The sequence below is a fragment of the Acipenser ruthenus genome, chromosome 9, assembly GCF_902713425.1.
Source record: "Acipenser ruthenus chromosome 9, fAciRut3.2 maternal haplotype, whole genome shotgun sequence".
NCBI classification, from domain to species: Eukaryota; Metazoa; Chordata; class Actinopteri; order Acipenseriformes; family Acipenseridae; genus Acipenser; species Acipenser ruthenus.
The window spans coordinates 57,600,474-58,054,942 of record NC_081197.1 but is presented as its reverse complement, the minus strand read 5'-3'; the positions used below and the strand labels follow the sequence as shown (position 1 = coordinate 58,054,942).

The 454,469-nt window shown below is 38.1% G+C and overlaps 4 protein-coding genes across 10 annotated transcripts; 1 reads left to right on the top strand and 3 right to left on the bottom strand.

Annotated features, from left to right (window-relative positions):
- The first annotated feature begins 5,957 nt into the window (after positions 1 to 5,957).
- On the top strand, positions 5,958 to 33,474 carry LOC117406123 (F-box only protein 47-like). Of its 4 annotated transcripts, none has more exons than XM_034009954.2 (11): positions 5,958 to 6,002; positions 24,690 to 24,879; positions 25,344 to 25,508; positions 25,701 to 25,777; positions 27,414 to 27,491; positions 27,803 to 27,911; positions 28,410 to 28,583; positions 29,359 to 29,508; positions 30,287 to 30,429; positions 32,038 to 32,197; positions 32,843 to 33,474. In XM_034009954.2, exons 2-11 carry the CDS (start codon positions 24,699 to 24,701, stop codon positions 32,947 to 32,949), a joined length of 1,344 nt encoding a protein of 447 aa, XP_033865845.1. In that variant the 5' UTR covers positions 5,958 to 6,002; positions 24,690 to 24,698; the 3' UTR covers positions 32,950 to 33,474. The 4 variants fall into 4 exon arrangements, with proteins under 4 accessions (XP_033865845.1, XP_033865847.1, XP_033865844.1 ...); XM_034009956.2 differs by lacking the exon at positions 5,958 to 6,002 and adding an exon at positions 22,671 to 23,305; XM_034009953.2 differs by lacking the exon at positions 5,958 to 6,002 and having other exon boundaries at positions 23,313 to 24,879.
- LOC117406125 (claudin-14-like) lies at positions 12,375 to 20,061 on the bottom strand. The gene is made up of 2 exons (XM_034009957.3): positions 19,643 to 20,061; positions 12,375 to 15,340 (listed from the first exon to the last, which is right to left on the bottom strand). The coding sequence occupies exon 2, from the start codon at positions 14,993 to 14,995 to the stop codon at positions 14,282 to 14,284; it is 714 nt and encodes a 237-aa protein (XP_033865848.1). The 5' UTR covers positions 14,996 to 15,340; positions 19,643 to 20,061; the 3' UTR covers positions 12,375 to 14,281.
- Positions 33,475 to 35,607: 2,133 nt separating the features above from the next.
- LOC117405807 (ADP-ribosylation factor-like protein 6) lies at positions 35,608 to 46,435 on the bottom strand. 4 transcript variants are annotated; one of them, XM_059030323.1, is made up of 8 exons: positions 46,413 to 46,435; positions 44,448 to 44,592; positions 43,901 to 43,962; positions 42,493 to 42,561; positions 39,844 to 39,938; positions 39,348 to 39,477; positions 38,818 to 38,873; positions 35,608 to 36,602 (listed from the first exon to the last, which is right to left on the bottom strand). In XM_059030323.1, exons 2-8 carry the CDS (start codon positions 44,568 to 44,570, stop codon positions 36,577 to 36,579), a joined length of 561 nt encoding a protein of 186 aa, XP_058886306.1. In that variant the 5' UTR covers positions 44,571 to 44,592; positions 46,413 to 46,435; the 3' UTR covers positions 35,608 to 36,576. The 4 variants fall into 4 exon arrangements, with proteins under 4 accessions (XP_058886306.1, XP_033865069.1, XP_058886305.1 ...); XM_034009178.3 differs by lacking the exon at positions 46,413 to 46,435 and adding an exon at positions 45,736 to 46,066; XM_059030322.1 differs by lacking the exon at positions 46,413 to 46,435 and adding an exon at positions 44,705 to 44,727.
- A 1,100-nt stretch (positions 46,436 to 47,535) lies between these two features.
- On the bottom strand, positions 47,536 to 258,184 carry LOC117405806 (ephrin type-A receptor 6-like). Its single transcript, XM_059030320.1, has 17 exons — positions 257,504 to 258,184; positions 233,958 to 234,022; positions 188,722 to 189,385; positions 128,376 to 128,531; positions 123,839 to 124,174; positions 76,413 to 76,537; positions 75,674 to 75,836; positions 73,038 to 73,146; positions 68,639 to 68,709; positions 65,833 to 65,958; positions 64,289 to 64,474; positions 59,996 to 60,057; positions 57,695 to 57,904; positions 55,301 to 55,450; positions 50,989 to 51,182; positions 50,456 to 50,605; positions 47,536 to 49,601 (listed from the first exon to the last, which is right to left on the bottom strand). Exons 1-17 carry the CDS (start codon positions 257,622 to 257,624, stop codon positions 49,487 to 49,489), a joined length of 3,003 nt encoding a protein of 1,000 aa, XP_058886303.1. The 5' UTR covers positions 257,625 to 258,184; the 3' UTR covers positions 47,536 to 49,486.
- Positions 258,185 to 454,469: the final 196,285 nt, after the last annotated feature.

The window sequence follows — 454,469 nt, the reverse complement described above, 5'->3', positions numbered from 1 at the left end:
ACCCTGCTGGATATGAATACACTCTGCTGGATATGAATACACTCTGCTGGATATGAATACACCCTGCTGGATATGAATACACCCTGCTGGATATGAATACACCCTGCTGGATATGAATACACCCTGATGGGTATGAATACACCCTGCTGGATATGAATACACCCTGCTGGATATGAATACACCCTGCTGGATATGAATACACCCTGCTGGATATGAATACACCCTGCTGGATATGAATACACTCTGCTGGATATGAATACACCCTGATGGGTATGAATACACCCTGCTGGATATGAATACACCCTGCTGGATATGAATACACTCTGCTGGATATGAATACACCCTGATGGGTATGAATACACCCTGCTGGATATGAATACACCCTGCTGGATATGAATACACCCTGCTGGATATGAATACACCCTGCTGGATATGAATACACTCTGCTGGATATGAATACACCCTGATGGGTATGAATACACCCTGCTGGATATGAATACACCCTGCTGGATATGAATACACTCTGCTGGATATGAATACACTCTGCTGGATATGAATACACCCTGCTGGATATGAATACACCCTGCTGGATATGAATACACCCTGCTGGATATGAATACACTCTGCTGGATATGAATACATGCTGCTGGATATGAATACACCTTGCTGGATATGAATACACCCTGCTGGATATGAATACACCCTGCTGGATATGAATACACTCTGCTGGATATGAATACATGCTGCTGGATATGAATACACTCTGCTGGATATGAATACACTCTGCTGGATATGAATACACCCTGCTGGATATGAATACACGCTGCTGGATATGAATACACCCTGCTGGATATGAATACACTGCTGGATATGAATACACCCTGCTGGATATGAATACACTCTGCTGGATATGAATACACCCTGCTGGATATGAATACACCCTGCTGGATATGAATACACTCTGCTGGAAATGAATACACCCTGCTGGATATGAATACACGCTGCTGGATATGAATACACTCTGCTGGATATGAATACACCCTGATGGATATGAATACACCCTGCTGGATATGAATACACTCTGCTGGATATGAATACACTCTGCTGGATATGAATACACTCTGCTGGATATGAATACACCCTGCTGGATATGAATACACCCTGCTGGATATGAATACACGCTGCTGGATATGAATACACCCTGCTGAATATGAATACACCCTGATGGGTATGAATACACGCTGCTGGATATGAATACACCCTGCTGGATATGAATACACCCTGATGGGTATGAATACACGCTGCTGGATATGAATACATCCTGCTGGATATGAATACACCCTGATGGATATGAATACACGCTGCTGGACATGAATACACCTTGCTGGATATGAATACACCCTGATGGGTATGAATACACGCTGCTGGATATGAATACATCCTGCTGGATATGAATACACCCTGATGGGTATGAATACACGCTGCTGGATATGAATACACCCTGCTGGATATGAATACACCCTGATGGGTATGAATACACGCTGCTGGATATGAATACATCCTGCTGGATATGAATACACCCTGATGGATATGAATACACGCTGCTGGACATGAATACACCTTGCTGGATATGAATACACGCTGCTGGATATGAATACACCCTGCTGGATATGAATACACTCTGCAGGATATGAATACACCCTGCTGGAAATGAATACAGCCTGATGGATATGAATACACTCTGCTGGAAATGAATACAGCCTGATGGATATGAATACACACTGCTGGATATGAATACACCCTGCTGGATATGAATACACCCTGCTGGATATGAATACACCCTGCTGGATATGAATACACGCTGCTGGATATGAATACATTCTGCTGGATATGAATACACCCTGATGGATATGAATACACGCTGCTGGATATGAATACACCCTGCTGGATATGAATACACCCTGCTGGATATGAATACACTCTGCTGGATATGAATACACCCTGCTGGATATGAATACACCCTGATGGATATGAATACACCCTGCTGGATATGAATACACCCTGCTGGATATGAATACAGCCTGATGGATATGAATACACACTGCTGGATATGAATACACCCTGCTGGATATGAATACACCCTGCTGGATATGAATACACCCTGATGGATATGAATACACCCTGCTGGATATGAATACACCCTGCTGGATATGAATACAGCCTGATGGATATGAATACACACTGCTGGATATGAATACACCCTGCTGGATATGAATACACCTTGCTGGATATGAATATACCCTGCTGGATATGAATACACACTGCTGGATATGAATACACGCTGCTGGATATGAATACATCCTGCTGGATATGAATACACCCTGATGGATATGAATACACGCTGCTGGATATGAATACACCCTGCTGGATATGAATACACCCTGCTGGATATGAATACACGCTGCTGGATATGAATACACCCTGCTGGATATGAATACACCCTGCTGGATATGAATACACGCTGCTGGATATGAATACACCCTGCTGGATATGAATACACTCTGCAGGATATGAATACACCCTGCTGGATATGAATACAGCCTGATGGATATGAATACACACTGCTGGATATGAATACACCCTGCTGGATATGAATACACCTTGCTGGATATGAATACACCCTGCTGGATATGAATACACACTGCTGGATATGAATACACGCTGCTGGATATGAATACACCCTGCTGGATATGAATACACCCTGCTGGATATGAATACACTCTGATGGATATGAATACACTCTGCTGGAAATGAATACACCCTGATGGATATGAATACACGCTGCTGGATATGAATACACCCTGCTGGATATGAATACACCCTGCTGGATATGAATACACTCTGCAGGATATGAATACACCCTGCTGGATATGAATACAGCCTGATGGATATGAATACACACTGCTGGATATGAATACACCCTGCTGGATATGAATACACCTTGCTGGATATGAATACACCCTGCTGGATATGAATACACACTGCTGGATATGAATACACGCTGCTGGATATGGATACACCCTGCTGGATATGAATACACCCTGCTGGATATGAATACACCCTGATGGATATGAATACACACTGCTGGATATGAATACACCCTGCTGGATATGAATACACCCTGCTGGATATGAATACACCCTGCTGGATATGAATACACCCTGCTGGATATGAATACACCCTGATGGATATGAATACACCCTGATGGGTATGAATACACCCTGCTGGATATGAATACACCCTGCTGAATATGAATACACTCTGCTGGATATGAATACACCCTGATGGATATGAATACACCCTGCTGGATATGAATACACCCTGCTGGATATGAATACACTCTGCTGGATATGAATACACTCTGCTGGATATGAATACACCCTGCTGGATATGAATACACCCTGCTGGATATGAATACACTCTGCTGGATATGAATACACCCTGATGGATATGAATACATGCTGCTGGATATGAATACACCCTGATGGATATGAATACACCCTGCTGGATATGAATACACCCTGCTGGATATGAATACACCCTGCTGGATATGAATACACTCTGATGGATATGAATACACCCTGCTGAATATGAATACACTCTGCTGGATATGAATACACGCTGCTGGATATGAATACACTCTGCTGGATATGAATACACCCTGCTGGATATGAATACACCCTGCTGGATATGAATACACCCTGCTGGATATGAATACACTCTGCTGGATATGAATACACCCTGCTGGATATGAATACAACCTGATGGGTATGAATACACTCTGCTGGATATGAATACACCCTGCTGGATATGAATACAACCTGATGGGTATTAATTCACTCTGCTGGATATGAATACACCCTGCTGGATATGAATACAACCTGATGGGTATGAATACACCCTGCTGGATATGAATACACCCTGCTAGATATGAGTACACGCTGCTGGATATGAATACACTCTGCTGGATATGAATACATTCTGCTGGATATGAATACACTCTGCTGGATATGAATACACTCTGCTGGATATGAATACATGCTGCTGGATATGAATACACCTTGCTGGATATGAATACACCCTGCTGGATATGAATACACCCTGCTGGATATGAATACACCCTGCTGGATATGAATACACTGCTGGATATGAATACACTCTGCTGGATATGAATACACTCTGCTGGATATGAATACATGCTGCTGGATATGAATACACCTTGCTGGATATGAATACACCCTGCTGGATATGAATACACCCTGCTGGATATGAATACACTCTGCTGGATATGAATACACCCTGCTGGATATGAATACACTCTGCTGGATATGAATACACTCTGCTGGATATGAATACACCCTGCTGGGTATGAATACACCCTGCTGGATATGAATACACGCTGCTGGATATGAATACACCCTGCTGGATATGAATACACCCTGATGGATATGAATACACCCTGATGGATATGAATACACCCTGCTGGATATGAATACACTCTGCTGGATATGAATACACCCTGCTGGATATGAATACACTCTGCTGGATATGAATACACCCTGATGGGTATGAATACACCCTGCTGGATATGAATACACCCTGCTGGATATGAATACATGCTGCTGGAAATGAATACACCCTGCTGGATATGAATACACCCTGCTGGATATGAATACACCCTGCTGGATATGAATACACTCTGCTGGATATGAATACACTCTGCTGGATATGAATACACTCTGCTGGATATGAATACACCCTGCTGGATATGAATACACCCTGCTGGATATGAATACACCCTGCTGGATATGAATACACTCTGATGGATATGAATACACCCTGCTGGATATGAATACACTCTGCTGGATATGAATACACCCTGCTGGATATGAATACACCCTGCTGGATATGAATACACCCTGCTGGATATGAATACACTCTGCTGGATATGAATACACCCTGCTGGATATGAATACACTGCTGGATATGAATACACTCTGCTGGATATGAATACACTCTGCTGGATATGAATACACTCTGCTGGATATGAATACATGCTGCTGGATATGAATACACCCTGCTGGATATGAATACACCCTGCTGGATATGAATACACCCTGCTGGATATGAATACACTCTGCTGGATATGAATACACTCTGCTGGATATGAATACACTCTGCTGGATATGAATACACTCTGCTGGATATGAATACACTCTGCTGGATATGAATACACCCTGCTGGATATGAATACACTCTGCTGGATATGAATACACCCTGCTGGATATGAATACACCCTGATGGATATGAATACACTCTGCTGGATATGAATACACCCTGCTGGATATGAATACACCCTGATGGATATGAATACACGCTGCTGGATATGAATACACCCTGCTGGATATTAATACACCCTCCCGGATATGAATACAACCTGATGGGTATGAATACACTCTGCTGGATATGAATACACCCTGCTGGGTATGAATACACCCTGCTGGATATGAATACACCCTGCTACATTCAGACACTAGAATGTATTTAATGTATCTGAATACAGACAGCCTCTAAATCACCAAAGAGCACTCTCCCTGGTGTTGTTACATAGTTGTACTGACAAAAATGCACTACTGATGAGTTTCATAATTTCCACACATTTTAATCAACTCAGGAGCAGCATTCAGATCTTCCTCTGTTTGGATCAATTAAGAAGACCCCAGTGGGATGAGACCTGGATGCTAAATTAGTTACATTTGATACAGTTTTGTAAAAGCCCTCAAGGCATTTCAAGCACATAGAAAACACAGTGTTAACAAAGATTATTATTGAAATGGACATCTTTCAATTCAGCACTTCCTCATTGCACTTCTTTCTGCTGTCTTCTGGCCAAGCATGGCAGCCGGAACAAAGGGTTGCAAATCTGTATCCTGTGATATACTGTAAGTATTGTACTTCATTACTGTGTGTGTGTGTGTCACACCTCTTCCTTAGCACAAGTTATATACTGTGTCGTGATCTTGGGTACATGGAGGTGGCTTCTCTTTTGGACACGTCTCTACATAACCACTTGTTCCTGATACTTCATGCTGCAGGTCTTTCTTCCTCTATGTGCTAAAAAATGTGTGATTGCAAAAAATAATAAAAAAAAGCTTAATGGAACACTTGTTCCATTACAGTGTACAGAAAAGGAGAAGTATCAGAACAACACATTGCAGACGTAGTTATGGTTTCTAGTTTCACTGAAGCATGGAAAAATAAACTAGCTGTTCCTGTTTCTGCTTTTGTATGTGTCAGACTGATTAAGATATAATATAGGCAAAGAAAACCTTCTAATAAGGGCGTGACAGTTTAAATCTTGTTTTTAGATTGATTAAATATTCATTTGATAAGTGAAAATATTTATTTCATAAGTGAAATGTTGTTTTTGGGAAGCACTTTACATTAAGTCTGTTGCATAAATGATGATATTAATATTTTCCTCTGTATCAGAATTCACCTAGTATTGCATGAACACATGGAATCCTTGAGTACTTTGGGATCAGCAGATTGAGCAAAATATGTATATAGAAAACTAATACCAGATTATATCAAGTCAGGGAAAATACACCTATTTGCTTGTTTTATTGCCACCATCTTTGTCTGTTTTCTTTTTCTGAGAGAGCTTAAATTAGCCCAGGTTCCATATCTGGAATCACTCCAGTCCCTGAAACGGCAGGGTTGGGACGGGTGTGTTGTGACATGATCTGGATATGATTTGCATAAGCAACAGCAAATTCCAGAAGAGCAACTGCTCCCACTGATCCCACATGCTAGTATTGTCTAACTACAGAGTGAAACTCTAACATTATTTGAAAGAGAAAAAGCTTCCCTCTTTGCAGGCTTGCAGTATGTTCACAGGATTCCCATTGCTCTGGGGGCACATGGAATAGTTTCTCAGATGCTTTGGGAAAATCCCTGGGGCATTCCTTTATTTCATTGGCAGATAGTATTGCTGATAGAGGTGTTGTTGGGTTAATAAGTTGTATGGTTTGCTACTGTATCTTTGCTTTAACAAGTTATATAGTGAGAGAGGTATATTTAGTTAAGAAATGTTAATCTTTAACCTGATTCTTAAAGTGGTAATAACAGTATTAGTGGCTAAATAAAAGATGCTGAGATGGTTTAATGTACTCCAAGTCATAAAAGCATGCAACTATGATTTATTGAACTGATTGTGCATAGCTTAGAATTACAATAGTGTGATGTGATTTGTCTAAACTTGTATAGGTGATACTTGATATAGGTGGTTCTGAAGTATTGCTCACATCTAGTATTTTTATTGGAAAGTATGCATGAATAACCCTTTTTTGTATTCCTCAATGGTCTATTCTATTGTTAAGCATTTAGTGGAACCCGAGGCATCAAAGATACTGTTCAATTGAGCCATTCTAATATTACCATATCTCGGGTGTTTTAAGAAAAAAATAAGTTCACAACTGCTTAAGAACCTTTGACCCTGCGAATATAAGAACTGTATTTGTACTTACAATACGTGTATCTGTGGTTAACCAATTAAACCCTAAGCATTAAACATCATTCATCAATGTGCCTCACACTTAACATATGTACATGTATGCTCATCAAGTACTTCATCATCATTATTTTATCAAATTAAATTACTGTTCACGTAATTGAAATCATTCCAGAAGATAGTAATTGTAATTGTAATTACTTCTGAGCATGGCTAATTGTGATTGCTAATTACTTTGTAACGTAATTGACCACAGCCCTAGTGTAATCATGTTAGTAATTTGTAAAATTATTGTTCCATTTGTTTCATTCAGAGAAGTTGTTCTATGACATCCCAAATGTGCTGTCAGGTGAATGTGGATACTTAAACTGGATATATTTTAAATGTGCTGTCACATGAATGTGGATACTTAAACTGGATATATTTTAAATGTGCTATCACATGAATGTGGATACTTAACCTGGATATATTTTGTGGATACTTAAATTGGATTTATTTTAAATTTTGGGCTGCTTAGAAAAATGTGAAATATCTGTAATATTTTCCCTCAAACGTTTTGTAAATACAGTTGGCTATCAAGCTATTTTATTTCACGTTAATGCTGAATCCCTTATCACCCGTGTGTGCCTCACACATTGCTTCCCTCTATTATGATCTTTATTACTTTTTTTGGCTGCTATTGTGCTTAATTTGGATTTTTGCCGCCATTTACTGGACATTTTGAGAACAGAATGTTTTTCAATAGCATTTTAAATGGAGAATAGATTGAAACTGTTATCCTATTTAAACCACACCTATTGTATATATGTTAATGAATTTAGTTTAACGAGTGTTACATCTATATAAGTTAAAACAATACCTGTGGGATATACAGCTACCCAGGAGATCCAAAAAGATTTAGACCACAGAAAGAACTGGGCAGAAACTCAGTGTCAACAAATGCACTCCGGTCATACTAATGTATCATCCAAACACCAAATGCAGTGTTACACTCCGGTCACACTAATGTAACATCCAAACACCAAATGCAGTGTTACACTCCGGTCACACTAATGTATCATCCAAACACCAAATGCAGTGTTACACTCCGGTCACACTAATGTAACATCCAAATACCAAATGCAGTGTTACACTCCGGTCACACTAATGTAACATCCAAATACCAAATGCAGTGTTACACTCCGGTCACACTAATGTAACATCCAAATACCAAATGCAGTGTTACACTCCGGTCACACTAATGTAACATCCAAATACCAAATGCAGTGTTACACTCCGGTCACACTAATGTATCATCCAAATACCAAATGCAGTGTTACACTCCGGTCACACTAATGTAACATCCAAATACCAAATGCAGTGTTACACTCCGGTCACACTAATGTATCATCCAAATACCAAATGCAGTGTTACACTCCGGTCACACTAATGTAACATCCAAATACCAAATGCAGTGTTACACTCCGGTCACACTAATGTAACATCCAAATACCAAATGCAGTGTTACACTCCGGTCACACTAATGTAACATCCAAATACCAAATGCAGTGTTACACTCCGGTCACACTAATGTAACATCCAAATACCAAATGCAGTGTTACACTCCGGTCACACTAATGTATCATCCAAATACCAAATGCAGTGTTACACTCCGGTCACACTAATGTAACATCCAAACACCAAATGCAGTGTTACACTCCAGTCACACTAATGTAACATCCAAATACCAAATGCAGTGTTACACTCCGGTCACACTAATGTAACATCCAAATACCAAATGCAGTGTTACACTCCGGTCACACTAATGTAACATCCAAATACCAAATGCAGTGTTACACTCCGGTCACACTAATGTAACATCCAAATACCAAATGCAGTGTTACACTCCGGTCACACTAATGTATCATCCAAATACCAAATGCAGTGTTACACTCCGGTCACACTAATGTAACATCCAAATACCAAATGCAGTGTTACACTCCGGTCACACTAATGTATCATCCAAATACCAAATGCAGTGTTACACTCCGGTCACACTAATGTAACATCCAAACACCAAATGCAGTGTTACACTCCAGTCACACTAATGTAACATCCAAATACCAAATGCAGTGTTACACTCCGGTCACACTAATGTAACATCCAAATACCAAATGCAGTGTTACACTCCGGTCACACTAATGTAACATCCAAATACCAAATGCAGTGTTACACTCCGGTCACACTAATGTAACATCCAAATACCAAATGCAGTGTTACACTCCGGTCACACTAATGTATCATCCAAACACCAAATGCAGTGTTACACTCCGGTCACACTAATGTATCATCCAAACACCAAATGCAGTGTTACACTCCGGTCACACTAATGTAACATCCAAATACCAAATGCAGTGTTACACTCCGGTCACACTAATGTATCATCCAAATACCAAATGCAGTGTTACACTCCGGTCACACTAATGTAACATCCAAATACCAAATGCAGTGTTACACTCCGGTCACACTAATGTATCATCCAAATACCAAATGCAGTGTTACACTCCGGTCACACTAATGTATCATCCAAATACCAAATGCAGTGTTACACTCCGGTCACACTAATGTATCATCCAAATACCAAATGCAGTGTTACACTCCAGTCACACTAATGTATCACCCAAACACCAAATGGGCAGTATAGAACTAGAGCAGCTTCAGCAAGAGAAAGACCTTGAGGCTGTAATAGACTCATCGCTGTCAGCAACCACACAGTGCAGGGAAGCAATCAAAGAGCCTAACCCTAACCCTTACCCTAGCCATAACTTTTTAGCTTAAAGAACTAACACTATTTGCTTCTGTGGTTGGCTTTGGCAGTTACTGTGTTGACAGGAACATTGAGTTGAAGAAACTTTTTTTGCCACAAGGTGTCACTGTTGCTTCATATAAAATAATATTGTCTGACAAAAGAAAATGATGATGTGGGAAGCTTATGACTTCTGAACATCCTTTTAACCGAAACCCAAACACTGCCTCCCTACCCCTAGCAGCAACCCTAACCCCCAACTAACCCTAACCCCATGACAAGGCTGGTGTTCTACACATCCATTTGATATTCTGGTTTAAAAACAGTAATTAAAATAAGAGTGCTCTTCGTTTGAAAGTGAAACAATTTATTTGTGACATTGTTATGTTTTTGTATGCTGTTTTTTTTTCAACCAAAAGAAAACGAGAATATCTAATATATATATATATATATATATATATATATATATATATATATATATATATATATATATATATATATATATATATATATGCATATATATGCATATGCATAATGGCAGGAACAACAGAAAACAGGTGGAATTCAATGCTCAGCAAATGCTGCATCAACCGAGGACTTTTGCTGTCTATTTGTAGCTAGTCCAAATATCTTATTCACTTCACCCTGACCTTTGTGCCTGGCTAAACAAAGTGTGCAGCTGTAACAGTCTTAAATACACAAACAATGACAAGCTGGACTACATGATGATTGTGAGTAGTGTTTTTTAGTTCTAGTGAGTACAACTTGCATGCTTTGCTGGGAAACACCAAGCCAAGCAATGGGTTTATTTATCTGCGTCTATTCCTCCAAGGTCAAACTGATGTTTGTTTTCAAATAAACCAGTAGTGAATGTTTGTATTGGTCAGGAAGGGCCAGAAGCACTTCTTTTAAATCAATCACTGTAAATGCTTTTGAGCAAACTATTACTCGGCTCACATTTTCTGCTCAATTAGTTAGGGGGCAGTTTTTAAGTCAATGCTGTCTATCTCAATAGTTTATCTAACGGGAGTGAAAAGGCTTAGGAATAGCATTACAGAATATAACATTTTACTGGACTCTGTGCAGGGATAAACTATATTGAAGTTTTTCTCTAATATCCTTCTTTATACAAGTATGCTATAAGACTTGATTTGAATTAAACTTGCTGTTTAATTCCCAGATCCCAGTCGAACTGAGGGCCTATGTGCTGAGCTTTAACATGTCTGGACAAGGTGACCACTATCTACAATGAGGCATGTCCAGACCTCTGGAAGACACGTGGGCTCTTTGAGTTAGGACAGTGCTAACCACAAATTGAAAAGAAAAACAACTTGCTTATTATATTTCCAAACTTCATTTTATTTATGTATTCATCCTTTAACCAGGAATAAACCCATTGAAACCGAGACTTCATTTACAAGAGTGTTCAGACAAGATCACCAGAAACAGACAGCACATCATTGAAAACAACAACATCATACATTCAATCTGGGATCGGAAACGCTTATACTTCCATCATTCTTGGAACCTCCTCATTATAATAAATGTAATCTTAGTCATTTTTCTACATTTAGCTGATACATTTGGGTTATTTATCTGATGCTTGATCATATCCTGGATACTCTGGTCCAGACTATTTCATGCCATAGGGGCGCTGTGACTAAATGCTAACATCGGATCTTCTTCAAGGCACTTGATAAATAGTGTAAGACTAGATCATAAACTGAACGCAGGTATATTTACATGTAACATCGAGCCTAGCCTCATTTTAAAATACTTGTAACTTAATTTTCTAAATACATTGCCATTTAAGTTCAACCCTGACCAACAGTGGAGTTGGTCTGTTTCCATTAACGGAAACACTTTGCCTACACTTCCATCATCTTTTAGAGGACTGGCTCTCATGTGTGGCTCTTTCAATCCATGCCAGTGCAGGAACACATTTCAACCAGGTCCTTAATTATTGGATTGAGCCATACAGAGCCTCGTTCCAAGCAGGTCTTTATTTGTCGGATTGGTCAGAAGTGTTCAATTCAGTAATAGGAACTAGGTTAGAGCAAGTTCCTGCTTTGGAATGGACTGACTGTGCCACAAGAGAGTCCCACTGTTTTAGAGTATCAGTTCCCATGGTTTTGTTTCAATATACAAGATGTTCAGTGAGTCACTTAATAAGGCAAGTTTTTGAATAATGGTTTCAGGGGTAATAACCAAGACGAACCCATGTTCTTACCTGTCATTAGCATGACATCACTGCTGAAGTTTTACATGCTTCATTCTCAAGTCACTGTATGCACCCACCTACTTTATTTCACATCTTCCTATGTCTCACAATCCCAGCTGGGTCCGGTGTTGCACAGGAAGCAAGTATTGTATATACTCTAGTGTGGCCAATGGAGAGGAAGAGTATGGAAAATTAAAGGATTTACGTCAAATTCTACAGATAGGTCATTGTTTCATTTTGAAATGTTTAGTTATTAACATGAAGTGCAGTACAATGGTTAAAGAGCAGGTAGTTTCATATAAATTTTTTTTTTAATATCCCTTATTACATTATGTTATGGTATATTGCAATCGCTCAGAGTAGTTCAGTGTTATGTAGCTTATCATTTTGACTGTATTCTCATGTTTCCTCTCATGATTACAATGGAACGAGCAAAGTGGTTTCGTTCTCCAGGCAAGCTTGAAGCTGATCTGTTAGTTGTAGAGCTGAATCCCACCAGCAGCAGGTTAGAATGTACACAGATCACAGTGAACCCAATCAAAAAGCTTTCTCGTGGCTTATTGAACAATTGTTTGAAAAGGTTTTTTTTTTTTTTTCAAAGTCTGTTTTAATGGAGACAATAAAAATGGAAGTGTTCTAGACTAGCTGTTGAAAAAACGCCAGCAGTAACGTAAATGTGTTTATTCACAATGACACAAAGACTTTAAATTCTTGAGTTTGTAAGCTTGGTAAGCTTTGTTAATCTTGAAATGTGTCTGTCTCAAGCCAATCACTAGCCCTTCAATCATTAGAGCTTTAGAGTGGAGATGTACAAAGAGGCAACACTGTACAATACAAGCTGTTTGCATTATTAATTTTAATATATACATATACCACATGACAAAATATGAAATCACTCCTCATCTCTGACTCTTTTCTCTGACTCTTCTTATGAAAGCAATGTGTTGCTTTTATGTTAAACACTTGGAGCAGCTGTAACACAAACACATGTACCCAGCTGCTGATAAGGCTGGCAGTCAATCCGTACCGGAAATGAAATGTATCAGTTTAGTGGTCATTCCCATCCCTGTGTATACTGAGTGAGAAAGCTTCTGATCCCACTGTGGATGAATCCTATAAGAAGATCTTATATCTTACAAGAAGGCTTCCTCTTGTGTTACCAATAATATGCAAACATTATACTGTAGTAAGAAGCTATACACTGCCCTCAGAACCCATGACTAGCAGCAATCATAGTGATTTAGCTCTGTTAAAGCTTCTGTTGTCATTCCTGTTAAAATAAGAAAGTCCACCCGCTTAAGGATTTGTGTGTATGTTATCAAATATGTTTCCAAATTAGGCAATACAGAATAACAGCAAGCAATGCCAATTCACATAAAAGAGAACCTGTGCAGCAGTAGTAAAATGTAACAGTGTTTATGAAAAACAAACTCAACATTTACACATGGTGCATTTACAAAAAAACAGAGCATGAAAACAATAAATATAAACATAACATGCAAAATCAAAATCAACAACAACCAAACAGTTGGTTTAATGTCCAGCAAAAATCTACAAGCCGTCAAAATCAGCTGTGGGTCTCAGCTTTGAGTCTGTTCCTTAAGAAATAATGTTAAATAATTTGTGTGAACAACACTGCAAATAAGAGGCTATCCAAACCCACTCCTGATTTGTGACTGCAGTCTCTGAGTCTCTGCGCCACTCACACATAGTCGTTGAGTCTATACCCGCTGCTGGAGGCAGAGGAGCTGGAGGGGTTGTGGTTCCCTTTGTAGGCGGCAGGGGGGTGGTAAGCTGGCGCAGCCCTGTGTGTGGCGCGGCGGATTTGGGCCCGGTAAGGGAAGTGGTTCTGGACCTCCCCACAGGACAGGCAAAGAAGGACTCCCCCAAGGATGGTGAGGCCAGCAGAGACAAAGCCCACATAAATGGCCTGCCCGATCTCGTACTTCATGCCGTTGGGCATCATGGGGTTGTAGAAGTCCTGGATGACATCATTGGTGGACCAGGAGATGGGGACCAAGCCAAGGATGCCAGCGATCACGAAGCTGGCACCTCCACTTACTGCCAGGGGGTTCTTGGCAGAGGATCCACGGACGCAGCGGGTGCATTTCATCCCCACTGCTGAAAGAATGGCAGCGAGAGTGGAAAGCACACAGGAGAGGACCATCAGAGCCCGGGCAGCCTGCAGGTCCCTGGGCAGGGCCAGCTGGGAGCGGTGGATCTCACACTGATAGATGCCTGTGCTGTGCCAAGCACACTCCATCCACAGCCCCTTCATATACGCCGTTGCCGTGATAATGTTAGAGCCTACATATGCCGTCCTTCGCCAGTGTGGCAGAACGGTAGCCACCAAAGTCCCAAAAAGACCAAAAAGACCCAAGAAAAAGCCTAACAACTGGACTGCCATGCTGGCCATCTTTGGTGTGGTTCTTTGTAATAAAGAAGCTTCTCTTTCTCTCCTGCTTTTTTCTTGTTTGGCAGATGGGCTAGATAAATCAAACTGCTCACTTCTCAATAAACAGAGCCTGTGTCAGCTCACTGTTCTATTCTGTGAGGTTCACTGTTTCCTTGTGACTTCCATCGGTTCAATGGGTCTCTTGCAAGCTGTTTTAATGTGGCTCCAGTAAGTTGAGCTTTCTGATGATGAATGTAGCCACTGTTACTGTTCTCTGATGGAGGTGAAGGAAGCTTGTTTTCTGTTGCTCGCAGTTTCTCTCTCGTCTTACTGAATGTACCAACTTTACTTATTGACCAATGCAACCTGGCAATGGTGTAAAAAAGAAAAATGGTTAAACATTGACTTAGAAGGTTAAGTAGCAACACTTTAATTGCATCCAGTGACACAAATTAACATATAAAACGCTGCGGCACGTCACTCAAGTTTTTTTGCATAGACCTCCTTAAGACATTCTTTAAAGGATGTATAAAAAAAACAACGTATTGATGTTTACTATATTCAGAGAGTAAGGGTAACTGTGTTTGTTGAATTTTTTAGGGTATCACACCTGTTTGGGAATCTTTGGCAAAATCTTTGATAGCATTCTGTAATGGAAGTTAAAACCAGTTAATTATTAATTGTATTAAACAGCCATTAACAGTCACATTAAAAAGAAAATTGTTGACATAAAGAAAATATTTTCCCACGGTTAGTGAGTGAAAGTTAGATTTTGGTCCTGTCACCTAATCTGCAATCTGGGGAGTTGCAGTACTTGGGGTTCTCTTACAAACACTCCCCACAGTAAAAGCACAGTAAAAGCATAGTAAAGCACAGAGAGGGATGGTAATGCTTATTAAAAAAAACACAGAAAACAGGGTAAACTATGGTAAATGCATACAACCATGGGAAAAGCATGGACAGGCAGAACATTTTCTTCATAAGCAACACATCTTGAATTTCTATGAGTGCATCTAGAGTTTAAGTCACATGGTTCATCCCCATGGTTCCTTCATGATGTGCATATGGCATCATTGTTACTAATAAAGCACACAAGTCCATGTATCTACATCAAACATTGCATTTCACAAATATGTTCATTTCTTAACTACAGTATGTATGCAAGACGTTTGCAGAATTGGCATATCATTTCAACTGTACCCTCTTGGAAAACGCAGAACCGCTGATTTTATATGGGCAAAGCTGGAGTGTGTGAATGCTGCTATGAAAACGTGTTCTGTGCTTGCAGTAACAGTTCTCTTCCTGTTCCATGACTACAGTATAGTACTCTTCTACTGCTGGATAACCCCCATCAGGGTCTATTGTAATGACCTAAACAGGAGAGAATCTTAATACTGCTGCCGTAAAATGTATAAATAGAGGATACTGAATGATCGTTGGTGCTCCATGGTTTGTTATTCGCCGCAGGAGGATGTCCCAGTAAATCACAAGCCCCAGTACACCACTGGATTGGAATGAAACAAAGACACATTCAAAACTAGTCCCGGTAAGCATGTTATCCCACTCATGTCAACCACTCAACAAAAATGTATCCCCCTAGATATACCCACGCGTGTGGTATAAACCTGATTTTCTGCAGTCCTCATTTCACTGTATATTTTTAATTGTATGTAGTGATGTTAATAAAAATAATCATCCTAGGGGGGAACAGCAGAAAGATAAATGCAGTGAAGAGCAGAGGTGCTGTGTATAGAGGTGAAGCAGCATACACACTTCATTGTCTATTTAATGTACTGTTTTCCACTGTATTTGATGTAATATTTAATGTATTATGCTACTATCACATATCTTGTATTATGCACTTTCCACAGTATTTAATGTGTTATGCATTCTTTTCTTTTTTTTTTTTTTTACTGTATGGTATATATTATGCATTTCTCTGTATTTAAAGTATTATGGATTTTCTTGTTGTTGCTGCATCTTGTAAAGCCCTTTGTGATGATGGTGGTCCGCTATGAAAGGTGCTATATAAAATAAAGATTGACTGATTGATTGATTGATTGATTGCAACAGTCTCAGAATTCATGTTTTGTTGCAGTCCCCCTATGAACCCTGGTGCTATTAGAGGTGAAGCACAGACTAAATATGCATCTCGCTGTGTCTTTTTATTTTTAGAAACTCTTTAGTTGCTATTTTTGGATAATCGTTCCTAGTTTAACCCAGCCTCCTGGTCAGCACGGTTTCCGTATCCAAATATAGGTTGCTTCCAGTTCTGGTGTTAAACATTAACTCATAGTTTCCACATTAGTATAGTACACATCATGGTGCATTTAACACATATAGTACTTGCATTGACTCCAAAAACATGAATGGATTAGGGCATAAACAAATGCATATTTGTTTTTTGACATAGCCCAATATGACCAATAAACTATATGTCAGTGTACTCTATTTAATTGAATAAATGACAGCGATGAACTGGCAGCAACTTTTATTATGTATTGATCTCTCCCTAAATCTGTCAGCATTTCACACACAGGAAGGGTGCCGAGGCAACCCTACCAATACCCAGTGGCTACCACTTGCCATGAAGGGGGAGTCTGTCAGTTTGCTGCTTTCCCTTAATATGATCGGTACCAGCAGCATCTAAAGAACTGAACTGGCAGTCTGGCTCCTCTGAAACAAATTGCAGAGGCATCTAGGTAAAGAAAAAATTCTGCATAAGGCTTTGCATATTTGTCAAGATATGCCAGAAGATATATTGAATGTGTGAGGTGATACCCCTTATAATGGTTAGGGTTAAGCAGAAATGGGTGTGTAGGAATGCTTGGAATCTCGTCTTCCTGACCTTATCTTAACACTTCCAAATTCTCAAAAAAAAAAAAAAAAATAGGGTCTCAAGTGTGTGGCATGTACCACTCCCTCTCTAATATTGCAGCAGCACTGTCACATACATACCTGTGGCATAGCTTCAGTAAAGGCTATCTATGCATGAGGGGGTTTTGTTTGAGATGCTGTCAATGTTTAAACCATTTCAGTCTGTCCTCTGGGTGATGGAGCTGCAGGTTTTTGTTTTTAACCTTGGTTTCAATCATGCGTCATATGCTGTGGGGAGAGGTGGGGGGGGGGGGGGGCTCTAAAATGAACTACCACTTAGGAATAAAAAAGCTAAATGGATCTCAGAGTAAATTGAGAATATTGAAAGTTTTTTTTTTATGATTGTACACAATTTTCAAAAAGCCTTGACACGTCAGTAATCCCCTGAAACCGATCTCATTCTGCACAGTCGATAATGCAGCAGGCGGTTAGTTGTGTGCAAATATATGAGTCTCGAATATAAAGACTGTAGTTATCAGTAGTTATTTCAAGCTGTCAGCATTAATCAAATGTTCTAATTGATTCAGTTCCGTCTGTGTTGCACACAACTGGCAGATTTACAATAGGCTTCTGTTTTTAAATACACAAATCCACTTATTTTTTGTTTTGGTGTACCTTTCTGAATGAATAATGCACTGTTTAAAACTAGCACCGATTTCTAACTACCTCTATAAAAAAGGAACATTTCAAATAGATACCTATTGTGTCAAATTTAAGATATAGGAAGAGTCCCTATACCCTGGTAACGTGACTCCTCAACAGAAACTGTTTAGCATAGTGGTGTATAACACAGGGCAGAAACAGTAGACAACAATGTATTGCATGGGCAATATTACAGCATGTAACTGCCTTACATGTATGATCAAGAGCCAGGAGCATAACAATGCATTCCATTGCAAACTATCCATGTGGTGCTAAATGACAAACTTGACAAAACAACAGAACCAAGTGACAGCAGGATGATTAAAACGGGCTTGAACGGGCCCTATCATTAGCTGACAATGTTGATATATTAACCTTGCTGGTAAACTGTAGAGCTTTGCTTTTAAATTTCATGCTGCATCGACAAACGTGAAATATAGGGTCCTATTGACAAAATGTTTAGGACTGTTTAAAAGAACAGTTTTTACACATTGTGCAATAGTACATCATTTTGAAGTAGTAGATCTACCACCTATTTATGTCTCTGTTTTATTTTATTTTATTTTTTTGAGAATTTGGAGGTTTTAAAAAACAGTAAAAACTACAGAAACACATTTGCAAGAGCAGGTTTGGACTTTGTGGTTGAATTCATCAATGATGGACATTGCAGCTTTACCTTAGAGCAGTGGTTCCCAAACCCGGTCCTGGGGACCCCCCTGTGTCTGCTGGTTTTCATTCCAACTGACCTCTCAATTACTTAACTAGACCCTTAATTAAACTGATCCTTTGCTTAATTAAACCTTTTTAGTTGTTTTCAGCAGAGTTCAAGTTACTTATAAAATGTTATAGGTCTAATTAAGCAAATGATCAGTTCAATTAAGGGTCTAGTTTAGTAACTGAGAGCTCAGATGAAATGAAAACCAGCAGATACAGGGGGGCCCCAGGACCGGTTTGGGAACCACTGCCTTAGAGAGTGTCTAAAAAGAAAGTCGAATCGGAATTCTCTGTTCCCTCCCTGTATTAACTTAACAATAAAAATCACAGATCCAGTAATACAATATATGACAAAAGAAACCATGAAATATATATATATATATATATATATATATATATGGGTTTAAAATAAAGTTACCAGTTGATGTTCCTTACCTGTCATTGAAGTTGAATTCAGTGTCTCATTCTAGACGGGTCCATGCTGATGGAACTGTTAATCAAACAAGTGGTGTGATTAGCTCAAACCACACTCCACTTCGAGGCACTTGTATTCATAAAGGCTGAGCCGGGTCCTCTGGCCACAAGTCAATTGTTTTCAATCATGGGCTGCTATAAAAACGCTTCTGATCCAGTTGCTGATCAAATGAAAGTTATTTTATTGTCAGCTGGGAGATATCATGATGAGGTCAGCTGGCATATTACTTAGAGACTCTGTCTCAGCTGTCAGGAGCATCTGACGCATTTAGCCGATTGGGTTGTGTGTAAAGAGAGCACTGACTATTGTTCATTGACCCCCAAGGAGATTCGTTAACTCCACACTTTCCTGAAATAGAGAACACTGCACTTATAAGAGTTTCCCATGGTAAGAATGTGACTACAGGGTCCCCACAGGGTCAATCTGGAGCTTGTGATGTGCTACAGCTAGGGACTGTTATGGAGTGTTGCACTGGACTGTGTAAATTCACCTGGGGTTGGTTCTGTAAGTCACAGCAACCCCTACTGGTCAGGTGCCAGATGAGGCCAGCATGTGACTTTGGCGCGACAGTCTTCGAGTCAGTCTGCGGGTTGTCACAGTTACATAGTGGTTACACATTTCTTCAGAAGGGCCCTGGTTATTTAAGATCTAATCCTGGGCTAAGGTTTTTTTTTATTTTTTTTTTATGCAAGTAGCAGTGAACCATTACAGTAAGCACTTAACAGAGTACCATACATAGTGCTGGTAAGTTCATTTCAACTCATGCTCATACACAGACGCTCACAGTCCAAACCCCTTTCATAGGTTGATACAGTATGACCAGTGGAATCTTACTGTTATCCACTTTCATTGGGATTCCAAGTCCTGTAATCCTGGACAGGGTAGAGTTTCAATAAATAAACGTCTCCCATTCACAGCCCAGGTCATGACTCTGCTTTTACCTGCACTGAAGTCTGCGTACTGTAGCTGTTGCTATTGACACTTTGGTATGAACGAGTAGTTTAGGGTGTGGTTCCACTGGAAGCAGATGTCAACACAGGAGCACACAAAAAAAACCCATTATAAATCATGAAATAATATGCATACACCTCATTACTTCTCAGCGTGTTCTTATGCGACAGCTTGAATCAAACGTATTTTCCTACACTGATTGTGGACTGAACCTATGAACATCCATTCATATGGCTTCCCATACAGATCAATGTTAACTCTTCACATATCGCAAAGAATAGTCTTTTCCATTCCGTATAATACTGTAATAATCTGCCTTTATCATGTATGGCATGTGTACTTGTTGTGGTTTATTAATTCAAGGCTTGCCTGCCAACAAGAATACCCATGCATATTGGATGTATATATACATCAGGAAAGCAATGCACAGGAAACATAGTCAAGCCAAGTGAGAGTGGTAGGGAAGAGGCAGCACGGCCCTTATGCAGTGGAGCTGATAGCCTTAGTAAAACAGCTCAATCCATTTGCACAGGTCTTGTAATGTGCACAGCCGAGCTGTATAGGTGCTGATGCTGACAGAGGGCTGATTGCAATAGGAACACACTTTTGAAATTGGAATTGGATTAGAAGTACAGATTTATTTATATTCTTCAATAAACTTTTTATTTTTTTACTATTTAATGTCATCCCTGTTCCAACAATTGCTTTTTCCTTGTGTTAATAATAATTGGAAAGTATAACAACAATGGCACAGGCAATCGTACAGCAACAGTGCCAGTTATGCAGCTATAGAATCAGATAGCAGCAGATGTTTTCTTTTTCGTTTTTTATTTTTTTTAATATAATTTGAAAATGACAGGATCCAGTTAGAATAAAAAAGCTTACTTGCCTACAACCTTGACATGATTGGATCTAATTGAGTTTGACATAATCTGCCTCAATCTGTCACAAGGAGTTACTTTCCCAAGGCCAGAGACAACACATTTTATTTTTACATTTATAAAAAGAAATACAAATAAAGTTGAAAACAAAAACGCCTCCAGTTGTTGTTAGCATTTTTGGCTCAGATACTGGATTAACTAAACAACAATGTCTAATGCAAACTCTTGTGACAAACATTGGGCAATATAAAAGAAATGCAAGGTTAGCTATCCCCTTTTGAAAGGTTAGCCCAGTCAAATAATAATAATAAAATAACACAACATTAAAAACGCCTGTACTTAGTGTGCTGGCTGGTGCTGTGGGGTAATACTATTTTCAGCACTGAAGACGGATTCAAAATGCAGTTTTGGTCACTGGAGAAAGGGCTTGACCAGTCTTCAGTGGGAGCAGGCCCGTCTCCCAAAACCACCCCACAATTCAACACAATTTGTCAACAACTCAGCCTGCTTAGTGGAGACCTTTCAGGACAGGATTAGATGCTTTGCTGGAGCTTTGTATGGGCAGGTTTAATAGCACCTGACCAGCACCATGCCTAACATTATCCAGTTCAAACAAACAGTTAAAAACAATTGCACAAGTAGATTGAATTAGAATACATACTGTTTTGTGATGAAATCTGGTGTGTTACCTAGCAGGAGTTATTGAGAGAATTAGATTCCAAGGATACTGTATATGGGGTGTCTGTCTGTCACTAAATGCTATTGGCTTACCAGTCACAAAAAGCCTCACTTTCCCGGTTATGTTCTAGGGGGGTGGAGGGGGGAGCTATGTCCCTTGGCTGATGTCACACTTACTGGAAAAAAATACTGCTTAATAAATTGTGGTATTCATATTATTTAGCAAAAGCTATTGAGAGTTTCTGATTGTGGGGTATATAGGGTGTCTGTAAGTTATTCCACATACTGTAAAATGCAGTCAGTTTAATATAGCTGCAAACTACAGTAGTTACTGTACCTACTCTAAGCACACTTTATTATTTATTTCTTAGCAGACGCCCTTATCCAGGGCAACTTACAATTGTTACAAGATATCACATTATTTCACATTATACAGATATCACATTATTTTTTACATACAATTACCCATTTATACAGTTGGGTTTTTACTGGAGCAATCTAGGTAAAGTACCTTGCTCAAGGGTACAACAGCAGTGTCCCCCACTGGGGATTGAACCCACAACCCTCCGGTCAAGAGTCCAGAGCCCTAACCACTACTCCACACTGCTGCCCCACACTGGGCCTTTACCAGTTTCTTTGACTGAAATGCTATGTTCAGGTGTTACATAAATACCACAGGAGTGGTATTATTATATATTACTATATATTACATGGTTCACTGATTGTACAGTACGTGAATGCACCATTATTTAGATTTTTGAAAAACTGTGCGAGTGTAAGACAAGTTTGTTCGTTTTCACTCTTGCAAAGCTTACGGTCTTTTCATGTGCTGCTAAGATAGGTACTGAACAGTGTTGCCATCTAATACGACTGCCTCCAAGCTCCAGCGCTGCAGCTAGTACACCATCGCTTGAAACAAACAGTGGGCGGGTGCATGAGAGCTTTTTAGAACACCGATTTCTCGTGATACAATCCAGTGAGCTCGCAGCCTCGCACATGATTTTGGCGGGTTGCTGCGCGTTCCCTCACAACAGCATCCAAAAAGGCAGTCTGTCAGTATTATTGTTATTGACCAAACTGAGGTCAGACGTATTTAACAAATTAGACGATTAGGTAAGTAACTTTAAATACATTTAATTAACATGAAAACTAAAAGCTGACTAAACCCAGAGTTGTGTCAACTCTGGGTTTAGTCTACAATGCCAGTTTTAAACCGGTGCATATGTTTTTATTTTAACGTTTGGACTTGCACTAGTTCATATGTTTTTCTCCGGTAACTAAACTATATTACATTGTATGACTGAGGCCACCAGCACATTTGAATACAAAAAAGTGTTTCATCTTAATATTTATGTATGTATGGATGTATGTATGTATGTATGTATATATTTATTTATTTCTGACACGTTATTATGGGACTGGTCTTTATAACATAATGCAATTAATGCTAGTTTGTAGTAAGCATGTGTTCGCAGTTGGTAGTTTTCCTGTGAAACACATTGTGGAAAACATGCATAATTTAATGTACTTTTTTTTATAAATGTTACTTTAACTTCTGATATGTCAACGCGTGTTTATATTACACGTTAAATCATACATAGTAGATCAATTTAATAAGTAATACATTTGAATCTTTATACGGGTTAGAATAATTTGCATTCATTATAATCAGGGCTTCTGATTTTCGGTTTCAACCGATAAAACACCCGATACAAAAAAAAAAAAAAAATTAAATCGGTGAACAGCCAAAAAACACCGGGAAAACTGTGGAAATGGTACATCAATTCCCGTTGACTACCCCTTTCTCATTAAAAAATAAAACCTACAAAAATAACAATAAATACGTTTCCCAGTGCTGCTGGGCAATGTCCTGCCTTCCTGACTTGATTCGTTCTGAATAATCCGCCCCAACTACTCAGTGACAGCACATTCCTGCATTTCTATTCGAGAGACTGCTGCGAGATTTAAAACGAGATTACAATCAGGAATTATTAGCGGGATTTAAACTAAACTGTATTACAGTTAACACACGGAGGATTTAAAACAGAATTGTGGCAAAATGTAAACAAAAAATGCCTACACACAAAAACCCCAGAAGAATGTGTCCGTGACCATAGGGATTTCATTGTGGAAGACAGCAAAGGAAAGAAGGGACAACTTAAGTGTGCAAGTACTGTCGAGTTACTGCTGTTATATATTCTGACAGAAAAAAAAGAAACGTTCAAGCATTTTGGAAAATAACCGAAAACACTAATTTCACACAGTACATAAAAAATGAAAGCCCCGAAAAAAAACAAAACAACGATTTACATAAAACTCGAAAATAGCTAAAAATAAACACCGAATAATAAAATTAATAAAAAAACCGAAAAACAGAAGCCCAGATTATAATTGACCCCTTATCTCTACATAACTGTAATGCTCAAACGGCTATGCATTAGGAGTAAACTGTAAGCTGATATTTTTTCATGTGTTAAAACTGTAAATGGATTTAAAGGCGTTGGTCATGGAATCAGACACCAGCAAATTCACTGTGATCCCTGCCCATAAATACCGTCGCAGCAGCCGATCCCAGCATCAGCCCAGCTCCAGCATGGCTGCCACGGTGGAGCAGTCACATTCTGCACGGGGGCATTTCGAAAGAATACCCATTGAAGTGTTTCACATGATACTGGAGTACTTACCAGGTACGTGAAAAGGTACAGTAATCCCCCAAAACCAGTTTAACACTAGGCCAACCTCTGTTACAACTTGCTGCTGAATAGGGTTTAAAGTGACATGCATTCAACGTCTGTTAAAGGCAACCAAGCATTATAAAAATGAAAAAAAAAAAGCATTGCCTCTTCTATACAGAATATTATGGTTTGGTTTCAGATAGAGAGAAGTGTAAAAAAAGAAGTAGTACAAACTGCATGTTTGAGGGAAAAAAAAAGTTTGACTAGCATGTCTTTTAACTACAACACATGTTTGGTATGTTGCCTGTTTATTTACATTACGTGTAGCCATCGGCCTGCATGTTACAATTACACCTGTAGCAAACCCAAAAGACACTATCATGCTATTTTACTGTTCGCAAAAAAGCTGCTCTGCTCTGTAATAGGTTTTTACTTTCTCTTACCACCTTTCTTGTTTTCATTGTGTCCCTGTTTAGTGAAAGAAATCAGTGCTTTAAGCATGGTGTCGAAAGCCATAAGCAGCTGCATTGCTGGGAACATTTCGACACTGGCATGGAGAAACAGAATGCTGTTACAGGAATTCCACAAGTGTGGGCAGCACAATAAGGAAGACAGCATTCTGGAGCACTACAGGGCACTGGGTACGGGGCAAATGCTTTTGTTTTAGGTGCCCATGTACAGTATGCGTTCATCAATTTATCTCCAATGCATGAATGTCTGTACAGTGTACATTTATTTATATATATATATATATATATATATATATATATATATATATATATATATATATATATATATATCATATTTTGTGTGTGTTTTGTTTCTTGTCCCAGGTTTGTTGTTCAAGAGATGTACCTTCTTACTACCAACAAAGGAAAGATTAAAGTTTATTTATAGCAAGCTTTCTCAGGTAAAGAAATACAAACTATAGGTAAGAGTAAGGAGGGATGGTTTGAAGATTTGAAACACACAGTTGGCTTAGGGGGGTACACAGGGTTAATGTACCAACCTTTCTCCTCAGGAAGCCTGAGTTTGACTCTGTCTTCAATCATGTGTGAAATGATGTCAGTTATCGGTAGTCCCTATCACAAAACCTGCCACCCAATTCACCACAGTTATCCTCTGACAGGTAGAGGCCCAGAACTGAGTGCCAGGGGGGGTTGTTTATCTCTGTATTATTGAGTTGCCTTGGATGAGCTTTGCTTTGGATCCTACGTAGCACTGTCTGCAACCAATATTCAGTAATGTTGTCTCAACGCTTCATGAAACACGAATTGTACATCCTACACTTAATTTTAAGTTAACCACATTTCTTGTTCTTGATAACAGCATCTGTCAGTACTGTAGTCATTAGGGGCTCCTAACGTATAAAACAAACAGAACATGATTCTTGATGCAGTACACTCAAGAAGTGTCTTCACACAATTGCTTAAGCGTGTTTAACTGCTGAATTACCATGCAAATTTCCCTTAGAAACTTTAATTGGAGGTTGACTTAATTTCAATTGGTTTACCATTCACAAAAAGAACAAACCTTACTTTGTTTCCAAGTTATGTTCTAAATGTATTTCTCCTTGTGGCAGTGTGCCCCGCCCATGTGTGTGTTATGTGTTGTGCTGCATGTGGTGTGTTAATGTTGGTGTATAGGTATTGGTGCACGGAATATAAATGGGTCTGTGTAGTACGAGTGATTTAAAATGTATAGCTGTATTTAGGCACGGAGATTGCATAATCACTTCACGTGCAGATAAAGTATGCGAGCACGGGATTGCACAAATTAGTTCACGTGCTGGGATTCAAGTGAATAATTAATTAGTAATTGAATCCCGGCACAACCGTATATATAGATGCACTTTTTACTCAGTCTGGGTTGTGTGTTCGGTGAGTGGAGAACGGGTGTGGAGAGGAGAGAATTAAAAATAAGAATTAAACTATTACAATTGCTATTTTGTGCTGGAAGGACCAGCACTATACTTGTGTGTTTGTTTGGACTCACCGTGTTTGTTTGTCTGTTCGTCCACTATTCGTTTAGTGTTATTCTGTTTTGTTTGTCTATTTATTTTGGCCTCAAGTGCCGTGTGCTGTTTTTGTTTAAATCTTTCATTTGTTTCATGCAATAAAACACTGAGCGCAGCCATTGCGTCTCAGTTTCAATGTCAATACTGCCTGCCTGTGTGTTCCTCCCTGAACCTGACGTCAGCACCCACACGCATCACTCGAGTCATCTGTCACACTCCTCCATCTCTTGAGTAACTTTATTTCCCATCTGGGGGGTCATGGTCCTCTATCAATCATTCATCTCTTGGCCGATATCAAAAAGCAAAGGGCGGTGTTTTGCGCCAAACTGGCTAACGTTTCCTATACTGCTTTAATCTATTACATGTAACAAAGCTAAGACTCATTCTTTGAAAATCAGTTTTTCACTTCCTCCCCATTCTTGTTATCTGCAACTTCCACAGAAGTAGGGCTGTATTTCATCACCCCTCTGTATTGCATTTCAAACCCATGTGAACTTTGTTAACCCCAGTGTAGTACTTTTTACTGTAGGTTCCCTGTTTCACAATGGGACGGTGCTCTGCAATGCCAGGATGTTTGGGGTTTGCAAGTTATGGGGTGTTTTTACAGGTAAGACCTTTTGAATAGTATCATATCTATCCACTTAAGTCTTGGGATGTAAATCTATGTTTAACATATATATATATATATATATATTGTACACATGCTTACTGATTGGATTTTACTTTTGAATGTATTACAAATGTTGATTCTCACATACTACAGTAATAAAGTACAGTTGTGTGCAATGTATGAATGATGAAAATTATTTTTTTTATCTATTCAAGTTTTTAATGACATTTCAGTTAAAACACAAACATTAATTGAAAAATGCATTAATATTTGGAACTCTTTTTTTTTAAATACATTTTTGTTTAAAGACATTGATAGCTGGCTGGGATGAACTTGAGTGCCATCGCGTCTTCAACTTTCTTTGTGATTTCACAAGTCTGCCTCGCAAGATTCACACTGTTGTCACGAGCAAGTCAGGTAGGTGCCTGGTCCTTGCCTTGGGGCTTGCCAGCAGTACATCTACCAACAACTGCAGTAAAATGGGCCATTGCATAGTGCAGCAAATCTTGCACTTTTCATATGGTACACATCTGCAGAAACAAGTTACAGTAAATGGTTGCTAGTGTACACTACTGTGAATTGCACCCGAAATAGAACACTATTTATAACAAATTATTGGTCGGTAGATTTTTTGGTTTGCTTTGTTTGCTGATGACTGAAGCGTAGAACCGGGTATGCATTTATGGGTCGATGCTTAATTACTCTGTAAATTGCATTTTATTCTTTTTTCTTTTTTTTACTTACAGATTACATTTGTGTTGATACTGCATGCCCCATAAAACTGAAATCTAACTTCCTTATATGGCTTTTTTTAATTTGATTTTTTTTTTTTAACACAAATGAATAAGGTAAAGTGCAAAACCCTGGCAGTAGTTCCTGAAGGATGCTGTGCTATGGCTCTCTGTATTTTCACAGGTGTATCCCCGAGGCTGGAAATACAAATCCGTCTATTCTGTCGAAATGTCTTGCTTGATCACTGGCAGAGCAGCAGGGACACACTCTTCTGGTTGACCAGGATACTGAAACCCTGGCCGATGGTGAACCAGGCTCGGCTGATCTACATTATCTATGGGCCACTCACTTTAGATGGTAGACTGCTTATCACTGCAATGATTGTTGTTATGTATGGCAAGTCTTTGTCGCTTCCTATGAGTGTACTCATCATAGCCTTAGCTATAGTCTTCATATGACTCAAAAATTAAAAATAGGAGACAATTAGAAACAAGCAACTTGAGGATCCTTCAGAGACATTGCATTATATTAGTGAGTTGTTACTTTCTAGTTTTGTAGAATTACACAGAATTTTCTTCTTTCAAATAATAGGAGTTGTTTAAAGACGAGTCAACACTGTTTTATAGTGGGTAGCGGAAACCTGTTGTTGAACAAATGCTCCTCCCAATCATTCTGTGTTGGTCATAAATGGATAATATTTGGTGTACCAATACAGTTGTGTAACTGCTTGCTCAATTAAACCTTTTGCATGTATCTGAAGGTAGGAGAATTCTCTATTCAAAGATACTGAAATAGTTAGTGGGGATCTGACTGGGTTAAAATTTACCAATTGTATCCAGGTAAGTTTGATTTGTCTTTCACAAACAAAACATTACAAACGTGGCAGTTTGGTTTATCTACTGCTAATTGTACTCTGTCAGGGATGGGAATAAAGACACCCATAGAATTATCTGATAAAATGATCTAATTTTGTGTGCTGATAAAATAAAAAATAATGTCTAAATGTATTAGTGAGTTACATCTCTATAATAGAAAACTCTGACACACTTATCACTGTTTCTGGCTGAAAGCTATTACAATAGTTTAGCATTGTAACAGTATTGTGTTCCTTAATGTAATGTAATGTTTTTAGGCAGGATTGGGTGGCAGAAGCTTACTGAAGGAGCGGCTGAGGAGAGCAATGTGAAGGACATGGCAGATGCAATCAGACTGCTGCATGGTGACCAGGAGACGAAGGAGTGGACAGCCGACAGTGTCATCAGTCTCATAGATGAATTATCAGGTGTTTTGTTGTGAGGAAGAAAAGTGTAATAGGGCCAGCACAGAACTAGCACTCGTAAATTATACTTAAAAAGTTTTTTTTTTCGTCCCCCATTTATTGTACAGTACATCTGCTGTATACCTGCTTGTACCTGCGTAACATTAGTGTAACATTTGTATATTAATTACAGTATTGGTGCCCTTATAGTACATTTAAACTGCCTGTATCAAAAGAAAAACTCATGAAGAATGTAACAGATTATCTGTTGTCTACTAAGGATTGCACTGGACCATTGGGAAACCATGGAGTAATGTAATTGCTGATTAGGAAAATTATACCAAGGTCCACAGACACACAATTGGACTGTAGCATGTTGGTTGTAAAAATCTTACATCCGGTTATATAACCAGATTTTGTTCCAGTGCAATTATAACACGATTTAACAAATAAAAAAAGAAATGCAGATTTGTTCAAACTAAAAATAAATTAAGCATTTTAATTAATATTACTGCATGTTTATGTACAGTAGACCTATTACCGAGCATCCAAATTACGTAGCGTTGCTAATTAGGTGCCATAATATTGGGTAGAAAATGCTGTGGTCAATGAGCTGTCCATGAAGTCATACTATAATAAGGAATATAAATAATTTATTCTGCAAAAAGTTTACTTAGGGACTTGATTAAAAATTGTGCATCAAGACGTTTTTGTAAAATAAAAAGGTTTGCAATAAAAGAAATACAAAATCAAATAACATTTCTATGTGTTTGTCATTAGTATGTTTTTTACATTTTTCCAGCTGTTCCTAGTGAGTGGCTCCTGGAGAACAGCGCGCGGCTGCTGATTCTTTGTGGAAACAGAATCTGCTACACCTCCATGGCCAGTAAAGCAGTGAACGGGCGGGTTAACGAGCTCGCCAGGATGGTCGTTTTCCTGGCCCTGGTGAGTAAAAGGATATTGTGCGATTGTCTTTTCTTCCAACAGTCAACAAATGAAGTACTGTAATACAATTACACTATGTAACACAATTTTTGTTTCTGGGTAGTAAGTGTTATTTCCTAATTGCTTATGCCTCCAAAGTATAGAAAATGGCTATTATTCCCCACAAACTTTGCTTTTGTGACCAGGACAGTGATATTTTGAAATTTACCTATTTCCAATGAGAAAACGGGCGAATTTGTGTCTTTTCGTTCACAAAGTCAGAAAAAAACAACATATGAATCCAAATTAACATGTATTTATACTAAAGTAATACAAAAAAGATTTAGAAGTGAGTAGTTTTTCGAGATTTACGATTATACTGTAAATCACTTTCACGAATCAGCCCCCAAATGTAGTCTCCCATCATGTTCTCGTTATACTGTCCTTGGTAGCGCCGTTCAAAGTCCAGTATATCCTGGTGGAAGCGCTCGCCTTGCTCCTCCAAGTACGCTCCCATGTTCTCCTTGAATTTATCAAGATGAGCATCAAGGATATGGACTTTGAGGGACATCCTACAGCCCATTGTGCCGTAGTTCTTCACCAGAGTCTCAACCAGCTCCACATAGTTTTCGGCCTTGTGATTGCCCAGGAAGCCCCGAACCATTGCGACAAAGCTGTTCCAAGCCGCTTTCTCCTTACTAGTGAGCTTCTTGGGGAATTCATTGCACTCCAGGATCTTCTTTATCTGTGGTCCGACGAAGACACCGGCTTTGACCTTTGCCTCAGACAGCTTAGGGAAGAAGTCTTGAAGGTACTTGAAGGCTGCCGACTCCTTATCTAGAGCTCTGACAAATTGTTTCATAAGGCCCAATTTGATGTGCAGTGGTGGCATCAGCACCTTCCGGGGGTCCACCAGTGGCTCCCACTTGACGTTGTTCCTCCCCACAGAGAACTCGGTCCGCTGTGGCCAGTCCCGCCTGTGGTAGTGCGCCTTGGTGTCCCTGCTGTCCCAAAGGCAAAGATAGCAGGGAAACTTGGTAAAACCGCCTTGGAGACCCATCAGGAATGCCACCATTTTGAAGTCTCCTATGACCTTGATGCCATCTGAGAAAAATGCAGATATGTATCCACTTAGGCAGCTGGAACTAAACTGAACTGGTGGGCTTAAGGCCCCTGTATTTATACTACTATTTATATTACTGGAAAGTTCTAGAAAGTTCTAGAAGTTAGTCCAAGTTTACTCAGCACTGAATCTATCTGGAATGTTCTGGAAAATAGGTAAATGTCAAAATATCACTGTCCTGGTCACAAAAGCAAAGTTTGTGGGGAATAATAGCCATTTTCTATACTTTGGAGGCATAAGCAATTAGGAAATAACACTTACTACCCAGGAACGAAAAAAAAAAAAAAAATTGTTAAACGGTGTTATTTTAGATTCTACATGAATGATAATATATGACTATTCGAATAATTACTGGAAGAAATGTGTCAGGCTTAAATTCAAAATGTAAAGATAGGCAAGGGGTGTTCATGATGGACTTTCACACAGTCTTGTTTTCGGTGGATAGAAGTATCTTCGCCCCACTCAGTCAAGGTGGTGCTTGTACATTGATGCCTTGTTTTCCTCAGGTGTGTGAAAAGGATAGCTATTGCATGGACTGGGCAGTGAAAATGATGCAGAAAATCTGCAAGGTGTTCAGCAACGCAGAAGAGAAATGGAATTTCCTTCAGACTGTGGAGAATGTTTTTTGTCAGGTTACCATGGAGTTGTATGAATCTGTGATGGCAGGTGAGTTGAGAGGTGATGACGGGAGAAATGCTTTAGAAGCTGTGCAACTACAGATACAATGGTAATGAGTAGCTGCACTTTCCGCTGCTTCTTATTGGTTTACTCACTGACAAATAAGTATTAAGAAGTGCTCATACACCAGAACAGGGGATATACAATATCTCTGACATAATGTTCGTAACTAAAGGCCACCATATACGGGGTGATTTTGTTGTCAGCAATTTATCACCAGTGATCTGTTGCGTACAACTTCTTGACCATGTTCGGAATGATTTTATCGTCCAGTGATAAACAATGGCAGATGAAGAACTGGCGATTTTATTTGCTTGTGCAGCTGTTGCTGTGATATTAGAGATAGCATGGATACTTCTCATAGAGGTCAATCAGTTTCTCAATTGACTCCCGTTGCCACGTAACTACAGACGCCATTTCTCCCTGCCGTTATGAATGACTTTTACCATGTGATATCAACAGCTGAGCTTATTGGCTAATTACGAGCGACTTGTCGCCAAGATAAGATAAGAGCAACAACATATCACCAATGACGAAATCGCCCAGTGGAACAGCTGGTGAAATAAGCATGTAATTGCATAGAAATTACCTGTTACCATAAATAAATGTCCTTGACACTATGTTTGTTTTTAGGTGATCGAAATGAAGACACTGACACCTTTCAAAGCCTGTGTAATGTATTGAATGCAAATGCTCATTTTCATACAGAAATCTTGTACACTTTTATCAAAAAGGAATGAAAGAGCCCATGGTCCATGTGGTAACATAATATTTAACTATAGTTATAAATAACAGGAAATAGTATGTGTTTGAAAAGAAGAGTAGCTGTAATGCATTAAGCTGTTGTTTGTTGCAAAAGCCCCATATTTTGTAATGTCCTATGTATTAATTGTACTATGTGAATATTATTAATGTATGTATATTAAAAACGAATAATAACTTTTATCTTCACTAATGAGTGTTGGACGATGTAATAACACATTTTAATGCATAAGAACTTGAAAGTGTACTAGTATTAGAGCATGACTGAATGTACGGTGCTTGAGAAACATTTAATGATTACAAGGTGTAGATTACAGTATTTAATGTAATGTTACTGAGCCTGAAATTGAGAGAAATTTACTTTAATTTTATAATGTTTTTTTTTATTTGTTTATTTTTATTACTTTTTTTTTTTTACTTTCTCTGGTGCAAAAGATCAGTAAACTTGTCCTTGTTTTTATTTGCCTTAACACAAAACCTCAGGATTTTGATCACATTTGCTGGAATACTGTATGCATCTGTATATATGTGTTTATTTATTTATTTATTTATTTATTTATTTATATATATATATATATATATATATATATATATATATATATATATATATATATATATATATATATATATATATATATATATATATATATATATATTTATTCATTCATTGATTGATTGGGTGCAAATCTGTTTTGGGAAATAATTCGAAATACAAAAAACTCAGAGAAGCACTTTGAAAGAATATGCTGTACTATAGGTATATATTTAAAAAAAATATGAGTTCATGTCTTGTTCAACTTGCTGTTTGTTTACACAATGTTAAAAATATGAGCACCATTAATACAATGTATTTTGTGTTATGTTATGTGGTTTCAAATTAAAAAACAAAAAAACAGGAGGTACAGTACAACAAATAAGCGACTATGGAAGTGCCCCTGTGGAAGTATTTTAGGGCAGTCTAATGTGTCTGAAATTTCAACATATATGCAGTATAAGTCAGAATATACAACAAGTTTGGAGCGTTCTATCACCGAGCATCCAAATTACATAGCGTTGCTAATTAGATGCAGAGATGGATCTATGGAAAGTAATTATCTGAATTGGGACTCAGCTGATCATGCTGTGGATCAGCCAGAGGTGTGTCAGCAGCTCCCTTTTATCACGAGACACTCTGCAGAGACCCGCCCACTGGCTGGTCAGGGATCCACAGCCCTCCAATCCGCTTCCATAGTGTTTTTCAAATAGCTGCACAATATATCAAATGGAACTATATAACAACAAAAAATGAAAAAATAAAAGATCTCCAAAAAAAAAAGTAGAATGCAGACTAGTCAATACAATGTTAATAAAAGGTAAGAATTTTTTAGTCAAGTTTCTTCTCATGCTTATGCTTTGTATGCATTGTTATGTAACATGTTTTACTTTACCTATCCTTACTAGTTTGATGTGCTTGTACATGTTAAGTTATAGCACTACATTTTTTAAGTTGTACAAAGATGTATAAAGCATGTAAAACACAGCACTCTAGTGCCATCTAATGGACAAAGTATTCACTGTTTTTTCAGACAAAAGTATTGGCACCCTATACCTAATATAAGATCATTATGTCTTGAAATCAGGACTTAAAGGATGTGTTGCAATAAGAATACTTCTGTTAAGAAAGGGGAACAAGACTAAAAGGCTAAAATATGCACAAGAACACAGAAATTGGACTATGGAACAATGGTCAAAGGTGCTTTGGACTGTTGATGGATGGACAACGACACCTGTGCCTTCTGCCAGTTCTGTTGTCAATTCAACACTTGTCTTCTTTCTATTCCTTAAGGATATTATCTTCAAGTATTGCTCATCCTTGTTAGACATCTTTTTGGGTCTTCCAGTCCTGGGCTTGTCAATTACATATGATGTTTCTCTACTTATTGATTATGCTTTGGATACCACACCTTGAAAATCAAGTGATGCAAGCTATTTCACTCAATGTTTTTCCTTCTTTATGCAAGTCAAGGTTGATGTAATAGAAAACACTAATGGAGGCTTTGAGTAAATTGTTGATGCTTATAATGCATCAGAGTAGAAAAATGCAACAGGTCTTTAGACTTTTGCACAGCAGTGTGTGTGTGTGTGTGTGTATATATATATATATATATATATATATATATATATATATATATATCTCACAACTACATTTCATTGCAAAAGGATATATAAGAACAGTAAAAAAAAAAAAAAAAAAAATCATGATCTAAAATAAATAGAATCAAGACTCCATGAAGTCACTACTATCTTAAACTCCAAATGTTTTCCCATGAAAGAATATCACAAGTCTACTCTCTCAGCTGAGTTGAGCAATTGTTTCTGATCCAACAGGATTCACCTGGTGTCGACGTTCCAGTTAATTAGATAATGAGCCATCTGTCGTTTAGTTTCATCATTTACTTTTAGAATTTTAATACTAACTGTTTTCCCAAGTTGTCGGTCAAGTAACAACGTTTTTTTTTTTACGTTTAAGATTACGTTTAAGAACAGTTCTGTGAAATTTCAGTCTGTTTGGCTTTAATAGGCAGAATTACAGAAAAAAGTTCAACCTAAAAAAGACACCAAAAGAAAAGAAAGTCTAGAACAAAAAAAAAACACAGTTTAAAAAAACAAATAAAACAAATTTGTAATCCTTATGCACAATATACACACATATAATTAGCATAATTGATTTTGCCCTACTGTAAAGAAGAAAGTATTTTGCAAAATACAGTGCCAGTAAATATGACTTTATTGAATTGTGTAAAGTACAGTATTCTAGCAATCCTGTCACCATCCAATTTACTGAGCTGCTTTAAATGCACTAGTGTCATATAAATTACAATACTCCCATTATTAAGAACACAAACATAAGAATGTAAATAATAACAAACACATTTATATATATATATATATATATATATATATATATATATATATATATATATATATATATACACACACACACACACACACATATACACACACATTACATATTTAATATTTAGTTAAAAGACACTCAAACTAAGCCATAAGGACACACATGGAAACAAACAGCACCTTTACATATGTATAGCCTCTACATAGCATGGTCCAATACTTCCAATACCTACTTCCAAACAAAATTAGTTTTCTTAGACATATTAACAGTACAGCAGCGAATCCAGGTGAATAGTTATTTTATGACATTTATACTGGATTTCTGTATGTGTTTTCCAGTTGTTTTAAGTGAAAGATGCTCTTACGGATCAGGAAACTATCAAGCTGTGAATAGCCAAATAATACCTGTTCAGAAAAGTAAGCAATAAATATCTCTGCTTCTCCGTTCTAACTTAAAGAGCTCCTGCTGGCCACATCTCTAAAGTGAATAAAGTGGATGGACTTGTCTCAGATTTAATTAAAAGTTACAGACAGTATTATGAAGAAATGTTGTTAGATGTTATTTGTCTCTGCACATTGCAGGTGGCTTAGATCCTGGTTTCCATTTACTCTCTAAGTATATGCTCCAATTTAAAAGTAAACAGCTTGATATTGATGGAGGGTGGACTCAGCTTCATCAAATTCTTGTGTGGCATGCTCCTACAGGCCTTTCACGTCTTCATCATTCTGATCTGATCTGGTAATATAAAGAGATTGTCTTAGAAAAGGAAGGGGGTAGTCATAAATACAATCTTTTTTGTATAGATTGTCCCTGTAACATACATTTCCACTAGGAGGCAATGATGCACATATCAATAGATTCTTATAACCAGGAAACAATTAATAAGTCTTACTATACAGGCGGCTCAAAAAACATTTTCTTCAGAATATGGACAATGAAAATGATTCAGAAAAGGTTTATTTGCACGTTTGGAATATCCAAAACTGCTGTTGCTACTGATACAACCTGAATTAAAAAGTGAAAAGAGTAAGTTTCTGAACATAATGTACTATTTGATTAAATTGCTTTTTTAAACCAACATGTCCATGTTGCCTGTGTAGAACAATGTAAACCTAAAATTGCATGTTTCATTATTTCTTCATACGGCGTGCTGGAAAAACCCAGAAAAACAACAGAAAAAGAGCACACCTGTTGTTAAATTACTACAGAACTGGAACTATGTTCTGGAGACAAAAAGATTTATTGCGGAACACTTTTAGCTATATGACAGATCAACTCATAAACCTATTTATGGCACAGCTTAGACACAGGGATGGAAAATAATTGTGTAAAATGCTACCCTGACACTTTGATCTTTCTAATTGGCTCATTTGTCCTATTCACTGATGTTATTACCTTATTTCTTCTAATCGAGACTAATGCAATTTTTTTTTTTTTAAGTTTACACATTATTGGCAGTAACTAGTACCGATACTGAGGGGGTGACAAATTGAAATGCAATGCTGTTTTTGTATTTGTATTATTTAGGCAGGTAATCAAACTACTGACCATGTCAATCAATTGAGGCACCCTGCACACAACCATGACTTTAAAGCCAATTAAACCAAATGCATATCCATCACCATGCCCTATACTGTCAAAAAGCTCTCCCAATTATGAATTAACTGTCACTCATCCCTGCTTCCTTTTGTCAGCAGAGCCTGAAGATCTCACAGTTGATTATGTATTTATGAAACCATGCCAAAGCCTGGTTGGTCCTTCAATACAAATATGTTTTCCATCCCTGTTTTGCTTTGGGAGAAAATACTAACAATATGGGTTACTAAGGGATTATGGCTCAGAAGAAGCAGGTATGTTGGCTAGCTTGCTGTGGGAGAGACAGGGATCATAATGTGTAAAAACAGAAGGTAGTTGTTATAGGACCAATACTTACTGTGCAATCTGGTCTAAAAGGAGCAAACAATTCAATACAATGAAAAAAAGAAGAAAATGAATGAAGAAGAATGAGATGTAGGGAGCATAGTTGTGGGGGTACATATCCAAAGCACTTACTCCAGTCTTTAACGCCTAGTTTTTTGAAAGGAGAACAATCCATGTCATTTTTACAAAATAAGAAATGGACGACGTAAGCAGCACTGAATATTATTTAGCTGCCTGGTTCTAGCTTTTTAAACACTGGCTAGAGTAAACATTTTGAAAATATGCCACTTAGGGCCAGTTTACACTTGGCAATTATTGCTAGCAATACTGGCCGGCAATAATTGCCAGCACGCAAACTGCTACTGAATTGCCAAGTGTAATATAGTTAGCAAGATTGCTTGCAATATTGCTGAGAGTCAGAGAGGGTCTGACTCGGGAGCAATATTGCCGACAGTTTGTGGACGTGTGATATAATTTTTGTCGTCATTTCAAGATGTCGGCGGGCAAGGATAAGTGTAGCATCGAAGAAGAGGCAATATTGATTGATTTTTTTGAGACTGTAAAGAAGGATGTGCTGTATTCTGAAGTTCCCATCAAATTGAACACAACAGTTTTGTAAAAAATCTTGGTTGTATATACCGTTTTGTTAACTTTTGCTAGCAATAATTACCAAGTGTAAACCCACCCTTAAGAGTTCTTTGACAACAACTATGCACACACCGAATGAATGTCAACATACTTGGGTGCCTGAAGGAAATGTAGACCTAGTTCATGATATCAAAAGCCACAACAACAAAAAAACAATCTTTGACATGTGCTACATGTACTACAATTGCTGTGGCTTGGGCCTGTATCAAAAATTACAACTAAATTAATACCTGACAGTTTCTAAGGTGAAAAAAAAAAAATACTGTTTTTGGAACGTATCACTATTAAGTTCTAAATATCATATAACCTATACAATTATTACATCATGGAACACAGTTACTTAGTTTGTTTGTTTAAGGACACTGCCTCTGAAATGTCTTACCTTGAAGCCAGTCCACACCTTCTTGCAGACCTTCCCCTTTTAGAGCATCACTGGCACTGGAACAAACAAACAAGAGGAATTATACAACATATATGAAAATAGAGTACATGCTAACTGATGCTATGATTCTATGGGCATATTTTCAAAGGGTTTTACTCCAATACTAGAACCAAACAAAAAGTAAAATTCAACAAGCTTGTGCACTACATATATTAATGTTTTGATGTGCAATTTTCAATGCTCTGAAATGCACTTTATTTAGACATTATTGTAAGTTGCAGATAGCTTTATTGCTCACTGGGCACCATTTTGTAAGAAGTGCAGGAATAAAACCACATCAAAGTAACAATAAACTACACAATTTGAGCTTCTTCCTGCAACTATATTCCATTCCTTTAAGACACATATTCATACACAACAGAAACATATTCCATAGTTTCATTCTGTCCAGACTCAATGGGGGATTTCATGGTCAGGGGAACTGGGGGGAAAAACAAGCAGACCAATTAAATGAACAGGCTTCTGTTTACCAGATGTGCCAGGGTTTATCTTTGATGTTCTCAAGACATAGCAATTGAGAAACCTTCACCGAAGACAAAGCATCTCTGAGGTCCATCTTGTTTGCAAAGAACAAAATAGGCATCCGTCGGTGTTTAATATCTAAAACAAAACACACACAAATAAAGGTTCAGAACAGTTTTTAAACAGAATCATGTATCAATTTAGCACAAGAAAAAGTAAAGTGTTGATACTAAACAGCTACACATTTACAAATATTTTCACAACCTACACAGTGCAATCTAAAAAACAGCCACAAAAAGAACACGTCCGGTTGCTTCAGCTGATTTTTCACAAACAGGACTATGTTCTTGTACCGACTACCCACTGCGAAACAGTTTGAAATAACCATAGCAACATCCACCTACACTAGTAGGCTGCTAAGGTGCTTCTGAATTGTGTAGATAATCATGTTACAGAGTGTGTACAGTACAGGTAATAAAATACCAAACCAAAAAACTATTTTACCCGGATGATTTAGGAGGGTATCAAGTTCTTCTTTGGCAACAACCATTCTTAACGTGTCACTGCTGTCAATAACAAATATGATAGCCTGGCCTTCCCTGTGCAGAGGAAACAGAAGAGAACATAGGATAATTTCCCAGGTTACCTGAGCCTTGTGATAACAATTAAATATGTGATTAATGAATTTTACTAAATTACACATTTGTAGAATAGCAACTATTTTACAATTGTGATAATTATTCGGGTGAGACGTAGTTGTAAGTGACTCTGCAGCTGATGCATAGTTCACACACCTTAGTCTCTGTAAGTCGCCTTGGATAAAGGCGTCTGCTAAATAATAATAATAATAATATTATTATTATTATTATTATTATTATTTGTTTATATAATAATAATAATAATAATAATAATAATAATAATAATAATAATAATAATAATAATAATAATAATAACAATAATAATAATAATTAGTTCATGCAGCACTGCAGATACAAGAAAATAACAGAATGACTTAGAATTCCCCCATATATTCAAAGACAGGTTATACAATAAGAGGTTATACAACACATAAGAACGTGGCTATTTTGCCTTCTGTACTACACTCATTTGTGAGAGAAAATGTAAACATGGTCTCTCTGCCTTCAAAAAAGCCTCTATCACTCCCCTCCTCAAAAAACCTACCCTCGACCCCACCTCCCTCCAGAGCTACCGTCCTGTCTCCCTCCTACCCTTCCTCTCCAAAACCCTCGAGCGGACTGTACACCGCCAGCTCTCTGCTTTCCTGTCCAACCACTCTCTGCTTGACCCTCTCCAATCTGGCTTCCGCTCTGCTCACTCCACTGAAACCGCCCTCCTGTCTGTCACCAATTCACTTAAGTGTGCCCGAGCTGCCTCTCTCTCCTCTGTCCTAATTCTCCTCGACCTCTCTGCTGCCTTTGACACTGTTGATCACTATTCTACTGTCATCTCTCGCTGACCTGGGGATCTCTGGCACTGCTCAGGCCTGGTTCTCCTCTTACCTCTCCAACCACACTTACCAGGTAACCTGGCGTGGAGCAACCTCCACACCTCACCCTCTCTTAACTGGAGTCCCCCAAAGGTCAGTCTTGGGTCCTCTTCTGTTCTCTCTCTACACCCGCTCCCTGGGCCCCCTCATCGCATCCTATGGTTTCTCATACCATTTCTATGCTGATGATGCTCAGATTTTCCTCTCCTTCCCCACCTCTGACCCCACCATCTCCTCCCGTATCTCTACCTGTCTGTCTGCTATTTCCTCCTGGATGCACTCGCATCACCTCAAACTCAACCTCTCTAAATCTGACCTCCTTTTCTTTCCCTCCTCCTCCCCCTCCTCTGATCTCTCTCTATCTCTGTTCCTCTGGAATCTACCACACTCTCTCCCTCTTCCTCCGCTAAGAACCTCGGAGTCACCCTGGACCCCTGCCTCTCTTATTCCCAGCACATCTCCACTGGCACGCACTTGCCGATTCTTCCTGAGCAACATCCGAAGAATCCGACCCTTCCTCACCAACTATGCTACCCAGCTCCCGGTCCAGGCCCTGGTACTCTCCCGCCTAGACTACTGCAACTCCCTCCTGGCTGGCCTCCCTGCGTCCGCCACCCATCCGCTCCAGCTCATCCAGAAATCTGCTGCCCGCCTGGTGTTCTCTCTGCCTCGCTTCACCCACGCTACTCCACTACTCCGCTCGCTCCACTGGCTCTCGATCACCACTCGCATCCAGTTCAAGACTCTTGTACTAGCCTACAGATGCCTTGACCAGACTGCACCCAGCTACCTCCAGACCCTCATCTCTCCCTACACCCCCACTCGACCTCTCCGCTCCGCCTGCACTAGAAGACTGGCTCTACCTCCGCTACGCTCCCCTGCCTCCAGAGCCTGCTCCTTCTCCACCCTTGCTCCGCAGTGGTGGAATGACCTTCCTACAGATGTCAGGACTGCCCAGTCCCTGACCACATTCCGGCGCCTCCTTAAGACTCACCTCTTCAAACAGCACCTGTAGAACTCCTCTGTTTGTATCCTGGGACACTATCACCCTTCATTTAAATGTGCTTTATTTTGCTCTTATCTGACCCCTATTTTACTGCATTTAATCCTGTACTTCAGAATACTGTAATCTGCCAAATGTTTAACCTGTAGTATTTTGTATTTAATCATATCCTGATGTAACTATCACTATTTAATCATATCCTGATGTAACTATCACTATTATCTGCTGTATTATTGAATTGTGTGTTTTGTCACACTTGTACTTTGCTTGAACAAAAGTTATTGTATTTTTTGCTCTTATTGTATTACTTGTATTGTAACACTTGAAATGTATTTGCTTATGATTGTAAATCTCCCTGGATAAGGGCGTCTGCTAAGAAATAAATAATAATGGTCTTGCACGTGAAGAGGTCTAGAACCTCCAGTCCCAGTATTAACTTAAATGGATACAGGGATTGAGAAGGATACTCTATAATTGCACTGGAACTAACCCTTATAATGTACAACAGTGACATCAAGGGGTTCTACAGTGTAATTCAAGTATAATCCCCCCCCCCCTTTTTTTTTACTTTTTTTTAGCATTTTAATGGTGTACACAAATGCTATTCTGTTCTGATGAAAATGTTATGTAATGTAAAACTTACTTATAATAATGTTCCCAGAGGTTTCTGTATCTTCCCTGGCCAGACATATCAAAAACCGTGAACGATAAGCTGGGGAGAAAAATAATAATATGATTAGATTTCTATACAGACAATGAATGCATTGATTAAAATAAGCAAGCAAAAAAAGAATGACATACTCAAGAAGATACAGCCAAGGCCACATTTAAACAGTCCAAGCTGATCTAATCAATTATTGTACCACTACTCTATGGCTACATACACACACAATGCAGTTGGCTCGACAACCATATTTACAAACGACACTCACTGTGGTTGTTTGTTGTACACACACACACACACACACCTTTCATTACTGAAGTGAGTGACTCCGGTTAAACAAACCACTGAACTCGGGCCATCACTACACGCCGATCGTGAGGTTTTGTGTGACAGCATGGAGGCTGAGTTTTTATTTATGCTTTTGGAAGAAAGTACAGTACGTAATCGATCGAGAGCTTGTCAAGCACAGCTGTGCTCTTTTCTGCAAAGCCAGCGGAGACGCCGTTTTGCATTTTCTGCACTGCTAAATACAGCCGTGACGATCTGCAGCACCATGACGGCTGATCGAAACATTTGGACGATCTTCCAACCAGAAGGCTGGTGGGAATGACTTGAATTCCAAATGATTGGATTAAAAATGTACGCATGTCTAAGGAGTAGTACATGCATCTTTGTCATTTACTGAGATTTTTCCTGGAGTGCCAAAACACACAGATGAGACGTTCGGTATGGATGAAAAAATGAGTTGCGGGTCACACTGTGGAGTTTGGGGATACCAATTGTCCCATATTGTTTTATTTTATGTTGCAAAACCAAAAATATATATTTCTTACAACAAAATATTATACAACTGTACTTTGATTAAATAAAAAAAAAAATATTATACTACTATTATTAATAGTACTATTATTACTATTCATCAATATTACAAAATCAACTTGGCTCATCAGGCACCTATGTATTTTTTTAGCCATGTTTATCACACGGTCTGACAAACAATGACATGTGGTTGTAATACACACACAGTTAGTGCGCATTAACTAATCAAACTAAATTAATAGCCGCACTCGATACTTGCTCTGAACAGGATTAACTAGTGCGGTTGTCGCTGCCCTTTGTGACCGAACTGTGTGTGTATACAAACTGTATTAAGAGCCAAAGGAGACCTTACAACCACATTTAGTGTGTGTGTGTATACGTAGCCTAAGAGAACTGTTGAAATCAAGATTCTACAAAGTCTATTCTCGTGTATAAAAACTTTAAATAAATACAATTTATATATAAAATGTTTCTTGCCAGCTGTGCAATTTTCAGTTCTAAACTCCAGCGGACTGTTTTCCGCTGTTTTTTGTGACTGCTCAAAATGTGTTCTTTTTAAAAATGTTACCTGGAAGTCTTAAACTTCTCAATGCTGAAGCCAATGGTTGGAACTATGTCTTGTGTTTGCGCCTGTAAACAAATAAAGCACAATATTACACAGTTGACATAAATTCAGTTTTAAGTGTGCAAGTTGTGTGACCTTGGATAGACACATTTTAAATTAGCCTATAATACAGTACTCCAACTATATAGTTTTGTACTTAAATTACTGGTTCAATTAAGGTTCAATGTTAGGAGTAGAATCACATAATACAGTTGTGTACTGAATGTGACCTTCAGCTTATGGTGTCTCTCAGTGATTTTACTGTCTTGATTAAGCTTTGTAACTTGTTCTAACACAGGCATCTTTCCACAGTATGTTATATTTAGTGATGTTAACAGAGTCAGTAAGTCACCCCTAGGGGAGAAACATCAGTGTGATGAATACAGAGGGTGGCTTTATTTAGGCTACATTTTAAATCATTAAAATAGTTACATAAGAAATAATAAATCAACACAACATATTCAAAACATTACACAACAATGCACTACCAAATGTGAAGATGAATTCTTACATTTGAAGGTTTTAATTTATTAATGATGGTAGTTTTGCCACTGTTGTCCAGACCAAGGCACAGCACATGAACCTCTTTCTTCTTTATGCCCAGCCACCCAGCAAGCTTGTCAAAAAGCCCCATGGCTTTCTGCTCAGTAGCACACCTATTAAAACATTGAGCAGGTTTTTATTTATTTATCATACACATGAAACATGGTACCTGTAAGCGACAAAGGCAGAGCATAACCCTGATAGATAGTACGTGCACAGCAATACCTAAGCGGATTAAACTGCTGCAAATGGTGAGCATCCTGACACAAAAGCAGATTTGCCACTTAAGATCAGCGCTCTCTTTATCCAGGGATTTCAACCCAGGAAAAAAAAAAAAAAAACAGGGTGACATGGGGTACCAAGGGAAGTCCGTTTTATGTTAGGCAGAGGCCAAATAGGTTCTTGTAATTGGATCAGGACATCCCGTTGAGCTAGTAACATTGATGTTGATAGGAGTTCAGTAAACCACCCCTGAAGGAAAACAGGATGTGGTGGTTTTAAGACCTACCACTTATCATTAAAACTGACCCCAATAGGTATGACACACACAAAACAAATTTTGGCTTTATTTTGCAGTGTTTAGTTGTCGCCTGTTAAGTCACTTAAGTGGTTATTTTTAATTCATGTAATGCTCTTTTTAACCTTTTAAATCAAATGTAACTGGTTTCAGTTCTGTCTTTGGCTTGGATAAGTACTCATACAGTACATAAATAATATGTACTGAACTTGCTGGACAAAACAGTACCTACTACATATAAGTGTGTTGGCATTGGCATATATGTACTATGCTTTTGTAATAATGTGAGAGGCCAGATGAAGCTGCAGTACCTGCCTATATATGAAGGTGATGAGACTCGTTCCTTCGTTTGGCAACGCTTAATTGAATTGTCAACTGATACCAACCTTTCATCGGAACATAATGTTCCATGTGTTAATTCTCACCTAAATACAGAAGCTATCGTTTGTTATATTAAGTGCGTCTTGCATATTATCTCGATTACGTTCGTCTTGCGGCAAACATACAGCGTCTGTCTGGAAAATTCACATTTTATTACAACATATTGCTAATGCGACGCTTCGTATTTTTATTATTTTTATTATTATTATTATTATTATTATTATTATTATTATTATTATTATTGCTGACAGCATCTGTAACAATTGTATGAACAGAGGTTTGGTTTCTCTGAGTAATAACATTAATGTTGCCATTTAGTTTTGTTTGTAATAACGATCATTAAATTTACTTAACTTACCCTGGCCTTCAAGATTTCAGCTGCTCTGGAGCCTCGTTATTTCTTGCCTCACACAATCCGAACTTTGCTGTGTGTATATCGCCCGGCTTTGCAGACTAATCTCTCCTCACTAAACCGTGAATAATTACCAGTCAATCCGCTCTATGATGTCACACATGAAAACCTCTATTTGTGTTAACGGTATCTTTCAATGTTCATAAAAACACAAATATAAATAGTGCCTACAACGAAAGCCTGCAAATGTATTTACAGTCTGTTGCTAAGGTGATCAGAACAAAGATCCGCGCTCCAGCGACACCCTCTGGCAAACTAAAAAACGAAGGGTTTTTTGAACAAGATACTGTTATGGTCTTATTAATAAATGATGTGTAACAGTAGAATGCAGCCACATGTTCAAACTACGTTTTTTAAATAGATACATTTTTAGTTGACTTGGCATCTTTGACAGACACACGAAAAAAAATTAGAAACTTGAGATATCCCACATATCTGTCTGAACGGGCTGTCACAAATTATCTTTTGTTATGCAAACTGAATGAGTCAACTGTCACAATGCGCAAGATGGCAAATGTGATTTGAATAAGAGGGCGGTTTTACACTTGATTAAACAACAGTGCATCACGGCCACATCTCTGCAGTGCATCTCATCACTTACATTATTTACAGGGTTGACTTACAGGATAACATTTTAGAGGGCCTGCCAAACAGCTTTGTTCTTGATGTGTATTGATCTTGAGCAGGAATGATAAATGTGATAATTAGCCCTTAATGATTACTGGTTAATCAATGTATGCAGTGTTTATATAGGGTGGGTCCTTGAGATTGTATGCTTGTTTAAAGAGAAACCTAGAGCAAGACTGAGAACACTATGTAGTGCAATGTCATAGTTGAGGTCCCATTGATTTGATAATCAGCACTCTTTCTATATAGTGCAATGTGATAGTTGAGGTCCCATTGATTTGATAATCAGCACTCTTTCTATATAGTGCAATGTGATAGTTGAGGTCCCATTGATTTGATAATCAGCATTATTTCTATATAGTGCAATGTAATAGTTGAGGTCCCATTGATTTGATAATCAGCACTCTTTCTATATAGTGCAATGTCATAGTTGAGCTCCCATTGATTTGATAATCAGCACTCTTTCTATATAGTGCAATGTCATAGTTGAGGTCCCATTGATTTGATAATCAGCACTATTTCTCTGGAGGAGGATCAGCATCAGCTTAACAGCAAGAGAGTGACTGGTCTTCTCAGAATGGTAAGTAACCAGTACAACTGGCTGGCACCCATCCTGGTGGCTTTCCAGTTATCACTATTGCTTCAGAACAGGTATGGTAGCACAAGACAGTCTTAGAGCATGGCTTGCAAACAGAGATGTCTTTCACCTAGTGTGTTACCAGATATCATCATGTTGTAAAATGAAAATACGTTCTTTCAAAACTGCACATCTAAGATCTATCATGAATGGATGTGTGTGGCAGAGAACATTCATGGCATTTTTTTGATAGCTACAATTACTTTAAGGATCATCCTGACATAAAAAAATTGAAACATTCTCTTTTGAAAACGAAAAGACTCTTCTTGAGACTCTACACTCGTATATCTGTCATACTCCACCTGGCAATTGTCTGGCAAATGAGATGAAAGGGCTACAACACTGAATGTTTTCCCAATGAGTTATTTTTTTTGTTGTTGTTGTTACTATGAAAAATACATTTCTGGAAATCTTTTAATGGTAACCATTACAAGAATCTTTACATAACATCAAGGATAAACATAACAGTCGTACAGTTTTAATATGAAGCGTGCAACATATTGCAACAATCAACAGACATGCTGCTCCAAACCCTCGACAATGGACAAGACTCACCTGTTTTCACTCGACTGACTTAGAGCTAAGCATTGTGGGCTTCAATAGCAGCTCATCCATGTTTTGTGCAGTCAGTGTATGATTATTATGTGATTTTAACATACAGTAGTACATGTTGTGGTTTATTTTGCACACCACATCGTGCCACCTCTTGTAATTCGGTTTAATTCCTGCAAGGATCCTAAAGAGAAAGTACAATCCATGCTTGCTTGTACTCTTCCAATTATGGCTGGTTTACTGAAAGACTGTTATGGTAAATAAATACTCACAAGTCAGATACTATAGGTAACCACCAGAACTATAACTTTTATTTGCAAATAAATATCTTCATAAACAGGCGCATATAGTCTGTAAGACCTGACAATGCCTCTTTGGAAATTATAGAAAAATAAAATACAAGAATTATAAGTAACTTGTACTTTGTACAAAAAATCTCATTACATTGCTCAGCAGTAACAAATGCTAAACACCAGTTCCTATGCATTCATTGTCTTTGCATACTGCCATGGCTGTGAGAGCTCAGCCAGTCTCTAGCTTTTACCTGGGAAGGCGTGCTGCACATGTAGCTGAACACATCTTGAGAGAGTTTTGTTGTTAAGAGGTACACGTGTAGGTGCTGCATGGCAAATATATGGCATCCTTTTTTTTTATTGATCCCCAGGCTCTTTCTCTCTTTTCTCTTCTCCCGCTATTTTCTTTACTCCATTTCCCAGAATAGATTTCGCCATGAACCCTATTTATTTTTTATTTTTTGGCATGGGTGCAGTTCACCCATTTCCCCTCCAGAGGGCTTATCCAACCCAAACATGGCAGCAAATGGCCCATTGTTAAGAATGAGTGAGAATGGGGGGCATTGGCCTTGCACCACACTGTGCTTTCTCGTCATTTTCTACAAGCAACTCACATTTTAACCTTATGAACTCACAATACATTGTTTCAAAAGTTACTGCACAACAACCAGTTCACAGATATTGTACAACTCAAATTGCTTTCTAAATTACCCAGTACAATGTGCTGTTCCAACACGACCCCTATAGCACAGGTAGTTAATATGAGAGGGGCTAAACTAAACTAGCATAGTTTGGGATTAAAACCCTTATTTTCCCCTGTGAAACTGCATTCTAGCTTAAAACTCAAAACTGGAGTGTCTGGGGTCAAAATGACTCTACTGTTAAATATGTCTATTTGAATTAAATAAAGACTGTTGAGCTTTTGCTTAAAATGCATGCGTTAAATAAAGCAGTAATTAAAGAACTGAAAAACATAATCAAAATTGACTAGGGTTTTCACATACAGGACTTCATACATATAAATATCAGGTTAAGATAATAATTGGTAAATGGATTATACACTTAAAAGTTGACAACATTCAGTAGTTCTTATTTAAATTGGCTGTTAATAGTTTCAAGTATCACCATACCAGTTATCCTGGGAAGTATTAAAACAAAGAAGAAGAATACCCCATGACTCTTAATAAACTATAAAATAATTCTTATATTAAGGACAATCGTTTGATTGCACATCTGCTATTAGCAGCTACATGGTCACTAAACATGAAAAGTAAAATGTATATTAGAGTATGTCCCCAGATATACTATACCATTCTAAATGTAGTAATACTGCTGTATTATGCGGTCCTACAACCGTGAAATATTATTTAAAGTGAAAAGCAGTCATCAAGTCTCCTTTAGCTGGATTGGATCTCCTTCCAGTCTTTAAAATAGTCTTATTTAATAGATTATTGAGAGCATCTTTATTGGAAGTCAAAGGAAGTCACTTTGTGTACTTCATATCTGAAAAATGTACTAGATGCACAAGCTGTCGCAAGTCTTCCAATTCAAATTGCTGAGGCACAGGACATGGCTTGTTGTCTATTTTTCATACATGAAATCCATTCTCTTGTATGTGCATCATCTGCAACCTCAATGTCTGTATACTGCTCACTATTCTTCTCTGGTGGCCAATTAGTGTGACTCCAATCCTCCTGACGTCACTGGAAAAGGAGAAGAAATCACAAGAGGTTAAACATCACTGCTTACAAATGCACACGAGTTCTGGGAGTGCCCTACCCTCCCGGAAGCAGGACCTCAAGTGAAAGACAACAGGTCAAAATCCACTCTATATGATGTGTGGGTCGAAGTTAATTCCACTTGTTATTAGGGTAGGAGCGTTTGTGATAGCTCATTCTTTGCAAGGATCGGTGGTGCCTGTCCCTGGTCCTGCTTCTTTATAATGAGGACTTGTGTTTGCACTTTTCCTCTAACAAATCATTTCTTGCAGACCTGACTGCTACTACAAAAAAAACTATTCAGCCAACAGTGATGTCCTGGAGCTGCCTTGGATATTGAGTAGGGAACACATGATGACAGAGGCTGCCTCAGCAGATGCTGTTATACAATACACTGAGCAATTTCTTCTGCTTGTTTTTTACATAGATATACTGTACAGTATTTTATACACCATACTCCACCATACTCACCATACTCCACGCAATCCTATTTACCCAGCTGCGATCCTACTAAATATCTTGGTATTCCTGAATCGACAATCATTCAATCTTTAAACACATGCAAACAATCTGAATTAATAAACCATTCGACAAGCGTTGTGGTGCCCTAAATCTGATCCTTTCAATATCATGAGCAATGCAGAATGACTGGATGTGAAATATCTTCTTCAATGGGGTCTGCCAAGACATTATGAGACACAGAGCTACAGAGTGAAGGAGGAAAGTGGATAGCGAGAGGACGAGAGGTTGAGAGAGCAGGGTCGTTTCAATTTTGAAATGTTAAGGGCCACAGTGTGCTTTGAATGCAGTAGTGTGGCCTGGTGTTTAAGTTCACTTACTCAATGCTCATTCTTGAAACAGAGTCCAGTGTAGTGAAGCCTGCCGCCATGAAGTTGTTCTTGTACTGGCTCATCTTTATTGAGTCCAGCCAATCACCAATAGAGATAAACAAGGGGTATTCTGGGACATCTCCAGGGGATTCTGGAAAACTATACAAAAAAAAAAATATATGTATATATATATATATATATATATATATATATATATATATATATATATATATATATATACACAGGAGTTGGAAAGACTTATTTCTCCTGGGCCCTCCCCAGTGGTATCAGACTCAATACATACTGAAGCACATCCCAGGTTTACTAAAGATGGCTTTGTACTGTATTGAAGAATACACTTTCAATTCAAATTCCTCTCACCTACACATGTTTGCCTTCCGAATTCCTCAGTTAACTTATCAAATCTAATGTCACACTTGCTGCTGTTCTTTTTATTTTATGTATGTATTTATTTTGTGTACAATGTTTCTACACAGTACTACTGTATATCCTATGATTTAGTGTTTAAAGTCAGGCCTAACCCTTGCACATCCTCCACCAGCGTCTGCAGGCTGCTGGGGTTGCGGATCAGCTTGTCCAGAAAGCTCACAAGCTCTGTGAATTTGGGCCGGTGGCTCCTCTCCTTCTGCCAGCAGTGCAACATGAGCTGGTGGAGGGTAACTGGGCACCCCATGGGGGCAGGAAGACGGTACCCTTCTTCAATTGACAAAATCACCTGCAGAGACAATGGGAGAATAAAAGGGCCCAGTTATAAGAGACACCCAGACTCCCAGTACAAAATCATGACACCCAGGGCTGATTCATTGTCACGCAAGAAAAATGTGTTTGTGTGATTTTTTTACCCCCAAACCTTATTGCAAATCAATTGAAAAAACAGAAGTGTTATTGACGCTGTATACTAAGCAGAAAGGTGCAGAAAGAGAAACAAGAACACATGATGCGTGACATCATTACTCAGCTTAGTAAACAGGTAACAGCTCACGTGCTGCGACAACATGTCATGTTTTATGAACAGAAATGTAAAGAAATAAAGTACCTGATTTTTTTTTGCTCTGCATGAACATTGTACTGATAGAGTATGATGCAGGATCAGGTGTGTCTCACTAGAGGTCACTAGCAGCACATTGCATGGGTTCTAGCTTTCATACCTGCCCGACAAAAACAAAATACCTTCGACCGCAGCCTTCAGAATGAAAAAATTAAGCATCGATCAACTTTGTTCACAAAGGTCCCTGTTGTGCCAGTATCCACAAACAGCAAGACATCCTGGCAGGACCTCCCATGTAATTAGTGCGTGTGCATCTGAGAGGTCCTCCAGGTTTCTAGGACTGTTTGCCAGGGAGCTGCTTGGGTATTCCAGCATCTGATGTTAATTGAATGTGTTTTTGTCTCTGATCTCTACAGTTGGGCCTTCTCTCTTAGGGACCTCCAGGTAGGGAAAAGGAATTAAGACAATGCATCATGCTGTCAAGGCACCTGAATGCAAACTAGCTGAAAACACTTCTGTTGTGCCCCAGAGCAATATCATTTAATATTTTTTTTATTTTCTGTCCAGCTCTTCTTTGTCCTCTGACCCCTCCAAAGCTGAATCCACCAAGCCTCAAAATACTTGTTAAAAGTTTCTATCTACAGTCCTAGCTAGGGGTAATCACAGCAAACGCTTCCACCAGGCTGCCTAGCTAATGTGTCACAGCCCTGCTCTGAGTTCAATTCACTTGACTTGGACTGGGTAAGTATAAAGGACATGTTATTTTCCCCAATGTGTCACAGCCCTGCTCTGAGTTCAATACACTTGACTTGGACTGGGTAAGTATAAAGGACATGTTATTTTCCTCAAAGGTGCCAATTACTACCAGCAGCACTTCTCATGTATTGATATACATACCAATCGAAATGAAACTCCAGGAATATCATTACAATATCAAGTCAACAACAATTGCTTTTATATTGCGCTTTGTCATTTGCAGAAAACTATTTGATCTGACAGTGACTAAGGCTTGCTTGCAGTTGAGAATTGGAATATATGCTAGGTCCTGTTCACTGGACTGGGTAACTATTTGACATCCATACATGTTACTGTGTTTTTACTTGAATCTTTAATGCCAAAATACTAGGGCAAAGGGTTAGGGTTAGGGTCTTCTGTCTTTTAGAAAAGCCTGCCAATGCAGTGTGTTGAGTAGTCTTAGAGAACTGCACCTGATCAAGCATATGAGTATAATATTTATATCAGATATTACTCAAGTACTACACTGATCTTACTGCAACTGCTAACAAATAATGTAGTACTTGGTTACACTCAAGTAGTAATCTATGTACCACTGATAAGCACCATGTTACTTATTAAGCTTGGTACTACTGCTGGTAAGTCTTACTACTGCCAGGTTACAGTAGTCATACAGCAGCAGGTTGGCAGTACAGAGACACCTCTCAGTGTTGTTATGTTTGTACACCTTCATTTTGGTCACACATGGATTAAACAAAGCTGTAGGTTTCGTCTTGTTAAAACAGCAAACATGGGGTTGATTTAACTAACCAGGGATTCTATCGCGTGGTTTTCATTGTAGTAACTTAGTAAGGGAGTATAAACAGTACATGAGCTGTCTCTCAGGACTCGAGGGCCGTGCCCGATCTATTGGTGAGTAATTAACTTAGCTCTGAATACTATACCAATCACAATGCCGCCAGGATGCTATTAGGATTACAATGTACATTCACCTCTCCTCACCTTTGACTTGAGACTCATCCACACCTGGGCTTTATAGGATGCTCTGATTTAAGAAGCAGGTAGTAGCTGCATTCAAACTTTAGGGGCAGCAGGAGAGGCATCTTGCTACTTAAAATTTGACATCACACATTCCCCAAACATATTGAAGAGGTGATAGGAGCTGGCGTTGTTGTCCAAGTCTGTCTAAAGCAAGCAGCAGGAGGTCAGACCAACTGCTGTGTGGAACAACAAACACCAAAGGCAATGAAATGATTAAATACCAAGGAAACATCCCGAGGCAGTGAAGGTGTTGTAAACATATTGGAGCCAGACTGCAAGAAGTATGCTCAACTTGAGAGAGCAATATGAACTCAAGTTCAGAGGAAACGATAAAGGCGTTTAGTTTTGCTGCTTTTCCATTGTCCAAAACTATTCCTTTGTGGAGATTCTAGTTTTTCAAAGAACTCTTAATTCAAGTAAATTTGACCTTATATGGATTTTGTCACTCGTAGACCTCATACAAGTATCCAATTTTTTTAATGTTTACATAATGTGTGTGTGTCTTTTTTATCCAGGAAAATGTGAAGAGATGCTAATTCATATGAGGTCAGGTGTACTGTTTTCTGTCCTGCAAAGTACTGGTCAGAAACTTTCACCTGCATTCATCTTGTTTAGTAAGCAGATGAAGATACATATTTTGCAAAGGTTCAAAAACATTGTAAGTGCAGAAGTTGTGTTCAAAAGGGAATTTCAAAATCTGCAAATGAGCTGATGCAGTGCAGTTCAGCACTAGGCAGAGATGAACAGAATGTCACTTGACACTGTCCTCCCTTTACACTTCTGTGGAGTCTCCGCTCTGTTTCATCTGGATTAAACACTTGTCAGGGTCAACAACTGTATGTGCTCCCCCTGGTGGAAACCAGATTATTATGAACAACAATAATGTATTCAAATTTCCATGTAATAAAATGTCCCTGTCAAATTGTGACATGTTTATAGCACAGATTATAGGTACTGATGCACACGTATAGCTGCCCTCCAGCAATATTGCTCTACACAAGTTTTTCATATAGTTCAGGAGGTTGGCCGAGGTCCCTGTCTTTAATCTATTTGTGCTACTGTCTGGTTATGATTTATGACTGTCACTGTTTCTCTACTCCACTCTCCTCTTCTGCTTCTTGAAAAGGATGATTACTTTAGGCTTCAGCGGTACCAGCTCAATGCAAGATAGTCTGCTGCTGTGGGTGTGAGGAGGCAGGCTGGGAAAACAGACAATCTCAACCGCCATGCTGCTAAAATAAACTACCCGATTACGGGTTAGGAAATAAGGTTATTACAGACCAATGCTGCAATTTAATACAGAATCATGTCTAGACTAACTGCACGGATTATACTGTAATAGCACAGTAATTATACATATGATTGTGTACTTACAATGCAAACACATGATTATTAACAAAACAAACAAACATTGGCAGTTGTTTAGAGTCTTTTGTAATACTGTATTTACACATGTAATGGTGTGATTGACTGTGTAATTACAATGTAATTACAGTGTACAGTATTCATGTATTGTAATGTTAGCCATATTTTTAAATGTATTTACAATGATTTTTGCTGATAATACTACCAGCAAAGCCACTTTTAACAAACTTTTGACTTGTACTTAAGTGTACCCTCTAACCTTATTGTGTTTGTAGTCCTTTGTTCAGTTGTACAGTGTGCTCCATCAGAGTGATATTATTACAAATAGACATTTTCCTTAAGCTGCTTCGCTGCTGCCAGCTTCATTGTGATGGGAAGTGGCAGCCACTACAATCTCTGACATGTTAGAAGTGACACTTCACACAGTGAGTGATGCAGAGATTTAGTTCATTCACACTAGCGTTCAGAGTTCACATTGCATGTATTTAATATGATGGGTCCTTTCACAAAGATGAAAGCAATATTCTCAAATTGTTTCATGAACACAAAACCTATTTACATTTTTCAAAATAGACGTTGTCTTTTTCTTGTTTACTGCTGCTTTTGTAGAATTACTGGTGAGTTTACCTTTCACAAAAAAAAAAATGGTTCACCTTGGAGTACACAGCTTTGATATGGACCTTAAAAGTCTGAAGGTTACTCACATCCTGATTGGACATCTCCCAGTAAGGCCTCTCTCCATATGACATCACTTCCCACATCACAATTCCGTAACTCCAGATGTCGCTGGCTGAGGAAAACTTCCTGTATGCTATCGCTTCCGGTGCTGTCCATCGGATTGGGATTTTTCCACCCTGTAGAAGAACAAAAACTATAACTTGAGACCTCCTTCAGAGGATTCAGAATGCAGTCCTGGGGTGAGCTTCGGTGCAGGAGGCCAGGAGAGATTTATGATTGTTTTCCAATGTATTGAAGAACTAAAGAGGGGTAAAGATCTGAAGAGCAAAGGCAATGTCAAAGGGTAATATCATTTTAGTACAGCACAACTAACAAGAAACTACTTAGAAGAACAACATATCTGCTCCTTCCTGCAACTAACGAGAAACTACTTAGAACAACAATGTATCTGTACCTTCATGCAACTAAGTTGTTTCTTGTTTGTTTTTGTACGGTTAGATGAACTAAGAAAGGGTTAATATAATGAAAAAAATTTACCAGACATAAGCTGTCTTCATAGGAAAATAGATTTTGTCTACGTAGAAAACATTATATTGCGACTGGTTTGATATTTCTGGTGAAAGGGAAGTGAGAGTATGTCTGTCTAAAGAGGGTGCACATTGGTTGAACTCAAGAACACGCGCCCTGCTTACTAGCGGAAATACTGCTGTTGACTATCAGCAAGTTAGCAATAACCAGTTAGTAACATACCAAGATTGTAGCTCACAGCTTCATAGAGACATATAAATATAAGCACTCCCAGAGGAGACACTTTTTGAGTCCCTCTGCCTACTGCACATTTAAATTGCATTTTTGGTTTCTAAATAGTTCTGTTACAGTGAGAATTCTGCACATGTTATTCAAGCTTTCTGATGGAAGCAGCTTGTTTTACTGTCCCCTTGTAAGAATGGATGAGCCTGCTGCAAATGTTAATATTGCTGTACCCATCTCTCCTCTTGCAATCATCATTCAATCAGGATTATTATGAATTAGGCTGAATTACCCTGTGCAGTACTCTCCACCGTGATAGTACTGCACACATATTGTATTTAATTTACTCAATTCAAGGAGCTACTTCTTGTAGATTTAATCAAGATAAGGAATTGTTTTGTTTTTACTACTCATGGAGCAAATTCTCCTTGTTGTCAAGAGAGAAGAGTGAGAAGCAATGAGTGCTCAAATATTGTCACTGCTTTGCAGTTCTGTTAGCAAGATACAGAGAAAGAGCAGACAGCCGTTTCAGAAAGCAGCGCATGACTCATTATAGCTTTTCTGTTCCCCATTATACCGCAGTGGCCCTCTGAGATACTGTGGCAGGCACTTAATTGAGCTATGCATATGCAGCAAGTTCTGCAATTCCTGCTACATTTGAGCACAGTAGTGGGAATAATGTTGTATTTGCTTGAAGGGAGTGGGGGGGGGGGGATAATAGCACAGTAACTAATGTTTTCATTTTGTGTCATTATCTGTTTTTAGTCATCACATCCTTTCTAAAACTAAAACTTTGCTGTATGTGGCATTTCATCATAGAGGCAGAGTGTTGCAGGGGACAGGTTAATGGTTACACTCTGGTGTATCAGATGCATTTGGAGGTTAGGAACCTATGCTGAGGTCACAGTAGTGATTTCAACTTCAGAGATTGAGCTGTACTGGGGTGGGAAAGTATCTGGATATTGGAGCCTATTGGAAGAACACTATACATATCCAGCGCCCATGAAGTTTGTAATGAGGTCATTAATTCAGAGCTGCATGTTATTAAAATTCCATTTCACCTTATCTGTAATTCTATCAGAAAGTCATTCTTCGATATGCAGTGCAAAGTGTATTCATTAATCATGCTGCAAGTTTTAAGTGTTTATCAATTTTCACTACAGATAAAGACCTTTACACTGATGTCATATATTCAGTATCACCTTGCACAGCTCAAGACCACACGGAATCTCAACAATGTCATAATGACTTCCTCTCCTCCAAGGTTTAGTTCAATACTGCAATCTTTCCAACAGAAACCAGCTTGTAGCATGTGAGGTAAAAAGCTGTTTGTTGAACCACAAATCAAAACTAAACTTCAGTTATGTACAGTTATATATTCCATATTCATCTTTACCTAAGCATTGTGGATACTGTTATACAGCTCTGATTGATTTTGGTTTTATTACATAATGTAGGGGAGCTGAATGCGGGGATGTGTTCCCTCAGGCAAAGGGTAGCATACTCTTAAACTCAGTGTTGGTCAGCAGTATTTCACAGGATACTTAGACTATTTCAATTTCTATGTAAAGTATACAATTTCAATGGGTCTCTTTAGTAGGTACCATCTTGTAAGCACAGATGTGTTTCTACTGTAACATACAATACAGCTCTTATATGACTGCACTTACACTGGTCGTGTACGCAGCCTCAGGGTCGTCCTCCAGCACACGCGACAGCCCGAAGTCAGACACCTTACACACCAGGTTGCTGTTGACCAGGATGTTGCGAGCCGCCAGATCTCTGTGAACGTAGCCCATATCAGAGAGATACTTCATCCCAGAGGCAATCCCGCGCAGCATGCCCACCAGCTGGATCACAGTGAAGTGACCGTCGTGCTTCTGTCACAAGAAAGAGGAGTTTTCAACAAATGCCTGGACTGTCTTGTTACTTTTGCCATGTTTAATCAGCAGAGCATGGATAGAAGTGGATTCAAAAGCAGAACTATTTCACGGTGGATTTCCTTTCAGGGCCAATTCACTAAACTTTACGTCCAGGTTTGCAAGATCTGCAATGCTGTTTTTAATTGGCACCAGTTTATTACAATTAGTATTCACTAATCTGTTCACTTAAAAACTATGCAAGCTTTGTGCCTGATGGAAATAGAGACCTTAAGATTTGTATTTTAAGTTCACTCTAACTCTCTATATTATATTGTACAGATGTGAGAAACTGTTATTTCAAAATGCTTGACAAGTTCTTCAAGTCAAGCCCCAGACAACTTGTTTCAATTGTTGGTTTGAAACTTGATGTGTTCAATTAAAGATAACCGTTCCATTTGTGTCTTACTTAATAGCAGTTTTAACATGCAATATCCCACAGAGGGTTTTAGAAAATGTTGGTATTGGATGTTGTGCTTTTGAAATCACGATAAAAGCTTCTTGCTTATATTGTAGGAGTCTAGACTAGGTGAGCACATTGTTACCTACACAATATTGGCACAGTGTGTAATGCCTGTAATAAAAGGCTCTTTACAAAACGCTTCTTTTAAATATGATGAGATCCTCTTTGGAGCTGTCTCTGTGTTGTCTAGCAGCTGCAGGGAAAGTAATTCATGATGATTCAAACTCAAACACAAAGCACTGTAATCAAATCAAAGTTTACTTGAGAGTTGTTTATGCATGGACAAAAAAAAAAAAAAAAAGAAAGGTTAGGTGACTTTAGACACAATGATTTGTTATCTGATTGTGCTTTGCATTGTGTTGTTACTTGTTTTATTTAGATAAGATTACGAGGGTTGTGCCTTTAAGATGCAGATTTTAAGAAATCTTTTCATTCATGTGTTGATTTCAAAACAAGAAAAATGGCCCTGGCCTAATTATTATTTATTTCTTAGCAGACGCCCTTATCCAGGGCGACTTACAATTGTTACAAGATATCACATTATTTTTACATACAGTTACATTATTTTTTACATACAATTACCCATTTATATAGTTGGGTTTTTACTGGAGCAATCTAGGTAAAGTACCTTGTTCAAGGGTACAGCAGCAGTGTCCCCTACCAGGGATTGAACCCACGCCCCTCCGGTCAAGAGTCCAGAGCCCTAACCACTACTCCACACTGCTGCCCTAATGGTGCTAATGGTGCTATACTTTATGTTACACATTACAACAGTTTTACTGTTTGTCCTTCATCGCTGAATTTAATGGAGTCAGATTTGGAGGTTTTTAACAATAGCTAATAGTTCTGGATTGCAAGGGGTTTACAGTACATGGCAATCAGGGGTATTTAAAGGAATGCCCCATAATAAGTGGTGTTATTTGTGGAGCCCAGGCACTCTACAGTGGAAGCTGTGGAGCCACAGACCCTGGCAAGGTAAATGCTGGCCCTGCAGTTGTACTCTTTGAGCTTGCCAGGCCCTGCTGATTTTTCCTCCCTAACAGTATGACTGACCCGGTACTCCATGTGTTGTGCCTTTAATCAGTCACCCATATGCAGGTTCCGTCTCGTTGGTAACTTTTTTTTTCTGGCATATGGGTGGGTGTATACAGTGCACACTCAGGCACGCACACAGGCAGGCACGCACACAGGCAGGCACGCACACAGGCAGGCACGCACACAGGCAGGCACGCACGCACGCAGGCACGCACACAGGCAGGCACGCACGCAGGCACGCACGCACGCAGGCACGCACACAGGCAGGCACGCACGCAGGCACGCACGCACGCAGGCACGCACACAGGCAGGCACGCACGCAGGCACGCACACACACACACTCACATTAAACCTTGCACATTAGAAAAACTACTAACTAAAAAGAGTACAAAAAAACCCTGTCCTATATTTCCTAATTGGAAAGTTTTGGAGTAAAAAGCAAAGACAGCATTTTCCTACTGTAAGTAATTTAAAAATTATTATTTTATTTTTCCAATCCTGTTATTGAATAGTTTTCTATTTAGATTTCACTAGGAATTAAAATGCCAACTCACCCGCAAAAAGGTATCCAAGGATCCATTCTCCATGTATTCAACCACTATCATTACCGGCCTGCCTGTGAAGACAGTTTAGAAACCCATTAGGAATACAACTCTATCAAAAATGTTGATGTGTTTCCGGATGAGCACCTGTAATGAATTCAAGTAAAGATTAGATGTGGTAGACTCATATGCTCTTCCTTTTAAAGCTCCCCAGGGTGATAAAACAAATGACCTTTTAAATGAGATTAAAGAGGTACGAAAAGCATTAACAACTTCACTCATTTCCATGTTATACTCTCGGGGGGTGTAAACTCATTATGACTGGGCAGGTAGTTTAGACTTGCTCACATTTCACATTTTAAGTTCTACATACTGTATTTACAAACTATTAACAAACAGACTTAACCTGTAACCATTAGCCAGGCATTATTCTCACTGATAGTTGGCGTTTCTTTTTTTTTTTTTACTAGTTGGCTCATAATATATATGAGAAATCACCTCCTCAGTAAATCGATTTGAAATGCACTGGCCTGAACTGAGCCCAACCTCTGCCCAAAACTTTGAGAGGGGCATCAAACAAGAGGAAGCAAGCCAGTGTGATCTTTATTCAAGCAGATAATCATTGATACATGCTACTAAATTATCATGAGTGTGTGTTGTTGTTTACTTTAATTTCTCAATGAAACTTACAACACAGTACAAAACAAATGTGTTTTTATAAAGCGTAGCACCCTTCACGTCATGGCACCACAGAGCGCTACAAATCATATAGAACAGTATATTAAATACTGTGATAAAGAGCTGAGGTGTTATACCTTTAAGTTCCTGATGGTTATAGGGATGGATATTGGAATACTCCCTTCACAAAAACATACATTTAATCTTAATGTTACCTGCATGTATTAAACAGTTAAGACTTGCTTGCCTTCCTAAACTTCCTGTGTTCTCTTAATTAGTCCCTGAAGTAGTTTAAAATGAAAAAAAAGAAAAAAAAGAAAAAAAAACAGATGGCGCTGTGTGGAGCAGTGGAAATATAAAGCCTAAAGACTTCACCCACTCGTGTAGACTGTCACAGTTGGCACATTTGTTTACCAGCCACATCACATACCGTTTTAAGTGCACTGTGCTGAGAGAAATCTGTCTGTGGCATGTGCAGCAGTTATCCATGTGACTGATTATCCTGAAGAGTCATTCTCCATGTCAGTCACAGCTGTTGCTGAAGAACTATGCTGATTTTCTTCTCGTAAAAGCAGGGAATGTGGCTTTATCAAGTGTTCTCTTGGGTGTGTGTTGGAAATCGCATTGTTAATGATGGCGGAATGTGAATAAATCTTAAGTTCAAACTAGCGGCACATGATTAGCTGTGCCTGTGGCACTTTGATGCCACTCCTGTGTGCCATGCTCTTTCAGCAGTGTGGACAGTCATACTTCATACTATTCAAACGCTAGCAGAGATTGCAATACTTTCTTCAGAGAGAAAGTAAGGTCTATTCAATGTATCTGGACAATGTAATGTCTAAATACCGCCATCAATAAAACCATTAAAAAAAGAGGATATTGTGAAAATCAGCAATGTGTATGAGTCTTTGTAGTGCATTCTTTAAAGTATAGAAAATGGCAAGTTTTGGTCTGATATGTAGATCCCTACTGTGTAGATCAATTGAACAAACACAGTGCGTTTTGCAATATTGCAGGCTGATTATATGCACAGAACATGCAGGTGCTCTAAAATACAAATATATCCCAAAATAAACAACCTCTTTGAACCTTGAGTGGGTGGTACTGCTCCATGCTGGGTACCACTGAAACTTATGAATAGGTATATCAGTGACCTTACCATAGAGGGCTTATATTTAAACAAATTAATTTACTAATATACAATAACGTATACATTCATCCATATGTCCTGCTTGTTTGAACAAGTGAAGTTTAAGAACCCATGCTTTCAAGCTGTGCTTACGTATGCAATAAGGCCCGACAGGGTGTCCGTATACGTTGAATAGCACGAGACGAAGTCGAGTATATTCGAGAAGTCTGTATATTCCACGTATACGGACGCCCTGAAGGGCCTTATCGCATTTATAATCCAGGACAAACAGTGTAATTGAAAAAAATAAATTATCATGTGACAAGGCTCCAACTGTCCGTGTCCATCCAATATATGGACAGCTGGAACCTTGCTCAGCCAATCACATTGCTTGTTTCATGTTCCTTTGCCAGCCCTGGATTATATGTACATTATACACCAGGTAATGAGAAGCAGTACAACATCATTGCTGGAACTTCAGGTCAGAGACTGGATTGAACTGACTAAAACACATTAGCAGGGCAGTCTGGCAGTACTCAAAGTGTACGTCCCTGATCCTTTTTCTGCAGGTGGATTTGGGACTTCAGAGTTTTATAATCAGATCTCTTCAGAACAGTGAATAATAATAATAATAATAATAATAATAATAATAATAATAATAATAATAATAATAATAATAATAATAATAATAATAATACCCAATATCTGGTTTACACCCCATTGTGCAAATGGCACAGTTAGCACAAATGCTCTGGCCTTCTTTCTAGCTGTGTGTTATTCTTTTACACACTGCATTCTGTTTTCACTCATTAGGTTCATGTTGTGATCATAAAATTATAACAACAGTATTATTTACAACCCAGAATTGGGGCACATGCTATGTTGAATATTTGCTCTGCTGTGTGTGAGCTGTAATTTTACTGTGCACCGCTGTGAGAGAACAATATTCCTGCAGGCGCGGGTGGGAGGGAGGGAGGATGATGAGAGGCTGTAAAAACTAGAGCTAATATACCAAACCAGAAAGACTCTCCATGAAAGGCAGAGAAGCAGAATGTGTGCACGCAGTAGCACAAAATACAGAATAAATCCACAAGGATCTTTAAAGCTCAAATTCTAATTTCCATTTCCATTGTAGCTGATGTACAAGCACTGAACGATTACTGCAGAGATTCCGAGAGAATCGTAAATAGACTCAACATACCTGCAAATATTAAAGATAATACTTGCTCTTCTTACCATGCTTTTGAATAATGTGCTTTGAGATGTGTCACATGAATTGCGCTATATAAAATACAGATTATTATTATTATTATTATTATTATTATTATTATTATTATTATTATTATTATTATTAATGGCTGCGGATATGCAAATTAGCTTTATGTTTATTCAAGAGGATGAGAGATAGACTTCATAGTCTGTTAACTCTTCATATCCTGGTAAGTGTACACACTGTACATCACTGGGTTAGTTAATGGGCCCTATTTTAAGAGGAATAAAACAAATTAACTGTCTGAAACAGAAATAACTTATTTGCGTGTAGGAGCAGTTCAATTATTGTTGTTCTTGCAAATGTTCTATTCTTAAATTAATTGTATTCATGTCTAAAAATGTTCCTTTGCCTTTTGCACTTGTTTCAAAGAAGGGCTTTTTAGAGCCACAGATGATCACAATGAAATGTCACGGTTTAAGAGTCTGAAATAATTCAACAGTCTAACCATGGAGCCACTGTTCTTCCACCCCACTAATCTTTGTGTACAGCCCTCTTGGGTCAGGACAGCCAAAAAAAACATGCTAAATCACATCTTTTGTGTTGGATTGGTGAGCTTTGAAATGGGATCTGGGAGATGTATTCTTACTGAATATCACCAGTCAACAGATTGCTAATTACAGAGCAACCCCCGACTCCAGCTTGATTTGTTGCATACATACCACAGAAACAATCAAAAAGACACACGGCAGAGCTGACACTCATATTTCAATGTAACGCTCACAAGCAACTGAAATGCTAACAAGCGATTAAGCTCACTTTGTAATGGCTAAAGCCATCTTTGTCTCTGCCAAGAAGTTCAGTCGAGTGCTAATGCTTTGAAAAGACCAATGTTATGTTTTTTTTCGGGGTGGAGAGAGTAATTATTTCCAACCGTGTGTCATGAAAAGCAAGATTTATCGGGCTGTCTCCTACGAGAACAAGCTATTAGCATAGTTTAGAAAGATTTTTTAAATGAAAGAAATGGGTGCCTCACACAAGTTGTAATACACACACACAGTTAGTGCACATTAACTAACCAAACTGAATTAATAACTGCACTTGATACTTGTTCCGAACAGGATTAACTAGTGCGGTTGTCGCTGCCCTTTCTAACTGAACTGTGTGTGTATACAAACCGCATTAAAAGCAAAAGGTGAACTCACAACCGCATTTAGCCTGTGTGTGTACGTAGCCTTAGTGTGTGTCACACACAGAGACGCTGACAACAATTACAGAGCGGTCTTACTCTTAGTAACGACTCCTTCCAGACGGATGATGTTGGGGTGATCAAACTGTCCCATGATGCTGGCCTCTCGAAGGAAGTCCCGCCTTTGTCTATCCACATAGCCACCCTTTAGGGTCTTGATGGCCACGGGGATCTCTCTTTTACCAGGACTCTTCAGACGCCCGCTGCACACTTCACCAAATTCCCCTGAAAGACATCACATCTCTAATACTCCAGTTCAACCCCTACATCACTGTCAGATAATGCATGCATTACCCATACAGTACAAGGGTGCACAACAAATAACAGATTCTAAGAGAGAATAATCAGAGTGCCCTCCGATGGTGATGGATGGCACAGCAGCTGATCATTCATAATACAGTACATACTTTATTTGTGACATACTGAATTTTATGCAATACATAAAGCAACACTGAACATTGTGTTGTGTTGCACAATACACTACATTGTTCTGTGTACTGAATGCATTTCTGAACACGTCCTGGGTCATTGTTGAGTCTAGTGCAGTGCAGATAAGGATCTCTGCTCTTCTAGTGTGCCGTCTGACAGCCTTGACAACCAGTTCTGCTCATAATAGATCTGGGATTGTTTTTTTTCTTTCTTGTGGATGGTTCAATAATTGTTATATACGGCCTCTAGGTGGCAGGCTTGGTGTTTGAAGTGAAGTTGAGATCTATTTTTCAGTTCATTATAAAAAACAAAACACAAAGCATGGCTATTAAAGGTCCTACATGTTTTTTTTTTTTTTTTTTTTTTTAGATCATATTAACCCCTGGGTTGCATCAAGGACTTGCGCAAGAGAGCACTTCCTAGTAAAGTTCATTGAGAAATTAATACATGAAAATCGATAGTTTACCTACAATGTTTTGTTGCAACCTTTATCAATATCCTTTCGTCAAACCACGCTTTGTAACCAACACCACTTCTGGCACCTTCAGTGTGTTCGGCATGTCCAGAGTATATTTAGAGCTCTTCTACACATTCTAGATTGTCAATTTAAAGAGCACCATATACACTGCATATACCTGCTTACATCACAATTACTTTTGTTTATGTGGGAAACTTAGTACATCATCTTGTTTTGTATTTTGTATGGCTTACTGTAAGTTACCAAACCCAAACCTGTTCCACGTTAGTATATATGTTACTGTACAGTACCCATGTTACTATACAGTATTTTACTAGCAATATTGTGGCCTCTTTAGGGAAATGCGTATGATCTCCATCCAGTGTTCCTTACTGGAAACATTCAAATTCTGCTGGTTTCCACTTTATGATCCATTTTAAAACACACACTGTGATTTTAGTATCTATTTTGCAACCCTTGTTATTATTTTGCCCTTATACTGCGAGTTGTCAATGAAGGAACCACTGGTACCATTACAGTATGTATGATAGCAAACCTGCACCAGTTTCCAGCTCATCCACCTTGGTTTTGTAATTCAGTAAACACTGACGGTACAAATATGAAGTGTTGAGGGGCGAGTCCACAGTTATTTACACAACTGTAATTTAAGAATAGCAGATTGATTCTCTTTACAGACCTGCTCCAATGACTCTCTCTATCCGGATTGTGGAAGGATCAATCTCCTTGGCAAACTCGTGGACTGCTTGTGTTGGGTCTTCGTAAGTATCAGGGTCAACATACGTTTTTATGCCCGGGAATCGTACTGGATTTAAAACAAAAATTATTTAAAATCAAACCTTTTTTTAAGTAATTACAGGTCCCAATTCACAAGTTTTAGTTATTTAAAGAACATTTTGATTCAATACAATTTGGAATATATTTAACTTTGTTGACAACAAATACATTTAACGTTTCATTAATTTTAATCCACTAAAACAGACTTTTGAAAGCTATCATGAGCTACTGTTAACTGTTGGTATACTATAAATACTTGAATTAAATTTTTGCTGCACAGTGAAATGTGTTCCATTTTATTTAGAATGAAGATGAAAATGTTATTAAAAAACTAATGAGTAAAAAATATCTGTGCTGTTTTTTGTTTTTTTAAAATGGTGTAAAAACAAAAACTCTGGGATATTTCTGAAATTTCACATCTGTGTAGAGTAGGTGCATCTGCAATCGCCTGTTTCCAAAATTACACTACGGTGTCTTTAAAACCACTGAAACTAGTGCAGACTATCATTAATATGTATAAGTAATACTGTTTTCACTCACAATACCCTTTTACTCCCGCTATCATTCAGTAGTTACTTCTCGACTCTTGCAATGCAGCAATACACACTAAATCCTGCTTTTGACAGTGCATTATATTTCATGTGAACTGCACACGAGGACAACAAACTAGAAACAAAGAGGCATGCCCTGGATAATAAAACAGGAAGTAAGGAACAAGACTGTGCCAAGCAGGTACTGGTTTACAGCACTGTACCTGCCTTCACACACACTACTTCAGGATACGTTTGGTTGTTTTTTTTTTTTTTTTTACTTCTTAAGTAATTTGTTCGGTATCGAAACTACCACTGTGGTTAGGAATAATTCATTCTGGACTTAGGTGGACTAGCTTCTTGTTTTTTACCCAAACGGTAGCGAGCAAGCCTGAGTGTGTTTTCGCTATATTAAATCCTACTGTGAAAGCGTTATTAGTGCAGTAGCTGCAGTAGGATTTACTGATGGTTGGATACTAAGAGGTGAAGCAGACCAGGAAATGCAGTAGCGATTGACAGCCTGTCCTGGACCTGACATCAAAACACATGGCAAGATCAATTTCATAATCCCGATTATGTCCCTCACAGAGACAGTGTTTCCCTGGAAATATTAATCTAACACACATAGGAAGGGATGGATGTTCAGTCCAACTAGAATGTGTTATTATGAGGTGAAAGTACAAGTAAGGATACAGGTGAAACAGCTGTGCAATACTGCATTAATAAATGCTCTTCGGAAATGCTGACTAAGCCTGTTTATCATTCTAGGGCCCTATTCCCCAAAGAGCACAGCCTGAAGATGTAGCACATCTCTCCCCAAGGGGTGCCAGCGACAGATTCGGTAGCTATGCCTAACTTGTATGTGTTGGCGGTAGAAGAAAAACACATTTTTCAAACTGTCAAAAGTTGTTCTCCAAATTTTGTTTGGTATCTGGTTTACACACTTCCTCAACTGAGTGCTTTGGAACTATAGGCACGCAGAGAATAAAATGCACTGATTAATGACATTTGGAAAAATACGGCAACATTCCACAGTCACCTTGTATTTGCCTATCGAGGGATTTGTTCCAAACATCTCCTTAATTCCTGTATTTAATATGAACCAATTAACAATAGGATCATGACCTAACCTATGATACTAAAATAATTTCAATATGCTTGTTATATCTATTAAACCTGTAGTGAAATGGTCTTCCTAGAATGGTGTTGCCACTGTTCCCTTGTACTGCAAAATAAGTTTCCCAATTTTTTTTTATGTGAGTTCAATAGAACTGTTACCAATGCCTTTATATATATATATATATATATATATATATATATATATATAAATGCAATGTGGTTCCGTATTTCACACACAGATTTTCATTTCATCAGTTAAACACTGATTGAGTGAGAAAGGCAGGGTATTGTGAATATAAAGGGGTCTATTCATAAAGGGTGAGCGCGAGGCTCGATCAGTGTTCAAAAGTAACATGAAACTTTCACTGATTCAAAACATAAACTCGCCTCTTATTGATTCCCTGCTTAAGCGGGGTTTATTACTAATGATAGTAGAGCATGTGTAAGATTAACATTTTAGGTTTTCAGAATTATTATTATTATTATTATTATTATTATTATTATTATTATTATTATTATTATTATTATTATTATTCAACCGTCCTCCAACAGTGCGTTTTGTTCAGGTTTTTTTCTTTAATTTTTAATTTTTTAAAAAAAAAATTTTGTCCTGCAGTTAAGAATGTAAATCGTATGTGTGCGTATGGAAATGTGTTTACCAGCGTTGCCAAACAAAACAAAAATACTTTTATTTCTAAATTATGTCATGTCTTGAATTTTTGGCAGACGTGATAGGGGCATCGGAATCAGGTTTTGCAAACTGCCCGTGACTGGCAGCTGCAGACTCGGGTTTCGGCAGTACTGTCAGTGGATTCCGTTTTTCTTTTTGCAAGAGCTATTGACGGCAACCAAGGAAGATTAATAATGCTGATGATGTCATCAAAAAGAGGCGGATTTTCATTCTTGAACAATTGTATACCCATTTATAAAGTGCTTTGCGACAGTCGCCTGTATTCTCAGATCATTTTATAAATAGCAATATGGATGAGTTTTAAACAAAATTTGTTTTATTATGGCAGTCAGCAAGTATTTTTATGAATAGGGCCCAAAGTGTCTTACTGTGTCCGTTTTGGAAGTGTGTCCTTCTCTTATCTTCAGACTTCATCTTAGCTTTGATATACCACTGACACCTTCAGAAACACAACACAAAAACACAAAGAAAAGAGTGACAAAGAATTCAAAGACATGTTATAGACTTTCTAATGCCATCAACCATGATGAAACCTCTTCTTGCTCTCCATTCCTGTACAGTTGTTTGCCTTGGAAAGGGAAGTGGAAGAGTGCACTTCTCCAGTCTTAACATCTAGGGTTTCAACAATTTGAATAATTTAACCTAATGGGCTTTTGATTGAAACAAAGATTGCCCAGCAAGCAATATCCTCGCTATGGAATTCCCCAGTTTCAGTGACACAATTAGTTGATGACGCGCTATATATTTAAAGTATATCTTTCATATAATGGATATTGCACAGCTCACCTATTCACATTTTTTAAGCTCATCCCATAAGACTCCACTAACATCAGGTTACTGTATGACTTCATGTTTACCGGTACAGTTTGGGACAGCTCAGGCATTCTGGTATGTTTTACCTGCCTCGGGTACCTTTCACAGCAGGATTACACTTGTAAGAATGCATTGGGGTGGGTGTTGAAAAGCTGAACTGTCCCGGTGAACGTGGAGTCACATGGTAACCTTACACCAACACCAATGGCTGATGAAAAAAAAAGAACTCTCTGCCATTGTGTGTTTGAAGATTATTATTATTATTATTATTTATTTCTTAGCAGACACCCTTATCCAGGGCGACTTACAATTGTTACAAGATATCACATTATTTTTACATACAATTACCCATTTATACAGTTGGGTTTTTACTGGAGCAATCTAGGTAAAGTACCTTGCGCAAGGGTACAGCAGCAGTGTCCCTCACTGGGGATTGAACCCACGACCCTCCGGTCAAGAGTCCAGAGCCCTAACCTCTACTCCACATTATGCACTTTACATTGGCTAAACTTTGAACAACAACAAATGACCCCCATTTGCTCTGTCAAGCCAGTCCCCTCTTTTTACACCATGGAAATAAGTAACCAAATGTGCCTGGTCTCCACCTGACCAGTAGGGATCACTAAAGAGTGATGTGGTGAACAGTCCTCAGATGGTATTCTCCCCTAACCCTGTGAAAGAGCAAAGGCCAATACAGTGCTCAGTGTGGTTTCCCAGTCAAGATCCTGCAGGTAAGTCGTCCCAAACAGGATGTGAACCGCACTCGTGGGACTTATCCTGTACTTCATGGGGGATTTCTTTTACCAAGTGAGCAACCTGGATCTCCTAGCTGTGAATTTCCTCAATGGGTTTCGCTGGCACAGTAGAAACGTACATGTATAGAACACTGCTCTTCCCCTCTGGGATAAGGATGCCAAATATAAAAGTTCTAGCAGAAGGACACCTTGAACAATGGTCTCCCACCTGTTTCACTGCTTTTAGATGAAATGCTATTTTTACCTTGAATTGTGAGAAATCCTGTGATCCTGTCAGTTTGGGTTTGTAAGCAGATTACCTGCTGATTAGAATTCTATGCCAGAGGCAGAGTTCTTCAGTAAGGAAATACATAGTCAGCTATCCACAATAGATATAATAAGAGAAATACATTAAAATAAGACATCTTTGCTGAGATAAGAACTAAAAAGCCACAGGGCTCAGTTAATTACCTCAGACATGATTTTGCTGCTTAAAAAGCAAACAAAAATCTAGTCTCTGGTTATCCGAGTTATATATATTGGTATTAGTCTTAGTTTCAACTATTATATTCAGTACATACACACAACCCCCTTACTAATATAAACCTTTAACATAGCTTTCTTATATACAGTACTTATATACTTTCCCGTAATGCTTGTGGGCATGTTGGCTTGCAATCATAGTAGATTTGTTTTAAAATAATCTTACAAGGTTATACAAGTTATAGTTGAAGGCACCTGTTCTGTAACCAGTCTGTCTAGGCAAAACTTTCAGCCAGAGCTGTGTGTTTTGTGTGAAAAATCATGACACCTGTGTTTCGCTCTTGTTTTGTTCACACAGTAATTATTCCCACAGTCTTTAGGGAAAGCAGTCTATATTTGAGAACCCAGCAGATTGGGCAAAGGACAGAGAGCTGAATAACAGCTGCAGGTACACACCCAGTTAATGGATTCCTGTGCAAGATATAGCTATTAATCAATTAGTTAGATTAATCAGTGAAGAGCTAGTAACGACCCTATTACAGTTGAAACTGGCAACATTATTAAGCGACAGAAGGCAATGGTTGGTTGAAGCTGGAAAAAAAAATGTATGTACCAAAATAGATTGAGGCGATAAACATTATTTCAGTTTAAAGCAGCCCGATCCAACAATGAAGCATAGTAACAGATGTGTTTATTGTTTTTTTTTACACTAGTTGCTCCAGCTTTAATGTGTGTATGCAGAACTCCAGTATACAGTTCCTTGATGTATTGTGTACTAAAAAAGGCTGTTGAAATAACAGACAAGCTCATTTTCAGTCTATTCAAACTCCAAACTGAACCTCTTACATGTATTTTTATTTCATGCCTTAAGTTTAGTGCCTAATGTTAATTGTTTGTGTTCTTCAGTTCTGCCTGGATATTCAGTGGTTAAAGTGAGCCCCTCCCCCCAGCTAAGAAAATCACTGTACAGTTTCATTGTCATTGTGTGGGATAATCTTAACAACTGGTTTACACACTTTAAATAAAACAGAGTGCAAGTAACAAACCACCACGAAATCATCCCAAACAATTTTCTTCTTCAAACCTTATATAAAAAATATAAAAGGATGGATTCCTAGATTACTGTGCAAATATAAACCCGTTTCAGAAAGACTTTTAAGACAATGTTGTACTGGATAATTGATTTTTTTCAAGTTCTCTAAGAGGAATGGCCTAGTTGGTTAGGCACTGCCCCCACTCCCTGTGTCAGTTTCCCACTTTAACCATTGATTGTATTATAAATGATTTGAAAATGTTTAGATATATCTGTGAACAGGATAGCGTCTCACTTCACAGACAGAGTGCATCCCATTTAATCAAGCTGAATTCCCCTCCTCTGGCTTTTAAAACTGCATTTGAGAACAGAATTACAAGCATGAATAACAGATTAAGGCAGATTGTCAACTGGGACATCTCAGATGATGTTATTTCTAAATCAAAAAAAGAGTTCATGGTCATTTTGACAGACATGTATTATTTCTTTAGTTATCTGGTTATTGTCTCTCGCTGTCTACTTAATATGAATGGACTCATCTTCAGTACATTACCCCAGCCCGGAATCGCAAATTGAAAAAGGTTTGCAGAACAGCCACTACACCTCATTGTATTCATAGTTAACCTTCAAAGTCACAAACTCAAGGATAACAATCTGCTTGCTGGATATATCACAGACTCTGCCTGCTCTTTTAGTTTTCATCCACGGAAGGGAAAATAGATTTTGTACTGACAATGTTGTAAAATTTCATTTATACGGATGATATTCAGACATTTTGCTTATTGTATGGCAATTTTGTGTATGTACGTTACACCGTCACTCAGTTTTTTGTTTGGCAAATGTTGTTTGTAGCATTATAAGTGTATGTTGTTATTGCCTTTCAGTTATCAATAATAATAATAATAATAATAATAATAATAATAATAATAATAATAATAATAATAATAATAAAATGTGTTAAACAACGTATCAATGTGATATATATTAATTATAGGTGTTACACTGTTTTGTAGTTTGTGTAAATCTTTTTGTATCATATAACTCTAATTCTAACACTAACCCTAACCCTATACCTATACCTAACCCTAACCCTAACTCTAAGCCTAACCGTAACCCTCCTGTTACTTTAATGAAGCTATACTGGATAGTGTGACGCTCTTGGCGCACAGTGTTTATGACCTTATCAATCACTCTGTTTCCTGGCATCTGATATATATATATATGTTTTACAGGAGGGCTGGTTTCATTTGATAATCATATCTTAGCCATCATTTGGCCCTTCACTGAGAAATCCATTTTTTGTAGCAACACCATCCATCTGCAGAGATTTAAATGGATGTCTTCTTAATAATACCGTCTGCAGAGTCAAATACACATACACACACAAGAGCCCTTCGGTGAAAAGACTATTAAAGTCTTACAAAAAAACAGCAAACAGAACAGAGGTATCCGACCGCAATGATCCCCTTGTATAGCCTGGCTAATTAACTGGAAAACCCAGGCAGTCATTTAGAAGCTTAAACAATGGGTTTGCTGCCATCGAGTAATGAGGATTTCAGCTGTCAATGGACACATGTCAGAAAGTGAATTAGGGACTGAAGGAGACTCATAGTAAGAGTGGCTGAATAAATGAAGCGTGGAACTCAGAACAGATTTCTTTTTGAGTGACAGATTTAAAGTGTGTGCTGGGGTACTCTCCCTTACCGTCCTGTTATCAGGAAGAAGAGCGTGAGGATCACTAGCAAAGTAAACCCCCCGACCGCTGCCGTGGCGATGACCAGAACCTGCCCCTGGTCTGCGGCCATGTCAGAAGCTGGAGAAAAAGAGGAGAGATGTCAAGGTGAGAAGTCGGGATGATGGCAAATGATATACAGGCACTGTATTTAAAGTGGCACTTGTGATCGCAGTGGTGCAGTGGTACCCCATTATAACATGGGAGGTGGGAAGCGTAATTAAGAGATACTGTATATGTATGCGCTGACTGTACTGCTTGTGAAATGGCATTATTTCACTATGAAGGGCTGCATTATAATTAGGGGTCTACCTAGATCGCGATTTTGCAGATTTTGCAGAAATCGTGGAATTGAGGGGTCACCGCGAAATTCACCTCTTTTAGGGGCCAATGCATACCGAACAAGTACGGAGAGGAAAAAAAACCTTGTTTAATGAACTGCACAACGCAAGCGATGCAAACTACGTATCTTCCTTCTGTAGATAGACCTTTTTTATTCCTTCGCCGTCCCGTGTGCATTGCACTGAAGCAAAAACCAAACAAACAAAAAACATCCACAAATAACATTTACAAAAAAATGTATCCAAAGCAGTTAACGTTCTTGTTTACTATTCAAATGACATCAAAGTTTTAGTCAGCCTATCAGTGTGTCTGTACTGCTTTTCTGTGACCTGTACTGTGCAGTACGGGGTGGGACAAAGTCAGCGCTGCATTGTTTTCATTTAGGTTGCTAAAATCTAGTTTTCAGCATTGGAAGTAAAATAGCAGAAATGGACGACAAAGCAAAAAAAGCAAAGTATATTTCAATGATTGATCGTGTCAAGATGTTTCCCAAAGAAACTGTACATGCAGATGGAGGTAATTGTTTTGCATATCTTAACGTGTCTTTGGAGAAAATACGATCGATCGCTATTTATCTTCATAATCACGCATTAAACAAAAGGCAACTACAGAGGCTACTGAACAGAACGTAAAATAAACAGCTTTCAGAAACCAAACTGGAAAGTCAGCGCAGACAAAAAGTATTCCTGTCAGCAAGTTAAATCAGTACTAAAACGATCCAGCACAGCCACCTCGCTTCAACCTGCTGCTTACTTTTTCGCAGTTGGAATTTTAGACCTGAATAGCCACATTTTCTTTGTTTTGACTCGGTACTAATAAAATTAATTATTGAATGGGACAAATAACATGACAACAAACGTGCTTCATAGATTGACTTTATTCAAGTATGCCAGATGCCCTTGTGTAACCGAGTTTTGGGGCTGTTTCTAATCGATTTCCACATCTGTATAACTTGGCAAAGCTTTGCCTTACACTTCCAACCAATTCAGTGGATGCAGAGCGTGCAGTCTCAATGTATGAGCAAGTCAACTGCAGGGGAATGCTGCATGCTTGCCTTTAACAAATGACAGCACTCTGTTTTAGTAAGGAAGCAAGTACCACTATTTTTGGGCTTTATAGTGTTCTGAAATACTGTCAACTTAGGTTTATTTAATGTTTAAACAGGTCCGGGAAATGTCAGCGAAATCCTAACCCTAACTCTAACCCTAACCCTTTTATGATACAATTGTGTGCTTACATATATCCTGCAAAAAGATGTACACATTAAGTACATTGTAACTACGCATACTAACATTGTAATTGTGTGTAAGTACACATGAATTTACTATATAATTACTATTTACAGTAAATACACAGTAATTAGAGTCACAATGTAAAGTGTAACTACATGTGTAATTGTAGTGTAAGTAATTACATTTAACATAAAGTGTTTACAAAATGGTACTGCACATTTTTCAAAAACAGGCCTTGTTTCCTCGGTTTACTGTTTTAAAGCTGAGAATGAGTCTTGCCAAGGAGGTGAAGATGTGCATATTTTAAAAAACTAGCTTAGGCCAAGACTCAAGGATGTACTGTATAAATGGGTCCCCATAACCCATAAGTGGTTCTCAATTCTTTTTATTTTGTATCAGATTTAAAACGTTTTTAAATAACATTTATTTCATCACAGAGGATGCTAAGATGTTATGGGTATTCAACATACCGCTAGTCTTTTGTAAATATTTAACAAGTGGGTATTTAAAGGTGGACACAAGGACATGCTTAAATTGAATTCCTTGAATTCACTGAATATTGCATTTCATAGTAAGTGTAGTGTACAGATAAACATAATACAGCCTTATTCAGCAACTTTATAAGCAATTAGCCTGATTTGCAAACACACAGCATCCTCTAGAGTTTTCAGCAAAAAACATCTAAATAATCATTAAGTTGTGCTGCAGAGATCAATTAAGATGCATTACTAAAGGTTAGGAGCTAAGCAATAAAACATATCTGAACAATTTGTTTTGATATTTTTGTACTATTATTTATAGCTTACATAAGAATATATAATGTGTAATGTGCTTTTTAAACACGTCTCAACAATACCATATGCAACCTCACCAAAACCTCAATAAATTTGTAACACGCTTCATTTTGTTTTTCCTTGTCATAGCTTGATTTGCAAGGTCAGAGTGCACATTTTTAAGTAAAACTGCAAGGTGTCAAATATGATGATGTTTCAGAAAGTGACAATGTGTTTGTTAGCATGGCTAGTCCCACTTACTCTCGTTGCTTGTTTCATACTCGTATCTGGGGCTGTAGCTGCTGTATCCTGCTGCGCTCCTTGCACGAATGTGAAACACATACTTTGTGGTGGGTTTGAGTCCTGTTATGATGACACTGGCTGCCTTGCATCTGGTTGAAGAGTAGCTGAGTTCTTCATGTTCCTGTGTGGATATTTAGATGGGGTATTACTGATAATACAGTAGCTGTCATAAACAACAGCACACCTACCTTTGGTATGTATGTTTACTTGTAACTTGCATGTTTACTTGTAATAACTGAGGCTTTAAAGTACATTGGGGTTTGTTTTAATGATCTAAATAATGGTGGATCTAAATACAATTAATAATATTAATGATACAGGTGTTCTTACAAGGCTGATTAATTATGCCACTATGCCATACAACACTGAAATAAGAACCACAAAAAATCAGGTTTACACATTTTAGGATGGTCTCATTATCTCTCAGCAGCATTCTTACAAGTCTGTAAAACAAAAGGGGGCTTTTGACAATGGAATTCTGGTTAGAGATAAGAAGACTCTTGTAAAATCTTGGTTATTACATTTTCAAATGTTTTGAAATCTAATAACAGTAAACAGTCATACTTAAAGAATCATTTAAAGAATGAAGTGAATGCATTTATACAAAAAGAGAGACCTTTATTTTAATAAAGAAAGAAAGAACGATTTATTCTAGTGGAAAGATTTCTAAGTAATCCCATTGGAAATATAAAAACACCTTCTCATAGTACTTGATCTCGTAGTCCAGGACGGCTGTGCTGGGCTGCTCCTGCTCCTGCCATGAGAGGGCAATGCTGTTCTGAGAGGCCCAGTCCTTCCTCACCATTCCAATCAGGGAGGGCCCTGAAAAACAGAGCAGACACTGCTGAACCATTCCAATCAGGGAGGCCCTGAAAGACAGAGCAGACACTGCTGAACCATTCCAATCAGGGAGGCCCTGAAAGAGATCAGAGACACTGCTGAACCATTCCAATCAGGGAGCCCCTGAAAGACAGAGCAGACACTGCTGAACCATTCCAATCAGGGAGCCCCTGAAAGACAGAGCAGACACTGCTGAACCATTCCAATCAGGGAGGGCCCTGAAAGACAGAGCAGACACTGCTGAACCATTCCAATCTGGGAGGGCCCTGAAAGACAGAGCAGACACTGCTGAACCATTCCAATCAGGGAGCCCCTGAAAGACAGAGCAGACACTGCTGAACCATTCCAATCAGGGAGGGCCCTGAAAGACAGAGCAGACACTGCTGAACCATTCCAATCAGGGAGCCCCTGAAAGACAGAGCAGACACTGCTGAACCATTCCAATCAGGGAGGGCCCTGAAAGACAGAGCAGACACTGCTGAACCATTCCAATCAGGGAGGGCCCTGAAAGACAGAGCAGACACTGCTGAACCATTCCAATCAGGGAGCCCCTGAAAGACAGAGCAGACACTGCTGAACCATTCCAATCAGGGAGGGACCTGAAAGACAGAGCAGACACTGCTAAACTATTCCAATCAGGGAGGCCCTGAAAGACAGAGCAGACACTGCTGAACCATTCCAATCAGGGAGGCCCTGAAAGACAGAGCAGACACTGCTGAACCATTCCAATCAGGGAGCCCCTGAAAGACAGAGCAGACACTGCTGAACCATTCCAAGCAGGTAGACCCTGAAAGAGATCAGAGCCACTGCTGAACCATTCCAATCGGGGAGGGCCCTGAAAGACAGAGCAGACACTGCTGAACCATTCCAATAAGGGAGGCCCTGAAAGACAGCAGACACTTCTGAACTATTCCAATGCAAACATCCCGAGACCACAATGGGTAAATGCCAGATCATGGCATACTGTATAAAATCAAATAAAACAATGAAAAAATAAAGTCTACAGTGCTTGTTTACCAGCTTATGTACTGTTTATTTATGTATATATTTATGTATTTATATCTATTGCTATTCTAATAGCAGAAAGACAAGCCAGATCCACCCCTTGCAATACATACTTTAAGGCTGTCCTTTGCCTCATGGTTATTATTCATAGAAAGTATTGCCCAATATTTACCTGCACAGATTGCATTTGTATAAAAGGTATTACCAGTGCTGATTGAAATTCTGTCGGGTAAATATGAACAAAGGACACATTTACACAGCCACCGGGTAATAACAACCTTTTCTGGAGTAATTAATCTAGCATTAGTCAAGTAATTACAGATAGGGAAGATTCCATTAACTAGGCATTTACGCTGGGTGTAAATGAAATGGTACAGCTATCTCCTTTCTCAGAAGGAGGGGTTACAGGTGGAGGTAGTGGGTTCCAGATGACATGTTCCTCAATTTCTTTTTGTATTGTCTGCACACATTTTCATTCAACTGACATCCATAAAACTACTGATAACAAAATGCCATGGAATTACAGTAAGGATCAACGAGAGGCTGTCTTTTAAAACTTTACTGCAGTAACTGTGCCATTTACAATGCTTTTACCATTGCGCCGTTTACTATGCGTATATCATGGTTAACCATGTTTTTACCATATATATCTGTGATTTACCATGCTTGACTGTGCTGTAACCTGCTTTTACTGTGTTTTATTATATTATTTTTGGGTGTGCAGTAACTGAAGCGCATGGCAGTTAACAGTTGTGCAGTGATACCAGAAGCTTAGCAAAAGCAAATGCAATCTGAATGTATATAAGCCGAGGCCTCTCTGGAAAAGCATGTCTGTGAGATATTATTCTCCACAATGTTACTCCGGCAGGAACTTTACAAACTCTCAACTTTCTTTGAAATAACCAAATACCAACCTGTACACAAACAAAACATATAAGTATATGTACTGTATATAGAGAATAAAGCACAAGCTACTGTACATAATCAGATTGTAAAAAGCCACCAAGGAGTTCTGTGACATCACAAAGGATGAGGCAGGGGTCATCTTTGATCCTGATCTTACTTACCCCGTATGAGTTACTGAACCTGTATCTTTCAAACCGCACTCTGAGGATGCAGGGCTGCTCAACAAAAGCAGCACGGGGAGGTAGGGCTTTTTTCTTGTAGAGCTCCTAAATTCTGGAATGCTCTGCCTTCCTTTGTCATTTAAATGGTCTGATTGTTGCAGTTCTATTTGTGACATGCTATACAAATGTATTGTGGTTTGTTTTTTTTCTGCTATGTACTGTACTGCGCTACGGTAATGCTTCCAATTGATGTGTCCTAGCAAAGGACAGCCTGCGCATTTTAGTCTAAAGAATAAGGTGCTGCTGCTCCACTGATAACAAGTACCACAGAGAGAGAGAGAGAGAGAGAGAGAGAGAGAGAGAGAGGGGGGAAGAGGGAGGGAGGGAGAGAGCAGGGATCCATTCCCGAAAGTGAACTCTAAGCTCTGCCTCAATTGAACATAATAACCAGGAATTTCCCAAAGTGGTGGAAGACCTAGAGTTTGGTTACTGCCATTTAACACTGTGCTCAGCATTCAGCGTTCGATCACGAAGTGCTAACCAAAGAGTAAGCAATTCCTGTGGTATATACGGCAATTACACCACAGCCTACCTTTATATAATGCTACCCTTTCAAACCTAAACGATGGGCACTTTTATATGTCTAGTTTATTGGTAAGGTACTAGCAAAATAATTCGCCACATTCAAAAGCATTAATGGAAGAAACACATTAAAGAGTTCTAGCTCTGAATGGGAAGCACCTGAGAACTAGTAACTGGATTATTCTCATACTCTTGTCAGTAGGCGTGAACTGTAATTTGATACCTCAGGCTGATAACTTCTGCTTCTGAAATTCTCAAAGTTTGTTATGTAGGCCACTGAAAATTAGAGGTGCCAAATTGTTTATTTATTAGTCCCTCTAGTATAGATCTTTGTCTAGAGTTGTATATCCACTGTATGCAAGTTTGTCATACAGACAGATAAACAGGGTGTGTCCATGTAACCCCAAATTATATTAGCATGTGCTAAATAATCAATGCACCATCAGGGTTCATCCCAAATGTACAACCGCCTCTCTACATACAGGTTCGAATGGAAAAGGACAGGCATTGTGGGTGTATATTACAATTCTGCCTCTTTCCATGAGTCTCTCAAAGTTTACAGTCATCTGACCTTCATGATCCAACATTTCAATTCATTTAAATTGTTAATTCTTTTTTTTTGATAAATTGTCAGAAGTGACCAGGGAACAACTGCACATACCAGATCGTTCACAGTGCAACAGTAAAATGTGCCATAGTAAGTTTTTTCTGTTCACTGAGCACATGTACATGTACAAATTGAGACACACCAAAAGAGAACATTAGCTATTTGTAACAGCAAAATATGTTGCAATTCTGAAGTAAATTAGGAACATGTATCATTATTACCAGTGCAGCCATTGTTCAGAGAAGCAGAATTAGGAATCTATCCAAGTCCATTTGCAACCAACAATTCCAAAGCTTGTGTTTTGGCTCACTGTATCTATGGGCACGAAACAAAAGCTGAACAAAAATCTCTTCTCCTGGCAGCCCTTTGGAATTTTAAAAGCCACCGGGTACATGGCATTTAGGCTGTTGGAATTTAAAATGCAATATATATATATACAGACGTGCTCAAATTTGTTGGTAAACTTACAGCTCATTGAAATAATGCTTCATTCCTCCTGAAAAGTGATGAAATTGAAAGCTATTTTATCATGTATACTTGCATGCCTTTGGTATGTCATAGAATAAAGCAAAGAAGCTATGAAAAGAGATGAATTATTGCTGATTCTACAAAGATATTCTAAAATGGCCTGGACACATTTGTTGGTACCCCTTAGAAAAGATAATAAATTATTGGATTATAGTGATATTTAAAACTAATTAGTTTCTTTAATTAGTATCACACGTCTCCAATCTTGTAATCAGTCATTCAGCCTATTTAAATGGAGAAAAGTAGTCACTGTGCTGTTTGGTATCATTGTGTGCACCACACTGAACATGGACCAGAGAAAGCAAAGGAGAGAGTTGTCTGAGGAGATCAGAAAGAAAATAATAGACAAGCATGGTAAAGGTAAAGGCTACAAGACCATCTCCAAGCAGCTTGATGTTCCTGTGACAACAGTTGCAAATATTATTAAGACGTTTAAGGTCCATGGAACTGTAGCCAACCTCCCTGGGTGCGGCCGCAAGAGGAAAATCGACCCCAGATTAAACAGAAGGATAGTGCGAATGGTAGAAAAAGAACCAAGGATAACTGCCAAAGAGATACAAGCTGAACTCCAAGGTGAAGGTACATCAGTTTCTGATCGCACCATCCGTCGCTTTTTGAGTGAAAGTGGGCTCCATGGAAGAAGACCCAGGAGGACTCCACTTTTGAAAGAAAAACATAAAAAAGCCAGACTGGAATTTGCTAAAATGCATATTGACAAGCCACAATCCTTCTGGGAGAATGTCCTTTGGACAGATGAGTCAAAACTGGAGCTTTTTGACAAGTCACATCAGCTCTACGTTCACAGACGAAAAAATGAAGCTTTCAAAGAAAAGAACACCATACCTACAGTGGAACATGGAGGAGGCTTGGTTATGTTTTGGGGCTGTTTTGCTGCGCCTGGCACAGGGTGCCTTGAATCTGTGCAGAGCACAATGAAATCTCAAGACTATCAAGGCATTCTGGAGCGAAACGTACTGCCCAGTGTCAGAAAGCTCTGTCTCAGTCGCAGGTCATGGGTCCTCCAACAGGATAATGACCCAAAACACACAGCTAAAAGCACCCAACAATGGATAAGAACAAAACATTGGACTATTCTGAAGTGGCCTTCTATGAGTCCTGATCTGAATCCTATCGAACATCTATGGAAAGAGCTGAAACTTGCAGTCTGGAGAAGGCACCCATCAAACCTGAGACAGCTGGAGCAGTTGGCTCAGGAAGAGTGGGCCAAACTACCTGTTAACAGGTGCAGAAGTCTCATTGCGAGCTACAGAAAACGTTTGATTGCAGTGATTGCCTCTAAAGGTTGTGCAACAAAATATTAGGTTAGCGGTCCCATCATTTTTGTCCATGCCATTTTCATTTGTTTTATTATTTACAATATTATGTTGAATAAAAAATCAAAAGCAAAGTCTGATTTCTATTAAATATGGAATAAACAATGGCGGATGCCAATTACTTTTGTCAGTTTCAAGTTATTTCAGAGAAAATTGTGCATTCTTCGTTTTTTGTGGAGGGGTACCAACACATTTGAGCACGTCTGTATATATATATATATATATTGTATTGCCCAGAGATAGGATTCTGCAAAGCTATAAAATCATTAAGAAAATACATCTTTTAAACTGAGTAAAACTGAGGCCTATAAAAAAATTATAGAATATGAAGCTAAGGGACAGTTCTGTTTGGCATATGAATATCCAATTAGACTGACCTTTCCCCTTTAGTGACTCTCATATCAATATAGACATTTCTTATGGCAAATAACAACTGCTTGGCAGACTTGAAAAAACACACAAGCTCAGGTCACTGGAGGCCATGCATATGGAGGTTTGGCAAATACAAGTTGATACGATGGCCTCGGGCCCCAGGCAGCCCCTAACAGCATTATGGATTATACAACAACCGCACACTGCTCTCCTATTGTGTTCTATAGAGTTTAGCTGTCCTGTTATTACTCAATAACAGAAAGTAAAGTAAAGCATGACTGAGATGACAGCAATGAATGAAACCTGTTCTAAAACCACTGCTCACCGATGAGGTGCCTTACACAGACACTCGAGCCCTGCTCTCTGAAACTTAACAAAAGGGCAGCTCCTTCAAAACACTGAGAACCTACTGGATGGGTTCCTACTACTTCCACATTATTGTTTCTTTACAGTTTTGTTTTATATTGCTTTGGTATTTTATATTGATTTTACACTGAGATACAATCCTTTTGCTTGATTGTGTTTGTGTATGTCACATATCTGGGTGTGTAGCTTGTTTATGATTCTTTTGGGCACTGTGTTGATTACTGCTGCCTCTTGGGGTCTCTTTATATCCCAATAATATATATATATATTTATATTTTATATTATATATATATATATTATATTATATATATATATATATTTGGATGTTGGCTGCACAGGGTAGCTGCTTTTTATTTATCCGTTTGTGTGTTTTATGTATCTTATTGTTTAACCCTTTGAGTAGTGAGTTCTAAAATGCACTGCAGTTTTTTTTTCAGCGTACAAACAAGTTGAAAGCTATATGTTTGTATGTATGTAATGAACACTGACGAAATAGACAAATCATTTTTACCGTAAATGAATAAACAAATAAATATAATGTTTTATTTTGTCATAAGGAAAGTTTTGACTAAAAAATAACAGGTAGACAATAAACAATGGGTTGGAACAACCACAAAAAAAAGGGCTGAACTGGAGTGAGAGAGTGAGACAGCGAGTGAGACAGCGAGTGAGAGAGAGATAGAGAGAGAGAGAGAGAGAGAGAGAGAGAGAGAGAGAGAGAGAGAGAGAGAGACACACGAATAAATCATATCCTGGTAAACAGGTGGTGGGGGTGGAGGGAGTGAGAGTGTCTAATGCTTCAGTGTGTGATACTCCTGAAGCATGGAGCAACGCACAGAGCTTGAACATAATAAGCAGGAATTGAGCAGCAAGTGACAGGAGTCCTCTTCGCTGGACGCCTGTCACTTGATGTTGATAGTAGTCAGTGACACACTCGCTGACATCCGATTCAGTGGAAGAATTGTATATATTTGAATTTAAATCGGAATCTGAATTCAGTATTATTTCTAATACTTCTTTCTCACTGATCAATTTAACCAGTTTACAGACATCGCTGACATTTTTGTGATGGTTTATTGTATGTAATTCAGTCAATATCCAACAGAGGGTGCAAGAGACCAATAAAAGTTGTTACAGAAACCTAGTGTTACAATATTATGTGATCAGGGGTTTTGTAGGCTCAGTAATTCAAGTTTAAAGTTGCAGAACGTACCGGTATGTTCGTACTCCCTGGGGACCAGAGAGTAGTGAACATACCAGGATGTTCATACTACTCAAAGGGTTAATAAAGAACTTTGGTTATTACTGTTTTTGTCACCTGGTCCCCCTTATCTCTTCCATACTCCCTGACCACTGTGGTAACATAAATTCTATAATTACAAGACCTCCTGGTTCATCAAAGGTGTTGGTAGCCTCCACACTACCTGCTAAATTCTCAATCTAGTAAGAGGTCAGGATGTAATAAGCGTGCATCAGATTAGACCTGGGTGCACATTCATCTGTATAATTCACTGTGTGTTTGACGATCCAGTTGAAATGAAGCACCCAGCTGCTAATTTCAATATAAGATGCAGTAGAAAATCCCACATTAGTTCTAGAGACAGGTTTTTCAAACTTGTATCAATGAATACATTTACTCAGTAAGACATCTCTCAACGCTATACTGTAAGGCCAAATATCTCTTTACCAAAGATTCATGTCCCTCAGCCAGGGAAGAAACAAGTCCCAGAGCACACGCTTAAGATCCCTGTGTTTACAGAAGCAATTGAAACAACATATGGAAGATCAGTGTTTCAGTGTGGAAGTGTAGGTAATTATTTTGTAGCATTGCTTGTCATTTAAAATGTTGTTTTTTGAAAATATTCCCTTGCTTTAACCCTACAACATATGTAAAATGAAATAGCGTTTTACTAGGATAAAGCATTCTGTTGAAGCAAATTGATACATTAAGAGCAGTTTGTAAATTAGACTTAAGCACCAATTACCCAACATGCTGGGTGTATTTTCCAATCACCCTTTGATAAATGAACATGCGTAGAGACTATAGGAAATGCATTAAATGCACTTTAAATTACCTTCCTTCCTCTTAAGGGTTCCATTAGCTGTAAAAAAAACCCATAAAAAATAATCTATTTGGCCCGTATCTACGCTAATGACGCCTAGATAATTTGCTAATATAACATCAGCAGTAAAATTATATCAATTAGAAGCTTTTGTTTTTATTTATTTATTTATTTTGAAAAGGTCCCTCTGTACGTTTTTATTCCACAATCAGCAAACAGCATGCTTATACTGAGCCGTCGAAATAACACAGGGCCCATAAAGTGTCACAGTGAGTCAAAGGATTTCATTCAGGCCTCCGGGCAGCACAATCAATCCATCGAAACTGCACAGAATTATGGTCAGTCCTGCGAATGCCTGATACAGATTCCCTGTGGACCCAATCAAGTATGGACAATATACATGTATCCCGTGTCCACAGTCATTAAGTGTGTGCTAACAGGATGGTGGAAGGCTTAACGGACTCTACTTTCATAATCAGAATCCCAGAGTGTTTCTTCTGCAATTCACTGATAACATTTTACAATTTGAGTTTCTATTAAACAGCTTTAGAAACATAGACTAAAGGACTCTATTCAACCTTTTCGAACAAAACATTGTTTTCAAGTTTGTAACGGAATAGTTTAATACTAGAACGACCAAGGTGGTCATTTTGACTGTTTTTGGAATGGAAATTTAAATTGCTGTGCATGTGTTTAAGATAAGGAGATGTGCTTTACTGACTTTTCTAAATATATGTACTGATTACCCTGACAAAGAAAGAATCGTGTAGCTGCAAAAATTAGGGAGATAAAATACTGTCATACCTATTCCGACCAGACGCGGTCAAATTGACCGATACATATAAAACATATTATAACAATGAAATGTTGCAGTATTATTTGTGTTTATCAGTTGGGACTTGAGCCATGAATTGAAGTTTGATTATATCAGTTTGCATTCGTCACATGAGCAGTTTGTTGACATTTCTGTTGTTTCAATGAGCCTCCTAATAGCCCATCAATCAGCCTTGGCAGCTCACAGCACCAGGCTGTCTGTCTGCACTGGTTACTATAAGTCACTAATTTTTCTAAGAAATTCATTGTTACCCCAATATACATTGCAAATGGTTCGCTGAAGAGATGCAGGAGAGCAAAGTCATGTTTGGAATTACTTCAGATTTTACCAAACAAGATTCTGATGCAGCAAAGATGGACAATGACGAATCTGACTGAAGCATGGATCTTCCAGCAGCAGTGACACCAAGATGATCCCTGGTCAATGCCCTTGGAGGAATTAGAAGTGTTCATTGTACTAGTATATGCCCATGGAGCATTTGGTGCCAGAAGCCTGGGTTACTATTGATAGCTGTGCCAAATGCTCAAAGACAGTCTGCGGTAAGTGCACTGCATATTTTGTAAAGTGCAGGATCTGTGTGATTTGTGCCTCCACTTAGACTTTGTAAACGACTGTAAATGAAGCCCATTCTGTTCAAATGTTTATTTTGATTACAGTATGTCTGTGTACAAACGCATAGCTTCGGTTGTGTATATGCGTTTTGTTATGTAGGCAATATAAACTCATTTATTTTACACTTTTTGATACTTATTTACATCGTTTCAGTTGTCTAGTTTGTATGACATTATATAACTGTATATACACAAATGTATTTTCAAATCTGTTTATTTCATTTTTTACTGTTTTTTGAGGATGCGTGTTATGTAATATGTCTGTATATAAACACATTTCTGTTAAAATGTCTGTTTATTTACAATGTTTCGGTTGTGTAGATGCTTCATATGACGTTCCTGAATAAAACGTCAGACTTATGTTGAATTGTTTGTCCTTTCATTATAATATTTATGTTGTTTTTAATACGCCGGTCAAACTGACCGGTCATGGTTGTTGTAGGTATGCCTATAAACGCGGTCCTTCTAGTGCTAAAAGAAGTTTAAAAGCCCATTTGATTATTTTCAAAGTCAGAACAGGTTTATGTGTCTGACTCAATTCCACTAGACCTGCATTCTTTATTACACAGCTGTAACATGGTTTAGAAATGACCTTGTCCTAATTAATATCTCTGGGGTCTGTCTATTAGTTTAAGGGGATTACTTTTCTTATCATCAGAGTCCAATTAAGTATGTGGATGAGATTAGTGAGCTGATACCTAAAGCCAAAGCATCATTGACATAGTTCTAAATGACACTGCTTTACCAATAAAGGATTACACTGCTTTACACTTGGCTGGATTTTAAGAAGTAGCTTTCCATTTGTATATGTTGGGACATCAACAAAAAAATAGACACACTGCCTTAAACATCAGTTGTTCATTCATTCCCTCAATAAAAATCTGCCACACTATTGTGATTAAAACCGACGTACTACTGAGTGTTCAGCTTTACATTAACATCATAGTGCATTGTATTTCAGAATGGGTTTCCATAATAAATGATAACACTTTAAATTGTGTCTCTAAATACTGTGTATTTACATAGTAGTTTCTTAGTAAATACATGTGCACTTACACATAATTACAATGTTATTATGCATAGTTACAACACCTGGGTAAATGAAGGACACCAAGTATATTGAAAGCAAGGGCTTCCACACAAGGGTGTGGCTCAAGCGTTAATTAAGCAAACAACATCCCAGCATGTTTAGGGTCATGTATAAAAATGCTGGGCAGGCCTGGTTGCCTATAATTATGGCTAGCATGACTGCAAGAGGAGACCTCAGTGACTTTGAAAGAGGGGTGATTGTTGGATACGTTTGGCAGGAGCTTCAGTGACCAAGACAGCTCAACTTGCTGATGTTTCATGAGCAACGGTGTCTAAGATAATGTCGGCATGGAACTGAGGGAAAGACATCATCAGCAAAGGGCAACAGTGGGCGGAAGCGCATACTCCAGGATCGTGATATCCATGCATTAATTCAAAGTTCAAGGCAAAAGGCGAGCAACTGCAGATCAATTGACTGCAAATTTCAACCTGGAGTGCGAGCAGCCAGTTTCATCAAAAACGGTCCGCCGAGAACTCCACAGAGCAGGATACCATAGTGACCCAACATCCTATTAAGTGACTTTACATTGGCGTTTCCATTTTTTGTTCACTACCTGTACTTAACGTGTATATCTTTTTGCACAATATATGTAAGTACACAACTGTATCAGAAAAAGGGTTAGGTTTAGAGTTAGGGTTGGGGGGTTAGGGTTAGGTTCAGAGTTAGATTTGCACAATGATTTACACATTAAGTACAGTGTAACTACAATGTAAATACACAGTAATTAGAGACACTTAATGTAAAGAGTTACCTAACAAATTAACCAGTCAAGGTTATTACCTTATTCTTTATAATTGTATAATTAGCTGTAAGCACTAAATACAATTGAATTGCTACTAAAAAGTCAGATATATCAATTTCAGTTCAAATGCATTTATTTGTTCTTTTTAATAACATAATTGTTTATCGTTATGCTCTACTAAAAATATATGCAGGCTCAACACCTTTCACAAATGTTAATTATGCCATCTACTTGTATAACAGCCATTATGCAATACCAGATCCCCAAAAGGACTGTTTCTTCTGCTTACCACTTTCAAGCTTTTAAGATGATAGGTGGGAATGTCTTTATTAATCCAGAGAGTTTGACAGTAATATACATTTTTGTTCATATTCTTTTAATGCACTGCTTTGTCGAAAGTCAACAGATCAAGATTTTAAAGTAAGTAACTTCAAAGTACATGTTCTTCGTTTTTTGTGTGTAAAATAGTCTGGAACAGCCAAATTGTTTTTATAGAAGACTTGTGATCAACTTCTTTGGTTAAAGTTTCCTTTTGTGCTTTTAAGAGAGAGACCGACCTAATCTATGGTAATCCAAAAGTGAGTTTAAACGCTGGTAGCACACACACCCTAGGGTACCCTACTGCCCCACTCTGAACAGAATACTCCCCTCTGCACAGCAATGAAGCAGAAATGTTCAAATAAGCAGTACTATAGAATCAAGTGTATAGCACTTATATGGACCTCTTCTCATCTGGCGAAATAGGCTCTCTGATTGGCCCATGCTAAGCAACAGTACAAATTAATATTCGTAACAAGTATGGCCATGTTCCCAAGTACAAGTAATACATAAGTGATTATGTCAGTCCTCTATTAAAGAGCAAAAAGAAGCTTATCATAGTATTTCAGGTGTTTGTTTTATTTTCTGAGGGGGTTTGGGTGGGTTATAGTATTGCTATTTATCTGTCTTATAGAATTTTTCCACAATTCTTTTTTTTTTTGCAACACCGTTTATCATAATCTCTATGATACATTTTTCAAGTCCTGTGTTAATTAATCAATCTTTAAAATAGAATACCCATTAGGTAAAGGTATATTGTCTGTGAAATAGGAAGGTAACATATTAATCATGTCGCAAATGAGATAAGAGTCTCCCTTAACTCATTCTCAAAAGACTTTGAAACTTCTACTGTATGGCGTCTATTTTAATGGTCTTGTAATTACTGATATCCCTTATATTATACACATACTTTAATGTATGGTACAGAGCAGTCATACATTTGTGCCCTATCTAGCTGACTTATAGTGCTTTATTCTGCTACAGGTTCAGAACAAGCCATGAGGAAAACTAATGCAAATTACTATGAGCAATAAACGTTAACATTTAATAACACTTATTAAAATCAATACAAATATCAAATAGGCAATTAGAATTTGAATCATAAATATGCCATTCCTACTCTGTTTGGACAGAGTGAACACCTTCCACATAAGGACATTTGAACACTGCTATAACACAGATTCTAATTATTATAATTATTTAAAATGTAATCCGAGAGGTAATGGAATATATGATCTTCAAAGTTTCAGATGTATGCATAATTAAACAGGTCTCTTTAAACAGGTCTGAATCTCTTTATAAACAGTGAACAAGGAGTTGATATGTTAATGTATTTCTGAAATCTTGACTGACATTTGATCACAATGACTTCTAGCTAGGGTAACTATGAAGGATCTCCTGCCCTAATTACAGATTTAAACAGGAATGTGTCAGCACCCCTTATACTCAGCTGTTTGAATGGACTCTGCTTCTAGCTTTAGAATGTGCATCCTAAGCGATAACAAGCAAGGTGGCTCAGACAGTGCTCAAATCTTCAACTGATTTTGCAGTATTCATTTCTTAATACAAACTCACCAAAATAATGAGTTGAAAATTACAGGTGATCTATATAGTTCTGTGGAAAGTGGATTGGGCTCCTGATTTAGAGGTTCAATTCATTTTCAACAGCAACTGATGTCAATCCCCAGTCTGCATGGATTTCACTGGTACGGAGATATTATGGTACCAGTGCAGCTGCTGTTTTAAATGGGGGTATCAGTTTTGTAACTACAAGAGCTTGTTTTGCATTCTCTTCACCAAGGCCCATTGGCTTCTGGTGGCAATAACTGTGTCACATGAAGTCTTTATCAAATTAATAGCTTGCCTTGGTTTGATCGAAGTTATTTTTTACTTGTTTTGTGTCAGCTTATAAAGTGTAGAACATGGCTCTGAGGTTATAGAATATTGTGTTCAGTTCTGGTCACCTCGTTACAAAAAGGATATTGCTGCTCTAGAAAGAGTGCAAAGAAGAGCAACCAGAATTATCCCGGGTTTAATATATTGTAGTGTGCACAGGGGAAGGCAGCAGCAGGGCTGGCAGGTGAGGTAATCACACACAGGGACATAAGCCCAATATACGCTCCTTGAAAAGGTCGGCTCCTTTGTAAGGCAGTATCGGCGCTATGCTTTAGTGCGAGAGGTCCTGGAGTCGCGCCCGCTCTCTGTCTGTGTGTGGATTGCCTTGCCCTGTGTGATATATATACATATAACGTCTTACTGTAGGTACACAATTAAATGTATAACAAAAAATCAACTTAAAATATCAATAACAATAACATTAGGAGTGCAGGCTATGGCAATGTCTAGCTGTTTCTTTGAAAGAAAAAAAGCCATACCTTACATTGCATGCACTGGTTATGCAGGTCACAAATAAATACGGCATCATGGCCCACTGCACAATTCTTTCAACAAGCTATCCAGGGTGGGTTGGCTGAAATTTGTAAATTAAAGTCCAGATGGCTAGATGCAGAAGTGGCTCAGGGCTATAACCAGGCATCCTCAAACTTGGCACACTCTTTCCAAATGTAAAGCCCAGGCGAACCCTCATCAAGTGTCATCTTTCAATTCGGGAAACAGGTCTTGTCAGTAGCGTGGGGATCCAGAGTCTCCGGAGCCATCCTCCTGTGAATAGAAGCCCTCCCACAGCAAACTGTTCCCTTCCCTGCCCTCACCACTGCAGAAAGGATAACACTGCTGGTAGGGGAGTCGTGATTGGGAGGACAGGAGCAACAGATGTCCAAGGTCATTAAACTCCAGAATCACCGCCCTTGAGGAGGAACCATGATTTGTACAGACTGGTAGCTCCTGTCAAATGGATAAGCATGAACATCATCAATGTTCTCATGGCAGTGATTTCTCTTAATTTACTAGAAAAGGGCCACATCCACCTATCAGTCATGACTATCACCTAATTAGGTGCTCATGAGTGGAATTTAACTGAGCTGTTTATAATGACAAGAGAGAAAGAAAGAGAGAGAGAGAAATGGAATATACAATATATCGTTTGGTTGTGTTTTTTTGCTGCTAGTTTTAGTTCCTGGAAAAATATATATTATTCAACACACACATACACCAAACATAAATTATAACTACTTGTATCTATCTGCAGCATGAATGTCAGTTTTACAGAGGTACAAAAGCTAATAATATCATAGAACACTGACTCAAGTATTCCTTTGTGTGCTTTCAATTAAAATGTTCACATAATTAAGCTTGAAAGTGTGCAAAATCTAAGATAAAGTACTATATTACTGTATTTAAAATAAGTCAAAAATGTAAATATTAACATACCGACACCGATGTTTAAAATAACCACTCTTCACACCCAACACATACACGCTAAAAACTGTTTGACGATGAGTTCAGAGATGGAATTGAACCAGGTGTTTGTTCACCTACCTTATACATATGGGAACCATTCCACAGAACCATTTACACCAGATTGTTGTGACTTTAAAGAGTACCTGCTAATGGTGCCCTTACATGAAATCTCACATCCTTCTGTTTAAAATATTTTGCCTAAACTTTGTTTAAAAGTCATGAAAACATTAAGTAAGCAAAGTAAGTGAGGTATGAAGTTATGACAAACTTCAGTTCATATTTTTGCTATAAACCCTCAATTCAGTGGTATTGGTTTTGGTATACTAACTTGTGTACAGTGTATAAATTACAATTGATACTTCTGAAAAACACGGACATTGTCAATTTTGACAAGACTTCAAACTGTGTTTGTCTGCTTGACCTGACTCAAATCTGAGACAGAAGGCAAGACTTTAAGGACAAACCCAAAGTATCTCTCACTCTTAGATTTCAAGATCTAAGGCCTAACTTGTATTGACTAAAATCAGAAGTGCTACTCTCAAGTGCACTATATATAAGTATATTTTGTTAAGTGACCACATCTGTAATAAAATAGTCTGATTTATTTTAACTTTGCAACATTGTCATAACATTTACAATTGACCACCAGTGTCTATTGAATCTTGTATGCCAGACTCATAAATGGACTGTTTTAAGACACTGAAAACCCATGAGACCTACAAACTGGTGGAATCGATACCAAGCAAACAGCCTCTTCTAGAAGCAATTTAGAAAGAATTGTTGGAGCAGACAGGGCAATGGTTCCTTTAACTCATGCCGGTAAATTACATTTTGATTTTGTGGAACGAACACAACAAACTATGAAAAAAGGTATGGAGTTAAGAAATTGATTTTAAACACTTTCGCACTTGGACACCGTTAACAAGGAAACCTATAATCTGCCAAAACAAATTGTAATAGTGTTGCAGCTGTGATGACCGTCAATATCTCCTTTATCATTTGCACTTTTTCTGCTTAGAAGCCTAAGTGCCAGGCAGCATTTTACTGTCCTTTTTAAGGAAATTGTAGTGCTATCCCTAGACCAATACTTTTATTAAAACCATTTGATGTGTACTGGAAGTGAATAAACACATCAGACAATAACACATTGTACATTTTCCCTTTTTTGAGATAAAATGAAAACAAAAGCATGTCACTGTTGATTTCTAATGCAGCCTACATTGCACTAGGTCTAGTACTATTTGAGACCTGACAAACAACGTATTAACAAAAATGACAACATCAGTTAAGCATTGACAAGATCGCTTTCTCACCCATCCAAGCAAAGTGAGATCTAACAATGCATTGCATTATCGCTATACTTCAACAAAATAGGCACATTATGGATTAAAAGGTAAAAACTTGGGACTTAATTAAGCAAAGTTGTGGTTCTGGCAGGGAACTCACTTCAACCTTAGATCCAATCAAGTAAACACCAAGCATAGTTTAGGCGCTTCCAATACCAGATCAAACCATCAGTCGAATAGCTAGTATCTTATTTGTCCTTCAATAAACAACACGTCCAATAATCGTCAAGGAAGGGATTTATACTATATTTTATCTCAATCCATTACATCCCTGCTGTGCGCCAGTGTTGGACTTTTCCTCCCCAGCCTCCACCTGCTTTTGGGCTTTGTGTAACAAGGAGGGCAGCTATCCTGCCCCGGTGCCCATGGCTTCCCTATGGCCAGCCTCTCCACTTATCTGCAAGCTAATTTATGGGCAGGGGTACCTCAAAAAAGGCCAAAGAATGTAGTGTGCAATATGTATAATGTAGTCGTGCAGTCAAGTCTACGCTTTAATGAATAATCTCGGAGTTTCCTAACCAGATTAATATTCTCTTTATGAAATATCGCAGACAATGGGAACGTTTCAGCCGGAACTTGTTCAAGTGCTCGTTCCATCGGCTTGAAAATGAATGCGTGAAAGACCATCATACAGAGACTCAGGAATGCATCAGCAAATGAATGTGTGAAAGACCATCATACAGAGACTCAGGAGTGCATCAGCAAATGAATGCGTGAAAGACCATCATACAGAGACTCAGGAATGCATCAGCAAATGAATGTGTGAAAGACCATCATACAGAGACTCAGGAGTGCATCAGCAAATGAATGTGTGAAAGACCATCATACAGAGACTCAGGAGTGCATCAGCAAATGAACTGCAGTACACGCTGAAGAGATCGTCATTCACGAGGCCCTGAAGTTTAAAAACATACACATTTCTTATGATTGCTTGACCTTAAAAATGTAAACTTGACATTTCTGCAATGGTCGATCTTGGATGAAATCACAATATCGAAATGAGAAAAATCAATGGCAGTGTTGTAGGAGTAATGCAAAGTCAGGCTTGCCGTGGAAATCCTACCGGTCGCTCCTGTTTAGAAAAGCACTTTAAAAATGACAAGACTGCGCACCAATAGGTTGATTAAAAAGTAAAGTTGTTTTACAGAGCACGGTGAGAGCAGAGGCCATTATAAACAGTTGCAGAGGTACTAGGCTTCGACCTCAGTTTTCGGTTCCTCTATTTGTAACGTGGAGTTGGAGCCATTTTCCAAAGAAACACACAACACACTTCAGTCTCATTACATTTTGTAAGCCTAAAACAATGGAAACTAAAACAATAAATCTAATTGGTTGCCAAGCAGGTCATTCATTTTCAATAAATGTCAGAACAAAAGCTTGTGAAACCCACCAGCAGTAACAATGAAGCGCTGATTGAAATGCCTGACGTGGGAACAGAAAACGAGCAGTGTTGTTGCAGGAAGGTAGTGATGCGGATACAATACTACGCTCATAAGACAGATTTTATGACCCGTAATGCTTCAATAAAATGATTAGGTTGAACAATATGGGATACAGCAAAGGCCATGTATTTCTTGTAAACAGTATAGGGTGTTCTATAATCCTTTAAAGACATTTTCTTGACATGAAAAAGCCGAAATGTCGATGTATTATTGTTTTTGCTAAGACCATTGTTTGCTCTGCCATTCCATTTCACTGAAGAATGAATCAATTCCTTACTTGACTGTGCTGATTATCAATTAAATAATTAAGGACCTGTCTGGATCAGTGTTTCATCGAAATGTACTGGAACAGCTCTGACATTCAGCCAGCTTTAAAAGAAACCTAGTGCTCAGTTCAAATGAATTGTGAGAGAATGTGATGGGCCCTTACACAGTCTTTCTCAGTAAAGTATATGCCCCAGCCATAAAAATATTTAATCATGAAATGATGGCCTTGTACTTTATTTTCATACACTTTCATCAATGCCAGCAAAACAATGACTCAATATTAACTACGTTATACCACGTTACTAGTCGTTAACCATAGTTCTTGGTAGCACCATACACTTGTGTTGATTACTTTCCCAGGGCCTTTTTACTCTAGATCAGGTACTGAGATACACACTCCAGCATGCAATTGCCAGAGCTGCAGGTATCTCTTCATTGTACGAGCTGCCGCAGAAATCATTTTACCTTGATAGGGTTTGTAATCCAGGTTCAGATTTTCTGATGATACATTAGAAGTTAAAGCGCCAGACCTGAAACCGCTATCATACCTTTCTGACTGAGAAATGTCTCTGATTGTTATGCTCTGACCCAACTGAATGCAAAACATGCCTCGCTTCTGTGTTTACCTGAGCAGCATTCAAGAGATAAAAACACAGTCATCAATCAGTCAATCTGGAAGGGGAGCGAGCCTCTTATAAGGTACTGAGGACGACGCAGCAGTAGATGGTACATCTAGGTAAGTGCTTTGAAAACACACTAAGAGAATATAAGCATCAGGCAATATTAGCTATTAAAGTACAAAGAGACAGCACAGCACCCTGGGAATCTGAACTTTCCAGTTACAGTATTATTATTGTTAGCATTTGATTACAATGTCATATGGCATCATGTCCTACAGGGCAGTATAAGAAGCTATTCCACTTATCCAAGCCCTGCCTGTTGTGGACAGACATCATTACACACTGATTTATGGGGCTGTCAATGTTACCACAGAAAAGTCTTAATGACAAGAATCTGTGAAACTCATTTTACAGTGGGTGTGTACCTGACACCTTTGCTACATGTAACACTGTCAGAGGAAAATGCTTAGCACATTTCTAGCTCTATTTTCTAGCTAGTAAATTTGATGACCTAAATGCAATTTTTTTTTTTATAATCTCACTTTGTTAAGATGCTTATACACTCAGAGTAATAAAACTTAAACAAGTATCTAAATACTTGTAATGAAAAAGAATTAAAAAACCAATGCCATTGTCATTTTCCATAAAAACGCGAGCTTCACCTGTCATAAAATGGAGAAGTTTGACTTAATCTTCATGTTCAGATAATAAATCCGGCTTCCTTGCAAAGTGTTTTAGAAATGAATCACTGCGACCACAGAGAAATTGTATAATAAAATAAACCACTTTGAAAAGTAATTTTAAAAATGTGTCAGTGACATTATGGGGTCCCTGCTGTTACCTGTTCATAGCCTCCTCTTGTGAAAGCTAGTGGAGGATGCTGAGATAATGTCCACCTGAAACACTGCTGGCATCACTAACACATTTCAATTCCCTGCTTCCAAAATTTAGAAACATAAACACTGTCACATTAGCTTGATCATTTGCATTAGTAGATATTTATAAAGGGGACCTTACCATCCCCAGAGTGCCATGGTGGGCCAAACCCAGCAGCCATAACATTGTGACACACTTACAGCGCAAGTCATATTTCTCAATCAAATTACAAAGCAAGCTTTTAAAAAATGAATTGATCCTTCATCTGCTTGGAAACAGAGAATGCAGCAATTAAATGACTCCTTCAATAATTGTCTCCTTTAAAAAACAAGACTTAAAGAGTAAGTAGCGGGGTTCCGAAAAATATAGCGTGACACGTCCCCACATGTTGCTACAACTGTTTAAATAATGTACCTGTAATATAGTGTTCTACAACCCCACATGCTGCTACAACTATTTAAATAACATACCTGTATTTTTTTTCTTTTCGTTTGTTAACATCCTGACAAGTTTGTACACTTAAACATTTTTATTCTGTCTCAAAGGTATTTTCAAGATGGCTGCCTAGTGCACACAGGTTTGATTTTTTTTTCCTGTCCGTTTTCATGCACCAATGAAGCTGGAGCAATGACGAGGGTGTGGTTTCTACTGTATTTATATATATATCCAGGCAGTGATCGGAGAGGACACACCTCTGATCTCAAACCCTAGTGCACTAGGCAGCCATCTTGAAAATACCTTGAGCATCATTATTAAACCTAATAGAACGTCAGACACTGCCTCAGACAATGAAATAAGTTTGCTGTCTTTGTACTGAACAAAGACACCCTTGCACATTACATGGAGGTTTTGTTTTTCTTTTTTTAAAACATGATTTAGTGTTTGTCTTGTTTCGTAAAGGCAGACAGAACAAAAATCAAAAGTCCAGATGTATAAAAATGAAAGACCTCAATGTCAGTCACCTTATTTTTGTAGGGAGTTATTTCCAGATGAGAATGAGAAGGGCCTCCAATTCTGGAATGAGATTTTGAACAATGCAGCTGCAGTGTTATCTGTGCTGCAGTGACAACGGATCTGCTCCCATCTGTGTTCATGAAGACTAATGAAAAGGGTCACTGACTTAATACTGGTGGAGAAGGCTTGGCTAGGTCTAGGAGTGAATGATAAGTCATGCCTTTTTAGGAAGCTGCTCTGCATTTTATTAAGCACCAGACAGTCAATAAACGTTGTAATGAGACACACTATTAAAAATCCTTGTTCCTTCATGCAGACATAATAAATCCTATGCGGTTTCGATAACTAAGATTGTAATTATGTGAGTGACCTATTATTGAATTACAATTACAGGGGCATCTTATAACAAGGACAAGATAAAGATTCTGACCAGAGACTTTATTTTTGTTTTATTCCATGTAGTTGTGGTTTTTCCACGATAGAAAGTTGAAATGCTTAAACCTGTGAAATGTGTTCAAATTGGAGTAATAATATACAAAGAATACAAAGGAATACAGGGATACCTGTTATACACATCATGTCCTTGTTCTGTGGCATTATTTAATCCACCCTACAGACATGGTAGGGCATTCAATGAACTCATCTCTGGGATTCATATTTGATTCTGATTTATGTTTTGAGGCTCATATCCGTAATGTCACCAAAGTGTCTTATTATCATGTATGAAATATTATTAAGATTAGGTCTTGTCTTTCATTGCCGGATTCTGAGAAGCTAATTCATGCTTTTGTCTCATCTAGACTAGATTAATGCAATGCTCTTTTTGCTGGGTTACCAGACCATGCCTTTTCACAGTCACCACAAGTGGCCACATAACTCCAGTGCTTGCTTCTCAACTCTGGCTTACAGTATGATTTAGAGTTCATTATCCGATCCTACTTTTGGCACCTGATTATCTTAAAGAGTTTTTGTCCCTTTATGTAATAGACGTACTTTAGGGTCAGTTGATTCTGGCATTCTGTCCCTCTCAAAGATTAAGACAAAAAGGAAAGGAGACAGACCTTTCAATTACAATGCTCCCAGATTGTGGAATAAACTACCGTCTGACATCAGAGATGCAGAGTCACATCATATTTCTAAATCAAGATTCAAAACTCACTTTTTAGACTAGCATTTTATACAAAGTGTTCTCTTTTTATTTCTCAAGTAATATTCCTTTTTATTTTTTTGGTGTTGTGATTTATTTTACTTCAACTTTTTAACGTTCATGTTTTTTAATTGTTTTAAAAAATGTTATTGTAATTTTTGTTTTTATTGACTTATAAAGCACTTTGAGATACTGTTGTATAAGAGGCACTATATAAATAAATAAATAAACGCATACATGCCAACAGTCTCTATATGGTCAGGACAGTCCTGATTTCCTAGCAAATGTCCTGCATCCTGATGCATTGGAAGAAAGTCCCGATATTTACCCATAGAAAAAAATTATTTAATTCTGCACAGTAGAGTTAGTGAAAACCACACGCTGTGCTCTTCGTGCGGCTGACACGTCTGCTGATCACTAACTTATACAAAGGTAAGAACGCTTCATTATGTCTGTTTTCACTGTCATGATGGTCGTGTGGTGTTGAGTGGGGGGGATAAGTCTCTTATATGATAATGAGTGTTTTTTGTGTATAACCCCTCCCATGTGTATGATGCGTACGACACCCCCCACCACCCAGGGATGACCGTCCCGCTGAACAGTTTCCAAATGCTGGCAAGCATGTAAAGGTATTTACTTGATTGTGTAGACAAAGCGCCACATGGAAACTTCATTGCATGTTGCCATGAAACAGACTAGCCAAAGGATTACTTGCATTTAGCTGTGTTGCAAAAATTCTGTCACATGACTTGAATGAATTCCAGTCAAACGTTTTACATTTCCTAGAGAATGGCCTTTGTTTAGTGACCCAACCATCCACTCCAAATGAAGACTGACACATGTAATAGAAAGTCAGCGAGGACCTCCATCATAGGCAATGCTTGTATTGTAGACTAGGTGATCTCTGTGTGGGAATCTGCAATGTTATGGTATATGTAAAATACATTTTTTAGTGCATAGTATTAGTGCTATTTAGGTTTTATAGAAAATACATTTACATTAAAAGCAGAATAAAATGCCAGTAAACAATAAACTAGATTATTATTATTATTATTTATTTCTTAGCAGACGCCCTTATCCAGGGCGACTTACAATTGTTACAAGATATCACATTATTTTTACATACAATTACATTATTTTTTACATACAATTACCCATTTATACAGTTGGGTTTTTACTGGAGCAATCTAGGTAAAGTACCTTGCTCAAGGGTACAGCAGCAGTGTCCCCCACCTGGGATTGAACCCACGACCTTCCGTTCAAGAGTCCAGAGCCCTAACCACTACTCCACACTGCTGCCCTGATTACAAATGGACAGCATATATTTTGAACTGTTTGATTTTTTAAAACTCACTTCTGTATATATTTTATTTAGCCCTTCAATATCAATATTCGAGAATCATTAACTTCATGGTCAGAATATCTGGAATGGAAATGTAATTCTGTATCACCTGCCTTGCTGCTTTATACAGTATTAATTGAACTGGCCTTTTTGTAGCAGTGGTCTCCAAGGGCTAGTTTGTATTCATTATATGAGAATATTCAATGCTATCTAAGTGACAGGAGCCTTGGACATTTAATTCCTATGCCATTAATCCTCTATTGGTTCTGAAAGCTGCAGCCCTGAGATATAACTCTCCATTACTCTCTTGAGAATGACATCTTGGCATTACGTGGTCGTGTCGTACAAGCGCCTTTAGCCCTAACATCGTTTTATATGAAGCATAATTCTACACAGGGTGTATTAGGCCTGTAGGAATATTTTACATTACCGTACTTATAAATCTTTTGAGATTATCCCACATTTTTATTCTTTTGCAGTTCATTACATTTTAATATATCCCCCCTTCCTCCTTACCCATTTTAAATGTATAAAACAACGTGGTTCAATAGCTGAAAACGCAGTTCTTGCATCACAATTATATTTAATAAATATTTAATAGGGTGATCATTGATATGAAAATTCAATTTCATAGAGAAAGATTATATATAATAAGGTCCATTCAGGTAGAAGAAATTGGTTGATGGTTATAGGGCCATATTTTGATGCAATACAAAAGGCACTGGCAAATTTACAAAGAGGTTTAAAATTGGCAGAGACTGCTCAGAACAATGTATCTGCTTCTTCTAGCAACCAACTAAAGTTGTATCTTGTTAAGTTTTATAATATTTTTATTCCTATGAGATAAACTGCACTCTGATTTGCTCATGCTTCAAAAGAGGGCCCATAGAGTAGTGTTGTAGACAGCCCAAGATAGAAAAAGAACAGGAGTATGTCACATGTCATTAATGACCAAGTAACACTGACACAATCCCATAGAAACTACAAACCTGGGCAACTCCCTCGTACTGTAAACTGCTACTGAGGTATCTGAGAACATGTTTATTACTTCCTGCTGTACCTTACTGAAGTTTACAGTGGTATGCTTCGGTAGCATATCAAAGTAAGTGTGTATGGTAAAGTATGGTAAAAACATATGAAAATATGGCAACATGCTTTTCACTCATCCTTCTCTTTGTTCTAATAAAGTCAAATAAACCTGTTTTTGAACCCCCAAAAATGAACCATAAAACCTGAAAATCGGAAAGCCCACGAGTCATTATCAGTTAGAACATGGACAGCTTCTGATTTGTGCTGAGTGTTTCTTTTCCTCCTTTAGGGTGCACACAGGTCCATATAAAAGTGAAATGGAAATGCCAATCAGATGCAGTGCAGCTAATTGATGACTTATCTGTCTCACTTTTATAGTGTCACAGCAGACTCATGCATTATAATTCAAATGTCATGGCACAATATTTAGGATATTAAGCTGATCTTTGTCCTATATCTCTGTATTACCATATTGTGAAGAGTCTTGACAACAGAATCAAAAATAAAAATAAAACCCATGAAGGAACATACCCCTGCCTTTCCTGGATAGACTTTAACCTTACATTACTGGACCCTTCCTGAGACAGTGCACTTAAATAATCACAAGGGTACAAGACGTAGAAAAGGATATGTTTGACAGTGAGTATTCTAGGAATCAATAAGACCTTTTCATATAATAAAACAGATATTGGTGAATGCATTGGCTTGTGCTATTGCTTGTACAGTATGAGACATCATTGCAATTCAACTTTTCCTTTGAACTTATGTGGTAGTAATAAATACTACCATCAAGGCAGACTGGTGCAAAGGTTACTTAGTCAACCATGCACATTTTATCAAGCAAGGTGAATCCTTCTAGAACAGACACCTAGCCAATGGGATGAACAGGCTGTATATCTTGACAGGGTTGACAGAATGACAGACAGTGGTACCCATTCTCTCTAGGATTTCTTTTTCTCATTTGTGCCCTTGCTTGCTAGATGGATGGATGGCCTTAACAAGAATAACGAGCAGCAGCAGGTACAGGAAAAGAAAGTAGCAAATGGCAAGGAATACCAATACCATTGGAGGTCTTAATAATGTATTATTTTTGAGTGGAAGAAAGGCTTGACAGGAAATTGTAGGTATTGTCAACATGCTACTTCTCCACGGTGTTCTAACTTTTTACTGGAATCCTATAGGGACTTTAACAGGCTGCAGTTTTCCAGTGAGCTATCCTTGATTATAAGGAATGTTCTTATATATATATATATATAGGGTGATTAGAAACTAAGCCAGTACTGTAAGGCCAGTGATCATCCACATTCTTGTAAGGAAACCCAATAAGTGGGAAAGGCTGACACCTGATATACTGTTTGTTCAGTCTGTTCTAATACAATCTGGAGTTCACTGGAACCTTGAAATTAATTTGCTGCTGCTGCTGCCAGATGATCCATTTGCCTGCTTTCTGTGTGTCTGCTGTGTGTTTTCTAAGACTGTGGTACATGCAGTCCCAGTGAGAGAAGAGCATTTCTCTGAGGAACGGGTGGCGGAGATCCGCAAAGTCTCCAGCTTCATCAGTCTGCTAGGCAGTCAGAGCTAAAAATGGTGACACTTATATCAAGGAGAATGTGAAACAAACGATCAAACCACACAGTGTATGTTGCCCATGGCTGATTATTTTATTTTATGTTCAGGGGAGCTTACTTCAAAATCACCTTTGAACAGTGACTCGTTGCTATACCTAATTCTAAACTTCCTCCTGTTTCTCTGGATGGTGACTCGTTACTATACCTAATTCTAAACCTCCTCCTGTTTCTCTGGACGGTGACTCATTTACTATACCTAATTCTAAACCTCCTCCTGTTTCTCTGGACGGTGACTCATTTACTATACCTAATTCTAAACCTCCTCCTGTTTCTCTGGACTGTGGCTCGTTACTATACCTAATTCTAAACTTCCTCCTGTTTCTCTGGACGGTGACTCGTTACTATACCTAATTCTAAACCTCCTCCTGTTTCTCTGGACGGTGACTCATTTACTATACCTAATTCTAAACCTCCTCCTGTTTCTCTGGACGGTGACTCATTTACTATACCTAATTCTAAACCTCCTCCTGTTTCTCTGGATGGTGACTCGTTACTATACCTAATTCTAAACCTCCTCCTGTTTCTCTGGACGGTGACTCGTTACTATACCTAATTCTAAACCTCCTCCTGTTTCTCTGGACGGTGACTCATTTACTATACCTAATTCTAAACCTCCTCCTGTTTCTCTGGACGGTGACTCGTTACTATACCTAATTCTAAACCTCCTCCTGTTTCTCTGGACGGTGACTCGTTACTATACCTAATTCTAAACCTCCTCCTGTTTCTCTGGACGGTGACTCATTTACTATACCTAATTCTAAACCTCCTCCTGTTTCTCTGGACTGTGACTCGTTACTATACCTAATTCTAAACCTCCTCCTGTTTCTCTGGACGGTGACTCGTTACTATACCTAATTCTAAACCTCCTCCTGTTTCTCTGGACGGTGACTCATTTACTATACCTAATTCTAAACCTCCTCCTGTTTCTCTGGACGGTGACTCATTTACTATACCTAATTCTAAACTTCCTCCTGTTTCTCTGGACGGTGACTCGTTACTATACCTAATTCTAAACCTCCTCCTGTTTCTCTGGACGGTGACTCGTTACTATACCTAATTCTAAACCTCCTCCTGTTTCTCTGGACTGTGACTCGTTACTATACCTAATTCTAAACCTCCTCCTGTTTCTCTGGACGGTGACTCGTTACTATACCTAATTCTAAACCTCCTCCTGTTTCTCTGGACGGTGACTCGTTACTATACCTAATTCTAAACCTCCTCCTGTTTCTCTGGACGGTGACTCATTTACTATACCTAATTCTAAACCTCCTCCTGTTTCTCTGGACGGTGACTCATTTACTATACCTAATTCTAAACCTCCTCCTGTTTCTCTGGACGGTGACTCATTTACTATACCTAATTCTAAACCTCCTCCTGTTTCTCTGGACGGTGACTCATTTACTATACCTAATTCTAAACCTCCTCCTGTTTCTCTGGACGGTGACTCGTTACTATACCTAATTCTAAACTTCCTCCTGTTTCTCTGGACGGTGACTCGTTACTATACCTAATTCTAAACCTCCTCCTGTTTCTCTGGACGGTGACTCGTTGCTATACCTAATTCTAAACCTCCTCCTGTTTCTCTGGACTGTGACTCGTTGCTATACCTAATTCTAAACCTCCTCCTGTTTCTCTGGACTGTGACTCGTTGCTATACCTAATTCTAAACCTCCTCCTGTTTCTCTGGACTGTGGCTCGTTACTATACCTAATTCTAAACCTCCTCCTGTTTCTCTGGACGGTGACTCATTTACTATACCTAATTCTAAACCTCCTCCTGTTTCTCTGGACTGTGACTCGTTACTATACCTAATTCTAAACCTCCTCCTGTTTCTCTGGACTGTGGCTCGTTACTATACCTAATTCTAAACCTCCTCCTGTTTCTCTGGACGGTGACTCATTTACTATACCTAATTCTAAACCTCCTCCTGTTTCTCTGGACGGTGACTCGTTACTATACCTAATTCTAAACCTCCTCCTGTTTCTCTGGACGGTGACTCATTTACTATACCTAATTCTAAACCTCCTCCTGTTTCTCTGGACGGTGACTCATTTACTATACCTAATTCTAAACCTCCTCCTGTTTCTCTGGACGGTGACTCATTTACTATACCTAATTCTAAACCTCCTCCTGTTTCTCTGGACGGTGACTCGTTACTATACCTAATTCTAAACCTCCTCCTGTTTCTCTGGACTGTGACTCGTTACTATACCTAATTCTAAACTTCCTCCTGTTTCTCTGGACGGTGACTCGTTACTATACCTAATTCTAAACCTCCTCCTGTTTCTCTGGACGGTGACTCGTTACTATACCTAATTCTAAACCTCCTCCTGTTTCTCTGGACGGTGACTCGTTACTATACCTAATTCTAAACCTCCTCCTGTTTCTCTGGACGGTGACTCGTTACTATACCTAATTCTAAACCTCCTCCTGTTTCTCTGGACGGTGACTCGTTACTATACCTAATTCTAAACCTCCTCCTGTTTCTCTGGACGGTGACTCGTTACTATACCTAATTCTAAACCTCCTCCTGTTTCTCTGGACTGTGACTCGTTGCTATACCTAATTCTAAACCTCCTCCTGTTTCTCTGGACTGTGACTCGTTACTATACCTAATTCTAAACTTCCTCCTGTTTCTCTGGACTGTGACTCGTTACTATACCTAATTCTAAACTTCCTCCTGTTTCTCTGGACTGTGACTCGTTGCTATACCTAATTCTAAACCTCCTCCTGTTTCTCTGGATGGTGACTCGTTACTATACCTAATTCTAAACCTCCTCCTGTTTCTCTGGACTGTGGCTCGTTACTATACCTAATTCTAAACCTCCTCCTGTTTCTCTGGACGGTGACTCGTTACTATACCTAATTCTAAACCTCCTCCTGTTTCTCTGGACGGTGACTCGTTACTATACCTAATTCTAAACCTCCTCCTGTTTCTCTGGACGGTGACTCGTTACTATACCTAATTCTAAACCTCCTCCTGTTTCTCTGGACGGTGACTCGTTACTATACCTAATTCTAAACCTCCTCCTGTTTCTCTGGACTGTGACTCGTTACTATACCTAATTCTAAACTTCCTCCTGTTTCTCTGGACTGTGACTCGTTACTATACCTAATTCTAAACTTCCTCCTGTTTCTCTGGACTGTGACTCGTTGCTATACCTAATTCTAAACCTCCTCCTGTTTCTCTGGATGGTGACTCGTTACTATACCTAATTCTAAACCTCCTCCTGTTTCTCTGGACTGTGGCTCGTTACTATACCTAATTCTAAACCTCCTCCTGTTTCTCTGGACTGTGACTCGTTACTATACCTAATTCTAAACTTCCTCCTGTTTCTCTGGACTGTGACTCATTTACTATACCTAATTCTAAACCTCCTCCTGTTTCTCTGGACGGTGACTCGTTACTATACCTAATTCTAAACCTCCTCCTGTTTCTCTGGACGGTGACTCGTTACTATACCTAATTCTAAACCTCCTCCTGTTTCTCTGGACTGTGACTCGTTACTATACCTAATTCTAAACCTCCTCCTGTTTCTCTGGACGGTGACTCGTTACTATACCTAATTCTAAACCTCCTCCTGTTTCTCTGGACTGTGACTCGTTACTATACCTAATTCTAAACTTCCTCCTGTTTCTCTGGACTGTGACTCGTTACTATACCTAATTCTAAACTTCCTCCTGTTTCTCTGGACTGTGACTCGTTGCTATACCTAATTCTAAACCTCCTCCTGTTTCTCTGGATGGTGACTCGTTACTATACCTAATTCTAAACCTCCTCCTGTTTCTCTGGACTGTGGCTCGTTACTATACCTAATTCTAAACCTCCTCCTGTTTCTCTGGACTGTGACTCGTTACTATACCTAATTCTAAACTTCCTCCTGTTTCTCTGGACTGTGACTCATTTACTATACCTAATTCTAAACCTCCTCCTGTTTCTCTGGACGGTGACTCGTTACTATACCTAATTCTAAACCTCCTCCTGTTTCTCTGGACGGTGACTCGTTACTATACCTAATTCTAAACCTCCTCCTGTTTCTCTGGACTGTGACTCGTTACTATACCTAATTCTAAACCTCCTCCTGTTTCTCTGGACGGTGACTCGTTACTATACCTAATTCTAAACCTCCTCCTGTTTCTCTGGACGGTGACTCGTTACTATACCTAATTCTAAACCTCCTCCTGTTTCTCTGGACTGTGACTCGTTACTATACCTAATTCTAAACCTCCTCCTGTTTCTCTGGACGGTGACTCGTTACTATACCTAATTCTAAACCTCCTCCTGTTTCTCTGGACGGTGACTCATTTACTATACCTAATTCTAAACCTCCTCCTGTTTCTCTGGACGGTGACTCGTTGCTATACCTAATTCTAAACCTCCTCCTGTTTCTCTGGACGGTGACTCGTTGCTATACCTAATTCTAAACCTCCTCCTGTTTCTCTGGACTGTGACTCGTTGCTATACCTAATTCTAAACCTCCTCCTGTTTCTCTGGACTGTGACTCGTTACTATACCTAATTCTAAACCTCCTCCTGTTTCTCTGGACGGTGACTCATTTACTATACCTAATTCTAAACCTCCTCCTGTTTCTCTGGACGGTGACTCATTTACTATACCTAATTCTAAACCTCCTCCTGTTTCTCTGGACTGTGACTCGTTACTATACCTAATTCTAAACCTCCTCCTGTTTCTCTGGACTGTGACTCGTTGCTATACCTAATTCTAAACCTCCTCCTGTTTCTCTGGACTGTGACTCGTTGCTATACCTAATTCTAAACCTCCTCCTGTTTCTCTGGACGGTGACTCGTTACTATACCTAATTCTAAACCTCCTCCTGTTTCTCTGGACTGTGACTCGTTACTATACCTAATTCTAAACCTCCTCCTGTTTCTCTGGACTGTGGCTCGTTACTATACCTAATTCTAAACCTCCTCCTGTTTCTCTGGACTGTGACTCATTTACTATACCTAATTCTAAACCTCCTCCTGTTTCTCTGGACGGTGACTCGTTACTATACCTAATTCTAAACCTCCTCCTGTTTCTCTGGACGGTGACTCGTTACTATACCTAATTCTAAACCTCCTCCTGTTTCTCTGGACGGTGACTCATTTACTATACCTAATTCTAAACCTCCTCCTGTTTCTCTGGACGATGACTCATTTACTATACCTAATTCTAAACCTCCTCCTGTTTCTCTGGACTGTGGCTCGTTACTATACCTAATTCTAAACCTCCTCCTGTTTCTCTGGATGGTGGCTACGGTGACTCGTTGCTATACCTAATTCTAAACCTCCTCCTGTTTCTCTGGATGGTGGCTCGTTGCTATACCTAATTCTAAACCTCCTCCTGTTTCTCTGGATGGTGGCTACGGTGACTCGTTGCTATACCTAATTCTAAACCTCCTCCTGTTTCTCTGGACTGTGGCTCGTTGCTATACCTAATTCTAAACCTCCTCCTGTTTCTCTGGATGGTGGCTACGGTGACTCGTTACTATACCTAATTCTAAACCTCCTCCTGTTTCTCTGGACGGTGACTCATTTACTATACCTAATTCTAAACCTCCTCCTGTTTCTCTGGATGGTGACTCGTTTTCTACAGTAATTACAAATAACCTAAAAATTTAGAAAAAACCCTTTCACTTACCTTTAAATTAACTGCTATTTTTTTTTAGCTAGCTGTTAATATTGTGCAAAGTACAGCTGGTGGTTTGGTTACAAAACATATCAGATAATTACAATGGCTGCTGCCTTGAGTCACTGTAAGTAATCTCATTCAAATCTGTTTCCCAGAGATACCAGGCAACCTAATTGTGATCCTTTAGAAGTGTGAAAAAAAAAAATATATATATATACACACTGCTATGCAAAAGTCTTAGACATGTTGCATTTTTCTACTCGGATGCATTATGAGCATCAACAATTTACTCAAAGCCTCCACTAGTGTTTTCTATTATTATAACAACCTTGACTTGCACAAAGAAGGAAAAACATTGAGTGAAATAGCTCGCATCACTCGATTTTCAAGGTGTGGTATCCGTAGCATAATCAACAAGTACAGAGAAACATCATCTGTAATCGACAAACCCAGAATAAAGGTCATTGTTGAAATCAAGACTTAAAGGATGTGTTACAGTAAGAATACCTCTGTTAAGAAAGGGGAACAAGACTAAAAGGCTCAAATATGCACAAGAACACAGAAATTGGACTATGGAACAATGGTCAAAGGTGCTTTGGACTGTTGATGGATGGACAACAACACCTGTGCCTTCTGCCAGTTATGTTGTCAATTCAATGCTTGTCTTCTTTCTATTCCTTAAGGATATTATCTTCAAGTATTGCTCATCCTTGTTAGACAGCTTTTTGGGTCTTCCAGTACTGGGTTTGTCAATTACAGATGATGTTTCTCTGTCACAACATTTTACAGACTGTGTGGTTAGTATACTATGGACTGTGTGTGTAGTATACTATGGACTGTGTGTGTAGTATACTATGGACTGTAGCATTTTTCTTTCCAAATGTAATATGCAATACATATCATATGTTCCAAATGTATTTCTAATTTCAATTTTTAGCAGTCTCACTGATATTGATTAAACAGCTTGTAAGGGTTGCTTCCCCTCCTCCACCTAAGGCACACGAGTCTCTAAGAGTTTAGTGTCCGTGTAACAGGACCAGGAGCCCTGTACATGAGAAGGGGTCAGGGCAAAGCCCTGCTCCTATAAAGTATATTATTATTTTTATTATTATTATTATTCTTATTATTATTAGTAGTAGTAGTAGTAGTAGTAGTATGATTTATTTATTGTATTTATGTATATATTTTGTTATTGTGTTTAAGTTTTGCTGTTGTTTTTATTTAAATCTGTTCTGGCAGAGGTGAGGTCGGCAGCTCGTCTTCTGCCAGTAGTAATTAGAAAACCCATGCAGAATGTGACCAAGGGATTATCAGATAATTGATAGCTAGTTAATCCCCCGGTCACTAATATAAAAGCCTGCAGCTCTCCCTGCTTGGAGTGGGTGTTCAGAGGAGTGAACAGGAGTGAGAGAGAGAACAGAACAAAACTAAAATACAAAACTATCGGATCAGTGAAGGCGATTGCCCAACCTGACCGAGGCATTTGTTTTGGTGGTCGTGATTTTGTTTTTGTTGAAATATTTATTTTTGCTCTGTGAGCGGTTGTTTTGTGTTTAAATGTTTTATTTTCTTTTGTTTAAATAAAAATGGAGGACGTCGCGTCTTTTGCCCTGCAGTACCTGTCAGTGTTTTTCTTCCTGCATCTGGCCTGACGTCACCACACGGCTACTCTTTCACAGTCTGATAAAGGCATCTTGTCAAACCTTTCACCTGGGGCATAAAGAAAAGAGTGTGGGGTGGATGTATCTGGATCAAGATCCGACAGGGATGTATTTCTTATTGCTATGTGTGTGGATATAAAATATTCTACATTTAGGGTCAGTATAACATCAATGCCAGTATGATAGCAATACATTTTGGCCTACAGATCATTTTGTAGGTATCTGCTTAATGACCTTATGAGCAAAGACTAAGATAAACTAGAACATCCATTAACCCTTTGCGGTCCTATGTCAGACCTGGTCCGACATTGCAATTTTCCTTTTCCGGTCCATCAAAAAGACGTAAAAAACAGGTCTCTAGTCATTTTTTCTCCAGAAAAAGCAGAGAAAACCATTCAATGGCCGAGTGAGACCAATAGGAGCTGAGAGAAGCCGGAAAAAGAAGGGCGTATCTCATGACTACAGATAGCCCCGGCACCACTTAGATAACATGGAATAAACAAACAAGATAGCTGCTTCTGCATCCATCACTCAAAGAATATCACAGACATTTGCAGAGATTTTTTTAGATGTTATAGTAATAAAATAATGAATTGGATCGCAGCAGCAAAGGTAATTCAAAATGATCTAGACAGCATTCAGAACTGGGCAGACACATGGCAAATGACATTTAATAGAGAAAAGTGTAAAGTACTGCACGCAGGCAATAAAAATGTGCATTATAAATATCATATGGGAGATACTGAAATTGAATAACGAATCTATGAAAAAGACCTAGGAGTTTATGTTGACTCATAAATGTCTTCATCTAGACAATGTGGGGAAGCTATAAAAAAGGCCAACAAGATGCTCGGATATATTGTGAGAAGTGTTGAATTGAAATCAAGGGAAGTAGTGTTAAAACTTTACAATGCATTAGTAAGACCTCACCTAGAATATTGTGTTCAGTTCTTGTCACCTCGTTACAAAAAGGATATCGCTGCTCTAGAAAGAGTGCAAAGTATGCAGACAGGCTAAAAGAATTGAATCTATTCAGTCTTGAAAAATCCTAAAAGGTATACACAATGTCGACCCAGGGGACTTTTTTGACCTAAAAAAAGAAACAAGGACCAGGGGTCACAAATGGAGATTAGATAAAGGGGCATTCAGAACAGAAAATAGGAGGCAATTTTTTACACAGAGAATTGTGAGGGTCTGGAACCAACTCTCCAGTAATGTTGTTGAAGCTGACACCCTGGGATCATTCAAGAAGCTGCTTGATGAGATTCTGGGATCAAAAAGCTACTAACAACCAAACGAGCAGGATGGGCTGAATGGCCTCCTCTCGTTTGTAAACTTTCTTATGTTCTTTCTAATGTTCATATTATTGAGGAGTTTGGTGATAAAACAACTGATCAGGAGATGATTTATCGGTATGCACTACTATGAAGAGGTATGTGAAAGGGTTAAGAAAAATGAGACAAACACACCTGTTACAAAACGTGACATACTGTAAACACACCAGTGTATTTAAATTAGCATAAAAAAGAAGCAAAAAAGTTTTTGAAAATGTCCTCTTTCTTTTTTGGATATTTGAATATGCAGGCAGGACGGAATTCTTTGTTCCCCGTGTAGCTCAGTTAAAGGTCAGACTGTTTTAAATGTGGCTAACTATAACAGATTAGATCTAAACAACACTTGTCCATATTTAATTATCATCCAGCATTTCCATAAGTGAGTGAAAGAGAAGTTTTCCTGCGGAGGAAAGGAGCTTGCTTATTCAATCCAGATCCTACTCAACCCCCTAACAAACCAATGTTAGATTTGCCTCAAGATTACCCAAATAAGCAATTATACAAAGCTTGAATCGAGAAAAATATGAGTTTTTAAATGCTTTAATTAGAAGCCGGGTACGTGGTGGGGTGATTTAGTTTTGGAGGCCAAAGTATGAATCCTGCTGAACAGAACTGGAGGTCTCAATGTAGCCCACAGAGAACACGTTGTCCACATCTCAGAACAACAGTTCCACACAATGCAGCATGGCTGGCATTGTTCAGGTCAGGATTGCTCGCTTGCAGAGCTCTGAACAGTTCCACACAATGCAGCACGGCTGGCATTGTTCAGGTCAGGATTGCTTGCTTGCAGAGCTCTGAAAAGTTCCACACAATGCAGCACGGCTGGTATTGTTCAGGTCAGGATTGCTTGCTTGCAGAGCTCTGAACAGTTTCACACACTGCAGCACGGCTGGTATTGTTCAGGTCAGGATTGCTTGCTTGCAGAGCTCTGAGGGGAAGATCTCAGTGCATCTCTTAAAACTATGCCTGATTATAACCAGTGTCATTTTGTGTTTAAACAAAAGAGGGGTTTCATTTTAAACTTAGTCATACAGAAAAGTTACGAGTATTACAGTTTTTTTTTGTTAGTTCTCTGAAGGTGTTTGAAGAATACTTACATTTTCATTCAGACTTGATTCAAGTCACATTTCTTAATTTTATTTTATTTTCTTAAGTCAATTAAAAACAATATCTGGCAACAATATTATGTGATACAGTTAGGGGATTTATAATGCTTTCCTAATCACAGACAGCGTTTCTTGTAAAACTTAAGGCATCAAAAATGAATGCAAGCACTTTTAAAGTAATGTCAAATCCGTCAAATACTGTACCTTTGATAGTATTTCTGATGGGTTTTATTATTGCTGTTTTATTCATAGTGCTTTTAAAACTGTCAACACTGTCATCTCAGAGGCTGAAGAAGGGATCTTCCTTATTATGTTTTCATTTCAATGCATGATTTGTTCCGTAGTCTCGTAACTCTGTAATCATGATTTATTACTAGATTTTAAACTGCGTATAGAAATGTTGTTGTAACTTGATAATAATTCACAGGGCTTTTTTTGTGTATAATTACAGAGGGAATATTTGCTCTGTGAAACAGCAAGGCACTATTATTATTGAGGGGGATGACACTGCGTTATGTTTGAAATATGGATGCATGCCCTATTGCAGACATTAAATAAGTGTGCAAGACAACCAGTGGAAACTAATGCTGTCCAATGCATGTCTTGAAAGATTACACTGCCCTGGCTGTGTCTTTCTACACAGCGAACATAAAGTAGAACAAATGAGGTTCAACTAAGAGAAGCAGGTGATTTACAATGCCTCATAGTCTTTAAGGTCACATTCGCTTAAAATGCCATTGCTCACTTGGTGACCACTAGCACTGAAGCAGATGTCTCACAGTGAACGAGTAGAGAATTGTTTTGACAAGGATTTTTCAGGTCAGTAATGCCAAGGACATAATAATAATAATGTTAATAAATCAGGGCGTACAGTAATACTGATACAATTGACCTAGGTTTCAGGTATTGCAGCTTCATTTTTATGTATAAACTTAACTAAAAACTGTGTGTGGTGTGAGGGGTGGGGTGAACAAAAACAAAACATCCCCGGGTGCATAATAGGGATGCATATTGGACTGCAAAAACCGGTGCAATATCCGGTTCAGCCCTGTACCGTGGTACATACTGTACTGCCACTGGACTTCAACATCAGCGGTCCATAGCGTTTTTTCTCTACTGAAGTGGTCAGCATGGCCGTAAATCCCAGATCAGGCTCCCAGAGTGGATTAATGGCTCAGGACTCTGTTTATCAGTCTAAAAAGACATTCCAGGTGTTTGTGACACTGCCGGTGTTGTAACCAATTCAGTACCCCCTCAGAAATCTGTATCCCCTGGCGCATTGCACATGCGTAAAATGAGATCGTCCCACAGGCACATCTAATTTTCTTTTGCTCGTGTCTGAGGTAATATAAGAGTGATGTGCATGCACAGCAGTTGTCGGCTGCATTTTGCAATCATTTACTAACTTTTTCGACAGGACGGCATGATTTCTTTGTGATGTGTATAATCAGTTATAGTTTGTTTTCATTAAAAACGTCTTTGACATGTGCAGCTAAAACAATCTTTAAATAATTCATGCTTAATGTATTAACTATGCGACCTACCTGTTTATAAACGATTGTGCGATTACATATAATGTTATTGTTTACAGATATTTGTTTATATATTTCTTTTATATACAGTACACACACAAGATTGGTATTGACAGTGAGAAACACAGGGGATACCAAATTAGACAGCTGACAATATCTTAGTCTATGGCTTTCTGTTTACTAATGTTTTAATGTTCTGCTATTTTCAATGTTATTCTATCCTGTTCATTTTCTTGATAGAGAACAACTTATTAAAATAGTGTATCATTTAAAAAGATAATTGCTTGAGGGTAAACACTGTCCCATGTCGTATGGGAAAGAGAATTTAAAAGATCACATGACATGTTCACATGACATGCTCGGGTTTATTTCATGACAATATATACAATCCACATGCTGTTTGCTGTGTTGTATTCTGTCATAACTTCTCATTAAAGCCTCTGTGGGATTTGTCTTTGTATGTATTGTGTTTTTATTTTTTACTCTAGAGCTTTTAAAAAGGTTAATGCTTTAAGTCTTAGGCGTATGCAGTGTTTCCTTCATTGCACTAGTTCCAATCTTTTTAAAACTGAGAGAAAGAAAGCTTGCTGGCCCAGTGTTTGTGCGATGGACCAGCCACATACCGGTCCACTCTCTGTATCTGCAACTCCCTCCTGGCTGGCCTCTGCAACTCCCTCCTGGCTGGCCTCCCTGCGTCCGCCACCCGTCCGCTCCAGCTCATCCAGAACTCTGCTGCCCGCCTAGTGTTCTCTCTGCCTCGCTTCGCCCACGCTACTCCACTACTCCGCTCGCTCCACTGGCTCCCGATCACCGCTCGCATCCAGTTCAAGACTCTTGTACTAGCCTACAGATGCCTTGACCAGTCTGCACCCAGCTACCTCCAGACCCTCATCTCTCCCTACACCCCCACTCGACCTCTCCGCTCCGCCTGCACTAGAAGACTAGCTCTACCACCGCTACGCTCCCCTGCCTCCAAAGCCCGCTCCTTCTCCACCCTTGCTCCGCAGTGGTGGAATGACCTTCCTACAGATGTCAGGACTGCCCAGTCCCTGACCACATTCCGGCGCCTCCTTAAGACTCACCTCTTCAAAGAGCACCTGTAGAACTCCTCTGTTTGTATCCTGGGACACTATCACCCTTCATGTAAATGCGCTTTATTTTGCTCTTATCAGCCCCTATTTTACTGCATTTAATCCTGTACTTCAGAATACTGTAATCTGCCAAGTTTTTAACCTGTAGTACTTTGTATTTAATCACATCCTGATGTAACTATCACTATTTAATCATATCCTGATGTAACTATCACTATTACCTGCTGTATTATTGAATTGTGGTTTGTCAAACTTGTACTTTACTTGAACAAAAGTTATTGTATTTCTTGCTCTTATTGTATTACTTGTATTGTAACGCTTGAAATGTTTTTGCTTACGATTGTAAGTCGCCCTGGATAAGGGCGTCTGCTAAGAAATAAATAATAATAATAATAATAATAATAATCGGACTTCCTTAAGGTGTACCGGACCTGTTCCGGACTTCCGTAGATTTAGATCGGACCACTCACGAAACCTGGTCCGGTCTGCATCCCTACTGCATAATGTAAGGGAATGGAAACTCTGCTGGAATAGTTGTAAATTGGAATTGTGAAAAAAAAGATGTGTGTTATTGATATGACCAGAGGTTAAAACAATGTGGCAGTGAGCATATGAGTGTTTCAATAGTCACTCATTTCACATAATACCATTTTCTAGCACCATTAACTGTTATCAGATAAAAACGCTCTCGTCCTAGACTTCTAAAAGGAAAGCTTGGTGCATTAAAGCAATGCAATGCAATTAATCAATGATGCCACTGTTGTAAGTGGTATTACTAACTATAACATCCCTGCTGGAACTCACAATCAGATATAAATGGAAATAATCCAATCTTCAGTTTAAACCTAGCACCAACAACCCCTGTACAGTTTGGGGGATTCTTCTGCAGAGGAGGACATTTGAAACAATGCTCACAGGTTTACTTGCTGCTGAACTGGGTCACATGTTCACAAGGCATGCAGCATGACTACGGTGACTCACACAATGTTTAATTGGTTTTTGTGGAGGTCATGTTCATGTCTTGATTAACACTTTGAAGAATTACTAATTGTAAATGTTAATCAGGCACAAATTAACATTGTGCAAAAATCTTAGGCAAATGAATGTGCTTGGCTTGATTGTGCTTCTGGGAGATCAACTGGTTTGTATTGATTGGCACATACAGTAGCATGGAGCAGGGTTAATGGGGGGCATAGTAAAGTTATTTATGAACTCAACACAGTTTTAGGGGCTGTGTGCCATAGCAGATGGAGATGATGAAGACGGGGTGCTAGCATTACAATAGAAAACAAACAGTCTTTACTATCTGTTGTACCTCAGGAATACTGGAAGGCTCCAATCCAGGCCTCTTTGTAAATTCATTATCAAATGCTTGCCAACACAGAAAAACGTGTATATGCCAATGACACCAACGCTTCTACAAGTTATACAATTATATATACAGTACCCTTCAGTTCAAAAGCAGCAAACGATTTATTAACAAAAAATAAATAAAAAAGAAAGTTTAATCATAAGACTTCTGGGTAACACGTTACAGTAAGTGTCTCTAATTAATGGGCATTTACATAGTAGTTACATAGTAAATACATGTGTACTTACACATAATTACAATGTGTGGCAATGTGCCCCGCCCCTGTGTGTATTTTTGTGTTTTATGTTGTATGTAGTGTGTTAATGTTGATGTATTGTAGTTGGTACACGGGATATAATGTGGATAATGAGCATGAGTGTTTAAAATGTATAATTGTATTTAGGCACGGGGATTGCACTTCACTTCACGTGCATTTAAAGTATGTAATAACATGTGAGCACGGGGTTGCATAGAATTAGTTCCCGGCACAACAGTATATATAGATGCACAAAGCACTCACTCAGGGTTGTGTGTTCGGTGAGTGGAGAACGGGTGTGGAGAAGGAGAAAAAGTAAAGTTGCTTAGACTCACTGTGTTTGTTTGTCTGTTAGTTCACTGTCTGTTTACTGTTTTGTCATTTTGTTTGTCTATTTATTTTGTCCCAAAGTGTCGTGTGCTGTTTTTGTTTAAAACCTTTTTATTTTGTTCATTATTAAACCGTGCAACAGCGCAATTCACATTTCACTTCGCAGTACTGTGTGTCTGTGTGTGTCTGACGTCACCACTACAGCCTGCTTATCACAAATGTTATCATGCTTAGTTACAATGAACTTAACATGTACATATTTTTGCACAGCATATGTAGATATATAATAGCATCAGAAAAGGGTTAGGGTTAGAGATAGGGGTAGGGTTAGGATTAGGGTTATATCATGCAAAACAATTACACATTAAGTTAATTGTAACTATGCATAATAACATTGTCATTATGTGTAAGTACATATGCATTTACTAAGTAACTACTATGTAAATACACAGTAATTAGAGACACTGAATGTAAAGTACAACCCAAAAGTTTGTATGTAAATTGCTTCTGCCACTTTGTTGTCACCCAGAACACCTTTCTAAAGGAGATGGCATCATCTCAAAGGGTTCGACAATGGAAAAAATTCATTACATAAATAAATACATACATGAATAATAATCCTGTGTACCAAAACATACATCTTCTTTAACCAGGACTGGAGAAACACATAATTGACAACAAGCTGAATCTGAAGTGAGCAGCAGTTTATTAGTTTTGGGTTTAATTTAGAGTGGAGCACGTTAATGTCACACTGCATAAGCCCAGCCTGACTGGTGTTGACAGCAATCTGTGTACCTAGTGATGTGCAAAATGCAGAGGCAGCACATCCCTATCACTGGCACACAACACAGTACAGACAACCAGATTAACAGTGCTTGCTTTCTTTCTTTCTTTCTTTCTTTCTTTCTTTCTTTCTTAATACATGAATGCTCAAAGACTAAAGAAGTATTTGCTACTGGTTTGCATAGGTTTTATGTTTAAATGCTGCATCTTTTTTCTCTATAAATAGAATCTAAAGGGAAGGTTAGTGTAATAATTAAAATTATGGAAACTGTATATGTGTGTCTATTCTCTTAAACACATCTTATTCCATGTGATTCATAAAACATGGTCTAACCAAAGAACCCCTACATAGAGGCTGGACTTTTAGCTGTTATACAATACAGTGAAAAACGCTTTATAGGATTTCTGGTTGAGTCAACTGCATACAGTAATAAAAAGATGCTGTCCCTTTGCTATTCACCAATACAATTACCCGAGACTCTTGCCCAATGTATATTACAGTGTAATAGTGAACACACATTATATAAATGAGCACTATTGTAATTACTGTATTAGAATGAAATAAGTATTAATGCTTAAAGTGCTGATTTGGCACGCTCCCTTTATGGTCAGTCTTAAATTGGAGTGATAAAAGTTCATGTTTTTGATTACTTGGGCCTATGGATTAATTCAATGCTTCCTGTTCTGGGGGAAAATGAGAAAGTCACCTTTGCAGAGTGAAGGGCTACTATTTTAATCAATTGTTTTAATTCATTATTTTTATTTTATTAAAGCTTTGTTTCTTCTGAAATGTTAGGCAGTTTGGTCTGAAGGCAAAAAAAGTAGCTTTCTGATGCCTTTTCCAATCAACACCATAGTAATTTCCCCAAGCTGGTAATTAACTTCCTGCCTAATTTGTCACACTTAATTTGAAATTGGACTCGGGCTGCCGGTGAGAGGGGCAGCGGTGGCAGCTGTGGCAGAGTGTGCTAGTGGCCGCTGGCAGGACCAATTCATCACTTTTGATTTAAATTCCCTTGTCAGCCATTCAACCCTTTATGAGCTGTGACTGTCATTTATGGATTTCAAAACAAGCGTGAAAATAAGGCACAGTTTTGAATTTTTCAACCACAATCAATAACAATTTGTTGTGTAATTAAGTAGTCTAGTTCTGACAGCTACCTTGCAAGTCAAAATATACAGGTTACACCTAAAGCAAATCCTGCATTATTAAAATTACAGTAAGAAAACACTGTGTTATAATTTAAAAGGAGTTCCACTAATAAGTACTATTAGTGTAATCATTTTATTACACTGGGGATTGCCTTTAGACTTTTTTAAAGATGTGCATACATTTTTAAAATGTTAACTGTAGTGTCAATGTCTTGATAACACAAAAGACACTTTGTTCTATCAAAACATATTTAATTATATTAATTAGAAATGTATTGTTAAGAACTACTGTACAACTAGTCAGCACTTGGCAAGAACACAGCTTATATATCCATTTGCAGGACGAGTGTGGAAACATTTCAATACACAGATTCAAACAAACCAGCTGTATAGTTCTGAAGTGCCTTCCTGGTTCTGTCCCACATCTAATATGAAGACCCCAAATGAAGAAAAAGATATTCATTTCAGGCTAGGATTCAGGTGTACATTTATAAACCTGATTTTATGAAAACTTTGTTGTTCTATGTTTCTGTTTTGTGTAGTAATGTTATTAAGAGGATCAATAAGCCTTTCCTGCATGACAACACTAGCAGGATCAGTATAGAGTTACAGAGACCCCATGGCCTCTTGTGAGGTCCTTCACAAACAGTTAAAATGCAACAATGCACAGTATGCCGTAGACAGGAGGCACACGGTGCTTTCCAATGCTTTCAAACAAACGCTGCAAACTCTACATTGGAAAGTAGCAGCCTGTGCCCATGATTCTAAACAGAGCTCTAGAATCTATCTCTTCAAAGGAAACATATAAAATAGAAACTGCAATAGAGAATAAGGAACACAGTCAAAGGGAGACTAATCAAAAGAGATATATACAAGATTGAGAATATTTACATAACACAAGGTGAACCTTTCAGGTCATCCAACTGTGTCTCAAATACAGAAATAAGGACAATATTTTTTTTTGATGACTTCAAACTCATAAAATCTTAATAGAACTGCAGAAGATTTGCCCAGTAGACAAAAACAAGGGTTTTCAGAGACTTTTATTTTATTCAAACTGCCATCATTTATCCCATGGAAATGGCAACCTTCCTGGTTCCTATAATTTTTTTAGAGACAAAAATACACTGTAGAGACTCACATTCCCTGTTAGCACTTTAGCCCTGTTTATAAAAACAGACACACTGGAGGATACCATTCAGCCTATCAATACTCATCCACTTCCTGTACCTTCCTCCGGCCCTTACACCAACTCTCCCTATGTAAAACAGGAGTCTGCTATTCATGCCCTTGGGACACAAAGGACCCTATTTCAACTATCTTAGCAGTGACAGTATTTATATCCACCCCTGCTTAGATCAATTGAATAGACTCAAGGATTTGTGCTGTCGAAGATGCGTTACAAATACTTTGCCATCAAATATATTAATACAAGTGTCCAAGGACATTATTTATTTACTCATAAAAACGCTGTTTTCCGGGACAGAAGAACTTTAGCTGTCCTTGAATGCTTCAGTGACCGGAACATATTTCCAGCTGCTCTTTATTATTGAACAAATTCCTCTAATACTATGTGGTGTGTGTGTTTTTGTATCGCTCTCCCTCTGCCTTTAAGGGTTTCATTAGCATGGCTCTCTTCAGGAGTTTTTCTTCATGTATTCAATTAAAAAATGCCTCTGGCACGTCAATCAAACTGATCAGGAGAAACGACATCTAGCACTTCTGCTGTTCATATGCACAAGCCTCCTGAGTGCCGTCAACCACACACATGTCACCTGGAGCATGTTTACAATCCCTAACCTAGTAACAAGTGACATGTTAGACTTCCATTTACTCAGCCCATTGGTGTCTGTAATGATAACAAACAATAATAATAAACCCCTGTTAGTAAAGAGACAGGGTCCCATTCAGTACCCCAAGCAGAATAAGACATATATATATATATATAGACTTTGTAGTACTTTCACCCATATTTACCACAAATGCAAGATATCTTAATCTACCTCTGAAATGAGATGTGATGCTGTCCCACCTTTCTTTAAAGAACTGAAACAGCAGCGGAATGCAATGCTAATAAATAGGCATGTAACTCCATCTGACACATTGTGACAGGTTGACTGGGCGGTGACGTCACGGCAGAAACAGGAACACAAACGACAGAGAGAGGTGGAGTTTGGTGGAGCTTTCGCTCAGCATTTAATGAATAAACAGACAGAAAATAAACGGTTGTAACAAAAACACAGGACACGGCACTTTAGGCCAAAATAAAACAGATAAACAAAACAGACTATACAGACAAACGGACACGGACAGACACACAAACACGGTGAGTGAAACAACTATCAATTTACTTTATTTTACTCTTCTCCACACCCGTTCTCCACTCACCGAACACCCAACAACCAGTGAGTGAAAACATGCAGCTTTTATGCAGTTGTACCGAGACTCGATTGCTAGTCAATCATTCAATTGGAATCTCGGTACAACTGCACGTGAATTAATTAAAGTGCAATTCCCCGTGCTCATATATTATTACTTTTTACTTGCACGTGATGTGATGTGCCATCCCCGTGCCTAAATACAAATATACAATTTACACACACGTGAAACACAGACCTGCTTATATCCCGTGTACCAATGCCTATACACCAACATTTACACACAACACGTAACATATAACATACACAGGGGGGCACTTTGCCACACACATGTATTCCTGTATCTTTCCCACAGCTTCTAAAGCAATTCCTAGAGCCCAAACATTCCTGTCACCTGCCTAAACACGCTTGTATAACCTGCCCTCCCCGGAGCCTCTCTTGAATATGGAGAAAGACATTTCTATTACAGCGAAACATGATCAACTGTCTTGTTTATTTATTTATTTATTTTCCGTTTATATGCCTTGCTAGCCAAATAATTATTATGAAAAGCCCATGTTTCTCAAACAGAAGCTATCACAATGCATCTACATCCTTCCACCTGCTGCCAACTAATACTTTATCTATCTATGTATCCATCTGTCTAACTATGTATTTCTAATATCTTATTAGACATACATAAACACTGAAACTCTCAGATTATTTTTACAGAACATTTTGGGCTATATGTGGTAGTCCAAGGCTTACTTACTTCGGGGGCTGTATCTCATGAACCATTGGTGGTAGAGGTTAAGTCCTAGATTTAGCCATTTTTAGTTTTTAAATGCACATTTGAAAGTCGCTCAGCGTATAATGACTATAAAGGTTCTAAAAACTATTATTAAACAAATACAGAATAGCATTTTAATGATGCAGACATTTATTTATATACTGTACCTTCTCTGAAGGAAATTGGATGAATTAAATTAAGGGCACTACTGGAAATCAATGGAAATCTCTACAGACACATGGGCACCATGGCACTGAGACGCCATGCAGTCCTTACCTAGCAGCTATTTTTGTTGGCACAATTGCAACCTTATAATACCTATGGCGATCAGTTGAAAAAACAACCTAGTTAAATAGGATATCGCTTTTACATAACTTATTTTATAATAAAAATATGTGCTGTAATCTACCATTACCTATTGAGTGCTCTTTTGAAATGGGTGTGCGGTGAGTTTATTTGGGAAAAAGAAAAGACAACTTATTGCCACCCATCAATCTCGGCTCTGATTTATCTTAATGACACACACATATTTAATGTAGCAACCATTGTAACATGCTCCTGTTTCTAGTGAAATGGAAACGTAACAAAATGTACATGGCAAATATAATGACATGGATTTTTCTTACAGCGCATTTTCTGTGTGTTTTCCTGAAAAAGCAACTGTACAGGACTTGCTTTGAGACAGCAATAATAAAAGCCATTTTCTCCCAGGTGTTTCTCACATTCTAACAAGGTGACAGGGTTTACAGGCCAATGTATTCAGCTGTTAATCCCCATATCCCAGCTGATTCTTTTTCTCTTATTCTTTGATAGTTACAGCACTAATCCGCCTTGGTATCATAGCATAGCTTTGCAGTGTTTAAAGACAGTGTATCTGTCGCCATACTGATATTACGTCTCTAATTCCAGTGGATCTCATTCCAACAGATACAGAAAATGTGTTCCAACATTTTTGCGACTGAAACAGATTTTACAGTTAAATATAAAACTTAATTCAACTAGGACAAACATCCTAGTCTTGTAAATCCCCAGATGATAAATCTTAATACATATAATATTACTGGCTCAGTACTGCCAACATTTAGCATCTATACTGTAGATGCATGGATTGACAGTTTTACAGGGGTTCAGATGGGAACTCATGCATACAATATAGATCATGTTGCTGGTGAATGCATGGTAACGTTTTGTAAAGCATGGTGAAAGCATAAAGCACATGCAAACATGGTAAATCACACATAAATCTGGTAACCCATTGTTATATCCCTGGTTAACAATGAAGAGATGAATTTGGTTTTAAATCCTAACTCAGCTCATATTATTTGACAGAATTCTGGATTTAAAAAGGCTCTCCTGGGGGGCTCTAACTATAAAAGAGTTATTGACATCTATCTTTTATCCATCCTAGCCAGCACACCAGAGAGCTTATTTAAAAGAGACAAGCTGTATCTTTCAAAAGGAAAGCAAGATTGCTGGCTGTCAGTGGCCTGGGTACAATCCCATCATGCAGTGCATGGACACGGGCGCTCTTAACAGGAAATGTGTTACCCTCGCTGACATTTTAAGGATCAGTAGCTACAAAACCTGGGACCAGTATGTCCAAGGTTTTGAATGCTAACTATCTGGATCAATTTATTCTCTCAATGAGATTTGCCATTCCTCAAATAAATAAATAAAATAAATGAAACTGGTGTCCCATCACTTCTGTGAATGGACAAGGAACAAAAGCATATTATGAAGGAAAGTGTACAAGCCTAATTACTCTCACCAATTGAAGGTCTGTTGTATCTCTTCCCTACCACAGAATGAGAAGAGGACTTCTTCAGAAACATGCATGGATACCACCATGCGCATACTCACTTACCATGCACATACGCACTTTTCGTCTATTCTAAATAGGGTACTGTATAATTCAATAACTGATGGCTAAATTGTTTTCTTCTAAATATAAATAAACCTAACAACTTGTGTAACAGGAACTGCCTTACAGATTATGTTCCCTGTTGTTGAGATGAGATGGGGTTAAAAGCTCTTTAACCAGAAATGCAGATGAGCCCAGCTCTTTACATAGTGCTTAAGACGCACCCAGCCTGCTCCCTGTTATACTTGAACGATGACAATCCCTCCCACCTTGCCTCTCTTTAACATTTTTTACTCCAATTTGCACCTGCGAACACAACTCAGCAAGTAAATGTGAGACGGTTTCTTGCTCATTCCTAACATGCTGCTGTGTGTTCATTTGACCACAAATGATGCAACTTGCTTTTATAAACGAATACTGGCTGTAGTATCTCATAAGAAGGTGGTTAATGATGATGATTAACGCTGACAGAGATACAACCTGAAAAGGTCATGAACAGACCCACTTACTCACCAGCTTGGTCAGTAGTAATGGTGATGGCCGTCACAGGCCTGGGGAATGAGCTGAACTCAGAGACAGCGTTCAATGACTCAATCTCGAAGGTGTAGTTGGCATGAGCGACGAAGTCCAGTACAGTCACCGAGGAGTTGGTCAAGCCCACATGTCGGGGGATGAAGCGTATGCCTTCTCCACACAGCTCACAGTCCCTGGGCTCAGCCCCACATTTCTTACACATCACGTTGTAGGTAAGATCCTTCCTGCCTCCCATGTCACTGGGAGGGCTCCACTCTAGAAACAGTGAGCTCTCGTTGATGTTGAAAATGACATTCCGGGGAGGAGAAGGCGGCCCTGGCAACAACAACAAAAAAAAGTACAGTGAAATAATTAGGTTTTTAAGACAAGCCAAGGTACACCTTTGTCCTGAGTTAAGGATATGTAGGATTTACATACAGATTTGGAAATGGGCAAATCAGAATGGAAAACGTACAGAAGAATATACATAGTGACAGCCAAAGCCACTCTTTTATGACATCATTTTAGAGTGTCAGTTAAACAAGCATTGTATTAAAGGTTAATGTCTTTGATGTAATAATGAATGTACATACATTACTAACTTACAAGCATAATAAAAGTAGTTTTGGTCTGGATGAAACAAAAATCTGTTCCGGTACCAACTGGTTCCCAAAGAAATTAGCTCCAAAAGGCTTTCTATTTCAGTAGAACTAAATGTGGTGATACACCACACAAGGCAAGAGTGGATTTTATCTTTTGCCCTAAGTGAGCCAAGCCTTGGGGGGGGGGGGGGGGGGGTGGGGGCACAGTGTCTGCAAGCCACAAGGTTGCAGGTTTACACCTAGTTTATTATACATTTGATACGTTTTCTAAGGCTAAGTTTCATATCTACTATTATGCACATTGTCTTCTGATAATCTTATATAACATTTCTGCCAGAGCACTTAGTCTGAAGCAAATAACATGGCATTGTCAGCAAATTTACAGACAATTATGGTACGACAGCTGACTGCCAAGCTCTTGCACTGTTATTTAAAATACATCTTGGTTTCTTTAAAGTAGAGTTTGTCTAAACTACTGTGCCTCAATTTAATTCAGTTACAATAGTGGGCTAGTGGCTAGTATAATATTTGAGTTCCATTCAAGGCTCCAGTCTCTTTATTTGTTGACTGGTACAATAACTCCTGTACAACAATAGCACTAAAATATTTATAAAGATGCTGTGGCTCTAGCAACTTTTTTTTTTTTAAAGAATCTTCCTATTCTAACACCAGTATTGGAAGCTGTAACCATTGTACAGCAAATTAGTAAGTTTGGGGATTTTTTTAGTACCATGATGTCCTTTATGATAACGCCCAGCAAAGAGTTAAGTTCTGGAAGATATGGAGGCCAGACTTGAATGATGGCTAAGGGCAATGCAGGGTAAAAAAGCAATTTATATTCATTAAGAGCACTTTGTGTCGTAAGGATTAAAATTGCTGCAAGCTGCCAGTCACACTTGAGAACCGCGTTAAACCCCCTCCATCACCTTTCTGCATTGAACAACGCAGCTGCCAATCATGGGAGCCATGGTGGTGGAAAGACTTTTTAAACAATGGTCCTTGCATTCATTTTGCCTTGAAGCATCCAAATCACAGCCTCTCTAGATTGGAAGTGGCATTTCATCTATAAATAAACTTTTTTTCTCTAGATCACAGACAAGAAATCAATGAGCTATCCTACACAGGTGCCCAAATCTGTTTGTCTTTCTCTCTTTCACCGTACTAGTGCATTTTAAAGTTTAGCATATGTATTGTACCAGCGGTCTGTCTTTAAAAATGGAAGAGACTCACACGTTGGAATCTGTCCTTTCCTTTGTGTGGGAACGCAGTGGGTTCCCAGTAACAGTAACCGACTGTTAATAATAAAGAACCTGATTTCGACAGGATAGCAACATACAACATCACTTGTGTCTTTCATCGCTTTCCTTATTCTTAAACCATGAAATTACATTTCCATGCACACTAATGGCATTATAGCAGGTCCAAAGCACTCACATTCAAGCCTATCTCCTAATATGGTAATCTACCAGAAATACACAAGTAGGACCTTGTTTGAAAGCTTAGACTCTCCTCTTTCCAAGCAGGGCTGTCTCTCACAGTGCCTGAGTAAAAAGAGTTAAAGATCTTTGTGTTGCACACATGAGGTGTACACGCCCCCTGTGATGCCTTTGGCATTAAGACTCACGCTACGACTCTTTACTTTCTCTTTCAGGACCTGTATAACAGTAAATTCAAAGCCGCATGAATGGAAGCTCAATTGATTACGGTAATGTAATCTGAAGAATGCCACTGTCTGCCTGAAGATATTGAGAAGCAGACCATTTCTTACTCAAGGGCCTTCGCGGTAATTTGCATTACGATTAAATAGCTTTTTAATTGCCGATAAATGATTCTAGCTAAACTGTGATTTCATGCAAATATTAAGCTGTAATGACATGCAGTGAATCATTTATGAAGATTTAGAACTGAGAACAATGAGAGACAATTCATTCTAATCCTAAAACTCCACTACATTATACGTCATCCGGTTTCTGTGAATATGGGCAGATTGCTTTGTTATCGTTTCTAAATTATACAGAGATTGTGTGGAACATTGGGTGGACTTGGCAGCTGCTCCTGCAGACCAATGCATTTTAACCAGTTTTTGTTTCACTTTGGCAACTACACTGCTTCTTTCTCTCAACCCAACCCTTCCACAGGAAAGCATAATACTCTGCTAATACTCTTCAAATAATTCAAATCTAGATATGTACCAGCTGTGGCTTTCTAACATCCCGGATTCATAAAGCATGTATTTGAGATTGCTTTCAGTTATGTATTAAAACACCTCAGCTTACTGAAGCAAATAAAATAATAATGTGCTTTGAATTGGCTTCAAGATAAATAAATAATCTATTTAATTCCACATAAGACTGAGTTAACTGAGTTAATTAATATAATTTGTTTATAATTCAGTTTATACTTAAATTAAATTCAAACACAATATTTACCACTAGAAAAAACTCACCAAACCACTGGTTGTATATTTCATGACTTTAACTTTGTAGTGTTGTACAATAATCGTTTTTAAATTATGAACAGTTTTACTTTACTTGAAAAGGTGTTAGTGTTTCAGGGTTCTCTTGCTTTTGCATTTTTTTAATATATGAGAACTGAAAATAACATTTTAAAACAGTACTACTAAAAACGTAGCCCTGGGAGTGGGCCTGCGCCTGCATGCTCAAGACAGCAGGAATCAATATTGACGTGCTCACCTCATGAGAAGTAATGTGTCTCCACCTCGTCTGTGGAGGAGGATAACACTCGCATGAGCTATTTCCTAAGTCATTAGTGACAACTTAATGTCTTCTTATCTCATTTGAATTACATAGTTAGCAGTATGATTGTTTTTTTATATTATTATCTGAAGCTGTTTTCATTAGGGTTGTGCAAACCTTCTCGAAACTTGAACCAGGAAAAGTTTGCCAAAGTTCTCTGAAATGCAAACTATTTTGACCCTACTACTATTAATTCAATGTAATGTTTTGTACTGTGAATACCCTGTATTTTTCATATAAGTGATTCATATTTGTTGGTAACCCTTTCAATTATGACATAGCTCAAGATGCATCAAGATGTAACCCTTCATTTTCCGGATGGAGCTGCATAAAATCATAAAACACAGTATTGTACGAATAAGTGTTTGACACTGAAAATAATTTATCAGGAAAGAAAGTAAAGTATTGCCACATCCATTTAATTTCTTCAAATAAACCTTTTGAAATAATTTGCATTGTTGTTTGATTAAAAAAAATATATAATAATCAAGAATATAAAAACACACATGTTTGTAAGAATTGCATTAACTTTTAAGTCAATGTCACTCTCAGTATCTGACCAAAAATCAGTAAGCAGTGGCATCATTTAGATCAGGGGAACTTCTGCGTGAGAATTGGTGCATCCACTGACATTTACCAGAGTGTGCCATGCTGCTACCCACCCAGAAAGAATGAAGCCGCTAATTCAGGGATGGAAACAGGAATGTAAACACTGCAGCCAAGCTTCAGGTGCTGTTCATAATACCGAAAAAGTACTGAATGTTATTTCAAATGTTATTTCAAAGGAAACAGCACAGCATATACAGCTGACAGGCACTGTTATAACATAGCTAGACATGATAGTGACTCTTTAATACCTTGCTGAAGTTCAGAAGGCAGAGTAATGCCCCGCTTTAACCCTTTAATCAGTCTCCCTATTTAAACACTGTTACCTCAGTGTCCCATCCTCCCAGCTCTCACAAGGATGGCTCCATTCGGACCGAGCAAGACTAACACGCCTAAAACCTCAACCTCATTCACCTCGGACATTGCCCACCTAGTGAATCTATACTTGTCAATAAAGGTTGCTACTGAAAGCAGAACATGCTTAACTCTTGTCATGCTGGTATGCTGGATTGAGGCTATATTGGTCTGGAGTCTCTATGCACAGATACTAATTACTTTGAGATGATCCCTTACTTGTGCATGACATGGTAGGTGGGTCCTTCTCTGCCCTGAAGTACCCCTTTTCACAACTGCAGATGGGAGAGCCTGCATCGTAGGTGAAGCTGTGAGGAGGGCATTTGGAACACTTGATGTTTCCTGCAAATGCTTTGTAGAATCCTGGTCTGCAAGCTGTTAAAAGAAAAGAAGAGATAGTCAAACATACAGTGCAACCTCCCTGACAGCTCTACTTATTGACTGCTCTACAGTCAATAAGAAGTCAGCCGAGATCCATCTCCTATTAAAACTCTTTAATAGTGAATATGCACTGATGAAGCATAATTCCCTCCAACCCTAAGCATTGGGTGTTGAGTACGTTAACCACAATCACCTGGCTTTTCTTTTAGGTTTAAAGGAAAAATTGGGGGAAGGTGGCATTGGGGGAAGGTGGCACATCAGGCTAATTCACTAGCCGTCCATGTCTTTTACCACTGTAGGCCACTATCACAAGGGGTAATTTTTATTTTGCATTTGTTTTTACTGTTGACAGATTACTAACATTATATTACAACAAATGCAGTTTTTATTAATGGTTAGTTAATATATAGTAACCTGGGTAACATTTTACACTGTGTCTCTAATTACCGTGTATTTACATAGTAGTTACTTAGTAAATGCATGTGTACTTACACGTAATTACAATATTATTATCTTTATTTTTATATAGCGCCTTTCATAGAGGACTACCATCACAAAGTGCTTTACAAGATACGAGACTAAGGTGTGTGAACTATGCATCAGCTGCAGAGTCAATTACAACAACGTTTCACCCGAAAGACGGAGCACAAAGAGGTTAAGTGGCTTGCTCAGGGTCACACAATGAGTCAGTGGCTGAGGTGGGATTTGAACCGGGGACCTCCTGGTTATAAATCTGATTCTTTAACCACTGGACCATTTAAAAACAAACTTGCGGGACTCCATTATTTTGCAGTTAATTTTGGTACAGTACTCTCCATTTATTTATGATTGCTTCTTTGTAATTCTTGTGAACAACAAGATTAATATCATTTAATTTTGGTAATGTATTTTTTTATTAATTTTTTCAAAAATATAAAAAAGGTTAAACACATCTAGTTTCAATGGGAGTAAATGTCTGCCTCTGGTAGAATCCACCCATTTAAGGGATTTTATAATAAATGATGTCGGCTTGTTTCGGCATCCTTTAATGACTACTGCCTTGAGTTCTGTCAGGGAAGTTGGGGGTGAAAATTTACCTTGTCTTTCCCAGTTTGAATAAAACTGACTTCAAACTGGTAGGTTCATGTTTTATATAATTTAAAATACAGTCAGGGATTGCATTCATAAAACAAATAATTTACTCAGGTGAGCAGCATTTACACAACATTGTGTGCTATGTATCTACGGGGCTTGTGTTGCTAGATGTTGATAATCTGGGATTGTGTGCTATGTATCTAAGGGGCTTGTGTTTGTTTTGTTTTGTCCAACCCCTGCATATGCTTGTGTTTTTACATGTAGAGTATCTGGGAATATACAAGTGGGTGGTTCAATATAAAGGAATGTTGCTATTCTGAATGTGTATGCCTGAAACCATGTGTAAATAACAAACAATTATTACGTTACTTTGTTCTGAAGCTCACATATTTCTCGTTGACATAAGTCATCAACCACTAGAACCTTTGGGCCGTGCTCCTGCTGAGCTGGTTTGTAACCAATTCCGAAATACATGCATCATTTACCATTGTGTGAACAAAGACCAGCAACCTGACACATTCACTTAAACAAATCTGGACACTTGTGTTTGCCTTATTTATTGTTTTGGGTCATTACCTGCTCCTATTCGGATGTTAAAATTGAAATACATGATGTATTATCTAAAGTAGAAAGGTTCTCCAGTCTTTGTATTCTCTTTTGTGTCCATCCTGTTCTGTGAAAGTCACTGAAATAAAAGTAATCTCGAAGCCTTGCCTGTCCCTGGCTGATCATTTCAAATGGTTCCTAGACAAAGGCACTTGCCCTTGTGAACATTTAGCAAACTACACTACAGCTGTCAAAATACACATTGATTTAACACAGTAAAACAGGCAGAAAATTTTGAGGGCTTCACCTTGAAACATTGAAGGATTTCATGTCCTGCATTTTTTTTTTCTCCTAATAAACAAACCCTGGATTGCTCACAGAGACTGTGGACACAGCTACAATTAGGAAAGCCTATATCCTGAAATGGTATTTATATTGTGCACAACAGGTTCCCTAAAAATGAAGGTTAGAACAAGTTGCACGTTACTAACTCCCTGCTGTTCCAGGGCTTTTAAATCCATCATACGTTTTAAAGGCTCAACACTAACTAACATCTCAGGGAGGAGCTATGTCTGCAGCATTTCATGTTATACAACAAGTGTTGAGAGTCCTAGCGTTGAAGATTTTCATATTGGGTTTACTTGGAATCTAGCTAGCATTCTTTCAAATCCAGAGCAAAGACTGAGCAGGAGAATCACACTGTTCCAAAAGACACTGCATTGCTAAGCAGATGTAGAGCATACTCTAATGAAAGTAATTCTCTAAATTCATCTGTTTAATTTAGGGATAAATATACATTCTTTTCCATGCATTGTACTTGTGATATAAAAAGAATACTGTGTTTGTTTCAATCGTGAGGATTGCTTATGAGAACAAACTCGTTATTCGGCCATCCTGATTCGTACAATACTCCTCTATGTAAAACACAAGAATACAGCTGTCTCCTATCTGTGTCTTTAGAAACAGTGTTTACATTTTAATGGACCAAATGTAGTACAAAAACTTCAGGAAAGGCCAGACAGCAGAATATGGGATGTCTCCTGTTCCAACAGAGTCAGCTTCTGCTCTTTTTATAAACTGCAGGGAACTTGTTTAGGAGTTTAGTAATTTGTTATATTTTAAAAAAGTGCTTAGCAAGATACCAAAAAAAAAAAAAAAATAGGAAGATTGCACTGACCCACAATGGCTTTTAATGGAAGTATGGGTACTTTTCCCAATCCTTGCTTTCTCTGTTTGGAGTATTTGATGATGACTGATTTTAAGAGAAGCACAATTCTGCAGCATTTACTAACTGAACCACATGAACAAATGCTGCAGAATAGAGCCACTCTTTAAATCAAATAATTCCTGTTGAGAGGATTGGGAATAGCTGTTTTCTGGACAAAACATAAAAACATACATTTATTGAAAAGCAATAAGAACTGGAAGCTATTTTTTTTTTTTCGTTCAATAAAGGCATTAAATGGTCAGATACTGGCTTCTAAATGTTAGCAATAGTGACTATAATGAAGTAAGGCGCACTCCAACTGTTACTTGCTTCCATTTGTCATGGGGGGACGGGGGGCAGTACTAATCCTGCCTATCTGAGTGATCTACTGTACTCACACCCCTTTTGTTCCAGACCAAACTTTGAGTTCATCCAACAATGGTCTCAAGAACATTATTTAAAAGTGATGGTTCCAGGTTTTTAATCTCTTATAAAACAGTATGGTATCTGCTTAAATTGATCCTGAATATATTACAGGAAAGGACAATTCTTCTGAAGCACAGAGTCTGGGGCATTTCCTGTCAAGCCACTTTTAAATTCTGCAATTCTCTCAAGGGTTGCAAGGTAACATTGTTATGACAGGTGGAAGGGGCTAGCCCCGAGGGTAATCATTTCTGCTTTGCTGGCTTACTTGCTTTAGAAACCCAGACAATTTCATGACAGGGTTAATTTCTCTTTCTTTTAAGCATGTATATGCTCAACACTCTCTCTAATACTTTATAATATCTGTTTATATGTTTACTCACTGGTGGTGCTTTAGATTTAATGCAGGTTTACTGTGGTAAAAGTACATTTTGCAGTGTTTTTCCTGTCCTGATTCCATACATTAACATTGCTTTGCTGAGTACAGAGTGTAGAGGTGTATTATATTGATGGTGTAGGTTGCTGCTACAGTTAACAAAGAGTGCGTATGTAGGCTATTTTACAGACGGTTCTATAACTCCCCTGTCTCTAAACAGTGGACAGTGTCAGCAAGCAATCGCACTTGATATATAAAGGGCAACTTTCACCCCAAACAATCTGATGCTGGCAGCCTGCAGTGTAGAATATTTATCTGGCCTATACAAATGTGGCATGTTTACTGTCAGAGAAGGACGAAAACACAAGGGCTTTATCAAGGCCCCAGAGGCCTGCTATCAGAAGACAACTCTGCATTGCTATAAAGCTTGCCAGCACAGGTCTGTAGATCCACTCATTCTAACTCTCCCAGAGATAAGTAAAGCACTGTGCAATCCATTCATTAATCATAGCTGATTGTCAGCATATCCCTTGTTTGCTCAGCTTGGCAATGTGCTGGTGAATATTCATACCCTGATTATGCAGAATTGCTGCATTTAAACAGAAAGACAGCAGCCGGATTTAAAGCTCCACGCGTAGTAACTAAATACCCAACACATTTCAATATGTGGGCAACAGTGAAAGATACAGTATGCCTCCTATTAAAGTGATTGTAGCTCACAAAATCATTTCAAACACCTTACCTGTTATGCACTTACATGCGTCATAAAGGTCGCAAATGTGCTGCTTGAAAGCAACACATGTTATAGTAAACATGCATTTTTATTTTAGAACATTATATAAAGTCCTACACATTGTTAAAGAAATGTCTGTTTGCAAGCCATGCTTTCATTTAGTGATGCAATTTCTTGGTCAATTCACCTAGGGAGTGACATTGTCCCCACCCACATGTATTTCTGTTATAAAGAAACCATCTGCTTCCATTATTGACTGACATGCTTTCAGCCAGTAAAATGCTTTGACCCAGAAGACATTCCTCAAGGTGAACTGTGCAACAAGTGCAAGTGTAACAGATGACCTGAAAAAAGTCATTGAAACTGTAATACCAGATAAATGGAAGTTCAAAGCAGGTACAATTTATAGACATATGTTGTTGGCTACAATTATTTTAAACATGCCATTAGAATTTAACATAACAGGGGACATGTGCTGCCACACAGGGATCTTTCTTTTCAATACACCGTACATGTACCGGCAGCAGTTAACTAGCCAGCTAGTGAGACGTTTATCTAGAGTGGTCCAAAGAGTCCAGGGATTGACATTACTCACAGTTACCAGAAACATATACCGGAGACAGAAGAACTGTCCTCCTTAAACACACTGGATACAAAGCAGCATCCTTGGCAATCCGGGTTGCCTGCTCCTGTTATAGTGTAAGTGCTAGAGGTATCACCCTGTAACCAGGAAAACAGAGCCCTCGATTCCACAACCAAGGGCGTAGCTATGTGTGGTATGTGTCATGTAAGCTTGCACAGTAAAGTTTTTGAATGATTGTAATTATAGTGATGTCAGCCATATACAGTGCCTTGCGAAAGTATTCGGCCCCCTTGAACTTTGCGACCTTTTGCCACATTTCAGGCTTCAAACATAAAGATATGAAACTGTAATTTTTTGTGAAGAATAAACAACAAGTGGGACACAATCATAAAGTGGAACAAAATTTATTGGATATTTCAAACTTTTTTAACAAATAAAAAACTGAAAAATTGGGCGTGCAAAATTATTCAGCCCCTTTACTTTCAGTGCAGCAAACTCTCTCCAGAAGTTCAGTGAGGATCTCTGAATGATCCAATGTTGACCTAAATGACTAATGATGATAAATAGAATCCACCTGTGTGTAATCAAGTCTCCGTATAAATGCACCTGCACTGTGATAGTCTCAGAGGTCCGTTTAAAGCGCAGAGAGCATCATGAAGAACAAGGAACACACCAGGCAGGTCCGAGATACTGTTGTGGAGAAGTTTAAAGCCGGATTTGGATACAAAAAGATTTCCCAAGCTTTAAACATCCCAAGGAGCACTGTGCAAGCGATAATATTGAAATGGAAGGAGTATCAGACCACTGCAAATCTACCAAGACCTGGCCGTCCCTCTAAACTTTCAGCTCATACAAGGAGAAGACTGATCAGAGATGCAGCCAAGAGGCCCATGATCACTCTGGATGAACTGCAGAGATCTACAGCTGAGGTGGGAGACTCTGTCCATAGGACAACAATCAGTCGTATACTGCACAAATCTGGCCTTTATGGAAGAGTGGCAAGAAGAAAGCCATTTCTCAAAGATATCCATAAAAAGTGTTGTTTACAGTTTGCCACAAGCCACCTGGGAGACACACCAAACATGTGGAAGAAGGTGCTCTGGTCAGATGAAACCAAAATCGAACTTTTTGGCAACAATGCAAAACGTTATGTTTGGCGTAAAAGCAACACAGCTCATCACCCTGAACACACCATCCCCACTGTCAAACATGGTGGTGGCAGCATCATGGTTTGGGCCTGCTTTTCTTCAGCAGGGACAGGGAAGATGGTTAAAATTGATGGGAAGATGGATGGAGCCAAATACAGGACCATTCTGGAAGAAAACCTGATGGAGTCTGCAAAAGACCTGAGACTGGGACGGAGATTTGTCTTCCAACAAGGCAATGATCCAAAACATAAAGCAAAATCTACAATGGAATGGTTCACAAATAAACATATCCAGGTGTTAGAATGGCCAAGTCAAAGTCCAGACCTGAATCCAATCGAGAATCTGTGGAAAGAACTGAAAACTGCTGTTCACAAATGCTCTCCATCCAACCTCACTGAGCTCGAGCTGTTTTGCAAGGAGGAATGGGCAAAAATTTCAGTCTCTCGATGTGCAAAACTGATAGAGACATACCCCAAGCGACTTACAGCTGTAATCGCAGCAAAAGGTGGCGCTACAAAGTATTAACTTAAGGGGGCTGAATAATTTTGCACGCCCAATTTTTCAGTTTTTTATTTGTTAAAAAAGTTTGAAATATCCAATAAATTTCGTTCCACTTCATGATTGTGTCCCACTTGTTGTTGATTCTTCACAAAAAATTACAGTTTCATATCTTTATGTTTGAAGCCTGAAATGTGGCAAAAGGTCGCAAAGTTCAAGGGGGCCGAATACTTTCGCAAGGCACTGTAGCACTGGCATAGCCTTCATGCGGTGTTAATTACAACTCTTCTTTTAGTTTGAACTTCCTGACATCCCAAAACCCAAGGTTGCTGTGATCATCACTTTCTATAACATTTGTTTCAGTTTTAATAAAAAAAAAAAACAACTTTACCATTACTACTTGGGTACCACTTTACATTGTGTTTCTAATTACCGTGTATTTACATAGTAATTACTTGGTAAATATATGTGTACTTACACATAATTACAATATTATTATGCATAGTTACACTGTACTTAATGTGTATTATTTCTTTGCATGCTATAACCCTAATCCCAACTCTTTTCTGATACAATTGTGTACTTACATATATTGTGCAAAGATATTTGCACATTAAGTATACTATAACTATGCATAATAACATTGTAAGTATGTGTAAGTACACATACTGTAAACACACAGTAACCGGAGACACTTGTGTAAAGTGTTACCACTACTTGTCTGTATTGAATGAAGACTAGTACTGACAATATCCTTGACCTTACAAAGTGATATCCTGTGCTCTCTAGTCTATTGTTTAAATACCTTATTATATGTGTAAATCGTAAGTGCTCCCCTTTGTAATGTAATTGAAATGTTGAATAGTCTCATGTGTGTGTCATATTTGCAGTATTTGCAGTATTTGTAGTTGACAGTTTGACCATGGCACTAAAACCCAGGAGATCCATGGTTAAAAAAATAAGCTCAGCCACAGAAAGACTGTGTGACCTTAGAAAAGCACTTAAGCTTTATACCATTCCCAGCAGCTGTACAGTCTGGTTAAAAGCAGTACCCAAAATAACAATGCCATGCTGCATATACAGTAAACTGGAGTATCCTGGTTGTAAGTATTTAGTGGAAAATGCATAAAGGGTCTCTTTATCTGGAACCATTCTGCTATTTGGAACCATTTATCTCTCCAGACATTTATGTGGATTTTGTGATACATTTGTCTGACTACTTGGGTGTTTTTTTTTTTTAATACATCCTGACTGTCTTATCTCATGTTTGTAAGTCTGCAACAGATTCTGTAACTGAACTCTGAGAATTAGGTAATGTTCCAGTCACATTTTAAAAGGACCACAAACATATCTGACATAGTAAAAGAGTGCCAAAGCAACCTGCTGTGCACACAATTCTGCACAGGAGTGTACTGTATAAAGCTTGCCATTCACTAACAGCCACAGCTGCCGATGAACAACATTAGTGCACCCCCATATGCTTCTGCCATTACATTTTTATTTCCTTCCAAGCAGATCGTAACAAGAAATAGCTTTTTTTTTTTGTCAGTACCGGAGCCATCCTGTTTTTCTCTTCATGGTTAGAACCAATTCAACATCTGAATGTATTGCACACCTGAGATGCTGTACAGTAAAGAAAACAGCAAGACAAAAACCAAAGGGACACAAACCAAATGAAACTATGCAGCATCACTTAGAAACCTTCTAACAATAACAGTCCAGGCTGAATACATGCAACCCAAGGTCAAAGCTGTGAATAGCACATTGAACGCTTAATACAAATTGACATAGTCCAACTTCTCCACTTCTTCTACATGGCACAAGTGTTCTGTTGCAATACTATGCCGGTGATCAGCCAACAGCAGGGAATCAAGATAGATTCAATTATTACGACGTTTTGAGATTGATAAACATAGAGGCTGGAAAATAACAGAAACAGTTCTGCCTGTATTATAATATAAATTAATGCACTGCTGTTTTTAACAATAGACAGCATTTGCATGTTTTTTTTTTTTTTTTGTGTGTGTGTTGGTGACACATGTTAAGTTTATAGATTAGTGTTCTGTCCTGTTTTACCTAGGATTACAGAATACACAATACACTTTCTAACATGTACAGTATCAACTGTAGAGCTGTTTTGTAATTATCTGTATAAACTGGTGTTTATTATCAATTAGCAAAAACGTAACCAGTACAGCGTACTGTAGTTCAGTATGTTGTTTCTACTTGCTTAGTAAGCATCAAAGACAGTTGGTGCTGAATATGTGTTTATGGGTAGGTAAGGTCTGTGGTTTTTCATACCTTGTCTGATTATGTGTACCTCCTACAGCCACACAATGTCACTTTACACTCAACATAAGCAATGTAATCACCAATAATTAAACAATCAAGCCACTACTTAGTGTCCACCATTTAGAGAATTAATCAGTGCTTCGTTACAAAGTACTGATTAGCAGTTTATTAAACAGAACCCTTTAGATTGTTGAAATTTACATCCCTGTAATTTCAAGAAGTTTATTTTTGTACTTATTTCAGAGAATTCACAATACAAGAAAACTAGGACACTTACGAAAATACTGATATTACACAGGATTTTACTGCAAGATACATGAAAAGATCTCTATAAATACAAAATAATTTAAACAGTTTAATATTCATTGAGTTTATTCAGGTGGAAACTTTATTGTTAGAGTACTAGGCTCCATTCTGGCCTCATCTTTTAGATGCTTTTTACAATGTAGGTTTAAAAATTAAACTTTGAATTAGCCAGTAGATGTTAATTACTCAATTATTCTTTAGATGAGTTCATTGGAATCACTATACAGACATTGTAAGGTATATGACTAGATTGTCAGTGTTTGTAGGCTGTGAATTACTCAAGAAATAATGTACAAGACTGATGGTGGTGTTAAAAAGCTTTACTGTCGGGTGCTCCCGAGTGGCACATCCAGTAAAGGTGCTCTGCATGGAGTGCAGGATGCACCCTGTAGCCTGGAGGTCGCCGGTTCGAGTCCAGGCTATTTCACTGCCGACCGTGGATGGGAGCTCCCAGGGGGCAGCGCACAATGTACTAAAAAAACAAATGCAAGCACTTTCATTTAAATGAATTAATTCAAGTAAAACTTTACTGACCACCAAGCCACTGACCGTGTAAGATAAAAATAAAACATCCCAGGCTAGATTGTCAAAGCCATTTACTCCAAAGCATCATTAGCATGCACTGCCTAATCAGACATCCCCGTTGGTTGCATTCATATGTGACCGGCATACACCTCCTTTGATGGAGGTGTATGCCGGTCACAAGTCTTCGGGTGCACACCCCCCATCTACAGTACTGATTCCTGCAAAGTGTTTCACTGTCATGTTCCAGGTGCTTTCATTTTTTCACACCGTGGTACAGAGGGGCCTGTACTGGTTAGGTTTTAAACATCTTGTTATACAGCTTTAGTCAGAGCTAATTTGTCACCAGAGAAGACCAATGACCCTCAATATCCATATTTAGAGTCATGCATTTCAATTTCCTTCAGCATACTCCGAGCTGTCCTTAGCAAACCTTTGAGGGGCGCCTTAAATCAATCATAAATGGAGAGACGGAAATTATGAGAGCATTAATCTGAAGAGCTGATGTGCCGGAGCTTCATCCTGGGAACAGATTAACCCCGCTCACTCAGAGATGACCTGCTGAGCTTCTCCCATTTCCAGTCTGGGCTTATCTGCTATTCCATACTGCTCACGGAGGCCTGACTGGCACCTTAATTACAGAGAAGAACTTTCCGGTAACATCCTGGGTACTATTCATCTGTTAAATCTGTAGTATTAGAATTAGCTACTTACTTAGATACCAACATAGCACCAAAACAAAGGGCCTGTTGACCATACAGTATTGTTACAGGTCAGGAGTATAAACAGGCCAGGATTTCTGATCTATATTGGATTTTATTCTACATCTTTACTGTCTCCCCAAAAAGCAGACAGTAACATTTAGATAACGTCTTATATGGCACTTCTAAAACAACCATTGCATTGAATATTGTTTCCTGTATGTTTTCATCCAAGCTTAATGTATAAGTACCTCGCAATTAATTCAGGGCTGTATTTAATCTTTCCTCTCCCACTAACAGTGTCTCAATTTAGCAGCCGTTAACAGACATTTTTGATATCCATTAAATTAACCCATAAGACAATAAAATAAACTGCCTGCAGAGACACTTTGCTGTTGTTCTGCTCATATTGTTTTTATTTTAATCTCTCTCTCTCTTTTTTAAAATCGTTCTAAAGTTATATATAGTTAATCGAATGTGACTGACATTCTTGTGGCTAAGCAGCACTGCTATACAGCTAATAAAATTAATAGTGCTATGAAAGACACAGTATGTGGGAATGAATGCATGGATGGTTCGTTCATAACAAGACATGTTTCAGATGATACCTGTTTATTACAGTCATTCAGTTTAAAACAATTGTTTAAAATACGATTCAGTTATGTCCTCTTGTTTTGGATTCACTTCTGTGGTAATGCAGTTGTCCCTAGTGCTTTGTTTCATGTTCACACTCCTTCCACTCTTTTCTTTAACTATTCTATAAGGAAAACATGCGTCATTATAAACCTTTTGACCTGAAACTTTACTGTATATTTGGTTCAATGACCTTAAAAACCACTTAACAAACACCAACCTTTCTTCCTTTTATACAGGTGGTTAATGGACACAGAAATAGCCCATTATTAAATGAGAATTTAGATTTAGACACAGGTAATGGGTATCAACTAACTGCTTGCAAGACTGAAAGTCTCCACTCAGACCTAATAGATGGTAATTTACTGAAGCTGTCTTCAAAGTGGAGCATCTATATATCACAGATGAGGAAGGTCAACTGTTTATCTATGAACACTGCTATAAATTATCCCCTGTTGCTTCTCGTTACTGCAGGTGAATCCTAAACATTTTTTTTTTCCCCCAGAGATTGATGTTTGTGGATGTTTTTAATACTAGGTAGAAATCTAAACAGATATAATGAAGCAGTCTTTTTTTAGAAAGTGCTACGCTCAACATAAAACTGCCAAAAAGAAAAAAAAAGAAATCTCAAGGTTCTTTTTTTCTTGTGCTAAATAAGAATACTTTTGTATTTATTTATTTTTTTTAATTTAGTGTGCCCAATTATTTTACCCCCGATTTTCTCCCAATTTGGAAAGTCCAATTATTTGTTCTCCTCACTGCAGCAATTCCCCACACAGCTGAGGTGATTTGAAAATTCAGTGTGCGTCCTCCGATCACACGATAGAGCCAGCTTCCACTTTTACACCCAGGAACTCGAGAGCTGATGTTAGCGAGCTACCTGCCTCTGGAGGACAAAGGCCAGCCATGCAGCACCAGAGCCAGTGCGACATTCCCTTCGGAATCGTTAGATTTATTATTATTATTATTATTATTATTATTATTATTATTATTATTATTATTATTATTATTATTTTTACTGTACTAGAATTTAATGATACAAAAGATTGTGATAAACGTGTGCCTTTCACTTCTAGAAACTGGGTTGAATCCAATTCAGATTAGATATTCATGAAACTGTTCTAGATTGCTATCAAAGAAGCCATCAGAATTCTATTATTATTATAATTTATTTCTTAGCAGACGTCCTTATCCAGGACGACTTACAATTGTTACAAGATATCACATTATTTTTTACACATTATTTTTACATACAATTAGCCATTTATACAGTTGGGTTTTTACTGGAGCAATCTAGGTAAAGTACCTTTCTCAAGGGTACAGCAGCAGTCTCCCCCATAATCCACAACCCTCTGGTCAAGAGTCCAGAGCCCTAACCACTACTCCACACTGCTGTCCCTAATTCTAGAACAAACTGTGTTCACTCATTAGAAGCAGCCCTTTGTACCAAAGGACCGGATATTAGATGGGAAGATCATGGCGCACATTTGCCTCATAATACGTTTCCATTAATATGTGCATCCACAGTCTTTTATCGATTGCTCCAGACTCTGTCATAGTATTTTCTATTTGTGGTATCTCAGGAAACGTGTTTGAAAAAATCTTTAAATTAATATTTTATATCTGCCAAAGAAAAAAAAGAGAGGGAAATCTGGCCAAAAAACAGCTACAAAATACTAGTAATATTATCGTGGCGTGCCCGAGATTTTTATTGATGACAATAGCCAGAAAATGCAAAGCTCAACAGGAAAATTGTTGTCAACAATGAGGACAGTCTCTCCCTTCAGTGGAGAACTTAGTGGGGGAAAGATGATATGACCTTGCCAGAATCCTTTGGATTTGCAGCAAAGTTAAGGAGCTGAATAACATCTATACCACTAAATCCACTGCCACTGCAGACCAGTTACTGCCACCACAGGCAAGAGGTGTGCCGATTTGGAAGGTAAACACAAAACCGCAATTGCCTTATTCATCGAGGATGAATAAGATACTAGCTATTTGATCTGGTATTGGAAGCACCTAAAATATGCTTGGTGTTTGCGTGATTTGATCTAAGGTTAAAGTGAGTTCCCTGCTAGAGCCACTGCATTGCTTCATTTCTGCAATATCGGTACATCTGCTTACAATGCAGAAGAGGAATGTGAAGACAGGTTTTTAAATTCCATAATATGAAAATGTCATTACAAGCACGCCTGACGTTCAGAATTAACTGAGCCGCACTCCCTTTTAAAATGGTAATTAAAAAGCTTTATGATTATCAAGCAATCACATCCCTTTAGCTGCTCAAAATGAAAGAGCTTTATGTTTTATTTTTTTTATTCATAATTAACACATCACAGATTGACATGATAAGCATATACTCTGCTTCAAAAGTACTGCAGGCTTTACCTGACAAAATTCTTCACGGCCATTCCAGAATCTTAATGATGTCTTTCGTCTCTGGCTAATTTTATATCTCTGTTTATGGGAAATGACTGATTACATGCAAAGCTTACTATATGAAAGTCACCTCCAGTGATATAAGTTTATTGACTACTTTAATCCCCAAAGGTCAATTGTAATTGTTTTAGGCAGTTTTATAAATCGGGCAGTTATACTGCAGTTGGGAGATACTTTGTTCAGTGTTTGCTCATATACTTGGTTCTAGAGACAAACGTTTTATGCAGAATCACTTGGGTTAAGCTCCACGCAAGCCCCAAGCTGCCTCTCAGTTTCGTTTACTTAAACGTTGATTTACAGAGATTGCTTCCCATCCAAATTTCCAAAATACGGATAATGTAATATCTAATATACAAATCCGTTCATATCAGACAGGGTGCTGCATGCAATATGCAGGTTTTAAAAAGGATATTATTATATTCTGATAATTATATAACCCAGCAGTAACCTGCAATACATGTCACAGATGATAAGCAGAGGAAGAAACACGGTTATTGGATATTTTAAACATGTTAGGATGAGGCAACCATTTGACCCGTTGAACTGTATCTAGTTTTATACCATAGTGCGGTAGGCTAGTGTCATTATTATTATTATTATTATTATTATTATTATTATTATTATTATTATTTCTACACAGAAACACAGTTGCAAGTCAGGGAACATACTTCTTAAGCAAAGCCCTCATAATCGTCCCCAAAATAACTTCTCATAAAATGCATCAGAACACATTTTCATTTTTGTTTAACTACCACATCATGCCACGATAGAGAAGACCATACAATGACTGCTGACTGTAAGTATACAGAACCTTACAATGACTGCTGACTGTAAGTATACAGAACCTTACAATGACTGCTGACTGTAAGTATACAGAACCATACAATGACTGCTGACTGTAAGTATACAGAACCATACAATGACTGCTGACTGTAAGTATACAGAACCTTACAATGACTGCTGACTGTAAGTATACAGAACCATACAATGACTGCTGACTGTAAGTATACAGAACCATACAATGACTGCTGACTGTAAGTATACAGAACCATACAATGACTGCTGACTGTAAGTATACAGAACCTTACAATGACTGCTGACTGTAAGTATACAGAACCTTACAATGACTGCTGACTGTAAGTATACAGAACCATACAATGACTGCTGACTGTAATTATACAGAACAGTAAGAATAAAACAACTGAAATACCACAAACAGCCATTATGTTGAATTAGCTCCTTCCTGCGTCTTTCTTTCCTTATTAAGTATACGTTACATGGTCATTTTTGAGTTTACTATGCTTTTACCATACATACACCCTATATTTACCATCCTTTACAATGTTTTACAATGCTCTTGTGGGCTTTATTGTGATTTCACTTTTAATACTAAAAGCATGTGCTTCAATCTGTGCAAGGTGAAAGGTGGAGTGTGTCTGTTATCACACCTCGTGTGACAGCATTACGCACGTGACACCCTGAACTAGCTACTCGTTACACAAGAGTGTGTTTGTGTATGCACAGTGTATCATCCCATAGATAGCTCTATATACTGTAGATGTACAGTCTAGATACGGGATCATGCACTCAACCTTAGATAAGTATACAGTGGGAAAGGTAACTGCTGTCAGACACAGGAGTGCAATGACGAGAGAAGATAACACAGCTTGTTTAACAGCCTACAATGAGAACAGTAACCAGTCTGGGGGCAGGATCAATTCCTGATATTGTCTGACCGCTCATCAATGGGTAGATCTTTTCTGTGTTTCTATGACTTTGTTAGGCTGACTGTATATATTTTTGACTGACTGTAATCCTGTGGCCATTGAACTGGACTGATACACCTGGGGCAACCTTGTGGAGACAGGTAGGCAGTGGGGTGCTGTCGAGTTAGACGTGGTAGTGAGGCTCACCCTCGGAGGAGGCTGGTAGGCTGCTAACCTTTACCCTCATCAGCATTCCCATGCTGGCCTTCAGGGAGTGACAGTGCTGCAGAGAGAAGGTGGCAGCAAGGCTGGGCTGCAGTGAGCTGCTGCATATCATACAGGACGGAGTGAAGCCATTCATTTCACATCCTAGACCTAAACTCGGGTGTCTAATTATGGAGCTTCTAAATTATTCATTTGGAAATGAACAATAGTGCTTACCCAAGAAGTTTCCATGTCAATGACAATATGAAGTCTGTATCTTATAATTTAGTTGAGATATATACTTTATGGATATTATTTGTTCATGCGACATGTATTTTTTTTTTCAGTAACTTATCTATAATATGTAATAGAACCTGATATTGATGTGATGCAGGTCATATGGAATTTCTTTGCATAAGATGAAACAGACTGGAAAAATATAGTGGAGGCTGCCGATAGATACAAGCAGATTTTCACATCACACAATGTCAGAAAGCAAACTCAAGGCAAAGACGCTGTGGCCTGTGTTTGTGTGACACTGGCGTGGGTATCATGGCACTGCACCCTACACGAATACTACACAATATGAGAAGCATCATCCTGTTATAGAACCTTCCCTGTCCATAGGTTACATTAACAGCACCTCCCAGAGCTCCCAACACTACCTTCAGCTCCCAGGAGCACCAGGGAGGAGGGCACTCATTCAAGTACTGACCACACACAACCTGGAAGACTTTTTAAAAATCATTTCCCAGGGACAACAACTTTAACTTCCCTTTGTAACAGCTTACAATACAATCGAAACAAGTTGATCCTCCTACGAAGAGTGATAAACAGGATCTTCAGATAATACAAACTAGAAAACGTAAAAACAAAAAGCAAAAATAAATAAATAATGGCAGCAGAGGATAATCAGTGAATTTGTGGCAGCCAGCATTTTTCTCTAGACCCAGGATGACCTTTTACGTGTGGGCATGGTACGTGGAATAAAACCCGGTATTTATGATTCATACTGCCAGTCCAGCTTTCAGTCTATCTGCACCAGAGCCAAGGCTGAAGAGAAGCATTTTTGAGTAATGATAATGGTCTCTTGAGTAGAGGGGAAATTCACATTGGCAGTGAGTGCCCAGAATCAGTACTCACAGTATGGGGAGGAGGTCTGGTTGGCTTGCAGGGCTCCTGCTGGGAATAGCTGCCAGTAAGTGGTGGTGTCTCATGACTGTGATGTAGCTTTGAATAAACCACATTTTGCTTGATAACTTGAAATAAATTAAATTTATTGTGTAAAATGTGTAAATGAGAAGAAACATGTTTAATGTAAAATATATGAATGCTTATTGTAAATGTGACAAATGTTAAATAACAGATTTTAGTTGTGTATAAAAGCAATCCAGGTGTAAGTGTTAATTGAATAATTAATCCAGTTAGGAGCAGGCGGGGCTGGGGGTTAAGATTTTCAAATGCGGGTCATGAAGATGGTAACAACATATCAAAAACAAAAACCATAAACAGAAGAGAGGGCCGTTGTTGATTGGGACAAGAATAAAACATGACAGAAATTGCAAGCACATGGAAATGTGCCTCCTCAGGACACATTGCCAAGAGGCAGGAAAGATTGCAGCAATGTAACAATGCAGTGACCGAGCAGAAGGTAGGTCATCAATTACCATAGCTCAGCAAGATAGGAAGATTGCATGATTTATCAAGAACCACGGGATGATGCCTTCAGAAGATGTCGCTGCAGCCTTGAAGGATGAAGAAAGGCTCAAAGTGTCACCTGTGACAAGTTAGAAACCAAATGCATTCAACTGATTGAGTGGGTAGAAAACTCCAGTCCCCATACCTGAGGGTGAACCCTCTTTACAAAGCAGGGTTTGGTCTCTTTCTATTTCGGAAAGCACAACTTCTTCCACTGAGACAAAGCTTCAATTCCTGAAGCTTGTACATTCAATTAATTTTTTTTTTTTCCACCTAAAGGTAAGAATGTAAGTCGCCCTACTGATTTTTTTTTTCATTGAAATGTTGGCCAAATTCTAAACTTCCACACATTAGGATAACTCAAATGACCGTGGCTAATATTGCCAGCTGCAGGGGATATGAAGTAAGATAACCCAGGTATGACGTGAAGACTGAATCCTGTGAGATTTGAACTCTGCTTTCATTTTTACTGTACCTTTAAACTCCCCCAGCTGGAGGGTACACTTTGTTGCATAATTCATAGGAAAGGGACAGACATTGAGAGTTGTACACAAATGCTTTAGAAATTCCATAATAATGTAGGTTTCCTTAGAGTTTAGCTTTACCTTGAGAGGCAGAGACCCCCAACTTTTACCACTATCCCCAAAACCTTTGAAATCTTGATGTCCCATGTTTATGCATATGATCGCTGGACTTTCACAGACTTGTATGACAGATGAACTCCTGTTAAAGTTATCGGTTTGTTCCTGTTTGGTGCACATTTCTGTACATCTAAGCAGCTCTTTATATTAGAATCATACCATTCTATTTAAAGAGTATGTTTTGACATTGGGGGGAATTAATTAAATCTAAAATTGATCACAATTTCCCATCACTTCATTCCTAAGCTGTTCTCACAGAGCTACGTTTAGGCAATTGCACCTTTTTAATTAAGATTTCTATATGAGTTGTTAAAAGTGATAACATTCACAATAGTAAACTTTAACTGCAGGAAACTGTGAACTAACCTGAGTGGGTATGATTATGATTTGGTAAATGTCATGATAATTAAACTATGTGAATTATTAGGGGTTACGCTGTAAAGGCTTTTCTCCAAGGACTATGCATGTGTTTTATATTATAAAATAAAATAAACTAATCTCGTTACTATTTGATAAACATTACAAGGTGCAACATAAATAATGTGTTTGCATATTTTATTTCTACAAAATAAGCAGTAGAATTGGTGTTGCTTGAATTATTCTGTTTATCCTTAAAATCAAAGCATGCAACTTTAATGCTGATATGGAAGACTCTTGCTCTAAAATTGTGATATTTGACAGCGAAGCTACATATTTAATAATCTTACATCTGAATCCTGCTTCTTCATTTATTTGCAATCCAATTCCAGTAGAAGTTTCTCCATGAACGGGAATGTCATCTTTTGTTTCCTGTAATTTTTTGTATTACCTTTTCTCCTTTGAGAAGTGGGGCCCTTTTAGAGATCGATTATACAATATAATTTATCCTTTTACTCAATATTATTTCTTAATCAAATACTGTGGGAATGGAGAGTCTGGTATACAAAGACTAAGCAAATGTCTTCCAGTAATGGAAAGGAATAGATATACTGGAGGGATTCCTTAAGTGATGATGGGAAATCCCAATAGCACCATGATCCATGTGCATCTATTTTGTATTGACAGTTTATTCTTTTTTTATTTAATCTGAGGGATCAGAAGCACTTTGAATGTGTGAAATCAACCAATAGGTAAGCATGCATACTTACAAACATGACCATTGTATGCTAACTGTCTTTTGGCCTCTATATCAAGGGCAGCAGTGTGGAGTAGTGGTTAGGGCTCTGGACTCATGACCAGAGGGATGTGGGTTCAATCCCAGGTGGGGGGACACTGCTGCTGTACCCTTGAACAAGATACTTTACCTAGATTGCTCCAGTAAACACACAACTATATAAATGGGTAATTGTATGTAAAAATACTGTGATTTCTTGTAACAATTGGAAGCTGCCCTGGAAAAGGGTGTCTGTTAAGAAATAAATAATAATATCTTTTAACCTGCAGCCTTGGTTTAACTGATTGCTCCCATACTTTGTTTCTTTAAAGGGATAGAAGAAGTGTCATTGAGCAGGTCATCACCTATTGAATTGGCAGCCAGCTGTATGTTTCATGTCCTCAGTATGGCTATGAAGAGAGTCACACACTTCAAAGCCCTGAAGAAATCAACTGAATAATCCTCCAGATGTTTGTATCTCCTTATCAAGTGGCCAAAGTGCAGTTTCCATGCAATATAAGCTTACAGCATATATTCGTGTTTCAAGTAATCATTACACTGAAGCACTGTGCCGTTTTCCCTGTGGAATCTAATATTTCCATAAAGCACATAGGTTTCATGAAATTTCATGAGAAGCAATAAATAATCCAAATCCGTAAAGTAGAATTGAACACAAAACGGTCTTACCGCTATAAAAGATTCCTGTTTTTTTATAGTGTCATTTGCTTCTGAGATTCTGTTTTCAGACCTTTTAGTTATAATGTGGTGTTTGATGCCTCTTGGCAGTGCTGAACTGTGCAGGGTTATGAGAATCGAAGAGGTACACTGATGCTCCTGTTATTGACAGATCAAACCATGCTAAAGCAATCTGATGGCCGTGTTGTTCTAGCACGGCTTCCTCTTTAATAGCTTGCTTCGAGCAAACTGTTTGCCAGGTACTTTAATTGAAGTTAGCAACTACAATCCCTGACAGATTCTATACCTGCAGCTCTCCAGTGAGAATGTCTTTATAAATGAATCTGAAGCATTCATAATTCTTTAATAAATAATGATGGGTAATTTGTGAGTGCATTCCACCTAGTTAAGATCAGGATGCATCGTTAATAACTGTCACTGATAACAAGCTATGTGTGGCAATGTACCGGAGAACCATATTATTTAGCAGGAAATCATTGTCTGTTTAATCATAGCATATATTACAGAAATACATGATGATGTGGTCAAGTCAAGTGATGTAAATGATGTAACTTGGTGTCATTTTTATAATGTATTGATTGAAACTAAACACACCAGCCTAATTATTATTATTATTATTATTATTATTATTATTATTATTATTATTATTATTATTGTCGTTGTTTCCAGGTGCTATGATGTGGAATAATGTCAAGTCTTGGTTGAGACACTATAACTCAATTCATTGTATCAGAGGTGAAGGGCAGCATGCTGTGTAAACACACTCCACCCCTTACAGGCTTCAAAGGCATATGTGTAGAAATGATCCAGTATAGAAGTGAAACAGAAACAAATAAGAGTGCATGTGAAAGTGCTATTTCCTTTTTCTATTCAATCAGAATTAATTGTTTCTCTGCACTGCCCGTTTCCATTAGGAGGCTCCTTTTATCCCTCAGCCTCCACTCCGGAGCTCCATTTCACCTGCACAACTCCACTTACATTCCTTTGGCAGATGGAAGACATATTTGCCTTCTTTAGCCAACTTGAGGGTAATTGCGTTCTCTGACATTTGAACGATTCCCTATTACCACAAGCGCAATACCAATTGAAGGAAATGACACAATGCTGCCACTTGTCAAAGGAATTTTGACATTTCCTATCAACTGAAGGCCAGGCTAAATAGCCTTAAGTTGTGTATGTGCATGCAGTGGCTGGAGCGGGTCCCCTCGGAGTCCAATTCTAATACGACTCTCGCTGATAAGCAACCCTGACACTCATTTGTTTGTAAAGCACTTGTGCAGCTAAGAGACCATGGCACTAATATGACTTCTTTGTGGTGACAGATATGATGGATTACAGAAAATCTTTTCTTAGTTTTTTTTTAATCTCTGGTGCTTCTAATTTAACTAAGATGCATTTACATCTAAGAAGATGTTCAAAATATACAGAGAAAAATGTTCTAGAAAACAAAATGAAAATGATCTGAAACTGGGAGAAGACAAACATGTAGCATGAGTTTGGGGGAATCGATCCAATACTTTTTTTTTCTGTCCATTAAAGCTTTTGGGTAAAACTGGAATTGTGCTATTCCTAAAGATCTTCTTATTAAGGTACTATACAAATCAAAAGCACTTCTGCAATATCATGGAGTTAAATAGCACATGCTAACTAGATTATTTGGGGATTTTATATGGACAGAAGAAGATTTACAAAGGACAGGAGACCATTCTGCCCCTCTAAGCTCATCCGGTTCCAAGTTGCTGATGGTTTTGAGCAGAATTGGATCAGAATAAGTGCAGTCTCACCAGTGCAAAAAACCTCAGGCACCTCTGTTCTGTGGCAAGGAGCAAAGATAGGAGAACAATTTATCCAAAAGAGTGATTAAGATCTGTCAGTGGAGGCATTCAAACTCCATTACAAGAAAACCAGCACTGCTGTGTTGTTCACGTTTGTACTAGTGACACAAATTAAACTGTAATGTTATCGATCAGAAACAATAGCTCGGCTGGCTATTCAACCAAATGCTTTCTATTATTATTATTATTATTATTATTATTATTATTATTATTATTATTATTATTATTATTATTATTTCCTACTGCACAATGTCTTCCTGTTAAAAAAAAAATACCTATACAGAGGCTCTCAAAAGTATTCACCGCCCTTGGACTTTTCCACATTTGATTGTGTTACAACATGGAATCAAAATGGATTTAATTAGGAGTTTTTGCCACTGATCAACACAAAAAATAAAATCTACAAATTGTTCTAAATTAATAACAAATACAAAACAGAAAATAATTGATTGCATAAGTATTCACCCCCTTGAGTCAATATTTGGTAGAGGCACCTTTGGCAGCAATTACAGCCATGAGTCTATCTGAATAAGTCTCTACCAGCTTTGCACATATATATATGATTTATTTATTTTAATTGGGGACCTGAATCAGTACCACTGCATAATGAATTATTCTCGATATTAACCTTCTAAATCTATTTCTAATGTTAACTCTAAATTATAGTAATCAATCATTGAAAAGCAAGGATTTGCCGTGACTTAGACTAATATGTTTAAATTAGGGGGTTTATTCTTGACATTTTCTATTGATTAATTATCCTTTCTAATCACATCTGCTTGCTAGTGATATGAAATTGTATTGAAAGACAATTACAAGTAATTACTTTTAGTGATGTAATCTGAGCTTTTCTTTTTCGAGCTGTACTGCCCGTTTGCATTTCCTTCAGCCAAATGCCATGTCTAAAAGAAAAAAGATTAAACATACATCAAGAGTGTATATATTACTGTAAATTACCAGCTGCACCCCAGCCTACAATACCACATTTAACAGATCCGTTTTTTATATACTGTAAGCTTTCAAGTTTCAGACTAACAAATGTAACTTACTGAGTGCTATTTTACTTAGGTTAGCTGAAGAGAAATGTCATATATTGAGTGCTATTGTATTTTATTTAACTGAAGAAAAAGTATGATATACAGTAGCTGTTAATTCTCTGATACCATTTGAAAGAAATACATTGAATAAAAAGAACAATCTACTTACTTGTGACTAAGATGGTACAATAAACAAATGTTGCAAGTTATTATTTATTTCTTTAGCAGACACTCTTATCCAGGACGACTTACAATTGTTACAAGATTATTTTTACATACAATTACCCATTTATACAGTTGGGTTTTTACTGGAGCAATCTAGGTAAAGTACCTTGCGCAAGGGTACAGCAGCAGTGTCCCCCACCTAGGATTGAACCCACGACACTCCGGTCAAGAGTCCAGATCCCTAACCACTACTTCACACTACTTCACCCAGTCTTTTTTTTACTTAATTCTGAGGTATTTTGAAATATTAGTTAAACCTTTTGGTCATCCACAGTGATCACGCCTTACCTTGCCGTACCAGAGCAACCTTCGTTGTGAAAGCTCTGATAAACTGTCACAGAATGCACACAGGGGACATTCCGACCTTTCATTCCAGAAATACTTTACAGAGGTAGCACTAATTCAGCAGCCTCAGCCATTGTGTGTATAGAATGGGTGTAGCGAATACATTACATTGGCAAAGCAGAGGTCTTTAACAGGTTGGGGCCAATGTAAATTGATAGTATGGTGAGAATTCTCAGTGGTGCCATTTCCATACTTGTAGTTGTCAAAATCCAACCAACGTGTCACAGTAGGGATTCACTGTTAGAATGCGCTGAACACTGTAAAGAAGATGTGATCAGTTCACTACTAAATAGCACGAGCAGCATTATCACAAAGGCTGCCACTTTTCAATGTGTAAACATTTCATGTACTACTGACAAGTCTGTGTCATTTATTTCTGTCTGCAAGCTTGAAACTTCAATAACCACAAAGTATCTTGCTTTGGCAGGTGCTCTACTATCGTATCCAATTGTATCTTTAGAAAAATATCAAAGTAAAATGCCAGCAAACTCACCTGGTTTCTATCTGAAGCCCCTTTCACACTGGCATGCTCTTGATAATGCAGGGTTAACCTGGATGGCAGACGCAAGTACACAACACGTATCAATACCATGGAAGCAGCTTGTTACAGACGCTTCCGTGCAAGCTTCTCTGGATTAAACCCAAATGTTTATTGGAGCAAATGTTTCTTCATCCCTGCTGTAATCTGGCTCATGTTGTGTCTCAATCAACAAAAATATGGCTAAACAGAATAAACAGAAATGTTCCTTGCGGAAGTGAAATCTTCACACAGGCGAGGCTGCTTGTTATTTCATCGGCTTACAAATGGCTGGCATTTTGTCTCGCTCAGCCAGGGTCAAAGCGTGTCGACCCACATCCTGAGGTGGGTCGCTGCGACCCTGGTCAACACGGGTATGTGGTTTCACACTACGCAGGATTGTGAACCGGGTGCCAGTGTGAAAGAGGCTTAAAGTTCCCTGAGACCTAACCTGGTACACTGCACCCCCGTAAAAATACTTGGCCATATTAGAACCAACGCACAGTAGTTACCCCATAGATACACTAATCACTGCAGTAGGTTCACCACAGTGCAAGCACGGAAATGTAGGGTTTGAAAAAACAGATATAATATCTACCGGTCATTAAAACGAAACCTCTTCTGAAATTTAAAAATCCATTATTTTTTTAACATAAATATCACTGGACTGTTTTTTTTTTTTTTTCTGTGAATTGACACATACACAATACAGAACTGTGTGTGATGTGGATGCGGAAGTTCCAAACTCCCTTATTCAATCAAGTACAAATCACATTTAAATATACACAGATACAAACAAAAAATACAAATAAAACTTTTTTTTTTTTTTTGAATTTATAGAGCATCAATAAGCTCTGAAGCTGTCATTCCACCTATATAACTGACCTTGGCCACGGTCAATTACACGACACCTAACCATCACCATTTAAACTAGATTTTAAAACCTTGGTGACTGTTTTGTACTGTACATTTACAATGGTTATACTTACTGTTAAGAAACTTGACTTGATATTTTTCATCTAATTTATGTTACATTTTTGTACACGCTGTTACAGCCTTTATTTTGAAACCATTTATTTATGACAAGGTTAAAACGGGAATATACATAAACGTCATGGATTGGTGACAATAAACAGAATGCCCATGTTAATGCACTGGAGCAAGCCTGTATTAAGACAACATTGCTGCTTCATGAATATTTAGAAGTCAATTCGTACATTGGTTATTCAAAGAGAGATAAAGCGCAGAGACCCATCCATTCCCTTAAATAGCTAGTCTCAAAGGCCTTATGTTTAATTTGATAATAAAAAAGTAACATCACAAAGCGTTGGCTGTGTCAGGCAGATCTATAACATCTCTCATTTCGGCTTCTTTTTCTCAAAGTGCACAGTGAACAAGGAAGCTGGTTTTGGTTGGTGCTGGTCTTTGTTTCATATTGCAGTTCTGATCATATCTATTGAACTGAACATGTCTAACCATTTACTGAAGGTCTGAGCAGTTATCTGTTTTCATTTTTAAAGGTGCCTCTGTGTGGCTGAATGTTGTAATTGCTCTGTGGATATGAACGTCAAACAGCATTTTTGAAAGCTAAAACAAATGTTTTATTTGTGTTGAGTCATAAACAAGAAAATGCTTCATATTCAGATTAGACGCAATTTAAAAAACAGACAATGACACAAATGAAGGGTGATTAGGATACTTTGTTTTAGATGTTTGAAGCTTCCCGGCATAACTGAAAATGAATAAACTTATTAAAAAATATCTTACTGAATTGCTTGCAGCTGTTTATGAAAAAGCTCATACTGAATGGGTGGGTGGGTGTCAAAGTCTGTTTGAGCGGCTATTGGTCTAGTCAGAAACATGTGCTGCTGCATATACATTCTGACCAGCTGCAGATATTGCTCACCCACCAAAAAGCTGTGGCTGTGCTCACATTTCCTAACATGCTGTGCCAGGCTTTAGATGATGGGGATTTATGTTGGCTGGTAAGCTTTGCCACCTGCCCCTGGAACCTGTAAGCAGATGTGTGGCAGCATTTGTAAACCCACCACCACCATCACCACCACCCTGGGTTTAATGATTTGTTTTTTATTGCTTTAGTTTGTAACAGAAATATTGTTTCCAGCTGTCTGAATATGAATCACATTTACATCTAGATACTATTTCACTGCAGTCTGTTATTGTATGGAAGGGTAGTAACCCATCGATCATAAAAGACACATTCCTTGACAAACACCTCAACTAGAAGTCTTCAGTGACTAAAACTGTTACTGTCATAGAATCGCATACCTTTCTTTGAGTATTACTAAATATACCAGCATGAATGAAAGCCTCAGTCCTCTCACATGTATCGTGATACATATTGTGTAGAGGCCTGCACATTGTGATAGCATGTCATAACTTTAGAGAATGCTTCACCAGTACACATTTGATCTTTAGAATACTGTACTGCAATGTGTGTTGCAAGGTGAAGAAAGCACATGCATTTATGCTAAAAATTGCCTATATTTTGCCTAAAATTTATATATATATATATATCTACTGTATATTCTGTATATATATATATGCAATATTGTAATTATATGTTGACAGACAATGTAACATCAGTATATGAGAGTGTGTTTTAGATCTCTTTAATATCACTCTAAAATGCAATTTTGGGAATATAACATTATTATTCTCAAAATATTTCCCTCTGTCTGGTGCTTTACTTAATGCTGACTCATTGGGTAGAGGCTGCATGTTCAGAGTTCAGTCTGCATGTTCAGGGATGTTGCTCATGCAGAGGGACCACAGCCAGGCAGAACGGAATGAAACCAGTGAGGGTAGATGCATGGAGTTCAGTCTGCATGTTCAGGGATGTTGCTCGTGCAGAGGGACCACAGCCAGGCAGAACGGGGTGAAACCAGTGAGGGTAGATGCATGGAGTTCAGTCTGCATGTTCAGGGATGTCGCTCATGCAGAGGGACCACAGCCAGGCAGAACGGAATGAAACCAGTGAGGGTAGATGCATGGAGTTCAGTCTGCATGTTCAGGGATGTTGCTCATGCAGAGGGACCACAGCCAGGCAGAACGGGGCGAAACCAGTGAGGGTAGATGCATGGAGTTCAGTCTGCATGTTCAGGGATGTCGCTCATGCAGAGGGACCACAGCCAGGCAGAACGGGGTGAAACCAGTGAGGGTAGATGCATGGAGTTCAGTCTGCATGTTCAGGGATGTTGCTCATGCAGAGGGACCACAGCCAGGCAGAACGGAATGAAACCAGTGAGGGTAGATGCATGGAGTTCAGTCTGCATGTTCAGGGATGTCGCTCATGCAGAGGGACCACAGCCAGGCAGAACGGGGCGAAACCAGTGAGGGTAGATGCATGGAGTTCAGTCTGCATGTTCAGGGATGTCGCTCATGCAGAGGGACCACAGCCAGGCAGAACGGGGTGAAACCAGTGAGGGTAGATGCATGGAGTTCAGTCTGCATGTTCAGGGATGTCGCTCATGCAGAGGGACCACAGCCAGGCAGAACGGAATGAAACCAGTGAGGGTAGATGCATGGAGTTCAGTCTGCATGTTCAGGGATGTCGCTCATGCAGAGGGACCACAGCCAGGCAGAACGGGGTGAAACCAGTGAGGGTAGATGCATGGAGTTCAGTCTGCATGTTCAGGGATGTCGCTCATGCAGAGGGACCACAGCCAGGCAGAACGGGGTGAAACCAGTGAGGGTAGATGCATGGAGTTCAGTCTGCATGTTCAGGGATGTTGCTCGTGCAGAGGGACCACAGCCAGGCAGAACGGGGTGAAACCAGTGAGGGTAGATGCATGGAGTTCAGTCTGCATGTTCAGGGATGTTGCTCGTGCAGAGGGACCACAGCCAGGCAGAACGGGGCAAAACCAGTGAGGGTAGATGCATGGAGTTCAGTCTGCATGTTCAGGGATGTTGCTCATGCAGAGGGACCACAGCCAGGCAGAACGGGGTGAAACCAGTGAGGGTAGATGCATGGAGTTCAGTCTGCATGTTCAGGGATGTTGCTCATGCAAAGGGACAACAGCCAGGCAGAACGGGGCAAAACCAGTGAGGGTAGATGCATGGAGTTCAGTGCATGTTCAGGGATGTTGCTCGTGCAGAGGGACAACAGCCAGGCAGAACGGGGCAAAACCAGTGAGGGTAGATGCATGGAGTTCAGTCTGCATGTTCAGGGATGTTGCTCGTGCAGAGGGACAACAGCCAGGCAGAACGGGGCAAAACCAGTGAGGGTAGATGCATGGAGTTCAGTCTGCATGTTCAGGGATGTTGCTCATGCAGAGGGACCACAGCCAGGCAGAACGGGGCAAAACCAGTGACGGTAGATGCATGGAGTTCAGTCTGCATGTTCAGGGATGTCGCTCATGCAGAGGGACCACAGCCAGGCAGAACGGGGTGAAACCAGTGAGGGTAGATGCATGGAGTTCAGTCTGCATGTTCAGGGATGTTGCTCATGCAGAGGGACCACAGCCAGGCAGAACGGGGCGAAACCAGTGAGGGTAGCGTTCAGTCTCTGCTGCCCTGGCTCTTATTATGGCTTGACTGGCTTATATCATTTCCTGTTTTATAATTTATGTATGTACTAGTTTTGTGCGAGCCCTGGTTCTTCTGTTTATAGTTTTGTACATCTGCATGACTCTGATTGTATTGTGGGTGCTCAAATATAAACAGTTGATCACAAAACTGTTTGCTGCTGGGTTTCTAAAATGTAATTTAGTTTAATTTGCTTCTACCATACATCCAAAGACAGATATGTTTACCCCAAGGCAAACATGATTATGATTTAGAAGCAAAATCAAGGAATTTTCTTACTTTATATTTGATCCACCCACCTAACACTGAAGGCAGTGTTAAACCTGGGATCAATAAGCTACTAACAATTAAACGAGCAAGATGGGCTGAATGACCTCCTCTTGTTTGTAAGCTTTCTTATGTTCTTATGTTATTATCACATTAAAAAAGAAATATGTGTGATAGACTAAGATAATTTTATATTTAGGAATAGGACTGTGCATAACATACACTTAATGTATTTCTGTATATTGGCACAGTAGGTAGGTAGGTAGTGGAGGTAGGTTGGTATTTGATCTTTATTAGTCCAGGGATAATCTTTTTTTTTTTTTTTCAGTGAGCAACGCAAATGCAATTTTCTTTTCACTGCATCAGCTATTTTTGCCTATATTTGTGTACATGTATATGGAGTACCTCTCTCAGGAGACTTTCTGCAACCGACTATTTTAAAATATTAATTACCAGGTCTGAACGTAGATGCAAATCATTTTAACTTAACACTAAACTTTTTTTAACATGTTTTATTTTTTACTACCAATTAAATTGATACCTATTGAAGCGACAGTGCCTGTTGAAGGCTTTACCGTGTGGTCGTTGACGTGACTGGAGTTACTGTGCATCCCGGGTCAAAGGCGAGGGCGCTAACAGAGGTCAAGGTCAACGATTTGTACCTACATTTATCGTGAACTTGTAATGTTGTGGCGGGTACCTTTCCACTGAGAAGTTTTAAAAAAATAGTCCTTAAAATGTTCATAAAGCATACACACATAATTAAAGGAAAGAAAAAAAAAATTAACTTTATTTAACAAAATAACTTTTTTACCTGTCAGAGCTGCTTATAGTTTATCTGGGCAGTGCCAGATATTTGAATGGCGTAATATTACTGAACTGTCCTTGTCTTGTGTGTTGTTGTTGAAAGATGCTGAGCTCCAGTCAAGCTGACAGGCTGTGATTGGCTGATTTGGCAGTTACGGGTACAGGATTGGTTGCTTTTGTCGGTGAAAAGTATTTATTGGCTGTTTTTGGTGGATAATAAAATATATTCAGACCAGCTGCGTATTTGTTTAGTAGTTACTGACCAATGAAATTTAATTAAGGCAAGTCAAAATGACAAAGCCAGCATTTGCACAGATTGATTTTAACACTCTACACTCAGCCCTATTCTCGCCTGTTTTGTACAGTTTATTTTTTATTTATAACTTCTTCCTTGAGTGTAGTACTAGCAAGTGTTATGTATCAAATGAACGGCCACAAAAAACTTTCATATAATATGTGAATCAACAGGGTCAGACATACTATATTTGGTACAGACCAAAATAAATGTATACAAATAGATAGTTTTCCGAGAAAAATATGTTTGATCACTATTATATTTTGTGTAATCAAAAATTAAACAGATCGGATAAAAAACAACTGTTTTATTAACATTTTTACCAGACGAGTACTATAACAACTCAGCTGCTGTCTCCTTGCAGGTGTTTGCATGAGCTTTGTAGTTTTTTCGATAGGAACATGTAACCCTGGCAAGTGAGACAGCATTGGAAAGCCCCAAGTCTGCCCTTGCAGAAGAATTGTATGCTGGGTATTGTAGTGCTGAGTGCCTGAGTATGCATGTAAACACACCTAAGACTTGACGCCTCTCCCAGGACTGAACCATTGCATTCTGGTCATTGTAGTTTTCTGTAAGAACTTGTTATATGGGCAAGTGTGACATTATTAAAAGCCCCCACGCCTACACTTTTAAAAGAGACCGAACCCGGAAGGCTGTCTTTTGAAGTGATCGAGTTAAAGGCACAAAACAAAACTTACAGAGCTGAGTCCTGTCATGTGACTGAACCTTTGACTTCAGTGAATTGTAGTTTTGTCCAGGAATGTCTAATCCGGACACATATGTCTTTGGAAAGCCCCAAGCCTGCTGTTTCAAACGAGACCACAACCAGAAGGCTGGCTATTACGGTGCCTGACAAACGCAAAGTAAATGAATAGGGTTGAGTGTAAAGAGTTAAGTTTGATTCACAGATGATGCTGTGACGTTCCAGCAGGCATATACTGTCAGATAGAAGCCTGCAAGAGATAGAAGCTGGTAATGTAATTACACAGTAAGTGTGAAACTGTGTCTCTTTAGCTCTGCATTAGTCTGAGCAAGACAGAAACCTGTCACAAACTATCAAGTGCTGCAATGCAGAGTCAAAAACAACATCCACCCATCAGTGCTGCAGAGGACCAGGCCACTGCAGAAGAATGGTGTAGCTGACACTCTTGCTCTTCTAGCCAGATGAGAAATGAATTGACCACTTTGATCACTATTTACAACTTCTCAAAGACATCTTAGCAGCACTTTCAATCATAGAACACAAGTAGTAATTACCTTGTATCAATTGGGCAATTACCAATAGTTCCTGCTTTTACACACTAAATAATGTGCAATTACATGGAAATGGTTTTGTGAACAACAATGTGTATACCTGCTGCATTACATGATAACACCATGACCCATCTCCATGCAATTACACACTGATTGCACCAGTAGCTGCCATGTAAGAGAAGTAAACGTTTGAAGTTAGGAGGCTGTGTGGTCCAGTGGTTACAGAAAAGGGCTTGTAACCAGGAGGTCCCCGGTTCAAATCCCACCTCAACCACTGACTCATTGTGTGTCCCTGAGCAAGTCACTTAACCTCCTTGTGCTCCGTCTTTTGGGTGAGACGTAGTTGTAAGTGACTCTGCAGCTGATGCATAGTTCACACACCCTAGTCTCTGTAAGTGTCCTTGGATAAAGGCGTCTGCTAAATAAACAAATAATTACCATGTTATTACACAGTTATGTATGCCCTTGTACTCCCTGGAATCTGTATCTTGCACAGAACTGACTAGGTTACTGTACATAAGGCAGCAATGCACGCATTTTCAGATACTGTATTATATAATGGCAGCATTTCTATTGTGCCTTTATTTTTGAAAATCTTCACAAAGATGACATCACAATATATCAAGGAGAATTGATATGTGGCTACTTTGTATAATTAAGCACATTTATTAGAGAACATTTTTCTCTACTGGCCAGGGAACGATGAGTACAACATCTCTGTAATTGAGAGTTTCCTATTCAATTTATCACTTGTAAGTAACTCAATCTAGAATGGATGCAGTGGTCATCACACACTGTACCTTTCTCTGATCTTGCGCACTAAAGCAATGTGACTTTGTCCTCCAGGCAAAATGTGACCAGATACCCGCAACACCTTCAGCTGACAACAGTTTAATCATAGGCTGAGTTAAAATATTTATTTTGAATAAGTAATACTGGGTTGACTTCATTGGCAGAAGAAGTTGTACAAGAATACCAGGCTATTTATAAACCATTTCAAACCCCAAATGAGTTTAATTCATTTAGTAATGTAATATCACAATATACATGCATTACAAAAAAAAAAAAAAAGAAAAAAAAATCCTTTAAGACTGTAGGTGGGGATGTGCAAAACATGATCTTCCAAATAAACAGTGTCATTTGCACCATGAGTGCTAAAAACTGTTTATCACTCAGTGCTACTGTGTCCATCTGTATGGAATCAGGCCCTAGTTCACACATTGAGCCCTGTCAAGAACGATGTGCTGTCACCGATGCATTTAGCATGATTTCTTATACACTACACTGATGTAGCCTTGAGGGGTGCTATCATTTACATCCACCACTAATAGAACTGCTGCTATAAACATAAAGTGACACAACACATACAGAATATGTTCAAGCAAAGTGACTCTGATGTGTGTCATACTACACCACGGGTGACCTTTTCTGTAATAGATGTTAAGGGAAACAGTGAATAAAATAGTGAAAATATCCCCTACTGTCATTGAAATGCCACTGCAAATAATGCACCAGTGTATGAAGTGTGTTTGACACAGACAAAAAAGAATTGCTTTAATACATACAAAACTGATTACTGATTACATATGATCCTTGTTGAGGCGGTCTATTTTATTAGATAAAACACACTTTCATGCTGACAATTTTCAGAAAAGAAATCAATCGTCCTGAATTCTTCCATTAAGAACGCAATAGCAACACAAGCACATGAGGCAATAGATAGTGTGGTGAGCACTACGAGCTGGTAGAACACAGCAAGGGAATTTGGATGACTCAATCTAGAGCTCATGTAAGCTTGCTGCAGTTCAGCAATCTCAATATTAACTTCCCATTTCCTTCAAAGTAAATATAGACTTGATAAATATAGTCATGTTCCATCTGTCTGCAGGATATACATAAGCACACAATTGTATCAGAAAAGGGTTAGCGTTAGAGTTAAGGTTAGTGGGGTTTGGGTTAGGGTTAGGGTTAGAGTTAGAGTTAAGGTTAGTGGGGTTTGGGTTAGGTTTACAGTTAGGTATAGAGTTAGGGTTAGGGATAGGGTTAAGGTTAGGGTTGTATCATTAAGTGCATTGTAAGTATGCATAATAGAATTGTAACTATGTACAAGTACACATGCATTTACAAAGTAACTACTATGTAAATACACAGTAATTAGAGACACTATGTAAAGCGTTACCCATTAGACAACCTGTATTTAACAAAGTATTTAAAAATTTAACAAACATACAGTACAGTGTGGCAATGTATTTTTCTTGGTAATGTATTATTCCAATGGATTTAATTGGTAGCTGTCCATCATAGCTGATCTTCTGTTGCTGACTCCCAATATTGTCTGACAAGGTTACCACAGCATTCATATAGACTTCTCCCCATACCATTTACAGTCTACGAGCAATCTCTTGTTCTCTTCTATTTGAATTCCATTTCTCGGGGTAACAACTTTGCTGACAGGAAGGTGGAAGCTAATGACCCATGTAGGAGTTTTCCGTAAACAAAGCAGCTCAGCTTCTGCATCCTAATGAATGTAAAACGGTCAGGCTAAAGCTACAATGCAATGGGTTGCAGAAATGAAGAAAGCTGCGAAATGCTTACTGATAACTGCACTTCAATATGTTACCTGTCATTGGAGGTGTGACGAGCACTGGAATGCAAATTTATTTTTCATTCTGGTGCCCATAAAAAGCAGCGATACAGTGTGCACACCACAGACGTTTCAGATTATCTTCACAATGATGATGTACTTTGGAAACTATTCAAACATGCATCTAGCCATAAACTAACCGTGGTTTATATAAAGGACACCGATTTTACTAACATACTTTAGAGTGATGAGTGTTTTATGCTAAAGCAATACACTGAAGTAATCCAACCTACCCTTCATCAGTTCTGTAAAAAGAGGACACTTGCATTTTTCAGCACTGATGAGACACTTTGATGCAAAGCTTCTTCCTTTTTCTTCTGCAGCAACCGCTTAGGTGCATCATTCAAACAAATCCATTTAGAATGTATGAAATCAGAGGGCACCATCTGTCAAATGACATAATGCACTGCTCTTAGGACAGCAGTGTGCTCTACTCAATAGTTTCTGTCATGAGAAATAAAGGATTGCATCAACTTTTCCACTATTAGGTCTGAAGACAAACTACAACATTGACACTGTTGGATGCGATACACCCAATTAAAATATTTGTTTTCTCCAGCAGGTGGCAGTTCCAGAGAGACCGATCTCACAGCTGGATCAGCTGAGACAGGTAGAATCAATGAGAATCGATCAGAGCAGGACAATTTTACACAAACCAGGACTGCAGGGGTGTCCCTGCAGGTTATACTCTGTCCTATTTTACTGTTCATAAAAAGAAAAGAACAAGAAAAGTTACGGACAAACTGTAAAAAGAAAAAAAAATGGAATTAGCACAAAGTCAGTTTCATTATAACCTGTATTGATTTTTGTGTTGTCTCACTGTACAGTGGTAAAGGGATGATTGAATACGCAACCGCTAATCTGCTAAAACAGAAGCCAATGTTTCTGGAGGCTCGCAGAAGACAACCAGATATAGTCAGGAGAAATAAAAAAGCAGAATAAAAAAGGCTTGATTTAAATAATTTTAGTTTCAGAACTGATCCTACTGATGCTGTGCTGTAGTGTTGAGTATGGGTATATTCATTGTATATATATTAGTAGACCACAGTAGATATTTTTTCTCACTACTTATCAGATTTTAAGGTATAAACAGCCTCTGGCTCCAGGTTAGTGTAATTTACAGTACTTTTGCCAAGTATTGTAAGGTTCAACTTTTTAATAACTATAGTTTTCCCATTGGAATAAGCATGATGCTAGATTACACATCTAGGCAACATGCTGCAGTGCTGATAAATGGAGTAGTATGGAACAGTTTGTCCCTCAGCAGGACTTGGAACTATAACCCTCTGCCACGGACGTGTGTGTGCTGTGCACTGTGACACAGATAGAATTGGAAGTAGCACTTAAGATTACAGGGCATATAGCATCGTGTAATTACAGTGTAATAACTTGGTAACTACCAATGGTTCCTACTTTTACACGTTACATGCTGTGTTATTACATGGTTATGCATGACCCGTAATATAAAAAGCTGCCAAGTTAGAATAGTTAAAATATTATGCAGTGACATGGACAACAGACCCGACAATCGCTTATTAAAGTAACAATTGAGCGTTACCAAGCATTACATGTGTATTGGCTGGGTGGAATATCATTCTCAGACAATATTGCTCTGCATCTACACTGCCAAACACAGTATCGCTATTAGCCAACCGGCTCAACTTCTGCAGCTACAGCAGCCTGCATATGCGGGGCTTTGAAGCCAATAAGATGATGAATGGTCTAATGCCAAAAAGAGTATGCAGTGTTGTAGCAATAGGTGCACTCAGACAGTAATTAGATTGAACAGGACTTCACCTAATCTCATTCATGCATTATGGGATGAAATTACCAGAAGCATCATGGCAATGTGACCTGTATTCAGTTTGTGAGTGAAGTTGTACCGACGTGTTAAATAGGGGTTAAGAAGAGGTTATTTTAAGCTACATGTCAGTTTGTCCAATAAAACATTGCATGGCTGCCATTATGGGCTGCCACCTGGCAATCAACAGGGAGAAGGTTTATCACATGTTGCCATTTAAACTGAGAGCACTGCGGATCCATGCTGGGCTCCCAATCTGTAAAGCTCATGCACCTCCCTTGAAGTGGTTCAAAAGCACAATTTCCACGACCAGGACTAGAGATAGATCACCTGCAGAGAAGCCTTTAAACACAACAAGTGGGACTGACAAAGTGCAGACTCACAGTCAAGCCATATATGAAAGCTCAATAAGAACTGACAAGGAAATGGTCAGGGTGACTAATCCTAGACTTGTCAGATATCGTATTCACTTTGCTCCTGCAGTTTTAGTTTATAAACTATGAAATGATAGCGAGTCAAAGGGGTCAGATTCAAAGGAAGAAAGGGAATCTATTTCTGTGTCTAACAGATAACCCCAACCCTCCATAGTGCAATGAACTCTCCCCAGTAGTTGAGTAACAAACTGCCTCTTTTGGCACATCAGACTACACTAAACTAGTGAATAGTGTCTCTCTCACAGTCTCTCTCTCTCTCTCTCTACGGCAATGTGTCATCTAGCCTCTGGGCAGTCTCACCCAATGTGTATCTTAAAGGGCTGCATGGTATGTGTAGGAGATATACAGTAACAGTTATCTTAACTAATGCATTCTTGATGTTGTTCGGTAAAATCACTATATATGTTACTTTCTGTTTCAGTCATCGTATCCTGGTGACATTATAAAACTCAGAAATGTAAAGCACCCCTGTGGACCTAAATATGCTTGTAACAGGGGCCTTCTGTTACTGTGTGGGTATCCCCTGAGAGACAAGAGACACAGAGGGTTTGTACTTGAAAATGCCTCAGGCGTCCAGGTTTTATTATTTACAAGTATTGCAGGCAGTTGCAGTGCATGGAGACCGCCACTTGGGTACCAGAAATGGTAGCCCTAGTACGAAAAGATATACACAAAACACAGTGTACATTACAAAAATACAAAACAAAACACAGTTCAAAAACAGCCAAGAAATAAAAGGTGTCCAAGCTTGGGCCGTGAGTTACTCCTGCTACACAGGGAGGTCCAACACCATGAACCTTCTTCCTAACATAAACTAAATTCCCTCAAAATGAATCCCTTTTCTATATCCATATGATCCCAGGTAAACACGCGGCCATCAGTGGTCGCTCACCCAGGTTCCACACACAGTTGTGAGGGTTCGGAGTCTTGGTCCACTTGCCCTGCATATCCACACAGCCATGAGTCTCCATGCTGGTACACAAAGAACAGAATCAAACAAAAGAACAACAAACGAAGAACAAAGGCCTAGCTTTCCAGGCCCTTTTTAAAGGCAGGTGACCAGTGTCAATGGTTCATCAATTATGCAATTGCCACCTGGCCACCTGCTGCACATTCAGTTTCAACTAGGCAGCACTGCCACAATGCTCTCCAAGTGGGTGTAAGAAATAGATCAGTAAAAAAATAACACATAGAACACATGAATGATCAGCCTAGTGTTACTGGTGGAATGTTCAGGCAGAGCTGCAGTAATGTGTCCCATACCACACCAAGGTGTTGCTCTCTGGCTTGCTTCCCTAACCTTGATATATGTTTGGCCACAGGCATACTGTAATAGACCTGAGTTATGAGGTCTATACTGAGTTACTTTACTCTTGTATTTGATGTGCAATGTAATAGTTATTTGTTCTTATCCTTAACGCTGCCTGTATGAATGTTTTTTTTTCCTCTTATTGTTTTATTTTGTATGTGTTGTCTTGTTTCTTTTAATAACTCTGGGCAAACAGTCATCCACATTGTCTGTAATTGTATCAGAACAATCCCTCATTCTCTGGTGTGTGTTTATTACTGTTTCCACAGTTCACCCTGCTGTTCACTCTTTATCACAAAGCATGCTTTGTTGATGGTCTGGTATGTTCCCATATTAATCTATAGGTGCACAGAACCCTTCCCATTTGAAAGTCGGATATGTATTATTCTCACATTCCTTGCATCAGCAGGTGCTTATCCATATCTGTTGCAAAAATTGAAATTATTCTTCATATATTCATATATTAGTTTTACTCCTAGGAAGAATTATAAGAATAAATAAAACATTCAGAGTTGTTTTCCTTTTAAAAGAACTTTCAAAGCCATTGCGGCCCCATGCTTTAGTGTTATTTCTCAGTAACCAGTCACTGTTTCCAATGACTCAAATGTTTCTAATGCCTCAGAGTTCCTTCATGTAACCTCCTGAAGAGGAAATAATGTGATTTGACAAATATATATATATATATATATATACACACACACATATATTGTGTAACACAGCCTTACGACTGAGGCTCGCGTCATTATTCCAATGGGAAAACTATAGTTATTAAACACAGACCCAGACACCAGAATTGCAGGTTTAGCACTTGCATGCACTTTTATTATTTACAATAAATAAAACAAAAACAAAACAAACACCTAACTGCCACTCTGAGTACTTAATAAACTTTTGTTTCTTTCAGTCCCTAACTGAACACTGGACGGCTAAGCCATTTACCAGTCCAAAACACTCTTTAAACGCACACACAACACTGTTTTAAACACGCAAAAGGTTTTCCACACTACCTTTTACTTTAACCCACACAGGTCACTCTTCAGTGACAGCCTTTCTCTTCTGTCAGACTGGAGACTGCCCAGAACAAACATTCCTGCTGGTTCAAATAGTCTGTCACTATATATATATATATATATATATATATATATATATATATATATATATATATATATATATATATATATATTTTGTACCATATGGGACACTTCACATTGAAATCCTTTTGTTAAGCTTGGGAACCCTATCTATCCCCTTTCACAACTGTCTACCAGATAGAACTTGTTTTGTCTGGTTTCATTGCCTACTCTAGCAATTTCCAACATATTCATGTTTTAAAGAAAGCAGAGACCAAAAATGCATTCTGTTTTAATTAAATGTATTATCAGCAACTGGAAGAATTAAAAAAAAACACATTTATATTCTCTTTAGGAGCAGCACATTTCTTCATTGGTTAATTGTTTGAAATAAAGTATTCTAACTTTTAACAATGTAGATGCTAAATGTAAAGCAATAGGTGTGCAATTCAAGGGCTAGTATCTTCCAATTCACATTAATCACCTCTCAAAGGCACAGAAAATCTCTTTGGACTACAGGGAGAAAGTGCACAGGATGACAAAAAGAACAGTGTCTGTTTAATTTAGAGGGTTCAATAGCCCCACAACATTTCCTCTGCAAGCTTTGACTACAAATGCAATGGCTTTGACAGGTTCACAAATAAATCCCCCTTCAAAATCCCCCTCTATTCCATTACTTTCCTTTGAGGCCTCAGGAGCAAGGATTTATTTTATTGCCAATCCCCCTTCTTGCACTATGATTACTTCTTCATGCTGCACACACTACGATTTCTGCAGTAACCATCAGTTTCTATTACTTTTCTTGCTCCCCCCAAAAATAAAAGTACACCTACTAAATTAGAAATTCTCAATCCACAGTCCCCTTCAGCTTCAAGCCAGATCAATAATGTAATAGATGTAGTCCCTGCAGTCTGTCTACTCCTTTGACACCACAATCAGGCAAACAAATTTGACTTGCTTGAGTGCCACTCTTGTTAAGCCTGCTTCCATAACACCATTGACCTCTCCTCACCTCGCTTCCCGCAGGTATTCTACAGAGCCCCTGAATAAACCTGGGGTGAACACCTTCAAATGAGATCATCTCAAACGTGATCAGCAGCCTGCATTCCTGTCTTTGTGGATCTTGCTAACAGGGCAAGGCAGCATTCTGAAAGCCTGAAGTTGTGATATATATTTCTGTCGCACTTTAGTTTAAGGATCAATTTCTACTATATCTATACGTGTATTATTAAATAACTTTTTACCTTTATCAACAGCATATTATATTTTAATGACACTTTGCTAGTGCTTTGTGTCATGTTATAAAGTAAACTCACACTTGACATTAGTTCTTCTTTATTTCACAACCCTGCAGAGGCATTTGCAGTTCCTGTTGTACCATCCTGACCATGTGACACGTTGGTGGCACCACTTATGGCCACATGGACTACCCAATGGGATTTCAGGTAACAAGTTGCCCTTATTCTATCCTGTAAGTTGTACAGGCATTTGCTTTTATGCCATGCTAAAGTAGCCTACTTTAAATTACCCTGTAAATAAGTTGCAGAAATATAGTCATTTGACAGTGCATTAGTGTTAATATGAATATAAAATACTGCAATGCAATTGAAATATTATTTTTAGCTGACAGCCCTGTAAGAAATCACAGCCATGAGCTTTGATTGGGGTGAATCAGAGTACCAAACGACAGTGTATAAAGACATCACAGAAAGCCACTTGACAGGCATTCAAACTTTCCTTATTCCCTAAGTACTCTACAGAATAATTTAATAAACTTGAAGGAGGAACGTTCCTGAATGATACTAACATTTTTTTTTGCGAGTCTCAACAGGGACTGGAACAGATGGAACCATAAAGAATGTTTACTCATATCTTGACACTTTGATATGCAAATACATGTTCTGAAAGAATTATAAATGCACTGACCACTAGTTAGTAAAGACAGTTGTCCCAACCAGGGGGAGTAAAAACTGAGATAAAGGCTTGTCTAGTAGACAGCTTGAGCATATTCAATAAGCCTGGCTGAGAAACAGTAGGTTTTCAGTTTGTAGAAGGGTGCGTTAGAAACAGATCAATATACGATGCAGGCGACACTGCAGATTATGCTTACCTCTGGGTAAAAATGTGTTTGGTTTGTTGCCTTTGATTGGGTTCATTTTAGGACCCAAACTGATTTAAATGTTGATGCTTGTGAATGTATTGCTCATGACTACTAAGGGGGGGGGGGGGGGGGGGGGGCGGCAAAGGTGTAATGTACGGCATGTTCCAGGTGACCCAAAAAAGGCCCTCAAATCAAACAGCACCTGTAATGCTGAATTTCTGATCTTGTCTATCACGGGTCTGCTGGCTGTTCCACACCACTCAATGAAGTCTGCCGGTATCAGTGCCTTTGCCTGCTTTGCTGCAGCGTGATATTAATTAATGTCAGATCAGTATATAGCTTTAGGCAGGGCTTGTATGGTTTAATATTTAATAGAAGAGACATTTGGCTGAAATGGTGGGTTTCCTAATGCCAAACGCATATATCTCAATGGGTTTTTTAATGAATCCTAACAAATGTGGGAGAATTGACCTGGCTACTGTACAAAGAATACAGCCTCTGTATAACGATATGATCTACATGCATGTTTGTGTTAGCTGTATGCACTATTAATCAAAGACACTACATTAGCTTTGAGTTTTCAGCTTTTTTGGGCCACAAATAAATTTGCTTAATCCCTATGTCTCTTAAATGTGAATTCAGCACTTGAAAGATAATGACTGTCAGGTAGTCTTTCTGGCTGAGATTCTGTAGCCCAGTCCACTCAAAGTGAACATGTGAAGCTTTGATCCACTCACTAATGCCCCTGTAAGTTTGGAGTACCTGGTTTAACCCTGGGCTAAAGATGTAGACCTAATTAGAGTCCCTAAGCAATGCATCATTTATGTTTGTATTTCAGAAGAACAGTGCAAGCTACATTTCTAAAGCCCTTGCAAAGATTTGGCACAAACCAGCAAGGGGCATTTCTTGTTCTTTAATGGATACCTCTCTCTGGTACCCTAGATAGCAAAAGATAATTTTCAAAATGTTACAACTGCAATTTATGGATTTATGTACTATATCTTATTCACAGTCTATATTGGTAACCTATATTGACACAATCAATATGGGAAATACTTGTATAAAGACTAGTAAATATAATACTAAACAGGTGTGTTCATACAAACTACCACTTAGATAGTGTTTTTCAAAAATATACAGTATATATATATATATATATATATATATATATATATATATATATATATATTGGGGCGCAGAGATCAGATAAGAACGAAGAAGAGCCCCCTCCGGGACACAGAGATCTGATAAGAATGCAGCAGAGCCCCCTCCGGGATGCAGAGATCCGATAAGAATGCAGCAGAGCCCCCTCCGGGGTGCAGGGATCTGATAAGAACGCAGCAGAGCCCCCTCCAGGGCACAGAGATCTGATAAGAACACAGCAGAGCCCCCTCCGGGGCACAGAGATCCGATAAGAACGCAGCAGAGCCCCCTCGGGGGCACAGAGATCCGAAAAGGACTCAGCAGAGCCTCCTCCTGGGCACAGAGATCTGATAAGAATGCAGCAGAGCCTCCTCTGGGGCACAGAGATCCGATAAGGACTCAGCAGAGCCTCCTCCTGGGCACAGAGATACGATAAGGAAGAAGCAGAGCCCCCTCCGGGGCACAGAGATCTGATAAGAACGCAGCAGAGCCTCCTCTGATGCACAGAGATCCGATAAGGACGCAGCAGAGCCCCCTCCGGGATGCAGAGATCCGATAAGGACTCAGCAGAGCCTCCTCCTGGGCACAGAGATACGATAAGGAAGAAGCAGAGCCCCCTCCGGGGCACAGAGATCTGATAAGAACGCAGCAGAGCCTCCTCTGGGGCACAGAGATCCGATAAGGATGTGGCAGAGCCCCCTCCAGGGCACAGAGATCCGATAAGGACGCAGCAGAGCCCCCTCCGGGGCACAGAGATCCGATAAGAAAGCAGCAGATCCCACTCCGGGGCACAGAGATCCGATAAGGAAGCAGCAGAGCCCCCTCCGGGGCGCAGGGATCTGATAAGAACGCAGCAGAGCCCCCTCCGGGGCACCGAGATCCGATAAGAAAGCAGCAGAGCCCCCTCCGGGGTGCAGGGATCTGATAAGAATGCAGCAGAGCCCCCTCCGGGGCGCAGAGATCCGATAAGAAAGCAGCAGAGCCCCCTCCGGGGTGCAGGGATCTGATAAGAATGCAGCAGAGCCCCCTCCGGGGCACAGAGATCTGATAAGAATGCAGCAGAGCCACCCCCGGGGCACAAAGATCCGATAAGGAGGCAGCAGAGCCCCCTCCGGGGTGCAGAGATCCGATAAGGACGCGGCAGAGCCCCCTCCGGGGCACAGAGATCTGATAAGAACGCAGCAGAGCCCCCTCCGGGGCACAGAGATCTGATAAGAACGCAGCAGAGCCCCCTCCGGGGCAGAGATCCGATAAGGACACAGCAGAGCCCCCTCCGGGGCGCAGAGATCCGATAAGAAAACAGCAGAGCCCCCTCCGGGGTGCAGGGATCTGATAAGAATGCAGCAGAGCCCCCTCCGGGGCGCAGGGATCTGATAAGAATGCAGCAGAGCCACCCCCGGGGCACAAAGATCCGATAAGGAGGCAGCAGAGCCCCCTCCGGGGTGCAGAGATCCGATAAGGACGCGGCAGAGCCCCCTCCGGGGCACAGAGATCTGATAAGAACGCAGCAGAGCCCCCTCCGGGGCACAGAGATCTGATAAGAACGCAGCAGAGCCCCCTCCGGGGCAGAGATCCGATAAGGACACAGCAGAGCCCCCTCCGGGGCGCAGAGATCCGATAAGAAAGCAGCAGAGCCCCCTCCGGGGTGCAGGGATCTGATAAGAATGCAGCAGAGCCCCCTCCGGGGCACAGAGATCTGATAAGAATGCAGCAGAGCCACCCCCGGGGCACAAAGATCCGATAAGGAGGCAGCAGAGCCCCCTCCGGGGTGCAGAGATCCGATAAGGACGCGGCAGAGCCCCCTCCGGGGCACAGAGATCTGATAAGAACGCAGCAGAGCCCCCTCCGGGGCACAGAGATCTGATAAGAACGCAGCAGAGCCCCCTCCGGGGCAGAGATCCGATAAGGACACAGCAGAGCCCCCTCCGGGGCGCAGAGATCCGATAAGAAAACAGCAGAGCCCCCTCCGGGGCACAGAGATCTGATAAGAATGCAGCAGAGCCACCCCCGGGGCACAAAGATCCGATAAGGAGGCAGCAGAGCCCCCTCTGGGGCACAGAGATCCGATTAGGACACAGCAGAGCCCCCTCTGGGGCACAGAGATCTGATAAGAACACAGCAGAGCCCCCTCCGGGACGCAGAGATCCGATAAGAAAGCAGCAGAGTCCCCTCTGGGGCACAGAGATCCAGTAATTTGTTCAGTTTACTGACAGCACAGTTACAGGTGAGTTTCTTTTAACCAATGGCATTTTCATTTACAGGCTTCTCATCTAACTATATTTAATGACAATTGATTGCTCCAGCTCATACAAATGTATTTCAATCTGTCCTCACTCAGTATGACGTAATGATGCTGCTCATCCATTTCATGTCATTATCCAGAAAAGTATTAATGTATTAAATTGAATTTCACTGCTTAGATGGTTTCAAATATACTGTACCATGTCCTTCTCTGAAATACAATGGCCCTAATGCATCGGGGGTCTTCCACTGGGTCGTACGTATAAGTAGCATCTTTTTTAACCCCTGTCACAGTATGTTCCAAAGCAGGCAACAGCAACTCTAACAGGGGTCATTCCACATCAAGTGATACTATAGAGGTGTCCTAACTCAAGGTAGGGCACCTCATAGTTTGCGTGTTGCGAGGCAACCACTCTTGATGGTACTCTTCATATCTTTTTAACTGTCAGGCTAGAGAGTTGGTCAAAATGTTTATTTTTCATCCTGAAAGAACATCCAGTTTAGATGTTCACAGTTTTCTTCCCTGTGATAGTTGTAGTAGGTAGGTATTCTAGGATCATTTTAGTGAGCTCTAGAAATGCTCCAGGTTCCAAGCTGATGTCATGATTTCAGATGGGGAACTTCATGGTCAAACTTCTTGTGTAAAAAGCTTCAAATTATATATGAAAGGCTGTTTGACATGGCCGTGGAGAAGATGAATATTCTGTTCAGCTCTGGGAAGTTAGCTTAACAGCTCATAAGCATATTTAGCCTGATATATCATATATCAATGTATTAATGGTATATTTTTTACAAACAAATTCAGAAAACTCTTTTGAAAAACCGTATTGAATGTTGATGGCTAAGACTTTCACCAGTACACGTGTGCACCCAATTCCTTTGGTGCAAGTGCCACAGTGGATATGAATTACAACCATTTTAAATGAAGGTTGCTCTCAAAGTCTTCAATGGGGCCCTTGACAAAGACTTGTCAAAAGTGTTGTTTAGCGGATATGAATTACAAAAACTGAATCTCATATTCTCAGAACTTGTTAATAACCCTTTCTTTGAATATATAGAAAAAAGACAAGAGGGCATGTTGACTGACTAAAAACAACAGAATGGGGCTTCTGTGTCTGTCACATAATGATCTCATCACTTAGGAAAACCTGCTGCTCAAACATGATTGGATAGATACAGAGAGCTTCAATTTGACAATGCTGATCACTCTTTTAACATGCTTATTATCTGAGATGACATTACCATCTAAATGTCCAATTCAGGCAGTGAATTAAACAAAAACAAAAGGGTTTGCCTGAACAACTGCGGAGCAAAAGACAACATAACTGCTAGCTATCCGTGCCAAGATGCCGTTGTAGAACAACTGGGTAGCAAATAATAAACATGCATTGTTGCTTGGAATAAAGATTTGTTGGTACATAAATGCATTTTCTGCAAGATTTGATCAAGATGCCTTTGAAGCAACAATCATATAAAAACACTAATTTCAGCATTTTGAAATGATGAACGGGGATCGCTTTTCAGAGCAAAACAGGTGTGTGTAGTGCAGTGCAGTGAGTACGTGGTTACACTGTGACTAAGTAATTTGCGTAAACCAGATTGAACTCTTACTCTTGAAGGAGCTGGAGTCTCCTGTGGTTTCTCAGGCTGCTGTGGCAAACAAAGTTGGCATGTCAACATCGCAGGTGTCTCGCCTTGTGATAAGATGTGATTTCATTATATTTCATTTTATGTAGAAATAAAAAAAACAGCGATTAATTTTGTTTCGGAATAAAAAAATAAACAGTTGACTTGTATTTTAAATTATGTATTTAATATTTATTCATAATGTGATATGATTTAATTCTTTTTCTTTTCATTTAGAAACAAAAAGTGTGACTAAGTTCATCTCAAAAGCCTCTCTTTTAATTGGGACAGCTGCTTATTCAGGATATTTTGACATCTCCTGAGGCGTCCCGATAAAGCAGCGGCGACTGTATTGATATTTGCACTATAACTTGCCAGTTCCTATTGTGTAACATTTTCTCATTATTGATATCAAAATGATGAACAAAAGCATACATACAGAATGCATTGTAGATAGGAAAATAGGAACATCAAAAGCAAGGACTGACTTATCAAGGTTGAGCTGAATATGAACCTCCAGCAATATCAGCCCTTTGAATCCCAGTGTGCCAATACAGAAAGGTCAGTTAGGTCAGTAGGTACTGTAGTTTGTTCTTCAGTTTAATTTGAACACTTTCTTAAGTACAGCACTCGGTTGAAGGTCGTAGATGTCACAACTCACCCAAGGCATGGTGATATCTCATGATAACACACACCTGTTGTGTATTATTGCTTAAATAATCACAGTCGAATGGATGGCTTGCGTAAAACCCAAATCAGAAAATGTGGGCGATGGGCTTAGAAGTTTGTCCTCATCCTTCATATTCACCAGAACCAACTGACTATTTCTTTAGTAACGCCATGAGTAATCTTCATGGTCCAATGTGGTGTTTGCAGCAAGCACTACATTGAACCATGTGTACTTTACAGAACATTCAAGAGAGATTATGTTAAGAAGGGTATTAAAACAGCCCTTGTAAATAGTGAAGTCAGGGTTAATAGTTTGTCTAAGTTATTCACTTGTCATTTCCCAAGTGAAAAAACAACCTAATCCCATACACACATTGCAGTGTGAATGTAAGATCTCTACATTGGTTTAATAACACTAGTCTACAGAACAGAGATAAAGGGCTGGTTTCAGACTCCAGACTCCAGAATCTTAGGTAAGATAGCCCAAGATTAGACTAGCAGGGTCAGTAAAACCTGCCACTCTTATTTCTACAGTATTATCAAGGGAACTTCATTATAATGGTGTATACTCTGCAAACTTTCAAAGTTCAGCTTCCAGTCTCATAGTCCCTGACCACCTTCTGATGCCTCCTGAAGACACAACTGTTCAAACAGCATCTGTAAACTTCACAACTCTCGACTATTCTGGACTATATGGCATCCAATTGTACCAGTACTTGCATCAGCTTGCACCTGCACTTGCACTGAACTGCTCCATACCTTGCCGTATTCTACTTCTGCTCTTAATTATATCCTCTTCCTGTATCTTGTATTTGACTTTACTCTTATAGGTATCTGTATTCATGTTTTTTGTAATTGTATTGAAATCATTCTCATCCATTCATCGTACTTACTATGTGCTCATACTGAACTTTACTCGTATAAGCAAATATTTGTAATAAGTTAACTGCCCTTAGTCAAACCTGCTCTTACATGTAATTATTGACTGTATTCTCTATTTTTTGCTCTTATTTGAATTTGATCTTTTGCTACTGATTTTATTGTACTTTACAACTGCTCTATTTAATGTGATATTCTGAAATGTGATACTTTACAATGTGATATTTTGTAATGTGATACTTTGTACTGTGATATTTTGTAACAATTGTAAGTCATCCTGGATAAGGGTGCCTGCTAAGAAATAAATAAATAAATAAATAAATAAATAAATAATAATGACAGTAATTCTGTTTCAATACCTTATTGAAATAAATCTATGTTGTGACATTTCTTCCCAGGGTGAATCATGACGCATGCACATGGATATGTCTTACTTCCACTCTTAGATACACTATCCCTGTCTTTGGGGCTCTGTGTCCTTGAGCGCCAGTCAGTTTGCATGTGAGCATGCACCCTGAGAAAGGTGTTTTATTAGGATTTAATTTAATAGAACTCTATGCGTAAGTTTGCTGAAGCATAAAAAATGCAATCAAAAACTAAATTATACATACTTATATACATAAATAAATCAATACATAAATAAACACTGAAATTCCCTTCATATACTGTGTGCTTTAGTAATATTATTATTATTATTTATTTCTTAGCAGACGCCCTTATCCAGGGCGACTTACAATTGTTACAAGATATCACATTATACATTATTTCACATTATACAGATATCACATTATTTTTACATACAATTACCCATTTATACAGTTGGGTTTTTACTGGAGCAATCTAGGTAAAGTACCTTGCTCAAGGGTACAACAGCAGTGTCCCCCACTGGGGATTGAACCCACAACCCTCTGGTCAAGAGTCCAGAGCCCTAACCACTACTCCACACTGCTGCCCCTTTGAAATTAAATTGCCGACATAATATTCTAATTTATGCCTGAAGCAATGAGATCAATGTGAAAAGGAAACACTTCTTGTGCAAAGTACATTTGCTCTATTTTTATGTTCATCTAAGGAGGTAATATATGTGATTTTTTAATCACATATATTACAATATATTACAATTCACAATTGTATGATGTTTTATGTTTGTTTATATATACAATGATAAACACGACACATTGGATTGCTCAGAGCAACGGCTAATAAACAAGAATTTCACAACAGCTGCCACAGGGACACCTTGTGAACTGCAAAGCATGTCAACTGTCGAGACCATCAGCAAGGACTTTGAATATTTCATGGATATTCAGAATCATTTGTGGGGTTAATAGCATTCAATTGAAACCAGAAGCATTCAAATGCAGAAATCAGCAGCAATAATTCATCTTTTACAGTCTTCATCTCTAGTAAAAACCATGGTAAACAAAAAACAAAAAAGGCTTACTATGGCACATAAAGCAAGGTACGTGGAAGAATTATCATAGTCCTAGCTGTGGTGGAAACCCAGTTGGATGATGTGGGTGCATCGTATAAAACAATGTCCCACTGGAGGCATTTCCTGCTGGTCACTGGTATTTCAAGATGTTTACTTTTGTTTGGATGTTCAATAATTTAAATATCTACAATATATTTTAGTTTAGCTCAGCAAAGAGAATGTCGTATTTACTTGGGAGGCCTTTTCTGCTAAAGCCTATTCTTAACAAGAATACATATTTTTCATTATGATTATTCTGTTGCTGTTCTGCAGAAAAGAAACAAAAAAAACATTGTCGTCGTGCACATTCATCACAGAATGAAAGAAACCCAATCTGCATCTGTGGGGTTGAATCCTTTTTGTTTACTTTCTTGGCACCATCGTGGGTGGATGGGTAGGTGCTGAAATTCCTGACAGGATATGAGAAAGTATGTAAGATGATTATGTTCTCTCTCTCTCGTGGTAGATATTTCAACCCTTGTGATGTGTTTACTATACCTTAGAGACCAACATGATCAATTACTCTAGTCTGATTTAGAGTTGATGTATAATTTATGCCTCACAACAGGTAAGCCTGTGGCATGTCATTATTCATTTGTATAGAAGGGGCACCTCACCAAGTTTAATAATGTAATTTTTTTGTATGGAATTTTTTATTACTACTTTTACAGCATGGAGCCTGAGTCTCTTTTATTGGGAAGGCTAATTTCCTGATATGGTTTTATGCGCTTTCTGGGAATCATATAAAGAATGTCATAATAAATCTGCATGTATAAAGATACAGTAAAGGTTAACTGTTATTTTCTGATTCTAAAAATACATTATTTGTGGTGTCTCATTGAAAATCTATCTATCTATCTATCTATATTCAAACCAGTTCATAATGACTGCTTAAACGGAAAGTCTCACTGAGATTGTATTTATCTTACCTACGTTTTGTTCCCTTGGCTTGCTATGTACTTTTTTCTGTCTTGGTATCCCCTAGGTTTCCAGTTTTGAAAATATATGACAGCCCTAAATGAATACTGCTTTGCTGCATTGGATAAGAGATGTTTGCATCTTTTCCCCTGAAACCTACTGGAAAATGACGTTGTAGTGCATTTGTAGTGTTTTTTTTCCATCATAATAAACCCATTTTGGTGTTTCTATGTGTTCTGGAACAAGGTAACTGTTTACACATTACTGTGTTAGGTTGTTTGTCTGCAAGCTTGTCCCGTGTGAGTCTGAAATCGACTTTTTGTGGCCTTTAACATCTTATTATGTGTGTTAATGATCTTAGCTAGTTGCCATCTGGGGGAACATTCTACTAAACGCCTAGACCCACGTGGGTCATTCCTAGGCCTGTTCATACTTTTTATATATCCTAATGATCTAACACTCCCCAGACACAGTGGGGAAACCAGGCTACAAGTGCATGTTTATAGAACCCCTCTACAGTAGCTGACACAGGGACTCATCCCAACAGGGGCATCAACCTTCTCTATGGCTGTTTAACAGCAACGATTGGTTCATCTGAGTCTGAAAATTGCCAAAACCAAATGCCATAGAAAAACAAGATTCTAATTGAAGTTGCTACGTTGTTTCTGACCTCTTGCTTCCGTTCTGAAGCACCATGTGTATGATATTTACTGATCCCAGATGCCACTGTGTCTTTGTCAAGCCCCTGAAGATGTAAGGCTTTTAGTCAGTGTCTCTGAATATTTAACCATGCTGAAGGTTGTTATCTGAATAGTTTTATTATTTAAATTTTAGGGAACTGCTGTTTAATCTTTTTTTTCAGTGCTACTGTAAAGAACCCTCTCTGGTAATTGACTAAGTTGAGTAAAACAAGTCAACAACACTTGAAACAAGTCAAGTGTGTGATTGGAGCCTGGCTCTTGTGGCACAGCAAACTACACATTGATCACTGTACCTGGAGACTTCGATACTTGGTCACTAGTTCACGACACGGACATACCTTCCCAGCAGTCGTTTAAATTACAGCAAACAAAGCAGTGAAATGTGAAATCCCATTGTATGGATCTGTAGAAAAATACATCTTAATGTCTTTAAAATATTACAGAAAAATGTAACTGAAGATCAAACCCTGGTCTCAAGGTGTAGAAACCAGCTCACTGTCTGATAATTCTGAATATGCACCTTATATTACAAGTCACCGCTACCAGTAAGAGCAGTTACACTGATGCCTCTCATAAATTAAGACATCAGTATTGCATGGCCTGTTTAACCAGATATTCAGTAAATCATGGTACCATTGCTGATTGTTTCATGGTCATGCGTGGCATGGTAATGGCTGGTTATCATGTTCTGAAACTCAACAGTTTGTAGTTGAGAAGTAGGAATGAATAAATAAATAAAACTTTCCACATTGTTACTGATAAGCTGAGGCTGAACGCCGTTTGAACAATGGCTCGGTTAAAGTGATTGTGTATTAAGAAGGAACATGCCAGCATAACAAGATAGATGCATGCATTTGGACTACTTTCTGTTTAACAGCCACTTAGACATGTTTAAAGCTAACTACTAACTGTTTAAAGCTAAAGCTAACATGCAAACAGTTTTGCAACACATTTTATTTTTTAACCAGTAAACAGATCAGGCACCATTCGGTGTACCATTACATCCCAAGTTTAATACATAAGGTTTTTTTATGTATTTATGTATTTATTGAACTCTCATTGGACTCTACTTTCACATACTGGTAACCCTGAATAGATAATCATTAGCACTTGAAAAACAGACAATTGATTTTAATCAGAATGGCGTTCGGGTGAATGGTACCAATGATATCCATTTACCTTCAATTCAGAATGACAGGCTCGGGCATTTGTTCCTCACTATATTGTCATTATATTGAATGGTATAAAATGAAACGATTTAACACTAGAACCGCCATTCGGGTCAATTTGGCCCATTTTGGATTTAAAATGTTAATTACTCTTCCTTTGTAAATTGTATGTGTATGTCCGTTTTTGACTTTTCCTAAATATATGAATTAAATATCCAGATGGCGTTTGACAGCCAGAATCGCAAAAATTATAAAGTTATAAACAGTTCTACCTAGAACCACCATGTGGGTCAATGTGACTCATGCATTACAATACAGGTCTTTTTTTTTAATATAACATAAGATATTCTATTTTTTTTGGAAATGCAGCAAACAAGACACGCCCCCTCCTCCTAGCACACATGTTTTTATTTGTTTTATTTCAAGCCTTTCTTTGTTTGTAGACTGACTACGAGACAGAGATTGCTATGATTGTGGATTTGTCAAGATGCAAACTCAGTGAAAGCCTAGTTGCTTATTTTTCAATGTACCTGGAGACAACAACCCTTTGTTTTGTTCCACAAATGCAACTGGAAATATATCAGAAGGAAATATTTAGTCTTGAAAGTAGTCATTTTGATTGGGATACGGCAAGCTGCACTCAGATGCATACAGCAAACTGAAATGACAGGTAGGATAACAACTTATGTGCCTAATATGAAACGTATGTTATATATTCTTTTTTTATATTACTATTAGAAAAAAAAAACATTTTGGTTTTACAGGTTTGTATGTACCAGTTTACACATGTTTACACAATAGTGTTCAATGGACCGGCGTCTGTGTTTACAACACAGCTCCTGGAGGCAGGCACCGTCAGCTGCCAGATGCGTACACTCCTACATAGAGCCATCATAGCGGAAGTAGTGTTATATTTTCTTTTTATGTAGTATTAGAAACAATGATTTTGGTTTTATAGTTTTGTGTGTACATGTACCTGTTTACATCTGTACACAGGTATATGCACATACCCGTTTCTTTTGAAATGTATATTTTATTGTATTTTTTCACTGTTTGTAGTTATGCTGTTGCGCTCATTTTAAAAATAAAGACTTTAGGTTTCATTTTCCATTTAAATATGGTGTTCCTGCGATGTAAATGTTAGATATGATCATGAATAAAACTTTTCAGTTGTATCCGATAGTATGTCTTTAATTTTCATAACAAAGCAGTTTAAAAATGTATGGGTCAAGGTGACCCACGTCGCGGTTCTAGGTAAAGTACAGGCGAAATGTGACATTATTGGTAGGGGGTGAATACTTCTGCAAACCACTGTATATAGTAAAGTTGTGAAATCTATGAAATGATATTTACAAAGAAACGGGTCTCTTTATATGTGGAATTTAACATTCCAGTAGATAAATAAAAATAGATGGGAGTATGGCTTGACAGAATTCTAAATTCCATAACACTTATCATGCTTTTAAAAAAGCTAAAATTGAAACTGTTTTTTTTTTTTTTCCTATGGACAAAAGTCCTGTTTTTTATAACAAAGCAGAAGAAAGCAGATTTTGAGCACCCTGGCTAATTGGTTGATAATGGTAAGATTATTTACAGATTGTCATGTATTGCTGTCTTGAGAAAACTGGATCCCATGTTTTATGCAGTGTGTTTTTATTATCTGAAAGCATCAGACCTTTTTTGCACTCAGAAAAAAAAAAGTTCTAAAATACAAATCCAAAAGTCAACTAGTTTGTTCAATGACAAACAGAACAGGAAGTGAATATAGTACTGAACTAATTTAAAAGCTGCAACCTTAATTCAGATCTGGAAGACAACTTATTTTTCATTGTTAGCTAATAATAACTGACTGTAGTGCCTTCAAGAACTGGCATTGATCTATTAGATACAAAATTAATAAAAAAAAAAAAAAATCTGCAACTTAGAGCTAAAGGGGAAAGCACTTCACTGTACTGTAGACATGCTGAATGTTTTCGTTGAATGAAATAGAGTATTACGATGATCAATTTCGAATCATCAAAGCATGGGATAGCTGTAGTTAGTAGAGATGTTATAATTTCAAAAACAAACATTATGTACCGGTACAGCAATTTAACAGAAATCAAGAAATAATCAAGTCATAGTTTGTGAAATAAACACATTCTGATAAGCAGTGGTGTGCTCCGAGTATGAAGCTGAGCATTGCACTGAATGGACCCGTGTGGCCTTTATGAATTATGAACCATGGTGGGTGGGATACTAAAGATTGCTGCACAATAAGTCACTGAATCAAAAGAAAACTCACCAGATCCTATTATTGGTACGATCAATTTCAGCAGAACCAGCACTCCATTACTTCTAACAGCAGGTTGTTTGTAATTGAATCTGCTATGTACTCAATAAACATCATGGTAGAGCTCCCAACTATGGGTTGCTTTGGTAAGTATTGTGTTTTGAGGAGGGTGAAGACAATGGCGTTGCTAGAAAGTATGTATAGTGCACATAGATATCAACCTTACTAGTTAAATCTCATATTTAATTTCCTTATATTAAAAAAGTCCTGCTTAATAAATAATGTAATACTATGCTGGGTTGATATCTTATATTTATGTTGATATTTTATTGAAATATTACATGTAATATTATCTACACTACCTTGTTTACTTCCAACGCTGTGACAGAAGAAAAATGTAAACATGATCACACAATATTAATGAAGAATCTTAAGAGAACAATAACAAAAGCATTGCTGCCGACATAAGTATGCATGATCCTCAGATAGTTACAAGTGAACACTCTCTAAAGCCTTGGGGTCATGCCAATGCTCTTCAGAACTAATGCAATTACTGTATGCCGGCTCTCAAGTGTGATATTTCTTCTTATTTCAGATTTAACTTTCCAAGATCCCAATAACAAGGTGTTGAGCTTCCTTTGAGATTTGAAACCGTGCACATTTTTTTACGTTTTCATTCCAAAATAACAAATAAACAACATCTTAACCCTATCTCGTACGTCCAAAATGTCAACATCCAGCAGGCTCAATAAAAAGCAGGAAGAGAAAAAGATAGTGTTGAAATGTAGAAATGGAAATAATTCCAATCACAAATGGATATTCACAATATTCCTGTTGTTTTACATATCAGAGGTTTGAAAAAATAAAGAAGTTCACTGGATGACTAAAAAAACAAATGCTCCACTGATGCAGCGCTTTACCTTGCATCATTGATAAGGAGAGTGTTGTGTTTGACAAACAACTCAGACACCATGTTTTGATGTTGTGCTGTTTATTAACACTCTGAGGCAGCTCTCCTACCTACTGTCGTAACCCTTCATGCAAAACTATCTCACGTAAAGTCCAGTTCCTTCACACTTTACGGTACTGTGGCAAAGTGGTAACGACGTGCAGGTGAGTGCAGTGCAGAATAATCACACAGATAACGTTGGTACAGGTGCAAGGGTGTTTATTTAATTTAATAAAATAATAATAATGCAAATAATAATAGTGCTGGAAGTGATACAGCGGCGTGTATCACTTCTATTTGTAATCCACGGGTTTGACCCGTAACCCCAAAAGTCCCGTTCAGACACCCACACAAAACACAAACACAAAGACAGTGCGTGATTCAAGTGATAATGGTGCAAACAAAAGACAGTTCCCTGTAGTGGAAAAGGTGAGTGGTGAAGTCCGGGTTTTTCGCTGGCCTGCGGCTGCAGCTCCGGATCGTGCTCAGTAATCTTCAGTGAGAAACAACACACAAGACACACAGTGTTAAGACACAGACACGAAACACTCACGGTTGATTTCACAATACGAGCTCCTTATCGGTTATGTAATTTAACCATATGCAAAGGAACAGATCACTCAAGCCATGCCCCCTATTTATACCCTCGCCCATGACCCCGAGGTTAACGAGCGCATCCGCTCCTCCAGTCCTCGGATGCCACGCCGCTTACTGTCTGGGTCACTGAGCTCGGGTGCCATAGCTCCACCCCCTTCCGAACTGACCGACTTCCATCTACCCTACGGAATAAATTGTCGTGCCATTTCATTAAGGGTACTCTCTTCCTCGTGCACCGTGCCCTCACAGGTCGAGAGGGAGATCTAACACCAAGACTCATTCGATCTCTGTCACAGGTACCTATCCCAAGTTCGCTTGTTTTTGAACCAGAATGCAACATTAACTGTCATAATGAACTATAACCCATACATAACATTTACCCCCCCTTTTTTTAGGAAAATGATTCACTTAAACTTGGAAGTTTGTAACAAAGTCTCTGAATCTCTGTGGGGCCCGTCGACCACGAACAGGTCTATTCAGGACACCACCCTCTCTGGGATCTTCTGCTGTTGGTACTGGCTTGGGATTGGCATCATCAATCAGTACTGGATCTGTAGACTCCACTGCTCCTCCCACTGGTGCAGCCACCCTGACCAGTCTACTGAAATGCCACCTGGAAGCATCCTGTAGCTCGTACGTGGCTTCTCCCAGCCTTTTGAGTATTTGCAATGGAGCTGAAAATTGAGACTTCAGTTTATGAACTCTTCGTGGCCTCTTGATTCTCACCCACTGGCCTTCCTTCAGATCTGCCCTGTGTGCATGTCGACTGCGATCTGTATATCTCTTTGCTGCTTGTTGTTTCTCAACCACTCTGCTCTTCACTCCAACCAGAACTGCTAAGGGTTGAGGCTGTCGAATCTGATCTAACGGCAACCGAATGGTTCTACCCACCATCAGCATGGCTGGAGAGACTCCCGTGGTCGCGTGTGGAGTGGCCCTATAGTGTTGCAATGTGGTTAACAGAGCTTTTGAGAATGTCGTTCCCTCCAGCATGTTGGTTCTTAGTCCATTTTTTATGGTTCTATTAAACCGCTCAACACCACCATTAGATTCAGGGTGATAACGTGAAGTAGTGACATGCTCAATAGCTTTACTCCTCAAATAGTGCTGAAACAAATGGGAGGTAAACTGGGGTCCGTTATCTGTTATGACGGTTTGCGGCAGTCCCCATCTTGTAAACAAGGCATCTAGGTGATTAATGACCACTGTTGAAGTTACCTCGCTTGTTGCAATCACTTCCGGCCATTTGGAATGTAGGTCGTAAACCACCAGAAGGAAACGTTGGTGAAATGGTGCTGAGTGGATCTCTCCACATATGTCAATCTGTAGCATTTGCCAAGGCCCTGATGGCCAAACTACTGGCTGTAAGGGTGCAGCTTGAGGTTGGACTGATTTGCCACTCAATAAACAGGCTTGACATGTCTTAACTAATGACTCGACCTAAGTCTATCCCTGGCCACCACACCAGTTCACGACACTTCTGCTTCATGCAAACGATTCCAGGATGTCCCTCATGAGCCAGTTTCAGGACTCTTGATCGAAGGGAGTTCAGAATGATTGTACTCTGGCCCGAGCCAAACACGCATCACCCCAACATGTCAGTTCTTCTCGTACACAGTGAAATGGTTTTAAGTGTTCTGGGACTTGACATAGTTCTTGCAGAACTGGATCCAACCTGGATTCTCATTCCAAGTCTTGTGGAGTCACAATGGCAGCTAAAGCTTTCTGGAGCACCATCACTAGTTTTACTTCCTCTGAATTGTCTCCCAATTCTGTTTGATCTGCTACAACACTAGAAAGATTTGAGTTGACCAGGCTTGAACTCTAGTGTGAAATTGTATTGGTAGAGGCGATCAGACCACCTGCAGATCCTAAGAGGTTTGTGGCCTGTCCCAGATGTTGCCAGTAACGTAGTTATCACTTGGTGGTCTGTACGGAGGGTGAACTGACGTCCGTACAGATAAATGTGCCAACGCTCACATGCCCACACACAAGCCAGAGCCTCTCTTTCCCCGACTGAATACTTCTGTTCCGTGGTGGACAAAGCTCGCGATGCAAAGGCTACTGGATGTTCCACCCCATCATGGGTCTGTGATAGGACAGCCCCGAGTGCTGTTGCTGATGCATCACATGTAACTATGGTGAGGCCCTCCAGAGAGAAATGAGCAAGAACAGGTGTTGAGGTCAGCTGATCTTTAAGTGCTTGAATGGCACAGACACACTCTGTAGTCCACTCCCATGGGACATCTTTCCGTAGTAGGGCACGCAAGGGTGTTGTGATTGTGGCATACGAAGGGAGGAAATGCAAATAGTAGTTTGTCATGCCTAGGAAACAAGATAATTGAGTGGTATTCTGCGGTTCAGGAAGGTTTAGAATGGCTGTAATGTTAGACTGAAAAGGCTGAATGCCTGTCTTTGAGAGGCGGTGTCCCACAAATTCAACTTCTTCAACTCCAAATTTGCATTTGTCTTCATTTAGTGTCAGATTGAAATTCCGGAGACGATTAAACACCTGTGTCAGCCTGGCATTGTGTACTTGTAGGGAGGAGCCATGGACAACAATGTCATCCAAGTATATTGCTACTCCAGGAATGCCAGCAAAAACTGTGGACATGACTTTCTGAAAACAGCTTGGTGCAGACGAGAGCCCAAACGGCATACGCTTGTATTGGAACACTCCCAGGTGGGTTACAAAAGCAGTCAGATTTCGGCTAGCTTCAACCATTGGAATTTTCAGATAACCTTGCCTAAGGTCCAATTTACTGTAAACAACTGAGCCATGGAACTCAACTGCTAGCTCCTCTGTGGTTGGAAGGGGATACCGGTCTGGAATGACTACTTTATTCACTGCCCGTAGGTCCAGGCAAAGACGAATGTTCCCATCTTATGCGCTATGACTAGATTTGAGATTGACGGAGAAGAGTCAATTGGTTCAATGATATCTTCCTTCAGTAAGCGCTTAAGCTCACTGATAGTAAGGAGTAGTCTGCGCAGTGGTTGCATAACTGGTGCAATGGAATTATTCACAGTGGGGCCATGAGCAAAACCTTTAATGTCCAAGGCCGTGAAACACCTGAGGAAACAAGGCCTTCCAATGGCTGGCAAGGTGGACATGCTGAATTTCAGTGTCCCCAGTGTCCCGTACACAAAATTTAAGTGCTTGAAACAGGTCCAGACCCATGAGATTTGCTCCTTTCTCAGTCACTGTGAATTCGAAGGTTGGTAGTTGTACACTACCATACGAAACTGGCAAAGTCAGGGAGCCCAAAACAGTAATGGCAGACGAGCCATAACCTGTAAGCTGTATCAAGCTGGAGCTTAAGGATTTGTTTGCAAACAAAGTCTTATATGTAACTTTGTTGATAAGAGACACTTTGGCTCCTGTGTCCACAATCAGGGGAATTAAAACCCCATCTAGACAGCAATTACACACTTTGAAAGGGGTACCCATATCCTGCACTGTATTAATAACTGTTGGGTCTGAAGAGTCAGTAAGTCTCTGTGCAGTATATGAAACGGTAGATCTGCACCAGCGAGCAAAATGATTAAACTTGCCGCAATTTCGGCATCGCTTACCCTTTGCAATGCAATCCTGGCTTCCAGCTTTATGACGGGTTGACCCGCAGTTCCCACATCATCCCGAGGAGGGCGCCGCACGGCCATGAGAAGCTACTGCTTGTACCGTAGTTTTATTTTCCTGCAATGTACTCTGTGGTGGTTCGGCTGAAAGTTGTTTTGCTTCTGCTACGGCTGCTTCAATCTGGCATGCTATTTCTAGTGTTCTATCCACCCTTATTTTATTATTGGTCGTTTTTTCTATGAATTGGTCCCGTATCATTTGATCGTATAGACCTTCAAACTTGCACACCAATTCCCTAAGATTTGCAATGTATTGGCGAACTGACTCCCCCTGAAACTGTGCTCTGCGGCGAAACTTAAAGCGTTCTACTAACGCATTGTGTCTCGGACCGAAATGCTGTGTCAGCTTAGTTGTAGCATTTTGAAATGAAGGCAAGGCACCCAGTGTTTTGAAAATGCACTGGCCCTCTGGACCTAGGTAGTCCTCATGTATTCGAGCCTCCCAATTCTCTTTATCCTTTAGTGTCCCTTTTAGAGAAGATAAGTTGTTCCCTATACATTTAAATGTATCAAAGGATGATCTCAGTACTCCACCAGAAATAAATCAGGTAACATTCTTCAAAAATACTCTGTATGACTTACGGGCACACTGTCCTAACTTCCGTTTAGACAGATGCTAAGGTTTGTGCACTATTGAAAGATTCAGTTCCCAGCTCCATAAGAGCCACAGCTTGGAGAGTGACAGAGATATGTGCTTGTAACCTGTATCTGCTTAGCATGCTGATAGTACCTGGGGCTGGGCAGACTGTTCAGAAGCTGATGGCAGGCAAGCACATTTTCTTTGGTAATTCCTGTGAGAAGAGTGTTGACTATTTATCATCAGAACCAGAGTCATCTTCACACGTCTAATAATCAAAGCTTGTTTTGCAGTTAATTTTGATAATGTCACAGATTGTATTTTTTTCTTATAATATTTACTGAGCTATACTGTGGTGAAAACAAAGCAGAAAAAAGGATAGTAAAGCATAGTAAAAAAGTAAGGTAGAAACCATGGTTAACCTTGGTACAGATAGTAAAATACTACCTGTCAAATTCACCCAGAGAGAAAATATTCCAGCAGCAACCATGCTTACTGGAGCATGTATGTATAAACCTAATACTAACCTTGAATCGCAATTTCACCTCCAAAATTTAAAGCCATTGTCAGATTAATTGTGGCTATTCTTTAGAATTTGCCTGTGCAGTAGTCAGATGGAAATTGACTGCTGTAAATATTCTAAGTGCTCTTTGGTGATGCCCAATGTTCCCTGTATCACTTCCTATTTAGCAGTATAGAATGCTGTATTGGTGGGGTCCTATTACCATAGATTTACTGTAGACGGAATTCACAAAGCGGTTTACTCCACAGTGTCATTAGCTCCATTTAGAAGTCTCTGACGCGCATTTCCCCCATAGTGAAAATAAAGGGTAACAGTTTACATTGTCTCTAATTACTGTGTATTTACATTGCAGTTGCATAGTAAATACATGTGTACTTACACATAATGATAATGTTATAATGCATAGTTACAATGTACTTTGTAATATTTTTGCACGATATATGTAAGTACACAATTGTATCAGAAAAGTGTTAGGGTTAGGGTTAGGATTAGGATTGTATCATCCAAAAAAAATTACACCACAAATACATTGTAACTATGCATAATAACATTGTCATTTTGTGTAAGTACACATGTATTTACTAAGTGACTACTATGTACATACACAGTAATTAGAGACACAATGTAAAGTGTTACCAAATAAAGTCCTCATGTTATCTTACTACCAAAGCAGCACATCCAGCTATACATAAACACCATTCCATCAAGTAAGAAATACCGCTCTAAACTTCACAGTACATGCTCAGTCTTATAGTCTTACCATGACATGAGCCATCCACCTCCTCGAATCCGATACTGCAGACACAGCGGCCAAGCGGAACGAGCCAGTCTCCATCTGCCCCACAGTACAGCTTGGGGATGTCCCTCTCTTCAGCGTTCTTCACGCAAGCACCCCGCACTTCAACCAGCGAGGAGGAATCTACCCTGGGAATTGTATCAGGGAACACCGCCAGGTTTCGGAAGGTGAAAGGGCACTTTTTGTAGTAAACGCGAACCGACACCAGGGCTATGCAGGCACCGATATCCTGGAAGGCCAGGTAGAACCCCTTTTTAGTGATGGGCCCCACCTCACGCACCTCAGTGTTGAGCTTGAGGATGCGGTCGCCCAGGTCCATCTGAGTGAAGCTCTCGTCGGCCGCGATAGTGTCGATCTTTGTATACTGGGCAGGTTTAAACTTGATGCCGTGGGACTCATTGGTCTCCATGTAGTAGAGGTTGAATGTCTCCTTGCAAGTGCCCAGGACCCAGGGGATACTGTTGCAGTCCCGCAAGGTGAACCGCATCTCCACGTAGATCTTCTGGGCCGCCTCACGGGAGATCCAGTTGGACCTTAGCCAGTTGTTCTGGTTGGGCTCCATTACGTGACACACCTGGAAGGTGTGGATGGGTCGGTTGTGTTCGTCCATTTCAGTGATGGCATCCCACTGCAGAGCAAAGAAAGGTATATTTGGTTATTGGGATATCATAAGCCTGGTGGTGAATCCTAACACAACCAAACTGGTCTGTATGTGCCACTGCATATGGCCACTGAATCCCAAAGAATGTTTTCATTCAGCTCTAGTTAACTCTGAAGTGTGTATGCTAGCAGGGCCTCACTGGAAACATCATTTGGGTTAGGTATATACTTTCCCCCAGATTTAGAGTCCTATAAAAAATGATGTTGATCGTCTTGCTGGCAGGCCTTATAACACAGCTTTTTAATAACAATGATTGCTTTTTGGATTGGATTTTGGATTGCTTTTTTTCCCCAAGCCACGATCCCATGAGCCCAAGTTCTAGTCAAGCAACATCAAGTTTAAAGTTTAAAAATATATATGAGGATGAGAAAAATTAAAAAGTATGAAAAGAAAAGTTGGTAATTCTCTGAGCACAAGAAACTCTCAACTCAAGAGAAAAGCAAGTTAATCTCTGCTACAGATCTTGTATTGTATATTTTCACCAATACTATGAATTGTAAACATTAATACCTCATTACAACGACAGCCACAGTCTTTTGTTATGGGTGATTTAACAAGTGAAGTGTGTACAGCATATGGGGATTTCTTTATAGCCACTGTTGACAGGTGGTCGTTCTCGTCGTGTGGTCTTTCATGACTATTTCTATCAATCTATGTCTGTCTTTCTGTGTCTCTGGATTTCTATTATACATGATCAACAGTCTTCTAATCCTCCTTCTGAAAATGATATGTACAATGTTTAAAAACAAAACGTGTAGTCTCAGCACACACATCACTGTATCTTATTGTATTACTTGTATTGTAACGCTTGAAATGTTTTTGCTTACAATTGTAAGTCGCCCTGGATAAGGGCGTCTGCTAAGAAATAAATAATAATAATAATAAATAATAATCACTGCTGGCTGTTGCATGTCTGTTAGTGTCCTTGCCAGTACAGTGAAAAACAATAGCAGTGTTCATCCCAGGCCACAGAAAGCTGTTTCAGAATATTTTAAATCTAAACAGATGGGCAGCGCTGGGGCAGAAAATTAAATATTGAATGACTTACCATTGAAAATAGTTTTCAGGTGCCAAAAAAGAAAAGTTATACCAACATAAAAACAGTAGATCATACAAAATGTGATGTCCTGAATGTTAAAACACTCCCTACTCATATCAATACCCGAATTTTGTATTGTCTGTATTGGCTTCCAGTTCAGACAAAACTTGAATGCTCTAAACACTACCGCTCTTTAAAGGTGCAGTATCCCACAAGCAAATTAAAATCTACATACAATGTGGGTCCAGGGTGAATATTTACTACTTCTCTACAGTTTAGCCTTTGGTTACAAGTTTGTTTATGGGTAGTTTTAGACAGTACAGCACTCGTGGGTATGAATGCCATATGGAAGATCTACTTTACTCTTCGGATTACAAGAATCTCCAAAAAGGTAATATTTTCATCATATAAACATTTTTCAATATTTAAATGAATAAATGAATACTGGGCATTCAATCTTTAACTCTACATGAATCCTAACAGCGTTTCCCCAGGGTGATTCACTGATGTCTACAAAAATAGCGAGAAGAAGACTATTACTGGGATAGTTCATAGAACGAAAGATGTCTCGCCCGAGAGAAAAGGACAGTTTTACTAATTACTGTATAGACTGTGAAGAGACAGAGTCAATCAGCATTCTTAAACAAATAGTTGGGGCAGTTTGGACAGATTAACCCTTTGTAGTCTAACTTATTTTCACACGAGCTGTTTATTTTACACAAGCTGTTTATTTTACACACACTGTTTAAAAGTAATTTTATTCACAGGAAAACAGGTTTAAAAGGCACTGCATATCAACATGACACTCAGTACTGCATCTGCAGCCCTGCTCCACCCCTAGTTCACTGTACTTATCACATATCTCTTCATAGTCGTGCATACTGATAAATCATGTCCTGATCACTCGATTTATCACCAAACTCCTCAATAATGCTATCCAAGTCATTGTTTTATTACTATAACATCTCAAAAAGCTTTGCAAATGTCCGCGATTTTCTTTGAGCACTGGATGCGGAAGCAGCTATCTTGTTTGTTTATGTCCGTGTTATGTCTATGGTAAAGGGACTATGCGTATTGCTCAGATCTGCCTTCTCTCGGCCATTGAAAGCTTTTCTCTGCTTTTTCCAGAGAAAAAATTACTAGGGACCTGTGATTGACGCAGTTTTGATGATGTCGGACAGGGTCTGACATCGTACCAGAAAGGAAAAATATTAATGTCGGACCTGGTCCGAAATAGGACCGCAAAGGGTTAAAGGATGTGGTGTGCTGATTTGTTTTACAATGACCATTAAGGACTCATTTTGATATATACCAACAATTAGAAATTTTAATTTAACGTGCAAGCAGAATTGAGGTCTTGACTGTCTCTACACGTGTGTGAGAAGAACTGTGGTAATTAAGTATTGATTTTATGCAGTTTCGTGTCCTGGCTTAGCAAAGTCGCTGGTCTTCATTGAGGATTCTGAACGGAGCTTCGTTTTGGCTCTGGCGCTCCCGTGGGTTAAGGGTTAAACCAGCAGGGACTGTTTCTCCTCATCGCGCTACAGCGAACCCTGCTGGCCAGGTGCCCAGTGAGCTCATGACAAAATAATTGGCCATTCCAAATTCCATACTTTTACTGTTTATGATGTATATGTATTTGTGTTATGTACTATTAGACCATTGCAAACTCTTGAAGTGGGGATGCGGAACGTTTGAATATTGTGCAGTTCAGGTATCTGCCAAAATGTGGCGATACTGAAAGTCCTCTGATAAAGTTAGTGGTTATAGACTGTGGTTCTGGAGAGGTTTAGCCAATTTGGACCAGATTATGAGCTTGCTCTTCTTTGTTGGTAAATGTCACATGAATGTTAATAATAGTAAAGTGATAAGCATACCCCATGATACCCAACCATGAGCGACTGCAGGGATGCACCGCACTTAATGGATATCTGTGTTTATTTCATTTTCCATTTAATGTCTGACAGCTGACAGAAACAGTTCCATTAAAAGTATTTATAAATCTTTCATTTTTTTTTCACGCAGCCTGTCTGCCCCTTCATACTCCAAACTCCACCCGTAATTACAGGAAGCTGCCACTTGTAAAAAACAAAACCGTCAGAAGAAAAATAGTTGTGTGGTTTACATAATATGAATCCCAGCCTGGTTAGCAGGCCTTGCTTGGGAGTGCGGGCTCTTAACTGCCAGACAGTACCCTCCTCTAATCAGGGCTGTATTGCTAAAAGAAGAGTTTGACGAGTCCAGGCACTTCATACGGATTACCCTGGAGCCACAGTTCTCTAAAGTCAAGTCAAGTAGTATTTCCTACATTAGCACTCAACCTGTGCACCACATATTCATAATGAGACGGATTTATTTTGCCTTTCAAATACACATTTACACATTTTCTGCATTCAGGCTTGTATTATAATACCGAACATCTGCTCCTCACTGTTTAAATCTCAAAATGCCTGTTACGGGGCTGCCATACACTTAAAATTGAATAAACATTGCCTTTATTATCAACCTCTGCCACATGCAGTATACTTCAAATGTACAGGAGCAACTTCAATGCCTTTCACCGTCTCGCCTTGGCTTCTGGCTGCCAGCATGTCACAATGAAACTCTGACCTTCAACCTGTCAGTTCATTTCAGAGGAGGACTATGTGAATGCTATGCAGCTTGCAGATAGGCTGAACTGTGGGAGAACTCCTTGATCTCCGTGACTTTGAAGAGGTCAGGGATTTGGGGGCTGGACAGGAATGTGGGCGGGCAGGCAGGTAGGCAGACAGACTCTTAACAGTTTGAACACTGCCACTGACACTCAAGCCCTGTTGTTGAGTTGCTGAAATCTGTACTGTATGGAATCTTTCCCAGCAACACATCACACCTCTCAACATCCACCATATGCCTCTGTAGAGTTTAAGTTTATGTGAAGTTCTAGTAGAGGAGGAATTCCAAGATTAAGCTATCATAAGAACATATGAACATAAGAAATTCAAGAACAAGAAAAGGCCATTTGGCCCACTTGTGCTGGCTCGCTTTGTTGCCAGAATGGTCCGTTTGCAAAAACCCCCTAACCAGGTTATTGTATGGATGCTGCTTTGGCTGCTGAAGGAGCCCGTTCAGGACTGAAGGTGTGCTGGCAACATACAGTTTGTTGTCTAGGAATTGTAAACGTAGTTGTTTTCATGTAGATTGGTTTATTAAATCTTTCCAGAACCGCCATCATATCATTGCCTTGTTTTGTATTCTGATTTCCACGAGTGCACCTCATCGCCACAAAATGGCATGTAAACAAAGGGCGAAACACCCTGCTATTTCTCTTGCTACAAAAACTTAGAAATTGTTCTACCTGAATCAGACACAAGTTGCAGAGCAATTTGGTGTTTTCCGTTCTGGTGAGTTGCTTCACCATTCTGTTAAATAATTGTGTGCATGTCTTGAATATTGCATCTGTACAGGTATTCATAATTAATCTAGAGCTGCTGTTGCATTTTTTAACGTGTGTAGGGGTGTTAATTTAGTTTGACAGCTAGTTTATTTATGTTAGATTGTCTGTTGCTTTATTATTATAGTTTAATAACAAATACTTGCTTATTGCTTTTCTCTTACATATTCTATTCATTTCATATGTTGATGCACGTGCATCATGACAAGTAATAAATATGTATTTATATATTGATTCATTTTATTGTGTCTGGTGGTCAACTCCATCTTAGAGAACACTTTGGCTAAGAGAACACTTCGCTTGCTTCCTGAGGGATGTTCTCTTAGCTGGAGACTACTGTGTATACCATATTTATTTAATGCCCTTACTGTTCGTCGTTTGTTTGGTCCCCCTCCTCCCCTGCCTCCCCCTTGCAGCATGCCTTGTATTGAGGGAAGGTGGCCTCAAATGCCACTTGTCCTGCCCACTGGTATTAATTTTCATTTAATTAATAATTTGCCAGCCTGGGGAGCGGCTATCGAGCTCCAATGGGCAAGGCCATGGGCCATTCAAATAACAGGCATATTTATCTGTCAATTCATCAAATCATTCATTTCATTCCATTGGTGTATGTCTCCTTTCTAAATATTAAGAAGACTATCTATGAATCATTATTAATCACTACATTGATTAATAAAAAGGGGGGGGGGGGTGTAGGACTTATTACTGCGTTGCTAGTGAAAAGTCAATTTTAAAGATGCTAATTGTTTATCTACATTTAGTAAATCACATCAATGGTTTTTGAGTAAGGAAAATCAAATTACAGACACAAATCTTTCTTCCATGTACTCATACAACATGTAATAAGTCAGGCAGTGTGCAGTTTCTCCAGTGCTTTAATGGGTTAACTGTTCTGCTGTATTGCTGCACCTACTGTAGCTCTGAGAACCGAGACAGGGTCCAGATCTGTGCCAAACCTCCAGCATGATGTCCTAACATGAATATTTTCAAAGCAATGAGGTGGCAGAAACATGGATTTTATTGAAAGATGAATCTAATTCACAGCAGCTGCACTACAATAGAAAGAGAGAGACAACCAGTGATTCAGTGCTGACTGCAGAATGTATTCCATTTCTATTAACTTCCCCCAGACTTTAATTGCACATTGCCCCGTACCTCAGACATAGCAAAATTAAATATTATAAGATTTAAGCCTGACTGCATTTGCATAATAAATACATTTTATTTGCCATTTAAACCTTGAATTTCCAGTCAGACTAAATTAAGTAGTGTTATGACTGCAAGCTTGAATCACTGCAGCAGCTAATAGAACAAGTGCTGATTAAAAAAGAAAGTTGGACTCCAAATTGTATTTTTAATCCAGTAACAAATCAAATTGGAATTCATGGGAATCAGCATTTGTTCCAAGGCTATGTTTCTTGCAAAAACCAAAAGGATTCAGAGATTTACCACTGGGCTACACATTAAATGAGGTGCAGCATCATAATGAGCTAACTTGGCTAAAACATCCAAACTGTGTCTCAGCAAAATACTGCAGCCCAAAGGGGAGCTTATGCCATGTGAAGAAGCATCTCAGAAGCCATGAGAAAAAAAAAAAAGTTACTTCTAAATATGCCTCATTTTGTAGTGTGTGAATTAACATTATATATTTTTTTCCATGTACTGTTAACTGTTATGCCACTTTGCTTAATTTCAATGTGACATCGCCTTTTTTAGTGTGGGAATGCACAGGTCAGTATAGCAAGTGATGACAGTACATTCATTCACCTGCCTGGTAAAAGTAAATCAAGCATGAACCTTATCAAAGCAATGGCTGGGTACAGTCGTACACCCACGATGGTTTTGAAAGAGCTGACGGAATGGAATGGGAGGACTGAAGAGACAGACTGACTGACCTTGCTGTACTGAGCTGGAACTTGAGAAGTGAAGCAGTTCCTTCTGGAACCTTTGCTATGTCACAGTGACCACTGTAAGGCAGAGGGGTAGCGCTATACATAAGAAATAGTCTTGAAGCCCAGGTGTAAATCTGGACGAAGAAAACAACGCAGAATCAATATGGGTCAGAATAATGGACAAAAATTCATAGGGCATAATAATAGGGGCATGCTATAGACTGCCAAATTCAGACGCCGAGCAAAATAATCTGTTATACAACGACATTAGAAATGCGTGTAGCAAAGGAAAAGCCATACTAATGGGGGATTTCAACTTCTCCCATATAAAATGGGAAAACCCGGTGGGGAGCACGACAGACGAAATTGAAATGGTGGAAATAACAAATGACTGCTTCCTAACACAATTTGTCAAGGCACCGACTAGAGGGGAGGCATGCCTTGATTTCAAATAACGAAGACAGAATAACTAAAACAGAGGTCAGAGAACCATTGGCAAACTCAGACCACAACATGGTCTCATTTGAAGTGCTTTTTCAAACCCACAAAGTAATGACTAAAGCTAAGGTTTACAATTTTAGAAAGGGAAATTATTAAGGTATGAAACAGAGACCAATAGAAGTAGATTGGAGTAAAATAGAGAAAACATCCACAGAAAAAGGATGGCTGTTTTTTTTAATAATGTAGTACTAGAGGCACAAAACAATTACATCCCAAAAGTAGACAAATCAAAATCTAAAACAAAATTGCCAAAATGGTTTAATAGATCAATTAAAAAAGATATTCAGCAAAAAAGGCACTTTACACAGCGTTTAAAAGGGACCAAAAACAAAGTACACAGAAAGAGTACTTGGAACTGCAAACACAAGTCAAAAAGGAAGTTAGAAAGGCCAAGAGAGAGATATAAATCAATATTGCTAAGGGGGCTAAAACCAATTCCAAAATGTTTTTCCAATATTACAACAGCAAGAGAACATTCAAAGAGGAGGTTAAATGTCTAAGAGATACAAATGGCAAAATCATAGACGAAGAGAAAAAAATAGCAAATATATTAAATGATTACTTTTCACAAGTTTTTACAAAGGAGGATACAGACAACATACCCCACATGTCAAACTGTTCCTATCCAGTTTTAAATAACATTAGCATAACAGAAGCAGAAGTGTTAAAGGGACCAGGAGCTCTTAAAATAAACAAATCCCCTGGGGCGGATGAGATCCTCCCAATAGTACTCAAAGAAATGAAAGAAGTTATTTACAGACCGCTAACCACGATCATGCAACGGTCTCTTGATGTAGGGGTTGTACCGACAGACAAGAGAATTGCATACGTAATACTGATCCACAGAAAGGGAGACAAAACCGAACTAGGTAACTACAGACCAATAAGCCTGACTTCTATTATATGTAAACTTATGTAAACTATAATAAGATCCAAAATGGAAAATTACCTATATGGTAACAGTATCCTAGGAGACAGTAAGCATGGTTTTAGGAAAGGGAGATCATGTCTAACTAACCTACTTGACTTTTTTGAGGATGCAACATTGACAATGGATAATTGCAAAGCATATGACATGGTTTATTTAGATTTCCAGAAAGCTTTTGACAAACTGAACGCAGTAGGGATTCAAGGAAATGCATGCACATGGATCAGGGAGTGGTTAACATGTAGAAAACAGAATGTACTGATTAGAGGAGAAGCCTCAAAATGGAGCGAGGTAACCAGTGGAGTACCACAGGGATCAGTATTAGGTCCTCGGCTATTCCTAATCTACATTAATGATTTAGATTCTGGTATAGATTCTTGTTAAATTTGCAGATGACACAAAAATAGGAGGAGTGGCAAGCACTGTTGCAGCAGCAAAGGTCATTCAAAATGATCTAGACAGCATTTAGAACTGGGCAGACACATGGCAAATGACATAGAGAAAAGTGTAAGGTACAGCACGCAGGCAATACAAATGTGCATTATAAATATAATATGGGCAATACTGAAATTGAAGAAGGAATCTATGAAAAAGACCTAGGAGTTTATGTTGACTCAGAAATGTCTTCATCTACTGTAGACAATGTGGGGAATCTATAAAAAAGGCCAATAATATGCTCAGATATATAGTGAAAAGTGTTGAATTTAAATCAAGGGAAATAATGTTAAAACTTTACAATGCATTAGTAAGACCTCATCTAGAATACTGTTCAGTTCTGGTCACCTCGCTACAAAAAGGATATTGCTGCTCTAGAAAGAGTGCAAAGAAGAGTGACCTTGAACAGAGAAGACTACACGATGAGCTGATTCAAGCATTCCAAATTCTAAAACGTATTGACAATGTCAACCCAAGGGACTTTTTTGACCTGAAAAAAGAAACAAGGACCAGGGGTCACAAATGGATATTAGATAAAGGGGCATTCAGAACAGAAAAACAGGCAGCACTTTTTTACACAGAAAATCGTGGGAATCTGGAACCAGCTCCCCAGTAATGTTGTTGAAGCTGACACCCTGGGATCCTTCAAGAAGCTGCTTGATGAGATTCTGGGATCAATAAGCTACTAACAACCAAACGAGCAAGATGGGCTGAATAGCCTCCTCTCATTTGTAAACTTTCTTATGTTCTTATGTTCTTATGCAACTTACTCACCATTCACTGCTGGAATACAGCACTCCTTTAAAAGCTGAGGCCATTCTCTTGCATGAAGAATACTAATGATAGGCATGGTTTCCTTAATTTCATTTTTCATTTTTAAGTTATTATGTTGCTCAGTTGCTGAAAAATATTGAACACATTAAGGATTTTAAAGGGGCAGTACCCCACATGTTTGTGTACATTTATTTTTCTATATTGTAATTTAGAGGACTACTTTAAATATCAGTTCAACACGGAAGTTTTCTGTGAAATGACTGCAGTAAAATACAAACATCAAATAGACATCCCCTTGTATTAAATTATTGGCCTCTTTGTTTTATTTCCCTTTTATATCCCAGCACGACAGCACAGCTTGCTGATAATCTCCAAATGCACGCTGGACCAGGAGCCCTACTGTCACTTTCACAAGGTTACAAGAAGGCTTGATGGGGGGAGGAAGTTTGCTTGGGTGGCCTGCAGCTCAAACTGGAGAGCCAACAAGTACTGCTTCTAATGAGGGCACAAAAGCCACCCGTGAATAATAATTCAGTATAAAATGACACATGATTGTGAGACACCGTATCTTTAACTGTATTGATTCCAGTTCTTATCACTCCCTCTCTCCTCTCTTGCTCACCTTGTGCACACACAGACATCACAGAGCTAATTGTTTCTAATCCCTCTCAGAATTAGATTTAATCATGAAAAAAATGCAGAAGGGATCAAAGGCTAGCCTTCCTATTTTTGAGGTTGTTATCTTTCATTTTTTTGTAATGTATTTTGAATAGACCTTGAAGTAACCATGACACTTGTCAAAAGCATGGAGACACTTTCGTAAATACAGTTGACATAATCCAGAAGGCATAAGCAGCTGTTCAGGACTAGAAAAGGACAACACCTGCACTCTACACAGCATGGAAGGGCCTGTGTCAGATGCTGGTTCGGATTTGGTAAGATATTAAGTGAAACACCCTTCGATTCATGCAGATTGCTATGGTGTGGTTTCCTGAGACATGTTTTTTCAATATGATCCATTAAATATTCTTTGTCTGTAGTCATACATAGACCGCTTATGGGACATGAACCAAGCTTGTGCTCCTCAACATCTGGATAATGTAGCCTTTCCTACTTCCTGTGACCTGGGTGTGCTTGGGTTAGGGCAAAACCAGATCAGCCAATAAACATGTCTTCGCAGTCACCATTGCAAACCACATTTTTTTTCAGGTGTAAAATAATAAACAAAAGCCCAATCCAGTCATTCAGCATTTGTAGCAAATCCATACCATTTTGGGGTACCACTGCTCCTTTGAGACGATTTGCAAAATTGAAAGATATGTGCATGTATTTCAAGAGTTTCATATCTATTCAGGGATACCAAGTTATTTAGTAAGGAAGAGGTCCGATTGAGGGTAAAACAGGAGACAAATGTTGCATGCCCAAGCACCACAAACCAACAGGGGCAGTTAAATGCTTTTTTGATCACTGTACGTTTTTATTTTTAGGGTGTAAAGCACTAGGATTTCCCATCTGGGGATGGTTGGTTTTGAACAGTGTTGTTACAATGTTTTAATTGCATGTATGGTTACAATCCCTACTCTTACTTTGAAGGCTGGCTCTTTGACCCTGCCCGTTTCTTTGAGTTTTACCCCAATGTTCAAGCTCTATGAGTGCTTTCAGATCAGTGAACAACAGGCTCTGGAAGATGGAGTAATACTTGCTATGTCAAGTGAACTTTTATTAGTCAGCTGATCCCTACAATTTGCCTTGGGCCTGACAACATTTAAGCTTGTGTTGATAAATCTCTGGGCAAAAAATATTTCCACTTTAGCGAACATGTCAGCACTCATGAGGGCCAACTTCAGTCACTATACTTTGTGAAGGGAGCTGTTGATCATTTGGATCAGACATTATTATTATTATTATTATTATTATTATTATTATTATTATTATTATTATTATTATTATTATTATTTATTTCTTAGCAGACACCCTTATCCAGGGCGACTTACAATTGTTACAACATATCACATTATATTAATGTAACCCACATTGTGTTTTATGTGGGTTACATTGTACTCACAATGCTTAACTGTGTTTTCATGATAAAGGGCTGAAAAATATATACCGCTCATTAAATCTTTCCTGACCTTTGCATAACTGTAAGATAGGGAAAGCATTATGTTATTATTATTTATTTCTTAGCAGACACCCTTATCTAGGGCAACTTACAATTGTTACAAGATATCATATTATTTTTACATACAATTACATTATTATTATTAGTATTTTTTTTTACATACAATTACCCATTTACAGTTGGGTTTTTTACCGGTGCAATCTAGGTAAAGTACCTTACTCAAGGGTACAGCAGCATTGTCCCCCACCTGGGATTGAACCCACGACCCTCCGGTCAAGAGTCCAGGGCCCTAACCACTACTCCACACTGCTGCCCAGTTACTCACATAAGTGTCCTGTAAGTGATTTAGTAAAAAGTAGGAGAAAAAAAAAAACATGGTACTGTTTCACAGTCATTTGAAATTCTGCATGTATCCTTTCTCATTCCGTTTATCAGAAACATTGCCCTCTCAAAATGCATTCAAGCAGTAACGAGCCACACAGCAGGTTTCTGCCACACACAACACACAACCAAAATGTTCCCACTATGAGCACAGAGCATCGCTGCAACCAAAAGCAGCTTGACAAGCAATGTGTACTTCACATCAAAAATGGCACACACTTTGATTTATTAATCGCCTTATAGGTTATCTAAAACATGTGTATTACAATTCTTCACCGTCACTGACAAGGAATAATTCAGATAGTTAGATTTCTAAACATAACATTCTAAAAATATAAAGCTTTATGCTGTAATGTGTTTGTGACATATCAAAATACTGTATTGTTTAACTTCATAGTACTTTCCTCTAGAAGATGCAGGAGGAGATATGGCAGATAATTACAGGGGCTTACTTGATTACTTCTGCTGAGAGCACAATTTTATTAGTTGAAACACCATTTCTGTTTTCTGAAATCTGATCTACAGTAAAGTGTGATCCAGGAATATATGTAGTAATATAATTAGAAACATCCCCAGAATTCTTCTGAAATTCTGAAGTTGGTTTCACTAATGTAATGTAGCATCCTAGAGACCCAATTGTATGTTACAGTAAACATGTATTTTCATTAAATAAATAAATACATAAATAATAATAATAATAATAATAATAATAATAATAATAATAATAATAATAATAATAATAATAATAATAATATGGTACTGTACTAAAAGTGTATTTTGGCTCAAAGTGAGTCAATGGCTGTCTTCTTTTGAGATAAAATGTTGAAATCCATAACCAATTTATATAACACTTTCCTCTCTCATTGACTAATTTTGAACTGCCCACTTAACAACTCCCCAGTTTTAAAGCAAGGCTTGTTATCACCAATCAATACGTACCGGCGTGCAGCAGTTATTTCTGAGTAGTTGTAGTGTAGAGCACATTTTTATTTCTATAGGCCCATATGCAGTACCAAAAACAGTGTTAGGTAATATTAGGATGCATAGGACTTAATCAGTGAAAATATCCTCCACCCAGTCAATCTGCCTGGACATTTTCTCAGTAACTGAAATTATCAGACATAACGAAACCCCATGATGCTGGGCAGAGAAAGTTTATTTGCAGCCCTGTGTAAGAGAAGTAATGTAATCTGCATTGATCTCCTCTCTGATCAAGCAAGAAAAATCTATAGAAATAATGAACGTTCACTTTCTATAGAGCAAATCTATTGACATACTGTTCAGACAGCCACACACAGCAGCTTCCACTGCTTTTTTAGTACCAAGTACAAAGGACAAGTACAAAGCTGCAAATTCGCCTTGGTGACATGCATGCAAAACAAATGCATTTAAAAATGTAAGTGATTAAAAGGTATTCTTATTTTTTAAGTACGCACACCTAATTAACTTGGATGCACTGCAGCATGTAAAACTAAAACAGACAAATTGATATGTAAAGTGTGGTAAGGCACCTGTATTTCTGGACAATAATCACCAGACTGGAAAATATTTGCGTAATGATGCAAAGCATTCCAAATCAAGTAATGTTGCAAAAAAAAAAAAATACATTTACTATTCAGTCAAATGACTTGGTGCAAGGAGATCAAACGGCTTACGTGTCCTTGAGTGCATGAACTCTGCCCATCAGCTAAAATTCTCTCGCTCTTCCATTTATGTCCCAAATCCTCAGGGATCTGCATTTCTTCATGAAAACTTCAAGGAGATTTCAGTCTGCCATCCACATTGATATGTTCTAAACAGTCTTAAAAAAGAAACCTTTGAGTCTAACGTTATTGAAATCTCAAGTCCCAAGAGAAGAGTTGCCCGGGCAGAATGTGTTTCATTGAAAAAGCCGGAGAGACTTCACAAAAAAGCAGTGCTAAGGTTTAGCAAAATCAGTTGAACATGTTCTTCTCCTTTAGATCCTTTGATCTGATTAACCTTCAAACTCTGACTTGGACATATTTATTTGGAAGTTATTGAAACAAAAGATAGTTTTAAAAGGAGGTATGGTGTTGGTAATGTTGTTACTTTACCATTTTTTAAAAAAATAGCTATTTTCATCTGCATGCAATCTGGCTAATGCTTTGTTGGACACTATGTATGATTCACAACACCTTCCTTAAGGCTATTTAACACTATATAGCTGTATAAAAGTGATTGTATAACTAACTAGTGTATCATCACTGAAAACTGATACAACATACACAAGTATTCATAGCATTTGTGACTATAAAGCTGCCAAACCATTTTATGTAACAGGCAGACAGATTTATTTTGGTAATGAAAAAGTTTAAAAGTTAATATATGCTCCATCATCACCTTTATACACACCTGCAGCCTTATGTAAGGTTACCATGGTAAGAGCATAGTAAAGTGTACAGTACAGTACAGAGACATACACTTTTCCAACAATAGCTACTATTGAATCAACATCCTTCTACATACCATACTAATCCAGAAATACAGCCACTGCATATCACATCTGTCAACATGCTATCTGCATATGCTGTCTTGAACTGGAGATACATCATCCTATTTGCTCCTGAGGACAGATACAGCAAAAATCTGGAAAGGGGATTTTTTTTTTTTCTCCCAATGGGAAGATTATCTGTGAACGTTGATTAAGCTGCTGATAAAGGGGTCTGTGATCAGTGGTCGCAGGTGAAGGGGTCAATTAAAGAGCAGCCTGGTCCCCATCCTTAAAAATACCTGGGTGCCTGGGCTGGGTGTGGAACAGGTGTGTTTACATTTTAATCATAGCAATCGACTGAAAACAGAATAAAGGGATGACGTTGAAAATATGAATTTATGTCCTTGCCATATTACCATCAAACTATTATTGATTCATAATGAATAAGTGATGTTATTGTCTGTGATTTTCTGCAGCACTGGGTGCAGTAAGGACAGTCCATATATTGGTTCCAGCTACATTCAAATCATAGGGCTCTCGCTGAAATATACACTGGAATAAAGACATCGGATTCTTTAGTAGAATTGTTTCTATTTATATTACCAACAGCATGTTTGCTTCTCAGTTATAGTATTCACTCCAAATTGTCATTTGTGGTTTTTTTCTCTCAAGAAAAAAAAAAACACCAATTATTCTAAAACAAATTAAGAAATGAGCTAATTACTACCTACAAGAGCTTAAATAAAATGGCTGAGTTTCATTCTTCAATGTACTAATGACAACTTGGAGCGAATAGGTTTGAGAATCGAGCTCACGTTGCCTTAAAAACGCAATTTAAAAACAAGCCACAACCCCAGAGATCAATTATTCAAACTTCAATATAAGCTGCGCTGTTAGTTTATAGATTTTCTAAACGAGCATTAGTAGTAAACTAAAAGGGAGTTGAAAACCTTATTCAAAAGTTCTGCTCACAGAACATTGAATAGAACTGTGTAACCACTCCTATGTGTTCTATATTTTGTTCCACTATCCTTCTTCAGTTTGTTTGTTTGTTTCATCAGTCACGACCACATTATGCTTGGGTTTTCACCCTATGGCCCTTCTCTTTGATGTTGTTTCTTCGTGCATGGTCCAGTGAGCATGCATGCATATAAATCATTTAGAAAGCTTGAGAGATAACCACATAATCTTTGAAGGGGTCCAAAGTAGAACTGGGCAGATCATCATCACCTTGAGTTTTGTACAGTTTTCAACAGTTAACCAAGACAATGCACCATGCACCATGCACCAAAGCCTCTGCATTGATATGCTTGCCCACCAAAATCAGCCGTGAAGAGTCTTTTCAGATGCATTTTTTTGCTAGAATTGTTAGTAAAAATAGCAATAGAAAAGTATACAGAACAAACATAAATACTGTATATGAGTCCCTGATAATAAGAAATGTAATATTATGGAAATGTAGATTATATAAATGATCCCTAAACTGAAAGAACCTTTGCACCCTTTCTCTGCATTGTCAAACCAAGTGATACCTTTCAAGTTCTATAGCCTTTTTCACAGTAACTGAATAAATGAATTCCTTCAAAAGATGCCAGATATTAAAAAAAACACTTTCTGTACAACTTCAACATCCTTGTTTATTTTTTTTAAATAGACTATGTGGGGCCATCAGAGTTATTAAAGGGTTGAACATCTGTATAATGGCAGCAGCACATCTAAATTCTAAGAAAAGGTGATAAATAAGAACAGGCAACCAAGTGATAAACCTGAGGCCCTCTGCTCAACTGCCTGGCTCCCTGAGTTCCCAGGTGTGGCACCCCAATCTTTTCTTGTTTTTCAAGCATTGAGATGCTAACCTGTGTGTGTAAGTTGTAAACACCCTCAAGGTCACAGAAAAGAGTATTATTTTATTTTAGTGAAATTGACTCACTAGATAACAATAACAATAACACACAGACACCAGCTCCAATTAAATCCAGTAAGAACACCTCGATAAGTCAATAATCTTGGAGGAAAAATGTAATATTGTTTAAAGGACTTAAAAATAAGGAACTACATTGAAGAAATAATTGATGGACTAAATTGGCCTACGGGAATGGTCAGTTCTGTGTAAAGGAAAGCTTTAATTGAACAAAGATCTGAACTACGGGACGGCTCCCAAGCCCTCGCCCTACTGAATCAGCTCTGTTAAATAAACTGAATATTCTCCATTAAACCAACGCTTATCAAGAGTTACAGAATCTATATACTAGGGAATATAATACATGTAATTGCAGGAAGGCTGATATGTAAGTGCAATGTAAAAGGGTGTTGTTCTACGTGACTTCATAACAAGAAGGGGGCCAGTTTAATATATTATGATAGTGGTAACAAGCATACATAGCGATCTGAGAAATTGAGTAAAGGTGCTGGAATAAATAAGAATAAATGAAATGGGTGTTAAGTTTATGTACCGTGAATTCAAATTAAAATAAATATTTAACAATAGATTCCAATAGATAAAGAATTAATTGTTTGTAAAAAATATTGTTTTAATTAGAACTCACTGAATTTATATTCTAATATTTCATATTCTAATACGACACAACAGATTTTGGAAATATGTTTGGCAAAAAAAAAAAGCTTTCATTTGAGGATTTTCTCTTCCTCCCTCAGATCATAACCTTCAATCGTATTTTAGATCATGCAATTCAATGTTTAAATATTGTATATAGAGATATTTGTTTCACTTCTAGGACTGCATATACAGTAATATTAATAACCTCCTTTTTAATTAACAATCAGTGAAATGAAAGCACTCAGTGTAAAAATAATATGACAGAGAGTTAAGTGGAGCAGTCATCCAAAGCCTCTTTGCATTCTGTTCCAGTCATTGAGGACTGCTAAATGTTTTCGTTCAGAGAATCAACAGGGAAAAAACAAACATAAAAAACCCCATAGATTCCTGTTTCACTCCAGCCTTGCTGGTTTCCTTTGCCCTCCTGTGAGTTTCTGTAATTTGGGCCCCATGAGTTTAGAGTTGTGTTATTTTGTTCAGATATAAAAGCTGGTTCGATGCGGTAGGGTGCTTTTCAGTCAATGGTTGGCAATGCATTAATAAATCAGGAAATGTGCTTCAGGGATTTAAGCTGAAGAACACACCCATACTGGGGTTTATGTACTTGCACTTGAAATGGGTCGCAGGTGATCTGATTTTACCATTTCAACACAGAGAAGCCCACAGAAATAAAAGAACCACGCAGTGATAGGTTTGATTACATAAAATCCCCAAATCCATTCCAGCAGCAAAGCTATTGGATGCCTCCACTCCTTTCTCAGACACAACACTCATTTGTTAACACAGCATGTACATGTTTACTTGGATGTTACGCTATTAAATTGTGTTTAATATAAAATACTGTGCTGTTTAATAACGGCTGTGTTCCTTGCTAATGTATGCTTTAAAAATTCAGTAAAATAGATAACAGCCGGTACGCCCTCATCCATGGACGTCTTCCTGAACTGTTATTCCCAAATTTATTAACAGCTTTGTGTAAACTTAGTTGCGTCTTGCACTTCTACTAGAATATAACACACACATAAAACAACAACACAAAACATTGCATGGCTCGTTGTATTGCACTCTGTTCATCTTTCTTTGTCAATTTAAGGCATTCTAAAAGAGAGGTTTTTAATATTACAAGCTTGTTGTTACAATATTTTCTTTTATTTAGGAGTAATATACATACAATATACATTATTGTTATTAGAAGTCATATTACTTGTATTATTATTATAACAGGACTGGCACAAACCAATCCAGTACTGTATTTGATACTTTAATAATCACTTTACAAAAGCAAAACATCCTAAAGAGCAGCCTTCATCCTGTAGGACACAACAGGACAAAACAGTAGGGTAGGTATACAGAACAGTATGTGCTGGGTTCACTATTGTATAGACTGAGCTCTGCAGCATTCTCCATGATGAGCATGTGAGAGTCTCCTTCTCCTGATAATGTCAAATCTTCTGAAACAGCACCAGAACTGAGAGGCTGAATCTGCTCCCCATGGTCAGTCAACCAAGCCCGAGGGTCAAATCCAGCACCTCTCTTAGTCTATCTAATAAACCTCTTTCCATATCTCTGAGGCATTCAATAGACCACATATATGGAGTTAAGAGGTGCCTCAGTTGGTTACATATTAGCCTTGGTTCAAACCCAACTATTATTCAGAGACGTTTTCAGTGTGGGGGTCTAAAAATTCAGCAATAAAATGTGAAACCCCACTGTGAGTGTATGACTAAAACTAAAAATGTGTTACTACTGTTTATAACTTGATCGATAAGGCTTTCATAATAATGCAGTGTGCTTGCAGTAACGTGTCATGGCAGCATAGCTGTTGCTGGAGGAATATCCCTACCAGCTCGTAAGCATGCTGGTATGTTATTACATTGAGATGAGTCCTTTGGTAAAATAGTCCTTGTTTTTGAGTGTACAGTGTAGGCAAGGACTTATAAATACCATTGGAGTGGTTGGAGCAATGACAGCAGCGCATCAGAGCTTATAGACTAGGGAAAGCTAGGCCCAGGCCGACCCTTTAAAGTAAGAGCAATAACCCTACAGCAAGTACCTGTGCCAGTGATTGACAATGCAACACTACATATGCGTTGTCTAACATTTCAGGTTACCCCTGGACATTGTACTGTACTTGGCATTTCACAAAAAAAGATGTATTGCCTTTTTTATTTCCAATTGCTTCACTAATGCACAAAGTAATGCAATGCAGTTGGTGCTTATAATGCCGTTTCATGCAGCAGTAATCAATGCCCAGATAAATAAAAAATTGCATTTATCACATTTATACTATTCCGAAGAAAGCCATTTTAGTGCATCTGTGATTTGCGAAAAGATCTGCGAGTTGTATTATTGTTTAATCAACTGTGGCATTTCCTATCACTTTCCTAAAGGGTTAGAGTTTACAGTCATACTATTAAATGCAAAAGGCCAGATTACGTTTGCTTCGGTGAATTCAATTTTACATTTTGTATTATACTTAGTTTTACTTCTAAGAACGTTTTTTTTGCAAGACCTGCAGTTCTATCTGTAATTATAAAAAAATAATTATGTGTTCAGAACTATTTTTATTAAGGTTTATTGTAATACAATTTAATAAAAAGGATCAGGTTTATAAATGACCCAAAGAAATATGCGGAACAATGTTTCATACAAATGTATTATAATGAAAATCACCCTCCGTGTCATAATAAAGAGCCTATGAAATGCCTTCATTTTAATTTGTTAATGTAAATGGAATACGAGAAATGAATTATTGAATGTTCCTGTATATTACAATCCATACTCTAATTCAGGAGCTGCAAGTGGATTACAAACAAGAGAAGTGCCTAGTGGTAACTGTAAGAGAAAAGAAAAATAGTTTAATTTAGATTAGAACCCAGCTGAGTACAAAGTATGAGACTGTGCCCTGAACAATTGACTGTGTGAGAACCAGGATCCTGTTCACAGAACTAACGAGATAGTAAAACAATATTCGTTTTTATGAAGAAAACAACTTTTTATATGAACAATACATTCTTAGAATGCTGTTAATTAAATGTGAAACAGTGTGGAGCAGTTAAATAAAGATCAAACTTTGAAAATGCCCTATTAAAATGATTGCTATTAGGGCATTTATAATACAGGATGATTACTGTATCCTTGTAAATGTGGCATTCCCTAATGTTTGATTTTCAGGATTCTATGTAGGTTATGTTCACTTGATCATCAGTTTACAGAATGTGTATGGAGTTTAAAAATATATTTACCAAATCAAACTTTAATATTACTTTACTTCCAATTTACAGGGGGCACTTTATATAATCAGCATAATACGATGTATTTCAATTCCGTTACATATCCTTTAAAGTGTGTTCTGCATGACTCTCTATTGTTTCTGCTTAGATCATCATGCATACTAAAGGCATAGTTAGTGCCACCCATCAGACAGGACAGACATGAACAATCGGGTTTGTTTGGAATACGACTCTCTTGTTCAGCTGTACAGCCTGGTCTGCTCTGTATGTTGTTCCAGACACTTGCTCCTGCTCACATCCAACAACCGGAGCCTGTCCTGGTCTGTGCATCTCACGAAATTACATCTTAACTATTCCAGGAAAAATAAATGCTTCTGAAAAGAATTTGGTTTTGCCACTTGCCAGCTAGTGCTTTTGATGTCAGTACTTGCATGGTTTGTGCACTTTCATCCAAGAAGCTACTATAAACACAATGTCAAAACTCAAAGACTGACCTGGGTGGGCATATTTCAAATGGAAATGTAGAATACAAGGTGGTACAGTACTTCCAGCACTCAGACAATGAAGAATATAGTATAACTGCTTCACTGTGATGAATCTCTCCCAGGAAAGGAACGATGAGATAAAGTGGTGGGCAAAGCAGAGCTGTGCTGGAGAAAGCACAGGCACCTCAGGATGTAGATATGATCAATACTGAGGCGTTATTGTAAAGCTATAAAAAACGGAAAGATGCTTTTCTTTGTGTTTTGTTTCCTTTCAAATTGAGATGTCTGGGCATGCCATGAAGCAGGCTAATACTTTTTTACACAGCAGCAACTCTCCTCCAGCTAATGCACACAGAAGCAGTTTTTGTGTTGACTTTTGTTTCTGCTACCGATTAATCTCAAGTTACTGATGATAACCACAATGGTGAAAATCTAGAGCTCATTGGTATTATAGAACAGAAAATAGCATGTGTATAGTCAATAACTATAGCTGATACACACATTATTTATGTAATGAAGTGTATGAACTAAGTTTCAGGAGGTAGGACCACCCCCTACACACATTACATCATCCAATATTGACCAATCAGAGCTCAATAAATAGACTGGTAGCTTATTCTTCTATTGCGTTTGCTTCATTCACATCCCTCTGCCTCCCCTAGCTCCACCCTTGTAGCTACACCCCCCTGGTACTCTCAGTTATGGGAGGTCTACTGCCTCATCCAGCAGGCCAGGTGATGGACCCTCAAACCAATTGGGTTCATTATGTACAGTACTGTGCAAAAGTTTTAGGCAGGTGTGAAAAAATGCTGTAAAGTAAGAATGCTTTCAAAAATAGACATGTTAATAGTTTATATTTATCAATTAACAAAATGCAAAATGAGTGAACAGAAGAAAAATCTACACCAAATCAATATTTGGTGTGACCACCCTTTGCCTTCAAAACAGCATCAATTCTTCTAGGTACACTTGCACACAGTTTTTGAAGGAACTCGGCAGGTAGGTTGGCCCAAACATCTTGGAGAACTAACCACAGTTCTCCTGTGGATTTAGGCAGCCTCCGTTTCTTCTCTCTCTTCATGTAATCCCAGACAGACTCGATGATGTTGAGATCAGGGCTCTGTGGGGGCCATACCATCACTTCCAGGACTCCTTGTTCTTCTTTACGCTGAAGATAGTTCTTAAGGACTTTCGCTGTATGTTTGGGGTCGTTGTCATGCTGCAGAATAAATTTGGGGCCAATCAGATGCCTCCCTGATGGTATTACATGATGGATAAGTATCTGCCTGTACTTCTCAGCATTGAGGAGACCATTAATTCTGACCAAATCCCCAACTCCATTTGCAGAAATGCAGCCCCAAACTTGCAAGGAACTTCCACCATGCTTCACTGTTGCCTGCAGACACTCATTTGTATACCGCTCTCCAGCCCTTCGGCGAACAAACTACCTTCTGCTACAGCCAAATATTTCAAATTTTGACTCATCAGTCCAGAGCACCTGCTGCCATTTTTCTGCACCCCAGTTCCTGTGTTTTCGTGCATAGTTGAGTCGCTTGACCTTGTTTCCACGTCGGAGGTATGGCTTTTTGGCCGCAAGTCTTCCATGAAGGCCACTTCTGACCAGACTTCTCCGGACAGTAGATGGGTGTACCAGGGTCCCACTGTTTTCTGCCAATTCTGAGCTGATGGCACTGCTGGACATCTTCCGATTGTGAAGGGAAGTAAGCATGATGTGTCTTTCATCTGCTGCAGTAAGTTTCCTTGGCTGACCACTGCGTCTATGGTCCTCAACGTTGCCCGTTTCTTTGTGCTTCTTCAAAAGAGCTTGGACAGCACATCTGGAAACCCCTGTCTGCCTTGAAATTTCTGCCTTGGAGAGACCTTGCTGATGCAGTATAACTACCTTGTGTCTTGTTGCTGTGCTCAGTCTTGCCATGGTGTATGACTTTTGACAGTAAACTGTCTTCAGCAACCTCACCTTGTTAGCTGAGTTTGGCTGTTCCTCACCCAGTTTTAGTCCTCCCACACAGCTGTTTCTGTTTCAGTTAATGATTGTGTTTCAAACTACATATTGAATTGCTGATCATTAGCACCTGTTTGGTATAATTGTTTAATCATACACCTGACTATATGCCTACAAAATCCCTGACTTTGTGCAAGTGTACCTAGAAGAATTGATGCTGTTTTGAAGGCAAAGGGTGGTCACACCAAATATGGATTTGATTTAGATCTTTCTTCTGTTCACTCACTTTGCATTTAGTTAATTGATAAATATAATCTATTAACATGTCTATTTTTGAAAGCATTCTTACTTTACAGCATTTTTCTCACAGCTGCCTAAAACTTTTGCACAGTGCTGTATATATATATATATATATATATATATATATATATATATATATATATATATATATATATATATATATATATATATATATTGTACACACATACATATCTATATATTATATAAACAGCACCAATGAATGAAGTGTGAGCAGGCCTTACTGCAAGTGGACTGGCTCTGGGGCACTACATGGAAGTGTGCAGAAGACAGATGTGTTTTGTTCAGTGGAGGCCCAGGCTTGTCTCTGTGCTGGAATGAAAGGCCCTGTGACTGTCTTTGTGATTGGTGTTGCACAAGGCTGTCTCAATGATGGGAACATCGCACTCCCTGCGGAAAGCACACAACATTTCAACCTGCCTTACAGGAAGGAATTTCCACTCGATGCTCAGCTGTCCAGTCTCCATTCCATATCCCGGCTTCCAAGGAAAGTTAAAGACATGACGAATACTTCAAAGCCAGATTAATCAATGCTCTCAGAAAACCGGCTGTGCTTTTTCCTATTGTCCTTGGGCGGGGGACGGAGTTTATTCAGCTGTTCACCCTGCTCTTACAGTACAAGGGTTTTTTTCAGTTGTACAATGTTTAAAATAAATATTTATTCAACTAGGATATCAATCTTGAGACCAGCGCTGTATGTTTTCCAGAGTCAGGTCCTGATAGTACCACAGGTTAATCACTGCTTCTCGCTGCCTCCTCAAGTCTTCCCTGTTTAGACTGCACTTGTAGATCTCTTAACCCTGGAACACCTGTAAGGTTGCCTTGGATAAAGACCTCTACCAAATAAATCAACAACAACTTAAATCAAGGGAAGTAATGTTAAAACTTTACAATGCATTAGTAAGACCTCACCTAGAATATTGTGTTCAGTTCTGGTCACCTCGTTACAAAAAGGATATTGCTGCTCTAGAAAGAGTGCAAAGAAGAGCGACCAGAATTATCCCGGGTTTAAAAGGCATGTCGTATGCAGACAGGCTCAAAGAATTGAATCTATTCAGTCTTGAACAAAGAAGACTACATGGTGATCTGATTCAAACATTCAAAATCCTAAAAGGTATTCACAATGTTGACCCAGGGGACTTTTTCGACCTGAAAAAAGAAACAAGGACCAGGCATCACAAATTGATAAAGGGGCATTCAGAACAGAAAATAGGAGGCACTTTTTTACACAGAGAATTGATAGGGTCTGGAACCAGCTCCCCAGTAATGTTGTTGAAGCAGACAAGAAGATCCTTCAAGAAGCTGCTTGATGAGATTCTGGGATCAATAAGCTATTAGCAACTAAACGAGTCGAATGGTCTCCTCTCATTTGCAAACTTTCGTATGTTCTTATCAACAACAACAAATCTCCCAGTTCCCAAGCCCACAGGTTAACCCACTGATCCCTGTTTTAATGTGTTCAGATCTCTAACTCAGAACAGTAAACACTCAAAATTCCCATCTCCCACATCCTCTCTTATTTTCCCCTGACCCTCGTACTGCTCATTCATTGTGGAAAAATCTCTTAATCCTCTGTATCCCGGAGTGAGTGACATGCAGGAAAAAGAGGAACAAGCAGCTCAGCCCAGTCCTCAGATTCCTGGTATCTGGTGGAAAGAAGACGCATGTAAATACATTACTGGATGAAGACATTAGTAATTTCCTTCAGGGCAGTGATATCATGAAACATTTATTCTGCATACTGTCCGGCTTTGCACTTCGTTCCGTAGAGGTCATGCTTTGGGGAGGGACATGACATACAGCATAGCAGGCAGATCAATATCCCCATTGGAACCTGGTGGGGTCTATTCAAGTCATCTGAACAGCAGCTGATCTAAACACTAGAAGCTTGGAGTAGCAAGGTGATGAGAATGAACATGCAGTAGTGCATGCGAGTGTGTATGGTACTGGATTCTCTCTGCTCAACTCCAGGGAGCAGGATTCTACTCCAGTGACCTGCACGTCGCGACACAGATCGGACCGACCTGCACGTCGCGACACAGATCGGACCGACCTGCACGTCGCGACACAGATCGGACCGACCTGCACGTCGCGACACAGATCGGACCGACCTGCACGTCGCGACACAGATCGGACCGACCTGCACGTCACGACACAGATCGGACCAACCTGCACGTCGCGACACAGATCGGACCGACCTGCACGTCGCGACACCGATCGGACCGACCTGCACATCGCGATACAGATCTGGATCGTGACATTAGGGAGTCATTACACCCCTAATTCATACGATAGTCGTTGCTACTCTGAACAACTAAATTGAACCAATTGGAGAACACAACTGAGATACCGTGTTTCTGTTGCCCTGAGCTTCCTGGAGTGTATCCAGCCCCATTGGAACCTGGTGGGGTCTATTCAAGTCATCTGAACAGCAGCTGATCTAAACACTAGAAGCTTGGAGTAGCAAGGTGATGAGAATGAACATGCAGTAGTGCATGCGAGTGTGTATGGTACTGGATTCTCTCTGCTCAACTCCAGGGAGCAGGATTCTACTCCAGTGACCTGCACGTCGCGACACAGATCGGACCGACCTGCACGTCGCGACACAGATCGGACCGACCTGCACATTGCGATACAGATCGGACCGACCTGCACGTCGCGACACACAGATCGGACCGACCTGCACATCGCGATACAGATCGGACCGACCTGCACGTCGCGACACAGATCGGACCGACCTGCACGTCGCGACATAGATTGGACCGACCTGCACATCGCGATACAGATCGGACCGACCTGCACGTCGCGACACAGATCGGACCGACCTGCACGTCGCGACACAGATCGGACCGACCTGCACGTCACGACACAGATCAGACCGACCTGCACGTCGCGACACAGATCAGACCGACCTGCACGTCGCGACACAGATCAGACCGACCTGCACGTCGCGACACAGATCGGACCGACCTGCACGTCGCGACACCGATCGGACCGACCTGCACATCGCGATACAGATCTGGATCGTGACATTAGGGAGTCATTACACCCCTAATTCATACGATAGTCGTTGCTACTCTGAAAAACTAAATTGAACCAATTGGAGAACACAACTGAGATACCGTGTTTCTGTTGCCCTGAGCTTCCTGGAGTGTATCCAGCTCATTGCCAACCCTACTGGACAAACAAGCCTCCCCGCTCCAACACAACACTGCTGTGTAAGCAAAAGGAGTGCAATGGAGTCAAATACTGTATACTCCTCCACTGGCAGGTACAAGCAAGAAGCAATGCATGACTTCATTCTGGTGTAGGTCTCTGCATTTCTGTGTGGTGGGGGTTTGTCCTGATCTACTGAATTCAACATTGTTTTATAGTTATACAGGTCGTCATGTCCAATAAGGTCAAATCTTTTCAAGGTCCTATTGTTGGCAGGTAGCAACAACATCACAGGAAATAATGACACAAATTAGGAAAAAATAAAATACAACATGGATTTCAAAGTAGATTAAACAAATTGTTGTTATTAATGTGCTTAGTGAACCATAAACTGAAACGACTGGTTTAATCAGAATTTGCAAGTAGAAGGAAAGAACATTCTGTATTCTATCATCTAAAAAACAAAAGGTGCTTGGGCTATATTGAGTGGGGCCTGTACATTTGCCTGCATTTTGTAAGATGAGAAGAATAGTGTAATTAGTCTGGGAGACTAGAAGCTCCTGTATTGTGTATGGCTTCCTGAATTTACTCAACCATAGAACTTTCATCAGCCAATCAGGATTTCCCATTAGCAGGCACTAACCCAAAGCAGATTACAACAGAACGTTTACATAGAAGATCTAGCTTTAAAGGATACAGTACATATAATATGTTGTAATTCATATTATTGGATTTCAAGCAATAAGATATGATGAGACAGAACCACTCAAGGAGCCTCGCTAACACCTTGAGTAAATGAATAACAATATTCACCATGCCACACCACACTTAACACTAATGATGTGTTCAGTCAGGACTATCTTGTGTTAAATATCCACCTTTATTATAATACAAAATCTTACAGCTTTCCAAAAGCATTGAACCCAAACAATGGGTGATGAGAAATAAGTAAAGTAAAAATAGCTGGAGCACAGCCTCATCCTTCGGAGCATCCCGGTGCCGCCTGCTAAAAAACAAACAATCAAATAATAAATCCCGGTGAACAAAAAATATTAGGCAGAGGTGAGGCGGTGGTGGCTGGGGAGGAGGTGGTAATTAGAAAACATGGCAGGACTGAGTTTGCGAAGTAGGTTTATATACCTTATGGGTTGATGGGAACTTGCCGGTAATTGGCTTGTTGATTGACCATTGAATGTTCTAGGCACTTGTATTAATGGTACTATAGATTTCCTGCCTGAAAACCTTGCAAGCTTTATATTATTGGATCCTGACCACTATTATCATTCAGGTCCCCTATGAATGATTGACCAATGCATGTTCTAGGCACTTGTATTAATGGTACTATAGATTTCCTGCCTGAAAACCTTGCAAGCTTTATATTATTGGATCCTGACCACTATTATCATTCAGGTCCCCTATGAATGATTGACCAATGCATGTTCTAGGCACTTGTATTAATGGCACTATAGATTTCCTGCCTGAAAAGCTTGCAAGCTTTATATTATTGGATCCTGACCACTATTATCATTCAGGTCCCCTATGAATGATTGACCAATGCATGTTCTAGGCACTTGTATTAATGGTACTATAGATTTCCTGCCTGAAAACCTTGCAAGCTTTATATTATTGGATCCTGTCCACTATTATCATTCAGGTCCCCTATGAATGATTGACCAATGCATGTTCTAGGCACTTGTATTAATGGTACTATAGATTTCCTGCCTGAAAACCTTGCAAGCTTTATATTATTGGATCCTGACCACTATTATCATTCAGGTCCCCTATGAATGATTGGCCAATGCATGTTCTAGGCACTTGTATTAATGGTACTATAGATTTCCTGCCTGAAAACCTTGCAAGCTTTATATTATTGGATCCTGACCACTATTATCATTCAGGTTCCCTATGAATGTTAAAATGTTAAAGTTTACAATAGAACAATACAGTAGAAAATCACATCTGACTAAATGTTGGTATCAAACAAGGAAAAGGCTGCTTTAATCACAATATTTGTAGTTTCTTCACAACCCAAATGTTTTTTGTTTTTTTTTTAATTATGGGGTTTTTACACACAATGTCCTTCTACAGCCAGACTACAGCATGTTTTCTAGTCTTAAACAGGTAGTAAAACGTACTAGACCACTGCATTTTTCTCAGTATATTCTGTATAGGTTGTCTATGCATGTTTTTTTAAACTCCATCCCAACTGAATTTTGCTTCAACATAATATCCAGCATCTTGCATGCGGTCTAAAACATTAAGTTAAAAGCAAGTTAATTATACTGCTTAATGACGGGTACCATAAAACATTTGTTAACTGCCGATATATGAAACTCAAAATGGAAACACAACAGAAGATGTAAGTCAACTTAAGCAAGCACCAGGTACAGAAAATGTGCTGTGCAGTACTTAACTCAACACTACTGGGGCAACTTATGTGTTTTCAGTTTTTTTTTTTCTTCTTTAGTACAGAAAAGAAAAAAAAAACATTGGTTAGTAGAAACAAAGCCTGGGTGTTGGATACGAGGCTGGCTTCAATCAGCCTCTCTGTTTGCATTCAATCCAGTAATTAGACCGTATGTAGAAAACGCTGCAAGTAGTAATGTGGTCACCCGAGACTATAGGGAGCACTCTGCACTGAACCCCTCACAAAACTAAAAAGAAGTACGTGCAATTCAAATAGCACAATTGCAATGCATTTTAAGCAGATGAACGGTGTACGTTTTTGGTAGATCCAGTATAGAGGGTGAGTGTAGCGATCCTTTGGACTGCCATCACCTCTCCTTGTGGAGTGCATCTGTTTAATGAAGCAGCAATATATTGTTTTACAATCCAACGCAGGGAAACAGAAGATGTTGATGCTGAAAAAACTATTTTCAATTAGGTTCACGTCTCATGTGCAAGTATAAGTTCTTCTGTTCTAAGATATGAATCACTCAGTTATTACCTGCCAACAGAAAATCAGAACAATGCAATAACAATCTGTTTGCAAAAGGAACATTGTGAGTAACAGCAGACAACCCCCCCCCCCCCCCCCCCCCATGGGGAAGTGTCTTGTAAGTGATTTGTGGGTGCTAATGCTCCATTGAAATAGTCATGCATTTCTCATTGTGCCAGAACGCAACTAAGGTAAAATCTTCGCATATCGATCATTTATTTTTGTTGGGGTCATAATACAGGGTTTCCATTTTTCATTTTGCCGTTGGACAGGCAGGTAAAATGTGAGTTCAAACCCATAGCTACGGTATGTTTGTGGTATACAGATTGATATGGATTACAGGCCCGATAGACTGAAGGGCTTTTACTTTTGTCTTACCCAGTAGGTATTGATCTAGTAGTGATTAACTTGTCCCCCACTGCTACCCTCACTTGGACTGAATACCCTATACACTGACTGTATTTTCCTCACGGTAAAAACATGGCTAATTTCACAGCATTCCCCATCAGTGAATTATCAAACACAATAAAAACAAAACATGCATGTAAAAATAACAACAGACACATGAAATGTCCCCTTCCTATATTTATCATCTTTGATGCAGATAGTGTCTTTTTTCATTGAAGACATTTTAAATACATTGTGTAGCTCAATGTATTCAATTATTTAACGGAGACAAACTAAACTGGCTGACAGGTTCCTAAATGCAGTGTAACAGTGCGTCATTTTGCACGGAAATTGTGAAATCCATGATAACCATAATAAATACAGCCTTAACTATATATATATATATATATATATATATATATATATATTCACAAAGCATAACAGCATGCTAAAACAGCCAGTTTAACACTGGAACTTATCATTAATACAACAAGGCTAATCAATGTCCAAGGGATGACCAATTTAACAAGTAGTTATGGGTTTTGTGATCACATTGCAAGACAAATCAGTATACAATGTTGTATCCATTTCTCTGAAAACACGTTGGGACGCGGTAAAGTACATAATGTCAACATAGGCAACACACGCTAAAAAAAAAAAAAAACACAAGCAGAGCAGCAATCCTCTGCCTACTTTATGTCATGCATCACTAAACAGATCATTTCCCTGGAAGGATCATGCAAGAACATTGAAATAAACGCACGAAACACAATTCATCATTATATTAGCCATCTCTTTAATTTTGGGAAATGTTGTGGTTACAATGTTCTTGCTCTCAGCCAATGATTTATGATCAAGGGCTGGGATAAATGTATTCTGAAAAGGGCATGAAGATTCATTTGAAGCCATTAGAGCTCAGCAAACACATAATTACACCTCAGTGTTTAACTTTACAGATTAGTTCAGCCAATCATGATCCAAGAGGAGCGGTTATTAGACTATAGTAGTACTTTATAATCTATAAAATCGCTCCCTGACAATCAAACGCAATCCAGTCAAAAACAAAAACACATTTCAAATGGATTCATATGCAAAACATAAAATAATATAATATGGTAATATGTTGAATGCCTCACCACGTTCTAGTCACCCACAGCTGTTTTTACTTGACCAGTGGCTTCAGAGACAATCATTATTATTATTTATTTCTTAGCCGATGCCCTTATCCATGGCGACTTACAATTATTACAAGATATCACATTATTTTTACATATCACATTATTTTTACATACAATTACCCATTTATACAGTTGGGTTTTTACTGGAGCAATCTAGGTAAAGTACCTTGCTCAAGGGTACAACAGCAGTGTCCCCCACCAGGGATTGAACCCACAACCCTCCGGTCAAGAGTCCAGAGCCCTAGCCACTACTCCACACTGCTGCCAGTGCCAAGCACACAAGAAAATGAAACTCGAGTAAACACACTTTACATCCTTTACAAAGGCACTTTACATTCTGTACAGTAGCCATGTTCTGTACAAGCACTACGAAACAGTGTGGCTAAAAGGTGCAGAATCAACACATATGGTATTGATTAATGCTTAACATGTACCTTTTACTGAATGCCAATGGCGTTTAAGAACTCTGTTAAGCCTTTGTAGATGTAATAGGGCAGCTTAGTTATGCTCTCCAATGTCAAGCTGTGTTTAATGGTTTGCTTATTCCCTGTTGCTGCTGTTCGTTTTGAAGTCCTGTGGACCTACAGTATTTAGAGGCTATGCTAATATTGACTTGTGCTATGGCTGATGTTAAGAACAGGATACCAAAACAGTGTAAGATGTTTGTATTACATGGGGTGTCAGTGGCTTGCATTGATTTACATTTATGTTTCTTACTAAATCAATTTCTCTAGGCTTCATAAAAAGAGCCCCACTGATTTAGTTTTCTGCCTTCCATTGTGACCTACAGCCAGACTTCCCACAGGTTTCAGAAGGGTCTTGACAGACCATGGATTTCAAAACGTATGACTGATTTATGTCTCTGTTGTAGATGCATTAAATATAAATATAATATGAGCCACATTTTTTTTAATTTATTTCTTAGCAGACGCCCTTATCCAGGACAACTTACAATTGTTACCCATTTATACAGTTGGGTTTTTACTGGAGCAATCTAGGTAAAGTACCTTGCTCAAGGGTACAGCAGCAGTGTCCCCCACCTGGGATTGAACCCACAACCCTCTGGTCAAGAGTCGAAAGCCCTAACCACCACTATGCACAGCTGTGGCCATATCTAAGAGGACACACCCAGAACACACCACTGTTTATATTCTACACTTTAAAGACACACTGTATATACCAGACCTCTGGGAAGTTTGCCTGATTTGTGTCAATATAGAACAGATAAAACAAACGTTTTGTAGAGTCATTCATTTACACCTTGCACTGTCAGGCTTCCAGTAAATACAATGCATACAATGCATGAATGCTACATCGGATACACCACTGAACATTACTCACATTAGAAACAGATGAAGCTAATAGTGCAAAACCTGCTAAATCAATTGCTGATGAAACACAGTATAACGAAAGTTTATTGAAGACTATGTTAAAACAACGGGGGGAGGGGGTTCAAAAGTTAATAATTGATAACTCGAGTGTTAATGAACAAATCACTATGGTCATTATGCCTATTTTGTTATTAAATAACCGTACTAATGTGATTTCCGAAATTATGTTGATTTAATAGATAATGTTAATATCTTAACGAGCAGGGCTTCTTGCGACTATTTCTTTTGTTTGCGTGAGAATTTAAAAGCAAATCCGTGTTAATTGTCATGAGTTATCAAGAGTTAATTTGCACTTGGAAAAGGAGGGTTTTAATTAATGAAAAAGTACATAACTCACCTTGAAACAGTATTTAAGTTATTTGAAAATCACTTGCTACTAAAGCTGTCGTTACTACCAAGAGTTCCATACAATAACGCTGATGTGTGAAAATCCCCCAAACGTGTCTAAAGACAGTTCTTTTCACACTTGAATGCCTTTTTTGTCTTGCATTACACAGCTTTGCAGATCATAGATCTCCAAAAAGTCATCTTTCATTATTGCTTTTCAGGAGACTGGTTTACTATGTGCTGAGTTAGTAAGGCTGGAGCACACCTTTATGACCAATCTTAACCATCAATTATTCAACCATCAAGTATTTAAGCATCATTATCTCTGTTCCTTTGAAAAAGTAGAAAACAAACAGTGGAGATGTGCAATATTCTTTTCAGCAGAAGCACTCTGTTTTATTATGTGTTATTTTTATATGAATTCACAAGGTGTAACCTTACAAGCAGTCTATCGGGGGGCACTAGAATGATGACGTAAATGACATGTAGTAGAAGAAGTGACCATTACGTATACACTAGTAATTTGTAGTGCACTATATTTTTAAGGGTGAAGATGGAGAGTAGCAGCAATGAATGAACCACTTTTAATCAGTGGGCTGGTGCTGTAACAGGGCAACTTACATTCATATTCTTTGGAGAGCAATCCAAACGCTATTGTGGGTTGCTAGCCGCTTTTTAACTAGATCTATTCTACTGTAAAAATCTTGACCGAGAATGCCTTGTGCATTGAACAAATTCACCAGAAATAGTGTTCAGATTTTATATAAATCCATATCTGACCACAAACAGAATGTAGTAAGCATGTGTGCAATAATTAATAGTAACTCATAGCACTTTGTAATCCTAGCCCAGTGCCGCCCTACTCCAAAGGCCAAGGGCCCACAGCAATGAGAAACACTTCCACACAAAGTACACAAGGTTTGAAGCCTACCTGTCCGTTTAGTGCTTCCTAAGAATAAGTCTTAATCGATATACTAAAGTTTAATCCCAATCACGGATTCATGACAAAATGACCCCCAGGCAGCCTCATGTCTTCATTGCTCTGCCTCCAGGCTATCGCTTGATACAGCACTGTGTATGTGTCTTTATTCCTGTACCATAACAAGTATGTTAGTAACAAGCAGTGTGGAGAAGTGGTTAGGGCTCTGGACTCTTAACCAGAGGGTCGTGGGTTCAATCCCAGGTGGGGGACACTGCTGCTGTACCCTTGAGCAAGGTACTTTACCTAGATTGCTCTAGTAAAAACCCAACTGTATAAATGGGGAATTGAATGCAAAAATAACGTGATATCTTGTAACAATTTTAAGTCACCCTGGATAAGGGCATCTGCTAAGAAATAAATAATAATAATAAGATCCCATGACATAAATACAAAACTGGAGCTGAAACAGTAGATCACTGTGACCTACAGCCAGGCCAAAGGTTTTGCATCACCTTATAGAATTAACCAATTTTGCTTGATAAAGTTGAATGGAATCTGCTGAATAATGTTACGTTAACATATTGAATTACATACCGTGTTGTAGTTTTTCATATACGTAGCAAAAAACTAACTAAAAACTAACATGAAATGATGTACTTCTATTATGGCTTTTGCAACATCACATTGTAGTTACTTTGATTACTTTGAACATCTCAATTATGTTCTTTTTTTAATGATGTGTCAATCCTAAAATTCTACGTAATGTCAGCAGCAATCTGAAATGTTCATGCAGGTCAATCAATAAAGTCCTATCTTGAGGTCCTTAGGATCATAGCATCGAATCCCAGCTTTATTTTATTATTGTTTCATATTACAAATGACTTTTCTTATAATAATTATAGGAGTTATAGCCTTTCTTTGAAAATATATTTGAGTTAAGAATAGTGAAGTTTACATTACAGTGTAGCTATTCTGAAACAAAGCACATATGAATAGTGCCTAGTTAAAAATGGAACAAGTAGTAGTGGTATCCTATTGGCACAACTTTAGCACATTAACAAATCTCTTTTGTGCTATGAGGAACTCTGAATGGAAACATTTAACAAATAATTACATTTGACCATCCTCAGAGAAATAAAAAGCAGAGATGACCAGTAGAACACTCCAGTTACATGTGCTGTAACCCCCCCAGATGACCATGATTATGTAAGGAACGTTGGGAAACTTCTGTAATATAATTCTAAAATCTTACAAAATCTCTTTTTAAGGTTCTCTTGATGCGTGACATCTGAAATACTAGCATAGCCCCTTCCTAATTACCATACAATGACACCCACTAGCTCAGCACTAGACCTTTGTTGTAAAATGGAAAAGGACAGGGTCAAGTGGATTTCAAGTCTCTATTTTTGCTGTATTATAATCACTGTCATATTAGTGGGTGGTGTGTTTGGCACAGGGCAGCAGTGATAAGCGAGTGCTCTGGGAGTACCAGAATTGCAGACCTGATTTAACCATAAATACAGATTTAAAAACACAAATGCAAATGCTCCATTGTATTCTAACCACTTCACCCCAGCAACAAACAGAGGCACAAGAATCTGCTGATCCAGCTACAAGTGGCTAAGACACTCCCAAGGTATCCCTTTGAGAGTGAAGCTTGTTTAATAATTGAAAGTTTTAAATCTGTATTGTTTTTATTTACAACAGCTTTGCAATGCATTTAAATGAGAAATTGTGAAGACTCTATTATCTATTATTCCTTTTTTGCTTGGGCGCTTAACTTGAAGTGTCTGAAATTAACAAGGGGAAACAAAAATCCTCAACACCTTGGAAGCATTAGACATATATTACAAAGACTCGCCTCAAGCAATAACATAATGCATGAAGTTCATTGTCTCCACCAGATTACTTGTTTTTACTACTACGACTACTACTACTAATAATAATAATAATAATAATAATAATAATAATAATAATAATAATAATTTGAGTATAAAACTAGCGAGGAACTGCTCAGAACAAAATGTGTCCTGCTCCTGGCTGCAGCTAAGTTGTTTCCTGTTAGTTATATACCATTAAAGATGTGTTTGCCCTTTGCACTGGAATCAGATGTTTAACAAATAACAGGCACAAAGATGATATTGTGAATAATGTCACAGTAACGTTTCAGCATAACTTGATGACCTTCATCAACATGCAACACGTTTCATTACTACCAGCTGGAGATCCAGTCCTGCTTATAAAATATACAATACAGACCTGCAGCATGTGCAGTACAAATGTTTCCCACTGTGTTAGTGAAATCAATGTCAACTCAGTCTACAGGCAACATCTTGTTGAAAACAGAGTGGGGCTGCAATAAGTGACAATGTAGGCTTTGAGGCCCCTGTGAGATACTATATTTCATTATCTGAAAAAAGAGACTGAAAACACACAGCCTTCAACAGATTGCAAGGACAAATCCCTGTGTGTGCTACACACTACATTCTTTCTTGCCAAGAAACATATTTTAGAATGAAAGATGTCTTAACATGCTGTGGCTGGCTCCTGTTTAAAAAAAATAATAACTCCAGAAATGTGGGATACAAAATAAATGAAACATTCAAAGCACTCCCTGAAGACATTAATAATGGAATATTCTAGTAATATTATTAGGGGGTCCTTAGTGATCAAAAAGAGAACATTCCTGAAGGTATCCTACTTGGATCCCTTCATGGGTGAAGTGGTTAATATATAACTGCTGATGTACAATACAGATCCATTAATCACTATACTGAGGCCAAAAGAGTATGTCTGGCATCAATGACTAATAGCAGCAATTGAAAACAATATAGATCAAAGCTCTCCAACCTCTGTGGCTAAAAGAGCCATTAGGACTACAAAGAAGTCCTTATGGAGCCATAAGAGAAACAATAAGTTTAGTTTACTTAAAAGCTGACAGCAGAAGCAACTACACACACGTTTTAACATCACTTTTGACTGTATGTGCTTCAGCCTTCAAACACAGGTTGTCCTTGCAGTCTTTACAAACCAGTTAAAAACCTTTAATGGGACACTTTAAGGGAGCTGTGTTGTGGCTCAAGAGTCATGTATTGGACAGCCCTGATATAGCCCAGCAAATGCCCCTGTACCATGTGATGCCTTCTAAAATGCAATGATAGAATGGCACACTCATGTAGCCATGGAAACATTCTCCAATCATATTTAGAAAAAAAAGTACAAAGCGTATTGTTATCCACAGCAGCGCGACTGCCACTCAGCTGTCCTCCTGCCACTGCATTTCAATGTTCTTCTCATTTCCACTGCTGCGGTCAGTTTCTGCTTACAGAAATTAAATATTTTGGAGCAATATAATTAAGCAGTTAATAGGTGGTTGGTCTGATAGCTGGGGTCTCTAGCACAAAACAATCTGTGGCATTATAAGAATGCCTTTGAATTGACAGGCTAGGGAGCAATTCTGAGTTTCAACATCAGTCTCTCTTTAAAATCGCTCATTCCCACACATCTATTATAAGTCTGCGGAACATTATCTTTTTGAGAGCCTGGCTCGAGAGTCCATGTCAAGTATTTCATCAGTAAGCAGTGGTTTTAAGACAGGTGTAGTTCATTTGTCATCTTTTCTGTTATTGTCTAATAACAAAACAGCTGACCTCCATAGAAAACAATGGGGGAGCATTGTCCACTTGTTGTATAATTCCTAATAGATCACGAATGGCAGCCTGAGAAACCAAAATGTATATATTATTAAAATGCATGTGAATACAGGAGTCTGTGAGCTAGTAGCTGTGACAGAATGTTTCTCTGTGGAATAAAGTAGAATTATCCACATGTTGTTATTTTTTCTTAATGTCTCACATTGAGCTCATGTAATGTACAATACATCTTCACCCCTTTTGCCATTACTCTCTCACCCTATCCCTCAGGATCAGCTTTACCTGATCACCTGCACTTGACATAAAAAATGAAATCCATTTACCTCAAGCCTGTATTAGTTAATATGTGATTACTGAAAATGAATTGCACAGTAATAGAATGACCTTCCCCAAGACAGGAGCAAGAATCAATTGATCCGATGTCATAGGCGACTAAAGGAGATAGGGGAAGTGCCCAGAATAATGTCACCTTGTAGTGAGAATACAAAGTCTATCCTCTATAGCTCCAAGATGGCTGTATAATCTATTACTGTCCATTCAAACCATAAAAGTCACTTGTGTACTAGCATGTGCATCCATCTAGCTCGACTGTAAAGACAATCTATACTGTTATCACACACAAAATGAGCACGCTGAAAGATACCACTGTTAGAGAAAAAGCATTTGTATGGGAAAATGGGTCACGGGAAAGCACGTGTACCTTAGGTCGTGTTTGGCTATTAAATGTGTGTGGGATTCAATTGAACATCTTATTTTAGACATTAAAAGGGCCAGTCTTCATCTAAATTAATTCAAATCTAATGCAGTGCTTTTCAGCGGTAATAACTGTATCCGTGTCAGTGCCAGTGTGGTTGCCGATTGGCACATTATCCCAGAAAGGAATCACTGGCAGCTGCTATCATTTAAAGCTCTGCTGGTTTGAATTTTTCACTTGAGCTACCCATCACCTCTCTTCAAAGTCTTCATCAAAAATGCCATGTGTCCCTGAAATGCTTGGCTTGTTCTGTGTAAAAAAAAGCACTGTCATCCCCCCTTCCCCACTATGGTCACTCTGTGTACCCAGATTTAGGTCTTCATCAAGTCAGTTTTCAAAGCTCGCAGATCAAACTAAATGCTTGCTTGCTGATAGCTGTCTCTTAAAGTGAGTCCCACTTTCTACTTGTTCATGCATCTCAATTGTGAGGCTCCGTCTGCTCAAGTGACTGAGCTCGCTGGGGGATTTCTCTCAGAGAGTGAGAGAGAACAAAATAAGGAATCTCATTGGAAATTCTACAGAGGAACATATTCATCATTCACATTCCACTGATCAACTTCTTTTGAAGCTGAAAGAGCACAGACAGGGTAACAGCCTGAGTTTGAAACATGAAACGTGTTAGTAGCCTCAATCGAAGTTCAAATCTTCTGGTTTAAAGAATATAGTCAATAACAGTTGAGATTCACTACTCATTAGGGGTATGCAATGGATCTCTGTATTATGGCTCAAATCACTTAATCTTAAACATTGTTTTTTCATTGTTGCAGCTTGTCTTAAAGGGGTTGTAGATAATGACAGAATGAATAGATAATGACATAAGCTTTAAAAGTCTGAAATCCCCAAATAAACCTGATATGAACTAAACAAAAACATTTCACCTCTAGCCCATACATGGTGTTCTGTTATACCTAAAGTGCTGTTGAATCAGATGTACCAGAGATATACTTTACATTGCATGTCCCTCGGTATGTAGTGATGATTTTTGTATATTGCCGTTCTGCGAGAGAAATTCTGTAGAGAATTCGAATTATGTTGAAATCCTAATCAATTTGTTCACCTTAAACATTCCCCAAACGTTTGCCTGGAGAAGTTTTTAATTGTTTGATTTTATCCAACATCTGCTTCTAAAATATAAATCTGCAACACGGCTTTCCTGGTCTGGAAAGAGCAGCCTTGTTCAACAGCTTAATCAGTCAGACTCTGCCAGCTCTTCTGCTAGGCACGTCTCTGAAGCTGCTGAATGACCCACACGACACAATCATGTTCTCTGGGTTTTCATGGTGTAAAGACACACGAAGACATAGTTCAACCACATCACCACTGGGTCTCTCAGCTGCTTAACTCATCCCCTGTGTAAAGGGCTAAGCAAGAGGCTTTGTCTTAGCAAAAAGGACTGCTGTTTCCAGTTTCATATCAGCATCCCCCATGCTCTGTATGTGGGGCAGCCTATTATAATTCATAGCTGATTCCAAGGGACACCTTTTTGCCCTTGTAATGCAGGAAAAAGGTTAATGATGATCTGTGGTGCTGTACCCTGCCCTCCACAAATATGGGATCATGTAATGAGCATTGCATTATGTGCCAGAAAAGAAGTGCCGAGTGTCTGGACAGAAGTCATAAAAAAGGTACATTTCATGGTGGTACTGTTTACTATTTCACATTTTCACAGCTTGCCAGTATGTATTTTTTTTCAGTGCTGTTAAAAACATTATATGTTGAAATATAAGTTAAATATTGAGACTTAGCATTATAACTCTCTGACATCTTTTTTTTTTTGTTTTACTGTTTAGATTTCCATTGAAAGTAAAATATAATACTCTTCTATTTTCTTCATTATATTTAGGGCTTCTGTTTTTCAGTTTTTATTAATTGTATTTTTCGGTGCTTATTTTTAGCTATTTTCGAGTTTTATGTAAATCGTTTTTTTCAGGGCTTTCGTTTTTGATATACTGTGTGAAATTAGTGTTTTCGGTTACTTTCCAAAATGCTTGAGCACTTTTTTTTTCTGTCAGAATATATAACAGTAGTAACTCGACAGTACTTGCACACTTAAATTGAACCTTGTTTCCTTTGCTGTCTTCCACAACAAAATCCCTATGGCCATGGACACATTCTTCTGGGGTTTTGTGTGTAGGCATTTTTTTTTACATTTCACTACAATTCTGTTTTAAATCCTCTGTATCTTCATTGTAATACAGCTTTAAATCCCGCTAACAAGCCTCCATCCTGATTGTAATCTCCTTTTAAATCTCGCAAGCGGAGTCTCGAATAGAAATGTAGGAATGTGCTGTCACTCAGTTGTTAGGGTGGATTTAAAGTACTCAGAACGAATCACTGATAGATGCAAGTCAGGAAGGCGGGACATTGCCCAGCAGCACTGGGAAATGTATTTATTATAATTTTTGTAATAGGTTTTATTTTTTAATGGGAAAAGGGTAAAGTCAACATGAATTGATTAACCATTTCCACAGTTTTTCCGGTGTTTCCCGGTGTTTATTGGCCACCGATTTATCCACCAATTTCATTTTTTTTTTTTGTATCGGGTGTGTTTTATCGGGTTTTATCGGTTGAAACCAAAAATCAGAAGCCCTGATTATATTACATTTGTGATATTGAGTTTTATTGTCAGTGTTCTAGGAAAGCTGCTTCTAGTTATATCTGCCTAATATGTTGATTAATTGGTTGAAACCATGCCTGCAAACTTACTGATGACTAGGAATTGTGCAGTGGGGGTAGTGTGTTTTGTGTAAAGTAGTATATTTGAGTATATTGGCCTATATACCATTTTACATAGAGATTTTTTTTCCAGAGCCCTAACCATCTGCATGAATTACAATAAAAATCACATATTCATTCTGATTACCATAGTGTGAAGCACTACATTTAGTGTGCGCCATAATATGCCAAGTATCCCGCGTGATAATGAATTAAATTGCAACAGTAAATACGGCATCATTAACGTGCACATTAATTGCAATTATCGCACACCATAAAGTTTAACGTCCTTTCGTAAATGAGGCCCATAGTCCCTTTCAGCATCACAGCTATTGGCACCTTTAGTATCATGTATATGAAATTATATTAGAACTCGATATTAATATCTCTTATTGCCATAACCGTTTTGGTGTATTTTTTAGATTTTACTTGGTTTTGGATGCTTCATAATGTTAAAGGTTACAATGCTTGTGTACTATAACTGAATAATAAGTAGGCCTGTAAAGTTAAGTTACCATACGAGAAAGGCATTTTGATCTAGAATAAAAAAATACAAAATAAAAAACTCTGCAAAATACTGTTTTCACTCCAGGGTTTACAGAAGCCTGAAGCTATCTAGGTGGGACTGAAAAACAATCTGCCAGCATTTGTGAGCGGTGTGCATCCCATCTGTGAATGCCTGCAGTGATATTTACTGAGATGTCCTTGGAGACCCCACAAAGACCTCATCAGTGGTTCTTTCCAACTTTTTAGACATGACAATTGGATAAAACGAGGCCAATGGACTCCGGTAGCAACGTTTGCCCTTGTATAGCTTTGAGTGAAAAGACATTCACACATCCCCACCTTCATATTTTATATTGATATTATTACAACTTCGGAAATGTATGTACAGTATTGTATAGGAAAATAATTTCCAACACTTGTAGTTTGTATTACGCTAATAACTATTGTGCTAAACATCTGCTTTTAGTTATACATAAATATGTCAAATGTCAAGAAATAATGAAAAGCTAATATTTATTATAAACTATGTTCTTTCATGTTTAAACAATACTTATTAGCTTTATTGTTGAGAAAAATATTCATATAAGTGGTTATAATGCCAACTCGGATTGGAGCTTTTTGCATGGAAAATATAAGGGTGTCTATACTTTTTGGCACCACCGCATATCAAAGTCAGTCATACTGTTTAATCCTATTGCTGACTTTTAAGGCTCTGCATGGGTTAGCGCCAAGCTATATCTGCCAGCTTCTGGTACCAGAAACCCCAATGCGCAGACTTCGATCCTATGATTCCGGTCTACTGAAGGTACCAATAACTAATGGGTGATCTTTCAGGGACAGAGCCTTTTCATGTCGAGCCCCAAGGCTGTGGAACGACCTCCCGAAGGTCAAAAGGGATAATGACTCTGTAACCTCTTTTAAATCTAAGTTGAAAACACATTTTTATTCAATGGCTTTTATTGTATGAACAAATTGTTACAGTATGTTTTATTGTTTTTTGTTTTATTGTTCAGCGCTTTGAGATGCACATGAAAGGCGCTATATAAAATAAAGATTATTATTATTATTATTATTATTATTATTATTATTATTATTATTATTATTACTACTCATAATACAGCTTAGCAGATCCCTTTTAAAGTGTGTGGTTGGAATGGGCTCTGCTCACACTTCAAAGGGTTATTTACAAAACGTCTATTAAAGATGTAAAGGTAAAGATTACATGTTTTATAACCTTATATTGCTGTAGACTTGTTAAAACAGTACAGGGAGTGAAGGACAGTCCTACAGAAATGGCAATAGAAATCACAGCATTGGAGCTGACACAGTGTGTTTATCTTTGTGCTGAAGAGTCTGCAATCAGTACAACATCCAAGTGATTCTAGTTATAGAATTGATCCTGCTTTAAAATGGCTTAGCTGGCCTTTTTTAAAAGTTTGAAATCATACTGAAAACAGTGATTAAGCCTATATGCTAGACACTATTATGTTGATTGATTTTTCACCAATTACAGGCCTGACAAGGTTAATGTGTTGCACTCTGATCTCTAATGAGAAATTAACTTCTGATGAGGCTCTTCTAAATAAAAATCCTATTTCAATTGCAAGTCATTTTGGTACTGTATTATTAAAGCAAATGTGAAACAAAGTGAAGGGTGATTTAACTTGGGGCCTTGCAATATTAGTCATCTATTCTAATGCATTCTGCATACCTCCGGGACACAATTTATAAAGGATTTGTTAGCCTTTAAAAAGACTGCATAGTTGCTTTTGAACAGATGAAATCACAGGTTTAATTCAATGCATTGAGTCCAGTGATAGATTTAAAGTTATGGTAGCCGTATTAGTCCATTGATGATAGATACAGAGAAGGAGACGTGATACCTTTTATTGGAGTAACTAAACAAAAATGAATCACCAGCTTTCAAGACCTCAAAGGTTTCTTCTTTATTTTTTATTTGACAAACTTTCAACCCCTGTTACTAAGGATGTCTAGACTGTGTCTAAAATCCAGAGTTTAGCAGAGCTGTCTGTCTGGTAACTGCACACTTGAATACAGGGACTGTACTTGATATTGATTGTAGATAGGGGCACCACGTCATTATATAAGCCCTGGCTGCTGAAGTAGCCTGATTTCAAACTTCAAAACAAAATCACATAACATAGTTACATAAGGTAGTCAGACTGCTACAGGATTTTAAAGGAGATTGGTTTGGGGATGTTTAGCTCCTTTCTTTTTATGTTCCATCTATCAGGGCTACAGCCTCTTAAGAACAACGGAGACCTTTTACAGTATGCAAGCAAGTACTGTAGGGCTAGGGCGTTGCTTTGAACTGCTGGCAGCATTCTGTCTATATTAAGAGAGACGAGTTAACTAATTGCACTAAAAGCAGTAGTAATTCATTTGCATTTCTTTATAGTTACAAAGAGAGCTTTGATCTCGTATTGTGTGTTATTCAAATGTAAAGATCTATAGGGTTCAGATTTTCTTCCAATAACGCTGGCTCAAGTCCACAATCCTTAATGGAAATGTCCTAGTAAACACACACAAGTCAAGTCATTAGGTCCAACGTCTTCTACAGTGATAGGCTGAGACAGACTCTCTGTCGTGATAAAATAAGATACATTAAACACACCTGCACAACCTTAATATTTCTTAAAGATCATTCAAACATTTGATGATCCATAGTTAGAAGAATCGCAATGTTTACTGACAAAGCATCTCTTTTCAACCACTTCTAAAAGCTGAACTTAGAAAATGATTATTTGGGGTGTGCAGCTTTGCTTTCTGTCTCCACTGAAAGCTGATTTTGTATTGAGATTTCCAAATGCACAAACTCACAGTTGCTACAGGTGTACAGAGTGAAGAGATTTCTTTATTTTAAACCAGTTTTTTGTTGGCATCGTTAAAAAAGGAATTAAATATTATGAACATGTGTAATGTATAAGGAAGCCCTTTAATAGCTTTAATTTGGTGTTTCACATATAACAGTTATGAACAATCCACGATTACATGTCAGAGATTGTATTTACTGATGTGTGCAGAAAATAATACTGTTTTTCTCTGTTGAGAATCATTTGAACTCTTGCACCTGATTCTGTGATTCAGCGAGTGTGACAAGGCAACACAAAAATAATCAGTTCACCTTAAATAAACTATGCAGCTCATATTTATATGGAATTCTGCCTGGGGCTGGAATTTGATATTTAAGGTTATAGGGTTAAATTCTTGTTCAGGGGGAAGGAGATAGACGAACTAGGTTGAACAGGAACACATCTCTACTGTAGATGCACTAATGTCAGCCCCTTCTTTTATTTCAGTAAAAGGGTCTGATTCGTGAAAACTGTAACTTAAGTTCACTCCCAAAAGGATTTCTCTGATGCCATGTAAGAGAAACCGCAAACTGGAAAGCCGCACAGTTTTCGTAGCTTCTCAGAATGTACATCTGCCTCAGCATTAGGGTTAATCTACCCGCTTGTTCCAACCACGTTCTTAATTACTCAAGTGAACAATTAAAGATGTGGATGGAACAAGCCCTTGAACTGCTCGATTGAATAATGAATGGTATTGTTGGAACAAAGTCTTGGACTGAAAGAACCACAGTCCTGTGTGTATTAATACACATTTCTAGCAGTTACAATACTTATTCTTCCTCAAACACACACCGCTATAGACGTGACTCACATTTTGTGAATTGATGCTAGCGATTGGAAATGTTTGTGTTCTGCTAAATAAAGAGGTGGCTTTTTATGAGAAGAGTCTGGTGCGTGTATGGTATTCTTCATAGAACTAACAAGAATGTATAACAGCTTGGGTCCTTAACAATGTTTAACAAGGGGGGATGCACTTTCCAATGATTTCCCTCTAGCATATTTGATAGATTACTTTTCATCAACTAAATATGTAAATCACATTCATCCACAGCTCTAGTCTGATCACCTTTGCTCAGTTTTCCCCACCCTGCAACAGCAAAATGCAAATCCCCACATTCACATACCAATGGCACTGCTCAATTAATATTAACATAGTTCTGTCCAACTGTGATTTTTGGCAGGTTGCTAGGTGCAGGTGCAAAGAAAATGACATGTATCTTAGTCTTACCCCATTTAATGGGTATGTTTTCCATCCAAGCTCTCCCAGCACAGACGTGGTATCAAGCAGCACAACTGGAAACAAAAGAAATAACATTAGCATGTTTTAAAAGCACAGTAACAAGCCATTTAAATATCTACCCTGGGCTCAATTTGGTTTCTCAGATTACATTTTACAGAAGGCGTTTTTAGCAGCACCCGCAAGGTGTCCTTGGTGTTTGTCCTTGCAAATAAACATGATACCAAAGAAGACTTAGTTCTTAAGAAACCATTTATTCCAGCATAATTGTGTTACCCAAAAAAAATTTTTTTAAATCTGCACTGGGAGAACGATATCCTTTTTTTATTTTAGATTCATTGTCTCCAAAACATTTTAAGAATGCATAATGTGCATGGTAATTTTCTGAAGCAACAACTGTAATATTAGTTTATGTTAAATGTACTTAAAGTGACACTATCCAAGAGCAAAAAAAGTATTGCATGCTTTAATGTTGAAGGAGTTGAGCTAGATAAGCACATGGGCTTTTGTATGTGGGATCTTTTTAGATAAAAGAGTTGAAGAGTATGTTAAAATCTGTTAGAAATATGGGGCAGAAGTCTGCCAAAAGCATTTGTAATATTTCACTTGTATTAATCTACTCCTGATTTGGTATTCTCAGTAGACTGTTATAGGCATTAGTAAATTAACATATGAGTAGACCATCTAAAATGCATCTAACGAAATGTTTATTGGGAAGTATATATTGTTATTTATGAGGTATATCAAAATGATGAATTGAATAATCTCCTGGCTACAGTAGGGCAGTGACAACTGTCAATCTCAAGGTTGAGAACCAATCAGTCTCATAACAAGCAGAGGAAATTTAGCAAATAAAATGGAACAGGGCTCTTCTAGATGTGTAAATGAGCAGGTATTTGATAATAAAAAATGTGCTTATGCAAGCTTAATAATTAGAAAGTACTAATATGGTCTGCAAAATCTGTGTTGCAATCCATGGAAACAATTGGCAGCATAGGGTACTAATGCTTATGTATACGGCTTATCCATATTCTGTGTGGCATCACAGCGAACCCGCTGGGAGAACAGGCAGCGAATGGTTTATTGTCAAATTGTCTGTTGACCACGCATATGAGAAACCCTGTGCAGAATGTGCTTGAGGGATAAACTAAGTTGATAGCCTGTTGATCCCTTTTTTTTCTCTGCAGCACTTGGGGCATAATTTGCTTTGGATCCTCATTAGTAGATCAGTTCCGCTATTAAAATGATTTGCAGAGACCACATTTTGCCAGCTTAAAATCCAAACTGAAACTGACAGACCGAATTAAAATCAGTTTGATCTCGGTCTGCAACAGGTGGAAACAATTGTGGCTGATTTCAACAGGCTTTCAACTTGGTTGTTGTGGAATATGAACAGAGAGCACTTCACCCTGGGTTCAAATAGCATTATATATGTTATGAACCGTTGCCGAAATCGGGCAGTTGCCGTAATGCCCGGGCAGTTGGCAAAGTGCCCAGCTGCAGCGGGCAGATGCCGAATTAGCTTCGAATTGTATGTAATTTCTGATGGCGAAGAAAGACTTTAGTGCATCCTGTTGTAACAAATGAAAGGCTAATGAAAAGTAACATAGCAGTGTTCATCCTCTGGGTATCTACTGCAGTTCTAAATAATAGTTTGTCAGTCAAATAACTTTATTTAATCATTAGACCGACTGAAATGATTAATTAATGTTGCTATGATAAATTAGTTTTGGCACTGCATTCTTCCTGTATTCTAACTATATTTAATTGGGTGGCTTTTACACATTTAAACTTAACTGTGATTATTAGTCTCTTGCTGATATTGCATGATCTCTCATTCAAACAACGCAACTCTGCTCTGAAATTTGTATTGTATTACTGCAATAAGGATAAAATAAAACATTGTTGCATTTTAATCTGGACTTGTCCCCCCCCCCACCCACTACTTAATCTAACCTCTATATCTAACCCATGATGAAAATAAACTGTGCATTAATTTTTTGTTTAGTTCTGTTGCTATAACGTTGTCAGAAAGTATTTGAGTTATTTAAATATAAATTGCAACGGGTGGCTTGGTGGCGCTTAAAGGCAACAAAGGTAATTCACTTTCTATTTGTATTCTACTGTATCTGTTAAAAATCTTTCTTCAGGTGGCTGTGGGCAGTTGACCAGCCAGGGCAAATGTCATAAAATTCAAAGCTAATTCAGCATCTGTCCACTGCAGCTGGGCACTTCGCCAACTGCCAGGCATTACGACAACTGCCCGATATCGGCAACGGGCATAGCACATGTTTATTATAAGTTAAACAGTCAAAATAGGTGAACCAATGCAAAGTGGGTTTTTAACGGTTGATGTAATTACAGAACTATGGAACCCTGTGCCTTGTTCTGATTCGCTGTGACTTATGAGTTCTACATATAGTTCCTCAAGGCATATTCAAAGTAAGTGTGGTCACCATTCCTGTAATCTTTGCTGACTATAAATGAGTCATTTCTGGTCCACTTGGGCTGCTTTATATAAATAAATAAACAAATTGCCCATCAGCACTTTGAAGGCTGACCACCAAATCAATGCTCATTGGACGTGATTATGCTTGAAATATGTCTGGGGAATTTGGGAATGGAACATATGCAGGGTCTGAATAATTGAAGAACCGAAGAATTAGGGGAACTCCTTGGGGTATCAATTATATTTTACAGGTTTTATATAAATCATTTAAATAAAAAGTTTGGGAGCGCATCCAAGACCTTTTGCTGAACTTAATAAGATTGTTATTAAAAAGATGTGTGCATTATGGCACCTAAAAATGTTTTGACATCGATTCTGGAAAGGAATATTCAACTGTAAAAATCTTTACAAATGGTTAATATCTCTGAACTAGAAAGTTTAGTTCAGTGCACACATCTCAACATGTTATTGATGAACGAATAGAGGTCAACAAAAAGGGTCTTCCCTGTCATCTTAGTGCACTTTGATGATTTAAGTGATAACGATAGGGCACATTGGGTGTAAAAGGACATAATACCGGAGACAGAATCAAGATTTCTATCAAAGGAAGGAGACAGTTGTCTCTTAGTACACTACAAGTACCCATTAGTTATGGCTGTTATATAAAAAGTGTTTCGTTCTTTCCTTTTTTATGGTCACAGATTTGACAGTTAAAGATTGTTACTCACTGGCTTCGTAACAGAGATCTGTGCTGGTTTTCTGAACTGACCATGCTAGTCTTCTGGGTATTAACCTAGGACCACTGTACTTCATTTCCAATAGGTCCCTACAAATGAGTTTTTGCTACTGTCATTTAGTACCACTCTCCCACTAGACTGCATACATTTGTAAAAGTAAATGGTGTGTGCGATCATGGGTAAGTGTGGAAATGGCCATTTATGATCTCTCCATCTCTATTTAACCCTGTTATGGATGATGAATGTGTCATTTCCTGGGTCTCATGGGATTCATCTATTTTTGATCTTTATCAATAAAACATGTCAAATTCCTGAGGCCACTCATTTTTCAAGTCCTGCTAAGTTAAAGCAACAGAGCTAATTTTCTTCTTAGGGCCTCAGTTCCACAAGTCATTTCACGTTTCACTACAAGTTTAATGAATGATTCTGCCAAAAGCTTTGGTTTCTACATGTCTAAACTACAGGTACCATTTGTCATCTTTGTTTCCACTCAGGCATAAACATTCAAGTAATATCTATTTCACATTATAGCATACCTGTTATGAACATTATGATGTTAAACATTTTCTATTCTATTCTATTCTATTCTATTCTATTCTATTCTATCGTACATGTCATGTACTTTTAGATTCCTCATACTAATTTATAGGTCACACTGGCGTAAAAGCTGTTCCCCCATTTTTGAGACTTTAATTTTAGGAAAACACCTTTTTTGTGTCTGTGGCGGTGAAACCCCACCCCTCTGTGTATTTTGTGTTTTATGTGGTGTTTTATTGTTTATATGTATGTATGTAGTGGTGCACGGAGTGTGGGTTATGTAGCATGGGTGATTTAAAATGTATATTTGTATGTGGCCACAGGGATTGCAAAAATGAGTTCACATGCAGAGTAAAGTGTGTATTTGTATGTGGCCACAGGGATTGCACAAATGAGTTCACGTGCAGACTGTATAAAAGGAGCATGAACCACTCACTCAGAGTTGGGTGTTCGGTGAGGAATTACAATTGTATTCATGCTGACTTTAAATCAGCACATTACTTGTTTGGGGTTTGTCTCACTGTGTTTGTTTTGGGTTTGCCTCACCGTGTTTGTTTTGGATTTGTCTCACCGTGTTTGTTTTGGGTCTGTCTCACCGTGTTCGTCTCACCGTGTTTGTTTAGGGTTTGCCTCACCGTGTTTGTTTTGGGTTTGTCTCACAGTGTTTGTTTTGGGTTTGTCTCACCGTGTTTGTTTTGGGTTTGTCTCACAGTGTTTGTTTAGGGTTTGTCTCACCGTGTTTGTTTTGGGTTTGTCTCACCGTGTTTGTTTGGGGTTTGTCTCACCGTGTTTGTTTTGGGTTTGTCTCACTGTGTTTGTTTTGGGTTTGTCTCACCGTGTTTGTTTTGAGTTTGTCTCACCGTGTTTGTTTTGAGTTTGTCTCACCGTGTTTGTTTTGTGTTTGTCTCACCGTGTTTGTTTTGAGTTTGTCTCACAGTGTTTGTTTTGGGTTTGTCTCACCGTGTTTGTTTTGAGTTTGTCTCACTGTGTTGTTGGGGTTTGTCTCACAGTGTTTGTTTTGAGTTTGTCTCACCGTGTTTGTTTTGAGTTTGTCTCACTGTGTTGTTGGGGTTTGTCTCACAGTGTTTGTTTTGAGTTTGTCTCACCGTGTTTGTTTTGGGTTTGCCTCACCGTGTTTGTTTTGGGTTTGTCTCATCGTGTTTGTTTTGGGTCTGTCTCACCGTGTTTGTTTTGTGTTTGTCTCACCGTGTTTGTTTTGAGTTTGTCTCACAGTGTTTGTTTTGTGTTTGTCTCACCGTGTTTGTTTTGAGTTTGTCTCACTGTGTTGTTGGGGTTTGTCTCACAGTGTTTGTTTTGAGTTTGTCTCACCGTGTTTGTTTTGGGTTTGTCTCACCGTGTTTGTTTTGAGTTTGTCTCACTGTGTTGTTGGGGTTTGTCTCACAGTGTTTGTTTTGAGTTTGTCTCACCGTGTTTGTTTTGGGTTTGCCTCACCATGTTTGTTTTGGGTTTGTCTCATCGTGTTTGTTTAGGGTTTGTCTCACCGTGTTTGTTTTGAGTTTGTCTCACTGTGTTTGTTTTGGGTTTGCCTCACCGTGTTTGTTTAGTGTCTGTATGTTTTGGCCAATGTGACATTTATTGTAGTGTCTCGGTGTTCAGTTTTGTTTAAATCTTTTATTTATAATAAAACTTGTGCACCAGCGCATTCAACACCAGGACTGTTGTCTGTCTAACCTCCTTGTCTGACATCGCCAACAGCCATTCTGGTCACAGTGTTTAAAATACTTTTTTTTACAATTGATTGTTTTATTCCTACATGTTCAACACCGATAAATAAAGAAATGTGCAAGTTTAGTTTCGAAATAACCCTTGTTTGCAATATTTTATTCCATTAATATTTTACAGTGTTGTTTTTCGTTTTTAGTTAAACTTCTAGAAACTATTCTGTTTTTCAAATTTCTAAACAATTGATTCAAGTAAATGTAGGTGCAATGTCAAAATAAATCAAAATATAGATATAATCCTACAGCAGTACTGTCAATTCGAGTAGTAACAGTGTAAACCACTGATAAATGGTATTTGAATGGATTCATAGTAATAATTAACAGAGTGTAAAATCAAATTACACATCCTACATCACATCTGTACTAACCTATTTTATTTGAGCTTATCAAGTACCCACACACTTCAAGAACATATCTGCTTTGCTTTACTGAACAGTTTCAGCTGCATTGTCTTTTACAAATGTGTTGTATTGATTCAAATTTAAAAGAAAATATCAATTAAAAAGCAACAAAAAAACAATACACTAAACAGTGCACCTTCTAATAACCAGTAAAGAAAACATCTTACAAAACGTTGTACAAAACAAAACGTTTTGTACAACGTTTTTTACAGTATTTCAATTTTCATTAAACTCCAGTAGAAAAATGTATATGCCCATTTATATATGTAGTCCTTAAATATTCTCAATGTGGGATTGATCATGAAATATTCTAAATACAGACAGTGAATTGATTTTTAAATCTATATGGTTACAGGATGGCAAACTTCAGTGTAAGAGGGAATATTAGCAGAGTTACTGACACCTGCCATTCAATAACTCTTGCAATGGTTAATATATAAGTTACATTAATAACTTTGTCCATTCAAACAAACTCTTAGTCCACTGGCATTTCCATTATAAAGAGGGAAAAGGATGATGAAGGGGCTGAGATATGCTGCCAGTTGTCATGTCACTTGAATCTGATGCATGAATATCAATGACTGCAACAACACTCATGTGGGTTAATGCAATAACATTTTACCTCTGAAGACCTCATCTAAAATCCATTTTGTAGTATTTCTTTTGACATTTATTATTTTCATATTAATACAGAGGTACAAAAGTAGCAGTAAGTCTTTTTTTGTCAGGTCTCTTCGTGCAAATCTGTGCAGATACAGCATCCTTACTGCAATTGGCTTTTACAGCTCAGTAGTACTGGCATGTGGTGTAACTCTGTAGCCTACACACCAGTTAAGAGCCCTCTGTTGAACAACATGTGTATGCTCACTCAAGGATCAATGCAACAGATATGTTACAGACAATTGTAAAGGGAGCCACCCTCAATTGAAAAGGTGGCCTTGTCTTAAGTTTGGGAGAAAAAAATCATAGCGTACATACCAGTGAAAACTGTGCTGAATACTGTTCACTTTGATATACACCTGTTACGTATCTAGTCCAGACTTTGTGACATCCCTACGAGATGGACTAATAAAGTACACTTCTGAAATACAGCATACAGCTGCAAAGGAGGTGGGGAGCTGGATGAAGCAAAATACTTTTGCCTGAGATGAGAGGCAACACATTCTATGCTGGGAAGGTTTTTGTGCTGCACTTATAATTCTTACTTTTTTAGCTAGACTGAACTAGATTGGTGACTGACTTTTTCTTGCAGCAGTAGCATTTCCATGATTAACAGAAATGAGGAAAGTTTGTCTGCTTTTATTCTTGAATCTTAAACAAATTGCTGAAATGAACAATTGAACAGTACAAGTAGTGACCCGGAGCTACACAGATTCTTTAAAGATAACATGCAATTGTATCATAAACGAAGCTGCGCTACTGTTCAGGGTTAACGAGAAGAAGTTAAAACTGAAAGCTGGTATTTTGCAATAGCATGCACTTCAAATGTAAATCCAAATTATGAAAATAACTGCAGTGATTGCATTATGTTATTAATGGTGCAGTGTACAGTATGGTCTTAAAAAATAAAACAAATGTAATTTCATGAGGCTGTAATAAGCAATCCATTTTTTTGCCTTAGTTTTGATCTCTCTCTCTCTCTCTCTCTATTCCCAATAAACACCGGAGCAACGTGGATGAGGGATGCAACAGACAGGCTTTTGTGGAAGAATTTTAGGGAGGCCTTCATCCAGCAGTGGATTGAAAAAACAAACCTAAATTAATTCCTTGTATTGTAAAAATGTTGAATAAGTGGAATGCTAAATCAGATCATGAAAAAAGAAAAGTCCTGCCCAGAGTTTTACAGAGACCAAGATACAAACAGCACCACCCATCTTGGACAATGGGCTATAAACTATATTATGCCAGCGACAGTGAGACAGCTGTGTCTTGATTTACACAAATACAGAGAAATCTTCAGGATTGTCTAGCATGTTAAAAACCCTTGTCTGGTTGTGAGATAAGTAACAGATTTTGGAGCAGAGAATTAAAACAAAAGTCTGTCGTTGAGATATGGGGGCATGTAATGCAATCTCTATACACCCTGCTCTCTTCCAGGCATAAAGGGTGTCATTATTAATTGAATCTCCACAACACTGGGTGCTCAGAAATCTATGAACTGAGGAGCACAGGCTAGTCAGACGCTCCTTAAACTGAAATTATGAATATGTTGGATAAAGAATACAAAATGAAATTAAAACTTTTCTGCTCCATTAAGCTGTGCAAAAGGATTAAAACCAAAGTCTATGTTTTAGAATTGCATTTTGTAGTGGGATCACTGTTGTTCATTATTCTTGTACTGAAAGTCTAGCAAGTGGATTTTAAAAGTAAGCACCCAAGCTCCAGATGGGAAATTCCACTAGTGGTATCTGTGTTACTTGCACAATATTTTGCTTTGCATGGCCTCATAGTTGCAGAGTATTGATATTACTGGATTCAAATTAAGAAGTATGTGTAAATCATTGTGGTGGGTATCCTTCCAATGTTATATTACTCAATACAAAATGCTACCCCATCAACATCATTGCAACCCTAACCCCGTCGGCTGGTGGTTCAATATATTTGTGATGCAGCAATTCAACTCAGATCCCAGTCGCCTGGTTTTCCAATGTAGCATGCTCGATGAGCTCTAATAAAGCAGATTGACTGATCAAGAATCAAACATTTCAGTAAGGAAAACATCATTTATATTATATAAATATGTGTATGGCTTTACATCTTCATATATCAGTCTAAAGAACAAATATTATTTTTAAAAAAAGCAACGGATTGGCTGGAAGCCTGATTAACAGCATTACAAAACGGCAAACCTCACCGCTTGCTTTTGAACGTCGTGGATCGAGTTAATGCATTTCATCACACAGCTGCAACTCTAGCCGATACGATAACCAAATGACTGATTAGTGTTTGAAAAAAATCATTTCAAGCCATGTGCACCCATGAAATGAAAAATGCACTTACTACTGCTGAGTATATGTGATACATTCACATGGACTGTGCTGAAAAGGAAAGTGCAGCTTCCCCACTAAGCATCAATAGCCAGTCATGCTGCAGAGTAGACGGGTCTATTCAACAGGCAAAATATACACTACAAGAAAGACTATACCTCCTGGGTAGCTTTTCATATAACCACTTGTTGATTTCGAGCACGTCTAGTGCAATCACTACAAACTCACCCCAGGAACGTCAGGCATCACTGAAAATAATGCAGTACAAGATTAGTGCTTGTCTGAGTTCTGAACTCAGGTGCAGTCGGTAAAGACCAAAAGGAGCCGTATAGCATTAAAAAGACAGGGTAGGTCACTCCTCTGTTCTATCTCTCACTGACATCTTAAATGCTTGGGGAAAGATGAAGAGACAGCCAAGCAGTAATCACACATGCGTCTCTAGCACAGCTCTTTCAAGCAAAATGTACAAGCATTGCACATTGTGCTACTCTTTAAATCCTCTTAGCTTGTGTGTTTACAAGTTAGAAGAATACAAATAAGAAGAACAATGAGTTTAATTTGTGAATATTTGTTTATTTGATACTGTTCTCAAAGAGCACTATTTCCTTTTTGAATTAGATACAATAAATAACACACTGGTTTAACCATTCCTTGGGGAATTCAATGATAATGGAAATGCAGTATCCTCCATCTTCATAAGCACCTAAAAGTGACAATATTTTATTCTAAAGTACCTTTCTAGCACTACTGTATGTGCTGGTCCATTTATACTGGCAAGAAAGCAGCGGTTAATGATAATACATTAAGATACAGTAGAAGAGCTTTCAATAGGCTGTGTTCCATAAAAGCATAGGCTAGCTAGAGCATGCTTTAGTTAATTAAATATATGTACAAAAAGAGATACAAACAGAATGTCATTGGCTTTGTTTCCATGGTAATGAATGAATGTCAGTTGGACACATTTTCAGTACATTATTTATGAGATTAAAGATGTAGTTTCCTATGCTTGTACAGATTAACTTTTAATTTCTAATGCATTTTCCCAACTTTGAAAGTCTCTGATGACAACTCTCTCCTCCATGTTATATTAATAGCAAAAAAACTACTCAAAATAATGTCCTTCTTTCTGCTATTAAAATCCTATCCACACTACCTACAGTATATAATGCGCAATCATGACTTTTTGAAAATGTGATTGTGAATGGCAATCGCATATATTCACTGCAAACTGATTGTGCAGAAGGTAGACTGGGTAGGGAAAAGTGGTTTCTTGCTTGTATCAATCCCAGTTAAAATTGTCCTATTCCTGTAGACCAATATGGAAAATGTGTTCCTGAAAACGTATTAGATCATCAATTAAAAAGGAACATTCTCAAGCTAAAAGTGTGACTTCACTAATCACTGAAGGGAGGGTTCACACTTGAGGTTTTTTTTGTTGTTCTTTTTTTTTTTAGCGTTGTATGTATTTATATTTAAATAACTGCATACAACCATCATCATTTTTGTTACGGTTGGGGTTAATTAGGTAAATATTTTGACCATGTCTTATTGTTCGTATCTTGGAACTACATCTATCAGCTGTCTATCAATCTAGCAGTCTAGCTAATGTTTTCCATTAAATATAGAGGGGGCATCTGCTAATGTTCAATCTAAAGCTGAGGGTACACTAAGCCACTTTTTCAGGAACAGCAGCAGGAAACCAGGAGACCTAGTATAAGGCAACTTCGCTGTAGCAAACCCCAAGAGTCTCCGAAACCAAGTCCCAAGTCCCAAAGTAGCTTCGTGTTCCCTCAGCTTTAGACATCTGCTTTATTTCAGATCACGCCCCCCCCCCCCCCCCTCACACAGGGAACAAGTTAACGTCCTGGAACCTTTAATGGGAGCTGGGATGAAGCAGAAAAATGGACAAGGAGAGCTGAGGGGAGAAAGTTTTTAAACAGCTGCAGATGGCATGCAGCTGAGCTTCTATCTCCATGGACAGTGCAAAACTCAGCGGATGCTTCACAGAGAACAGGTCTTTCTAAAAAGATGGAAGGTAACTGGGCTGCACCAGAGTAAAAGCTACTAATGGATTGTAATTGTGACAATGAATGAATTGATATGATTACAGTTTAAGGGCTCAGCATGTGGATTAATCTGTTCCATTTATATGACCTATACAGTATAAATATTATCTTTTGAATAATTTTAACTGGTAAAAAGCCTGGGATGAATATTCAATTTTCAGGACTGACTTAATAGTCAGCAGTAAGTTATCGGGATGAAAGAAAACATTCTTACAATCACCTATTAACACATCACCGGTATATTAAGTTTTATATATCAGTTTGTTATATATCGGGGAGCTGTTGGAGGAGGTTCCTGTTCGGGAGCAAGAGGAACAACTGCCAGCCCGGAAGAAGGGGAGGAGTGGTCACCCCCAGAAGAAGGGGGAGAGTGGTCACCCCTGGAAGAAGGGGGAGAGTGGTCACCCCCAGAAGAAGGGGGAGAGTGGTCACCCCTGGAAGAAGGGGGAGAGTGGTCACCCCTGGAAGAAGGGGAGGAGTGGTCACCCCTGGAAGAAGGGGGAGAGTGGTCGCCCCCAGAAGAAGGGGGAGAGTGGTCACCCCTGGAAGAAGAGGAAGAAGCAGGTTCCAGCTCCAGCACCCAAAAGGGTGGAGCCCGAGTGTCCAGCACCCACGAGGGAGGAGCCTGAACGTCCAACGCACATGAGGGGAATGTACGACCGTCCAACGGCCTCTGAGGAAATATGGGACTGGCTGATGGGCCCTAAGGGTAACATTGAGGAGGCCCTCTCGATGGAGGTCGACCTGCTGTGGGCCAGAGATGGGGAGCAATGCGAAGCCTGGGAACAGCAACACCACCCAGCGTCCCTCTCAGACATCACAGCCGTAGTAATTAACTACTTGGCTGCAGAGATGGGAATGCCCCCACAGGTTCGATTCCCATCGGGAGGAGCCACTCCTACTCCACCTCCACAGGCAGTAGGCATGTCCATGCCAGGGCTCAGAGGAGAGCCGCACCAGTCTCCAGTGACCGAGGGAGAGCCGCTCCAGTCTCCAGTGACCGAGGGAGAGCCGCACCAATTTCCAGTGACTGAGGGAGAGCAGTGTGATTAATTTAAAGTTACCTACTCAGTTAAAGAAGTACTAAAATTAACCTTCGTACCACTATATGTCACATGATTGAGTGTTGAACGTTATGGAAAAGCCACCTACCTAGTTGATTTGCATTTCTGTCTACTTAAGTACAAAATGAATATCTAGATATATAAGACTGTTCATAAGGATTTCATTGTGCCCTGCTAAGATTCCCTATTCCTTGATTTCCAAAGTGTATAAAGATTGTAATGCTCAACCCCTGAACATGCATTCAACATTCATATTAACCTTTAACAGCCATACACATTTTAATAGCATCTCAAATTGCTTCATTTAATCTAATTCTATGCTCTGTTATTGATGGAAAAAGCACAGAAAAGGTTATTTTCTATGTTATGAAAATGATATGCAGTTGCACATGCAAACAGCAACTGCTTCAAAGTGTTATGCCAACCTGATCTTCACAGCGATTATGTTAACGTTGATTTTCATTTTTGTGGAAATATCATTGGCCATTGCTACGATGGAACTAATCTGCATCCGTTTCCTTCCAAATTCTCCAGGTGTAGCCAATTTCCTAATCACCAAATGTTCACTGGGAAGCAAAGATATGTAAATTGTTTGGCAAACACAGATTGTACAAAACATCTTAAACAAAAAAACTGTGAACATTTCAGGAGAAGGTAAAGACAGAGACACAAGTAAATCAAAGCGCTGACCACAGGGTTCCTTTGTATCTTTTAATATCAACATCCCAACACCTGCAACAGGTGAACACCATGTTTATGGAAGATTGTACAACAGCACGCAGAGCGTGACCAGTCTCCCAGTGGAAAGAGGAACCACAGTAACACATCATGCTGTGACTTGTTGCTAAGTGGGCTTGCTGATTACCATTATTATTTTAATATAATTTAAGCTTTCTTGGCGACTTCTTCACCGACTAGTTTCCTGTAACTGTAATTTGAAATCTATTTTAAGTTGGCTTTACTTGGGAAAATAAAAGATCTGATTGATTGATTTACTGATTGTCTGAATATACAGTAGAACACAACATACTGTACGGAAGGTCATTTGTGGCAATATTACATGAAGCCAACACCAACAGCAACACCAAATGCCTAATGTGATGTGTGCATTGAACTCAAACCTTTGTGTTGAAAACACGCATTAAAAGACAGAATTACTAGGCATGCACAGTAATAGATACTATATCTGTTACGATTTGTAATGACAGTGCTACTGTACTATAGTGAGTATGTCTTCAAGGCAAGCACCAGATGGCAGTCTTCTATCTGCTGTATGACAATATTAATAGCAAAAATGAGACAACATTGCTTTGTGTGGACAGAATCAAAAGTGTATGAGGGATTGGTTCAATAGGCAAGTGCTTTCAACCAGGAGGTCGGGCTTCAATACAGTGTGGTGTATGGAGGCACAGAGCTATTACAGGTACCATCCATCAGATGAGATCTAAGATTGAAGTTTTATCTGTCTTGAGGGCATCAAAGCCTCCCCAAGATATCTGTTGAATAATAGCAGGCATACTGACCCCAGATGCATTTGCCAAATTGGTCAGACGAATGAGTGATCAAATCCTGATTCTACAGTCCTTATAAACACAATACAATACAAAATAAAAAAATCATCAATGGAATAGCTTTCTTAACTTCCCTTAGATACAAATTAACAAACTCTCCAGTGTATGCTCTGCAAAAGAGCTGCACTATTTTGAATGCCCTGCCAGCATTGTCATACCAGTGGGAATTTTACTCTGTGATAAAAATAGACAAGACTGCTTGATTGTTGAGGCTTATAAATATCTGAGAGCCCAGACATAAAGATAACCACATCACGATTGATCAGTCAACCCCAGAAAAGCCCGTGGCTGCACTGCTGCCTTGGAAAGCCAGGCTCATTGACTGAGACATTCAGAATGAAATCTATTGAGATGTGACAGGCACTGTACTTGGGTGACAGACTGAGGAAGCATGTCAAACATTCTACCTGAGGCAATGAGCAAGTCACTTAACCTCCTTGTGCTCCGTCTTTCGGGTGAGACGTAATTGTAAGTGACTGCAGCTGATGCATAGTTCATACACCCTAGTCTCTGTAAGTCGCCTTGGATAAAGGCGTCTGCTAAATAAATAAATAATAATGAAGTGTATTTAAAGTGTCACAGTTTAACTGCAGTGAGATTATGTTACATGGGGTCAAATTAAAACAATTGAAAGAAAGATACAATTTTAGCTGTGCTGGTACTGCAGGTTAACATACTAAAGCTACAGTACAAACCCTAACCCTACCCCTAACCCTAACAATGCAACATTCCAAATGGTTCTGAAAGGCATTTTCTATAGTTACAAACAATAATGCCTGCTTACCGTTACTGATTTAAGAAAATCATTCATCATTTATTGATATCAGACTGTAGTCAACAAAGAGCAGAATAATTCTCACAAACTCACAATCAACCCAACAATAGATCTCTGCTGCATGATTCGATGTTTGAGCCTTCTTAAAAACCATCACGAAATGACTAAGAGACAAATAACCCTGTGTGAGATTTATTTAATAGATTGTCACGACAAACAGAATAGAAAACAAATCATGTGAGTTGTTTACATGGTTACAGGAACCTGAACCACAGTATGAAGCTCTATATTACTGTGTACTGGATTTAAAAAGAGGCACAAGAACTAAACTATTTCAGAGCCACATTTGTTTTTGATTTGATTGATCAGCATATCGTCAGTGATGTCTTTTATTTCTAAAATAAATATGTTTCTGCATTTGCTCAGTTAATTACATGAACTTATTATTTCACAAAATGCTTTTTTTCCCCCTGAAGCTAAAATGTTGATTGAATTAATTCACTGTGGTGAAGGCCAGCATCTTATCCAAGGACATTTCCACTATGTTATTACATGCTTACATTAAATGACACTGGCAGACAGAAAAAAACATGTATTGAAGAAAATCTTATCTGGGAATACAGACTAAAGAAAACTATTTAAAATCGATGTGAAAAAAAATAAAATCTAGTATTTCACTCCTTTTCGCAGTGACATTTACCAGCACAGGAAACACATATCTGTTAAGGAAACACATATCTGTTGTTAATGCTTTGATCAGCTGATAGCAACACCTTTTTAAACGTAATTTGGACACATCAGTTAATTTGGGGTCCTGCTGGATGAAACAAAAAGGAGTCCCAGGTGCATTTTCAATGTCAGGGTTTTAAGGAATTAAGATAGCAGGTCTGAGGAATTGTCCTTCAGACACTGTCAGAGTTTAAAAGACAAGTGAATGCAGTGTCCATGCCTTTAAATCCGAATGTTCAGCTAGTATTAAACATCTGCTATTAATCTGTGAACAGCACAACCTTTTGGACAAAGGTGCCTGTCCATTACAAGCAACAATGACAGCATGCCATCAATCCACAAAGTCTCCAGTCTTATACAGTACTAATGTTATGGATTACTTACAGTAATTGATTACAGTATTCTAAAGCATAGTAAACTCCATGGTGGTTCACTGTGGTACAGCACAGTAAATGCATGCTATTGACATGTGAAAAGCTTTAAACTGTAAAATTGTGCACATTTTAAGAAAAACTATGTTTTTTAAAGGTTGAACACCAATTTCCAAAATAGACAAAGAAGGCTTCTCATTACAACATTATGGCAGACTAGCAGAATAAATTCCCCACCAGTTCACAAAGTTTATGGATGTGTTTACCGTAGACTCTACAGTATACCTGATTAATTCAAATCCAACTACAGCAGAATAAAAAGTGGGATTAAACTGCTTCTGTTCAAGGTTAAAACAACCCCTGGTGTGATGAGCGTTCTTCAGTTAGAAAACGACCTGTTAGACGCGTGGCAGAAATGCCCTCACTCCTCCTTTACTTCCCTTCAGAAACGGCTTTGCTCACTCTGGAAACAGCTGTATAACAGCAGGGGCCTTCACAAGCTATTCTATTTCCAGGGCTGTCCTGACTCATCATCACTGCTGTATGATTATGAAGCTGCATGGCAGTGCTGAAATATGTCAGTGATAGCAAAGGGTTTCAATGATTTGGAAGCTTGTGGTTGCTGTCAAACAAGTTGCAGCTCAGGTTGTAAGGCTTAGATACAGGTTTCTGGATCTCGGTTCAAATCCAGTTTGGCCACTTTCACCTTCATTGAACTCACAGGAGACTTGACGTATACAATATTAACCCAAACTGTCTTTCTTAAAAATATACACGAAATTGGTTTAATGTAATGGAGAAACTTATCAGATCGAATTGTTTGTAAACATTAAATAAAATGAATATGTGAAAACGTTCTGTACCACTCTCTCTGTCACAAACACAAACAATAGAACTGAGAACATCAAAGGATGCAGCTATGCACCAAATATTAGACATTTAAAAACTCAAATGACCTCACTATGCTAGCCATATTAGGCACAACAACACATTGACTATGCAAGGGTTATATAACCCTGCAAATCTGAAGTAACTGCCTCAAATGGTTTCTGAGACATGAGCCTTTGTCACTGTGGTGGCGGCAGCTTTGTGAAATAACTGGTAAAAAGGGCTGCTTTTTTGTACAATACCCATGATTGAATTTGACTCAGACTATAGTTGTACAAGCTCTAAAGCTATTGAGTTTTTAGAATCTTGAAACTCTATTTTTAACATAAATTTAAAGCAGACTTGCCTCAGCTCGGAACACCTAACTGTTGCCCTGGTGAATTATCTAGCAGGTAATGACTGCTGCACTGGGCATTAATGCTCAGACAATAGTAGTTAAGTAGAACACCAATGGCAAATCAATAATAACTATCCTGAAGAAGGATGGAAACCACTAACACGACTGGGCGCTTTGAGTTTGGAGCCACTCCATGTATGTATTTCAGAAATGAGAATACAAGTAAAGGGGATATAGATCCCATATGGGGTTGTTTTCATGTCACTGGGTTGAGGATGTGTGGTAAGCGTGGGGACGACGGGCAGTGATTCGGTTGGAATCCTGTCCATCATTGACAATTAGCAGTAGGCATTTATTAATACCTGTAGAATGGTTGGGGAGGGCCAGTAAGGTTCCATCAGGCACTGACAAAGGACAGACCTGCACTGTGCCCTAGCATCTAAAGCAGGGGTGCCCAATCCTGGTCCTGGAGGGCCGATGCCCTCCTGGTTTTTGTTCAAACTGTACACTAAATTGATCAATTGGACCAATTAAGCTTCTAATAAGGGCTTGATTGGTCCAATTAAGTAATTTAGGGCACAGTTGCAACAAAAGCCAGGAGGGACATCGGCCCTCCAGGACCAGGATTGGGCACCCCTGATCTAAAGTAAGGAAGTTAGGGCCCTTCCTGCCTCACACTGTAGTAGGGCTTCATTGTCAACATTAACTAATAAAAACGTTATTATTCCCGCCCTGGTTATTAGGCTTGACCACTGCCTCTGTTTCAATTGTGTTACAAAGGCCCTGGCGAAGCGATCGACCCCGGCTGAAGTGAGAGTCTCCTTCTTCTTGGTATAAAATCACTTCCTTTACTGAATAGCTACTGTTTTTACAAGAAAAGGGGGCCATTACATCTATTGCTGTGAAGAAATGTATTTTAAAATCTTGGTTAGAACTCCTTTAAAATACTGTCAGTTTGTACTGCATGGTTTAAATATGGATTTTAGACTCATTATAAAGTAAAGTAAAGACTACATAACACAGGTTTGGACAGCACTTCTCACGGAAGCACTACAACAGTACCACAACATGCTGTTGTATACAGTGCAGTACAGCAGCACCTCAAAGTCAAACACAACAGGAATGTAAGCATGGCTTATTTCACAGCATTTCATGGTCTAAAAATAGGCATTTCAGATAGGTCATTAAAAACATACACTATGTATTAAAGGAAAAAAAATCAAAACAATTGCATTTTCACAAAAACAACAGACCCATGAAATGCTTTCCTTCTTGTAATGGACAGAGCGATCTTTAGCAGAAATATTTCCCATCTTTGTTGCAGCTGGTGTCTTTTTCGTTGAAGACATTTTAAAGAAATCGTGCAGCTCAATGTGTTCAATTACTGGCCCTCCCCAACCATTCTACAGGTATTAATAAATGCCTACTGCTAATTGTCAATTTACTGGAAACAAACTAAACCAGCTGTCAGGTTCATAAATGCAGTGTAACAGGCAGTGCGTCATTTTTTTGTGATAGGGTATATATATATATACTATTCTTTCAGAAATTGAATTTTCATGGGTAACTACATATTACATGGCAATGGATACATTTCACAGAAATCGTGGAATCCATTATAACCGTGAAAAAAATACAGCCTTATTCACGAGTGTGAAATGTCTGCAACACTGAAGCTTCTATTATTTACAATCATTTATTGTATGTATTGTATGGGCCATATTTTCAAAGCGTTTTCTCCAGTCTTTAATTAATTCCAATTTTTTTAAAGAGGTCAAATGTCTGTTCATTTTCCAAAACTCAAACCAAACAGCTATGTAATATAACTCAAGCTCTTTCCAGCACTCAACAGGTGTTTTTTATGCTCAAATTCCCAGCCTCTGATTTTCCCAGCAAGGAGCCCTGTTTCCAGATTCAAGCAGTGTGTTTGGTTGGCTGGTCAGTTTGGAAGTGTGGAGTTTGGGGCTTCAAAGTTTTGAATTTATACTAAGTATACACCAGTTTTTGCTTTGTACTACAAGGTGGTTATAGTATCCGGCAGCATTTACAATGGTTACTATGTTTAATTAGTGCTGGGACGAACACAAGATTTTCATGTTCAGATATTCGCTCATAATTTAAATATTCATTAATTTTTCAAAAAGTAATAAAAGTCATATATTGCTCTGAATGCAGGCAGAGACAGCATAGCAGCAGGGGCAGGGGGCGTGGCCATGGGCCCAGTGTGTGTGCCTTTATTTTACAGCAAGACCTTACAATATGTAACCCGTTAAAATAGAAAAATATCCCAGGAGTAAAGAATATGTTGTGTAGGACTTACTTTACCCCAGTGAATTAACTACAAAACAAAGGATGCCAAACAGCAGTTCAAGTTAAACATTGTTCTGTTTATTCCCGAAATAAATAGTACATAAAGTCGACAACACATTTTATTTATTTATTTATTTTTTTTCATTCCTTGCCATTGCCGTTTCTTCACAGTAAACAGTGGCCATCAACATTTTCATAAAGTAGTAACATGAGGTTTACTTGTGCCTTTTTGTAGCTGAACAAGCAAACGAAAACTGAAATTTAACTTTAGCACTTCAAATAAAACAAACGCGGAAATGGCGTTGTAAATCGAAGGGGAAAAAAACTCACTGTTTTGGTTCTCGTTTATTACATTCCACATTTGCAACAAAATATATATAATACATTTTTATATAAAAATCACTACACACCATTTTCAGGAAGTTGGGTATTGTTTAAGCGAGGCATTTCACAATGACGTGCATTTTCAGGAAGTTGGGTATTGTTTAAGCGAGGCATTTCACAATGACGTGCTTGCTTTTTTTCTGGCTCGCTCTTTAAAGCTCTAAAGCAGCACAATGCATTTTCTGGTTTGTTTACTTTTTGCTGTCTAAAACTAGAGGCTCAAGAGCTGCTGTGTTGATTCTGTGTTTTTGTTATATATATTAATCTCACATATCACACAGAGCTCTTTTTCATTTGCCATTTTTTGAAACTGTTGCGCAAATTCCGGTGAGACGGTAAATAAGTTATTTTTGTCATTTGTAGCGAATACGAACATCTGATTTTTATATCCGAATACAAAATATTCGTTCAGATATTTGTCCCAGCACTATGTTTAATAGAATATTTTACATTAATCCAACAATTTATGGTAACAGTTTACATTGTTGACATTTACATTGCAGTTACTTAGTAAATACATGTGTACTTACACGTAATTATAATGTTATTATGCATCGTTACAATGTACTGAATCTGTACATTTTGTTGCATGATATAACCCAAACCCTAAACCTAACTCTAAACCTAACCCTAACCCTTTTCTGATACAATGTGCACTTACATATATCGGGCAACAAGATGTGCACATTAAGTACATTACAACTATGCATAATAAGATAATAAAATATTTAGCAACTCCCTTTAAAACGGTAGCGTCTCAGTGTGTGTGTGGGGTGCTCAACTGTTTGTTCATAGCTGGCGTACAGTATAAGACTATCCCACTAGTGTTACAGCTATGTGTACAGGACATTCCATTACAGCAGGTGGGCCATACAGTGTGTATTTCAGTTTTAGAGTGTATTTATAATACATTGTTCTTGAATCCTGCAGAATTTGTTACTGTGCGTCTTGTGCCCTAAAGTTTAGTTTTGAGGAAATTCTGACCTGTGGTTGATTAAAACCTCATCATAGGAGCAAAAAATAGATTGAACGACTGATCTAACATCCTTACACCAAGAGAAAATGGCTGAATGTGAAAAACTGCTGAAGAGAGATTCTTTGACTTAGCAGAAAATGAATTACAAAACATGCTACAAGAGAAAGATGCTCCAAACACTAAAATGGTGATTAAACAGCCACTGTCACTGTTTTTTTTCTGAAATTCAATCAAATTCAACTCGACGATGTAAACAAATTTGACAGCGAGGTTCTAAACTGTATTATGCAGCAGTCAGCAAGCCAGACGGAGAGCTGTACGCCAAAAAGACTTTGAGAGCTATGCGGTATGAACTTTTCTGTTATTTATTTATGCTATTAATGTATTTATTTATGTATGCTGTATCAGCTATATTTAAACAAAATATATAAAGTCATATTTACTACCCAACCTTGCCTCACTTATTTTCTTGACTGATTAATATATTAAATATATACTGCAGACTCACCTCATAGTGGAAAATGAAATGTCCCTCCAGGGTGTAATGCCTCAGTCTGAGGCTTCGGGCGTTATAGCCCCCTGTCGGTAACAATAGTCTTCCTTCAGGGCAATCATTTTCCACTATTGCCCTCCTCTCCAGTCCATATTTAATATATATATATATATATATATATATATATATATATATATATATATATATATATATATATATATATATAATGTATTGGTACCATACACCTAATATAATTCAAGAAAACATGTAAAATACAAGCATTTAATGAACATTAGCCACTAATTAAATGACAAAGACCAAAATACACAATTGCTGGTAGTTTAACAAACAATCTTTATTTAAAAAAAAACACATAAGCAATTTCAAATATTTTTTCATGACAAAAGTATTGGCACCCCTGATTTAGTATTTCATGTGTCTTCCTTTTGCTTTTATTACGGCTTTCAGATGTTTATGATAATTCTTAACCAGTATGTTACATCTTGTTGGTGAAATCGGGTCTTGCATATTTCCTTCACATCTGTCCAAAACATTTCTATTGGATTGAGATCTGGTGATTGTGAAGGCCATTCCAGAACTTTAATCTTCATTTTCTTCAAGGATTCCATTGTTGTGTTGGAAGAAAAACTGTATGCCAATCAGCCTACGAGCAGATTGTATCTTTGTACTTTGCAGAATGTTTGGATACATGGCTGCATTAATTCGATCTTCAATCAAATTAATATTTCCCAGTCCCTGAACTGCTAACACCCCCAGATCATGATTGAACCACCTCCATGTTTAACTGTATGTACAAGGTTTTCTTCATTGAAGGCTTTCCCTTTTTTCTCCAAACATACTATGGTCCATTTCTGGAGAAAAATTCTATTTTAGACTCACCGGACTTGAAAATCTTGTTTAAGAATGCTTCAATTTCCTGTTTTATGATTTTTCTTTAAAAGGGATTTGCAGTGAGATCTATGTATGCATACAACTCTTATGTGTTCTGTGTCCTTTGTTCAGTTATTGACTTTATAGTGGAGCTTAGTTACTATGTAATGGTTTTCAATTAATCAATTAATATATGTTATAATTAGTTCTATTATATTTTTACAGACTTTTATTGTAAAGGTGCCAATACTTTTGTCATGAACAAATATTTGAATTTGCTTAATGTTTTTTTTTTTTTTTTTTTTTTCTAAAGATGTTTCATTAAATGCTTGTATTTAACATGTGTTCTTAAATTTTCTTAGATTAAGTGTAGGGTGCCAATACTTTTACCTGTCTGTCTGTCTATCTATCTATCTATCTATATATCTATCTATCTATCTATCTGTCTGTCTACTATATCTACTAGTTACCTTGCATTCTGTCTTTCCTAATCTATTCAATTACGCACACAGCATTACAGCACAGCTCTGCAGAGTATCAGTGTCCGTTGAACTTTAATTGTATATATATATATATATATATATATATATATATATATATATATATATATATATATATATATATATATATATATATATAATCATCAATAACGTTAAACGGCCAATCACAGGATATTGAGCAACATTACAAGAAACGGAATTAGGGTATCTAAACGCAATGCATTTAGGGGTTAGACCAGTCAGCATTTATTCTCAGCACCTGATGAAATTGTATCAGCCGAACATTCATTTATTTTGTAAAACTGTTATTATACAAAAGTCTATGTGCCAAAACACATCTGTATGTATTCGGTTATGCCGCAATCGTCGCGTTGTTTACGAGACATATTATTATTATGCTAAATTGTGTTGTTATTAGGCTAAATCTTGTTATATTTTCTGTTATTACTCATTAAGATTATACCCGTTAATTGTAATTGCAATTTAGGAGTAAATTACTAATTTATTGAAGGGATTTACAGCAGGCTATTGACAAAACCATTTTACATTAACATTTATATGAACTATTAACCACAAAACTAACTATGGCTGCATGATGCATTCTGCATCTTTAATTAGACAACACCACGACAACATGGAACAAATTCACCACTGAAGGGATACTTTCTGTTAATGTCTTAGAACGCATTTTTATACAAGATAGTTATACTTTTGTTCAAATATGGATAGATGTTCTTTCAAAGCGCAAAATCTCCCGTCGCACATTGGGACTTGTAATGTAATGACAACAAAAAAGTGAAAAAGAACTGAATGCTGCCAAAACCACAAAGTGTATACGGGAATGTTAAACAAACAAACAGAACAAAACAAACAAATAACAATAATAATAAATTCATTCATTCATTAAAATCTGAAGCTACAATTCAACCATCACTATTTTTTTTTGTTTACCATAGCCTAAAGAACAGTAATAAAAGTATTTCGATCAAGCATAACATTTTCTTTTGAATTATTATTTTTTTAATGTTATTTATTTATTTATTTAATATAACAATTTAGGCCTAATAACGCAAATTGTAAAATGGTAAAAACACATACATAATTGATTATCCTTCTGGTAGAGAGTGAATCGAGAATTCAGAAGTTACCTTGTGTGCAGTTTACCCGTGCCTGCTTTAATACATATCATAACGGAACACATTATTTAAACTACATGGGTGAATGACACAAGTATGCTCAAACTGCTTTTATTAATCTGAGGAATCACATTCCACCGAAATTTACCTGCCATTGTATCCTGCTCAGATGCGGTATTTGTCACTGACTTACCTTGGTTTGTGTGGCTAGAGGTGGCAAAGAGAGCCCCGAGAAGCAGGAAGACCACACAGAATTGAACTCCAAAACCCATTTCTAAAACATCCACAGAGGTTCCCAAAAATCCACCAGCCATCAACAGTAAAAAAAAACAAACACCAGCAGAATCTCCTTTAAAATGTTCTTAATCCCTTTGAAATCAGAACACTGAGCAGATCTTCATATCCCCCGCCTACTCACTCGCTCTCCACAAGAGCACACTGACAGCACAGTAGCGGACCAGTGGGACGCTCTGTAGTTTATGTGCAATAGAAAACGTCTTTAAAAAAAAAAAAAAAAAAAAAAAGGCTGTTTCAGTTCAAACCTGCAAATGACCACCCTAATTTATTTAATCCAAACGCTGTTCCCTTCTACTGTATCATTTGGGGGAGCAGTGATAGACCTTTGCGTGGTGCAACTTCCTTCCATACGAGCTGAAACGAATGGAAGATCACAGTATTAGTTCAGTACAGTGTGTTATTGTGTTGCTCTTTTCTAATCCAGTGTTTCAAATTGTCATGAGAAGTAAAAAAAACATTCACAAAAGCCTACGCTACGCTGTCCGACAGTATATTCGTGGTTTCCCTTTGGAATAGCACATTTACACGATGAACAGTAGGGCAGCCTCTTTGCTTGAAGGAAAACAGATTAGATGTTAAAACCTGCCCGTGCTGTAAATAGCAGTGACATCCCAAGCAGAACCTGCGAGAGCAACGCAAGAGGGAGAGTGTTCTGTACCGGGGACTCGGCACTAGAGGGTGTTAGCTGACAACATAAAAAAGGCAAATAGGCTACAGTATGTGTCATACGTACTTAGCTGAAAAGTTAACGCAGGTCAACAACATGCAGTTTTTTTTGTATTGTCGCTGTCGTTTACAGCTCCTACTTTTGAAACGCAGTGGCCTTTATTATTTTATTATATCTTCTTAGGATTCGGGAGGGGAGGCGTTCAATACAACAAAACTCCACGCAGTTTACTTGAAAGAGACACATACCGTATTTTACTCGTTGTGGCTGAGGTCCTATATAAAATAATATTAATTAAAAAGATGATGCTCTTGACCAAACATTATTTTGTGTTACACGGTGCGGCGGTCTAAGAAAAATAATGTTAGGCAACTGAATTGGTTCTTGTAAAATGATGTCTGCTTATAGAAGAAGAAGAAGAAGAAGAAGAAGAAGAAGAAGAAGAAGAAGAAGAAGAAAGAAGAAGTTGTTTAAATGCATTCTGCAGATATAACAGTGATTTTTGATTGGCTGCCAGAATTCCTATCAAAAGATCAGTGACAGGTTTAGCCTTGCAATGGGTTGACAATCATCTAAAGAATATGAATACAGTGCAGCATCTATACAAATGGCCAGCTTGGAGGTTACTGCTTCCTACTGACCGGAAATCTAGCCTGCTTGTATTATAGTATCATATTTTAGAAACTGTACAAGAGTTATAGTACTGTGTATTGCAATTTTTGTTATCATAGAGTGTTTCGAAGTTATATATATATATATATATATATATATATATATATATATATATATATATATATATATATATATATGTATATGGGTCAGCAGACGGTTCCTCAATATTTATGGTTCCTCAATATTTGCCACAACCTGGTACCAGTTCCTTCAGGGAAGCTGGGGATAGAATGTTTTGATATTATGGATTATTAGTAATGTGTGCAGTCTTGGATATAGGTGTTCCATTGAGACCCTACAGCCAGCCCTCTATCAAATACCCCTTCCCCACTGGCACATCCGACCCGTGAGGGCACGGTACGGTACACTCAAAAACACAAAATTCTACCACATTTCTCAACCTTTACCTTTATTATGTTAATATAAAGAAAAAAAGCAGAAAATAAAACATTTCTAAACTTATTTACAAAAATATAGTAAAACAAAATACAGCTGTACCATAAATAAAACTATGGCTCTCGTTGCGCTCGCGCAGCTTCATTTTTTAAGCACCCAAACAAAAAACAGCTTTGGCAAATCACATTTTAAAAATATTCCTTTTTCCCCTTCAACAGAACTAATTAAACTGTATTAAAACTGTATATAAAGTGGATTATAAAGACATTCCTAAACATATTTACAAAATATAGTGATACAAGATACAGCTGTACTGTTGGTCTATTAATTTTTGAACACCATTTGTTTGCGCATCTTTTGGCAAACTGAGTTAATTTATAACAATAATGAATAACAGCTGTCTTTTGTTGTGTGTGACGCCAGTAGCAAGGCTCGGCTCTGCGGTGGAAAAACAATCCAGACTCTCCTTAACCGCACCGCGAGGGCTCTGTACGGCCCCAGTGTGGCTTGGTTGTACAGTAGAAAAGAGGCAAAATTCTGGCAGGTATGCTAGTTACAAATGTGATGATCTAAAGAGTGGTGGATACTGTTGCTATATAATGTATTACCTGATATTTCACAAACCAAACTTTTCTTAACTAGTGGGTGAAAAACCCAGCCAGATTTTAGTTCCCCACCTTTGGATCATGTCCATTATGTCTATTTTTGTATTCTATAGGCTGATGGGAACACGATTCTTCAGACAATACATATTCTCTATTTTGGAGTGTAATAATTAGTATTTTCACACATTACATTGATATATTCTGTAACCACGACTTTTCACACTTATCTTTGAATGTTCATACATTAGCTGTAAAGCACCTCAATTTATGCAAATAATGCATTTGGAGCACTTGCTAATTGAGTCATATAGTCATACTTTAATTAAACAATGTCTGGAAGTGTTTGATGTTGTTTCAGTGTGGAGTAGTGGTTAGGGCTCTGGACTCTTGACCAGAGGGTTGTGGGTTCAATCCCAGGTGGGGGACATTGCTGCTGTACCCTTGAGCAAGGTACTTTACCTAGATTGCTCCAGTAAAAACCCAACTGTATAAATGGGTAATTGTATGTAAAAATTGTAAGTTGCCCTGGATAAGGGTGTCAGCTAAGAAATGAATAATAATAACAGTAAGCAGACCTGTGCTTACACACATTTAAAAAAAATTTCACATAACATGCTGATATTCTTAATTATCATGCAAATGTGTGAATATACATCTAAATCTTGTTTCAAAATGTGAACTGCCACTGATTGTCAATATACAATACACATATTATTCCTATAAAAATAAAGCATTTTACCCTCAGAGACAGTGATTTTAAAGAGAGATTGTCCATTGATCCAGTGATCATTTCTACTTTTATTTTTGCTAGTACAGTAATCCGGTGCGTATCCGACTGCGGTGGGACCAGACTAAGGGTGGATATGTAAGTAGTCGGATAAATGAATCCTGTTTTAAAAACCTTTATACACAGCTGTAAGAATTACTATATTTACACAATTATTGTTTTGAGATTCAGCTTTTATTAGGGTGCTCCCCTTAGTCCCTTGTTTAGAAAGATACAGGGTGTGTGTGCTTGTGACAGAGTAGCTGTCTGCCATGTGGATGCGTGCATTCACTGCTGAGTGACAGGCAGGAGATCGAGACGGAGGTGAACAGGATTTATTTACATATCAACACAATGAACAGCTCACGTGACACTACCAGCAATAGCAGCACACAGAGTACATACAACACAGTGTATGAAAACTTTGGTGGGATCTACAATCTCTGAACTAATCTTCTCTGTTCAATAATAAACTAACGTTGCTGAAGAGGTTGATCATGGAGGATAAACTGTTAGGGCGGATATGTGACGGACGGATACGCGACGGATTACTGTATTGTGGTAAGCACAAAACATAATGACCCACACAGAATACAATCCCTGGAGTGGAAGAGGGGACTGGGTGTGACCAATCAGAAGACTTTAACAATAATGGAGGTAGCTGATTGGCAGGGTCCTTCTGTCAAATTCATGTGGCTGCAACTTCCTGCTTCCTGAAGCCCATAGGGGCAGGCAATAAAAACTGAACCAATGCAGGAAGTACTGCTGTAGTAATAACTATGGCAGGCAAAGTGCCGGGTGTTACATGATTTACATAGTGTAAGATATCTTCACTACGACTTCACAGTCACACAGTGTTAGCTGTTCAAAAACAAAGTGTAAATTGAAATTTATCATATTCAATTAATTAAAAAGCCTCTGAAACCGGTTGCACAGTTAACGTTCTATGGTCTCGCTCTAGTCTAAAACAGGACTGATTTATTCCAGTATTTTATGCCCTTTTCAAACATTAAGGCATTTCAGTGCACTTCAGTTTGATTCCAGGAACATTTAGAAGCTATGGTGATTTCAAAACATGAACATGAAGTATCCTGAGGACTTACATTTTGGCTGAGCTGAGGAATCAAATCCACAACTTTCTAAAACAGACGTCCTTTTAAAACACTGTGCCAGTTAGCTGGAAATAACAACAGTCAAGCCCTGTTAAGATTACTGGTGGGTACAGTTATCACTGTACCATAATGAAGTCCCTTCATGAGACATTGAAATGTTAGGGCTGTAGGCCATGAATTTGACACCTTTTAACATTGATAAATAGTCAATAAAACAGTTCCATATTTTGATATCAATTCCTCCTATTTTCTTTAATAAATTTGACAATTAAACTCCAGAGAACTGGTACAGCACCAACTTTCCTAGTGCAGTAGAGTCCACCTGAATAAAAAAGAAGAAAAAAGTGCCACAGTTACTGTCAACAGTAACACATAAGAGTAAACGAGGCACAGCTAAATGAAACAGAAGAAAACAAAGATGAAAAGGCTTTAATAAAACAAAACTACAACATGGGTTGTTAATGTAATCTTAATGTAAATGTGCAGTTTATTTTTAACAAGTGAAACTTAAAATGAATTCCTAAATACAAATGAAAAGCTATGTCCTTTGGGACAATATAACATTGTGGCTGTGCCACTCGTGCAATACTGCTGAAAACCAACTCGAGACATATTATTGTGTGATAATATATTCTGGCCCATACATTATACTATTTATATTTGTTTTGCATGTACCTAGCTATATCATTGTGTGATAATACAGTATTGTAATACAGTATATTCTGATCCATACATTATTCATTTTATTTTTTTGCACGTAGCTTGCTATATTATTGTGTGATAATACAGTTTATTCTGACATACATATTATTACTCCCTTAGGAGTTGTCACAGCTTCCAGACTAATTGTCATAACATGTGCAAGACTTTACGCACAAGCCTATGGATATTTTTTTGCCTTTCATCTGATCAGTTTCAACAGCTCAGTACTTCAGGATGTTGTCATCACACTCTTCAACTTGATCCTGCATTGCTTAATTGGAGTCAGAACTAGAACTGCATTTTGGCCTATGGACCAAACACCTTATTTAAATCAAGCTATTTTACACATCTGAGTGTGTTTATGTGGACCGAGGTAACTGAAAAACAGCTGTCTAAAAGAACAGTTAGAGTTCTTAAATAATAATTGACTGTATTATTATTGAAAATGCTTATTACTGCAGATCCTAATTTTACCCCAAAATATACTAGCTTAGTGTCACAATCAGATTGAAAAATGACTGATGTTACCAGATCACCACAGGACACTGACTAGTGCAGATGTGTGGTGGGTGACTTTGAAAAGAACACCTGCAATTTGAACAATGAATTCCAGTGACACATTCACGATGGAAATTGTAAGATATCGTGGTCAAGTGGCTATTGCAGGTGGCAGGAAACAGTCCGAGATTTAAATGCCATGTGAAAATTGGCATTACAAAACACTAATAATTAACAAAAACAAATACACAAGCTTGTATTTAACACAGATATTATACACCGAGTACACAGCTACCCAGTCACTCCAGCCTCACTGGAGTCTCAAATCTCGTCCCCTGAAATGAGCTCTACACAGGTACTTATACACTCCCTTATCACTAGCCTCTCCCCAGGACTAATCCACTCACTACACCTTCTTTAAAGTGTAGTCTTATAAATGTTACATTATCTGCATTAACTGATTAATGAAAATGTTTGGTTAATTTCCCTTTGTTTAAACATTATATACCCATTCTCACCAGTTAAGCATACCATAGTTAAAACCCAAACAAAGGCTGTACTTCCCCCCCCCCCCCACATTAACTATTATTAAGTGAAAGAGAAAGAATTATCTACATCATACACTTTGTAACACGACTGCACCACTCAAGGTTCTTTTGCCCCTTTAAAACACCGACCCAGGACACAGAAATGGAGTATAAAGTGCTGACGCGCTATTTTTAAAAAACAAAAAATTAACAAAAACAAAAACCTAGCTCTATACAAGCACTGACTGGACACACAGGAACCTAACTAACACAGGACAGCTAGGTCATTTACCTGTAACATAAAAGTTTCAACTAAACCACACAGGTTTATACTACACACCCTTTTCTCTTGACTGCTCGGAAGCAGAGCACCTCTTCCACCTCCTTCTACTCAGCAATCCTAAGCAAACTAACTGCTTCTGTTTTATACCCTGCACCTGGCTCTAATTTAATAATAATCACCAGGTGCAAGGGATAATTGAACAATAAAACAATTAACAAATTAAATTAAACAATAAAGCCAAACTAACAAAAATGTGCCTGCGCACATGTCTTATGCGGGGAGGATTTTAACCCCCTCCCTGCTATGTTACAACTTATATTGACCATAGACTTCCATATAGCAGACAAATCAACTAAGGTTGTATTTAGTCTTTTCAATCTATTTAGATGAAGGACACCTCTCCTAATGACAGCCATTGGTCTTTGAGACTAATTGATTCTGGTTAGTGCTTATATTTTGTTTTATAGAACTGGGGCAACAGCTTCGGGTTTTTCCTTAATCATTACGTACGCCCTGTTAGATCAAACTGATTGCGTACAATTGGTGAAGATAAAAAAGATTTTTCGAGCTGATCGTTCTGTCCACAGGGATGTACTGTAGCAACATGTTTTACACTAAAATCAATTCAGAACTTCCACATATGTGTTTCCATAATGCAGTAATATATAGGTAGCAAATCAAATGCATTTCAGTGCTTTACGAATTACACCTGTGTAATGATTCTCAATCATAATTATTTGTTAAGTGTGGTCTGAGAACAAATGGTTTGTTATTTAGACTTGCTTGTACTGTTTCAGAGTACTTGTATATGTCAGTGCTTTTTCTTCAAGAAAAGTGACCATTGCATGTAATAAAAACCTTTAAAATGAAAGGAAATGGATCACATTCACATAACTGCATGGAATTGCTAGTGAAAAGTATGCGTTTATAGAGCTGTCAGCTTTATACACAGATAATGTATAAGCACAGCTGGTGCTTTGGAATCTGTAAGCTTTCACTAGAATAGCGTGCCACTTTTCTTTTACCTTCTGAAAAAGGATCCTCGCTAACTTTCTGTTTTTTTTTCTTTATTAAAACTTGTAAAGGTTGCAGCTGCATTTGCTCCTTGTACAAGATCCCAATTACTTAAGTGGGTTGGTGGGTATCATCTGGAAGTTTTGTTTTGACAAGAATACTTATGATTCTTTAGTGTTTGCATGCATCAATATCATATCATTTAAAAAGTACATTTAGACACCAGGTTGCCTTCCAGAAGCTGTCATTGTGCCTTTCAGATTAGTACATGTTCAAATACAAACCAAGCAAACATTTAATAGTCCACCAATCTGCTCTCTAGTTGGATCTGTTGTTCATTTTGCAAGATTACTCTTAAACATCTCTGTGGTGGTTGCTCTCCTAATGAGCCAGTGTGAAATCATTAAAAAGTAATTGTGTGCAGGTTTTATACATAAGTCTCCACTTTGGGACAAAGCAACCCTGACAAGTCTGTAATATTTCTCTGCAAATCTGCACACCTCCCTCCATGCTTAATGAGCCATGGATTTTAATCTCAGTCTCACTGATACTGGAGAAAATGGAAAAGCAAATATAGTAGATCTCATCTGCTTGAATGGCTCATTGGGCAGTAACCCTGCTCTACAAAGCACAAAACACATTATTCAGTAATGAACAAATGGGTCTCTTCACAGATAAGAGAGGAATACTTACCATTCACTGTATGATTGGGAGCCCACTGTGTAGGCTTATACATAACTCATGATGAATACCTTTAGAAATGATAATGTTTCCTCAACTTGAATACAATCATACACAGCAGGCCTTTTCATCTATGGAAGAGTATTATTATTATTGTTGTTACTGCATTAGGAAAACACCCTTCTTGTTAGTATAGCTATATCAGTGCTGGCAGTGTTTTCAATATAACAACCAAAGTAATTGGAATCTCTAAGCTAAAAAAGGAATAGCATTGACTACTTTAGAAGAACAAAAAGTAGTACAGAACATAGATAGATAGGTACATCTGATGTTTGAATTGGTTATATTTTATCAGTTATTTTTAAGGCTTATTTTATATTCATAAATATATTGTGTACCAGCTGTACATATGAGTACCTGCACTTTTTTGTTGGGGATTTCACCTCTATTTGTGCTTATATAAAATGAGATTCAGCCTGGAGGATTGCTCCTACAGTACATGGAGTAGATGCTACACTGTGTGAAATACAGGGACTTCAATTTTCTTTTTTCAGCAACTTTCTTTGGAAATTAGCAGCTGACTGGTATGCAATTTACTGCACTGTACCCTGAGACATCTTGGTTAGTGCAGCCAGAAAAGCACAACAGCATACAAATATGATAGACTGTCCTTTGGTTCTGGTAGGTCCTGTATATAATTGCTTTGGAGCCAATGTGGTGGCCTTGTTCCTCTGCATTATATAGAGTAATACACATCCCACATTGTACATTTAGTTTGAAGGCTGCCTATTGTAAATGGTTGTTCCCTGGAATGGGTTTGGAGAAACCAGATCCTTGGATCCTGGCCAAGAGTTTAATGGAAGTGTAAATTGTGTGATAAAATGAAAGCATGTTCATACACAGCTCTGTATATGTGTAATAATAGCATGTGTCACCCCAATGGGAAATGATTCTGCTCATCTGGTCCTGACAAACGTGCACAATGTAATTTAATCAGTTTTGTATTTATTTTACAGGGTAGTTGATTGATGTGTCAAATTATATCTGCTTACACCTTTAGCAAAATTATTTAGGGACATTAGTGTTTATTCTTATTACAGTGGACAGCAGGAATAAGAATAAATGTCACATGGATCCAAGGCTCCAAACTTTCTACAAAAAGCCACACCTGAGACCTATACATGCATGACATTGTTTTTCCCATTCCTTGGATTCAATAATAGGTAACACTTAACATTGTGTCTCTTATTACTGTGTATTTACATAGTAGTTATTTAGTAAATACATGTGTACTTACACATAATGACAATCTTATTATGCATAGTTACACTGTAGTTCATGTGTAAATATGTAAGTACACAATTGTATCACTTAGGGTTAGGTTTAGAGTTAGGGTTATATCGTGCAAAAAAAACCATTTACACATGAAGTACATTGTAACTATGCATAATAACATTGTAATTATGTTTAGGTATTTACTCAGTAACTACTGTGTAAACACACAGTAATTAGACACACTTAATGTACAGTGTTACCCAATAATATTACATGCAGAACAGGGTTGGAGTAAATGTGAGTAGCGCCCATATAAAACTGAAAACAACAAACAACCAGTGTTAAGTGAGCAAGCATTTAGGTTCTGAAATATTGATCATCTTGCTGGGGTAGAAGAAAGGTCACATCTGGTGGGATGAGCTGTAGATCCATGTGGGGTATTAATGTGTTTAGGTAGCAGCCCTGCTGTATACCAGGGAAAAAAACAAATGGGATTCTGCCCTAACTGAATGCCTTTTTTTCCCTCAGGCAATCGAAACTAGGGGATATAGGTTTGAACAGCAGTGTTTGAAATTGTGCTTAACATCGTCACATTGGGGGTCTCACATGATTAAAAGGGTAACTTTTCAATTCTGACATTTAATCCATGGATGTAGATTACTCCAGGGACCAATCAGTGCTCCTTTACTTAATCTCAGCTCTTAATGAGATTCTAGTTCACCTGTAAACTCCAGCTATGTCTTCTCAACCATGGATCAAGCTGTGATGTGTGAAAGGTGAACAGCATCATTCAAACTGCAATGTGCTTTTCAGTGGAAAATGCATAAGTAGTTTCCAGTAGGTGCTGATCATGTAAAAGGTTTAGTTGTAAAGCCTTACATTTTTCTGAATAGTCCTGTTAACGAGACTTGACAATTCCATTCATTTTTATTTTATTGTCTTTGCTACTGCAGACACACCACATATTTATCTTCCCACATAAAACGTTAGTGCCATTAAATTACATGTGGATATGTTTGCTTACTGCATATCTATTTTCCAAAGTTGTTTGTATAAGTATATGTTAACATACCTAAATACCTTAAAGTGTTTAAACATATCTGAACTCAACTTGCCCCTGACAGGATAGAGACAGGATTATGGAAAGCATTTACAGTGGGGTACATTTATTACTGTATTCACATTTATTCTGCTTTGTGGAAATTAAATATAAATAATAATATAAAGAAGAAGAAGAAGAAGAAGAAGAAGAAGAAGAAGAAGAAGAAGAAGAAGAAGAAGAAGAAGAAGAAGAAGGATCTGCTGCAATTTTATCAATCAAAATGATGCACCCTACTGCTAATTCCAGTTCTAGTTTGGAGCACATCAGCTCAATTGCATACACTTAGTCTTTACAATAGTTCTCCTAGCAGGGAGGGTGACAAGACCTGACATGTAATTAAACTAACCCAGTGCCTTCTGTTGATCCAGGGCAGTGAAGGCATAGGGAGGAGGTAATTGCTGCAGAACTGACAGATGCTCCACTTGTACTGCAGGCAGTACTTCTAACCACATCTTTCAGTGTATTTTTTATGTATATATTTGGAAGAAAACACCTGTAGAGCTGATATTTCCAAAATATTTAAAAAATATATTTTTTTCAAAAATGCATTGGTGCCAATAATAATAAAACAATAATATTAATATGTAAGTTGATCATAATATTGAAAAGTAAGCTGCATTTATTCTATGTAAAAAAGACACGGGGCATGACAGAGCTGCCTTTGCTTGTTTCACTTACAGTACCTGACACCAGGAACTCAGAGCACACACTGTGTCATCTTTAAGTACACTTTGCTCACCTTGATACACACTGGTGTCAGATATAATTAGAGTAGCACCAGGGCCAGGTTTTAAAGAAGCGCTTTGAATGCATGTATTCTCTCAGGTTACAGTTTTAGACCCAGGCATTTTGTGCTCTGTTCTTGTAATCATAACATCTTGTTCTATAGAGAGTAAATGTGCGCTTAGGGTATAATCTCACCCTGTTTTAGCAGAAGTCAGATTCCTGCCTTCCCATTAATTATATGGGAGCAGCTGGTGGCTTGTTCATATTTATGTATTAAGCACTGTCTTGTTGTATAAGCTGCTGTGTAGCCTCTTCTTTATCTAATGGAAATACTTTCAGAAGGGCATGCTTTATTCTTTTACACCATCGACCCATTATAAGCTAATTCTGTACACAATTAGAAAGTATTCACAATGGGCTCTTAGATGGTTTCCATTTTGACAGCCCCCCTGAGTACTATACAGTACTGCTACCACTAGATTGGAGCAGCGTACTTGATGTCTACAGAGGTTATTCTAAGTTTGCTCTGTTAAAGGGCTACTTTATACCCTATTTACCCTTTTAATGGGTGTAGTTGAGAGTGATTCTCCAAGCTTTTTGGCTGCCTGGTTACTCGTTTTGTGAAACAGTGTGGGCCCCCATTCACAAAGCTGTATTTATGTTTTAATGAATGGTTTTCAGTCTGTTTTATGAAAGTGCAGACTGATATCTTTAAAAGACAATGTTACAGACTGTTGTTGGCTGGGAGTCTGGGAACAGTCTGGGAACATTACATTAATGTCACATTGTATTTTATTCCTAAAAAAACAGGCTATTCTTTAAAGAGTTAAGGGAGTAGAGCTTCCTAAAATAATACTGTAAAAAGCAGCACCAGTAAACCAGAAGGACAGTGAAATGAAGGACCAGCTTTAATAAAATGATCAGTTGTTACAGTAAGTGAGTACTGTCATTTAAAATGGTCACTGAAAAAAATATTAAAATGGGCATTGCACTGTAAATTGACATACAACTCAATTAACGCAATTGACCTAAAAATTAAATATACATTCTCTTTCTATCACCCAGAACATGGTTACATTTCATGGACGAGTGCACCCTATTTATCAAATTAAACAGTCAGAAATGCCAGATATAGATTCAGAGACTTGACAAATAACTGTAAAACTGTTAGAATGAAAGGGAACTGATTATGTAAATGATGTACATATAGTTATAGAAACTAGTCCCATCAATCTTGTACAGACACTTTTAAAGAATGTATTCCAGTTACCTTGACTAATCAACATATACAGTGCAGTGATTTAAACGAAGGTTTCTGTCTAAGCGTTGTTGTTAATGGGTTTATTTGCATGTTGTTTTAAAGTAATTGTCTAAGTGGTTACAATGTATTGATCTGTATCTGCTGCTGTCTCTGCCTGGTGTAAACTCATCCCGTTGCATTTCACTCTTCTTGACTAGGTCATTTGCTATAACCCTGTCTTCAGAAGTTCAAAGTTGACCCAACATGAAAAAAATAAAGATTCTTTACATCAACCTGGCTCTTTCTTTGCTTTTCAGTTTTTCTTCTTAATTGTGTTTTTTCATACACACAGAATTGCTAGTATAAGCTTAGATACAGCTCACAATGTGAGGCTGCTACACTAGGTCAAGGGACTTGACATACAATCTGTGGTATTGGTCTCCTCTCCCTTCATGCTATTTATTATACTGTATACTACACTACAATAGTACAATATTTAAAGGACACTGAGCTAAGGAAAGCATTCCAGCAAATCTACTAATGTACTCTATAACTATCACTAGGGCCTTTGATTACAAAATTAAAAATGCTGTCGATAGTGTCTTCTGTAATTCCACAGTATTTACATGTGGTAAACGTGACAATCTGTTAACTTAACTAACGTGGTGCCCAGTTCAACCCTTTGAATAATTCTTCACCATGTGCAATTCTAAAGACACAGCAAATTATAATTATAAAGCAAAGTTAAACAATAATCTGTTATTATAAATTTAATCATATTTTCTATGTATTTAAATCACTTGTAACGTAACGTGACATCGTCAAAGCTTTAGAAGCCTTGGTTCAGCATTCCACCCAGAGGTGCTCATTTTGCAACAAGTCAGGCAACTGAAGGGGCCATATCATGCATATCACAACACTTGCTCTTTCCTTCTGTTTCCAATAGCCCCTGTAGCATTTGGAGGTATGTTTTAGATCATTGTCCTGCTGAAGAATGAATCATTGACCAATCCAACACTATCCAGGTGGCAAGCATGCCTCTGCAGGATTCTGTAATAATAATCTTCTTTGTGCACACATTATCTACCCTTTGTCTGGTCCAATCAGGTAATATGTAAGGGATGTAGCTTGGTTAAACCTACTCAAGACCATTAACTGTTTATGTCCTGCCTCCGCTCACTTATGATCTTCTATTGGTTGATTTTACTTTATATAAAACATTTTTTAATTCTGCACAATTAAATTCTCTTTAGTTGATTAATTGGTCAGATTAATCTGTTAATTGGAGCAGCCCTATATATCGCCAAATAATGAGTAATATCAAAATGACTCTTACTCGGGGGGTGGTGCAGTGGGAATGGCCATACTCATTACGAATACTTGTTTGTACTCGTACTATAGCACACCCATAGTCTTCAATATTGCATCTTTTGTGTGATAGTTTCATGTATTTTTTTTTTACCAGAGGCATAAATAATCAATAATTCTGTATATGTCTACTACTTCTACTGTATGTCACTGTAAACTTACAGTACTCTTCTCTGTCATAGTGTACCTGCCTTCTGACAGCTGTATCCCATCTGCCTTAAGATTGATTCAGGCTTCGTGAGGCAAATTTGTATTTATTTATTTATGTTATTATCCAAGATTGACCAAGAGATTATATGCTGTATAGCAAAAACAGAACCAAAAAACACCTTTGAGAAAAAAAACGTTGACAAACCATTAACCTACAACAGTACAAAAGATGGGTACAAAGCATAACACTTAATTTGGATGAATAATCATATTTGAAATGAAAACAATATTGGCAGTCACAGGTGAGTTGTCACATTACATAAAAAAACAAAAGATTTCTTAAGTGCATAACACAAAATGCTGAGGGGTGTTTCAACAAGGAATATTTTGAAAGTAAAAACTAAAACGATTTGCAAATCATCTGTATTGTTACATTCTGTCAAGGTCAGCTTTCTATGTATATATTAATTTTGCTTGACTGGAGTAACCTTACTTCTGCACAATTTAAACAAGAGTTCTTCAAATCCCTACTGTATGTGATGTTCTATAAACTTCTTCATGTACAAATTTCTGTCTATTCATTGTTTTTCTGCTGTCAGATATTTACTGCAGCTCCAGGCTGTTATTGTCCTGGACAATTTCTATAATTGTTTGCTCTAGAACACTTGGATTTCTTAAAGAGGACAGTAAAGCTAAGAGTGATGGGTCATTTGTAGCTCTTAAAGAGTATAGTAAAGCTAAGAGCGATGGGTCATTTGTATCTCTTAGAGGACAGTAAAGTTAAGAGAGCGGGTCATTTGTATCTCTTAGAGGACAGTAAAGTTAAGAGAGCGGGTCATTTGTATCTCTTAGAGGGCAGTAAAGTTAAGAGAGTTGGTCATTTCTATCTCTTAAAGAGGACAGTAAAGCTAAGATGGATGGGTTATTTGTATCTCTTAAAGAGGACAGTAAAGCTAAGATGGATGGGTTATTTGTAGGGGCCTGTTTTTGTGGTGGCTGAAGTCACAATCACTGAACCGATTTCAAAACACTTGTATCCTAGTGGTTGGAAACAAGGTCAAAACTAATGATTACCAAAATACTTTTCATATAATAGCTATAACTAATGGCTGCCTCAAGTGTACTGGGAGACAACAGTCTTCTTTGATCAACTCAGATATTGTTCTGTAGGCACACTGGTTATATCCTCCCACACTGGATGAGTCCTGTATTTATTGCATAATTAAAACACAGTCATTTCTTCCTTTGAAATTCATACATGTTGAACACCAGCTGGCAGCTGCATCAGTGTGATCCTCGTTACTACAGTAAATTAATGAATTGCTAATTTATTTAACACTTTATGACATATTGCCTAAGAAAAATAACAATTCTTCCATGTAATTCTGTAATCAAGTAACAACTTTGGACCCCTTAGAAATCTATAACAACAGGGACTGGACACTCAAAGCCATTACATTCCATGTATGTTTTACTTGTGGCCTGGCTTTATGAATGCTTGGTGTCAGGCAGGTTGGGAAGCAGGGTGTCTGTTATGTAACTGTTTTCCATGATGAATACAAAGATGTTTCTGTTTACAGTGCTTTGAACTTTCGTACAGTGCGCATGTGTTTGGCTTCATCCCTTATTTGTGCTTTTCCATATTAGTGCTTTACCATACTTTCACTATCCTTTTCAGCACTTTTCCATACCAAGGGATAGCTCAGTAAACTTTTAGAATGACCAACTAACAAAAGAGCTGCTAGGTTACGTAACTCATGTACACCTGCAGCAGCAGCAGCAGGGAAGAATCCCAGTAAAGGTGACATGAGTGCACACCAGTGGAGTATGTCTCGACAGGTGGGATGATTAAATACTGAAGCTCAGAGTTGCATGCAGTGGTGTGTGACAGGTTTTACAGGGTGATACAGGGGAACAAAGTTAACAGGATTTAAATATCACTGGACTGAGCCACAGTATAAGATGAATACAAGTTGACACATGCACAATACTGAAGGGACACCCTCCCTAATATCTTGAGAGGCCTTTGAAATCGAATCGCAGTTGCTGCAAAAGTATTTTAATATAATAGAAACAATCTATATATACCGTATATTAGGGGTTTTAATCAATTAATGATTAATCGATTGATCACACCTGTGGGCTTTAATCAATTTAAAAAATAATTGATAGATTCATTTGGTCTACCTAAGTGCGGTATCAAAAAATGGTGCGCGAAACACAAATCCTGAAATATGACAGAGGGTACTTACTGGGAGGTAAACCCAATATTTCACATTATCCCAGAATGAAGAAAAAAAGACTGCAACTTGCAACAGTTGCTCATCGGTGCTTTCCTTTCATAGCAATACTACAAGTTTATTGTGTTGTATGATTTTCCCAACTACCTCAATAAAGCTCAACATGGCATTTCAGGACCAAGGTGATCAGCCTCCCAGGCCGATAAACAGATACATTGAAACAATCCCCTCAATAAGAGAAAGCACAAACGTGGGCAAGAGAAACTTGTATTTACATAAGAACCTAGGATCATTTGCAAACGAGAGGAGGCCATTTGTTTGGTTTGACTAAGTGTAGCAACCCACATAATAGCAAGCTTTTCAGATATGCAGTCGCCACCGCTTAGAACGAGCGTGTTTGTGTTAACATGATTCGCCCACAGTAAGCGATGGATGGTATAAACTCCCACACAATAACCTCATATTCAAAATGTCCCCTAATCACCAGTACAGTAAACAAACAAACACACATTTATACAACGCTCATTACACTAATAAAACATTTTACTAAAACCTATGAATGTAATACAAAGTAAATGCAAAAAAAGTAATGCAAGTGCAGAAATGCACAGAACAGGTCGGCTACATTACAGCAAATTGTTTCCAGTCATGTGATACGCATCTGGATGGTCTGTTTTTGCAAGTATGGATGGCAAACTTTGCCACCGTTTTCTAAAATATCCCAATTCGACTCTATAGCCGTATGCTGCTCCATAGCATGCCGCAGTGTTACAAGTGCAGCACGCACCCTTACGTCATTGGTGTCTTTCAGGCAGAGCAACCTGGTCGCCAAGGTGACACAGCTGAGAATTCTTCCTCTGACATCCCCTCTGGTGTTGTCAGAGTTTCATTTTCATTTTTGAAGCAATACTGACTGACAGAGTTCCAAGCATGCTTTAGCAAGCGCACAGCATCGAACAGACACATTTTATTTACACACTGAATTGTCGTGCTGATGCGCATGGCTTTTCTCTTTCCAGTCATGCTTGCTGTTGCAGTCAGTGCTGTTTTTTCAAACTGTAAACCAGACATTGCATACAGGGATTAAATAGTCAAGCTGTAGTACAGGGGTAATCGCTCAGTAATGAGGTGCAAACAGCTGATTGATCGATCTGCTTTTACTACAGGACAGTGCTGACTTTTGTATTGAAATCTATGTGACTGGCAAGGTAACAAGGTGAAAACAGCTGGATTAGTAAGAGTGATTACTACAGTATATGCAGTGCAATAGTGATTTAAATCTATGTGAATGACACATAACAAGATTCAAACAGCTGAGTTTGCCCGTAATGTACGACATGTTTAACATGGTATAAACGGTGCTTTTGTTATTGAAATCAATGGGAATGGCAAATGGCACACACTATTTGTCTGATATAAACGGCTGTCCACAATAACCCTGGATGGTGTAAGTGGTGGATACTGTAAAATGAACTTATTTTCTAAACACTGTTTATCCCTATCTATATTTTAATTACAAATGAAATGTAGTTTATTCGCAAAACATGCATATGCCTACTATTGATTGCTGCCAGCAAAAACCTTTTAGTCTTCAAAAGCCAGAGAAAACAATAATGTTAAATATGTGAATGCATATGCTGTTTTCACTTTTTCTTCACTACTCTTCCTGGCCTTTTAGACATTTTTACAAGCATGAATACAATAAAGCCACTCAGATGATTTGATTTTCATAACCTTGGAACACAAATAAGTGTATTTTAATTTGGTATTTTAATTCTGTAAGAAGTGGTGGTATGTAGATCCACCACTGCTCAGGTCAATTGAATACACATAGCTTTTACTTGAATGGGGAGGGGTGCAGACACAGCTCTGAAGTGCAGACACACCCTCGTACTAAAGACAGAATAGTTCAGAATGCATGGAAATATTTCAACGTGAAGGGTGTTTCTGGATCAGGACCTTGGACAGAACACTGGACAGTGACCAACCTGAACCGGGAAGGTTTGATTGACATTGACAAGAGCCAACAGAACATGTAGGTGGGTCTTCTGTTCTTCTGTGCTGTGGAAGTTTGTACCAATGAATGGCAGTGCAGGCAAAACAAAGAATGATGGCTGCACCCTGCTAGACAAGCATCCAATCCAAGGGTTATAAAGCTTGACCATTGGGCCGATGCTTGAAAAGCATAGTGGACTGGAGAGAGATTGAGGGATGAACAGTAGACTTGAACAGTACACTCTAGCTGCAAGCCTGTAATGAGATGTACAATTTATTTGCAATTGAAGTATAAGATACAGTACTTGTATTAAAGGAATACAAAGAAAAACACTGACCATTTGCCAAAAAAATTGCCTACATTTAAAGTAATGAATGTGAAACAAATGACTCCAGATGGTATTTTTTTTTAAAATAGTACATTTTGTTAAATCTTCAGTATAAAAGCAATTTAAATCACAGACTATTACCAAAGCATCTTAGTGTCATACCCTGTGTAAAGCACATCTGGTAACACAGTGTTCTGCGTTTTAATTACTACTCCTGAGTTAAGCATACAACTAAATAATGGTTTCAGTTTAATTGCATTACACCAACAAAGATTGCCTTAAATTACATGGAAGAAATCTGAAATAGTATTAAAGGTATATTTAAGCTAAAATATAATTTCAGTAATTTTGTTCACTTGTAATCACGTACATTTTCCACCTGGATTTGCGTGGGCATCTCAAAGACATCACCTGTTTAATAGTAGAGAGGTTGTTACATGTCCATTATCTGGATTACTGGGCTACACCTGTATTGTCCCGTATAAGGATTACTCCACCTCCACCTCACCAGTGGATAACCTAGAACTGATCCCATCTAGGTGAAAAAGGGACTGTTCAGTATATACCATCTGGTTGTTAAGGTGGGATATCAGAACCAACACATAACTTTGGTGGTATGTCACTTACCACATTCTTAATGCTGGCCATGATGTTGAGTGATACTCAGATGTCCGTCAAAACCATGAAGTCACACCATCACAACGAGCCGTCCGCCATTCCAGGACTGAGTCACATCATATTAAACACGACACTATAACTATCCAGGACTGGGTCATGTCATATTACACACAACACTATAACCATCCAGAAATGTGTCACGTTATATTACACATGACACTATAGCCATCCAGGACTGGGTCAGGTCATATTACACGTGACGCTATAACCATCCAGGACTGGGTCAGGTCATATTACACGCGACCCTATAACCATCCAGGACTGGGTCAGGTCATATTACACACGACACTATAGCCATCCAGGACTGGGTCAGGTCATATTACACACGACACTATAGCCATCCAGGACTGGGTCAGGTCATATTACACGTGACGCTATAACCATCCAGGACTGGGTCAGGTCATATTACACGTGACGCTATAACCATCCAGGACTGGGTCATGTCATATTACACGCGACGCTATAACCATCCAGGACTGGGTCATGTCATATTACACGTGACGCTATAACCATCCAGGACTGGGTCAGGTCATATTACACGTGACACTATAACCATCCAGGACTGGGTCATGTCATATTGCATGTGACGCTATAACCATCCAGGACTGGGTCAGGTCATATTACACGTGACGCTATAACCATCCAGGACTGGGTCATGTCATATTACACGCAACGCTATAACCATCCAGGACTGGGTCATGTCATATTACACACAACACTATAGCCATTCAGGACTAGGTCACGTTACACACAACACTATATATCAACCAAGATTTGTTCAAACCGGATGAGGGCAATAAATGTCCCTTATTGTAAGAAATGATTGAAATCAGAATCTAGATCTGTTAACTGTTGGAACTGTTCCCCCAAAAGAAAATTATATACCTTGTTATTTCAAGTTTTGGTAATACACATATTTGGTAGATTATGTTTTTGTCCACGTTGACATTCACATTTTATTATCATTCTATAATCTTTTTTTATGTGTAAGTCTTATACAAATAAAGTGTGAGCATTGTATAGAAAGAAAGAAAAAACAATTAACTAGAATGCCAAGAAAAAACTGTCCTATGAGACTCTGACCTTTTAAATCTCTAGGCCCCCCACACTCTATGGTTTACTATAGAAACAGGTGAAGCCGCAGTGTCACATCATTTTATTTTGTTTCTTGAATCAGGATGTACAGCCTAACAACAGTGATCACCAAGCAAACTCAAAGCCAATAAGAGGCAGCTATAGAGAACAATGACCACAACTTGATATTGGTGCAACAGAACCATTCTGTATGATTGAAAGCCAATGGAAAGCCAATGGAACACAAAGACCCATTACAATGGAATTTGAAGCTGTGTTCACATTTTATTTTGTATTTTTAATAGCAGAGGGTGCATGTCATCAGTGACTCACTACATTATGTTTGGCATATATGCTGAAACCTTTCAACAGACAACCTTTTGCAATACTACTGCAACTTCCTCCTGGCCGGCCTCCCTGCGTCCACCACCCATCCATTCCAGCTCATCCAGAACTCCGCTGCTTGCCTGGCGTTCTCTCTGCCTCACTTCTCCCACGCTACTCCACTGCTCCGCTCACTCCACTGGCTCCCGATCACCGCTCGCATCCATTTCAAGACTCTTGTACCCGCCTACTGATGCCTTGACCAGACTGCATCCAGCTACCTCCAGACCCTCATCTCTCCCTACACCCCCACCCGACCTCTTCGCTCTGCCTGCACTAGAAGACTGGCTGTACCTCCTCTACGCTCCCCTGCCTCCAGAGCCCTCACCCTGCAGTGATGGAACGACCTTCCCATGGATGTCAGGACTGCCCAACCCTTCCCATCTCTACAATATAGCACTCTGCCTTTAATACACTTTAATTTGTACTTATCTGTTCCGTATTTTACTGTATTTAATCCTGTATTTAACCCAATCTGTAGTATTTTGTATTTCACTTTCACTCACATCTAACCCTGACGTAACTATCAACACTGTTATCTGCTCTTGAACTGCCCGATATCATATCGTACTGTGTTTTGTATTTGCTCTTATTAGGACTGAAGTCATTGTATTTTGAAGTCATTTACTAATTTGATGAATCCACAGTCAGTCCATGCTGACAGCAAATTGTACATGTGGTGTACTTTAGTGTACTAGGACCTTCCCTAATCCATTGTTCAACATTTGACTTTTTTATGTGTAAGTCAGAGAGCAATTAAAGAGGAAGCACTGTACTTGATAAATATTTTAAAGTTAAAAGCGAAAAGTTAAGATGAAAAAAGCAGCGATCGAAAGTATAAAATTTAGTTTGACTTGCACGACCTATCCTCCCTGTGATTTAAGAAGCTTATTCTAGAACAAATTGAAATTTAAAAATAATAAAGTGAAAATATATTCCAATAATAAAACCTTACTGGAGATGCAGACATCTTAATTGCTACCTCTGAGTGGCCCTGACAGAAAAAGTATAGAGAGCTGATAGCTCCTTGCTGCTCATATTTGAGAAGTACCTTTTAAAAATTATCTAAAAAATGCAGGCATTCGGGTTACTTTTTCAAATGTATACTTCCTCTACAGTGTTCTACACCAGGAGTAGGCAAGGAGTAGATTACATTTTAAACCGTTCCAATGATGTGTTGGGCTGGCACAAGTGTATACACTTTATAACAATATTTAAATACAAAATATAAAATTCAATTATCATCACATCATTCTTTATTTTTGCTAATTGTGCATCTTTGTGCACAGTGGTGAAATTCTGCCGGTACTCACCAGTACTCTGTACCAGGTCTTATTTTAATGCCAGTACTGGGTACCGGGACGTATTTAATCTGCTTTTCATCCAACGCGCTTGCATTCCTTTCATTCACACTAGCACAACGTTTCTCAAATGCTCTTTCATTCTGCACAGTTGATGCTGCTTGCATTCTGTTTCCTAATACTGCTTCTCTGTCTCCTAGCTGCTATTGGCCACCATTAAAGGCCCAACTTGCAAGGTAAGTGTTAAGTACAGTGATCAAAGTTTTCTTTTGTTGTGGTCCTAGTATTTTCTGTTATGAGGGCTGTAAACGAAAACCAAAACGATGAGGTGTTTTTTTCTTTGTACAATAAATGTCCCCTTTTCTACAGGTTATTTAAGTTAAACTTGAGTTTGCACTTGTGTGTAAAGGCATACGTAAACCACAGTAATGATATTACTTTATGAAAATGTGTCACTTTGTTATTGTGTAGGAACCACAATGCCAGGGATTAAAAGAAAAAAAAGCCAGATGATGTCTACTTTTATACTGTTCCTGTCTGAAATACACTAAGCTTTTTCTGGAATAGATCAATGTATAATTCATCTACACAGAAACACGACAGAGAAGCACACAGAATATACTGTAGAATAAGTAATCTGTAAAAAAAATAAATAAACAAATAACAGGGATATATGTTCTAATCCAAGGCTATCACTGTAGCATGGCCAGGTCCTGTTGTAGGTGAGTACCCAGGGTCTGGAAAGTATGGGGAGGATTTCAGGGAATACAATGGAGACTGAAATGGCCAAGTCATTTTTTTAAGAGTAGTGTATGGTACAAAAAAATAAAGGGGTATTTCAGCCTGTATTGCACATTGTTTGACTTAGACCTTTTTGTATCATTTGTTCATAGCACAGTTGTTTTATTTATACACATTTTGTATAACATCCCCCATTTTTTAGCATATCTTGAAACAAAACTCCCTCTCTACAGCAGTTACTGCATAGTGTAATATTTCTTAATACTTATCATTTAAGGTTTAACTTAAGTGTTATATTACAGTACATGACTGAGTGATACAAGCAGAAGGGAACAACGCTTTCAGTATTTTCAGCTTTGTTTATGATGAATTGGTTATATTTTATCAGTTATTTTTTAAGCCTTATTTTGTATTCATAAATGTATTGTGTACCGGCTGCGCATATGAGTATTTTTGTTGAGAATTTCACCCCTGTTTGTGCACATATATTATAGTTAAGCACCCCATGAGATCAGGTGCAGACTTTCCACCTGTATCTAGTATTCAGTGCCTTGATAACATTATTAGTGGGTGAAAAGAGATGTTTGGCTTGGCAGCAGAAACAGAGATAGCCATTGAACTTCAGTCCTCGTGGTGACGTCTGCTTTTGTATGTGCTCACTTGAGTGATTTAAATCAGAAGTAGACCTGCACCTGTGCCCCGCTGATGGACCTTGACTGCAATAGGGAACCATCACACTATGTTTGTCAGTTTTGTATGTTTTTTTTTGTTTGTTTGTTTTGTTTTATTTTGTTTTGCATTGACCCCTTTTCTTGATAACTGTAAGCCTGATGGTGTGTTTTCTCTAGCAATACATAGCAACCCTCCTGTATAACTCATTATTTCCAGTCTTTCAGCTTCTGAGCAACGGACCTGTGAATATCTAATCAGTGCTGCAGCTCTAGCCTAAAGAGCTGCTTTAATATCCTTGCTTAAGGCTGCATTGTTTACTTCTTTATATAACGACACATCTCCAGAGAATTACATAAAGATAAAGAAAAGCACAACATACACGAGCATCAACACATACCCAGCTCAGTGGAAAATGAAACTCTCTCAGTGGCAGTTGAATATATATGAACATTATGGCTGCTACATCTGTTTTGACTATCGCTACAATAGGTACAGTACAGGGTGTGTGAAAAGATCATTCTTATTGCTCTCCTCAGGGGCATTGTGAACTGTCATCCAACTGAGAAGTTCAGTATGAATTGTTTTACTGCACACGCTGAAGTGGGTTGTTTTTGTAAGCTTTATCTAATTTTCGCTTCATGTAATGTATTGTAATGAAACAGGACAGGGTGCTGCTCTGTGTAAAAGAAACAATAAGATGAAGCGGTATTCACAGAACACTGCTTGTGGAAGCCATCTTTCTTGGTTGTTAATAATATGATCACACTGCAGAACTCTGCATTGAGTTGTAGATTGGCATATCACCTTAAGCCTAAAACACAGTAGGGAACAGTATTGGGTAACTTTACATTAAGTGCCTCTAGTTACTGTGTATTTACATTTGAAGGTAAAACTTGTAAGAAACAAGTATTGGAGAGAGGAAGGTTGCTGGTGCTACTGTTGATCCAGTCAAAGAGAGCAGTATATTTATTCATATATTTTGTACTGTACATTTTGTTTTTTAAGGTGGCATTGAGAAAGAGCAGCAAAATGATGCAAACCTCTTTCTCTTTGTCGGTACCAATTCATTTATTAAAATAGTGCACTATTTTTCTTTAGAAACAAAAACAACACAGCTATAAAAGAAGATATCTTTTTTTAAATTTGCAAAACATTTTATGTGCCAGTAGTTTAATGGTTTATCATTAAAGAACTTGAAGGGCTCTGCCTCAAGTGCATATGAAGTATGCTACATGTACTGTATCTTATGACCAAAGCATTTTATCAGTACAGGTGCTTTAAATAATTGAGCAGCAAGGGCAGGCATAGTTTCCATGGTAACTTTGGGCTGACAGAGTAATGAGAGACCGGAGGAGCAGAGAGGAAATGCTGTACAGTGGAGTTCAGGGGATGCAATGTAGTGTTCCTTCATAAGGGCAGCTAAAGAAGTGATGACAAAACAAATCCATGTTTAGGACCCTCAACATCCTTTTTTCCTAATTAATCTAATTGCTGTGTATTTACATATTACTTACTTAGTAAATACATGTGCACTTACACATAATTACAACGTGCTTAATGTGAAAATAAATGTGTATAATATAACCCTAACTCTAAACCTAACCCTGTTCTGATTCAATTGTGTACTTACATATATTGTGCAAAATGATTGGAACATTCAGTATCTTGTAGCTCTGCATAACAATGTGATTGTGTAAGTACACATGTGTTTACTAAGTAACTACTATGTAAATACACAGTACTTTGAGTTCAGATAATATATTCTACAGTATTTGTGTTACTTCTATAAGCGCATACATGCTCTGTCAAATTAAAACATACCATATTATGGGAAAATACCTGAAGTGATTATCTTGAAAGTTTTTTTTTTTTTTTAATCAACTTAATGCTTGCGAATGCTCTCTCCTTCAGGACTTCATAATCACTTAATTATATTGTAGTTTCCTGCTCCAATAAAGCAGCAGCTATCAAAATGGTTATCAAAGCAATATTATTTACAGCTTCAGCTGTTTTTGAAGAAATAATTAAAGTTTGCTATGCAGGAAGGCAAATGTAATATCAAACTTTGTATAAAGTTTATCAAAAAAAGTTTATCAAAAAAAGTTATATGTTATTTTTGGTGGGCAGAGTATCCAATGTTTTTTCTAAGTTTGAGTGTTCTACTGTATGTTCTTTCTAATAAACTCTCCATATGCCTTTATGTATAATGCCTGACAGTTGTTAATTAGCGTGCATTAAATATATTTCTAATTAGTAATGTTGATTTAAGATTTCTTAGATGTGTCTGAGTTTCACAGGAAAGTCTGGTATGTTATCCAAAATTATAGCATTTTGTTATTCTACTTTTGTCAAAGTGTTTAATTTCCTGTTTCAATGCTGCTACTCAATATCTTGGCAATATTGTTTTTCATGAATCCACTTAGATATTTACAAGTTTTGACAGACAACACATTTTCTGTGAAGGCTGTTGCTATTTTACTTTCTGTGTGCGTTATAAAACCAGTGACCATGTGTGGCAGTGTGGCAGGGTGAAATGTGTGTATGTGCTGGTGTGGGGAATATTGGGTTGGCAGGGAGGGGGGTAAATTTCTCCCTCTCAAAACACGTGGGAATGTGGCTGGAGCTGTGAACTGAATAAGTGATTAAATTATTAATTAAGGCTCCAGGCACAGGTGTATAAATAGGGTGATCACGGGTGTTAGTGAGAAAGGATTAGGATTGATGTTGGTGTTAGAGGTGTGCTCCATGTTTCATGTTTGTGTTGCTGTGTTGCTGTCCTGTTTGTAATTGAGTTTTTGTATAGGCCTTTTGTTTTAGCCCATGTGCCTTTTTATTTGTTAATGTGTTTGTTTGTTGAGTGTTTGTGTTTATTATAAAACGCTGTCACACCATGACAAATGAAAGTCAGTAATGTTCAGTTAGGGCAGACTAAAATAACATATGCACTTGTGAACTACATCTCTCAGCAGTTCTGATGAAGTCCCACAAAGCACAGCTCCAACTTAACCTGTAGGCTGCTGTGACAGAGCCTAGTGCCAGTGTAGCCCTGACTGTAGATTTAAAACTTCTCCGCTGCTTAAGATCTAAGCTTTTCTATTTCACTTGAGGTTAGTCAACAAAAAAAATAAAGACATTTCCATTGATATCTTAATTGCAGCAAACCACCACACCCTTTTTAATTATAAGCTCTACTCAGAGTTGAGAATCCTAAAGTAAAATAGAAGTTAGAGCTATGAGGGAGTAACAGAGTTGCTTTGGTATTTTAAGATTTTTTTTTTTTTAGTTACAAACAATACGTGCATGTCTTCTGGAGGTAGTGACCGGGTAGTGACCAAGTAGTGTTAATGGCAGATAGCATAGGGCAGCAGTGTGGAGTAGTGGTTAGGGCCCTGGACTCTTGACTGGAGTGTCATGGGTTCAATGCCAGGTGGGGGACACTGCTGCTGTACCCTTGAGCAAGGTACTTTACATAGATTGCTCCAGTAAAAACCCAACTGTATAAATGGGTAACTGTATGTAAAAATAATGTGATATCTTGTAACAATTGTAAGTCGCCCTGGATATGGGTGTCTGCTAAGAAATAAATAATAATAATAATAATAATAATAATAATAATAATAATAATAATAATAATAATAATAATTACCAGGTAGTGTTAATGACAAGGAAGGGATCTTCATGTGTCTTCTGGAGGTAATGCCCAGGTACAGTGTTAATGACAAGGAAGGGATCTTCATGTGTCTTCTGGAGGTAATGCCCAGGTACAGTGTTAATGACAAGGAAGGGATCTTCATGTGTCTTCTGGAGGTAATGCCCAGGTACAGTGTTAATGGCAAGGAAGGGATCTTCATGTGTCTTCTGGAGGTAATGCCCAGGTACAGTGTTAATGGCAAGGAAGGGATCTTCATGTGTCTTCTGGAGGTAATGCCCAGGTACAGTGTTAATGGCAAGGAAGGGATCTTCATGTGTCTTCTGGAGGTAATGCCCAGGTACAGTGTTAATGGCAAGGAAGGGATCTTCATGTGTCTTCTGGAGGTAATGCCCAGGTACAGTGTTAATGGCAAGGAAGGGATCTTCATGTGTCTTCTGGAGGTAATGCCCAGGTACAGTGTTAATGACAAGGAAGGGATCTTCATGTGTCTTCTGGAGGTAATGCCCAGGTACAGTGTTAATGGCAAGGAAGGGATCTTCATGTGTCTTCTGGAGGTAATGCCCAGGTACAGTGTTAATGGCAAGGAAGGGATCTTCATGTGTCTTCTGGAGGTAATGCCCAGGTACAGTGTTAATGGCAAGGAAGGGATCTTCATGTGTCTTCTGGAGGTAATGCCCAGGTACAGTGTTAATGACAAGGAAGGGATCTTCATGTGTCTTCTGGAGGTAATGCCCAGGTACAGTGTTAATGGCAAGGAAGGGATCTTCATGTGTCTTCTGTAGGTAATGCCCAGGTACAGTGTTAATGGCAAGGAAGGGATCTTCATGTGTCTTCTGGAGGTAATGCCCAGGTACAGTGTTAATGACAAGGAAGGGATCTTCATGTGTCTTCCGGAGGTAATGCCCAGGTACAGTGTTAATGGCAAGGAAGGGATCTTCATGTGTCTTCTGGAGGTAATGCCCAGGTACAGTGTTAATGGCAAGGAAGGGATCTTCATGTGTCTTCTGGAGGTAATGCCCAGGTACAGTGTTAATGGTAAGGAAGGGATCTTCATGTGTCTTCTGGAGGTAATGCCCAGGTACAGTGTTAATGGCAAGGAAGGGATCTTCATGTGTCTTCTGGAGGTAATGCCCAGGTACAGTGTTAATGGCAAGGAAGGGATCTTCATGTGACTTCTGGAGGTAATGCCCAGGTACAGTGTTAATGACAAGGAAGGGATCTTCATGTGTCTTCTGGAGGTAATGACCAGGTACAGTGTCAATGGCAAGGAAGGGATCTTCATGTGTCTTCTGTAGGTAATGCCCAGGTACAGTGTTAATGGCAGGGGGAAGATTGCACATGAAATACAGTGACAGCTTCATAAAACGTACTGCATCTTTTATTAAGACATTAGCGACTATAAATGTTTAAGTGTCTGACTGGCCTTTGGGTAAAGCTGGGTTACTGTTATACTACATAACCATCCTGCACACAACATCTTAGTTTACCATTGTCATAACCTCTAATAATAAAACAGGCCAGGATTCGGTACATTACAGGTTACTGCCTAATAACAGTTTTTTTTAAGGAAATATATGCATGTGATTCATACAGTTACTGACATTTAAATAACTGTGTATAAAATGTACATTTATATTTGTAATGTATGTAATATTTCCACAGTGATCAATGTCTAATATCCATGTGGTTTGTTTGTAACTAATGTAGACATTACTGGTGCCAGCAGAAATTTCTCCAGAGTAAAAACCAACCAAACAAAATAAAACATACAGAATATAGCAAGAAATAACTGTTGTTCAGTGACAAGTTGGAAATAATTAAACCAGTACACACAGTTTTATAACTGTCACGTTATTGAATTTCTTGCTGGAATATTGATTATACTAATTTAAATTAATCTTGGAACATACATATTGTGTGCATAAGTTATGTGTGTTGAATGCTCCTTGTATATGCTAACCTTTTTCATTTGTAAAGCAGAATCATGCTGGCTGAATAGTGTTTCTGCCAGAAAATGTTATTCTGCTAACAGGACTGCATGCCTAATGTATATCGTGTAACATGTACACATCTATTTTAATACTGTTTGACAGAAATTCTAGTTTTGAAACCTGGCCATTGCAAATTTTAATATGGAACCCTTTTGTTTAAACTTTTTCTTTTTTAATGGGCCTTGGACAGCTGCATAAGTGTGTATCTTTAAGCTAAACAGAATATGAAGGTAACCTGAATAAATAACATTGATTTGCATATAAATAGGACTGGCTCACATGAACATTATTCAGGTAAACAAAATATACAGCTAAGGGACTTGCTGTAAACTGTATTTTAGTTTTAAAATGTAGTTATTTATTTTGATGACATATTACAGTTAGGAACAATTACAAGTACTCTTTGTGTAAGTGTGCAGAAATTACCACGCATAGAGAATTTGGTAAAACGGCAAAAAGGCATCCATGTTACTAAAGTGCATACTAAATCCCTATAAGGGGATGCTTTACAGCAAGACAATACAGACAGAGATGATCAGATTCCTTCATTGCACAAAATTGGTTATCCACAAGCCACTACCTTCACTGTACTATACTTTACATCACTTTGTATTAGCATATATACTGCCATAAACACACTTATAAATATGTTCTAGAAATGTATAAGTTGCTTCTCTTTTGGGGTCTCTAGACACAAGCTATTAATATTATTAGAAGGTGACATTTTTCTTACAACCTCCTGGCTGTTGTACACAATCACATATTTTATTCATATCTTACACTTCTAATACAATGCACCAAACCTGCCCATTGATCGTTACAGTCAGATACAAAAACAAAAAGCAAGCAAGAAAGAAAGAAAGAAAGAAAGAAAGAAAGAAAGAAAGAAAGAAAGAAAGAAAGAACACTTAAACTCAGAATCTGTTTCATCTGCTATGTTGTATTAAATTGAAACTAAAATGTTGCGGTGCCTCACTCTCCACGTAGGAAGTGATTGGAAGAGCAGCAGAGCTGCACTGGTATTTTAAGAAGTTATAAATGTGCAGGAGAGCTGATTCCTTCCTGCCTGCCTGCCTGTCTGCCTGCCTGCCTCTCTGCCTGCCTGCCTGCCAGCCAGTTCGTGACTGTAGTGAGGTATCTGGGCTGACAATAATTTAAGAGGACAGTCACAGCTCATGAAAAAATCATCACTGATAATCTAATCAGAATAAAAATCCACCACACCACCTCCCTAGAGACACTCCACCTGCTGAATATTTCATGTAATGGAAGCACCTGCCACTTCTCAACAGTTCAAGCTTGCGTGCAGATATTTACTTAAACATTGCAGCGTGGTAAGAAAAATGGTGTGGTAGACCAGCGAGCCTTGAGTGAGTCTTATAAATAATGGCAATTACATGTGACGTGGCTCTCAGCAGGCAGCTGTGGGTTAGAGCCAGCAGAGTGCTTTATTGATGCTCCCAGCCTTGCATGAGTAAGTGGAATCAAAAAATAAAATGAAGAAATGCACTGGAATTGAATGCTTATGAAATGACAAATGTCTGTTTTGGCTTCCGAGAACTGAGCTCAATCGCAGCTCTGCAGAAACATCAAAACACAATCAAGGGCTGACATGAAGCTTGTGAGCTCGGAGAATTCCTCAGACAGTAAGGCTGAAAGCGGAGTCTGTTACAGCTGCAGCATTCATTCGAGACACTGTGCAGAAACACCTCCCCATTCCTTTCAGTGCTTGCCGTTTTCCCCACTGTATGTTGTTTGCCTGTCGCTATTGTTGATAACACCTATAAAGGGCCATAAATAAAAATGTGCCAGCCACACATCCATTAAAATGGTTTTGATACAACCCTTTATTCATAATATTTCAAGTCCCTAGTTAAAATACAAAAATATTTCTTATCCTTTTTGTAATAGCAAGCCAAGGATCTCATACCTACACCTGTAAGGTGGACTGTCAGACAATGATATGAAGAATGCATATTGCAAAGAAAGCCTAACCCTTGAGGTATAAAATGGAAAGGAACTTAACCTTGCAAATGCATCTGAAATCATGTATTGAGTGCGGGCACAGATTAGCCCTTTAGAGTTCACATGAAAAGAAAATGCTGTTTTGTGAAAGGGATTCAGTTCATACAATACAGAACTATCATTTGAAAGTGACCCGCAACTCCATGTTAATGAGGGAGGCTTTGGGATTTGATATGCTCCTTGAAGACCCCTGTGAAACACGCTTCACTGCTTTACAGCGAATCAGCTGATGTAGCACTAGACACTTTAAAAGCTTTGAATGACAATAGCAGCCTCCTTCAGTTGATAGCATTATATAATAAAGTCTTAGCCAAATGTCAAAAGGAACTACTGCACAGTGGAACTATACATATTGTACCTGTTATGCCAAGCGTGTGAATGTGTGGGTTGGGAGGTTAGTTGATTGACTTTAAATTAGGTCAGTACTGGTTAATTGTACAGTATTTGCATTACTAAAATTTACAAACACCACCTGCTTAATACTGCACAGTTTTATACTGTATTTTTATTAAAGGGTAAGTCTCATTATTTTAGATTAATCTTACCTAATTATTCTCACTTTGTAGATTATTTCTGTTTAAAAGCCACTGTCTTCATGCTAGAATCCTTCCGACACCGTAATTAAATACGTTCATAACATAGACAGTACCACAAACTGGTGTAACCGCTACATCTGTGTCAGATGGTACCAACTGGATAACATTGGAACGGGGTCCCTGGTGTACCTTTGAGCTGTCGTATCAGGTTTTAGGGTTAAAACAGAAGCTTCACACTGGCTTCCATATTGCTGCTTCCTGGTTTGGTCTGACTCCAAAGTCATATGCACCCAAAGCAAGATCTTAAGGATTGTCTGGCTGTGAGGCTAAAACAAGCACAGGCAAGTGCAAATCATTTTATTGTGGACTGAGACAGGGTTTGTTGTACATCTACCTATTGTAAAAAAAAATGTCCCTATTAAAATGTAATATTAACCACTATGTATTTCCTTCTGTAATAGCTTGGGCTACTCCAAAGTGGTGTTTATTAAAAGCAAACTAAACCCCAGCCTAGTGATGACAGAACTGCAATTGTTTGAAGGACTTGGTTTCCAAAGATCCCTGGTTAATCAGGTGCACAGCATTATCTGAGTGCGTGCTTCAATCTTTAAATGTGGACAACACATCCTACACAAGTTACTCACAAGACTTCATCCACACAACCACACATCCACATATAACTATAGATATTCATCAAAGTGTTGTCCTTCATTAGTATATGCTGCATTAGAAATGGTTAATGTGTTGTTGAAGTAAATGGCTTCCTTTGGAATCAGGTTACTGCCATGGAGCAGATACATCCTAAACCTGTCTTTTTTAACATGTAGATGTTGAATAAGTAAACCATAGGCTGTGTAATTCGGTTTGCTGGAGCCCTTTGCATTTATTATATTGACTGTCTGAAATGCAGTAATTCAAGCTCAGTGCTATCAGTACACTCTGTAAAGGAAATACATGGGCTTCCAACATCCTAACTCTGAAATGAGATATGAGGCCATGACTTAATATGGAATGTTGGCTGTCTCTGTCGGTAAGTAAGAGCAGTATATTCCACAGGGTTATTAATTGGCTGTTTATTTCCAAATGCAATAGCAAATTCTGTAGATGTCTGCTATTTGATTGAGAATTACAGAGATTTATAAAGACAGAACAAGCACTGCATTACCGTAGATGTATTTATGTCAGGAGTCTGGTGATTGTTAGTAATTTCACTTTTGTCCTGTTTGGATATGGCTTATACATGTAGCAAAACAAAAAGTTGTTGTGAGTAATGCATGTCATAACTTAATTGTATACGACTATTGATGTGTCATTCACCAGATACTCTCTATACAAAGCTGTGAACGTAATAGGATGTATGGCAACTGGTAGCTATGCACTCCCTGAACAAGCAAAGCAATGGAATTATGGAGTATGGGTGTTAAAGTATAGGGAATGATAAAGCAACAGAATAAATCATTCTTAATGGCTATATCCATTAAGATAGAGCATATTATTTCAGGGACGAAAATAATATGCTCTGCCCCTATATGGATTTTTTATGTGTGACCAGAATATATATTAGAATTTAGCCAGCCCTTATTGCTTTTTTATGTTGATAGAGTAGAGCTTTGGTTAATGTCTCATTCACAGTTGTGCATCTATCTATTTATGAGCAAGAAAGCAGTTTACTTATGAGTGTGGCAAAAAGATTTTAGCCGGTATAGGATTCAAAAAGTAAAGAAGGACTTTATGTATTAATACTGTTTGGAATTAAAGTGATAGATTCAACTGTTTGCTGTAATCCAGGAGCGGTCGTATTGGGAATGTTAGACATTTAAAAAAGAATCAACAGGTGATTCTGATGCATAAAACATGCTGAAGAATTAGAATGGATCGTTTGCCTCCTGCTGTCTGCCTCCTGTGCCTGAGCTGTTGGGTGAAAAAATAGTAATAGCTGTGGGCTGGTGGAGCTGACGATGACACTCCAGCAACTTCTTCAATGTGTTAGTATTCTATAAATGCATATTCATTTAAAAATGATGCTGATCACCCCCTGTCCCCCAACACCTTCCATCTACTACCAATGCAAGACCACTGGCTGGATATTGCTTCTCTATTTTACCCTAAAAACTGTTTCTGCAATGATGACTGCCAAGGCTTGTACCACAATGGATATCATCATTGCAGACACCCTGGGCCCACTGTGTGACTAATGTCCCAATTCTTGTTGGCAAACGATAAGTTGCATGGATCATTTCTAATCAGCTTACTAAAGGTATGATCTTCCTCATGGTTCGAACATTGACAGCAAACACTGATTGAAATGCTCTACTATAAAATAGTAAAAAAGTTAAAAAGTTAAGAAAAACATCACAAATAGAGAACCAGTTCCTGTATACTTTCAATAATATATATATAAAAAGTCTAAAAGTAATTACACTGTTGCTGTGTATGTCCCAATTGTGTATGTAATTTGAAAGGCAGCTCCCTCCCTCCATTTTTTGAACAATTCAAAAAACATTTAATAATTCTGCTGAAACCTTTGACAGTTTTGGAAACACACATTTTGTCAAGAAAAAAGAAAAAAAAATTGGCATATGGCATATTCTATTCTTCTGTAACTGGGTAAATTAGCAGTTTACATGGGTACCAGCCCCACTCTTGCCTTATAGGTGATGTTCCCCATGGGGGTTATGTAGATGTACACCTGGAAGCAGGTCAGTATTCTGTGCTGTTTGTTTCGGCTGGAGGAAGCGTGGGCTATGGTCTGCCCAGGTAAGCGCGGATTGGGTTTTTTTCATTATGTATTACTGTTGCAATTTTGCTGTTTTACTGGTTATGAACTGGAAATAATAAGAAAAATCTAAATGCTATTTCCATGAAAATAGCTGCTGGAAAATCTGATCTAATTCTTTGCACTTTTTTTTTTAGTTTTATTTAAGTTTGGTGTGATTCGTTTTGCATGATAAGTTTATGAATTAATACTATTTATTTGTATTGCAAGACTTACGTGTGATTTGAAATGTGTATTTATGTTTGAAAATAATTGAAAAGATGATGCATTTTTAACAGTTCTGCACTGCATTGGAACTGCATTTTCTTTAAGCAAGATTTGTGGACTGTGACTTATTTCCAGCTCTATTAACTTTTCATGGATGCCGATGCAATACACTTTGAACTATCTTGTGTCTTTGTTCTCAGCTTGGTTTATAGTACATGCAGTGCATGTCTTTATTCTACACATGATACAACTAACAAGCATTGCTGGAGCGCTAATTTACACTTCTAATATTCTTCTATAACTGTTTGTATTGCTGCAGTATTGCATTCTGGTATATAACACACATTTTGTTCTTTAAGCTTTGTCTTAAAAGCCTAAAGTTCAAACTGCACATGTTGCACGGCTTTCTTATCTGCCATTAAAAGCAATTATGCAGAGCAAACAAGAATTATTTTAATAGAGTTAAGCAAAGCTCTTTAAGCTCGAATTAATTCACTGTGTGGTCTGAATTGTAAACCTCAGAGCTTCCGATAAATAGATTAAACCTCTCAATGTCATATAAAAGTACATATTTTGCCTTTTATTTGGGGTTTTTAAAACGATGAAATAGTGAAAAGAAATATATTGGGTAAACTCTTAATCTCTGTCTGTGTCTATTAGAATAGGCTGTGTGGTCCAGTGGTTAAAGAAAAGGGTTTGTAACCAGGAGGTCCCCACTTCAAATCCCGGCTCACTCACTGACTGACATTGTATGACCCTGAGTAAGTCACTTAACTTCCTTGTGCTCCATCTTTCGGGTGAGATGTTGTTGTAAGTGACTCTGCAGCTGATGCATAGTTCACACACCCTAGTCTCTGTAAGTCACCTTAGATAAAGGTGTCTGCTAAATAAACACATAGTAATAATAATAATATGAAGGACTATATGCTAATTTCTCACATTAGACAACACATTATGTGCACACACATAATTAAATAAATAATACCCTTCAGTAACAAACCACTTTAAATAAAATAGCAACAGAAAAATACATTATGTTTTAGTATTACCTACTAGCTGAAGTCTGATAGATACGCATTTTAAAAACGGTGTTGAAAGTCAATCACTGTCACTGTCAAACATCTGATAATCTCACTGACACTAATCCTTAAACCTCCTCACTCATCATTTCAGAGATATTTGTGACTTATTTTACAAGCTGGGTGACCAGGACTTCATCCTTTCAACTGGCTTCAACAAGCATCCAGGATGACAGATATGTAGCTCTTTATATTGATCTGAGGCAATGGTAAGTTTAAATAAAGATTATGATAAAGCTCTCTCGGTAACACTTTGCATTAAGTGTCTATATTTAATGTGTATTTACACAGTAGTTACATAGTAAATACATGTGCCATGTCTTGTCCATATGACATACACAATAATAATAGGGTATGAAATAGCAGTCTTTATAAAATGTTTTTTTATTTTTTTAAACCTTGTGACAGGGATGGCTGTGTGGTGACATCAGGCCAGAATGCAGGAACAACACAAAGGCAAAAATAAATAAAAATGATTTAACAAGAATAAACACACTGCTCACAGCGCAAAAATAAAACAGGTAAACAAAAATAATCACAAACACATAATATAAATATCAGTCCGGCTGGGCAAATCGCTGTCACTGATCCTTTACTTAAAGTTCTGTTTCATTTTCTCCTCGCTCTCCTTCCTATAACTCACCAGGAACATGGAGAGCTGCAAGTTTTTATACCGTGGCCGAGGGGTTTAACTATCTAGTAATTATTCTATTAACCCTCTGCCACAATCTGCACAAGTGTATTAATTACGAGTGACTGCCGGCCAGTCTAACGTTCCCACGAGGTATTTAAAACTACAAACAAACAATAACACATACACACACAGCTTCACTGTCATATTTATAAATACATAAATTATAATAAAACAAAACAGATACAAAACAAAACACACTAAACACAGGGGCAGAGGGGTACCCCATTCTAAAATAAATAAACAATATAAAAACAAAATACTACATTTTACACAGGGCTTTGCCCAGCCCCCTTTTCATGTGCAGGGCTCCTCGCCCTGTCACAAACCTTTATAGTTTGGAAAGCAATTTAATGTATAATGTAGGTTACAAAACATGACTGAAAGTCTCCCATCAGTTGTGTAAGTGCAGTCAATCATTGTAATTTAGATGTTTAAAAACAAGGAAATTATTTTCCTGGGGGGCTTCAATCCCCAGACTCCCAAGTATAAGGGGACTCAGTCCCCATGTGCACAAATACAGACCATGGACGCTAAATGTACCTAATTTTGGTGATGTTTTGTTATTGGACAAACATTGGCTAATGAAAATGGCTAATGAAGGCAACATCTCATACGATGTCACTTTGTATGCTTGATATATTGTGAAAGACACAGACAAGATGAAAAGAACAGGTGGTAGTTGAAGGGTTCGAAATCAGCACCCGCCCACCTACCAAATGCTGGTTAATTTTGTCTGTGGCGGGTATATTTCGCATACTTACATACCACAGTGGCGGATCGTTTTTTTATTTTTTTATTTATTTTTTTGTTGGCTTGAGTTTAAATGATTTCGCGCCCTCTAGCTTTAATCTTATATATACACATACTGTACACGTTGCAATCAAGTGATCTTTGGTAAATACTGTCTGTACACATCATGTGGAGATTCTGAAGGTACTAAAGCCCCCCTAAAAGGAAACAAATGGATGAAGACAATTTATCTAAAACTGGGAAAAATCTTATCTTATTAAAATATGCAAGTACGGTTGGGTGGTTTTATGTTTACAGAGCTCTAAAGTCATTACAAATCGCAAAAGACAATGAAACCTGTCATATTAACAATAATTTCTCAAAATATAATATCAATCTCATAAAATATAATTATTTTATTTTTCTTAGTAGATTTCATTTCATTTTGTAAGGACAAGCGGCATGCTGGATTTTGAGACGTGTGTGACTCAGCCGTTTTCGGTTGCTGTCTTCCTATTTCGACCCAGCCTTGTCGTCCAAATTATTTTATACCTACAATTTTTTTTAAATATGTTTAATACCCTTTAAACTTTCTGCATGCCTATCAACATTTCAATCTGACAATCTGAACATTTTAAAAAAGTCAAATAAATATTTGGCGGCAGTATTGCAAAACTTTACCCAAAAAATAGATAATTGGTTCATGTGTCCAGAAGACATACCTCTTTGAATTATTATCCTATCAGGTGGGGTTTGGAAGATATGTGGGTTGGATTGAGTGACACGCATTCAGGTTTAACGCATTCTCAGATCTCTGAGACTTTTGCTGTGATAGATCAGCTTTGTAGGTGCCACACTTCTGCCCGTAGTGAGAGGTGCAGTCTTCAAGAGGCTGGCTTGCACACATAAAGCATCGATGCTCCAATTTAAAGCGACCACTTAGCTTAGAGTAACATTCTTTCTTAAAATGTGTTTTTCATTTAGTACAAATATACTGCCAATTTAAATGACGAAATCTCATGTCGGCAGAGGCGTAAAAATCCAAGGTGGCTGCCGGATAAATAAAGAAGCAGCATTTGACGTGTAAAATGCGTTTGTTACACGTCTAAAATGTTTGTTCTATGTTTTCGTTTCAGATATGTGACAACTGATTACAAAAATTGATTTGTTCTTTTTTTTTTGGATAAAATCAAAAATGACGTTTGTCCACCCTACCTATTTTCATTTTATGCTAACCGTTGAAGTTTTAATTTTAATACAGCGACTGCTATTTTATTACAAAGTGCCCCAGTCCAGCGCGTTCTGTTATTGTTATTATTGTTATTATTATTTGATGTGCTACAAACTCTGAAACGGGATTCAAATCATTGATAGTAAACCATAATGCAACTACATTAAATAAAGTAAACTCTTATTTGGTATTTATGGTGAATTTTGGTGAACGTTGGAATTTACTATGACTAGAAATACATTTATCTTGAACTGACACTTGTTTTCAAGCTTTAAAAAAAACAGTTAATGGTTAACAGATCCTCCGTCAGAAAGTGTGAAAATATAAAATCGCAGATCCTCTGTCAGAGAGTGTGTCAATATAAAATAGCATATCTTGTTGAAAATGATTAATTATTTTGGAATGAATCTGATTCTCTTTATAGGGTTAATGAACAGAAAGGGCCAAATCAAGGAAGTATTTACAGAAATGACAAACAAGCAAGAGTATTTGTGCTCCATATTGCTGAGGTAGAAAGAAGGCACCTGCAAGATCAAATAAAAGGTGCAGTTTCTGTCAGTGATGTCAGATGGTTCTACTGACAGTGCTGTCATGGAAGAGGAGCTTGGCTATGTTGATGGTTTTTGCACTTTCTTTTGTTCCCTTATCGAATATGTTAAAAGCACATTGCAACACATGTTAAACTGCATTTTTAGTGAACTGTCAACAATAATTATACTAGGCCGGTAAAATGTCTGTGAAGCGGGTGGATTTTTCCATCCACTAGTCCTGGTGCCTAGTGCATGGAAAAGTTCATTTCAAACCCTTTAGTTGCCTGGAAAAGTTTTAAAGGAAATTCTTATCAACCAAAATATACCTTAAAAAGTTTCAGCAGGCTTTGTGTGTTGTATTGTTAGAAGTGCTTTACGAATGTCTGAATTGTGAGATTTGTTGTAAAAGTGATTTTTTTTCCAAGTTGAAAAAAGCCTTAAACATAATCAGATGGATGAATACATTACCTGATTGGAAATTGAGTGATGAACAACTTCGCTGGCCAGGAATTGGGCTGAAGAAAGAGCATCCTATCTTAGTCACTCTCTCCCTTGAGCCAGCATTAAGAAGGAGACAGCAGCGGTTAGGGGGGACTGTTATTGTGAATTAAAAAAAAAAAACAATGTCATATACAGAGCTCCTTTATTATTTCACTATCGGAATTAAAATTGTGTGCCATTATACAGCAAAAGATACAGCATAGTACATTGAAGTGTCAACACTAATTCATCTAATTGTGCTCTAATGTTACCATTATAATTCCACTGAGCATCATGGAATGTATGCAAAAGAGTACGCATATGATTGCTTATTGTTGCATTGGTTTGTTGAAAACAGTTACATTATTTACATTCACTACAAAACAACACTGGCAACTGTTATGCTATGCAAAACTCTATGCAATTACACTATCAGGGGGTGTTTGATCAACCACTGTTGGGACTCGGAGATAGCCACATTTATAGGCACAACTTTGCAGGCCACCAGACGTTATCTCATGAGTTCAGATTCTGAATTTCAGCACAGTTAGATTGTGAGCACATTGTGCTCTGCCAGTGCTGCAGATGCAGTTTAAGACCTTGTTTTCATTTTTGGTTTGTTTGTACAGAATTGCTCATTTAAAAGTCTGCTGTTGCCTCTGGTATTGTTCCCTGTTGTCTGTGTGAACAAAATAAGATTATTTCCCAAACGGAGTTCTGTATTTAGAAAGCAGAATTTCTTTTTTCTTGTTTTACCTTCTCTTCCATTATTTTCAATTCTCACAGTGGCTTTTTTGATTGACACATTGTGCAGTTCTGGAGCTTTATGTGAATCGAGGCATTCCTTCCTGGAGGGCATTGCTCGTTTAAGGAGAGTTTTAGGTGATGCTTGTTAATTATTGGTTTTCAAATAGATTCCCCAACTGCTTGATTAAGTTAGTTTGTTGTTTCATAATGACATTGCTTGGATGTTATTCAGCACAGTGAGAGTTTTTGTTTAATGAAGTGAAATGAGAAAGCACAAAGAAATATATATATATTTATACAGTATATATATATATATATATATATATATATATATATATATATATATATATATATATATATATATATATATATACTGTAGATAGATAGATAGATAGATAGATTATTTTTGCATTGAAAGTGTAAATTAACTGCTAGAATCAGACATTTTAAATTTCAGATTTACCTGAGCTTGAGTCCTAACTCCCAAAGCAAATCTCAAGACTTAAATCAGGGTTCATCAGGAGAGCCCTCCTGTCCAGATGAGGCATGTTGTCACAAGTAACCCTCGACCCCCTTTAATCTTGCATAAGGCATTATATCCTTTTGAATTGAGGTCCTTTACAGCCTCTGAGTGTGACCCTTTGGCAGAACCAACTTCATCTCCCATGGAGTTCCCTACCAATGATAAAGAGCAGACTGAGGCTTGGGAAGCCTCTGATATGAAAAATAGTGAATACTGTCCGAACCCGATATTCTGGATGAAAGGGATACCCAACAAAATAGCCCTTTGTGATACAATAGACAAAACAGTAATAATGGTTTGAGCAAAATTCCTTGTTTATTCAGAACACATCATAACTGCCTTAAAGCAGCTGCAGCAGTATTGTTGTGACAGCAGAGCTTTCCGTTTCTGTCATATTTAGTCCCATTCCACGTGCTGAGAAGTATGCTTGTCTAATAAAATATACAATGTTATTTCACTAAGATATATCAAGGTGTTACAATCTTACATTCACTTTCCCAGGATAGTTAGTTTGGTGGACTCAGACTCATGTGACAAATTTAGCCCAATTGTTACATGTCCTGGTTAGTTCGCTAGCCAGGAATTCAAAGGTAGTTTTAAACCTTCGAAGGTTCATCAGGTGACATTCACGCATTATATGTTTTTTTTCCCGGTATGACAATGTGTGAATACTATAAATCACACATTAAATATCACTCAAATGCAAAATGCGATCTTTTGATTTGTATAATGCATAAGACATAGTGAAAGATAAGCATTTCTATTAAATTTCAGCATCAACATTGCTTTAGAAATTCAGATGGGTTGCTCATATGTGTTTATATGCAGAAATAGTGTGTTCATTTAACATAGAAGATAGTTGACAATTAAATGTTCCTGACAGTGGTATTGATCTACCACATATGTGCAGTGTATTGAATAACGTTGCAATACCACGTTGTTGTGTATTGAATAACGTTGCAATACCACGTTGTTGTACAGTGTAATAACATTGCAATACCACGTTGTTGATTTTGGCTTTTTTTAATATATATATTTTTATGATGGAACTGAATTAACAGTTTATTTCTTGTTATAAAGTTGGTGCTATAGCTCATTCTTTGATGACGAGGTCAATGTGCAGTACCAAACTCATCTTCTAGGTGTGCTGTGTGATGAAAGTAACAATGCCAGCTGGACCTGTTTACTGTATTGACTGTTGCCAAATCAGCCACCTACACCTACAGTACAATAAGAACCGCAGGGGCCAACAGAGAGTGTGATTGTGAAGCATGGCACGGGTGATTTTCTGTTTGATATGTTTCCTTTTTAAAAGCAATTAGAAGGAAGTAATGAAGTGAAATAGCTGCATGCATTTGTCTTATGTAGGTATTCACTTCAGTTTAGGCCACTAAGATTTCACTTTACAAAAGCTCCCTTATTTTGAAAACTCAATGTTAACAGGTATGATACTTCAGTGTGACAAATTACTCTTATTTCTGGAGGTCATTTTATATGGTGACAGCTCCCAACAAACTCTTAAACTCAGTTTTTGATGGCCACAGCAACTTCCAAAAACTGCAGTGAACAGCTTTGGTACCAGCTGCTATTTTTAATGTGAGATACTTTTCATGCTGCAACTGTTATTTATTAGTACTCCTGAAGAAGACAGAGAAGTAGAATGCATGAATACAGCCACTGTAAAACATGCGGCTCAGTATCTATCAATAAAGCGGCAGTCATCTGTCTTTTAGGCATGATGTAAAGCTATGATTATTATCTTGTGAGAGAGGAATTCAAACAACAGTTTTCCTTTTTTCAAAATCAACAGCAGCATATTGATTGCTCCCTTCATAAGAGATAATTACACCCACTTAGCAATTATATGTTATTTCTCTTATCTGTTTTAAAATCAAGTATTGAATGCTGTATAATTTAGAAGAAATGTATATTCTACTGAAGAATGCAATGATAGTATGAGCCATTAGCAGCAGAATAAGTCGGCTCTTTGGACTATAATAAATATGCAGCCAAGCTTGGTGAATGAGATGTTTCATGGGCTGTTAGATTCTAAAGCTCCAGCTGGTGTCAGATGTCTAGTGCAAAGTAAATCCATGACAGGTATAAATTAAAGTCTTAATTTAAACTCACAGATATGAAGTTCATTTTAAAAGGCACTACATTTTAAGGGGGGATGCTATACAATGATCCTGCTATATCTACTTAACATACATGCATACAGCAGTTAATATGAGTAGATATGAATTTACTGAAGGAAAACAAAGTTTCTTATAAATGCATTCTCTACATTTCAAATGATGTATTGTATTCGATGTGCAAACCTTGTAGAGATTAAATAAATCATGTACAGTAACTCCCACTTTGCTTCGTTCTCGTGTTGCTTTGATCAATCAGGAGACTTCACAGAGACCATGCATATCAGCATCATAACTGCTGCTAATACTATATGCCACACAACAGTGGTGTGCAAGGTGGTCGTTTTATTAGAAGCATTACATTACAAATAGTATACACCTTCTTACAAAAAAGTAATCATAACTAGCAATGTCTTGTCGGAAGATTTTGGCCAAGTTCACCTCACAGGGTATTACTTGGATTGGATGTGCTACCATGGCATGTGAAGTATTGTTTTCAATTGTGCTAGCAGCTTAATTCTGTTTCGAAATGTCTGGAACTTCCTGCCCTGCCTTAGCAGCACATATAATTTACCATAGCTCTCCCGTCCAATATGTTAAATGTATCCAGCCTGTTGGCTGTTACAGGGGAGTGCAATTGCTGTAAAAATCATCTACAGCCCACACCCTGCAACACATACAGTACATACGGTTATCACAATGGAACTTTTTGAGCACATGTCTGTTTCCTGTAGAGAGCTACCTGCCACATTAAGGATTGTGTTTTAATCCAGCTATTGTTCTTTGCTTTCAATGACTAAAAAATCTAAGCGGAGAAGAAATTCATATAGTTTATCGGCGACCAGCTGTGGACAAGGCAAATCAGATCTGCAAAGAAATGCAAATATGGTGTGTTTATATCATTGTAAAAACTACATTTCAGTCAGCCCATGTATTCAATATGATCCCAAATGTGCACAAAATAACTTTTAGGCATTTGGTTTAGAAACGGTTCAACACTATATATATATATATATATATATATATATATATATATATATATATATATATATATATATATATATATATATAGCCTTTGTCCTTTTCTTTGTTACATGACTGTCTAATAAACAAAAATGGCATTTAAAAGAGACTTGTTCAATCTTCCACAGATTCTGCCAGACATTTTTATAAATAGGCTCCATTGTTCCCTTTCAGAGCAGTATTTGCATATGGCTATTTTCATGTATTTTCCCCGGAACAGCATTACAGTAATCACCCTCCCTTGGAAAAACTACCGTATACAACTAAATACTTTTTCTAATGTTGCAATTCAATGGCTGATACACATCTCTGAGAAAATAGTTTACTGTATATCAGTATGCACAGCATGGGGAAACTTAAAAATAACAATTGTACTGATGTTTGAAGGGGCTTGTGAATATATTGCCTGCTTTCATTCATGGTTGGTCAGAGTGATTTTCATGATTATTGAGTAACTCTTGAATGCTAGTTCTATATATCATACCAGTAACATGTTTGTGAGTGAAACACAATTACTTGACATCATTTACCAAATCATTTTTGATTTTAGCGGTTGTTTTCCACCAATGAAAAATAAACTATTTTTCTGATTGCCAGGTTCATATTTGCTCTCTAGTTCTGATAGGTACGGTACCGTATAATGTACACAGCAACTAATTTAAACTGTGTAATACTTAAATACTTGTAATAATGGCTACAGGTCGGTGACTTCCTAGGTATGCGCAGTCTAGCAAAAGATGAATAGCAATCCTTCTAAAATGAACTTCAGAAAAAGATCAGCTACAATGGTGCAAGTCATTGGTAGAATGGTACTGTACCCCACGCTGACAACAGGGCCATTGCAGAACCTTCAACAGTGTCAGGACCACTGTAGTATGCTTGTTCCAAATGCACTGAGCTGAACCTTCAGCAGTGTCAGGACCACCGTAGCATGCTTGTTCCAAATGCACTGAGCTGAACCTTCAGCAGTGTCAGGACCACTGTAGCATGCTTGTTTCAAATGCACTGAGCTGAACCTTCAACAGTGTCAGGACCACCGTAGCATGCTTGTTCCAAATGCACTGAGCTGAACCTTCAACAGTGTCAGGACCACCATAGCAAGCTTGTTCCAAATGCAGCTGCCATTGCTCATAATAATGTGGATTTTGCCGTTAAGGTTTCTATAGAAAATCCTAATGTAAGGGAAGACATGTACCGTACAGTGTGGTTTTGAAATGGCTAATCACTAGTGTCATTCAATCAATATGACATCATTATTTATTTCACTTTGTGTTTAAAATATAGTATTATAATCACTTGTATGAAATATCATATTTACAAATCAGGATGCAGAAATCTATCAATGCTATAAACGTACACAATGATATTTTTATGTTTACCCCTCAGGGATATTTCTTGAACCAACGTAACTTTTTAAAGAACCAAACAAATGCTGTCAAGACTAGTAAAACTCATGGGAACAAGTGCAATACGATCTGTATTCTGACATATAGATGATGATGATATATAGATTTAATGCTAGCAGAGGAAATGGACTTATAGATTTTTCTATTGAAGTGCTCTTGATTTCATGACCTTCAGAAATTGAAAACGGCAACATTTCAACTACAGCTTAATCTAGTGGAACATTTCAGTAGCTGTGAGCAGCACTAATTATTTCAGTTTGACTTCTTTGTTTTATTTAAGGCTAACAATATGTATTTTTTCTGATGCAACATTTCCTTAGCGACTGAACAAAAAAAAAATCAGACTTGCAAAACAACAACAACAACAAAAAAGATATATATAGGAGGGTCTAATTTGGTAATACTGCTTTGATATAAGGGCTTTTAATTCAACACCTGAGTGACGTCAATCTTCAGATTCCACCGAATGCTTTAATTGCCCCACAGTAGGTCATGCTTCCCACCGAAACACAATTCATGTGTTAATATTGAAAATACCTTGGTGTATGGTGTTTGCAATTATTCAAATATAGTTGTTTTAAAAATGTCTGGGTACGTCTTAAGTTCATGAGCTGCTTTTCAGGTGTCAAAGACATCTGTAGTGTAGGCTAAATGTCTTTATATTAGCGAAGAGCCAGCACCATCTAGTGGACAGCAATATGTTGCCAGCAAAACATAAGGGAGCTTGATACAAAGTAGAATATCACAAGATGCCGATATTTCTCAGCGGGGAAAAAAAAGAGGTAATTCAGAATGCCAATATAATTCAATCAAATAATACTGCTGCAGTTTTATTTCCCTGTTGTACAGACAGGTTCAATTAAACTTTCCTGTTGTGTTTGTTTAAGCATTGCTGTGCTCTGTACATTACCTTGGCATGTTCGCTGTGTTAGAATGATAGAGTAATGCCACAGGACAAAGTCACATGGGCCATAAAGAGGTTCTGCTGAATTTATTTTGAATGAATCCACTTGTAAATGAAGTGCTACATTTCCTATAGTGCTATTTATTTATGTTAGTTACTGATTGTCCAATAGTTAAATAATTTATCTTTCAATTTTAAGACAGATGTTATGTTAAGGTGTCTCAACCACAGAAAACTGTACCTACAGGAAGGGAGCTAAGTCTTTGAATCGGCCGATGAAGAGGCAGCACAGGGATTTCATGTAAATAATGAAATGTAATTTGCAGCAGTTTAATTAAAGTATGTGTCATTAAGTGGAAATGAACTGCTTGTTTGCATTTACAAATGGCTTTAATTGTAAGGTAATTATTAAAATCTGTGTTTATTTAATCCACATGCTCATTTACAGACCCCAGACTGTGTGGAACAAGAGAAATACCTGCTTGTGTAAATAACTCAGAATGAGGTAATCAGTTAAGCTTCCTTGGTCAATGTCTGGCAATGACAACAACCTAACAGCACACTATTCAGAGTGTGGGAAGCCAATTAACAAAGTCCTAGATTTATATGTTCTGCTGTGTATCTCAAGAACTGAAAATATTCCATTTGTTCCTTCTCGTTATGATGCCCCCATTTACAGTTTGAGGCATAGGTATTTGTTACTTCAACTATTACTTTTTGTAAAAGAATTATTTGCTGCTTTGTTGACCCAGCTCCAGCTCCGCTCTGGCTCCAGCATCCCCAGCTCCAGCTCTGCTCCGGCTCCAGCATCCCCAGCTTCAGCTCTGCTCTGACTCCAGCATCCCCAGCTCCAGCTCCGCTTCGGCTCCAGCATCCCAGGCTCCAGCATCCCCAGCTCCAGCTCTGCTCCGGCTCCAGCATCCCCAGCTCCAGCTCCGCTCTGGCTCCAGCATCCCCAGCTCCAGCTCTGCTCCGGCTCCAGCATCCCCAGCTCCAGCTCCGCTCTGGCTCCAGCATCCCCAGCTCCAGCTCTGCTCCGGCTCCAGCATCCCCAGCTCCAGCTCTGCTCTGGCTCCAGCATCCCCAGTTCCAGCTCTGCTCTGGCTCCAGCATCCCCAGCTCCAGCTCCGCTCTGACTCTATCATCCCCAGCTCCAGCTCCGCTCTGGCTCCAGCATCCCCAGCTCTGCTCTGGCTCCAGCATCCCCAGCTCCAGCTCCGCTTCGGCTCCAGCATCTCCAGCTCCAGCTCTGCTCTGGCTCCAGCATCCCCAGCTCCAGCTCCGCTCTGACTCCAGCATCCCCAGCTCCAGCTCCGCTCTGGCTCCAGTATCCCCAGTTCCAGCTCCTCTCAACTCCAGCATCCCCAGCTCCAGCTCCGCTCCGGCTCCAGCATCCCAAGCTCCAGCTCCGCTCTGGCTCCAGCATCCCCAGCTCTAGCTCCGCTCCGGCTCCAGCATCCCCAGCTCCAGCTCCGCTCTGGCTTCAGCAGCCCCAGCTCCAGCTCCTCTCCGGCTCCAGCATCCCCAGCTCCCCTCCGGCTCCGGAGCTCAGCTCAGAAAACTGGCAAGCTCCTCTCCGGTTCCAGGGCTCCGGAGCTGGAGCATGGTCAACCCTAATATAAAGGGTAATCACGGGTGTTTCAGTTGGCCTTAGGTGAGTGGAGCCACGGGAGATAGACAGTGTTGGTAAATTTATTATAGAACGAATGGTTTGTTTCACTCGTGTATTTTAGCCACTGCGCCTTTTTCTTTGTTTTGTGTGTTTGTTAGTTTTGTATTAAATGTGCACACTAGCGCTTAAACTGCAGCTTCTGTCTCTGGGTCTACTTCCTGGTAGTAACAGCCTTGCCAGCAATGCTATCCTTACCACAATGCCCCATTCAGTACAAGGATTAATCACAAATCAGAGAATCATAATTCACAATGCCCCATTCAGTACAAGGATTAATCACAAAGAGAATCACAATGTCAAGAATCCATTCAGTACAAGGATTAATCACAAATCAGAGAATCATAATTCACAATGCCCCATTCAGTACAAGGATTAATCACAAAGAGAATCACAATGTCAAGAATCCATTCAGTACAAGGATTAATCACAAATCAGAGAATCAGAATTCACAATGCCCCATTCAGTACAAGGATTAATCACAAAGAGAATCACAATGTCAAGAATCCATTCAGTACAAGGATTAATCACAAATCAGAGAATCATAATTCACAATGCCCCATTCAGTACAAGGATTAATCACAAAGAGAATCACAATGTCAAGAATCCATTCAGTACAAGGATTAATCACAAATCAGAGAATCATAATTCACAATGCCCCATTCAGTACAAGGATTAATCACAAAGAGAATCACAATGTCAAGAATCCATTCAGTACAAGGATTAATCACAAATCAGAGAATCAGAATTCACAATGCCCCATTCAGTACAAGGATTAATCACAAAGAGAATCACAATGTCAAGAATCCATTCAGTACAAGGATTAATCACAAATCAGAGAATCATAATTCACAATGCCCCGTTCAGTACAAGGATTAATCACAAAGAGAATCACAATGTCAAGAATCCATTCAGTACAAGGATTAATCACAAATCAGAGAATCAGAATTCACAATGCCCCATTCAGTACAAGGATTAATCACAAATCAGAGAATCAGAATTCACAATGCCCCATTCAGTACAAGGATTAATCACAAATCAGAGAATCAGAATTTCAAGAATATATATATATATATATATATATATATATATATATATATATATATATATATATATATATTTCTTTTGTGAGAAACTTAAAAATATTTGGAGGTAGAAGTAATTAAAGTGGGTGTTTTGTCAGCTTTCTAGTTACACCAACATTAATTTAAATTTGTAATGTTAAAAACCCCTTTACACTACAGTTATCATACTGGATTTTAGTTTTTGGTGGTTTAGTTTATCCTTATGCATTTTGAATTGTTGGGCCATATTACCAAAGATTGAACAGGTGTCTAAAGGTTACACTGTTACAAACATTGCGGAAAATGTCCTGGCTCTCAAAATAATGTGTTTCAAACATTTCTTTAACACAGTAGAGTTTTAGCTTTTTTAACTCTACACAGCTCATGCACCTGTCAGGTAAACGTTTGTGATAGTACCATCTTTCTTGGGCTGAATGACCACACCCACACTGAGTACAAGCTGTCACCAGAACTCAAAAGAGTGAAAAGTATTCCTGCTTGGCACATTATCCCCAGCATGTCTTATTCCCAGGTTCTCTGCTAGAATACTTCACTTCCTGTTAAAAGGGTGCTCGTTAACAGTAAATAGCCTGGGCCAACTAGAGGAGAGATGTTATAAAGTGCTTTCCCTGTAGTCATGGTGGAATGTATGCCTTTCACTAATCTGCTCATTTTAGACCTATCAGTTTCTTATACAAATGACAGACACTAATCCTAACATTGAAGTTCTTGGCTTCTGTTATTATAACATAAAGAATGGTGATTAAACTATCTATGGATATATATTTTAATCTTAATTATCATGATAGCTGGGTACATGCACTGTATCAAGATAATGGCCTGGAATATGTAAGAAGTGAAAATATGTTCAAATCTACCTGCCCTTTTATTTCACAATGAAATTGAGAGAGGGAAATGTATTTCTTATACTGTAAATTCCCATTACAGGCTAGCGTGTTTCTAATAAGGTACTGTATGCAATAAACTACACATTAGGCTGCAGACAGCAGTCATTCATTGTGTTAATGTTGTCAGCTGTATTCCTATAATTACCTTGTGAGAATGATCTCCTCACACTGCAGTTATGGGAAAGGTTGCCAGATACTGATCCAGTAAGAATCCCGAAGGTTGGAACAGTACTGCCGGTTTTGTTTTTTTGTTTTTTTGCGATCTGATTTGTACATCAAAGAATCGTGAAATATTGAGGGCAGTGAAAGAGTCCTACTGTATATATCCAACATATACATTTATGAAAAGAATACAACAAACAATGGACCACCGCAGTACGTGCCAAGAGTTTTGCTGATTTAAAAACAAAACAAAATTGTAAATGATTGCAGGTGTTGCCCTTAAAATATAGGAAGGTAAAGTGGAATTCAAACAACAAATGCTGCTGAGTAGAGAAAACTAGCCTCCACGTGTGTCTGTGTATTCTTTCCTGGTGTTTTTTGGTAACACTTTACAATAAGTGTCTCTAATTACTGTGTATTTACATAGCAGTTATTTAGTAAATACATGTGTACTTACACATAATTATAATGTTATTAAGCAGAGTTAAATACTTAATGTGTAAATATTTTGCACAATATATATATATATATATATATATATATATATATATATATATATATATATATATATATATATATATATATATATGTAAGTACACAATTGTATCTGAAAAAGGTTAAGATTAAGGATATAGTTAGGGTTAGGGTTAGGGTTAGGGTTAGGGTTAGTGTTAGGGTAAGGGATAGAGTTAGGGTTAGGGTTAGGGTTTGGGTTAAATTCCTCAATTCCATTTGAAAGTTGTGTCTTTCATTGTGAGCACTGAAATTCCCCCACTTTCTGAGTTGCATGTTTCAGCCACCAACCAATAGCACTCACCCACATGCAATACAGATCAGACTCTAAAGTGTGAAAAACACTGCTTTCTGTCGTATTCTTTTTCTGTAACAAAATACATGTCCTTATAATTTGAAACTGATTTGCTCCGTTGCCCTGTTCCCTTGTAGTAGCCTGAGTTAAACAATGACCTTGGAGAGATAAGGACAGACTCACTAGAGCATCATTTTTATATACGGTACAGTAGATCAGTCAGGGGTAGTAATCATATAGCAGTTGGCCATTACATAAAAAATAATGTAGTTATGAATGCTGTATTCACCACTGTCATTCCTGGGAAATAGTTAATCTATTTAAGAAAAGTATGACTTTGGCTTGAGATTTGTAATTGCACCATCAGTTATATCTGCTAAATGCTTTTCAACTCACAGCTGATACTGTGACCATTACCCTCCATTGACCTTATGAAGGTTAATGGTAAATCTGCTGATAACGTGTGCCTGAAGTGAAACATGTCTAAGAGCCATAATAAAAGTCACACTCCCTTGGGAAACGAGTAACGTTTGAAATGGACTGTTCTCCGTGGATTCTGTTTATTCAGTGAATTCTATATCAGAACAGTGAAATTCAATAGGAATGCTGGAGTCCAAGTTAAACCGTATCTTTGCTTGTGCGAGGGTCACAGTGTTCTCATTTCACTCCTCTGCTTCTCTCTGTACTAACATTCTTCTCATATACATTTTAGTAGAGAGAATCAATAATATTTAACTTGCATTATATACTGCCTATAAATCTCAGTTCACTGTTCCATTGTAAAATAATAGGAACAGCTACAGTTTTGATAAAGATATTGATATAATAATGACGGATAAAAAAACATGAATTGAGTACAATTCGCTAAAGACATTTGTTCTCAGTTGACACAGTATTTTAAAAGATTCTGTACTGCAGTTTATATATCTCTGTGTCTATAGTGTATATATATGAATCACAAAACTCTAATAACATTAGCTTTTTCAGGATTAAGTGATCAAGAAATAATACACACTCGCACATTATAATCCAAAGCGACGCATTTCTTAGATTTGCCACTGAAATACTTTGTTTTGTTTCACATTTCAACAGAGCCTGTCCTTTATAGCACTGATTGCCACATCATAAAGCTACAGCAGCTGATGGAACAAGGTAAAGAAATAAATAATAATAATAATGTTATGCCAGCAGGAGGGACAGGTGGACAAACCATTGGGTAACACTTTACATTAAGTGTCTCAAATTATTGTGTATTCACATCGTAGTTACATAGTAAATACATGTGTACTTACACATAATTACAATGTTATTATGCATAGTTACAATGTACTTAACGTGTAAATCTTTGTGCATGAATATGTAAGTATACAATTGTATCAGGAAAGGGTAAGGATTAGGTATAGGTTTAGAGTTAGGGTTATATCATGCAAATAAATAAATGTACACATTAAGTACATTGTAACTGTGCATAATAACCAGGGTGTCCAAGATTTTCGCAAAAAAATAATCAATTCTCTGATAATTTTTTTTTTTTAATCTGCGCTATTCTGCAGTTAAAATAAAAGGCTAAAATGATTTCCCCCTCTGTCAGATAAGATAGACAAACAGTGCTATTGAATAACAGGAAGTATTTATTGGTCCACTTTCAAATTCTAAGGAGGTTACAAGCTCTCCAGTGCCGTCCATCAACAATATAAACAAACTTAACATTTTACTTTAAACATTACAAATACTTCTGTGTAGGAATAATACAAGCCAAAACATAGTATTCATATTAGTTTATCTCTGAGCTAGTCTTCTGGATGGCTATTGCCAAACTCATTGAACTGATCATCAGGGGTGATTTTTATCATTTTCGGCATCTTTAAACAGCTTGTTCAGGAACCACAATGCAGGTCTGGATACTGAAGTAGCTACGTTTCAGCATGAATGTGACAGTGTGCCTCGTTCAGCCTTGGCCTCTGTACACCGGAAGCAGTTTTATTCAACAAGTATGTTAACATACATTTAAAGCAGAATTGCCTGTGCTGATGATTATAAATGAGAAGTGCATTGATTTGGTTATCCAACAAACAAAAAAGCCTTACATGGTTATTTTTGTAAAACTAAACATTTTAAAATAGTGTAAAACAGTTGCCATGTGACTTAAATATATCTGAAATGAAAATATACAAAACAACTTTTTACTCACCAAATGTGGCTTCTTATTTATGCGGCTGCCATCTTGGATTTTTTTTGTATGCCTCTGCAACGTTTAGCTTTTGAAATTGAAATTGGCAATATATTTGTACTAAATGATTAACGCTTTTTAAGAAAGAATGATACTCTAAGCTAAACGACTGCTTTAAAAATTGGAGGATTGATGTTTTATGTGTACAAGGCAGCCTCTTGGAAACCGGCTCATCTCACTGTGGGCAGAAGGTGGTGAGAGCATGGCACAGACACAGCTGATCGGTCACAGCAATACTGCACTTTTGCCATTGTCTCAGAGAGCAGAGAATGAGTTCAACTTCGACAAACCTGAGTTAACTGGGCAATCTAATGCAGTGCAACTGCTCCACAAATACAGTGCATTGTTAGGTACAATATTGGCTAACACAACCAAACAGAAGGCAATGTCATTGGACCATGATAATTTATAATCTGTCGCCATCCATCAGTCTAAAAACTTGATTTTAAAAAATTGACAAAGTAAGCAAATGCAATAAAAAAGCAAATGTGTGAAACAAATGTGTGAAACAAATGTGTGAAACAAATGTGTGAAACATATTTGTATCCAACACCATGTCTTAATACACTGCAATTTACTATATGATACACATTTGCTCTCAAATTACTTTATGATTATGAGTTCCCTGCAGTCAGATTAAAGCATGTTAACATGATAACAGTTCTCAATTTCCAAATTCAGGGAATTGTCATTAAAGTCTTGAATGACTTCACATTTTATTGTTATTAAAATGTTTTAACAAAAATTTAACAGCTACACAGGGAAAGAAAGGGAGGATGACAAGCAGGACATATGAATATCATAGGCACCTCACTGAAGAAAGTAATGAATTAAAATCAACACAATGGTCCAAAATGGAGCTAAAATAATGCAGATTTGCTTTTGCAGTATATTTATATTATAACCCTGTATCAGTATCGAGTTGCTCATCTGTATTGCATACCCCAAAGTATTTCACAAAATAACTAAACAAGGTTTTCAAATACAGTACGCAACAGGGCAGCTTTTTTATGCTCTCTGAAAAGTTAGTCAGTGGGAGTTCTACAGGAAGAGAAATCAATCCAGCAGCATACAATGTTCTGTATCAACAGAATGTCGCAAACTGTGACAAAATAGAAAGTGCAATTTAGTTTGTTCTGAAGGTCAGCAGACAATTTGTCTTTGAATGATAAAAACAAATCAATGGATTGATTCAATTTTACATTACAGCAAACTCGTGCTTGATGAGAAACTATATTTCATTCTACTCCAGTTACCTTACATGCATGCTATGCAGTATTTCTTGAAACAACAGTAATATACAATATCTTTACATTCCAGTCAATTGGATTAGTGTTTCAGGCCAGATATACTGGACATGGGCTGGACAAAATAAATGGAACCACTTGCAATATGTGGTACACACTTTTGTCTGTCACATTACTTCACAATTTGAGAAGACAGATAGATTTCAATATAGAGCTGAAAGGAGGCTGGATGTGAACTGTGACCACGCACACCACAAGCAAACGTCTTAACGTGATCTACACTAGTGGTTATAGAGCTTTTCTCATCTCAGTGGGAGGGTTCACAATTCGGACTGGTAAAGCATCACACAACACTGCCTGTCACACGCTCCCCCCTAACACTTGGTAATTGGTTTCAGACAATCATTTTGTTCTCAGTCACGTCAGCAATATAATAGAGCAGATCACACACACCACAAATGAGCACTTTAACCACTGTGCAAAGGGGCCAGGCACCTCTCATCTCACGGACAGGGCTCAGAATCCACAATGACAGTGATCACACAACACTGCCCATTCCATGTGGTTCATTCTAGAGAACAGACTTTGAAGAAAATGGCCAACTTCTTTAAAGTAAAAATAAGTCAGAGGGCTTTATTTGATTTATGGTGGAAGGCAGTATGACCTTTTAAACCATCAATACATATTTTTTTCAGTTGTCATTTTGATCTTGTGACTATTTTAAAGTAAAGGTATAGGAACTTTTAGAGAGGGACACAATTGTTTTAACCTTTTCAAACTAGGAAAAAGTGATGCTTCCTTATAGTTTTATAGTGTTACAATTATTTGATGCTTCTCAGATCATTTGCCTTTGAACCGCATATCATGGTGTTTAATATTGTCTTGGTTATGACATTTTTAACATGTTAACCCTTTAAGGACCAAGTGTTTTTCAGTGGGATGCTCCCCCAGGACCATTTTTCTTTTTTGGCTGCTGCAGTAGACTCTTCCTATAAAAAATCACTAGAAATCTATTTTTTACAGTAGCATCTTGTAATTGGTTTCAGAACACTCTAAGGTACACAACACAATATTATTATTATTATTATTATTATTATTATTATTATTATTATTATTATTATTATTATTATTATTATTATTATGTTGTATTCTGCTTAGAGATACATGTGTAACAACAAGGTATTCTATGACCTGAGGAACCTTACAATACTTCCTGTAAGTTTTGTTGAAAAATATTGATGTTTGGGCAAATTACAAGATTTTGTTTCACCTGATTGCAATTATATAATACAGGACTCCCCCTTTATAAGGCAGCCCTTTACACTGCGGTAACAGTATTCTGGGAGACAGTCAGCATGGGTTTAGGAAAGGGAGATCGTGTCTTACTAACCTGATTGATTATTCTGAGGATGCAACATCGACAATGGATAATTGCAAAGCATATGACATGGTTTATTTAGATTTCCAGAATGTTTTTGACAAAGTCCCACATAAAAGATTAATTCTCAAACTGAACGCAGTAGGGATTCAAGGAAATGCATGCACATGGATTAGGGAGTGGTTAATATGTAGAAAACAGAAAGTACTGATTAGAGGAGAAACCTCAAAATGGAGCGAGGTAACCAGTGGAATACCACAGGGATCGGTATTAGGTCCTCTGTGCTTTCTAATGTACATTAATGGCTTAGATTCAGGTATTGTAAGAACATTTGTTAAATTTGCAGACGACACAAAATAGGATGAGTGGCAAACACCGTTGCAGCAGCAAAGTTCATTCAAAATGATCTAGGCTGGGACCAAATCAAAACTTTGACAACCCGCTAATCACACTTTACAAAACTGTATTTAATAGAGTTTTCTTTTTTTGAGTAGAAGAAATAAGATACTTACAAAAAAAAAGAAAACACTTCTAAATACGGTTTTGTTAAGTGAGATTAGCGGGTTGTCAGTTTTGATTTGGTCCCAGCCCTACACAGCATTCAGCATTCAGCATTGTTTTTACATTGATTTTCGGACAGTATACATTCTTACAGTTCTCATGGTTGTGAATTAATAACATTGCAACCGCTGATCTCCTGATTCTGTTGTTAAAGGGTGAAAGTGTGTATTTAGTTGCACTGAAAATGGCAACACGCCTCTTCTTAAAAGGTTAAGTAATTCTGATCATGCTTTAAAATGTACAGTGCTCACCTCATCCAGATTAATCTTTCTAAAATGTCTCAGACACTTGGCATGCAAACGTATACATAGCACACACACACACACACACACACACACATATATATATATATATATATATATATATATATATATATATATATATATATATATATATATACCGATTGCATGTACACTAAATCACTTGAATTGCAGTTGCTAAAAGCTGTAATTATCACAGCTTGCTTCAATCATGTATTCATACAGTCACCTACATACATGTAATCCTTTCAATCGCATGCTTTGTTTTGTCTACCAAAGTGATATTAAGTGACATGGAAATCAGTTGTGATATTAAGTGATGTTATTAGGAGCGTGTCACCATTGACTCCCAATGTATCCTGGACAGTGGTGATAATATGCAGATGACATTAACAGGAGTAATTTAAACAGGTTTGAATATACATCAAAATAAATAATAATAAAAAATAAATAATTACTGCCCCATCAGTTTTCACACAACACCCGTGTGGACTCAACCCACAATACCATGGGAGAACAGCTTCCACTTTACAAGTGACACTGCCCTGAGTGCTAGTGACAGTGACAGTGAAAGTGACCATGGAATCTCAAGGTACACAAAAGATCCTGATGGCCCAAGAGAATGCAGTCTCTGCAAAACTGCTGAGATATATATATATATATAAATATCAAACATGAAGAAGAAATCCATGAGAAAATCAGTTCAACACTGCAGTGTTTGGAAACACTTTTAAATGTGTCAAATATATATACAATACATACATGCATGTAAGTACAGAGAACAGGTTCTACATGTACTGTATGTGAGGCAATATCTCCCAGTTCACCCTTTCCGTGACTGCAGCAAAGAATCCAGCTGACAATGATTTGAAAGGACAGTCACAAAACTCATGAAAAAATAACCAATAAAAATCTAATCCGAACCAAAACCTGCCACCACAGATCAGCAGAGACACGTTACCTATTGAATATTTAATACGATGAAACTAAAGTCACATAAGGAAAAAAATCTGCAAAGCTTTTTCTTTGCATGCAAATATTTACTTATACATTACAGTGCTACAAAGGCAGTGTGGTGATACTACACATGCCTTCAGTGAACCATATAAGCAACTGAAATTACATGTGACAAGCTCTGTGAGGCATAGGCTGCATGCTCTATACAGAGCCACTGCAGAATCCAGTCAGAGAGCACTGAGGGGACTGGCACCAAGTGGATGTTTTGGCTGTTCTGAATTGCAGTTGCCAGCTAAGAGAACCTAATAGGCAAACACAGGGAGATTCTGAAATATGAAGGAAATCCCCTGCCTTTCACACAAGTCCTAATTCATGGTTCAATACAGTACAATAAAAGGGCCTTATTCAGTTAGTGGGGTATATTTTAATGACCTAAACAGCTGCTGATCCTAATAGTGGCTAATAGATAATAATAATAATAATAATAATAATAATAATAATAATAATAATAATGGATTATTGAAAGTAGATCCTCAAATTTATTTGCAGACCTCATTCTACTGTTTTTTTTTAAAGCCTTAAGTGATGTTAATAAGGGGTCACTGAATCACCCCTGGGGGGGGGGAAATGCCAGCAGGATTAATATAGGTAGATAGTGACTGCATTTAGATCTAGTTGTTAAAATGCAAGTAAATTCACTTTAACTATCTCAAAGTGCTGCACATTTCTCTGCTCAGTGAATCTGTTCAATATACCACACAGGTCAGTTTGAATTGTAACAGCTCCAGTATAAATACTGGTATACAGTAAACACATATTCTTACAGATACTTCTGTGTTGCATGGTTTCAGTGATTATGGTCCATTTCAGGATAGCTACAGCGATTGAAGGACTCAGCTTACTCTCTGGTTCGACAGTCCTGCTTGCCCTCAGATCTGCTATTAAACACAGCTGACAGTTCTTTATTGCCTAATTACTTCACTTTCTATCACTTGCTTTATGTACTGATGTTATGTGTTTGTTCTTTCTTTCCCCCACACAATTGGCCAACAGCTTATTAAGCAACATTAAGCAGACCTAATCAAAAAAGGACAGCTGAATAATAATGTAATATTATTACTTTCTACTTTCTATGACACAAGATACTGCCATAACTAATCTAGGGATTCGTTCTCTGGACCCATATATCTTCTTCATTACCTGCTATCTCCAGTCCTCCCAGATATCAGGGAACTTGAAAGAACTCCCACAAACTGCACCTGGGGGCTTGGAAGAAATTAAATGACATGGTTCAAATACTTCCTCTAAGCCAATTTTGGTGAAGTAAACAGGAGATGGACACCATTCATTAGAACGATATTGCCAGGATACCTAACTGGCTTACCTTGTAAAAGGCATGCACCTATCCGTCATGGCTGTAATCAGTGAAGCGGGTGTCTCAACTCGATATCAGGTCCTATAAAAGTGACCATGTATCAGAGTTGGGATAACTTCCTTTTGTCAATAACGAGGTAATATAACATGTTCGATTTTTTATCTGAATAATAATATTGCAGTTACTTTCCACAAAAAGTGACCTTTTCTCTATTGTACACTCACATTAGTGGTCTTTTCTTTTCTTTTCTCTATTGTACACTCACATTAGTGGTCTTTTCTTTTCTTTTCTCTATTGTACACTCACATTAGTGGTCTTTTCTTTTCTTTTCTCTATTGTACACTCACATTAGTGGTCTTTTCTTTTTTAAGCCCAACACGTCAGACTGCTCTAATGTTGGTTTGTTTGCTTGCTTATAGTAGTGGCCGCATCTATTGCATCACCCCATCATTTTTACATTTACTCCTTTGTCACCATATTGTTTGTTTTTCTATACACTGTTTTTGTGTTGTTATTGTTGATTTGCTATTCGTGGTTTTATGAATTCTAACGTTTGTATGATTTTCTCTTCATACTGCAAAATTATTGAAAGTCAGGAAATATACAGTACATTGCTTATGTGCCAAAAATGAAATGTATGTATACACAAAAACTGTAAAAACCTGTTTGACATGTTTAATAAATTAATTACCAGATGCATAAAGTAGTAGTTAACAAGTAAACAATTGTCACAACAACTGTTTCACAGGACAAGACAAGAGAAAGAAATATAAAGTATTACTTTTTTATTAAGTAATAATTAAGGATATGTGGCGGAGTGTCCCGCCCCTATGTATTATTATTTGTATTTTTGTTTGCGGCACGGGTAAAAGCGCCGCGTCTTTTATTATTATATTTAAAAACCCCGTGAGGATGCATGGCTGATCAGATGCATGGCTGATATATATAAAATATCAAATCAAATCTAATTTTATTATTATAGTATCTTTCATACAAGAAGTATCTTAAAGCACTGTACAATACATTTGTATAAGGATCCCAAGGCGTGTCACATATATGTGTGTGAGATTACACTGTATTTAAAAGACTGCTTCAATCCTGGACCACTACCACTAATTAATAATTTTCTGGCCCATGAGAGCTGCAAGGTTTATTTCTCTCCCACCTGTATTCAGATTGCCCTGTGCACCATTTCCAATCATTGATTAGTATGACAGATATGGCTTTAATAGCATGACATGGGACACAGGGTTCACTGCACATGACTCAGAACTAAGAGCAGGGAGGGTGGGGGGTTAATGAAATGTCTGGGTCAATTATCATCATCAGCTAAGAACTGACCGAAGAGAAATGCAATGTGGGGATTACAAACTACCCCATCATTCTTCTACATACAAGCTGTCTTCTTCAATGAATTGTTATACTTCAAGGGAGACCGATAGACAGTACAAGACTGGAAAAATGTAAATACATTGAAATGCTGAAAGAGCTTATAATAATTTCATAATAGCACCTCTGCTCACTGTGAAACTGTAGCATCTAGCTGGGCAAGGCTTATTATATTACCACAAACATGTTCCAAAAATATGACAGCACACTTTTTAAAATCTTATCTGCTATTGCGTTTCGTGCTGTCTTATCAACTAGGAAAGATGTCGATGACCAGACAGAGCAGCATTGAAACACGGTGGAATGCCACACAACAGATGCTCAGCCTCCAGGATATTCTGTAAGTCTGCTTGTCTTTCCATGCGTTTAATGGGGGCCATTTTCTGTTTATGTGTTCAAAATGCAAATTGGTTATACTAATACAAATATAGTTTCCAGACCAAAAATTGTACAAATGAAATGTAAATTACTGACTAAAAGTTTTTACCCATATTAACTTTTTTCACTGTGGTTTAATTTATTAGTAGAATAGATGTTTCCTATTGTAGACATTAAGGGTAATACACAGTGATGGCTGTCTTCATCTCTGGTTGATGGTATTTAAGGGGACGCAGTGATATGATCTGTTCCTTTGTGAATGGATAAATTACGTAACCAGAGAGAGAAGCTGTGCTGTGAAATCCTGAGTGTTTTGTTTGTTTTGTTTGTTGTTAATAATACTGTTTGTTGTTATTTAGACGAATAACACGATCCGGAGCTGTCGCCAAAGGCCAGCACTAAACCCGGATCAACACCACTGTATCACCAGAACTGTATTTTCACTATGAGCACACACTGTGGACTTGTGTTTGTGTTTGTGTCTGTGTTACACGTGGGTGAAAAAGAATGGGACTATTGTTAAACGGGGCCAGCCAGGGGATTAAAACAGAGCAATGCACGCCACTGTATTGCCTGTTAACATTATTATTTACTGTTGTTTAGCCATCAGGCAATTGGATTACAAACAATAACTCACCATTGCACCTGGATGATCGTTCTGTCTGATTATTGATCACCTGCACCTGCACACAGTTAAGCTGCAGACATTTACATTGAGCAGACTGATGACTGAGTGTCTGAGTCTGACACTTGAGGACAGAGGCCCATGACTTGAGGTTTTTATTGCTGCTCTTTGGTAAGCTGAATTATAGACAGCTGTGTAGCTGCTTTCAGTATATTGTAACTCTCTCTGAGCTCCCCTTGAGCCAGCCACAAAAGAACACTGCAGTGCTTTAAAAGGACTGAATCAAGATCAACAAACATATTCAACCCTTTTGTCAAAGTTTATTGTCAGTGTATATACATTTCATCCATAACGTTTTTAAAAGTCAGTCACCAGGTACAGTAGCAATAAATAAACACTTTGTTAAAAAAAACATGCAAATGTATTGTTTTAATAACTCATTTTGACATTTTGGATAAAAATGACATTGCTGAATAATATATATATATATATATATATATATATATATATATATATATATATATATATATATATATATATATATATATACTGTATATACTGTATAGTGCATTCTTACAGAGAAAATTAATTGATTACATTATTTCATGTGACCTTATACAGCTAAAATGTTTGGTGTTATGTGCATCAGTGCAACCCACTTACTGTACAACCTGTCAAGTCAACCTTTCTTACTTCAGCTTATGAATGCTGCCATTGTGAACCCAGGAGGAGAGACCAAGTCTGGCTAGTCTCTGTCTGACCAGCAGGGGGTACTGCAGCAAAGTGAGGTGAACTATCTGCAGCAGCACAAAGGCCCCTGCCACAGATAGGATTCGAACCACTGAGCTCCCACTTGCTTGAATTGCCTTTTACTACTGCAGTTGAGTCACTGGGGACCACATCTGCATACTTTTATGTAGTTTTATTGTACTGAGCCTGTTGGACTCAAAATTCCAGATCCCCTCATTAAAGTGCTTCTCAATCCTTTTTTTATGACATCCCCTAATTCCAACATTCAAACCCCAGTGCGACTATCATGTACCTGACATACTGGCATTTAATTAAGAAGAGACAGTAAATTAGTCCACGGATCACTGACAATGTTTTTATTGAACTTCATGTCTTTGCAGGTAATCAGTCCAAAGCCTTTTGATTATGTGGACTGCAGAAGAGGTCTCATTAACTTAATCAAACATGTGTGCTAATTAAAAACTTCAGTGCAACTTCTGCAGGTGAACATTTCTCAAAGTCATGGACTGTACTTGCCAAAGAATTCTCGACTTTTCGTGGTTTGACAAAGACGTGGACACAGAAACATAAAAAGGAGTTCAATTGATCTAAAGAGTGGCTGATCAAAATACTGCTGCCCTTTATTTTGTTAATATAATGACCTTGTGAAAAACATCATCTATAACAGTGTGTGAGAGTCTTGTTAGATTTTGTATCTTTTAAATGTAAATACAATACCAGGTTCGATCCTATTTAAATGTGTAAACTAGGCAGCAGTGTGGAGTAGTGGTTAGGGCTCTGGACTCTTGACCGGAGGGTTGTGGGTTCAATCCCCACTGGGGGACACTGCTGTTGTACCCTTGAGTAAGGTACTTTACCTAGATTGCTCCAGTAAAAACCCAACTGTATAAATGGGTAATTGTATGTAAAAATAATGTGATATCTGTATAATGTGAAATAATGTATAATGTGATATCTTGTAACAATTGTAAGTCGCCCTGGATAAGGGCGTCTGCTAAGAAATAAATAATAATAATTTTGATATTTAATTGAATGCACCCAGTGCTGAAGATTTCTTTTGGCACATCAGTTTCTTGTCATAATAGCTGATGCACAACTGATGCACAACACAGCAGTATTAGTATTATTATTATTATTATTATTATTATTATTATTATTATTATTAATAATAATAATAATAATAATATGAGCTTTTGTTATTTGTTTTATATTACTTGTGTAATGATTTAATTGGAGAGAAACGTCACTTGTTAAATTCAAGTTTGAATTGCAACAAACATAATGTTTAAGATAGGTAATTAAAACAATTGATAGCTTACACATCAAACACAATACAGCATAACACATCATTAGCTATGTTATTGCTCCTGAAGGATAAATGGAAGAGAAGAGTGAAAGGAAACCTCATTAAAAGACTAATTATAGAGTGATTTCTTCTATACAATCAAATACACCTGAAGAAGGTAAACCACATGGTGCACTCCAGTGAATGGCTGTGTTCGGAATGCTAACAATCCCCAGGATTAAATCTTAATAACGCAACTGCTATCTTTATATTGGCTATTATAACGTACTCAGTGACACAACATTTATAAGTGTCACAGCTGGTGTTTGTATTGTTCTTGGATTCTGTTATAAGCTGTTGTAAATTAAAATGGAACCCTAGGGTGTGTTCAGAACAAGCAACTCATCTAAAAGGGCTAATTACAAGAGTTGTTTAAAGGGTGTAAGAGATGTGCTAAGAGAGTTGGCTTTAAAATATGTGAAATAGGAATGCATTCTGAAATTGATGTTTCAGTGGCATATACGTCATACATATCTCTATCTTTACAAACAAGCACAGTGGAAAACCTTTAATTCAGTGTCCCTGGGGACAGGATTCAACCTCAAACTACGAAACCTAAATCAGGAGTACAAACGGCATCACAATATGACAGGTACATTGTTCAACACATAGTATTGAGGTCTGCGTGACCAATTCAACTTATTAAATGGGTTTAGATTAAAATAAGCAACTTGAGATCCACCTGGTAAAAGCTCAGAAAGAGAATACAGGTTTGTGTCCTGGTTGTATGAAGTCTCTGCAGGTTTGGGCACTACAGCAAACATCTGCAGGGCTGCCCTCAGTCCTCCAGAAGGTGGCAGATCACCCTAACCTGCTCTCACATTCCTGCGTGTAAAGAGGAAATTGATTTGGATGTGGAATCTGAGGATGCCGACTGACCTTCCATTCTCCTGTGCTGTTACAGGGAATTGCAGCAGTTAGGGAACGTAGCTGGGCTTTCTAAATTAGGAAGAAAATCAGAGGTACAATTATGTGGGAACTCTGAATAAAAATAAAATAAAATAAAACAAAGTAAATAAGTGACTTCAATACATTACAGGACATGCATGTATTCAAGTTTTCCAAGTATTTTCTAGTGGATCTGCTGTAGGCCAGCTGCTAGTCTTTGTTCCAGTCATGTCCTTAATGAATACATACTGGCCAGATCCTAAAGCAATTAGTCATGTAATTCTAAACATAATAATTTACTGGGAATGATATATTAAATTTGTAAAAAAAAAAAAAAAAAAAACGCCTGCCTAATATAATCATTGCAGAATTTGTAACATGTACTGTAATCACTAGGTGGCTCTGTATGCTATACATAAATACAATTAGTACATCTAAATAATAATAGGAAATAAATAAAACATGGAAAACCAGGAAATAAATAAAAGGAACATGGTTTCAGCCACAATGTATATTTTATGCACCTCTTTACCTTTCTAGTGTACTGTATAATGCACTGTGAAGTGCATTATGCAGCATTTGTAAAACAATATAAAAAGCATTTGTTCCAAAAAACAAACCTTAATGACATTTTACATCAACGCTTTGCAAGTGCCATCATAAAGGCTTTGTATGAGGGTGGTATGTTTGATAAAATCCGAGCCCTTGACGTGGGAAGACAATTCTGTGTAGAAAACCTACAATCAATTTACTATTTAGCTCTTCTCATTTATCAGATGTTATTTGCTGGATCAATGTCAAATTGTTAGACAGTGAAGTCTCAATCCTATTTACAGATTGGATTCCCATGGGGGCTCCACCTGTGGCTTGTTACATTACTAGCTCTGCATAAACAATATAACAGTGTCTTTATACAGCTAACATTCAAATTCATACAAGTAAAAGTAATGCCTCACCTCTCACTATCTGTCATACTGTAAAGAGTTGCATTAGATACCAGTGAAACAGAAATAGATTACCAACTCTAATCTCAAGAAAATGAAAATGCTTTGGTATGAGGTGGTGGTTTGGAGTCAAGATGAATGAAAGCAATTTACAATAAAATTCAGAATATGTTTTATTATTATTATTATTATTATTATTATTATTATTATTATTATTATTATTATTATTAAAGGCTGCTAATCAAGATTTGTCAAGTAGATAAAAAGAAAATACATAAACAAAATAGTTTCTAAAGCCTTGCGCCTTGTGGCCTATTGCACAGGAAAAGTTAACACACCAGGAAGAAACCATTTTATGTATCATGGTTAGACATCTTTAATAATACAAAGACATAGCAAAATGGTTATGTGATACACCAAACAGAAAATTAACCAACATTGTCATTCTCTTGTCTTTTTCCAGGTGTGTAATAACATTTTTCAAAATAATAATTATTTTAATTTCAGGAGCATAATAATGTGCAAAAAATACAAATGACTTTTTGTCTAGAAGGGACTTCAGAGGATTGCAGTTTCTTAGCCAGTAGTCTTATATGGAAAGGCTTGGCACAAAGACAGCCTTTCACAAGAAAGGTAATGATAAAACTGAGGCCCACAAGAGCTTTTAGAGTGAGAATAAAGAATGGGATTTTTTTTTTGGTGCTGACACTGCAAAACAGAGTTATTCCTGGATGAACTGACCATGTTAATTACTGCAGTTAATTAAACCTGCTATGGTTGAATCATGAACACATGTAGAAGACTGGTGTGTGATGATCGATGACGAGTGCCTTCATAGGTGAGGTGATACAGATATATCTTTAGAAACGTAATATCTGCTTCATAGGTGCAGTGATACACAGGTGCAGTGGTACAGATATATCTTTACATACATAATATCCGCTTGCCAATGCTTTGCCTTAACCAGCTTGAATAAACTTGCAACTATTATAATATGAAAAAATGAATGCTAATAAAAAAAAATGTGGGGCCATAGTGTGAATAATTAAAACTGTCTATTGTTGTTAATCTTGTTTCTTTTTTTGCCCAATTGTTGAACCCCCAAATTACTCTCCAATTTGGAATGTCCAATTATGTTTCTGCCTGAGCAGTAGGGTTCACTAGTGCAATGATGAGAAACAGTCCCTGATGGTTTTGCCTTCCTAACCCAAGGAAACATTGAGTTCAGCAGAACACAGGTGGAGAATAATAGCTGAAAGGCTGGAGCTGAATTATTTTATTTTATTTATTTTTGTGTGCTTAAAATAACCATCAAAAACTGTTTTTTGGACAGTTATAAAAGATGTAGTGGAAAAGAAAATTAAACAATGGGTTAAGCAGCAGAAAGAAGTCATGCTGCAGAGGGGTGCTGTCCATGGTGCTGAAGTTAGAAGCACATTGCTGAAAGGAACAACACTGCAGAGGAATGCTGTCCATGGTGCTAAAGTTAGAAATGAAGTTAGATATCAAACAAAATCACAGAAAATGTGAATAACAATACAGATCAAAGAATCAGGATACATTTTCAGTATAAAACATGACACACTGGCAAAATGAAAACAGTACAAAGTTAGTAGTGGGTATAACCTCCCTGAGCATTAATACAATCCTGGCAGTGTTGACACATAGACCTGATCAGCCTCTGGATAGACTGCTGTGGGATGTTCCACCACTCTTCCTGTGCAGCTGCAGCCAGCTGGCGATGGTTGACTGGTCGCAGTTGTCTTTACAAGATTACGCAGAGGGATTAGTCGGATGTGACGGTCCTGGGCCTGTCCCTCACAGAGCCAGTTTCCTGGTTTCTCTGGACTAGTCTGCTGATTGTTGAAGCAGAACATCTCATTCTCCAAGCAACTTCTCTCACAGACAGACCGTCTTCAATCATGCCAATAGCAACAAGGCAATCTTCATTACTCAAGCAGGGCATGGTCATATCTTTTGCTGTTCTTGCAATAATTAAAATCATGTCTTTTCAAATGGCTATTTATACAGATTCTTAATCAACTCATTTTGGCAATTCTAACTCAACTCAAATAAGAAACACTGAGCACCTGGAGTTTTTATGAAATTGCATGACTTGAGATCAGTGTTTTGTAGTATCCCAAGGAACAATACTACTCAAACAATCAACTATATATATATATATATATATATATATATATATATATATATATATATATATATATATATATATATCCCAGAATTCCACAGGGGGAAGCCAGGATGAGAATCACCTGGCTCCAATCTGTAATAAGTATCACCTGCATGTGGTTAACAGGCAGGTATATAGGAGTAAAAGTGTTTTCTGAAACCGGTAAACAGCTTAGCTGTCCGGTGATAGTGGAAAAAGAAAAGTTTAATTTGTAATCCTAGTGGAAGTTTTGTTTGGTTTTGTTTTGTTTTTGTTTTATTTTCTGTTATTTCTATTTAAATAAATCCTGCATGGAAGTGCAGAAAACATTCAATATCTGTCTGTGTCTGAATAAAAAAGGGCTACGGAACTTCTAATAAATCAACACACACACGCACACGCACACGCATGCACACGCACAGACACACACACACACACACATACATACACACACACACACACACACACACACACACACACACACATATATATCATCCATCGACAAATGGCTTCATTGTATATTCATTAAACTAACCTGCCTGAACAATTTGTACAATTTGTTCAGGCAGGGATACAATTTTATTTGTATCCCTTTATCCCCAATTTTATTACAGAATAAAGACAAGTAGCAAATCCCTAGGCATGTTCTGTAGGCTGATGCTGTGGACTGACACATTACATTGACATACTGTGGTATTTGCTAGCACTGATGAGAGCTACTAAATTAGGGTATCTAAAATCTATTCAACCTGTCTTATCCATATCCATATCCCCTGCGCAGAGAAGCAACCCCCTCCTGCAATGTTAATTAACATCTTCACTTTCCTTTCTTTGAATCTACAGAGAATGGCAGCTTACCTGGTAATGTCTTCAGGCACTTTGCTCAACGGGTCATCACAAAATCAAGACTTTAAAGTTTAACACAGAAAATAGCTTTAAATAAAACCAGGCAGTTTAATGCATGACAATGGTTACATCTGTCATATTAAGTAAATCATTGTCTTTGTTATTAATTTTATTAGCATTATCACATGTCCCTCTTTTGTTGTTGTGATAAAAATATCTTTTGTTTGCCACTTTGTTATGTTAATTCAATATGCAAATATGTCAAAGACAATGTTATAGATAAACAGCTGCTTCCTGGTGCATGTGCTGTAGATAGCATGGTCGTATTGCAGTTAGACAATAGCAGTGAACCATTCAAAAGAACTATATAAAAACTCCAAACAGGGGAAGGGGTTGTCAGTGACAATGTTTCTAATGCTAATAAGAGACAGGCATTTCTAAACCATTATAAATGTCTGGATTGTTTATCTTAACATTTTGAAATATTCACATATATCTAAAAAGCATCTTATAACATAGTTGTTTTTTTTTCTTAACATACCTGAATTAATTTTAAAATATACACTTTTATAACTAGAATCCCACCAAAGAGACTCACATGCACTGTTAATTAAAAACAAACATTGTGACAAAAATACCATGTAAAGACAATACGATGTCGCTTAGTGTGTTTAGCTGTTATACAGTATGTTTGCAATATGCATCCCTTTTTAAAGATTTTCCCCCACTTTGTCAATACCTATGCATAGCTATTTTGCCAAAGTAGCATCCCTTGGATTACTGTTGAATGATTCTTAACATTTCCATATGAGATTATTTAATTTAGTGGTATAGTGTCTGGGCCAGGTGAGGCAGGCATTTATCAGGGGTTGTATTTGTTTTTGTGGCACGTAGACAGCCACAAATAATTATAATAAAGGATTATCTCCCCCTAAAGAAGCTTTAATGATAATTTATTATCCATGCATAGCACACTGGCTTGTAGTCATACTTTTTTTATTTGGCTTGTTTAAAGCACAGCGTAATTATAATTACATATTAATACATCACAAGAGACTTTAAGGCTGAAATGCTGTAAGTCAAATACATCAATAAACGGTCTTGCTATTAAGAGATACACCAGACATCAATATAAACAGAATACAGGGATTTGTTTTATTTAGTTCATGTAAATATTGCATGTAAGCTCTCAGCATTTTGAGAGTGAGTGAGTAGGGCCAACACGGGGAGGCAGGTCTGTGCTGATTCACAAGGGATGTGAGTCTGCAGGCTGTTTAAATTGTAATGGAGGGCAACCTCTTGATTCTAATTCCTTCAAAGAGGAAGAGGTCGAAATCTTCAGCAAAGTCAGTTCTCGTGAATAGCCCATTAGCATTCAGATTTCATGACAGTATGTGCTTTCCAAATGCCTGTATTATTATTATTATTATTATTATTATTATTATTATTATTATTATTATTATTATAAATACCTGTAAATACCCTCTGTAGAGCCTTGCTTGCCGGCTGACTGGCCCTTGGGCAGGTCTCTTTAGAGAGTCTCTGGCACAGCTCAAAGCTGATGATCCAGGATCGACGGTCCAAGAGATGGCAGACATACATCCTTTGTTTATGTGAGAAACCAGACAACTACTGTATGCAGAACTGAAGTCAGATCTATCTGTAAGTAGAGTATCATTTAGGATCAGCACTGAGATGATTATAGGCGACATTTATATTGTAGCTGCCTGTTGTCCACACTGTGTTTGTGTATTTGTGCCTGTGAGTTCTACTAGTGTTGATATAGCCACATGAGTTACCATGGATTAACCCTGCACCAGGGATATGATATGCTGCTACCCTAGCGACAGCCACCTGCAATTGCAACATGAGTTGTATGCAACTCTAAATGTGGTTAAATAAACCTGGGCGCCTGTGCAGCGTTTGCAATGCAACCTCCTGTGTCTTTCCTATCTCTTGCAGTTGATTCCCACAACCCTATTACATATATCTGAAGGGTTTACATGTACACTAATGAGGTCTGTGTAAAAGAGTGAGAGGGTGGAATAGAGAACATCCTATTCTGGGTACATTCTGTGGTTTTTCCCTTATAAGGTATTTGTACACGGTGGTTGACTGCATAGCCACAGGGGTGGATACTACCCCAAAGCATTGTAGCCAATTACAATTTGTACACACACAAGGGCATCCCTCAAGTTGTTTGTTAATGTATATATCTAAAAACTTAACATACAGTGGCCTATTCGGGACTGATTTCCAAGATAACAACCTCCTGTCCTGACCTGAAAGAATACCCCCGGTTTTTAGGTAGCATTGTGCAAATATTCTGTAACTGCTTAAGACTAGTAGACTACTATATTTCACCTAGCAATATATGTTGTTTCTGCATTATCAATAACAATGGATAGTAACATTTTAATAAACTGTCATTTGATTGTTAACATTTACCATTGTTGAGATGTATCGGTTAAATAATTGATGCTGAATAACTATAATTAATACCACATTCCCTACACACCCACAGACCAGACCTTTATAAAAGCATACATGCACTGTCATTTTGCAGTTGCAATACTATTCCACTACTAATAATGTGCATTTGTTGTACTTTGCCATTCGTACCTTTCTATTTTATAGACATTGTAATTCTTATACTGCAGTTAGCTTTAATAAGATATTTTTCCCAAGGGTTCCTCAATTGATTAAGATTATTATTATTATTTTGGCAGGGTTGTGAACAGTATGGACATATCTCAGTCTCTTTGCATGCTATTTATGAATTCTGACTATTTTCACCTTGTGCTGGGAGATAAAGGTATTTGTGTGTTATGGAGATCCTTCTTCATTTAAATGTTCCCTTGTAACCAATCAATATGTCAGATCAGAGGCGCATCGTCTTGAGAGTTACTATGAACTGGAATTGACAGGGTTAGTCCTGAGTCATACTGCTTATAAATCAAAGATAAAGATGACTTTAAGAACCAAAGATGAGAAAGTGGGGGGATTAGTACATAGGATATAATTTGCTACTTGACATTGAATAGAAAGATATGTTAACACTGCTTCTTACAAGGTTTTCCTCATATCTGAACACAGTGAACTCAGGTCAAATATTCATTATTCCCTTTGCAGTATCATTTGCTTTGAAACTCATTAAACATGAAGAATCAGAGGTTCAGATTTGATTTTGTCTTTCAGAATAACTCAGGAATGCCAGAGGTATCTACCACACAAACCCTGGGAATTACTTGCTGGATAAAGGATGTAGTCAACAGTTAAGCATCCCAAGGCAGCTGTACTTAACAAAAGCCAAGGTCAAAATCTAGCTGATAATCCCTGCTTTAGAGGGATCATTTTATTATGAACCTATATATATATATATATATATATATATATATATATATATATATATATATACAGACGTGCTCAAATTTGTTGGTACCCTTACAGCTCATTGAAATAATGCTTCATTCCTCCTGAAAAGTGATGAAATTAAAAGCTATTTTATCATGTATACTTGCATGCCTTTGGTATGTCATAGAATAAAGCAAAGAAGCTGTGAAAAGAGATGAATTATTGCTTATTCTACAAAGATATTCTAAAATGGCCTGGACACATTTGTTGGTACCCCTTAGAAAAGATAATAAATTATTGGATTATAGTGATATTTCAAACTAATTAGTTTATTTAATTAGTATCACACATGTATCCAATCTTGTAATCAGTCATTCAGCCTATTTAAATGGAGAAAAGTAGTCACTGTGCTGTTTGGTATCATTGTGTGCACCACACTGAACATGGACCAGAGAAAGCAAAGGAGAGAGTTGTCTGAGGAGATCAGAAAGAAAATAATAGACAAGCATGGTAAAGGTAAAGGCTACAAGACCATCCCCAAGCAGCTTGATGTTCCTGTGACAACAGTTGCAAATATTATTAAGAAGTTTAAGGTCCATGGAACTGTAGCCAACCTCCCTGGGCGCGGCCGCAAGAGGAAAATCGACCCCAGATTGAACAGAAGGAAAGTGCGAATGGTAGAAAAAGAACCAAGGATAACTGCCAAAGAGATACAAGCTGAACTCCAAGGTGAAGGTACGTCAGTTTCTGATCGCACCATCCGTCGCTTTTTGAGCAAAAGTGGGCTCCATGGAAGAAGACCCAGGAGGACTCCACTTTTGAAAGAAAAACATAAAAAAGCCAGACTGAAATTTGCTAAAATGCATATTGACAAGCCACAATCCTTCTGGGAGAATGTCCTTTGGACAGATGAGTCAAAACTGGAGCTTTTTGGCAAGTCACATCAGCTCTATGTTCACAGACGAAAAAATGAAGCTTTCAAAGAAAAGAACACCATACCTACAGTGAAACATGGAGGAGGCTTGGTTATGTTTTGGGGCTGCTTTGCTGCGCCTGGCACAGGGTGCCTTGAATCTGTGCAGGGCACAATGAAATATCAAGACTATCAAGGCATTCTGGAGCGGAACGTACTGCCCAGTGTCAGAAAGCTCTGTCTCAGTCGCAGGTCATGGGTACTCCAACAGGATAATGACCCAAAACACACAGCTAAAAGCACCCAAGAATGGATAAGAACAAAACATTGGACTATTCTGAAGTGGCCTTCTATGAGTCCTGATCTGAATCCTATCGAACATCTATGGAAAGAGCTGAAACTTGCAGTCTGGAGAAGGCACCCATCAAACCTGAGACAGCTGGAGCAGTTTGCTCAGGAAGAGTAGGCCAAACTACCTGTTAACAGGTGCAGAAGTCTCATTGAGAGCTACAGAAAATGTTTGATTGCAGTGATTGCCTCTAAAGGTTGTGCAACAAAATATTAGGTAAGCGGTCCCATCATTTTTGTCCATGCCATTTCCATTTGTTTTCTTATTTACAATATTATGTTGAATAAAAAATCAAAAGCAAAGTCTGATTTCTATTAAATATGGACTAAACAATGGTGGATGCCAATTACTTTTGTCAGTTTCAAGTTATTTCAGAGAAAATTGTGCATTCTTCGTTTTTTGTGGAGGGGTACCAACGAATGATGACCTGAACCAAAGAAAGTGCATAGCTTTGAGCCAGTCTATCAAACTTACTAATATCGGAGGGTTTTGATTGTGTAATTAAGCTTAACTTCCAAAAGCCATGTGATCCACTAGGCCTTTTTAAGTTGTGGGCAACTAATTACTAACAAGTTTGGAAAACCAGAAAGATCTCTCTGACTTCACAAGGGTTTTCTTAGAATGGAGATGTTCGTGGGCTCATCTATAATATATTATTGAAAATCAAATACATTATTCCTAAGTATCTCTATATCAACATGTGCAAATAAGCCCAGCTTGTGCAATAGTGAAAACATGCATGGTCACTACGTTCATATCCAGCCTCTGTACAAGGATTGTGAAAATCAATTAATTCAATGTAGGATTCCCTAAATACATTACATGTAAATGTTTGTCCGTTAAAGGGATTTGCACTACATAGTTGTGCATAAAGGGCCAATTGTCACTTAATTTCCAGTCAACCACAAGAAGTTTCCATCCCTTCATTTCTTTTATTTTAAAATCCAATATTTCAATATAAATAACAAAACTAAAAAAAAAAAACAGGAGCTTACCAGTAGAGAATTTCACACAAGCTGTTTTTAAAAACAGATTGTTAAAGATGTCAGTAGTAGTTATACAGGGTCGATCTGCACTGTGAATGAAATTCCATTGCTCAATTGCTGCTGTGTCATGTAGGGTACTGGCAGGCTTTGTGCTGTTGGAGATACATACCAGTGTCTGTACACTGTGATACACATTGATAGTTAGTTAACAAGGCCATTTTATATTCAGCATACCTAATGTTATTCTACTATATTCAAGAAACAGAACAAAAAAGTCAAAGCATTTTAGTGAGTATCATTGTTGTTTGGCTGCAGGAACTCATTATGTAATCCATAGATAAAAAAACATGTGATACAATTAGCAGAAATCAGTATGCATACTAACAAAATGAAATGCACAAATCTTGGCTGTTTTTCATCCTTGCTTTTGGACACTTGGATATTTTGTGAAGCGTTTTGTGATGCATACATGAAGGTTTTATTGTAAGTTATTGTATTATATTGTATTGTATTACCACATTTGAAAAATTGAATACAAAAGCCAAGCAGACACATCAACACATTCAAAGTGTTTAGTGTCTGGTTGTGAAGCTTTTAGACGTGGGGTAATTGAGATGCTTTATCAGCGTAAATGAATTGAAAACATCTTTTTCCGTGTCTCTTAACTGTCGCTACAGAATCACGAGAATGTAACAAATTGGCTTCAATGACTTTATTATTAATGCACTGTGATCGTGAGACCCTTTATGAGCAAATCTCATTATCCTCCAAATCTAGTCATTTGAACAATAAAAAGAGCCACTGGGTTCTATTTTTAAGTAAATAAGACAATCTGCCTGAGGGGGTAGTAGATGGAGAATATACTGTGTGTGCGTGTTTGTTTGCTATTGTTGTGATTTTTTTTCATGTCTGTTCAGAGGAATTTATGATTGCTTCATGTACAGGTTTGGGTAGAGTTCAAACTGTTTGCGTGCCAAGTGCTCCCATGGGCGACTACACTTTCCACTCAGTACTCAGGCAGCAATCTGCTGTGGGAGTCTGGACATGTTCTATAAAAGATTACTCTCGCTGCACTGCCAGGGTTTACTGAGAATAAAGAACTTAACATTCGCTACTGCAGTATATATTTTCTGCTTTTAACATCCCACAGGTGACCAATGGCGTTGTTTCTATCGTGCTTTATATTCAAAGTGCCTTATGTATTTATTTATTTTTAAATAAATGTTGATAAATAATAAAGGGGATTCTGAATTACAAGATATTCCATCTAGTATGCAGACATTTAATTTGTAATATCTGTTGAAAATTCTTTATCGCAATCTGTTGAAAGTATCAGAATCTGGGAATAATACGGCGGAACCTGTTTGTCCAACACACTCACATGTTTACATGGAAGTAGGTCATGCTGCTCCACTTTCTCTTGATGCTCATTCCTATAAGTTGGTGCACATAATCATGACAGGGGATGCACGCTGTTATTGTTGGATGTACATTAATCTACGCTGGTCAAATATATATTTATTTTACCATAATAAGGTGCTATACACGCTTCAGATATCATTTTTTTATTAATATTTTTTTGTTGTTGATATTGTTTTGAATTGAACAACCTGAATAGACATAAACTGTTTTGTTTTGTTTTTCGTTTAGTTTTTTTTTTTTTGTTTATATATGACTTCATTAAAGACTGCAGTAAAGGCTGCGAAATAATGACCTGTTATGTTTGAAAAAACAAAACTGTATCTATTCTTGAAATTGGCAGCCTCTAAGTGAAAATAATGTGCTATTGGTTTAAGTTAACCCACTCAGGAATTCCATTTCAATTAATATTTTGTAGCAGTCAGTATTTATGACTGAAGTGACGCACCTTGGGTTGTATTATTATTATTATTATTATTATTATTATTATTATTATTATTATTATTATTATTATTATTATTATTCTTTGCCACCTGTCCGGTTCATGCACCCAGATCTCTCTTTAATAAGATCAACCAGCCAGCACAAGCAGTTAAGCAGGGTTTTGATATTAACTGCTCATTAACATTTAAGTCTAATTAAGTGACTACTTATAGGCCTCATTAAAATGCTGTATGTGTTGTAAATCTCTTTTTCCCTAATAATAAACTAAATGAAGCATTACTAGTTGCTGATAATCACTTATAGGTTGTAAGCAATGATGTACAGTAAATGCGGCTTTCAGTTGTTTATTAATTGTTGTTTACATGCCCCTCACGTCTTCTCCCAAAAGATGTATTTGTTTTATTAGCTTTTTGTCCTTTAATCGCATCATGGTCCCTTTGCACACAGATTTAACTCAAATGAAGTTAAAGGAACCAAGCCTAGAAATGTTTTTGAATATCATATAATTTACAAGTGCATTACTGTACATTGTTGAAACTGTCTGAAATATATAAAGTAGTGCAATACAGCATAGATAACACTGCAAAGTGTATGTTTACAGATATCATGTCGTTAATTATCACAATATGTTATTCATATACAGTATAGAAGATGACTGATTGAAAACAAACTACAATGTGTTATTAAAGTGAACATTTTAATAAATGCAATACCATTCGTTCAGTCGCCAATAAAAATAACCATTTTGCGCTTTGAGCATTTACAAATTATCAAAGAACGCCATTAAAGGTTATTTCTGTCTTTGAGAAAATTGTTTTGCTCAAATTGCAATGGAAAACACCAAACAAGCAAAGAATGAATCAGAAAAGAACAGACAACGTCTTTGGTCTTTGAGTAAAGCGATCAAATCAAATTATAAATTAATAATAAAAATGTATTGTTTCATTCATATTATAAGACTACTGTATACACAGTATTTAAACTGCAAAATCAAATGCCAATCCATGTTTGTCTAATCGTTGTTTTTTAAGCGAATGAAAGAAAGAAAGAAAGAAAGAAAGAAAGAAAGAAAGAAAGTATGCTTATTAACCGTTTAATATTCTTATAAATCGTAGGAAGGGGTGAACTACCACTTTTTAGAAAACAGGTTTTGCAGACCCCAATCAGCAACAGACAGTTCCGCGCCTGTGGAATAAAGACAGAGGCTGCTTTTTGACAACAAGAAAACCTTCTTAAATGTTTTCATTTTAGATGATGACAACTTTGGTAAATGAACATTTTCAAAAGATCCCATATTGAGAACTCCACTGAGCTATTGATTGTTTAGATAATAACAGTCAGGTAAAATTAAAGTAGTTTAATCAAATTAGATAGATATAAAGAAATCATAATGAGAGCTCATTAAAAAAACACACACGCAATTTAGATTTTGAAGCATACAAATCACTGCATTTGTTTTTGCAAGGCTTGCTGCTGTGACATTTAAAATTGCACGGAACGCCCTGACGCACACAGTTGCTCTTGCAAGAAATGAAACCTTGCATCTTCAAGCTCTGTTCAGGAACTGTGCATTTGCTCAAATCACATTTCGCAATTTGATTATATCGCTTTACTCAAAGATCGAAGAAGCTGTCCTTTTCTGTTTCATTATTTGTTTGTTTGGTATTTTCCATTTCTCAATTTGAGCAAAATAATTTGCTCAAAAACTGAAATAACCTTTAATTTCATTCTTTGATAATTTGTACATTCTCAAATCATGAAATGATTATTTTTATCGGTAATTGACTGAATCCTGAGTGTAATATATACATTATTGATCAACAAGATTATTGGTCAACTCCACTTACTGTCACCATTTATCTCAGTCCTTTATTTGTGATATTTGACTGTATAAGCACGTCATGCTAACTAACACTTCTTAGACATTTACCAGGTATAGGAATATCATCATGGCTATTTGGGGTCCTGTGAGTGAGTCCTGTCAGATTGGTTAGTGAAATACAACTGAAAACATGCAAGTATAAAATATAATATATATAATGTATGTTCTCAATATAAAAACCATTGTCATCAATAATGAATCAATCAATTATTGGTTGTATCTATAGTGCATATAAAAATCTTTAGATCATTAGAAAAATTATATGAAAAAAGACATGTGCATGGATGCAAATCGGAATGGCTGTTACTTGCTATGATAATTTATTGTGATTTATACAAATGTAACCACAAGAAAGGATCAGTTTCAAGGCAAATCATGGAAAGGGTCCATTTCAAATATCAAAGGCTAGTTTAAAGATATATTTCCTGCAAAAGGAGCCTTAATTGTAAACCAGTACCAAGCTAAGGGCTAAAAATCACTTTAAGATTTATTCTCCCTTGGTGAAGTTCAAGGCTAGGCTATACTGCTCCAGGTGCACAATCAGAGCAGCAATAACGTATAACAACCCAGTGCATTTCTTTGAAAATAAAGCATACGGCATCTATTTTTAAAGATGTTATACATATTATGTTTCAAGAACAACTTGCCTGGTTTTTGCAGATCACTTGAGATAGATATTATACTGTATGAAAGAACACATATATAAGATCACTAGAGATAGATCATATACTGTATGAAAAGACACACATACTGTATAAGATCACTAGAGAAGATACTATACTGTATGAAATTATTCTAGTACCAGCTGATGCACTGTGAGGAGAAAGGTTCCCATGGCAGAGACCTGAACCTTACCATGGTTGTCTTGTCCTTGTCTGGTTACTGATTATTTGATTATTTCCTTTGTGCAAGGAAATTAGGTGTCAGTTACAGGTATTTTGCGAGCTAGTAGTAGAGCTAGTAGCAGCAGTGTGGAGTAGGGCTCTGGACTCTTGACCGGAGGGTTGTGGGTTCAATCCCAGGTGGGGGACACTGCTGCTGTACCCTTGAATAAGGTACTCTACCTAGATTGCTCCAGTAAAAACCCAACTGTGTTAATTGTATGTAAATATAATGTGTAAAAATAATGTAATTGTATGTAAAAATAATGTGGTATCTTGTAACAATTGTAAGTCACCCTGGATAAGGGCGTCTGCTAAGAAATAAATAATAATAATAATAAATATCAACACTAGACGTTGTACCAACTCTAAAGCTGAGGGAACACAAAACCACTTTTTCAGAAACAGTGGTTTCAAACCTGGTTCCAGGAGACCTAGTTTGAGACAACTTTGCTGTATCAAACCCCTGGTATGCCTTGCAGTGGCCTGAAACCAAGTTCCAAGTCACAAAGTGACTTTGTGTTCCCTCAGTTTAACACTAACACAGCCAGAGAAAAGAGGATGGGCAAAGGAAGTTATACTTTGTAATACTTAGAAATATGATTTAATTTAAAGTTAAATATGATTTCTCTTCCCCTGTAGCCAGCAGCATGCCTGCCATTGATCTTGTGCACAAGCAGAAAGGTATTTTTTGTGTTTTTGTTTCTGAATAACAACATCAGATGTGCTGTATGTGTTTTCTTGTTGAACCCATGTGCGTTCTGCTAACATTTACATTGTTTGTCTCTATTGTCAAAAAATGGGAATGAACGTTGCTCTACAAACAGATAAAAAGTAGGACTGAATTCATATAAATGAGTTTGCATGTGGAAATAGTATACCACAGACAGAGGCATGGAAACACAAATATTTGATATCAGCAGCAATGTGTGTTTGGTTTGATGAGTTTTCAAAGTAAAATGGGTTCGTCCTATCTCAGTGGATGGGTAACAGAGGTGAGGTCATTAATTGGGGAGGCAAACTACTGGTGACGAGTATTTTTCAGCTATGTTTTATTGAGGAAGATGAACGTGAATGGAAATCAGAATACATAATACCTGTAACTACCCTAATTGTTTTTCAAACAATCACATACACTATAGAACGCTTGCAGCTCAATGGCACAATCATATTAAATCAATAAGTCAATCAAGACTGAAATTGGGGTAATTATGTTCTGGCAAAGGACTTTTTAACAAGTAGCATACAAAATGAAGTAGTAAGTGACTCCCTTACAGTATTCAGTGAGATCACTGATCTGATAGGCGAGTCTTAATTAGATGATTGCCAGCTACTTGAAACAGATTCATCCTGTGAAATGGGTTGTCATTTTCCAACATGCTGATCACTTGAAGAAAGAAATATGGTTGCAGAAACTGAGTGATTATTAACTCACTGTAATGTAATTGTAAGTGGTTATAAAGCCTGAACACATTGACAGAACAACAACGGTTATAACATGTAGGTAACACTTTACATTAAGTGTCTCTAATTGCTGTGTATTTACATATTACGTACAAAGTAAATATATGTGTACTTACACATTATTAACATTTTATTATGTATAGTTACAAAGTACTTAATGTGTAAATCTTTTTTCACACTATATATAAGTACAATAATTGTATCAGAAAAGGGTTAGGTTTAGAGTTAGGGTTAGGGTTAGGGTTAGAGTTAGGATTAGGGTTATATCATGCAAAAAAATTACACATTAAGTAAATTGTAACTATGCATAATAACATTGTAATGATATGTAAGTACACATGTATTTACTAAGTAACTGCTTTGTGAATGCACAGTAATTAGAGACACTTGATGTAAAGTGTTACCAACATTCAATATTAGAGAATGCTAATGTGGAAAGAGTTCAGGGCATGGGGCCAGCAGCGAGATGACATTTAATTAAATGTACTATTTTTTATTTGTTATTTTATCAACTCAGACTGCCATATTACTGTTTCAGAAGGGTGCTGATGTGGGCTGTCTAGTGGTCTATAAACCAATAAAAAAAAATGTATTGATTTGTGTAGAAGGCTTAACTGCGTGGGTGGAGAAAAACCAAACAGAATGCAGACCTTCAAAGGAGAATTAATCAGCCATTGGTCTGGAGGTGGGTAATAAATATAACACATGCATATTATTACAAAAACAATTATGGTATAATTAGTATGCTGTTACTATCATTTCAACTAAACTTTACAAAATTAATTAATGACAGCCATTTCTGAATTCATTGAAGCCATTACAAGGTAGTTTTAAGATATCAGCCTGTATTTACAGTAAGTAAAAAAGTAATTTTAGTATTCCTCAATTTTACTTGCATTTTATATCCTCTCCCAACCTCTAAGCAAAATCAAAATGTCCCAGACAACCCTCCGTGTTTGGGGACCCCTGATGCCTATAATAAGATTTAGCAATGTTTAGATCATTAAAATAGAACACCTTTACTCAAGGTAATTAGTCATTTCTTTTTAAAAAATATGTATTTATTATTTTTTTGGACCAATATTTCTACTTCAAAGTCTCAGTTCCAAAACCTTGGCCACAGTTTGTAAAAAAAATAAAAAGTAAAAGGGGTTTTAATTACTTCACAAAGTACATGTTTACTTGTGTCTACACAGAACCTTTAAATAAGGTTAGCATTGAAACGTATTGTTTTTCTAACATAAATAATTATACATTATTTATAATGCTGGACTTCTTTTATATAAGGTATGAATTTAAGATTTCAGAGCAGAACAGATAACACCCCTAAAATACTAAAAAATAATCAAGCTGTCTTATCCCTGCAATGGCTCGCTTTCACTCATCAAGCTGTCTTATCCCTGCAATGGCTCGCTTTCACTCATCAAACTCTAATTATTACTCTAGAAACAGTGCCCCTCTTTAAACATTACTGAGTGTATTCAGTCTGCACTGAAGGGGAATAACAGCTTTTAGCTATACAACCCTGCAAAGGTGCACAAATGAAGGTTACTTGAAAGTGGATTTTAAGTGAGATCGTAAAAAAAGAAGCTATTAAAACTGGATAACTCTTTCAAATGGTTTTAGAATAGTGCTAGAGAAGAGTATTTAACATACATGATCATCTTGTTGATATTAAAAAAAATGCTTTTTCATCAATGCATTAATATTTGGGTTTGGATTAAGTATGAATTTAATATAAATCATATCCCCTACAGCCCCAATATTTTTTTAAAAATAACAATTAAAGGCTAAATAACCACATTATTTTAAACACATTTTCTGCATACATAAGAGTCATTTTAAATATTTAACATATCATTTTATGTCCACAAAATTAATTTTGAATTACAGACAGATGTGTTACCGAGTCATTTAGAAAAAAAAATAAAAATCACAAGATTAGTGAAAAAAGAAACCCTGATTGTTAATCTTTGCCCCACACGCCGAAGGCAGGAACCCTTGACATGACTTACTGTGAAAGAGTAGTGGCATTCTTCAGAGAAAGTCAAGGAACAAACGGGGAGTTTTGGTTCCCAGTACTGGAAAGTTTTTGGAAATCTTAGCAATTTCTTTTTCCTTAAATATTCTAAAGATTACACAGTTGAGTTACTAAAATGTCCGACCCAGCCCACTAACATGTATCTTGTATTCTGATCATCTTGTATTATGTTTTGTATTCTGAACTTTCAGACGGGAACTCGTCTGGAGCTGATGAGTTATGTGATCTCCCATGACATGACAGGATATTTTTCATGTCTAATTATCAGGACAAAAGAAACCCTAGGCAATCTACACAATTCCAGCTGTAAATTTGCCATGACAGATTTCAGTATTTCTCTATGGGCAAAAGTCCCATTCTGTGGATAGACTGACCAATCTTCTACCATCTCTGGAATCTGTTCCCAAAAACATCAGGTGCAGCTTTTCAAAGCATTTGCTATGGTCTTTAATGAACTCTTTTGGGGGTCAGGCTCTTACTTGCAATAGTAAGTTATATTGTGAAGTTTTCATGATGACATAACATAACTTACAAGTAATAGCAGACTCTCACATGTAATACATATGGATATTTAATTGAAATATCAGTAACAATTTAAATAATGGCCAGATATGCATATGAATTGTAATAGAATTTCATCTTAAAACTCCTGTTTTGTAGAGATTTTGTAATGTCCTATTTATGACTAGAAAACACTAAATTGAGTAATTCTCTAATAATTAAGAATTAACTTTAGTATTTCTAAGAACAATTCTGAAGATAACTTGGCCATATATAAATAATGTTTTCAACTGTAACACCATGTGAAAAACAGTGAAGTGTTGTATTGGACTTTGCACTGCCGAGGTTGAGCAGGAAAATCAGCAGGGCATAGTTTACCTTATCACACATCAGGGAACGCGTAGCCTTATTACCAGGGTTGAGTAGCTTACAGTCGGAGTATCTGTTGCTAAATCTTCGCGTTTTGTGAATAGGGCCATAGTTACAAAACTTTATTAAATCCATCAAGTTCTGTGAATAGACCCCGATAAGTTGAGTTTAACCGATATCCTTTTTTAGATGATGTTGTGTTTTCATGCAATAGCAGCAATGTCTTGCCTTTGAATGTACTTCATTTCATGAGTGTAGAAATGGCAAGCATATGTCTGGATTGCAGCTTTTAGGAACATGAAGTTCCATTATTAATACAATACTGTTTTGGCATTATGATGTTTCCCCTGTTGCTCAGTTTAAACTGAGCATTTCATGTCAGTGAAAGCTTTTACACATAGCGTGACTCAGGGCTCAAAGCACCTGCTCGTGTTGTTAATTATGAATAGGAAGGATTTAACAAGAGCAGTAAAAATACTCTGTGTGCTACATTATTTAGTAATGCATTTGCAGGTCTACAGCTATGGCCAAAAGTTTTGTATCACCTAGAATTTTAGCATTGAGACATGATTAATAATGAATATATATATATATATATATATATATATATATATATATATATATATATATATATATATATATATATATATGAACATAATTTGGATATTTAATTTAACATCATGTAATCAAAGAAACTACAAAGTGATATTGCAAAAGTCTAATAGTAGTACTGTATTTCATGTTAGATTTCGAAATGTCATATTTTTTCCATATTTGGCAGTTTCTCCTTAGGTATATGGAAAACGACAAAGCGTATTTGAATATAACGTAACATTATTCAGCAGGTTTCATTAGACTTTATAAAGCTAAATTAGTTGTACAGTACAATGCTGTAGCCTATATTTTTTAGCTATATACCATACACTGCCCATGGCCGGACTTTCAAGATTGAAACCATGTTGGTATTAATGGGCATTGATGTAAGCCTTCAGTACTGGCAGGACCTCTGTTCTTTTGTAATGCTTTATAAAAGTGAGACTGGGCCAGATGTGTTCATGGTAATACATTGAAAACATGAACAATATCTTTAATAAAGGAACAGCAGCAGTGAGCTGCATAGCAAAATCAGGAAAAAACATGAAATGACTGCTTTCAAAATGATTGGTTTCAGTAAGCACCACTTCTACATTCTGCTATGAGACGGACGCAAAAAGGTTACACATGTTAAAAGCTTAAAAGCATGGGCAAGCCGTCGAGTAGCAGGATGTAAATGACCCTCATTTTAGTATTCAAAGCCATTAAGCAAACAAGTCACTGAGGTTAACGTAGAACGGATTGCAGAGCTGGTGATAAAAATGATAATATTGGGGTAGTCAGAACTTTTGCAGAAACATTGTTGTGTTTAACAAAGATGCCTTTTCATTGAGATGGTAAGGTTTCAATTACTAGCTACAGCTGCCTTACCTGACAGAGGCTTTCTTTTTTCATTAATTTGATCTTACCAGAATCTGGTTTTTTTGTACTGTGTTTTTGTATTGTCTTGTTTTCTCATATCGGATAGACCCTTGTCCTACAGGATTTTCTTCAGCCCTTTTCGGAATAAAAAAACCGTAAATAAAATATATCAGATTGAAGTTTGTCTATAATGCAGGAATTACTTGTTTTGTGGGATGATTGATTGAAATGTACCTGTGAAAGCCAAGCTGAGGGCGGTACCACAGCTTTCTAAAGTGGCTGCGAGAATTTAACCAATGACTGCCAGGTTCAAGCTGTACCTGCTCACCTCAATAGAAAAAAACCTGCAATTCAAATATAAGCATCACCCTATAGAATTAACAAATGTTGCTTCATAAAGTCGAGTGAACCCTGCTGAATAATGTTACATTAACATATAGACTTACATAACACTTTGTATTTTTCCATATAGTTAACAAAAAATTGGCAACATTTAAATATGTGACATTTCAAAATGTAACATGAAATACTGTACTATTATTATTGCTTCTGGTAGACTGTTGCAATATCATTTTGTAGTTTATTTCATTACATGATGTTAAATAAAATATCAAATGTATGTTCATATAGTTTATTTTTTATTTTTTATTATTAGTATTATGTTTCAATCCAAAATTCTAGGTGATACAAAACCTTTGGCCACAGATGTATATATTGTTATATTGATAGTAAAAAAAAAAAAAAAAATCTTAAATTTAATTCAGTTATACAACATACAAAAAAAACAGTTTTAGAAGTGCTGGACTTCTCTGGAGAAGACTCCTGACAGGTACTGTACATTTACAATAATGATATTTGTGATAAATTAGCTACAGCAGAAAAAAGGCAATTTCATATCAATGCGCATACCCAGCTGATTTATACATTCGTCTCAGCAATGACAGAACATGAAGAACCCCCTTCTTAACTCTAATAAATACACAGATTTGGGTCCTATTTTCTGCCATTAACCTGTCATGGCCAATGTATCTATGAGGGTTAGGGATATTAAACTATTGCCCTAGAGACAGATTAAGTTATTCTTTATGCAGTGGTAGCACAGACCAATTCCATATTTCATTCCAGAATCAGCACACACAACTTGTCTTGGAAATGAAGGATTAAACTACCACTGAGCCTTGTGGAAATGTAAGCTTTCAAGTCAATATTTGTTATTATAGTTGTATGTTATTCAAACAAGAGAATATGTATAGTATAGGAAACTAAATAATCTCTAGATTTCAATTTTTAAAATGTAAGTTTTTGAGCAAATGAAAGATATCTGAATATTTTACATGGAAAGACGGTGTTATGTGTTTATCACAATTAAGATATTATGATACTATGGTCGTTTAATTTAATGAAATGTTGCTTTTGGGTTCTGTGACCAAAAGGTTCCAGCTTTGGCTGCAAAGCAACTTGGTGTCCCAATCCTGATACAGTCCTACCTTGCAGTTTTTGCATTGCTGGTAATTGCTGGTAATACTGTATGAGCTGCCAATCAGTACAGTGGAGAGATGGGAAACAGGGTGGAAATTGAGGAGGTGGAAGGGCTTACTGCATTGACTATGCTATCACATCTTGCTGGCTTCCTCTGACAACAGGGACAGAGGGACTCGCTATTACGCTACAACAACCTGGAGCTGATGGAGTGAAGCGTGGACAGGGTGAGAGTGTCGCACAGAAGCATTGGACTGAGCCATCTGAACCATGGCTATCCAGGCAGAGAAGTCATTTAACATTGGAATTGTATCTAAATATAGACTCAAAGAAAGGAATTGATTTCACAGTATGCAGATCAGATTACAATGAATGTTTAAGAATACTTTAGCATGAAACACATATGAATATGGTTTATTGTACTGCATGCAGGGCTGAATAGATTTCAAGGAATGGTAAAGATTTGCTCAGCATCGTAAAGCCCTGAGGTATGGTAAAGCATATTTAAAAAACATGGCAACTCCTGGTAACCTATAATATAACCATGGGGAAAGCATGGGAAAAATGTGAAATGATTGTGAAAATGTATAGTGGTAACATTTCTCAAAGCTATTGACATCATTAAATAACATCGGGTGGTTCCAAGGAACAGGTACAGTATTACATTAAGGGGTATATTTAATGACTTACTGACAGGAGTGGATGCTAGTACCACCATTTTGAGAAAATGCTGATTGAAAACAGACTACATAATAATCTTTACTTCAAAATAATGTATAAGCTTACTGTGAATTTAGAATGCAGTTTTGTGCTTGTTCTAAAGCACCATAATTGTGTGTTACTAGGCCTAAGCACAAATGCTCCATACTGAGGTCAAATGTGATAAAAGTAGACTTGAACCTTAACATTTTCAATTCACAGAACACATGCCCACTTGAAATTATGAAAGGAAATGGCTTCAGAATGCTATGCATCTTGCAAAAACCAATTAAAATCAGTAGTGAGGAAAATGTTTTTTTTCAAGTGTGTTGGTACTTAATTTGAGATACTTATACTGGTCAGTAGTGGGACACTGTTAGATGTGTTTAATGTGTACAGTGAACATATAGTAACCTCAGTAAAATAGTTCAATGGTTAAATGCCTTAAATAATACATTACAATGGGGAACAAAAAGTAAAGCAATTCCATTTATGAAAGGGATTCTAGGATGAAGATCAAACAAGACACCATGAAGAAGCAAAAACAAAATGATAAAACTGTATGATTGCATACCAAAAAAAGATGTTTGTGTACGCTTTCTAAAATCCAACTGTTTAAAAAGTATTTGTGAATCCCCCGAAGGTGTTTCCTGACATGTCAAAAGTGCTGTTTTAATGATCCCAATGAAAGGTATGGTTAAAGTGTTACTGAGCAGGCTGCAGAGTTTAAAACACAACACGTTACTTTCTCTAGCTTCCTGTTTGTTGTAAGTATTCATAACTGATTTGAAATGAAATCTAAGCAAAGCTGATTTCTGACCAGCGATATGATGTTAAAATATCAAAACAATTGCAATGTGTTGTGAAAATACATACAAGACAGCAGGAAACTAGGGAAAGAAAAGCCTTGTGTTTTAAACCCTGCAGCCTGTTTCTAGCACTTTAAGGTAAAACTTATAAGAAACAAAACAAAATAAAATAATCTTTCACATATGCCCATCCTCACTGATTTATTTGAAGTTAGAAGTGGCTTATTACTGTAAGCTGAACATTTTCTATTAAGGCAACCAATCCCAATGTAAATCGATGTATCTAAGACAGCAATGATATGTTATAACATTAAAGAATGATTGCAAAGTTTAGCACATTAATATGCTGCACCTCAGTTTGAGGAAAAATGCAATTAGTTCCCAGTTGATTGTGAGGCTCCTTTTTTGCATTTCAGAAAATGATAAATGCATTATAAAATAATTAAATAAATAAATTTAAAAAAACAGCAGTGCTATTTACTTGTTCAATAAATGGCAATTATTAAAGGTTGCCTGTGAAATTCACAACTAACCAAAGTATAGTGGTAGTCACATTAGACTAGCAGATAGATCCTGCATTTAAGAACAGCAAAGTCATGACTGGAGTCAACCAAGTTCCAGTCAAAGTATAAACACTATGCTGTTTAATATTGCTCCTGCAACAAACTGTGATTGGGGTCGTAAGTGTTTAAACAAAAAGGAAATGGAAATTACCGTGAATGCTAGCAGTGGTACAGTAGTGACAGAAAATGGAAAACAACTTCTCTGAAGCCTTTCCAAATGCCTACTATGACCAGGTACCCTTTTAGAAGAATTGGAGGGCACTCACGTCATAAACTGCTTGCTTTCTGTTGACAATTGCTTTGACCACTGCTCCATAGTGTATACATCAACCTGTCAGGAGTGTCTTTAATAGTGTATTATTACATTTACAGAGGTTGTGGAGCTCACTGATACAAAGGAAAAATACATCAATAAATACTGTATGTGAATTCTCCCACTCTAAAGTCACAGATGCAAATACAATGCACTGCTACTTCATATGGTAAGATTATTACTGTTTCCTGAAAAGCATACACAGAACTAATAAGTAAATACACTTAACTCTACATCATACTAAATGACTGATATTGCTGATGGATATTTCTTGAGCAGATCTTCAATGCAGCTCAACAAAGGATGATATGGATATTTCTGAAAACAAGATGTTGCATTTGTATGTCCATCAAAAAGACGAAATAATAAATATTGGGATAGATGTACTAAAGTGTTGCACCTGTCACAACAGTCACAAACCAGTTGCAAATGAGTCAGAGGTCTAGGGTGAAATGTACTAAACATTCACAATGCTGTTAGTGACTTTTTAGGGAATGCTTTGAGGCAGCAGTTTTTCTTTGCGGTTCAGCCTTAGAAGAATATGTAATTATGGGCATTCCTGCATACATTTACAAAAAGGGGGCGAAGATAGTGCAAATAAGGGTTCACAAATATTATAATGACATGTACTAAAGCTGCCAACAATTGCCACACAATTGCATCAATCTGAAGCGTGCGTTGCGGGTTGTGCTCAATGTATTTTTGAGACAAACACCCAAGTACCTAATTTTATTGTATTGTTTTTAAGCCCAACACCACCTTATATCGGACAAACATGGCCGGTTTATCGAGGGGCTACTGTATGATTATGAAAAGCTTTTTGGGGGTGAAGGTGGGGGACCCACTATAGAATCTGATGGGATTAAACTGCCTTTCATTTATATATATATATATATATATATATATATATATATATATATATATATAGCAGTATTAAAATAGGTAAAATGAAGACGGAACAGAATGCATTGTATAGATGAAGTTTACATGTAACAAAAACAATGTTATTTTGATTCTTGCACTCTTGCATGTATAGACGTTATCCTTCGGGCACCCTCTGCTGCAGCAAACCACAGCTCAACTCCCGCGATTTATTTGAACAATGTCGTACCAGTTGTGGTTGTTATGATATTTCATCTATTCAGATATCTCCAGCTAGAAGGAAATTCAAATTGGAGTCTGGTGTAGAGGCTTGAAATCAGGTTCCAGGAAGAATGAAATGTAAGCAAATAAACAATGTTCATTATTTATATTAAAGCAGTCCAGGATTACCCTATAAAACAGACTTGAAGTAACCTCTCCCATTCTGACGGTTCAGTCATATGGCAACCATGATATTTAGTACTAATACCCCATCCCCAAGCACCACAAACAAGCCACAGGGGTGGTCCAACACTGCTTCCAGAACCCTGCAACATAAACCACCTACAGTAAGTGGAGCTCTGGCTTTTCTGCAGGATTTCATTTTCAATTTGTATTAAAAGATCCATGATTTTTATTTTATTTTTGTCACATTTGTTTTCTACTTTTAATTGCTCTGTGCATCAAACTACCATATTATGTATAATTGTAATACATTTGCCATATTTGTTCATGTTTCATGCTCTGTGGCTTTTTTTAATAACAATCAAGTAATTGTTATAGCTACCACAAAGAACACAATCGTTTAAATTAGGAAAACCATTCACTGTAAACCTATGAATTATTTTGAATTATTTTTTAATGATTCTTGAAGGCATACGAATGAACTATGCCTTGAACCAAACAATCCTCTTGATTCACTTGATTGTATTAATCTATCCAGGTTTTATACGTATAATCTTATACGCATGTAATTCAAAACCTCGGGTATGCCCAGATTAAAGAATGAGTATCCTAATTAACCCTTTGTCATATTATGCAGCAATTATTTTTCTGTTATGTAAAATGTTATCTTACCTGAAAAAGTTTAGTGCTGTACTTTTGTTTTCTCTCACTGGGGAGATCCTATCCCTGCAGGGCTACCTGAACTATCAGGTTGTATATTTTTGTATTTCGAACAATAATTTAAGGGTTGTCATTCAGTTGATGATAAATGGTATTTCAGCAATGCTGGTGTGCCAGTTGATACAGCACAAAGTCCAAGTCTGATGCATAATTAATAAGACAACAAGAAAATAATTGGGACTGTTGTGATCTTTGCTGACCCAGTTTAGAGGAAGCAATGCAGTAGAGACTAACAGTGGGAATGTGCAAAGAAAGAGAACATTTTGCATGATAATGTACTGCATTTACTTACACAAAAACAGTAAACCATTAAAATATAGCCACCATTTCAGTCATTAAAATATATTTTCATACAATAGACACTTCGAGGCACTATTAGACACACTGTATGGCAATCTAGTATTATATTGACCCTTCTGTTTAGATCAATTGAATAGTTTCTGCAAAATAAGAATCTTAGAAAATAATAACTATTTTTTTGTTTGTATTTTTTTTTTAAATACATGCACTAGAGAGATTATTAATTTAAGTTTTGTTATTCCTGTTTTTCAAACGGGAGATGAATAAGTACCCTAAGAGAATGCTTTATGTTGTGGAACGATGTATATTGAAGATAGAATTTTTGATTTATGAAAACAATTTTAAAGTAGAACTAGAAAAGTAATAAACAATGGCTGGATACCCGAATTTATAAGAATGGAGCATTCATTTTAGAAATGTTTTTTTTTTAAATGGAAATATCTGGGTTCCATAAATTACTATCATGCGGACAAGATTTTAAATCAAACTTTCTTTCAGCTCCACTGACTGTCTCTATGCATCTTTCACAACTCTGGACAACCATGCTTGTAAGTATCCTGCATACAAAGGACTCCTATGACACATATTGCTGTAATTGGGAGCTGTGAGGCATTAATACCATACTCTGTGTTTAATCTTTTCCACCATAAACCACCATTTATTTTGTGTGCATTCAACATTTTACATTATCGAATAATCTTTCTCTTCTCATCCATATATCTGCATTAAAAAAATATATTTAGTGACTGCTACTCTTTTATGTCCTATCATGTCTAGTTAGTCAATTAAACTATGCAGAACATTCTAAATTACATTTCTACTAAACCCTGGAGTCTTGGCATTAGAATAAGTTATAATCCTAATGGTTTTAATGGGATTAAATGATGACAGTCACTAATGCAGTTGTCTTAATTATGACTTCTTGAAGGAAATGACAGCAAATGTAACAAAGTCCGACAATACAGCCTACATCTATGTGCTTTACTGTCAAAACATCTGGCAGTTATGAATTACCTAGGGCATGTGCATGCCTGCATGCTGCACATCTGACAAACTGAAAAACAGTTTCATGACAAAATATCAACAATTTCATCACATCACAGCTTCTGAAACAGAGGAATAATCGAGTTGTTTATGGCATACCGTATACACAAATGCATTAACAGGATATATTGTTTAACACTGAAACACACGCAGACACACATTATTACATTGGAAGATATTATACTCCCTTTTATGAACAGAACATTACATTTCATTGGAAATCTAACTCTATGAATGGTAAGAGCTAACATTGGGTCAATACATGACCCAGACTGTACACAATTCCCAGAAGGACTAGTCGCAGAGCGAAGGTCCACCGCTGTTTCCATTGTTAAACAGATATGTTTGAAGACGGTAGGTTGTTTTTGTAATATGTTTCTACTGTATAGATTGCTATGCTTCGTCTGTGTATGTCTTTGGTCTTCGGTTTGAATTTTGGAAGTTCTCAGTGTAAAGGCAAGCTTGTGGAGAGTTACTGATAAGGACAGGTATGATTTATGGAGGTTGTTGGTGCCTTGTGTTCTTCCTATGTCTTGCAATCTGTTATTAGCAGGGTGTGTGTGTGTCATATGCATGAATTGTGAGTTTATTAGAAGGACCAACACAAGGTACAGAAGGATACCAAGCTATACTAGAAAACAGTTACAAAAAGAAAGAATTGTTGAGTAATGATGTAATGATAGGGCAGCAGTGTGGAGTAGTGGTTAGGGCTCTGGACTCTTGACCAGAGGGACGTGAGTTCAATCCCAGGTGGGCGACACTGCTGTTGTACCCGTGAGCAAGGTACTTTATCTAGATTGCTCCAGTAAAAACCCAACTGTATAAATGGGTAATTGTATGAAAAAATAATGTGATATAACAATTGTAAGTCACCCTGGATAAAGGTGTCTGCTAAGAAAATAATAATAATAATAATAATAATAATAATAATAATAATAATAATAATAATAATAATAATAATAATAATAATAATAATAACTGCAGGTTAGGTAGAAAAGGGCTTGTTTATGGATTATTGTTAGACCAGAGGAATGAAGACTGCACACTCTGTTGTCTCTGAAATTGGTATTTATGCACATTAGTGCCTTTGTCTGTAATGCATGCTGATGCTGAAGTTTAATAAAGCATTAGTATTAAACAGACACATTATTGCACTGAGTGAATCAGTCTGGGTTAATCCTCAAAATAAGACGAAGACCAGGGAGCCAGTTAACAGACTCAGTGAGCTTCTTGTTGCCACCATGCTCTTCTGTGTGATGTGCCATTCTTAAACATAGTTCAGTTCTATAATTATGCCTTTGAAATGATAAGGAACTACATTAGTCCTTCCAATTATCCATGAACCAGGGTCAAACTCAATTTTCATTTTATTCATTTATATTCTGTATGTAATACTGTTTATGTTCAGTATCAAATGTACTGTGGTCACCAGCAGGTTAACCTGTGACCAAGCCATAGTCATATTTGGATCTCAAAAGGCAGTTGATTAAAATCAAAGAACTATGCAAACACCTCAGAGAGGGTTAGCTACTGTTGATTTGTACTAAATTACACAAGGCACTAAAGTGATCTACAAATACAGCACATTAATAGGTTTCACATCATAACATCTGAAATAATTGTACAGTATAAGAAAATAAAAGACATTTTGTGCTGGCTTTCCGAATTTAAAATAATTCATACCATTATTTGAACTCTTGCTAACTGTTGCTAAATTGGGACCGGATGCTATTCAGATTACTAATCTCAATCTGCACTACACTAGATTGTCACCATACTAAACTGTACGTGTTTTATGGTTTTATAATCTCCTAACTTTTATTTAATCAAAAATCATAAGAATACAGAGACAGCTTCACCTGCTTTTTATAACTTGAATATGCTATTTATCATTTAAAACAAACAAACCAACACAGGTTTCAAAGATTGACCTGCACTCAGTTTCTATAGCTGCTATCAGCATGCTTTATGATAGAGTGCTTATGAAGTTACTACCAGAGTTCCGATTATCACTTAACATTCCACTCTCTCTCTCTCTCTCTCCCCACACTCTCAGTGCCCCTTGCTGCCCTCTCTGTCATTTCCTCTTTGCTCCTCTGCATACTTTCTTCTCTCTTGCTCTTTGTCAAGCTTTATTTATACAACTCTAACAACATCACCTAATATCAGGTGATGGACCCCTCTGTCAGGGACTGTTCCAGGTCAAGCCCATTGCTTCAGCAATTATTTCAAATCTGTTTTGTCCAAAAGTTTACCTACTTAACTTTTGGGTTTAAAGTTATAGATAAACTCTTACCAACACAATTGTCTCAATTACTTGGTTTGTACCCAAATCATTTAGTGACCAAAACTAAGAATTCCAGCAACTATCCATTTCAGTTTCTACTTGAAAACTTTGCAAAATTCTTACAGTAGCAACACTCTCACTTCAGTATAAGGACTTGAGGTTGACAGCTGGACCCCTGAACCAATCAATATAACACCATAGAAGGCTTTGCAGACTGATTGGTGTGTTTTTGAAAACTGAACTTTCCACACCCCCCTATAAAAGAGATTGTAATCTTAGTCACACTTAGCTTTAAGGATCCATTCAATAAAACATCTGTAACTATTTACTTACATTTATGAAATTCCATTCTAACTTGCCAGCAGTTTCAATTGTTTGAAAAATACTATTGGGATTCAATTATATTACTAGATTTGCCCTAACCCTCATGCATCAACACAATGGATTTTGAACAAACACTACACAATGGTCCTGAAACGGTAGTGCACTGGTACTCAGTGTATGGTACCATGGTACTGCAATTGATTATTTTTGTTTATATTTATATTTGTTTGTATGAGATACTATTGGTACATTAAGTGTCAAAATATGACCACAGTTGAACCATTGTAACTGGTCGTGTTCCACCGTTGCCTGTTAGCACATAACCAATGCATTGCAGTTGCAGTGCCCCTGTATTGCCATGTCTGATATACGCCCTTGAAATATTGATTGATCAACCTAATGGTTTTGCATGCTATCACTCAAATACAGTGTTTGGAAATGGGCTATAAATAACCTCTGTCATTGTCGGAAGGCAAAGGGTTAGGGCTGTTTGCTGAGGGTTAGACTGACTGGCACTCTTGAGAAAAAGAGAATATCCTTTTGTCTCCTTAGCATGAAAGTGTATGAAAAAGCACAAGAGAGTTTAGATGTGGAGTCTCCCTCTTTACCTCTACCTCTTCCGTGACTGCAGCAAAGAAACTGGGTTGATGCTAACTTAACAGGACAGTCAGAGCCTATGAAAATAATATCTCTGACATCAAATCAGAATCCCCCCCCCCCCCCCCCCCGCTCTGCACTGTCACAGAAAGCATACACACTGAATATTTCATGTAATGGAAGTACATGCCAGAAAGGAGATTATTAGCAGGTCTCTTTTGCATGCTAATATTAACTTGAGTGTGACGGTGCAATAAAACCATTTTGGAAATACTAGCAAACCCAGAGGGATCCCTATAAATAATGTTAATTAAACTTGGCAATGCTCTCACGGCAGGTCACTGCAGGCTGGGGTGAGCACGATGAGTTGTGCATTTGCAGTGTGTGTGCGTGATTGAGAGCAATGTAGGCATACAAGCTGACAAATGTATGTTTTGGCTGCTGAGAATTGAATGCAGTTGTAGGTCTGCAGAAACATCACAACACAATCAAGAGCTGGTTGGAGCCCTTGAGAGCTCTGGGGATTTCTTAGGCAAGAAGGCTAAAAGCAATGTGAGGAGAAAGGAAGAAAAGGTTCTGTACGCGCTCTCGCTAGATATTCTAGCTGATTCTCGAGGGCAGTTGGGATATGCCTTCAGTACGCTGCAAAGCACTCACATTAATGTAGTGTAATAGCTAACACTTTAGGGTTAGCTATTATAGTACATTATAAAGGTGTGATAAAGTATAATTATTTGTTAGGTTTTGCAATGTGATTAAGCTATTATAACGGGTGGAACATGGCATAATAATAATAAAAAAAATGAATGAAAAATAAATGAACTACAGTGTTATTCAAAATCCTGCAAATAACTAGGTGGTAATCCATTCAGGGTCTTAAGTTAACAGCAACATCTTAAAATCAATTCTATACTGCACAGGGAGCCAGTGTAAAGAGACCAACACAGGGGTAATATGTTCACTTTTCCTTGTTTTAGTCAGAATTCTAGCGGCGGTATTCCGAGCAAGCTGTCAGTGGGATACCACACGTTTTGGGACACCAGATAAAGTGCATTACAATAATCAATTCTAGATGAAACAAAGGCATGCATTAGTCTCTCGGCATCAGATACGGAAATAATTGGTCTAAATTTGGCTATATTTCTCAAATGGTAAAAAAGATAATTTAGTAACTTCCATAATATGAGCCTCAAATAAGAGATCAGGATCAAAGATGACCACAAACTCTTAATTTCTAGTTTAAGGTTTGATGAGAGACTGCAAGGGTCAAGCTCATGTAATCTCACATTTCCTTTTAGTTGGTTCTGTGATCCCACTAGCATAACCTCTGTTTTATCTGAATTCAACATTAGAAACATTATGTGACATCCAATGCTTGATGTCTGTAAAGCAAGTAGCTAATAACACCCAGGCAGAAGAAATTCCTGGCTTTAGGGACAAATATAGCTGAGTATCATCAGCATAGCAAATCATGGATGAATATTTTAAATTTGGGCAAATATATTTTACTGCTTAATATTCTGCTGAACTCGTGGCACCAAATGTTTTTGAAATGATGACTGTTCTGTCACTTTTTTTTTTTTTTTAATCCGCAGCAAGGACAGGACATGGTGCACATCATACATCAGTTTTTAAGACCCTCCTATTCATTTTTAAAAGGGGCATGAATGCACTTGGCTGCAGTCCAGTTTGTACATCAAAGTCTTCTTGCCTGCTGAAATTAGCTGCAAGCTTAATAATGCTGGCAAATGGAAAGATCATCAGCAACCTCCATCTTTCAAAAGTCACAGGCTTTGAAGGCTCATTCGTCTTTCAAAAAGTATAATGCTGTCATGCTTAGGTACTTGAAATGAGGCAGAAGGGTCAGTTGATACAATAGTCCACTGGTAAAAGCTGTCACTTTGGCACAGTACTTTCAGCTTACTGTAACACTACGTGTTGAAGATTGTTCTCTTACAAAATGAATCACTTTTCTTTTAATACAAAATGTTTCTGCTACAAATCCAGAATTATGCTGTACAGTTGACAAAAGTCCATGACTGGAATACAGTCTCAGTCCTACAACCAGCAATAATGAAGAACTTTACTGAGACCAAAGCATCCTCATAAACAACAAGGTTCAGCAGCCTCCACAGTATGTAAACCCTGCTTGTCCTAGAGTTACTTGTGTTAGAGTGCCTTACATACTATAATTCATAAGAATGCCAGTTAAAGAGGAAGTAGCGGGGTTCCGGAAAATATAGCGTTCCACGTCCCCATGTGCTGCTACAACTGTTTAAATAACGTACCTGTAATATAGAGTGACACGTCCCCACGTGCTGCTACAACTGTTTAAATAATGTACCTGTAATATAGAGTGACACGTCCCCACGTGCTGCTACAACTGTTTAAATAACGTACCTGTAATATAGAGTGACACGTCCCCACATGCTGCTACAACTGTTTATATAATGTACCTGTAATATAGAGTGACACGTCCCCACGTGCTGCTACAACTGTTTATATAATGTACCTGTAATATAGAGTGACACGTCCCCACGTGCTGCTACAACTGTTTAAATAATGTACCTGTAATATAGAGTGACACGTCCCCACGTGCTGCTACAACTGTTTAAATAATGCACCTGTAATATAGAGTGACACGTCCCCACGTGCTGCTACAACTGTTTAAATAATGTACCTGTAATATAGAGTGACACGTCCCCATGTGCTGCTACAACTGTTTAAATAATGGACCTGTAATATAGAGTGACACGTCCCCATGTGCTGCTACAACTGTTTAAATAATGTACCTGTAATATAGAGTGACACGTCCCCACATGCTGCTACAACTGTTTATATAATGTACCTGTAATATAGAGTGACACATCCCCACGTGCTGCTACAACTGTTTAAATAATGTACCTGTAATATAGAGTGACCTGTCCCCACGTGCTGCTACAACTGTTTAAATAATGTACCTGTAATATAGAGTGACCTGTCCCCACGTGCTGCTACAACTGTTTAAATAATGTACCTGTAATATAGTGTGACACATCCCCACGTGCTGCTACAACTGTTTAAATAATGTGCCTGTAATATAGAGTGACACATCCCCACGCGCTGCTACAACTGTTTAAATAATGTACCTGTAATATAGAGTGACACGTCCCCACAGGCTGCTACAACTGTTTGAATAATGTACCTGTAATATAGAGTGACACGTCCCCACGTGCTGCTACAACTGTTTATATAATGTACCTGTAATATAGAGTGACACGTCCCCACGTGCTGCTACAACTGTTTAAATAATGTACCTGTAATATAGAGTGACACGTCCCCACAGGCTGCTACAACTGTTTGAATAATGTACCTGTAATATAGAGTGACACGTCCCCACGTGCTGCTACAACTGTTTATATAATGTACCTGTAATATAGAGTGACACGTCCCCACATGCTGCTACAACTGTTTATATAATGTACCTGTAATATAGCGTTACATGTCCCCATGTGCTGCTACAACTGTTTAAATAATGTACCTGTAATATAGAGTGACACTGACACTGAGTGACATTGAGGTAAAGACCTTCAATTTAAAATATAAGACTATGGGCTTACAACCATAGAGGTTCTTTTAAATCCAGGGGGGAGGAGTCCAGTGGCCAAAAAATACACAAATACAATCAAATTAATTATCCAAAGCCAATCACAAAACATTTAAAATATACAAGACACTCTGGTACTCTTTACTACATCTAAATAATGAAACATTGTGTATAGTGCTACACAAATCAAGTATAGGTTTTGATATGAGAATGACAAAATTGCTTTCTCTCTCCCTTCTATCTCTCTCTCTCTTGCAGGTAGCTTAACCTTGTTCCTCCTTGGCCTCTGACAGCAAAAAAAAAATGGGTAGTTTTTTTTTTTCTTTTTTAACACAGTGTCACAATGCCTTCATGATAAGCAGTTAATACTTGACAGCATGCTAACAGTCCTTCAATAGAGTATTTCTAAGGTCACTTACAAACACTTTTTTCTGGTGTGTGGGAAAAAGAAGAAAAAAAACTTCACTGTCAAAACTTGAGTGAGGCATGTGGGGATGCTTCAGATAGGGGGATGTGTAGGGTTGATATTCGAAGACGACAGATAGGGGGATGTGTAGGGTTGATATTCGAAGACTCCAGATAGGGGGATGTGTAGGGTTTGATATTCGAAGACTCCAGATAGGGGGATGTGTAGGGTTGATATTCGAAGACTCCAGATAGGGGGATGTGTAGGGTTTGATATTCGAAGACTCCAGATAGGGGGATGTGTAGGTTTGATATTCGAAGACTCCAGATAGGGGGATGTGTAGGGTTTGATATTCGAAGACTCCAGATAGGGGTATGTGTAGGTTTGATATTCGAAGACTCTAGATAGGGGTATGTGTAGGGTTGATATTCGAAGACTCCAGATAGGGGGATGTGTATGTTGATAGTCAAAGACTCCAGATAGGGGGATGTGTAGGGTTTAATAGTGGAAGACTCCAGATAGGGGGATATGTAGGGTTTGATATTCGAAGACTACAGATAGGGGGATGTGTAGGGTTGATATTCGAAGACTACAGATAGGGGGATGTGTAGGTTTGATATTCGAAGACTCCAGATGGGGGATGTGTAGGGTTTGATATTCGAAGACTCCAGATAGGGGGATGTGTAGGTTTGATATTCGAAGACTCTAGATAGGGGTATGTGTAGGGTTGATATTCGAAGACTCCAGATAGGGGGATGTGTATGTTGATAGTCAAAGACTCCAGATAGGGGGATGTGTAGGGTTTAATAGTGGAAGACTCCAGATAGGGGGATATGTAGGGTTTGATATTCGAAGACTCCAGATAGGGGGATGTGTAGGGTTTGATATTCGAAGACTCCAGATAGGGGGATGTGTAGGTTTGATATTCGAAGACTCCAGATAGGGGGATGTGTAGGGTTTGATATTCGAAGACTCCAGATAGGGGGATGTGTAGGGTTGATATTCGAAGACTCCAGATAGGGGGATGTGTATGTTGATAGTCAAAGACTCCAGATAGGGGGATGTGTAGGGTTTAATAGTGGAAGACTCCAGATAGGGGGATATGTAGGGTTTGATATTCGAAGACTCCAGATAGGGGGATGTGTAGGGTTTGATATTCGAAGACGACAGATAGGGGGATGTGTAGGGTTGATATTCGTAGACTCCAGATAGGGGGATGTGTAGGGTTTGATATTCGAAGACTACAGATAGGGGGAAGTGTATGTTGATAGTCAAAGACTCCAGATAGGGGGATGTGTAGGGTTTAATAGTGGAAGACTCCAGATAGGGGGATATGTAGGGTTTGATATTCGAAGACTACATATAGGGGGATGTGTAGGGTTTGATATTCGAAGACTCCAGATAGGGGGATGTGTAGGGTTGATACTCGAAGACTACAGATAGGGGGATGTGTATGTTTGATATTCGAAGACTACAGATAGGTGAATGTGTAGGTTTGATTGTCGAAGACTCCAGATAGGGGGATGTGTATGTCTGATATTCGAAGACTCCAGATAGGGGGATGTGTATGTCTGATATTCGAAGACTCCAGATAGGGGGATGTGTAGGTTTGATATTCAAAGACTCCAGATAGGGGGATGTGTAGGGTTGATATTCGAAGACTCGAGATAGGGGGATGTGTAGGGTTTGATATTCGAAGACTCCAGATAGGGGGATGTGTAGGTTTGATATTCAAAGACTCCAGACAGGGGGATGTGTATGTTGAGAGTCAAAGACTCCAGATAGGTGGATGTGTAGGTTTGATATTCGAAGACTCCACATAGGGGGATGTGTAGGTTTGATATTCGAAGACTCCAGATAGGGGGGTGTGTAGGTTTGATATTCAAAGACTCCAGACAGGGGGATGTGTATGTTGAGAGTCAAAGACTCCAGATAGGTGGATGTGTAGGTTTGATATTCGAAGACTCCAGATAGGGGGATGTGTAGGGTTGATATTCAAAGACTCCAGATAGGGGGATGTGTAGGTTTGATATTCGAAGACTCCAGATAGGGGGATGTGTAGGTTTGATATTCGAAGACTCCAGATAGGGGGATGTGTAGGTTTGATATTCGAAGACTACAGATAGGGGGATGTGTAGGGTTGATATTCGAAGACTCCAGATAGGGGGATGTGTAGGGTTTGATATTCGAAGACTCCAGATAGGGGGATGTGTAGGTTTGATATTCGAAGACTCCAGATAGGGGGATGTGTAGGGTTTGATATTCGAAGACACCAGATAGGGGGATGTGTAGGTTTGATATTCGAAGACTCCAGATAGGGGGATGTGTAGGGTTTGATATTCGAAGACACCAGATAGGGGGATGTGTAGGGTTGATATTCAAAGACTCCAGGGATCAATTCCAGCATTGTAGTTATGCTGTTTAAACATTTTGGTTTGTGAAGTCAAGCCCCTTCACATCTTCCAATAAGGGTGATCACATTTCCTCGTTTGAAGCCACCTGCTGTGTTTAAAAAAAAACAACATGGACTGTGGACTGTGAAGATAAACAATTTATACTACAAAGACCAAACTGATCAATACAACTGAGAAATCTTTCATGTTAATGCAATGTTGAAAATTATAATTATTCACTTGCCATAGTAGATGCTCACCGCTGAAAATATTAGGCTTGGCTAATGCAGGAAAGTTTGGAGAGCTTGGTCAAAATGTCGTATTTATGTTATTGAAAAAAACAAACTTGCAGCAGGATATATAGAAGATCCACCATGAAAGGCCATAGACCCTGGAGGAAGTGAGTGGTTTGTTTACTGCCATCCTCAGGAGGAAATAACCCAGCATTCCATAACAAGCATGATGTATGGAGAAGAAAGTATTGTAAAGCCTAAATTAAACAGCATAATTCAGAGAATTGCTTTCCTTGGATCACGCTGTGCATCTGGTTAGCAACACAGTTTAATTCTGAGCAGTGCAATTTGTCCACTATTTCTGTTGTTGTATTTGACATCTGGTACACAAAAATGAGTGATTACAGAGTTATTTAGTAAAAAAAGTCAATGCACTGTGTGGTTGTCTAGACTCTTGTCATAATGTATTTTATAATTGTGTTTAAAAGTGTTAAAATACATTTGCATACAGTTCTGCGATCATATTTGTTACTTAATTGCTCATTTCTTAATATGCAACTTTCTCGTAGTGGCAACTGCCTGCATAATAATGATAATAACCATTAGATTGAAAAGGGATTGCTTTGAAAAGTAACCTCTTAGAACATATCTGGATGAAAGAAAATTAGTGAGAGAGTTGGTGTGTATCCAAACTTTAATTAGTGTGGAAGTTAAACTACAATTAATTAATTAGTGCATAATTAATGGAGGTTATAATCTGCATCATTATTTTTTATTGTTTCTGTGCTTTGAGTGAGAAGTTGCAAAAACATGTATAGGACAATTCAAATGCTGTATATATTATAGATCATTATGGAGCATTTACACAGTTCAGATTCTAACTGGATAATTGGGTCCTATCACAATGTTTTAACTCATGAGTAATTTAAATCACATTTTAAGTCTTTTTTCCAGATCAGTTTGATGATTTTAGATTGTATTATGTGTAGTCCTATACCAATATTTTAGTAAACAAAGATCTGCGCTGTATTATTTATTTATGGCCTGGCTTCAAAATATTGCTTTGTACCAGCAGTCACCAGCGTTGCTAATGCAGATGTAGGAATGGACAGGTACATGCAGAGATGGCGCAATCTCTATACTTTGTGTTGCCAGGTCAGATTCTAACTGCTCTGCAAATACAATACATTGAATGCTACATAAGAATGTGTCAGCAGTTTAGTGACTAATTGTAAAACACGAGTGCATTGGTGGAGGAGACATTGTTACTTAAATGCATACTTAAGTTATCATTGGTGATCAAGGCTTTAGGGTAAAAGTGGAAGAACAATGAGAAACAACTGCTATAAGCAAAACAATAAGCCCTTTGTCCCTCCCAATATGCCTGGTAGGATGTGCCATACTGCTGATTCTGTTAATAGCACATGGCTGCAGGATCAGAAATACTCTAGCATACTAATGAGCATGGCCTGGGAGGAAGGTACTTCATGTGGAAAATTGTGAAATGTCTGAGTTCAGTTTCTGCAGGTGCTATTTGCAAAACTTAAAAAAAAAAAAGAAACTGACGGTTTATAAAACAGAAAGCAATGCAGGGAAAACACAAAATTGTCCAAGCATGAAGTCCAATGCCTAGCATTATTAATCTTTAGAGACAGATGATAATCAAGAAGGGAACTGGCAAACAACCTGTAACATAGGGCAGGCATTTACTCTTACCTCTGGACAAGAACTCTACAAATTGATAACAAATTTGCTCCATGGAAGCACTGAGGCTGGAAAAGGACTACAATAGGCAAAGCAGAACCAAATGGACTCAAGATGTCTTGCATGCTGTTCTTTATGTAGATGACTTACCATGTGAATTGCAGTGGTTATGAAGGCAAAACATGTTAATTTTACAAGAGCAGTCGTACACCGAGAAATCACTAATTGTCCACCAATGCAGAATGACTGGATGGATGTTTGCAGTGGTGACTCCCATGACTGTGAGATGGCTTGCCTGTTTTTGAAGAGGAGTCTGCTTTCTATTCAGACCAATTTATTTGGTAAGTAAAAGGTCTGAGTTGGGTAAAATCTGCAATAAACACTAAATCACAAAAAATATGAATAACATATAGGGTACCTTTCCACTGCATTGTGAGACTGAGTTGAGGAGCAATACAGGCAACAACCTACCCACCCCCAGTGCCATGGCTCATTATACATGCTGTATCTGGTAGGACACCACCAGCAGTTTATGTGAAGAAGACAGGCCAAAGCAATGCTTACTGCCAACTGTTCAATAATTGGGTGGGAAATGAATTATGATCTACTGCACTCAATGGACAATTTAAATTAAGGGTGGTCTTTATAAACCTTTAATGAGAAATTGTTGCATTTCCTTTTCTCATAAAGTTTACTGAATTCAATCAATATTTCTTTATAGTGATCTAAAATATATTCCCTTGCTTTTTAAAAATGGCATTTCTGTGATACTTTTTTAGCATCCCTCAGTCCCTTTGGGGGCTTGTGGGTTATTCAACTATCCGCATTCGTGGAATTACTAAGTACTCTATGAACATGAAAATATTAATGAAGCAAACTGCTTTGTGTTGTAAATCACAAGCAGCAAATATGCACTACTAGGCATAATTGCATAGCTACATATTTTAGTAAACTACTACCCTAAGTATATAATGCTAGGCATTAGAGGTACTTTAGAGATACCTTGTGTATAATGAGGGATTTGTATTCTAAGCATTAATAAAGAAGGAGAAAAGAATCCACATGAAAGTTATTTACACCATTTTTGGGATTTTTTTTTTAATATAAAAATCCACTGGAAAAAAAATCTATTTTCCAACGGAGTAATGTTTATCCCAGAGCACTCCAAATCTTATCTCTAATACCCTCGATTGTAGCCATACACATAGAAGAAAAGGTGGATGGTGTTATAGGTAATGACAGTGCCAGGCTTGATAATAATGAAGGGGAAAGTGCTGTTTATGAGATGCTGGTAGTAAAGGGCAGAGTGTCATCTAGGAGATACTGCAGAGGGAAATTCATACTGAAGACTTGGAAAGTGCTAAGAATCATCTCTAATAAGCTGAACAGGACCTGACAGGCAAGGGCCACAGATACACGAAAGGAGATTGAAAATGAGTGTGAAGAAATGTGAAGACAGTAAGGTTAAGCTTCAATGGTGTTGACTGCAGTCCTGCAATTCATTCTACTGTGTCCTCTCATGTGAATGGTGAAAGAATATACCTGATGAGGTGCCAAAAGAACATGACTAGGACCCTAAGTGTCTATTTTAATGATATAAACAGCGACTGACCTAAATACTGTTTCCCTCAAACACTAAACCCACTCTAACCAATGCTAAATTATTTCCCTGTATTGTATTTAGTGATTTTAACACTCATCATGGAAGTGAAGTTAAAGGACAACAGTATTTAGAAGTAGAACTACAAGAAATGAATTCAAGTAGAATATGTTTCATCAGCTAGTACTAGGGGTGCGCGTGATAATTCATACAACCCCTGAATCAGATGTAATGCATGTCCACTTACACATAATTAGAAAGTTATTATGCACAGTTACAATGTACTTAACATCTCTAACATATCTTTTAACATATCTTTTTGCACTATATATGTAAGTACACAATTTTATCAGAAAAGGGTTAGGGTTAGGTTTAGGGTCAGTGTTAGTGGGATTGGGTAAGAACACATGTATTTATTAAGTAACTACTATGTAAATACACATTAATAAGAGACACATACTGTAAACTGTTAACAAACATTTAATATCAGTACAAGGTCCTTTTTTGTGATTTATAATAAGTCAATATGTTGTTTGTTGGGTGTCTCATATTCTAGCAGTCCCCTCACCTAAATTGCACAAATCTTCCTGAATCAAGTGATCAAAGGAGACAGCAAAAACAAACTCCACAGTGTAGGTGACTGATCATGCACGAGTTCTCAGTTACGACTGCACTGGATATATGGTAGCTAGTGAAAGCATGCCTTTGGGTTACATAAGTCAGGCCTTGTGAAAATAAAAATGAAAGATGTTTTGTTGTGGTTTTGTGGCACGGGTAGAAAATCAAATATCATGAAATATTCACAGAAGAACAGCACATTATTTTATCAGCAGTGAATAGAGAGTTGTAACTTTTCAAGAATATGCATGGAACACATGCATAGAATTCAGTAGCAGCGCACCAGTTTTCCAACCTTGTCTTAATTGGTCCTGGGGGCAACTTTATAGGAAGTTTTGAACCAACCACCTGGACTGTGCTATATAGAAGCTCTTTAAAACATATTTTCATTCGGACAATGTTTAAAAAGATTTTTGACAGTTGCTATTGTCTTGTCAAACTCTCCAAAAGTCACTAGCATTTCACTGTGAGCATTGCAGGTAAGATGAGTTAGGCAATGAACTCTGAAGGACTTGATTGAGCTTTCGAAATGAAGGATGCATTGTCAGAGATAAATGCACTGCTATCATCAAAATCAACCTCAGTTATTCACACACTTTACAATGGCTTGTGAATCAATGTTGTAATTAACAGCCAGTATCAGTGAGAACAAATTCCAGACCCCAGTCAGACATGTCTTTACAAAACATATACATTATGCAGCACATACTGACCTTGAGCAATGACCACGGACAAGCAGCCAGACTGCTTTATCAATTCTATAATTACCTGCTTGTTACATTCAACAGCTTACTCACACCTCCGCTGGGTTGCTGAAATAATCGCTCCACCATTTGCTACATTCTGTCTTAAGGATTCACATAGCTTTTGTTTGCCCTGTTCTTCAGGAGGGGTAATTGCGCAAAAAAATGCCTCTGTCAGGTCAATATTTTGTGATTTTCATTCTTCATGGTTTTTTGTGGTCTTTTGAAACAAGGAAGTCACAATTTTCAGCTATGGAATGACTGCCACATACTGTATAAGAACATTACTATTATTTGTTTATTTAGCAGACGCCTTTATCCAAGGTGACTTACAGAGACTAGGGTGTGTGAACTATGCATCAGCTGCAGTCACTTACAATTACGTCTCACCTGAAAGACGGAGCAGAAGGAGGTTAAGTGACTTGCTCAGGGTCACACAATAAGTAACTGGCTGAGATGGGATCAGGCAATGCTCAATTATTAATGGGATGAGTCGGTTCATCTGTTATATCAAAAAGAATTCCTAATTCACACAAAATGCTTTTTTTTTTACAATATTGACCCCTTGCAGCCTTTGAATTCCATGTCAAATGACTATTAGCAATGTGAAAGACTTGAATACAAGTTATTTTAGTCATCTGTATGTTAAAATTCAGACAGATGCTTAGAATGGCTTATGTTAAAAAAACAAAGACTCAGAAAGTTGCTCAGCCCTATATGTTGAGCTTCGACCTTCTGACTGACCCCCACACTCTTAATTAGTTGCATTTATGTTTTCAGAAACTGACATTGAGATATCATAGATATTTGTGGAGCAGTATGTCTGTCATTCTTAGCCTGCTGTGTTCAAATGAATAAAAACTTGGTGACATTGAACACATACATTTACTTCCAAACTAGCATTAATTCATAGTGAGTCCTTTGGGGACAATATCTCCTTTGTATTGATTTATTTAGACTGTTACTGCAAATCCATATTGCTGCCAACACATTGTTTTTTTATGATCAGCTCATAAGTCACACGAATCATCCAGCATTACTTGAAGAGAAACTGTTTCACTTTCCCTTTCAAATCTAAACTTGAAACCAATTTGTTTTCTTTAGCTTTTAACTGATTGTCTAAATGCTCTGCAGGTGTTGGCTCCTGAATCACTGATGTGCTGTCAGCGTGTTGCAATGCAAGATTTGAAAAGCACTCTGTAATACTGCATTGTAATGCAACATGGAGCAAACGCATAAAAGGGATCAAAGTTTTTAAATAAAAAGTTTATTAGAACTTGGGAAGTACAAAAGCCATTTCAATTGGATTTTCTGTTTTTATTCTATTTTTAACCAAATTACTTGCAGTCTGCCAAGAGTAAATGTAAAAATGTTAAACTTTCAATGTTTCACTGACAGTATTGATCTTGCACGAGTTCATGCACGAGTGCAAAGGGAAAAGTGCAGCTTCTAAAGAGAATTGTGCATTCAGAGCTGGTGGCCTGATATATGTAGTTTTTGTTTTCAGCCTAATACATGTGTTTAGCAGTCTATGTTTGGGCTGTTCTAAAAAATATATTAATTTAAACTCCTATAACCAAATCTTTTTTTTTTTCCACACTTAATTATGGAGACTAAGGCAGAAGTTCTCGCTGGATGAAGAAGTGTTAACATGTTATGGATACAAACCTGTAATATGTCTGGATAAACTTTTAAAACACCCTAATGTATGACCGCATACGTTTAATTTGCATTGCTGTTTGATTAAAACTTTTGCACAATTAAGAGTAGACAACCATGTTTGTAAGAAGATCAGTTTCACTCTCAGAATCTGCCCTGCAATCCCTGTCATCCTCTCCACTTACTCACTGAGGTTTCAATTTGTGAGAGCATATTATAGTTGTAAACTTATCCATTGATACTTTTTAAAAAAGAAAATCTTCTACAACAATACGTCTAGGAACAGCATACTACAACATTTTCAGAACAGTTTTAACACAAGGAATAAGTCGAGAACAGTAATCCTTTTGTTCCAAGTAGTTGGCAGTGTGGTAGCTCCTGCTTGGAACTTTCAGCTATGATAAATTGCAGTACTCATGAGGTAATTAGTATACATCCCTAAACATCAATTTTAGCTACTTTCAGTTCCAGTCAGTGTCTCTGACAAACATAAATATGCATAAAGAAATATAGCACATGAAACATCAAGAAGACTGCAAGTTATCAAATAGTATCTCTTTTTAAGTTAAATTGTCTGGATATAAAATGTATTAAAATTATATTCATAATCTCAATGTTATAAATGCAAAGCAATTTAAAACTAAACACTGCTTTGCATAATATACAGTCCTGATGTAAATGCAGTATCAGTGTTTGTGTAACATAATGAATGCTGGACGATCTGTACAAAAGAGCCAGGCTTGTTTCAATGAGCATTCTTCTTCCTATGGGCATTAACTACTGAATAACGACAGTCATGTCAGAGTAAGTCATGACGGCTACGGCCGACAGAGCAAATCGTCAAGATGAAATAACATGATAGTGTGTCTACCAGCTAGGATCATAAGGATGGAGGCTCACTGGCATTAACTGGAACTTTGTTTGCCATTACTTACATTATTTAGAGCCTCTATCTACCAGACTTCATCAGACTTTGTGAAAACTACTTGGAAAGCTTACTCTGTCTTATAGGAAGCCATAAAAGATGGGTTTTCAGTTACGAGCAATAGGTCTTTGTGTGCTGGACTCGTCTGCCAATTTGGAAATAAAAAGGCATTTTTTGTTAGCATTTCCATCCCTTCTGTGGCACAGTGGATTAAAAAATAGAGACATCATCTCACAGAATAAGATAGCAGGCGGCTTTCATGTCAAAACTTTTCCTTTAGCATTTATTTTTTCTCTCACAGTGCAGAAACTCCCAAGGGGCTGTATTAGTTTTTATAATGCTCTTTTGAAGTGCAGCCCATTTATATGGGTACAAGTTCAAACCAAGGCTTTCAGCATGTTTTTTTCTTAACTCGTTTGAATGTCACGTTAAAAAGATGTTTTTGCAGACTTAATTCTGGGAGGAACGCGCCCAAAAAGTAGAACACTGATAATACTTAACATTCTTTTTTTCCAGGCCACAAAATGCAATAATTTCCTCCAAAACATTTGAGATTACAACAGTTTTTATGCAAACTAAAAAGCAAACTAGCAGTTTATTGTAGAGCTACAGTAAGTTATTTATCCCACAATTACTCTGCCATAACTGGTAAACATTAAACATCTGTAATGAAACATTTTTAACTCTCAATATGTATTCTTCCAATCTTTTAGTCTCACTACAACAGGGAATATCTAGCATTCTTTATGGGCAATGAAAGGTAAAGTATACTCCTTATAAAGTGTAGTCAATCTAGATCATTGGCGTCTCCAATACAGTCAGTCATGCATAACTGTGGTTTCTGTTCTGAAGCTTCCTAAATGTTCCCTATACTACAAATGTATGGTAATTAGTAACATGGCATTTGATTAGCACCTTTAACCAGAATTGAAAATACTTTTTAGACTGGGGAAGAGTTTAAAAGGTGTTGTAGAATAAGTATATGATAGTGGAGGCTGAAATTGAAATGCTTTGCTTAGAGCAGAGGTGTCAAACATACAGCCCTGCGGACGGATCCAACCCCAGAGCGATGTCATCTGGTCCTCAGAATATCGCAGAATATCATATTTTATTCAGTACAGACCTGTCAACTCTCCCTTATTTGCCAGGACTCTCCTGTTTTTTGGACACTTCTCCCAGACAACTCCAGTGACAAATTTGCTCAAAACTCTACTGTTAAACCTGTTAAATGTCAGCAAACCTTTAATTTCTGCAAAAGTAATGTACAGTCTGTGGTTACTGCAATCCCCGTCTGCACCTAGCAGGTTTTAGGACCCAGAGAAGCCCTGTGGCAGGCATGCATTCAACAAAAACACCTAAAAGCCAGTGGTGCTCAAAAAATCAGAGCTTCAATTAAAAACTTTTGTTACCAAAGGAAAAAACGGAGATCAAGAAAGTTACAAATGTGACTAGTTCAGCAAATCTGTAGTAGACATGTTTCCAGACTCACAAACTGCAAAATATTCTGCAGGAAAGTCTAAAAGTCAGACAAATAGTGAAAGGCTATTACAATTTCAGCATCAACATTGCTTTAGAAATTCAGATTGATTGATGTATAAATTGTATGTAAAAATAATGTGATATCTTGTAACAATTGTAAGTCGCCCTGGATAAGGGCGTCTGCTAATAAATAAATAATAATAATAATAAATAGAAGATAGTTGACAATGAAATGTTACTGACAGTGGTATTATTGATTTGTCACATATGTGCAGTGTAATGAATAATATTGCAAAACCACATTGTTGTGTATTTTGGCTTTTTTTATTTTAATGATTACTTACTGAAATTAGAGTTGTTTTTTTTTTCTTGTTATAAAGTAGGTGCCATAGCTCGACCTTGAGGTTTGTTGTGTGATGGAAGTAACAACGCCAGCTGTGTATGTATGCTATGCTGTCGTGCCAAATCAACTACCGTCAACCTATTTAGAAAGTATTGTGGCTGCTGCAAAATCAGCCACTTACAACCACAGTACAATAAGAACCATGAGCCAAGAGAGAATTTGATTGTGAAGCATGTCATGGTTGTTTTTCTGTTTTTTCTGTTTTGATGGTTGTTTTCCTTTTTAAAAGCAATTAGAAGGAGACAGTTTCACAGTCTATCACTCTACCAAGTAATACAGTGGAATGGCTGCATGCCTTTGTCTTATGTAGGTATTCACTTCAATTCAGGACACTAAGATTTCACTTTACAAAAGCTCCCTTATTTTGAAAACTCAATGTTGATAGGTATGAGATACAGGTAAACAAATTTGCGAAAAATCATAAACTATAAATAGATATGGATCCATTTTTTATTTAACACTCACCAAAAGATAAAGACAAAGAATATCAGTGACTGCTACTGCTGCTTCCTGATACCTGGGACCTCTGCTTGAACCAGCGCATCAACAACTGAAGCAAATGACTGGGCTGAGGATATCTTGAGTATCGAGTTAAGTAAGTTGAGAAAGATTTGTTGACATTCATAACGGAGAAAGCTTGCTGCTTCTCAGGACACACTATTTCAGCAGTTTTTAGCAGCATTTCTTCAAAACCTCTCCATCAGAAAATGGTTTTGAAGAAACAGCTATTTTGTGGGCAATCACATAGCTCACCTTAACAGCAGCATCACTTATGTTACAAGCATTCGTAAACATCGAATGCTGCTTTTTCAATGACTGCTAATTCATAGTATTTATCTTCATGTAACTTTCCTGTATGTTTATCCAATTTCTTGCCATGGTTTGCTTCATAGTGTCTTTTAATGTTGGATTCTTTCACAACAACCACATGTTGCTTATAAATTAAGCACGGTGGCTTTTCATTCCTGTCCACAAAGAAAAGCAAAATTCTCTTGAAACCCATTTCTCTTGGTCCACCTTTCTCTTCATGGATAAAGAAATGATGACACTTATCACTACAGAACTTACAAATCAGAACTAAAAACCTTTTCTTTGGTATCACTGGTGTCGTAACTCGACCCAGCGGATGCACTGCCATCTCACCCACGTGGTCGGTGATTGACAGCAATCACAGCAACATGACAATTTGTGTTGCTCATGCGAAGGAACTCGCTCTGAGGCATGTTTGCAGACGTGTTCTAAGAGGTGATGGTGAGTGAAATAATCAAAATATGTGCTATTTAGGGTAATGTAAATATGCTATGCATGATCATTGTTGTTATCATACGATAATTTTGAGGTTTTGGGTTCATCTTTATATTTTTATAACTGTCACTTGGTCTGTGCCAAGCGCCAGGGTATCGGATCAGGCGCGCCACATGAAATTAGTTTGACACCCCTGGCTTAGAGGAACAATACAGCACAGAGCCTCAAAGAGTTATTTATTTGATCTCTGATAGACTGGCAACCCAGCTAGTATAGAAGATGAGTCATCCAGATTATTATAATGCATGGGTTTGATATGTGAGATGTTTAATTCATATTTAGTTAATGACAACTGTCAACATTTTTTTCTTTTTTTTTTTTTTTTTTACATACAGCCTGTGTTATAAAGGATGTTAAAAGCAAGAGTAGACAGTTATTAACAGGAATAGCTTGTGTGGCGTCCTGGCCTAGGCTGATCTGCACCAAATACAAGAAATGTGAGTGCTTTCTGCACACTTTTATTAAACACAGCAAACACTGGAACAAAACAAAATACACAAAACAAAAGCCTAACTCCACCTAGGAGTGCTAACTAAACTTGTCAGTCGTAGCTATCAACCTCAATACACAACACAGGTTACACTTTTCACAATACCTTTCAGGTTTTCAGGTCTAACCACACAGGCATTACCCAGACAGCCACAAACACATTTTAACCTGCCTTTGTACCTGTTTGCTTAACCACCAGCAGGTGTTCCTCATTTCATTAGAGGCATTTCCCCTCCTGGCTCTAATTCCAAACCCCAAGGCATCCTGGGGAATGTAGTCTTGTATCTATTTAAACCCAGAACTACATTTTCCTTCTTTACTCCCCCATACTCTGCCACACATGTTATAGCAATAGTTTATAATATGTAACTAAGGTATTTATAAGAAACTTTGCCCAGTCATTGAGATGAGCCTGGCTTTTATGTGCTGGCTTGTGGGTAATTTATTTAATACTAAATGCTATACCTTTGTGCTTTTTAGTTGTATTATATTATATGATGCAGAGTTTTAAGGATGTATTTCATTATTTTAAAGTCCATACATTTTAATGACTTATCATTTCTCAGTGGTAAATTAGCAAAGTTGAACTTTGTCAGGTTCACACACTCCTAGTCGTCAGTCTGAGCTCAGCCTCCCCCTGCTACAATTGCTCAGTTCTGTATTTCATTAAGTTTAGAATAGTAATATATAAATACCATGGCATTTTTCACTGGGTTTTGTGTTGCCTTATTTAAACTTGATCATGAAAAGTTAGGAATTTCATGAACTAAATTGTTTGAAATATAAAACCATTTTTTTATTCACAGCCTACATATGATATGATTTTTAAGAAACTTTTTGTTTCAAAATCCACATAATTCTTAAGAAACGTGTTTTTCTTTTCCAAACCCCCATACTGGTATACACATTTGAATGCAGAAATATTGCTGAAGAGGCTTCTTTAGCATAAATCTGATCTGAACCAGCCTAGAGGTTTATTCAAAACCCAAAAGATCAAACGAGGAAGATTCCCTCTAGCCTGAAAACACAGGCAGGAAAGACTTTCATCCTCAAATCCACTGACTTCTGTTTGACCCCGTTCTTTTCTCTAGGGGATCCACACAAAGAACTTCCCTATTAATAAACCATGAGATAGTGGCACAATTCCTGTTCGTTAACATTCATGTAAATGACATTTCCTGGTAAGAGCATTATCGTCGACACTTTAGTTAGAGGAAAGCCAATTAAACTGTTTAAAGGAAAATAAAGAAACTGTCCATGGGTAAAAAAAAAAGAAAAAAGGGCTTAGATACAAATTATTTACTGCTTAGCTACCAGTGTATCTTAATTTTAAAATGTATGAGTGTGAATTGTAAAATTGTAAATCATGTCTGTCTAAAAAACAAATATATGGCAGTGCATTTTATTTAACCAGGCTTAAATACCTGTCTATAGTGACACCTCGACAGCATCCTTATGTACAGTGTAAATCCTGACCTACCAGAAACATTTTTAAATGAACAGTGAAGAAAAAATATATTTTCTTCAGGTATTTAATTTTTGGGTTATAGATGGATTAGCCCTCCATTATCTATTACTTAACCAAAATGAAGAGAAATCCTGTGTTCTGATTGGCTTAGTACACAGTGCAGCTAGACAGATTGAGGATACTGCACTCTATGACATGGTCTCATTTTCCCATGATGCCTGGCTTTCTGAAATAACACTGGAGGTGTCACAGTAGTCACCCCGTTTGAGAGGTCGGAGATTATTGTCCAAACAAATGCAACTATAATCCCTTCAGTTCATCTTCAGTCCGGCAGTGATCAATCCACTGAGGTATTCTATCATGTGGTTTGCTAGGTTATAATTCTGTCCTGTCATTTGAAGATGTGATTCTCGACAGGTTGTTGAAATAATGCTCAATTTATGGCATAACAATATTTCTTGAGCTTCCCTCCCTAGCTTTTTTTTCAGAGCAATAATATCGATCAACTATTCTAACATCGGAACCCAGCTGTGCGAAAGGTATAAGCAACTGCATTTTTTTTTGTTTCCTTTCCTTTTTTTGTTTTTGTCATGGGAAGAATGTTCAGTTTAACTGACAGTGCCTGTTGAGAGATGAGTGCAATGATAGTTTTGCATCCTAAGCCAAAGACAAGTAAGCTATTGAAAGTCAGTGTCATCTACCAGATGGTAGAGCCTTCATCGAGAAAATGATATCATGTAAAAAACTATTTGGATTTATGATGCAAGGCACTACAGCTGGGGAAACATCATTAATGCCTGATTATGGGGTGCTAGGTAATCACAAACGGACGCAATCCGACTTTGCCCAGAAAAGTTATTTTGGTACCATTTTTTGCCTCGTTCTTATGCCTGCACTACTGCCAGGTGTCGGCCAAAAATATAACATAATTTTCAAGATATTTTGAATGGGGGGAAAGGTTTGTGATCAAATTTTCAAAGTAGGTCTTATCAAAGTGCAAACGCTATTATAGATCAGCTACCAAACACGCACTAAAAAAAAGCTTGTGAGGGTTACAACTAAGGAGACAAGAGAAAATGAACAAGTAGCGTATGTTCAAATAAAAAATAACTGATTGATGAAAAAAGTTTGTTAAATTGTTTAATATAGCGTGCATGTGTAAAATAATAATATAAGACTTCCCTCCAATATGAAATGATAATTCAGATACAGTACACACAATACAAACCTGGATATATAGGAAAGCATAAGAACAATGAATGAAGGGGAGCTATGAAAATTCAAGCCTGTGGGTATTATCAGAACGAGCAGGGATGCATCTGCTGATATAACCCCTGTACAGTCCCATGACTGTTACAGTGTATGCAGCATTATTATTGATTTAGTGCAACATTTACAAATCAAGCTATAGTTGTATTCTAATCATTACCAATCTTTATGTAGTCTGTTGTCATTTCCATTGAAAAGAGGGAAAAGGTTAAGGAAGAGAATACTGTTAAGCGGTTGAGGTAGGTGGCCGATTGTGATGTCACCGTTTTGAACTGACTTTGCAGTTAAATGGAATTCCGAGAGGTGCCTCAGGTATGATTTTCTTTAAAGCAGGTGACGTCAACCATATTGTTATGGAGAATACAGCACAGTAAAACGGTACAGGTGATGTCATGAATTGGATTTCTCTGTAATTTGTCATGGAATACAATAGGTGGAACATGAGCTCTGATTGGCTGAAAGATCGTCAGCAGTCTGTGATGAACTGTAGCGAACCACATTAAGTAACCTCTCAGAAAATCAATAAACACTATTCCATACGAGAAACAGAAGAAATATAAGACTGTCCTTCCCAGTGAGTTTAAAGAAATACAACTTTAAATAACATTGAATTCTGGGCTTCTATGTGTAAATGAATGAATGTAAAAAAAAAATTAAAAAAAATACTGCAAGCAAACCATGGCAACAGATTTAGGTCCCAATGTTTATTTTGAAATAACTACAAATTAAGGGGTTAGAGTTGTTCAGTTGTGTTCTGTGTGGTTTAAATCCTGATCCTAGGCAGCCTATATCAGTCTCTATATACACAAACAATTATTATACAGATTTCATTTTATCGTTTTATTTTGAAATGTTATTGTCAGAACAATGAGACAAGTACTCTGTGAAAGACCAGTGTCTCTTCTTTTCTGTCTCTCTTTATCTTTATCTCTAGCAGTTCTGTTTGCTGATGGCAGCATATTGTTTAGTCAGAGCCCACGCCTTCACAGTGTATAACATATGCATTAAAAAAAGCAAGAAGCAACAAAAAGTATGCTTTACTAAAGCTTATATATACATATATACAATGTGCGCGTGTGTGTGATTCTCCAAATAGATCAACAGTGAGATTAATCAATCAGTGAATATTTAAATGAGGTTTGCAAAATAAACCATGGAAATGACATAATTGATTTATTGATGCAGCACAACAACACATTTGTAACTATAATTTATAATAAGTTTAAGAAACTCAAAAGGCAAGCATTTGCAAAGCTTCACATTGCCCCCCCTCCCCCCTTAACCCAGCTCGGGCAAGTATTAATGCTAAGTGTAATGGAGTTCAAATGGTGTGATGCATAATAATAATATACGAGCTTCCAGTGCTTTTTTCTGCATGCACTTTTTCATTGTCTTACATTGCAATGTTCCCCAGATTAACAAGTGTTTTGCATTCATACATCTGGAGGATGTTAAGGAACAGCCGCCCACTCAACACACTCACTCGGTTTTGCTGACCTTACTTTTCATTTATTTTTTCGATTTTGAAAATATTCTACAGTATTATCTCTTCAGCGTTTATGCAGATAGCTGTCACTTCTCCAGGCTGTGTAGAGAGCCCAGAAGAGGATGTCAAAAGCACTTTCATGTTCTCACACAACAGATTTAAAAGTACTATTTTGGTTTTATATCTGGTGCTGTAAACGGCACAGCAAACCGAAAAGCTGCAGTGTTGGAAGTGGTTTTGTTTTTGTAAAACATATACAGTGTTTTGCTATTTATTTTTCTCAACATTCCCCTTACAAAAATCTTTTAAGACTTCTAAAGTAAACTATTACACAGAATTGCGTGAATCCATGCGTGATGCATTTTAAGATACAGGTACAGCACATTAAGTAACTTAATGCTCCCTTGTTATTTTACGATTAGATAATTTCCTAATTCAGTCTTACCTGTAAGTGCTAAGCTTCACTTTGTAAGAGCCCTGGGATTGGGAGGTTAACCAGGGTGTAGATGGATGTGTATTAACAACATGTAACAGCTTTGTTAATGCTGTATTAGATTTCATATTGAAATTATTATTATTATTATTATTATTATTATTATTATTATTATTATTATTATTATTATTATTATTATTATTATTATTTATTTCTTAGCAGACGCCCTTATCCAGGGCAATTTACAATCGAAAGCAAATACATTTCAAGTATCACAGTACAAGTAATAATACAATTAAGAGCAAGATAAATACAATGACTTCAAGCAAGTACAAGTGTGACAAAATACAATTCAACGATACAGCAGATAAGTGTCAGTGATAGTTACATCAGGATATGATTAAATACAAAATACTACAGATTAAACACTTGGCAGATTACAGTACTCTGACGTACAGGATTAAATGCAGTAAAATAGGGGGCAGATAAGAGCAAGTATAGCACATTTAAGGAAGGGTGATAAGAGTCCCAGGCGAAGAACAGAGGAGTTCTACAGGTGCTTTCTGAAGAGGTGAGTCTTGAGGAGGCGCCGGAATGTGGTCAGAGACTGGGCAGTCCTGACATCTGTAGGAAGGTCATTCCACCGGGCTCTGGAGGCAGGGGAGCGTAGCAGAGGTAGAGCCAGTCTTCTAGTGCAGGTGGAGCGGAGAGGTTGAGTGGGGGCGTAGGGAGAGATGAGGGTCTGGAGGTAGCTGGGTGCAGTCTGGTCAAGGCATCTGAAGGCTAGTACAAGAGTCTTGAACTGGATGCGAGCGGTGATCGGGAGCCAGTGGAGTGAGCGGAGCAGTGGAGTTGCGTGGGAGAAGCGAGGCAGAGAGAACACCAGGTGGTGTTACCATTGTAGATTTACTATGAATTTCACATAGATGCACATTTAATAGAACAGGGATAGTCTGGGCCTTGCTGAACAGAATATATATCACTCTGAACATAAATTCTTATTGGGTGTACTGCCGGTGGAATAAAATGGGCTAAGGCTTCCAGTCAACGGATCACATTTAAAAATAACACAACATGTGGAGTGTTGCTGCAGTCTATAAAACACAATACTATATATAGATTATTAAATAAGAGTCCTGATTGTCTAGGTCAGGGTCCAACATTTCAGGCTTAATTGTTTATATGTTAGGAAGAGAGGCCATTTCTCTACCAATCACTGTGATTGACTAGTTTCGCCTTTAATATTGTATTGTACTCGTCTCTATCAATTACTATGTAGTATACGTGTATTCATATTTACAGTACCCTTAAAAATAAATGCTATATTGCTTGTGACCACAAGAGAGAACTGAAAAGTACACCTCTTCTGGTAAGGGCATTTCAAACTATCATTTTTAACTGGCATTAATGAGCATCCATGTCCACGAATCTCAATTAATCAACCTTAGAATATTCATTACAGTTGCAGCTATATTTCAACAGTGACCATACTGTATATTTTGAAACTGTATTACTGTGCGTTTAATTAAAGTTTTAAAAGGATTTCTGAAGGGTATAGTTTAAAACAAATACATATATTGCAGTGTGAATTTTACTTAAAAAACAGCCCTGATAATGATCCCAGCCTGTTTTATTCTGTGATGATGATTCTTGAATAAAACATATTTTAAGCTGAACTAAAAGGAACATGACTTAATTTCATGTCTAATTATTTTTCCTCTGCTCTTTCCATTTATTGAAAAAAAACTCAGAAAACATATTATTATAAATCGTGAAACTCATGCAGTTAATTTCTGTATATTATCCGATCTAGTGAGAAAGCTATAAAGCCCTGAAAATGGCCAATGATAGATTGCAGGAATGGAAATGCTATTCACTTAAAGATATATACTGTACCTTGTAAACTGTTCTTACTTATTTAAACTGAGTTAATTCAATTGAATCCCTTATTTTGTGGTCAGTGCATGTGTGATATTTTTGCAGATCACACCCTTGGGGGGGAGAGCTCTGTGTGTTGGTTTTGTATTACTTTTGTCATGATAATTGAAGGGCTTCTCAATATAAAAGAGGGACATTTTCAGAGCTGGTGTAAATCCAGACTTGGTCCTCTTTCCTTGTAACTTTTCCAGCACTGGATATATTCAGCTGGCGTCCTGTACATTTGACTGCCACTTTACATGCACACTCACACAGAGACAGAAAACAACATGTTATCCTCCCATCATGCACAAGAAATGGATAGGCTGCACAATTCCAAACCCATTATTTACTGGGTTCCGTAGTCCATTAATATGGCTGTCCCTTGCACGCTGGTCATGATACTGTGCTTTTTCATTATCACTAAACTTCAGATAAAATCTAGTACATAAGTAATCAAATGTAATGTTGTATAAATCAGGAGCATTGTTTCTACAGTGAATAAAAAATGAAAGACAAATTCTTAATAGATATCTATGTGTAAGTAGCTGCCATACATGTTGTTTAGTTTACATGTGGCATATTTGACTGTGTACAGGTTAATAGTTTCTCAACAGGTGAAATACATTTTAAAGTATAAATAATGTGTATTCCACTCCTCCCATGTTTCACCTCCCCGTACCCACAAATATTCCTCACATACACTTATTATTAATTCTGCTCGACATCATGTCAACATTTTGCATCTTTCATAACTATAATCTACCTTATTCCCTTTCATCTGTTCCACTTAAATTCCTCCCACATGCTGCTCTGTCCCAGATAACTTGGACTGTATTTCTCTGCACATCACTCTTAACAAAGGCTCTGCACAGCCACATCCTCACGTCTAACACATATTGTCTTCCCCTCTAGCAGGAGACTCTCTTCATTTGTCTCACACACTGACACAGCATTCCAGCTTTCTCCTTCTGCCTGTGTCAGAATGAGTTCATTATTTAATATATCTTTTCAGACCCATACTAAAAAGAAACATATTGTTAAATATAGTTTTCTAAACAAATTATTCATTTATAACTCATAGCCTTTGGGAATTACAAGTAAATGGGCAAAGCAAAACGCTTCCATTCCTCTCTTTGCAATTGTAACCACTTATTATAACTGTGTTCTTTAACAAACACTCCGTTGGGCTGAAAAGGAATGTAGGCAATTGAAGGGAGTCAATGGACTCTGGAGCCGCACGGAGCATCTGAAGTCTCCACAGAGCTGGGATTTTGACCTGGGAGCCTATCTTTGATGGGCTTGGAAAAACTGTGCGTCACTTAAAGTTGGAAGTGGGGCTGAGCGATTCAACATGCTGTTCTTTTTTTGTCTCATTCTAGCAAATTAAGTTTAGATGGTAAAGCGTGAAGGGTAAAGAGAATCACTGGAATCACTCTGTATCAATTTGTTTCTGCACCACCGTACTGTATTTCATGATATGGAAAAAATACTGTATTTTGAATTCAGTTTCTTTATTATTTATCAGTGTACTTGATACAAATTGGTTTATTACTCTTTTTTTTTTTTTTTAACTGATAATATGAAATTCCTTTCGCAGGAGAACCCGAGATATGAATATTGCTCTACAGAGTTAAGCTCTTAAAGCTTCAGTCAATAACCAGTCCATTTTATGTGTGCATGTTGTTCTTTTCTTTTTTCTCTTTTCACAAATAGTTATAAACACATATCTATTTGCATAAACACAAGCAATTTGATGTGAGTTAATGTTAATGTAATCCCCCTTAGTCACTTAATTGTAATGGTTGTTAATGACTAGAGTTACATTTTATTTGTCTCAATTAAGTATTTTAATTTGAAATGAGTATGCATCAGTGTTTGTTTCAGCATTTCAATTCAGTTTCAGTTTTTATTTAATTGGTAAGATTATTCGTTGGAGAAATCTTGTCCTTTGTGTTTTATTCAGCAAACAAGAAAACAGGAACATTATGTTGGGATGATTTGCTCTGAATTGCCAGTCGGTGGATACACCTCACTAATTGATTTTTTTGTTTGTTTTGTTTTTTGCCAAGCACCTGCGGCTCCTCAGCGGATCCTGGGAACGAATCCTGGAACCTTAACATCTCATATTGTGTGTATTCACTCCATCAGACCAGCTCTCCATCTGTAAAACATGTTGTTTTAAGATTTAGTTTCAGCTTTCCTTTTTATGATTCTTGGCTTTCTTCCCTCTGCATCTTAAGGCCTGTCAAATTAACATTCAGGATGAATAAACAGAAATATGACTTGACTTGAATTGGCCAGACTGGTATACACTCTGGTATTCAAATCTAATACCATAATTCTTTTCTACAGCCATACACAGGAGAAAATGTTATTAACATAGAAATGTGTGTAAATGTTTTAGCAGTTTTTTGATGGTAAAGAGAGAGCTGGAGAGAGAAAGACAAAGTATTTAAAATGTCATAAAGCAGCATCTGGCATAAACAAAGATAGCAAGCCCATTTGATTTACAAGAACAATCCAGCCTGACTTTCATAGAAATAGCAAGCTGTCATGTGCCATCAAATGGGTTTGGATTGGTGGTCATTTAATTGCAGCTGTGTGTTTGAACATTGTAATCCCTCTTGATATTACTGATGTGTCAAAACAGAAGCTGGATCTGTAACTCGTAGATTTAATGAGCACTCTGTGTGGATAGTAGGATCACTAACATAACTGGAGACAAGTCAAGGTGTTGAATACAAAGCACAGATGAAAAACTGGAAAATTACTGCAAAAAGCTGACTGACTCTACACATGTCCAAATGGGATGCAGCAGGGATGTCAACAAAATAATTCATATAAATTCTAGATCCTTTTGCTCGTAAACTAGAGATACAGCAGTTTGTTTTTTCTAATATACTTTAAATCAGTGTATTACCAGAATATACAAGTCTTCATTTTGTAAGTCGTTATTTAAGTGATGTTTTTTGATTAAATCTCTTTTTAGCTAATGGTTGTTCAGTCAGCCGTGACTCTGGCTGAGATGCTGATTTGCACTTCTTTTGTGTGTTTTTTTGTTCTAATTTAGTTCAGTAATTGCAGCTCCCACTGTCACGGTTTACATAAAGAAGTCATTGAATTGTATTTAGTAAATATTAGAAGACCTATATCCAGGACATATCAACCTTGTCAACATTCACACACAGGGGGACCATTTTCCTCATGCCTGTTATTATTAGTTACGTCCCCAATGTAACATATTAACAGCAACCACACTTATAGTTTTGCCAAGAGCGGTGTCTCCCCTTCAGAATGTCATTACATTTAACACATTCAACATTACACTGTATAGCTGTGCCTAATATAGTTAACCTGGAACAGTACCAAGTTTGCATGCCTCAGACCAAAGTATTTTAAGGTATTGACATGGGGAATTAGGAAAGACAGACTATATTACTGTACCCTTGAAGTTACTGGATGAGAGCTGTAACCTGTGATTGAATAAGATAGAATCTACTTGAAGAAGCTACTGTAAAGAATATGAGTTTGAAAGATGTTTTAAGATTTATAATACGATTTATAATGTTTTAAGATTTATAATACGATTTATAATAATCTGAGTATTCAATGACTACCCATAATTATATTAGTGGTAGCCACTGACAAAGTTAAGGGATCACTGGATACAAAGCAAGTCAGTCATTAGGGGAAGAAGCTGATTGGATATGAAAAGAAAAGAAAATAGGGTGGGTATATAAAAAAGGTATACAAATAAAGCTTTATTTAACTTACTAAAGTACTAGATATTTAAAAACTAGAAATACATGTTTGCTTTGACATGTTTCTCTAAAAACTGCATGTTAGACTTCGTGTACATGTTAATGTGCATGACAGGTAAGAGTAATGTAATTATTTCATTAGCTAGAATCACTTTAAAATGCTGTCTTAACAGATTAACCAACATAGATTTTTGAAAAGTAATAATAGTACCGCACATTTTCAATAGTCAAGCTAGATATAAAGCAAGCAGACACAAAATGAATTATACTCTGCAGTGAAGAATCTCATCCATGCTCTTCCTGACAGGAACCAATTAAAAATGGCTATGGTTTTATTTTATTATTGAATACACTAGAGATTACTATTAACATTTAAAAATAGCCACAGCATTTGATACTGTAGTAACTACAACAGAACCAAATGGAAGTTAACGAGAGATGTTACATTTCTTTATAGCTGGAGTCGCATTAGACACAGAGAACCACCTCTTATACAAGAGGAATTGAGTTGACAAGGTATGTCTTGAGCATGAACAGTATCGTACAAATGGTCAATTCAGCATGTAATGATTCCATATCCCCCACTACAGTGTCAAGGGAACTTCAACTAACGTGATCTTACAGATGAGCTGCCTTTAGAAAACACTTTGTTTAAAAAATGAGCATGAACATCAAGGTTTATGTGATTCCAAAAGCGGAGACACCGCTCTGTACCGCAGTGCCTCAGAGTGCTGTGATCTTCAGAATCCTTCACAATTCTAAAGCGATGGGCAGATCTTTGAAAATCTACTGCAGTGCCTCTGAGGCCGTGGTCTTCAGAATCCTTCACAATTCTAAAGTGATGGGCAGATCTTTGAAAAGGACCAGATGGGTTGGGGTTTTGTTACGACCACAGTTCCACAGATCCACCTTTAATGACCAAGAAACTCCAGCAGTAGAACATTACTTTCCTAAAGAGGATGAAATCCAATACAATGTCCCACAGGACCTGAGAAGTATACAAGAGATATGGAGCTGTTCCACACCAACATACAAAACCTTAATTTGTTATAGAGTAGAGATCTTCCAATTGAATTAAAAACTGCTTCCATCTATCATTTTTTAAAATCTTCAGTAATACATTAGAATGCCACAAGTTTCAGTTAGATCATACTGCTTTTCAAAACCTGCAGATCTTTAGGATGGGTAATGTACTGTTAACATGTCAATCTTTTGATCTCCCCTGGACAGTCTTGAAAACAAGATAATGAATTTCAATGTTATGTTACCAGTTTAAATAAGTTAAACTACAGCTAAAGCCTAAAGTTTTGCATCACCCTATAGAATTAACTAATTTTTCTTCATAAAGTCGAATGAAACCTGCTGAATAATGTTACATTAACATATTGAATTACATACCAGTTGAATTACGCACTGAAAAACTGACAGAAATTGAAAAATGTGACATTTTGAAATCAAACATGAAATACTGTACAGTCAAAGCTGCTTAAGAGAGAAACACACAGGTGGAGTGAACAACCGTCCCCCTTCAGCAGGCGCCTCGCTAAAGAGGATTGCAGTTAAACAGTACAAGAAGTCGGATTAGTCAATTTGTACAGCAGATAAAGTACACAGAAACATGTGTGAACAAAGTATTTAAAGCCAAAAAACAAAAAAACAAAACATGTATTGCTAATTAAGTCTTACTTCAGTGCTGTAGTTACATAATGTTGTCTGCAGTGTAATTACTGATTAGACCTGGGAGGATCTCAGTTAACCAGGTCTGTGCTGCTGCTGAATCAGCATCCTGCTTTTCGCCATGCTCACACTTAAACACTATCTGGTGTCTTTGCTTCCAGCAAGAAAGATGGCTAGTTCAAACTCTGTGTGCCCCATCTGTACAGCGAGGTTCCGAGCTTTAAATTTAAGCATTGGCCCTGATATACGTGCTCCTTTGACAACAGCCTGCTGAAACCAAATAAAAAATGCGTCCTGTACATTACTGTCTTTCCCCTTGCATTTCCTTTCATTTCGGGGTTTTCGTTTGATCGCCACTCACCCAGAATAGCATCTCTGTTTTAGCTTATCCTCCCTGTCTGGCTTTTGCAGATGTGAAATTGAGCAGCAACGAAGGACAAAGAAGATGTGGGGTTCTGCAGAGCTGCCAGAACCTTTACCCTGTCAGCAAGTGGCAGTTTGTTTCTCCGCTGAAACATTTTTGTACTGAAACTGCTGTATTGTACAACTTTTGCTGAAACTGCTGTTCAGCTTTAGGTATACAGGCAAAGAGCAACACTGGTGAGAAGCCTGACACTCGTCCCACTAAAGTGAGATTTTTTAAATTTGTTTTATCATGCCTACAAACCAAAGCTGACTTGCACATGTTTAATAGAGGAAAATCAGTTCCCATTAAAGTGTCTCGCTAGAGCGGTCGTCATGCTTAAGCACGTCCCATTTAGCTGGCGTGTACTGTACTAATATTATGGCTTCCGGTAGACTTTTGCAACATCATCTTGTAGTTTCTTTGATTACATGATTTTAAATAAAAGATCTAAATTATGTTCATATATATCATTAACCATCTTCACCAGAGGAGTGTTGCTGCAAACTTCTACCGCATTATGGAAGTTTGATTGAAATAAATAATGCATAGCATGTTTCCATGCACTGTGGCTCTTTGTGAATTGTATCCAGCCCTTGTGCAATTGTTATTAAGAACATAAGAACATAAGAAAGTTTACAAACAAGAGGAGGCCATTCAGCCCATCTTGCTCGTTTGGTTGTTAGTAGCTTATTGATCCCAGAATCTCATCAAGCAGCTTCTTGAAGGAGCTGAATTAGAAGCATGCTTAAGATACGTTCACGCGCTCATTGTATTAATTTTCCATGCTAATGAAGCACATACCATTTAAAGCCCTCTGTGCTGTGGCAAGCCACAGGAAATGTCAGTTGTTTAACAATTGAGGATGTGGGTTTGCTGTTGATTATCATTTTAATAATAAGGAAAAATAGTAACACTTTACAATACTGTGCATTTACATAGCAGTTACATAGTGTACTTACACATAATTACAATGTTATTATGCATAGTTACAATGTACTTAACGTGTATATCTTTTTGCATGATATATGTAAGTGTACAATTGTATCAGAAAAGGGTTAGGTTTAGAGTTAGGGTTAGGGGGTTAGGGTTAGGCTTAGCATTAGGGTTAGGATTAGGGTTATATGGTGCAAATACAAATGGCACATTAAGTACATTGTAACTATGCTTAACAACATTGTAATTATGTGTAAGTACACATGTATTTACTAAGTAACTACTATGTAAATGCACAGTAATTAGAGACACAATGTAAAACATAAAATGTATGTATTTATGACACTGAGGTGATTTAAAAATTGCTATTGAAGATACAGTAGCCTTTTGGTGTAAATCTGTTAAAGATGAAGGTTTACAAAATTATCTCACAAGCAAAACAATTGAAAATCTGGAAATGGGGTACAGAACGAGTTGTCACAAATTCATTGAAAATTTTCTTATTTGACAGCAGAAACATTTAGCAACCCTCAGCTTTTCTTTATTCCAGAGGCCAACGTGTGAAATGCCAAACAGAGCTTGCAATGTAGACAACCTTGAATAAAGACAAGTTACCAACAGTGCTGTGATCACATATTGGCACTGCAATCTTTCACACAACCCACTACATAATGTCAAGGAAAGCAAGACTGTCACATTAGAGAACAGAATGAAACTTCTTCAATCAAACTCATTTCATGAGTAGTTTTACATTCTGAAGTATGAAGGCATTTTTATGCTGCATGGAATTGCATTTTGTTATTGATCAATGTCTGTGTGGAGGAGCTAATGACTTATAGGTAACGACATATCCTAAGCTCCCCATTGCCAGTGAGATATAGCCTTTCTTACAGAAAGCACAAGGGTCACACTGCAGTGCATTACAGACTGCATGATACCAGAGATTGAAACGGCATTATTTTGTAATAAATGGTGGAACACTTGTACAGAGGGATCTCCTGGGAGAAGCTCAGGCAGAAGCATGGCCTCATCTAGTATACTGTGTCCACAATTGTTGCAGCAAATAAACCAAATAACAGGAATAGCATCCAGGTAGATAGAGGAGATATATTTCCTAACGGAGATCCAATCACAAGGATTAAGGGAGCTGAGTCTATAATGCAAGAAGCTTAGAGGCAGTGTAGCTTTGTAGAGGTAAAGACTGTGTCCTTGGAGACAGTAGTCTGAAACCCATACACTCATTCATTCTCTCACTTGGTCGCTCTATCCCTTGGTGTCTCAATCCCACGCAGCAGTTAAAATAGATACAGAAAAATACAGTATTATAGCCAACATAACATAAAAACAAAGAGCTACTTCCATCTGTTTCATCTTGACATTCCAATTTACAACAACATTTTGAAACGCCCTGAATTATGGTAAAACACAAGTCATGAGGAGCTCAACAGAGGTCTTAAACAACCCCCTACATGCTTCGGGAGGTTATTAGCCAGAAAGCTCATATTACTGCAATCGTACAGTACAGTATAAAAATGACTTTAACTTAATGTAAGCTTTTGGTATTCACAAGCTCCAGCGCATGACACCTGCTGGTGAAACACTGTATTTCAGTAGTAATCTGTGACAAATCACTTTCTAGTCAGATAACGGCCTCTAGAGTTCAGAAGATGCAGGATAGGTTAACTAAACTGCATATCGCATTGACTTCACTTTTATCGCAGAGAGTAGTGTGCCATATTTCGTCATTCTTATAGCTGGTTTCAGTTACCACTGTGCATGTTTAGTTCATATGGAATTACATATGAGTCTTTTTCACTTATTGTACCAAGATGTGCTACACAATCTGCTCTTTATTTCTGTTTTCTAGCAGCTATTTCGGCACCACAGTAGGAAACGGCTGGTTCCCCAGGCCTCTTGAAGATTGGAGCCACCATTGAAACATTTTCTAACAGAGCAGTATGACAAACAAACATGAACTGAGAGGAGCAGAAGCTGCAACAGGTGATACAACACAACATATAGCAAATGAATAAATAGGTAATACATTACACATTATCAAACTGTACGTAAAAGTGCATGAAGTACACCTTTAGCTAGTGCCCTTGAGGAAGAGGAGACTAATACACATTTTTGTTTTAAAGATGGAAATATTGAAAGCATAGACTCACAGTAAGACAAAAAGTAAGAAAGCAGGCATCTTGCTAGATTTATTGAGGAAGACATGGTAAGATTATAAGAGGATAGTATTACAAAGTCAGTTATGCTTGGTTTTCTCTGTGATGCGTTGACATTTTAATAACTGTAAAATCCGTCTGGGGGAATATTACCAAGACAGAAAGGGAGTGTTTAAGGCAAGACGGCATTCTTTTTAATTGGATGCAGTTGTTGATAAACATGATATACAATCTGTTTGTGTTGATGTTTCTGAAGGCCATCATCCCTAAAGTATAATATCTCAGTTCCTCAAATAACAGCATGCATATCAATGTAAGACGTTTTTAATTTCATTATATTAAACAAAGAAGCAACAATCTTCTATGAAATCTCAGGTTGAAGTGTAGGCACAGAATGATATACAGGAAAACCAAGTCACTTTATTGTTTGTTATGAATAACATTAAATTGCTTTTTTTGGGGGGGGGGAGTCTCTGGAGGTTGTAGAAATTGATATGATATTAAATACATGAATCTGTAAACACAAATGTGTTATGTGTTTTTTTTTTAATGATTATTTGAATTAATCATACGTAATAAATCATACCACAGCAAAAGAAAAATGTTCTAAAGAGGACAAGGTTCTGCCTCTACTGTAACTCAAGAATGCATAGCCGTCACTGAAACAGAAAACAAGGCAGGATGTGGTTAGATATATAACCAGATCCTTTTGGTGGGCTATACCTGGTCTAGTACTTTTTTGCATTACTGATGGAAGATGTCAAACCTCTTTTGTTTGAACTGTACTCCTGGAAATATAACTGGTTATAAAATAGTATAGTGAGATAAATTAGCCAAGATAGTGTATAAGATACACTAACTGTGTGCTGAATGCAGAATACATTTTTCTGACTCGCTCTGAAGGTCATCACCTCCATTACACGGATGACCTCTCCCCCCTCCAATGAATGAATTCATACTAACACTGAAGGTAATTTCAGCCCATTGGAACACATATAGAAATGTATATATTACATCAAAATGGATTTTTATTTTACAGATGTAAAGATGCCTCTAGTTCAAACACAGCATATCTCAGTTCTGTTACTAAAGCTTCAGTTCTCCTACTGGCCGATTCTAGACAATTCTAGAATCGTCATGTAAAACTGCACGGTTATCTCAGCCTGAATTACAGTGACATCGTAATCAATGTCCAGCTTTGCAGGGGGGCTCCCGAGTGGCGCATCCAGTAAAGGCGCTCCTCGCAGGATGTGCCCTATAGCCTGGAGATCGCTGGTTCGAATCCAGGCTATGTCACAGCTGACCGTGACCGAGAGTTCCTAGGGGGCGGCGCACAATTGGCTGAGCGCTGCCCGGGTAGGGAGGGCTTAGGTCGGCAGGGGAATCCACGGCTCGCCGCGCATCAGCGACCCCTGTGGCCGATAGGGCGCCTGTGGCTCTGCAGCGGAGCCGCCAGATCTGTGTTGTCCTCCGGCACTATAGGTCTGGTAGCATTGCTGTGGATCTGCAGTGCGAAAAATGACGGCTTGGAAGGAGCACGTTTCGGAGGACGCGTGTTCCAGCCTCCGTTTCCTGAGTCGGCGGGGGGTTGCGAGCGGTGAGCCGGGGATACAGATAATAATTGGGGCATGCTAAATTGGGGTGAAAACCGGGGTAAAAATAATTGACGACGACTAAATTAAAAAAAAAAAAAAAAAAAAAAAAAATGTCCAGCTTTGCAGTTGCTCACCACACTATATGGCTCACTTGTTGTGGAGATGAACAGGGAGCATGGTTAGGATTTTTTACACCTACATCTGGTAAATTCACCAAAGCCAAGGTTGCATCTGTTATATGAACTGAGAAACGAGAGTGGCGTTTGGATAAATCACATCAATGTGTGCTCGCAAATGATTTGCTCATAGATATATTATTCACATGCAGCTTTCATAAAAACCCTCAAAACTCTCCAGAGACAACATCATATGAAAACAGTATGAGCACTGGCTTAGCAGCTTGCATGTAATTGTGATATAAAGAAAACTATATTTACTTTATCAGGGCTTGAGTTGTGAAATATAAATACAAGGCAGTCAGTCTCCTGCGGGTGCTTTTCAAATGTATTGTGTTGGTTTTGCTCAAGGTAGCTACTGCCTCCTTAGTACAATTTCCTATTTTATAAATAGGGCCACTAAAGATATTCATTTCATCAGCTTGGATCGTCTTATCTTTTCAAAAGACAATCTTCACAGCTGGTGTCTTCGAAACCTCTATTACTGACTGCGTTAGTGGCAGGAGTTAAACTTGGAATAGCAAACTGTGTGTAACATGTAGGTATGGATCCTTCATATATTTGGCAGAATGTTTGATTTGTGGAGCTGAAACGCATTACCTTCATTGTGTTCCTCCCAAGTATTTACCACATTTATATATTTTTAACCATATTTGCTCTTTTTAATTGTATTCTTTTCTTCAATTGTAAAATAGTTTTGTATCATTTCACCTTTTCTTTAATGGGAACTTGAATGGCAGGGATTTTGTAATAGTTGTATTCTATTCAACATGTACATAGCTGTACCCTTTGAAGGGCTATGCTTATCCTGTGTACTTGTGTCTATATTTTTTATAAAGCTGATCAACCTGATCTGACTATAATATTCTTATTGCTGATGATTGAATGCACACACTAGTAAGTAGGAGGTCCTTTTTTGTTTTGGACTCTTTTAATTGCTCTGTTTCTACATACTAGCTTTTCATCTTATTTTTTTCAAATTGTACAATTAAAACCACTTTTTGTATCTCCTTTTTAAATATCTGTTTTATCAAATTCTCTAGTAGACTGTTTTTCATGTAATGGTGTAAATGTTCGAGGAGTGATTTCTTGTGAGGTAAGGCCTGCAATGTGTTAAACAACAAGATGATGTCAACTTGCAGCAAAGTTATATTCATATTTATATTCAAAAGGCAAAGGCAAAAAAAGAACCTTAAGAGTTTTGAAATGATTTGTATTTATGTATTGTTACAAAAGGAATCTGTAAAATTTATATTTTGCTAGTTATAACTAGTTGGCAATATGCAAGTCAGAACCAGTCATTTTCTATAATTCAAGGTGTGTTTTATGCATATTTGTGACAAAACATTTGCAGATTGCTTTTGGGATCCTTCATATAAGTAATGATTGATAGTATTATTTATTTATTAGCAGACGCTCTTATCCAGGGCAACTTACAATTATTACAATTGTTAGGTAAAGTACCTTGCTCAAGGGTACAGCAGCAGTGTCCCCCACCTGGGATTGAACCCACAACCCTCTGGTCAAGAGTCCAGAGCCCTAACCACTACTCTACACTGCTGCCCATACTATACATAGCGTACAAAATATGAGAGCAATATCAATAGGATATGGAAAACCTGATTGCGTGACTACATTGTGTTTAAAAATGTTGCTGTCTGATTCTCTAATTTCATTGGTCTCAAAGGGGACTGTCACAAAGACTAACTATCTGTAGGGACCATGGTTTATTTGTCTCTAGTCCATATTAAAATGTGCTATAACTTGCTTTTTGCTCCCAGAGGTGATATTTCAAGATGTGCCCATTCCTTTTCAAACATAAATCTGATGTTGGAAAAGCTGTCCCTAAAGAACAGTTTCCGCATCCTAAAACAGAAAAGAAATATTGATTAAACTGAAACAAATCTCTTTTGGAACTAGGCCATAGACAAGACTGTATTTCTTGTAGCTTTTTAGTAACTGTAAGATGAGGAAAACAAATTGGCTTGTCCTTATTTATTTGTCCTATGATTTAGAATAAAAGTAAGACAGGACTCTGGAGAACTTATTCAGTAGCCATTTATCCACCTAAACGGTTCAGCCTGGCCAATAAGGAATACACCATTAGGAACAGATTCTTTATTTAGAGTCAGCCACCTTTATATGCATTACCTAGCTTTATATTAACAAAATAGCATTTAAACTCCTGAAGTTCAACACCTTACAATAAGCTATTTTTTTCTCTCTTTTTTTAAATTTTTTATCCCTAGGGCACACAAATGTACAATGGCTCATTGTATACAGGAAAAAAAATAAGAATTAGTTGTGTTGAGATCACGAGATCACATCAGTTCCTTCTCATCTTGGATGATTTGTGTTTATTTAAGGATTTTGACTGTGCAATCTGTGAAATATATTCTCTAACTCTATATTCTCTAGACTTAAGATATTGAAGTTATCACTGCCAGGTGATTATAAATGCATTTTTTATTGCCATAAAGCATAATCGTATAGACACTCATAAGATATGTGTACTCGGCATATCCCTAAATAATACTGTAGATTTATTAAACCAACTACAGGGACAAGAAGTGGCCAGTTCAATTTGAGTTCAAAGTAACTATAAATTACAATACCTGTTTATCTGCAGTTGCTCTGTGTTCTATGTGTCTTTTGGATTGAATCCTTGATTTAGAGATGCAAACAGCTCACCTAAACATGCTGCCGTTAAAAGTTCTGAATTAGCTGAAAATACTAGAATCTGATTGGTTGAGACCTTCTCCCTAGCCATTAGCTATCTGGTGATAACACAACAATGCAGAAGCGGCCTCATCACAGTAAACAAAATCAATACGCCAACTGTGACTGTACACCTGAGTAAACAAAACCGCTCGAGTCAGTCAGTATGACAGCAATCCCTGAGATTAACTACAAACGTTCTGCAGCTCAAAACACTGAAAAAGAAAAGTAAATGTCAACATATCGCCATACTGAGGTAAATGAAGCAGATTTAGACAACATAGAAATGAATACAACTGAGGAAAACACCAAGCGGCAGACAAAATGGGCTGTGAAAATTGTCCGTGACTGGCTAACTGAATACTGACATTGATTTAAAACAAAACGTCATCACAGCAGAAGCTTCATCTACTGGACAAAACCCACACACACACATGTTGAAACAATGACTGGCAAAATCCTGTTCAATATATACAAAGCATAAACAAGAAACTATTATAAGAAAATATTATACAAACAGTTTAAAATCTAATGTTTTACTGTTAAGCTAACCATTTTAGTTACTGTGGAAGCACTTTTCCGGATATCACCACTTCTTGGATGGTTGAAGGTGCTATCTCATGCTAACACACACCCTCCATGCAGGATTACTTAATGACGCTGTTCCAGAGGGATCCATCTTGCAGCCATTATTGTCTGTGTTGAGCACTGACACGTAAAGAGAGCTTTTTAATAACAGAAACATGAATTGCTGCTGAAGATGCAGCATATCTCTCTACAATTGTATTAAGTTGTTCAAAAACAAAACAAAATCAGCTTAGAGGAATAGTGACCTTTCTTAACCCTACTCTGAATCCCATGACTGAGCTATAGCACGCAACACTGTTAGCAATCATTATTATTATTATTTATTTCTTAGCAGACGCCCTTATCCAGGGTGACTTACAGTCGTAAACAAAAATACATTTCAAGAATCACAGTACAAGTAATAATACAATTAAGAGCAAGATAAATACAATGACTTTGGTTCTAGCAAGTACAAGTATGACAAAATGCAGCAATGCATCTCATTACACTGTGCACATGGCACATGCTGTCATAGGCTAAACATGACATCAAAATGAGCTTAATAGAGGAATAGTGGTCTTTCTTAACCCTACTCTGAATCCCATGACTGAGCTATAGCACGGAACACTGTTAGCAATGCATCTCATTACACTGCACACATGGCACAAGCTGTCATAGGCTAAACATGACATCAAAATCCTACCAAATAAGGCAGTCGCTTAGATTATTCTACATGTTTCCAGAACCTTCCTTTAAAAATAAACAGACTAACTGCTAGGTGTAATTAAAAGGTTTCTTTATAATCTTGCTTAAGTCTATTACTCATGTCACAACCATATATGACTTAATGCCCTCTATGATCTTAAGCACATGGCTGATCTTTTGCTTGCTTAACACGTTCTTGATCTAGTGAGAAAACCTGCTGTGATTGAGTTATAAAAATTGACAGTCCTACCGGAGGCATGTTACATATTCTCTTGAACGAGCTGCAAAGTGAAAGAAAGCTGCATTTCTAAACACACACACAGATACAGCTGTCTGACACTAGAATCTATTCACAGTGAATGTATGAATATCTTAAAGGATAAAATTTCCACACATAGTCAGATCTGTTTGATTTTAACACCCCCCCCTTGCAATGTGAAGACATTAACAATATATAACCCCCCCTTTCACTGCAGTGTAAATTAAAAATACATTTGAAAACAGCAAGTCTATTCACAGAGTCTGGTAATTACATTTTGTGGTTTCATTCCCTTTTTGTATTTATTTTTTGCACTGATGAAGCATGCATATTAATGGAATCGTGTTTAACATGCATGCCTGAGTTCAGGGAGAATGATAGTTTACAGTCCCATTATCTCATCGTGGATAATCAGAAACCAGCTATTTGTCTTTGGTGCTATTACATGAATGCCCCGATGAGCTTTAATTTGTACATCCAGGATTATGTTTCTAGTCAATCGAGTGTTGGTTGTTCTGCTCTTTCATTGTAAATGTATGTTTTATGAGGTACTTTGAGCATTGTAAGTAAGACACATGTAAGTAATTACATTCTACGCTTTGAGCAAAATATATGTCAGGGTCTCTGGCAGGGCAGAAAAGCTTAGTGAGGAGTGTATTATTTTGGGGTGTGTTTAGTATGATTTGTTGATTTAAATGCATTGTTGGTGTTTATTTAAACGGGTGATGTTATTGATGTTGTATTTAAATGTATGTTGTATTTTGTTAAAAACACGATGTATTATGATTTTTTAGGTTTGTGTGTTGGTGGTGGTTGGCAGGGATGGGGTTAATTCCTAGCCCTGCCAAACACATGTGAGAATGTGGCTGGAGCCTTTTATTGAATTCTTATTTAAGGGGTTTGTAATTCGTATGAGGTGCACGTGTATATAAGCTTGTGTTTTTATGTGTTCGTGGTGGGAGTTCAAGGAAGAAGAACGACAGCAGGCGAGCGAGAGGAAAAAAAATGGAAGTGAAAATAAATATTACAAATGCTATGAGCAGTGTTTTTGTTTAATTATTTTATTTCAATAAATACGCGCACCAGCGCTGTCAACCTGCAGTCCTGTGTGTCAGAGTCAGCTTCCTGGTCTGGGTATGTCACTCAGCCGTCCTGCCACATGATCTGATACTGTTAATTCCAGGTAAGTACACCTTTTTAATATTATCTTTCTAACCCCTTGTCCAAAGGTTGTTTGGATTTTGAACTGACAACCCGGACCTTCCCAGTGAGTGTACAAAAACAAGTAAAAATGATTCTCTTTTTATTACAGGGAAATTTATATAAATTAATAATATTTTTTTTTATCTATGAGTTAAAATACATTGTAAAAGCCTCCTAGAACAAGACGAAACCTCTCCCATAGTTGATGATTGCTGATGTCATGTTGGAAGTTGTGGGGCTTGGGGGTGGACTTAATTACATTTAATAAAATAATGAGTGCTACTTCAAACATAATTCACCCAGAGGTTTCCAAAAAAACCATGCTGTAAAGAATAATAGTTTATTATCATCTCATGGGGGAAAAAAGAAGAATGTGGGGACCCTATTTAAGCAGCTGCTGGCAGGTATGCTGAACTCTTTAAAAATGTCACTGCTTTGATTTCACAAGTAGCAGCACTTCTTACAGCAGGAGATGTCAGTCCAATTCTCTCTTGTACTGATGGCAGTTTGACGTTCCCAAAGCCTGTTCTTCTGGGTCCCAAGTGGGGACTGCGGCCTGTAGTGAGTTTCTCATATAATGTTTTGATTGACAATGATACAGCTTTGACACCTTTCTTTGGAAAATGTCATTTCCAAGTACTATAGATATTAAAAGTGCTTACTTTGGTATTTCTTTGACTTCAAGCTACTTTCTTCTCAAGTTTAGCCACAGAGTTTGATGTCAAATATAGTTTTCTGAAATACAAGCAGTCATTCCCAAGAACTGAACATTACATTAAGCCTGTGACCAGCTTCTCCTCCCCTCATTTCTAGCACAGCCAAAAAAATCTAAAATGATCTTTAATCCAATTGATCTTGTATGTTTATGGCAGCACTAAGCTTTTAATAGATCGAAATGTTTGTCAATCACAAAGATAATCAGGCGATGCTGGCTCCTGGAATCAAGCACAGTGTAATACTGACTTCAGGGATCAGCCCATTCCTCCCTGGTGCATCAGCACACACAATGGAGGCGATGCTGGCTCCTGGAATCAAGCACAGTGTAATACTGACTTCAGGGATCAGCCCATTCCTCCCTGGTGCATCAGCACACACAATGGAGGCGATGCTGGCTCCTGGAATCAAGCACAGTGTAATACTGACTCCAGGGATCAGCCCATTCCTCCCTGGTGCATCAGCACACACAATGGAGACGATGCTGGCTCCTGCAATCAACCACAGTGTGGCATTCTTAGCGCATTAGCATGGCAACCATCTGGAATGGTTAGCCCACGACAACTCAGAAAGGTTTGACAGTGATGCTGGTATCCCGGCACCACTTCCCTCCATTCTTCACCCACCCTTCTTTTGAGGTCCCCAATTGGCCTCTTTCCTGCTCAATAAGTCAGTTGCTTCTTCTCTCTGCCTCCTCATATAAAGCCTTCACTATACGCTGCAACTGCTGTCCAATCCAGTATCTCTGAGAAGCCGGGTCACGGAGTTGGCAATGAATCTTTGATACCCATCTCTACTTGATAAACCTGGACTCTCCACTCCCACTGTTCCACCTCAGCGGCTAACTCAGCATACCAGAGTTTCATCCTCTTGTATGCCTTAACAGAATATTTCCTATGGCACTTTTAGTTTGACCAAAAGAACAAGGAGTGCTGAGACAGACCACAGGACAATGTAAGGCTGAAGGGTAGTTGTAGTACTCTTTGTTACTAGGGTCCACTGTCTAAATTGAGATATTACCTAAATGATGCCAATTGGAAGCCCCTTCTGTTTTAGAATGATAGCAATATTATGTTTATAGCTATGGTTAATTAATCTCTGTATGCAATTAATGTAAACAGAATAAAAATAATATAACAGTTAGAATTCAAAATTAATGTTAGTGCTTGTCACTGTAATAGATGTGGTTAAATAGAGAACATAGTGGAAACCAAAGAAAATGGATGAAGGGGCACCGGATAAGGGGGGAATGTTGGCTTAGCAAACTTTTAACACTGCACTGTGTTGGAAATCAGATAACACAGGACTGATCCTGGTAAAATGGCTTCAGTGAAACTGTTTTGTAGGTTTTGATCTGATCTAATAGATCAAAACACTGATTTTTATAGTAAGGGCTATAAATCCATGTGTAACAGGCAGTGCTGTGTGATGCAGTGCCATTACAGAACTCACTTGCAGTGTGTGGGTCTCATCGGCTCATGCACACCTCACTGTTACACATGGGCTGGAAGGATACATGTAATACAATTAAGCAAATACCTACCGTTTATAGACAGCTTAATAAAACAGGTCCATTTTGAAACAAGCTTCTGAAAATGCATAGACAATGGATTGCAATCAGCAAGCACACCAACATATGGAAATTGTCCTTCAATGACCTGTTGATTTTCAAAGAAGCCTGTCTTCTATAGGACGTGACGTGTAAGGCACTTGGGGTGTGCACGGTATGCCCTGGGTTCAGCCTCCACTCTGTTGCACACTGTGCTTGAAATAAACTTAAATTCATGTTCAATATATAACTATTTAACTGAGTTTAGATTACAGTTGTCTCTCATAGGTCATGAATGCCATAACACTGAACAGTGTATGCAGATGCTTGTGTTATATACAAGCAGCTAGGCTGTGCCATTAGGAAATCATAATACTTTGCACCATTGTGTTCTTGAGTTAATCAAAGCTGATATATGTATTGTAATTTCCCAGGTGTCTGCTGATGCCATGGAGTTTAAAATTGAAAGTGTGAGCTCTATAATTTCAGCTCCAGTGTTTTGTATAGTGTCATGACACTACACATGCTCTAGGTATTAACAGTGTATGAAATACAGTGCTACTGCTTGGATCGACTCTTATTATCATGAGTTTTTATTAGACAATGACATCCTGACCTATACATTAATGCATTTTTACTGTGCATTATACACATCTGTATCCTATTGTATGAATTTCACATTCCTTCCCATTGAAGAAATAGCTCTTGAGAAATCAACAGGCATGTCCAAAAGCTAATACAAAACATTGTATAAATCCTACTGCCAGAGATGTAAAAAAATAAACAAGTGAAAATGAAAACGAAATCCTCGCTTGTGCTCTCCTTGCAGCTCTCTTATATTTCACTACAATGAAGTTTTCCTAAGATGTTCTGTTCTTCACTCAGGTCACAGGCTGCTTCAGGGACCACTTACTGGAATATTATGTTGTATTATTGCCACATTAGGGACAGAAATTAAATCTCACACTTTTACAGGCAAGATTACGCTTTTGTTAAGAGTCTGAGTCCACTGTTTCATTGAATGTCACAGCATTATTTTACTTCTGATTCCCAGATCTTTGGCCAGCGTTCATAGATATATTTTACAACATTAACAACCCAGTTACAGGGCAGAAGAATCAAATGTTTCCTTCTCAGTAGATGCTATAAGGGACTGTGGCAGGGTGGCAGGGTGAAAGCCCTGCCGGTGCACAGGTGTGTGTTGGTGTGGAGAACATTAGGTTTGCAGGGAGGGGGTTACATTTCTCCCTGTCAAAACACATAGGAATGTGGCTGGAGCCGACAATTGAATAAATGATTAAATGATTAATTAGGCTCCAGCCACAGGTGTGTGAAATAGTGTTCACAGGTGGTAATTAGACATAGTGGTGAGAGTTGATGAAGGTGAAGGTCAGGGTTTTGTGTGCTGTGCAAGTTTGAAAATATATGCAGAAATATCGTTGTGGTTTAGGGGAGTTTTGTGTAGCCGTGCGTATATGAAAGTGGCGGTTCCATCTAAAACCACTGTATTTTAAAAGTGTATATTCTTTTTGTTTAAACTGTTTGTTTGGCCCTTGTGCCTGTTTGTTTGTGTTCTTTGTGTTTATTTGTTTATTTAGTTATTTGTGCAAAAACACATTTTTTTGCAGGTAATCCCGTTTACACCTGCTTCAAGTCTTTCTTGTTTTATGTCTTAACTTGAATATGGTTCAGAAGAAGCACCACAAATAACTGTACTGTGCTAGTTCTGGCAATCAAAATATATATCTATCAATCGATACAGAAAGACTGCATTAAAAACCGCATGAATTTACATGAAAACATCATTCCTTTGTGTCTGTTTATAGCATTGTTCCAATATTTTAATCTTCTGAGCGCTGTTCTTTATCAGAAGCTTTATAACAGTTTGGTTTGTCTGATTTCCCCAAAGGTAGTTTTATCTGTAGAGCGCTTAAAATCTGCTCTCTACATGGATTTATTAGCCAAACAGACATGCACAGGCAACGTCCAGCCCTGTGATGTTATAAATGTCACCTTCAAGCTCAACAGCAAAACTCTTTATACCCAGAGAGCTTTGGGACTTAAAAGGTAACATTGTCCAAAAAACAAGTGAAATTTTTTTTTTTAAATGTACAGGCAGCTGTATGTGTCTGGCTTTCTCTTAACATACCCGTGTGACCATTAGAGAGGCATGAAGAGCTCTGTGCAGTCATTATCACATGTTTTTAAAATCTGCATCTCAATGATAAAACTTTGGTTCTATTTCAGAAATAAAAATAATTGTAGGCAGAATTATGTTTTGGATTTAGGGATTAAAAGCATGTTTATCTCCTGGTTTATGCCAGGAGATTGGTAGGTCCTAGAGAAAATGCATTAACACATTGTGTGTAATGACAAAGAATAAATCAAAATAAAACGCAGGCACAAACAATTTACATCACTGCAAATTAAAGGAGAGTCGTGTCGGTAATATGGAGTGCCTCAAGGAGCAAAACCAATGTAGCTAAAAGAGATCAGAGTGATTAAAGACAGCAATGCTGAAATGAAATTTAGACTCCTCAGTCATTTGCAGCTCTTACAATTCTTCTTAAGAATTCAGTCACATTTTAATTTTTTAAGGGGCACTTTTTTAACTGTTAATAACTCTCTTACCTGCAAATGTTGTTAATATGTTGTAACAGGGTTCTGTGGGTCTCTGATGCCAGAGATATTCTTTGATACGCCACTCAGGCACACAGTTTTCTTTTTATTTTTCATTTCTCCCAACAATGGTATTTTATTTATTCTGGTTGGCTACAGGGTGGGGAAATTTACCCTCCAGGTGAATTGACCAGCAAACGCTGACTGAAAGCATGGCTTGTAAAGAGAGATTCTTTAACCAAGTTTAGTACTGTATTTACATTTGAAGCCTGTACAATGAAAGGAAGGTTATTTTACTAGCTACAATCACTTTAAATATAAAGCCAAAAATAAATGCAGGCAGCAAATGCAGAAAAAGGGCATGATCAAACAATGTGTTTTATCCTAAAGCTGACGTTCAGTACGTAATAATACACCAAGTTAAAACAGATAACTAAAGTACCTTTAAATCTGGACACTGCTGCAAACTTTCAGTTCCCTTTAATGTCATTCATTGTGAAAGAACGCAAGGAAAGAAACTCGGTGGATATTGTTCAGACTATCCTCTTTTCAATGGTAATACTGCCCGTGCTAATTTATCCATTCTCCTTTATCCTGACAACAGTCATTTGTTGCCTTTGATTTCTGAGCCGGGCGACCCAGGCCTAACCTTGTCAGCTTTAGTTCACAGACACACTCTAGGATGATGGGCCTCTGATCTGGCAAATTAATCGACTGTGAGGAAAAGTTAACCTAAGGAAGGCTCTTTCTGGCAAGCAATAAAGCCCTCTTCTTTAGGGTTTCCACTTGAGAGTCGTATGCGGGCTGAATCTATAAAGAGCCTTTAGAGGTGGAATGCATAAAAGTGTGTTTATGGACAATGGGCAGGATGAAAGGCACTGAAGTCTCCACACTACAAAGCACACAAGTCAAATGATAAGTAATTAGGATCAGAGCCAAGCAAAGTTCCACTACACATGTATTTTATTGTATGATTTTGTTACTGGATTCTAATTAAAACTGATTGTTATAATTAGACCTGTGCCAATAAAATCAAAGTGTCATTAGGACTGCTAAATGGCATGCTTGTGGTTTAAATTATTATTGATATATACTCTGCAAAGACGTTTACAGGCCAGTATTAGCACTGCAGTAGAATAGTCATGTCAGTATATTATCCAGATAGGCCCTTCAACAGTTGGTAGGTTACTTAGTTTCCATGGAGGGTGGAAGTTATGGGGATGGGGAAGTTTATAGATGTGTCATCCCTTAAGGAACAACATGTGAGAAACAAATGTAATTGTACTGTTTTAAAAGTTGTGATTTGGTTTATGTTTGTGTATTTTGGAGTTTGGTCATGGTTCTATCTACTTATTCCCTTTATTACACCCAATAAACAATTATGTTGTCACAGGGTGGTCGCTTTACACTGGAATTCACATATGAGTACTAAAACAGTTGACATTTGTTAACCGTTCGTCAGTATCAATAATTGGGCTCACGCTGAAGGCGGAAAGGGGTTCAAATGCAACTAGGGTTCCCATATGACTCCATGTTCACTGGGACACTTTGGGACAGTTCAGGCTTTTCAACTCACCCCGCAATGCATTCTGGTACATTTTACCTGACTCATGTACCTTTCACATCAGGACTACACTTACCAGAATGCACTGGGGGTGTGAGTTAAAAAGCCTGAACTGTCCCAGTGATCATGGAGTCATATGGAAACCCTAAATGCAACCCAAATACATAAACGCAGTTCACTTGTAATATAAATCTAAATAAAAAAAAAAAGACACAAAACTGGTTTCTTATTTAAACAATTATTTATTGAACAAACGTTTTGATTGCCTAAGCATTTTTTAAATATGGTATTTTTTTTTTTTTTTAAAACTAAACAGTGCTATCAACAGTAAATGCCTTTAAAATGCCACAAACACAATTATAATCTATAAATAGAAATATTTTACTGTACTTGGAAACTCAACCAAATCTAGTAAACAAAACAATTTGTCATCACATACCTGTGCTTCAATATGAAGTTGCATTGTTCATAAAAAGCCGCTTGTGACAAGCTGACCGAGGTAAGGAGACTCAGTCAGGATGTGCAGGGAAAATAAGACTTTTAATTAAACAAAATACACAAAACAAAAGGCACAATGGCCAACCAAAAAGACAAACATAAAAACAGGCTTTAAACAAACTATACCAAAAAGAACCACTCACTTTCTCACACAGGTCTTCTCAATCTCACAAACACTCACCAACTAACATACCCAACCACTCCCTTTTATACAGGTGCCTGGGTTAATTTGGCAATTCGCACCTCATTAGCCCAAGCACATTCCATACATTCCTCACACAAACTCACTCGCTGAACCACACGCCAAACTCACTCATATCCACTCTAAACAATACAAAAAACAGAAAACCACCACAAAATAGGCTGCACCCCATCACACCGCTTCAGTCTTTTTATTAAAAAAAACAAACAAACATAGTGCACAGAGAACTTGCATACATAACTAAAAAAGAAAATAGCAAGTTTCCATCCCTCGAAAATAAAAAGGAATGCCAATCCAAACAGCTCAGTTATGAAAATGTCAAAGTTCTGTAGATGGGGGCACATTTACTTCAAATTGCCTGTTGTCTCTCATTGATTCTACAAGCCACAGAGGTTGCTCAATAGTGGTAACATAATTTGAAACCTAAAATAATCATTTTTTTTACTCAACCTGTTGGAAAAAAGGAAGGTGGAAAGGGATGCAAATACACCCCAAAAATGTGCACTTTGAAGATAGATGACTACCGTTTCCCAGCTATAACGGTAATCGATTTACATGTAATGACATGTAAGGATATCCCGGGATCTTCAGAGAGTTTTGGGATACGTTCATTTTAAACACTTTTTTTTTTGATTATCAACAATTTAGAGTTTGTAAGGCACCTTGGAATGCTAGATAAAACTGATATGGCAGGTATTGTGACTCTTAGGAGTGTGTCTAAAGACAAACACGAATCCCAAACCAGACCTAATATCACGCTGGGGCATTTGCTTCTGTCTTGTTTGAAGAGAATACTGCTTAGATCCTACTGATCCCTTATTGGTCAGGGCAAGAACCAAATAAACATAATTGCAACATCAGAAGAAATCAAAGTCTATTAGACACATTTCAGCTAGGGCTATCTTCAGTATAATTATGACTAGGCTTTAGCCAGCACACTTAAAGATTTTTTCTTAAAGTGTCTGATGTTATGGACAAGAAATAAATAATAATAATAACAACAAATACAATTTTCTAAATGTAACAATGATTTTCAATGTCAAAATGGCTGCTATTGCTTTGACATTAAAACACCTAGGATAAAAAGGAACTTCTGAGATACTAAACTGTAGAAAAAGTTCAGAGCAAAAGTTAATGTATCCACCCCAGGATCAACAACAGAGCACTTCAGTAATTAGAATGCATGCTTTACAGATTTACTGAAACAAATCAATATGCTGAAGACCCCATTTAAATATGATGCTATGCTAAACTTAACTAAACTAAAGGTTCACAAAGTCAGTGGAACTCAAGGGGGAAATTATTGGTAAGAAAAAAAGAACAGTTAACCAAGGCTGCCTGACTTGGATCAATAGGTGCAAACTTGCAAAAACCAATTGGGATGCTCATGAGGATTTCTTTTTTTTGGGGGGGGGGGGGGGTGGGTGGGAGGGTTACAAGCGCCGATCTTCAAAGCTTTTCGGCAAGCCAAAGATTTGTGTAAAATGAGAAAAGAAAGAGATGACTGTAGACAGCACAGTTCCTTTACAAGATCCATTCAAAGGATTTAGTCTCTCAGTGAGCAGAGAATCCATAATAGATGGTGACTAAAATAGCCCTTTCTTTCCTTTTTCAATTTGTTAAACTAGACTTTACATATTAGAAGGTCTAAAGGATAAACATTATGTATAAAACCTAGTTAAAATCTTAAACAGTTCCAGGATATTCTGATGTTCTCCGAGCTTTATACTTCATTTATCTAAAAACACACTGGCACAAAAGCATGCCACGATGTGGTTTTCCTGTAGGGAACTGGAAATGACAAAATCACTTCTGCAACAATATCCCAGTTAAATAATGTCTCTGAGACATTCTTACAGGATGTAAGGGGGCTCTGAGACATTCTGACAGGATGTAAGGGGGCTCTGAAACATTCTGACAGGATGTAAGGGAGCTCTGAAACATTCTGACAGGATGTAAGGGTGCTCTGAGACATTCTGACAGGATGTAAGGGAGCTCTGAGACATTCTGATAGGATGTAAGGGAGCTCTGAGACATTCTGACAGGATGTAAGGGAGCTCTGAAACATTCTGACAGGATGTAAGGGAGCTCTGAAACATTCTGACAGGATGTAAGGGAGCTCTGAAACATTCTGACAGGATGTAAGGGTGCTCTGAGACATTCTGACAGGATGTAAGGGGGCTCTGAGACATTCTGACAGGATGTAAGGGAGCTCTGAAACATTCTGACAGGATGTAAGGGTGCTCTGAGACATTCTGACAGATGTAAGGGGGCTCTGAAACATTCTGACAGGATGTAAGGGGGCTCTGAGCCAACGCCGCTTTATCTGGCGTCATGACCAGGTGCTGCGATGCTTGGCATTACCACTGGAAGAACGGTGTAATAAGAGCAACAGTTCACCACCAATATCAGCCACAGCTGACCCCCAGAGAAAGATATCCCTCTGTCCGGCAGTGAGGTGCAACACCTGGCCCGTTCCAGACGGTTGCCATGCTGAGGTGCTGGAGAGCCAGCATTGCTGCTGTTGTGAGTGCTGATGCGCCAGGGAGGTTGCAAATTAAAATGTTAAGTCATCCTACAATGGCCATATTTAATGTACTATGTCAATGAAACAATAATAGATTTAATATTAATTCCACCCTTCATAGACCTCTGTTGGGCATGTTCTCGCCCCATACGTTGTATATAAAACTCTGATGAAGTCGAGCCGGAACACTGTTCCAGTACTTTTTTCTATAGGCACCAGAACAAATTGGTAAAGATTTTCAATTAACTTCAGAATCTTTACTGATTTGTTATGAAAATGCTGACATGGCGCCCGACTGCTCTAATTTCGTTGCCTGGGCATCTCTTTTCCGTGGGGGAATCAAATTAGTCTTTCTGCACCATACCATTGAATAGGCACTAAGATTCCCTATGAGCCACTTGTGATGGTACACTCTGAATCAGAGTCTCTGATAACTGGCGCGTATTTGAAATGTTTGGAGAGTCAAGCATCACACACATCTCATGAACAATTCAGGATGATATAGGTTATTGATCAACAGATGCTCAAAAAACAGCCGCACCTTAAACAGCTGCCTCCTAGCAATAAGTTGTACCTATAGATCTGGTAATAAGAACCCAGTATTACTATAGTGACTAAAAGAGTCACCCACACACAGTATTGGCAAATGATTACTGCAGTATCGCTTATTGCTGGTGCAGCACTGTACTAGGGCAAGATTGATGGTTAAGATTGAAATGTATTGAAAAACATTTCTTCATTCTCTTTGGGGATTAAGCGGTCACAAATTACTGTTGATACATGTAGGAGAAAGCTGGGTGGCATTTATGACACATGAAATGTAATTTGCTTGAAATCATGCCATGAGATGGTCACAAGTCCATCACTGTCAGACTTCTGGCAACAACAACAAAATTGTTCCCTGTGGAATAAAGAATGTGACAGGCAATTTGCTGTGCAGTGGAGAGAAATCTTCTGCTGATGTAGATCAGAATGGATTGAAGGAAATCTACTGAAACTGACTAGTACATTTTTTCTTTTCTGTTCCCTTTTCATTACTGCAGGTGAAGACAGATCTAAAGCAATGATCACAGCTACGCTGAACTGAGAGAAATAGGTAATCTACAACTACATTTTACTATTGATCTTTTCCTTAGGAATGGAGCAAAGAAGCTTGCATGCATATAGTGTATTCCACAAATAGCAGTGTCTCAAAGCTATTTGAAATCACTGAGCAACCCCCCACAGGCAGCCCTCACTAGCTTACCTGCTAGCACCCTACCCACGTTGTAAGGGTGACATCTACTGCTGCTTCCTGTCTAGACCTGTGGTCCTTGCATGGCAGTCCTTTACAGACATACAGAAAGCAGGTCTAATCAAAGCTGGCATCACAATGCTTGGAAGACAGCCACAGCTGTCAGCTGTCATTCTGTATATTCCGCTTTTCAATGAATCATTCTGACATACAGCGTTTGCTCTCTCTGAGCTATTGTCATTTTCTTATCTCCATGAATGCATGTACAGCTATGGCCAATAGAATAGCTAATTTTGCTCCATAAAGTTGAATGAAACCTGCTGAATAATGTTACGTTAACATATTGAATTACATACCGCTTTGTAGTTTTCCATATACTGTAACAAAGCCTTATGGCTGAGGGTTGCTTTTAACCCTACACACCAACGAGACAGACACTACAGAGTTGGAGTCCTGCAGCTTCCTGCTTGGACTACAACTTTTCTCCTTCTCCCCCTACTGTGCCACAGATCCTTCCCCTTGTGCAAAGCACACCGGACATCCCACCACCTCACCCCCCTCTAAAACACAACCACCATGTTCTGGCACCTCCAGGCAGGAGCCGCGAACCGTTAACGAGGGACCCAAATGAGGCGAGAGGGGCAAATGGAGCACAGGACGGTGACCTGGAGGTTGCAGCAGTATGCAGTGGTGAGAGCCTAGGAATTTGGCCATGTGTGAACAAACTACAGTAATTCATGAACGCTCATCAAGTATCCTCTATTAATCCTTCCTAATGTTGTTAATTAATTCAAGAGATTCCAATATTTAGCTGGCTAACACTGTCTGGTATGTACACTTTTATTTAGAATAATGTGTTAATTATGCATGCAAGCTGAATGCATTTTCTAGATGGAAGTGTGAAAGATAGGAAAAGAACCACATCTTGCTTATGTAAACTGATTTTTTAAAGGTTACATTAAGCATGATCAAAGATTGTTAGTATACTTTTCATGGCATTTGCATCTTATTTGGTACAGTTTCCAAACTCAAACCAATTGGGTTCAAATCGTGAAGAATGACCTACAATATTAATGAGTTTGTGTGCTTGCCTTTGTAGTTCATGTGTTTTTAGTGTGTAAGTATCATGTTTAAATAAAGTTCAATTTTAAAGCAACTATCTTGCAGTGGTGTGGGAGAGTGGAGAAATTGGTCCTGACCCACCCTGGGTTCTAGCAGCAGCGAATGAGTCCTTTACAAGCACTTACAAACAAACTGGATATTTAACATGATGTGTACTAATCCCAACAGAGACCGCAATAATAATTATAATAATAAATAATCATGCAGAACTACACAAACTAAACAGTACAGAAATGTCATGCTATAAGCAAGGTCTTTAAGATCTGTCTAATCCTACATTAGTACCACAATTAGCACAGTATCCTGAGTGTGATCCATCATGTGATGAATGTCATTCTAGGCCAGTACTGCAATTAAATCCCTGAGTTTTGCATATGAATAATGATCGCCTGCTCCCTGCTAATTTTGTTAGTTGCTTTATTATTATTATTATTATTATTATTATTATTATTATTATTATTATTATTATTATTATTATTATTATTTTTTTTTTTTTTTTTTAAGATGACAGATTACTAGTGTTCTGTGTGTTTTTGGATTGGATTAACACATTGGGGGAAGAAAAAAACATACAGGCATCCAGTATTTTACAAAAGTGGCAGTAACACTCCTAATTCTGAGTTGCATTTAGAATTTTCAGATATACCTCAAAATACAGGTTCATTATTGGACAGTAGCCAATCTTTACTTTTGTTAAGTTACTCAACACCATGCATCTACAACACATTATATGAGCACATGCCAAAGAATGTAGTTTAAAAACATGTATAATGTAGCAGTGTTGTCTTGTCTAAGCTTTAATGCTGACTGCATCTCAGTATTGTGTGTGCTAAGTGTAGTAAGCATTAGTAACCGGTAAATACAGTGTAACTGCATGTATTGTTGAAGTGTAGATGCAGGTTCCGTTCTTATTTGTAGATCTCCAGTGCAGCTCTTGCTCACTCGTGGAAGTCGTGTTGTATGTTTATCTCTTTTCACAAGAAGGCATAAAGAGCAGAGGAAGGGATGCAGGCTCTGGTAAGATTAGAAAACAAAATAGCCTTTACAATACAAGCAAATTGCACTTTTAATAAAGCTTGCAAACAATTGGCTCAACCTGCTCTAACTCATTGACACAGCGGGTCTGGTAATAACAATGCAAAACCTGTCCCTGGAGAGTAAATCATATCTCGCCTCAGGAGAAATCATTGTATTGCCATAAGTCAGACACTTATTAAACATGTTATTTCCCTGTTATTGTATGAGAAATTACAAAGTATGAGTTAAAATATTCTGGCTCGGAGGGTTCTTTTTGTACTCTAACTGGCTTGCTCTGGATGAAAGCTAAAAGTGTTGCTCATAGACCTCCAAAAAGGGCACTGTTTAGGTTTAAACTGCTATTTTTTTAACAGTTAGTTAATATAAAGTAACCTATTCATGAGCTAATAAATGATAAAACAAAAAAACCTAAACCTATTGTGCAAACTTCAGATCCCTACTTCAAGATTATCAGGTCCAGGTCAATTGTATCATTTAAGGGTTACATTTGTTTAAAGGCAGTTTTAAAGAGTCAGTAGCAGGGTTCTGAAAAATACAGTGTTAATCGTTCATTTAAATATGGCGTTTCAGCTGTGCAGATGTTTGATATGATGTGCTTGAATAAAACTTTTGTATCCGATAGTTAGTCTTTCAGTTTAATATTGATGGTGTTTAAAATGTACCGGTGGTTGTAGGTATGAGTATAACTGCGGCGGTTCTAGTGTTGAAGTAGTCCATAAATGCACAGTGTGTGTGTGTGTGTGTGTGCTGGGGGGGACTATGTTTTGTACGGCCTTTCTGCTGGAGATTACGTTATATTAAGTCAGTAAAACGGGATCTTGACTGCCTTGTGAGCCACAAGCACGATTCCTGCTCCGGTTTACATGGGTTATTACAGCTATTTTTATCGTGAGAAAGAAATTGACCCTGCCCTTAAAGTCACGCTGACCAAAGGACGTTCTTTTGCTGTTTTGCGTGACAACGTCACATATTCGCTTGACAACGTCACAGAGTCAAGACTGTAGAGTCGATTTTCATGTGCATGTAAACCCAGCCATTGTTAACATCCTGACAACTGTTTACTCTTATAACTTTAAAGTCTGTTCAAATCTCTTTTCAAAGTAGCCTCTGTAGTGCATTGATGATAGTGTCAGGATTACTGCCCACTCTGTCAAACAGATAACACAGCAATAATTATCCATGATTAGGTTCAGAACAGAAAAGCCAGAGCACTTGTTATGTTTTTTTTCACCTGCAGTGATTCAGAGGACAGATCTCAAACTCCAGTGCACTAGAGTGGACATTCTGAAAAGAGCACTGAAACAGACTTTAACGACTTTAAACTGGTAACAAAGTTCTTTGAATCATGTTTGTTATAAACATTTGCAAATGATTTGTTAAAAGATGCATATGAACAGCTGTGGTCCTGACTACAGCCGAGAAAAAGGGACAAATAAAGATAAAATAAAATATAAAAGGTGAAGTCTAATCTACACATACACTAGCTAAAGAGACAGTTGTTGTAATGGTATAATTATAATGCTTTAATAATAATAACAGTACACATTTATTAAAAGAAAAGAAAAGTTAAATTATGTTCAGTTTTACTTTACAGACATACAGAAAAACGAAATCCCCTGAATGCTGTTGAAGCTCCTCTAAGTGTGAAATCTCGTCTGCACCTCCACTTGAATAAGTGTGATTTTCACAGCAAAAACCGTTGTTTGCAATTAAATAGTTTTTCTTCCTCATTTACTCTTGTCAGATGATGGGAAATTAGCAGCCCATGGATGTTGATGAATCATTTATTTTGACTTACCCTGACTGATGGTTTCTCTCAAAGTCTAAAATTTAAGGGAGAGGAAGAAGGTCCCAGTCCCAGGAAAGAGAGCTCCTGTGACGGCTCATTAATATCCCCCTGTCAAAAGAGAGTGCATTTGAAATGTCTGTCAGTGGCAAATTAAGTCCTTTATTTCCTTTCATAAACCCAGCGATGTGTTGCGTGCAACTGGTAATTAGCATGCAGTCATAAGCAATAACAGATCTACTCTATCTCCTGGATATTTAATGGCCACAATGGTTTTCCTAATGCCTGTACCTTAATAAATAGAATGATGTGGGGTTAGCAAGTTTTAATTATATCACGACAACGAATATATCATCCGTCCACGCTGTGTAATCTTGTCCTTTTGATTAATATTCCATAAATCTGTGCATCTCCCACCTGGACTATATTATTCCCATTTAATTATAAGCTAACCCCTTGATAGTGGTGGTATACTTGGAGCACCAATTAAGCACTTTAAAAAAAAGAAAAAACAAGGTATGTATTTTATCACATTATCTTGGTCGTTTATAATTTCATCCCTTGTCATCTTGCTTAAAGGCATTTTCCTGAATAAATAAACTCCCACCCATAGATCAAAAGTGAAGTGGAATAGGATGACTGCAAAACAAAAGTGACAATGAAAACACTGCATACTAACAGTATTTGTTAAAGTGGACAAAGAAGACATGAAGAAACTCTAAACTGCATTACTTCTTTCTGTTGTGTTGTGTTATTGCTTATAGAAAGTATGATGGCTATGTTTAAACATCATGGCATCCCAGAAAAGGTAACATATCATAATTACAAAAGACTAACCATAGTGAAGAACATCCTCTCATCTATATAGTACATTTGGAGATGGCTCAAAATTCAGATATTTTTCAAAACATCAATGTTTATTATTATTATTATTATTATTATTATTATTATTATTATTATTTATTTCTTAGCAGACGCCCTTATCCAGGGCGACTTACAATCGCAAGCAAATACAAATACATTCAAGTGTTACAATATAAGTCATACAATAAGAACAAGAAATACAATAATTCTCAAGTGTGACAAACCACAATTCAATAATACAGCAGATAATAGTGAAAGTTACATCAGGATATGATTAAATAGTGATAGTTACATCAGGATATGATTAAGTACAAAATACTACAGATTAAACACTTGGCAGATTACAATATTCTGAGGTACAGGATTAAATGCAGTAAAATAGGGGGCAGATAAGAGCAAAATAAATCATATTTAAATGAAGGGTGATAGTGTCCCAGGATACAACAGAGGAGTTCTACAGGTGCTGTTTGAAGAGGTGAGTCTTAAGGAGGCGCCGGAATGTGGTCAGGGACTGGGCAGTCCTGACATCTGTAGGAAGGTCGTTCCACCACTGCGGAGCAAGGGTGGAGAAGGAGCGGGCTCGGGAGGCAGGGGAGCGTAGCGGAGGTAGAGCCAGTCTTCTAGTGCAGGCGGAGCGGAGAGGTCGAGTGGGGGTGTAGGGAGAGATGAGGGTCTGGAGGTAGCTGGGTGCAGTCTGATCAAGGCATCTGTAGGCTAGTACAAGAGTCTTGAACTGGATGCGAGCGGTGATCGGGAGCCAGTGGAGCGAGCGGAGTAGTGGAGTAGCGTGGGCGAAGCGAGGTAGAGAGAACACCAGGCGAGCAGCAGAGTTCTGGATGAGCTGGAGCGGACGGGTGGCGGACGCAGGGAGGCCAGCCAGGAGGGAGTTGCAGTAGTTTACAGGGGAATGTGTTTGCCCGTGCCTGCATATTCAGTTTTCTCTTGGTTTATCAACATTGTGTATGTCAGTGAAAGCTTTTGAATGAATATTGTTTTTTTCTGGTTTGGTAACTTTATTGGGTCATTTGTACTTCATGAAAACAATGTGCTAATGACAATTTGAAGTAAAATGGTTTGAGAATCTACAGTAAGATGTGTTCAAGAATGACAATAGGCCAGACTGCTTCAATTCTGCAGAGATGAGCAGTAAACAGGGATTACAAACAAATTGACAGGGCTGGACTAAAAGCTTTACAGGATATTATGATGAATTTTTCATCTGGTTTAAAAAACCTACTGCAAAATGCCTGCTTTGTGCTGTCTGGTCGATCTGCCTCAGAAGCCTTGCTTTTATTGGTGACCTCTTGAAATAGCATGCTCACTGTTTTATAGGAAACAGAAATGTAATCTCTAAGAATTTCCCTCTGATACGTTTCTGTCTTCTCCTGTCAACCTTTTCATCCTTTAAATTCCTAGCACATTACCAATTTGTAAAATTGTTACAAGACAGGGAATACAAGTGTCAGGGCTCATAGGATCCCAAGCCTTTTAATCTTTGTCTTGTAATTTGAAATAAATGGGTCTTAGGAAGCTTGGAAGATAAAACATTAAAGAGCTTCTTGTTCACTGTCTCACTGACTGTTTTTCTTAGGACTAATGGAAATAATGTTTTAAAAGCCATTTTGTCTGGTAAATGCAGTGGACTAAAATGTCAGCTTATGCTAATCATTACTGGGACAAAATGGAGAAATGAATACAAGTCAAAAAGCAAAAGAAATCAAGTCGTGTGTGTGTGTGTGCGTGCATGTGTGCGTGTGTGAGTGAGTTTTTCAATTTCTTTATCTTGACAATGTTCTGTAGGTTAATTAGGGGAGTGCACTAACCAAGAACACAGACCATACCAGGATTTTATACCAAGAAGAAATACACTGTGACCTTTACTCAAGTTTTTTTTATGGCAAGTATACTAGCTTAATGTCCCTTACTTCCCCTCTTAGTTGTCATTTGGATTCATACCATTTCTTATAGAAAGTACTGGCTGGGTCACTGCTCTACATTCATTCCTCAATACAGCTCAGTTCAGCGGCCCTAAAGCAATGAGTACGGGCTTGACAAAAAAAAAAAAAAATACGGTACTGTTTTCTTATATTTTTATTTAGGTGAGAAACTGAATTGATTTGAAAATGTTGAGCTAAACACGCTTTGTGCACATTTACTTAAACAACATACCTTAACTGAGCAAAGCAGAACAAAAACTTATGTTCAAATAAAAAAAAAATACTTTTTAAAACAGTACAATTGAGTTCTTTTGGACAAAAAATCTACTTGTGTGCCCACGTGGGTGTCTGAGCAATTCTTACAATTCATCTCAGCAGTACTCTACTTTTCAAATCCATGTAAACATCAATGTCCTCCAAGACACGATTCAGTAAAATAAAAAGGTCTATATTTATACTTCTACAGGAATGTGTTTGCTTTGATTTCCACGAGTGTCAAAAGGACACCCAGCAATCGTTGCTCCTGTATCTTATACTGCTGGTTACTCCTCAGGAAACAAATACATTCCTTTATTCATTTAACTAATGCAGCTGTCATGAATCATAGACAGCTAGACCTTTATTCATAAACAAATCCGATAGTTATGTGAACTGTTTGCACTGCAGCATCGTTGTATAAAGTATCAGGTTTTTTTAACGTCCTTTAGTCATGGGGAAGTCATGTATATTGATCATGTACCAAACATAAGGAAAATCACCACCTGAGAACTGGATGTAATGTATTATTAGTAAGACGTGTTTATGCAGTCTGCAGTGTCAGCTAAGCAGCTTTGCGATGCAGATCTGACAGCACGGTACAGAGCACGGGGTTTGGAGGACAAAGGTGTACCGAGAGGAGGTCATATGGTGGGGCACAGCCTTGTACTGTATCTGGATAAGAAGGAAGGGGATAATATTGGGTTTTAAATGTATTGAAAACTACTGTAACTTGACATATCTGAGTGATAACAGGACACCCAAGAACCCAAGATCATAATATTTGGTTTAGGGATTTGTTGTCTATAAACTCAAGTCTATAAACACATTATTAATAATGTTGCTAACAGTTATATTTTACAGTTAGAAATAATAACAGTGAATGGAACTGTTAAATATTTTGGGGGGTGTGGCAAAGTGCCCCCCCTGTGTATGTTATGTTACGTGTTGTGTGTAAATGTTGGTGTATAGGCATTGGTACACGGGATATAAGCGGTCTGTGTTTCACGTGTGTGTAAATTGTATATTTGTATTTAGGCACGGGGATGGCACATCACATCACGTGCAAGTAAAAAGTAATATGTGAGCACGGGGAATTGCACTTTAATTAATTCACGTGCAGTTGTACCGAGATTCCAATTGAATGATTGACTAGCAATCGAATCTCGGTACAACTGCATAAAAGCTGCATGTTTTCACTCACTGGGGGTTGGTGTTCGGTGAGTGGAGAACGGGTGTGGAGAAGGAGAAACTAAATAGTGAAAGAAAGCTTAACTATAATAGTTGTTTGTACTCACCGTGTTTGTTTGTCTCCGTGCACCGTTTGTTAAGTGTTTAGTCCGTTTTGTCTACCTGTTTATTTTGGCGTGTAGTGCCGTGTCCTGTTTTGTGTTCTGTTTGTTAAACCTTTTTATTTTGTTATTAAACGCTGAGTGCAACCATCGCACTCAGTTTCTCTCATCATCACCGTCTGTCTGTGTGTTTCTCTCTCTGGTCTGAGTTCCTCCCTGCAGCCGTCTTTGTCACACGTGGTGTCAGAACCGGGACAACAGCGCCTCCAGGGCTCAGGCCAGAGCGGGAACCGCAGTTTTTTTTGTGGAAAAGTAAATTACAAAAAAAAAAAAAAAAAAAAAAAAAAAATGGAAGGCTGGAACTGGAGAGACGGCTGCAGTGAGCTGGAGGATCTCCTCGGCAGGTTGGAGGACCAAGGTTGGTGCCTTGCCTGCGGGGTGTATGGGCACACGGTGGCTGTCTGCCCCTTCCAGGAAGAGGAGGAGGAACCAGCCCAAAGGAGGAAGGTGAGCAGAAGGAGGCAGAGAGGGGGAAAAGTGAGGAGGAAGCAGAGGGAGCCAAGGTGGTGCACCATGTGCATTGCTTGAGGACGAGGACTGCCCAGAGCAGGAGCCAGGGGAGGAGGAGCCCGAACGTCCTGCGCCTGAGTGGGAGGAGCCCGAACGTCCTGCGCCTGAGTGGGAGGAGCCCGAACGTCCTGCGCCTGAGTGGGAGGAGCCCGAACGTCCTGCGCCTGAGTGGGAGGAGTCGGTGCGTCCACGTCCAGAGTGGTAGGAGTCGGTGCGTCCACGTCCCGAGTGGGAGGAGTCGGTGCGTCCACGTCCCGAGTGGGAGGAGTCGGTGCGTCCACGTCCCAAGAGGGAGGAGTCGGTGCGTCCACGTCCCAAGAGGGAGGAGTCGGTGCGTCCACGTCCCAAAAGGGAGGAGTCGGTGCGTCCACGGCCCGAGAGGGAGGAGTCGGTGCGTCCTGTGTCCGGAGGGGAGGAGCTGAAGGCCCAAACCCCTATTTTTTTTTGGGAGGGACGAGGGCGTGAAGCTCAGGCTCCACAGCAGCCGCTGTTTTTGCTGCTGAAGGGAGCCCAGCGGAGACGCCCGCCACCAGCCCTACCCCCGCTGTCGGAGGAGCCGGCAGCGCCACCAGCCCTACCCCCGCTGTCGGAGGAGCCGGCAGCGCCATCACCACCACCCGAGGGAGAGGAGCAGGAGCTGCCTCTGCCTCCACCACCTGAAGGAGAGGAGCAGGAGCTGCCTCTGCCTCCACCACCACCCGAGGGAGAGGAGCAGGAGCTGCCTCTGCCTCTGCCTCCACCACCCGAGGGAGAGGAGCAGGAGCTGCCTCTGCCTCCACCACCCGAGGGAGAGGAGCAGGAGCTGCCTCTGCCTCCACCACCCGAGGGAGAGGAGCAGGAGCTGCCTCTGCCTCCACCACCCGAGGGAGAGGAGCAGGAGCTGCCTCTGCCTCCACCACCTGAGGGAGAGGAGCAGGAGCTGCCTCTGCCTCCACCACCACCACCCGAGGGAGAGGAGCAGGAGCTGCCTCTGCCTCCACCACCACCCGAGGGAGAGGAGCAGGAGCTGCCTCTGCCTCCACCACCACCACCCGAGGGAGAGGAGCAGGAGCTGCCTCTGCCTCCACCACCCGAGGGAGAGGAGCAGGAGCTGCCTCTGCCTCCACCACCTGAGGGAGAGGAGCAGGAGCTGCCTCTGCCTCCACCACCACCACCCGAGGGAGAGGAGCAGGAGCTGCCTCTGCCTCCACCACCACCCGAGGGAGAGGAGCAGGAGCTGCCTCTGCCTCCACCACCACCACCCGAGGGAGAGGAGCAGGAGCTGCCTCTGCTTCCACCACCACCACCACCCGAGGGAGAGGAGCAGGAGCTGCCTCTGCCTCCACCTCCCGAGGGTCCGCTGCTGCTGCCGTCGCCTGAGGTCATCGAGGGTCCTGCTTCGCCTGGGGTCGCCGGGGCCTCTGCTTTGCCTCGGGTCGCTACACTGTGGCCGGAGCTCCATGAAGGGGAGCTGCCGGCCATAAAGAAAGAGGGGGAGGTCAGGAGACCAGCTCCCCCAGCTGCACTTTCGCGGCAGCAGATAGTGTGGCTGAAGCCCCGGAAGAGGGAGCTGCCAGCCACGAACAATTGGGGGGTGCCAGACATTCCACCATGGCCACCCCCAGAAACAACTTGCTTCCCCCTCTTCCGGGACTTTGGGACTGAGGGGGGAGGTGGCCATTGAGGCCATGTGTGCGTTGCACAAGGGGGGGTATATGTGGCAAAGTGCCCCCCCTGTGTATGTTATGTTACGTGTTGTGTGTAAATGTTGGTGTATAGGCATTGGTACACGGGATATAAGCGGTCTGTGTTTCACGTGTGTGTAAATTGTATATTTGTATTTAGGCACGGGGATGGCACATCACATCACGTGCAAGTAAAAAGTAATATGTGAGCACGGGGAATTGCACTTTAATTAATTCACGTGCAGTTGTACCGAGATTCCAATTGAATGATTGACTAGCAATCGAATCTCGGTACAACTGCATAAAAGCTGCATGTTTTCACTCACTGGTGGTTGGGTGTTCGAGAGTGGAGAACGGGTGTGGAGAAGGAGAAACTAAATAGTGAAAGAAAGCGTAACTATAATAGTTGTTTGTACTCACCGTGTTTGTTTGTCTCCGTGCACCGTTTGTTAAGTGTTTAGTCCGTTTTGTCTACCTGTTTATTTTGGCGTGTAGTGCCGTGTCCTGTTTTGTGTTCTGTTTGTTAAACCTTTTTATTTTGTTATTAAACGCTGAGTGCAACCATCGCACTCAGTTTCTCTCATCATCACAGTCTGTCTGTGTGTTTCTCTCTCTGGTCTGAGTTCCTCCCTGCAGCTGTCTTTGTCACAGGGGGTTATAACATTGTATAAGAATGTTATAGTGGTAGCACTTTACTTTAAGGACCATATTCATAAAAGATGGAGGTAAAAAAAATAACTGGACAGTATTTAACACGTTTTTTATCAAACTATCACCATGGTTTAGATGGGATTTACTGTCACGGATTGTTACCGAGAGATTGCATCAAACAAATTGTCAGAGGTATGCAAATGAGCTGACATCATAAGTAGCCCTCTACTTATGATGTCAATTGCATACATCGTCTGTTTTCACTGTCCCGTTATGGCTACGGGACATGTCTGGAGACAAATAATTTGCACACACACGCGCAGGCCCACGCCCATGCGCACGCGCACGCGCACCCACACCCACACCGACAACCACCCACCCGCGCACGCACGCACGCGCACACACACGCACGCACACACGCAAGCACGCACACACATTTATAGTGCTCGGTTTATTTTAAATGTATAAATAATTGCGTTGAAATAACATCAGTGTATTCTCTGTACATATTACATTAGCCTATGTAAAAATGGCCATAAGTTTAGCATCACCCAATAGAATTAACAAATTTTGCTTCAATGAAACCTGCTGAATAATTTTACGTTAACATATTGAATTACACACTGCTTTGTAGTTTCCATATACAGTACTTAATAAAAACCTGACAAACATTTTAAAATTTGACATTTCGAAATCTAACATAAAATCCTGTTCTACTGTACTATTATGGTTCTGGTAGACTTTTGCAATGTAATTTAGCAATTTATTTTGTTAGATGATGTTAAATAAAAGATCAAAATTATGTTAATGTCATTTTATATGTCTCAATCCTAAAATTCAAGGTGATGCTAAACTTTTGGCTGTAGCTGTAGAGCACAGTAGTAAAATCAAGTGAATATCCTTGTGCACTTTCTTTTTACTTTGGCCTGTAAGCTAACGGTAACACAAAACAAATCATGATGCTGCAAAAAAAAACAAAAAAAAAACAAACATGATTTTAAAATTGGAACTAAACGAGTTTAGCACCTTTTCTTTTACTGTAGCCTACTTCATACACAAAACAGATCATGGTGCCGCATTAACACGGTATGGTACTATACAGTACCTTACATATACTGCACACACTTTACAGAAAGCAAACATTTATAAATGTACATAGAAACCTGTGCAGCGTACGTGTGGCTACAAGTAACACATCGCCTAGCTACTCCTTTTGTAAAAAGCAATGAAATCCTTCAAATTCAGAATACTGTAGTCCACATCTTGCATTTCTAACCAGTGGAGTCCATCAGTATTTCTGAAAGCTTCTTTTCCAGCCGATCGATCTCAGTTAGTTTAAACTCTGTAGAGTGTGTTTATATGCCCTCTTTTAATCATGTTCTTCATTGTGGTGATTCAGTAGCTACTTGTATCTGTTGTGGGGTTCAGTATAACAATGTTTTTTTTTTTTTCAATGGGTCTCTTTGGATAATGATGTCACACTAAATTGGTTATGCGTGGGGACATATCAGGCATATCAGAATGTACGGAATAGCGGTGTCTGTATAGCAAGGGACTCCTGTACTAAAAGATGCTGGACGCTGCACTAACGCTGTTGGGGCCCCGAGGGCTGCTGACGGCTCTTCCATGGGGAATGTGGAATGTCTATCTCCATGGCCCTATTCAGCCTATTGCGATGGACTCTGGGCTGAAAAGCAGTGCAGATGTCACAAAAGTCCTGGTCCCCGATGGCCTCGTGGCGTGTTGGACACCTAGGCACTGCACGCAGAGAGAGTGCCCATCATTATGCGGCATGTTTGCCTTGCAGGACGTGCAGGCGTGGAACCACGGTAGGCTCATCATGGACGGAGACACAGGTGTGTCTCCAGCAACAATGCTGGCGCTATGCGTCCGCGTTACAAGACGCACCGGGTACCGTGAGCACCTAGTGCACCGAGTGCCGTATTACCATGCACAGCTGGTTGTAAGCATGACAGCGGGGATATGGTGAAGCCTAGCCCTGGTGGAGGACCTGCTCCCACATGAGTGAAGGCTGGAAAAAACAACAACACTCACTCCATTAAATCAATACTGCACAGGCAGTCGACTCACAGATAGGAAAGCAGCATCCTGCAACGCAAGCGCGCGCAGGTTGCTGAAGAAAGATAGAAGAGGCTGAATCAGGAGTCACTGATTCCGTGAAAGTGGCAAGCCAGCTTTCAGCCTGAAAGGCAAGAGAACTGCAGTTGACTCAGAAGCTCTTTTTCACAACACGCTCAGATACCAACACAGATGGTCTTACCATGAGAGGCAAAAACAGAACATGGCTTCCATGGTTTGACAATCTAATCCCTCTGTAGGCGGGACAGAGGGCGTCTGAGCATATGAACAAACATCCCAATACAATATGATCTAGTACAGGCGTCTCCAACCCTGGTCCTGGAGAGCTACTGTGGCTGCTGGTTTTCGTTTCAACCAATCTCTCAGTTACTTAATTGAACCAATTATTGGCTTAATTAGTCAAGATTAACAGGTGTTCCAGATCTTTAGCCACTGATGATGTAAAGACACCTACAACCTGCAGGATAGGGGCTCTCCAGGATCAGGGTTGGAGACCCCTGATCTAGTATTTCAAACTTCACAGACAGTGTTCAGAGTTCACTGCTTTCCTGCAGCTGTTTCAATTTTATTTTTATTTTTTTAACAAGCATCGTTTCCATGGTAGCTGAGTAGAACAGCCCCTCACTTTCAGCGTCAATACCTTTTGAAGTTTGTTAGCTCTTGCAATCAATATATGCTTGCACATTTGACAACAGCATTACTCACAATGATCCGAGCTGTCCATGTCAAACACAGGAAACGTGAAATAGCTTAAAAAACATCATTAAATGGTCACCGTTGTCACAGATTTAACTTTGAAGGTAACTTTAGACTACTTATCACATCGTTGGTATTCAAATATAGTGACAATTGTAACATAATAGGACATGTATGGATAGCTGATGTAAGGCTTTTATTTAATTAGTTTTTATCTTTTGAGTCTGTAACATATAACATGCAAAATGTAATGTACTGATGACAGAAAGAGAAAATATAATCAAACAAATTTGGCAATATCCTATATAGTCTATATGTCACATGCCTTTTTTCCTCCTATCTCTCTATCCGTTCTTTCCAGGTTTCCTGGCGTGGCTCTCTTTTTTTTCCTCACCCCCTCCTACCTCCAATCCCTCGTGTCTCCCTACACCCCCTCTCACCCTCTCCACTGCTCCTCTGCTGGTCAAATGGTCATGCCTTCCCTTCCATCCCCATTCTCCCATACCCGCTCCTTCTTTTTCCTAGATCCTGGATTCTCAGCTCATGCACTATCATTGCATTATGGCACTACTAATATTTATTCAATGCTTTTTAGGCACATGCTAGATGTTATTTCTTTCTCTTTTTCTAAACAGAGCAAATGCCCCTGTAATAATTATAGTCCTGGAAAAAACTGATTATTAAAATGTTTTTTTTCCATGAAGAGAGAATATTTGATTGCATATGTTACTTGAAAGAAAAAAAAAAGAACTATTGTATACATGTTGAAAAATGTCTCATAAAATGGTTATGAAGATATCAAAAGAATTGCAAATCAGGTTCAATTAAAGTTTACATTTAAATTACACAGCTGCCTGCTGTGGCCCGTTTGCCTAATAACAGCATTCTGGATAATGCCAGTGATGTAGGCATCTCCCAGCACTTTCCTTGTACAGTATTATCAGGTGGTATGTAGCATGCTGGTTTGCATGGTTCATTGGTCTGAAGAGCCTTGGGCGCTCACAAATCATGTGGCCCTTCCTGCCCTGTAGGATCAGCACCATACCCTGCTATAAATCATTACTTGGAATTATGTGCACAAAGTTTCCCCTAGAATGATCACAGTCTCTGTGAAGTTCTTTGTGAAGTTCTATATTGGCCACATGGGAACATTCTGTAATACTGCTGCACTAAATTTTAACGCTTCTGTTTACTCATTTTTTCACAGTATTCAGTGTGATGTGAAAGGGCTTGCATATCCACCCGAGTCTCCTGATCACTACTCATGCAGTTCTATACCTTAAGATCTTTAAAACCGTGCAGTGAAGAATCAGAAGATCCATTAATGGTGTTAATACATGTGCAGTAGATTGTTTAAGGTGTTTTTTTCTGCATTGTGTTATATTCACGGAAATGTCCTTGTCCCCCACGCTTATTTTGAAAGAATGGGACATCCAAAATCCAAAATGTATTTAAAAATATATGAGCATCATACAAGTTAACAGAAGACCATGAAAATTGCTACACATACCTTCTTGATGGGAATTGAAACAACAAAAGACAAATGCACCTCTCTCTAAGAAAGAAAGGAAAAGAATGACCTCTTCATACAGCCGACGTGTCAGTTCAAGAACGGGTGGCTATTTGCTCACGGAAGCCTAGAGAAGCTGGAGTTAAATAATAAATTAGTTCAAAATGAAGAGAAAAAAAAATCCTTCACCCGAGGGTGCAATTAGCCACAGCAGCAAGAGGGTTATGTACCTAAACGACCAGACAGTCACTGAGGACACTAGCGGAATAAAAACAGGTTTTACTGCAGTAAGAGTCCCGTTTTACAACCTCTGATTCCCCCAATTCAGTCATTTAAAATGGAATTCAATATTAAACCAGTCGTCAGAATAAAACCTGCCCCTAAGGTAGATCCCTGCATAGCTATGTGACACATTTCATGTTAAGTATTTAATAACAGCATTTTTCTAATGGAGCATTTTGCAGTTGCTCCTCTCGTCCCTCTGTCTGCTATTAAAGGCTGAACCCCTTTTAGAATGAGTAATTATTGCATACTGCATCAACAGAAAATAAAGTGACTATTAAACTAGTGTGCTACAGTACACAATGTAGCATGTCAAAACTGGACGTCTTAATAACTTTGCAGGTTAAAAAACGACTGATGTCTGGTTTTGTGCTCTTTCATGCTGTGTAATGTATTGTATGCCAGCCCGTCTCCTACTATTCATGATGAGGTTTGTTAATGGAACTGTTTGGGTTTCTTTACACTGAGATTATAATGGCATACTTATTCATTTATCATAACAAAATACAAAGGTTCTCAAGTTTACAGTCTGCAACTGTTTATATAATTAAATCAGACCGTAATATTGTTGAGCTGTGGACAAGCCAAGTCAAACTGAGAAAAAACTTCAAGCAGCATTGAGCCATGTTATTATATAAAGCATGGGATAGCAGTCAGCCACACTAGAATTAAGCAGGCTGTCTCCTTAGCAAGTGTGAGCCAGGGCAACACCTTGCCCTGTAACGTCAGCTCCTGCAGCAACGTTCCACTTTCACTGCTCTGATGAATAGAATGCAGCTGAATGTGGACAGTTTTACACTCACGTGAAATTAACACAAAGAGAAGACTATTAAATCAGCACAAAACATATTGCATTTGTTACCGTTAGTTGTATCTCAAATTGTCTGTGGGACATGACTGCAGTAATATGTTCACCAGGAAATTAGTGAAACTCAAGCTGTATCGTTACTTGAAAAGCCAGTCTTATATGAAAAACATTCTCTCAAATACATAAAGCAACATGGATGAAGAATTGTTTTTGAATGTAATGTTTACCCCAGCTTGTAATTTAAGCCCCCTGTGTATGCAAGCCAACATCTTTTGCAGGTGAAACCTATAAAATGCACTTCCCTGTGTTGCTGCATGTAATAATGCAAAAAAAAAAAAGCATTAGAGTGCTGTTAGCAATTGAGGTAACATAAAAAAAAAGATCTTGTGGGGCTCACATTACATATGTCAACAGCATGGAGGTTACCAGTGTTTTATTTATGTTATGTAAAATCAGAAAAAATATAAAATTGTAGTTCAATGAACATTTGTGAAAGAAGATATATTATTGTAACAATACAAACAGCAAGAAACCATTTTATTTGGAGAACATACACATTCAGTCATAGTTCTGAATTGTTTTAATTGTTTAATCCTCTAGGAAGGCCTGGATTAATAATAGACTATAAATATACAAAGGTATATGGGAAGCAGGGACAATGATAAGCACATGAAAGGTAGAAAATGGTCAAGGTATTGACCTTGATTTTTATAGTAACCCACTGAGACTTGTGTCTGAAAAACAAAAACTAAAATATGATAACACTTTCATACACAGATAGATACAGTTGCTACCTATTTTCTTGAAGAGGCACAGATGAGGCCACTTTTAAACTTCACATTAAGAAGATTTATCTTCCATCATGTTCATTATTGCTTGTTCCTACCACATTAAGCACTGCCTTCTCCATCTTAATACCCAAAACATGATTTCATTTTCACTTTTTACTGTCCTCATGTCGCCTATCCATTTGCAGTGTTCTGTTTGTTTGTATGCTCTTCTTTCCCAACTTCCCTTTATCCATTATGACATCACAATTTAACATCATCATCATCTTTAAAATGCAGAAATGGGGGGTGATAAATATTGTTGGTATAGAAAAGACAATTGATTAAAAGCAAAACTGGGTGAGCAATCCTTTTATTCCACGTTATGCCTATTGCATCTAAAATGTAGATGTTTCCACTCAAGGTAATCTATGCCCAAAGCCTAACCCTAAGCAGTAATCACATATTTACATGTACCAGTAACTAATAAGTAGGGCATATGGAAAGAGAGAGCAAAATGGGTATTTTACTAAGTATGAATTCATACAAAAAAGAAATCAAAAGATAGAGTTTTGTTTGGCTGAGCCACAGGGTTTTGTTCCCTCAGGTTTCCCCTCAGGCATTCACTTTCTTCAGTAAACAATATCTCAGGGGGACTTCCCTTCCAAAGTATCTCACCTGCAGTCCTTGCCCCAAAGGAACCAACACACACCATAACATCTGTTGTATCCAGCACCCTGACACAGAAAAGTAACTACTGTACCAAACGAGGCAACCAACAAGCACAAGCATCAGCAGAGTGCTGTGTATGTGTACGTATGCACTGTGTGGGAAAAACACACAGTACATATGTGACAGGTGTGCTGCAAGTAATATCTTCTCATTGTGCTACATGAAGTTAAATAAAAAGGGCATATTAATCCCTTTGATTGTTTCAAGTGGCAACAAGATTCTGCTTGCACAGATTTAATAAGATAATAGGTTTGGCAGCCATCCAGCCTGTTTGGTCAGTCATTGAGAACATTAGTACAAATAATTTGCAGATAACACCAATAACCACTGTATTATTTCTGACTTGGTCAATACCGGCCTTGGTGCCTGACTTCCTGTGCATTCTGTTAATGAGAAACACAATTATCTACTGCAGGGAACAAAGATTAAATCTATAAACACTGCCCAGCCTAGTCTCAATGAAATAAGACGAGCTATTTCCATTCCACTGTAGTCCCAGCATAAATGTTCCTCTTCGCAGCTCTATCAATCCATTAATCATTGCTTTACAGACCATTGGCAGGTACATTAGATCAAGGTCATCTAACTGGCGTGGCACGAAGGATTCAAGATTGCACTTCCTATGCCTTGCATCTTAAATATTGAGTCGCCAGCGTATTGATGCTGTTGCACTTTTTAATTTTTTTAATACATTTTAGGCCCGCAGTGCACAGTGCTTTTCTAGTTTACATGGTGGAGGTGGGGGCGGGGGGTGGAGGTATTTAGGGATGTGATTGGTTTGGTTCATCATCAAGAATGCAAACCATTTCCCTGAAATACATATATATATATATATATATATATATATATATATATATATATATATATATATATATATATACAGCTACTAGGCAGTAGCTAATATTCTGTTCACCCACATTCTCAGTCAAATATGTAAATAGCACACTTCTCTCTACTTCTCTTTGCTTCTCTCTTCCCTATGACTCAAATCATCCTCGACAGGGGCTTTTATTGACTGTTACAGCATGAATTCACTTGTATTTACTCTCAGTTTTCAGTATACAGCATGACATCCCTAATAGAAGTTTACCTTGATAAATGTGTTCAGTAATTGTGCAATTTCCCTGCTTTTCCAATGATTGAACATACATAGATGCACAGTTTCATTCTACAATTGGACATTGACTACAAAGGGCTACAAAATGAATATATAGGGCTTAATAAATATTTTCAGAAGCGATATATCCCTTTTCACCATCTCTCCCAGCTTTGCTGCAATTTTCAGCAATCTAGTCTGCCAGTAAACAGGAGCTGTGTAATTGGTATGTAAAACATTTTTTTTTTTTTTGAACTCTTGGAAGTCGGAATGGGGTGAAAGACTATGTGAAAAATGTACCATGTGCACTTCGAAGAAGGATGACTCCCGTTTCTCAAGACAAAGACATGCTTGGTGCGTGATACTGGAGGTATCAAAGGGTTTAGAGATGTGTTCAATTTAAACATAATGGAGTGTGTTTGCACCCCATTGTCACTGACAAAGAGTTAAGCATGAGGCTGTCAATACTCTCTGTTTTAATGATGCTCGTGTACAAGGACAAACTGAACCAGAATGTTCCAAATCCTTGTGTTGTGATGGAAATATACTTGTCATTTTGGTGAGTTCAAATGTCAGCCTATGAATAAAGCAGTGAGACACAAACTTGCACTTTCTGAATGCAGAGGGGTCAGCCCACAGCACTGCACTTGTGTGCTGAGCCAGCACGTTGGTTGTGCTTAATGATCTCGAAAAGAAAAGAAAAAAATGACAACATGTTATCAATGTCAGTGCTGCAGACAAGCATAATGCTAGAGCTGTCATGAACAAAGCACATGATAAGGAAAAGGTCCCTGACATCCTCAGACATCAGAAGGAATATCATATTTGAAAGAAGACCCAGTAAAGAGATATATATATATATATATATATATTAAGATACAGCTTAAAGACAGTAACCTGCAGAATGGATGTGGTTTTCATATTCCATCACACGCTTATTTGAGAACGATTGCTATACTATTGAATCTCCAAAAAAAAAGGCAAACCTGCAAAATAATTCATCTGACAAAAACATTCACCATGTACAAAAAGAACCAAGTAAGAATCAGCATATAGCGTATAATTAGTTAAGCAGTGTGTTAATTAATTATGTCTTGTTGTGTGAAACTTTTACCATGATGTGAGACAAATTAAGCATTACTATTTTAAAACAACAGTTATTACCCGCTAAACAATTGACCCCAGCAACATCTAATTGCCCCAAATACATGTTTAGTTTTTGTTTTTAGTTTAATTGATAAACATTACTAGATATCCTTGGTCTTTGTGAAACTAAGTGAGATTCTACAAACAGATAGCTTTAGAGGGCTTCCTCTTATTGAAGTCTGTCAGCAGGTTGTGACAATAATCCTTTTGTTCCTTTGCTTCCTTGTTGCTTTCTCTTCGAAAGACACTTCGAAAGAGCTCTGATTCCAGTCTTGGCCCTCTCTTGCCATTGGACTTGGGTATGAAGAAGAAAGTGTGATACAGAATCATCCAGAACACAAGTGAAGTGACCGCTTCCAGAGAGATTGCAGTAGCTATGCTTGAAGGAGCATTGTCGTCTTCAAGACTGTCCACCCATTAAGAAATCCTTGCTAGAATGCTATCTCGGTAACACTTTACAGTAATGTCTCTAATCCCTGTGTATTTACAGAGTAGTTACATAGCAAGCACATGATACGAGATGTTTGTTCTGAAGGCTGCCCACCATGTATTCATTGGAGGTCTCCCATTCAAGTGCTGGCCAGCCCTGTAAGTCTTTTTCACTTCAAAGATCTAACAAGATCTACATTGTGCTGGCTTCAGGTACGGTATGTTTCACTGCCTCCATTCGGATCTGTATTCACATACAGTAAGTGCTCTTCAGATCGCCTGTTTTTTTTCCCAAGCAAATTCAATCAATTATAAATTTGACAGATTGAAGAAGTGGCACGTTGATTAGCATGTTCTTTGTACAGCAAGACTTGCTGTCAGGATTGTTTGCCTGGTTGATCGAATGGTTGAGAATAAATGCCTGCAGGCTGCAAGCAGATCTACTGTACATCACCCTGCCTCCCAGAATGTTTACAGTGCTCTTAGTCTAGTTGTTAGGTTTGCCATGTAGTCCAGTGTTTGTGAACTACATGTCTCCTAAACAGCAGCATGTTCAGAGATTTGTGTTAGCACCATTAAAACATTTCCTGGGAGGACATAAGCACAATGAGTCTGGGTGATCTGAAACAAGATTATTTGCTTGTCTTTCCATTTAATGCACTATACACTTTCCTGTGGCAATACTACACAATAATAATAAAGTTAATTTGTTTAAAACACAGTATTTGGTCAGTGATGTAAAAGTGCATTGTTCTGTTTTGATTAATGCTTGGGAGAAGGACAGAAATGCATTGATAAGATTAGTTGAAACAATGCATGATCTAATTAGGCATGATCTAATTGAATCACACAGGATAGCTCTTAAAAAAGCCAAATGCAGAGGGAAAAACATTGCAGAATATTGTTGTACATCAAAAATGTTATCTGTTTCTACCCAATTTGAATGTTGCAACCCACTTAGCCCACAACTTGCAACCTCTGCCCACACTATTACTGAACTGTTCCTATACCTAGTTCAGTTTCCTCCCTAACACTGCTGGAGCATGGAGCCAATGCAGCGCTTTCTGTGTGTCACTGTGGCAATGTGCCCCGCCCCTGTGTGCATATTATGTGTTGTATGTTGCGTGCGTGTGTAAATGTTGGTGTATAGATTGGTACACGGGATATAAACGGGTCTGTGTTTCACGTGTGATTTAAAAAGGTAGATTTGTATTTAGGCACGAGGAGGGCACAAATCACTTCACATGCTGGTTAAATGTAATAGGTGAGCACGGGGTTGCACAGAATTAATTCACGTGCTGGGATTCAAGTGAATAATTAATTAGTAATTGAATCCCAGCACAACAGTATATATAGATGCACGTTCTTTCACTCAGGGTTGTGTGTTCGGTGAGTGGAGAACGGGATTGGAGACGGAGGTAGTAATTGTTAGAATAATCGTTAATAGAAGCTCACTGTGTTTTGTCTGTTTGGTCCGTTTTTGTTTGTCTTTTTATTTTGGCGTATAGTGCCGTGTCTTGTGTTTTTGTTACAAACCTTTTATTTTCTGTTCTGTTTATTAAATGCTGAGTGAAAGCATTCGCTCAGCTCCATTAAACCACACCTCTCTGTCTGTTTATTTCCTGCTTCTGGTCTGATGCCACCCACTCCGGCCGTCTTTGTGACAGTCACCCATCGAGATCTGCAAATCATCCAGTGCTTTTACTAGATGAGACTGGGGAAAACTCAACCCCCCTCTACAAAACTAGAACCAAACTGCTAGCTTATATTATTCTAGGTCCAAAATTGCACACCAAAATTGTTTTTCAATTTGAAACAATAATGTGAAATTTTCCCCTTTCATTAAAGACTTAATGAAATTCTGAAGCACTTAGATATACCCCCATGTTGCAAACAAATAAGCTGTTCATGTCTATCTGAGGTACTTTTTAGGGTTTCCAAACCTAATTACTGCCAGGGCTTGTTTTATTAAGGATGAACTTGTGATCCTTAAAGCACTTCTTATATCCAGGATCTCTCTGCTTTGCTTCCATAACCCAGCGCCTGCACAAGCCCCATCAGACAGGCAGCTGGAAGGTGGAAGATGTGCAGTCTGCGTGCTCCTTTTTCCCTGTCTCTTTAGTTTTAAATTGCCGTATTGACCATGGTGAAACACTTGTTTACCTTCTGTAGTCTCAGAGGCACAGGCAAAATGAATCCTGTTAAGCTATGCCTTTCTAACTCAATGAAACAGGCAGAATGCGTCAGCAGTCATTTTTAAAAAAATAACCTTGACTTCTATGAGAAACTTGTATTCTCTTTTTTTTGTTTGTTTTGTTCTGTGTCTGAGCTTTAGCTATGATTCACATCTAAATCTGCATACTGAATCTGAATTAAAACCTTAAAGTTAGACCCAGGTCAATGTGGAGGCTTTTGGACACAGAAATTATACAACAGCATCATCCAGATGAGTGGTGTAGTCGAGGGTATACACAGGAAAACGGCGTTTACCCACCTTTAATTTTGGCAATATAGCATTTACCAACTTCTCCTGTAAGGTATACAGAGTTTACTCATTTCCACTTTCCTGTGATCTACAAATCCTGGGTTAAAGACAATAATATTTTAACAGTGAGCGGCTGTGTTGTGTTGCTGTGAAACTGACACCTGAGAGCTCTCAGTCATAACTGTGGCACGAGCAGGGAGGCGTGGCCACTGGACTGCGTGTTCCTGTGAATGTGTGTGTGTGTTCTGTGATTGGTTGTTTATGTTCTGCTAATGTTCTGTTAGGCACACTGGACCTGCAGGGCAGTGCTAGTAGCCATCAACCTAGCCCGTGAATGGACCCTCACAGAACTGTTCACGTGAAGCGCACTGTCGGGTCTGTGACTGTTCACAGAGGGGAAATAACTCTATGTGGGGGCTCTGGTTGGCTGAGGGTTAATAACAATATATCTGTTCATGTTTATCTGTTCAATCTATCTGTTGAACTCCAAACAGGGGCGTTTACCCACTTTTTTTATTTACCACTACATCACTGATACAGATGCAAGGAAAAAGAGTGTAATGCAGACACGCCCGGCTCTTCTGCATTGTGGTTAAGACGCTTGCTTGTGGTGCATGGGACCGCTGGTTTGCACCCAGCCTCCATTATGTTACACTATTTGCTTTGTTTTTATCTTTGAAATATCAAAACAAAATAAGTTTTACAAACCTGTGCACACAGACTGAGGGAGTAACCTTGCAAAAACGCCCAAATCTCCAAGGCCCCCCCCCAATACCAATAATCATTCAGAATATTCGTTTGTACTTGTTAGTACTATTTTCACATTTCAGGCTTAGAAGGCGTGCTGTTCAATTTTTAAAAATAAGGAAGTAACTGAAAGAGAGAATGTTAATGAAATGAATTGTAACTCAAAGCATCTAACCAGACACAATATTTCAAATCTTGAGGGTCTTCTTCAATTTAAAATGCTGCACGATCTCTTAATCACAAAGGTATGGGAACATGCCCCTGGAAAGTAGATGAAGATTGATCACACAGGGGCTGTATTAAAATCTTAACCAGAATGGATCTTGCGCGTACTCTTTGCTCAGCCCCGAATAAAGGCTGATTGATCTAACAAGACACTGAAAATCCTGGATTGGTATTAACATTCTGTTCAGAGGACAGTCTGATGAAGGCCAGCTGGGCCCAGGGCCTTGGCTGGGAAAGAGGCCCACAGCCTGCCAACTCTACTGGCGAATGTCCAGACACAATGCTCATGCTGCTTCTAAAGCTAATGGGCATGAAGTGCTTCTGCTGTGTCCCTACCTGCATGTCACATTATCTTTGCAGAGAATATATATTAGAGAGGTACATTAGGAGGGGCCAGCAGACTTTAACGGGGGAGGAGCAACCCCTTGTGTCAGTGGCTTACATAAATTCAATATTTTTTGGAGAAAAGCCCTTCAAACAAGCTTTAAAATTATACTAAAGTTATTTGTCAAGGTCATGCACTGAGTAAACTAGTCCACCCGGGACTTTACAGTGAGAAATATTATAGTTCACCCAGGAAATTAAATACAAATAATAAGGCTAAAGTTGTGCTTGCAGGGAAATGTAGAGAAGCCCACACTGGCAGGGCTTATGCTATTTCTGTTTTGAAATTGAGAGAATTTCAGGAACCAGTTCCGACAATCCAGTATATGTGTTATGAATTAATGAATTGCCCGGTCAAAGACGATTCATGAATTGCCCGGTCAAAGTCTGAATGAATTACAAATATCTTTCATTCCGGGTTTTGCCTGGGCAGATCTAGGAGTGTCCACAATTGCCCGGTCAAAGTCTGAAATTAATCTCAAAGATCTTTCATTTTATGTTTTCAGGGAACAGAGACAGAGCTAAAATGATCAATGAGATTAAAGAGCTTGTTTGACCTGCCAACCTGAGTACCGTTATTCACTCACTCACTCATCTCATTCATAAAAACTATAAGTCCAGTTTCAGAAAATAAATTAAAAATGTATTTAATGAGATTATAAGACTAATTTCTTTTAAACAAATGATTAAAATCTATATATGCATTATGTACTTAACTTACACTTTCAGTCACTCCGCTGAGTACGTCTCCAACTCTTTAGATCGCTTGTCATAAACACTGTCAAACGTGAATCAGCTAATCATTCATGTTCCACCCAGTAACTGCATCCATCTCTCTGATTGGACAGTTCAATACAACTCCATAACGTCTGCCTGTCACTCAGAACAGAAATGAAAGAACAGAGGGAGTGATTTGGTCTGCCTGAGAAGCCGTGGGCAGACCGTGGTTTGTCCATTCAAAGCCAGAAATAAGTTGTTTTAATTTTTATATCAAGCTTCGCCCAAAGTCAGTGGCCGTTACACGAATCACCTGGGCAATTGCATGCATTTCGGAGTTTGCCTGTAACATTTGTAATGAACAAACAAGCCATTTATTTAAGTTTAAGGGATCCTTTTTCTAAATGCTACAGTATATACAGTGTCTCAGACTTTCATTTGAGATTCTCTGTTCCTTCCACCATGAAACAAATGGGAAAAACAGATGAGGGTCTAGTATTTGACCTTCACTGAGATTCCTACCATAGTGTTTCATTTTTCAATCGACTGCAATGTGCATGCTTACATTGGGTTTTATTGATAGCCACCCTCTGGAAACAAGAACAAGGACTGATCTAATGAAGGACGCTGCAGCTCAGTGCCCTCCCATTCATTTCACTACAAGAAGCGCAGCGACTGAGTGAGCAATTCATGAATTCATACACTTCTGCATATTGTGTGACTTGGGTGCCCAAGAACTCTGAGCGCGACCTTCTCATGCAACCAGGCTGTGCTTTCAACTCGAAAAGAGACACTGCTGTTGTCACTCGCTGTACGATTGACAACAGCAGTGTCAAAAACAGATGCTGTGCTTGCTTCTGGACAGTACAATAATATGACAAATAGCAGCGAATGATGGGGGTTTTGGTTGATGGTAGCAGTAGCTAAATTATTCATAGTAGAGCATTTCCATAGACAAAACAATGTATGTACGTAGGGCTTATAAGTATTGGCAGCCTGTGGTTTCACATACTCAGTCAATCATGTAGCTGCTTGAATAGACTGTTACTTGTTAATTCAATATTTCTTATAATGACAAAAAATATACATATTATTATTTCAGCAGTCTGGAGACTACCTTCCTGGGCATGGCTGTAATTCAGATTATGAGATAAAGTTAAATTGATTCAAACAAAAACAATATAAAGAAACCACAAGTGATGCATTACAATACTATATATTGGAAAAACGGTGCAAGTGTACAGCAGATGTAGAGTTTTTTGCAGACATTTCTAGCATCCTTGTGACAAAATATGCAATTCACCCCACCAAAGCATAGCATAAAAGACTTTGCAAACTTTACAGACTTACCAAAGTCTCTGATTTGGTCACTCCCCCTCTTCTCCCTGGCTCAGTGAAAGTGTAAATCTTTAACATATGATTATTGGATCTTCAAAGCCTTCTTCTGCTCTGGGCTGGTAAGGCCTCCCTCCGCATCGCTTCCTTGAGAAAGTGAGTCCAAGACAAATCAAAGCCTTTGTCAAGCATGAGGTAGCATAGCAGAGGTCCAGGGTATTTGACGCAGTGAGAGTCAGTGCTCATGCAAACAAATCTTTTGTGCAGTGATTGAGACTGTGGGCAGTGATTACGAGTTTGCACCATCATCTCTGTCTGTGCTTCAGGTTGCCTTGGCCTGTTCATCCAGACATGTGTATTGGCAACACTGTCGGCTGCTACAATGTCTGAGTATAATACTCAGTAAAAACAAAAATAAAGCTCTGATTATTTATTTTACTGCAAATGTTGAAGAGTCGGGGACCAGTGTCATTAGCATGCATATACTGTTTAAAAAAAAAATAAGTAAGACATACACGATTCAATAAAGTGTTATTGAAAAATAATAACATGAGGGGCCTGTAAAGATAAATCAACTTGGTCTTCTGAGCACATAAACTGGCAGGGCCTTTGATATTCACAGGAAGGGACTTGTAATATTCTGTCAACAGCCTCTACCCTTGAGATGCAGCTGATCCCAATGAAACACATTGCTTGAATATATTGAACAATTGTCTGAAGCTGGAAACAGCACATGCAGCATACTAAGACGCTCTGAGGATTTGTACCTGAAATACATTTAAAACAGGGTAAAGAAACACACTGGGGTTTGGATGGGATTACATGCTGTGCAGGTATACTCCTCTCCAGAGTCTGTCCCACTTCATTCCTGGCTTGGTGGGCTCAATACGAGCCGAACTAAATCAGCCTGTGACGTGCTGTTTACGTGTTTTGAGGGATGTGTTATTAATCTACAAACTTTTTTTTGGAGAGAATGGTATAGTAACCTAGCATCACTTCCTCTTTCTTCATCTGAATTGTGAGTAAGCATTAGTGGGGCAGTGCATTAGAACCTAAAAGTACTAAGCGCCACACTCATGAACTGACCACTCAACCAAGCACACCACTTGAATCAGGCACAGGGCTCCTGGATACTGTTTAAAACCAGACGGTGGGAGATTTACGCTAAACACAGCCCTGCTGGCTTATTGATTTCTTCTTCTTGTTCTTCAAGAGATTTCAGACCTCTGAGCACCCTACATTCCCAATGTGTTTGTAAAGTTGAGATTTTACTGTATGTCTTGCAGGCTTATGCATGTACTGTCATGTATTTACTTTAGTTATTCAGTATAATGTTTACCAGGAGGAACCCCACTGAGATGTGACATCTTGCTTGCAAGGGTGTCCTGTGGGATTACAAGAATAGGCAGCAACCCTATACATGCATAGTGGTGACCCACGATAGGTACAATGATATGGTACAATAGTAACACATCAGTCACAATGCTGTTTTTGTGCAATGTTTGATCCCTTGTTTTGCCATTGCTGGTAAGGATGTAGTCTGCTAACGGTTCTACAAAGGTGTCTTCAAGGTAATAGATTGGTATTTGAGTGACCCTGGCTTAGTGTCTCAGATAGGTCTGTGGGAAACAATAAGTTTGGAGTGGCTTGTACTCCCGTCTCTCCAATCTAATGGGATTAAAAGTGAGGGCTTCGTCATGATTCAAAGTGTTCCACGGCAAAGTGAGCGCTCTGAGGCTGAAGAGCAAATATCTAATGAGTCGGCGTGTGACACATCACATTCTTCTTCCTGCTGTCAGTAACAATACCCATGACACCAGAACCGGAATGCATGTACATTTCACTGGTAACAATGGGGTCTGTCACAAAGCTGAGCTGAACACTCTAATCCCCTCTTACAATCACATTCCATGACAACAGGGAATCAGATTGCAAAGGGATAGGGAAAAGCTTTTCTTTAGGACCAAATAACTTATAACAGAAGAAGAAATATTATTATTACCCTTTTGTACTGCTGGAGATTGGATTATACAAATCGAATTCACAACTACACTGCGTCTAAACTATTCTGTAGCATAGTAGATTGTGACAACAGCTCACTGGTCACAGTGGCTACATTCTACAAAGAAACTCGAGGTAGCTATGATTGTAGTGCTATTATTTCTGAAAAACGCTTTTTAACTGACATGATCAAGTCGTTAACAATGAGAAGTCTGGATTCAGGTAGATTTGCTGGTGCTGTAAAATGCTTTCAAAATATCCAGTTGTGGCTTTTCTCGCGTGGAAAAGGTTGATCAAATCAAACCCCTTTGTTTCTTCCATGATTGAGTGTCTGAAGTTCTGGATGGTAAATCCACTTATCACTTCAGACACAGATAGCCAACCTGATATGTTTAGATTTGCAGCAGACTGGTAACTGAAATGTGGCATTAATAAATGCATGTAACTTTTGAGAACAGAATGCAAATAGGAAATCAAGACGTCCACATGACAATGAACCAGAGTTATGAAGTAATGTTGTCAGTAATGTCAATTTAAGGTGAAACAACATCTTGCTGAATTACAAGGAAAAGACACAGCTAGCACTTAAAACAAGATTGAAACACAGGACAAACTTATCTATTGACTGGGCCGTTTGTCTTTGTGACATTTTGATCAAGGTCCATTTTCAATTTGTAAACTCGAAGAACTGTACCACTATATACTGATAGGTCTAGCTTGCTCTCTAGTGGGGAAATAGTGTACCACATACAGTAAACTTCTTTATGCATGGTTGGAAAGTCCACTTCGGAATGCATTGATGGTGAATGTTACAATACTGTGCTGGAATTGATTTGTTTTTTAACATCACATTTGTTATTTGTTCTTCAGGATTAACATACAGAACTGAATAATATACAGTATATTATATATCCCCTCCCCCCTCCCCTGGCAACCTGTCAACTTCCCTGGACCCATAGATATAGCAAAAAAAAAAAAAAAAATGTAGTATACAACCAAAGCACATGGAGCTCATTCAAACTGTTGCAGAGTCCAACAGCAAGGATAATTTAACTGCTGCTTCCCCCATGTTACCAGCATAGATGATTGGGCTTTGTTTATTCGGGCAGTAGAAAGTTCCAACAGAATAATCTCTTTAAAATGAAACAGCCATGTCGCAAAGGCAACTGGTGAGGGGGGAGCCAGCGTTACACTATCATTTTTTTTTGCTGCCGTTAGACCAGCCAGCCACATTTCACATTGGCGTTCAGATAAATGACGATCAGAGTCATCTTTAAGTAGCAAATGTAGTGGTTCTAAAGGTAAGTCCCTGCTGATCAGATTAGATAAAGTGGAAGCCACCTGACCCCAGAACACAAACACATCTGGGCATTCCCATAAAACATGTAATAAGGTACCAGGAACACCAAGAGAGCAAAGCCCACAGTGTGCATTCAGAATAATACCCATGAGGAAGCTTCTACAGGGGGTTAAATAAGAGCTATGGCAAATCTTGAAATGAATTAACTGGTGGTTAGGGTTTTTTGAAGAACCAAATATGTTGTCCCAAACTGCTTCCCATTCAATTGGTCTACCAACTATAGCCAAATTTCTTTCCCATAAAGCAGTTAAGGACAAAGACTTGTAAGATGCTAAATAAATGCAAATAAATCTCAGAGGCCATCCCCCTGGAGGAGCCCCCTGTGAAAATCCATTTTATCATAGGGTGTAGTTGTAGTTCGGACCCCCAAGGTACCCCACAAGCTCGCAGGGCAGAGGAATTGATTTTTTTTTTTGGTTCCCCTTTTATAAATGAAATAAACTACAGATTGGAATAAACCTTTGAGAATATGATCATTAATTCCTTATGTGTATGGACAGAAAGAAAGCATGCAAAACCCTTCCCATGTTCTCCTTGTCCATCTACTGTGCATGTAAAAACAGATTCAGGCATGTGGCTGAATGAAAACACTTTTAAAAAGGCCAGCTTTAAAGCATCTTGACCTGAGCAGTTTAATAATAGCTTTTCTGATCCGAGGCACTTTAATCACAATCCTCTCTGTTGTCACGTAATTGCATAAACAGCATAACATGTTGAAACTGTGCTATACCAACCTGTGCTGTTCAGCCTGAACATTTTCACTAATAAAGGAACTGGAAAGTCAACAAGCAAACGCATGCAGGTAGTCAGTGCGAGCTGGCGGGTCAAACCTGGAAATTCCCAGGTATCCTCAGTACTGCTCTGAGGGTCATTGAACAAAAGCAGTAATTAAAAAATAAGGTGACATAGTTTACTGATACATTTATTTTGAAATTTTGAATAAGTAAAGGCCCATGAGGTTTACAGCTAGCTTTCTAGAAGGCCATGGAAGACAGGAGCTGCATAGCAATCGGAAATGTGAAAATAAATCAATCAATCATGCTGCTCAATGCATAAAGAGATGAGGGGGGCGGGGGGGGGTGGGGGGGGGGGACGGGACGGGACGGGACGACTAAACAAGAGACCTTGAAACCAGCAATCAAAAATGTTATTTAAATGTAGCATGGTTAGAGTAAGGACAGCACAAAGACGAAATAACATTATGTTAAATTGCAATAGATAGATTTGTTTTCAATTTGACTCAGGTGTAGCCCATGTTCCAGAATACCATGGGCTTGTTTCCTCTCCAGGCTGACGTATTGCTACACTTAGCAGTTTACTGTGATATCTCTCATACAAGTTTACCATAGTAAAAGCATAGCAAAGTGTAATCAAGCATACTGAAAGCATGATATAACATAAGTAAGCACTGTAAAGCAATGAGAGGTATGGTAAAGTATTTTTAAAAACATGGCAAACCATGGTAAATGATGGTCATTTTAGTATAATCATGGTAAACCCATGAGAAAACTGCTACAGTGAAAATGTACTGTGGTAATCTTTAATAAGTGTTTCCATAGTAAACATTTTGTTTCCTCCAATCACCTCTTGATGTCTGTAAGTAGTTCCATGTTTGATATGAAATCACACCTTCCAATGGCTCCACAAAAAGCTGGTGGGTTTACTACCGAGAACACACCAGAGGTAGCCTGCTCTCTGAGTGGAGTGACACTTATTGACCTTTCGTCCTGCATATTTAATGTAGTGTCCAGCACAGGTGTGTAACACAGTTATAGCTACAGTGCATATACCTGCAGTTGTATAGCAATCTTTTCAGCTGTTAAGCTAAAATGCCCCAGCAGCACAATTCTTGGGTCTGTGATTTGTGTTGTAAATAAGTTAAATGTACATGTATTTTTAAATTCAATTAGATTTTACAGCATTGTATCTGTTCCAATTACTGTTGTTGAGGTCACTGAATCTGCACTCTCTGTGCATTACTACAATGCAGTAAATAGCAGTCCATTCTAAGGGACGCAGTGTTTGTAAACTCATTGAACAGCATTGAACAATACATCATTTCTTCAAAAGAAACAAACACATTGAAGAGGGTACTCAAGCACAGCAGTCATGCTTTATGTGTTTTTTGTTGAGGATTTTTTTCAGGTTTTTGTTTAACTAACTATCTGAGGACGGTCTGTGATCGACTGAATGGTAAGAAAGTGTATTGCTTTTAGTCAGGATTGCCTTCCTTATATTTCAGTGACAATAGCTGGGGATCCTTAGAAATGCCAAACAAGTACAACTCAGCTAAACTCTTAAGATTAGAAATTTGAATCAACCTTTTTTTTTTTTCTTAACTCGTTTTGCTTCAACAGCTTTATATCTATTGAAACAACTGATTTACTTAAATTTGATTAACTGTTCTGATGCGTTATCCTCTTCTGTCTAGTTTGACCTGCCCCTTAATAGGTATACATGAAATAAAAAAAAAATAAAAAAAAAACACTTTCACTCTGATTTTATTAGGAAAGGGAGGGTAGCGCAGCAATAAAACATTGTATTTCTCATTTTTTGTCTGTCTGGCACGGCAAATGTAACAGTCTATCAGCCTTATGAAGATTAAGCCTGCCCCCAAGACAGTTTAATAACTATTCTTTATGTTATAATAACACTGGCTATTTTGGCATTAGGGTTTCAATTTCAGAGGCAATGTCCATCATTTGTTGAGGAAATTAAGGCCTGTGCAGAACTAATCGGTGACAGTGCCAAATTGCCCAGACTGTAGCTCAAGTCATTTTTAATGAGCCCATTTGCTCTGAGCTCCACTCTGGGGAACACAAGTCATTGAACACTGAACTGTGCAGGAAATCGGGGGTAGTCAGACATGGCCGGACATGGAAACTAGAGATTTATTATTGAGACTTACTGTATAAGAGCATTACATTCTTACATCTTTACAGGGAGAGGGATGCTTGAAGTGCTAGCTGTTATCTTACAATATTTCAAATTTAAAAACAAATACTTCACAGGACTTTACTCAAAGAAGCTTTATATTAGCAGACTAGCTCAGGGTGTGCTTGCAGGCCATTTTTTGTAGTTATTATCTGCTAAATTGTGGCTGTAGCAAAGCAGTTCATTGGAAAACAGGTTTCCCAAAACCAGGACTCAAACCTTTCTTCAGACTTTCCCTTTTTTTCTCTGGTTTAGGACAGGTAGTTGGAAATGCATGCAACATGAAAATTTAATTTTATTTTAAGGAGGACATTAAACTAAAACTGAATCTTAACAAAAGCTGCTGACTGTATATTTATTTTGAAGTCACTTCACATCTTTTAGGAACAGTGGTTTATTTACAATGGCATACATTGTTGACCTATGTGTACATACAGTATGTAGACAGGCACTGGTGCCAGTTTCATCACACAATGTCTCAGCAAATGAACAGGCCAAGGTACAGTAGGTGTGTGAAACATCCTCCATGCTTTTCAGACTCTGGGTTATTGGTTAGTCACCTTGATAGAACCCATTCCCGTGAGGACACAAATGATGCATTGCAGGAAGAACTGCGATATTTCAAGTCTGACATTCATGTGGCCATGGTCTACCCAATGGCCAGGTCTCCATCTTATCAAGGCCCTGTGGGCTGAAAATTACTGATGTTCACAGGCAAGGTCAACTCAAACAAGAAAATAAATGGATCCTGGTACATGAATACCGGGGTGTTTGTAAGTTGTAATAGCAACCAGAGTTGGACTTGCAAACAGTACTAGTAATAGCAAAACAATTGAGTTGATAGGACAGTAAACTTAGTGCAGCAGACTGACAAATCAAACACATTTCTTGCTAGAGTTATGTTTTTATTGGGCACGACCTTCTTTCAAGTGAATAACACTCATATAAAAACAAATGCTTGGTGCTGGTAGTCGCTACTGTGTAACAATATAATATAATATAATAATTATGTATCTATGGATAAAGTAAATGGTCATATTAAAACTAAAATGGAAAGTACTGTAATAGCTGTCTCGTGAGAAAAATAAAACAGCAAACATTCATTTGTTTGGGTTCCAACACTGTAACAGCAATTGATAAATTGACATAACACTCTAATTTACTGAATCAACAAATGTTCTGCAGTAATTTTCCTGTGACAAAATGATTAATGAAAGCTTTTAAACGTCTAGCTTTCCTACTGTTCAAGACAGCCTATTTTGTGCACTGTATCGGTATAACACCACATGATTAATAAGTACATGCATGCATAAATAAAACCAAACTGTGCAAACACTTTCCAAGGTACTCAATAAAGAATGAACATATATATATATATATATATATATATATATATATATATATTATTTAATTTTTTCCAGCGATTACACAGGAGATTCTGCAGTCTGTCCAATTTGGGTCAGCAGCTGCAGAATTGACAATGAGAGGCTCCTGATTAAAACAAGCACAGGACCATTGAAGGGTGCAGGGTATCGAGCAGAGAGAGTGTTTAATTCGGTGAGCCATGGATTATATTGGTTGTTGTTTTTTTGTGATGCTTGTGATAGTTTCTCTTTTTCATCTGCAGAGCGTCTCCACGTTCCCCTGCTCTGCTTGCTGGTTCAAACTCTTTCTGGGGTGTTGAGTTCCGTCTCCATGCCACTCCAGCATGTCTTCATCTTCTAAAGAAGCTCCCCTGCATTATCAGTTAACACCTATTCTTCTTTTTAATCTCTCTTCCAAGAATATACCCTTCCAACATGTGTTGGGTCATCCTTGACGAGGTTAGTGTATACAAGTAGTGGTATCACAAAAAGTGTTGTGTCCTTTGATGCTGCCTTTTCTGAAATTTCCTTCTCCTCTAACAAAAGTGACATTCATCTAAAGTCATTGATTTCTTTCAAACTCTACTCACCCTCCGAAGTTAATGATGCTGTGGTGTAGTCTCCAGATATACAAAGAAACCCAGCCATGCTAGGTTACACTGTACCTGTGTAATTTCTTAATAATGCATTGATATTCCTCAGAGGAGCCTTACAATTATTATTTCATACACAGGCTGAATGAGACCCCATGAGTACTGATTTTGAACCTGACATTCTGTTCACAAACTACGTGTTTGCAACTTGGAAATGGAAAGTTTAATCAGATGGAATCCAGTAACATATTATTTGCATAGGGAGCTAAGAGTGTTAACACACAGTGACTCTGCAGAATGGTGAACAATAAACAGGCTTATTTAAACTAATTTAGAATACTAAAAGGGGTTATTCATTTTATTATTCAACTTGTTGGCTGTTAAACGGCATTTTGCCTCTACTACTACCTGTGAAACATTTTTCTTTAAATTATTATTAGATTTGTGTGTGTGTGTGTGTGTGTGTGCGTGTGCATGTAACTGGATTCTTGGGGGCATGTGTGAATCTGCTGAAAGAGCCAGGCGCTCCACCTGAGACATGCTGCTGTCTTTGTTTACACAGAATGGCAGCCAGCGATTGGTTGGCTGCGGATCCCTGAACGGAGGAACGTCTTGCTATAAAAGGAAACCACTGACACACCTTTGGGGCTGAGGCGCCAGGAGCAATGGACTGGGATACGGTGCTTTTAAAATCCTTCTGTGAGTGAGTGAACAAATACGCGACCACCACATGTGCAACTGGGGTCATCCTTGTGTGAGCAGGAATTAGTTTAGGAAAGACTTAAATCCCATAATAGTGCATAGAGAGTGTGTCAGAGAGCAGGTTCTTGCAGCGGGACCTCCCTTGTAATAACTGCTGTAACTAAAATGAAACTAATAAAAAAAAAAATTCAACCAACAACAAACTAAGCTGTGCTCTGTATTCTGTAACAAACTTTTTAATGACTTTGTGAAAAAAAAAGATTAATGTCATCAATATTATGTATTGTAATAACCCTTAAAGCATGTGTTAATGATGCAGAAATGACTATAAGTCAAGGATGCAGCATAAAGTTAGGCACTAATAGTGTATGACAATATAAAAGACTTCCCATAAAAGTTAAAATATTGTAATACTTCAACGGAATACAGCCTGCAATGACAACTCCTGGTGTTCAGAATTACACAGTACAACAAAAGATGTATTTTCTTGAACACATCAATGGTTTTTATTGAAACTGTCCTGGAAGGCCGAAAGGATTTTAGATCAGTTTTTCAATGAGCCAAGGCAAGGGTGGCAATAACCGACAAATGGAATGCTACTGTCCCTGAGTAAAGACCTTGTACAATGACACATTTTAAAAAATGTGGAAAAGACTGAAGGTAGAGACTAGAAATGCTATCACAAACAAGAGCCCGGACAGACCACACAACACTACCTCACCTGTACTCAGACAAACAGAATCATTCCAAACGCCTGGCAACGGCGGAAGGTTCTACTGACAGTGATAGTATTCCAATTGGTCCTCAAGATGCTGCTTCTGGAACATCAGGTACTGTAGGCTTTTATATTGCCCACAAAAATGCATCGCCTCTTACTGCTGACTAGATCATAAACTAAACAAGCACGTCTATCAGAACAGGTGCTGCTGATGGGGAAGATGGGCATGCAAAGGATCCCACTGTCTGGCATGAAAATCAAGTACTACTTATAAATATATTCTTATGTATACAGTATATAATATTTAAAGAACACATTTATTTTTAATAATGGTTTCTCTAATCCAGACCCAGTCTAGAAGAATACAGTGTCGGATGTCCTGAATAATGCTTTCGTGTCTGCCCTCAGAGGGCTTAGCCGCTCTTACAACTCCATTGTCTGAAACAATTTCCCTGGATCTAAATGTTTCTGTTAGGGAACATTCATAGAGTCGTAGCTAGAGGCATTAAAAAGAGCGAGCAGGGAAAGAACACAGAGCTGGGGTCAGGAGACCAGCATTCATCTGCCTGATACAATCCCCTATCCCTGTGTACTCCCTAGAGTGCAGCTCTATGTGTCCCTGAGGAGAATCCTGCTTTAAGAAGGCTGGCATGTTCAATCCCCTATCCTTGTGTACTACCTAGAGTGCGGCTCTGTGTGTCCCTGAGAAGAATCCTGCTTTAAGAAGGGTGACATGTTCAATCCCCTATCCCTGTGTACTACCTAGAGTGCGGCTCTGTGTGTCCCTGAGAATAATCCTGCTTTAAGAAGGCTGGCATGTTCAATCCCCTATCCTTGTGTACTACCTAGAGTGCGGCTCTGTGTGTCCCTGAGAAGAATCCTGCTTTAAGAAGGGTGACATGTTCAATCCCCTATCTCTGTGTACTACCTAGAGTGCGGCTCTGTGTGTCCCTGAGAAGAATCCTGCTTTAAGAAGGCTGGCATGTTCAATCCCCTATCCTTGTGTACTACCTAGAGTGCGGCTCTGTGTGTCCCTGAGAAGAATCCTGCTTTAAGAAGGCTGGCATGTTCAATCCCCTATCCTTGTGTACTACCTAGAGTGCAGCTCTGTGTGTCCCTGAGAAGAATCCTGCTTTAAGAAGGCTGGCATGTTCAATCCCCTATCCTTGTGTACTACCTAGAGTGCAGCTCTGTGTGTCCCTGAGAAGAATCCTGCTTTAAGAAGGGTGGCATGTTGTCGATAGTGCTTTTGTTTTTGTATTTTCTGGTTTTAGCCATTGAAATACCTTGACAATAATAATAATAATAATAATAATAATATCTTTATTTTTATATAGTGCCTTTCACAGTGGAGCACCATCACAAAGCGCTTTACAGAAGTGAACTGCGGTGAGTGAAGTTGGCCCTTCCATTCCTCTTTGTTCCAGCCCTATTTTAAATTATTATTCACAGTATTCACAGTGCCAGTTAAATGTTATACATTAAACTAGAGTGGAATGGCCCTCCCATGACCGCTAGTAGCTGATGTTTATGATGACTGTTATCGTGGGTGACCTTCCACAAAAGGGATTGTGTGAGCTGGCTTGGAACACTTGTTGATCTTGGTTTCAAATGGATTCTGAACAAGTCGTGTGAGACTGTGCCCTATTCAAATCGGACAGCCAGTTCAAAGCCAGCTATAGGCAGTTATAAAGAAAGCTAGATATAAAATGAACCTGTGTAGACCTTGAAGCACACTGCCCTGTACTGGTGGAAAAAAAGAGATTTCCTTGAATAAAAAAGAAATGTCAGTGTGACTTCAGAGCACTTGAAAAGCACAAAATAGTCCAAACTTAAAAAGCGAGCATGTACACCCTTAAATCAAACCCAGTGAAAATCAGGAAAAAATATTACAGAATGGTACACCCTTAAATCAAACCCAGTGAAAATCAGGAAAAAATATTACAGAATGGTACACCCTTAAATCAAACCCAGTGAAAATCAGGAAAAAATATTACAGAATGGTACACCCTTAAATCAAACCCAGTGAAAATCAGGAAAAAATATTACAGAATGGTACACCCTTAAATCAAACCCAGTGAAAATCAGGAAAAAATATTACAGAATGGCAGCATTGGAGAAAAGCCATTAACATTTTGAACACATTATTTATTATTGCTTGTATATATATATATATGAAGAGAATGTCTACATGGGAAAACAGACACCATGCCCTTTGCTTGCTGTTTCCATTCTATTACCATGGCTTCCAGATGCAAGGTTGTGAACAGGGGTGACAGCAGCCATTATACTGTGACCCTGCATATGACAGGATATGAGAAGGGGACCATTCCGAGTCACTTCCACTCACCTGTGTGGGTCCCATGTTGGATTCTCATCAGTATCACAGAACGCAATGTGTAAAGGTCTCACAGAGTGACTTGTCTGCCTCATGATTTTAGGGGAGGATTGATATATACTGCCTTGTGATGGATGTATCTACATTGTCTGTTTCTAGACGAGATTGACAGAACATGGCACTTTAAACAAACTGCAATGTAGCAATGTCTGCAGTGAAGGAATGAAAATGGAGGCACGGGCTACATGCATCACAAAGTCAGTGCAGTACACAACTCTGTGAGATTCTAACCCACAGGCCAGCTGGGCATGGGCAATGACAGAAATGACAGTTAATTAACAACCCCAGTTATTGTTGTATCTAAGTTAGGAAATGCATGTTTGACCTTAAAACAGGTTATGAATTAAGCAAAGTGGTGGTTCTGGTAGGGAACTCAGTTTAACTATATATCAAATCACGTAAACATCAAGTATTTTTAGGTGCTTCCAATACCAGGTCAAATCTTCAACCAAACAGCTAGTATCTTATTTGTCCTTCTATAAACAATACGTCCAATGATTGGCAAGGAAAGGATTTATATCTTACCTCAATCCATTATGTCTCCGCTGTGCACCAGAGTTTGCCTCCTCCTCCCCAGCCTCCATCTGCTTTTTGGCTTCAACTAAATTGGGAGGGCAGTTATCCTGCCCCCTTGCCCATGGCTTCCCTTCAGTCAGCTTCTCCATTTATCTGTGAGCTAATTTATGGGCAGAGGTACCCTGAAAGGTGAGACCAAAAGCGTAAGAATATAGTGTCAAATATGTACAATGTAGCTGGGTTGTCAAGCCTATGTTTTAACAAATAATCTATTTCATGAGTTTACTGACTGAACCTGTTATTCAGAGTTGCAAATAGAAATATTCACATCTCAAACATATTTTTTAAAATGTCAGTATTTTCCACTGGTACTAAAAAGAAACATACTAGTCAATTTTGGTAAAAGTTACTAAAGAAAACTGCGACAAGGTGGTTCAAAGCTTTACTTTGCACACAATGCATAGTGAAAAACATTAAAGAGACTGCATGCACATTATTAATAATCTAGGGGCTGTGGCAATTACGTTCGCTGCTGTCTATATCAATTGAATAGACTCCATTGTTTGTAGAGGTTGCAAAGTCATCTACGGTATGAAAGTAAAGAGCCAAACCAGCATTTGGAGGAGCGAATCTAGCCAGCATATATGAGAAGAGGACCCGTTCCAGAGCTGCATGAACTGGAACAGCTGCTATCAGGGGAATGAAGCGTGAACAAATAATTAAAAGAGGTAATGAGAAGGAAGAAGGGATGGACTGGGAAGAATTTATTAAGAGCTCAAACTGGCAGTGGATTAGTCTCATCTGAATTCCTTTCTGAAACTCCCCAGGAATACATGGTCTGGCCTTTAGCCAGGAGCAGTTTGTCAACCAAATCATTTCATAGTACCAGAAAAAGACAACTTTTGAAGAAAAAAGTATCCATACCGGTAATTTAGTTTTTGTATTGTTATTATGCAGTCTATATTAATTATGAGAATTGCATGGCCTGTTGGATAGGTTCAGACCTGGTATATAAAGGTTCTGAATACTGCATGCATGAGTAGAAAATGATCATTGACCCTCTGTATCTAAATAGGAAACATCTTGGTCTTGCATACCCATCCTTGAATTCAATTTGAATTATGGTGCCGCTACCCTTGTATCAGCTTTTAAAAAGTACCACATAAGAAATGCCATGGTAAGTGCAGTTATTTCAAGCTAATTCCCCAAATCCTCCATTATCTTTATCCCATGTGTGGTTTGTTTTGTTACTAATAGTGCCACCATCATTAAGTTTTAACCCTAGGGTGCGTTTCTTTGGTTTTACGGACTGAGATACACGAAAGAGGCTTACTGAATACTCTGTAGCCATTAATGGTGCATTCGTGTCCTGTGGCTATAATGGTCAGGTATCTTTTAGTGTGGATTCTACAAAATGATTAGGGCCAATTCATCATCAACTCAAAATTGATTGAGATTTGGCAGTTGGCAAGCTGTGACTGTCCTACCTGACTATCAGAAGCAGTCCTGTCTGGAATGTATACAGTGTCTTGTTCTCTGAATGTGGTGAGTACTTTGAATACAATGTCACTATCCCTACAGTGCATGCCTTTCCAAAGAATGATGCATTTGCTCCTGCTATCCTTCTAAGGAGCATGTCATAAGAATGCATTGCAATCAATATACCATCATGCTCATTCCCTAATGTTCTGTTTTTTTTAATTGTTGATGTTTTTGTGAATACCTTTGCAGTGACTCTAGGATATGTAACATATTTGAAATATATTACATATCCTGGACAATAACTGTATTTATATATTGTTTAATATATTTGTAATATATGATTAATTTATTACATCCTAGAATTATACATTGTGTAATATACTCCTAATATAGATAACATACCCAGGGAAGATACATTAAGTATACTTGTACTATACTCAAAGTATTCCTAATATACTAGAAATAGAATAATGTAGGACAGGATACAGAGTAGAACCTATCATATCCGATCCTGTAAGATACAATACCCTTTATTAACCGATGGACCTTGTCATTTCTGTCTCATTACTTCGGCATGGACGAAGAAAGCACAGCATGACCTGTTTTTGGAATGCTGTTGTGTAAATTTCCAAACACTGTATTACAGGGCTTTATTTTTCACTGATTTTCTTTGAGTAGTATACATGCAGTATCATAATTGGCTGCTTCAGACACATGGATGTACCTCACATAGTTCATTTATAATGCCCAGATGTTAAAGGAACTATAATATAACGACTTCCTCTGAGATATTTTTACATATCTGATGGACCCCTCGCACCAATTAAATCGAATATGACCGGTTACACTGTACAATGATATGTATTTGTGGCAGGGTTGAGGCCTGCCCTGTAAATAAATGTGTTTTGGTGGTGGGTTGAATCTATTTGATTTGTCTCAGTAAAGTTCTGTGAAGCCTCTGCCCAGCCGGAATAGTTTTTTAGGTTTTGCTACACTGTTTGTTTTGGCCCTTGTGCCTATTCACTTGTTCCTGCGCCACAGCACTAAACCTAAGCAATTCTGTGTCTGAGCTTTTCTCCCTGCTGGTAGCACCTGGGCCGTGACGCTGACCTATTCACAGTATTAAATCATTTTTTGTCACTGTAACTACAAGCAAAATTAGTTCCTGTCTCACCCTGTTATGCCTCGCTGAAAAGAGGAACCAGTAGCGGCTAGCGAGGTTAGTATTTTGTCTGCCATCTTGATCAAAGTCCGGTCAAGTTGTGATTACTTTTGAAAATGCAGAAGTTTATTGAAAATAAAAAAGTTAAAACTACCTTTACCAGTTCTAAACATGGAAAAAAGGGAGCAATGTATGTACAGAGAAAGACCTGGAAACTTTCTAACTCAGCAAACTTTTCAGCTTGCTCTATCACACTCATTTTAAACTTTTTTTTTTAACCTCAACCAGAGAATGAATCCACAGCCTGACAAACCAGATGACACAGCTTGCCCACGTGTTTCTTGTGTTCGTAAGCCTGGCTTAGCTTGTGCTGAATAATTTGATACTCCCCCAGTGTATTACAACTGAAAAGGTGTAAAGGGGAGTGAAATAAAGTCCATGGTCATGACACTTTGTCAGCTCTCAAATTTATAAAATGAGCGTTTACCTCAACATCGCTATAGCAACAACAACAACTTATATAGCCCCTGTCATGTAACAAAACATCCCAAGGTGGCAAGCTGCAGTTGAGTCCTTAATTAAGTAAGACAGAACATCTATAAGGGCACTGTCTGTGAGGGTTACTCTAAGGAGAGGCAGGAGGAGGAGGGCGTTACAGTCAGGCAGCATTACAAACACATGTATTCAACGCTTTTACGACTAGCAAAGGCTAGATACATCTATTATGCATTGTGCTGCTATGAGAAGCTGGGCAGAAGAGGTCTGAATTAATAGCAGTACTAAAATGAAAAATATATTTTTATAACTATATCCTACTTCACAGTATATCATAGTCATGCTGAAGCTTTTTAGTACAGTACTATATGATTGAAAGTTTAAAGTTGCAGATCACTATAGTTCTGTATGTGTTGCATCTTTATTACAATAGTTTTTGAAAGCCCTCTTAGCAGCAAATCAGCTTGGAAAAAAAGGCTTGGATTGGGGACTGTACAGCAGCTACAACTAAACCAAACCATGAGCAGCATTTAATAAGTGAGGCTGTTGCACTTCATGGAGGAAGTCTAGCCCAGTGATCCGCATCTCGATATTTATAGAAAATCTCTGAGTCAGCGGCCAAGCAGTCCTGCTGGATAACTGGCAGCAACATCAATTAACCAAAGCATTTAGACCAACAGTATTATCATTTTAATACAAAACTACAAAGACAGAACATGCAGCACCTAGAAGCCACAGTAGGTACTATAAAACACACTCGCACTGTTTTTCATCTTTTTAATGTAATTTGCAGATTGTAAGATTCTTCTCATTAAGGTTTTCTAAATCACAGGTGAGATGGAAGGGGTTAATCAGGAGAAGTATATTCTTCCCAGTATTGAATATCATAACATACAGCAGCATGCTAATTTCACTCGTTCTTTCCTCATCGTTACTTTGCAATGCACATCGACTGTTAGTACAATCTTTTAAATGTCGCATGTTCAATTGTTTTATTTAAGTGCCCTTTATTGTGGTTGAAATATCAGCAGTGATGTTCTATATCTGTTCTTCAGCTCGCTGCAATTATCCTGCAGTGGAAAATTGCTGTAGTTAAATCCTGTCTCAAATTACCAGTGGCACTTTACATATTCAATACACTACTATTTCCAGCTATGTGTGATGATCAGTTAGCAGCTGCATGAGAGTCACAATTCAAAGATATACATATATAGCTGACATTAGCCATTGGGACAGGGCTTGGTTCAGTCTCCAGGCTCGTGCCCTCAATTAGTTCTACAAAATGTTAACTACATTACCACATTTTTTTCTCTTAAATGACCAGATGTCTGTCTGTCTGTTCTGTGTTCTGCAGCTTGTTCAGTCAGCAAAATACTGCATACCAAAATCTGTTGTAATACCACCTTTGTAAGCATCACGTGGCATCATTCAGAAATAAAAGCAGATTTGAAAGCAGCCTTAAGCCTGCATTATTTAAGGTTCTATTAACAACAATACAGATTAACTGTCTAACACATGATTTTCTACTAAATGATATACTGAATTCATAGCGAGTCAACATCAGTTAATGATACAGTCAACACATATTCACATTAGCAACCTAAGGGTCTATTCAATGGATATAACCAGTGGCAGAGCCAAACACTGCTCTTTTAAATCACCAAAAATCTGACCTTCACTGGCATTACAACTATTTATACTGATAGAATTGAATAGACTCACATGCATTATTAGATGTTTAATTGAACCAGTTTCACTCATTTGAATGATCTCAATGGCTGTATTTTGAGTTGCCACTGTCCAGGTTAATAGAAATGAATAACAGCACACTGTCCAGGTTAATAGAAATGAATAACGGCACACTGTCCAGGTTAATAGAAATGAATAACAGCACACTGTCCAGGTTAATAGAAATGAATAACGGCACACTGTCCAGGTTAATAGAAATGAATAACAGCACACTGTCCAGGTTAATAGAAATGAATAACGGCACACTGTCCAGGTTAATAGAAATGAATAACAGCACACTGTCCAGGTTAATAGAAATGAATAACGGCACACTGTCCAGGTTAATAGAAATGAATAACGGCACACTGTCCAAGTTAATAGAAATGAATAATGGCACACTGTCCAGGTTAATATAAATGAATAACGGCACACTGTCCAAGTTAATAGAAATGAATAATGGCACACTGTCCAGGTTAATAGAAAAGAATAACAGGATGATAAGTCCGTATTAATTTGATTTGTTTTCTCTCCACAAAATCAAAAGCAATATAGTTTTGATGTTAGCAGTCATAAAGGTTAATCATATCATTTTCTAAACATATATTCAGATCTGTCTTAACCTTGTAGATATTTCCTCAAGCCCCATTTTCTCTTGGTTAAATATAACCTGTGTGTTTACCAGTATAAAGTTGGGTAGTTGGAATCCAAAACCACCTTGAGTAGAGAATGATACAAAATGTATAGAAACTTAGTATGTGCTTCTATGAGAAATTCAGGATACTGACCGTGAGTGTTGCATATAAAACACACTGTGGTTGTTCTCTGGTAGTGTAGCAGAAGGCTCTAATAATCTAATTTATAATATCAAAAGACTGAAACAAAACCAGGTCAGCCACAGTTTGAGTGTTTCTTCATGGAGCATTTCATGCTGGGTTTGTAATTAATTAGCGAGACCTGATATTAAGGTAATAAAAATACAAATAAATCTACAAAATAACTCCTACTTCCCAGGTCATAGACGGATCTTTAGGGGAAAAAACACAACTTCTTGGAAACATCCAAAAAACACTTGAATCCAAAAATGTTTAGGGCGATCTAAAAAATAATAATGTTATGTTAACTCAGATTGGCTTTTGGAAAACTGAAATTCGTACATTGAGATGGAAGCGTTTAAATAACAATTCGAAGCTGAACACAACTTGATTTTTTATGCGTCCGAAGATGATGCAGTGGGGTGGTATATTGACTTTAATAAAAACACTTTCGGGGGGTTTCACAGACTGGGCATAATAATTACTGGATTAGGTCTATTCCTAGACTTGCTAATCGAGAATTAAAAATGTGATTTCATAAATACCAGATATTCCTAGATTAGTTAGTTCTAGATTACAAAATCCGAGACTAAGGTAGTACAGGGTTAAAACATAGTCTGTGATTAGAGCACAGAGCAGCCTTATTTAAACTTGATTAACCAGCGGTTTACAGGTGGCACTCATTTTGATTCGCTACAAAAACCTGGTATGGCTCATCCTGTCCCCTGAAACTGAAACAAAAGCACACTTAAAATGGAACAAGAAGACAAAGCAACACAGGAGAAATGTGCTAAAAACTTCTGTGAATCTGAGAAAACCTTACTGAAGCAGATGGGATCAGATTTTCCAATCACTGAGAGCAAACAGTAAGACAGAAGCAATGAGAAAAAAGCTTGGTGTAAAAAAAAAAAAAAAAAAAAACTAACAGCAAGAACTGTGGAGCAGTTACAGGTAAGCTATTTCCTATTTCTATACATATTTTTATACATTTGTATACCACCACTTTCATGTCTGTAATGTATTCATATGTTTCAAATTCTGATAGCTAAATATAAACAAATACTGCCTTTATTTGTAGAACTTAAACATTAAAATTAAGAAAACTCATGCTTCAGAACGCAGGGAAATATTTCATACAGGAGGGGGTCACCCACCCAAACATGACAGGCACCATGTGGATGGTCTGCTGAGTGGATTATTACAGTCTATTTCCTGCATTCATTTACCCATCATAAGCACAGTATATTAAGTATGTGGATATTATCAAAGGTATAGCACAAGGGAATCATTTGTATTTCAAAATGCAATAATAGAAGAAAAAAAAATCATTATAATGTTGTATATGCCTAGATGGTAATATGGTAGAAATGTAAATGAACTAGTGTTAAACTAAAAAAATAATAAATATACAAAATAAATAAATAAATATATACATAAATATACAGGAGCAAAGCAATAAAGTAAAATATTGTTTTGAAAGCATCAGTTAAGAGACTTCGTCTCAGAACACGGAGGACGTTGGACAAAGAAATGAGCTGGAACCGGCCAAATCTGCTGCAAAGGAGGTGATTTGTGGGCCCATCCATCAGTACCACTCACAATAAAAAGTCAAAAAACAAAAGAATGACCATACATGAAACACTGGCAATCGAATTTCATCAGTACAAACTGAAATATCTTAAAGAAGACCATGAAATGAAAATACTATCAGTTGAGCTGTCCATCAAGGGGAGTGAAAGAAACATGCGCTGTTCAGAGCATGAAAACATGTGAAGGGAATGTACCCATCAAAGCTTCTCACAGAAAAGATCCTGTGTAAGCTTCGGGGACACATCTCAGCACAGTATGTGGACTTGTGAATAAATCTGAATAAATTAATACTTGGGTGAAAAACATGTGTCTTTTTTAAACTCATTTGCACTTATACCAACACATTTTTTAACCTAACTGAAAAGTGTTCAAGCACAAAGGCATCGTGATAAGCCAATCCATCTAAGTTGCTGCTGTCTGCTACAATAGCTGGAACAACAGTTTAATCCATTTCCTCAATGGAGGGGGGGGGGGATCTGGGCCACCTTGTTTCAATTTCAAAAATTGTTCAGTACAGCTGTGGCAACAATAATGATACAACACTTCCTAGGGTGAAAGCGAAGACTCCTTCATAAACACTGGAAGCGACTCTTCCATACTCCAAACATGCGTTCCACAAGGCTTTGCGTACGGACATGAGCTTGGTTGTACTTTTGCTGGGATGCTCCTGCAGCACTGAGGTAAAGAGTGAATAGAAATGTTGTCTGAGCGTAGTCACTGTAACCAAGTAAAATGCCACCATGTTGTCTTCTCTCAAACTGAGCGTAAAGGGAAGAATTCTGGAAAATTCTAGAATCATGTGTTGCACCTTTCTACCGGGCAGCAATGTTTGAAAATGATAACTTTGGGGTGCACACACCTTGAACATTGATTGAAAACCAATTTTTTCTGTTCCTGTATTCTTCATAATCTGGCACTGCAGGGTGCCTAATTGGAATATGGCACGCGTCTGTGCAGCCAGTAACACCAGTGAAGTTCCCATATTTACAAAACTGTGTTTTGTACAGTTCCTGTTCAATGGCATCAGGAAAATTAATGTATTGAGCTCACAGCAGACTTTATGCACAATTCTACATACTGTTGGTTCACAGGCACACACAAATCCCCAGTCGCCCGATGAAAATTTCCAGTAGCCATGAATCTTAAAGCAACCAAAACATGTAAAACAGGAGTAAGAGGCTTCCCCTGCTGAGATGGATGTGACAAATTTGACTCAAGTAACATTACTAGCTGTGCTAAACTTACTTTATGCATCCAAAAACGGTGACAGAAGTTAATGTCATTGTAATATTTAATTGGATCACTTCTATCAAACAGTATTCTTCTCTCTGGTCTTGAAGGTACACGCCTGTGATCATTTACACAGTCCAAGAAATCCATCTTCTTCAGAGTCTGAGGGATGACTGGATTTAATCTGAATTTAAACCTGTCCCCTTAAAGGATTAAGTTAATGCTCCACATAGTTCAGGACTATGTCTAATGGCCTTCATGAAATTAACAGTTTTTAGTCAAGAACTGCAATAGTCTCGGAGTATTTTCATTTGTCTTCATGAAATCCACTCTTTGTTAATCTTGACTTAAAGTACAATTTAGTGCAGGATCAGCGCAGGGTCTGTGGAACCTCCCGTAAAGGGTTCTAGCCCAGCTACCTCTAGTAAGGTCAAGTTATCAATATTAGTGATTCACTTGATCAAAGTCTTTGGAGATTCACCAAATCAAAGGAAAATGGCAAGTATTGAACTAATTTAAGAACGTCATAGTAGTTGGATAAAAACCTGATTGGTATTCAAGCATTTCCTTGCAACTTTGATAGAGCAGAAACAACCGCTACTGGGTGGGAGTTATTAATCACTGTGACACTTTCCTGTTTTAAAAACAGGTGCTACCACTGTCTTAAAAGATCAATGAAATCAACAGAGCAACAGTTCAGCTGTGTGAAGAGCAGCTAGCTTCAAGAGCTTCGTTTCAGCTGTGTCTAATAGCTCTTTCTATAGCCCAGCCTTCAAAAGTGTCTTTTAAAGGGAAAACCTATAGGAAACAAAGTCATGGCAAGCAGCGTTTCAACTAATACCTTCTTCAGTGAACTCAGATAAAAACACAGCTACTGATTATCCTTGTTTTGTGTAATATATTCTAGTGGCTTTCCTCCCCAACAACATGTGAACTGGCAGCACTACCAAGAATGATTAAATACTGACCCGCAATGCTGCGAGAGAAAAAGCACAGCTTGTTTAATATGCAACTCTCGTGGTCAGGAATACATGCACTTGCTCACAGATTTCTTATATTTCAAGGTACACATTAGTAAACTGTGCCATGGAGCTCTGTGCATACCCTGGAGGGTAGCGGGCACTTCTAACTGTGGTTTCAATATGAGGTGCATGTCTGTTGGAAATGAAGCAACTCAAAAACTCTACAACGTTAGAAAACAGTTAAATGGAACAATCATCTATTTGGTAATACCACCATGCACAAAACCCCAAAGGCCATCATCGATACAGCTTGAAGTTATAGGATAACAGTCTATCGGTCACACAAACCTATAATTACCTGGAGAGAGGCAATAGGTCACAGGATTGAGTGCCTGACACAGACAGTAGTTTATTATGAAACTCTAGATTCTGATTGTTAAATCTGACCTCTTCTAGTCTAATATTCCACTACAGCTTGTATCCCAATGCACAATGATGGAGGTATTAATCACAGTTTCCTGTTGCTTCAGTGCACTAAGTAAAAACGGATGTGTCTATAATCCTCATTCCAAATGGGACCGGTTGAATTAAGTGCAGGAGATCCAGTTGAAAAGAGAGCACCCTTTTAAGCATTAACAGCATAGTAGCAACTTTATTTTCATTAGTTCACCCTGTCTTCACAGCCCTGATTCAACAATATCCTACTTGTGAATTTCATTTCAAAACACCTTGCAAACTGAAGCTTGCCATGTACGTGTTCCACCTTCCTGTTTTCTTTGACACAGTATAGGCTACAGTATCTCATTTGCTTAACGTATTTGTATATAATAACAGGATCAATATGAAGAGCCCTGGGGTTGAGTCCTGTGCGAGATGTTCCAATGTGAAGAGCAGAAGGCTTGGACACTGGAAGGACTCAGGAGTTTATTCTTTGCAGGTGCTGTTCTGAGGATTGGAGTTGTCAATGACTGGTGTGGCGCAACCTGGCAGCAGATCATTAAGGAGCTGGAGGAACATCTGGATAGTTGGGTGGTATGAGTTTTGCATGGATTCAATTTACTGAGCTTTACCATTGAGCTTTGCTATGGTTAACCAAGATATTTTACAGGCGTTTGGATTCTAGTTTTTACTCCACTTTGCTCTGGTATACCACTAAATTCTCAGGGCAGCAGAAAGTAGGGAAAGGCAGTTCAGTCAGAATTAACATCAAAAATATTTATGGAAGGACAGTCAAATTTAACATTTCACTCCTGGGTATGTTGGGAAGCAAATAACTCGGAGCACTGCTGCCCTGTTCATGACATCACACTGGATTGCCTGGTAACAGTCCTATTAGGTTAGTCAATAATATAGCGTATACATATTTCATTTTCTAACGAACATATAAAAATGTGTTTAGCTGTGATCATTTGTATAATGTAAATACAAATCTGTATACTGGACAATAATATATGAGAAGGATTTACTGTTAAAACACTGCCATGCACTTGGGTACATACTTTTCAAATGGTGCTGTGCTCGAGGCATTTAGGAAATGTTAATCCACAGGTCTGTTTCTAAGAGTATGTCAATAACATGACCTTAAAGAATAAGTAGCAGGGTTCAGAAAAATACAGCATTATACCTCTGCACGTGTTGCTACTACTGTGTAAATAACGTTTTCTTTTCATTGTTAACATCCTGACAACTTTTTACACTTATAACTTCAATGTCTTTTCAAAATGTTCGCTTAGTACACTTACAGTGTAAGGATTATTGCCGACATTGTCAAACAGGTAACACAACAATAATGATCCGTGATGTTGTACGGAACAGAAAAGCCAGAGCACTTCTTGTTATTTTTTATTTTTTTTATTTTATTTTTTATCACTCTTCCTGCACTGATTTAGAGGACAGATCTCAAACCCTAGTGCACTAGAGCGGCTATTTTGAAACCTGGCTCACCTTGAAATAGATCCTGGAGATCAAGACTGCCAGGCCTTGTTCCTGTAAATCTGTGTAAAGCGAGATTGAATGCCAGCTGCTGTGGTTGCTCTCACAAGCACAGCAACATTTCAGACCACAGACTAGCTGCAATTTCAAAACTGCTATTCATATTTTATTTTAATTACAATATGCTCGGAAGACTTTTTTTTTGCGGAAAGGAATCGATTCATGATTTAAAAAAAAACAATGAAGACTCGCGTATAAACAGCTGAAGAGTAAAAAGGCTCTTCACAGTTTCCAGTGAGAATGCATTATGGATCTTTATTTTGATGAACAGTCTATCTTCCTTTAAGCCAATCACCTCCTTACAAATTCTTTCTCGTCACCCTGAAAGAAACAATTTGAAGGCCAAAGAACAAACTGCAGTCCTAATGGGCATATCATATGAGAAAATGTGTCATTTTTTCACGGTAAAATGTAGGTATGTATAAATATATAGATTTATTTTTTTGCATACCAATACAGCCTAGTGAGATTCAGCATCTTGTTTCCATGCATCAATTAAATCAATCAATAAACAAGGTATTATAATTCAACGTACAATACAAATTCTAACATAATTAATGAATACAATACTAATATTTCTACAACAGAAACACTGGTGTGGCTCCTTCATTTGATTAAATAAGTCTGCTAGCTTCATTACTCCAGTTATCAGGACTAGGTAAGCAGGATCACACCTCCTACTCCCCCAAATTCCTGGCTTCCTGAA

Excerpts from the sequence above, each read along its gene's own strand:
- LOC117406125 (XM_034009957.3), bottom strand. The coding sequence starts at position 14,995 with ATGGCCAGCATGGCAGTCCAGTTGTTAGGCTTTTTCTTGGGTCTTTTT.
- LOC117406123 (XM_034009952.3), top strand. The coding sequence starts at position 25,052 with ATGGTTTGGTTTCAGATAGAGAGAAGTGTAAAAAAAGAAGTAGTACAA. Across the intron at positions 25,778-27,413 it reads TTTATAGCAAGCTTTCTCAG|GTTCCCTGTTTCACAATGGG; the intron begins GTAAAGAAATAC and ends TTTTTACTGTAG. Across the intron at positions 27,492-27,802 it reads GTTATGGGGTGTTTTTACAG|ACATTGATAGCTGGCTGGGA; the intron begins GTAAGACCTTTT and ends TTTTGTTTAAAG.
- LOC117405807 (XM_059030323.1), bottom strand. The coding sequence starts at position 44,570 with ATGGGGCTTTTTGACAAGCTTGCTGGGTGGCTGGGCATAAAGAAGAAA. Across the intron at positions 43,963-44,447 it reads ATAAATTAAAACCTTCAAAT|GCGCAAACACAAGACATAGT; the intron begins GTAAGAATTCAT and ends ATTTGTTTACAG. Across the intron at positions 39,478-39,843 it reads TACCCTCCTAAATCATCCGG|ATATTAAACACCGACGGATG; the intron begins GTAAAATAGTTT and ends GTTTTGTTTTAG.
- LOC117405806 (XM_059030320.1), bottom strand. The coding sequence starts at position 257,624 with ATGGCTGGTGGATTTTTGGGAACCTCTGTGGATGTTTTAGAAATGGGT. Across the intron at positions 73,147-75,673 it reads GTATGAAACAAGCAACGAGA|CTTCTGACATGGCCGCAGAC; the intron begins GTAAGTGGGACT and ends CTTTTTCTCCAG. Across the intron at positions 49,602-50,455 it reads GTTTCAAGAATGAGCATTGA|TGACGTCAGGAGGATTGGAG; the intron begins GTAAGTGAACTT and ends CTCCTTTTCCAG.